The sequence below is a fragment of the Phyllobates terribilis genome, unplaced genomic scaffold (assembly GCF_046119375.1).
Source record: "Phyllobates terribilis strain yellow unplaced genomic scaffold, ASM4611937v1 Scaffold_1__5_contigs__length_1240528914, whole genome shotgun sequence".
NCBI lineage: Eukaryota > Metazoa > Chordata > Amphibia > Anura > Dendrobatidae > Phyllobates > Phyllobates terribilis.
In genome coordinates this window covers 1,030,089,130-1,030,665,845 of record NW_027362761.1, presented here as the reverse complement: position 1 = coordinate 1,030,665,845, position 576,716 = coordinate 1,030,089,130, and the positions used below count along the sequence as shown (strand labels likewise).

Genomic DNA, 576,716 nt, shown 5'->3' with positions numbered 1-576,716 from the left:
AAGCCCCAATGAGACCAACTAATGGGTGGCAAAACGCAATGTGAAAGCACCCCAAGATTAAAATTTCAATTACAAAATTTTAATATTTTGCATCAACAAATTTGAGTAATACTGAATACACCGCACATCAAAAACGACTATAGTCTAGTATTTTGTATGGCCTCCATGATTTTTAAGGATGGCACTAAGTCTTCTAGGCATGGAATGAACAAGTTGCAACATTTTCTATTCTTCAAAAATTACCCATTTTAAAGCCTGGTTGTTTGGTGGAGAGAGGTGTTCAACTGGGCTCATAAGAGACGAGTTGAGTGAGCATCAACGAGTAATTCTGATCAGAAGACCAAATTGGCCACTGAATCACTTTTCACCTTGTTTTTCAGAAATGAAACAGTGGCCTTAAATGTGTTTTTGTATAATTATGTTGGAAAAGTGCAGATCTACCAATGGCACAGTGATGGTAGCATCATCTCTCGGTATGGAGCACTACATCTGTAAATTCATGATACCATCAATAAAGTGTTGCTCCCCAACACCACGAGGGCTCATGCAACCCTAGATAAGGACACTGCCACCGCCATGTTTTATTGTGGGCACCATGCATTTTTCTTTGTACTCCTCACCTTTAACTGTATGTAGTCAAAGGGTTTTGGAACCAATGCCTTAATCTTGGTGTCACCGCTCCAGAATAGAGTACCAATAGCCTTCATATTCTTCAGTATGGGCCCTGGCAAATTGTAGACAAGCATTAAGAGGGTCTTCATCTTGTAGAGGACTCCTCTGAATGTTACTCATCTGCAGTGTACGCTGTATTGGGTCATGGGAAACGCTCACCTTTTTTTTTTACTTCTATTTTAGCTAACTGCATTGACCTTGCATGTCTGTCTTCAACCATCCCCATCAGAAGACTCTCTCCTGTTAAGGTGTTGACTTCCATGGTCGGCCTGGACATCGGAGATGGTTGCAGTTCCATCTTTGTTAAATTTTTGTATCACTTTTGTTAAATTAATCAGCAAAGCTTTGCCATAATATCTTGTAGCCTTCACCCTGTGCGTGTGTGAGACAGTTCTCTTCCATGTGGTGCCATTGCTGATAGCATGAAATGGGACGGGGTTTTCTTTGATTAGTGATGCCCCTTTTATTGTCAGCTGTTTGCTGGCAACATGTTTAATGAATAATTAGACTTGCCTGTGACTGAGTTCTTAATTGGAATATTGTAGTCTAAACTTTAGCTTTGCTCTTTAAGGCTGTACTCCTCTTTTTGGCCTTGAATGAAATTAATTTTGCGCACAGAAGTAATTTTCCAATTTGCAATGAATGGTCCACATTTGTTGGGAGTTCTTTTTTGTATCCTGTAAAAAATGTTGATTCCGAAGGGAAACTGTGTGTGCATACATATACAGGTGCATCTCACTAAATTATAAAATCAAAAATTTAATTTTATTTCAATTCTTCAATACAAAGTGAAACTCATATTATATAGTAATTACAAACAGTGATCTATTTCAAGTGTTTATTTCTGTTAATGATGATGATTGTGGCTTACAGCCAATGAAAACACAAATGTCATCTCAGTAAATTAGAATACTTTATAACAGCTTGAAAAAATGTTTTTAAAATCTGTAATGTTGGCCTACGGAAATGTATGTTCAGTAAATGCACTCGAGGCTCCTTTAGCATCAATTGCTGCATCAATGCGGTGTGGCATGGAGGCGATCAGCCTGTGGCACTGCTGAGGTGTTATGGAAGCCCAGATTGCTTTGATAGCCGCCTTCAGCTCGTCTGCATTGTTGGGTCTGGTGTCTCTCCTCTTCCTCTTGACAATACCCCATAGATTCTCTATGGGGTTAAGGTCAGGCGAGTTTGCTGGCCAATCAAGCACAGTGATACTGTTTTTAAACCAGGTTATTGGTACTTTTGGCAGTGTGGACAGGTGCCAAGTCCTGCTGGAGAATGAAATTTCCATCTCCAAAAAGCATCAAGTGCTCTTAAATGTTCTGGTAGATGGCTGTGCTGACTTTGGTCTTGATAAAACACAGTGGACCTACCCCAGCAGATGACATGGCTCCCCAAACCATCACTGATTGTGGAAACTTCACACTAGACCTCAAGCAGCTTGGATTGTGCGCCTCTCCACTCTTCCTCCAGACTCTGGGACCTTGATTTCTAAATGAAAATTGGAACTCTAGGACCTTGTGGAGTGTCAATGACTGCCTTCTGGACATCTGTCAAGTCAGCCGTCTTCCCCATGATTGTGGAGCCTACTGCAACAGACTAAGGGACCTTTTTAAATGCTTAGGAAGCCTTTGCAGGTGTGTTTAGTTAATTATTCCAATTTACTGAGATAATGACTTTTGTGTTTTCATTGGCTGTAAGCCATAATCATCAACATTAACAGAAATAAACACTTGAAATAGATCACTCTGTTTGTAATGACTATATAATGAGTTTCACTTTTTGTTTTGAAGAACTGAAATAAATTTAACTTTTTGATACTCTAATTTAGGGAGATGCACCTGTATATTTTTTTAAATGGTATAATAGTAACATATCTGGGTGCCCTTATGCCAGCAGTGGCCTTGTGTCCAAACTGCACAATTCCTCCAAAAAAAAATCACCTGCTTTTCTTCTTGGGTTTGTTTTTTTAAACTCTGGTATCATATATTTTTCACAGGTGTACAGGCAATTAGTTATGTCTCCAAACTTTAAACTTCGCTTTCCCTTTTTTTTTTTTTTTTTTTTTAGGTGTCCTCTTCAGCTCATGATTAGTAAAGTGTTCTCTGCTAAAGTCGGTGGTTTCAGCACCAGCACGTAAGAAATATCTACTGACCTGTGATTAATATGAACGTCTCACCTTTCTAATTATATTAGAGGGGATATCCACTACTTAAACACCTTCTCAACACCCTTGTTTCCCACTATACTATTTTTCAGTGCAGCAGCTCTCATTTCATCCAGATGTATGTGATTCGTCTGAAAGTGGGGAGAGTAAAGCCAGCACTCAGTCCCGAGTAGTGGACAACCCCTTTAACAGTATAGTAGTTTACCTCCAGTTTTAAAAAAATTGCATAACATTTATCCACAAGTGTCAGTTGTAATCTTCTCTTGAATAAGGCCTTATTCAGATTTCAGTGACTTTTCATAAACCAATAGGCCAGATTTTATCAGGATGTCTGTTTTCTACTAAGACTCCTCAATGGTGTGGTGTCTTTTTGTTCTATCATGACAATCATGGTTAGATTCTGTCTAAGGCAAATTCTCACACACTGTCCAGATTTCACCCCCATCCCAAACTACATGTATGTGCATGTAGCGTTTTCAAAGACAAGTCGAGCAATACTTCTTGCATGGCCAGTCAGAAGAACCATCTGTAGAACGATTCCCCGTCTGACGTACTAATATCCAGTCTCTTACATATGCAGACAGGAGGAATTCTATAGGATTTTGCTCTTTATAACCTGACACAAATGTCTATCTGTAAACAACATATATTTGCACCATCACAACGTGTTTTGAGGTCTGATCATTAAAGGCAAAGAGAAACAGGAGATTGCTTTAGAGCAAAAATCCTGTATCAATAATATTCAAATTCTCCTCTCAAACTTGTCTGGCAGAACCATTTGTAGAGTGATCATGTTGCCATGCATCCTGCATGTAGGCCCTAATGTTGCTTTTTGTATTGGAAGAGCTATCTGCACCCATGTCTTCAAGTTAGTAAGTGAAATTTATTTTAAGGAACTCTTAAAAAGTATCCCCAGAAGCTTATCCGGGTGGGTGGGTTCATGTGGGCTAAAGGAATTAGTCTTATGTTCTAATGGAACTACACAGGAATGCATAATGGCCCTGATTTGTCAAGATCAGCTAGCCATCGTTCCTAGACCGTCTTGATCGAGAGGGCATGCTGATGTCGGAGGCTTCTGAATTATTACGAGGCACACGCCTCTTAACGAATCGGGCACATTAAGTGGGAATAATGGGGAGTAAGATTTGTGGCTTAAGGAACACCACTCGTCATGAATTTAACAATCAGAGGTTGCCATACCCCTGCGCCATTCCAGCTCTGCCCAGTTGTATGGAATTCTTAAGACATTTTTGTGCCATTCCCAACAGTCGCAAAATCTTGGTGCAGCCTGTCATTGCACTAATTTTTTTACAACTTTTCAAAACTTTATGTGCTGGAATTCTTAAACACCCACCCCAGACATTGCTATTTTATGGAAACAGACATAATTTAACAAATACTTGTATATTTTAATAAGTTGGCAACAATAGGAGAAGCTTGACAAACACTCCACATGCTTGGAGGCTATCCAGTTCTGTAAAATTTTTATTTGCTAGAATTTGTTCCCTAAAAGCTGTTTGGTTTAAGCCAATGTAAAAGTTAACCTCTTTACAACAAGTAGTATAGTTACTACTATAGACAAAAGGCCTCCATTATCTGGAGGTCAATTAAACAATATTTGGTCTTGGAACCAGTTCTAGATCCCCGTTAATAATTTAGTAGCCTCTCCCATGTTGGCTTTCTATTGACGTTGTTTTTTTCTGTTCCAGTATGGAGAACATGAGTCATGATGGCACAGGCCTCAAGCTTGGGGTGAGCCACACTGGACAAGGTTCATGTCAGACTGCATCTAGCCTAGGTATGTGTAGTATTTGGGTTAATAGCAGTACATTTTTTTGTATACTGCTGAGCATCACTGCTCTATTAACACTCTGTGATATCGGCCATCATGGACTAATAGAACTTGCAGACGGGTTGTCATCTAGATAAGCACATCGTCGATACCCACTTGTCCATGTTTCCTATAATTGAGTCTTTTATATCACCTTTTTTTTTTTATTTCGTTAGTGTCTTCTATTTTTGTGTTGTGTTTTTTTTTTTCTTTCAGTTGTTCAGTTTTTGCTTCTACTTCTTATTTTAGGTATTTTACAGATGTGTGGCAGCAAACTGCTGCCTGCCATGTTTGAAGCGCGCCCCCTCCGGCTCATCCGGAGTGCCTCTTTCTTTGCAGGTTTGTGTGGAATGCAGAATAACTTGAAAGCCACACAAATCCCTGTGTGATCGAATGATTAACAGATTTAGTGGTCCCGTTCAGGATTGCAGCGGGTCCATGCAAGGGTTGTAATTGAAGATACTAGAACACCTGCATGTCTGCTCCTCTGCCCTTAGTGTTACTGTAAAGCTAGATCATCCAGTATGGTAGCAATCCAGTGGACAGACCAACTTCTGATGTGATGACATGACATGAACCTTTGCAATCCTGAAATGACTTTGGGTTTCTCTATGCTCTTGAAAACCTATTTTTGCTAATTCTAAAGCCGTAACAGCTTTTTCTATAATTATTGTATTTAATGGTCACTTCTCACATCCTTTAAGATCTGGCAATAATGGCACAAAATATTACTTGTGTGACAAAGTTCAGTCTACCTGGATTGTTGGACTAAGACTATGTAGAACAAAGGGTTTGACTTCCTAGAATAAAAAATACATAAAATCTGTTTTAGTTTTAGCTGCTCTTTGTCATTATGCGTGAGTCACCCTGAACAAGTCATATATTCTATTACAAGCAGTGATAATGGAGGTTGTCCACACAACTACACAGTAGGGTGGATTCATTTCTAGGTGAAATGAAAGCTTCTACTATATTGCCTGATTTATTGAGGCCACCTCAGAAGTGGAGGTGTCGGGACTTCGGGCCACTGTGTATGAAAGCTCCCCAAAGTTCAATTCTATAAACCTGAACTTATCCAAACCACTTATCTGGATAACTATATTTTTAAGTGACTGTCTTTTTAGAGGAGTAGACTATGCTTTTTCACAAAGTTTGATCTTTCATGTGAACTTTTCTTTTTCAAAATTGCATGAAGATTGGTGGAGGTACTAACCTACTTGATGCTGGCTGACCTTTTTACATGCCTTTTATATTCGCTGTTGGCACTTGGTCCTATGTTGCCTATAATGAGTGTGATTGAACTTCTCATGACATGTGTAATCTATCGTGCAGCTCACAGCACACCGGTGGATATGCCAAGCAGGGGGCAGAACGAAGATAAGGACAGTGGCATTGCTCGATCAGGTATCCATTTCTTTAATTTAAACTTGTGTTGTAAGAATTTATTCCAAAGAAATTTGGTGATTAGATGCATCTTCATAGCACTTGTACACTGTGTGACAAAGTGACTGGTAAAGTGCTGGAAGGAAGATCTATTTCTCTGAGGCGATTGGCTTCAGTGAATTAAAACGGTTAAGTTTCCTCCAGCATGTTTGCTGAGAGGGGTTAATCCATCATTTGTAAAAGATCATGTTTTTTTGAGGACAACCATAGAGCTGGCTGGAGGTTGTTCTCCATATCTCCACATCAGGGTGTGGTCTGGGCTATTGCCTTTTCACTCAGGTGGTGTTCAGTATATGGAGGCCAGCTCCAGGGAGAAGAACTTTGTGTTATTTTGGGCTTATCTGAACCGTATGTTTTGCCAACCCTGAGTGGATGGACCCCGGTAGGTAAAAGGACTATGCTGGACATTTGTTTGTTTTGCTGTAATGCCAGAAGGGCTGTGTGTATTTTTATGAACTAATATAAATATATATAATTTAATAATGATTCTGCCATCTAATAAACAAGAAATTTAAAGAAACCATGTTCCGTGTCTACCTACGTGTGCAGCCGAGTGAGATGATCTACCACACTTGCTAGTTCTAGTTTTCCTTTCGTGTTTATTCAACTGGTATGAACACGTTTCCTTAGCCCTACTAGGTTTTGGTCAACTAAGATCTCCCTTCATTGTAAGGGCACTTTCACACTGCGTTTTGAAACCCGTTCGTTGGTCCTGTCCGGGCTTGCGTCCGAACCCTCTGCAAAACTGGATTTGGGTGGATGTGCCAAACAGTCCATAGACTATAATGTGGCCGACTGAGTGAACATGGGCTCTTTCGTGCATCATTTTTGGGCGTGTAGGCTTACTAGAGGCAGACACTCAGACGTAGTGCCCAAACGCAGTGTAAAGCACCCAAAGGCTACTCATGTGCTATGTTTGGTGTCCTGACTTTTTTTTTTTTTTCTTTCTGCTCCAGCGTCTTTGAGCAGCCTCTTGATGACCCCTCTCCCTTCTCCAAGTTCCTCATTCTCAAGTAACTGTGCTAGCAGCTATCAACGGCGTTGGCTGAGGAGTCAAATTACAAGTTTGGAAAATGGTGTTGTGCCACGATGGTGAGTTGTCAGTGCTTGTGGAAAGTTGAACCCTGCACCATTGTATTGTAAACCTTTTCCTGCTCATGCGAAAAAATAAACTTATATCATTTGGATGTTATAAGGCCGATGTACACATTGACTGACAGGAGAGGGACCCTGTGCAAGAACAATATATGGGCACTTTGTAGTCCAATTGCTTATATTAATCCACCTCCCCTTACCATTGGTGTAACCTCCTGGGCCCTAGAGCTATGTCTGCCCCTGGACATATATTATATAATATATGTAGCATAATGTTGCCCAAGATAGATGGTAAAGGTATTAAGTGGACCCCAAAATGTTCTTGCATACGTTACAGGTGTCGTCACCCCCCCCCCCTCCCATCCTTGGGTCCATGGCTTTGTTTCGTCTTTTCTGCAGCAGTGACATCACATCGACAGCGCGTCAATGCTGCAGACAATTGCTGAGCTCAGCAGCTTGTCGTCCATATGCTTTATCGGTCTCTCCTTTAACACTGCTTGAAATGATGGCACTTCTATTTGACCCTGCATGTAGTGGAAATGCAGCTTTTTTTGCATTTCATAAGTGTCTAAAATCTCGTTTGGTCCTGTTGTAATTAACACCCCCCCCCCCCTCCCCCTTCATGTATGAGGAGTCCCGGCTATGTGCTCCTGAAACGTTTCCTTAGTATAAAATCCTGCCATGTATAATCTACACGAGCGATTTTTATTTGCAGGACCACAGAAGAAACCTTTAGTATGGCAGATGAAGGTTACACCTCCAACCCAGCGATGATTGGGCGAAAGAAGATTGCAATCAGTATCCTCTTCTCCTTGTCTGAGGCAGGGGAAGCACAACACCACTTCCAAGACTTCTTTTTCTCACATTTCCCTCTCTTTGAGTCACACATGAATAAGCTAAAGTCTGCAGTAGAGAAGGTAACCCAGCCATCTTGAAGTTTCAAAAGCATTATATGGCTTATACTAAGATTGTAACTTAGAACCTTGGCACAGGACACGTCATGCCTTTTTGATTGCTGAGGATCCAGGGTCATTTATCGACATGAAGCGTGGGTCGGACGTGCACCCTACTTCTCTAATCTGTGGCACTGACTTAGATTGCAGAGTTTTTTTTCTTTAAAATATTAACTTGGGACCCTCAGCAATGCAACAACTGATAACCTTTGCAGTCCTTGAACAGTTTCCAGCTATGGGCATTAATACTATTCATACGAATAGCTTTGGAGGCTGTCCTACTAGGACAATCCCCTGCTCATATTCCATCTGAGGTCTTCCCATCCCTAGTCCTCCACCCATGGTCATGACCCCTCTGAGTTGTTGCTTAGGGTCTCTCATGGTATGGACCCTGCAAGGCTATGGCCGCCCATTGAATTTAGAAGCAGCTGTGTAATACTGCATTTTACTTCCAGGGAAAACTGTGGTGACCATTTTCCTCTGATAGTGGCTCATGCATGACATGGCTACCTGACTCCTCTTAAAGGGTTTTTCCCACAAAGAACGTTCATTTTAATCCATAGATCTTGGAATAATAATAACTTCCACAATTGGATGTGATTCAAATAAAATGTTCCTGTGCTGAGATAATCTTATAGATGTGCCCCTGCTGTGTACTGTGTAATGGCTGTGTCTGACCGTGTGGGGACATGGTCTGATCATACCACATCTCCTGGGCGGAGGGGGAATATGCACACCATGTTCCTGCACGGTCAGACAGCCATTACACAGTACATTTATAACATTTGCTTGGTACTGGAATTTTTTTTTTCAGCTGCATGAGATGAAAAGGCAGCACAACTTAATCTTAACATTTATTAATATAATCTAAAGGAGAGCAGTCAAAAATATTGTGTTCGAAAAAATTCCCTTTTAAAAATGGTACAAAGCAAGCCACGTAAAATTCTACAATAATCTATGACTTATGAAACGAAGCATTCATCTGAACTTTATAAGATTGGTTATACTATTGTCTCCTGTGTTCCTAAGCAAATTGGTATGAGACACATTACATGCCTCAACGCATGAATGCTTTAATGCTTGTAGTACCGGGAAACGCACATAAGATGGCACTAGTGAGCAAACTAAAAGCTAATGTGACACAATGTATTGGGCCAAAAAAAGAAGGGAAGAGAAGGAATAACATGCTCAAATGTAAATCTGATACATTTAATTAATGCTTTAGTGAAATGTATCAAGGTGTTGTCCTTGTTGCCCACAAGACACAATGTCCAGTAGGAAGCTATTGCGTTTTCTAACCTAGACAAGTTTGTACACCTCCTTGGTGTGTTTTATGGATTTGATTTATTAGGCTGTGTGCCTACGATGCATTTAAGCGTTTCTGCAGCGGCAGAAACGCTTAAATGCATGGTAGAAGGCCTGCCATGTTCCCCAATGATAATCCGCATGTGCTGTGCACATGCTGCAGAAATTTCCGCTGCGGATTATCATTGAGGGGAAAAAAAAAAAACCGTAGTACTAGCAATTATTTTGCGGGAGCAGTGCGTTTTTGCCGCCATTGACTTTCATTGGAACGCATGGATTCCACATCACTGCATCGGTACATGCGGAATCCATGCATTTCAATGTGCGGATGGTACCTGGGTGTGGAGGAGAGGAGACTTTCCTCCAGACCTGGGTACCTGGGTACCATAGAACCTGTAAAGAATAAAATAAAAAAATAAATATGAGATTTATCTTCCGATGGCCCCCGCTGCGCTTGTCCTCCCTTGCTGGCAGCTCGCAATGGACTGAAGGACCTGCGCTGACGTCAGTCATGTGACGGCAGGTCCTTCAGTGTACCGCAAGCTGCCGGCAAGGGAGGACGGAGCGAAGCAAGACTGCGGGGGCCATCAGAAGTTAAGTATAGTTTGTTTTTTTTTTTGTTTGTTTTTTTTAAATTGTCATTTGCTTAATACTCGATCACCACCTAACTGCACTGTTTAGTTCATATCTACACCAGTTTTTCTACACTTTCTTGTATAGTAATGACCTATGCTAGGATACACTGAGTCTGGGGAGATTGGGCTCTGTTAATGTTGAAATACCCTGTAAATGAATGTGTATTGCTTGGTTTGAGATCGAGGTAGTGTCCGGTATTAATATTAGATTGTGTCTTTAGACCTTTTTATCTCCTCCCCTTTTTATAAATCTTTCTGTATTGTAAGATATTACTGTATATAATGAACTGCATAAACTTTGTTTGGGCATTTCATTCCTTTTCCAGTCAAGCTTTAATAAAGGAACTTCCATGGAAAGATTAATCCTCTAGCAAAGGTTGTGTATCTATTCTATAAAGCACATTGTAGTGTTTGTTAGTTTTTTTTTTTTTTTTGTGATGTGATTATTGGTGTAGTAGAATCCGACCTTGTTTTATGGTTTGCTTTCCATTTTCAGGCCATGATCTCCTGCAGGAAGATTACAGAGTCGAGTCAGCGGGTGCAGTTTTACCTCAGTCAGGTCATGGAGGCGCTGGGGCAGTTTAGGTAGGTTGTAGGAGTGACTGACTTAAAGGGGCTGTCTGGGCAATAAGTGCTCGTTACTTGGGAGGGTTGAACTTTATATATAAAAAAAAAAAAAGCTGCATTGATCAGATGACTAGAACTGCTTGTCAAATATCCGAGCCCGTATTGCATGAACAAAGAATCCAACATGCTTTCATTTAAATGGAATTGTGATTTTTTTTTTTTTTTTTTTTTGTGCTGACTTGCATGTAAAATCATTTTTAGAGGCTACTATAACGTAATAATGTCAAGCATTTTTATATCTTTGCTTCAGACCAGAAACCCTTTATCAGCCCATGTGTTTGGAAATAGTGGGGGCAGATTTTTTAAGATTATTGGAGTAAATTGGCAAACGCCACTTATTTAATTTAGCCCTTTTTTAAAAATAATAGTCCAGAAAATGAAATCTACCCCTCTAATGAATAAAATAACAATTTGGACATAAATTTGCTCTTTCCTGACTTTAGGCCTGCTAAATCTGCCATGATTTTCCAGCATTTGGCTAGTGCTGTAGACCATGTATACATTTTTGTGATGTTTGCGCATATTGCAAATCTTAAGGCTCAGTTTGAGGGGGAAAAAACCTGGTGTGACCTGCCTAATCTAAGCCATTTTTTGACTGTACACATCCCTGCACTGCTATTTGGGCTGAAAACCATGATGGATGTGAGTGTAAAGTGGTGCAATGTCTGACCTGTTACAGGGAAACCATCTGGAATTTGTACTGCGCTCCTCGCATTGCGGAGCCAGTGTGGCTCACCATGATGTCCTGCACTACTGAGAAAAGTCAGCTCTGCCAGCATTTCCTCAAGGAGTTCACCTATCTCATCGAGCAGCTTAACAAGAACCAGTAAGTAAAGTAAACTAACCAGTGATTGCCTCGGTATAATCCAAATCTCTGGCTGTAACCTCCTCGTACAGGCCTTAAACTGCGTGCTGTCTCAAAATCACTATTTGCCTAACTAGTGACCCCTTTTCACGGTCTTAAATCTTTTGAAAGGCGCTTCCTTTTATATATATATATATATATATATATATATATATATATATATATATATATATATATATATATATATATATATATATATATATATATATATATATATATATATATATATATATATATAAATCTACATGTTTACATAGTATCCCTTTCTACCTTTTTTGCATTTTGGCCCTGTGTATTTCAGGTTCTTTGCTGCTCTAATCACTGCTGTCTTGACCTACCACCTGGCATGGGTTCCAACAGTGATGCCAAATGACCACCCTCCAATAAAGTCTTTTTGTGAAAAGCACACTTCCCAGTCAGTTAATCTTCTGGCAAAATCCCACCCATATAACCCCCTGTGGGCCCAGCTTGGTGAGTGCCTATTGGTCGAATATTCTATGCTTTTGTTATGGCTTCATCAGATTATTAGATTTGTCAATTAACGGGTTTAGTACCAAGTTTGCAAGCTACTGATCACTGGGATTCTGATTTCTGCTACCCAAACTGATTCCAAGAATGGATCTCTTAAGAGCCCCTTCTGAATGGAGTGGGGGTCGGCAGGCGCACAATCGCTCCATTCATTGTCTATGGCGGTGTTATCCACTTCAGTACTCCAACAGACCATGCTTTCAGGATTTCCTTAGTATTGCACAGGTTACAATCATGTACTAAGGAAATCCTGATAAAATGATCTGATTTGTTGATGACTCTTGAGGACGAGTTGAGGAAACGCTGGTCTATGGGACAGCCAGAGATGGCCAAGTACAGGAAACTTACAAACTCTGCACCAGTTATATACTGTTTTGTGTCTGGTTCACTTTGGTGTTTATAAAGTAGTAATGTCTATCAGGTTTAACACGGGTGGGGGATGATGGTGTAGCACATCTGAGTGGGTCCCTAAACTAGGTAACCGTATGATTTGGGGTATGTCACCATAGTTTTAAAGGGAAACCTCTGCAGATGACCATACGATTGCTGAAAAAGGGGGAAAAAAAATGGCCCTACAAAAACCAGTATCACTGCCATACTGTGACTATACCATGGCAGATACCAGTTCTGCAGAACATACAAAACAGTACAGTAATTTGACGTGGGGGGGTCTTTTTTTTTACACTTTTTTTTATTTATTTTTTTTATTTCCACCCCCCCTTCCCTAAATCAGGCTTAGAATGCCACGACCATTTCTTCTCCATATACAACTCATCTGTACAGTTAACAACAAACCTGCTGCTTCCATATTTGTACCTATAAGGCAATGTTTAGTATTTGTTCCACTCCTGCTTTTGTCTTACAAATACTGAGAGAAACTTGCCAATCAGAGGAAAAGTATAATAGAAACACGTGCTACACTTCAGCATTTTACATCTGCATTTGTCACCCACTCCTGGTTTTGGCTAACAAACACTGAACATGTCCGTAGACCTGCTGTGTGGCATGGTAACAGTACTCCTTTTCTTAGTGCCCCACATAATGCTCACCATTGTGCCCCTTACATAGTAGAAAAGTGAATATATTTGCCTTCTGTAGAAAGAAAGTGTCCACATTTTGCCCACTAGAAAGTAATGCCCCCTGAGTGACTGTGTAATGTAGTAATGCCTTTAGTGCCCACGTAACTTAGAAGGGTTCCCACATTCCCCTAAGATTATGGACTCCTACAATTTTCACTTTCTCCCATGACTGCACCACCTGAGGGTATCCGCCCACCAAGGACAGGAAACCTACTGAATAAAGGCGGTACTTCTCCTCTGCATCACTTTGGTTTCCTGTCCTTGATGGGAGCCTCTCAAGGTGGTAGTGTTACCTGCCTGGGGGTCCGGATCCTGGATCCCTTGGTCGATGTCTCTCCAGCGGCTGGAGCCTGCAGAGAGTATCCTCTCCAGGTCCTCTCAGGCACGTCCCCATCCTGCACGTATCCTGGGCTGCGCGCATCAGGAGGACCCACCGAGCCTGGAGGTTGCAGGCTTGAAGCGTTGCTCAGGCAGGGTGTCCTCCAGTGGAGTGTGCCAGGACCCGCTGCTGGGGCTGCACACGCACAGGGTGCCACTCCATGCTCCGTAGCTGAGCGTGCAGGCAAGCGGGACTTCCGGGCTGTGCACGTGTAGGGTCACGTTCGGCACGCCCTGCTGATGTTGTGCGGCCGGGACTGCGCGGGGCACGTGTCAGGAAGTCTGACATCTCCGACTCGCTCTGCTTCCGGGGCATTGGGCTCACCTGCAGTCCAAGCGCGCCAGTAAGCATGGGGGAAGGGGGGGGGATATATCTGCCATGTCTACCCGTGAGGGGGAGGAGCCGGAGGTAAGAGGTGGTATCCCTCAGCTATTTAAGTGTGAGGAGGCGACAGGTTGGCAGTGTCTGCATTCTTCTCCACCATGGATGAAGAGCTGCAGCAGCAGGAAAAGTGGGCCAAACAGCCGGGCCAGCAACAGCAGCCAGGGCTGTAGTAGTGGCAGTTGGACGAGTGCCAGCTGGACCAGCCAAAAGAAGGCGGCTCAAGAATCCACCACCTCCAGACGGGAGCGATCAAGTGATCTGATCCAGTGACCGTCACCAGTACCCTAGACTGAACGGCAGAGTGGTGAGTGATCTCCGAGAAAATTCACCATAGTAATGGATCTCCCTTTGTTTTTTCTTTTAGGAGAAGCGCATAGCACGCATTCCTTATTATTCCTCTTGGTGCTACATTTCTGGGGCAATTAACTTTTCCAGCACCTACACTAAAAAAGCTTTGCCCTGGGTGTATCCAGAAAACCATAGCAGAGGAAACGCCTAGTTTTGTTATGACTTTGAAATCCCTTATTCAAACAGAAGTCAGGGACTCCCTGAAAACATTGGCTACACATAAGAAAAGTAGGAAGCCAAGACGCTGTACATCAGACTCTGAAAAGTCAGAGTCCCATGATGAGGGGGATTTCATCTCCTTTCCTGCCTCCTCATCTTCAGACTCTTCAGATAGTGACGGGGGAGGAAGACCATGTTTTCCGGCAGAAAACACTGATAAGTTGATCAGAGCCATCAGAACAACCATGGGCATAAGCAGATACCAAGTCCCCCAGAACGGTTCAGGACATGTTTGGTGGTCTGGATCAGAAAGAGGCACACTTTTCCGGTCAATGAGAGGATCAAAGCTCTTATTGGCAGAGAGTGGAAGAAGCCGGTTAGGAAAGGTCCACTACCCACCTCTTCAAAATGTAGATACCCATTTGAAGAGGAGGTTTCAGCCAAGAGGGATAAAACCCCAAAGTTTGATTTGGCCATATCAAAGTCCTCAAAAAGCTCCACTCTATGGTTTGAGGATTTGGGTACTGTCAAAGATCCCCTTGACAAGAAAGCAGAGGTCTTTCTAAGATAGACCTGGAAGTCCTCAGCGGGGCCTCTGAAACCGGCAGCCACTTGCACTGCCAGATCAATGATGATCTGGTTGCAACAGCTGGAAGACCAGATTAAAGTGAATGTCCCAAGAGAAAAGATACTGTCTGGTCTTCCCCCTAATGCAGGGAGCAGCTGCCTTCCTCGCGGGCGCATTGGCAGACTCAGCAAGGCTGGCTGCCAGATCAGCGAACTTGTCTAATGCAGCCAGCAGGATTCTGTGGCTCAAATGCTGGCTGGGAGATGTGCAATCCAAGTCAAAACTTTGCTCAATCCCGTGTGAAGGAGACTTTGTTTGGCAAGGCAGTAGATGATATATTGGCTAAAGCCACGGACAAAAAGCATGGATTTCAGTGTGTCCGTCCCTCAATACAAATCGTCCTTTCGTAATAGAAGATAGTCGGGGTAAATTTTCCAGAGACCAAAACTAGTGAAAGGACAAAGCCTGGAAGTGGAGGCTTCATGTTCGGAGGTCTATCCTCTGAGAGCAAAAAGTCCTCCAAGTGACGGGCCTTCCCAGGTAGGAAGAAGACTGTCCTGCTTCCTTCCTGCCTGTGAGAAGATTACATCCAGCACCTGGATCTTAGGGATAATAAAGATGGGGCTGAGACTAGAGTTCAGGACCATTCCCAGACAGATCTTCAGGATCTTGTCCCCCAGAAGTCTGAGCAAACAAATGGCCTTGGAACAGGAGGTTCTCAGCCTAGTGGAAAAGGGGGTTTTGATAGAAACACTGAACGAACAAGGGAAGGGTTTTTACTCCACTCTGTGTGGTGCCGGATGGCTCATTCAGAGCCATAATCTATCTGAACGGCTTAAACAACTTCCTAGTCTTCAGACTCTTCAAGATGGAGTCCATAAAATTAGCCATAAGGATGTTTCCTGGCTGCTATGAGCGTCCTCTACCTGGAGGATGCCCACTACCACATTCCAATCCATCCAGAATACCAACAATATCTAAGAGTAGCCTTGTATGTCAACAAGCGTGTAAGGCATTTTCAGTTCATAGCCTTACCCTTTGGCGTTTCCATGGCTCCAAGGGTTTTCACAAAGATCATCCTGGAAGTCTGTGCACATTTAAGAGCGGAACATATTCTAGTCATCCCCTACCTGGACGACTTCTTGGTAGTAGGCAAATCAAGAGGGCTTTGTGAGCTTGCTCTATCAAAAGTCAGAGCCACTTTAATTGATCTGGGATGGATTCTGAACCTAGGAAAGTCAAAGTTGGAACCTCAGAGGGTTCAGACCATTTTGGGTCTCATTTTGGACTTGGTGAATCAGACTTCCCTACTACCAGAGGACAAGATATCAAAAATCACTTCCCTGATATCAGAGGTAGTCAGGAACCCGTCCATAACCCTGAGGAAAGCAATGTCTCTTCTAGGGACAATAACCTCCTGCATCCCAGCAGTACAGTGGCCTCAGTTGCACTCCAGATCCCTACAGAAAAATCCTAGCAGCAGAGAGACAGCTCAGAGGGCGCTTGGACGAGAGACACTTTCCAATTCACGAATTGGCTCATTCACTTGGTGGCTGAATCCAGAATCACAGAGAGTTCCCTGGTTGTACCAAATCACAGACACAAGCGCAGAAGGCTGGTGGGTGCATCTGAGGGATTGTGCAATACAAGGAGTCTGGTCGCACAGCAAGAAGGATCTCTCCTCCAGCATCAAGGAGTTGTTGGTGGTGAACGCAGTATTGAACTTCAGTTCTCATCTACAAGGTCTACCTATTCGAATTGTCAGACAACCGGACGATGGTTGCCTTTATCAACCATCAGGGGAGCACAAGATAAAAACCTCTGTTCATGACAGAACAAATTATCCGGTTCGCAGAGCATCATCTATTTACACTCTCGGCGCTGCATATACAGGGCGACTAAAGCAAGGGACTATTTCCTGAGTTGGAATATTCTCAAACCGGGCGAGTGGGAACTGAATCCTACGGTATTCCAGCAAATTGTACACCCGTGGGGTCAGCCCCAGATAGACTTGTCTGCAAACAAACGAAACCAGAAAACCAAGGTCTTCTGCTCTTTTAAATCCAAGAGAAAAGCCCTATGCAGTGGATGCACTACAGATTCCCTGGAGCTTTGGCCTAGCCTATGTGTATCCTCCGCTGATGCTGATTTCAACGGTCTTGAGGAAGATCTGAGAAGACCAGGCGAGAGTTATACTAATTGCCCCATTTTAGCCCAAGAGGCCATGGTTCACTTGAATGAGGAGGATGTCCTAGTCAGATCCTTGGATCCTTCCAGACATTCCGGATCTCCTTCGACAGGGCCCAGTCTTCCATCACCAGAGGTCGGGCCTGCATTTGACAGCCTGGAGTTTGAAAGGTCATTGCTAAACCAGGAAGGGTTTTCCTCAGGCCTAGTCGCTACTCTTAGTAGCGGGAAGCCGGTGACTACTAAGATCTACGGTCAAATATGGGCAAAATTCCTGTCTACCTTGGGGCAGTCAGCCAAGGTTAGTATTCCGATCAGGGCCATCCTGGAGTTTCTTCAGAGAGGCATAGATATGGGGTTAGCAATGAGTACCTTTTAAGTACAAGTGTCTGCTTTGGGGGCACTCTATAACTATAACTTGGCAGCTAATAGTTGGGTCATTAGGTTCATTAAAGTATGCAATGGATCTAGACCCATTGTCACCCCGAGAATGCCTCTATGGGATCTAAATCTGGTCCTAAAGGCTCTAACTAAGCCTCCCTTTGAGCCCATACTGATAGCATGAACGTCAGAGCGTGCAAGTCGCTAACCCTGCGGGCTATCTGTACACCATCCCTTTACTCAGGTCTCTATGGATAGGGTAACATTAAGACCAGACCCGGCCTATTTTCCAAAAGTGGCCTCCAAATTCCACAGAACGCAAGAAATCATTCTCCCGTCATTCTATCCTAACCCTGAAAGTTTAGAGGAGCGAGCAGAGGCTTCATACTCTAGACGTTAGGGTTTTGGTTAAATATTTGGATATTTGGATGTAACAAAGCCTTGGAGGAGAAGTGATGCCTTAATTGTCTCCTTCCAGGGAGCTAGGAAGGGGCTTAAGGTCACTAGGAACTATAGCTAGATGGATCAGGGACACCATTTGCTTAGCTTATTCCTCTAGCAATGTGACCGTTCCAGAGAACCTGAAGCCCACTCCACCAGGGGCGTAGCTACTTCCTGGGCTGAGAAAGCTGAGGTGTCCATTGACGACATACACTACCATTCAAAAGTTTGGAGTCATTTAGAAATGTCGTTATTTTTGAAAGAGCACTTTTTTTTTTTTTTTTTCAATGAATTAAACATTAAATGAATCAAATACATTGTTAATGTGGTAAATTACTATTCTAGTTGCAAACTTGTTTTTATTGCAATATCTACATATGTGTATAGAGGCCCATTTCCAACAACCACCACTCCAGTGTTTTAATGGTACATTGTGTTTGCTAACTGTGTAAGAAGGCTAATGCATGTTTAGAAAACCCTAGAAAACCCTTGCACAAGTATGTTAGCTCAGCTGAAAACGGTTTGGCTGATTTGAGAAGCTATAAAATTGACCTTCCTTTTGAGCTAGTTGAGAATCTGGAGCATTACATTTTTGTTCTATGAAACTCTCAAAATGGCCAGGAAAAGAGAACTTTCATGTGAAACTCGACAGTCTATTCTTGTTCTTCGAAATGAAGGCTATTCCATGCGAGAAATTGCCAAGAAACTGAAGATTCCCTACAATGGTGTGTACTACTCCCTTCAGAGGAGAGCACAAACAGGCTCTAACCATAGTAGGAAGAAGAGTGGGAGGCCCCGCTGCACAACTGAGCAACAAGAGAAGTACATTAGAGTCTCTAGTTTGAGAAATCGACGCCTCACAGCTCCTCAACTGGCAGCTTCATTAAATAGTACAAGCAAAACGCCAGTGTCAACGTCTACAGTGAAGAGCTGACTCCGGGATGCTGGCCTTCAGAGCAAAGTGGCAAAGAAAAAGCCATATCTGAGACTGGCTAATAAAAGAAAAAGATTAATATGGGCAAAAGAACAGACATTAGACAGAGGAAGATTGGAAAAAAGTTTTATGGACAGACGAATCAAAGTTTGAGGTGTTTGGATCACACAGAAGAACATTTGTGAGGCACAGAACTGAAAAGATGCTGGAAGAGTGCCTGACGCCACCTGTCAAGCATGGTGGAGGTAATGTGATGGTCTGGGGTTGCTTTGGTGCTGGTAAAGTGGGAGATTTGTACAAGGTAAATGGGATTTTGAATAAGGAAGGCTATCACTCCATTTTGCAACAGCATGCCATACCCTGTGGACAGCGCTTGATTGGAGCCAATTTCATCTTACAACAGGACAATGACCCAAAGCACACCTCCAAATTATGCATGAATGATTTAGAATACCAGATGCCTGCTCTTTCCCTATCTGTAATGGAGTGGCCAGCGCAGTCACCAGATCTCAACCTCCATTGAGCTGTTGTGGGAGCAGCTTGACCGTATGGTACGCAAAAAGTGCCCATCAAGCCAATCCAACTTGTGTGAGGGGCTTCAGGAAGCATGGGGTGAAGTTTCTCAAGATTACCTCAGCAAATTAACAGCTAGAATGCCAAAGGTCTGCAATGCTGTAATTGCTGCAAAGGGAGCATTCTTTGACAAGGTTAGAAATAATGGTTTTTATTAGACTAATTTTCTCCTTCAAACTTTGCTTTCGTCAATGTCTGGACTATATTTTCTATTCATTTCGCAACTCATTTGATAAATAAAAGTATGAGTTTTCATGGAAAACTCCATTGTCTGGGTGACCCCAAACTTTTGAACGGTAGTGTATGTAAGGCAGCAACATGGTCATCTCCCTCGACATTCTATAACCATTACCGGCTTCATATTTTCTTGTCTACTGATTTGTCCTTTGGGAGAAAGGTGCTGCAAACGGTGATCCCTCCCTCTGGTGTGTGTCGTCGCCCCCCCCCCCCCCCCACATCCTTCCCACCCAGGTGGCTATGCTACGAACTTATGCTCACCGCTTTAACTAGGTTTTCCAGAGTTTTGAATTAGTAGACCTTGACAGCCTAGGTAGATGGGACCCACACACTATGCAGATTATAGGGGTAATGGCAATTGTATGAAAGTGGATTGTCTAGATTAGGAACCTTGCCACCCTCCTCCATAAATCCATCTTAAAGAATTGTTAATAGAGGGTGGTCCATTCTAAAGTGAAGAGCGGTTACAAAGAGTCTCACGCCCTGTCCTACATGGGAAAGGAGGCCAATAAATAACAAATGTCATTAATGGTGAACCCTGTTTGGGACAGCCTTCCATTTGGCCACTCTGGCAAAATGGGCCAGAAAATATTTAACTGAGGAAAACAAGCTGCCTAATTCTGCACAGGGATCCTCTTATCCCAGAGAGACAACCTAAACATTCTTGATTCAATAAAATGAGAAAATAGATAATTTGACCAGCTCATGGGTAGGTCATGGACACATCTACTTTACCTGATTAAGGCTTTGTGCCCACGATGCAGAAATGCTCCGGATTTTTTCCTGAGCGTTTCTGCATCTCCCTGGCAGAAAAAAACGCATGCGGATTGTACATGTGTTTTTCCTGCCAGGGACATGCGGATGTGAAGCGTTCTTCACATACATTTCCGCATGCGGGTTGACGAGCTCTTTCTAAGCGATTTTAGCATCACTTGGAAAGTTCTTGTCAACTTGGTCACACTATATAAATCCATGCAAACGGCATGGATTTATATAGTGTGACCGAGAGAATGTCAAAAAATAAATATATACTTGCCCTTCGATAGCCTGCGCTGGCTTGCTTCACCGTCCCGGCAGCGGTACACTGAAGGACCTGCCGACGTCAGTGTCGCGTGACCAGTCACATGACTGTCAGCACAGGTCCTTCAGTCCATCGTGAGCTGCTGCCAAGCAAGGAGGAGCGGGCTGCCAGAAGCTAAGTATGTATGTGTGTATATATATTTATTTTATTTGTTTTCAATGGTACCCAGGTCCGGAGGAGAGTCTCCTCTTCTCTAGACCTGGGTACCATCCGCACATTAGAACGCATGGAATGCGCATCTACATATACAATGATGCGTAATCCATGCGATCTAATGCAAGTAAATGGCGGCGAAAACGCAGCGCTTCCGCAAAATAATTGGTAGTGCTGCGTTTTTTTCCGCAATGATAATCTGCAGCAGAAATTTTCGCGGCATGTGCACAGCACATGCGGATTATCATTGGGGAACATGGCAGGCCTTCTACCATGCGTTTCTGCAGCGTTTTTGCTGCTGCGGAAACTCTTAAACGCATCGTGGGCACACAGCCTAATGGCTCCTTTTTTCGGTTCTCATGCCTTGTCAGGTTATTACTCAGAGTAGCTAACAGCTTCCAGTAAACTAGTTAAAAGGCTGATGGGTTCCTGGTATATTTTTTTAATTTTCATATTACCGTACTTTAAAATGTATAGGTTCTTTGCTTTGTTCAAAATGCTGGTCATATGTAAACTTTCCTTTCTCCATTGCCATTGTGACAAACCTGCCACAGCCAGTGTCCATACAGTGTCTACATGGCCAAAACTGTGGTGCTGCTTTTCTTATTTGCAATGTTGTGTGATTATTTTTAAGCTGCAGATTAGAGAACTAACAGCTATATAGCCTGACTCTCTCCCATATACAAGCATAATGTATACACTCCCCCCCCCCCCCCCCCCCCTCCCCCCCCCCTTCTTAAACTGGGGAGATTGGTGAAAGCCACTGCCAAATTCCTCTGGCAGCAGCTTGACTCCACTAAAAAGAAATTGCTCATTGAAGTTCCAAAAACCCCATCCTTCTCTTACAAATATCTAGTCAAGATAATCAGGTGATCCCCATACACATCAGATGGTTGACCAATGTGGCGGACTTTCATCTAATGTGTATGGGGCTCTTTAGGCCTGGGTACCTCTAGTGCCAATTCTGTGATGGCACATTAGACTAACATTGGTCAAACCTGCTGACATTGGCTGGTTCTGCTGATGGTATAATATGTATGAGGGCCCCTCCCCCCGAGTCTCTACCCAACAGATGCTCGGGTAGATGAGGATTCTGCTGAGCCTTGAGTTCTCTAAGATAAGCTGCCACCAGAGTTGTTTCGATGTGGCCCTCTATGGGAGATTGTGGCATGATGGCTGCCGGCGGAATGATCTGCCGAACAATCGTTTGGCCAACAGTTAGCTAAGGTGTATGGGTGTGCTTTATATAAACTCTAATAACCTACTGTAAATAGTTGTACAGCAATGGACTTTTGTACTAAGACCCCCGTCTGTCTTAATCCTCAGGTGATCTATATGGGGCTATAGGATCCCCTGTCAGAATGACTCGAACTGTTGTTGCAGGAAAACGTAAAGACTTGGTGCAGCGTATCTTGTACATCCTTACCTATTTCATTCGTTGCTCTGAACTTCAGGAGAACCATCTGGTACACAGCAGAACCTTAAAGAAAGGGGAGCAGATGGTGCAGGGCAGTAATGTCACAACGTCTCTGGAGAAAGGTGAGGTGGAAGACTCTGATTATGTGCTCGTCACACTGAACAATGAGTCTGCCCTGTTGGCTCCTTCACTGCCTTGTAATGTTGGTGGTGAATCCCCTAAAAGTGGACTTGAGCCCTGTAACGCTTCTGTAGCCAGGGAGCATACAACTGATGGCTGCTCTTTTTCAACCCAGAGAAGTGCTAAATCATCTATTAGCCATGAAGCTAATTTAGGTGATGGAGGATCTTGTAAGAAATGTTTAACATTGGTTAAAGAAGCCAAAGTAGAGACCTTGGTTTCAGTCACAAGAACTCCAGTTTACAATGTTGAAGATATGTTTACCGCTAATTCTTTAACATCCCATATTAAAAGCCATCACCATGCTGGCCGGTACAATAAGAAGGCTAGCGCTCCAGTGCAGCTGTCCGACTGGGCTAAGGAAGTACTTCGAACAGACCAGAAAGACCAGAGGTCTTCTCCAGCAAAAGTAAACTACACAATGGGCCACTTCTCACCATCTACCACTGATGTCGAGCCCTGCAAGAAGGACCTAGATGAGAATGGAAAATCTGTATTCTGCAAATCTGAACAGCCCAGTGCTCCCAAACTTTACTCACTTGCTACTGACAGGAGGAGATTGATGCATTCACGCATCCCCTCCTGTGAGGGAGGGTCCAGCTTATTTGATGAGTATTTTGTAGAGGGTAACAGCATTGAAACCAATACAGTAGACTCTCTTCCCAGTCATTTGCGATTATCAGAAAAATGCTTTGTATCTACTATAGTAGAAGATAATTGCACATCAGAAATGACTTGTGACAAAGACCTGACAGATCCTGATAACACTAAAGCACACCCTCCTCAGAAAACTTCCCAAACTGTCCCCTTTGGGGACCCTCTCAGAGGGGCTGAGGGCCGGCTGGAGGGACTCATTCCAAGGAATAGAAGTTATGACAGTGCTCTGGGCCAGAGTGAAGAGGAGCTGAATGCAGGACGCACCCTCTTAGAAACCCAGGACCACAACATTGACCATGCAGAAGTGGAATTGCCTCTGCCTAGGTAAGATGTAAAGGCCAACATTGGCAATAAATTAATATTGCGCCTGTCTATAGTGAAGAACCTTCAGCTACATACGGCATAATCTAAGATCCATATTTTTCTCAATGTACTTCAGTGCTTTGACTTTACTGCCAAGCGCTGATCCTCTGTTCTACTAACCCACACAACATAATAGTTATATGAGCACTTCAGGCTAAATTCTTGCAGTAGGCATAAGGCAGGGTAAGGCCTGAGATCCTCTTCAGTGGTCTTCCAGTCTAATGCTTGGAGGGTTATTTTTAAATACCTCTGAAGGCCACTTTGTCTAATCAGCGTCTGGTTAGATGCCATGCAGTGTACCTTATTTTTACAAAAAAAAAAAAAAAATCTTCTAAATGTTGATGTTGCTGCTATGCTATCCTTCATCACAGGAGCTAATGGCTCTGTCTCCCAATGTTAACCCACCAGGGACCTATATATATTTGTTTTTTAGAAGTCCATTTTATTACATATATAATCTTAAAATTAACAAGTGGTAGACCTTTTGTTGCGTTTTTCTGAAATACTTTAGTGTTTAGATTAGTCAAAATATACATAATATATAAAATGTTATTGTAATATACTGTGTTTTCATTTTTTTTTTTTTTTTTTTTTTTTTTTCCCTTATGCACCTAGGTCTGATGTCATCAGTAGCTTGAGTGTTAAAAACTTTGGGAGGTCTCTGTTTGGTGGCTACTGCTCCACATATATGCCTGATATGGTGCTTCATGGTATCGCAAGTGCTGATAAGTTGAAGTCCTGCTTGGCGGCCAGCCTGGCTCACGCAACCCATGTATGTCAATGTACACAGCCTGGGCAAACAACCCAGAATAAAGATTTGTTCACACTGGTGTAGGAGTGAATGGACACTGGTGTGAATAAATCTAAAAACTGCATTTGGGGTGACCTGTTTTTCTTTAGGCTGAACAGATTTTTGTTTCTATATCTATTCTAGCACCCTGTCCTTGATGAGCCCCTAGCAGAAGCTGTCTGCATAGTGGCTGACACTGATAAATGCAGTGTCCAGGTTGTCAGCAGCCAGAAGACCACAGTGGACAGCATGAAGCTTGGGACTGATGTCCTGGTGTCCAGCCAAGTGTGCAGTTTGCTTCAATCTATTTTACAGCTCCATAAGCTAAAGGTGCCCCCTGTGTTTGTAAGTAGCCAGCAGGTGCAAGAAAGGATGTGTAGATGGGATGCCTCATATACTTTATAACAGCAAATAAAAAAGAAAAGTGATATTCTCCAATTTTAAAGGACTTTTTTTCAATGCCGGAACTCAAAAAAAAAAACTATACAGGGTATTTCCTTCTAGTCATACAAATGTATATTGATGCTGTTTAAGGGTATGTACACACGTTAAGTATTTGTTGCAGACATTTCTGGACCATTTTTCCATCTCTTGGCAAGAAAAACGCAGCGGCAAATGTGTTCTTGACATTCATTTTTGGTGCAGATTTTCCCAACTAATTAGTATGAGTGAAATCTGCAGCAAAAACACAAAGAATTGACATGCTGCAGATTTAACTCTGCAAGGTTTGCGCGAGACTTCAGGGATTCTCATTTACTTTACTGCAGTCCAGAAACCCTTCAGATTTTGTGACACCTGCGCAGAACAAAAAGCAACTTGTGCACAGGCCCTAAAGTATTTCTTGTAACTGCAGTGGTTTACCCTTATTTATTTGGTATATGGCTCAGCAAGCACAGATTAGGGAAATTCCTTCTCTTAAATTATGCTTTTTAGTATTTGAACATCAAAATGGGTATAGTCTGTGTAAGAGCAGTGGTCCTTGTAGCTCTCCTTGGTGTCTCTTTATATTATACAGAACTTTTAGCAGATAAGCGAGAAGTTTTTTTTTCAACTTTATTTATTTTTTAAAACTGCATCTCCTCCCACCTAGCCTGACAGCTTCTCAGGGTCTCATGCCGCTGAGATCTCACACTGCTCGGAACAAGCTGCTGCAGTCAGGGTGAAGAATGAGTACACTTGGAGTCCAGCTGTAGATGGCTCTTTAAATTTCCATGTCAGAATGGCTATATAATCCTGATATTAAAGGATTTTAAGTACACCAGCCTCATCAGGTCTGAGATCTAGTTATTAACCTGTGCAGTTTGTGTTTTGAAATCTGACAGCTTTTAGAGGAACACTTTCAGATCTTACTAGAGATAGTGTCATAACCTTGTAATAAAAATGGCATCTACAATACAAAAGGCCTGTAAGGTTTAGTATAATTAAAACCTATCACATTGTTTTTATCTCATTTAGTGTGTGATGCATCTAGAGGACAAGTTACAAGAGTTGTATTTAAAGAGTAAAATGCTCTCCGAGTACCTGAGGGGGCACACTAGAGTCCACGTGAAAGAGTTGGGAGTCGTGTTGGGGTGAGTATTTGACTGTTTGCTTCATGAGCCATCGTGATGAATGTCTCCATTTTCTGATCCAGGTCATAGGCTAGTTATGTATGATATTGCATGATTGTCTCATTGTCCTTCTAGCTTACGCAACATATTCTAGTCACTATAGTATCAAATTGGGTTTATCCGGTGATAGAATTCTAGAAACTTTTCTGCTATTGTGATTTTAAAGTATGAAGGAAAGGTGTACAGTTTGGAATTATACAATGTTTAGTTGTGGGACTTTTCTTGTAAGCTGAGGAAATTTGGCAATTGGTTCTGAAACCTCCCAAACTAAAAAGGAGTAAAGAAATGTAGGCAGAAGTGAATGCGAAAAGGGGATTGCAAAATGCAGTAATGTGTAAAATACATTTTTAGAAATACCATGTATGAGTTTTTTTACATTTTATCAGTAAACGCAGTAATGAGAGAAAAATCTAAATGCCGAAATTGCATATTTTTGACCGGCAAACAAAACACACACAACCCTGGCAAAAAAAAGTGCGATTCCACAACCCTTCCCACCCCCCAAGCTTTCCCATAACTCGCATGATAAAATGGTGTATTTCAAAAGTACAACTGCAGAAAATCAAGCTCTTATACAGCTTTATCGACAGAAAATTAGAAAAGTTATGGCTCTTGGAAGAATGCGGAAAGTGCAAAAGGGAAGGGGTTAATGCATTCCAAGGTTTTCCTGGTATGGATGCCTCAGTATGTATGTACTATGTAGATGTTCTTACTGACTGTTTTTCTCCATCCTGTTTCCCATTTAGGATTGAGTCGAATGATTTGCCGTTGCTGGCTGCTGTGGCGAGTACTCATTCTCCTCATGTGGCCCAAATCCTGTTATAAGCTGCAGGATACACTGTCATTTTATAAGCTACAGCGGAGAAATGCCCAATTCAGGAATATAGGAAATGCCGCTGCTGTTCTAACAAACTGTAACCCCTGTATCCTAATGGGGACACTACATAAAGTTTACATGAAGTGAAGGCATTATGCTAGCCCCCAGTGGCCTTTTTTCGCTTCACAGGGAAGAATTTTGGGAAGTCTGACGTTCTAAAACTATCTAGTGCTGCTCTCTGGACAGCCACTAATCTACAGTATGGTTCCTGCTTCCACAAATCATTATATATATATATATATATTATTTTTTCTCAGTCTTGCTGCACAGTGGTTTTAATCGGAACATACAGAGAATTCGGCATGTATTTTCTAACTTGGCGTTTAGCGGATACAAGTTCGCAAAGGTGGTTGTGTGCAAAAATTTCTCTATTCTATGATGAGCTAATTTACAATGACCAAGTATTAAAATGTCTTTTGAGAACACAAACGCACACTGATTAAGCCCTAGTATTGCAGCTCTACCACATCAGACTTAAAGGGGTATTCCCATCTCCAAGATCCTATCCCAATATGTAGTAGGTGTAATAATATTTAATATTAGCGAATCAAAAATACTATACTACATTTCTAATAGGAGGTATTTGCTAATATTACACCTACTACATATTGGGATAGGATCTTGGTGATGGGAATACCCCTTTAAATCTCAGCATGCACTAGTCAATAACGGAGCTGGGGAGCTGCAGAATAACCCAAAACAGAGTTTGGACATCCTGTTATGTAATTGACCAGTGTGAGGGACATTCCTGGCTGATTGGAAGCTGCCTTGTTTTTATTATTACTGATGTTGCTGTTTATTGATCTATGGTTTCTGGTGCATGGCACGCTGCTCACCGAGTAACTGATGAGCCTGAACAGACCTGAAGTGCCAAAGCTGTCTATGAAAACTGGCCCCATAGTGACAGCTCTGGATGTGGCTGGGGGCTGCAATGGTAACTTGCACATGAGGTCTAATGTGTGTTGTATTTAAAGTGTAACCATAGTGTTTTGTGTTTTTTTTGGTTTTATAATATATGCAAAAATAAGCAACTTTATAATGTATCTCAATCTCATCAGTGAAATCTGCTTCATTCACGGAATACAGATTTTACCTGAACACTATTTTTTTATCTCAGTAATCTGACAATCTAGCGGTAGCAATGGTCATCTCCTATGCAGAGGGGAGGCGCTGAAGGCTGAGCCCCTCCCTGCATCTACATAGATGACACAATGTTACATTACTGAGAGACCTCACCGGTAGAATCTGTCTTCACTGAATACAGATTTTACTGGGAAAATGAATCTGTCCAGGAGGAGGAAGAAGCAAATTTTTCTAAGATTACAAAGTTGCTTGTTTTCACATGTACGATTGATTTTATGGAAAAATTGATTACTCTTTAACGCCATTTAGGAATTCACCAAGAAAAATCAGTTATTGTCTCTTGTAGATCTCTTATGTAAAGTTTAATGGGAATCTGTTTCTACATTATGCTGCTCTCAAATTAAGTGGCAAAAACCTGGTGACTGAGACCCTGATTCCAGAAATGTCACTTACTGGGCTGCTTCCTGTAGTTTAATGATGATCTCCTGCTGATAAAACTGACTCCTATCAAACTAAGAGCAGCCCAGTATATGACCCATTGGACCCAGAGGTCTCTGGCCCTACATTATGCTGCTTTGACAGATTCCCATTGGGGGCATAGCCACTGTCGTGTGTTGGTGGCACGTTGGGTCAGATCCTCTTTTAAATCTGTGTAAGCAAAAAAAAAAGTGAACCAAGCTATACTTCCAGGGTATGCGATGTCACCCGATTACACAATACTGTGGGGAGAAGCCAAATTGTAAATGAGAAACAATGTGTAAACCGAGCCTAAGTGAGACCCAACAGCCACTACTTATTGCGTGACTGGTGCTAATAATATAAGCCATTCAAGGGAATATCGGCATACATTATAAAGCTATGACCAATCAGAAATGGACCATCATATCAGGCATTAAATAAGACCATCACAGCCTCTAGTAAATGTCTTCCATTGTAGCCTGGGTTCTTGTGTGTGTATCGTATCCTATTTGCATGGTACTAATCTTTAAAATAAAACCTAAATACTTCACTCACGCACCCCTCATGGTATACATGGCCATATTTGAGGTCCTAAGGTTTTCATTTCATAAGTTTTATTTTTTCCTCTTACATAATGCATTTGGCCTAGAATTTTAACACTGCTCAGTTACCCATGGGGAAAATGCTTAGAAAACTTGTCCAGAAACCTTGGGTGTGTTCTTAGACCAGTCAGTACAATATATGTGTAGATTTTGGACAATTCACATTACACCATTAGAAATGACACTAATTATCCAGACCTTCGTCACTGTCGTCTCTTCACTATTCTACCTCAATTGTTCAGACTAGCTTTTCTATATTGTTAAAGTGTCGGTATTGTAGCGTGACAAGCAAAATTTAGTTAGAATGTGAAAAAATTAGAACTGTGTTGTGCAAATAGGAGATAATACACTGCTTACATATATTCTTTTATTTTTGTATATTTAGCCCCTAGAGTTTTTATAGTATTTTACTTCCTTTAAAAAAATAAATACTTTTTAACTGTCAGTATTAGTTCTGCTACAACATCGTAATCTTTGATTTGGTATCATACATGCTTCATTGTAGAAATGTGCCATTTAGATGCTTTTTGGCATTAACGTAAAAGGAAAGTCTTAATCTGCTGCTGCAGTGTTAAAGCTGGAGAAAAATGTGTGTTTTTTACATAGTTATGATTTTAGTATTTTTTGTTTTCTGTGGTTTTGGTAGTGAACAGTAACTTGTGTATATATCATTTTTTTTTTTTTCTTTTTTTTTTTTTTTTTTTTTTTTTATATTCAATGACTTACCAGTTTTATTTATTCAGATTCCAATGCCAGATGAACTGTGTGTAATACATGAGCAGTTGTCAGATGAAGTTGGGAAATGCTTGCTTTTAATCTATTGTATCATTTGAATATATTTTATGTGGAATTTGGTGCAATAAACCTCTGCATTTAAATTTTTTGTAGTGGTGGTGTGTGTTTTTTTTTTTTTTTTTTTTTTTTTTTTATAAATATAGCCCCATTAATTCTATAGCACTTTACATACACAATCATTGCTGTCCTCATATGCCTGTGGCTTTCTCTGGGTACTCTGGTTTCGGTTTCTGTCGCCAGATTTTTGCTACCCCATCTGAGTAGCATGATGTCTTGGCAAAAACCCTGACACCAACTATGTCACTTTCCTGCAGTTGCAGTCTTACTAAAATCCCTTTTATCGGTCGACCATGACATCATGAGAGAGGGGATCTGCCCACCAAGGGCAGGAAACCTACAGGCTTAAAAGGGTGGCACCACTCTCCAGCCTCAGTTTGGTTTCCTGGTTTGGTTTCTAATGGACGTGACCTGTTTAGGGGCGCCCCTGCCTGGGGTCCACATCTCCAGCATCGCTTGCGTCAATGATAGGTGCGGCGCCCATGCCTGGGGTTTGCAGTCCCAGTGTCTCGCATACAGCGGCGGCTTACGGGTCTCTCCTATAGCGTGGCCGCGTGCTTCTGGGCTCTGTATGAAGCCAGGGGCGCGGTATGATGACGCTGGTGTATGCCTCCGGCAGTTACGTGAACGAATCCGGAAGTTCCGGTAACGTGCATTCAGTCACCGGGAAAAAGTAGTTCTGACCATTATTGCCAGCAGGTGGCACACCCAGAGGGCTGTCACACCAGATATTATGGCTTTATAAAGAAAAAAAAAAAAAGAGAAACCATGGAAGTTGTTAAAATAAATAAAAGCGAGGGAGCAGATGCTACTATAAAAGCATTTAGGCACCATAGCTCCATGCTTCCCGGCTTCTTCTGTTCGTATGATAAAATGGAAACAGTGAGCAGCAGCTGCCGCCATCACCATCTCACCACTGATACCCGGACGGTGAGGATCTGTGCGCAGTTCCAGTCATCACAGCTCCTCCAGGATGGGCGAATCTGCAGCCTCCCAGGGACAATCCCCCTGCTGGGAAAGGTCCTTCCTCTAAACCAGTACCAGCCATTTGAGCAGTCTGATTAAGTGATCTTCGAGAGTTCACATAGTAATAGGGTGTCCCTTCTGTTTATTCTTACTAGGGGAAGAAGTGCATTACCAAAGTTAAGCACAAGGAGTGTGCGTTGTGTGAAGACATATTGGCGGACTCGTACCCAAAAAGTCTGTGCCAATCCTGTATCAATCAGACTTTGGCAGATGAGACTCCTCGTTTCGCTTCAAGGTTAAAATCATTGGTCAAGTCAGAGATCAGCAAGGTCTTCTCTAAATAAAAAAAATAAAAAAAAAATGAATGGAGGATACGGATTGTGAGGTCTCCCTCCCATCAAACTATGAGGAAGACTCTGGCAGTTCATCTTCCTCATTGTGGCACAGGGCAACATTGTTTCCCGCTAAATGAGATTGATGGTCTGGTTAAAGTGGTCTGCTCAAATATGGGCCTTATGGTCACGAGACATGGAGACGAGAACAATCGGTCTAAGACGTTATGTTGGGGGCCTGGGACAAAGACAGGAGAGGTTTCCTGATTAATGATTAAACTTCAAGGATTGATGCCTAAGGTGTGGGAAAGACTGGAGAGAAAGGGCTCGTTCCCCCTTCCTTTTAGAGAAAATACCCCTTTGAGGATTCAGCCTCATCCTCTTGGGAGAAGGTGCCGAGACTAGATGTAGCTATAACGAAGGCATCTAGAAAATCCTCTCTCCCCTTTGATATGGGAGCCCTTAAGGACCCCTTGGACAGAAAAGCTGATATATTTCTTAAAGGAACCTGGGAAACAGCTGGAGCCTTAAAGCCGGCGGTTGCAGGGACTTGTCCGGCCAGGTCATTGATATGGCTGGAACAGCTTGAGTCCCATCTAAAAGAGAAGACATCCAGATAGGAAATATTATCCAACATCCCACTCATGCAAGGAGCTGCAGCTTTCCTAGCAGAAGCTTGTGTGGAGTCTGGCATGTTGGCGGTAAGGTGGCCGCCATGTCCAATTCTGCCCGTAGAGCCCTATGGCTTAAGTGTTGGCCGGGAGACATCAGGCCAGAACGAGACTGTGCTCTATTCCGTGGGGGGGGAGATCTCTTTGGACCAGCTCTGGATGAGATCTTGGACAAGGCAAGCGATACAAAAAAGGATTCCAGTCTGCTTATAAATGTTCTTTCTGTAAAAGATTTGTATGTAAAAGACCGCAGAAGGTTCAGGATAAGTGGGAAGATCGTAGGCCGAAAGGTAGAGGGCTTCTGTTCGGTTCTTCGTCTACTCGGGAAAAGGGGGGGGGGGGCGGAAGCCAAGTCAATGACTCGTAGCCCAGGTAGGGGGGAGGCTGTTGGGCTTCTTACGTGCCTGGAAAAATATTTCAGCTAGTAACTGCATCCTTGATCTTATAGGTTCGGGTGTGAGGTTCGAGTTCCAGGCGATCCCTCATGAGAGATTCATCTTGAGCCCGGTCCATTCCTCAGAGACAGAGAAACTGGCCCTACACAAGGAGGTGCTGGACTTGGTTCAGAAGGATGTCCTGGTAGAAGTCCCAGTATCCAAAAGGGGGTTGGGGTACTATCCTCTCTTCCTGCTTTTTAAGCCTGAGGCTGTGTGCCCACGATGCATTTTTGGTGTGTATTTGCAGCGTGTAACCGCTCCAGAAACGCATTGCATACCTTATCCCATGACTTCCTATGACATTCTGCAAGTTCTGTGCACATGGTCTGTATTTTTTCTGCGCAGATTTTACTCGCAGAAAAAATACAGACATGACCAATTCTTGTGCGTTTCTGCATGCGTATTTGCCTATACAATGCATTGGAAAAACCCTGGGCAAATACACGTCCAATACGCATGCGTTTTTCTGCCAAGGAGATGCAGAAATGCTCAGGAAAATTTCTACTTCATTTCTGCATCGTGGGCACTAAGCCTGACTGCTCCTTCGGATATATCATTAAACTAAAAGCCCTTTAATAGGTTCTTGATTATTCCCACCTTAAGGCTGAGTTCACACGATGCGTTTTTAATGTGTTTCTGCTGCGTTTTTGCAGTTGCGTAAACGCTGCGGAAACGCATGAAAAATGCATGGTAGAAGGGCAACAATGTTCCCCAATTGAAATCCGCATGTGCTGTGCCCATGATGCGGATTTTTCCGCAGCGTAAACGCTGCGCTCAAAAATCCGCAGCATGTCAATTAATTTTGCGGAAACGCTGCTTTTTTGGCGCCATTGACTTGCATTAAACCACATGGAATCCGCATCACTGTATATGTTGATGCGCATTCCATGCGGTCTAATGTGCGGATGGTACCCGGGTGTGGATGAGAGGACTCTCATCCAGACCCAGGTACCATTTTTAAAAAAAAATAAATAAATAAAAAAAATATATAATATAAAATAAAATAATATTAATATAATAATAATATATAATAACCTTCCGACGGCCCGCGCAGCGCTCCTGCTTGGTTCCCGGCACTTCGCGGTTGAATGAAGAAGGACCTTCGCTGACGTCAGAGTCATGTGACGCGGACGTCGGCAGGTCCTTCAGTCTTCACTGCCGGTAGCCGGGACCGTGCGAAGCAGGACACCGGGGGCCATCAGAGGGTAAAGTATATATTTATTTTTTATTTTTTGACATTCACACACTATATATATCCATGCTGTTTGCATGGATTTATATAGTGTGACCAAGTTGACAAGCACTTGCCAAGTGATGCTGAAATCCCTTGGGAAGCGCTTGTCAACCCGCATGCGGAAATGAAAGTGAAGACTGCTTCATTTCCGCATGTCCCTCGCAGGAAACCGCATGTACAATCCGCATGCGTTTTTTTCCTGCCAGGGAGATGCAGAAATGCTCAGGAAAAAATCCTGAGCATTTATGCATCGTGTGCACATACCCTAAGGCTTAGTGCCCACGATGCAGAAATGAAGCAGAAATTTTCCTGAACATTTCTGCATCTCCTTGGCAGAAAAACGCATGCGTTTTTTACATGCGTTTTTGACGCGTATTTGCCATGCGTTTTTCCAATGCATTATATAGGCAAATACGCATGCAGAAACGCACAAGAATTGATCATGTACGTATTTTTTCTGCGCAGAAAAAATATGGACCATGTGCACAGAACTTGCAGAATGTCATAGGAAGTCATGGGATAAGGTATGCAATTCATTTCTGGAGCGTTTGTGCTGCAAATACGCACCAAAAACACATCGTGGGCACACAGCCTTAGGCTGTGTGCCCACGTAGCATTTTTCAAGCATATATGCTGCGGAATTTCCACAGCGTAAACGCTTGAAAAACGCATGTATATCCGCACCCCATGGTCCCCAATGGGATTCCGCAAGTTCTATGCACATGCTGCGGATTTTTCCGCAGCGTTTATGCCGCGTTCAAAAATCCGCAGCATGTCATTTAATTTTGCGTTTCCGCAAGCGGAATTGCCTTTGTCCAATGCATAAAAAACGCAAGGCAATTCCGCATGTGGAAAACGCGTGATAAACGCACGAAAAATGCGCGATAAACGCGTGCGGAATTCCGCATGCGTTTTTCCGGGAGAGGACTTGCATTTATGCAGCAGAAATTTTCTGCTTCATAAATGCAATGTGGGCACATAGCCTTAAAATGGAGTCTGTTACTTCAGCAATAAAATTACTGTTTTCTAGCTGTTACATGGTAGTATTGGATTTGAAAGACTCTTATTATCATGTACCTATTCATGAGCAATATCAGAAATGCATAAGGGTGGCCATGGTCATGGATGGGGAAATTAAGCATTTCCAGGTTAGGGCCCTGCCGTTTGGTTTAGCCATAGCCCATAATGTTTACTAAAGTTATAGCGGAGGTCATGGCTCATGTCCGGGAACGTGATTTTTTAAATTATTACTTATCTGGATGACTTCTTGGTGGTGGGAAGTTCTGCCTACCAATGTGATAGAGTCCTAAAGGAGGTGATGACCATCCTAAAAACTGGGCTGGGTGGTGAATTTAGAAAAATCCAGGTTAGTACCCTCGACAGTTAAGCAGTTTTTGGGGGTTATGCTTGATTCAGAATCTCAAAAAATGCTACCTCCTGGAAGCTAAAATACAAAAAAAATTCGGGCCAGGTGAAGAAAGCCATAGCAAATCTGGTCATGGTCCTTAGGAGTGCAATGTCCCTGTTAGGTACCCTGACATCATGCTTCCCAGGAGTTCTGTGGGCACAATACCATTCTAGGGTTCTACAGTCGGATGTGCTACATAACGAAGTTTCTCTTAAGGGACACTTGGAAGGTAAGATGTCCTTGTCACACCGGTCTGTAAAATCCTTACAGTGGTGGCAGGTTAGCCTCATCCTATCTCAAGGGATTTCCTGAGTACTTGTGGTCACTAGAACAATTACCACAGATGCAAGTCCCAGAGGGTGGGGAGCATATCTGGGGGATATGGTAGCCCAGGGGAACTGGTCGGATATCGAGAAGGGTCTCTCCTCCAATGCAAAAGAACTTCTGGCGGTAGACAAGGCGGTGAATAATTTCTTACCTTTTCTTCAGGGCAAGAATGTAAAGATCCTCTTGGATAATCTAGTTACGGTAGCATATGTGAACCACCAGGGGGGTACACGGTCAAGATCGCTGATGAGAGTTTCCGTAATCTGAAAGAGATGATCTGTCAGTCATCTCCTTTCCCTGACGGCCCTCCATATAAGGGGAAAAGAAAATACAAGAGCAGATTTCCTAAGCCGCTATCCTCTGAGACAAGGGGAATGGGAATTAAATCAAGGAATTTTTGCCCAGATAGTCTGAAGATGGGTCTCTCCGGTGGTAGATCTGTTTGCCACAGAACTAAATCGGAAGACAAAGATCTTCTGTTCCCCAAATCCCACAAAAAATCGCCTGGCTGTGGACGCTTTCCTGATACCTTGGGATTTCAGCCTGGCGTATTCCTCCCCCCATTGGCTCTTCTTCACATGGTCATAAGAAGGATCAGGGAGGACAAGACCAGAGTTTTGCTGATCCCACCCTTTTGGCCCAGAAGGCCCTGGTTCTAATGCCTGAGGAGCATGTCCATCTCCGATCCTTGGGTTCTTCCAGAGATTCTGAATCTCCTCTTCCAGGGTCCGATATTCCATCCTCAAGCTACTTGCCTACACTTGACGCTATGGAACTTAAAAGGACACTGCTAAGTAAAAAGGGTTTTCCCAAAGTCTAGTAACTACCCTGATGCACAGCAGAAAACCTATTACAACCCAGATTTATGCTAGAACTTGGAGAAAGTTTTTGTCTTTCTCTGGATCTGGGGTTGAGGAGGGGGCGCCAATATGGAAAATCTTTTTACAAAAAGGTCTTGCGCTAGGATTATTCACCAGCACCCTTAAAGTTCAGGTTTCTGTCTTGGGTGCCCTATATAGCCGTGATGTAGCGGGTAACTACTGGGTTTCTTGGTTCATAAAGGCAGCTTTTAGATCTAGACCCATTATTAAAAGCAGCCTGGTTCCCTGGGATCTAAATTTGGTTCTAAAGGCCTTGACTAACTCTCCATTTGAGCCAATAGTCAGCAACTCTTAAATCCCTCTCCCTTAAGATCGCTTTAATAGCTTTAACCTCGGCTAGGAGATCTAGTGATATCCAAGCCCTGTCTATGGCTTCGCCGTTTACTCAAATTCTGGATGATCGGCAGGATCTGGTCTAAATATCACTCTATCTCCCTCAGGTAACCACTCGTTTCCAGAGACTTCAGGAAGTCATCCTACCCTTCTTTTGTCCAAATCCTAGTAACCAGAAAGAGGCAGAGTTAGATACATTAGATGTGAGGTGTGTGTGGTTAGGTACTTTTCAGTTACCAAAGACTTTAGGAAAGAACTTGTTGTTTATATCCTACCAAAGGGGCTAGGAAAGGGTCTAAAGTCACGATGTGTACCATAACTAGATTTATTGCGGAGGCCATTTCTCTAGCATATACATCTAGCAGAGAGGAAGTACCAGAAGGGTGGAAGACTCACTCCACTGGGGCTGTGGTGACCTCCTGGGTGGAGAAGACAGGTGTCTCGATAGAAGACATATGTAAGGCTGCTACCTGGTCCTCTTCCTCTACGTTCTATAGACATTATAGGTAAGATATGGGTGTATCAGCTGACCTCTCTTTTGGGAGAAGAGTGCTCCAGGCTGTGGTCCCTCCCTAGATTACGTTCATCTGTAATTCTCTCGTGGTGCTGTCATGGTCAACCGATTAAAGTCTTAAGGTCTCTTTTCGGAGACCACAACAGCACCCTTATGTTACCTCCCTTCACGTTTGTGAGAGCACTCCCCTTTTATTAATTATAATCTCACACTTAATAGGTGTTGTGTGGTATGGTAATTTTGTGATTGTTTGCTGTGTCTATTAACCTGGCGGTCCTCTCAATGCTCTGTAATCCAAACTGAGGCCGGAGAAGTGCTGCCCTTTTAAGCCTGCAGGTTTCCTGTCCTTGGTGGGTGGATCCCCTCTCTCGTGGTGCTGTCATGGTCTCCGAAAAATCCCAATACTGTAAAGTAACTTAAGACTTTCTCAAGTCGCCCTCCACAACCGCACCACAGGAGGTTGACTCCCAACCTGAAAAGGGACTGGAAGCACAAAGAGGTCAAATAGCCCCACCCCACATCCTCTCTTCAGTGTTTTTTACTGTCCCTATGGGGCATGTGGAGGTCATCTTGCGGTAGCCGGCAACGGAGACTTTCTTGGGATACCTTAAGTTCGGGCACCTGAGGACTTTTTCCTAAGCCTTTCCCTCTCTGAAGCTGCTCCTGCCTCCTTCAGAATGCAGGGACCTTGTCATTCTTCTTGTGCCTCCAGGTAAAATAGTGACTTTAGGCGGGGGCCTCCCAGAACTCCCTGGCCCGCCTCACCATGATCCAGGATGCAAGTACCAGAGTGGCGTCAGACGCTATTGCAGGTCCTTCAGCGTCACTTTCGATTGCGTTCCAGGGTGGATCGCATCGCTGATCTTGGCTTGGAGAATTTAGCAGGGCTATGCACGCCCTACCATTGTAAGTGTGCCTCACTTGCCTACACAAAGAGACTTGGGGGTTGAGTTTCATTGGAGGATGTGGTGCTGGGGTCCTGGGCACTTGCATATAAGGAACCCGGACTGAAGACACCTTAAGGTAGGACCCTTCCTGTAGTGATGGAGGGTGTTCAGTCTTCTCGCTCTGTCTGCAGAGCCCAGTGCAAACCCAGTCCCTCTAAGTGTCCTGGTATGGGTAGTTCTTCCTCTCTTTGGAGCAAGATATTGTAGAGTCACATTTTGGTATTCCTTCTATCCTCCTTTTTCAGGGAGACAAGTATTCTGCACCAAAAAGTAAAGACAAGATGTCAACCCGGAAATGTGCCATCTGTGTTTTAAAAAGCTTCGATCTTCCCACAAGAAACTGGTGTGTCGGAGTGATGATCCACCAGGAGGTTCAATCTTCCTTAGTCTATTTAACTCCCGGGCAGGGATTGAGAAAATTAGGGGCCAAGAAGAGGAAAATGTAATTTAGAAGGAGTATGACTTCCATTCCGCAGCAAAGGACATCTGGCCTTTCTGTGAATTTTCCGAGGAAGGAGAGTTGGACTGAGGCCTAGATCTGACCCAGGGAAGTAAGAAATATTATTTATCGTCAGAGGGCATGGAGGAACTCCTTTACAGGAGTGGATGGATAAGTCATGGATGTGGAGGAGGTGAAGACCACTTGGACAGTCCAGGACGAGATGTTTGTAGGACTCAAATCAGCGAAGCGGATAGTGTCCCCTATACATGAGAAAATTCAAAAGCTAATTTCAGATGAATGGGAGTTTCCAGAAAGACTATTGGCTACACCGACTGAACTGAGTGATAGATTTCCATTAGAGGAAGAGGTATCCAGGATTTGGTTAGAAATACCGAAGATTGACATCCAGGTGGCTAAGGTGGGGAAAAAAGACTACGTTGCCGTTCGAAGATTCTTTACAGCTTGGAGACCTGATGAATTGGAAGATGGACAGCTTGCTGAAGAAGTCCTACCTCAGCAGCTCTATTGAGAGTGGATGTGTTTACATGCATAGCAAGATCCTGTTCCGGTGGCTGAATCAACTGGTAGATCATCTCTGTATGGGCACCTCCCAGAGAAGATCTGTTAGCCTCCCTGCCTATTCTGCAGAAAGCCACAGGATTCTTTGCTGAATCTCGTAGCTACTCTGACTCTGTAGAGGCATATCGGTTTTATCTAGCTTAACAATACTAGTGCTTTGCCTAAAGTTATGGAGCAGAGATATAGCTTCCAAAATCAAGCTTTTCTCTACTCCTTTTTGAAGAGAGTATATGTTTGGACCAGCATTGGACGAGTTGCTAGAGAAGGCATCAGAAAAATTGTTACCTGAGCCAAAAATCTTCAGTTAAAGAACCTTTCGCCCTTCACAGGGCCAGCCCACTCAGTATAGGGGGAAAAGGAAAACCGGATGGTGGAGCTATACCAAAGGAGTTAGAGGCAGAAACATCTTGCTTTCTCAGAACCAGTGTCAGGCCAGACTATGATGCTAAGACAGAGCCGGATTTCCAGATTCTTCTCCAAATGGCGGTCACCTCAAACCATTGGGTTTTGGAACCCATCAAAAAAGGGATAAAGTGTTTTCTTCTTTTCCCCACAGAACCTGAGATGAACTTCTTTCATCCCCGGAATTACGGAATATCTTGTGGTCATATCTTCAGAACTTACAAGCTTCAGGGGTAATCTCCCCAGTTCCAGAAGTGGAATGCGGCAGGGACATTCTCATGTTTCTGATAAGGAAACCAAGCAGGCCTTACAGAATTGTAATAAACTTGAAAACCCTCAACTCGCACAACTTACAGAAGGTTCAAGATGGAGTCCATAAAATCTACCATTCCTTTAATGGGAGAATTTCGGAAATACGACCATCTACTTGCAGGACGCCTACTATCATGTTCCCATCCGCCCAGTTTACTGAAAATTCTTAAGATTCACGGTTGCCCAAGGACATCAAAAACTTCATTTCCAGTTCAACGTCCTACCATTCGGGATCTCATCAGCGCCTCGGGTATTTACAAAAATCATGGCAGAAGTGATGGCATCCATCAGAAGGCAAAATATTGCCTCATTCCCTACTGCGACAATTTTCTAGTCATAGCTCCGTCTGTACCAGTGCTCAAAGACCACATAGGGTGGTCGGTAAATCTTGAAAAATCAGACCTAGTTCCACCAGGAAGATCTTCCTAGGGATCCTTTTGGACTCTCAAGAACAAACATCCCAGTTACCAAAAGACAAGCAAATTCCGATAAGATCCAAAATAACTGACTTACAGGACCAGTGAAAGGTATCCTTAAGGTTGGCAATGTCTGCTCTGGGCTCCATAACTTCATGTATTCAGGCAGTGGCTTGGTCTCAAGCCCATACAAGAATTTTACAGACACCCATTCTGTCATGTTGGGATGAAACCTCCAGATCCCTACAAAGAACAGTTGATCTACCTGGCCAGGTAAAGGCTTCACTTGCCTGGTCGCTCAAATAAATAAATAAAATCTGAGCTAAGGAATATCTTGGATTCAAAATCCTTTGCCTACCATTACAACAGAGGCCAGCAAGAGAGGAGATGGAGAGCTATGGTCGCTCAGACTTCGTTCCAGGGGGTATGGACTTGGGACCTTCAACTTTAGGGAATTAAAAGCGATGGAGGAGGCCCTCAATGCTGCTGTAACCTTGATACTGTGGACTCATGTAAAGCTTTATTCTGACAATGTAAGCACAGTAGCTCACCTAGGTCATCAGGGAAATGCTAAAATCTATCTGACAGAATTTTTGCTTGGGCAGAGCAGCATCTCTCTCTGTTTAGTGCTCCATCTGAAAGGCTCCACCAACATCTAGGCAGACTTCATTCTTCTGGATGGATTTTCTTTCTGCTGAGGGAGTCTAGATGTAGAGTTGGACACCACTGGAGTCTAGATGTAGAGTTGGGGTTACCCAGCAGTAGACCTATGACTTGAAATATTTTTTGACTATTTGCAGGCCATCAAAATGTAAAGACCTCATTATTTCTCTCTGAATCCTAACTATTTTTGTATAGCAGGAGATGCTCTTGCTAATACCTGGGATTTCAAACTGGCATATATTTCCTACCCATTCCTGTTCTGCCAAGAACACTACAAAATATCATAACGGAGAGGATCAGGGCAGTCCTTGTGGCACCTTTCTGGCCAAAGAAGCTGTTTCGGGACTTTTAAACAACCTGAAATTAGAAAGTACCCTGATTCTCCCATTAATCAGCAACCTTCTTCACCATGGGCCGATTTATCATCCACATCCTTGAGCCTTGTGTCTGGCTGCTTGGCTTCTGCGTCCGCAATCCTAAAAGCTAGGGGTCTCTCAAAGTCATAGATACCCTTCAAAGGAGTAGGAAACAGATAACAAACGCAGTCTATAGCAAGATATGGAAAACCTTCATTTCCTGGTGTGATTCTAATCCTCTGGGCCCTCTGTAGATTGTCTAGAGTTTGAGTCATGATAGGATGTAGAGTGTTCTAGAAAAGTACCCTCAATGTCCAGATTGCAGCCCTAAATTCATTGTGACCAGAGCTTGGCAGAGCATTGCTGGATTGGAAGATATGACTGCAGCCTCCCGTTTACAACAGTGTCCAATTTTAATCCCATCCTGAGATCTGAATGTTGTCCTCAAGGACCTAGCGCTATCACTGTTTGAGCCAATAACTTCTATAGACTTAGACAAACTATCATGGAAAGTGACCTTCCTAGTAGCAATCGCAATGGCAAGAAGATTTAAACTTCAGGTGCTCTCTATCAGAGAACCCTATTTAAAAATTCTAGAGGACAGGATCATTTTCAACTTGGACCAGCATTTTCTTACCGAAAGTAGCTTCAGAGTTCCACATGTCTCGATCATTCTTTCTTCCTTTTGCCAAAATCCGTCTAACAGTGGGGAAATAGAATGTCACTCATTAGATGTACATAGGGTGATCCTTCACTATCTTCAATCAACTGAACCATGGAGGAAGGATCAGAATCTCTTCCAACATTATGGTCGTTATAAAGGCAAAAAGACATCAGAGTACCATCGCAAAGTGGATTAAGAGCAATTTGCGAAGTGTATAGCGACCAGAATATATCCCCTCTGGAAAGGTTCACGGCCCATCCTCTACTAGGGCCGTATCTGTCTCCTGGGCTGACAGAGCAAACGCTTCCATCAAGCAGATTTGCAGAGCTGCTACCTGGTCCTCTGTCCATACCGTTTTCTAAACATTATACACTAAATTTAATCTCTAATGCAGACCTGGCCTTTGGGAGTAAAGTTCTCCAGGCCATCGTCCCTCCCTGACAATTTTCTTTAGTATTCCTCCTATGGTGCTGTTGTGGAGGGTGAATTAAGAAAATAGAATTAGACTTACCGGTAATTCGGTTTCTAGGAATCCTCCACGACAGCATGGGTAATACCCTCCCTACTGTTTTTTTGTATTGCTTTTCTTTGGTGTGAATTTATATATTTGAAGTATTAATGCTGGTGTAGTCCTTTAGAAAAAATACTGAAGAGAGGACGTTGGGTGGGATTATTTGACCTTTGTGTTTCTTGTTCCTATTTGGGCTGAGAGTCCACCTCCTGTGGTGCTGTTGTGGAGGGTTCCTAGAAACCGAATTACTGTTAAGTCTAATTCTATTTTCTCTGCTGTAGATCAACCAGTTTGCCTGAATGCTGAGCTCTGTAACCCCGCCCACACCACTAATGAAGGCCTTTTTGCTTATGCACAGTAAATCCAATCATTAATGGGGGTGTGTTTGGACTATTAAATCAGCAGTCAGAAACAATAATTTTAAATAAGTGACACCAGTGGAAGCAGGTTCTCTGTCTCAAGATCATGATGCTCTCTGTTTGTAAGTAGCAAAAACCTAATGACAAATCCCTCTTTTTTTTTTTTCCAGTTTTGTTTAAACCATAAAATCAACAATTCCAACATGGTATATAGATAACTTTCGTCCAGTACACAGACTGGGTATGTAAATATCTGGATAGGACATGTTTTATCATATTATTCACCTGGGATCTCTTTATAGAATGGTAAATGAAGCCTCAGTTGGATAACAAAAGGGAAAAAAAATAATTTAAAATGAACAATAAAATAAATCTTCGTAAAAGCCATTGTAGAAAAGAAATATAGGAGTGTGAATTCTGTACTCGCTACACAGCCAAACTCTCACTTCTCAGCTATCAATTCGGAGTTGACCTAGATTTGTTTTGTTTTTGTTTTTTTAGGTCTTCCAGGATGTACCGTGCAGTTGAGACGAAAGGTGGTATAATTTTTTTTTCCTCCTGATTTACAGTACTCTATAATAAACTTTCCACTTCAAGAGGAATTAACTGCATGTGATTCTTTATTCGTAATTGCATCTCCCTGTTCAGTCTCCATATAATGCTTTAGTTGGGTTATCAATTCTGAGATGGAGGGTGAGGAGGGCTCTAACCAATATTTAAGTATTAGTTCTTTTGGATAAAAGTAATAGTGTGGAGAAGTTTTGGAGGGTCTTTACTTAGGTTGGTGTCTACATCTGAGTCTCTCCAGTAGTGTAGAAGGGCTGCTTGAGGAGATAAGGGGGTATAGAGCTCCTTAGTGTGTTTCCCAGGTCTGAAACAGATTTCCTGAAAGAAGCAGTATCTGGACAGAGCCGTATACCATGAAATCTAAGAATTGGACAGGTGACATTTGGGGCATGTGGTTAGCCTCTCGGATGCTGGATCTGTTTTAGGAATATTGAAAGAGAATAGCCCATGCATAATTTTAAACGGAGTTTCCACTCATAGATTCGTTAATGTTTTTTTTCGGGAAGTAGACCACCCCATTCTAATTTTGGCAGGGATATCGACGTCGTCCATTTGGAACATCCAGTATTTAAAATGAGTATCGTGATATTCTCCCAGTAAGTTAGGCTTCATCATGGAGTAAAGTGATATTGAGGGGGTACGTCCTGGGTAAAGAAGAATGGTATCGGTGATTGTTTAAATTCAACCTCCCGCAGATTGGTCATGACCGAGAGCCTCATTTGTTCGTATTGTAAATAGTGGGAGGATGAAGGTGGTATTTTTTTCAAGGCATTCTGTGACTGCCAGCTATCTGGATTCTGCTGGGTCAAGGAGGGAAATATTGTGTATATACCTGCCTTTTGCCACATGGAATAGAGCTCCTCTATGCCCTGAGGAAATTTTTTGGTTATACCACAAAGGAAGATGCTTTGAAACACTAAACAAGAGGCTGAATTATTTTTTTTCCTTACCGCCTTCCAAGTTGATATAGTGTCACTAAAAACTATCGAATGTTTGATTGCAGGAGGTAAAGAAGCAAAACGAGAAAGGCGGAGTGCTGTTAGGTTAAGAGGGTAAACAAAATCATATTCTAAAGTATAGTCCGAGTACGTACGTCCTTTGTGGATCCAGTCCTTTATATAACATGTAAGGCAAGCCAGGTTATAATTCTAGCGCTAGGAAGGTTTATGCCACCATCCTTAGAAGCCATGAGTTTAAAGTGCACCTGTCAGCAGGATTGTGCTTAGTAAACCACATACACTGTCAGGTGGGCGCTGTTACACTGATTAAAATGGTACCTTTCTTGATGAAATCCGTCATAGAATCATAGAATGGTAGAGTTGGAGGGAACCTCCGGAGTCATCGTGTCCAACCCCCTGCTCAAAGCAGGATTCACTAAAACATCTCAGACAGATGTCTGTCCAGCCTCTGTTTGAAGACGTCCATTGAAGGGGAACTCACCACCTCTCGTGGCAGCCTGTTCCACTCATTGATCACCCTGTCAAAAAGTTTTTTCTAATATCTATTCTGTGTTTCCTCCCATTCAGTTTCATCCCATTGCTTCTAGTCTTTCCTTGTGAAAATGAGAATAAAGATGATCCGTCCTGTGGTTCTTTTATAATCTTTATTTTCATTTCTGACATAATAAGATGCTTGTGCTTCGGGGCGGCCTTTGGGGAGGGGCTGTAACTGGTGCTCTGCTTATGTATTCATATTTCTGCCTTCTGACAGGTCACTGTGCTTTCTGTGACCTGCCTACTATTTTAAATACTGCCCGTGTAATTTGTGTGCCACACATGAAATTTACATGCACCAAAATGGCCCCCGCATGCGCAGTAGCATTTCTCGGTTGCTCTTTATTAGGATATATAAATCTCAGGGGACTTTCAGTTGCCTCTTTCTTCCACTTATGTAACTGATCTCACGCTGCTTCCTGAAAGGATTGGAAACGTCAAGCCTCTGGGCATGATTTTATGTTCTAGATAATTTTGATATAATGTTCTAGATAATCTAGATAACACCTTGGGTGGACATAGGCCTTATAAAACTGTAGTCAAATGCTTAAAGGCCTCATTAATGGAAACTGAATTTTCGTTGCCACATTATATGGGACGTTCTGAGACGTCTGTTCCAAATTAAAATGTCAAATCCAAATACGCGCACGGATGAGCCACTCTGATGCATTAAGCATCAAAGCAGGTCTCTTTATTTCCTCATGACATCTTATATAGGTTTTTAATATTCATACTTTATAACAATATAATTGGCTCAGCTTATCTCTAAATGTGTTGGCATTAGCATACATACATCTAATTGGCGGACGTTCATTCTGTCTACACCCAGCTGAACAGTCTAGGTATCTCTCACTTAGAGAAGCCATAAGGAAGAGACAGAAACAAAGTCCGTTAGACAAAGAAATTCTTAAGGGACCCCTTATCACAAAACGCACATACTGGCTCAAACTGTATTTCAGAAAGCAAGGAGATACACTACACAAATCAAATTGAAGTCAGGATGGAGTAATCCTGCTCGCACAGTATCTATAGGCATCTTTTTCTGAAAAGACTTTTTTTTTTTTTTTTTGCCTTTTCTGACCACCTTTCAGTATTAATGTTGGAGGAGAAAATGGATAAATTAAAATTGTATTTTAAATTTATATCAGATTAGAACCCAGAATGTATATAAAATAATATAAAATATCGCTGTCTGGAGTGGACTATTATGGTAAAAATCTATCTAGCAACATATGATCAATAATGTTGCAATTCTAATAAGAATAGATCAAATGGCAAATATTATACCCCTCCAAATCTATCCACTTTTTATATCCATCAATTGCTTGTTGCTAGATACTAATAGTTTATAACATTCATTTCCTATTGCCTAAAGTTTCATGTTGTCCTGGGGGAATTCATTGGTGTTGGGCCACGTGCACATGTTGAGCTGTTTGGTTTTTTGTGTTTTTTACCTCAGTATTTATAAGTCAAAACCAGGAGTGGGTGATAAATACAGAAGTGGTGAGGTGTTTCTGTGACACCCCAGGGGTCTGGTTGCCACAGTGATAGAGATATTATGTCTGAGAGCAGGTGGGAGGTCTTTTGGTCAGGGATCCTGTGCATGCCACACCTCCTGCCCAGTCTTGGGAGGGGAAGAACTTCCCCTGTATAAACCCTGGGCTGAGGCAGGGTGAGTCAGACAAGGAGAGTGGAGAAGAGAAGCAGCATAGGAAACAGCAGAGTTACAAGGAGTCAGGGGCTGGCAGCTACAGAGCTCGCCCTGACTAAGAAGATTCTTTACCGGACCCGGAGTCCGAGGCTGTGGGGACTAACTCCTACCCAGCAGCAGAATCCGTCGGGCAGGGGATTTCAGGTCCTCTGGCCCAGAAGCCTGAAGGCACGGTCACACGCGTGGGACCAGCACCGCCATCGTGGAGCGGAAGTCATTAGAAGGCCCCGAGTCACCGGCCATACGGGTGAGCACCACACGGTACACTCAGGGACGTGGGCTACTTACATCAGCTTCTAGCAAGGTAGCCAGAAGAGTACAGTCAGTTTGGGAGGCCTACAACTACGCCTGGCCAGGGGAGATCCCATCTGCTCAAAGACTGACCAGGCCCCGTTTGCTAGCAAGTACTCCGGGAGGGTCTGTCGTTGTTACCAGTAAAGACCCTGAACTACACCGTACCGTCTGAGTGGTTCCTGCTACCCCCATCATCCACGTCGGCTGCCCTGAGGCCATACCCCTCCCGTTGGGGGTTATACTATCACGCTGCACAATCCTACCACCGGCCTCAGCGGTCTGCCCTGCAGCAGCAGCTTCCTGGCTGCACTCAACGGGTGGCGTAGTCATCAACTATTTACTACTAATAGACTGCCGTCTAGTTTGACTCCCTGGGCACGGACCGGGTCACCGCCACGAGATTACAACCCTCCACGGATCCGGCTCCGGGTAAGCTCCCGCGTGCGCACCGCAGCGCGACACAGGCCCAGGGGCGCGTCAACTTTGGCGTAGTCGGCAGGATTTCGTGCCCGCAACCACCGGGTACTGCGTGCCTGAAAAGCAAAGACTGTTCAAACTTACCAGTGGTGAAGGTTTCCCGCCATCCGGCGCCATCTTCTACCTTCTTCCCGCCATCCGCGAAGTTTTCCCGCCATCCGGCGCCATCTTCGACCTTCTTCCCGCCATCCGTGGAGTTTTCCCGCCATTGGACGCCATCTTGAGGACGCCGCGCGGGAAGAAGAGGGGCGTGGACTCCGAAAGCGCGTGAGAACTGAAGCCCCGCCTCACGTCCGGACGTTGCGTAAGGTCCTGGAAGGAGCCCAGCAGACGCCGACGTCACAGGAGCGCGACGGAAGGTCCTCAACCCTGACGATCCACTGCGGAGCCGCGGCCTACGGAAGAGGATCATCGCAAGGTAGGCCACGGTCCACTAGGGGGGAGGAAGATGTCGGATACGGAGGAGAGCTTCACTGCCTCAACCCCCGCCAGCGCTACCGCTGCTGCAGTTATGCCCTTCACCATGCCCTATATCCCGGGAGCAGCTTGGCTACCCCAGTACTCAGGGGAGTCACATACCCTGCATGACTTTAGAGAAAAGCTGGATAGCCTCTTCCAGGTGTACCCCCTCACAGAAGAGCAAAAAGTGAGCATCCTGGTGGCCCAACTAACCGGGGCAGCCAAAAGGGAAGTAAAATCCTGGCCACCTGGGAGGAAGACTGTCGCAGGGATACTAACCCGGCTGAAGGATACCTTTGATACCCGCACCTCAGCCGAGATTAAGCTTAGATTCTACGGGTGCAAGCAGCGAGCGCATGAGAGTATAAGGGACTATGCACTAAACCTACAAGAGGCCCTGAGGGCCATAAAGCAGACCGACCCTGATGGGGTGGGAAACGAGGACAGGCTGTTGACTGAACAATTTATAGAGGGTTTATATTGCAATGCCCACCGAACCCAGTTGCGGGCAATGGCCTTACAGGATCCCCATCTGGACTTTGCACAGTTCAAGGACAGAGCCATCCGGGTGCTCCGAGAACCGGCACCAGGTGGCGTTGTGACCCACAGACGCCCCACTACCACTTACTACCAGGAGGCGGCGCCCTTGTCAGCAGGGCCTGTGGGAGCTGATGCGCAGGCTTTGGACAATGACCCGGCTCCAGACCTACACCATCAGGTCCAAGAGCTAGCTAAGAGCGTTGCTGCGCTAACCCGAACTGTGCAGTCTTTACAGGTTTCCACCCCAGGGAAGATCCAGCTGGCATCCGGACCGGAGGACATCCCGTGGCGTCGACCAAGGAGGACCCCACCGGCCAGAGGAAGACCCAGTGACCGATACAGTGAGGACGGACGACCCATCTGCCGCCGCTGCAATCAACCCGGACATATGGCAAGGTACTGTTCTTTAAACGGGCACAACCTGGGGTAGAGGGCCAACCCCCAGGAAAAAGATCACCAGGCCCATCGAACTGGCGCGACAGATATGTGGGAGGACGTCCAGTCTTGCCTGTGGTACTGGATGGCATTCCCATGAGTGCCCTACTGGACACCGGGTCACAGGTCACCACCATCCCGTACGTGCTCTTCAAGCAGTACTGGAATGACTCGGATATTACCCGCTACCCCGACGACGACTTGAGTATCATCGCCAGCAATGGTCAGCCCGTGCCACAGATCGGATTTAAAGAGGTGACCATCAAAATTGGTAGAGTCGAACTGGCCGCACAGGGACTGATCATTGTAGATATCGATAAACATGAGTCACCCAAAAATAACTCTAGGAACTAATGTAATTGAAAATTGTCTTGCAGAGGTGATTTTCCTTTTACAGCAGGTTGCCAAGAATGCCAGCTCCGGCGAGCAGCGGGTGCTCCAGAAAGAGATCCGGGCACTGATGCAACGGCAACAAGTGGAACTCTCCGGCGGTGAGATTGGTAGCGTAAGAATGTGTGACCCTTTTCCTATTGCCATGCCCCCAAAAAGTGAAATGATGATTTGGTGCCGGGCAGCTATTGGTCTGAGAGGTAGAGATTACCAGGCAATGGTAGAACCAGTTTACTCAGACAGTAGGCCCACCATTTTGACAGCACGGGGGGTGGTCAATGTACGCCATGGGAGGGTGCCCATTCGCATAATAAATATCGGGGAGAGGGAAGTGTACCTGCCCCGGTATGCCACGCTAGCCAAATTATATACCACTAATCAAAGTTCTATACAATCTGTGGAACCCTTGCCTCCATCTCACCCGGAGGAAGGTAACGGCTCTAAGAAAGACATGGAGGACTGGTGTCAGCAACTACATTTGGGTACTGACTCCACTCCCTCACATCAGAAACAAGGAGTCTATCGGGTGGTTCAAGAGTATGAGAGAGTGTTTAGTAAACACCCGTTAGACTTCGGGCGAGTCAAGGGGGTAGAACATCGCATCCCCACGGGAGATCATCCTCCCATAAAAGAGAGGTATCGACCCGTACCCCCTGCACATTACCAACACGCCAAGGGGATGCTTAGAGATATGAAGGAGGCTGGGGTAATCCGGGATAGTTGTAGCCCCTGGGCAGCCCCATTAGTTTTAGTCAAAAAGAAAGACAACACCATGAGGATGTGTGTAGATTACCGGAAAATCAACCGTATCACACACAAGGATGCGTACCCCTTACCAAGGATAGAGGAGTCATTGGCTGCTTTAAGATCTGCTAACTTCTTCTCTACCTTGGATCTCACTAGCGGGTACTGGCAGGTTCCTGTAGCAGAGGCGGACCGGGAGAAGACCGCATTCACCACCCCGATGGGACTTAGCGAGTTCACCTGCATGCCGTTCGGACTCTGCAACGCACCAGGAACCTTCCAACGCCTAATGGAGTGTTGTCTGGGCCACAGAAACTTCGAGACGGTCCTGTTGTACCTGGACGATGTCATCGTATATTCCAAGACGTATGAGGACCACCTGAAACACCTGGCGGAAGTGTTCGAGGCTCTGGCGAGTTACGGCCTAAAGGTGAAACCCTCCAAGTGTCACCTCCTGAAACCAAAGGTGCAGTACCTGGGACACGTGGTGAGCGCTGACGGAGTGGCTCCCGACCCCGATAAGATCACCGCAATTAAGGGATGGCCAAGCCCCTCCAGCGTAAAAGAAGTGCGGCAGTTCCTCGGGTTGGTAGGCTACTACCGAAGGTTTATTCCCGGTTTCACCAAAAAGGCAGCACCTATGCAGGACCTCCTGATAGGCCAGTCCCGGAAGGCCAAGAACCAGAAGCCGCCCTTCAAATGGGAAGAGCTGGAAGAAGAGTCCTTCCGCCAGCTGAAGATGGCCCTCACGGGGGACGAAATCCTGGCGTACCCGGATTATAGCCAGCCCTTTATCCTCTACACCGACGCCAGTAACATCGGGCTAGGAGCCGTACTGTCAAAGATCCAGCAGGGGAAGGAACGAGTAATCGCCTACGCCAGCCGAAAACTGCGACCCACCGAAAGGAACCCCGAGAATTACAGCTCATTTAAGTTAGAGTTCCTGGCCGTAGTATGGGCAATCACTGAGCGCTTTAAGCATTACCTCGCTTCTTCCCGGTTCACCGTGTACACGGATAACAACCCGCTGACACACCTGGACACGGCAAGACTCGGTGCCCTGGAGCAGAGGTGGATGGCCCGTCTGTCCAACTACGAGTTCACAATTAAATACCGGGCAGGACGCTCCAATACCAACGCGGACGCCCTGTCCAGGATGCCCAACCTGCCGGACGGAGGAGAAGATCCGGAGGGACTGGAAGAAGTTGAACTCCCTGCGTTCCACCGTCATGGGACTATTCAGTATTCCCACCGGGTAAGGAGTAAGCAGGCTGCTACGTTGAACCCCTTACCCCACTACAACTGGGCGGAAACGCAAGACAGCGACCCTGCCGTCCGACTGGTGAAGGAGATGCTGACTCGGCCGGAGGCTCGCCTTGAACCAGACGCTCCGGAGGAAGCCAAACAACTATGGGCAGAGAAGAGTCGACTGTTCCTTTACAAAGGGAAGTTGTGCCGCAGAATGGTTAACTCCCGGACGCATGAATTACTCTGGCAAGTAGTGGTGCCACGAAGAGACGCAGCCATGGTGATGGAGGCATACCACGACGGAGCTGGACACTTTGGGTGGAAAAAGCTGGAGTTCCTGCTGCGCGAGCGGTTCCACTGGGTAGGCATGAGGGGAACCATCGAGAAGTGGTGCAGAGATTGTGGCCCGTGCAACCTGAGAAGGAAGGACCGAGCCAGCCAGAAGACTCCCCTGCAGTCCATCGTCACCCGGCAACCGTTGGAACTGGTAGCCTTGGATCATGTAAAACTGACCCCAAGCAGAAGTGGCTACGTCTACGCGTTAACCATCGTGGATCATTACTCCCGGTTCTTGGTTGTCGTCCCCGTCAAGGACTTAACGGCTCAAACAGCAGCTAGAGCCTTCCAGCAGCACTTCTGCCGTCCACACGGGTACCCGGACCAAGTGCTGACGGACCAGGGACCTGCCTTTGAAGCGGAGGTCTTTCAGGAATTCTGCAATCTGTATGGCTGCCGGAAGATAAGGACGACACCCTACCATCCGCAGACCAATGGACTTTGTGAAAAAATGAACCAGGTGGTAATGGATCTTCTAAAAACGTTGCCCCTGGAAGAACGCAGTCTGTGGCCTGAAAAGTTGCCCGATCTGGTGGACCTATACAACCACATCCCGGTAGGTTCCACCAACTGTACCCCGGCTTACCTAATGAGGGCAAGACCTGGTAAGTTACCTGTTGACCTGGAAATGGGAGTCCTGACCCCCGAGGACACTTCACCAGAAACAGACTGGGACACAGAGAGGCAGCAGCAGTACCGGAGAGTACAGGAGAGCGTGGAGCGAAGTCTCTGTCAGGCTAGGGAAAGACAAGAAAAAACTTACAACCAGTATGCTCCCGCTGTTCCCCTGGTACCCGGAGAGCAGGTCTTGAAGAGGAAGAGACGGCTCCACAAGTTGGACGACCAGTGGGAGAAGGACCCGTACACCGTACTGCCCTCAAGCCACGAGAACCCGAAGGTCTGTACCATCAGTAAAGACGGAGGGGAAACCACAGCCATTGTATCCCGGGACCACCTGAAGAAGTGTCCCGAACAACTGAGGAACCCTGAAGAGGAACAAGAAGACCATCGACCCGTGGAAGAAAGGGAAGATATGGTTAGTACCGTGCTCGGGGACTTTCCTCAGTCTTGGACTCAAGTCAATGGTGCAGTTGTGGTACCCGTACTCGCCTTCCTCCAACCATCATCCCAAGAACCTACGGAGCAACGGGTAGAGCTGGAAGAACAGCCGGTCCAGGAGGCAGAAGACTCCACACAAGCAGAACAGGAGAATCAACCCTCTGCTTATAGTGAGCCTGCCGTACCCCTAGTGAGACAAAGAGCCGGAAGACAGCTGCCCAGTTTACCCTTGACAGCTCCTACACCCTGTAGTTCAGGGCCAGACAGTCAGCTCCGTAGGTCCACTCGGGCCACTAGAGGCCAGTTACCCGCACGCTGGAGAATTTAAAGTGTATAAATTGTTTTATCTATGTTTTTCTGTGTCTTGTTGCTTGTGTATAATTTTGTGTTTCTAGTTATTTTTAGGAAACCTTGGTGGATTTACCGGGAATCCTTGTATATAGTTGGAGCGTAACCCAGGATGGACTAGAGACTGTTAAGGACTCGGGGTAGGACAGACCCCTACCTGGTTACGTCTCCCTGTGTTGGTGAAATGGACACCTTTGCTTTTCTTCAAAGACTGCATCCGGTTGCGGACACGCCGTAACCATCTTATGTGTTTTTCTTATAGTATTGTTATTGTTATACTTTGTTATGTTTTTCTAAATGTGTTTAGTCCCGGAGTACTAAATTTCACTAGGGGGGAATGTGACACCCCAGGGGTCTGGTTGCCACAGTGATAGAGATATTATGTCTGAGAGCAGGTGGGAGGTCCTTTGGTCAGGGATCCTGTGCATGCCACACCTCCTGCCCAGTCTTGGGAGGGGAAGAACTTCCCCTGTATAAACCCGGGGCTGAGGCAGGGTGAGTCAGACAAGGAGAGTGGAGAAGAGAAGCAGCATAGGAAACAGCAGAGTTACAAGGAGTCAGGGGCTGGCAGCTACAGAGCTCGCCCTGACTAAGAAGATTCTTTACCGGACCCGGAGTCCGAGGCTGTGGGGACTAACTCCTACCCAGCAGCAGAATCCGTCGGGCAGGGGATTTCAGGTCCTCTGGCCCAGAAGCCTGAAGGCACGGTCACACGCGTGGGACCAGCACCGCCATCGTGGAGCGGAAGTCATTAGAAGGCCCCGAGTCACCGGCCATACGGGTGAGCACCACACGGTACACTCAGGGACGTGGGCTACTTACATCAGCTTCTAGCAAGGTAGCCAGAAGAGTACAGTCAGTTTGGGAGGCCTACAACTACGCCTGGCCAGGGGAGATCCCATCTGCTCAAAGACTGACCAGGCCCCGTTTGCTAGCAAGTACTCCGGGAGGGTCTGTCGTTGTTACCAGTAAAGACCCTGAACTACACCGTACCGTCTGAGTGGTTCCTGCTACCCCCATCATCCACGTCGGCTGCCCTGAGGCCATACCCCTCCCGTTGGGGGTTATACTATCACGCTGCACAATCCTACCACCGGCCTCAGCGGTCTGCCCTGCAGCAGCAGCTTCCTGGCTGCACTCAACGGGTGGCGTAGTCATCAACTATTTACTACTAATAGACTGCCGTCTAGTTTGACTCCCTGGGCACGGACCGGGTCACCGCCACGAGATTACAACCCTCCACGGATCCGGCTCCGGGTAAGCTCCCGCGTGCGCACCGCAGCGCGACACAGGCCCAGGGGCGCGTCATTTCTATTATACTTTTCCTCTGATTGTTCCACTCCTGGTTTTAGCTTACAAATACTGAGGTGAAATACTGAATGTGTGAATGTGGCCTTAGGTTAATTTAACCTGCTGAGTTGTATCTATAGCTAAAGCTGGCATTGAACATGGTCACCATAATATATCCCCTGCCTAATGTCCCTACGTGTTTCGCCTACCCTGTAATAGGTGGGCGCATCAGGAGAATGTATTCGCTTTTATCAACAACTGCCTGCTTCCAAAATGACGCGTTCATCGTCCCACCAATCAGATTCACACGGGAGCGGTCACATGTACCTGTGTGTGTGTTATAGACCTGTCAGTCATGGAACATGGCGGAGAAGTCACCTGCCTCAGACTGGGGTCATCTGAGACTCATGGTCTCGGGCTGGGTTTCCATAGTGCGTATGTTTTGTGCAATGCAGTGGTGCTTGTTCAGACATCAGTATTTTCTATGTACAAAAAAAAATGGACTGATTATTCTGATCAGTTTGGTCTGAGTGTCATCAGTTTTTCTTGTATGTGGAGAAAAAAAAGTTCTCCACCCTCTCCTTTCTGACAGTCTGTGAAAATCGGACTGCACTCGGATGACATCAGTATGTGGTCTGATTATTATTATTATTTTTTCACTGATCTATAGACTTGCATTGCCACTTTTGATCCAGCGCTCAGATCAAATTTGGACATGTCTACGATTTTTTCCACAGTCCACTCAGTCCGAGAGAAAAAAACGGACATGTGAACAGCCCCATAGAATATCATGGGTACAAGTGCTATCAGTGAAAGAAAGATGGCTTTCGTACGAGACAAACTGACATGTAAATGAGCCCAAAGATATACATGGCCGCAGGAACGCAGCCAGTGTCCGCTATATGCTGCTGGTGGTTTGGGCAGCATGAATCTCCAGTCAGGTTTCCTTTTAGTACAATCCAATGGGATCTTCTACTTGCAGGAGTATGTAGTGACAAGTCACTCAATTTTGATTTTACATGGTATAGGATAACACTGCCATATTTAAAGACATTAATATGAGATGCAGAGATTCTAATACTTTTATTCTTTGAGCAAGAGCAATTTTTTTTACATTTTCTAGAAACAAGACCATTTATCTCAATGATGTGCTTAACTGATATAAATGTAACACTTCTCATTCCTGAAATACCATCATGGTATGGCAACATGCAGATGTCCGCTCTGTGTTGTGGGGACAATTTCCTCATTGGGAAAGAGCATTGGGTTAAGATTAAAACTGATGGTTAGTGGAAAACAAACTGCTTCACTCTGCTAAAAATCGAAAGCTTGGAGAACGCTCTTAGGCTGTGTGCCCACGATGCGTTTTTTAAGTGTTTCCACAGCGGCAACTCCGCCGTGGAAATGCTTAAAAAACGCTTGGTAGAAGGCCTGCCATGTTCCCCAATGATGATCCGCATGTGCTGTGCACATGCTGCGGAAATCTCCGCTGCGGATGATCATTGCAGAAAAATCTGCAGCACTAACATTAATTTTGTGTAATCACAGCGTTTTCGCCGCCATTGAATCGCATAATATCCTCATGACTACATGTGCACATGCGGATATTAAGTGATTCAATGTGCAGATGGTATCCGGGTCTGGAGAAGAGGAGACTCTCCTCCAGACCCAGGTACCATAGTACGGCTATGTGCCCACGTTGCGGACCTGAAGCATATTTTTTACGCTTCTCCCTGGCGGGAAAATCGCATGCGGATATTACATGCGGTTTTCCCGCCAGGTAGAAGCGTTTGTGAGGCGTCTTTGCATGCATTTCCGCATGCGGGTTATCAAGCACTTCTCCAAGCATCACTTGGAAAAGTGCTTGACAACTTGTTCAGAATGGTAAAAAATAAAAAAATAAACTTTATACTCACCTTCTGATGCATTCTCTGCCCCATCCGGAGGCTTGAGCGGCTCACGCTGTTGTGTGCAGGACCTGCGGTGACGTCATTGAGTCATGTGGTGGGTCACATGACTCAATGACGTGGCAGGTCCTTCAGACAACAGTGCGACGGAGGGAAGACAGAAGTATAAACTTTATTTTATTCTTTTTTTTACAGGTTCTTTGGTACCCAGGTCTGGATGAGAGTCTCCACATTGATTCCGCTGCGCTTCCGCAAAATTAATGAACATGCTGCAGATTTTTGACCGCAGCATATACGCTGCGGAAAAATCCGCAGCATGGGCATTGACATTGCGGAATGCCATTGGGGACCATGGGGTGCGGATATACATGCGTTTTTCAAGCGTTTACGCTGCGGAAATTCCGCAGCATATACGCTTGAAAAACGCTACGTGGGCACACAGCCTACCTGTAAAAAAAAAAAAAATTTAAATAAAAAATAAACATTATACTCACCTTCTGATGGCCTGCGGTCTTCTCTCCGGTACGTCCTGGCTCCCTGGCGGCTCGCGATGGTGTAAAAGGACCTTCCATGGCGTCACTTAGTAATGTGACGTATCACGTGACCGCTGACGTCGGCGGTCGGGTGACTTGTCACATGACTAAATGATGTCATGGAAGGTCCTTTTACACCACCATGAGCCGCCCAAGAAATCGGACGCACCGGAGAAGGAGACCGGGGGCCATCGTAAGGCGAGTATAATGTTTTATTTTTTTATTTTTTACCATTTTAACTATTAACTTGGTCACACTATATTAATCCATGCCTGTTGCATGATAAGCTCAGGATATGAAAGAAGCAGATTTCTCTAAGATGTATTACAAAGTTTCTTCTCATGAGTACTACTGATATATGGAAAAGAGAAAAAAAATGACTTTCTCTTTAACGTCTGAAGCAGTTATCTGACAGGCACTGCCTGCAGAAGCCAGCAGGGGAAATCGTATGGAATACATAGGACTATTACAGTACTTCAAACTGGCCATTTAGTGGGAAATATAATGTATGGTTTATTCAACCATTGAGCAAATTCTGTTATTTCGCCAACTTTTAGCTGTTACCAGCCACCTGGGCCATCAGCCGATCTCCGAGGAAAACACAAGAATCTGGTGTTTGCGTTCAACTTCCACTGAATATCATGGAAAAGATAAAGGTCAGGTGGAATCAGAACAACCCAACACCCATTTGATGTTCGGCCGATTTTTTAACCCATTCACCACCTTGGGTTTTTGCGTTTTTTGTTTTTTGCTGCCCTTTTTTCCCAGAGTCATAACTTTTTTATTTTTCCGTCAATATGGCCATGTGAGGGCTTGTTTTTTGTGGGACAAGTTGTACTTTTGAACAACACCATTCATTTTACCATATATTGTACTGGAAAACGTGAAAAAAAAAATTCCAAGTGCAGTGAAATTGCAAAAAAAGTGCAACTCCACAATTATTATTTTTTTTTTTTTACCATGTTCACTAAATGCTAAAACTAACCTCCCATTATGATTCTCCAGGTCATTAGGAGTGCATAGATGCCAAACATTGTATAGGTTCTTGTTTATTTATGTCGTGAAAAAAAATTCAAAGTTTGTAGCCCGCACCAAGAAGGGGGAGGCGACCTATGACGTATATAGAAGTCATAGGTTTTAAAGGGGTTAATGTGTGTAGGAGGTTTTCTAGGGAACTACATGAGACCGGATACGATCATTCTGTAAACATAAACATAAAATAGCCATATATAGTGTTTATGCACTTTGTCTTCTCCAGTTGTCGTTCACGTTATATCTGCTATTTATGGTCCATACTGCACTTCATTCTAAAAGAAAAGAAAAAAATTGTGATATACCGTATTTTTCAGACCATAAGACGCACCTAGGTTTTAGAAGAGGAAAATAGAAAAAAAAAACAGAAGCAAAAAATTTGGTCATGATGCACTGTTATGGGGGAGGGAGTCTGCTGCTGACACTGTTGTAGGGGTAATGTCCCCCAATTCTGTTAATGTACTCCCCCTTCCTGTTATACGTGGCCCTCATCCCCATCCTGGTATGCATGGCGGCCCTCATCCCCATCCTGGTATGCATGGCACCTCCATCCCTATCACACTGCAAACGTAAAAATAAAGGATTCTACTCACCTTCCTTCCCTCTGCTCCAGCGCTGCGCCCTGTTCTGCTGCCAGCAGCTGATCTCACCGTGTGAGCCGCGCATGACGTCACTGCATGCGTCCTCACACAGTGAGATGAGCTGCCGGAATAGTGACTAATCTCCACACCGGGACTATGGGGGTGGAGAGTAGTGACTAATAATAAAAAATAATAATAATAATTTTTTATTTATATAGCAACAACATATTCCACAGCGCTTTACAATTCAGACAATTTACAGACCTTATCGGCACTGTCACATTGGGGCTCACAATCTACATCCTTTATCAGTATGTCTTTGGAGTGTGGGAGGAAACCCATGCAAACACAGGGAGAACATACAAACTCCTTGCAGATGTTGTCCTTGGTGGGATTTGAACCTATCATTCTCCTTTAATAGCGGGAGTGGGGAGTAGTGAAAATTCATGCTCTTTAATAGCGTTCACACATGATAGCTGAGCCGCTGCGGCCGCTGCTGACTCTGTGTTCCCGCCATTAAGGAGAATGAATATTCAGTGCTCCACACGCCCATGAGCGTGGGGAGAAGTGAATATCCATTTTCTTTAGCAGCCTGCACAGTGTGGGCTGCAGCAGGCAGCTCCTGCCTCCTGTTCTCCGCTCCTCTGCCGCTCCCACAACAACCCCCACCATCCACAGCAACCGTACTGCAATACTACAATCGGACTATAAGACGCACCCCCCCACACTTTCTTCCAAAACTTTAGAGGAAATAAGTGCGTCTTATACTCGAAAAATACGATATATACACTACTCAAAAAAAATAACGGGAACGTGTGGGTGTGTCCTCCCTACAACGCCTGGGCATTCTGATGAGGCGGCAGATGTTCTCCTGAGGGATCTCTTCCCAGACCCGAATTAACGCATCAGTCTACTTCTGGACAGTCTGTGGTGCAACATGGCGTTGGTGGATAGAACGAGACATGATGGCTCAGATGTGCTCAATTGGATTTAGGTCTGGGGAATGGGCAGGCCAGTCCAAAGCATCAATGCCTTAATCATGCAGGAACTGCTGACACACTTCAGCCACATGAGGCCTAGCATTGTCATGCATCAGAAGGAACCCAGGGCCCACTGAACCTGCATATGTTCTCACAATGGGTCTGAGGATCTCATCCCGGTACCTAATGGCAGTAAGGGTACCTCTGGCTAGCAGACCAAAGTCAGCGCAGCCGTCTACCAGGAAATTTTAGAGCACTTCATGCTTCCCTCTACCGACAACTTTTTGGAGATGGAAATTTCATTCTCCAGAAGGACTTGGCACCTGTCTGTTATGATCTGCTACAAGCACTAAGGAAAGACAGGAGATCTGTCCCTACAATCGAACTAAACTGGATCCCTACGATGTAATGGGGAACCTAATCCTGCGATCAGACCCGCTAAAGTCCTCGGCTTGTCTGTACGAAGACCTATAGATGCAAGGGAGGAATCCCTACAAGAACTAGGGACTGGGATAAAGTTGGACACCTCCTAGCAGAAATTGTAGCAGTCAAAGACAAACACACAACAAAGAACATAGAGGTCCGAAGACCTAGCAAAACTAACAGAGAACGGTAACAGAGCACCAAGCTAGCTCAAGAGTAGTAAATACAATGAAGTCCAGCAAGGCCAGGAGGGCGGAGCCGGATTAAATAGGCAAAAATGGTCATGTGACCAGCAAACAAAAAAAAAAACTAACAGGAGAGTTCTAACAGTACCCCCTCTTCTAAGCGGATCCTCCGGATCCCCTAGGACCGGGCTTATCAGAAAACCTCCTGTGAAATGCTCTGACAAGTCTGGAAGCAGAAACATCATCCGCCCTCACCCATGAGTTATCCTCGGGTCCGAAACCCATCCAAGCGACGAGATACTGCAAACTCCCTCTATACCGTCTAGAATTTAGGATGCGGGAAATTTCATATTCCCCGTCCTCCACCACCGGAGGAACAGTGGCAGAGGCGTCACCAACCGACACATCAGCTTTTTTCAACAGAGAAACATGAAACACCGGATTAATCTTCCAGGAGGTAGGAACCTCCAACCTAACAGCAGATTGGTTAACTATCTGAAGCACCTTAAAGGGCCCTACAAACTTGGGACCCAATTTTTTCGAAGGAATCCTCAATCGCAGATTCTTAGAGGACAACCAAACCATGTCACCAATAGCAAACGAAACCTCTTGCCGTTTCCTATCAAAGTACCTCTTAGATTTTTTGTTAGCCTCCTGAAGATTATCACGCACATCCGTCCAAACTCTCTCCAAATCACCGCAAAAACTCTCCTCCTCCGGCACAGCCGATACCAATTTGGAGAATGACCCAAAAGACGGATGTCTCCCAGTACAACAAAAAAAGGCGAACACCCAGCAGAAGAGGATGTATGGTTGTTAAGAGCAAATTCAGCAAGTGGCAGAAACTCAGACCACCCCTCTTGATTGTCTGCCACAAAGCAACGCAAGAACTGCTCAACATCCTGGTTCTTTCTTTCTGTCTGGCCATTAGACTCAGGATGATATCCGGATGAAAACGACAAATGAACTCCCAACCTGTCACAAAAGGCACGCCAAAAACAAACCACGAACTGAGGTCCCCTATCAGAAACAATGTCAGTAGGAACGCCATGTAGTCTGACAATTTCCTTGACAAAGGCCTTAGCGAGTGTCTTAGCGCAAGGCAGTTTGATGAAGGGAACCAAGTGACACATCTTGCTAAAACGGTCCACGACCACCCAGATGACCGTGAAACCTTCAGAGGGGGGAAGGTCAGTAATAAAGTCCATAGCCAGATGTGTCCAAGGTGCACTAGGAACCTCCAGAGGGCAAAGCAACCCCGCAGCAGGAGCATGCGAAGACTTAGATCTAGCACACACAGTACATTGACGCACCCACTTAATGACTTCCTTCTGCCATCCAGGCCACCAAAAACTGCGACCCACAAGTCTCTTGGTCTGGATGACCTGCCAACCGAGACTCATGACACTCAACAAACAAATCTCTCCTAAAGGTCCTAGGCACAAACAACCTCCCATGGGGAGTGTTAGATGGGGCATTCTCCTGAGCTTTAAAAATCTCATCCTCCAAAACGGAGTCCAAAGCAGCAATCACAACACCTTCTTGTAAAATGCTCTCCTCCTCCTCCTCAGCACTGACCATAGGAGAAAAGCTGCGAGACAAAGCATCCGCTTTAACATTCTTGGTACCCGGGATGTAAGTAACGGAAAAATTAAACCGCGAGAAAAAAAGTGCCCACCTAGCCTGACGGGCATTCAAGCGCTTGGCAGCATCAAGATAGATCAGATTTTTATGATCAGTGAAAACCTGAATGGGAAATTCAGCACCTTCCAAGAGATGACACCAGTGTTCAAATGCGAGTTTAATAGCCAGAAATTCCCGATTACCAATATCGTAATTAAGTTCAGTCTCAGAAATTTTTTTTGAAAAAAAAGGCAAAGGGATGTACTCCATCCTTGCTTTCCTGAGACAACACCGCACCGACCCCCACAGAAGAAGCATCAACCTCAACCAAAAACGGCTTAGTCACATCAGGCTGCATAAGGATGGGAGCAGAGGTGAACCTCTCCTTTAGAAACACAAAAGCTTCAATGGCCTCAGAAGTCCACTGAACCGCATTAGCACCTTTCCTGGTGAGATCGGTCAGTGGTTTGACAATAATAGAAAACATTTTTAAGAATTTTCTGTAATAATTGGCGAAACCCAAAAACCTCTGTATCGATTTTAAACCAATAGGCCTAGGCCATTCCTGCACAGCTTGAACTTTAACCGGGTCCATCTCAAAACCTTCACTGGAGATAATGTAGCCCAAAAAACTAATTCTCTGTACAGCGAACTCACATTTCTCTAGCTTAGCAAAAAGCGAATTGTCCATTAATAACTGTAAAACCTCACGTACGCTCCGCCAATGAGACTCCAGATCAGGCGAATAAATCAGAATGTCATCCAAATACACAACCACATTTTTGCTGATCAAAGGTCTAAGGATGTCATTAATAAGATTCTGAAAAAATGCTGGAGCATTGGTAAGACCAAAAGGCATAACCAGATTCTCAAAATGACCCACAGGAGTGTTAAAAGCAGTCTTCCATTCATCACCCTCCTTCATGCGCAACAAATTGTATGCCCCCCGGAGATCAATTTTAGAGAACCACTTGGCCCCCACTAACTGGTTAAACAAATCAGGAATCAATGGCAGTGGGTAAGGATTGCGTACAGTAATTTTATTAATCTCACGAAAGTCCAGACAAGGACGTAAACCGCCATCTTTTTTTTTAACAAAAAAAAATCCAACAGCCACAGGAGACTTGGAAGGCCTAATGTGACCGGCGGCCAAGCTCGTCTGTATGCCTCCAAAGCCTTTCTCTCAGGAATAGTAAGATTAAATAAACGACTTTTAGGAAGAGTCGCTCCAGGGACAAATTCAATGGTATAATCATAGTCTCTATGGGGAGGCAAAATTTGTGACTCCTCCTCAGAAAAAACTCTCCAAAAATCCTGAATAGGTACAGGTAATTCCCCTTTTTCCACCGCAGCAATACGTCCGTTACAACACTTGTCATAACATTTAGGGCTCCAGGACTTAATTTCATTGGTAGACCAATCCAGTACAGGATTATGCAATTTTAACCAGGGCAACCCCAATATTACTGGAGAAGGCAAATTATTCAATACTACCAAATCCAAATTCTCTTGATGAATACCATTAATAGTGAGGGGAAATTCACAGACCTTGTGAGTAACACTCTTCAAGGGAGAGCCATCAACAGAAACCACAGCAATAGGGGATGACAAAGGTTTAGGTTTTAATGTAAGTTTTTCCAAGAATCCCCCATCAATCACATTCAGAGTAGAACCACAATCCACAAATACCCGAAATTCAATTAATTCTTCCTGAGCAGTGGTAGTAGTGACTCACCCCCTGGGCCATGTTGCAGTGCGGCGCACGTGTGCGCGGGGGAATACCCGGAGCCGGATCTGATGGGGGTTGTAGTCTCCGAGTGGCGGGGACCCGGTCCGTGCCCAGGGTGGTCAAACCAAGTGGCAGTTATTGCTATGATGGTATTAGTGTCCGACTACGCCACCCGTTGAATGCGGTTATGAAACCGCCGCTGCAGGGCAGACCGCTGAGGCCGGTGGTATGGTTGTGCAGCGTGGATGGTATAACCCCCAACGGGAGGGGTATAGCCTCAGGGCAGCTGGTGAAGCAGGGAATGATGATAGTGGTAGTGGTGGTGTGGCAAGGAATCGCAGAGACTTGTAGTGCAGGTTTAAAGCTTTACTCACAGTTGGTGTTCAGATCACTTCGGCCAAGAGTGACCACCCGAGCCGTGCTGCGTCCACCAGGTGCGGGACTCGGCCAACTCCCAGGCAGTTCCAGAGCGTGGTCCTGAGCTCCCCTCTCCTCCTTCCTACTGGCCGTCCCCACCAGGGATCCACCTTTGTCCGGCTCCCTCGGGCCTTTCTCTCTCTCTCTCTCTCTCTCTCTCTCTCTCTCTCTCTCTCTCTCTCTCTCTCTCTCTCTCTCTCTCTCTCTCTCTCCTGTTCTGCCAACCCTTCACCCGTTAACTCGTGGGATCTCAGGGTTCCCTCTCTTCTTGCGTCTCTGGGCCTTTCTTGGTGTTCCTGTTTCTCCTTCTTCTTCTTTCTCTCTCTTTCTCTCTCTCAGGCCTCCTCTCCAGGCCTGGCTCTGGAGCTGGGCCCAGACTGAGCCACCGCTCCCTGTCAGCCCTCTCTGGCTGAGCTCCTCTCTAGACTGACTCTCCGACCCAAGATGGTGCCCCCCTTATATACTCCCTTCTGACACCCGAGCCCAGGTGACTAGCACCCAATGGGCTCCTACCTATGCCTAGAGTCCCTCCCCTCTCTGCTCCTACACCACTGGGATGTTCCTCCCCCCCCCCCCCCACTCCAGCCAGGGACAGAAGCTGTCGTACCTGCACATCTATCTGGTGGGAGTACCGTTGGTCTGTCCCCCGGAAATGGGGTGAGTGTAGTGCATGCAGCTAACTGAGCTCAGTTCCACACTCCATCCTTACCCGGGAGTGGAATACCACACCTCTGGATCGAGGTGCAATACCCCTGTAGCAGCCGAGTCCTCGGGGTGCTACATTCCCCCCTGGTAAATCGCAGCACGTCCTCGGGCTGGAAAAGAGTAAAAGCAAATTAAAACATACAAAAATTTTAAAGTGTACACTCGCATGTAAGACATATTAACTTTCAATTATCCCTTTATGGGAGGTACTCTGTTCTTCTTATCGTTACAGGTATAAAACATTACGGAAATATTATCAGACTTTCTGCACACACTTATAAAATACCATTAACTCTTTTAGCATCATATAAAACTTTTTCATATAAAACATTCTTGACCAACACGTTCTTGATCTCTGGCCACCGTGCAACTTGCGACCAGGTAAAGTGCAACGGTCACTAATTTCGTGATAGAAAAAAAACAGTTCTTATAAAACCAGTAGGGGGCGCTTTAAGAAGCGCAACTATTTACAGGGTGTGGCCGCTCTCAGTCCTCGGCCAGTGGGGATAAGGGAGTGGCTGCTCACAGTCCTCAGCCTGATTAGGGATAGGGGCACACAGGAAACAGTTCCACGTTAGTCCCAACGGGGACCACACTCCAATTAGCAGCATGACAGGTACCCCGACGGGTAACTATGTACAGTTTCAGTTACCGTTCATTAGTAACGACGTCCTCCTGCTCCTTCCTGAGGGTAGTCTTCAGACCCGTCCGGGTCCTCTTGGTCTTCCTCATACTGCAACTCCTCCTCAGTCAGCCGGTGTACGTGAAGGGCGTACGGTCCTTTAGCACACTGATGCCGGGTGAAGGCGACCACATCACCCAGGTAGAGGTCACGTCCACGGTGTCCCTCCGGCAGGTGGCTCTCGACATTCCTGCGGGTGACAAAGACGTCGCCGGGGGTTCGGTGATCCCGGATAAAGCCCCAGCCATTCTCCAGTTGAAACTTTATTACGGTCCCGGTGGCGCGGGGACCGTGGGCCGTACGGGGGTTTCGTCGGGCCCGGCGTTTCTGCTCCGCGCTTTGGGCCTGCAGCTGTTCCTCGCGGATCCGCCTCTCTCGCCGTTCTCTCCCAAAGACCTCCAGCTGTTGACGGCAGCACTCCTCCCGCCGGGCTGCGGCCGCCCGGGTCTCCTTGGTGAACCCCATGAGGTCCTCACCGGTCGGATCCCATGCGAATTGGGCGTCTTCCAACGGGAGCGGGACAATTTTGGCGGGTACCGGTGCCGGGATCAGAGGCTCACACAGGGGCCGTTCCCTCCGGAGTCGGGGGTTGATGTACTCCGGTGGCCACACGAAGGGCAGCCCGTCCGGGCTAGTATGCTGCGCGAAGAGATCTTCGCCCAGGGGCAGCACTGTGGAGGTCAAGGGCGCTGTGGGGGCAGCGGCGCCCGGATGCACCAGGCCTTGCGACCAGGCCGGCGGCACAGTGGAGGTAGAGGGCGCTGTGGAGACCGCGGCGCCCGGGGGTACTCGGCCCTGCGACCAGGCCGGGGGAATCCTATTTGGGTCAAAGGACGGCACTGTTGAGGAAGAGGGCGCTGGAGGGGCATCAGCGCCCGGGTTCACCAGGCCTTGCGACCAGGCCGGTGGCACTTCTTGCTTCGCCGCGCTCAGGGTCAAGGGGCGTGGCGTAACAGAGGGCGCGACCGCGGCTCCTGCCGCTTGAGGCCTAGTTGGGAGCGTCGGCGGTGCGGCAACGGGCACGGGGAGTATGACTTCGGGCTCTGCAACGGGGAGCTGGGGCAGGCTTACGACTACTGGGCACGGGGTGATGACGTCCCCATTACCTGCTTCCTTCCTTGCAGCTCCCTCCGCGGCGTCGTCTCCGGCCTTCGTCCCTCCTGCACCATCCTCAGGGGCGGACATGCCCCACGTTGCGGGTGGCGTCCTCTGCTGGCGGGTTCCAGCCTGCTGGGCCATCTCCCTTCTCCATTCGGCCAGTGCTTCCTGCTGTACTCGGGCCATCTTCCGGGCCAAGGCCTCCAGCGCGGTCTGTGCACGCTCCCGATCTCTGGGGAGTTGTGCCAGGATCTCCACCAGGCCTTCTGGGGTGGCGGCCTGCAACAGGCTCCGAACCACGGGGTCGGTGCTGCTCGACTCTTCCTCCATCCCCGGGTGCGATCTGTCCAGACTCCTCCAGGCCGCACCCATCTTCTCAGCTTTATTCCCTATCCGCCCCCATTGGGAGTGGTCCCGGGGCATCTTAGTGACAGTCAGTTTCAGGGGCAGACCCCCCACTCTGATGGACATCTCCATTCTTGTAGTCTCGGCTGGTGGGGGCGGTCTCTTCCTTTGGCGCCACTCTGGGGCCATGCCCACGATGGGAGGTGGTCTCTTGCCACCCTCTGGCACGCCCATAATGGCGTCCGCTCTGCCAGGGCGGGAAACCTTCTCAGATGGCGGGAATCGTCTCCTGATGGCGGGAAACTCCGCGGATGGCGGGTAAAGGCTGCAAATGGCGGGCAAACGGCGGGAAACGACTCCGGACGGCGTCTGATGGCGGGAACCCTCCGGAATTGGCGGGAGACTTCTTTTTGAGGTACATGTTAACTTTTCTTCAGGCACGCAGTACCCGGTGGTTGCGGGCACGTAATCCTGCCGACTACGCCAAAGTTGACTCACCCCCTGGGCCATGTTGCAGTGCGGCGCACGTGTGCGCGGGGGAATACCCGGAGCCGGATCCGATGGGGGTTGTAGTCTCCGAGTGGCGGGGACCCGGTCTGTGCCCAGGGTGGTCAAACCAAGTGGCAGTTATTGCTATGATGGTATTAGTGTCCGACTACGCCACCCGTTGAATGCGGTTATGAAACCGCCGCTGCAGGGCAGACCGCTGAGGCCGGTGGTATGGTTGTGCAGCGTGGATGGTATAACCCCCAACGGGAGGGGTATAGCCTCAGGGCAGCTGGTGAAGCAGGGAATGATGATAGTGGTAGTGGTGGTGTGGCAAGGAATCGCAGAGACTTGTAGTGCAGGTTTAAAGCTTTACTCACAGTTGGTGTTCAGATCACTTCGGCCATGAGTGACCACCCGAGCCGTGCTGCGTCCACCAGGTGCGGGACTCGGCCAACTCCCAGGCAGTTCCAGAGCGTGGTCCTGAGCTCCCCTCTCCTCCTCCTACTGGCCGTCCCCACCAGGGATCCACCTTTGTCCGGCTCCCTCGGGCCTTCTGGTGGTGAAACCTTTCCCGGCTTCCCTGACCCTATACGTGGTTTGCCTTCCTGGTGGATGTGGCGAGGGGTCGCGCCAAAACTTGACCACGACCTCCGGTTCCTGGCTAAGGATAATTGGCCTCCACCAGTTCGGGATCCGGTACCCTGTTCTGCCAACCCTTCACCCGTTAACTCGTGGGATCTCAGGGTTCCCTCTCTTCTTGCGTCTCTGGGCCTTTCTTGGTGTTCCTGTTTCTCCTTCTTCTTCTTTCTCTCTCTTTCTCTCTCTCAGGCCTCCTCTCCAGGCCTGGCTCTGGAGCTGGGCCCAGACTGAGCCACCGCTCCCTGTCAGCCCTCTCTGGCTGAGCTCCTCTCTAGACTGACTCTCCGACCCAAGATGGTGCCCCCCTTATATACTCCCTTCTGACACCCGAGCCCAGGTGACTAGCACCCAATGGGCTCCTACCTATGCCCAGAGTCCCTCCCCTCTCTGCTCCTACACCACTGGGATGTTCCCCCCCCCCCCCCACACTCCAGCCGGGGACAGAAGCTGTCGTACCTGCACATCTATCTGGTGGGAGTACCGTTGGTCTGTCCCCCGGAAATGGGGTGAGTGTAGTGCATGCAGCTAACTGAGCTCAGTTCCACACTCCATCCTTACCCGGGAGTGGAATACCACACCTCTGGATCGAGGTGCAATACCCCTGTAGCAGCCGAGTCCTCGGGGTGCTACAGTAGCAGATAGGAATACTCCCTTTGTATTTAAACAGGCAATACGGGCATAACTGACCATTTTTTTTTCTTTGTTCATACGAAGCACACAGTTCTTAATAAAATGACCAGAATTTCCGCAATAGAAGCACAAACCTTCAGAAAGCCTGCGGTCTTTTTCCTGAGAGCGGGGTGTCATCGCCCCAATCTCCATCGGCTCTCCTTTGTCAGCACAAACCCTCTCAAGACTTGGAGCTGACATAGCAGAGGATTTGCTCTCATTAACCCTTGCACGCAGTCTCCTGTCCACCCGTATAGCTAATTGCATAGCCTCCTGCAAGTTTCCGGGTGTGGGATAAGCAATCAGCAAATCTTTAACCCTTTCACCTAGCCCCGCCAGAAACAAACTTTTCAAAGCTGAATCGTTCCACCCCACCTGGGCAGACCACCGACGGAAGTGAGAACAATACTTTTCCACATTACCTGATCCCTGCCTCAAACGTCTCAATTCAGACTCAGCAGATGAGACACAATCAGGATCATCGTACAACAAACCCAAAGCAGAAAAAAAAACTATCCACTGATCTAAAGCACGGATCACTAGGTTGGAGAGAAAAAGCCCATCCCTGAGGATCCTTGCGCAAAAGTGACATTATGAACCCTATGCGCTGTGATTCATCACCAGAGGATCCGGGTCTTAAACGAAAATACAATAAACAAGCATTTTTAAAAGAAAAAAATCTTGTTGTTCACCAAAAAATAGATCAGGCAGACGTACCTTTGGCTCTACTAAATGTGCTCCAGAACAGCTACTCACGTGTTGTTGGAGCTCGGCCACCTCCAGAGAGAGTCCCTGCAAGCCTTGAGCCAAATCTTGAACCGAGACCATGATGGAAACTGGAGGTCTTTCCTTAGAGAAATTTTTTTTTTGGGCTGGACTTACTGTTATGATCTGCTACAAGCACTAAGGAAAGACAGGAGATCTGTCCCTACAATCGAACTAAACTGGATCCCTACGATGTAACGGGGAACCTGATCCTGCGATCAGACCCGCTAAAGTCCTCGGCTAGTCTGTACGAAGACCTATAGAAGCAAGGGAGGAATCCCTACAAGAACTAGGGACTGGGATAAAGTTGGACACCTCCTAGCAGAAATTGTAGCAGTCAAAGACAAACACACAACAAAGAACATAGAGGTCCGAAGACCTAGCAAAACTAACAGAGAACGGTAACAGAGCACCAAGCTAGCTCAAGAGTAGTAAATACAATGAAGTCCAGCAAGGCCAGGAGGGCGGAGCCGGATTAAATAGGCAAAAATGGTCATGTGACCAGCAAACAAGAAAAAACCTAACAGGAGAGTTCTAACACTGTCCACACTGCCAAAAGTACCATTCCCTGGTTTAAAAACAACAGTATCACTGTGCTTGATTGGCCAGCAAACTTGCCTGACCTTAACCCCATAGAGAATCTATGGGGTATTGTCAAGAGGAAGATGAGACACCAGACCCAACAATGCAGACGAGCTGAAGGCTGCTATCAAAGCAACCTGGGCTTCCATAACACCTCAGCATTGCCACATGCTGATCGCCTCCATGCCACGCCGCATTGATGCAGTAATTGATGCAAAAGGAGCCCCGACCAAGTGCATTTACTGAACATACATTTCAGTAGGCCAACATTTTGGATTTTAAAATAATTTTTCAAGCTGGTGTTAAAGTAGCTCATAAAAAAGGACAAGAATTTAAAAAAAAAAATCACGGAAAAAAAAACAGCCTTACCAACATCAGGTCAGATTACCCTCATGAACATGAGGGACTGCCGCGTCCTGCTTGTGCTTTGGTAATTTGACCTGGTGTTGGTAAGGCTGTTTTTTCTGTGTTTTTTTTTATTTATTTTTTTAATTCTTGTCCTTTTCTGTGAGCTGTTTTTAATTTTAGCGTAGAAACTCGCAAGTATGAGGACCCTTGGCGTGGGTTGCGAGCTTGCGTATTTTGGCCAAAATATCGACCAATACCTCACATAATGTATTTATCTTATACAATATTTTTCATCTTTTTATTTCACATTTTCCATTTTTTGAAGGATGCGGCCAAGCCCTTTATTGTTGGGTGGGTGAATTGGGGCTTCTATCCTGTATGGTACACGTATATAGTGCCAGGCAGCCCGCTCGATTTAAAATTATGGGCATCATTAATGGGCTGTAAGCCAGATACTGTGCACCACACCGATCTGTGTGACTGGCGTCCTATACAAGCTGCAGTTGTGTGCATTTCTGATACTACACAGCCATTCACATATCTGCTAATTCATGGAAGGGGTGGCTGTCGCATCAGTATTTTGCACCTGTGCTGCCCCCACCTTTATCATGGGGGTCTGCCACGTCCTGCTTGTGCTTTGGTAATCTGACCTGGTGCTGGTAAGGCTCTTTTTTTGTCTCTGGTGTTATAAAGTATTCTAATTTACTGAGATAATGTGTTTTCATTGGCTGTAAGCCATAATCATCAACATTAACAGAAATAAACACTAATGAGTTTCACTTTTTGTATTGAGCTGAAATAAATTAACTTTTTGATTGATATTCTAAGTTAGCGAGATATGTATGTATATATGTGTGTATGTATATATGTGTATTTGTATGTATGTATATATGTGTGTGTGTGTGTGTGTGTGTATATATATATATATATATATATATATATATATATATAGTACAGACCAAAAGTTTGGACACACCTTCTCATTTAAAGATTTTTCTGTATTTTCATGACTTTGAAAATTGTACATTCACACTGAAGGCATCAAAACTATGAATTAACACATGTGGAATTATATACTTAACAAAAAAATTGTGAAACAACTGAAAATATGTCTTATATTCAAGGTTCTTCAAAGTAGCCACCTTTTGCTTTGATGACTGCTTTGCACACTCTTGGCATTCTCTTGATGAGCTTCAAGAGGTAGTCGGGGTCCTTTTGGTGCAAGCAGCCGGGAGATGAGCGCCTCGCGCCGCCTCATCTCCCGGCTGCATCGCCGCTGACCTCCGTCAGGCAGATGAGCCGCTAATGGCCGCCATCTTTTTCTCAAATCCCGCGTCGCTGATTGGCCGCGGCCGGACCAATCAGCGACGCGCGATTTCCTGGACAGACAAGACAGACAGACGGGATAAGACGAATATATAGATATATATATAGATTGTAATGCAGCGGCATTACTGCTATGGTCCAGGGGGTGTGCTCTAGCTGACCATTTACTTCCCCTCAGGTGACTGATCACATGACTGTGACATCATCGCAGGGGTCCTGTGTGCACTAAAGGATATATAAATCCTGGTGGTTTGGAAACAGGGTGAAAGGCGTGAGGCCTGATACCTGTGTGTGGGACACCATTAGCCTAGAGAGGCTGGAAGAGAGAGGCCTGGTGAGGCCTGGTGAAGCCTGGATGGCAGAGGCTGGATCTAGGATACCAGTAGCCTTTTTGAAGGCATGTGGCTTGGAGACTACGTCTGGGAAGCCTTAAAGCCCCTGCAGTGGCAGAACCGAGCTGAGAGAAGCAGCTAAAACCCGGCAAAGGTAAAAATGCTGCTTGATGTGGACATTTATATTGTTACCTTGCTGAAGGCTGTATCGGGAGCCAAGTGGACATATCTGTCACTGGAAAGGCTCTTGGACATTATATGTGTAACATGCCTGTGAGCCACTGAGATGGACTATGTTATGTGCAGTTTATGATGTGTAATAAACTGCTGGACTGTGAAATACCGGAAAGACGTTGCATGTGTGCTTTAATTTATCCGGTGAAGCGAGTACCCCCAGTGTGATGAATAGCGCTACCTCACATGTGGTGGAGAATGCGGGCAACTGCAGCCAGGTTGCTAGGGGTAACGGCACAGGACGACGAGTGTGGATGTAAGCATCTTGCTGTAACTCGGCTTGGTTACGAAAATTGTCGTCGCACCCAAACCTGGTTTGCTGTGGCTCGGTGGGGTCACGAAAATTAAAAAATCTTGCTGTAACTCGGCGGGGTTACGAAAATTGTCGTCGCACCCAAACCTGGTTTGCTGTGGCTCGGTGGGGCCACGAAAAATTTTCCGGGAAGAGCGGTGTGAAGTGTCTAATGTGAACAGCGTACCGCGATGGCTGTGAACGGAGCAGCAAATGAGACTGAAGCTATTGAGCGATTAAAGTGCTGGTTAAAATCGCAACAGGTATTTGAGAAACGTCTACAGGACATGGTGCAGGAGCTGTTGGCACCGTATAGAATGGCGGCAGTGGACCATTCTGTGAACTCTCCGGGGGCGCCAGTATTGTCCCAGAGTGCCCGGGGAGGTGGTAAGAGATGTTGTGAACTGAGTCCTAAGACTGTTGCGGGGTTTTTTGTTAAAGTACCCCGTTTAAGTGTGGTTGTCCAAAAGGGGGCGTATTTTCAAAAGAGCGTGGAGTATAGAAAACCAAAATTTGTTACTGGTTGTGGGTTGGTACGGCCTAAAAATGACAATTTGACCGTTGATTACGGGGTAGCTCCACTAGAAGGGGTTGACGTCAAGGTGGGAGGTGACTTGCTGGTCCACGACACCATGGGGAGTGAGACAGACCCCACAACTGACGGTGACGCTATGAAAGTAGAAAGAGAGTTCAGTCAGGAGGGGCTAGACGAGGGGAGAAAGTCCCCCCCTCGTCGTCGACGTCGTAAGGGCCACAAAAAGGTTGCTCCTGTAGTCTTTGCTGAAAGTGAAAATAAAGAAAATGTAATGCTGTGTGCCTTTGTTCCAAGTGTTGATCCTCCTTTAGAGGCAGAAGAGGAGGTGACGTTGCCTGTAGCAACCTCCGGTACAGTACTGAGACAGAAGGATCAGGATCTGACAGGCTCCAGCTCTTGGTCATGACTGGCCACCTCCTCTTTCAGGGCTATCAGGCAGCAGTGCCAGGGTGATGGGCAGCAAAAACTGGAGGAAAGCAGCGAGGAAATCAACAAATGGAAGGAGATGTTCCAGAAAATTAAAGAGGATCTCCGCAGAACCCAAGAGGAGGTTGTTCGGTTGCAGTTTGACAAAGCGATGCCTGAAGATGAGCTGTGCGAGATGAAAGATCATTTCTCCCTGATACAGTTAGAGCTGATGCAGGAGAAGCAAAGGCTGGATGAGGGTCTACACCAGAGGGATAGGGAGCTATCTGCCTTAAAAGGGGCGCTGCAGGATGAAGTTTCTGGACGTGATCAAGACCTAGAACGACCGCGCGAACAGTTCAACCAGGAGCTGTGTGAATCCAAGAAGGAGCATGGTGAACTAATGAGGGAGCTGCAGCAATTCCAGGACCAAGTAAAACCTCTAATGCAGGAGAAGGAGCGGCTGGTGGACTCTCTGTACCAGCGAGACCGGGAGCTATCCATCCTGAAAGAGGCAGAAAAGAGGCATGAAAAGTTCAATAGGGAACTGCAACAAACTAAGAGAGACTATGAGGATCTCCTCAAGGTTAAGGAAAAACTAGAGGATTTTAAGGCAGATGCAGAGCACAGGCGCCAAGTGATTGAGACCACTCTGCAGGACACCCGTGATGTAAATGATGATCTCCGCAGAAAGACCCTAGGTCTGGAAGCTCAGGTGAAGGAGCTGCAGACATTCTGTGATAATCTCCAGAGGGCAGAGATGTGCCTTAAGGAAAGAATCAGCAAGATTTAAGCTGAGCGGAAAAAGATGAAGGAGTCTATCGGAGAAGCTACAGACCAGGGCCAGGAGTTGGCCATTGGAGATGGGAGGTATGAAGCAAATACCTCCTGGAATAAGGCGAGCTTGGATGATTTGGTGGATGTTAGAGCCGAGATCAAGGAGTTGCTACAAGCCCATTTGAAGCAAGAGAAGCTTGAGAGACTGGCTGTTGAGAGCCGAGTGGGCGCATTGGAGACAGTGAGGTCTGAAAGAACTCTACTGTTAAAGGAGCAGTTGAAGCAGGAAGAGCTTCAGAGATGGGCTGCTGAGAGGCGAGTAGCTGAGCTAGAGGAAGAAGTTTTCGAGCTCAAAGGTCGCCTGGCAAAGTATCACTCAGTGAACGAGGCCTTCTTGGAGAAGGAAAAGGGCAAACAAGTTGCACTTACTCCTTTATACCATGAGAAGGTGGACCTAAGGAGAGCTAAGAGAGTGTTAACAGAAGATAAATATGAAATGGAAGTGGTCATGACGAAAATTCGTAAATTTGTAGCTGTGAGTCAGCTCAGGGGAAGCATACAGGGTGAAGAAGCTGAAATTCAGTTGCCCCTGAAACCTGAGCTAGATGATCGTTTGGAGACCACTGGTGAGACAGAAACCTCTCGGTACAAGTGCCTCGTAGATGTACCCGAGGATTTGATAGAAGAATGCACCAGTGAGTCCGTGCATGAAGAGTTTAAGAAGGCCGTGGGAGCCTGTAAGGTGTACTCTACCTCAGAAGCTAAACAACTGGTGGTCCTGTCCACAACCGAAGTCACAGTGAAGAGGGTGGCTATCCTAAGTGACATGCACTGGCGATGTATTCGCACAAAGCGGTTTGTCCGGTTGAAGACGGAACAAGCCATTAGACAACTGGAGCTTATGAGAAAAGCTCAAAGTCTGCATGAAGAGGTCATCTGGGTGCCTCATGCTCTGGTAAGAAAGCTCATTGGGAGAAATGTCCAAGTCTTGCAAATGATGGTAAAGAAGTCTGGTGTGATGAAAGTAAGCAGTCCACGTGATCGTCAGGACTGGATACCAGATGAAGACGGCATGGTGTTATTCTCCGCTGTAGGAACGGAAGAAAATCTTGCATATATACGCATGCTGATGGAGTACCGAGTGACCTACCTGCGAGAGGTAGAACAGTTGAATCTCGCCAGACTACGAATGGAAAGGCAGCATCGCCTGAGCAACAGAAGATGGCAGCCGTCTAGAAATTGTGAGACCAGACAGAGAAAGGGCCCCCTAAATAACAGAACAGCTACAGCTGAAGTTAGAGACCTTTCAAGATGTCCTGAGAGTAGTGGGCGTGGGTTTAGAGGTAGTGAGACCTCCAGCAACTCAGGTCTGAGAGGCCCATACAAACGACCCAATAGAGGACGGGACAGTACGGAGTCAAACCGGACCTTAGATACCAGGGCATGTGAGTCACACTGCTTTATGACTGACCGCTGGGAGCGGGGGAGACCTGACAAGGTTATGACTGACCGCTGGGAGCGGGGAAGGTCTGACAAGGTTACGACCTGGAAATGTGACTTGACGAAGTCAGTGACAATGACAGATGGTAGGTCCTTAAGGAATGGGCTAATGTTGATGACTAATGTTCCAGGGGCTGAGCAGCGCAATTGTCAAGTACATGGTCTCTGTGTGAACTGTGGGTTATAATGTGATTGTGTATATAATATTATGTGTTCAACCCCACAATTTTGAACAGAGGGGGGGGATATGTAATGCAGCGACTTGCGGCATTACTGTAATGGTCCAGGGGGTGTGCTCTAGCAGGCAAGTGGCTTGGAGACTACGTCTGGGAAGCCTTAAAGCCCCTGCAGTGGCAGAACCGAGCTGAGAGAAGCAGCTAAAACCCGGCAAAGGTAAAAATGCTGCTTGATGTGGACATTTATATTGTTACCTTGCTGAAGGCTGTATCGGGAGCCAAGTGGACATATCAGTCACTGGAAAGGCTCTTGGACTTTATATGTGCAACATGCCTGTGAGCCACTGAGATGGACTATGTTATGTGCAGTTTATGATGTGTAATAAACTGCTGGACTGTGAAACACCGGAAAGACGTTGCATGTGTGCTTTAATTTATCCGGTGAAGCGAGTACCCCCAGTGTGATGCATAGCGCCACCTCACTATATATATATATATATATATATATATATATATATATATATATATATATATATATATATATATATATATATATATATATATATATATATATATATATATATATATATATATATACAATTTATATTGCATTGTGAAAGTATTCGGCCCCCTTGAACTTTTCTACCTTTTGCCACATTTCTGGCTTCAAACATAAAGAGATAAAATTCAAATTTTTTGGGCAGAATCAACAACAAGTGGGACACAATCGTGAAGTGGAATGAAATGTATTAGATATTTTTACACTTTTTTAACAAATTAAAAACTGAAAAGTGGGGCGTGCAATATTATTCAACCCCTTTACTTTCAGGGCAGCAAACTCACTCCAGAAGTTCCGTGAGTATCTCTGAATGATCTACTGTTGTCCTAAATGACTGGTAATGATAAATAGAATCCACCTGTGTGTAATCAAGTCTCCGTATAAATGCACCTGCTCTGTGATAGTTAGGCTATGTGCCCACGTTGCATTTATGAAGCAGAAAATTTCTGCTGCATAAATGCAAGTCCTCTCCCGGAAAAACGCATGCGGAATTCCGCACGCGTTTATCGCGCATTTTTCGCGCGTTTATCACGCGTTTTCCACATGCGGAATTGCCTTGCGTTTTTTATGCATTGGACAAAGGCAATTCCGCTTGCGGAAAGGCAAAATTAAATGACATGCTGCGGATTTTTGAACGCGGCATAAACGCTGCGGAAAAATCCGCAGCATGTGCATAGAACTTGCGGAATCCCATTGGGGAACATGGGGTGCGGATATACATGCGTTTTTCAAGTGTTTACGCTGCGGAAATTCCGCAGCATATACGCTTGAAAAATGCTACGTGGGCACACAGCCTTAGGCTATGTGCCCACGATGCAGAAATGAAGCAGAAAATTTCTGCAGCATTTCTGCATCTCCCTGGCAAAAAAAAAATGCATGCAGATTGTGCATGCGTTTTTCCTGCAGAATACATGCGGATCCACATGCGGATTCACATGCGTTTCCGCATGCAGATTGACAAGCGCTTTCCAGGCGATAGCATCACTTGGAAAGTGCTTGACAACTAGGTCACACTGTATAAATCCATGCAAACAGCATGGATTTATACAGTGTGACCGTAAAAATGAAAACAAATAAAGCTATACTCACCCGGCGTGTGCAGCAGCACTCGTTCCTGTCTGGTTCCCGGCTGCCGGCATATCGCGAGACAGAGCGGTGAAGGGCCTGCGGTCACATGACTGTGACGTCACCGCAGGTCCTCAAGCGATGCCGGCATTCAGAGAGAAGCCGCTGGACAGGTGAATATAACTTTATTTGTTATTTTATTATTTTTTTTACAGGTACAATGGTACCTAGGTCTGGATGAGAGTCTCCTCTCCTCCAGAACTGGGTACCATCCGCACATAGAGACGCATAGAAGCCACTTGTACAAATGTACAGTCGCGGTTTCTATGTGCTTCAATGCAAGTCAATGGCGGGAGTTCCGCTGCGCTTCCGCAAAATTAAATGACATGCTGCGGATTTTTGTACGCAGCATAAACGCTGCGGAAAGATCCGCAGCATGTGCATAGAACATGCGGAATCCCATTGGTGACCATGGGGTGCGGATTAACTAGCGTTTAACAAGCGTTTACGCTGCGGAAATTCCGCAGCATAAACGCTTGAAAAACGCTACGTGGGCACCCAGCCTCAGGGTTCTGTTTCAAGTGCAGAGAGCATCATGAAGACCAAGGAACACACCAGGCAGGTCCGAGATACTGTTGTAGCGAAGTTTAAAGCCGGATTTGGATACAAAAAGATTTCCTAAGTTTTAAACATCTCAATGAGCACTGTGCAAGCGATCATATTGAAATGGAAGGAGTATCAGACCACTGCATCTACTAAGACCCGGCCGTCCCTCTAAACTTTCATCTCGAACTAGGAGAAGACTGATCAGAGATGCAGCCAAAAGGCCCATGATCACTCTGGATGCAGAGATCTACAGCTGAGGTGGGAGAATCTGTCCATAGGACAACAATCAGTCATACACTGCACAAATCTGGCCTTTATGGAAGAGTGGCAAGAAGAAAGCCATTTCTCAAAGATATCCATAAAAAGTCTCGTTTGAAGTTTGCCACAAGCCACCTGGGAGACACACCAAACAAATGGAATAAGGAGCTCTGGTCAGATGAAACCAAAATCGAACTTTTTGGCCACAATGCAAAATATTATGTTTGGCGTAAAAGCAACACAGCTAATCACCCTCAAAGCACCATCCCCACTGTCAAACATGGTGGTGGCAGCATCATGGTTTGGGCCTGCTTTTCTTCAGCAGGGACAGGGAAGATGGTTAAAATTGATGGGAAGATGGACGGAGCCAAATACAGGACCATTCTGGAAGAAAACCTGTTGGAGTCTGCAAAAGACCTGAGACTGGGACGGAGATTTATCTTCCAACAAGACAATGATCCCAAACATAAAGCAAAATCTTCAATGGAATGGTTCAAAAATAAACGTATCCAGGTGTTAGAATGGCCAAGTCAAAGTCCAGACCTGAATCCAATCGAGAATCTGTGGAAAGAGCTGAAAACTGCTGTTCACAAACGCCCTCCATCCAACCTCACTGAGCTCGAGCTGTTTTACAAGGAAGAATGGGCAAGAATTTCAGCCTCTCGATGTGCAAAACTGATAGACATACCCCAAGCGACTTGCAGCTGTAATCACAGCAAAAGGTGGTGCTACAGAGTATTAAATCAAGTGGGCCGAATAATATTGCACTCCCCACTTTTCAGTTTTTAATTTGTTAAAGTTTAAAATATCCAATAAATTTCGTTCCACTTCACGATTGTGTCCCACTTGTTGATTCTTCCCCCAAAAAATTAGAAATTTCTATCTTTATTTGAAGCCAGAAATGTGGCAAAAGGTAGAAAAGCTCAAGGGGGCCAAATACTTTCACAATGCACTGTGTGTGTATAGGTATGTATGTATGTGTGTGTGTGTGTGTGTGTGTGTATATATATATATGTGCGTGTGTGTGTATATATATATATATATATATATATATATATATATATATATATATATATATATATATATATATATATATATATATATATATATAGTACAGACCAAAAGTTTGGACACACCTTCTCATTTAAAGATTTTTCTGTATTTTCATGACTATGAAAATTGTACATTCACAGTGAAGGCATCAAAACTGTGAATTAACACATGTGGAATTATATACTTAACAAAAAAGTGTGAAGCAACTGAAATTATGTCTTATATTCTAGGTTCTTCAAAGTAGCCACCTTTTGCTTTGATGACTGCTTTGCACACTCTTGTACAATTTTCATAGTCATGAAAATATAGAAAAATCTTTAAATGAGAAGGTGTCCAAACTTTTGGTCTGTACTGTGTGTGTGAGTGTGTATACATATACGTGTGTGTGAGTGTGTATACATACAGTATATACACTGCTCAAAAAAATAAAGGGAACACTCAAATAACACATCTTAGATCTGAATGAATGAAATATTCTCATTGAATACTTAGTTCTGTACAAAGTTGAATGTGCTGACAACAAAATCACATAAAAATCATCAATGGAAATCAAATTTATTAAGCAATGGAGACCTGGATTTGGAGTCTCCCCCAAAATTAAAGTGGAAAAACACACTACAGGCTGATCCAACTTTGATGTAATGTCCTTAAAACAAGTCAAAATGAGGCTGAGTATTGTGTGTGGCCTCCACGTGCCTGTATGACCTCCCTACAACGCCTGGGCATGCTCCTGATGAGGTTGCAGATGGTCTCCTGTGGGATCTCCTCCCAGACCTGGACTAAAGCATCCGCCAACTCCTGGACAGTCTGTGGTGCAACGTGACGGTGGATGGAGCGAGACATGATGTCCCAGATGTGCTCAATCGGATTCAGGTCAACCGCACCAGCATATGGTCTCACAAGGGGTCTGAGGATCTCATCTCGGTACCTAATGGCAGTCAGGCTACCTCTGGCGAGCACATAGATGGCTGTGCGGCCCTCCAAAGAAATGCCACCCCATAACATTACTGACCCACTGCCAAGCCGGTCATGCTGAAGGATGTTGCAGGCAGCAGATCGCTCTCCACGGCGTCTCCAGACTCTGTCACGTCTGTCACATGTGCCCAGTGTGAACCTGCTTTCATCTGTGAAGAGCACAGGGCGCCAGTGGTGGCTTTGCCAATCCTGGTGTTCTGTGGCATTTCTTTGGAGGGCCGCACAGCCCTCCATGTGCTCCATAGGAAAAGAAAATCCCGGCACTCACGTGTTGATAATCAGTTGATTTATTCCACAACTCACACAAGACGTTTCAGCCTGTCCAAGGCTTTTTTCAATTGTGCTCCAGTCTGCAGTGAGCATCCACATGTTTAGAATTACTGTAGCGAGAACAACTCCATTTATGGGGTGCATGTCTCCAGAAGTACAGGCTGGGCACAATGTATATGTGCAACACCTGCGTATACTTTTTTTCCTTGAAAACTCCTGTGGGGCCAAAATAGTCACTACACCTGTAGATTAATTCATTGAGGGGAATAATATCCAAAGTGGGGTAACTTCTGTTCTAGCAACTTGACGGCACTAGGAATGGTGCCTATTAACTATTTATCCAAATGTTAAATGACGCTCCTTTCTTTTGGCCAAACAGTTTTTGACTACATAGTTTGTATCACAGCATTTAGCAGCAATTGCAGAACAAATTATGAGGTTCATTTTTTCCACTGCTACTTCTCTTGCAGAAGAAAAATAGAACTGGACCTGTTCCATACATTCCTCACAGCATGATTGGATAACCAAGCTCTTACTATCTGCGGTGTCTATTACCTAGCCTATAATATAACCTCTAATGTGAAATTTCAGAAAGAAATATTAAATTGGGTAGCAATCACTGTACTGAACAATGTAATACGGACTTTGCATTTGAAAGAGGGTTACCTGCACTAAAGATGGAGCTAGACAAGGAGTGTATCGTATTATTCAATCATTGGTGCCCATTCCGATTCAGGATTGCAGTAATCAATATCTCTGTCCTGAGTCCATGCTAGAGCTGATCGCGATCCAGATCCTTGTGAATCAAGAATGCGGGGCAAAGGCTGCCTGTATTATAAAAAAAAAAGCATTTGATGGATTAATTTTTTTCATTCCCCAAAGTAATTTAAAGTGAAACTGTCCAACAGGTTTACTATTGAAACGAAACTAGTGGTATGGCTGGAGGGGCATAGTAGAACAGTAGAGCAAAAATACAAAACTAATGAATGACTATCCATGCGAACGTTTGAATATGTTCTTATGGAGCGGCTCTCAATTAAGACTCCTAGATGGAAGTCCTGCGAGACTGAAAGCTTTCTATGATGTCCGAGTACACTAACATGACATATGACCATGGATTGTCATGCCTTCTAACCACTAGATAAATAGTAGAAAAATTAAAATATAAATGCCCACAGCAGCCAGAGATGCAGATGTGTTATGTGCAGCATGAGACGGGGCATTATCATACATGAAAATGATCTCGATGGTCCAGATGGATGGAGTGGAGGATGGCTGGTTGATGGACACCCCATGCAAACACGGCTACGGCGCCAACAAGGAGGAGGTGGAGTAATGTTTTGGGCTGGAATCATGGGGAGAGAGATTGTCGGCCCTTTTAGGATCCCTAAAGGGGTAAAGATGAACTCCATAATGTATGTTGAGTTTCTCAAACAGCACTTCCTGCCATGGTTCAAGAAGAAGAACCGTGCATTCCGCAGCAAGATCATTTTCATGCATGATAATGCCCCGTCTCATGCTACACATAACACATCTGCATCTCTGGCTGCTGTGGGCATAAAAGGGGACAAACTTATGGTGTGGCCCCCATGCTCCCCTAACCTCAACCCTATTGAGAACCTCTGGAGCATCATCATCAGGAGTGTCTATGATGGCGGGAGGCAGTTCACATCTAAGCAACAGCTCTGGGAGGGTATTCTGTCCTCAATGCAGAAACCATCCAAAACCTGACAAATTCAATGGACGAGAGAGTTCAGAAGCTCCTTTTGAGCAAGGGGTCCTATGTGCAAATGTAACATCACCTAGAATAAAGTTTTGAGTTGAAAACTATTTGATTTCAGTTTCTAATAACCTGCTAATGCTTATAATTTCAAAAATGACCATTTTTTTGTTCTTTATTAAAATGAAAAGGTTGAAAACTCTGCTGTGCATAATAATTTGGAACTTGCATTTTGAGTGCAGTTTGAGTTTTTTATTTTTTAAAAAATATACTGTTATCATAGGCAGTTTGTACAAAAACCTTTCAATTGTACTCTAATAGTTATTTGACTGGAAAATTACAATGACTGCAATTCATATAGGTAATTTGGGAAAATCTGAGAAAATATTTGCATAAGGCTATGTGCCCACGTTGCATTTATGAAGCAGAAAATTTCTGCTGCATAAATGCAAGTCCTCTCCCGGAAAAACGCATGCGGAATTCCGCACGCGTTTTTCGCGCGTTTATCACGCGTTTTCCACATGCGGAATTGCCTTGCGTTTTTTATGCATTGGACAAAGGCAATTCCGCTTGCGGAAACGCAAAATTAAATGACATGCTGCGGATTTTTGAACGCGGCATAAACGCTGCGGAAAAATCCGCAGCATGTGCATAGAACTTGCGGAATCCCATTGGGGACCATGGGGTGCGGATATACATGCGTTTTTCAAGCGTTTACGCTGCGGAAATTCCGCAGCATATATGCTTGAAAAATGCTACGTGGGCACACAGCCTAATAATTTGGAACACAGTGTAGTGGGGGGGCATTATACATTTCAGGGACTAATGCAGGGGCCATTGTCCAGCTTGAGGACTAATGTGGTGGCCATTATACAGTTTGGGGACTAATACAAGCGCCATTATACAGCTTGGGGACTAATGCATGATCCATCATCCAGCTTGAGGACTCATGTGGGGGCCATTATACAGAGTGGGAACTAATGTGGGGCCACTATAGAGCTTAGGGACTTATGCAGGACCCATCATACAGTGTTGTAGCTAATGTGGGACCATTATACAGCTTGGGAGCTAATGTGGGGGTGTGCATTATACCGGTTGGGTGATAATATGTGGGCCATTATACGGTCTAAGGGCTATTGTGGAGTCCTTATACTGTGTTTTGAGGCAACAGTGAGGGCATTATACTACAGTGGCTTGCGAAAATACTCCCCCCCCCCCCCCCCCCCCCCCCTTGACATTTTTCGTGTTTTGCTATCTCACAACCTGGAATTTCACTTTTTTTTTTTTTTGAGGGTTTGCATCAGTTCATGTAAAGAACATGCCTACAACTCAACATTTGGTTTTCTTTTTATTGTGAATTAAACAACAAATAGGACAAAATAACTGAAAACTTCAGTGTGCATAACTATTCACCCCCTAGAGTCAGTACTTTTGTAGAGCACTCTTTGGCGGCAATTACAGCTGTAAATCACTTTAGATAAGTCTCTATGAGCTTTCCAGATCTACCCACTGGGATTTTGCCCATTCCTCAAGGCAAAACTGTTCCAGCTCATTCAAGTTAGATGGTTTCCTCTGGTGAACTGCAATCTTCAAGTCTGACTACAGTTTCTCAATTAGATTAAGGTCTGGCCTTTGACTAGACCACTTCAAAACATTTACACGTTTCCCCTTTAACCACTCGAGTGTTGCTTTGGGTCTTTGTCTTGTTGGAAGGTGAACCTCCATGACAGACAGAAACAGGTTTTGCTTAAGAATATTCCTGTATTTCGCACCATCTATCTTCCCCTCGAACTGGACCATTTTCCCTGTCCCTGCTGCCGAAAAACGTACCCAGAGCATGATGCTGCCACCACCTTGTTTCACTCTGGGGATGGTGTTCTTGGAGTGATGAGCTGTGTTGGTTTGCAGCCAGACATAGCATTTACCTTGGTGGCCAAAAAGTTCAATTTTGGTCTCATCTGACCTCACAACCTTCCTCCATACATTTGGGGAGTCTCCCACATGTCTGTTGGCAAACTCAAAATTAACCTTACAATTTTCGTGTGAAAGTAAAGGTTTTTCTTTCTGCTACTACCTCTATGGAGTGTACAGCTTATTATGGTCGTATGGACAGATAATCCAGTCTCTGCTTGGGAACTCTGCAGCTCCTTCAGGGTTACCTTTGGTCTCTGTGCTGCCTTTCTGATTAATGCCCTCCCTGCCCAGGCTTAGTTTTGGTGGGTTTGTTGTGGTACCATGCTCTTTCCATTTGATGATAATGGATTTGATGGAGCTCCGGGGATCATCAGAAATTGGGATATTTTTTTTTTATAACCCAACTCTGACTTGTACTTTTCAACAACTTTGTCCCTGACTTGTTTGGAGATATCCTTGGCCTTCTAGTGTTGTTTGGTTAGTGGTTCCTCTTTCTTAATGGTGTTAAAGCCTCTATGGCCTTTCAGAAAAGGTGTGTATATACTGACAGACCATGTGACACTTAGATTGCACACAGGTCCTCCATCCATCCCAAGAATAGGGGTCCCAAGTTTCCAGTGTGAATGGAGCAGTAGTGCACATGCTCGACCACTGCGCTTTCACTTTTATGAGACTGATAAAATAGTTATCTTCATCAGTTCTGTAGAAGTGAATGAAGCAGTGTTTGAGCATGCACATGACCACTGCATTTACAGGGTAAGCTTTTTGGCGCCCTACTTTAGACATTTTTAATATAGGTTGTAATTTCTGCATCATGCTGTCATTTTTAACTTCTCAGCTTTATTGTTGTTCTAATAGGTGCAAGGCTTGTTACTAGTAAATCACAGATTTGCACATTAGGTTAAGACTAACGTAGAGAAAAATGGAAAAATGTCAGTATATTAGGAAACGCTCACTTCCTCTCACTCTCCTCATAGGAGTTTCCTTCTCTGCCAGCAGGTGGCCCTAGAGAGCTGTATCATGTGTATCTCCTTTTTTGCCTGTGACATCACAGAAGTTTCCTAATAGATCCCATCTGGATTTTGATCCTCACAGACAGGTCAAATTAAACATAAATATTTTTCTTCCACAATACAGCATTCCATTTGTTCCTAGTCAGTAGAAAGAAGTCTGAAGTCCAAAACATTTTGCAAACTAATCTCTCAAATATTTTTACACAATCTTAGTCATCATTTTTAGTTTCAGCACTATGAAATTGTTGGAAATAAAATATTCATTTATTTTGGTGTCAGAGCATTGGAAATAGCTGCAGGACTCACACATTACTAGTCTACTGCAAATGATATCATAGTGTGACGTAATTTGTTTTTAACTCTTAACGGCAACCTGTCATCAGATTCACACTGTCAGAACCACGGACACCGTGAATCACAGTCCCGGCCGACTATTCAAAGTAAGTTTATTCTGAAACTCTGCAGTATTTCAGAGTAAAACATACCTGGCTGCAATCACGCAGCCAGATTCTGATTCTTTCTGCCCGTGGTTCAGGCAGCATGCCTCTGATGACAGGTTGCTTTTAATATGTTAATCAATATTTATTTTTTAATATAAATACGTGAAGTTTTTACAGTCCAATCTCCGTTTTCATAGTAAGATCTGGATTGCATCACTGTCTTCAGCAGATGGGGAAATAGTGGAGTTCTGCGTATATTAGGAAAGTGTTAAGAAAGCTTAAAGGGGTATTCCCATCTCCAAGATCCTATCCCAATATGTAGTAGGTGTAATAATAATATTAGCAAATACCTCCAATTAGAAATGTAGTATAGTATTTTTGATTCGCTATATCTCTTTCCTCATGTGCAGGCATTGCAGGACCTTAGGTATCCATGGTTATGACCACTAGCAGCTAGATAACTAACTGTCACTTTATCAGTGGACATAACCATGGATACCTAAGGTCCTGCAATGCCTGCACATGAGGAAAAAGACATAGAAATGTAGTACAGTTCTTTTGATTCGCTAATTGGAGGTATTTGCTAATATTATTATTATTACACCTACTACATATTGGGATAGATCGTGGAGATGGGAATATCCCTTTAAGTTTAATAAACGTAAAAAAAAAATGTAAGAACCATACACCCATGTGTTCTGCATCCTGGATAATGAACACCATTCTGAATGTTCTTTTTAATCCACATGTGCATTTTCAGATCGATCCAAAAGAATCCTTGTGATTTTACTAGTTCTGCTACTAGTTATATACACTGTTACTCCCTTTTTATCATTAGTCGGGTCTGGACGGCATAAAGATGACAAACACTATTGTAGTCTTAGTGCTTTTCACACATCTGATTTTCCACGCAGATCAAAGGTCAGCAAGAAATATCTCCCACTCTGGTCCAATCTGAGCCCCAAACTCTCCCATTTACAGACATGTTGCTAGAGACACCTGGGAATTAACTCCTCACTCTTGGGCCATTCATCAAAACAGATGACACATGGATGAAAATTGTTTCATTACGCAAATTGAAGGGGTTTACCAGGACCTTAACATTGATTGCCTATCCCTAGGTGGGGGTGCGACACCCAGCAACCCCGCTGATCAGTTGTTCCCGGTATTGGCTGGTACTGCTCAGTTATGGAGCTCCACAGTACAGCTCCGTCAACAGAATAGTGGCCGGGGCCAGGTACTGCTCATCTGCCACCTGTTCAAATCAATAGCGAGTGGATGTGAAATACCCGTCCGCGGCCACTATTCCATCGATGGAACTGTGCAGCTCCCTAACTGAGCAACAGCTGATCAGCGGGGGTGCCAGGTTTCACACCCCCACCGATCAGACATTGATTACCTTACCCTAAGGATAGGCCATCAATGTTAAAGTTCCTGACATTCACTTTAATGGACATGTATATGTGAATAAGACCTTATGTCTCATCTATGTACGATGTGCCTGACCAGTGAGTCACTACAAAGTATCCCACATCCATCCATTATATGTACACTGCTCAAAAAAATAAAAGGAACACTCAAATAACACATCCTAGATCTAAATGAATGAAATATTCTCATTGAATACTTTGTTCTGTACAAAGTTGAATGTGCTGACAACAAAATCACACAAAAATCACCAATGGAAATCAAATTTATTAACCAATGGAGGCCTGGATTTGGAGTCACCCCCAAAATTAAAGTGGTAAAACACACTACAGGCTGATCCAACTTTGATGTAATGTCCTTAAAACAAGTCAAAATGAGGCTCAGTATTGTGTGTGGCCTCCACATGCCTGTATGACCTCCCTACAACGCCTGGGCATGCTCCTGATGAGGTTGCGGATGGTCTATGGGATCTCCTCCCAGACCTGGACTAAAGTATCCGCCAACTCCTGGACAGTCTGTGGTGCAACGTGACATTGGTGGATGGAGCGAGACATGATGTCCCAGATGTGCTCATTCGGATTCAGGTCGGGGAACGGGCGGGCCAGTCCATAGCTTCAATGCCGTCATCTTGCAGGAACTGCTGACACACTCCAGCAACATGAGGTCTGGCATTGTCCTGCATTAGGAGGAACCCAGGGCCAACTGCACCAGCATATGGTCTTACAAGGGGTCTGAGGATCTCATCTCAGTACCTAATGGCAGTCAGGCTACCTCTGGCGAGCACATGGAGGGCTGTGCGGCCCTAAAAAAAAAAAGCCACCCCACACCATTACTGACCCACTGCCAAACCAGTTATGCTGAAGGATGCTGCAGGCAGCAGATCGCTCTCCACGGCGTCTCCAGACTCTGTCACGTCTGTCACATGTGCTCAGTGTGAACCTGCTTTCATCTGGGAAGAGCACAGGGCGCCAGTGGCGACTTTGCCAATCCTGGTGTTCTGTGGCAAATGCCAAGCGTCCTGCACGTTGTTGGGCTGTGAGCACAATCCCCAACTGTGGACATCGGGCCCTCATACCACCCTCATGGAGTCGGTTCCTAACGATTTGTGCAGACTCATGCACATTTGTGGCCTGCTGGAGGTCATTTTGCAGTACTCTGGCAGTGCTCCTCCTGTTCCTCCTTGCACAAAGGCGGAGATAGCGGTCCTGCTGCTGGGTTGTTGTGGCCCCCTCCACATCTCCTGGTTTACTGGCCTGTCTCCTGGTAGCGCCTCCAGCCTCTGGACACTACGCTGACAGTCACAGCAAACCTTCTTGCCACAGCTCGCATTGATGTGCCATCCTGGATAAGCTGCACTACCTGAGCAACTTCTGTGGGTTGTAGAGTCTGTCTCATGCTACCACTAGTGTGAAAGCACAACCAACATTCAAAAATGACCAAAACATCAGCCAGAAAGCATTGGTACTAAGATGTGGCCTGTGGTCCCCACCTGCAGAACCACTCCTTTTATTGAGTGGGTCTTGATAATTGCCAATAATTTCCATGTATTGTCTATTCCATTTGCACAACAGCATGTGAAATTGATTGTCAATCAGTGTTGCTTCCTAAGTGGACAGTTAGATTTCACAGAAGTTTGATTTACTTGGAGTTATATTCTGTTGTTTAAGTATTCCCTTTATTTTTTTGAACAGTGTATATAAAGAGTCCACTGATGTCAGTGCGCATTGTGTAGCGCTTTTTCCCCTGTGGTGGTCCTGTAGGGTAACTAGACAGTTATTGCTGGGACCACCCTACAGATTGCAGCTGATTACTGTGGACTCACAGGATACCTTTTAAAAAGTTTGTCATTGGAGAACCCTCTTCCCCAAAAGGCATTAAACAAAGAGGAGAACCCCATTAAAAGTTTTCTAGTTAAAAAAAACTTCATAAAAGCTGTGGAGCACGGCTATTTATTACAGTATCAGGATCTGGTTTGTTCTTACATGTTAGAAGTCATTATAAATGAGATCCCTTTAAAGATGATGATCATTTCGGGACTTCAAGAGTCATCCTATTGACTCGTGGTAATAATGTGACATGCTGGTTGTTTTGGAGCCTTGCAAACTTATCTTTGTGATGTAGAATTAATCTTCTAAATGTCAGTGGAAATGAAGTATTCCGTGAACGCACACCGCTGTATGAATCACTGGTGCTTTATAACAAAGGTTAATGATAATATTAGCAGTCAATAGCTCTGGTACAGAGCACTTACCAAGGATTTTGATATCTGTGAGTTATTTTATCTTCACAGTTTCTGCGAAACTCTCCAATCTAATGTAAAAAATAAAATCACAGCAGCGTGAGCATCACAGACGTAAGACCATTGTGTACAGTGCTTCCACCAAATGGGGGTAGTGATCTGTCATACCTAAGATAGTATTAAGAAAAAAAGGGGTTTGGTACCGTGTTAGCCAGTTGAAAAAAGATTGCTCTCAGTGGGAAAAAACAGAAAATCTTGTAGTTATGATATCCTTTAATGGCTAACAAAAATAAAATAAATGATGTTACAAGGCAAGTTTTCGGGACAACTTAGGTCCCTTCCTCAGACATGGTATAACATGATAAATGAAGAAACGTAAATACATGCACACCAAGAAAAAAGAAAAGCAGATACATGGCATAATAAATTGACATTTAAATAAACAAACAAACTGAGCTTGGAGAGTGAGTCCTAAATTGGATTAGATTAGTGGTGTGAAAGTTTTATGGTCCCAATATCCATGTAAGCTCATAGGCCTGGAGCAGATTCCTCAGATTTTGTAGTGAGACATAAATCCTCCTGACAGATTTATTCCTGTGGGCAGGGTGCCAAAGACCCTAATCAGTTTGTATTCCCAGACCCTTCGATGTTTTTGCAATTTAAAGTTGCTTTTTAATATGACAACTTTCATATTGCTGATGTTGTGTCCTGTACCACTTAAATATTTGGCCACCGGTACCTGTTTTTTTTTTAATCTGTAATCGTGTGGCGATGAGACCTCATCCTTGCTCTCAGTTTCTGTCCTGTTTTTCTAACATATAGACCCCCAATAGGATATATAGTGCACAGAATTAAGTATACCACATTGGAAGAGGAACATGTGAATGTCCCGGGAATCCTATATTCCTGCTGTGTGTTGAATTTGTATCCTGTCTTTGGTCACTACATGGGTGCAGGTTTTGCAGCTCTTCACATTGCAAGGAAAAGTTCCTCTTGGTGTTTCCAAGGGCATTGAACTTCGGATCATGATGATTCTTAAATTTGGAGGTTGTCTGTAGCACAGTAAGGGAAGGTCTTTGAATATTGTTTTTAGCCGGTCATCCTTGTGAAGGATGTGGTGAAGTTTTTTAGCAGTTTTTCTCAGTACCTCAAGTACTGAAGTAATTGACTTCTAGGGATCCTTGTGGCTCTAATGATCTGGTCATCAATGGAGGTGGGGTGGTAGCCTTGGTTTAAAAATGTCTTCATCTCTGTCCATTGGACTAGAACAGATACGATTATATCTAAGGGCCTGGCTGTAAACAATGGACTTTTTAATGTGTTTCGGGTGGAAGCTGTCCCATCTGAGGTGTGTGGGACGGTCAATTGGTTTCCGATCAGGGTCGGACTGTGGTGCCGAGGGCCCGCCAGGGGAACTGACTCTAGGGGCCCACACTACAGCCCCCCATAAACTGTGTTATTACTTGTTGTGCTTTTCTATAATGTACTACAATTACATGATTGGCCGCGCTGTGGAGCACCAAGCGGCAGGACTTTGTTCGAACAGTCATTCCGTACTGCCAGAGTCCCTTTAATGGTAACTTGTCAACTTGAAAAAACGCTATTTATCTGCAGATATAGGGGTAATCTGCAGGTAAATAGGGTTTAAAGCCTGGTTAGACTGCTTATTGGAAAAGCGTTGGCTACACGGAGAAAATTACATTTTATTCTCCATGCTGCCACTCGCTTCCTGTTATTGGGTCAGTGCAAGGAGGGAGACATTACAGTCACCACGACCTACAAAGTGAGCATGCTGCAATAACGTCCGGCACCTTGATTGTGACACTTCCATGGAGCCAAACCTCAGGCTGAGCTTCATTGAACGACTAACATGGCTGCAGCACCTGGCAACTAGTGCTGAGCGAGCGTGGTCTGATAAGGTGTAATCCCAGCATGCTCGGGTGTTACCTGAGTATCTTGTAGTGCTCTGCTAATATGCTCGAGTCCCCGGGGTAGCATGTTTTCCGGCGGTAGACAGACGCAACACATGTAGGAATTGCCTGTTTGTTAGGTAATCCCTGCATGTGTTGCTTCTGTCTACCGCCGCAAAACATGCTACTGCAGGGACTCGAGCATATTAGCAGAGCACTACAAGATACTCGGATAACACCCGAGCATGCTGGGATCACACCTTATCCGACCACGCTCGCTCAGCACTAGTTGCCAGGTGCTGCTGCCATGTTAGTCATTCAATGAAGCTCACTCAGCACTACTGGCAACCCATCAGCAACCTGCAACTGCGTCACAGGGGGCTGAAGAGAGCAGGTGACTGCATGCACCGGCCATTGTGCTATCTAAATGCCGCTGTCAGTGATTGACAAGGGCACTTAAATACTCAAAACAGCAGCAATCAAGGAGAGCTCTGATCACTGCTGTTACAGGCAGACTCCGGCTATGTAACACAGCCGACATCTGCCTGGTATGGAGCAGGCTCAGCTCCTGAACCCGCTCCATACAAGCACATCCCTATGGTGACAGTTATGTCAGGGTTAGCAAATTTCACTTGCCTGTTCCTAAATGTGGAAAGACAAATGGAATTCCCTAACACATGTGAAAGATACCTAATAGATTTAGTAAAGGTGCCCCAAGCATATGAATGTTATTACACACCACAATGCACTGTTACATACAAGAATCTTACAAAAATACATATTATTCCAGATACGCAGACGCGCACTAACACACAGACGCGCACAAACACATCAGTACATGAATACATCATCTGAACCACCATGAATTGTAATGTCAGGTCAGCCCCATATATCTTTGTATCACATAAACCTACAACTCCCAGTATGTAATTAACAATAGAGATACTGGGAGTTGTGATCAGTCATCATCAGACTGCGGACCATACAGGAACCACAGTACTGATGAGACGCAAGGCAGTATCACAAAGGAACATTTACATCCAGGTATCTTACCTGAGATGTCTTCTCTGATTAGAGTCGTTCTTTCTTTTCTTCCTCTTGTCCAGACTCCATGATGACTTTTCTCATCCACAGCTCGTCTCTGCAGACTTCCATCTTCTCCGGTCTTCTGCAGCACATCCCGACACGATGCCCTTAAAGATACAGTGTCATTATAATGCTCCTGAATAAAAATATCTACACTGAGCCCCTGAATAAACCTAACTCTTACAATGCTCCCTGCACAAAACATGACATACACTCTACCCCTCTTATGGTACCTTCTCTCCACACTGTCCTCTCCTTACCATACTGGGCCCCCTCTTCACACTGTCCTCTCACACTTTGTCCCCCCTATACTGCCCAGTCTCTATACTGTGCCCCTTCATCACACTCCCCCTCCTCAGCATACTGTTCCCTCCTTTTTGTGCCCTTACACTGTTTCCCCTATACTGCCGCATCTCTATACATTCCCCCACACTACCTAGTCTCTGTGCTGTGTCACCTCACACTTTTCTCCCTCCATACTGTCTCCTCACACTATTCCCCCACTCTCCATACTGTCTCATACATCCCTTCCCCATTCTGTTCCTGCACTCATTCCCACCCCTCCTCTAGTTCACCATACTGTTTCTTCACACATCTCCCCATTCTGTCTCCTAAAATTTCTCTCCCATCTCTCCCCAAATATAATAAATCTTCGGAAGACCACACAGACATGCAGAAGCGCGCTTACACACACGAAAACAAGCGCACACAGACACATACTAGGGGCTCTTTCACACGTCAGTACGTGCGGTGACAGTTTCCACGCGTACCAGAGACATTGGTACACGTAGACCCATTCAAATGAATGTGCACATGTCAGTGTGTCCATTTTCCACAGACCATGTGGTGTCCGTGGGCAAAACACGCTAACATGTCTGTTTTTTACCTGCTGCACCTCCCACAAAACGTCCCGCACACTGATGACAGTTAGCGCTCTTCCCAAGCACCCGGTGCTGAACACTGCTCTCATCATAGATCCCTGCGGGTGCTGCGATCAGCAGCAGCAGGTTCAATGATGAGAGTAGTAGTCTACTCCCGCCGTGTCCAACTGTAAAAATAGGAATAAAATAAAAAAATCCTTATACTCACCTCTCCTAAGTGTCACCCGCTGTAATCCGTGCGAGCGCTCACGCCAAGACGAATGACTCCTGCAGCGAGTGGACCCCGGAGCTGCACTCAACAAGCAGTGTCCTGTCAATCACTGAGCACAGCTCCGGGGTCCATTCGCTGCAGGAGTCATTCTCCTTGGCGTGAGTGCTCGCACAGATTACAGCGCGTGACACTTAGGAGAGGTGAGTATAAGGATTTTTTTATTTTATTCCTATTTTTACAGTTGGACACGGCGGGAGTAGACTACTACTCTCATCATTGACCCTGCTGCTGCTGATCGTAGCACCGGCAGGGATCTATGATGAGGGCAGCACTCAGCACCCGGCTCTTGGGAACAGCGCTAACTGTACACTGATTCCCAAGCGCAAGTATGTGTCCCATGGATGACACACGTGGACACGGATATCTCCAGTCCCGTAAATATCAGGACATGTGAAAGAGCCCTAATATACACACGCAGATACACATACTCACAGGAATGGAGACACATACACATGCAGGCAAGCACACACAGAATTCACACGCAGTCATGCACAGACACACTCAATCACACACAAAAATGCAGACACGCAGGAAAGCACGCACACATGTGCGAAGACACATATACACACGTAGACATGCAGGCACTCAAATACATACAGACCAAAAGTTTGGACACACCTTCTCATTTAAAGATTTTTCTGTATTTTCATGAGTATGAAAATTGTACATTCACACTGAAGGCATCAAAACTATGAATTAACACATGTGGAATTATATACTTAACAAAAAAGTGTGAAGCAACTGAAAATATGTCTTATATTCTAGGTTCTTCAAAGTAGCCACCTTTTGCTTTGATGACTGCTTTGCACACTCTTGGCATTCTCTTGATGAGCTTCAAGAGGTAGTCACTGGAAATGGTTTTCACTTCACAGGTGTGCCCTGTCAGGTTTAATAAGTGGGATTTTGTTACGCTCGCGCCCGGACTGACTGGCGTGAGCGTGATTAGTGATCCCACTGTACCATGAACCGAGGAGTGCCTGGAGGGGCGTAACTAAGTATCAACCCGATCCGACCAAGGTTGCACGGTGGCTTAGTCGACTCCGTGGACCAAGGAGGAACCGAGCAGAGGGACCAGGTGCGACTCCAGGTCAGACCCCGGTCACAGTTGTTGACCCACACCGGGGAATGCAGGAACAGGCAGGTTAGACTGGCATACAGGCAGGTGGGTATTGGCAAGTACAGCTGGTATGCAGACAGGTGGGCACTGCCAAGCACGGCTGGTATGCAGACAGGTGGGCACTGCCAAGCACGGCTGGTATGCAGACAGGTGGGCACTGGCTAGCACGGCTGGTATGCAGACAGGGAGATACTGGCAAGCACGGCTGGAGTGCAGACAGGGAGGTACTAGCAGGTTGGAGCGCAGGCTGGATAGGGTCCAGTACAGACTGGGAGACAGGTACAGAGCCGCAGATGCGGTAGACAAGCAGAGTAAAACGAAACTGCCGGAGCGGAGGACAAGGCAGAGCAGAGACGAACTGCTGGTGCGGTGAGCAAGCAGAGCGGAGCGAAAAACGCAGGTGCGGTGGGCAAGGCAGAGCAGAGAGAAACCGTAGGTGCAGTGGACAAGGCAGAGCCGAGCGGAACCATCGGAGCGGTGGGCAAGGCAGAGCAGAACGAAGCCGCCGGAGCGGTGGGCAAGTCAGAGCAGAGAGAAGCCGCCGGAGCGGTGGGCAAATCAGAGCAGAGAGAAACCGCTGGTGAGGTGGGCAAGTCAGAGCAGAGAGAAGCCGCCGGAGCGGTGGGCAAGTCAGAGCAGAGAGAAGCCGCCGGAGCGGTGGGTAAGGTTGAGCAGAGGGAAGCCGCCGGAGCGGTGGGCAAGTCAGAGCAGAGAGAAACCGCCAGAGCGGTGGGTAAGGCAGAGCAGAGCAGAGGGAAGCCGCCGGAGCGGTGGGCAAGTCAGAGCAGAGAGAAACCGCTGGAGCGGTGGGCAAGACAGAGCGGAGCGAAAAAGCAGGTGCGGTGGACATGGCAGAGAGGACAGGGCTCTGTTCACATGGAACAGACTGGAAAATACAGGAAGATGGCTAGAACACAGGAGGAAGATACGGAGGAAGGGAAAAGGGACAAGCAGAACCAGATACACACAAGGTACTTCCTATGAAGTAGCGAGTGGACCCAAAACTCACAAACAGAAGTACAGAGACAACGAGTTGGAGTTAGGAGCAGGTTCAGATACTGCAGGAAAAGGGAAGGTACGGACATAGAGACAAACAGGTAACAGGCTAGGATACAGTTCAGACAGGAACTGCTACTGCAAAGAGATACAAGAACGAGCCTGGGTATACAGCCCCCAGAGTGGCGGAAACAGACTAGAAGTCAGAGATAACAGGCCTGGGTATGCAGCCCCCAGGGTGGCAGAAACAGACAAGATACAGGACAGGACCTGGCAATTCAGTTGCAAAGACAAACTGAGTGAAGGTGTTGCTCAGGCACCTCCTTCTGGGTGGAGGGGGTTTAAATATCCAGTGACTCACAGCAATAGGCTGGAGACGCATTAGGGGTGCGCCCACAGCAGCTATAAGAATCAGGAAGTAACCGGGCCGCCGCCCTAAGCAGTCAGTCAAGAGACATGCACACAGCATGAACTGGAGTACGGTTTGCAGGCTGGACTGACAGGTAAGATTGCGGTCTTGCATAGTGGGAGGTGGTGCACTATGCAAGCACGCCACCAGGGATGTTACAGATTTCTTGCCTTATAAATGGGGTTGGGACCATCAGTTGTGTTGTGCAAAAGTCTGGTGGATACACAGCTGATAGTCCTACTGAATAGACTGTTAGAATTTGTATTATGGCAAGAAAAAAGCAGCTAAGTAAAGAAAAACGAGGGTCCATCTTTACTTTAAGAAATGAAGGTCAGTCAGTCCGAAAAATTGGGAAAACTTTGAATGTGTCCCCAAGTGCAGATGCAAAAAACCATGAAGCGCTACAAAGAAACTGGCTCACATGCGGACCGCCCCAGGAAAGGAAGACCAAGAGTCACCTCTGCTTCTGAGGATAAGTTTATCCGAGTCACCAGCCTCAGAAATCGCAGGTTAACAGCAGCTCAGATTAGAGACCAGGTCAAAGCCATACAGAGTTCTAGCAGCAGACACATCTCTTCAACAACTGTTAAGAGGAGACTTTGTGCAGCAGGCCTTCATGGTAAAATAGCTGCTAGGAAACCACTGCTAAGGACAGGCAACAAGCTGAAGAGACTTGTTTGGGCTAAAGAACACAAGGAATGGACATTAGACCAGTGGAAATCTGTGCTTTGGTCTGAGGAGTCCAAATTTGAGATCTTTGGTTCCAACCACCATGTCTTTGTGCGACGCAGAAAAGGTGAACGGATGGACTCTACATGCCTGGTTCCCACCGTGAAGCAAGGAGGAGGAGGTGTGATGGTGTTGGGGTGCTTTGCTGGTGACACTGTTGGGGATTTATTCAAAATTGAAGGCATACTGAACCAGCATGGCTACCACAGCATCTTGCAGCGGCATGCTATTCCATTCTGTTTGCGTTTAGTTGGACCATGATTTATTTTTCAACAGGACAATGACCCCAAACACACCTCCAGGCTGTGTAAGGGCTATTTGACCAAGAAGGAGAGTGATGGGGTGCTACGCCAGATGACCTGGCCTCCACAGTCACCAGACCTGAACCCAATCGAGATGGTTTGGGGTGAGCTGGACCGCAGAGTGAAGGCAAAAGGGCCAACAAGTGCTAAGCATCTCTGGGAACTCCTTCAAGATTGTTGGAAGACCATTTCCGGTGACTACCTCTTGAAGCTCATCAAGAGAATGCCAAGAGTGTGCAAAGCAGTCATCAAAGCAAAAGGTGGCTACTTTGAAGAACCTAGAATATAAGACATATTTTAAGTTGTTTCACACTTTTTTGTTAAGTATATAATTCCACATGTGTTAATTCATAGTTTTGATGTCTTCAGTGTGAATGTACAATTTTCATAGTCATGAAAATACAGAAAAATCTTTAAATAAGAAGGTATGTCCAAACTTTTGGTCTGTACTGTACACACAAACACATGCAGGCATATACACACACACACACATGCAGGTATACACACTACACACACACACACACACACACATATGCAGTTATATATACACACACACACGCAGGCATACCGGCATATACACACACAGACGCATACAGGCATATACACACACACACATGCAGGCATATACAGGCATATACACACATACAGGCATATACACACACACGCAGGCATATACACACACACATGCAGGCATATACACACACATATGCAGGCATATACACACACACACACACACATGCAGGCATATACACACACACAGGCATATACACACACACAGGCATATACACACACACACATGCAGGCATATATACACACACATTGTACACACAGGCATTTACACACACACACGCAGGCATTTACACACACATATGCAGGCATATACACACACACACACACACACACACATGCAGGCATATACACACACACACGCATATACACACACACAGGCATATACACACACATATGCAGGCATATACACACACACACATATATATATGCAGGCATATATACACACACACTGTACACACATGCAGGCATATACACACACACACACACGCAGGCATATACACACGCATATACACACACGCAGGCATATATACACACACGCAGGCATATACACACACGCATACACACACACAGGCATATACACACACATGCAGGCAGCATATACATAAAAATTCATACAAACACACACAAATATTACACTACCTGTACAGTACAGACGCGCTCCTAAGGCGGGAGACTGCAGTGCAGGGCGCGCTGTGACGTCACTTTTAGCAGACGTGCGGCCCTGTCTGCTGAGTGTGACGCTGCAGTGCGGCCCCTGCTTTGCTCTTCGGCTCTCCTGCTCCCAGGCCCCTCCCGCTACTGTCCTGGGCACCGCGGAGGTGAGAGTGCGTGCGCGCGCCCTTAAAGGGCCCGCGACCACTTTTTTTTTTTTTTTTTTTAATTCTCCTGTCTTCTCTGCAGGGGGCCCGGGGCCCACCGGGAAATTTCCCGGCACCCCGCCAGGCCAGTCCGAGCCTGTTTCCGATACACTGATGTCTGGATTGACCCATTTTAAATATTTATGGTGGTATCCAGAAATTATATTTCCGTTTTTGAGTGCTCCAATGTTAAGTTTATGGTGGGATGAAATCTATTGAATTTGTCATGGAATTTTAGAAGTTCTTGTTCAGACTCAGTCCAGATTATTAAGATGTCATCAATGTAACGAAAATAGGCACAATTTATTATGCCATGCATCTGCTTTTCTTTTTTTTTTTTCCTTTGTGTGCATATATTTGTGTTTCTTCATATATCATGTTATACCATGCCTGAGGATGGGACCTAAGTTGTCCCGAAAGCTTGCCTTGTAACATAATTTATTTTATTTTTGTTAGCCATTGAAAGGTATCCTAACTACAAGATTATCTTGTTTTTCCCACTAAGATAGTATAGACACATGTTCTATTATGGTTTCCTTAACTTTCCCTATGACCTATCATTAGGGGAAGATTACTATGGCACATGGAGAACTACTCAGAGATCAACTTGGCAGGCACAAACTCTTTACAATCGCCAATGCTGTGGTCAGCCCATTCTACATAGTCCATAGACCCCTAAAGACCAGTCAGATGCCTCTATCAGGCAGGTAGACTTCATTGAACCTTTTTATTACTATATAGTAAGAAAGTAGCCAACTAGTCTTACCTATACAGTTGGCCATCATAATGACGTAAAAGATATATTGCCATGGATGATGCATGCTATTGTATGAGTGGATATGGTTAAAAATTACCCTGACATATTCACAAAATGAGAAGAATTAATATGATTTAGCCGAAGGCCACTTGGGTCATGCCATGTTTTTTTGACAGTTGCATCCTGGTGCAATTAGTTTTGCCTCAACTGTATGACAGCAGTGAATGGATTGATGCAAGTCCTGAAAGCTTAGTGACGCGCCCCCTGGGCCGTGGGGTACCCGGTGCCGGGCCGGTAGATGCTGGGAGTTGTAGTCACAGTGGCGGTGACCCAGAGCGGTCAACCCAAGGGGAATTTATATGTATAGGTGTTAATGTCCGACTACGCCACCTGTGAAATGTGGCCAATGGAGACCGCCGCTGCGTAACAGTCCTCTGAAGCTGGTGGTTTTGCAGCAAGGATGTTATGACTCCCCACAGGAAGAGTTAGCTTCAGGGCAGTGTGTGGATGATGGTGGTTGTGCAGGGTGTCAGTAATAACCACAGAGTCTGTGTAGTGCAGTCCCAGGGTCTTTACTGATGACAATTAGACAAGCCTGGACTGAAGTACTGGCTAGAAGTAAGAGTCCGGTCAGCCTGGAAGCAAACATAGAGTCCTCCTTGCCAGATGGTGTTGTAGGCCTGACCTTCTCACTATACTCTTTGGCTTTACTGCTTGTAGCTGTGTTGTAGCCCACGTCCCCGAGTGTGATGTTCTGTGCTCACCCGTATGGCTGGCAGCCCGGGCCTTGTGCATGCATCGCTCCTCTGTGGCGGTGCTGGTCCCTCTGTGCTGCTGAGCCTCCTGGTGTCTGATGGGGCCAGGAGACCTGCAATCTCCTGCCCTATGGTATCTGCTGCTGGACCTTTCGTGCCCCGCAGCCTCGGACTCTGGTGTCCGGTTCTCTGTGCTTCTTTAGCTAGAACAAGCTACCTCAGCTCCAGTCCCTAGCTCTTGTCTCCTCCACGTCCTAAACTCAACTCCTCACACTAAGACTCACTAACCCCGCCTCCAGATCCCAGTTGCCAAGGGGAGGGGACTCCCCTTGCTGGTCTGGAGCCAGGAAAGTGTTGCATGTGTAGTGTACCTGACTAAAAGGACCCCTGCTTGCTTCCAGGCATGGCAGTGCCTCTTTTGAAGGAGGCAATACCACTGTAGCAACCGGACCCTCTGGGGTGCCACATTAGTCCGGGCTTTTATTCTATAGATATGTTTTTAATGTATGTACATGTTTAAAGGAAACCTTGGCATGTTTATACATATAGAAGTAATAGTAATATAGAATAATATGGCTTTATAGGCGTTTGTCATGAGCCACTGGGGAAAGTGGAAGTGCATTGGGGGTGTGTCTATGCACTTGGACTTTTTTTTTCAAATGCACTACCACGCCCCCACTGCACCTCCAGTTTGATATGCATATGGCTTCTACACAAGATTTCCCATGACTGCCACATTGGATCTATACAAAAAAAAAGGTATTATTTATATTGGGACATACATGTCTACACAGCCAAACCACTACTTCTATAGGTAAAACTTCTTTGACAGGTTCTCTTTAAAGCACTGCTCCAGCGGGGTTTTTTTTAGTGCTGGAGTGGTGCTACTAATCTAAGGACCCTGACACTAGTATTATACTTACCATCTTGACCTTTGATCGGCGAAGCTCCGGTCCCACAGTGCCATCTTCTGACCGCAACTTCTGGCTTACCGGAAGTTAGAACTAATGATCACAAGCTTTCAAAGTAAGTTTGAGAGCCAGAACGAATGGGTCTAAAATTCATTCTGCCACATCAGACCAGATGGTGGGTAGGAGCCTCATCCCAAACTGCAATGGAGATTTTAGTTAAGCCTCTGCATACAGGGGATCTAGTAGCTCTCCTGACTTGTATTAGTAAATATTTTCACCTTCATAAAATAATTCTAGACCGTCTTTTCCTAAAGCTTCTTCTGGAAATGTATGAATAAAATTAAAACCATGTGTTACCACTCCCATTGACAGTAGCAGAGTTTTTCGGAGTAACAAAATTAGCTGAAATTTAGGAAAACTGCAAAAATAATAATATTGTAACGGACACACCCCAAACATAAGAAGCTAGAAATAGCCTAGCTAAATATCTCTCTATGGAAAAGTTCAAATGACCAGCAGTAGGTTTCGTCTTATCCTAGTAGCCATGTGCTTGTATACACAGCTACAGCAGATGCAGGAGTGGCCTTGTAATACTTCACGACAGTAGTCATAGATAATGTAGTCACCAGTGACTGTACAGAAATACACTGTATATTCTTCTGCCCACCAGAGATCATGGAGATGAATTGATTGCAATTTTTCTGTATATAATTAAGAACATAATTATAACCTTCCAGACTAGTCAGTGTTTGATTTAATTCAAAGGTGACCTATTGAGAAAAGCATTATAGGAAATGTCATGAAGGCTAGTCATTAAGAGTGCGCTCCTGCTGTTCTATTCTGAGCTTAGGAAATGGAGGGGATAAGAGCGGGCAAGCCACGAGCTATCCACATGTAATTAATAATGCCGCACAGCTTATCAATGGATTGAACAAGATACATTCATTGTGTCATTTATACTAAGGGTAATAAATCTAACTAGTCATTATAACGTCAAAGTCCGACTGTTATGTTATCATATTCCTAGGTGTATTGAACAGCTCTAAGGGCAATAGATACTTGAAGTCTAAGGCCATTGACAAGATGTGACCTAGAAACGTTGAAGGACAAAGAACTTAGTTCTCAATTAAAACAAGTAAACCATGCTTGACAAATTGGTGTCCGCTCTGGTTTGATCATGCTCCATGGCAGAAGAGGGTTTCTGAATACATAACTATGTAATCCCATTTACTCAACTGGTCAAGCAGAAATAATGTTACAAGGCCATAAGTGTCTTTAGAAGGTACCGTATAGTTTTATTAAGTGTAAAGACATGTTAATCTTCATAAGGGTTATGACAACTTGTGATACCCTATGGAGGCCACGGCGATCTATATAACCAGCACAATATTTGTCTATTTGTCTAACTAGATTGAGTAATAACATTTCTCATTATTTGTAAAAAATAAAATTATCAGTTTGTCTAATTCTAATTGCTGCCAGCAGATGGCTCAAACTTAAAAGGTTGTCCTCTACACAGGATAACGTCTTCTCAACCATAATAAAAGCCGAAAAACATACACTTACCTCCCGAACCAATGACGAGCCTCAGATGTCAGTGCTGCCTGTCCTGGCTATTAAAGGGGTTGTCCCAAGTAAAAAAGTACATTTTAATCAATAGATCTTGGAATAATACGAAGTTCCACAAATGGTCCCTGCACGGTCAGACATAGTCATCACATACTAGATAGCAGGGGCACATCTATAAGATTATCTCAGCACAGGAGCATTTTTTAACACATCCAATTGTGGAACTTATTTTTATTCCAAGATCTATTCATTTAAAATCTACTTTCTTTGTTGGACAGCTCCATTAAGTGACATTGCGTCATTGTCCCCACCTTGGAACATCTAGGTAATAAAGAGGAAGTGAGCGGCCAGCCGCAGCTCTCGCTCCCTCTTGATTGTGTATACATCTGTAGGCGGGGATAGTGACTCCAGCGCTGATTGGGTGCCGGGCTCACGTATTATAACAACTGCACATGAGCCCTGGGAATGGCGCCGGCACGGGAGGTATAAGTGTTTTTATTTTAACAGGGCCAAACATTCAGATCGAGAAGGGGTTGTCCTAGTAGTGGACAACCCGTTTAATACAGTTTGCATTTTGCCCCTTATGTTACTGCCAACAATGATTTTTGGGCCACATAATATGATCAGCTGACAAAGGCTCATCACTCAGACTACAGAATATTCAGATTAAATAAAGTCTGATTTAAACTGGACGATATTCACATAGGTGGTCACCACCAAGTACATGACTATTAGAAAATAGGAAGGGTACCAAAGGAGGAAAAGAATGTGAATAAAATTGAACTTTTAATAATTGGACTAAAACTGTTAGTAAAACAATATGTCATACATCCGAAAAGGATGTATATTGGGCCACTGCTGTAATAAGATACAGACAGCTGTGACCCACAAGGTCCTGAATTAAATGTAACAGCACCACTGATTGATAGCTTTCTATGTACTCTGTTATACAGAGCTCAACATTTCAGAAAACTGCTAAATCTGCAGATAAAACAGTGATTGTATCAAAATTATATCAAGCAACCCAGTAAGTAACACATTGCTGCAGTCAGGGTCTTTACCCCTACATTATGCTGCTCTTAGATGCAGTAGCAAAAACCTGTTGACAGATTCCCTTTGAAGGCCAGTGACCAACCCCCAGGAAAACCAATATGGCTGCAACATATAATGAAAGTATCTTGTCCCAGATGAAGCAGACAATTCTAGTCTGGAAGGAAACAGACAGGTCCAGGGAGGATAACAAGTGGGATTTCTAGAGTAAGGGCTCATACCCATATGTGAGAAAAAAAAATGGTCCGATTTCTGAACCGAAAAATTGGACGAGTGTCATGCAAGTGTAATGCGATTTTCCACACCTAGCATCTGTATGGTATCCGTATGCAATGCGTTTTTTTTTTCTCTGCAACTATTATTCTACAATCATTTACAGGACCATTTACAGTGTTTTATACTACAGAATGGTAATGTATCCGTAAAAATCGGATGGTCCGTATGTCGTCCGTTTTTTTTCCTTGCACCCATTGACTTGCATTGGCGAGTTTCATTTGATATACGTGGCAATACACAGCATGCTGTGTTTTTTCTCTCATCCAGATTCCAGCTGAGAAAAAAAATCACAGATGAGCAGGGACAAACATTGGTCAGAGTGCAATCTAATTTTTTTATCGAATTGCACTCGTCCGTTTTTAACGGAGATGAGTATGAGCCCTAAGCCTGTTACTATCCTTGCTGAATTTTGATATGTTTATGGACGTGTATGGTGACATGTATGTGGTCCCACCATACATACCTTGATCTGGTGATTACTACATAACTGACTTCTGTTCAGGAAGCTGAAATCAGACACTCCCCAGCCTATTCCGCCCACATAATAGTCTTTGGGCAGTGGGGCAGGAGTGCTTGGAGCGGCACGACACAGATAGTCGACATCACCGGTGCTCTCAGCAGATGGCATCCTTTCTCCAATGTATCTGGTGAAATCAGGACGTTTTGTCCTGTAATCTCTCATATAGTCCGGGCCTACAAAGGACAGAAAGATGCAAATGGCTTTTAGTGAACCATATGTATGAAGGATGAATCAGATCATCAGCTGCAAATGGTCACATGGTTGGTTAAAGATATAAGTGTATTTTAACCTAATAACCTGTGAAGGTATAACAACCCCCATAAGGAAGACGAGAGAGAAAAAAAGCCCTTCATGCCTCCAATACTGGAGAATAAATCCCTGGACAGTCCTTGTACCATCTAGTCATCTAGTGCATGGAATATTACAACACACAAGAAAGGCATCCAGGCCTCTTTAAACCCTTCAACCATGACAATTCCTTATGGCAGAGACTAACATAGTTTCATTGCTCTTACAGTGAAAAACCTCATTTCTGTTGATGTCAAAGTGACTTGATATTGCATTGTTATAGATAGTTTTGGATATATAAACATCATTTGAAGATATCTATAGTACGTCAAACCGGAATCATGGGATAGGATAACATTAGCCGTATCATGGGCCCTGGTATGGACCATCATGGGTTGTAGTTTTGGTTGGTTGTAATGAACAACTAAGTATTAATAAACATGGCCACCTTTCCACAAGTCAGTTGATGATATTCTGATCTGCTAGATATTCCCCAGTCACTTGTCAGTGCTGTTATCAGGAGGTAGAATAATCTAGAAATAGCAACAGGTCAGACACAAAGGTGAACCACAAACTGGCAGAGCGGATCTGCTGATTGCCAAAACGCTTGCCACATAAAATTGCCTGTCCCTTGATGGATCACTCACTACAAGGTAACATGCTGCCCCTCAAAGTGACATTGGCACAATAACTGTGCATCAGTAGAATGATCAAAAAAGTTAGGCAGATGCCCACAAGCTTCAGATCCCCATGTGTAATGTCAAGTATCCCCTGGAATTGTATAAAGGGCACCGGTACTATTGGTACTAGTGGAAATGTGTTCTCTGGAAAGAAGAATCTAAATGTATGAGAGAACATTACTTAAAGAAGGTTTGGAGCTTTAGATAGATTTCTGCAGTCACTATTTGTGGCTAAAGATTGGTGAAAACTATCAGGATTCCTCTCAATTGCTAGGTAGAGTGGCCAGTTGCATGCCAATAGATTCTCCTCCACTTCTCTCAAAGGTCTATTGAGAGAAGCAGATCAGAAGCTAGTTAGCATGTGTCCATAAGTGTCTACTTGAAAATTTGGTGGAAGAGGGATAATAGATTAGAGATGTTTTGCAGAGCTTGTGCTTATAGTTTTCTTAGCTTTTAACTTTGTGGCAACAGTTTTTAAAAGACCCTTTCTTGTTCCAGCATGAATGGGCCCCATACACAAAGTATAGTCCATAGGAACATGGTATCATAAGTTTGGTGGCTACACAAAGTCCCGATTTCAAGATCATAAAACTTTTAGGATGAAATAAACTGCTGATAGTGTGCCAGGCCTTGTAATCCAACATCGGTGCCTGAGCTCACATAGCTGTTTAGGCTGAATGGGTAAACATTCCAACAGACACACTCCAAAATCTTGTGGCAAGCCATTCCAGAAGTCTAAAGGGAAATTCTATGGTAACAGCCAAGATTTTGGAATTCTATGTGCATGAAGAAAAGTGGTTATCCACAACTTGGACATCATCTTCTTAAATGTTGTATTTCCCTTTTTAACCCTAGAACGCATGACCATAAAAATGGGTATTTTCAAAAAAGAGTTGTTATACCGAAAATGCCTGTAACATAAAAATAAATGAACAACTGGAAATGACAAACAACTATATAGCTGAGGAATACCTAGAGTTTCAAAATTCTAACTAAAGAAATCTTGCAGAAAATAGAAAACAATTAACAGGGCGGGCCTGCGAGGCCCCAGGTATGCGTTCTAGGATATATATATATATATATATATATATATATATATATATATATATATATATATATATATATATATATATATATACACTGCATACTCACCCCCAGTACCTGTGTCATTCCAGTGATATTGGCGCCAGGTCTCCCGGTGCTAGTATGACATTATTATGTCACGTGAGCACTGCAGCCAATCAGTGGCCGCTAATGGTTTGCAATGCTCACCCATCCCCCCAGATGTCCGAGTTTTGTCCAAGGAATGTGTGAGCGTGGCAGCTCATTAGCGATCGTTGATTAGCTGCAGTGCTCATAAGAATGACCTAGCCATGCCACACAAGTTTCAGAAGATCCAGCACCAATTGCCCTGGAACGGCACCAGTGGAGGAGGTAAGCATCTGTTTGTTTTTTTTTATTTTAAATGGGAAAAAATATAATTTAAGAAAGTGCTAACCAAGAGGAGGACAAACCACTTTAAGCAGGTTTGATGACCATGTGTCCTGTTGGCTCAATAACTGCATTCTGTCTTGTGTGGACAATGTTTTCTGTAACACAGAATTGCTATTTAGATTGTGCTACAGATCATTCTTAATAATCCTTTGCATTGATTATTTATTTTTTGATTGGCATGAAAAGTTGGTAAATATTAGATGCTTTGAAAATTATCTGATAGGGACTAATGTTGCTTAGTTACATTTACATCAATGGTTTTGTGAGGTTTCATTGTGCTCCATAAATCAATAGAGACCGTATGTAGTAGCCGGACTAGCTGTTTGTTTCATGTCTATACCTGTGTACAATGGAAAATTCGAAAAAAAATATTCTGAATATTTATCCAAACTAGTGAGACATTAAGACATTGAAAATACTAGATAAACTGTAAGTTAAAGGGGTTCTCTAAACTTTATCATTAATTCAGCCATCAAAGGTATATTGGGAGATCCCTGACCTCTGGGACTCTGCTAATCAGCACAATGAAGGCCAGTGATCCTAGATTTTTTGCATGGGCACAGTGGATCGTCCATGCGGGCAACTATACTGCAACTGTACTACAGCTCAGTCCTATACAAAAAACAAAGTAGCATTGCAATCAAAATTATTTGGTCTCCCATTGTAAATTAGAGTTATTAGTAAAACTTACAAATGTTCTTTTGTTTGCGATAAACAAATCAAGCAAAAAAGAATATAAATAGCTCAACAAAACTAACAAAGGAAGTGGTTTCTCCAAATTAAACACACAATGATACTTTTAATGACTATTGCAGTTTCAGAAGTATTTAAAATCTTCTTAAGAAGCTTCTTTAGTGGAGCACGTTTTGTTGTTACCTGCTGCTAAAAAGAGGCATAGTCAGACACATTTTCTTGCAGCAATTCTGAACAATACCTTTCTCAAATATTATTTGGTTTTCTTGCTTCAACTACCTTCTTCAAATCCCACCAAAGATTTTTCATTAAGTCAGGAGGAGACAGTGGAGAGTTTCTTGTCAGAACATGAGATAGGGCCTATCTTGCAGCTAGAGCAGACCTCTGGTTTGATTAGTCAACAGAACTGCATGGAAGAGGGTGTCCCTGTGGTGAGAGGGAGATGACAGTGCAGATAGGAAGACCCTGCAGAGAAAAGAGAAAGCTGTAAGAAAAGTGAATAGCAATCTGGAGTTGGGACAGAAACAGTGAGAAATTAAAGGAAAAAATATCAGGGACTGGGGCAGGAAGCCTGGCAGGACGGTATAGAGTCGTCTGCCAGTAAGGTTACAGAATAGAAAGGGAAGGGGAAGTGAGACGAAAAGAAAATGCCCCATGTGATAGTCTAGAGGCGTCAGTAAAAAAGGAAGCCGAGTAGCCGCTATATTGGCACAAAAAATTCCCCTACAGAGAAAAGGATGCCGAACCGCGGGTTGGAGTTTAGGACTCTTGCTTATTGGATTGTAGTGACATTATTGAGAATGAGGGAAGGTTCCAAAGTAGTATGCTGGGCTGTGCAACGAGCAGAGAAAGTAACCGAGGAAGATAGTGTTTCCAGGAAAGGCAGAAATGTATGTGATGATGTCGCTTGTTGTTAAAGAAATGTCCTTGAAGATAAATGCCTACTATCTGCTGTATATAGTTTTTACCAAGTTATTCTTCAGTAAAAATAAGTTTATTTTTGAACTGTGGTCTCCCTCACTAATCTCCATAACATCCAGTCCAGGCCAGCAGAGAACAATGGCACCATGCGGTCTGCAGAGGAGTATCGCCATCACAGTACAATTTCACATACCCTGCCAGGACCTCCACTTTCATGTAGCATGACAGGGTGTTTAGCACAAGTATCTCGCCCACTGTTACCGCCCTGCGCCACGTTACAGTTGCAGCCACCGTTCTTTACTCACTGAGCGGTGACTGAAGCCATGCGGCCGCGTCCCTGTGACAGAATAAAGTTCATTTCCTCCCGGTAGCGGGGCTCTCAGTGTGGCACCTGCACGGTGTCAGAGCACTATTAACCTGCAGATTAAACCCATAACTGCAGGTTAATAGCATTTTTTATATAACAGGTTCCATCTACACAGCTGAAAATGTGTACATTTTGCTAATAAACCTAATTTGCATTGGGGGTTGAATAATTTTGGATTGCATCTGTACAGTCATGACCAAAAGTTTTGAGACTGACACACATTTTGTTTTTTCCAAAGCATGCTGCTTCAGTTTTTATTATGGCAATTTGCATAAACTCTGCGTTATTATAAAGAATAATCAGATGACTCGCAAAGTTATTCCTTGGCATGAAAATTAACTTAATCACAAAAACCATTTCAACTGAATTTCAGTTTTGTCACAAAATAACCTGTTTACATAATTTCAGTGATCTTCCCGTTAGCTCAGGAGAAATTTTTTAACGAGGATAAGGCATCTGATATTACTCTGTCATGCTGAATGAATTATAAGAGCAGACTCGCCCCTTTAAAAGGGGGTTGGTGCTTTAAATCATTGTCTTCTTCTTTTAACCATGGTTACCACTAAGGAAATAGGTGCAGTCATCAATACCTTACATCAAAGGGCTTTACAGGCAAGGACATTGCTGCTTGTAAGATAGCCCTTAATTTAACCATTTATCAGATCATCAAGAACTTCAAATAGAGAGATTCAATTGCTGCAAATAAGGCTTCAGGGCATCCAAAACCATCTGGCAACTGCCAGGACAGTCTCTTAAAGAGGGTTCAGCTATGGGATCAGTTTAACATAAGTGCACAGCTTGCTCAGGAATGGCAGCAGTCAAGTATCAGTGCATCTGCACCCACAGTGAGATAAAGACTTTTGGAGGTTGACCTGGTATAAAGATGGGCAGCAAAGAAGCCACTTCTCTCCAAGAAAAATATCAAGGACAGACTGCAGAAGACTGGGGTAATTTTATTTTCTCAGATAATGCCCCCATGAGACTGTTTAGGACATCTGGAAAAATAATTTTCAGGAGAAGAAATGGTGAGTGCTACCATGGATACTATTTCATGTCAACAGTAAAGCATCCTGATACCATTCGTATGTGGGGGCTTTTTATCCACAATTTTGGCTCACTCACAATTTTGACAAAGAACACTGCAATGAATACAGAATGGTAAACCTCCTACAAGAGCAATTTCTTCCTACGATCATGGAGCAATTTGATCATGAACAATACTTTTTCCAGCATGATGGAGCGCATGTCACAGAGTAAAAGTGATAACTAAATGGCTTGGTTATCAAGACACTGAAATTTTGAGCCCTTGGCCAGAAAACTCCCCAGCTCTCAATTCCATTAAGAACCTTTAGTCAATACTCAAAAAGCAGGGTGGACAGACAAAAACACAAAAATTGTGAGAAACTCCGAGCACTGATTAGACAAGATTGGGTTGTCATCAGTCAGGATTTGGCCCAGAGGCTGATATCCAAATGCCAAGGCGAAATGCAGAAGTCTTAAAAAAAATAAGGGTCAACACTGTAAATATTGAGTCTTGGTTTAAACTTGATGTATTTGTCAATAAAAGTGTAAAACTGTATGTGGAATGCTTCTAATTGTAGCTGACTAACAATAGAAACACTTGACTTAAAAATGTAAAAATGCTGAAGCAGCCGCAAAACTTTTGGCCATGACTGACTACTTGATGATGAAATTAGAAAATTGTAATAAATTATAATTGACCCATATGCTGAGGGAAAAAACCCCAAAGATAGATGGATATTAAATAGATACACAGAGAGATACAGAAACAGAACTATGGCTAGAATGAAGCAAACACTAGAACTATTTTCAGTTACATTTTTGCTGAATGAGATGTTGCCATGTTTCATGCCCTTGTGATGTATTGATGTGCCGGTGTGTTACCTGTATATAGCATCCTCTTTCCTGTGGCATGAGGGCAGCAGGACAAGGAGGTTGAGGGGCGACCACTATGTATTGGATGCATGCTGTGCTGCCAGGCAGGCAAATGACATGAGAAGTTCTGTAACTTATGAATGGGTGAAGCCCGATCTGCCCGCAGTCACTGAGCAGTGTAATAATATCTTTGTCCATTGACTAAACAATGTTTCCCCAGCAACAAAGTCACCAGGACAACAACTAGAGATGACAATAGTAGTGGATACTATTCAGAGTGGTCCTTTGGAAAGGTGTCCTCAGGCACAGTATAGACTACAACAAACAAAATATATAATTTCCCATGAACCATTATCATTCTCTCAACTCTCATCACGGCCTGTAATTGAATGTTCCACATATGTGTGATTTGGGGTAAAATTTAGAAATGTCTGTCCTAGCTAATCAGCGAGAAGAAATGACAGCAGGGACTTCAATGCGTTCGTAAAATGACTACAATGAAATTATGCTGGATATATTCAGAAAGCCCAATTCATCAAAGCTTTCACAACAGATTTTTGGAGCGAAACCTTAGTCGCAAAATTTAGGTGCAACTCAGACTTGGGCCAAAATTTGGCGACTTTTGGCATTTTCACACCACTTTCTCCCAGCTTTGACAAAGTGGGCATAGCTGGGTCAGGATGGGAGTGCGTCTGGGGCGGGATGCCATAGTTCGTCTAATTCATGACAAGCTACGGCATTCACGGCGCCAGAAATCTTACTCCAGTATCTGACTAGAATGAGATTTCTAGCAAAGCGCACATAGGCATATACCACTTATCAGATGCTATAAATTCATGAAGAGGCATACACCTCTAAATGAACCTGGAGCATCTGACTCCAGCCCGCCCCTCATCAAGACTGGCATGAACATCGTCGGTTGGTCTTAATGAATTGGGGCCATATGATCAGGAAGGGTTGTGCCTCAAATTATATGGGGAATAAAATTACCAGGGCATTACATGATCATTAAAAAAAATTTTCACCATATTATCACACTTGGAATTTGATCCCCCCCCCCTTTTTCAGTACAGTACATGGTAAAGTGAATGGTGTCATTGAAAGCTACAACATGTCTCACAAAAAAAACTCATATGGCGACATTGATGGCAAACAAAAAAAGTTATGACTCTTCAAAAAGGGGAGGGACAAAAATTCAAGCGCAAAAACTAAAATTTCCCCATCGTGAAGGGGTTAACTATATTTAGAAATGTAGTCTTGAAGACTGTTCCTGACCTTTATTTTTTATATACTATTCCTGGAAAACAACCATTAAATGCATATAAAGCTCTTAATGATTTTGTAATATGTCCCTCTATGAGGAAAGGAAAATCTTTGACATTTTTTCAGCCCCGTACTGTACATTTGGTGGAGTAGGATCCAAATAAAGTCTCGTCGATGCCTGTAAAATTATTAGGCATTTTATTAATCATGTATCTCGTACAATGGGTGAGAGTAGTCTCATTAGCCTGGGCATCTGAATTATAATGTTACTTAGATCTTTACAGAATGGTAAAATCTTGTGGAAGGAAATACAAACCAAACTGCAAAACAGCAAAAATAGACTTGTCACTAAACCTGTGGTTATTTAGTGTTTGAATTAGCTTGGTCAGGTCCTGGTTTAAAGCAAAGCATAAAGTTGATGCCCTGAGCATTGGCTTGTAGATAATGTAGAATGGTGGCATGATGAAAAGCATACATTTAGCTCTAATTTTCAACACAAAAGCACAATTTCAATACATATGACCTATAACCATTGGCGTAACTAGAGTCCAATGGGCCCCGTTGCAAAATTTAGACCTGGGCCCCCATCTACACGTTGATCAGATGTATTAGCCTTGTAGCATTCTAAATATTATAAAGACATATGCGTTGCCCCCCCCCCCTCTATAATGTAATAATTTCCCCCATCCTGTACTAATGTCACCCATCCTGGGCCCTTTCCTGGTATAATGTCCTCCATCCTGGTTCCCTTTTGGTTATAATGTCCCTTCCAGTAAGAATGTTCCCCATACTGGGCACCTTCCAGTATAATGTTCCCCATCCTGGCTCCCTTCTTTCTATAATGTCCCCCATCCTGAGTCGCTTCCTGTAATAATGTCTATCCTGGCCCCTTCCTGGTATCCTGAACCCCTTCCTGGTATAATGTCCCCCATCCTGGGCCCCTTCCAGTAACAATGTCCCCCAGCCTGGACCTATTCCTGATATAACGTCCCCCATCCTGGGCCCCTTGAAGTAATATACATTTAGGTCCAGGATTAAGCAGGTAACAGTTCTGGAGCTATTCCAGGTGTGACGTTTGCATTTGGAAGGTATTGCTGTGAACCAACAACATGCGGTCAAAGGAGCGCTCAATGGTAGAGAAACAAACCATCATTAGACTGAAAAAAAGAAGAAATCCATCAGAGATTGAAGAAATATGAGGAGTGCCCAAATCAACAGTTTGGTACATTCTGGGAAAAAAAAGATCTCACTGATGAGCTTGAGAATGCAAAAAGGCCTGGACATCCCCATAAGACCACAGTGGTGGATGATTGCAGAATCCTTTCCATGGTGAAGAAGAACCCCTTCACAACATCCACCCAAGTGAACAACACTCTCCAGGAAGTAGGTGTTTTACTTTCTAAGTCTACCATAAAGAGAAGACTTCATAAGGGTATGTGCACACGATGCAGAAATGAAGCAGAACATTTCTGCATCATTTCTGCATCTCCCTGGCAGAAAAAACGCATGCAGATTGTACATGCGTTTTTCCTGCAGAATACATGCGGATTCACATGCGTTTCCGCATGCAGATTGACAAGCGCTTTCCAGGCGATTTTAGCATCACCTGGAAAGTGCTTGACAACTAGGTCACACTGTATAAATCCATGCAAACAGCATGGATTTATATAGTGTGACCCGAGAGAGTGTATATACTTACCTCCGATGGCCCGCGCTGTCCTGCTTTACACTCTGTTCTCCCGGCTGCCGGCAACTTTGAATTGAAAGACCTGCCGACGTCGGCGTCACGTGACCCGTCACATGACTCTGACGTTAGCGCAGGTCCTTCAACTCACTGCAAGTGCCGGGAACCAAGCAGGAGCGCTGCGTGGGCCGACAGATGGTAAGTATATATATATTTTTTATTTTATTCTTGTTTTACAGCTTTTTTAATTGTACCTGGGTGTGGATGAGACTCTCCTCTCCTCCACACCCGGGTACCATCCGCACATTAGAACGCGCCAATAACGCAAGTACAGATGCAGTCTTGCGAAATTGGCGCGTTCTAATGCAAGTCAATGGCGGCGAAAACGCCGCGCTTCCGCAAAATTAATTGACATGCTGCAGATTTTTGAGCGCAGCGTTTACGCTGCGGAAAAATCCGCATCATGGGCACAGCACATGCGGATTTCAATTGAGGAACATTGCTGCCCTTCTACCATGCGTTTCCGCGGCGTTTACGCAACTGCAAAAACGCCACGGAAACGCATTAAATACGCATCGTGTGAACTCAGCCTAAGAGCAAATACAGAGGGTTCACCACAAGGTGCAAACCATTAATCAACCTTAAAAATAGAAAGGCCAGATAAGACTTTGCCAAAAAACATCTAAACAAGCCAGCCGAGTTCTGGAAAAGCATTCTTTGGACAGATGAAACTAAGATTAACCTGTACCAGAATGGCGGAAAGAAGAAAGTATGGAGAAGGCTAATAATCCAAAGCACACCACATCCTCTGTAAAAACACAGTAGCGGCAGTGTGATGGCATGGGCATGCATGACTTTCAATGGCACTGGGTCATTAGTGTTTATTGATGATGTGACTGAAGACTGAAGCGTCTGGATAACTTCTGAAGTGTTCAGGGCGATACTTTCTGCTCAGATTCAACAAAATTGCATCAATGTTAATTGGATGGCATTTCACAGTACAAATGGACAATGATCCAAAGCATACTGCGAAAGAAACCCAGACGTTTTTTAAGGCAAAGAATTGGAATATTCTGTAATGGCCGAGTCCATCACCAGATTTCAACCCCATGAAGCATGCATTTCACATGCTTAAGACAAAACTTAAAGCAGAAAGACCCATAAACAAGCAACAACTGAAATTAGCTGCAGTAAAGACCTGGCAAAGCATCACAAAGGAGGAAACCCAGCGTTTGGTGATGTCCATGGCTTCCAGACTTCAGACAGTCATTGCCTGCAAAAGATTCTCTACAAAGTATTACAAATGAACATTTTATTTATGATAAAGTTAATTTTCCATTTGCTTTTGAGCCCCTGAAATGAGGAGGCTTTGTAGAAAAATGGTTGCAATTCCTAAACGTTTAACATGATATTTTTGTTCAACCTCTTTAACTAAACCTGAAAGTCTAAACTACAATTGCATCTCAGTTGTTTCATTTTAAATAAAAAAAAAAATAGTGGCATGCAGATCCCAAATCATGAAGATTCTGTCGCTGTCAAAATATTTTTGGACCTACAGTACAGACCAAAAGTTTGGACACACCTTCTCATTTAAAGATTTTTCTGTATTTTCATGACTATGAAAATTGTACATTCACACTGAAGGCATCAAAACCATCAAGCGCTACAAGGAAACTGGCTCACATGAGGACCGCCCCAGGAAAGGAAGACCGACAGTCACCTCTGCTTCTGAGGATAAGTTTATACGAGTCACCAGCCTCAGAAATCGCAGGTTAACAGCAGCTCAGATTAGAGACCAGGTCAATGCCACACAGAGTTCTAGCAGCAGACACATCTCTTCAACAACTGTTAAGAGGAGACTTTGTGCAGCAGGCCTTCATGGTAAAATAGCTGCTAGGAAACCACTACTAAGGACAGGAAACAAGCAGAATAGACTTGTTTGGGCTAAAGAACACAAGGAATGGACATTAGACCAGTGGAAATCTGTGCTTTGGTCTGATGAGTCCAAATTTGAGATCTTTTGTTCCAACCACCGTGTCTTTGTGCGACGCAGAAAAGGTGAACGGATGGACTCTACATGCCTGGTTCCCACCGTGAAGCATGGAGGAGGAGGTGTGATGGTGTGGGGGTGCTTTGTTGGTGACACTGTTGGGAATTTATTCAAAATTGAAGGCATACTGAACCAGCATGGCTACCACAGCATCTTGCAGCGGCATGCTATTCCATCCGGTTTGCATTTAGTTGGACCATCATTTATTTTTCAACAGGACAATGACCCCAAACACACCTCCAGGCTGTGTAAGGGCTATTTGACCAAGAAGGAGAGTGATGGGGTGCTACGCCAGATGACCTGGCCTCCACAGTCACCAGACCTGAACCCAATCGAGATGGATTGGGGTGAGCTGGACTGCAGAGTGAAGGTAAAAGGGCCAACAAGTGCTAAGCATCTCTGGGAACTCCTTCAAGATTGTTGGAAGACCATTTCAGGTGACTACCTCTTGAAGCTCATGAGGAGAATGCCAAGAGTGCGCAAAGCAGTCATCAAAGCAAAAGGTGGCTACTTTGAAGAACCAAGAATATAAGACATATTTTCAGTCGTTTCACACTTTTTTGTTAAGTATATAATTCCACATGTGTAAATTCATAGTTTTGATGCCTTCAGTGTGAATGTACAATTTTCAAAGTCATGAAAATACATAAAAATCTTTAAATGAGAAGGTGTGTCCAAACTTTTGGTCTGTACTGTACCTGTATGCCCCTCATCCTGGGCCCCTTCCTGGTATAATGTCCAAGCTCTTGGGTCCATTCTGTAATAATGTTTCCCATTCTGCCCCTATTCTCTAATCAAGCATCCGCGATACATGGTGCATACCCGAGTACCCAATGCAACTCAAGTAGCAAGCACTTGCGCTCAAGACTAATGACAACTTATTCAATATGATGACCTAATGTTATCAAATTCTGTGTTGTACCTCTGGGTTCTAAATATTCACTATACCCGTTGATAAAATCCTTGAGGGGTCTAGTTTCCAAAATGGGGTCACTTGTCGGGGGTTTCCACTTGGGTTGGGGGGTCTTTTATGCCTCTGGTGTGTATTTGCACACGGTCACCTATGGCTTACCCTGTTATTTCTATGGGGAAATAATTGCAATAATTTGTTTTGTGATGTACTCCTCTGACCTCTGACCAGAGGTCATTTTCTAGTGGACAGAGCATAGATACTAATGGGATCAATGGTGTGAGTATGATTCTGTCTTGCACTGTTACACTTTGACTTGGATAAAATGTACCATGCTATATCTCTTTTGAGTTTTTAAGCCATTTTGCACTTGTCTTCTGGTGGTGACATTTTCTGAGGCTCAGCCAATACAAATCTATGTTGCGGCTGGTTATGTGGTTTGAGCATTGTGCTTTTTAAATGTTTTTAACTCTGTTTGTCTAGTTCAGTGTTTAATAAAAATTTATTCTGAATTTATATGGTTTAGTGATCCCCGTCTATGCATACTGCTTTTTCTGTTTAGATATTTTGATCATGGGTTTCCACTGTTTAGACGCTCTCCAAACTTGACATGGCATCCGCTCTCGATTCCAGCCAATTTTCCGTTCAAAAAGTCACTCAGTGCTCCTTCCCTTCTGAACTCTGCCGTGCGCCCAAACAGTATATTTTCCCCACAAATGGGGTATCAGCGTACTCAAGAGAAATTGCACAACAGTTTTTGGGGTCCATTTTCTCCTATTACCCTTGTGAAAATAAAAACTTTGGGGCCAAAAGATCATTTTTGTGGATAAAGCTATTTTTTTTATTTTCACAGCCCTACGTTATAAACTTCTTTGAAGCACCTGGGGGTTCAAGCTGTTCACCACACATCTAGATAAGTTCCCTGAGGGGTCTAGTTTCCAAAATGGTGTCACATATGGGGGGTTTCCACGATTTAGGCACATGAGGGGCTCCTCAAACGCGACATGGCGTCCGCTAATTACTCAAATTTACATTCAAAAAGTCAAATGGCGCTTCTTCCCTTCCGAGCCCTGTCGTGTGCCCAAACAGTGGTTTTCCCCCACATATGGGGTAACTGCATGCTCAGGAGAAATTGTACAACAAATTTTGGGGTCCATTTTTTCCTGTTACCATTGCGAAAATAAAAAAAATTAGGTCTAAAGTAACTTTTAAAAAAGAAATAAATAAATGTTCATTTTTTTTCTTCCACATTACAAAAATTCCTGTGAAGCACCTGAAGGGTTAATAAACTTCTTGAATGTGGTTTTGAGCACCTTGAGGGGTGCAGTTTTTACAATGGTGTCACTTTTGGGTATTTTCTGTCATAAAGGCCCCTCAAAGTCACTTCAAATGTGATGTAGTCCCTAAAAAAATGGTTTTGGAAATTTTGTTGGAAAAATGAAAAATCGCTGGTCAACTTTTAACCCTTATACCTTCCTAACAAAAAAAAAATTTGGTTCCAAAATTGTGCTGATGTAGACTAGTGATGAGCGAGCATGTTCGCTACTGCTCGGTGCTCGCCCGAGCATCTCACAGTTCGACATGCTCGGGGCTCGCCGAGTATTTCCGGGGTTGCTTGGAGGGAGCTCGGATCTCCTCCCTGCATGTTTGGCGCTCTTTAGAGCACCAATGAACATGCAGGGATCGCCTGCCACTCACTGTAAAGCCGTATCCATGTTGGTTGTGGCAATACAGTGATTGGCTGGCCACACAGCGTCATCAAGTCTATATCAGACCTGGCGCCGCCATGCTCGTCACAGTCACTCTGGATCAGACAGTGTAAGGAGAGGTGCTGCTGTGTCAGGGAGAGATTTGCTTGTTTCTAGTTAGTGTAGGTATACCAGGCTATATTCGAGACACATATCCATCTCAACAAACAGTCCTTCTGAGGACTAATCCATTTGCAGAGATATCAGGCAGGCAGTATATATAGGCAGGCAGGGTATATAGCCGACTGCAGTGCATATAGCACTATTTTTTGGATCTTAATCCTCATTATTTGCTTAAAAAGCAATCCAGAGAACACAGTTTTTCTGCGCCATTTGCTTGTTGGCACTGCAGAATACAGCCATGTCCTTTCCATATTACAGCACTAAAACTCCAGCTATTTAAAACTGTGTTTTCTCCATCACACAGATCACATATACCTTTTCAGAAATTACTGCCATTTCTGGCCTCCATTAAATTTTTTTTTTCAGTGTGTCAGCAAAGTTTTTGACACCGGTTTGCTGTTCGAAATAGTTACATACAGGCCAGATATTCAAAACTGTTTTCTCCGTCACACAGATCACATATACGTTTTCAGAAAATACTGCCATTTCTGACCTTCATTAAAAATTTGTTGCAGTGTGTCAATGAAGCAATTGACACCAGATTGCTGTTCAAAATAGTTACCTACAGGCCAGGTATTTAAAACTGTGGTTTGTCCGTCGCATGGATCACATATAAGTTCGCTCCAAATGCAGTCATTTGTTGTGAGCGTGGAAGATATTATAATAATAATCTAATAATAATAATAATGATATTGTCCTCCATTTAAAATGGGCAAGGCACGTGGCAAGGGACGGGGAGCTGGGGAACTGGACGTGAAGATGATGATGCATACCGAGGCCGTGGGCAAGCTGAAATTGTGCCACAATAAACACCCACATCTTCTCGCCCGACCTTCCTGTCCCAATTAATAGGGGACCGCAGAACACCACTATTGAACACAGAGCAGTGTGAAAAGGTTATTGGTTGGATAGCAGATAATGCTTCCAGTCACTTAGCCGCCACCACCACCTTGTCTTCCACACGGTCAAGTCTTAGTAGCTGTGAGTCTAGACCTTATATTCCTTACCCTGAACCTCCTTCCTCCCACCATACCGAGTGCCCAGAGATGACTGATCCCACACTTGGACACTCCGAAGAGCTGTTCACTTTCCCATTTATAGATTCGGGCCTCTTGCCCTGTCCACTTGAAGCGGGGCAAGAGGAGATCACATGTAGCGATGCCTAAATATTTGAGCAGTCACAGTCACATGAAGGCGACAGTGGGAAAGTGTCACAAGAGGTGGACGATGATGAGACACAATTGCCAGAAATTCAGGAGGAGGACCAGGGTGCGGAAGTGGAAGACGAGGTGGTGGATGATATAGTAACTGACCCAACCTGGCAGGAGGACATGCAGAGCGAGGACTGCAGCACACAGGGGGAGGGAGGCAGAGCACCCCAACAGGCAGGAAGAAGCAGTGTGGTAGGCGCAGAAATAAGGCAGGCAACCGTTCCCCGTAACACCAACACGAAGGAAGTTGCCAGTACAACTGTTAGGTCTTCCCGAGTCTGGATGTTTTTTAAAGACTCTGCCGATAACCCCAAAAAGGCCATTTGCACCACCTGCCAGACCAGCATCAGCAGGGGTGTCAAAACGACCAGCCTGACCACCACCAGCATGATCAGGCACATGAGCAGAGCACCCGACTTTGTGGGCCGAACCCCAGGGTCCAGGAACAGTGTCTGTGGGTGGCACCATTGCTTCTTCCGCTGTTATGTATGCAAGCAAATCCCCTGTCCATGGTGCATGTGAAGATACCTCCTGCCCTGCACTTGTCTTTGCACACTCTCAAGTAGCAGCATCAAGAAGCACATCCTTGTCCTAGCGCAGCGTTCAGTTGTCTATACCCCAGTCCTTGGAACGCAAGGGCAAATATGCAGCCAATGCCCCACAGGCCACAGTACTAAATTCCCACATTTCACAACTGCTTGCGCTTGAAATATTGCCTTTAAGGCTTGTGGAGACAGAAGCATTACGCAACCTGATGGCGGCGGTGGCGTACTCGGTCCCCAGCCGCCACTATTTCTCCTGGTGTGCCGTCCCCGCATTACACAAGCACATGTCCCAAAACATTAGCCGTGCCCTCAACAACGCAGTTACTGGGAAAGTCCACCTAACCACGGACACGTGGACAAGTGCTTGTGGGTAGGGACGGTACATCTCGCTGACTGCACGCTTGTTAAAGTACACCGCCTGTGTGCCCATTTTAGAAAGTCACCTACTGCTTCCACCGCCCTTGCCGTGTTTCAGCAGCGTTTGACTGGTATGTGATGTCCCCACTACACTGCAGATGTTGGGAAGGATTTGTGAGCAGAAGAGGGCAGAGTTGTTGAGTACCAGCATCAACAAGGCCGTCGGTATTCAGTTCAGACTCCACACATAAGACCTCAGGAGTGGACATGGATGTCAGACATATGTACCATCCTCCAAAACTTTGAGGACTCCACCAAGATGGTGAGCGGCAATGACGCCATAATTAGCGTCACCATCCCTCTTCTCTGTCTTCTGAAACGCTCTCTGCTCACAATCAAAGAGGATGCATTGCAGGCGGAGCACGATGAGATGGAGCAAGGAACCATACAGGGTCATTACACACAGCCCAGCCTCATCTCATCCCAACGTGGATTGGGTGACAATGAGGAAGTGGAAGAGGAGGAGGAAAAACAGAAGCTAGTTTCAATGCGCTATAGACGGTACTACCTGCACAACTGTCATACCGTCTGTTCAGCGTGGATGGCCAGAGAACAGAGAGGAGGAGGAGGAGAGCATGGTCAGTCATCCTCTTGTTGAGGACACGGAAGTCTTGCCTGTTAGCAGTCTGGCACGCATGGCTGAGTTTATGATACGCTGCCTTTCCCATGACCCTCTCAAAATTTTGGGTGACAGTCATTACTGGTTGGTGACACTTCTAGACCCACTCTACAAGGAGAACTTTCACTCTCTTATTCCTGAGGTGGAGAGGTCTACAAAAATGGGGCAGTACCAGAAGGCCATTGTTGCAGAACTATTAAAAAAATTCCCATCTGAAAACGCTGGGATTCCCATCTCAAAACACAGTTTGTTGGACAACCAAGGAGTACAGGCGAGAGAGACCCAAATGCAATCCAGCAGAGGCAGGGGAACACTGTAAAAGTTCTGGGACAGTTTTCTCAGACCCTCCCATCGCACAGGCCCTGAGGTGCGGGGTACTCTCACAAGGAGTGCAAAGTTTGGGAAGATGCTGAGAGAATACCTTGCCGACCGTACCAACATCCTCCGTGATTCCTCTGTGCCTTTTAATTATTGGGTATCCAAGCTGGATACGTGGAATGAACTGGCTCTCTATGCCTTGGAGGTCCTGGGCTGCCCTGCCGCTAGTGTTTTATCAGAGCAGGTTTTTAGTGCCGCTGGTGGAAGTATAACTGATAAGCGCATCTGCCTGTCAACTGAAAATGCTGACAGGCTGACTTATAAAAATGAACAAGAGATGGATTGGGCCAGACTTCTCAACACTACCGAATGATAGCAGCGTAGCCTAAACTCAAATCCAGTGTCTTTTTTTTGTGAGGTCTATTCCCATGCACGTTTTCACACCCAGACATGGGTATACGCTTCCTGATTTTGGCTATTTGCTCTTGTCCTCCTCCTTCTCCTCATCCTCATCCTCAACCACCATATCATCAGGGTGACCGTGGTCCGTGATGCTACACCCACATAATTTTTTTAAAGGGTGTTTATGATGCCCGCAAAAAAAAAAAAAATGATACAGTATGTTCATGCATACCCCCCAGGGGTAAATGTTTGTCAGCCCATACACTTAGTGCATGGGCATTACAAGTATAGGAGACCCTCTCCTTTCTAATGGGCACATTTTTTTATGAGGCCTTCTAAGTCTCTTCCAAGGGGCATTGGAGTGCCTCCCAATTTTTGGCAGCCCTTGCATTCACTGCATAGGCCAACACTATGGGAGACCCTCTCCTTTCTAATGGGAATTTGTTATTACTGTGGCCCTGCTCTATGTGTCTTTAAATTCTTAGTGGGGTTTTCCTATATTTGGTCAGCCGTTGGACTCACTGCATACCCTATAACTGTATAGCAAACTCTCTCCTTTATAATGGGAATTTGTCGTTACTGTGGCCCTGCTCTATGTGTCTTTAAATTCTTAGTGGGTTTTTTTCCAAATCTTGGCAGCCCTTGCAGTCACAGCATGGGCATTACCACTTATAGGAGACCCGCTCCTTTATAATGGGAACATTTTTTTTACTGAGACCCTCCTCTATGTCTCTTCAAAGGGGTATTGGGTTGCGTCCGAATTTTTGGCAGTCACTGCATACGCAATAACAGTATAGGAGACCCACTTGTTAATAATGGGAACAACAAAGCATAGCCGGCTGATGGCTCTCTAACAATAGCGAGGGCCGACTGCTGACCTTTTAAGAATAGTAAGGGCCGTCTGATGGCCCTATAAAAATAGTCTTTGTGACTTTCAGAGTCCCTCCATCATAAATGAAACAGGATTGCCAGATAAGGTTGTAAAATGTTAAAAAGACATTTCCCGGTGAATGCATTTGTCTTAAAAAATAACATAAAAAACCCCCAAAACAATAGGATCTTTCTTTAGTATAAAAAAACAGAGTCGCCAATTTAACCTCAATGTAATCACATTGTTCAGCTCCTGCACCTCCTCCTCCATCTCCGAAATGACCATATCAGTCACAAGCTGACAGCACTGCAGCACTGTCTTGGCCAAGCGGCAACAGGCTGTGCTGAAGATAACATGCTTAATGCTTGGGTGACAAACCGCCCAGCGCTGCAGAGTTGTTGAAAGCTGTAACACAGCAGCCTGATCTGTGGCTCTCACTGCTGAACATACAGCCAGGCATGGTCGTGTGTCACAATGGGCGGAACCTAGGGACGGAGAAATTACAGCCGTAGATACGACTTCCCTCTATGCTAGTCCTTTCACCGAGCTAAAGAATATGGCTGTGGTGAAATACAGTACAACTCCCACTGAGAAGCCTTTCTCCCCCGCTCAAGAGCCACATAGCAGCTGCAAAGTTAGGGTTATCATGAACTCTCCTGAGGTAAAAAGCTAGGGCACACCAGTGGATTCTCTGGTGGGACTGCCCAACCCTGCCGAGAAGCTGCCCTGGCTAAGAAAAGTGTGGGAGAAGGTTCCCGGACACTCTATGGCTGCTTTTTTAATGTGGATCGGACGTGCTTATGCATATTATTTCTCAAACCGCATTGCAGATTAGGCCATTGCCCAACTCTGTAGTCATGAAATTAAATGCGCAGAGAAAGATGTGTGTGTGTGTCAAAGCACCACGGACAAGTGCGAGTTGATGTTGGACGGGCTGCCATTGCTTCTGCAACAAGCTGCATTAGCAGACTTCCTGGGAGAAATGACACCCAGAGTAGATACGGTTTCCCTCTATGCCAGTCCTTTCACCCAGCTAAATACAAGTCAGTAAAAAAAGCTGTGGACTGACTCCGTACCGTCCCTGGCCACATTCACCTGTCCACGTGTTTGTGGTTAGGCGGTCCTTCCCAGTAAGTGAACTGGGGAGGGCATGGGTAATGTTGTGGGACCCGTGGTTGTGGAAGGCAGAGACGATACCGGGAGAAATGGTGGCGGCTGGGGACCGAGTACGGACACCCGGCCGCCGCCGGCATGAGGTTATGAAAAGCTTCCGCCTCCACGAGCCTAAAAGGCCACATTTCAAGTGAAAGCAGCTTTAGAGGACTTCCTGGGAGAAATGACAGCTGGAGTAGATATGGTTTCCCAAGTCCTTTCATAAAGTTAAAGAATATGGCTGTGGTAAAATACAACTCAGCAAAAAAAGCTGTGGACTGGCTCTGTACCGTCCCTGGCCACATTCACCTGTCCACGTGTTTGTGGTTAGGCGGTCCTTCCCAGTAAGTGCACTGGGGAGGGTACGGGTAATGTTGTGGGACCCGTGCTTGTGGAAGGCGGAGACGATACCGGGAAGAATAGTGGCGGCTGGGGACCGAGTATGGATACCCGGTCGCCGCCGCCATAAGATTGTGGACAGCTTCCGCCTCTACGAGCCTAAAAGGCCACATTTCAAGTGCAAGCAGCTGTCAAAAATTTGGCAGTATAGTATTGCAGCCTGTGGGAGGGTGGGTGGCTGGCTGCATACTTGCGCTTGCATTAAAAGGAATTGGGTAGGGACAACTGAACGCTGCACTGGGACAAGGACGTGGACGGTGATTGTTGCAAGTCTGCAACGACAGGTGCATGGCGGGAGGCATCTTCGCATGCGCCAAGCATCACTTATGATGGGCACACTTTTAGGCAGTGACCTGGGAGTCAGAAATGCTTCCAGAGGTCTTCCCCATGCTGTTCCCATGTCTTTTCAGCACTGTATGCATGTGACTCGCCCCCTGGGCCGTGGGGTACTCAAGACCGGGTCTCTAGGTTGCGCGGTGCTGATGGGGGTAGTAGTGGCAACCCGGTCCCGTGCTCAGGGTGTCAAGCTAAAATGGTGGCAGTCTCTTATATATATATATATATATATATATATATATATATATATATATATATATATATATATATATATATATATATATATATATATATACACATGTGAAAGTCCGACTACGCCACCCGTGGATTGCGGTCAGGGATAACCGCCGCTGCAGGACAGGCCGCTGGGGCTGGTATTGGTGAGCAGCACAGGAATGGTATAACTCCCCCCGGGAGGAGTGTAGCCCCAGGGCAGTGTAGGTGGATGTTGGGGGTAATAGTTCCGGCCGCGATAGTCAGTATGCAGAGTCCGCTTAAACAGTTCAGGGTCTTTATTGTAACAGATGGTAATGACCCAACAACAGTACCGGCTAGAAGGGGGCCTGGATGTCTGAGAACACTCGGGATGCCCCTCTGGTCAGGGTGAGGGTGTAGGCCTACCGTGCTCTCTATGCTCTTTCTGACTATTCCCCTCTTCGTGGTATAATAGCCCACGTTCCTGAGCATGCCGTGTATTCTCGCCCGTATGGCTTGCAACTTGGGTTCCTTTTACCTTTGGCCTCTCTTGGCCTTGCTGGTCCCTTCTGCTGTGGCGGAGCCTCCGGGCTTCTTAGGCCGAGAGACCTGAAATCCCTCGCGGGTTGGTTCTCTGCTGTGGGACTTAGAGTCTTCACAACCTCGGACCCCAATGTCCGGTTAGATGGTTCTCTATCTGCCAGGACAGGCTCTCCGCACCGTACGTCCCTGGCTCGTGGCTTCTCCACTGCCTCACGACCTCCTCAGCTACAGCTGAACTGTCCCTTCTTCTCTGGGACTAGTCTCACTCCTGAGCTAGGTCGTCCAGTTCTCTCTAACCCTGCCCCCAGTTCCAGCTTTTATAGGGGCAGCCAGCTCCCCCTACTGGCCTGGGGCAGGAGGTGCTGAATGCTAATTGTCCCTAACCAGGGAACGTCCCTCCTGCTCTCAGACACAGCCTTTATTATTTGCGGCATCCAGGCCTGGGGTGACACACATGTGTCTGATGATGTGTCACACACCACATGGCCAGATAAGGTTGTAAAATGTTAAAATGACATTTCCCAGTGAATGCATTTGTCTTGGTTGAAAGCAATGCAAAAGTGCAAAAATGCATCAAAAACGCTACGTGTGAACATAGCCCAAGGTGTGGAGGAGTATTTTTGTTTTTGGTTATTTATTTTGCCTTATATACAAGTCATTACCCTGGAAAGGATGTTCCTTAACATTTCCCAGAAAAATCCATTTTGGTTTTGTTTTTGTATGTTTTATTGTGAGTCCGTAAAAGTGGCGTAATACTCTGACAACATTGTTGACAGCAGTGACCTGGGAGTCAGAAATACTTCCATGGGTCTTCCCCATGCAGTTACCATGTCATTTGAGCACTGTTCCCGTCGATTTGGGCAATTTTTAGGCCCTCTGTAGACCGCCGGGGGGAGCCGCCTGAAAAATGCTCGAGTTTCCCATAGACTTACATTGGGCTCGTTGCTCGGGTCGAGCACCCGAGTATTCCAATTTGCTCTACCCGAGCAACAAATACCCGAGCATTTTAGTGCTCGCTCATCACTAAAGTAGACTTGTGGGAAATGTTATTTATTAACTATTTTGTGTGACATATCTCTCTGATTTAAGGGCATAAAAATAAACATTTTGAATATTGCAAAAAATTTTCACCAAGTTTTCGATTTTTTTCACAAATAAACGCAAGTCATAACAAAGAATTTTTTCTACAATCATGACGTACAATATGTCATGAAAAAAACAATTTCGGAATCAGTGGTATCCGTTGAAGCGTTTCAGAGTTATTACCTCATAAATTGACAGTGGTCAGAATTGTAAAAATTGGCCTGGTCATTAACGTAAAAAAAAAAAAAAAAAAAAAAAGGGTCACCTTGCCGCTGGTGGGACGGCTTGTATACTTTTTTTGATCAAAAATAGTTCACTAAGTATCCTATATTTATTATGCAACTTTGCTTTACATTTATATATAATGATGGTAGGGTATGAGATATATTTTTGTCTTTTGTAGGTTTTGCTTCTTTTTGCTAGTGTGAACATGCTCCTATTTCTTGCATGTCTACCATCTTAGACCTCAGTTCACATTGCTTGGTTTTTTGTCTTGTTTGCATTCTGTGCAATTTAAGGGTGTGGCATCCCCTTTGTTGAGCTGATTAGTATATATGTAGCTTACCACGGACCTAGGTGGTCTGGAGTTGGGACCCGGTCCTATTTGTCTACCCTTTTATATGCATTACTTCAACTTTGATATACAGTAAGGTTTTTAATATAGACAGTATAGGTACCGTCCCAATTTAGGGTCACCTTGCCGCTGGTGGGACGGCTTGTATACTTTTTTTGATCAAAAATAGTTCACTAAGTACCCTATATTTATTATGCAACTTTGCTTTACATTTATATATAATGATGGTAGGGTATGAGATATATTTTTGTCTTTTGTAGGTTTTGCTTCTTTTTGCTAGTGTGAACATGCTCCTATTTCTTGCATGTCTACCATCTTAGACCTCAGTTCACATTGCTTGGTTTTTTGTCTTGTTTGCATTCTGTGCAATTTAAGGGTGTGGCATCCCCTTTGTTGAGCTGATTAGTATATATGTAGCTTACCACGGGCCTAGGTGGTCTGGAGTTGGGACCCGGTCCTATTTGTCTACCCTTTTATATGCATTACTTCAACTTTGATATACAGTAAGGTTTTTAATATAGGCAGTATAGGTACCGTCCCAATTTAGGGTCACCTTGCCGCTGGTGGGACGGCTTGTATACTTTTTTTGATCAAAAATAGTTCACTAAGTACCCTATATTTATTATGCAACTTTGCTTTACATTTATATATAATGATGGTAGGGTATGAGATATATTTTTGTCTTTTGTAGGTTTTGCTGGTCATTAACGTGCAAACCAACTTTGGGGGTAAAGGGGTTAACAGTAGTTCTGCAATATTTTTTTCTTTTATTATTTATATATACATTTTGCAGTTATTTTCTTGCTGCTGGACTTCAAACATACTACAGACCCAATAAAGCCCAAAAATAATTAGCGGCTATGTAAGGAATCATAGTTTGCAGAAAGATCTTCGTGCCTTAGAACACTGTACTACATGGACTGCTGGACTCTCTTACCCTAGTTGCTCCTTGGAGTGTAATTTTGATCCTGCACCACCTGTCTATTACCTGATAGTCCCCTAAGAACACAACACCTGCCCTCTAGAGTTGTGTAAAGCCAACCATGACACTGCTGCCTGTCAATTACCATTCCCGTGTCTATTGCTAATTGTCTGATGCTTTTTTACGGTCATATTTTTCCTAATCTGAAGTATACATTTTCTTTCTCTGAAAATGTTTTCAGAAAGGAGTACATATATAAATAGTGTATGGATAGATATATACACACTGATCAGCCATGACACTAAAATCACCTGCCTAATGTATAGATTGTCCACATTATTATCAGAACAGCACTAACCTTTTTGAAGCATTGGGGTACACAAAACCTCAGGGGTGACCTGTGGTATCTAGCACCAAGATGTAATTTGTGAGGTAAAGCCGATTTATTTTTCCAGCATATCATACAGACGCTCAATCACATTGTGATTTGGAAAAATGAAAAGCCAAGTCTGCACCTTGTCCTCAAACCTTTCCTGTACAATTTTGCAGTGTGATAGGGTGTATTATCCTGTTTAAAGACATCACTTTTAAGGGTGTCAGGTTTGACCTTCATCCCTCTTCAGATTCCCCATTAAAGGAAGGCACAACAATTGAGGAGTACTTAGTACAACTGAAGCCAGTGCTGGGCAAAGTGCAGCTCAGGGGCCATATCTGGCTCTCTGGCTGTTGTAGTCCAGCCCATGGACTGAGGCAGCCGAAGGGATGAAACAGTGGCCCTTACCAAGCCCTTGCTTATCTGCCGCCACCCGCTGTCATCCGCATTATCAGGATGCAGACAGCGGTGAATACATTAGTGGAGGAAGCAGACGCCAGTTCCTTCTTCCACCGATCAGCGTGTGCAACTGAGACAGCAGATGCGATGATGTCATTACATCGCGTCTGCTGTACGGAGAGTCAGTGCAGTGGAGACCAGGGCAGAGCGCCTGTGGAAAAGGAGCGAGGTGAGTATGTGCTATTTTTTTTAATGTGCTTTTTTTTTAATATGTGTAATGTTTGCAAGTATATAGGTTGTGATGTGAGTGCTCATACTCTACATAGGAAGCTATGTGAGGGCTCACAATGTATATATGAGGCTATGTGAGGGCTCATATTGTGTATAGGAGGCTATGTGGGGGCACATACTGTATATAGGATGCTATGTGGGGGCACATACTGTATATAGGAGGCTATGTGGGGGTTCACAATGTATATAGGAATGCTATGTGGAGCTTATTCTGTGTATAGGAGGCTATGTGGGGGCACATACTGTACATAGGAAGCTATGTGGGGCTCACAGTGTATTTAGAGGGCTATATGAGGGCTCATACTGTATATAGGAGGTTATGTGGGGGTTCACACTGTATACAGGGGGTTATGTGAGGGCTCATAATGTATATAGGAGGCTATGTGAGAGCTCATACTATATACAGTGGGGAAAATAAGTATTTGATACACTGCTGATTTTGCAAGTTTTACCACTTGCAAAGAATGGAGAGGTCTGTAATTTTTATTGTAGGTACACTTCATCTGTGAGAGACAGAATCTAAAATGAAAAACCAGAATATCACATTGTATGATTTGTAAATAATTAAATTGCATTTTATTGCATGAAATAAGTATTTGATCACCTACCAACCAGCAAGAATTCTGGCTCTCACAGACCTGTTCGTTTTTCTTTAAGAAGCCCTCCTACTTTGCACTCATTACCTGTATTAATTGCATCGGCTTGAACCCATTACCTCTATAAAAGACACTGTCCACACAATCAATCACACTTCAAACTCTCCACCATGGTCAAGACCAAAGAGCTGTCTTAGGACAAAATTGTAGACCTGCACAAGGCTGGGATGGGCTACAGGACAATAGGCAAGAAGCTTGATGAGAAGGCAACAACTGTTGGCACAATTATTAGAAAATTCAAGAAACACAAGATGACTGTTAATCTTCCTCAGTCTATGGCTCCATGCGAGATCTCACCTCGTGGGGCAAGGATGATTCTGGGAAAGGTCAGGAATCAGCCCAGAACTAGACGGGAGGAGCAATTCAAGGTCCTGGAGTGGCCTAGCCAGTCTCCATACCTTAACCCAATAGCAAATCTTTGGAGGGAGCTGAAACTCAATGTTGCCCAGCGACAGCCCCGAAACCTGAAATATCTGGAGAAGATCTGTATGGAGGAGTTGGCCAAAATTCCTGCTGCAGTGTGAGCAAACTTGGTCAAGAACTACAAGAAACGTCTGACCTCTGTAATTGCAAACAAAGGTTTCTGTACCAAATATTAAGTTCTGTTTTACTATTGTATCAAATATTTATTTCATGCAATAAAATGCTAATTAATTATGTAAAAATCATACAATGTGATTTTCTGCATTTTATTTTTAGATTCTGTCTCTCACAGTTGGAAGTATACCTACGGTAAAAATTACAGACCTCTCCATTCTTTGTAGGGGGGAAAACTTGCAAAATCGGCAGTGTGTCAAATACTTCTTTTCCCCATTGTATAGGGAAGCTATGTGGGGCTCATACTGCATATAGGATATGTGAGGGCTCATACTTCATTTAGGAGGCTATGTGAGGGCTCATAGTGCTTATACATCTGTGATACCCTGGTTCTTCTGCTTGCTTCCAGTCTTTGAATGACATGTAACTGCTGAGATTTCAATTGTAGGAGGCAAGTCATTCAAAGACCAGAGGCAGGCAGGGGGGCTGGGGAATCACAGACAAGAAGGAGAAGGCCCAGTGCACAGTCCGGCCTCTGTGCACCAAAATCTAATTAACAGAAAACTACAAATGGTGATTAAAGAAGAACCATAAAGCAGATTTCTTCACCAAAAGTATCAATGTAATCAGTATTACAGCCCAATTACAGCCTTGTCTTTACTTTACATTTCAAATTGTTCTGACAGGTTCTTTTAAACACCAAATAGATCTTGAGAACGAGGTGGAATTAAAAAGTAAAATATATCAGAACATTTTAGAACTTTTCAATGCAATACAGCGACTAAGCTTGATTACATAAAACTAAAAATCCTTAAAAAAAAAGAAGAGTTTATTGATGAAAAAAAGAATGAAAAGAAATATAAGATTCAGTTTGGCTTCAGAGACTGGGAGTTCTGTGGAAACTGTTTGGGTAAGAATACAAGGAGAGAACAACGGAAAGGACACCATTGTAGGCATTTACTACAGGCCACCTGGGCAAGCTGAAGATATGGATGAACTCTTTATGTATCAAATGACCAAGTTCTCCAAAAAATATGACGTAGTGGTCATGGGAGATTTCAACTATCCAGACATTTGTTGGGAATCTCTCTCAGGTAAAACTAACAGGTCAAGCAAATTCTTATCCTCTCTTGCTGACAACTTTATCTTCCAAAAGGTAGGGGAGAAAACAAGGGGATCTGCTACTTTGGATCTAATCCTTATAAACAGGGAGGAAATGGTTGAGGAGGTAAAGGTGGCTGGGACCCTAGGAGGCAGCGATCATGCTATTATAGAATTTTGGATAACTAGAGGAGGAAGACATGTGAAGACTCAAACTTCAAGGTTAGATTTTAGAAAGGCAGATTTTAAGAGACTCAGAAAGAGAATAGGAGGGATCCAATGGCTGGATGTCCTTAAGGACAAAAATGTCCAGGAAGGATGGGAAATTTTTAAAAATGAGATTCTCAAAGCACAATCGTTAACAATCCCGAAAAGTAGGAAGAATGGGAAGCATTTAAGGAAACCAGGATGGATGAACACAGAACTTAAACACATGCTAAAAAGAAAGAAAGAAATGTTTATTAAATGGAAAGAGGGAGGCATATCTAAAGAAGATTATAATGCTGTCTGCAGATCCTGCAGGGCATGTATCAGGTTAGCTAAAGCTGACAATGAATTAAGGCTTGCAAGAGATGTCAAAAGCAATAAAAAAGGATTTTGGGGGTATGTCAAAAGTAAAAGAAAAGTCAAAGATGCTATAGGATTTTTACAGGATGAAAATGGAGAAATGGTAAGAGAGGATGTTGAGAAGGCCGAACTTTTTAATTCCTATTTTGCATCTGTTTTCTCTCAGAAAGAAAATGTAACATCAACTGATCTTCACTGTCCTTTTAAAGGAATAGAAGAATCCTAGTTATCTGTAAACAGAAAGATTGTGAGGGAATATTTAGCTAACATAAATGAGTTCAAGTCTCCAGGTCCAGATGAATTACACCCCAGAGTACTGAAGGAGATCGTAGAAGAAATTTTAGAACCACTCTCCATAATCTTTGAAAATTCTTGGAGAACAGGAGAAGTCCCAGAAGACTGGAGAAGAGCAAATGTTGTTCCTATCTTCAAAAAGGGGAAGAAGGTGGACCCAGGGAACTATAGGCCGGTGAGTCTGACTTCTATACCAGGAAAGATCTTTGAACAAATTATTAAACAACATGTATGTAAGTACATGGATAAGAATGAAGTGATTAACCAGAGTCAGCATGGGTTTGTAACTAACAAGTCATGTCAGACTAACTTAATTTCCTTCTATGACAGAATCACTGACTGGGTGGATCAGGGAAATGCTGTAGATATAGTATATCTTGACTTCAGCAAAGCATTTGACAAAGTATCTCACACCATCCTTATTGAAAAAATGACCAAGTATGCAATGGACCAGGCAACTGTTAGGTGGATTCATAACTGGCTTAGTGATCGGACTCAAAGGGTGGTTGTAAATGGCTTCACATCCAGCTGGATGAATGTCTCAAGTGGAGTACCACAGGGCTCTGTCCTGGGACCTGTATTGTTCAACATCTTCATCAATGATTTAGATGAAGGAATTGAGGGTAAACTGATTAAATTTGCTGATGACACAAAGCTAGGAGGGATAGCTAATACTAGAGAAGAGAGAGAGAGGATTCAAAAAGACCTAAATAAACTGGAGCAGTGGGCTGCAACCAACAGAATGTTTTTTAACAGGGAAAAATGCAAAGTACTATATCTGGGCAATAAAAATGAAAAAAGCATATACAGAATGGGAGGAATAGAGTTAAGCAACAGTACATGTGAAAAAGACTTAGGTATACTAATAGATCATAGACTGAACATGAGTCAACAGTGTGATGCAGCAGCAAAAAAGGCAAATACAATTCTGGGATGTATTAACAGAAGCATACAGTCTAGATCACGTGAAGTCATTATTGGTCTTTACTCCTCTTTGGTCAGACCTCATCTGGAATACTGTGTACAGTTTTGGGCACCACATTTTAAAAAAGACATAGACAAACTGGAACAAGTTCAGAGAAGAGCGACCAGAATGGTGACTGGTCTGCAAACCATGTCCTATGAGGAACGGTTGCAGGATTTGGGAATGTTTAGCTTGCAAAAAAGAAGACTGAGAGGAGACTTAATAGCTGTCTACAAATATGTCAAGGGCTGTCACATTGTAGAAGGATCATCTTTATTCTCATTTGCACAAGGAAAGACTAGAAGCAATGGGATGAAACTAAATGGGAGGAGACACAGATTAGATATTAGAAAAAACTTTTTGACAGTTAGGGTGATTAATGAGTGGAACAGGCTGCCACGAGAGGTGGTGAGTTTTCCTTCAATGGACGTCTTCAAACAGAGGCTGGACAGACATCTGTCTGAGATGATTTAGTGAATCCTGATTTGAGCAGGGGGTTGGACCAGATGACCCAGGAGGTCCCTTCCAACTCTACCATTCTATGATTCTATGATTCTTCCCTCTAAAGTGTGCTGCTCCAGGCAACCACCTAATATGTCTGCACATTAAATACAGGCCAGTCACTTTCCTCTGAAGCTCTGCCAGTCTACTTGTATAACTAGTTTTATTGGCACATAAATATGTAGGCAAATAAATCATAATATTTTTTTTATCGAGAACCTGTCACCATTCCTGACCTGGTTGGTCTATTTTAGTAAATACTTACGTATCGCAAAATAATTATTTTCATAGAAGTCTTTGCTGTGCAATTTCTCTGTTACTCCTCCTAGGAGTACATGAATAAATTAACAACTGAACATTACCACTCCAATTGTCAAAAGGGTGTGACCCTATGCAGTGTAACATTGTCAGCAGTGATTGGCTAATATCAGCGTGCACAAACGCCTCCCCCAAATGGTATAGCTCAGTTGTCAATTTATTTATACATTTCTAGAAAGAATAACAGAACTGGCACAAAGTACAGGTCTAAGGAAAGAGGCACAAGAAATGTTATAATAGGGCGAATGCATTTATTTCCTAAAACATGACATGTCAGGAGAGCTGGCAAATTCTGTTTCAGTTGTCTCTAATAGAACTTGGTTATGCTTTTCTATTACTCTTTGCATTTAAACTGTTTGTCTCTGAATTCCGTAATGGTTAAAATTGTAAAATGCTGGTAGGCGCACACATTTTGCAATTTACCACTTATTAAAGAAGCGATCCTATCAACGTTTTTATCCACTTAATATATTGTAATCATCATATTATATAGCACTGTGTACTTACAATTGCTCATTTTACCTTTCTACCCAGTTAATTCTTCTTATTTCTCTGCTCTATGCAGAATCAGAAAGTCTCTCTTGTCTGCAAAAATCATTCCCTTCTTCAGCTCCTGACCAGCTGCTCTCTCCTCCCCCTGCCAGAGACTTTTGCAGTGACTGATGAGTCATGGAAGGAAAATTGACTTCCTGTTTCTTAGAAGGATTCAGCTAGTCAGTTTTCAATCATGTGATGTCATAGACCTAATGGAAAAGAGAAGAATTTACTGAGTAGAAGGGCAAATTGAGCAATTGTAAGTATGTAAAGGTGGAGAAGAGCTCCTAAACCTTCCCTGAAGACACTGTTATTGTATTTTATGTGGAATGTATTGTACCCCCTTGTGGGAAGCAGTGTCCTGTCAGGCAGGAAGAACAGTGTTAACTGTAGGGCTGGCTCACGGTTGGAGGGGGGGGGGAGTGGAGTGGGGGTTGATAGAGGAGTTCCTGGTTTTATGTAGGGAGTAGTGAGTTGATAGTGAACTAGAGAAGATATAGGACTCACAGAGCTGTATCTAGGTGTGTTCTGTAGATGGCCAGTATTGCAAAGAAGTAGCAAGCCTTACAACAGACAAGTGACGCGCCCCTGGGCCTTCTGTGTCGTGCGGCATCGCGCGCACGGGGGCTTACCCGGAGCCGGATCAGATGGGGGTAGTAGTCTCGTGGCGGTGACCCAGTCCGTGCCCAGGGAGTCAAACTAAGTGGCGGTCTATTAGCAGTAGATGTTGGATGACTACGCCACCCGTTGAATGCAGCTTTGGAGCTGCCGCTGCAGGGCAGACCGCTGAGGCCGGTGGAAGGATGGTGCAGCGGGGATGGTATAACCCCCAACGGGAGGGGTATGGCCTCAGGGCAGCAGGTGTAGATGATGGAGGTTGTGATGGTGCAGCAAGGAGAGTCAGAAATGTTGGGTGCAGTTTCAGGGTTTTTACTCACAGATGGTACTTCAGTCACTTCGGCCGGGAGTGACCACCCGAGCCGTACTGCGTTCACCAGGTGCGGGACTCGGCTAACCCCCAGGCAGTTCCGGAGCGTTGTCCTGAGCTCCCCTCTCTCTCTCTTTCTGCTGGCCGTCCCCACCAGGGATCCACCTTTGTCCGGCTCCCTCGGGCCTCTTGGTGCTTAAACCTTCTCTGGCTTTCCTGACCCTACTCGTGGTGTGCCTTCCTGGTGGATATGGTGAGGGTCGTGGCAAAACTTGACCACGACCTCCGGTTCCTGGCTGAGGATCATTAGCCTCCACCAGTTTGGGTTCCGGTACCCGTTTCCGCCAACCCTTCACCCAGTAACTTGTGGGATCTCAGGGTTCCCTCTGGCTCTGCGTCTCTGGGCCTTTCTTCCTCCTCTCTCTCCACTGCAGGCTTGGCCCTGGAGCTGGGCCCAGCCGGAGCCACAGCTCCCTGTCAGCCCTCCTGGCTGAGCTCCTCTGCTCTGCTTCTCCTCAGACTGACTGACTCACTCGCTCACCCTGTCCTAAGATGGTGCCCACCATATATACTCCCTCTATGTGTGAGCCCAGGTGACTAGCACCCAATGGGCTCCTATCTCTATGCCCAGAGCCCCTCCCCTATCTGCCCCTACACTACTGGGATGTTCCACCCCCCCTCCCACTCCAGCCAGGGACAGACACTGTCGTACCTGCACATTCACCTAGTGGGAGTACCATTGATCTGTCCCCCGGAAATGGGATGAGTGTAGTGCATGCAGCTAGCTGAGCTCAGTCCCACACTCCATCCTTACCCGGGAGTGGAATACCACACCTCTGGCTCGAGGTGCACTACCCCTGTAGCAGCCGAGTCCTCGGGGTGCTACATTCCCCCCTGGTAAACCACAGCACGTCCTCGGGCTGTAAAAGAGCAAAACATACAAACATACAAAAAATTTTTAAAGTGCACTTACATATAAGATATATTAACTTTCACTCATCCCTTTATGGGAGGTACTTTTCTCTTTTAACGTTACAAGTATAAAACATTACGAACACACACATTTATAAAATATCATTAACTCTTTTAGCATAATAAAACTTTTTCATAAGAAACATTCTTGATCCCTGGCCACCGTGCAACTTGTGACCAGGTAAAGTGCAACAGTCACTTGTAGAAAAACAGTTTTTCTTTAAAACCGGTAGGGGGCGCTTTAGAAAGCGCAACTATATACAGGGTATGGCCGCTCTCAGTCCTCGACCAGGTAGAGGGAAAGAACGACCGCTCTCAGTCCTCGGTCAGTGGGAATAGGGGAATGGCTGCTCACAGTCCTCAGCCTGTTTAAGGATAGGGGACGCAGGTAACAGTTCACACTTGTCCCAACGGGGAACTCACTTTACTTCTAGCAGCATGACAAGTACCCTACGGGTAACTATGTACAGTTCCACTTTACCGTACTTCAGTAACGGCGTCCTCCTGCTCCTTTCTGAGGGTAATCTTCAAACCCGTCCGGGTCCTCTTGATCCTCCTCATACCGCAGCTCTTCCTCCGTCAACCGGTGTACATGAAGGGCATACGGTCCTTTGGCACACTGATGCCGGGTGAAAGTGACCTCGTCACCCAGGTAAAGGTCACGACCACGGTGTCCCTCCGGCAGATGAGACTCGACATCCCTGCGGGTGACAAAGACGTCGCCGGGGGTTCGGTGATCCCGGATAAAGCCCCAACCGTGCTCCAGTTGGAACTTGATTACGGTCCCGGTGGCGCGGGGACCGTGGGCCGCACGGCGGTCTCGCCGGGTCCGGCTTTTCTGCTCCGCACTCTGAACTTGCAGCCGCTCCTCGCGGACCCGCCTCTCTCGCCGCTCCCTGTCGAAGACCTCCAGTTGTTGCCGGCAGCACTCCGCACGCTCGGCTGCGGCCGCCCGGGTCTCTTGGGTGAAGCCGATGAGGTTTTCTCCAGTGGGGTCCCATGCGAACTGCGCCTCCTCCAACGGGAGTGGGGTGATCTTGGCGGGTGCCGGAGCCGGGATCAGGGGCTCACACAGGGGCCTTTCCTTCCGGAGTCGGGGATGGTAGTACTCCGGTGGCCACTCAAAGGGCTGCCCATCCGGGCAAGTATGCTGGGTGAACAGGTCTTCACCCAAGGGCAGGACTTTGAGGGTTGAGGGCGCGGTGATGGCAGCGGCGCCCGGATTCACCAGGCCTTGTGACCAGGCCGGTGGCACCTTAAAGGTGAAGGGCACTGCGGAGACGGCGGCGCCCGGGGGTACTCGACCTTGCGACCAGGCCAGTGACTTGGTGGAGATAGAGGGCTCTGTTGGAACTGCGGCGCCCGGGGGTACTCGGCCCTGCGACCAGGCCGGTGGCGTCTCCTGCTTGGCCGCGCTCGGGGTTGAGGCGCGTGACGTCACAGGGGGCGTGGCCGCGGCTCCTGCTTGAGGCCTAGTCTGGAGCGGTGGCGGTGCAGCAACGGGTACGGTCGGTGGGATTTCAGGCTCTGCGACGGGGAGCTGGGGCAGGCTTACGGTTGCTGGGCTTGGGGTAGTAACGTCCCCTTTACCTGCCTCCGTCTCTTCAGCTTCTTCCACGGCGTCGTCTCCGGCCTTCATCCCCTCCGCACCGGCTTCAGGGGCAGGCGTGCTCCTCGTTGCGGGTGGTGTCCTTTGCTGGCGGGTTCCAGCCTGCAGGGCCATCTCTCTGCTCCACTCAGCTAGTACTTCTCGCTGTACTCGGGCCATCTTCCGAGCCAGGCCCTCCAGCGCGGTCCGTGCATGCTCCCGATCTTTGGGGAGCTGTGCCAGAATCTCCACCAGGCCTTCTGGGGTGGCGGCCTGCAGCAGGCTCCTGACCACAGGGTCGGTGCTGCCTGACTCTCCCTCCATCTCCGGGTGCGAACTCTCCAGACTCCCCCAGGCTGCACCCATCCTCACTCTTTTGTTCTTGATCCGCCCACACTGAGGGTGGTCCCGGGGCAACTTGGTGATTGTCAGTTCCAGGGGCAGTCCCCCCACGCTGATGGACATCTCTATCATTGCAGTCTCTGCTGGTGGGGGCGGTCTTTGCTTTTGGCGCTCTTCTGGGACCAGGCCCACGATGGGAGGTAGTCTCTTGCCACCCTCTGGCACGCCCATAATGGCGTCCGCTCTGCCAGGGCGGGAAATCTTCTCAGATGGCGGGAACCGTCTCCCAATGGCGGGAAACTCTGTGGATGGCGGGAAAAGACTGCAGATGGCGGGCAAACGGCGGGAAACGATCCGAGATGGCGTCCGATGGCGGGGACCCTCCGGAACCGGCGGGAGACTTCTTCTTACGGTACAGATAAACTTTTCTTCAGGCACGCAGTACCCGGTGGTAGCGGGCACGTGATCCTGCCGACTACGCCAAAGTTGACGCGCCCCTGGGCCTTCTGTATCGTGCGGCATCGCGCGCACGGGGGCTTACCCGGAGCCGGATCAGATGGGGGTAGTAGTCTCGTGGCGGTGACCCGGTCCGTGCCCAGGGAGTCAAACTAAGTGGCGGTCTATTAGCAGTAGATGTTGGATGACTACGCCACCCGTTGAATGCAGCTTTGGAGCTGCCGCTGCAGGGCAGACCGCTGAGGCCGGTGGAAGGATGGTGCAGCGGGGATGGTATAACCCCCAACGGGAGGGGTATGGCCTCAGGGCAGCAGGTGTAGATGATGGAGGTTGTGATGGTGCAGCAAGGAGAGTCAGAAACGTAGGGTGCAGTTTCAGGGTTTTTACTCACAGATGGTACTTCAGTCACTTCGGCCGGGAGTGACCACCCGAGCCGTACTGCGTTCACCAGGTGCGGGACTCGGCTAACCCCCAGGCAGTTCCGGAGCGTGGTCCTGAGCTCCCCTCTCTCTCTCTTTCTGCTGGCCGTCCCCACCAGGGATCCACCTTTGTCCGGCTCCCTCGGGCCTCTTGGTGGTTAAACCTTCTCTGGCTTTCCTGACCCTACTCGTGGTGTGCCTTCCTGGTGGATATGGTGAGGGTCGTGGCAAAACTTGACCACGACCTCCGGTTCCTGGCTGAGGATCATTAGCCTCCACCAGTTTGGGTTCCGGTACCCGTTTCCGCCAACCCTTCACCCGGTAACTTGTGGGATCTCAGGGTTCCCTCTGGCTCTGCGTCTCTGGGCCTTTCTTCCTCCTCTCTCTCCACTGCAGGCTTGGCCCTGGAGCTGGGCCCAGCCGGAGCCACAGCTCCCTGTCAGCCCTCCTGGCTGAGCTCCTCTGCTCTGCTTCTCCTCAGACTGACTGACTCACTCGCTCACCCTGTCCTAAGATGGTGCCCACCATATATACTCCCTCTATGTGTGAGCCCAGGTGACTAGCACCCAATGGGCTCCTATCTCTATGCCCAGAGCTCCTCCCCTATCTGCCCCTACACTACTGGGATGTTCCACCCCCCCTCCCACTCCAGCCAGGGACAGACACTGTCGTACCTGCACATTCACCTAGTGGGAGTACCATTGATCTGTCCCCCGGAAATGGGATGAGTGTAGTGCATGCAGCTAGCTGAGCTCAGTCCCACACTCCATCCTTACCCGGGAGTGGAATACCACACCTCTGGCTCGAGGTGCACTACCCCTGTAGCAGCCGAGTCCTCGGGGTGCTACACAAGCAATAGGGACATCAGAATCATTTCTCAGTAAGGCAAGTTGGGGAACCTACTAGAAGAGTCTGAGTGCAGGTGAAGTGTTAGCCAGACCTGGAGATCTGCAGTGAAGGAATACGGGGTCAGCCAGGCTGGAGCACATCAGTAAGGTGGTAGCTAGTGAGAGCTCCCTTACACCTGTAGGGGGCTGGTGGGTGATGAAGATGTTGAGTCAAGAAGGGGTTGTTTAGTTGTCTGATAATTGTTATATGTGTTTATAGTTATTTATTTGATAAAATGTTTTGCTGTGTGAAATCCCTATGGCCGTTATTGTATTGCGGTTCTCCATAGGCTCTGCGTAAGGCCATCCCTGGGATGCGGGAGGTCTGCCCAGAAGGGAACCATACAGTAGGTAAGGGATTTAGTTACACTACACTGCTTAGACACTAGAGAGTTAAGACAGGGGTTTACATCATCAACTGGGAGGGGTTTAGAGTTGTTTTATAGAAAAATAATTCTGGGTTACAGACAGTAGTAGCGAGGGGGAGAGTGAGTAGTGAGGAGCAGTAGGCAGAGTGAGACTGCCGTTGAGGGAGGTGTGTGTCAGGCCACCTCATTCCTGAGTTCAAGATCCGATTGCACAGGACCGATGTAGATTCTGTTCCATGTACTGAGAGAGAGACAGGGTATGGAGGAAGACTTAGCAGACAGGAAAGCAGACTCAATAGCAGCTACAGCAGTGAAGAATTGTTTTACCAGTGCAAGTTATCAGAACAGAATGAGGACATATTTGAGACGGAATCTGGCACAGTCCTAGGCTCACGGGCTGTCAGAAGTGCTCAAGGCGAGGCCTCTATATCCCTAAAGGGGAGATTCTCAGCTGGGTCACAGAAGAAGTGGATAATGTTGGGTCTCTGGACAGGAAGAGAACAAACACTGGAAAGGCACATAACCAAGGGTACTTCACTTACTAAAGAACTTGTCTTGATCTGTATACTGCAGCCGTGTATGGAAGAATTGAACAGTAAAAGTGAGTCTGTTAACCCGGATCTACGATCTCCTGTCTTGCTTGAAGTCGATGTCGGTTCCATAAATGGTGTAACAGTGAATACAGCAAATCCTCCATTGCAGCACACACTACGGTCTCAGTCTTTAATAGTAGAGGGAGCACTTGGCGAAGAGAATAGAGTTTCGGCACACAGCGTGATGGTATCGGCCCTGGGTGCTCCCCTCCACACACCATTCACACAGAGTGCAGCTAGGGTACAATGGTCTTAGCGAAACACATTGACCCATGTGGCCCTGTACCAGGAAGATGGAGATCCCCAGCGTAGCCTTCTGTAAGCCAGCAAAGTTCACCACAAGATGTTAACCGCCGGGTCATCTATAACCCCCATGTATGTGACTCTGTCCTGCGAGACAGAAGAAAATATATTCAAGAACTGTGTCTGATACTATCTGTATATATAGTAGTTCAGTAGTTCCAACACTTAGTAAAGAAGAATTTATTTTTCTTAAACTGTCTGGCTTATTGTCCAAGAATGTGGAGGGTCCCCAGCTCTACTGTGACACAGCAGAGTCCACTTTGAGAGTGATGTTTAAGGTAAAGAACGTTAGTGCACAACCCCGGACACCCATCTGTTTAGTGTTAGGGCTTCCGAAGTAAACCTCGGCCAGGGAAAAGTTTTTATCCTCTAAATATATTGCAATCATCATATTATATAGAACTGTGTACTTAAAGTTGCCTATTTTACCCTTCTACCCAGTTAATTATTCTGTTTTCCATTAGGTCTATGACATCATGTGATTAATAACAGACTACCTGATTCCTTCTATGTAGAAACAGGAAGTCTCTTTTCACTGCATGAGTCATTATTAGAGCTACAATTTTATTCCACTGAAAAGTCCCTGGCATCCCAGCTCCACCCCTCTTTAATGTCTGACCCAGCTGCTCTGCCCCCCTCCCTTGCTTTTATCTCCCTCCCTTGTTCTCTTTTGTTAGTGATATAGGATTGTAGTTCTAATGCTGACTCATGCAGGGAATAGAGACTTCCTGTGCTGCATGCTGTCATTTTGATAATGTCACTCTTATAATTTTTATTGAAAATTGTGTTAAACAGTAAAATTACCGTTATTAGCAAAATACTCAACAAGTACGCAGACTGGATAAACTGGGTAAATAAGGTTATTGAAAATAGCATATCAATTATTCATTCAATGAGGATTATTTTGCAAAAAGGGATTAAAGCCCATTTGGGCAACACAAAAAAAGAGAAAAAAACAATAGATGGTTCAAGTTACCATTACAATAAACCATTATAGAAGCCATTGTAGAAATGGGATATAAGGGTAAAGATTCACTAATCGCTAGTCACTAACCCAGTCAACTTTTCTAATCTCTCAATTAATCTAGAGTAGTCCTAGGTTATCCTTTAGGTCTTCTAGGATGTACCAGGAGATTGAGACGAAAGGCCCTACGATTTTCTTTTTTTCCTCAAGACTGCAATATTTTACAATGAAATTTTTCCCCTTCAAGACAAACTTCCCGCTTGTGACTCCTTATTTGTTATTGCGTCTCCCTGTTCAATCTCCATCTAGTGCTTTAGGTGAATTTTTGGTTGTGAGATAGAAGTTCAGGAGGTTTCCAACCAGTACTCTTTTTTTGGTTAATATTAATATAGTGTGGAGAAGTTTTATCGGACTCTTACTTATGATGGAGGCTGTATCTGAGTTTTCCCAGTAGTCAACATGCACACGTTGGGTATATGGTGAGTCTTTCACCTCAGTATTTGTAAGCCAAAACCAGGAGTGGGTGATAAATCCAGAAGTGGTGACGTGTTTCTATTATACTTTTCCTCTGATTGTTCCACTCCTGGTTTTGGCTTTCAAATAGTGAGATAAAATACTGACCAAATACTGAACGTGTGACCGTGCACTTAGAGGACAGCTTGAGGAGACAATGGTCGTTCAGAGCTCCGTAGGGTACCCACTAGATCTGAGACGGACTTCCAAAAAGATAACTTTTTTATTTTTCCAATGACATAACTATATGAGGGCTTGTTTTTTGCGAGACAAGTTGTAGTTTTAAATGCTATAATTAATTTTACCATATAAAGTAAATATTCCAAGTACTGAAAAATAAAAAAAATCCACGTGCTGTGACATTGTGAAAAAAATAATGCTATTGAACGATTACTTTTTGAGTTTTGATTTTACTGTGTTCATTGTGCAGGAAAAACAACCTGGTTATATGATTGTGCAGGTCAGTTTGATTACAGCAATATTAAGCTTGCATAGTATTTTTTATAAGTGATGAAAAAAAATTGTAAATTTGTATAAAAAAAAAATATTGGTATGTGTCACCGTTTTCTGAGACCCCTAACTTTTTTATCTTTCTGTCAATGAACCTGTATGAGGGGTTGTTTTTTGCATGTCGAGCTGACGGTTTTTTTCATACTGTTTTAGGGTCCATGTGACATTTTGATTGCTTTTTTTTAAATAATATTCTAAAATAGATAATTTTATATAAAGGTGTTGTCTGGTCTAAAACTACAAGCTTGAAGTCAGTCTGTGTGACTGCAGACTTGTGACTCGTCACATTGTGCACACTGTGAGGATTCTCCGGAGCCAGGCCTGAGCGGTAATGTGACCATAAGTATGCGATATACACACTCCCGGCCACACTCCAACTAGACTGGTGCAGCCTCGCTCAATGCAAGTGTATTGAGCGAGGCAATAAATAGTCTAGTCGGAATTTGGCTGGAAGTATGCATATCGCATACTTGCGGTTACAGGACCGCTCGGTCCTGACGCAGAGAATCCTCACAGCGCACAGTGCGCACGATGTGAAGATTCACAAGTCTGCAGTCACACAGAGTGACTACTGACTTGTAGTTTTAGACCAGACATCCCCTTTAAGCCCAGCGACAACGGTATATGTTAAATGCCACAACAGCCAAACTCTATGCCACTGTTAAGTAGTGCAACCACCAAGCTCAGTGCCTCAATGTTGAAGACTTTTCTCAGGTAATTTCTTTTAGAAATACAAGAGGAGAGCAGCGTTAAAGTGTGGGAAGGCATGTGTATTACGCTGACTAGCTTTGTTGTAGTTGAATAATGGATGGCATTATTATGGGCTACTCATTCGGGGGCACTACAGCTGCTTATGGAGGCAATATAACAGGCACACACTGTTATTAGGACACAATGTGCAGGGCGTTTCATATACCTGTGCCGCTTTCAAAACCTGGATGCCATGGATCATTTAATAAACTAAAGGCATTGTAATGTGTTTAAAGAATTTGCAATTTGCTCCCACTAAATTGATTCCACATGAGTGACATCTGGAAATAGAGAGATATGTGCACGATGAGCTAGGAAATCATTTCAATGCAAAACCACAATTTATAGAGTTAAAGTTCAATGGGAGTTGAAAGGTTTCTCTTACTTGGGTGTTTTGAAGCATTCCTCTGTGGGGTGAAAAATGTTATTGGATGATCTGATCTGAGAAGTGATGTTCCACATCAGTGGAGTCCATCCACCTACTAGAATTCTTAATGAGAGTCTTCGGAGATTAGTTTGATGTGGATAATTAAGCCTGTGGACTGGTAATTACATGCATGTATTTCAACACTTATTCCACATAAGTTTGTATATTTGTGTGTGAACAAATCTAACTTATAAAATAAAGCAACATTATAAAAGCCAAGATGCAAGTTCCGTTCTGGTGCGATTTATTTTTCTGTTCATACAGTGATCAGTATTGTTGCTGAGTAGTCTGATGCTTAACAATGTTCGTATTGAAATTAATAGGATTATTGTCTGGAACATTCATAAATAGTACTAGAAAATGATCACCAATGATCCATAACAGCCTGTGCACTGATGAGCATCAGTGATGCTGGAAGTAATCCTGCTGGGACATGTGGAGGATGAACATCCAGATGTCATCCAGTATTGCTACCTATTCATTAAGTAGGATCATCCCAAAGAAGGCAGCTTATATAGCACCTGTGACACCTGTCACATTCTAAGAGCTCTGTTTTTCAGGGTAATTTATAGAATTCACCAAAAAGGAATTTACTTATGTTGTGTTAAACTACTGTGTGTACTCTTTAGTAGTGCTCTAGAGAAGAAGCTGAACAGGACTAATGCTGCTTCTATATAGTCTAGCCAGCTCTGATGTATTTTAAAATGTTGGAAATTAGTGATTTTTTGTTTATTTGGCACCAAGAATAACACAGTTTAAAGAAAACAAAAAATATAGTAATTTATTATATTTTCTGAAAGGTGACCAGTTCTATATATTTGATACCAGCTTCTACTGCAATGTCTCATGTGTTACTAGTGTCTGCTCTATTTCACTAATGTGATAATGTCAGTCGCAGGAATTAAACATTTATGCACCTTCCCATCCACCTCGGACTAATATGTGACTGCACCGCTTTACTGCAGCCCGCACTGATCTAATGGAGCGCTGACTATACACTGCTGTAAAAAGCTCTAGCAGGAAGGAAGCTATAGAGGTTCCTGTATCCTCAGCGCAGAATTATAGCTCTGTTATGACTTGTTCAAACACCAGAACAGATCGTAAAAAAAATATTACCATCCCAAGAAAACACTCCATCTATGTCAACTTAGCACCCCAATCAGCTCATCGGCCAAACGCTGTAAATGCCGCCATGTAGTCCAACTTCAGAACAATAAGGTTCCTTTCAAAAGGCTAGTGTTAGGTTACATTACATGGAAACAGTCAAACCTTGCTTGGGGGACATAAGCCATCGGCTCCCCTTTAGCAATGTATGAGTACTGAGGACTGCTGAACAACCAGTGAGACAAAGCTGTACAGCAGGTAATTGCTGGGCATACATACCCTGTGTGCTAAGGTAAAGAAGCCTTCAAGAAGGTCTGTCATCAGGTCAAAAGTGGCCAGTTTTTGCTCTTATTTTATTTCCATTGCGTTGCTCCCCTTATTATTCCGTTTTTATTTTTTGCCTGTTTTATTTTAAATCTGCAATATGGTTCCACATTTATGGGTCTTTTTATTTGGTGCTAATTTTTATGATCTTTACCAAGGGGGCGATCCCTCGGGCAAATTCCCAGGGATCGCAGTGCTCTGGCTAGCGGTCGCAGAGCAAAAGCCAACTGCTTGTGCATGCAGCGTTCACTACTGTATGCTGCAGTGCGTGTAATGAAGGCTTGCGTCCTGATGTGTTCCAGTGTATACTATGTTGGTGGAGTCAGCGTGCTCTGTGTTCCAGTTCCACCAACAACGAAAAAGAACCGGCAGCCCCAGCGTGTCCTGTGATGTGTATGCTCCAGCCAACAAAGCACTCAGCCTAGGCAAAGAAGGCATTAATCAGAGAGACCGCACAGAGACCAAAGAAAACCCTGAAGGATCTGCAGAGTTCTCCAGCAGAGACTGGAGTATCTGTCCATACAATCAAAATAAGCCGTACACTCAATAGAGGTGGCCTTTATGCAAGAGTGGGGAGAAAAATAGCCTTACACACAAAAACTGTAAGGCTCGTTTTGAGTTTGCCAAAAGGCATGCGGGAGACTCCCCAAATGTATGGAGGAAGGTGCTGTGGTCAGATGAGACCAAATTTACATTTTTATTCACCAAGGTAAACCCTATGGCTGGTGCCAAGCCAAAAGAAATCATCACCCCAAGAACACCATACCCTCAATGAAACATGATGGTGGCAGCATCATGCTGTGAGGATGTTTTTCGGCAGTAAGGACAGGGAAAATGGTCCGAGTCGAGGAGAAGATTGATGGTGCAAAATTTAGGGATATTCTTGAGCAAGACCTGTTTCAGTATGTCACTGATTTGAGACTGGGATGGAGGTTCACCTTCCAACAAGACAATGACCCATAGCATACTTCTAAATCAACACTTGAGTAGTTTAAGGAGAAGCGTGTAAATATTTTGGAGTGACCTAGTGAAAGCCCAGACCTTAATCCAATTGAGAATCTGTGGTCAGACTTGAAGATTGCTGTTCACCAGAGGAAACCATATAACTTGATGGAGCTGGAGCAGTTTTCCCTTGAGGAATGGGCAAAAATCCCAGTGCAAGATGTAGAAAGCTCATAGAGACTTATCCAAAGCGACTTGTAGCTCTAATTGACGCAAAAGGAGGCTCTACAAAGTACTGACTTTAGGGGGGATGAATAGTTATGCACACTGAAGTTTTCAGGTTTTTTGTCCTATTTGTTGTTTGCTTCACAATAAAAAAGAAACTCAAATGTTCACAGTTGTAAGCATGTTCTTTCCATGAACTGAAAAGAGTGAAATTCTAGGTTGTGAGGTAGCAAAACACTAAAAATGCCAAGGGGGATGAATTTCACAAGCCACTGAATATGTCCCGGCATCTCCTGTGATGTATATGCCCCCAGTGTCTCATGTGATGTATATGCCCCAGCCCCTTCTGTGATATATACCCTCTGGGTCTCCTGTGCTGTATATGCCCCAATGTCTCCTGTGATGTATATTCCCCAATGTCTCCTGTGATGTATATGCCCCAGCATCTCCTGTGATGTATATCCCAGCATCTCCTGTGATATATATGCCCCATTGTCTCCTGTGATGGATATGTCCCAGCCTCAGCGTATCCTATGTGATGTATATGCTCCACTCCCAGCGTCTCCTGTGTAATGTATATGCTCCAGCCCCAGTGTCTACTATGTGATTTATATGCTGCAGCCTCATTGTCTCCTACTTGATGCATTAACCAGTAGTCCGAGTCTCCTATGTGATGTATATAGAGCAGTCTCGGTGTCTCCTTGTGATGTATATAGAGCAGTCTCTGTGTCTCCTATATGATGCATACTGCAGACTTTCCTTTGCTTGAGTTCTAGAAATGTTACATGAGCAGTGATGAATTTGCCACTGTGAAGAGACCTGCAGTGTAATATACATCTGTGTTCAGAACATCTTAGTCTTGATAATTGTTTCAAAATTCACCGCAAAAAGTTGACTGCACTCAAGACTGATGTAAATCTTGAAAAGCAGTAGCAATTAGCAACATCAATACCAGCTAACATCAAGGCTGAACCAAAGAGAAGCAGCTCCAGCCATCACATTAAGAATGAGTTACCGTATTTTTTGGACTATAAGACGCACCGGACCATAAGACGCACACAGGTTTTAGAGGTGGAAAATAGTGAAAAAAAAACTTGCTTGCCTCTTATTCTGGACCCCCAATAGGCAGGGAGCGGGGTCACACTGGCTGGGGGCTGTGGAGGCGGCTCGGGCTGCGGAGGCAGCTGGGGCTGTGGCGGCGGAGGCGGCTGGTGCTGCGGAGGCGGCTGGGGCTGCGGCAGCGGTTGGGGCTGCGGAGGCGGCTGGGACTGCGGCAGCGGAGGTGGCTGGGGCTGCTTCTGGGGCTGCGGAGGCGGCTGGGGTTGTGGCAGCGGAGGTGGCAGAGGTTGTGGCAGCGGAAGGGGGCTGTGGCAGCAGGGGGCTGTGGCTGTGGCAGCAGGGGGGCGGTGACTGTATGAGCAGGGGGGGCTGTGGCTGTATGAGCAGGGGGGGGCTGTGGCTCATGTGATAACCTGAATCAATAATATTGTGATAATTGTCTGTCTTGTAATAATCCATACTTAAATAGAAATGGGCAACGTCTGCCTCGTCCCTCCTGTACTGTAATACTAGTTTGATGAAAACTGAAAACTATTATACAATAAATGTAAATGTGTAAAAGGCCATTGTACACTTGTATTTGTAATTAAAGATAATTTACCACCAGGTTTTTGCTGAGAACAACAGGGGTAGAGATCCTAATTCCAGTGGTGTGTCTCTTACCAGGCTTCTTGCTGTAGTTGTGATTAAAACAGTTTTTTTGCCGAAGTTCTAGTTTTATGTAGTCCTCAATAATTATGAGCTTTGGCAAACCTCATCCCTCACCATTGATTGTATAGGCAGAAAGCTGCCACAGTGTAGGCAGAAAGATGTCAATCCATGACTTAGGCGGGGTGAAACAGAGTGTGTCATTGGGAGAATTAGGCTGTGTGCCCACTATGCATTTTTTAAGCATTCCATTTTTGCCATATTCCCCAATGATAATCCGCATGTGCTATGCACATGCTGCGGAAATTTCCACTGTGGATTATTCTTGCGGAAAAATCCGCAGCACAACCAATTATTTTGCGTAATCGCTGCATTTTAGCCTCCATTGACCTGCATTGAATCGCTTAATATCCGCATGACTACATGTGCATATGTGGATATTAAGCGATTCAATGTGCGGATAGTACCCGGGTCTGGAGAAGAGAAGACTCTCCTCCAGACCCGGGTACCATAGTACCTGTAAAAAAAAAAAGATGGCCCCCGGTCTCCTTATCCGATGCGTCCTGGCTCTCCGGCAGCTCGCGATGGTCTAAAAGGACCTGCTATGACGTCATTTAGTCATGTGACGGGTCACGAGACCACTGATGTCGGCGGTTGCGTGACCTGTCACATGACTAAATGACGTCATTGAAGGTCTTTTTACACAACCGCAAGACATCGGGGAGACCGGATGCATCAGATAAGGAGACCAGGGGCCATCGTAAGGTGAGTATAATGGTTTTTTTTTTTACCATTTTTATCTTTTTTTTAACTAAGTTGGTCACACTATATAAAATCCATGCCGGTTGCATGGATTTATATAGTGTGACCAAGCTGTCAAGCACTTTCCAAGTGATGCTAAAATCGCTTAGAAAAGCGCTTGACAACCCGCATACGAAATCGCATGTGCAAAATGCTTCACTTCCGCATGTCCCTGACAGGAAAACCACATGTGAAATCCACATGCACAATCCGCATGTACAATCCGCATGCGTTTTTTCTGCCAGGGAGATGCAGAAACGCTCAGGAAAAAGCTGGATCATTTCTGCATTGTGGGCACATAGCCTTAGCAGAGCTAAACCAGATCAAATTTTATCAAAACTACAGCAGGATGCCCAGTAAAAAAATGTCCTCGTTTTATAAAGTGACTGATTGTGAATAGTAAATAAATATGGTCCCTCGGCATACAACGTACATGTAGTAAATCTTCTTCACCTTTATTTTTATGAACACTGCATTGTTCTCTTTGGTGACATATTCTGGGTGAAGTTTAATATTCTTAATGTCTTTGATGCTTTTTTTTTGTCATGAATAGTCATCTGTTTCATCCCCATTGCTTGTAAAAGTGAGTGCTTATCCTGATTAGAAGTGGAAATGAATAGTTGCCAGTAAATGGAGACATCAAGCCCTGACAGTTCATTAATCATAGAGAAACTTTCATACTGCGCTTGTTTTCCAGGCCTGGCATTAGCTCATGTAAGGCTGGGGATCCCTCGCTGCTGCAGAGTTGGGACTCCATCACTCACTGTTCTGCTGCCCAAGGCAATAAGCGCAGCGGCTTCCCATTGTATGGAGTCATACAAAGCTGTGTCATTTAGGCACTTGTATTCATTTGGTGTACAAAAGGAGCAAATGTGTCCACAAGAGCGGACCGGACAGATAGTCTAATTCTAGCTCTGCCCTGTCTCAGTCGGTAATGTCACAACTAAATCCTCTGTAGCAGTAATATCTTTAATTTTGGCAACATTGACCAGACAAATTGGAAATTTTACACGTGCGCTGATCCATTACCTGCCTTCACTCACCTATTGTTAAAGACTGGATATTCTTGAAGCACTTAAACATCATGCATAGTTAGAGCCGGTGCAGACAGCCGCAGATCCTCTCATCCGAGAGAATCGGGCCAATGATGCAAATTACACTCTGATCAAACTCTCCATCTTGCTGCATCTGGTACAGGGTGTATTTATTCTGTGTAGGGTACAATGATATCTCAAGACTATCAAGGCATTCTGGAGCCAAATGTACTGCCCAGTGTCAGAAAATATGGTCTGAGTCTCAGGTGATGGGTCCTCCAACATGGTAATGAGTGACTCAAAACACACAGCTAAAAACATCAAAGAATGGCTAAGAGCAAAGCACCAGACTATTCTGAAGTGGCTTCTATGAGCCCCAGGGGCATACGTAGGAATCATGGGGCCCCATAGCAGAAGTTCTAATTGCCCCCCCCCCCCCAAAAAAAAAAGTAAATAATTGTCGGGGTCACAGAAGAGCAGATCTCACAACTTTCCAGCCTTTACATAGTAATTTTCCTCCTGCTGAAGTCCTAGATTCCTTTTTCATTGCCCCATAAAGTGTGATGCCAACAAATGTGTCCCCAAACACAGTATGATACCCCCATGGTGAATTCCTCCACATTCACAGTATAATGACCCTATTTTACCCCACCTCAACTCCCAAGGCAAAGTATGGTGACCCCAACACAATATGATCCCCCAACTGTGACCCCCACACAGCCCTCCATGCAGTATAATGGGCCTACATACAATATAATGGCCCCACACCTCTCCACACTCCACAGAGTATAATGCACTCGCCATGGTCCTCCATACAGTATAAGGCACTCTCCATGGTCCTCCACACAGTATAATGCACTCGCCGTGATCCTCCATACAGTATAATGCACTCGCCATGATCCTCCAGACAGTATAATACACACACCATGGTCCTCCACTCAGTATAATGCACTCGCCATAGTCCTCCATACAGTATAATGCACTTGCCATGATCCTCCACACAGTATAATGCACTCGCCATGATCCTCCATACAGTATAATGCACTCACCATGGTCCTCCACACAGTATAATGCACTCGCCATGATCCTCCATACAGTATAAAGCACTTGCCATGATCCTCCATACAGTATAATGCACTCACCATGGTCCTCCACTCAGTATAATGCACTCGTCATGGTCCTCCATACAGTATAAGGCACTCGCCATGGTCCTCCACACAGTATAATGCACTCGCCATGATCCTCCATACAGTATAATGCACTCACCATGGTCCTCCACTCAGTATAATGCACTCACCATGGTCCTCCCCACAGTATAAGACACTCGCCATGGTCCTCCACACAGTATAATGCACTCGCCATGGTCCTCCACACAGTATAATGCACGCGCCATGGTCCTCCACGCAGTATAATGCACTCGCCATGGTCCTCCACGCAGTATAATGAACTCCCCATGGTCCTCCATGCAGTATAATGCTCTCCCCATGGTCTTGTATGCAGTATAATGCACTCGTCATGGTCCTCCACACAGTATAATGCACTCGCCATGGTCCTCCACACGGTATAAGACACTCGTCATGGTCCTCCACACGGTATAAGACACTCGTCATGGTCTTCCACACGGTATAAGACACTCGTCATGGTTCTCAACACAGTATAAGACACTCGCCATGGTCCTCCACACAGTATAATGCACTCGACCATGGTCCTCCATACAGTATAATGCACTCGCCATGGTCCTCCACGCAGTATAATGCACTCGCCATGGTCTACGCAGTATAATGCTCTTTCCATGGTCCTGTATGCAGTATAATGCATTCCCCATGGTCCTCCACACAGTATAATGCACTCCCCATGGTCCTCCACACAGTATAATGCACTCCCTATGGTCCTCCACGCAGTATAATGCACTCCCAATGGTCCTCAACACAGTGTAATGCACCCTATGGTCCTATACGTAGTATAATGCAGCCCCCCATAGGGTAAAATGCAGCCCCAGTCCTCCAGTTTTATCAGTATTCACTGATTTATAAATAAATACATACTTACCGCTCCTCATTCCCCGCTGCTTCAGTCTCTGCAGCGCGTCTCTGTCATCACCTCAGCAGCTGCCAGCTGCACTGTCTGACAGAGCGTGGAGCGTCATCACGCCGCTGCGTCAGACGCAGAGGAGGAATGATGGGAGAGAGAGTGTCACATGACGTTCCCTCCTCCATCATTGCTATCAACCAGGGCCGACTTCAGGTTTTCATGGGCCCTGGGTAAGTCTCAGTGGGCCCTTTAATACATACCAACATTCATGATGCACAGATACGGCGGAGAAATATAGGTATACAACACAGGGCCCAGGCTGTCCCCTCATCCTTCATATATGCAGACATGCACACACACACACAGTACGCAGACATGCGCACACACACACATTACACAGACACGCACACACACAGTACGCAGACACGCACACACACAGTACGCAGACACGCACACACACAGTACGCAGACATGCACACACACAGTACGCAGACACGCACACACACAGTACGCAGACACGCACACACACAGTACGCAGACACGCACACACACAGTACGCAGACACGCACACACACAGTATGCAGACACGCACACACACACAGTACGCAGACACGCACACACACAGTACGCAGACATGCACACACACACACAGTACGCAGACACGCACACACAGTACGCAGACACGCACACACACAGTACGCAGACACGCACACACACAGTACGCAGACATGCACACACACACAGTATGAAGACACGCACACACACAGTACGCAGACACGCACACACACAGTACGCAGACACGCACACACACAGTACGCAGACACGCACACACACAGTACGCAGACACGCACACACACAGTACGCAGACACGCACACACACAGTATGCAGACATGCACACGCACACACAGTACGCAGACACGCACACACAGTACGCAGACACGCACACACACAGTACGCAGACACGCACACACACAGTACGCAGACATGCACACACACACAGTATGAAGACACGCACACACACAGTACGCAGACACGCACACACACAGTACGCAGACACGCACACACACAGTACACAGACACGCACACACACAGTATGCAGACATGCATACGCACACACAGTACGCAGACACGCACACACAGTACGCAGACACGCACACACACAGTACGCAGACATGCACACACACAGTACGCAGACACACACAGTACGCAGACATGCACACACACAGTACGCAGACATGCACACACACAGTACGCAGACATGTACACACACAGTACGCAGACATGTACACACAGTACGCAGACACGGACACACACAGTACGCAGACATGCACACACACAGTACGCAGACACGCACACAGTACGCAGACACGCGCACACACACAGTACGCAGACACGCACACACACAGTACGCAGACACGCACATACACAGTACGCAGACACGCACACACACAGTACGCAGACATGCACACACACAGTACGCAGACATGCACGCACACACGGTACGCAGACATGCACACATATGGTACGCAGACATGCACGCACACGGTAAGCAGACATGCATGCACACGGTAAGCGGACATGCACGCACACGGTAAGCCCATGGTACACAGATATGCACATACACAAACAGATACACAGATAAGTACACATACAGACATACGTACATATTTGAACACATTCTTAAAAACACATAAAACAGACATAAATATATATATACACAGTCATACACACTGACATACCCACAAGATACATTAGAAATATATTTAATATGGGGATTGGGGAATTTGGCGACAAGCCTCACTCACCTGCCCCTTGGCCTGTGTCCGGTCCAACTGTGCAGGGCCGCCGGCTTGTCTGATGGCCATCACAGGCCCTGGACCATCAGAGGGGCCCACTCACCGTTGGTGCCCACACCGCTTCCCAGCATCTCCACAGGGAGGACCTCCGGCGGTGTTTGATTGCCGACACTTCATCAGGGCCCCCCTCCTGCTCCACCGGCGCTGCTTATTTGACGGCACTTCATCAGGGCCCCCCTCGGGGCCTCCCTCCATCAGGGCCCCCTTGGGGCCTCCCTTCGTCAGGACCCCCCTCGGGGCCTTCCTTCATCAGGGCCTCCCTTCATCAGGGCCCCTTCTTCATCGGGGCCCCCCTCCTGCACCCCCCGCTCTGCTGCTTGATTGCCGCCGCTGCCCCCCGGCACTGTTTTCAGGCATGGCCACGTGCAGTGCGCTGTGCGGCTGTGTCTGCTAGTAATGACGGCAGGGGCGACACAAGCACAATTAAAGGCGCAGTGTCGCCCCTGCCGTGTCATTACTACAATACACAGCCGTACAGCGCACCGCGTGGCCATGCCTGAAGACAGTGCCGGTGGGTGGCGGTGGCAATCAAGCAGCTGAGCAGGGAGTGCAGGAGGGGGGCGACTGATATGAGACCCACCCAGCTCACGGGCCCCATAGCAGTCGCTTGGCCTGCCGCCATTGGCGGTATGCCACTGATGAGCCCTGATATAAATCCTATTGAACATCTGTGGAAGGAGCAGAAACATGCCGTCTGGAGAAGGCACCTTCACCTGAGACAGCTGGAGCAGTTTGTTCTTGAGGCGTGGGCCAAAATACCCGTGGATGGGTGCAGAAGTCTCATTGAGATTCAGGGCTCGCTCTCGCTTGTGATTAAATCGGACGAATGCGATAAAAAATCGGATTGCATTTGGTCCAATGTTAATCTATGACTGTGTGCTCATATGCGTTTAATTTTTGAGCTCTGATCGGATCGCGATCAGACTGAAAAAAACCCACAGCATGCTGCGGTTGCATGCTGGATTCGGATCGCACACACCCATATAAGCCTATGGGTGCGTGTGAAACATCGCACTGCACTCGGATGTCACACAAGTGCAGTACGATTCCCACTGACGCCAGCCGCAGAGGAGATGGAGAAATTAATTTCTCCATCTCCTCCGCAGCTGTGCTGTGATTCTTACATGCAAGAGGATCAGAGCACGTAGCACTGACACTAGGACCACACTCGCAGCAGAGCAGGAGCTGAGTGTGATTAGCATATCGAATGCGATGCTATCACATCAGATGGGATTTGCTAGTCTGAACCCGGCCTTACAGAAAGCATTTATTTGCAGAGATTTCCTCAAAAGGTTGTACAAAAAAATATTTAGTAAAGGGTACCAACATTTTTGTCCAGGCCATTTTCATTATCTTTTTTTACATTTTTCTATTGAATCACAATTCGAAAGCAATGTGTGATATTCAGTAAATTTAAATTGAAAATTACTTTGGTCAGATTCAAGTTGTTTCAGTGACCATTGTGGGATTTTCTTAGTTTAACACAAGGTCCTGTCCATCTGTGCAGCTTTTTAGATGGCCATACAAAATTAGTTTGGGTCTGAAATATGCAAAATGTGCTACTCTAATATGTTTTCTGGACACATTAATGTGTTATACATGTGTCTAAAATATATTAGAAATTTGCCAAGTCATGGGCTCCATTTTTTAGTGTAATTTGCGACTAAATTGTGTTGCATTCTGCAGAGTTCATTGAACTATATGAACTATATGAAGTGTGTTCAAAATGCTAATGCATTTGAATGTCCTGAATATTGCACCAGTATTACATTTGTGTTTCAGATTGGCAGTCTTGCTGGATTTATAATACAGGTGCAATACTGGTGACGTACAGATGCTATATGATCTATTATTATACAGATATTCTGTATACAGAGACATGCACTTGTGTTAATTGGCCTTCTGCATGAGAAAATAAGTTTTGCAGTAGCTTAGTAAATAGTGTTGACATTTTCAGTATAACCACAGACTCACACATTTAAATACTGTTTTATTCTGTATTTTCACACTATGGACATTGTCTAATAAATACCTCACCATGATTGTATTAAATACAAAGCAGAAAGTAATGCTTCTTGTACAACAGATTTGTTGATATATTGATTCTACAAACATCCCAGGCTCTGTTCACATCTCATTCTGACTTCATATGCAATTTATGTACTGCGAAAGCTCTAAGGGGATTTGCCAAATACAGTATGTCAAAAGACCCCCATGCACCCAGCATATGCCCAAAGAGTGGGTCGACATGCCTTATTTTTGAATTGTTAACCTAGCCGTATGGATTGTACTTTATCAGTCCTTCCTTTGATAGACTGAAATGTTCTTTAAGTAGCTGTGGACAGAAGCATACATTTTTTATTTCATTTTATACTTAAAAGTAAATGGTGGTCAGGGCAGCTTAATGCAAGTTCACTCACTGAGGCCATGTTCACACCGAGTTTTGTGAAGTGGTCAAAAACAAATCCGTTCAGGAAATGCTCCTTCTTTGGGGAGTTTTTGTAGTAGTTTTTAATTTCCTGAAGTAGTTTTGAAGAGTTATGGTATGTGAGCACAATATTACTGTCAGATGGGGCTGCTCCAAAACTCTCCTGGAAAAAGACAGTGGTTATTTTGTAGCGGATTACATCAGGAGCCGCTTCAAGGACATGACATGTATTTTCTGTTTTTCCACCAGACATTTGTCAAAATCTAAAGTGGAAAAAAAATGCTCAAAAATGTGTACATATGAACAGCAAAGTAGTTTTACAATAAAAATAAATAGGAAGAATCTTTAAAGCATTTTTTAATCAATTTTTCAGTCGTTTTTTTTAAACTGATCCACACTGAAAAAAACTCCATGTACTGTACACATAGTCTTAGGATGTGTTTCTTGTAGTCCAGATATTCTGCTGAGGGCTCCTCTACCCCAAGAAGTTCACAAATGTTACTCACCTGCCCCTGGCCGCCTCTTCCCAGCACTGCTGCAGAATGTACCGTACATAGGGAGAGACCTGTCAATCATCTGTAGGAGTGCAGCGTTTCAGATACATATATGCCTGGCTGCAATCATGTAGCGAGGATCTGATTCATGCTGCCTGCAGTTTGGTAGGTTCCCATCTATGTGGTTCGTCTTGTCTTGGATGATGGGCACACATGATTTGGCCAATTTGTGCACAAAGTACCTAAATTCTACAAGTACTGTATAGTGCATGTAGCAGTAATGCAATTCAAAGTTCATATATTCAGTCTTCACATATACCTAATGACACGCCCCCTGGGGCCATGAGATACTCGGTAGCCGGGCCTGTCGGTTCTATTTGGGGTAGTCACGGCGGCAGTGACCCGGTCCGTGGCCCAGGGCGGTCAATAAAGAAAAGTCAAAGTCAATTTGGGGAAATAAAGATTTGGGCATAATGTTTGCGACACCCGTGGTATGCGGCTATATGGGGCCGCCGCTGTGGTGCAGATCCACTGGGGCTGATGGTGACGCAGCAAAGATGGTTCAGCTCTCCACGGGCAGTGCTAAGCTCCAGGGCAGAATATGGTGACTGATGAGGTAGATGTTGCTGGTGTAGTGCAAGGCAGGTGGCGCAGAAATTATTCAAGGACACAGTAGGGTGCAGTCTTCAAGTATTTACTCACAGTTATTAGGATGCTCCAGGTTACAACTGCCAGATTATAACCGCCCACGTCGTCCTGTGTCTTACTCAGTTCAGTGGTGGTGCTCCCTCCGGGGAAGCATTTGGTCACCACTGGATGGCCCTGCCAGGTCATCAGCTTCTGATGGCAAGGGTACGTCCTCCTCCTCCTCGACTCTGTGCACATTCAGGGCGTACTACCCACGTTCTCCACGGTGACGGGTGTAAGTGACTCGGTCACCGGGATATAGGTCGCGGTCTGGATTATCTTGCTGGAGGTGCGACTCTACATCCCTCCTGGTCACGAATACGTCCTGGGCTCTATTGGGCTCCCAGATGAAACCCCAGCTCTTGTCCAGGTTGAACTTTACTACGGTGCCCAGCATTCTAACACTTGTGTTGTTTTCATAGAGCTGCAGCAGCTGGGATGGATGGATGGGATCATACAGCACAGGGCTGCATTAGCTGGATGGATGGGATCACACAGCACAGGACTACAGCAGCAGGATGGATGGAATCACACAGCACAGGGCTGCAGCAGCTGGATGGATGGGATCACACAGCACAGAGCTGCAGCAGCTGGGATGGATGGATGGGTTCACACAGCTCTCTGCAGGGGGAGGCGACAGTCTCCCCCCTCAATCTGATGCAAAGGGGAAGGCTGGCACCTTTCAGCCTGAGTGACAGACAACACTGGTACAGTCTATGCAAGTGGGAGGGGCCTATTTTGGCACCATTTCCGAGGCTCTGCCCACGATGGGACACCCCACATGTCATTAACTCCGCATGTGCTACAGTAATGGCTACTGTTTATACAGTTGTACACAGTCTTTGTGACACACAGGACCCAGTTAGCGGGTCGGTAGATCCTGTTCGTGATGCCAAGTTGACGCGCCCCCTGGGGCCGTGGGGTACTCGGTAGCCGGGCCGGTCAGTTCTATTTGGGGTAATCAGTCCGTAGCCCAGGGCGGTCAATAAAGAAAAGTCGAAGTCAATTTTGGGAAATAAAGATTTGGGGATAATGTTCGTGACGCCATCCGTGGTATGCGGCTATGTGGGGCCGCCGCTGCGGTGCAGATCCACTGGGGCTGATGGTGACACAGCAAAGATGGTTCAGCTCTCCACGGGCAGAGCTAAGCTCCTGGGCAGTATATGGTGATTGATGAGGTAGATGTTGCTGGTGTAGGGCAAGGCAGGTAGCGAGGCAATTATTCAAGGACACAGTGGGGTGCAGTCTTCAAGTATTTATTCACAGTTATTAGGATGCTCCAGGTTACAGCTGCCAGATTATAAAAGCCCACGTCGTTCTGTGTCCTCCGGGGAAGTGATCCAGCCAACTCTCAGATAACTTAGAAGCACTTGAACGGGACCCCCTTCTGTGTACCTCTCCAGGTCATCTCTCTCTGCGCTGGCTCTCGCCCTACTGCCCTGCGCCTCACACACAGTGTCCCGAGCCAGTGGCCGCGGGCCTTGTCGGGCGACGTCTGGTCTGTCCCCTTGGTCCTATATGGCCACCCTTTCAGCGATTATGTGTGGATTTTGGCTACGGCACATAAAGATACCACAACCTCCGGTTTGCTAGCTGAGCCTTAAAGTACTCCACTAGTCTGGGGCCGGTCCCCTCCTGAGGCCTTGATCCCTCCACGTCAGCGTGAATTCGGGCGCATGGATGGCTTCCCGCACTCGCCGTGCCCCTAGGATCCCTTCTATATCTGGAGCCCTCCTCCCTGCTCCGGTCTTCTCTCCTCACTCTCCTACTGCTGGGACCTTCTGACTGGGCCCCTCTCCTCCACGGTACTCACCCACTGTACTCCTGCTCCATGGACTGGAACCAGGAAATGGACTGACTGACTTCTCGATGTTTCTACCCTTCCTTTTATACTCTTCTGTCAGTGCTCCCCTAAACTACTTCCTCCACCCACCTCCTCTACTTAGTTCCACCTTCCTAACAGGGACCAGGCCTGTGCTCTCCCTTAGGAGCTATCTGGACCTTCCTTTATGAAGTGGTGTAGTGTTGGATGTGAGTGTTTGGGTCCTGGGAGAGTGCTCCCTCCTTACCTGAGAGTGGGGTACCACACTTCTGGCTGAGATGCAGTACCTTTGTGGCAACTGGACCCGCAGGGGCGCCACACTAAGCACACTTGTTAGTATATTATTACTGTCACAGCAGTTTCCACAACTTGCACCTGTAACGGGTCTGGGAGGCGGAACCTCTGAGCTACTATACAAGGGGGCAGTCCTTGTAAGGGAGCGGGTGGCGACCAGGGAAGACGAGCAGGAGGTCACAGCAGGTGACCGGGACAGTCTCTGAGTGAACGGGCTGGAGGTCACGGCAAGTGACCGGGGCAGTCTCTGAATGAACGGGCAGATGGTCACGGCAAGTGACCGGGGCAGTCTCTGGATGAACGGGCAGATGGTCACGGCAAGTGACCGGGGCAGTCTCTGGATGAACGGGCAGATGGTCACGGCAAGTGACCGGGGCAGTCTCTAGGTAAAGGGTTGGTACGACCTGTGGCGGCTGATGATAGACGTGAGCTCCCAGGTGAGCAGGCGAGAGTCTCTGGATGAACGGGTGGTCACAGCATGTGACGGCGGAGCCTCCAGGTAGGCTAGCAGACAGGCGGCAGATGAGCGCTCCCAGGTGAGCCGGCAGAAGTCTCTGGACAGGCGGGTGGTCACAGCACGTGATGGCAGAGCCTCCAGGTAGGCTAGCAGACAGGCAGCAGATGAGCGCTCCCAGGTGAGCGAGCAGGAGTCACTGGACAGGCAGGTGGTCACAGCACGTGACGGCGGAGCCTCCAGGTAGACTAGCAGGCAGGTAGCAGGTGTGTGCTCCCAGGTGAGCGGGCAAGCTGGTCCATAGACAGACTGACAGGAGTTGGAAGGCAGACCGTCGGACCTCAGGCAAGCAGGCAGGTGGCTGATGTGCGCTCCCAGGTGAGCGGGCAGGCTGGTCCTTAGACAGACTGACAGGAGTAGTAAGGCAGACCGTCGGACCTCAGACTAGCAGACAGGTAGCAGATAATCAGGCAGGAATCTGGCAGGTAACTGGCAGGTAACTGGCAACGGGACCTGAGGGCTGAAGCAGAGTAGTGAACAGTGCAACAACATTGCTCGGGCACCTCCATTTTGGAGGAGGTGCCTTATATATGGTGAAGTCCTCCGGCCATTGGCCGGGGACTCCTTAGGACGGCGCGCGCGGCCCCTTTAAGAGGGAGGGAGAGCGCGCGCCCTAAGCACAGTGGCCGGGAAGGAGCGCGCACTGCCAGCAGAGCGGGAGGAGGACGCCGGGCACGGAGCAGGGAGGTGAGGGGAACAGCGTCCCTGCCTAGCAGAGGGCAGGGACGCCGGCGCTACAGCACCTACTCTGATTTGACTCATTTTGCTAGGAGGAGCTGGTCATGTTTGTTTTTTCTTTAAATGAGAATAGATATACTGTATTTCAAGCCTAAAGTGGGTAAATAACAGCGTTTTGGACCAAACATTTCTGATTTCCTGGCTTATTTTTCCTTTTTTACTATGAACATTCAGTTTTATATTGTAAACCTTCAGATGCTTTGTGCCGGCCACTGAGCCGCCCTGTCTGTATATTAGGTGTGATCTCAGCAGCCCTAGAGTCCTGTTAACCCCAGATCCGCTGATCAGTTGTGTGTTGCCTAGCAACTTCCACAAAGAACAAGGAAATGAGTTGTTCTGTCTATCAGATCCTCTATTCTTCAGTAATTGGAAAAGAAGAGAAGCTTTTCAGATAAACCATAATATGTGGCCTAACATTTTAGGCTAGCAATTGTCTACATCTGCAGATTTGCTGGTTATGCAGTAAAATATAGATGAGATATTTGCCTGAAGGTAAATTAAATTGTATTCTGTATTTAGCCTACCCATGCATAGGTTTTTATTTTCAGCAACATTATAATCATTGTTGTAAATGATGTATCTATAATATATAACGATGATGACATTCGGGCAGTCGTATCTCTGACATTTCCATAAAGAATGACAGGCAGAGTTACGCATGCTTGTTCTCTCTTCTATTCAGAAGGGGCAGAGAAGTGGCATAAATTATTACAGAAATGTACGCCAGCATCTGACTAGAGTACATGGTACAATTCTTGTAGTGGCACACTGCAGGTGAAAGGCACGCCAAATTAATTAAGCAGTAGACTGTAAGGCCGCAAGGGCAGGGCCCTCTCCCCTCTGTACCTGTCGTCACTATACGGGTATGTGCACATGGTCAGGAGCCGCTGCGGGTTTGACGCTTTGTGTTATGCAGCTTCAAACCCGCAGCGGCCAGCTGTTACAGCATAGTAAATGGGATTTCTAGAAATCCCATGTCCACTATGCGTCTGCGGCTCACCCGCGGAAACTTTCCAGACCGCAGCATGTCAATTTCTCTGGCGGGTCGGCATGTGGACTTTCCCCATAGACCTAACCTCTAAGGAAAGTCCGCATCTGAAAAAAAAAATTGGCGCCACTCATTTGCATAAAATGACCGAAAGCCCGCCGCTGGCTATTCCGCTGTGTCGGGGCTGCAGGCAGCTCCAGACAGTGTGCACATACCCTTAATTTGTTCATTGAATTTCTATTTGTGTTTTGTAAGTAACCCCTCCTCATGTACAGCACCATGGAATCAATGGTGCTCTAAAAATAAATAATAATAATAATAGTTAAGAAGTAGACGCCTATGAATGAGTTTGGTACATCTTACTCCAGAGCACTCTACAGCACCTTGGTTGTTAATGTATGGAGCGTGGCATCATCAAATTCAGTTTATACTATATATTCTACACATGACATTAAATATTTCTGCAGTTTCTGGTATGATAACATTGTATTATAAAACGTTGTGACTTCTGTTATACATCTAAGGGCTCGTGCACACAAGTTTATTTTCGGTCCTAGTGCGATTTGACAAACCATTGCATCGCACTTGGACCAATGTTATTCTATGGGGCCGTGCACATATCTAATCTTTTGCCCTAAAACACAACAAAGTTTCCTCCATGCTTCACAGTAGGTGCATTGTTCCTTTCTTTGTATGCCTGTGTCTGTTAACATAGTGCTGATGTAACTTGTCAAAAACCTCCAGTTTTGTCTCATCTGTCCAAAGGACATTCTCCCATAAGCTTTGTGGCTTGTCAATTTGCATTTTGACAAATTCCATTCTCACTTTTTATGATTTGCTTTCAACAGTAGTTTCCTCCTCGGTCATCTTGCATGAAGTCCAAGTGTCGGACTTGACCTTGGATTTCACCTCTAATCTCTTTTGAAATTGTTCTGGGCTCTTTGGTTATGATTCGTATTATCCATCTGTACAATTTGTCATCAGTGTTTCTCTTGCTGCCACATCCAGGGAGGTTGGCTACAGTCCCAAAGACTTTAAACTTCTGAATAATGTTAGGCTCACCTAGTGGATCTTCTAAGCTTCAGGTCTGGATGGTCACACGGATCCTGGGCATTGATGCAACAGCAAGAAGGCACGAGTGGAGTGAGGACTTGGAACAAGGGAGGCCACAGGCAGACAGGACGCAGGAAACTCCAAAACACTGCAGGCATATGCAAGCCAAGAGCAGATAGAGGTGCACAGCAAAACAAACAGGACTAAGACTCTTAAAACCAAGACACAGGTGTGTGTGTTTTAGTGGGCCTTAAATAGGCCTAGGCAGATGATGTCATAGGAGCACACTGGGCCACTTATAAAACTTGACAAGGAGCACAGCAGAAGGCACCAGCCATAGGGAAAGGTGGTAAAGTCCTGCCGAGCAAGGCAACTGCATAACAAATATATGCACCTGTAGTAACAGTAACATCAAGCTGTTTGGAGATGGTCTGACAGCTCTTTCCTTTTCCTTTAACATGTTTGTTTATAATTTACTTTCTAATCTCCTGAGACAACTCTCTTTTTTTTGTGTCCATACTCAGTTTGATACACAACATTATATACACCATGATTCCAAACAGCACAGTGACTACTTTTCAGAGAAACTATATAGAAAATGGAGGAGGTGCTGCTGAAGAAATTGCCATCGTATTATGGCAAATGTCAGTCATCTGTAGCAAATAATAATTATTTATCTCTGTTCATTTCAACCTGTTTTCTTTTGTGAGATTGTTGAAAACATCAAGTTCATTGTCCTTTGGACATCACCACCAAATACTACCCCTTAGACAGTTCAATCCGGTATCAAAAAGAATAGCTCACTCTTCTAGTGCTTAGAGATGAGTCCCAAATAGGGACAGTTCCTATATTACATCCATGCCCATATGCCCTATACCATAAGAAACCTTAAATCTTAAAGGGGTATTCCCATCACCAAGATCCTATCCCAATATATGGTAGGTATAATAATAATATTAGAAAAAGCCTCAAATTAGAAATGTAGTATAGTACTTCTGATTCACAATGTCGCTTACTCCATGTGCAGGGCATTGCAGTAGCTTAGGTATCTATGGTTATGACCACTAACAGCTAACTAATTGTCATTATATGAGTGGTCGTAATGATGGTGGTTCTAGAAAAAAACTAAAAGATTCAGTTCATAATAGTTAAAAGCCTGTTAGAAAAAATGTTTATCTCTTGAAAATATTAGATGAAATGCGTGTGAGCCCAGAGGCCATTTACATAGGGAGGTAAATCCTTTTCAGATTTTCTTTTCATTATTTGCCATGTAGGTGTAGCAGCTTCCAGTTTGCTCAGCAATTACCTACGCGTGTCTTGGTCTTACAGCTTTATTCTCGGAATGGGTAAATAAAACATGGCAAAGCACTGCATCAGATGTCCGCAGCTATTAATGAGTTTATGAGAAAGACTTATCAGCACTTGACTTACACAAACTTATCTCCTCTTCAGTTAAATAAACTTTAGTATTGACAGAGGGACTTTATGACAATAATTATAGTCAATAAAACATTTAGTAATACTATGTCAGGGTAAGACAAGTTTAGAATATTATAACGTTCATATATAAGACTATGGTATAGAACCTAGAGACCCAGGTGTGCCATATGTTTGTTACCAGTGTAAATTTATACATCTGAGTAATCGATGTGAATACTTTTATGCCCAAAAATTACTAAAGTATTCTCAGAGTGATACCTTTATTGGCTAACCAGAAAAAAAATATATATATGCAAGCTTTCAGAGCACAGAGGCTCCTTCTTCAGGCCATATTGCAAATGAATTTACAAGACAAAAGGCACAACATTTAAGAGATGTTACAGCAAGACATTTGTTCATGAAGTGGAGGGGGTGATGCCTCCTAATGATAAGTCAAAGGGATCAAAGTAAGGCTATGTGCACGCGAAACGTTTTTAATATGTTTTTGGGGCGTATTTTCGCTGCGAAAACGCATTAAAATAGCTTGTAATAGGTCTGCCATTTACTGCAATGCAAATCCCCATGTGCTGTGCACATCATGCGGAAATTTCCGCTGCGAATTCGCATTGCGGTAAAACCCACAGCAAGACCAATTCTAGTGCGATTTCGCTGCAAAATCACCGCCATTGACTTGCATTGGATCACATAAGATTCGCATGACTACATGTAGTCATGCGGATCTTATGCGATTAATGCGCGGACGGTACCCAGGTCTGGAGAAGAGGAGACTCTCCTCCAGACCCGGGTACCATAGTACCTGTAAGTAAAAAATGAATTAAAATAAAAAATAACCTTATACTCATCTTCTGATGGCCCCCGCTCTGCTCCCTACATCGCTGCTGGCTCCATGACCGGTACCGATACCAATAATGTAAAAGGACCTTCCATGACGGCAGCGGTCATGTGACAGGTCACGCGACCACTGACGTTGGCGGTCGCGTGACCTGTCACCTGACCGATGACGTCATGGAAGGTCCTTTTACATTACCAGTACCTACCACTGAGCCAGCAGAGACGGGAGCAGAGAGGGAGCCATCAGAAGGTGAGTATAAGGTTATTTTTTATTTTTTTACGTTCTAATTCCTTTTTTTTTAACAGTATGTTGGTCACACAATATAAATCCATGCCGGTTGCATGGATTTATATTGTGTGACCAACTTTCAAGCACTTTTCCAAGTGATGCTAAAATCACTTGGAAAAGTGCTTGACAAAAGCATGCGAAATCGCATGCTAAAAACGCTTGACAAATGCTTGTCCCTGGCAGGAAAACGCATGTACAATCCGCATGTACAATCCGCATGCGTTTTTTCTGCCAGGGAGATGCAGAAATGCTCAGGAAAAATCCTGAGCATTTCTGCATCGTGGGCACATAGCCATAGGGTTTTTAGTTGTTGATCACTTTGACTTATCATTAGGAGGCATCACCCCCTCCACTTCATGAACAAATGTCTTGCTGTAACATCTCTTAAATGTTGTGCCTTTTGTCTTATGAATACATTTGTAATATGGCCTGAAGAAGGAGCGGGCTAACACGTTACCATAATATAACTTTGTATTGTATGTCATTATACAGTTGAGTAAAAGCTTTATTCAGAAGATGGGGATTTTTTTGTCTTTCCCTTTGTAACGATACATACAAAAAATAATGCTCACAAATATTTTTCTCCAGGACTACTAAAGATTTATGGTCTATGACATTAACACAACATATACATTATAACCTGATACTTCATGGTATAAAGCACACACTTATCACTGCTATGTAGGCTAGATCTTTTCGGGAGGATTACTTCTTCTTATGTTGTGTAGTAATGTTGCCTTATAGCCACAACATGAAAATAAGCCTTCAAGGGCTGAGATATTGTATGCAGTCTCCTTTTACATGCACAAAACTACAACTTTGTATATAAAAATTTGCAGAACATAAAACGTATAACTCAATACAAGCCTCCACTAATCCCAAAAAGTAGCACAGAACAAACTGAACAACGCTATAACCTATAGGCTTGAATCTAGTGTTGGCAAGTATACTAATCAGTAGAAAGCCACAGTATATCTCCACTAGCAACAGTCACTGTTTTCACTCCACCGTTGTTCTAAACACTCATTGTCGGAACAGGTTTTTTAACTTTAACAGGATAAAGTTTTAGACCGAGATTAATGCTTTCTTCTTTCCTTATCCAACTTGGCATCATCAGATGGATACACGCTTGTTATCTATAGAGGCTCATTTGGGTCAAAAGAGATCAGCTCTCACAGCTACAATAAACCTTCCCCAAAGTGTTATTGCAGCCTTATTTTGGATTGGGTTGGATTGTAAGGAGACCATACTGGGCTTGTGGAAGTCAGAAAAAAAATATGCTGTTTAGATCATGACATTACTTCTCTACGCTTTAATGTTATACGTACAGCATATGCAATTGAAACCTGCCTATCTCATAAGACATCAGTTGCAACCCGACTGGTTTCGCCTCATCCGGCTTTCTCAAGGGCCTCGAGTAGTTGCTTTTAATCACGATCAAAGGAGTCTTTGTAAACGTGGATTGGAGACCAGCGTGTATCCATTTGATGGTGCTGAGTTGGACTAAGGTAGAAGGAAGTATTATTTTCTGACTAGTGTGGAGGAGTGAGTATACCTAGTTAAAGTTAAAAGAACTGTACCTGACGAGTGGAGAGAACAACGGGGAGTGAAAACGAGGACTGTTGCTGTGGGAGATATGTTAGATACGTAAACTGCACTATGCCACATAGTTTGGTGTCATCAGCAAATATAGAAACACTAATAATCCCATCTTCTATATCATTAAAGCTTCACTTTGTGCTTTTTTTTGTTTCTCTGCTGGAGTGGTATCAATAATGAATGTTCCCTATAGTAGTAGTAGAATACTTATCAGCTGCGGTCTTTGGCTGTTCTTGGCACCACTCCAGTTTATGACATGTAGGATCACTCCAGCGTTTGCGCGGCGGGCCAGAAGTCACTTCTCAATATAAGTCTATGACAGCCATAGTCTTACACTGAGAGCTAGTGACCGGTAGCTCTGGCTTCTGGATGGTGGAATGGGACCAGAGCGGTGCCATGAAGAGTAGAAGATAGCGCTGGTAAGTATTTTACTAGGGGCATTAGTGATACAACTCCAGCGGTGAAATAAAAATAAAACACCAGAGTCATGCTTTAATAGATTGAATAATAATGGATCCAGCCCTCAACCTTGGGGTTCACTACTTATAACCAGAGACCATTCAGAGCAACGGTCATTCACCACAACTCTATGGTTGCAATCTTTGAAACATTTTTCTATCCAATTACAAATCATACTTTGTAATCCTATAGACTTTAATTTTCCTATTTGATGTTTATGTGGGACATTGTCAATGCCTTTGGAAAGTCCAAAAACACTTTATCCACAGATCCACAGCTAACCCTCTATTCAGATTTCTTTCTAATTACTCTTCATGTCTTCAAACAAGAGATTTTCTGTGTAGGTCAGTAGGGCCTTGGCAGAAGACTACCCTTGTGGGAAATAAGTATCCAGCAGGAGGACTGATAATTTATCTCAATTCTGTTTTGGCTACTTGTAAAAGTTATTTTGATGACCAAACTGAACAGAATGAGCAAAATATGAATGTTTTTATTGTAAGAATTTAATTTCATTGCTCATTATATGATGTACTCAAATGTTTTATTAATCATTTATTAACTAAGAAAAAAATTATCACATCTAAAGAGTACATAAATGGGCTTCTTTATTAACAATAGACAAATTCTTCTTTTCTTGGGATAGTATCGAAGGAGTTAATTCTGAACAAATAGGTAATCTGAGTGGATGCTCTACAGAGGGAGAAGGTGCAATCAGCTTTGTAATCTTCTGCAAACACATCTCTAGATATAATGTGTGGATGAATCCCTAAAGAAACAGCTGGGTCACTTCCCAACAATGCGGCAGGTTATTTTCTGTTAAATTTTAATATTTGCTTGCTGTCTCAAGCAGTGATTTACTGCAAATAAAAAAGGCAAATATTACATTTAAATCTCCTGTTTACCAGGCCAGTATATGGTAGATGGTAGCTAAAGCAACTGTTCAAATCTGTTTTATATAAAAATAATAATACTTCCTAAATAGTTATAAAAGGCTAAATGGACAGAACAAGTAGCAGAAAAACAAGACTTAAATAGCATATACACTTTTATTTATTTATTCATAAATCAACAGTACAAGTAAAAGTCTGAAATTTCGGATTTTCCTGGATTTAAATTTCTTGTGATTTGCTTTGGCCGTACAATCGCCATTTTGCTTATTTGTAATACACCAGAAAATGAGTGAAAATAAAAATACCTTGCCTAAACCTGCTCCAGCACTACAGCCCCCGTTCTGTTCTTCGCGTAGTTCCCTTCTGCCTCTTCTTAAAAGGACTCTGTTGGCACAGAATGACTGTTCAAACTAAGTATGGCCACTTGGTGCATGGCGTGGCCAAACATTTAAATACACCTTCCCACCTGCTTGTTTTCCCTCGATCTCCACCCTCCCATCTTCTTTGATTGACAGCTCTGGCTTCAGAGATCTAGACAAGGATGGCGATAGATAGAAAACAAGCAAGTGGGAAAGTGCACTTAAATTTTTGGTCCCACCATGATGCACCAAGCACCCGTACTTGGTTTGAACAGTCATTCTGCGCTGACAGAGTCCCTTTAACTGCTCCACTGAATCAGAATCAGAATCCTCTTCCTCCATCTTATAATCAGCCCTTAGGACAACTTACATGGTGATGTCTGAAGCCCCGGCGCCGAGTGAAGTACTGGAGCAGTACTGGAGCAGTAATGAAAAGAACAGAAGGAGCTGCACTGATGACCACATGGGTGGCTCTGGTGGAATGACAGCTGAGCAGCGAGGTAACATTTTTATTTCCACCCTAGATTAATTATGCACTGGGGTCTTAAAAGTCATTAAAACATATTGAGCCACATTATATTCACATTGAATGACTGCAATGCAAAAAGAATTTACTGGCCACATTTGGGCGAACTGCCAAAGTTCTGTCAGATTTGCTTATCACTACTCAACATAACTAATATAACAAGTGGTGTCACAAAAGTTTACCCATAGTGCTACTTTTAATGGTTACTGCAGTTTCAGAATTATTTAGTACTTCGTAGAGCCTCTTTGGCTGTTATGACCTGCTGTAAATGTGATGCATAACCAGACATCGGCTTCTGGCTGCTTTCCAATATAATCTTAGTCCATTCCTCATGGGCAGTGGCATCCAGTTCACTAATATTCTTGAGTTTACATGATGCAATTGCCTTCTTTAAATTCCTCCAAAGATTTTCTATGGTGTTGAAGTCCATCGACTACTCCTGGATATTCCAGGTCTTCTTCTGAAACCAATTCTTGATGTACTTTGAGGTAAGTTTGTTATTACTGTCCTATTGGAAGATCCAATTACTAGCAAACTTCAGCTTCTTCTAAAGACATGACATTTTCTCCTAAAATTTCCTGATTCTTGATTGAAGCTATTTGCACTCTACAGACTGTAGGTTTCCAGTGCCAGAAAAAGCAGAACAGCACATTGCATAACTTCAGGGTAAGCAGGTTTGTTTTTATAAGTTTATGCACCATTCTTCCTCCTCCAGACAAGCCAGTGATCCATAGTTCCGAAAAGTTCCAGCTTTCTTTCATTGATCCACAGAACAAAATCTCAAAACTGGTGTAGCTTGTTTATATGATTTTTATCATATTGGAGTATGTCTTGGAGTTCGCTCATCGCTCACCTGTCATGTTCCCAAACACTTTTAGTCTGCAGGTATAGGGTTAATCTGTATGTTAATATCATTTCAATGTTGTCTGGTTGTCTTACTGAAACCACGGCTACGAGGAGAAAATGAACTTTATTCCTCCTGGGAGCCATCGACTTTCAGTCACAGAAGCGCAGCAGGCACCGACACAGTCACCGCTTAGTACACAGTGAGCGGCAGCTTTAAGCATGCCCGGTACTTTGATTGACAACTCGCTCTCCAATGTATCTGTGCAAAGCAAGCTGTCAAAGTGCCGAGGGTGCTTACAGCTGCTGCTCATAATCAGGCCCTGCGTCCGCACCCGGTGCATTCTGGGCAAGTGCCGGGGCCCTGAACAGGTGGGGGGGCCCACTCACTGTCGGGCACCCCGCCACACTATGGGACCCATGAGCGGTGTGGTACCACCCCCCCTCTTGCTCGGGGCCCCGGCAGCCAGCCCAATACCTACCCCTCCCCATGCCTCCGCAGCAGGTCCGGTATCTTCAGCGGCTGCTGCACAGTGACGTCTCAGGTTGGAGGGCGCGGTGACGCCTTTACACCGCGCTCTCTCCTGAGCCGTCGCAGAGCGGGAAGACGCCGGCGACGCTGGACTCCAAAGCAGCGGCAGCAGGTGAGAAGTGAGGTAAGTATTTGATTTTTTTTTCTTTATATGTATGGAGGCGTGGGACATTATATAGGGGGGGAACAAGTGACATCTTGCATGGGGCATTATATGTGGAGGAGAGGTGACATCCTGCATGGGGCATTATATGGGGAGGTGACATCCTGCATGGGGCATTATATGGGGGGGAACAAGTGACATCCTGCATGGGGCATTATATGGGGGGGGGGGTGACATCCTGCATGGGGCATTATATGGGGGGAGAGGTGACATCCTGCATGAGGCATTATATGGGGGGGGAGAGGTGACATCCTGCATTGGGCATTATATCGGGGGGAAAAACGTGACATCCTGCATGGGGCATTATGTGGGGGAAACAAGTGACATCCTGCATGGGGCATTATATGGGGGGGGGCGACAAGTGACATCCTGCATGGGGCATTATATGGGGGGGGAGTGACATCCTGGATGGGGCATTATGTGGGGGCACAGCCTGCATGGGGCATTATGTGGGGGCCAGTATCATTTATGGAGCGTTATGTGGGGGCCTGTATTCTGTATGGAGCGTTATAAGGGGGCCAGTATCCTGTATGAAGCGTTATAAGGGGGCCAGTATCCTGTATGGAGCGTTATATGGGGACCAATATCCTGTATGGAGCGTTATATGGGGACCAGTATCCTGTATGGAGGGTCATATGGGGACCAGTATCCTACATGGAGTGTTATATGGGGTCCATTATTCTGTATGGAGCAATATATGAGGCCCATAATACTGTATGGAGGACTATACTGTTCGGTCTGCACTGTGTGCTGCGAGGATTCTCTGGATTCTGAGCTATTTTAGAATTTACTTTAGATATGTAATGTAAGAAGTGAAATCTTTGGCCTTGTACTATATATATATATATGTATATATATATATATATATATATATATATATATATATTTCTCTGCAGTATCTGTGCATCATGAATCATGGTATGTGTTAAAGGGGCCCACTGAGACTCTTTCGCCCAGGGCCCACAAAAACCTGGAGCCGGCCCTGCTCATAATGCTGTGAGCAATGATTATAGCCGCTCTAGGCACACCTGTACAACTGAAGGCCAGCAGCTCCTGGGAGGAATACAGTACATTTTTGCTCTGTAGCTGTGATTTCAGAAAGGCAGCTAGACATCTTTGGAACGCTATTGTAGCGCTATTGCTGGCGTCCATGCATTGTGTCCCCTTCTCCCTCCATGCAGAGACGCCGGCTTACTCACTGCCCCAATCCTTAGTTTGGTCCCTGCCGTGCTCCGGTCTCCTGCTTCCTGATGCTCTGCACATCACACTGTGTCTCAGCAGTGTGCTTATTGTGCACGTGCTCCCCTCTTCTTAAAGGGGCAGCATGTGCACATGGTAAATGCCACCAGCTAACAGCTGGGAGGCGTTTAGTTAATGTCTTCACCTGCAAGGTGTATCCCAGCCAGTAGCTGGGAAATATCTTGTATAAATGGCACCCTTCCCAATTGGGAGGTGCCTGAGCAACCCCTATAGGTACTGTTAGGTGGTTAGTGTGTGCAGCTGTATGTTGCCAAGTCCCCCGTCCCTAGTCTGTTAAAATTATTCCTGTTTCCTGTATCCCGTTAGTCCAGTATATTTTGTAGTAGTTCCTAAGACCGCTTTGGCGGTGTTCGTATCATGAAACCGGATCAGCGGAATCTGTCTGCTATCCGGAGACCTGTAAGTCTGAACCTGTCCCAGAGGCCGTCCGGTCTTCACAGTCTAAACTTGTCCCAGTGGCCATTCTGTCTGCACAGTCTGAACTTGTCCCAATTGGCCGTCCAGCCCTGTTTGAGAATCTGTAATAAATGTTTCTGACCCCTGGGGTCAGCTGCTACTGCCGGACACCGCCCTGGAGTGGCACCTGGCAGGTACCTGCCGCACAAGCCTGTCCTCCCCACTAGAGGCTCCAGCGAACTCCAGGTAGCTGCAGTTACGCCCCTCCAGGGAGGCACAGTGGGTCCATGAACCACGTGCGCCACCTACGAGTGTAACAGCTCGAGTGTACATTAACAATGTATCTTCAGGTTAATAGAGTATTTTGGACATGACAGGTTCCCTTTGAGCATTTAGTATGTGTTTTGCTGTGCAAACTGAAACCTTAATGCCTGCTGCCACCAAATCTTGCTGCAGGTATTTTCCTTTTACTCAAGGATTTTTGACCACTTTGTAAATGTTGCTATAGCTTCATCTTTCTCCCAAACCTAGGTAGTGTAATCAGTATTCCTTTAACATTGACCTTTCAAATTCTGTTTCCAACTGTATCTCTTGGAACATTCAATGCCTTTGCTAACTTTCTGTATTCTTTTCCTTGTTTGTACAAGGCATTCATCTCTTATCTTAAAGGGGTTGTCTGATACTTTTAAAAAAATGCCAGTGTGTTTTAATGATAAATGCAACCTTTTTTCGAATTACCTTGCGCTGCTGATACTGCCTGTGAGCGGCGCTATCAGTGGCCGCTCACAGGCAGCATGTGACCCCCGGATGTTTGTGTACATGCAGATTTTATGCAGTTCAATGCAAGTCATTGTGCGCGATTTCGCCGTGAAATCGCACCCAAATTGGTTGTGCTGCGGATTTTTCCGCAATAATAATCTGCAGCGGAAATTTCCGCAGCATGTGCACAGCACATGCGGATTATCATTGGGAAACATGGTAGACAACTTAACAAGCAATTTTATTGCGTTTCCGCGGCGGAAATGCGTTAAATCTGCATCGTGGGCACACAACCTCAAAGTGGCTCTACTAAGCACTAAAGACCTTTGTTTCGAATAATTCTCAGACTGCAAGCGTAGTTAACTGTGGCAATCTGTGGAGAATTTGCATAAACCGTTTAGAATATTTGCTCTTGCAAGGTAATTAAACAAGAAATTTTTACTAGTTTATTGCAAACAGCAGAAAGTTTGGAGATTTTGCTAATAAACCTGATTTGCAATGGTGGTTAAATAATTTTAATTGCAATTGCGTAATGGCCAGAAACAGTTTCATTCCTCATACATACTTGACAGCTCATTCTCAACAGTCACCTGAAAGTGCAGTTACACTTTAAGTAGATTGATATTTCTTCAAGATCATCATAATATTATTCTGTGCTACAAAGACACTGCTGCCAGACTTCTTAGGTTAGGACTATACAATGGCTTTGGTTGTGCAACTGAAATTTCTGTTGCACGACTTATCAATACTTTATGGTATAAGCTAAGTTGGGGAAACAGATGCCCATCTTGTTTTTAAGTCCTTGAATAGCACCAGCCTAATCATTCATGCTGTCCTATAAACTATAGAAGTAATTATCTCATACAAACAACTTCTTTTCATGTGCCCATTTAATGCTTCTCTATTAGCCAGAGTGGACAGTCACTAACAAAAACTGGCACCTGCTTTGGCAGAATGGGTGTGGCATTTATTAGATGATTACCTATTCATATGAATGGCCATTATGGAATACTTTAAAGCTGGTGGGTATGGACCCACTGTGCCACCCGCCGAGCTTACCCTGGAGGGGTGTGACTAAGTGTCTTAGGGGTACTCACTAGAGACTCTGATGGTTAGAATAGGTTGGGCCACCGGTAGACACCAGTTACCTCTCCATGGCAGTCCCCAGGACTGCAGCAGCTGACGGGAGGGTAAGAGACTCGGGTATGGAGTACTGATGGGTGAGACAAAAGCGTAGTCTGACGGTCTGAGGTTGAGGCAGTCAGCACATGTTCAGAATTCGTAGCTGAGGTCAGGAGTGGAGAGATCAGGATAAACAAGAAGGCAAGCCGAGTCGATAACAAGTGAGGCAAAATAGGAGTACTACAATACTGGAAGCTAGAGATTGAGCTACCTACTAGAACTCGAGTTCAGATAAGGAATGGAGGGTGGAGTCGCCTGACATATTACTTGCTGACAGGTGATGGGCAGGGGCACCAGATCTCTCTGTAAGACAGAATGGATACAAATTCCTGCAGAGTTCGGCCTTGTTCCCCCCCCCCCCCATGACTCACAAACAGCAGATCTGAAAGAGAAACACTAGACAGCTCAGAGGGATGGTCAGGTACTGGGTGGAGCAGAGCGAAACACGCGGTGAGTAAGGTGGTGCTTAGAAGGTGCGCGAGTGGCTGGCGTTACAAATACTACATCTATCACTGCTCTGGAGGTTTTGGAGCCTTACAGTACCTCACAAAAGTGAATACACCCCTCACATTTTTTAAAATCTTTTATTATATCTTTTTATGGAACAACACTGAAGATATGACCCTTTGATACAATGTAAAGTATCATAGAATCATAGAATGGTAGAGTTGGAGGGGACCTCCTGGGTCATCTGGTCCAACCCCCTGCTCAAATCAGGATTCACTAAATCATCTCAGACAGATATCTGTCCAGCCTTTGTTTGAAGACGTCCATTGAAAGAGAACTCACCACCTCTCGTGGCAGCCTGTTCCACTCATTGATCACCCTAACTGTCAAAAAGTTTTTTCTAATATCTAATCTGTGTCTCCTCCCATTCAGTTTCATCCCATTGCTTCTAGTCTTTCCTTGTGCAAATGAGAATAAAGATGATCCTTCTACAATGTGACAGCCCTTGAGATATTTGTAGACAGCTATTAAGTCTCCTCTCAGTCTTCTTTTTTGCGAGCTAAACATTCCCAAATCCTGTAACCGTTCCTCATAGGACATGGTTTGCAGACCGGTCACCATTCTGGTCGCTCATCTCTGAACTTGCTCGAGTTTGTCGATGTCTTTTTTAAAATGTGGTGCCCAAAACTGGACGCAGTATTCCAGATGAGGTCTGACCAAAGAGGAATAAAGTCCGATAATGACTTCACGTAATCTAGACTGTATGCTTCTGTTAATACATCCCAGAATTGTATTTGCCTTTTTTGCTGCTGCATCACACTGTTGACTCATGTTCAGTCTATGATCTATTAGTATACCTAAGTCTTTTTCACATGTACTGTTGCTTAGCTCTATTCCTCCCATTTTGTATATGCTTTTTTCATTTTTATTGCCCAGATGTAGTACTTTGCATTTTTCCCTGTTAAAAACCATTCTGTTGGTTGCTGCCCACTGCTCCAGTTTATTTAGGTCTTTTTGAATCCTCTCTCTCTCTTCTCTAGTATTAGCTATCCCTCCTAGCTTTGTGTCATCAGCAAATTTAATCAGTTTACTCTCAATTCCTTCATCTAAATCATTGATAAAGATGTTGAACAGTACAGGTCCCAGGACAGAGCCCTGTGGTACCCCACTTGAGACATTCATCCAACTGGATGTGAAGCCATTTACAACCACTCTTTGAGTCCGATCACTAGTAGTAGTCAGTGTACAGCTTTTAAAACAGTGTAAATTTGGTGGGCCTGCTAAATAAATCAATACACAGCTTTAAATGTTTAAACCCCTGGCAACAAAGTGAATACACCCCTAAGTAAAAATTACCAAATTGTGCCCAAAGTGTGAATATTTTGTATGGCCACCATTATTTTCAAGCACTGCCTTAACTCTCTTGGGCATGGAGGTCACTAGAGATTTATAGGTCTTCCACTCCTTCATGATGATATCACGGAGGTAGTGGATGCTAGAGCCCTTGCTCTCCTCCTCCTTCCCCACAGATGCTCAATAGGTTTACGTCTGGAGACATGCTTGGCCAGTCCAGCACCTTTACCCTCAGTTTCTTTAGCAAGGCAGTAGTGTTTAGTAGTTTTAGAGGTGTGTTTGGGGTCGTTATCATGGTGAAATACTGCCCTGCGGCCCAGATTCCGAAGAGAGGGGATCATGCTCTGCTTCAGTATGTAACAGTACATGTTGGCATTCATGGTCCCCTCAATGAACTGTAGCTCCCCACAGCCAGCAGCACTCATGCAGCCCCAAACCATGACACTCCCAACACCATGCTTGACTGTAGGCAAGACTCACTTGCCTTTGTGCTCCTCACCTGGTTCACACGCTTGACACCATCTGAACCAAATAAGTTTATCTTGGTCTCATCAGACCACAGGACATGGTTCCAGTACTCCATATCCCTAGTCTGTTTGTATTCAGCAAAGAAGAGGCTTCCTTTTGGGACAACAGCCATGCAGACCAATTTGATGCAGTGTGCAGAATATGGCCTAAACACTGACAGGCTGACCCCCCACACCTTTAACCTCTGCAGCACTCAAACGTCTATTTTGAAAAGACAACCTCTGGATATGACGCTGAGCACGTGCATTCAACACCTTTAGTCGACCATGGCGAGGCCTGTTCTGAGTGGAACCTGTCTTGTTAAACCGCTGTATGGGCTTGGTCGCCATGCTGCAGCTCAGTTTCAGTGTGTCAGCAATCTTCTTAGAGCCTAGGCCATCTTTATGTAGAGCAGCAATTCTTTTTTTCAGATCCTCAGAGAGTTCTTTGCCATGAGGTGCCTTGTTGAACTTCCATTGACCAGTATGAGAGAGTGTGAGAGCGATAACACCAAATTTAACACACCTGCTCTCTAATCACACCTGAGACCTTGTAATACTAATGAGTCACATGACACCGGCGAGGGAAAATGGCTTTTTGGGTACACTTTGGCCATTTTCATTTACCGGTGTCAACACTTTTGTTGCCAGCGGTTTAGACATTAATGGCTGTGTGTTGAGTTATTTAACATAGTAACATATAGTAACATAGTTTGTAAAGCCGAATAAAGACTTGCGTCCATCAAGTTCGACCTGTTAGTTCTGTAATTGCTAAAGTTGATCCAGAGGAGGGCAAAAACCCCAAATGATTTGGCCAATCTTCACCTGAGGAAAAATTCCCTCCCGACTCTGAAACCAGCAGTCAGAATAAATCCCTGTATCAACCTACTATTTTATTTTATTTTTAAGTATATGCTGAAATCTGCCTGGTATCTAGAAATGCATCCAGTCCCCGCTTGAACTGGTGTAGTGAATCCGACATTACCGTCTCCTCACTCAGTGAATTCCATATTCTCACTGCTCTTACCGTAAAGAACCCGTTCCTATGCTGGTGCTGAAACCTTTTCTCTTCCAGTCTTAGTGAGTGCCCTCTTGTTACCGTAATATCCCTCCTTTTGAACAAATCCCGGGCAAGATCTCTATACTGTCCCCTAACATATTTGTACACATTTAAAGGGCACACCAACTTCATACTGTTATACAAGCTATACACTGACTACTTTACATTGTATCAAAGTGTCATATCTTCAGTGCTGTCCCATGACAAGATATAATAAAATATTTACATAAATGTGAGGGGTGTAATTTACTTTTGTGAGATGCTGTATATTCTAGGCATGCTTCTGTAAGGGTATGTCTGAAGTATTTGTCTCAAAAAGGTTACCACGGGCACATTTGACATAATCCACTCCAGTAAGTAGGTCCTAAAGCCAACATAGTTTTTACCATTCAATCCCCATAAAGGGTTATGGCCTTAGGCAAGAGGCCCTTGGATTGTGTTCTTGGAGTAGTTGCTGGTGGGGGGAGTGAGCTTAAAGCAGGAGTGATAAAACTTTCCTGGTCAAAATCTGGAAAGACAAGAACAGGGTCAAAATCAGGAGATGAATCAAAGTTAGGGAAATAGACGGTGTTAGATACCAAGAGGTCAGTCAAAGTAAAGTTAAGTAAGCCAAGGTAAAGTTTATGCGTAAGCACAGAGTCAGATGAAGTTGGGAACACAAGTAAGATCAGAAGAGGATGAGATTAGGATTTAACACCAAAGATACGGTAACTGGCAACTCCCAGAAAACTGCAGGGGGTTTAAATTGGGCATGGTGTTGCTCTATTAACCACAGAAAATAATATAATAATAAGATCTTGGTGGGATTTGAACCCAGGGCCCAAGCGCTGCAAGGCTGCTGTGCTAACCACTGAGCCACTATGCTGTGCTGCTATATACATATACTGATTATATCTTCTATTCAGCCCAAGAAGGACACATGTCATGTGAGGTGGGCATCTGGATTCCCTGCTGCTGGTCTGTTCCTTGTTTCTCCCTTCATTCTAGGCTGCTGTATTTATCTTTCTGATTTTTTACCTACTTGGCGACTCAGAATAAACATGCTGTATTTGCACTTTGCACTTGGTTGCAAGCCTGCTGATTCATAGTCACCTTATTTATATCAAAGTGTGTTTTATGTGACTTGTGATTATATTCCATGTAGCCGGCTAAACAAGGTTTCTAGTTGTCCTCTTCTTTGTTACTGTGTGGATTCATTTTTCTATCTGTTTTCTGCAGATTTTTAACAGTATAAATTTGTAATATAGATAATATTTTCACACTCGATTGCTCTGTGATCATGTCATGTTCATGCTTCACTGTTGTAAGTGAAGAGCTTGGTCTTCAAGCGTGTGACCACTAAATTCTTGGATATTGTTGGTAATAATTACATAGTAATGCTAAAAAAGGAAAACTTACTAAAGTTAAACATTCTACAGTGCCAATCCCTGGTAGGTTTATAGAGATTGCTTTAATTTATTCATTTTAAGGAAAGCATTTGTGATCTGTAATGCGTTATCGGAGCTACATGGTCTGTAACAATGGTGTATTTATTAGCTCCATTAAACATAAATTCATTATTGTGCAGTAAGTATGACATAACATAAGGCTAGAGTGCTGTGACCCCTTCATTCTGTTGTTTGACCACCATTCTTTTAAAAAAAGAGTTGTTTTAAAAAGTGTCCCCCAACCAATAGCACTCATGTAAAATAAAAAAATAGATAGCGTTCACCTTTCCTGCGTGCAACAATGGCGTCATGTTGACAGCTCATATCACCGCTGATATCAAACAGACAGGAGCAGCGGCAAACAGCCAGCATTTGACACCAGGTAGGTGAGTACTATCTGATTTTGGTTACATGGATTCCAGCATTTGGAGACAACTTTTTTAAAAGTGACGAATTCTTTTAAGTCTATACACTAATTGACTCCATTGTCGTGTCCCACGACTTGAAATCATACAGCATTGTATTGTATTGTTGCAGTTGTGTTTCTATGTAATAAGGTTTGCCTGTTAGAAGTTTGTCCTCACTCTATCCCTCTCTGCCTCCCTAGCTCTGATGTCAGCAACCCCCCCCTTCTTTTTTTCCTCATTTTGTGTCAAACATGGTAGGAAGCACATGTCTTGTAACTCTGGTTTAGGATAGTCTTTTTTACCTACTGCAGCTGTTACAGCTACTGCTAATGTAATTGTGCATACTGCAACACTTAACCCCTTAAGCCCCGAGGGTGGTTTGCACGTTAATGACCAGGCCAATTTTTACAATTCTGACCACTGTCACTTTATGAGGTAATTACTCTGGAACGCTTCAACGGATCCCCCTGATTCTGAGATTGTTTTTTCGTGACATATTGTACTTCATGATTGTGGTAAAATTTCTTCGACATCACTTGCGTTTATTTGTGAAAAAAACGGAAATTTGGCGAAAATTTTGAAAATTTTGCAATTTTCAAAATTTGAATTTTTATGCCCTTAAATCAGAGATATATGTCACACAAAAGAGTTAATAAATAACATTTCCCACATGTCTACTTTACATCAGCACAATTTTGGAACCAAAATTTTTTTTTGTTAGGGAGCTATAAGGGTTAAAAGTTGACAAGTGATTTCTCATTTTTCCAACAAAATTTACAAAACCATTTTTTTAGGGACCACATCACATTTGAAGTCACTTTGAGAGGTCTTTATGACAGAAAATACCCAAAAGTGACACCATTCTAAAAACTGCACCCCTCAAGGTGCTCAAAACCACATTCAAGAACTTTATTAACCCTTCAGGTGCTTCACAGGAATTTTTTGAATGTGGAAGAAAAAAATGAACATTTAACTTTTTTCACAAAAATGTTACTTTAGACCCAATTTTTTTTATTTTCACAGGGGTAACAAGAAAAATTGGACCCCAAAATTTGTTGTGCAATTTCCCCTGGGCACGCAGATACCCAATATTTGGGGAAAAAACACTGTTTGGGCGCACGGCAGGGCTCGGAAGGGAAGGAGCGCCATTTGACTTTTTGATTGTAAAATTTGCTTGAATAATTAGCGGACGCCATGTTGTGTTTGGAGAGCCCCTGTGTGCCCAAACATTGGAGCTCCCCCACAAGTGACCCCATTTTGGAAACTAGACCCCCCCAAGGCACCTATCTAGATGCATAGTGAGCACTGGGAACCCACAGGTGCTTCACAAATTGATTCGTAAAAATGAAAAAGTGTTTTTTTTTTCATTTTTACGAATCAATTTGTGAAGCACCTAGGGGTTCCAAGTGCTCACTATGCATCTAGATAGGTGCCTTGGGGGTCTAGTTTCCAAAATGGGGTCACTTGTGGGGGAGCTCCAATGTTTGGGCACACAGGGACTCTCCAAATGCAACATGGTATCCGCTAACAAATTGAATGGAAAATCGGCTCAAATTGTTAGCGGACACCATGTTGCGTTTGGAGAGCCCCTGTGTGCCCAAACATTGGAGCTCCCCCACAAGTGACCCCATTTTGGAAACTAGACCCCCCAAGGCACCTATCTAGATGCATAGTGAGCACTTGGAACCCCCAGGTGCTTCACAAATTGATTCGTAAAAATGAAAAAGTGAAAAAAAAAACACTTTTTCATTTTTATGAATCTATTTGTGAAGCACCTGGGGTTCCAAGTGCTCACTATGCATCTAGATAGGTGCCTTGGGGGGTCTAGTTTCTAAAATGGGGTCACTTGTGGGGGAGCTCCAATGTTTGGGCACACAGAGACTCTTCAAATGCAACATGGTGTCCGCTAACAAATTGTCGGCTCAAATTGTTAGCGGACACCATGTTGCATTTGGAGAGCCCCTGCGTGCCCAAACATTGGAGCTCCCTCACAAGTGACCCCATTTTGGAAACTAGACCCCCCAAGGCACCTATCTAGATGCATAGTGAGCACTTGGAACCCCCAGGTGCTTCACAAATTGATTCATAAAAATGAAAAAGTGAAGAAAAAAAACACTTTTTCATTTTTATGAATCAATTTGTGAAGCACCTGGGGGTTCCAAGTGCTCACTATGCATCTAGATAGGTGCCTTGGGTGGTCTAGTTTCCAAAATGGGGTCAGTTGTGGGGGAGCTCCAATGTTTGGGCACGCAGGGGCTCTCCAAACGCAACATGACGTCCGCTAACAATTTGAGCCGATTTTCCATTCAATTTGTTAGCGGACACCATGTCGCGTTTAGAGAGCCCGTGATGTGCCTAAACAGTGGAGCTCCCCCACAAGTGACCCTATTTTGGAAACTATACCCCCCAAGGATTTTATTAAGGTGTATAGTGAACATTTTGAACCCAGAGGTACAACACAGAATTTGTTTACATTAGGTCATCATATTGAATAAGTTGTCATTAGTCTTGAGCGCAAGTGCTCGCTACTTGAGTTTGCATCGGGTACTCAGGTATGCACCATGTACAGCGTGTGCTCGAGTGATATGCTCGAGTCCCTGCTCCGCATGTTTCACGGTTATTAGACACGGAAAAAAAAAACATGCGGGGATCGCTCGTGCATGGCAGGCAATCCCCGTAAAGTTTGGCCGCGAAGCGTATGGGGCAGAGACTCGAGCATGTCACTCAAATACCCACGATACTCAATGCATACCAGAGCACCCGATGCAAACTCAAGTAGCGAGCACTTGCGCTCAACACTAGTCGCCATATCGTCATCTTTTTTTCTTACTTTTGAAAAAAATCCCAACCCCATCACAACCCCAGCCCTAACCCCAGCCCTAACCGTAGCACAACCCTAACCGTAGCACAACCCTAACCGTAGCACAACCCTAGCCCCAAACCCAGCCCTAACCCTAGCCCAATCCTAACCCAAGAGTTTATTTTTGACGCCGTTCCTTGTGCGGTATAAGTGATTAGACGACTTTATTCTTCGGGTCGGTGTGATTACAGCAATACCAGAATCATATGGGGTTTTTATGACTGACAGCTGTCACACACTAAAAGACGCATTTTTTGTAAAATCTAGTTTTTGCATCGCCATATTTTGAGAGCTATAATTTTTCCAGATTTTGGCAGACAGTCATGTGATGGCTCGTTTTTTGCGGGATGACTTGACGTTATTATTGGTGCCATTTTCAGGCACGTGACATTTTTTGATCGCTTTCTATTCCGATTTTTGGGAGGCAAAATAAACAAAAACCAACAATTCAGGAATTGTTTTTTTTGTTTTTTTTTTATTATGTTCCGCGTGTGGTAAAATTGATAAGGTAGCTTTATTCTTCGGGTCAGTACGTTTACAGCGGTACCACATTTATACCGTTTTTCTATGTTTTGCACTTTTACATAATAAAAGCAATTTTATAGAAAAAAATATTTTTTAGCATCGCTTTATTCTGAGAGCTATATCTTTTTTATTTTTCGGATGATGGAGCTGTATTGCGGCTTTTTTTTTGCGGGACGAGATGACGTTTTCAGCGGTACCATTTTTATTTATATTTGTCTTTTTGATCGCGTTTTATTCCATTTTTTGTTTGGCGGTATGGTGATAAAGCATTGTTTTTTGCTTAGTTTTTTTTTTTTTTTTTTTTTACCGTGTTCACTGAAGGGGTTAACTAGTGGGACAGCTTTATAGGTCAGGTTGTTCCGGACGCGGCGATACCAAATATGTGTACTTTTATTGTTTTTTTGTTTTTTTTTATAATAATATTTATTGATGGGTACATTATATTTTTATTTTTGGTGGATTATTTTTTTTATTTTTTTTTAATATTTTTGCAACTTTTTTTTTTTTTTTTTTTTTTTCACTTTCTGGAAGCTTATATAGTTTATTACTTTGTCCCACTCTGGGACTTTCACTTTTTTTTCTCTGATTGCCTGCATGGCACAGGAATGCAGCACCATCCCTGTGCCATGCAGGCTGTCAGCGCCGGACAGGGAGAAGATTGTTTGGAGATGCACTGCGCATGTCCAAACAATCTTCCTGCTGTCTGGTGACCCGGATGTTGTCATGACGACATCGGGTCATCATGGCAACACCCGGGAAGCCTTTGCAGACAGCGCTGGAAGCCGGAAGAGGAGGTGAGTATCTGCGATCACATCCCCTTGCCCCCGCAATGCTGCGATCGACTTCGATCGACTTCGATCGCAGCATCGCGGGGGTTAATGTGCTGGGAGCGGTGCAGGACCGCTCCCTGCACATAGTATCGGGTGTCAGCTGAGACAATCAGCTGACACCCAGTGGCGATCGCGCCCGCACAGCCTGAGTGCGCGCGTGATCGCCATGACGTACTAATACGGGTCTGGCTCTTAAGTCCCAGGGCACAGACGCGTATTAGTACGTCAGATGTTATTAAGGGGTTAAAGGGGTTTTCCCACAAACGAAAGTTCATTTTAATCAATAGATCTTGGAATAATAACTTCCACAATTGGATGTGTTTAAATAAAATGTTCCTGTACTGAGATAATCTTATAAATGTGCCCTGCTGTGTGCTGTGTAATGGCTGTGTCTGACTGTACAGGAACATGGTCTGATCATACCACAGCTCCTGGGCAGGAAAGGAAGCAAAAGAGTATAGAGACTTTACAGCACGGGATCACAGCTGATTCTTTCTGTGAGGTAAAACATTTCCCTGCCTGTTTTTAAACAATGTTTTACTTCAATGCTTTACTTCACCTGCTTCTCCTGAACTACCATTAGAGGGAGCTCTAGGACAACTGTATGCATTACATGAGATTTATACCAGAAAGGTGCTTGAATATATTACAACTCTGAAGAAGCTTAATACACATGATTCTCTTGAAGAACTGCAAAGTTTCCAACAACTTTATTCTGAGAAAGGCCGCATACTATGTGATATTAAGTCTGAGGCAGAGACCAGAATTACACAAATACCAGAGACGTCATCTCGCATTTCTGGGTCTGCCAAGGAGTCAAAACGATAATCTAAGTCACCCTCTTTGAAATATTCAACTCTCAGTGAGCAGCTTATACGGGGACATGCAGAAGCTGAGGCAACTAAGATTCAAGCCACCTTTGCGCAAAACAGAACTGAGATGGAGGTCAATGTAGCACTCAGGAAGGCAAAAATGTATGCATTGGAAGCCAAAGCAGCGCACAGCAAGGCAGAGGTGAAAACAGAAGAAATGCTCAAGAAGGCAGAAATGGATGCATTGGAAGCCAAAGTAGTGCACAAAAAGGCAGAGATGGAAGCGATAGAAGCACTCAAGAAGGCAGAAATGGATGCATTGGAAGCAAGCGTAGCAGCCCAAGTAGCGTGCAAGAAAGTAGAGATGAAAGCGAATGCAATACACAGGAAGGCAGAAATAGAGGCCCTAGTTTAGGAATGTGAGAATGCCACAGCCATGGCAAGGTTAAAGGTCCTGGAATAAGCAATCAATGAGAGTCAAAGAGACAGCATCAGTTTAAGTTATCTTGATACAGAAGACCCTCTTAAGAACACAAGAGACTATGTACTAAGCCAAAATAGCGCACCCCTGACTAACAATTGTTCCTGACAGTACAGACATTCCTCCAAAGCAACAGGATGCAGATACTTCTCCAGCATGCTGCATTCAAGGTCAGTACAATGCGCTGCCAATCCCTCATCTTGAAACTCTTTCAAGCACCAGAACATACCAGGTCCCTGCACCTCAGCGAACCCTATACACAGATGCACACATGCAAGTCAATACGCAAGCAAGTAATCATACTCCTGACAACCACATAGTTCCGGTTCCACATATGGCAGAAACTATGCACATCAAACCATTTCCTGAACTGAATGTCTATGCCGCACCATACTTTCCTGCATCTCTATTTTAGGGCACTACCAACCAAATGAATAGCACTACTCAACTACAACAATTGTCTTTCCAAAATCAATGCAAAGTACATGGTTCACCAAGAACAGTCTCACAAGGTTCGATGATCAACCTGAGAACTATAGAGGTTGGAAATATGCCGTTGGAACCGTAATTAGTGACCTCGACATCACTGCTGCTGAAGAGCTAGATCCGCTGATGAAGTGGCTCAGGCCATAATCCTTAGAGCGGGTCAAGAGACTCAGATCTGTCCACATCAGTAATTCAGCGATCTCATGGCTGCATGGGAGAGACTAGATTGACATTTTGGCGGTTCTGAAGCTATAGAAAATGCACTGTTCAAGCGACTACAGGATTTTCCTAAAAGTTTAAAATTCCAAGAGCTCAGTGACCTACTGTTAGAGCTCCAGCTGGCCAAGGCAGACATTCAGGTAAACCCAATAGTCTCTAAGTTGCCATACAATATTCAAGAAAAGTGGACCACACTTGGGTCAAGATACAAAAGAGAAAATCAATTCTCATTTCCTCTGTTTTTTCTACTTCTATGAGTTTATTTCAGAATATAAGACTCGCTCAAGCTTTTCCTATGGAGAAGCCAGCAGCCCTGGTTTATCTCCTCCTAAATACGAGAGTTCATGTTTGAACAACAGAAACTACAGAGGTCCACTGTCAGTGAAAAAGGCCAATGTTCTCCCCACACCTACATCAGCTCCAGACAAGACCAACAAACGTGAAAAGGTTGAAAACTTTAATTGTCTGTGTCATATTCATAGGAAGCCATATCCTCTACCCTAAAGAAGTACAATGGATTTAGAGAGAAACCATTCCAGGAATGCAAGGAGCTTCTGAAGAAGTTTGGGATATGTTACAGATGCTGTGCTTCTACTGAACTCTGCTAAAGACTGTAAAATGACTATTAAGTGTTTGGAGTGTGACAGTGAGGACCACGTCCAAGTACTCCAGCCATCTAAACCTAACACAGCACAGCTTACATCTTCCATGCCCACCACAAGCCATCGTGGGGAGGATGCACAACAAGCAGCAAGTCCTACCACATTATCTTGTTCATGCACAGAAGTCTGCGGAGAAGGCCTCTTGGACAAGTCATGTGCAACGATGTGCTTGGTGAACGTATATCCCAAGGGTCAACCCGAGAGAACCGTAAGGGTGTACGCCATACTGGACAAACAGAGTAACCAATCACTTGCAAGGTCAGAGCTCTTTGATCTCTTCAATTTAAAGGGAGATGCTTACTCTTACACCTTAGGCACTTTTCACTGCTGCATCTCTATGCTATACAGGCAATCAGACTGCGAAAAGTGAAAGTCCCATAGTGGGACAAAGTGTAAGTGTAAAAAGAAGTATCAGAAAGTGTAAAAATATTTAAAAAAAATGAAAAAAAAAATCCTTAAAAAATAAAAATATACTGTACCCATAAATAAATAATATTATGAAAAAAAACAATAAAAGTACACATATTTGGTATCGCCGCGTCCGGAACAACCTGACCTATAAAACTGTCCCACTAGTTAACCACTTTTCAGGAGCTCCCCAAACGCGACATGGCATCCACTAAGTATTCAAACAAATTTTACATTAAAAAAGTGAAATGGCACTCCTTCCCTTCCGAACCCTGCCGTGCGCCCAAACAGTGGTTTTCCCCCACATATGGGGTATCGGCTTACTTAGGAGAAAAGGAACAACAAATTGCATGGTGCAAATTCTCCTGTTACCCTTATAAAAATGCAAAATTTGGGGCTGAAAAACATTGTTGTGGGAAAAATGTGAAAATTTTATTTTTACGGCTCAGTGTTATAAACTTCTGTGAAGCACCTGGGAGTTCAAGGTGTTCACCACACATCTAGATAAGTACCCTGAGGGGTCTAATTTCCAAAATGGTGTCACTTGTGGGGGGTTTCCACTGTTTAGGCACATCAGGGGCTCCCCAAAAGCGACATGGCATCCGCTAATTATTCAAAGAAATTTTACATTCAAAAAGTCACACAGTGCTCCTTCCCTTCCGAACTCTGCTGTGCGCCCAAACAATGCTTTTTCCCCACATATGGGGTATCTGCGTGCTCAGGAGAAATTGCACAACAAATTTTGGGGTCCATTTTTTCCTGTTACCATTGTGAAAATAAAAAAAAATTGGGTCTAAAGTAACATTTTTGTGAAAAAAAATTAATGTTCATTTTTTTCTTCCACATTCCAAAAATTCCTGTGAAGCACCTGAAGGGTGAATGTGGTTTTGAGCACCTTGAGGGGTGTAGTTTTTAGAATGGTGTCACTTTTGGTATTTTCTGTTATAAAGGCCCCTCAAAGTCACTTCAAATGTGATGTGGTCCCTAAAAAAATCGTTTTGTACATTTTGTTGGAAAAATGAGAAATCGCTGGTCAACTTTTAACCCTTATATCTTCCTAACCAAAAAAAATGTTGGTTCCAAAATTGTGCTGATGTAAAGTAGACATGTGGGAAATGTTATTTATTAACTTTTTTTTGTGACAACTCTCTCTGATTTAAAGGCATGAAAATTCATAGTTTCCAAATTGCGAAATTTTTGACAAATTTCAGATTTTTTCACAAATAAACACAAGCCCTATCAATGAAATTTTACAACTATCAGTACAATATGTCACAAAAAACAATCTCAGAATCAGTGGGATCCGTTGAAGCGTTCCAGAGTTATTACCTCATAAAGTGACAGTGGTCATAATTGTAAAAATTGGCCTGGTCATTAACGTGCAAAGCACCTTCGGCGGTAAAGGGGTTAACAGCAGCATGTAGAGCTTAATCTGAGAGGTCCAGTTCTCCTCCCATGAAGCAGTAGTTGTCCCTATTAAAAAGGTTGTGCTAAGTTTTGAAGTTATCCTGTAATCATTAGATTGGACAGAAATTCTGGATTACTGAGAGACTGACCACTGGGACCCCCCCAATCCTGAGAATTGTGCTGTAGAGAGCCCCATATGAATGGAGAGGAGGTCGAGCATGTGCACCTCTGCTCCATTCATTCTCAATGCCAGCACTAGAGATAGCAAATCACTTTATCTAAATTATCTAGTTTTCTTTAATTATCTTTGTTTCAGGGTAAATGACCAAATAAAACATTTTTTTTGCACTGCACATTATGCAGGGATGATATTGTATGTCTACTGTTGTGGGTTTGTATGTTTGGGCAGGGCTGCCATCAGGGCATTACTGCATGCCCTTACTGGCGTTTGGGGCCCTGTGAACAGAGGGGCCCTAGCGATTTGAACTTGCGTCTTCGGACCCATGTTCACTTTAAATCTCCCACACGGTAATAGTTAATAGCCACTAGCCAATCACAGGCCGGCAGCTGCCTGACGTCAGTGCGCACGTTGCGGGCGCGTGACGTCACTGCCGGCCTGTGACTGGCTGGCGTCCGTGCCTCAGATGAGGAAGAGAGTTGTCAGTGGTGCAGTGGCAAGGTAAGGAGAACTTTTTTATTTTATTTTGTAAAGTGGACACATGGGGGCAGAATGCAGGGGAGACACATGGGGCAGATTGCTGAGGAGACACATGGGGCAGAATTCAGGGGAGAAACAGGGGGCAGAATGCTGAGGAGACGCATGGGGGCTGAATGCTGAGAAACACACGGGGGCAGAATGCTGAGGAAACACATGGGGGCAGAATGCTGAGGAGACACATGGGGCAGATTGCTGGGAAGACACATGGGGGCAGAAAGCTGAGGAGACACATGGGCCAGAATGTTAAGGAGACAAATGGGGGCAGATTGCTGAGGAGACACACGGGGGCAGAATGCTGAGGAGACCCACGGGGGAAGATTGCTGAGGAGACACACGGGGGCAGATTGCTGAGGAGACACACGGGGGCAGAACGCTGAGGAGAAGACACACGGGGGAAGAACGCTGAGGAGGAGAAAACAGGGGCAGAACGCTGAGGAGGAGACACGCGGGGGCAGAACACCTAGGAGGAGACACACGGGGGCAGAACGCTGAGGAGGAGACACACGGGGGCAGAACACTGAGGAGGAGACACACGGGGGCAGAGCGCTGAGGAGGAGACACACGGGGGCAGAGCGCTGAGGAGGAGACACACGGGGGCAGAACGCTGAGGAGGAGACACACGGGGGCAGAACGCTGAGGAGGAAACACACGGGGGCAGAACGCTGAGGAGGAGACACACGGGGGTAGAATGCTGAGGAGGATGAGACACACGGGGGCAGGATGCTGAGGAGGAGACACACGGGGGCAGAACGCTGAGGAGGAGACACACGGGGGTAGAATGCTGAGGAGGATGAGACACACGGGGGCAGGATGCTGAGACACACGGGGGCAGGACGCTGAGGAGGATGAGACACACGGGGGCAGAATGCTGTGGGGGAGACACACAGGGCAGGATGGCGATGAGGAGGAGACACACGGGGCCAGAACGCTGAGGAGGAGACACATGGGGGCAGAACGCTGAGGAGGAGACACCTAGGGGCAGAACGCTGAAAAGGAGACACACGGGGGCAGAACGCTGAGGAGACACATGGGGGCAGGATGCTGAGAAGGAGACACCTGGGGGCAGAACACTGAGGAGGAAACACACGGGGGCAGAATGCTGAGGAGGATGAGACACACGGGGGCAGGATGCTGAGACACACGGGGGCAGGACGCTGAGGAGGATGAGACACACGGGGGCAGAATGCTGAGGAGGAGACACACGGGGCCGGATATATTTTATTTTTGAGGATACTGTTTTCAGTGAGAGGGGGTCCGGTTACTGTGCAGGGTGGCACTATGTCACTTTTTTTTCTTCATCTTGTGTAATGTAAAAGTTGGAGAAAAATTGGGGAATGTTCTCTGCAAACTGCTCTAGATAACTGTTATTTTCTGCAGAGACGAGTCCTGGCTGGAAGAAGTGATGGCAGTCTGTGCTGGATGAAGGAGAAAAGCGAAGATTAAGGACTTCAACTAGAGACGTCACTGGTGAGTCGGTGTGTTACCTGTACACTATACACTACACTATACACAGGGCTCTTGTGTATAATGTCACTGGTGATCCCTGTATTACCTGAACACTTACACTATACACTGTATACTATGTACAGAGCTCCTGTGTATAATGGCATTTATGGTAATATTAGTATTGTGTTTTTTTTATTAATGATCAGTATTGTAGTATTCAGTCACTATGTGATGGTAATATATGGTCTGGTCATGGTGTTGACGGTATTTGTTCCTTGTATGTGGTATTATTCAGTCACTATGAGGTGTTAATATATGGTCTGGTCATGGTGTGACAGAATTTGTTCCTTGTACGTGGTATTATCCAGTCACTATGTTATGATAATATGTGATAAGGTCATAGTGTGGTGGTATTTGTCCCTTGTATGTGGTATTATTAGTCATTTTTAAAAAATGTATGTGACACATTCCGATAAAGAAAAATATATCAAAAAGAGTATTGGGTATTATAAGAAATATTTAATAGGTTAGAGTAGAGTAGGGCCCGGTCAGAAGAGTCTACCTTGCCGTGGTAGTGGTTTAAAAATTCTTTTGGCTGAAACAAAAGCTGCTGGCTATTTGTGTGATATGGTGTTCGATGGGAACTGTTAATGTGTGTAACATCTCTGGCGGCGTGCTTGCATGGCTTACCATCTCCCACCATGCAAGACCGCAATCTTACCTATCAGGCCAGGCTGCACACTTTGCTCCAGTACCTGCTGTTTGTATGTCTCTTGTCTGCTGGCTTAGGGCGTCGGCGCTGTTGCTTCCTGATTCTTAAAGCTACAGAGTGCACAGTCCTAATGCTTCCCCAGCCTAATGCTATGAGTCACTGGATACTTAAACCCCCTCCACCCAGTAGGAGGCGCCTGAGCAACACTTCCTTACAGTGTGTTCTGTGCACCTGTGAGTTGCCAGGTCCTGTCCTGATTCTAGTCTATTTCCGCCACCCTGGGGGCTGAGTACCCAGGGCCGCTAACTGTATCTCTGACTTCTAGTCTGTTTCCGCCACCCTGGGGGCTGAGTACCCAGGGCCGCTAACTGTATCTCTGACTTCTAGTCTGTTTCCGCCACCCTGGGGGCTGAGTACCCAGGGCCGCTACCTGTATCTCTGACTTCTAGTCTGTTTCCGCCACCCTGGGGGCTGAGTACCCAGGCTCGTTCCTATATCTTGCTCCTGGTGCAGTTCCTGTCTAAACAGTGTCCTTGCCCGTTACATGTTTGTCTCTATGAACCTTCCCTTTTCCTGCAGTGTCTGAACCTGCACCTAACTCCTACTCGTTGTCTCTGTACTTCAGTTTGTGAGTTTTGTGTCCACTCGCTACTTCATTGTAAGTACCTTGTGTATCTGGTTCGCTTGTCCCCTTTCCCTGCCTCCGTATCTACCTCCTGTGTTTTAACTATCTTCCTGTATTTTCCAGTCTGTTCCATGTGAACAGAGCCCTGTCCTGTCTGCCAGCACCTTCTGCTCTGTTCCGCTCTACTTGCTCACAGCACCTGCGGTTTTGCTCCGCTCTGCTTGTTCACCGCACCTGCGGTTTTGCTCCACTCTGCTTGTTCACCGCACCTGTGGTTCTGCTCCGCTCTGCTTGTTCACCACACCTGCGGTTTTGCCCCGCTCTGTTTGTTCACCGCTCCGGCGGTTCTGCTCTGCTTGTTCACCGCACCTGCGGTTTCACTCTCCTCTGTTTGTTCACCGCACCTGCGGCTTCGCCCTGCTCTGTTTGTTCACCGCTACGGAGGTTCTGCTCTGCTTGCTCACCGCACCCGCGGTTTCGCCCTGCTCTGTTTGTTCACCGCTCCGGCGGTTCTGCTCTGCTTGTTCACCGCATCTGCGGTTTCGCTCTGCTCTGCTGTCCACCGCACCTGCGGCTCCGTTCCTGTGTCCCAGTCTGTACTGGTCCCTATCCTGCCTGCGTTCCTACCTGCCAGTACCCGCCGGTCTGCATACCAGCCGTGCCTGCCAGTGCCCACCTGTCTGCATGCCAGCCGTGCCTGCCAGTCCCCACCTGTCTTCATACCAACCGTGCCAGCAAGTACCAACCTGTCTGTATGCTAGCCTAACCTGCCTGTTCCTGCATTCCCCGGTGTGGATCAACAACTGTGACCGGGGTGTGACCTGGAGTAGCAGCTGGTCCCTCTGCTCGGTTCCTCCCTGGTTCACGGAGTCGACTGAGCCGCCGTGTGACCTTGGTCAGACCGAGTTGATACTTAGTTACGCCCCTCCAGGCACTCCTCGGTTCATGGTACAGTGGGATCACTAATCACGCTCATGCCAGTCTGCCCGGGCGTGTGCGTAACAGTTTGCTCAGGCCATGGTTCCCGTTAAGCCCCACGGCCCTTCGCTCTCAGAGACATTTGAATCCTTGTCTGGCGAATACGTGCACCAAGGAAATTTTTTTTCGCAAGCTGAGGTCCAGGCGATTTACGCACCAGCCCAAATGGATCTATCAGCACTCGTTCCTGCGGATCCACCACGGTACTATGAGGATCCAAAATGAAGCCGTGCATTTGTGGAGCAATGCATGCTGCATTTCAAATTCTATGCTCACTATTTTCCTACTGATCGGGTTAAAGTAGCATTCATGATGTCCTACCTAGCGGGTGATGCCTTGAAATGGATCACCCCCCTATGGGAAGCATGGGATCCTATCGTCTCTGACCTGCAGGCCTTCCTGGTGGCCTTTCTAATTGTCTTCGATGACCCTAATCCTGAAGCTTCTGCTAAAGCTTCCCTTCCCAATATCCTGGATCAGCCCCGATGGGTGATGTGTGTAGGTAGCCTACCAGTTCTCCAGCCTGAAGAGACTGCTGCCCACAAAGAATCCACACAGGATGACAATGCTCCACAGAATACTTCTCTTCCCAACCTCAAGAGGCAGTCCAGACGTGCAAGGCGTAGAGGTAAACCATCATGCCATGTTCTGTCCTCCAAAAGACCTCCTGTTCCCCAGCCTGTAGAGGCAGCTATCTGCACAGAATCCATGAAGGATGACTATGTTTGTCAGGCAAAGCACAGGCCAGAACTCAGTCACAAAATCGGATTGCGGTCCCGCTGCGGTTGTTTGGGACCCCCTGACTGTCTTTGTCCAGCGAAGGTTGGAGAATCCCAAGACATTAGGCCTGTAGGAGAGGCTGCCCTTGGCGTTAGTGTTTCCTCTCTACAGATGACCATGACTGTCTCCGTGGCAAGTGAAGGCCTGGGATTAACCGGATGTTTCGGGCTAAAAGCCTTGAAGAGTCGGTGTCTGATTCCCGTCCGACAACTCCAGAAGCCGGTTTGGGCATTGTCAGCGGAAGGACGAGCCCTACTCAGAAACAGTCAAAATATGTCTGTACAAATTAAGCTCCTGATTGGAGCATTACACATGAAGAAGTTCACATTCCAGGTGCTGTCTGGTTTACCCACAGGTCGTCCAGAGCCGAGAGATCTAGTGCCCGCTCAGGTCTGGAGATCCTGCATGGTGTTTCCTGGGGGACTGCTGAGGTGCAAGGGGTGTCCAGTCCCCATATCTTCAGGACGGTCAGCAGTTTCTTCTTCTTCTTCACCAGATCTGCTAGTCGCTGACTCGCTGTGCGCTGAAGTCTCCGAAGGAAGGGAAGCGGAGGCATTGTCCCCACACAGTCTCGACGATTGTACCAATGATCTGGCTTTAGGCACCGCCCTGCCTCGCAGACGTGTCATCTCAGAAACCAGACTGAAGTTGGTCCCTAAGCAAGGATCCTCCATCTCTAACAAATCTGGCAATAAGTCCACCAAGGCGGTGGCTACCTCCAAGGCTCTGCACCCCTCCAACCAGGCGGACGACCTCCAGTTGCCTCCTGAATCCTCCGGGGTGCTATCTGATAAAAAATGGAGAAAGACTTTTCTGCACCCTGTACCTGGTACTTTGCCCACTTCATCCAGTAAGCTTGGTAAAGTGTACGTCAAGGCGGTGGTTTCCCCCGAGTCTCTGCACCCCTCCAACCGGGCGGAGGACTTCCAGTTGTCTCCTGAATCCCCCAGGGTGCTACCTGATAACAAATGGAGAGAGACTTTTCTGCACCCTGTACCTGGTACTTTGCCCACTTCATCCAGTAAGTTTGGCAAAGTGTACATCAAAGTGGTGGTTAACCCCGAGTCTCTGCACCCCTTCAACCTGGTGGAGGACCTCCTGTTGTCCCGTGAATCCTTTGGGGTACTACCCGATATTAACAAGTGGAGAGAGACTTTCCTGTGTCCTGTTCCTGGCACTTCACCCACTTCCTCTGTTGCTGAGGATGGCTTGATGGGAGGAAGCATCCTAGTCACCAAGATGGTGAGACCAGTTTCGTTCCCTCTAGTGGACAGAAGAGGTAATCTTCTTGAAGAGAAGGATCGGCCTCCAAATTCTCTGCAGGAAATCCTTGCTGGCTTGAAGAAGAGGGGGTGTAAAGGGGGGGGGTACTGTAACATCTCTGGCGGTATGCTTGCATGGCTTACCATCTCCCACCATGCAAGACCGCAGTCTTACCTATCAGGCCAGGCTGCACACTTTGCTCCAGTACCTGCTGTTTGTATGTCTCTTGTCTGCTGGCTTAGGGCGTCAGCGCTGTTGCTTCCTGATTCTTAAAGCTACAGTGTGCGCAGTCCTAATGCTTCCCCAGCCTATTGCTGTGAGTCTTTGGATACTTAAACCCCCTCCACTCAGTAGGAGGTGCCTGAGCATCACTTCCTTACAGTGTGTTCTGTGCACCTGTGAGTTGCCAGGTCCTGTCCTGATTCTAGTCTGTTTCCACCACCCTGGGGGCTGAGTACCCAGGGCCGCTATCTGTATCTCTGACATCTAGTCTGTTTCCACCACCCTGGGGACTGAGTACCCAGGGCCGCTACCTGTATCTCTGACTTCTAGTCTGTTTCCGCCACCCTGGGGGCTGAGTACCCAGGCTCGTTCCTATATCTTGTTCCTGGTTCAGTTCCTGTCTGAACAATGTCCTTGCCCATTACCTGTTTGTCTCTATGTCCGAACCTTCCCTTTTCCTGCAGTGTCTGAACCTGCACCTAACTCCTACTCGTTGTCTCTGTACTTCAGTTTGTGAGTTTTGTGTCCACTCGCTACTTCATTGTAAGTACCTTGTGTGTATCTGGTTCTGCTTGTCCCCTTTCCCTGCCTCCGTATCTACCTCCTGTGTTTTAACTATCTTCCTGTATTTGGCAGTCTGTTCCCTGTCCTGTCTGCCAGCACCTTCTGCTCTGTTCCCCTCTGCTTGTTCACCGCACCCGTGGTTTTGCTCTGCTCTGCTTGTTCATCGCACCTGCGGTTTTGCTGCGCTCCGCTTGTTCACCGCACCTGCGGTTTTGCTCCGCTCCGCTTGTTCACCGCACCTGCGGTTCCGCTCTGCTCTGCTTGTTCACCACACCTGCGGTTTTGCTCCGCTCTGCTTGTTCATCGCACCTGCGGTTTTGCTCCGCTCTGCTTGTTCACCGCACCTGCGGTTCTGCTCCGCTCTGCTTGTTCACCGCACCTACGGTTTTGCCCTGCTCTGTTTGTTCACCGCTCCGGTGGTTCTGCTCTGCTTGTTCACCGCATTGGCGGTTTCGCTCTGCTCTGCTTGTTCACCGCATCTGCGGTTTCGCTCTGCTCTGCTGTCCACCACACCTGCGGCTCCGTTCCTATGTCCCAGTCTGTACTGGTCCCTATCCTGCCTGCGTTCCTACTTGCCAGTACCCGCCGGTCTGCATACCAGCCGTGCCTGCCAGTGCCCACCTGTCTGCACGCCAGCCGTGCCTGCCAGTGCCCACCTGTCTGCATGCCAGCCGTGCCTGCCAGTCCCCACCTGTCTGCATACCAGCCGTGCCTGCCAATACCCACCTGTCTTCATACCAGCTGTGCCAGCCAGTACCCACCTGTCTGTATGCCAGCCTTACCTGCCTGTTCCTGCATTCCCCGGTGTGGGTCAACAACTGTGACCGGGGTGTGACCTGGAGTAGCACCTGGTCTCTGTGCTCGGTTCCTCCCTGGTTCACGGAGTCGACTGAGCCGCCGTGTGACCTTGGTCGGACCGAGTTGATACTTAGTTACGCCCCTCCAGGCACTCCTCGGTTCATGGTACAGTGGGATCACTAATCACGCTCACGCCAGTCTGCCCGGGCGTGTGCGTAACAGTGTGTGATTGGTGAGGACCGGGTGCGGAAGTGGAGTTTTTCCAAGAGTGGGCGGTGGGACTGTGGAAGGTTTAAGGGGTGGAGGCGGAGCTTGGGTGGAGCCTGGGCGGAGTTTTAAGGGGCCTGGAAATTTTGCCAGTATGGGGCCCTGAAATTCCTAGTGGCAGCCCTGTGCTTGGGCAGTTCTTTTGTCCTAGTCTGACCCTGAATTGTTTACATACATGTTTGTAGCTCTGCATCTGTCTGTGTAACGGTGCATTGTGGTGTGAGGATACTTGAGGTTAGAACAGTCTGAGTGTAAAATCATATTTGGATGTTTGGGACATATTTACTAAATCTGTAAAGACTCTTTTGTATATGTCTAAGGTCTCATTCGGATGTCCGTGTTGCATGTACCTCTTGTATCCCTTTTTTTTTCAAGGATACAGCACATACCTCCTTATAATCTTTGGTGCTATTCACATGTCCGTCTTTTTTCACAGACCACGTTTCCTTGCAAAACTCATGGAGATGTCTGATTTTCTCTGGTGTCACAGATGAAAAGTACTAATCCATGTCTATGAATCCATGAAAAACACGTCCAGAGCACGGATGGCAGCAGTGTGCAGTCTGTGGGCTGTATAAATTTAACATTGCAAAGGATAGAAGAAGCTTTGTTATGTATCCATACGTGAAAAATTCTTATGACGCTGATGGTAAAAATGGACATATAGACCGTACACTGATGACACACAGACCGTATACTGATGATACCGGTACCATTTTTTCACGTATGTGTTTAATGAGGTCTTGGGGAATTCCATTTATTTTTTCTGTTTTAGGAAGAGACAAGTGGAATTAATGCACAAAACCGATCCTTTGTGTAACTTGCACAAATGGAAGCTTTTGGGTTTGCACATTAATTCCACCAGTCTGTTCCTAATATAGAAAAGACATTATAACCTCGCATTGGCCAAACATGTACATTTGAAAAAATACAGATGAAGTATTCAGAAGCACCGATGAGCCATTGACTGTGTTGGTCAGACATAGTGCACCTATGCTTATGTTAGACTCTCCTTACGCCAGGTATACGTTTAGTTATAAAACTATAGTAAAAACATCATCTACTAAACTGCTAAAAGACACATATACCTGGCATAAAGACAGTTGAACATAAGCATTTTTGGTGTGTTTGATTCCGTCTGCAGAGCGCTACCTTTGATTACATTTTTGTGTATTTTTCCAAATATATTCACTTGTTTGATGTTACAATTGTAATGTAAAAAAGCCCTTATTCTAGATTTGTACCACGTATTTAATTGTATCCGAAGTTTCTTACAGACAAGGATATGCACTGTATGTAAACAATAGGCTGTTTCAGATTTGTTTTTGTTATGTTTTAGAATGGTGGTAGATATATTTTTGTTATGATTGTGTAATGCTGTTGCTGCAACTGGTTGTCTGAGACATTAATTGGATTTGACACTGACTCTAAAATGCAGACTCCTGACTATTTGTACTATACTATATAGGATTTCAATGTTTTCACTCTCATCGTGCTCGTCACATATCTATTCAATTTGCATACAGCTGATCACAAGCCGATCTTTGTGGTAACAACTGAGAGAAGTGAAAGAAAAAGAGGACGGCTCGTGATTGTAAGTGTGCACAATGTGTGGAGTGGTCACGTGACAAGTGCAGTGAGTGTAAAAACATACAATTTGTATAACGCATAAACTGTAAGGATTGCATGCAATTTTCAAGCCACATACTTGTGATTATGACATTCAATTCTGTTCATATCTCTGTGTAGTAATCTCGCTTATGATCAAATATATATGATATACACATATACAGTACAGACCAAATGTTTGGACACACCTTCTCATTTAAAGATTTTTCTGTATTTTCATGACTATGAAAATTGTACATTCACACTGAAGGCATCGAAACTATGAATTAACACATGTGGAATTATATAGTTAACAAAAAAGTGTGAAACAACTGAAAATATGTCTTATATTCTAGGTTCTTCAAAGTAGCCACCTTTTGCTTTGATGACTGCTTTGCACACTCTTGGCCTTCTCTTGAATATTCATGCTCCTTAGTAGCGGTACACAGTGTATCAGCAGTGCTGCGGCTCCTGCTGCTGCCGGCTATCTCCTGTGCCTGCTGTTAAAGGGCATGACTATTCAACCTCTCTCCACGCCCATGGGCGTGGGGAGGGGTGAATAGTCATGCCCTTTAATGAGCGGGCACAGGTGATAGCCGGCAGCAGAAGGAGCCGCAGCGTGGCTCCATTGTGTGCCGGCTATGAAGGAGAGTGAAGTCACTGCTCCCCGCGCAGACAGACCCGGCGTGGGGAGCAGTGACTTCCGGCAGCTGATCTCTCCTTGTGAGCCGCGCATGGCAGTGACGTCATGCGCGGCTCACAAAGAGAGATCAGTGTGGGCAGACCGGACGCAGCAATGGAGGAGAGAGAAGAAAGGTGGGTAGGAGTGTTTATTTTTTTTTTAATGTGCAGCATGATGGGGATTAGGGGGACCATGCATACCAGGACAGGGATTAGGGGTGCCATGCATACCAGGACAGGGATTAGGGGTGCCATGCATACCAGGACAGGGATGAGGGGTGCCATGCATATCAGGACAGGGATGAGGGGTGCCATACATACCAGGATAGGGATTAGGGGTGCCATGCATACCAGGACAGGGATGAGGGGTGCCATGCCTACCAGGATAGGGATTAGGGGTGCCATGCATACCAGGACAGGGATAAGGGGTGCCATGCATACCAGGACAGGGATTAGGGGTGCCATGCATACCAGGACAGGGATGAGGGGTGCCATACATACCAGGATAGGGATTAGGGGTGCCATGCATACCAGGACAGGGATGAGGGGTGCCATGCATACCAGGATAGGGATTAGGGGTGCCATGCATACCAGGACAGGGATTAGGGGTGCCTTGCATACCAGGATAGGGATTAGGGGTGCCATGCATACCGGGACAGGGATGAGGGGTGCCATGCATACCAGGACAGGGATGAGGGGTGCCATGCATATCAGGATAGGGATGAGGGGTGCCATGCATACCAGGACAGGGATGAGGGGTGCCATACATACCAGGAGAGGGATGAGGGGTGCCATGCATACCAGGATAGGGATGAGGGGTACCATGCATACTAGGACAGGGATGAGGGGTGCCATGCATATCAGGATAGGGATGAGGGGTGCCATGCAGACCAGGATGGGGATTGCTGTGCCATGCATACCAGGATGGGGATTGCTGTGCCATGCATACCAGGATAAGGATTAGGGTGCCATGCATACCAGGACAGGGATGAGGGGAGCCATGCATACCAGGATAGGGATGAGGGGTGCCATGCATACCAGGATGGAGGGATGCCAGGCATACCAGGATGGGGACCACGTATAAAAGGAAGGGGGGGGGGGCATATATACCAGGATGGGGGATATTGTCAGAATTGGGGGACATTACCCCTATACCAGTGTCAGCAGAAGACCCCCTCCCCCTTAAAAGTGCATCATGACCACATTTTTGCTTACATTTTTTTTTTTTTCCTCCTCTAAAACCTAGGTGCGTCTTATGGTCCAGTGCGTCTTATAGTCCGAAAAATACGGTAGTTATACAATAATGTTATTATGATCTTATATCACTGTAATACGCTGCATCAACTACAACTAATGCTAAATAAATTACAATACTAATTCTTAGTCCTTTTAAATGATCAAACTCAATAATGTATATAGAATTACAAATGTGTATTCGATCCCAATATGAAATCAGGACCAACCACCGTTTTAAAAGCCTTGCTACCACTGTTGTTTTATGCAGCAGCCAGAGGTAAGCAGGTCAAGATGGTCAGACGGAACTTGTGGGCCAGTGCTAAGTGCTTGCCCCCCCAGGCTAAAATTTGCCAGCCAGTCACTGCACCTGAGCACTATGCACCGAGCTTAAAGGACCTCAATCTGGGTTCTGATGTTTCACCCATGCAATGCCTTGGTTTGCTGTGGGACATTAAACAGGACACTTTCACATTCCAAGTATCATCCTGAGATAAACCCTTCACCAAAAGTGAAATCTTATCTGTCATGAATAGTATCTATGATCCTCTTAGGTTCATAGTACCCATCACCAGTCAAAGCTAGATACTACTGAGACAGTTTACCGCTGAGAACATGGATTGGGACACTCGGCTACCATCCCAGAAACAAAAAATTTGGGAGACATGGAAGAAGTCTCTGAAGGTTCTAGAACATCTCCAAGTCCAAGCAGATTATTGTGAAATCTAAAGATGTCCCATGACTTGGAAATCATACAGTATTGTATTGTTGCTGTTGTGTTGCTGTGCAATAATGTTTGCCTTTTAGAAGTTTGTCCTGCCTCTCTCCCTGTCTCCCTCCCTAGGTCTGATGTCAGCAACCCCATTCTTTTTTTTTTCCTCATTCTGTGTCAGACATCTTAGGAAGTACATGTCTTGTAGCTCTGGTTCACATTAGTCTTTTTAACATATTGCAGCTGTTACTGCTACTGTAATTGTGCATATCTACAAGAATTCAGCTTGCAAATAAGCCTTCTCCTGGAATCTTCATACGTGTTTCCTGCAGTCGAGTCAAGCTATCTGATAAAATCTCATCGTGTGAGTAATAGTACATAGAGGCAGCCTAGAAACAATGTCTATAGATTGCCCTAGACTTGCAGCCTATTTATGGAGTCAGAATATCCATAGTATCTGCTTTATGCCATAGCATGGAACTGGAAAAAAATACTAAACAAAATACTGAAAACATAATATAAATGATTATATTGCATATGTACAATATTCAAGATCATTTTGCATATCCACAACCCCAAGTTGCAGAGCAGGACTTTTCATACAATCTCCAAGTAGCGAGCATTAGGCAATGATAAGTAAGTATGACATCAAGCATTCTTTACTTCAGTAAATAAATACAAGCTTTGAAGCTTCTCACCAGGAATTCTAGAATTACTTAGATGCATAAATGTATTAATAATACACATTCTCAAATATCCAAAGCACCCAGACAGTTAACATACATAAGTAGGCTGATCTAACATTTTCCACTGTTCATTGCCATATAATTCAATTACTGCATTTTCAGTGTAGGCAGTGGGATGTCTAATTGATGAAGCTATTGTAGCATACATCTGTAGTCACTGGTGAGTGATCGATATGAAAGGCATATCTGGAGAATTTTCTGGCTATACAATATCACTAAAAATAAGTGAATAGTTTCTAATATGTATAACATAATAATATAAATGAAGATTTTAGAAGAGCTTTTAGCAGCTACAATTGTGTTGTTGATGGAAGATGATGAACAGGATTTGGTTGTTTTTTTGGCATATGTCACAGATTCAGTTTCTTCAATCTGTCATATTAAGGCACCAAATGTTTCCTTCTGCAGCAGATGGGCTGTGCGTATAAGAGGGCCTTTCAGTCTCGGATTACCTGTAACAAGGCTTACATGACCCAATCAACCTGCTGGCTGTCCACTACAGAGAGAAGAAAAGGACAATTAAAGTACTAATCCAGTTTTATGCCTAGCGGTGTCAGGACTGAAATGTCCAAGTTATTGCTTTTTAACCCTCTGTTGTATATCACATTATAGCACATGCTTGTAAAGTAATCTAGTTTTACCAATACTAACATTATAAAGGTAATTTGAAAAATGAAATAATGAGATTTGTATCCAAACATGAGTAAAGACCTGGAAGATAAACTTTTTATTCTCAAAATAATTTGGTTGTGTATAAAGAATTTTATTGTTGTAACATTTTGAAGAAGTATTGCTCTTTCCTATTGTGCAATCAGTTATTACAATGAAATATGAACATTAAATTAGGTGTCAAAATATTAGACAAGAACAACATAAGACATTAGTTGTAGCACTTTGACATTTAGTAATATCATATCCTTTTTCATTATGTATGTCAAAACTTGCAAAATGTTGTAATAACACCACCTGGTATTTAGAATATCACCATGCTATAAGAAATAGCACTACATACCCAACATCCTTCCTTCCTTTCTTCCTTCCTTAATTCTTTCTGAGGTCCATGTGTCCTCCTGTCCACCGCCTCTTACTTCTACAACCACAGCTCTTTCCACTATCCCCATTAAAATACATGCTGAGCTGAGCATTGATGTGTATGGTGAACTCATATAATCATTGGTTGAACGAGCGTTTGGCTGGATTCTTTCTAAGATACAGTATATGGGTACCTTTAATAAGCAAAATGCTCCTGAATTTCTTCACACATTTTTGAAGTGGGTTTAGAAATGGGGCTTGTCTAAAAGATGTCCTAAAATGTACCAAATTTATTAATACCATGTGCCATTATTTTAGTACAAAACGTTAGTATATAGTTGTTTCTCATCAGTCTGGGCTCCAGGGTCCAGCGTTTCGTCAGCCTTCAGATCGGCCATCTTTCTCTGCTGTTCTTCATGTCTACACGACTAATGTAGACTGTATCCTCTTTAACCTTCTGACAAACCCATCTATACTTGTGGATACTCTTCATTTTTAGTCTGTGACAACACCAGCTTAACTATACCGTTGAATATCTCTGCCATACCACTGGGTACCCCTCATTGGATTCTGCGACAATACTGGCTGTGCTTTACCAATACTTAACTTTGCCATTCTGCTATGCCGGTTCTACATTGGATTCTACAACAAATACAGCTATGTTACACTGAACCTCATGGCAAATAGAGCTCTGCTTCTCCAGTTGCCATTGTTCCAGTTTCGCCATTATCATTCCATCTGCACCAATGCTCAACTGCACCAATATTACTATTCATGCTGCATTAGAACTTCTGTCCTCGCCATAGGACTTCAAGAATCCACCTCACCAAGTAAGATCTAAAATAGATAGTTAGTCGTGGGTGGTGTAAAATGCTGTCTGACCACTATTCATGGAAAAAACATATGGGAAACATTGTAAACATTTTGTGTCATCCACATGTGCTGCTGAAATTACTTCCAAACTAAGTGATAACCAAGCATCACTAAACGCACTTACCTTCATCCCCACCGATGACCAAGGTATTAATTCCTGGAATCTGAACATGTGTCTGTGTCCATTTTATCTCGATCACCATTGCAACGATTTTTATGATGCAGTATTTCTAATACTGTCTAAAATTTTACAGAACTTGATATAATATAATATAACAATCTCTTAAAGCTAAAACACCTTTTTCTGAACTTCATTCTAGAGTATCACATTGCACCTGCTCAGAATAGTGGTTTTATCAATCATTTTGTACCCACAGGTCAGATACGCAGCTGTCAGTGTTATTTATATGTACATAATATAGTCGTCATATGTGACCTATTTATTATTTATATGACGTCTTCTTTAGTTATTGTTGCAGTCTATTCAGCTAAAAGGTTAATGACACAGATGACATCAGAGGTCTTGGTGAAGGGCTCTACTCTGCTGCAATGTTGACTTTTTAGTTAATCTTCCTATGCATGAATATTGATGTGTGCATTCCAGCATAAAATCCGCTTGGGATTGTCACCTCAATAACGCAAATTTAGGAAACCCTGCAATGTACTACTGTTGTTCGATTCGATTGTCTGGTCTGTAAGTGAATTGCCTCTTCAGAGAAAAAGAGGTCTTGAACTCTATAGCGCCACCTATTGGAAGCAGCAGTCCTACAAGTCACAATCAACCCTTTAACGAGTCATGCAATATGACTTAGGAAAAAAGCCAAATCAGAATCTCAATTTGAGTTCAAGTCCTCTTTTTCTCTGAAGAGGCAATTTGCATATTAAATTTCCCAGAGGACCATTGCATGGCGACTAAGCCTCCTTACCTTGACAAACCAGTGCCGGTATGTCACTCTCCACAAGGAGAAACGTTACCCCTTAGACCTCAGTCCAGAGCCTCTCATCTAGCCAAATCAGTTCTCAGTACTTTGCACTGATGAGGGCCAACAGTCCGAAACACCGTGTCTGCAAACTGAGATTCTGATTTGGATTTTTTCCTAAGTCATATTGCACGACTCGTTAAAGGGTTGATTGTGACTTGTAGGATTGCTGCTTCCAATAGGTGGCGCTATAGAGTTCAAGTCCTCTTTTTCTCTGAAGAGGCAATTTGCATATCTGGTCTGTAATAAACTCGAACCTTAGTAGATTAATACAGTACCTTCTCTACAGATTTACGAATGCAGAACCCAGTAATAGGATACTTAGACCTCTTTTTTTTCCAAATTCTCAAAAGGATAGTTGGGTGAAAGTGAGGCAATGTAGTAGAGGAGGAAGTGTCTTAAAAAAAAAATCTTAAAGCAGGAACTACCATTGTTAAGTACACACTTTTGCTAAGTTTCAGGATCTGAATGTATATACATACAAGCCCAAAAATTAACATGTAGTGTCTTGGCAAAAATGCAGCAGGGCTCAAAATACGCACGTAAAAAAAGAAGAGTTTTGGAAAAAAATTTGTACTGGTGCTGTAAACGCTGCGTATTTAAGGCACCATATACACTCTGTAAAGCGAGCAGAAAAATGTTACATGTGAACAAACCCTAAATACAATAAAGGCCCCGTCACACTAAGCGACGCTACAGCGATCCCGACAACGATACGACCTGTCAGGGATCATTGCTGCGTCGCTATGTGGTCGCTGGCGAGATGTCAAACAGTCAGATCTTCCCAACGACGCAGCAGCGATGCGGCGACCTGTAACGATCTGTATAACAATGCACGCCTATGTGTTTCTGTGTCTGAGTCGTCAACAAGGTCGTTGGTAAGGTGTCAAACACACTGATGCATGCTACCCAGCGGGACCTCAACGATCAAAGAAATGTCCAGACCATTCCGACACGACCAGCGATCTCACAGCAGGGGCCTGGTCGCTGCTAAGTGTCAAACGTAGCGAGATCGCTACTGAGGTCGCTGTTGTGTCACAAAACTTGTGACTCTGCAACGATCTTTCTAGCGATCTCGCTTAGTGTGAAGGGGGCTTAAACCTTTTGTTAGCTGATGTATTAATGCAGTGTTCAGGAGGGATGTGAACTTGTAGAAGTAAATACAAGTCAGGTCTGTTGAGATGAGCCATGGAGTTTAGAGGCTTTATAACTGAACCCTTATGTCCCCGGGGACAGGGAACAGCCAACACACACTATTCATCCTCACAGCAGGGATTTCTACGTGACTCAGCTTTTTCCAAATCACATCATACTAAAAGATTTATGATTTGACCCCAAGCTTTCTTGTAGCCACTGAGGGTAAACAATCATGGAGTTCTCGGCAGTAGCTGCATATAAGAAATGTTCCTTTCTCTGACCATTTCAATTCACAACTTGTATTGTACGTTTGTAAGATACTTTTTTCAGCCAAATCTGATTTGTACCATTGTAAAACTCTAAAAAGTGAATCAAAACATTTACAACCGAAAATGGTTATTCAGACCCTTGTAGCCTACATCCGGTAAGTAGCCCAGTAATGGATGTACATTTGCAGTCTGATGTTTTAAAAAACCTGGTGAGTTTAGGAAAAAAACTAAATAAAACCCACACCCCCTTCTCTTCCATGCCCATTTCAAGCCTCTATTGTGAGGCGCAGATTTTTCTGTCTTAATCGGGAGGTTTCCGCTTTTCAGGAGAGTTGACAAGTATGCAGTATATTAATAATATAATAATAATCTTTTTATTTATATTATTATTATTATATTAGCTAAGATCCCCATTTTGCCAAAAGTTTGTAAAAGAAGTAACCCATCATTTAAACACAGCACACTTCTATGACGTCTATTTTCTAAATGCTATCTCTAGGATACTTGGTAATTTTTTTTTAATAAATACTGTAGAGTGAACATTTAGTTTTGGCATTTAGGAAAGGTTGTCGCTGACAGCTACTTTCAAAGTAGCATATTATTAATCGTTGGAGTTAACTTGTCCATCAGCAAATGACTGCCGAAGATTTACTGAAAATACCTACAAAATGTGTTTGATCCAATTTACAAAGAAAAGCAAAGGGCTCTATAGGACTGCCAGTCATTGTTTTATATGCCTTGGCATCTGAAAATAAGTACTGCGTCATCTATAAACTGTGGGTTAGGAACTGCCAAGCCTTTAATTTGTTAGAAAGGCAGACATGGAACAATTACTTTTGCCATCATTCATCGAATTGGTATCCGTTTCAGAATATAGGGAGGTAGAACGTGAGAGTTTAACATTTGGCATTAAATATCATCCTAGAAAGTCAAAAAGCGAGAGTCAGCAATCTACAGTTTCTCTAAAGTTTTGCTTTTAGTTTCTCATGTATTTTCTTGAAAAAGTATTTTTGCCTTGATACTTGACATGATATTCTGAATTTGTATAACAATGCCATAAAATGTCACCAACTAAAACTATCTTGAGGAAAGAGGACCCTCGTGGGCAGGGTCCTCTTTCCTCCTGTACCAGTCGGCAACTTGTATTGTTTAAGATTATTGTACTTGTTTTTTATTATGTATACCCCTTTTCACATGAAATAAACGGCGCTATAATAATAAATAATAATAATTGGACACTACCATATAGTCTGGGTAGTAATAATGGCATCAGATGTAACTACCATAGTGTCCATACAGTGGCAAAAAAAAAGGGCCCAGATTCGTCATTGGCATATTTTTAAACTACATTTTTCTGTTTTTGTCTTGTGGTTGATGTTGACGATTTTTTTGCCACATTTTTCAACATTTTTCAAAAATGGTCTTTATTTTTGTCTGTAACCTTTTTTTATGACTTTAAGAGCAAAAAGTCACAAGTTTTGCAAAATGGTGTAAAAGTAATACTAAAATATCTGGAATACATAAAATCACTTCGGTGGTGGAGGGTTCTGCGGTAGATTTGCAACAATTTGTAACTTTTCGAAAAGTCACAAATGATCAATTAGGAGAAAACATTTGGAAATCATAAACTCCACTCAAAAACAAAAAAGAAAAAACAACAACAGGTGAACCCATATAAAATAGACTTCAAAAAGCCGCAAATTAAAAGAAGAATTAGGCGAAATGAAAACAGGCAAAAACACCAAAAACTAGACAGAGAACAAGTGCAAATTTTTCCAATTGGTCCTCTCAGCTGCACCAATGCCACTTGTTTGTGCTGCATTAGAATTGTTCTCCTGAACAAAGGACTTCAAGAATAGCTAGCCATGGTGGTCTGCTGTCTGACGACTACTCAGGGAAAACCAATAGGGGAAGCATTGCATACATCCTTTTTCATCCACACGTATGGTTGAAATTGCTGGCAAACTATAAGAGCAGTGCTTAGCCATGCAACACGGACCTACTTTGCTTCATTCCTACCAATGCCTAAGGTTTTAATTCCTATAATTTGAACATGCCTGTGTCCATTTTATCTCGACCACTAATCATTTGTATAATTCATTTCAATTCAAATTATGCACAAATGAAAAACAGGTGAAAAACACCAAGAAATATACAAAAAAAGGGCAAATTCAATAATAAATCGGCCCCTAACGCTCTGTTCATGTGCCCATGTTCCATGTTTGGAAAAGACAAAAGGAGTAAGTGATCAATTGCATAATTTTCATCAGTTATGCAAAGGGCCCCTTTTGATTATTATGGGGTCCATTTGGTGTCCACTGTCCATCTTTTAGAATGGTAAAAAAGCATAGGGTCAGCCAGAGCTAAGGTATCCTGCTCGACAATAGGTGCGGAACCTATTTAGGGACAATAGGGGAGTCAGGGAGTAGTTAGATCTGCTTAGGGGTCTCCACTCCCCCTTTCCCTAGTTGCTGAGCTTTCCCCCTTTTCCCATCGTCATACGCTGGGTTCTTCCCATACCTAGCATGACATTATCACCAGCTTTTAAAACAAAAAAAAAAAAAAAGTTTTTTTTTTTTGTGTGTGTGTTTTTTTTCCGTGTTGTTATGGATCCCGTTTCGGTGCTGGGAGAGCAGCTTCGGATTTTGTCACTGGAGGTGACTGGAGGGGTTATGGTGAATGCATCGGAGGTGAATGCCTGTAGGTTGGTTCGTTCTTTCCATGCCTCTCATCCAGAGAAACCTGGTCCTGAGTGTCCAGAGGCTCGTAGAAGAGGGGGTACTGACACGGCTGTGTCAGGTTTGACAGACAGTCATTCTGGATCCGGCTGTAGAAGGTCACTGCGCTTGGCCTTACAGACACCTTTTTGATCCTTTCATCATCCCTCCCTCTCTAGGAACCAGTGGTAATCTCCACCTTCTGCTTCTAATTGACACACCTTTGTTGGATCTTTAAACACACTCAGTTTCTCCAGATACTTGCTTGTGATAGAGTAAATTTCTTTGTTCAGGTGTGAATTGTAGTAGTCGACTAGATTCTCCTTGGAGTTCCTTTGTGGACATCTCTCTGGTGTCTTCTCAAAGCTAAGTGTATCCCCCTGTATGTTTCCCTTGTTTGTCTTTAGTTGCAGTGGGGCTGACTAGTGCTCATCCATCCCCCTCCCTACTTAGGGCCTAGCTCTAGGGTCAGCCAGGGCTAAGGTATCCTGCTTGGCGATAGGTGTGGAACCTATTTAGGGACGATAGGGGAGTTAGGGAGTTGTTAAATCTGCTTAGGGGTCTTCACTCCCCCTTTCCCTAGTTGCTAGGTTTTTGCCCTTTTCGCATTGTCGTACGCGGGAATCTTCCCATACTTAAATTGACAGGACCCTCTGCTAATGTCTAGAATAAAGTGGACGGGTATTGTCGATTCTAAAGCCTCGAACTGGAAAAGGAGCTGTGAAGAAATAGAGCTGACGTGTCATATATTTTATGTGTTTTATCTCTCCGACTCCCACCACTTCTTGGTGTACACCATACAAACCTTTAATAATGACAAGCTGGAAGGCTGTATCGTTGCTTTAATAAAACCTGCTAACTTGGGGAAATAGGGTCATCCTACAGTGTGGCCATAATTCTATGTCCTGATTTGGCTTTGGTTCGCTAGGTATGCTTTTCCAGTAACAAACTATTTTTATCCTGTACATAAAATGCATCGTCCACTGTAGAGTTAATGGCTTTCACGCACAGGACACAATGTATTAGTCGGGGCCTGTTATGTTCAGTTATACCCAGGAGAGCAAGCCTCCTACTACTGTAAGGCCTGAAATTCCCCAGACTGATTAACTAATGGCTGATAAGTCACCCAGTCACAGACTGCTTAGTAAACTTTTAATTGCTGACAGATGACAAAAACTGCATGGACAAGGACGGAGGTACTTCTCTTCAATAACTTGCAGCTGTGCACTGAGAGAAGAACCTGACAGTGAGGTTTTTTTTAAAGCAATAGCTGCTTATTATTGCACATCATGTCTTCATTAGAGATTACAATGTATCAGAGCCATTATCTGCCTGCGTAGATTTGGCTACTTAGCTTCAGACTTGCTCTATCCTGACTTCTGTGTGAATGGAATTGGAAAATTGACAAATATGACCTATTTATAAAGACCCATTTAGACAGGCCGATTTCGGCCTTTTATTGAGCACCAAACAGATATATACAAGTTGAGTGGTGCTCATTTAGTGGCGGAGGAAACGTGATAGGAACAGAATAATAGGTAACACTATGGTTACCATTCAGCATCATATTATGGGCAGCACACTCCCTCTTTACTCAGGACAATTTGTTCAGGCCACATGCACATGTTCAGTATTTGGTCAGTGTTTTACCTCAGTATTTGTAAGCCAAAATCAGGAATGGGTGATAAATACAGAAGTGGTGAGGTGTTTCTATTATACTTTTCCTCTGATTGTTCCACTCCTGATTTTGGCTTACACATACTGATATGAAATACAGAACATGTGAACATGGCCTTAAACTAGTGTTTTTGAAAGTGCAGGACACGTTCACACATTCAGTATTTGGTCAGTATTTTACATCAGTATTTGAAAGCTAAAACCAGAAGTGGGTGAGAAACGCAGAAGTGGTGACGTGTTTCTATTATACTTTTCCTCTGACTGTTCTACTCCTGATTTTGGCTTATACATACTGATTTAAAATACTGACAAAATACTGAACATGTGAACGAAGCATTACAATGTTTTTATTCCAACATAAATTATCCAGTCACCCAAAGAACAAGCATTCACCGATTATGCTCTATATAGTACAATGCACTCCCCATAGTATAATGGTTTCCTCATAGTCCTCCATACAGTATAATGCAGACCTCATAGTCATCCATATCGTACAATACACTCCCCATAGTATAAAGCACCCCATAGTCCTTCATATAGTATAATGCATTCCCCATAATCCTCCATACAGTATAATGCACCCCATAGTCCTAGATACAGTATAATGCAGTTCCCATATAGTACATATAGTATAATGCACTCCCCATAGTCTTTGATAGAGTATAATGCAGCCCCTATATAGTATAATGCTGCCCCATATAGTGCATATAATAAAATGCACTCCACATAGTCCTTGATAGAGTATAATGCAGCACCCATATAGTACATATAGTATAAAGCACTCACCATAGTCCTCAATAGAGAATAATGCAGTTCCATAGAGTATAATGCAGCCCCTATATAGTACATATATTATAATGCACTCCCCATAGTCCTCGATAGAGTATAATGCAGCCCCCATATAGTATAATGCATCCCCCATTTAGTACATACATTATAATGCACTCCCCATAGTCCTCAATAGAGTATAATGCAGCCCCCATAGAGTATAATGCAGCCTCATATAGCATAATGTAGCCCCACAGAGTGTAATGCAGCCCCACAGAGTGTAATGTAGTCCCACAGATTATAATGCAGCCCCATAGAGTGGCTAACATAGAACAACATTTCAAAAAACATCGCGGAAAAAAAGATGCAGCCTTACCAACACCAAGTCAGCTAACCAATGCATCAGCAGAATGCAGCAGACCCCCATGATAAAGGCAGGAGCAGCACAGGTGCAGAATACTGATGCAACAGCCACTCACTACTTAGCAATTCATGGAAGGGGTGGCTGTGTAGTATTACCATCCATGGTCTGGTGGTATTTGTATGTGGTATTATTCGGTCACTATGTGGTGGTAATATGTGATCTGGTCACTGTGAGGCATTATTTCTCCCTTGTACATGGTATTATTCTGTCATTATGTGGTGGTAATACGTGGTCCTGCCATGGTGTGACGGTATTTGTCCCTTGTATGTGGTTTTATTAGGTCACTATGTGGTGGTAAATGTGGTCTGGTCATGGTGTTGTAATATTTCTTCCTTGTACATGGCATTATTCAGTCACTATGTGGTGGTAATATGTGACCAGGTTATGCTGTGGCAGTATTTGTCCCTTGTATGTGGTATTATTCGGTCACTATGTGGTGGTAATATGTGATCTAGTCATGGTGTAACGGTATTTGTCCCTTGTATGTCGTATTATTGGTCATTTTAAAAAAAATGTATGTGATATATTTCCCTAAAGAAAAATAAAGAAAAATATACCTAAAAAGAGTATTGGGTATTTTAACACAGTTTTAATAGGTTAGAGTAGAGTAGGACCCTGCCAAAATTGTCTACCTTGTCTTGGTGGCTGCTTAAAAAATCTTTTGGCCAAAACAAAAGCTGATGGCTATGTATGTGATATGATGTTCTATGGGAACTGTAAATGTGTGATTGGTGAGGACGTGGTGCAGAAGTCAAGTTTTTCCAAGAGTGGGCGGTGGCACTGTGAAAGATTCAAGGGATGGAGGCGGAGCTGGGGTGGAGTCTGGGCAGCGTCTTAAAAATTTTGCTTGGCCCTGAAATTCCTGGTGGCAGCCCTAATCTTGTGTATTAGTTTAATAAAGGCTACATCTGTACATATATGGCTTAATAGCAAATCTAATTGAACCTTTTCAAAAGATGTCCAAATTTCTAGAATAAACCTCTGATGAACTGCTACCATGCTCCTTCATGTTTGCCCTTCAACTGTGTCCTGTGTAAAATCATCTTTGGAGTTAAAGAATGACGACCTGAAATAAGGAATTGAGATCTATTTTTATTTTAATTGCAATCTATTTCCTTCTAGTAATGCTTCTGGGCAGAATGTTAAAAATGCCTATTTATCAAACTACACTAATGTCAAGAAATTCCTTTGAGGTTTATCCTAAACACAAATAAAGAAAAAACTTTTTGAACCTACAATATTCTTTGCATTAGCTGTAAAAAAACAAGGAAAAAAAGTTTGAATGATTGAAAGAGCAGGCAATGTCCACCCTTTAAGCCCTTTTTTGCTTGCATTTTTCTTGTCATGAGTAGGAGCTGTGCTGCAGTAACTGAGAATAGTCACAGTACGCTGTATAGAGTCGTGTGCCGGCTCTGTATGCATCAATGGATCTAAAACATGAAATAAGGTAACTTTAGGGATAGTATTGATTAAAAATACCCCACTGTTCTGTAAACAGCTTCTATGCAGAGCATTGTGATTCCATGAATACAGACTATCAACAAACTATACATGGTTTTATGCTGAAATTATAATCTATTCCTTCTGTTCTGTACTGCTAATCTACGAATGTAATCAAGCAAGAAATAAGCGCCAGATAGAAGGAAGAACGACTGTAGAATCTCACTACATAGGGTCTATAACCAAGTTAAAGTGGTTTTCCGGTCTTAAGCTTCCAGTCTGCAGACACTCTATGTGACTGTAGACTTGTGAATCCTCACATTGGACGCACCGCACGCTGTGAGAATTCTCCAGTGCCGGGAGTCGGCAGTCATGTATGCGGTTTGCATACTTCCGGGCACATTCCGACTAGACTGTTTCCGGCCTCGCTGAATACACTTACATTACCCATCAGGTCGGCATGTGACCGCATGTATACAAATCACATAAATGCGGTCACGCACGTGTCGCTTCCTGCGCCGGCACCGGAAAATCCTCACAGTGCGCGCGATATGAGGAGTCACAAGTCTGCAGTAAGACAGATTTAGGGGGCGCTGCTTTTATTTTTTTTAAGTCTAGCTTCAATTGCTTAATTTTGCCATTAAATGCATTGTAGCAATAAAAAGTATAGCAGCACCCTTACTTACTTATAGCGTTGACATAGGTGGGGCAGTAACTCTGAACATTGATTCGATATTTTATATTTTAGCAAAATAAAAAGTGAATGACTGGATTGTTTTGACAAATATATAGTGAAATACCATTCATATAAAATGTTCACAAGCTAAGACATCACATTAGCCTGATATGTGCTTCATCAGCAGCTTTTGACACCCCAGGCCATATACCTCTCACCTGTCATTTTGCTGGGGTTTCACTCTGCTCTTTGGGTGTTTTACTATTAAGGATGGTGTCTATCACATATGTAATATCACATTCTTATACTGGATGTTCCCCTAATTTTTAGCCATGTGCTGTGTACAAAATATTACAGTAGATATGAAAATGCAGGGTGCTCAGGTATAAGCTCATCAAGGAACCTGTCATGTAAAAAACGCTATTAACCTGCCAATATGGGGTTAATTAGCAGGTTAATAGCGTTCTAAAGCTTCCTGGCACCCGCACAGAGATCCCCGCAGCCAGTAACCATGAGCCAACACTGACTGATATCTGGCTCTACAGTGCATCATACATAACCGGATGTTAGTCAGTGCCAGGGCGTGGTTTCAGCCGCTGCTCACTGTGCACTGATTGGTGACTGAAGCCACACTGGCCCTCCCCTAAGACTGAAAGCCGAAAGCTCCCAGGAAAAAAGTTCAATTCCTCCCAGCAGCAGGTGTCACGGCACTGTAGCAAGATATCCCTGGGCTAGAGGCTCCTTCTCTATGCCTCAAGCTAGAGGGTGCCCTAGTCTCTCCCTGCTCTGATGCCAGGGCCACGTGCCTTGCTGTGCTCCTATTTCAACCATTATCTGTCCCCTCCACCACCCAGGGAAGTGGGGAGTAGAAGTATATAAGAATACACCAACCTGAAAAACAAGGAAAGACAGACAGGGTTAAATGAAAATACCAAGTATACAAAAATGCACTCACAAACAACAGAATGGAACACTGAGGAGTTAAGGAAGAAAGAAACCAAATAGAAGAGGATGAGGATTCGCACACAGACAAATCACCAAGCAACAGTCTTCTGAACAACTGTTCAAACGCCACCTCCAACAACAGCACCTCCAACTCCAGAACTAGGCAGTATGAACTAACACTGGCAAATCCTGATTGCCAGAAGCGAGTATATATAGCAAAGGGGAGTGGCCAACTCTGAACAGCTGAGACCATCAAAGCAGGAAAGCTCCAGCTCTCAGTTGAACAGATTAACCCCTGTGCTGCTAGCAGAAACCTGCACCATTTAATATGATGGTGAAGTGCTTCTAATCAGTGCAGGAGTACGTTAAATCAGACCGTGGTCTTCTGGCCCCTCTCTGGCCGTGGTAAACCCGTGACAGCAGGGCTCTCAGTGTGGGTGCCAGTCAGCTTCAGAATGCTATTAACCTGCAGATTAATCCATATCAAGCAGCAAGGTGGCTCAGTGGTTAGCACTGCAACCTTGCAGTGCTGGGGTCCTGGTTTCAATCCCACTAAGGACAGCATCGGCAAGTAGTTTGTATTTTCGCCTCGTGTTTGCGTGGGTTTCCTCTGGGTACTCTGGTTTCCTCCCACACTCCAAAGACATACTGACAGGGAATTTAAATTGTGAGCCCCAATTGGGACAGTGTCGATAATGTCTGTAAAGCGCTGCGGAATTAATGGCGCTATATAAGTGAGTAAAATAAATAAATATTGGCATATTTTTTACATGACAGTTTCCCTTTAAAGGGAATCTGTCAGTAGGAACAGGCTTAGGGGCAATCCTATTACAATGTACAAATATATGAGAGGCAGTAAAGAAATCTTTCTAATGAGGAGCAATCTCTATGTCTAGAGGATAGAAGTTTTTATCATAATCACAGACATAGATTCTTTACTGTAAGAGCAGTGAGACTATGGAATACTCTGCCACGTGATGTTGTAATGGTTGATTCACTACAAAAGTTCAAGGAGGGCCTGGATGCCTTTCTTGAAGAATATAATATTACAGGTTATGGGTGATAGATTCTGTGATGGGACGGTGATCAAGGGAACTAGTCTGATTGCTGTATGTGGAGTCAGTAAGGAGTTTTTCCCCTAATATGGAGAAATTAGTGTCTGCCTCATGGGCTTTTCACCTTCCTTGGAATCAACATGTTAAGTGTACCTTCAGTCTTAAAAACGATGAAACTATCAACCATCCTAAGCCGTCTATATGGTCAGGCAGGTCATAGAAAGTTGAATAAAACGATACCTTGATACCTGCGATCCAATGTCTTATTGGAGAGAAATCTACATTTTTTTTAATATGTAAATGAGCTGTTAAGATCCATTTGCCAGATATAGCTCTCCCTGAGAATCTGCCTCCAGATCTTATTTTAAATTAAAGGGGGTGTTACCAGTATGAGACATATAGCTCAGGACAGTAGACTGTCAGTCATTACATGAAAAGGAAAATAGTAGAAAGCATCCAGCGGGTGATGAAGTTGAAAACATCTTTATTCTGCCATACACGGGATGTGATGTTTCGACCTGTCGCATGATGTTTGAAAAAGACCTGTGACATCGGGTCGCAGATATCAAGGTATCATTTTATTCATCTTTCTATGACCTGCATGCCCATATAGATGGGTCACAGGTCTTTTTCAAGCAACCTGTAACAAGTTGAAACGTCACATCCTGTGTATGGCAAAATAAAGATGTTTTGAACTTCATTACCTGCTGGACGCTGCCTACTATTTTCCTGTGCATGTTGTATCCAAGTGGGTTCCTTGAATTCTGGACCTTGCGTCTTTATACAGAACTAACAAATAAAGCAGCACTCTACAACGCTAAATATGCAAACATGAAATATATAAAATTTGAATAGAATTACTGCTGTAGAAAATAGAAATAAATGAGAAATCTTAGCGCATAAATAGGCCAATTCATGTGTACCTGGTAGCCTTGTTAATTTTTTTTATACAGGAGAATGCCCTGATCTGCTCTTTTGTCCTTTGAAGAGTGCTGCAAGCTAACCATACACATTTGATGTCAGCCATCACATGTCTCACACTGGTAATACTCCAATTTAAAATAAGCTCTGGAGGCAGATTGTCAGGGAGATCTGTGTCCAGTGCGTAGATCTTCTTAACGGCTCATTTACATATTAGAAAAATGAGCATTTCTCAGGAATAAGACATTAAATCACAGATATCAAGGTATAATTTTATTTAAGTTTCTGTGACCTACATGCCCATATAGACGGCTTAGGAGGGTTAATCCTACTGACAGAGTCCCTTCAACCCCTTCACCCCCAGCCTGTATTCACTTTCCTGTCCAGGCCAATTTTTTAAATTCTGACCAGTGTCACTTTATGAGGTAATAAATCTGGAACTCTTCAACATATCCCAGTGATTGCTTTTTTTATGACACGTTAGACTTCATGTTAGTGTTAAATTTTGGTCGATTTGATTTGAATTTATTTAGGAAAAGATCAAAATTTGGACAAAAATTTGAATAGATTGCAGATGCCATGTCACATTTAAAGAGCCCCTGACATGCCAAAACAGCAGAAACCCACACAAGTAACCCCATTTTGGAAGCTATAAATCTTGAGGAATTCATCAAAGGGTGAAGTGGGCATTTTTAACCCTCAAGCAATTCACAGACTTGTGTAATATTAGGCTGAGACAATGGAAGATTACCATTGTTTCTACTAAAATGTTGCTTTGGCCCCAAATTTTCAATTTTTAAAAGGAATAGGAGAAAATTGACAATACAATTTGTTGTGCAATTTCTCCTGAGTACATTGATACCCCATACGTGGTCATAAACTACTTTTGAGGCACAGTGCAAAGCTCAGAAGGGAAAGAGCGTCATATTGGAGTTTAGATTTTGCTGGAATGGTTTGACAGTGCCATGTCACATTGGCCGAGCCTCTGAGGTGCCAGAACAGCAGAAACCCTCATAAGTGACGTCATTTTACAAAATACATCTCTAAATGAATTCATCTAAGTGTGCAGTGATCATATCGACAAGACAATTTTTACCACAAAAATTTTGTTTTAGCCCCAGATTTTACATTTTTACATGGGGAAAAATGTCACCAAAATTTGTCACACAATTTCTGCTGAACGTGGCAATAGCAATACCCCATATGTGGCTGTACAGTACTGCTTAGCCATACGGCGAGACTCGGGAGGGATGGAGCGCTATTTGACTCTTGGAAAACATATTATCGTAGAGTAGTTTGCGGAATCCATATACAGAGCCCATTTTGGAAATTACACCCCTCGGGGAATTTATCTACAGGTGTTTTGACTCCACGGGTGTTTTCCAGAAACAAGTAGCAGTGGATGCTGCTGAGAGAAAATTGCAAATCTGCCATTGTAGTGCTCATACATTGCAGTGCTCATTTTGTTGTAGTGCCCAGTACATAGTGCCTGTAACATGGCGCGGTAGCTATGTGCGAGGTACTCGTGTTTTACGCCCTGGCACGCTATAGGAAATTAGGGGTCCTGGCTGGATGTGTTGACTTCTCCCCTAGCGTGACTCCCCTGCAGACCGCATAATGCCGGTTATTTCGGCTGGCCAGGACCAGGTGTTATAAAGTTCAATGAGGGAGACCAGCACTCTGACTTTTACTGAACAGGGAGGGATATGTACAGAGTATAGCGGGTACAAATCTTCATGGACGTTTCTCTTAACACAAAGAACATCTTCACACACATTCTCACTTTCCGTTTCTTAAACTCACTCGCTTCTGCCTCAGTTAGTTCCTCCGCCTTCACCACAATCCCGCACAGTGCTAAGGGAGCTTCCCTTGTGTAGCATCGGCGTCTCTGCCTCCTGCCAGGCAGAGACGCCGTCCCTCTCACCTCCCCGCTCCCCGCGCGGCGTCCTCCAGCGCTCCTCTTCCTGCTGCTGCTGTCGGCGCACGCTGCTTCCCAGGCACTGTGCTTAGGGCGCGCGCGCTCCCTCTCTCTTAAAGGGACCGCGCGCGCCGTCCTAAGGAGTCCCCGGCCAATAGCCGGAGGATCTCCCATATATAAGGCACCTCCTCCAAAATGGAGGTGCCCGAGCAATAGTTGTTGCACATTATACTTACCTCTGCTTCAGCCCTCAGGTCCAGTTGCCAGCCTGACTACTGTTCCAGTCCGCCAGCCTAACTACTCTCCAGCCCGACAGTCTGTCTTCCGTTCTAACCGCCAGTCTGTCTATGGGCAAGTCCGCCTGCTTACCAGGAAGCACCTGCCAGTTACCTGCCTGCTACCTGCCGTGACTGTTAACCTGCTCACCTGGGAGCACTCGCCTATTGCCTGCCTGTTACCTGCTAGCCTACCTGGAGGCTTTGCCGTCACTTGCTGTGACCACCTGCCTGCTAACCTAGAGACTCCAGCCTGCTTGGCCGTCACTTGCCATGACCACCTGATAGCCTACCTGGAGGCTCCTGCTGTCATTTGCCGTGACCACCTGTCTGCTAACCTGGAGACTTCAGCCTGCTTGGCCGTCACTTGCTGTGACCACCTGCTATCCTACTTGGAGGTTCCTGCTGTCACTTGCCTTGACTACTTGTCAGCTAACCCAGATACTTCTGCCTGCTTGTTGTGTCCATCCGCTATACTGGTCAGTCCCTGTCATCTGACCCGTGGGAGCCACCTGCTCTCTTACAAGGTCATCCCCAGAGTAGCACCTGGTCCCTCTGCTCGGTCCCTCCCGGGTCACGGAGTTGTTAGCCGCCGTACGACCAGGGTCGGTCTGAGTTGATACTTAGTTATGCCCCTCTGTGTCCCTCCTTGCACCGCGGCACAGAGGTTCCACCACCCGGACCCGTAACACCTTGTCCCCAAGAACGGCACTACAGTCAGTAAGCGAGAGTCCTATTCCTCAACCCGCGGTTCTGCATCCTTTTCCCCTTAGGGGAGCTATGTATGCCACTCTGGCAGGTACTTAGCATCTCTGCTTGCCGAAGTCTTGGAACTACCACACAGGGCACCCTCTTCATCTCGTGTTCCCTTCTCAAATTTGTCCCATTATCTCTTTGGCTTGCAAACTCGGGACCATCCCACTAGGCATCCTGCTACAGATCCCGTCTCCGGAGAATTACTCACTACTTCTATCACTTTTCCTCGTCTCTACTCTGGATCACAATATCCATTGCATTTGTCTCATTTCACAGACACCCACTTTATGTTGCTTCTGGTGCACGCTAGTCCCTAGCTAACGTCCTGACAGGAAACTTTTTCTGTCACAGTCTGGGTTAGTCCCAACCATTAACTCTGTTACCTGGTAACTACCAGTGGCTGGGCTGAACACAACCTATCACTAATAACGCACATCACTAAACACACTACTCATCAAAACACATTGCAACAATACACATGTCTTCAACAATACACATGTCTTCAACAATACACGTCTTCACCAATAAACATGTGGGCAGAACTTCTATCTTCTTTCATGCCCACACATTGTAGTGTGTAACGGGTCTGGGAGGCGGAACCTCTGAGCTACTATACAAGGGGGCGGTCCTTGTAAGGGAGCGGGTGGCGACCAGGAAAGACGGGCTGGAAGTCACAGCAGGAGAACGGGACAGTCTCTGAGTGAACGGGCTGGAGGTCACGGCAAGTGACCGAGGCAGTCTCTGGATGAACGGGCTGGTGGTCACGGCAGGTGAACGGGACAGTCTCTGAGTGAACGGGCTGGAGGTCACGGCAAGTGACCGAGGCAGTCTCTGGATGAACGGGCTGGTGGTCACGGCAAGTGACCGGGGCAGTCTCTAGGTAAAGGGTTGGTAAGACCTGTGGCGGCTGAAGATAGACGTGAGCTCCCAGGTGAGCAGGCGAGAGTCTCTGGATGAACGGGTGGTCACAGCATGTGACGGCGGAGCCTCCAGGAAGACCAACAGACAGGCGGCAGATGAGCGCTCCCAGGTGAGCGGACAGAAGTCTCTGGACAGGCGGGTGGTCACAGCACGTCACGGCGGAGCCTCCAGGTAGGCTAGCAGACAGGTAGCAGATGAGCGCTCCCAGGTGAGCGGGCAGGAGTCACTGGACAGGCAGGTGGTCACAGCACGTGACGGCGGAGCCTCCAGGTTGGCTAGCAGGCAGGTAGCAGATGTGCGCTCCCAGGTGAGCGGGCAAGCTGGTCCATAGACAGACTGACAGGAGTTTGGAAGGCAGACCGTCGGACCTCAGGCAAGCAGGCAGGTAGCTGATGTGCGCTCCCAGGTGAGCGGGCAGGCTGGTCCTTAGACAGACTGACAGGAATGGTAAGGCAGACCGTCGGACCTCAGACTAGCAGGCAGGTAACAAGTAATCAGGCAGGAATCTGGCAGGTAACTGGCAGGTATCTGGCAACGGGACCTGAGGGCTGAAGCACAGGTGAGACACTGGTGCAAACAACATTGCTCGGGCACCTCCATTTTGGAGGAGGTGCCTTATATATGGTGAAGTCCTCCGGCCATTGGCCGGGGACTCCTTAGGACGGCGCGCGCGGCCCCTTTAAGAGGGAGGGAGAGCGCGCGCGCCCTAAGCACAGTGGCCGGGAAGGAGCGCGCGCTGCCAGCAGAGCGGGAGAGGGACGCCGGGCACGGAGCAGAGCGGTGAGGGGAACAGCGTCCCTGCCTAGCAGAGGGCAGGGACGCCGGCGCTACAGTACCCCCCCCTTTAGGCCCCCCCTTTTTTAGGCCAGGCAGAAATTTAGCTAAGATGAGAGGGGCATGGATGTTCTCCCGGGGCTCCCACGTTCTCTCCTCAGGACCAAACCCCTTCCAATCTACTAGAAAAAAGGTCTTTCCTCTTACCCTTTTGGTGGCAAGAATGTTCTCTACCTCAAACTCGTCCTCAGCAGAAACCGGAGCAGGAGGCGTACCTGTAGACTTGGAAAAAGAGTTAAGTACCACAGGTTTGAGGAGAGATACATGGAAAGAGTTAGGGATCCGTAAGTTGGCCGGGAGTTTCAATTTATAGGCCACCGGGTTGATCTGGCTGATGACCTCCAGAGGGCCGATGAACCGAGGCCCTAACTTGTAAGAAGGTATCTTGAGTCGGACATATTTAGATGAGAGCCAGACTTTATCTCCAGGACGAAATTGTGGAGGATCCAGGCGTTTTTTGTCAGCGTGTCTTTTCATCCGTTCGGACGACTGAAGGAGTGCGGATCGGGTACTCTCCCAAATGGAGGAAAATTTGCTAACGAGAGATTCCGCAGCCGGGTTGTCCACAGAGGTGGAGACAGGAAAAGGAATCCGAGGATGTTGACCGAAGACTACAAAAAACGGGGATTTGGAGGAGGATTCGCTCTGGTGGTTATTATAAGAGAACTCGGCCCATGGTAGGAGATCCACCCAGTCAGAATGATGGGCATTAACGAAGTGCCGGAGGTAACTGGTCAGGTTCTGATTGATCCGCTCCACTTGACCATTGGACTGTGGGTGGTAAGCGGAAGAGAAGTCCAGGGTGACGTCTAGCAGTTTACAGGTGGCTCTCCAGAAACGTGAGGTGAACTGTACCCCACGATCCGACACGATGTGGAGGGGCAGGCCATGAAGACGGAAGATGTGGCGGATAAAGTCTTTAGCCAGGTCGGGTGCAGACGGGAGGCCTGGCAGAGGAATAAAGTGAGCCATCTTGGAAAAGCGGTCAGCGACCACCCAAATGACCGTACAACCGGCAGAGACTGGGAGATCAGTTATGAAGTCCATAGCAATATGCTGCCAGGGGGCAGCAGGCACAGGAAGCGGAAGGAGGTGACCGGCTGGCAGGTGTCTCGGGACTTTGTTGCGGGCGCAGGACACACAGGCAGAAACGAAGTCTATTACGTCCTTGTGCAGGGTAGGCCACCAGTAGTGCCGGGCAATAAGCTGGAGGGTCTTTTTCTGACCGGCGTGGCCAGCTAGTTTAGACGAATGGCCCCAGTGTAGGATCTTCTCCCGATCAGGTACTGAAACAAACGTCTTACCGGGAGGGAGACGATTTAGACTCACGGGAGCCACCTGCATTACTCTGGCGGGATCGATGATATGTTTAGGTTCATCCTCGAGATCGGACACTAGAAAGGATCGGGACAAGGCGTCTGCTTTGACGTTTTTGTCAGCCGGGCGAAAATGAAGAACAAAATCAAAGCGAGCAAAAAACAAGGACCACCGGGCTTGGCGCGGGTTAAGTCTCTGGGCATGCTGGAGGTAAGCCAAGTTCTTGTGGTCAGTGTAAATTATTACCGGGTGAAGAGCCCCCTCGAGCAGGTAACGCCACTCCTCCAATGCCAGTTTGATGGCCAATAACTCTCGGTCTCCTATGGAATAATTGCGCTCTGAGGAGGAGAAGAGTTTTGAGAAGAAGCCACAAGTTACCATCCTCCCGGAAGATGATTTTTGAGTAAGTACCGCTCCGGCTCCAGAGGAGGAGGCGTCAACTTCCAGGAAGAACTGCTTGTTGCCATCTGGGCGATGCAGCACCGGGGCGGAAGAGAAGGCCTGTTTTAGGGAAAGAAAGGCCTCCTCTGCTTCGGGTGGCCACTCTTTGGGATTAGTACCTTTACGGGTGAGCGCGGAAATTGGGGCCGTCCGGGAAGAGAAGTGTGGTATGAATAGGCGGTAGTAGTTGGCGAAGCCCAGGAATCGCTGAATGGCCTTCAACCCCTCCGGTCGGGGCCATTTCTCGATGGCAGACAGTTTCTCAGGATCCATTTGTAGGCCGGTCTGAGAGATAATGTAGCCCAGAAACGGAAGCGAGGTCTGCTCAAAGAGGCACTTCTCAAATTTAGCGTAGAGATGGTTCTGCCTGAGCCTGAGCAGGACCTGACGAATGTCCCTCCGGTGAGTCTGGAGATCCGGAGAGAAGACCAAGATGTCGTCCAGGTACACCACTACGCAGGAGTAGAGAAGGTCCCGGAAGATGTCATTGACCAACTCTTGAAAGACGGCAGGAGCGTTACAGAGGCCAAAGGGCATTACCAGATATTCATAGTGGCCGTCCCGGGTGTTGAATGCCGTCTTCCATTCATCCCCCTGACGGATACGAACCAGGTTGTACGCCCCACGGAGGTCCAGTTTGGTGAAGATTCTAGCCCCCCTCAGACGATCAAATAACTCCGGAATGAGCGGAAGGGGGTACTTATTCTTCACCGTGATCTGGTTAAGGCCTCTATAGTCTATACAGGGACGGAGGGAGCCGTCCTTCTTTTTGACGAAAAAGAAGCCTGCTCCCGCCGGGGAGGTAGATTTCCGGATGAATCCCCTGGCCAGATTCTCCTCAATATATTCGGACATCGAGATGGTCTCAGCAGCGGATAATGGATAAATACGCCCACGGGGAGGAGAAGTACCAGGTAACAGGTCGATAGGGCAGTCGTATGGTCTATGAGGGGGTAGTGTCTCTACTTCCTTTTTATTAAAGACATCAGCATAAGACCAATACGGGATCGGAAGTCCAGGTAGATTAGCTGGGGTAGGAGAAGGACGGACGGGATGAACGGGAACCAGACAGGTCTTATGGCAGCCCTGTCCCCAGCGAAGGACCTCTCCGGTCTGCCAGTCAAGAACGGGTGCATGTCTCTGGAGCCAAGGTAGACCTAGCAAAAGGGCGTGAGAGAGTCCAGGCAGAACATGGAAGGAGATACTTTCAGAATGCAGCATTCCCACCTGCAGAGTAATGGATTCGGTGATGAGTTGGATGGGGCGTGGTAAGAGCCCCCCATCCACGGCAGCAACGGACAAGGGTACAGCCAGAGGTTTGGTGGGGATGCGGTATTTCTCTACCAGGGACTGTGAAATAAGATTCCCGGCTGCTCCAGAGTCAAGTTGGGCTAGTTCGAAATAACGGTTCTCCCCGTAGACGATTGAAACTGACAACAGCAGGGATGGAGAGGATTTATTCTTGTCTAGGTGGACCTCTCTGAGCAAACCTAGACACAGGCGTTTCCCGACCTCTCCGGGCAGGCACGGATCCGGTGCTCCTTACTGCCGCAGTAGAAGCAGGTCCCCTCGGCACGGCGTAAGTCCTGACGGGTCTTGACCATCTTGGTCTGGTCGACCTGCATAGGCTCAGGAGAGTGTACCTGGTAAGAGACAGAAGGAGTGACGGGTTTCTGAAAAGTAGGAGCTAGACGTGGTAATCTCCTCTCACGGGTGACCTCTCTGGCACGCTCCTGGAACCGTAGGTCAATCCGGGTGGCAAGAGTTATTAAGTCATCGAGAGTGGTAGGAATGTCCCGGCCGGCAAGCTCATCTTTAATACGGCCGGACAGACCCTCCCAGAAGACGGATACCAGAGCGTCGTTATCCCAGGCCAGCTCCGAGGCAAGGGTACGGAACCGTATGGCATATTGGCCCACGGTGAGACTTTCCTGATGGAGGCATAGCAGAGATGATGCGGATGAGGTCTTCCGTCCGGGTTCGTCGAAGACTTTCCGGAAAGCCGTGAGAAAAGCAGGCAAGTTGGATACCAGGGGGTCTCCTCTCTCCCATAGAGGATTTAGCCAGGCCAGGGCCTCCCCGGTGAGATGGGACATGATGAATGCAATTTTGGCCCGGTCGGAGTTAAACTGGTGAGATAATAGTTCAAAGTGCAGGGTGCACTGATTTATGAAGCCCCGAGCCTGGGCGGAGTCGCCTCCGAAGCGAGGAGGTGCAGAAAGCCGGGGTCCGGGGTAAGATACCATGGTATTGGTGGGCAGCGGGGCTGCCGGGTTGCGAGTCATGGCACTGGCGGAGGTTGCTGGTGGAGCAGTCAGAGTGTCCAGGCGAGTATTGACATTCCGCAGGTGACCCAGGATGGACTCCTGTTGGGACCTTTGACGGGACAGTTCATGACACAAGTCCGAGAGCGAGGGAGCTTGGGTGCCACCGGGTTCCATGGCCCGAGCAAACTGTAACGGGTCTGGGAGGCGGAACCTCTGAGCTACTATACAAGGGGGCGGTCCTTGTAAGGGAGCGGGTGGCGACCAGGAAAGACGGGCTGGAAGTCACAGCAGGAGAACGGGACAGTCTCTGAGTGAACGGGCTGGAGGTCACGGCAAGTGACCGAGGCAGTCTCTGGATGAACGGGCTGGTGGTCACGGCAGGTGAACGGGACAGTCTCTGAGTGAACGGGCTGGAGGTCACGGCAAGTGACCGAGGCAGTCTCTGGATGAGCGGGCTGGTGGTCACGGCAAGTGACCGGGGCAGTCTCTAGGTAAAGGGTTGGTACGACCTGTGGCGGCTGAAGATAGACGTGAGCTCCCAGGTGAGCAGGCGAGAGTCTCTGGATGAACGGGTGGTCACAGAATGTGACGGCGGAGCCTCCAGGAAGACCAACAGACAGGCGGCAGATGAGCGCTCCCAGGTGAGCGGACAGAAGTCTCTGGACAGGCGGGTGGTCACAGCACGTCACGGCGGAGCCTCCAGGTAGGCTAGCAGACAGGTAGCAGATGAGCGCTCCCAGGTGAGCGGGCAGGAGTCACTGGACAGGCAGGTGGTCACAGCACGTGACGGCGGAGCCTCCAGGTTGGCTAGCAGGCAGGTAGCAGATGTGCGCTCCCAGGTGAGCGGGCAAGCTGGTCCATAGACAGACTGACAGGAGTTTGGAAGGCAGACCGTCGGACCTCAGGCAAGCAGGCAGGTAGCTGATGTGCGCTCCCAGGTGAGCGGGCAGGCTGGTCCTTAGACAGACTGACAGGAATGGTAAGGCAGACCGTCGGACCTCAGACTAGCAGGCAGGTAACAAGTAATCAGGCAGGAATCTGGCAGGTAACTGGCAGGTATCTGGCAACGGGACCTGAGGGCTGAAGCACAGGTGAGACACTGGTGCAAACAACATTGCTCGGGCACCTCCATTTTGGAGGAGGTGCCTTATATATGGTGAAGTCCTCCGGCCATTGGCCGGGGACTCCTTAGGACGGCGCGCGCGGCCCCTTTAAGAGGGAGGGAGAGCGCGCGCCCTAAGCACAGTGGCCGGGAAGGAGCGCGCACTGCCAGCAGAGCGGGAGGAGGACGCCGGGCACGGAGCAGAGCGGTGAGGGGAACAGCGTCCCTGCCTAGCAGAGGGCAGGGACGCCGGCGCTACATAGTGAACATACATTGTGACTAGTTCGTGCTTCTGGAGACATGCACCCTTAAATTATGCAGGCTCTTATCGCTTTTGTGGAATGAGTTGAAGCTTTTATTGGGAATATTTTACATAACATTTTGGATCACATTTATCCTGTGCTCTGCGCTGAGCACTTACTTTAAGGTTTCCATCTAAATCTCTGAGTGACGTGATTCAGATGAAACCCCCAAGGGATCCATTCACTGTAATGAGACAGCAGAGTTATTCTGGACTCTGTATGGCCTCTGTTCAGCGGTGTCTTTCTTTTCAGAGGTCCATAAAACTGTGGCCGACCGCGCTTTTATGCACACTCAAAAAGACGGACACCACTGGATCATAGGCCAGACAACATCCACAGTGTCTCCATCTGCCTCATTATAGGGAATCTTCTGCCGGGGGTTCGGTCTGAATCAGAGATTTACACTCTGTAAGCGCTCAGCGTAGAGTTCAGGATAATTGTGAGAAGAGCGTTACTGCAATCTTTGGGAGACAGAATAAACAAATCAACAGCAGGTAAAGAATTGGTTTTATATATTTTTTACACCGTTCCTCGCGCGGTATAAGTGATTAGACGATTTTATTCCTGAGGTCAGTGCGATTACAACGATACCAGATTAATATAGTTTTTTATGTGTGGCTGCTGTCACGCACTAAACAACACTTTTTTTAGCAAAAACAAATTTTTGGATCCCCATATTTTGAGAACTATAATTATTGTATATTTCTGCCCATAGTCATTTTATGGCTTGTTTTTTGTGGGACAAGTTGACATTTTTATTGGTGCTATTTTCGCGCACCTAACATTTTTTGATTGCTTTCTACTCTGATTTTTGGGAGGCAGAAGGAACAAAAACCAGCGATTCAGGAATTTTTATTTATTTATTTTTTTTTTTTATGTCTTTCACAGTATAGTGAAAGTGATAAGGCAGCTTTATTCTTCGGATCAGTAAGATTAGTTTATATAATTTTTTTTATGTTTTGCCACTTTTACACAATAAAAACTATTTTATAGAAAAAATAATTGTTTGTTTTCACATCGCTATATTTTGAGAGCTTATAGCTTTTTAATTCTCCACTGATGGAGCTGTTTGGTGGCTTAATTTTTGTGGTTTTGTGGGACAAGACGATGTTTTCAGTGATACCATATTTATTTCAATTTGACTTTTTGATTGTGTTTTATTCCACTTTTTGTTTGGCAGTATGATGAAAAAACGGTGATCTCACCTCTCCATGTGCCTAGCCAGCCCTCAACTGAACTGGTGAGATATAGGTACCAGGCTTAAGTAGATAGGTAGATACGAACCATTCAAAGTTAAGGTCACCTTGTCGTGGTTGGATGGCTTTTTCATTATGTGATCAAAAAATGTTAAGAAAGTACCTAATGTTTTCTACATACGTAACAATAGTGGAATTCATGTGTTCATAAAATTGCAGCATTCTGATGCATAATGTATACACAAGTTGAGATCATCAATTTCTCAGTCCTAGACAACCCCTTTAAATGTAAAAAAATATAATGATGAAGAAAAACACATTCCCACCTTGTCCTTGCAAACCATGCACTTTTAAGATAAGCTGCATTTGTTTAACACCACAGCATTCTCTTTCAGTTGTAATATTGCTGCATTTTTTTTTCATGCACACAGAAAGCAAATGTTATTACAGCTTTTAGTAAAATGTGGATTTGCCACTTCTTTAGTTGTGATGCTCAGAAACCATCAGGAAAGCTGGCCATAAACATTGGAAGATTGTTGACCAAACAATGCTTCAGCCGATCATTTGGCGACAGCCATCTGGGAACACTCTCTCATGTACAGGAGTGCTCGTTAAGCTGAGAGCTCCTGTGTTCGCTATGAGAAAGCCGCCAGCCACTCTATACACATTAGACCGTCGGCCGAACACGTCAATATCAGCGGTTTCGGCCGGTATTAGTCTAATGTGTATGGGGGTGTGCTGTTCCCCCAGAAATAATTGCTGTTCAGATGTTTGTTTTGTATATGTTAGGAAATGAGTTCTGAATTTGTTATCTGCTAAATGTATTATTGCTACGTCGTCATCTGCTGGTCAGTATTTATTTACCGCTCACTCAGGTTCATTCCAATTAATTTGGTTCAAACTGGGCGTGGCTTTGCATGGCAGTTGGTGGGTCACTTGCTCTTGGCAGCCTTTTATAGCCAAAATTGCTGTGAGACAGGAACCACTTACTGGGCTAGCAAAGTCATCAATTTCTGACCAGCAGCAACCGACGTCAGCGGCTTCAGTGAAAGTTAAAGGATTGCACCATCAAGTATTATTTCTGTATCTGGTTAAATAAACCTGTAACATACCTGGGGGCATCCTTGCACAGTGGTCCATCTGCCACTGTGCAAGAGTGCGCACTTGATTTCCAGTCCAGACTGCTACTCTGACTTCTTTCCATACTGTCTGCTTTGCTCTGCTCTGGCTGCTTAGGGCGACGCCCGCTGAACTTCCTGTTTCTTGTAGCTGCTGCAGACACACCCCTAATGCGTCCTCAGCCTATTGCTGTCTGTCACCTGGTATTTAAACCAGCTCCTCCTTGGAATCCATGCCTGAGCATCTTGTTCTGTCTGTTAGCTTCTTGTCACTGATGTGCCAGGTCCTGTCTATGTTTCCTGCCTTACGGTATCAGTTCCCGTGTCTGAACTGTGTCCTGTCTGTGCACTCTAGCCAGCTGTCTGTCTGCCTTCCTGGAGACTGTATTTCCAGTCCTGTCTGAACACGCTCCTAGCCTGTTCGTCTAGCCCTCTGGGGGCCGCATACCCAGACTCGCTCCTGTATTTGTTGCAGTACAGTTCCTGTCTGAACTGTCTCCTAGCTTCCTACCTGTTTTGTCTTTATGTCTGTTTGTTCCCTTTTTCTGCAGTGTCTGAACCAGCACTTGGCTTTACCTAGGCTCGTTCCTGCATTTTGTTGCAGTAACTGTTCTTGTCTGAACTGTCTCCTAGCTTCTTACCTGTTTTGTCTTTATGTCCGTTTGCTCCCTTTTTCTGTAGAGTCTGAACCTGCACCTAACTTCTACTCGTTGTCATTATACTTCTGTTTGTGAGTTGGAGTCCTTTCGCTACTTCTTTGCAAGTACCTTGTGTGTATCTGGTTCTGCCTTTCTTTTCCAGTCTGTTCCGTGTGAACAGAGCCCTGTCCCCTTTGCTTTGTCTTTGTTTACCGCTTCGGCGATTTATCTCTGTCCTGTCTTACTTACCGCTTCGGCGGTTCCTGCCCGCTCAGCCTTGTCCACCGCACTTGCGGTTTTGCTCTGCTCAGCCCTGTCCACCACACTTGCGGTTTTGCTCTGCTCAGCCCTGTCCACCGCATCTGTGGTTTTGCTCTGCTCAGCCCTGTCCACCGCGTCTGCGGTTTTGCTCTGCTCGACCTTGTCCACCGCGTCTGCGGTTTTGCTCTGCTCGGCCTTGTCCACCGCGTCTGCGGTTTTGCTCTGCTCGGCCTTGTCCACCGCGTCTGCGGTTTTGCTCTGCTCGGCCTTGTCCACCGCGTCTGCGGTTTTGCTCTGCTCTGCCTTGTCTACCGCGTCTGCGGTTTCGCTCTGCTCGGCCTTGTCTACCGCGTCTGCGGTTTCGCTCTGCTCGGCCTTGTCTATCGTGTCTGCGGTTTCGCTCTGCTCAGCCTTGCCTACCGCGTCTGCGGTTTCGCTCTGCTCGGACTTGTCTATCGCGTCTGCGGTTTCGCTCTGCTCAGCCTTGTCTACCGCGTCTGCGGTTTCGCTCTGCTCAGCCTCGTCTACCGCGTCTGCGGTTTCGCTCTGCTCAGCCTTGTCTACCGCGTCTGCGGTTTCGCTCTGCTCAGCCTTGTCTACCGCGTCTGCGGTTTTGCTCTGCTCAGCCTTGTCCACCGAGTCTGCGGTTTTGCTCTGCTCGGCCTTGTCCACCGCGTCTGCGGTTTTCCTCTGCTCGGCCTTGTCCACCGCGTCTGCGGTTTTGCTCTGCTCAGCCTTGTCTACCGCGTCTGCGGTTTCACTCTGCTCAGCTTTGTCTACCGCGTCTGCGGTTTCGCTCTGCTCGGCCTTGTCTACCGCACCTGCGGTTTCGCTTTGCTCTGCTTGATTACCGCATCTGCGGCTCTGAACCCGTCTCCCAGTCTGTACTGGACCCTACCTAGCCTACCTGTTCCTGTATTCCCCGGTGTGGGTCAACAGCCGTGTCCGGGGTCTGACCTGGAGTGGCACCTGGTCCCTCTGCTCGGTTCCTCCCTGGTGCACTGGCGTCGTATGCCGTCGTGCGACCTTGGTCGGATCGGGCAGATACTTAGTTACGCCCCTCCAGGCACTCTCCGGTTAATGGCACAGTGGAATCACTAATCACGCACACGCCAGTCAGTCCGGGCGTGAGCATTACAAAACCAAGTCTTGAATTGCACCCTCGCGGTGGTTCTACATTCAAGACTACGAACGCTGAGCCGGTGCTGGTCCTATCTGCTCCGCATTTTGAATATGGAGGAAAGGAAAAAAAAATATCACATCATCAGGGGACCTTAACTTAAACTGAAACCATGTGCCATTTATAATTTTGGTATCCTTTTGTGGCAGAGCAGTTGTTGGGACCTTGAAGGCATCAGGATTCAGTTGCAACTGCTAACTTTGCACTTGATATAGCTGGCCATACGTGAGGGCTTTCAGATGCCAATTTTCTAAAAAGAAAATAACAACAACAAAAAAACCTAGTCATTCATGGTTGATCAGTGACAGTTGTCTTTGATGTCAATGATAGTTTGGACAAAACAGCTGACAGATGTAGCTCACTGTACAAGCCTGTTTTTTACTATTTCTGGAGTAGGGATGTCCTGTTTAAGAACTCAGTCCTGATTTGGCAGAAGTCCTGATTGCCTAATGGAATTGCTACTGAACAGCTGGAAGTAAAAGCACTTAGTATCTTTATTAATGCAATTCTTCCAGCCCATACTAATTCATATATCACTGCAATACCCAGTACCATGATAAGTTGGCAAGGCTTTTATCACATCCTGTTCAGACAGAATCATAGACTTTTGCTTGGAAAAGTGATGCTGGATTTTGCCCTACTTTACACTCATTGGATATTCTCTTCTAATGTAAATGCAGTAGTTTATCCCCCTGGGCTCCTCTGTTCTAGGCTTTTCCTCGCAGACCCTCTATCACTACAAAACAGCATACAGAACTTGTTTCTATGATTAACATTAAGAACTTGCACATGGGATCAATATGGAAAATACTGATCAAATGTAATAGACCTAAAGCAAATGAGCAGATAAAAAAGACAGGAAATTAGAAAATTAGTCTATTTAAAAGAAGACATATGCCGGAGGGAGGGGTCCGGGTGTATGACTTGCCAATGGCAGGGTATGACGTGCACTTGCTGAGCTCCTGCAGGACCCAAACATTTCTACATACCCATCTTCGTTCTTTTTCTTTTTTTATTTAATACCACACTATCCATGGACAAAAAGAGAACTTCTACAACCTATGCACCAAGTTTGTTGATATCTGATTCCAGTATTATTTGATATCTACGTTACAGACTATTTGCTTAGCTCTGGAGACTACATCCGACATGGCATAGACTCGCGGCTCTGAGCCTCCTGCCAGTCTTAGTCCTCGCTTGTCTTCTGTCTTTCTTGACTTGACCGCAATGCCAGAGCCAGACTAGTCGTTGAAGGAAACATCTTTGCAAAATTCGGGAGGTGAATGGGATTGGAGACAACATCTATGATCTATTCCCATAAGGCAGGACCTCTTGTTTATCAACTCAAGGAGGCACAGACACGCGCCATTCAGTTAGTGAAACAGAATCTCACTCAAGTAGGTAAAAGAGTGGCTGATTTTGAATGTGACTCATCAACCTTACACCATAGGCTAGATGAACAAGACCATATTCTATGAGATAGCCAACCTTGTCACTCATATGGAGGAGATAGAAAACTGCCATAGGTGGAATAATCTTCGAATACGGGGGCTCAGGAAGTCCTCTCTCAAGATCTACAGAAATTTGTAAATCCTTTTTGTGGTTTGCTGGAAAAGTCAGATAATTGCCATTTTGAAATGGACAGAATTTATAGAGCTCTAGGCCCTAAACCTACATCTATGTCAAGACCATGTGACATTATTTACTGCGTGCACTTATATAAGGAGAAGGCATCCATCTTGTAAGCTGCTAGATCTAAATAACGCATCCAGTTTCTCAGCTGTGACCTTTCCATTCCTCCCGATCTTGCATGGCGTACCCTTCAACTATGCAGAGCACAATCTCAACACCACGATGACCGAACATTATAGACCCATGCTTCAACTTTCTAACTTGGTTGTTTTCGTTCTCTTTAATGTAGTTAACTGGATGTAACTATATGTACAGTTTTTCTCACATTTTCCAACATCTTTTTGTCACCTTCTCTCCTGATCTTTTTTGCTTTTGGTGGGTATAATAATAATTATGTTTCTAATGTGTAGCGTCGGCGTCCCTGCCTCCTGCTAGGCAGAGACGCCGTTCCCCTCACCTCCCTGCTCCGTCCTCGGCGTCCTCTTCCCGCGCTGCTGGCAGTGCTCGCTGCTTCCCGGGCACTGTGCTTAGGGCGCGCGCTCGCTCCCTCTCTCTTAAAGGGGCCGCGCGCGCCGTCCTAAGGAGTCCCCGGCCAATTGCCGGTGGAGCTCCCATATATAAGGCACCTCCCCCAAAATAGAGGTGCCCGAGCAAAGTTGTTGCAAAGCCTTTCACCTCTGCTTCAGCCCTCAGGTCCCGTTACCAGTCTGTTTTCCAGCTCTGTCTATCTGTTTGCATTCCCTGCGGTCCGACAGTCTGTCTACCAGCATCCGCAAGTCTGTCTATGGACCAGTCCGCCTTCGGATCAGGAAGCACTTGCCTGATACCTGCCTGATACCTGCCTGATACCTGCCTGAGACCACCTGCCAGCCAGCCTGCCAGAGACTCTTACCCGCTCACCTGGGAGCGCTCACCTGCTACCCGCCAGCTAGCCTACCTGGAGGCTCTGCCGTCACTTGCAGTGACCACCTGCCAGCCAGCCGAGAGACTCTTACCCGCTCACCTGGGAGCGCTCACCTGGTACCCGCCAGCTAGCCTACCTGGAGGCTCTGCCGTCACTTGCAGTGACCACCTGCCAGCCAGCCGAGAGACTCTTACCCGCTCACCTGGGAGCGCTCACCTGCTACCCGCCTGCTAGCCTACCTGGAGGCTTTGCCGTCACTTGCCGTGACCACCTGCCTGTCTAGAGACTCTTACCCTGCTGTCACTTGCCGTGACCACCCGCCTGTCAAGAGACTTTCCCCGTCACTTGCCGTGACCACCTGCCCTTCTACCCAGAGACTGTTCCTGTCACTTGCCGTGTCTACCTGCCCGCCTTCCCTGGGAGCCACCCGCTTCCTTACAAGGACTGCCCCTTTGTATAGTAGCTCAGAGCTTCCACCTCCCAGACCCGTTACATAATGTTAACAGTTTCTTCTGGGTTTAGTAGAGATGCTACCTTCGTAATGGCTTCCTTAACCCCACTTAGGTGTTCAGGCCTGCTAGTACAGCCCTTTAGTCTCCTGTTAGGAGTTGGTAGTTTAGTATTTCCTCTGTAGAAGACACCTCTCCGAGTTAGCACACATCTATGTCTTAATTGTACGTTTCTCCCATTTGTCAATTGTCTTTGTCTTCTCTCATTCCCTTATTTATCTAATTATTATGATGGCTAAATTAAGCTTTGCCTCCTTCAATGTGAAAGGACTGAGAAGTTGTCACGCTCCACCAAGGATCCAGGCGGCACATGGTGAGACGGATGGTAAGGGAAGCACTGCCACTGGGAAAGATTAGAGGGACAGCCCCTGAAACTTGCCCTGCGCAACACTGAGTTCCCCGATGTCCCTAGGTTCTTTCACTCCGTGCAGCAATCGCGTACCTATACCTATCTTGTCCTAAGCACGGCCCTCCTTAGTGTGTGGGGCAGCAGGAACGCTGGTGCTGCTCTATAATAAAGACATAAAGGGAAACAAACAAGGATAAAAGAAACAGCAATCATTCAAATCATTCAATGTGCACCCAAACTATGGAATGGTATATAAAGGAGAAGGAAGAGAGAGGAAAACCAAAAAGAAGATAATGAAAAGGAAGACTCCAAACAAACTTTCAAACAGCAATCTCCGGAGACGACTTCAAAACGACTTCTCTTTCCGCGGCTCACAGCTCCAAACCAATTCCAAGATATAGCAAGCTACCACTGCCAACTACCCAGGCTATGAGTACTTACACCAGAGGGGAGTGGAGTAAATCAGAACAGCTGAGATAACTCGGGACGGAAAGCTTTAGGAGACAAGCAGGAGTGTTTAACCCTTGCAATGAGTGAACAAGGGAAAACTGCACATCTAACTGGAAAGCAAAGCAACTCCAACCAGTGCATTTGTGCATGTAGCCAAATGCTGCAATGTTCTGACCTCAGAAATAGAGGAGACCACTCTCTGTCACAGTACCCCTGTGAGAAAAGTCTTTATGAAAAGCTCATATCAAGTCCTCGTCTGTTTCTAAATTCTCTAAGTATTGGTTGGTTGGTTTCATCCTACTAACCCACATAAAAGGAATCTGTCAGCAGGTTTTTGCTATGTAATCTAACAGCAGCATGTGGTAGGGACAGAGACCCTGACTCCAGGGAGGGTTGTATCACTTAGTTTACTGGATGCAGCAGTTATGATAGTCACATTTTTCTCTGCTGCAGATCTAGCAGAGCTCAGATGATGAGCTGTGTATTACCTGCCCACACCACAGAGAGTTGCAAATCTATGCTGGGGGTGGAGTTGGACTAGAATGCAGGAGGCCAGTTGTCCTCTAGTGATAATCTCCTGCTGATAAAGCACTGATTGTATTGAAACAACAAAACACAGCTCAGTAAGTAACACAACGCTGGAATCAGGGTTTCTGCTCCTACATTATGGTGCTCTCAGATTACATAGCAAAAACCTGCTGATGGATTCCATTTAACGAAACTAAAGGCATTTCTATTGCTTTTTCATGAATCCCTATCCCATTAAGTCTTGGAATCTATACTGGACAGTAAGGGCAGATATACTTTCCTCAAAATTTCTCTTGCTAATAGGACTTATGCTATTGCCAATTTCTATTTTCCCAATACAGAACAAAAATCTTTTGGTACGAAGGTTTTGCAGACTTTGGCTGAATTTGCTGAGGGATCCTATATCATCCTAGGAGGAGATTTCAATATACCTTTTGACCCCTCAATTGATTCTTCCACTGGTAGGTCGTCTGTTTTCTTTTCAGCAATCCTCAGCATTAAGAAAAATATTATGAGACTACAATTGGTAGACTTTTGGCATTCCTTCTTCTCTCGCCTCTGGTTCTCCCCTCCGGCCAGCAGCTTTTCCATGGAAGCAATGTAGTGGGCACCATTGTAAGACCAGATCCCTGTATAGGGGTGAAAGTGAGAAGGCTGGGGTTCCTCTGAAATGTGACAGACGGCGTGGCTAACATCAAGCCTGTCCAAGATAGCCGTTTTGAGCCTATAGTCTTTGAGAGATGTTACAGTTTGCTTTTGTAAAGTTTTGACTTTTTATGAAAACTGGTAGAATTTATGAATCAAAACCTATATTTTTGGTATTGCCGTAATCATAGAGACACGGGCAATTATGTTGATCATTTTTTCTGAACAATGAACACTATGAAAACAAAACCCAAGAAACACTTTCACTTTGATTTTTTTCTGCTTTCCAGTACACTGCAAGTTAAAATCAATAGTGTCATTCAAAATTACAATTCAGCTTACAAAAAACAACAACAAAAAGCCTTCATATGTCAAAATAAAAATAAAAGACGTTATGTCACTTGGAAGAAGGCGAGGAAAAAAAGTAAAAGCTCAAAAACAAAAATTGGCTCAGACGAGAAGGAGTTAAAGGTCCTGGGCCACATACTATCAACTATAACCATGAAAGAACTGATTTAGGTTAATAAAATGAATTTGAGGAACATTTATCACTTACATTTCTATTTATAATTTGAGACCTTTTTATTACACTTTAAGGAATGCTCTATCCAATTGGCTGTTGGGCTCCCATGGACATAGACCAGGGGGACTACCTAATGTTCCCATGGTTAATCCATTCCTAATAACAAATATTAGAAGATAATAATGCTTTTCAAGGTAAAAATCAAGCATGAAGCTAAAATTTTTTTCACAATCATGAAATCATTTTGCTGATTCACTATGACTCTAAGAACAGCCACAGTTAACCTTTAAAAATGCCACAAAGTTCGTGTTCTGCTCCAACATATCCTCGTTTTCCTATTCCATAGCTAAAATTAGCAAAGTTACAATATGTCAAAATAAAAAGTGCAGTGAAAGTGTAGCATATTTAAAGGGAACATGTCACGAGATTCATGACGGACAGCACGAAACTGGGACAGGCTTTCTGGTAAGAAACAGCTATGTGTACTCCATAACGCTGCAGCATTGCCGAGGGCATTGCAGTGTGGAAGTGGGGAGAAGAGTAAGGGCTCTTTCACACAACCAGATTTTATGTCCGAGTGCTGTCCATGAAAAGCGGACCACACTCGGTCCAATGTTATTCAATGGGGCAGTACAGATGAGCGATTTTTTTCACAGACCAAATCTGTATGTAAAAAAATCACTCCATGCACTAGATTCTTCTGTAAATCTTCAAGTCTATATGATCACTAAAAAAAATCGGATGCTATACAGTACACAGTTTAGCATCCATTTTTCATTGATATATTGCAATTCTGTTACAAAGGAAACCGTAAATGGTTTTGCAAATGATTAATATCAGCTGCTGTAAAAAAACGGATTTTATACAGATTGCACATGGATGACAAATAGATCTTTTTTTTTGTTTTGTTTTTTATATGATTCATGTAAATCTGGCCTTGAAGAGAACCTGTCACCATGTTTTCACCCCTTGAGAAAGGACCACGCCGAAACACGCGTTGGGGGACGTGTGCAAAGTGGCAGTTCCAGACTTGCACCCTCTGAGGTAAAATATGGATTGTTAGTATCACTTAATCTCCTTGATATATTCACTTATACACTACCGTTCAAAAGTTTGGGGTCATTTAGAAATTTCATTATTTTTGAAAGAAAAGCACATTTTTTTTTCAATGAAGCTAACATTAAATGAATCAGAAATACACTCTATACATTGTTAATGTGGTAAATGACTATTCTAGCTGCAAACGTCTTGTTTTTATTGCAATATCTATATAGGTGTATAGAGGCCCATTTCCAACAAACCCCACTCCAGTGTTTTAATGGTACATTGTATTTGCTAACTGTGTAAGAAGGCTAATTGATGTTTAGAAAACCCTAGAAAACCCTTGCACAAGTATGTTAGTCCAGCTGAAAACGGTATGGCTGATTTGCGAAGCTATAAAATTGATCTTCCTTTGAGATAGTTGAGAATCTGGAGCATTACATTTTTGTTCTATGAAACTCTCAAAATGGCCAGGAAAAGAGAACTGTCATGTGAAACTCGACAGTCTATTCTTGTTCTTCGAAATGAAGGCTATTCCATGCGAGAAATTGCCAAGAAACTGAAGATTCCCTACAATGGTGTGTACTACTCCCTTCAGAGGAGAGCACAAACAGGCTCTAACCATAGTAGAAAGAAGAGTGGGAGGCCCCGCTGCACAACTGAGCAACAAGACAAGTACATTAGAGTCTCTAGTTTGAGAAATCGATGCCTCACAGCTCCTTAACTGACAGCTTCATTAAATAGTACATGCAAAACGCCAGTGTCAACGTCTACAGTGAAGAGGCGACTCCTGGATGCTGGCCTTCATGGCAAAGTGGCAAAGAAAAAGCCATATCTGAGACTGGCTAATAAAAGGAAGAGATTAATATGGGCAAAAGAACACAGACATTAGACAGAGGAAGATTGGAAAAAAGTTTTATGGACAGACGAATCAAAGTTTGAGGTGTTTGGATCACACAGAAGAACATTTGTGAGACGCAGAACAACTGAAAAGATGCTGGAAGAGTGCCTGACGCCATCTGTCAAGCATGGTGGAGGTAATGTCATGGTCTGGGGTTGCTTTGGTGCTGGTAAAGTGGGACATTTGTACAAGATAAATGGGATTTTGAATAAGGAAAGCTATCACTCCATTTTGCAATGCCATGCCATACCCTGTGGACAGCGCTTGATTGGAGCCAATTTCATCCTACAACAGGACAATGACCCAAAAAGCACACCACAATTTTGGAAAGGTGCCAACAATTTTGTCTGGCCCATTTTTGGGGCTTTGTGTGAAATGGTGTCCAATTTGCCTTTTTTTCTCAGTTTTTTTGCGTTGTTCCAATACACACAAAGGAAATAAACATGTGTATAACTAAACATGTGTAATAATTTTCTGGAAGAAATACTTCATTTTCTGGAACAATTTCAAGGGTGCCAACAAGACAAGGCACAAAAAAGACCTTTTATTGTACTTGCATATGGTGCAGTCCGGTCCGATGGGCTTCTCTGGTCTTGATCCGGCACCTCCTCACTTATTGCGATTGTTGTCCTGCTTCTTGCTTCGTGACACATCCTACGTCTTCTACACAGTGTCCTCCATCGCACTCCTGTGCAGGTGTACTTCTCTCTGCCCTGCCGAGGACTGAGCAAAGTATTGTAGTGCACATGTGTCGGTGCTCTTTGGCTTTTCCGCGAGCAGTACTTTGCTCTAACTTCGGCAGGGCAGAAAGAAGTACGCCTGCGCAGGAGCGCGAAGGAGGACACTGTGTGGTGGAGGAAGAATGCGCCATCCACAAGAAGCAGGGAAGGAAGACGGCAATTGCAAGAAAAAAGGAGGCGCCACTTCAAGATCAGAGATGCCTATTAGATCAGACTGCGCCGTCTGTAAGTATAATAAAAGCTATTTTTTGTGCCTTGCAGAGCGGATAGAGGACATATATAAAACATTCTAGTATGCTGTACAGAGGGCTTACATATGCTGGCCATACCTTATGTGAAGAAAACCTGGGGACAGGTCCCCATTGAGGGGATAGCACTCTTTTATCTTTTTGCTGCCCATCTTGGCAGGTCTCTTCCTATTCACAGATATGGAGAACCGTAAAAGAAGCAGAGCGAGGTGTGGGAGGCCAGTGGGGATATGCTCACATAACTCGTCTCCCCATTTCCAGCACAATAAACCTTGGCTGCTCCCTTCCAAACAGCTGACAGTGCTTTAGGCAGCATGAATCTCCTGGAAGGTTCCATTTTTAGGGTATTCCCGACTTAAAATGTCACAAGTATGTATTGTAACATTCTGATACCACAAATGAAATAACAGGGGGCCCTATAGCTTAGTCCTTACACGGTAGTTCTCCCCGACACCCGCTGTGCAGAGAATTGCAACACAGCTCCATTCAAGTGGATGTGACAGTGTAGTATTTTCTCACACAGCAGGCGGCTGGATAGATGGATGTGTTATCTAGGGATGCATATCGCCATGATATACTATCACTACTATCATCATGGACACACCACTGTAATGCCTCGGTCAGCGTGAGGCACTACAACTATATTTTACTCATTGAATTCATCATAAAAATTAATATTGTCTAATTTTCTTTGGGGTGTTCGTGGTTTTGACATGAAGATTAGTGCAGCGTTCAGCTACCCCTTCTTAAACTCTAATAGGATTTACAGTGGACACTTGGAACCAGTTGTGCACATAGCCTGATGAGGACCTCTTAGCTCTCTATTATAGTAAATACTTGTTTCTCACAGAAAATAACAATTCTGAATAATTTTTTCTTAGGATCTTTTTTCTGCTCTGGAATTTTCTTAAGCATCAATCATATATGACAGGTAGATGCATAGATGGGTTTCTGGGGGAGCGGTCATGAATGAATGGATTCCAGGACCCTGCGGAGAATCTGATTCCCTGTTGCATTCCTGCAGCCTGTCCACATGCTTCAGGGCGTTGTTTAACAGTTTATATCATAAAGGGTGGTCTAGAGTTTGTTAACAGACTCCAAGACAACCATTGAGAATTTTAATTTCCTGATGTTGCACTCTTTCAGAATCCCATTGCTTATATTAGCAAATGATACCATATTGAGAAACTTTTCATAAAGCAAATCTCTAGATTCTAAAGTCCCCCATGGAAATGAAGTTAAAGTTAGCTGAACCTGCCAATTTTGTCAAGATGGACTGATCATTTAATGTCTATGAGGGCCTCCCAACTCTACCACAATAGATGAAGTTGAGGGAGATAAAGATTGGATGGTTTGAATTAAAGAGGTTGTCCACTACTTTTACATTGATGACCTACCTTAGTATAGGTCATCAATGTCTGATCGATCGGGGTCCAACTCCCAGTACCCCCACCGATCAGCTGTTATCAGTGTCGGCAGCGCGGGCCGCCGGCCGTTAAGTTCTCACTTACTGAGCTGCTCCGTCTACTTGTAGTGGCTGCCGCAGGGTACTACACATCCACCTCCTATTGCTTTGAATAGGACGTAGATGTGCAGTACCAAGGCTCGGCCACTACCAGTAGACGGAGCAGCTCGGCAAGTGAGTACTCCCGGCTGGCGGCCACAGGCATCGTTAACAGTTGATCGGCAAGGGTGCCAGGTGTCAGACTCCAGCCGATCAGACATTGATGACCTATACTAAGAATAGGTCATCAATGTAAAAGTAGTGGACAACCTCTTTAATTCTCCTTGATGATAAACTGAGTCCAGGGATGTCTGGCAGTGGCTTTCTCCACACCCATTGGCCTAATAGAGCATTCATGTATCAAAAGAATATACATATAAATATATAATGTGCAAGATTCCCAAGGATACACCAATAGGGGAATATCCACATGTGTCAGATTTTTTTGCAGACATACTGTATCTGTATGAAAAATCCATTAATCTAAATAGGATTGTCTCTGAAGCATGTGCATTTTGCTTGCTAACTCCATTCTGATAAATAAAATATCTGCAACAACTATGTGTGATTTTTGTTAAATGGTCTTTATGTCATCCAGCACTTTACACCATAATCTACTGTAACAGAAAAAGAAAATCTCACAGTATTGCAGTAAAAATTACATGTTGGTATTTAAGTTACCCAATTTGTAGTTGTAATAATTTACCCTTCTGATATCTCCTGGTATAAAATATAAGGGAAGAATATAAAAGTATTCTAAAGTGATAGCTTTGCATCTAATAACATGTATTTACAAATGTTATCTTCAAAAATATGATAATAATACAACATGTTGCATACAAACATCTCTATGACAAAGCCCTAATAAAGGTTTCTAAAGGGGAGAGATTGGAGGAGGCACAAGGTCAGGTGACAGATGTGGTGCAGTTAATTATTGTAAAAGGCCTGGGAAGGGAAGTCAAGGGGAGGAGTCGATAACGGGACCTGTAGCAGGACAGACGTGTGAGGTAGCGGAGTTGGCTTATAGCCGCCATTGCAAGTGACCAGGCCTGAGCAAAAGGTACCAAGAGACCAGATCCGAGTGAGGAATTGAGCGACCAGATCCGAGTGAAGGAACCGAGAGACCAGATCCGAGTGAGGAACTGAGCGACCAGATCCGAGTGAAGGAACCGAGAGACCAGATCTGAGTGAAGGAACTGAGAGACCAGATCCGAGTGAAGGAACTGAGAGACCAGATCCGAGTGAAGGAACAAAGAGACCAGATTCGAGTGAAGGAACCGAGAGACCAGATCCGAGTGAGGAACCGGAAGACCGGAGTCGGGTGACCAGAATCGGAGGTGAGAGTCAGGAACCGCGAGATCCAAGAGTAAATAGGGTCAGGGACGAGAGAGAAACGACTGGTCCACAGTAGCGGGACGTTCATGTGGGCCATCGCTTCCAGTGTAGATGTAAGGTACAATGTGGGGATCGAGCCATGCTTCAGTGAATGAAGGCAGCCAGCGGGGCAGGTGTGGCAAGTGATTCATCAATCTGGGACATGTAGCATAACGGGTAGTATTGTCGACCCTTGTTGGGGCCTGTGTGACGCCTTGTGTTGCCTAGAGATTGACGACGGTGACGGGTTTGATAGTGACGGTGACACCCTTTTGGTTAGGGTATTAGGATTACAAGATCACTGATGATGACAGCTGTTTAATTGTAATAATAGAAAATATGTTGTTTATCTACATTGCCTTATTAACCTTGTAACATAACTTGCTTCATTTTCACCGTTTGCATTATCCCCTGATATTGTGCCGTGTACACCCCTTTGATTGTGTTAATCAAATAAACAGTTGTTGGTTTAAGTACCACTGTCTCCTTATTGTCTGCGCTGTTACATCTGCGTACCTGTCTACACTGTTATGGGCCGTACATGGTGAGAACCGGCGCATGCCATAAGTGGCTATGTAAGGTATTATGAGGGATGTCAAGTGCTTGTGACAAGTAGATCTTATTGTGTTTGGGGGAGGGATGGATTACTGGCTGCAGGATTACAGGTCTAGAAATACACCTGTGACCACAGTGTGTGCGTGCTTGTGGTGTGCATATTCATGTGCACGGATTTCACTTCTCAGAAGCTTGGTTATAAGCAGAAGTAACTAGTTAGCGGCACTTGTTTCCTCTTGTGTTTTGCCTTACACAGCAAGGATGGACTGCGTGACCTTCTGGCCTTCAGAAAGGAAATGTCTCAGCTGGTTTTTGAGCCTAAGGCCAGTTCCACCCGTCTGCCATGATATGTGGCCCTCTGTTATGACAATAGTTATGACACTCATTTTCTTAGAAATACCATTTTCTGAAAAGCTGGTTGAGAATTGACAGATGATTTCTAGATTTGAAAGTACAAGAAAAAGACCCATTGCAGCATTATTAAAAAAAAGTTTTCTTTGGCTTTGTTCCTTTATATAGCCTTCATTTGTATCTAATTTTCAGTTAACATGGATAATTAAGTTTACATTGTTGTCTAACATATGCCTTATTAATAAAAAAAAAAATAGTGACAGTATACTCCGGTGATGCCAGGCTTGTATAAATGCGGATGACTTGTGACCACGCTAAGTGTTACATGCCGAACTCCTAGCACCATGGCTTCCACTGCTAAGTGTTGATACCAGCAAAATAGTATTCTGGGGTCAAAAGCCTTGAAAAGTAGTATAATTTTAGTGTAACAGGAGGCTAGGCTAAAATTTTGTGACTTTTGGCATTCTCACGCCAGTTTTGTCCAGCTCTGACAAAGTGGTGAAGCATCCAGCAAGGACTGGAGTAGGACTTATGACGAGGAGGACACAGAGGTGTATGCCACTTGTCTGGTACTCCTGACTCAGGAATAGGTGTAGGGTCTTCATGAATCAGGAGTGTCTGACTCCAGCACATCTCCTCAATAAGATAAACCAGGTCCTAGGAATCATCAGCGATACGCAAACAGCATGCCTGTATGGATACTGGGAACAGTTAGTGCGCAGACGACCAGCAGCCCAGACTATAGGCTGGATGAGTTTACTGGGAACAGTTAGTGCGCAGACGACCAGCAGCCCAGACTATAGGCTGGATGAGTTTACTGGGAACAGTTAGTGCGCAGACGACCAGCAGCCTAGACTATAGGCTGGATGAGTTTACTGGGAACAGTTAGTGCGCAGACGACCAGCAGCCTAGACTATAGGCTGGATGAGTTTACTGGGAACAGTTAGTGCGCAGACGACCAGCAGCCTAGACTATAGGCTGGATGAGTTAGCTGACAAGTAAGGAAAGGAGGCAAACGCTGATAGCGGGATCGGCAGGGAACGTGCACCAAGTGGGGTCATATAGCTGATTAGTAAAAATCAGCTGACAAGTGTTTTCATGGTAAGGACAAGGAAGCTATTGATACCGCTGTGTAATGGTTTATTAACATGTCAGTATTATTCATCAGGAGTGGAACGTACAGAGAAAAACTATCATTGAACGATAGACACTTGTTCTGGGTTTTGGCATACAAATACTGATGAAATACTGATCAAAAATACTGCTGTGTGAATAAAGCCTAACAGTATAGTAAGCAGAGCACATGAGTCAACTATGGGCTAAGAACTGGGCTTCCAGGGGTCCAACGGTAACATTAACCCCTGTTCAGCTATATACAAGTATTACATTACCCTCATTCACAAATTTACCTATGGTGGTTATACATAATAATGAACTAGGAAGTTTGGTAACTAATTGATCAGATGTTGCCTTTGTCTGTGCATAGCGAACCGAGTGTATTGGTCCGACTGCTACACAAGGGCCCACCAGAGGATTTACCTTTTCCTCCGTGGGCCAGTCCGGGCTTTTTCTAAGAACATGCTACTACATATAAAGCCTCATTCACATGTCTGTGTTTAAACATGTACATGAAAAAAGGTACCGGTGTTATCAGTGTTTTGCATCAGTGTGCCATCAGTGTTTGGTCCGTGTGTCCGTTTTTACATATCAGTGTTTTTCACGGATGGATAAAGAAATAAGTGACAAAACTTTTCTTATATTTTGCAATGTTAAACATGGACGTCACATGGATGCCACCCACATGCTGTACGTGTCTTTCAGGTACCAATAGACTTGCATTGACCCTTGTCATCTGTGCTGCCACAATAAAACGGATATGTCTTTGTGTAGTTTGCACCATAGGTTATAATGGGGATGTTTTGCATCCATTAAAAAACAGATACCACATGTACTGAAAACATGGATGTGTGAATGAGGCCTTACTGTATGCATTTGTGTTTGTTATATATTACAGCCAAGCAGGCTGAGCTGTGCTGTTTCCATAGCTATGACAGAAGTGAATGGCAGTTCCAGAAAAAAGTGGACCGGTGAGCTATGCTGTTCCTCTAACTCCTGACTTCTGTGATATGCTGTTTCCTATTCACTTATATCGGAGTTATAGAAAATGCATAGCTCCTCCCACTTGGCTGTTACTGCAGTCCAAGCACTAGTAGCCTGTGCATAGAGATGGATATTTCTACCGCAGCCAAGAATGGATGAGATGGGAATGCCAATGAGGGGGTGTTATGGTGCACTGAGTGCTCGGTCACACCAAGTGTGCACCAAAGCTTTCTCGACTACATACGAAAATGTATTTTTTTTTTTTTTCTGGCATCTAAACCACCAAAATCTATACTACACGTATAAATGTTATAGGGGCTGAGTCCCTACTGCCTCTGACAGTATCAGATGGAGCCGAGCTCCGTCTGCTGCTATTAACCTCCTAAATGCCGCTTATATCACTGACAATCTCTGGCAGCAGCATTTAATGACAGTCACCCCCGTGGGCGCTGTTCCATCAGCCTATAGGCTCCTAATAATGCAATTGCGGGATGCTGATGGGTTGCTACGGGTCCCTAAGGTGACTAAAAAAAAAGCAAAGAAATTAAAAAAATATAAAAATCGGAATCGCTCTTATTTTCCGCTATTAAAAATAAATAATAAAAATGTAAAATATGAATATATTTGGTATTACCTTGCCTGTAAAGGTCTAATCTGTCAAGATATAACAATTAATCAACCCAATTAGTAAATGCCATAACGAGAAAAAAAAAAAATCGAAAAGCCAAAATTGTGTCTTTTTTTGGTCGCCACAGCAAAGCGAGAAGATACAAGAAGAAGCGATCAAAGCATGGTATCTACTCACGTGGTATCAATACAAATGTCAGCTTACCAAGCCCTCACACAGCCCCATTGGCCAAAAAATGAAAATGTTATGGGTCCCGGGACACTGAGAAACAAGCCAAAATTGAATTTTTATGGATTTCGTACATTTTTTTTTAGCACTTAAGAAAAAACAAAAAGATAAAACTGTACATGTTTGGTATCGCCACAATCGTACTATCCTGGAGAAGCGCACCACCAGCTTATTCTTACCAACAATAAACGCCGTGAAATCAAAGTAAGAAGAAATTGTGGAATTTTTATGCAATTTCACACATGGAATTTTTTCCCGCTTTCCAGCACATTGAACAGCAGAATGAAAGGACTCAATAAAAACTACAACCTGTCCGGAAAAAAGAAGCTGTCATAGATCTGTGAGGACCGAAAAACAAAGTAATGGCTCTTGGGAGAAGGGGAGGAAAAGACTAAAGCAAAAAAAGGAGAATCTCCTTAAGGCCACATGCACACGTTCAGTATTTATTTGGTCAGTATTTTACCTCAGTATTTGTAAGTCAAAATCAGGAGTGGAACAATCAGAGGAAAAGTATAATAGAAACACCTCACCACTTCTGGATTTATCACCCACTACTGGTTTTGGCTTACAAATACTGAGAAAAAATACTGATCAAACACTGAACGTGTGCACCTGGCCTAAGAGGTAAACAGCAGTGGGGTGGGCATATCATTAGTGATCTGTGTGGGGCTCATCCATCTCCAGTCCCACCTACATGGTGCCTGTGGCCTTCAGGGGTCTCTAGCTTACATAACTGAACCCGATGCATATATTGTGGAGTTCAGCTGCTCTCCCCATGGCCGTGCCTCTGTTCCTAATGCTCCCCTCCATGGCTGTCTCTGCTCCTCCTGCTCCACCCCATAGCCATGTTTCTGCTCCTCCTGCTCCCCCCCCCCCCATGCTGGTGTCTCTGCTCCTCTTGCTCCCCCCCATGGATGTTTCTCTGCCCCTCCTGCTCCCCTCCATGGCTGTGTCTCTGCTCCTCCTGCTCCCCCCATGGCTGTGTCTCTGCTCCTCCTGCTCCCCCCATGGCTGTGTCCCTGTTGCTCCTGCTCCCCCCATGGCTGTGTCCCTGCTCCTCCTGCTCCCCCATGGTTGTGTCTCTGCTGCTCCTGCTCCCCCCATGGTTGTGTCGCTGCTGCTCCTGCTCCCCCCATGGCTGTGTCGCTGCTCCTCCTGCTCCCCCCATGGTTGTGTCTCTACTCCTCCTGCTCCCCCCATGGTTGTGTCTCTACTCCTCCTGCTCCCCCCATGGTTGTGTCTCTGCTCCTCCTGCTCCTCCCATGGTTGTGTCGCTTCTCCTCCTGCTCCCCCCATGGTTGTGTTGCTGCTCCTCCTGCTCCCCCCATGGTTGTGTCTCTGCTCCGCCTGACCCCCCATGGTTGTGTCTCTGCTGCTCCTGATCCCCCCATGGTTATGTCTCTGCTCCTCCTGTCCCCCAATGGTTATGTCTCTGCTCCTCCTGTCCCCCCATGGTTGTGTCTCTGCTCCTCCTGCCCCCCCCATGATTGTGTTTCTGCTTCTCCTGCCCCCCCCCATGGTTGTGTCTCTGCTCCTCCTGCCCCCCCCCCATGGTTGTGTTTCTGCTTCTCCTGCCCCCACCATGGTTGTGTCTCTGCTCCTCCTGCCCCCCTATGGTTGTGTTTCTGCTCCTCCTGCCCCCATGGTTGTGTCTCTGCTCCTCCTGCCCCCCCCCCACATGGTTGTGTCTCTGCTCCTCCTGCCCCCCCCCCATGGTTGTCTCTGCTTCTCCTGCCCCCCCATGGTTGTGTCTCTGCTCCTCCTGCCCCCCCCCATGGTTGTGTTTCTGCTTCTCCTGTCCCCCCCATGGTTGTGTCTCTGCTCCTCCTGCCCCCCCATGGTTGTGTTTCTGCTTCTCCTGTCCCCCCCATGGTTGTGTCTCTGCTCCTCCTGCCCCCATGGTTGTGTCTCTGCTTCTCCTGCCCCCCCATGGTTGTGTTTCTGCTCCTCCTGCTCCCATGGTTGTGTCTCTGCTCCTCCTGCCCCCCCCATTGTTGTGTCTCTGCTTCTCCTGCCCCCCCATGGTTGTGTTTCTGCTCCTCCTGCCCCCCCCCATTGTTGTGTCTCTGCTTCTCCTGCCCCCCCCTTGGTTGTGTCTCTGCTCCTCCTGCTCCCCCCATGGTTGTGTCTCTGCTTCTCCTGCCCCCCCCCCTCCCATGGTTGTCTTTCTGCTCCCCCTGCTTCCCCCATGGTTGTGTCTCTGCTTCTCCTGCCCCTCCCTCCCATGGTTGTGTTTCTGCTCCTCCTGCTCCCCCCATGGTTGTGTCTCTGCTTCTCCTGCCCAACCCCGCCTCCCATGGTTGTGTTTCTGCTCCTCCTGCTCCCCCCATGGTTGTGTCTCTGCTTCTCCTGCCCCCCCCCTCCCATGGTTGTCTTTCTGCTCCTCCTGCTCCCCCCATGGTTGTGTCTCTGCTTCTCCTGCCCCCCCCCTCCCATGGTTGTGTTTCTGCTCCTCCTGCTCCCCCCATGGTTGTGTTTCTGCTCCTCCTGCTCCCCCCATGGTTGTGTCTCTGCTCCTCCTGCCCCCCCCATGGTTGTGTCTCTGCTCCTCCTGCCCCCCCCCCATGCTTGTCTCTGCTTCTCCTGCCCCCCCATGGTTGTGTCTCTGCTCCTCCTGCCCCCCCATGGTTGTGTTTCTGCTTCTCCTGTCCCCCCCATGGTTGTGTCTCTGCTCCTCCTGCTCCCCCCATGATTGTGTCTCTGCTCCTCCTGCCCCCCCATGGTTGTGTTTCTGCTCCTCCTACCCCCATGGTTGTGTCTCTGCTCCTCCTGCCCCCATGGTTGTGTCTCTGCTTCTCCTGCCCCCCCATGGTTGTGTTTCTGCTCCTCCTGCTCCCATGGTTGTGTCTCTGCTCCTCCTGCCCCCCCCCCCATTGTTGTGTCTCTGCTTCTCCTGCCCCCCCCATGGTTGTGTTTCTGCTCCTCCTGCCCCCCCATTGTTGTGTCTCTGCTTCTCCTGCCCCCCCCCCCTTGGTTGTGTCTCTGCTCCTCCTGCTCCCCCCATGGTTGTGTCTCTGCTTCTCCTGCCCCCCCCTCCCATGGTTGTCTTTCTGCTCCTCCTGCTCCCCCCATGGTTGTGTCTCTGCTTCTCCTGCCCCCCCCTCCCATGGTTGTGTTTCTGCTCCTCCTGCTCCCCCCATGGTTGTGTCTCTGCTTCTCCTGCCCAACCCCGCCTCCCATGGTTGTGTTTCTGCTCCTCCTGCTCCCCCCATGGTTGTGTCTCTGCTTCTCCTGCCCCCCCCTCCCATGGTTGTCTTTCTGCTCCTCCTGCTCCCCCCCTGGTTGTGTCTCTGCTCCTCCTGCTCCCCCCATGGTTGTGTCTCTGCTTCTCCTGCCCAACCCTGCCTCCCATGGTTGTGTTTCTGCTCCTCCTGCTCCCCCCATGGTTGTGTCTCTGCTCCTCCTGCCCCCCCCCCATGGTTGTGTCTCTGCTCCTCCTGCCCCCCCATGGTTGTCTCTGCTTCTCCTGCCCCCCCATGGTTGTGTCTCTGCTCCTCCTGCCCCCCCCATGGTTGTGTTTCTGCTTCTCCTGTCCCCCCCATGGTTGTGTCTCTGCTCCTCCTGCTCCCCCCATGGTTGTGTCTCTGCTCCTCCTGCCCCCCCCCATGGTTGTGTTTCTGCTCCTCCTACCCCCATGGTTGTGTCTCTGCTCCTCCTGCCCCCATGGTTGTGTCTCTGCTCCTCCTGCCCCCCCATGGTTGTGTTTCTGCTCCTCCTGCTCCCATGGTTGTGTCTCTGCTCCTCCTGCCCCCCCCCATTGTTGTGTCTCTGCTTCTCCTGCCCCCCCCATGGTTGTGTTTCTGCTCCTCCTGCCCCCCCCCCATTGTTGTGTCTCTGCTCCTCCTGCCCCCCCCCATGGTTGTGTCTCTGCTCCTCCTGCTCCCCCCATGGTTGTGTCTCTGCTTCTCCTGCCCCCCCCTCCCATGGTTGTCTTTCTGCTCCTCCTGCTCCCCCCATGGTTGTGTCTCTGCTTCTCCTGCCCCCCCCTCCCATGGTTGTGTTTTTGCTCCTCCTGCTCCCCCCATGGTTGTCTCTGCTTCTCCTGCCCAGCCCCGCCTCCCGTGGTTGTGTTTCTGCTCCTCCTGCCCCCATGGTTGTGTCTCTGCTTCTCCTGCCCCCCCCTCCCAATGTTGTCTTTCTGCTCCTCCTGCTCCCCCCATGGTTGTGTCTCTGCTTGTCCTGCCCCCCCCTCCCATGGTTGTGTTTCTGCTCCTCCTGCTCCCATGGTTGTGTCTCTGCTCCTCCTGCCCCCCCCCCCCATTGTTGTGTCTCTGCTTCTCCTGCCCCCCCCATGGTTGTGTCTCTGCTCCTCCTACCCCCATGGTTGTGTCTCTGCTCCTCCTGCCCCCATGGTTGTGTCTCTGCTTCTCCTGCCCCCCCATGGTTGTGTTTCTGCTCCTCCTGCTCCCATGGTTGTGTCTCTGCTCCTCCTGCCCCCCCCCATTGTTGTGTCTCTGCTTCTCCTGCCCCCCCCCCATGGTTGTGTTTCTGCTCCTCCTGCCCCCCCCATTGTTGTGTCTCTGCTTCTCCTGCCCCCCCCCCCATGGTTGTGTCTCTGCTCCTCCTGCTCCCCCCATGGTTGTGTCTCTGCTTCTCCTGCCCCCCCCCCCTCCCATGGTTGTGTTTTTGCTCCTCCTGCTCCCCCCATGGTTGTGTCTCTGCTTGTCCTGCCCCCCCCATGGTTGTGTTTCTGCTCCTCCTGCTCCCCCCATGGTTGTCTCTGCTTCTCCTGCCCAGCCCCATGGTTGTGTCTCTGCTTCTCCTGCCCCCCATGGTTGTGTCTCTGCTCCCAGGTGCTTGCTGCCACAGAATGGAGACATTGCAGAGTATTTTGTCCTCCTATGGCATTACAGTGGTCTCCTGTACAGACACAATTGGTAACGGTCTCCAGCCTGATACCTGTCACCTGGGGCGGCACAGTGTAATGACAGACAGGGGCGCACACGAGACTGGCACTGCCGCCCTGCCCCGCCTGTCTGCTGTGCCACAAAAACACTGGGCAGCGCCGCGGAGACGCGCTAGGTGGCAGTAAGGAGCTACAAGGAGCCGAGTAAGGAGGACAGGAAGGGGCAGGACGAGGAGGGCTCCCATCTGACTTCCACACCCTCTTCCTGCCCTGTGTGATGCTCCTGAGTGCCCCTCTCACCATGGCTGCAGTGCTGAGCCCCCTGTGTGTGCCTGTGGGGGGCATGTGCCGGCCCCGCTGTGTGTGAGCCGCTCTCACAACTCTCGGATTAGTTTCGGTCTCTTCTCTCGGCGGCCGCTTCTTAGTTGGATTTGCCTCTTGTGCGGACAGGACGGAGCCGCCGCCGGGGCTCTCACCCCAGGAGCCGAGCGCTGACCGGAGCCGGGACCGGAGCACAACATGGCGTCCTATGTGGATAACAGCTTCAGACAAGCGGTGATGAAGCCCCCGGCTGACAGGAGCGCCCAGGTACGTCCTGCCGGTGCGCTGCCCCCTGTGCTGTGCCATACTGTGCCCCCTGGTGCTATGCTGGGCACACTGGGCAACTTACTGACAACTTTATCGCCCTCCCTCCAGGCAGGTGTGGGCACCGCGGCTCTGACCCTCAGGGGGCGCTCTCGTTAGTGCCAGACGTGTCAGGATATCCCTGCATACATGTGGATGGGACCCATGATTGGCACAGACATCGGCATGTACCCAGAATGTGGCATGTTGTATCTGTGTGATGCCACATCTACGCTGGCACAGAAAATGGCCTTATTGGCCCATAACCTAACCCTGCGCTCTGTGAGGTACCATGTATGCCACATCCACACTGGCATATACTGGGCTCCAGAGTATGGCATTAGTAGCCCACACACAGTGCATCAGTTACACATCTGCCAGACATGCCGCATTGATACTTGGGCACCCATCACTGGCACATGTGGTGGTCCCGGGGTCCTGCTTGGTTCCTATGTTATATTTGGGTATAGCTTGGTAGGAGGACCCCAGACGCCTACCACAACCCCTATACAGTTACTGCCGTCACCTTATGCCACCTCTCCTACCATACAACAAGGATGGTGTTAGTGGCGACGGCATGTTAGACCCACTGACATGGCACATGTGACATTAGTGACCACCACACCCCTTCCCATCATTGGCATCGCTGCCCCTTGATGAAAACACAGTAGCATTGTGTTAAGTTTGGCAATCTGCCCTGACTTCACCCACATACTTCTTGATTAATGTGCCCGAGGTGATGGGCATCAGCAATGCTGTGAATGCCATGAAGACTTGTAAGGAGGCGTCTCACATTCGCCAACAACAAGTCATTGTCAGCCATCTCCTCTGTAACAACATCGCACCCATTCCTGATAGACAGGTCGGCAATGTTTGATGTCACTCAGCGCCAGTGTGGGCACCACAGTACAATGCCCCACTGTGTGTGGGCAGGAATCATCACAGACCAGGGTGGCATTATTTACTTTGCCTCTGTATGGGTTGGCTCGGCTCTAGCTGCTGCCGTGTAGCTTACTGCTGTACATGGCATTATTGTCACTAGGCCCCCGGAGTGCCATGCCATGCCCACTCTGTGCTGTGACAACTGAACTTTAGCTGAACGCTCGTCTCAGGGCTTTTTCTGCCGCTTTTGCATTAATCCACAATTTGTCACACCCATTTTGGATACAAAAAGATCTGTATTTCTTCACCTAAGGGCCTGTCTGCCAATTACACGTCCTCCACCGTGCGGAAACCTCATTACACGCCACTTAACCTGCTGTATCCCAGGATGCGGAGGCATGAATCGAGCAGGTACTCCTTCTAGCGGGGCCATCTGTGACCCCCCCCACCGCCATACAGGGGGTACATGGTCCTATAATGTGGTACCACATCTGTACTTAGAGGGCACTTATTTCACTATGGAGACAAGTCTGACACAAAGGCACAAGGAGGCGCCGGACATGAGCGATCCTAGGGTTGATTACAGTAGTGTCCATACAAAGTATCGGCTGTGCAGCGAGCCCCTAAATTGTTCATCTGCCGTTTTATGATGGCCTTCTAGTCTAGGCACCTTACTTCTTTGGGAAGTATGTTCTTAAAGTGTTGAATGACGGCATCACAGGACTGTTTCCCTGTAGACTCATGTGATCCATGATGACATAAATCCCTTTGTGTGCCCCTGTAGACATTTGGTGGCTCACAGATATAGTATGCGCCCAAAGCATCTTGGCATTTTAGTACCTCACTTGTATCCATACTGCGACCACGTGCAGGTTTCACACATTGCGCCTTTATGTGGGTAATACAGTACCAGCTGAGTGGATGAGATGCCAACCAATCTCACCTACGCATATACGCCCCGATTCATCAAAGCAATTTTGCCTGAATTCTGCTAAAATTGCTTTGAAAAGTCGCAAAATTTGCTATTATTCACTCCAGTTTCTCCCTGCTCTGCCAAAATGAAGGAGCTGAGACGGGAGCATCGGCGGAGACTTGACATCCCAACTCCTCTAACCCATGACTAGCTGTGGTCTTCCTTACGCCAATTGGCACTGGAGTAAGCTATCTGGTGTGGCAGATGGAGGCGCTCACCACTTTAACATCGGTGAGACAATCGTCGATCTTGATGGATCGGGGCCATAGGATATGTGCACATGATGCCTTTTTTTCCAGCTGTAGAGCCGCCAGGTTTTTCCATGGAAGCCTCTTCAGGAGTGCTGGTGGTCTTTCTGGAAGCGACTTCTTGGATGGTTTTGCTTTGCTTTTTTGTGACTGACGTCTTTTCTTTGTGGTTTCCAATATAGTGGCGAGCGGCTAACTAGTAGAGGCCGCCCGAAGAATGAACATGTTACTACTTATAACTTCTTCAGGGTTTCCGAACCAATAAAAGACCGAACATGTGCAGCGCAATGAAAACGCTCACAAGAATGAACATCTCTATTTCTCTGTCAGAACGACTTGCTGTGCCCATGTTCAGGCTTTTGAACGTCTTTTAACCACTTCAGCTTTGTAAAAAGACAAGCGGTTATAAGCAGTGATCTGTCCCTCCTTCTGGCGTATTCCGCTCTGAAGACCTTCTGTACTTTACAATATAAGATGCCCGGACACATATTGGAGCGTTTTTCCATTGCTTTTACTTTAAGAAAACAAAATAAAAAAATAAAAACCTGCTATTGGTCTCTTCATTATTTAATGAAATGAGAAAAAAAATCACAGTAAAAAAGATGACACAAAAATCATAAGAAAACCCTACAAAACACCGCCGGTGGCCAAAACCGTCCAAAAAATGCTCAGGAGATGACACACAAGACGCTTCTATCTTCTCCATTATTGTAGAGGGATTGTGGACATTCATCTCTATACACTTGTCATATGCGACCAGAGATGGCCAGAATACCATACACATGAGAGGTGGTCCTGGGCTGAGATATTGAGACCTCATTCTTAGGCCGGGGTACCACTAGCTTATGGCATCGGATGTGATATGCTGATGACACTCGGCTCCTGCTCTGCTGCGAGCGGGAGCCTAGTGTCAGTGCTCCGTGCTCCGTGCTCCGATCCTCTCGCACAGAGAGAATTGCAGCACAGCAATTTCAAAAATGACCATTTTTTTGTTTTTTATTACAATGAAAAGGTTGAAAACTCTGCTGTGCATAATAATTTGGAACATGCATTTTGAGTGCAGTTTGAGTTTTTTATTTTTTTAAAAATACACTGTTATCATAGGCAGTTTGTACAAAAACCTTTCAATTGTACTCTAATAGTTATTTGACTGGAAAATTACAATGACTGCAATTCATATAGGTAATTTGGGAAAAATCTGAGAAAATATTATTTGCATAATAATTTGGAACAGTGTACAAGAGAGCTAAGCAGGAATACATGAGAATGGCCACTGCACAGTGTATGGCGCTGTGGTGCTCTGGGATCCTGTGACAACAGGTGTCAGCTGATCAGTGGTGTCTAGATTACTTATAAGTCATCGTTCTCGACGTCGCATGGTCCTTGCACTCCCGAGAACAATGGCAGCTTGTGTGCACTGAGCGATATATTCCAGATGACTCTGCACATCCCCGGCGATTAAATTGGACGAATGCAATCCGATAAAAATCGGATGGCATTCGGACCAATTTAATCCTATTATAGTGTGCTCAGTGGCGTTTTTTTTTTTCCAGCTCCGATTGGATTGCGATCAGGCTGGAAAAAAAAAAAAAATCACAGCATGCTGCGATTGCATGCTGGATTTAGATCACATGCACCCATATAAGCCTATGCGAGCGTGTGAAACATCGCACTGCACTCAGATATCACCCGAGTGCAGTGCGATTCCCGCCAACGCCAGCAACAGAGGAGATGGAGAAATTACTTTATCTGTCCCCTGGAATCATGGGGAGAGAGATTGTCGGCCCTTTTAGGATCCCTGAAGGGATAAAGATGAACTCCATAATGTATGTTGAGTTTCTCAAACAGCACTTCCTTCCATGGTTCAAGAAGAAGAACCGTGCATTCCGCAGCAAGATCATTTTCATGCATGATAATGCCCCGTCTCATGCTACACATAACACATCTGCATATCTGGCTGCTATGGGCATAAAAGGGTACAAACTTATGGTGTGGCCCCCATGCTCCCCTGACCTCAACCCCATTGAGAACCTCTGGAGCATCATCAAAAGGAGTGTCTATGATGGCGGGAGGCAGTTCACATCTAAGCAACAGCTCTGGGAGGGTATTCTGTCCTCATGCATAACAATTAAAGCAGAAACCATCCAAAACCTGACAAATTCAATGGACGAGAGAGTTCAGAAGCTCCTTTTGAGCAAGGGGTCCTATGTGCAAATGTAACATCACCTAGAATAAAGTTTTGAGTTGAAAACTGTTTGATTTCAGTTTCTAATAACCTGCTAATGCTTATAATTTCAAAAATGACCATTTTTTTGTTCTTTATTAAAATGAAAAGGTTGAAAACTCTGTTGTGCATAATAATTTGGAACATGCATTTTGAGTGCAGTTTGAGTTTTTTATTTTTTTAAAAATATACTGTTATCATAGGCAGTTTGTACAAAAACCTTTCAATTGTACTCTAATAGTTATTTGACTGGAAAATTACAATGACTGCAATTCATATAGGTAATTTGGGAAAATCTGAGAAAATATTATTTGCATAATAATTTGGAACACAGTGTATTTTGTGGACCTTAACATGGGAATTGTCCTGAGCCACTAAAACTAACTCCACAGCCAGTTTCCTTTTCTCATGGCCACTCAATAATTGCCTTAAAGTCCAAGGAATATTGTCTACCTGTCATATTTTTAAAGGGGTTATCTAGTGACTAGGAATACAGCAGACCCATAGTTATGCCCCTTGTCAATAATCAATAGCGCTATTTATCTAGATCTTATACGTATGATTTGCTGTACATTCTTTCGTTTCATAAAATATAGTTTAAGGCAGTGTCTGTATTGGGTGTGCCTGACACGCAGGCTCTGGATATGTTCGCCGGTGGCTTTGTGCGGGCGCCTGACGTGTGCTGCCGGCGGCTTTGTGCGGGCGCCTGACGTGTGCTGCCGGCGGCTTTGTGCGGGCGCCTGACTTATGCAGCCGGCGGCTTTGTGCGGGCGCCTGACGTGTGCAGCCTGCGGCTTTGTGCGGGCGCCTGACGTGTGCAGCCGACGGCCTTGTGCGGGCGCCTGACGTGTGCAGCCAGCGGCTTTGTGCGGGCGCCTGACGTGTGCAGCCAGCGGCTTTGTGCGGGCGCCTGACGTGTGCAGCCGGCGGCTTTGTGCGGGCGCCTGACGTGTGCAGCCGGTGGATACATTTGCCTGTCTTGCAGGAAGTCAGTCACTGCTGAACACAAAGAGCACGAGCGTGTGGGCATAGACCTGTCCGGAAATGATTCAGTTCTCTTACCATAACAAACGGTGGAAATTTCCTCATTGTTTCCTTGCTGGTTATGCCAGACAGCACCTGCATGAACATTACTAATGTGAACTTCTGCAAACATGCACCCATTGTGCGGTGCTAAACGGGTCTCTAGATGGGATCACTAATCAATAACATGACTCCTCGTCTCACTGAGCCCTGACCTCCACTCCTTGCACTGGAATAAGAGTGGATTCTGCACTAAGACCATACCCCAAGGGGCAGTCACCCATGCTATGTACTGTCTTCTGTGCTCATTGAGTGTTTTTTATGATTCTGCAGAATTCAGTAGCCAGCATGATATTTTTCAGTAGCCAGGGACTAGAATGGACTTTCTCCTAATGAATGACTTTGCCTTCAGCACATCAAGGGTAATTTTTCTGCCATAAACGTATATTCTGGGCTGAGAAGGGTGCCTCGACCCTCTTGCCTGCCGATTAATCCACCTATAAGCTATGGATTCCTTATTAGAGTCTATATAGAGCGCTTTTTCCTGTTTCTTTGTTTTGTTAAGCGTGGCCTGTAGCCCTAATCCTCCCGGGAAGGGAAACGCTTACTTGCCAGTAATTCTTTCAGCGATGGTGCTCTTGCTTGAGTTCAGCTGAAGGAAAAGTACTGGATGTGGGGATGAAAAAAAAGGACAAAGCCACCTTTCATTCATTTATTCTGGTGCATTTAGCCAAGTTCATTTGTAAAATACTTTGTTTTCTCACAGCCAGGATGGATGTGTATGATACTAATATGATGCTGAACACTGGACATGTTCTGTATTTTCTAGATATATGGATGGCATCTTTTCTGACCGTTCATGAATGGATGAGGTGTTGGTACAGAGAATATTATGTATGTATATGCTCTGGATCAGATATCAGAGCATGTGTCCTCACTATATGAAGACGTAGTATCAGCATGCGACGTGTTATGTGGAAACATTCTGTATGTTCTAGATATATGGATGGCACTTTCCTGACAGGTCATGAATGGACGAGGTGTTGGTACACAGAATACTATGTATGTATATGCTCTTGATCAGATATCAGAGCATGTGTCTGTAGTATCCGAAGATGGTTTATCTGCAGGCGATGTGTTATATGGTGTAAGTGAAATAATAAAAACCCAGAAAACCTCTTCTATACATGGTGGATGTGTCTGTGGTGTTCTGTAGCTCTGAACTCGTTGTCACTGTGTGCATTGTCCACAATCCTCCATTTCCACAAGCGATATATTGCATGTGACTGTAATCCTGTTAATCTCCATATGTAAACCTCTTAGTGCCCAGTGTAGCCAGAGATTGGACACTCTTTTTAGAACGGCACCTTTTCCTGAACTGTGTGAAGTAGAGCAGTTGGCTTGTTGTAAGTTGTAGGCCGTCAGCTTTATTGTCACATGGCTTTTATTACCGGGCTGGTGTGAGCGCTCAGGAATATGGAGCGTTAGTCATTCTCACAATGCATCACCACAGATTATGTATCCATGTTGTATCAATGATCAGTAAGAAAGTTACTGTAGTTTTGTGTGTTAATGATAGTTTGCACACTAAAGAATATGTTGCAGTAAATTCCCATTCTTATTAAGGACTTTGTTCTTGATAGTGCAGGAGTTTATTCATCAGTGAAAGCAAGATGACAGGTGTATACCTGACTTATTGGCATTTTTGAGTTTGGGTATGCTGACAATTACCATAGTGCTCTGTAATTACCACTGCCACAATCTCAAGGGATCAGCCTCCCGCCCCCAGTAGCTGGCAGTGTGCACACATTTTAGAGATGGGATATTGGATGGTGCCATTCAAGTCAATTGGCTGCCGTGTAATACATGGCCATTGCAGGACTCTTTGTGTACATGTGTATGTGTGAATGAAATATATATATAATATACCAGACACTGCATCAGTACTGTTTTTTAACGTGTCTAAACTCGGATGTGTGAATGAGCGACGTAAGTATTTACATCAGCAGGAAGATCAAGTGGGCTCAGCAGGAAAATGGCTGGATTTCCTGAGTGCAGATGATTGGCTTACTTTACTGCTGGCAATCTGTGCGCTATAAGACCAGCAGATTACGGTGTTCCTCGTACACCACGCGTGCGGCTGTGCTAGACAGGGCCTGCATAGGTGGGTCTTCACCTTGTTTCCTAGTACACAGTTGGCATGTGTACATGACATGTTCTTGCTACTTTGATGTGAAGACCAATACACCGTAAAGAGAGACCGAGCATACCATGTCTTAGAGCCACTGCAGTACCTACTGTAAAAAAGAAGAAACGCTACTCTGGGGGAATCTACGGGCCTAAATATGGTGAAGCTTTTTACAGCTTTGTGCAAATTTTCTCAGTACAAACCTAAAATGTTATTTTTTTCCCCTTTTAGATTCTTTTTTTTATTTGTTGTGGCTGTAGAAATAATAAAATGATATTGCTTAGCCTCCTGTGTTACCGCGTTGCTACTCTGCCGCTGCTCCAATGATTGTGTTGGTACAGGCTTCAACGGTGACTACACTTCAGCAGCGCTGCAGCCAATCAATGAGCTCAGTAGGTTGTGCTTGCTACAGCGGCAGAGTCGATGAGCTCAGTGATTGGTTGCCGCCTGTACACAATCAGTATTGTGACAAATTTGACCAGTACACCCATTTAAGAAAGGACGCTTCTTGCCCGCATGGAATCTGTCAGCAAGATCTGCGCGATTTGGTAAAATCTGCCAGTGTATTGTCGAAAGCTGCTGATTGGTTACCTCTTGCCATATGAACATCGCCTGTGAGGCATTTGGGTTCTTACACAGGAATCCAACAAAATCCTCCTTTGTTTTCACCTGTTGTAGGAACGGTCCCGTGATCGCTCCCTCACCCAGCGATGTGGTGTATTCGGTCTAGTATCATAGATATACCGGTATGTAAACTACCAGGAAGTGACAAAGATGCGGTAACTTTTATTGTCAGGGTTTGTTAGTTTTTGTGTTGAGCTAAGCTTTTCATACTGGATTGTCAGGTTTCGCCTCTTGTTTCATGGGTACAGCAGCATCTGTATGACTGGCTTCCCATAGTAATCACATTTTCGGTGTAGATTCTGTTTTTAATTTGATTTTAATTAAGGGGGAAAAAGCAATCAGGTTATTTACATAGAACGCTGGCAAGTTATTGTCCCTACAGAGTTTCTCTCTACTTTGTCCTAATGAACATTGGACACTACTGCTACATACAAGAAGCCGGGGACTTATGGCGGAGTCGGGGGCTGCAGGATCAGACCATACAGGGTTTGAGTAAATTGGGAAGAAGTACTTTTTTTTTTTCCTCATCTTGTGCATATTCTAGCGTTTCTTTAGGTTTCTCTAATATATACCTTCAGCTGAGATGTAGAGCTCTGATAGTCTTAGTAAGATCTCCCAGTACAGTCATTGTTTCCTGAGCCACCCAGCGCTCCGCTGATACTGCCAGTCATCTATGCTACTGACTAAGGCAATGTTCACACTTTGCGTTTTTGCTGAATTTTTTTTGTTGCTTTCTTTTAAGCAAATTAAAAGCTGCTTTTTACAGTACAAGCAAAAGCTATGAGATTTCAGACATCTCATGTACGTACACACATTGTTTTTTTTTTTCCTGACTGAATTGGAAAACCGCATTTTTGAAAATGCAACATGTCACTTCTTTCAGTGTTTTGCAGCTTTTTTTTCAGCCATAGAAAGCAATAAGTAAAAACAAAAACACAGGTATCAGATTTTTCTGCGTTTTGGTGCAGAAAACTAAGGAACAACAGGCTCTAAACTGGATCAGCATGAAAAACGCAGCAAAAAAAACAGCAAAACCTGTTTTTTTTTTTTTTTTTTAAAGTAGCTTCTTTACTGCCAAGAGAGCAGGTGTTGCATACCGCAAAAATGCAACGTGTGAGCATAGCCTAAGGGCTCCTTCTGACGTCAGCTTTTTCTTGTATGTTAAAATCGGACCGAGGATCATCAAAGCCCGGTCAGTGGGTCAGTTTTTACCATCAGTTTGATCAGTTTTTTTCAATTAACAAAAAATGATGAAGGTTTCTTCAGCTTCTCCTATCAAGCAATCCGTGAAATCTGGGCAGTACACGGATGACAGCTGTGTTTCCTGCAAATTTTTCCAACGGACCCATAGACTTGCAGTGTCACGTTTTGAACCGACACTTGGAGCAATATTGGACATGTCTCTGATTTTTTTTTTTTTTTCCTAAGACCAAGTGGTCTGCACAAAAGTACAGTCATCTGAACTATCCACAGACTATCACAGGAACAAGAAAAACTGAATGAGCCCTAAGTTGTGTGGGTAGTGCCAATGTATTGGGATGAATACAGCGGGAAGAACGACGCTGGCAATACATGGATGTCATGGTGACAGGTGGAGGAGCCTTTGGCCTCTTCTGCACCTTGAGTTGTGTTGGATCCCGCTCTAGTAGCAGCCGTCCCCATCTTCTGTACTATAGGAGATCTTTCTCTGCCAGGGTTTCGGTTAAGTCTTCCTCTATCTGTACAATCTGTGTGCAGGCATGTGGAAATGGTTGTGAGGTAATGGCAGGATAATTATGTATTTATCTTTTATTCCATGCTCTGCGTGTAATGAGGGTGGAATACGGCCACTGGCTTCTTTATCTGATGCCTGCACGCGTTTCATGATGATTGCTGGTAGAAATGCTTTTCAGGAATATTGATATAGACTTCAGCGGACTCTCACAATGCAAGAATTTCTCCCCAATTATAGCTATTGTGAAGGGGTAATGTTGTCTCGGCTGGTGCTTCTTTTTACTGCCATAGGAAGCCTATTTGTAATGTCTACATGCAGGACAGGCACAGCGGACAGGTAATTTACTTTCTGCTGATATTGTGTTTTTATTTTTTATTAATTTGAAAGTTATTTCTGGAGTGAAGTCTCCTGTTTGCAGGGCTTCTCCTGTCCCACTGTATGGGGGCTGTCATTCCTCTTAATAGCTCGTTCAGATGAGCTTATTATATGGACGTTTCATGCCACACAGAAAGCACAGGCGCTCGTTATTACCAGTGTGTCAGTGCATGTAGAAGATTTTCCACACTGACCAGTGGTCTACAAGGGAAAAACTTCTCAAACTTCTCTTCTTTGGCCTCATATACAGACCAGTCAAGTGTATATAAATAGAGGACGAGCACACAGAGCCAGTCCCATCCTCGATCTACAGGCGTGACTGTCCCTGCTTTTAGTCTGGATGTTTGAGCCTCACTTACCCATTGCATAGTCTTAGGATGAATGCAGTTCCCAGTATGGTGGAATTTCAGTTCAGGTTAGACTCCCTGTCGGCTCGGTCTGTTTGGCAGGTGCTATGGCTCCTGTACCAAGGCTTGTTATAGTTTCATTCTGTTACTGTTCGCTATTTTATTTAAGGATCTGGTCTGCACTCCGGGTGGATGGTGGTGGGAAGGCCTTCAAGACAATAATGTAAGAAAGACCTCGGCATTTCTAAGTTGCAATAAAGAAAATGTTATTGATCTGTCAGCGTGTCATGTACAGGGAGACCACACTTCACATGATGGCCAATGTTCCCGTCCTCCTGGACCTTGATCACCGCCTGTTGGCATCAGTGTGGTGGACGCTCAGTGGAGATGCCCACTCAAGTGTGTACTGCCGTCCTCTCCACTGACATGCGGACTGATCGATAACCTCTTCTTTACTGCTTAGGAGTGCCATGGTCTTTTATACATTGTTTATTCCTAGTCTGCGGGTTTTACTATTATGGTTTTCATGTGATACACAGTGGTAAGAAGAATTTATATCTATTTGTCCCAAATAACATTCCTAGCTTAGAAAATAAAATTTGAAGAACTCCTGTGTTGTATATGAATTCATGGTGATGTGTCCACTGTTCTTATCGCGACCTCCCAAGTGTTCAGCAGAATTCTCTCATACAGCCCTTGTTACCTTGATTGACGTGGATGACAAGCTGAATAACCCCACCCCCACCACTGATTGGCAGCTTTCTGCCTATGCACAGTGTACACCACACGTTGTCAATTAGTGGTGGGAGTAGGGTTATACAGAGCTCAGCATTCAGAGAACTGGCAGATCTGCAGCAGAGAAATCTGTGATTTATATTAAAGTGACAGCAAGCAGCCCAGTAAGTGTCATATTGCTGGAATCAGGGTCTCAGCCCCTACATCATGCTGCTTTCAGATAAGCAAAAACCTAGTGACAGATTCCTTTTAAAGTAAAATAAACGGCTGCTTATGGAAATGTGCTCCTGAAGAAGGGTGTAACATCTTATCTGGTACCTAAAGAGGTCACCGCACTATTGTGGAGGTCCCGATGGCTGAACCCATACTACTTTTTATGTTCCTAGTACATTATTGGGCTGTTTGCAGGTGCCTGTTATACATGTGGGAGTCCTGCTTAATATATAGTGTTGGGGATGTTTTCTGTAACTAATGAGGCAGTTTTTCCATAGTTATTAGTATTCCGGGTTCTATCTCTCTTATCAGAAGACTCAACACTTCATGTCTATGTGACTTATGGATTTCATTGTAGGATATTCTCCCTGACTCGCCTGTTGTGAGATGCTATGGAGAAATCATGGTGAACGGTCATACGGTTGTGTCGCCCCCGTTGCTGATTGTCATGTTTGGTGGGATGAATGTGTAGCATGGAGCCATATTCTTACTGTAAATGTGATAAACCACAAAGGAAGCTGACGGACCCTATTAGAGCTCATTGGGGTCTGTCCGGAGCCGTTTGTGTACATTGTCTTCATCGATTGCATTTTTCTGTCCTGTGACTAAACAGAGCAGCAGAATTGACAACGCAGGTGTGAACTCGGTCCAATATCCTCATGTCTTGTTTTGAAGAATTATATCAAAGCTTTCATAATCCTGAACTTGAATCCAAGTGGACGATGCTCATAGGTTACAATGTTTTTTAACTAAACATGATGTTTTTTTTGCCGCACTCCTTCTGTTTGCAGAAAGCTTTCTTGGATAGGGGACCGGGCAGGGTTCATTACTCTCCATGTCGTTTTGGTCCGTCTGCACCTCTTGAGGGGGCATCTGGAAACATCTGCCGCAGCACATGTAGAGGTATTGCTTCAGAGCACGTTCCCTGTGTATGGCCAGAAATGGGGGAGAAGTAGTGTGTGCAATGCACTTTGGCTTTTCATTAGCTACTTGGTAACAAACAATGGTGAAATTTACAGAAATGGTGTAAAGTGCGGAGACGGGAGAGCGCTGGTGAGATGGATGAAGCGAATGTGTAATGGTTGTAGACGGTACCTTGGTGTTCTTCATCAATTAGACTTTATACATTTCCCTGTTTTCTTTCAGCATCTTCACACATACAGTAATATACCAAAAATAAAACAGATCTATTCAGATGCTTCTCTTGGACAGACGGTGCTAAAATCATGTCTTTTTGGCCTTCATAAGAAATAAGCTGTACCTTATGTAGACACATAATATGAAGTGGTGCAGAGAGGAGTAGCTGCCGTGTAGCAATATAACATACAGTGAGATCATGTTATGGCAGTAGTGATAGGAACGCTCCCAGAGGGTTTGCTGTCGCATGACGAAACTTGCTCTATAATTGCTCTGGGTATTTTGTCAGGTTGCTCGGGTCTCTGGCGTCCACCATCATCCTGTGACGGCTGCTCTTAGTCCCACTTCACTGATTAGAATTGAACCATTTTTATGGTCTTCCCTTGGGACCTCGTCCTTACTGTGATCATAAAACTGCACCTCTTAATAGATTAGCTCTGGGGTCGCTGGGCTTTACACCGGGCATATGTATCCGCAATGTGTCCATCCATGCTATACCTAGACATGGGCCAGGAGGTTCTGCGGCACAAGTCTCAGGCTGGGCGCAGGGACCCTTGCATATAATTCTGAGCAGAATTCTTCCTTATTGTATTAAGCACTCTGTAAACTTATACAGGGATTTCTCACATTCACTTGGCTGTGTATGGCACAGGGCCGCAGCGCCAACCTGTATTGTGATATGCCCGCTATTTAATCAGAGGAATGTGTGCCTGAGAAGTGTTACAAGGTGCATTCATTGTAGGCTTTCTTCTTCACATTGTACTTATGTGAAGGGAATCTTGGAGCTGTGCCATTTGTACTGAGTTGAAGGACGAAGTACACTTGGCGGTTTATTATTACTGATCCGAGCTGGTATATATTTAACACATTTCTTGTTTTAAAATGCGTGAAAGGTAATCTTTATTCACCACATATACAAAGGCATGGTAATATGTAATTGTTAGTTGCCCATCGGTGCCTTGTAGACTTTCTTTCATTTAGATTTCTTCGGTCAACAGAAACTGGTGGTTCACCCAATAAATGTACGTCATATATGTAGATGTGGGCATGTGTTGAGTTTCTGCCACTCGTTGTGGTATTATGATGTAATGTTACCCAGTATACCCACAGCATTATGGTAAGAGGAGCTCATGATGCCAGTCGCACGCATTGGATGGGAGTTAATTTGTTTCGATCTTTAAGCTTTGGAGACCTCTGTATTTCAACAAAGATGTGGTACCCCATAATATTAGCAGCTCTGTGTCGGACTTATCAGTGTTCTTTTTGAACATTGTTTAAGCGAAAAATTTGGTTATAATTGCTGAACTATAGTAGAACTCATTCCGCTCAGGTCCAAAAACCAGGAGGTGTCAGATGTATCCACTAGAAGCTTTCTAAAGTCCAAACATCAGACCGTGGTCCCACAAAAGCCAAATGAACTAATCACAGTCCTTTTAGAATTTAGTTGTCCACCTTAACCCTCATAATACCTGCTAACATTCCTTATTCAGTGCAAGTGAACTGGATGTTTTATACTTTTTCACATGCTTTAGGGAAAACATTTTGCGCATTTTTCTGAGTGGCAGGAAACAAAATATTCTGTGAGACCAACGGGCAGAAAGAGCTGCAGATTCTCCCCACTGATTGTCAGTTGTGTTTAACCTTCTGCTGATCCAAGGCTCATCCTCTACAGAAATCTGAGTATTGGCATTGGATTTTGCTACATTTCCGCTTGTAAAATCCACGTTGGAGTTGCCTTAGACAAATCCTAGATGTGTGAACATACCCTGAGGTATCGTATACTGAAGCGTCATACCTGCTGATGTAACTGGACATGTTCTGCCGATATCATGTTACCTCTGAACTTTCTTCTTTCCTTCCGTAGATCCGTAATACCTGACCAGTAGAACCTGTCCCTGGTAATATTTTCACTGGGATTTCAGTGTCGCATACCATTGAGGAGCACACTTCATGACCACTTTGTCTCCTGAAAGCAATATCTTGTCTGGAAAGTGTGATGAGCGTAGGTGGATCTCATTACTGGTGTGACTACAGGGAAGCTTTCCTGCTGGCCGGGGATTTTCCTGTCCATCACGGCCAGTATTGATGTCTGTATTATAGGTCTTCTGAGCATGAGTTGTCATAATGAACTTCAGGATGGATTCAATTAGAGGTGATCTCCAAGGAACCAGGAGGAGATCCTCAAAGCCCAACAAGACATACAGTTCATTGGAAGGATCACAAATTCTGGTCATAGAAACCTTATTCTCCTATTAGGTTTGATTCATGAGATAAAATATTTTGTATATTTAGGAATCTCTTTAAATATCCATCCCCTAAAATTTTGTATTACCTGGTGACCACCTCTCCCGAAGCTGCAGTTGCAACCTTATTGTACGTGTGCCAGACTGTGATCTAAGAAGTTTGGAACATTTCCCCCTTTCCTCCAGTTTATTGGAGGAGGACTAGGCTGTTCTTTTCCCAGGAGATGTGACTTTCATGTTTTCCATTGCTTCAGGCCTTGTGGTTGTGTATTGGTTCTCCATGACTGGCACATGCCTTCCTATGTGGCTGATTTTCTTAGCCGAGCAGCAGGATGTTCTCAGGTGAAGGTTATCCACTTGGAACCGGGCTGACATTTTTCCATAATTGGGAAGGGGGGGTGGAAGCAGCTGCCAATGGAACAGACTTGTTTCTGGAGCAATAAAATGCTTGCTCAGTCTTTTAGCGTGCCGACGGTGTGCATTTTGGAAAGGCAGCTTGATTTCTCATATGCATAGATTTCATCTTCTGTACAGACAATCCTCAGCTCCTGTCACGTATGGATATTACCCAGAGGCCCAAACTCATTTACTCTGATGGCTTAATAAGTTCCCGGTACTTACAACTTCTTCTGAACTTGGCTCAATCTCTTCTTACAGGCAAAGCAATGCTTGAAAAATGTTAGGAAATTGTTACATAAAGAATATCCTAACTGTATAAAATAAAATTCACACATGCTACAGGGCTGCCATTGAGAAGTGTTGGGGAGTAACAGATTGTTTTTCCCTATATATTTTTTTTTCTTAATAATCTGGTTAACACACATAATTTTCATATTTCCATTGTGTACCCTGTAGATGGGAAGATTTGGCACTATTCCCAAAAATATAGAATTGTACTTATTAAATAACCCTTTTCTTCTAACGGAAAGTTTTCTATGAAAATTGGTTTTGAACGCTTATGCTCTGTGTTCCTCTAAAAGTGGAAAAAATGATACATTAATTCATTTTGAGGGCTTTCATGTTTTTTCTCTGAGTTGAATGTCCGGGATCTGTGCTGGCAAGGCCGATGCTCCGGAGTGGTGAAACATGTTTTCCTTCTTTTTTTTAATACTAGCATCTTTCATTTTTCCTGAAAAAAAAAAGTTGTAATATAAAGAGAGAGATACTTAAAGGAGTTTTTTTTAACCCCATGAAAATGTTGACAAGACACAATTCTCAAAAGTAAAAAGTGTAATACTCCCCTTGGCAATCCCCCTGCCGCTCCTGTCTGGGCTTCCTTAGTCCCCCTCCTGTCACTATTCTATTCTCCCTGATCGAGTGTTGATGTGGCAACAACGGTATATAATCGCTGGTTGTTATACGTGACCAAATGACTGACAGCAGTGGTGTCCACACATGGCCGCTACAGCTAATGATTGTCTGCAGTGCTCATGTGTCCACATGCCATGTCGTCACTAGAGATTGGTAAACGGAGTCCACCAGGAGGACAAGTGAAGCGTCAGCTTGGAGGGATGGCGGATTGTCAAGGGTAGTATTGTATACCATTGTAAACTGTTTCTAAAGACATTATTTCCCTGTTGCCTGTCTGTAAGAGGTTCAAGCAGGTGAGGCGGGGCATGTGTGTCCTTCAGCACTGAACATGTTAGGTGGGCACAGTTAAAAGAACACTGGGGGCCACCATTAGTAGTATGCAGCAGGTAGACTACTTTCCATTGGTTCCAATTTGATTGTCTGTTATAGAAGCCAGAGACTTGTTATATTATAATGGTGTGCGGTCCAGGAGTGGAGGATTTTTTAGACTAGCTGCAGGAAATGTTCTAGCCTAAAAGAACAGCCATTCTTTACCTGTACCATCCCCACCCTTCCAGCGCCGGTGGTCTTCTGGTCTTTGGAGTGATGACATATCTGACATCCATATGTCCACTTCACCCTATGTACTGTGTGTGATACGTGATTGAGGGGTCCCCCCTCCCCACCTTTTTCTATATCTGTTATGATCTTTAGGATTGCAGGTTGCGTTTTCCATTTGTTTTGCGTGCTGTGCTTTATTTTCTGGCCAGCAGCAGATGGTATATTTGTATATGGTATGCCCAGCTTTTCGCTGTTGTAGGAGAATTGTCCCATTGTTTGTGGCTTTCCTATGATAGAATCCCAGGGCTTGGTGCAGCCGGTGGTGCATGGTTTGTCCTTTGCTCACTTGTGTGGAATGCAGAACGCTTGTGCGCATTCCTTTCCTTGTTGTTCTCGGCTGTAACACATGATCGGGGGTGGACCTAAGTAAACATGGGTGTGCCAAGCATGCAGTGTTTGATGTCTCACTAACCACTCAGACATAAAAGGAAAAAATAATACAGCAAAGTGGCTTACTGCATGTTAAAACATTTCTGGGAACGACGGATTCTTTTATTCTTGGTTACTATGACTATTATTATGTATTGTTGTCTGAGCCGCAATTAATTTTTAACATTTAAAAAAAAACTGTTCAGAGTTGTACTTTTTGGTGATGTGCGACTCACTCCTTTTACATGGACCAATAAACTGCCCACAACAAGAGCCAATCAAAGGTATAGGAAGTCTTTCAACACTGGGTGGGGAGAAAGGGGTGTTATTTTTTTGCCTGTCTTGTACCTTGTGCCTTTTCTGCCTGAATAAAAGATGTGATCACTTTTTTCATTTGGGTTTACACTAGGCAGTGATTAGGAACAAATGTTAGAACGAATATTCGTTTGGACGATCATTGCCTATGTAAAAGACCTTTTTAATTAGGAAATCACATTTTTTTTGTCTAGGGAAATAAGTACTTTAAAAAATTGAAGTTGCTGTTACACTGACAGAAACCCATCCTAGAACGTTAATAGGTCAGGTGTCAGTGAGCATTTGCATTAGGTGGCTCCACTGCTGTGACCTCCAGATAATCTATATCATATACTATCAAGCTATCTCTAGGTCACAGCTAAAGGCCCCGTCACACTAAGCGACGCTGCAACGATCCCGACAACGATATGACCTGTCAGGGATCGTTGCTGCTTCGCTATGTGGTCGCTGGTGAGCTGTCAAACAGGCAGGCTCACCAACGATCAGGGGAGCAGCGACATCGTGGAAAGAATCTTTCCACGATGTCCTGCTCCTGGTTACCAGCCTGCTGAAGCAGGAGCAGGCTGGTAACTATGGTAAACATCGGGTTACTAGGGGTACACGCGCACTTAGTAACTCGTTGTTTATCATGGTTACCACTCTGCTACGGTGAGCGGGAGGTTACCGCTCACTTTAGCAGGCTCGTAACCATGATAAACAGCGGGTTACTAGGTGTGCGTGTGCCCCTAGTAACCCGATGTTTATCATGGTTACCAGCCTGATCGCTGCTCCCGCTGGTCACACACAGCGATGTGTGCTGACCAGCGGGAGGGCAACAACCAAAAAAAGGTCCAGGACATTCTGCAGCGATCAGCGACCTCACAGCAGAGGCCTGATCGCTGCAAAGTGTCATACATAGCGACATCGCTGGTGAGGTCACTGTTGCGTCACCAAAACCGTGACACAGCAGCGATCTCGCTATGTGAGACGGGGGCTTAAGTCTTTCCAGTTTTACAAAGACAAATTGGACAGCAGTGTGAGCAGCTTCTTCTTACCTTATCTAATACTGGTATATCCAGTATTAGATCAGATAGACCTGGTGGGCAGTAGTGTAAACAGCGTCTAATTATGTCAGCAAGCCTGTTATCTCCAGTATATGATCAGCAAGACAGGATGGATAGCAGTCTGAGTAGACTTTGTTTATCTCGGCACTTCTGTTATCTCCAGAATTATATCAGAAAGACAGGGTGGACAGCAATATGAGCACCCTCTTCTTGCCTCATTATACCTGGTGTATCCAGTATTCCATCAGAAAGGCAGGATGGACTGTGATCAATTTCTTCTTACCTCAACTCTAATGGTATTTCCAGTATTGATCATCAGCAAGATTGGGAGGACAGCAGTGTGAGCGGCATCTTCTCACCTCACCATACCTGGCATATCCAGTATTGGATCAGAAAGGCAGGGTGGACAGCAGTGGGAGCAGCCACTTCTTACCTCAGCACTTCCGCTAGGTCCAATATTAGATCAGACATGTTGGACAGCCGTGTTAGCGGACTCTTCTCACCGTAGCACCCCTGGTATCTCGAGTATTAGATTAGACAGACATGGTGGACAGCAGTGTAAGCAGCCTCTTCTAACACTACCCCTGGAATCTTTAGTATTAGATCAGATAAACAAGGTGAACAGCAGTGTGAGCAGCGTTTTCTCACCTCAGCACTCCTGGTATTTCCAGTTTTAGATCTGATAGACATGTTGGACTGCAGTATGTGCAGCTTCTTCTTACCTCAGCTCCCTGTAATTCAAGTTTGACTATCCAATGGCGGAACATCTTAGAATCCTAGAATGGTAGAGTTGGAAGGGACCTCCAGGGCCATCGTGACAAACCCCTGCTCAATTCGGGAATCACTAAACCTTCTCAGACAGATGTCTGTCCAGCCTCTGTTTGAAGACTTCCATTGAAAGAGAGCTCCCCTCCTATCCTGGCAGCCTGATAGGAATTCTATGATTCTACAACATTTTATACCTTTTCTGTTTGTTTTCTATATGGAAAATGCTGGCAGTATATGAGTACAGAGATTGCCATTACTCATATTGGTCCCTGCACCACTGAGGCTCACAACCTAAATGCCACTACCTGTTTTTATTAGAACATGGGAAGAAACATGAGTCCCCTAAAGAAATCCACATAAACTTGAGCACGTTATACTAACTTCATGCATGTGTTGCCCTTGATCAGATCTTACCCATGATCCCAGCTCTGGAGCGCACTAGTAGTGCTCTTTTTTATTTTAGTAACTTGCTCTTTCTCTTTTGAGCTGTTTTTTTTTCCTCTTTTGTCGTCCGCTGCTTTACAGCTGGCATCAGTGCCCGGAGCATCTAGTTCAAGTATCTGTAATACATTGCATAATTGATCTAAATCACAGTCTGTATGTAAGTGCATTGACTTCATTGTAGTATACATTATCTGCGGTCTTCCACATGGTTTCCTCTGGTAAAGTCTTTTGTTGGAGGGCGAGGTTACATTTCGGTGGTTCTTGGCTCCTGTGAATCGCGATGCTCCTTCCAAGGGAGGCAGAGAATAGTAAGTGGATGTGTGTCTGCGGGAACATATCCTGTTGACTATGTGGACACATCCTGTGGCTGGCCACTCCTGAAATAAAGCGTGTACATTGTGATCGCCGCTTGTCGGGAAGCCAGACTATCTGCATGGCTGATAAACAGGAAGAATATTTATAGGAACGGTTCACTTTTACCAATCGGTAACTTGCCTATTTCTACGTTGTCGCTTCCTCTTGTGCACCCGGAATGTGGAGAAGTATGTGTGCACTTCATGCTTCCCTTCTTGTAATGTATGCATGGCCTTCTTCATTCAGATCTGCTGAGCAGCTCTAATTGCTGATATCACATGGTAAAGCTATTCTAAGCATGTGGCATGGACTGTGTTTTTTCCTCCCATGCCAGGCATAGTTTAACACTAGACAGGCTCATGATGTGTCAGGGAAATGATAGCTCTGCGCTGTAAACAGGGTGAAGACTTGTGTGGGTGTTCTCTACAGCAGGAAACCAACTGAATCCTATAATTTGATGGAGCAGCTACAGGCAGTTTTGGGGTCGAGCTGGGATCTATGGCTTGTGCGTTCTCTATGGGTCATGAATATGTAAAGTATTTTATTTTTATCTGCTAGAAGATTTCCATGGCAATGCGGAATCTAATGCATACATTATATAAAAAATCTACACACCCTGCTAAAATGGCAGGTTTTTGTTATGTAAAAAAAAATCATCCCAACAAGAATCAGTACAGAACTTTTTCCACCCTTTAGGGTGTGTGCACACGACGTCTTTTTCAGGCGGATTCTGACAGTATGGAGCAAAACACTGTGCTGGAGTGTTCCTGAAGCGGTTTCACCTGGGAAAACTTGGTGACTGTGTCACCATCTAATGGACATGTTCAGACACCCTAATTGTCACCCATAATCTGTGCAAATCCATTGAGAAACATACTGAAATTATTTTGAGGAGTAAAATAAAAATAAAGCAACTAAAATACTTTGGCAGCATAAGTGTGAACACCGTCCTATGTACAGTATGTACAGTAGTAGTCTTTAAAATTAGCCAAGCCCACTTAAAGGGGTTGTCCAGTACTTTCTTAACCCCCCCCCCTCCAATGTATCCCCGCGGGGCCCCTAAGGGTTTTTGTAATTACCTTACGTTGCAGATACTGCCTGTGAGCGGCGCTATCACTGGCTGCTCACAGGCATCACGTGACCCCTGGCTGCAGCTGGTGCTGACATCCGCTGATGTCACGACAAGTGCTGGCAGCAGCCGGGGGTCTCTGTCTTCTGCGTTCCACGGTGGATGCCAGGCTGGGGGCGGGGTTACCCCCCGTGTCACACCCGGCATCCACCACGCGCTCTGCCTCTCCCCATTCATTGGGAAAGCGTGCGGTGGATGCTGGGTGTGACGTGGGGGGTTGGGTAACCCTGCCCACAACCCAGCAGCCACCGTGGGGACCCCAGCTCAGTCATGCCTCACTTGTCGTGACGTCAGCGCGGGGTCACGTGATGCCTGTGAGCGGCCACCGATAGCGCCGCTCACAGGCAGAAACAGCAACGTAAGGTATTTACAAAAATCCTTAGGGGCCCTGGGGGGATACATTGGGGGGGGGGGTAATATAAAGTACTGGACAACTTCTTTAAACTCATATTAAAGGAGGAAAAAGTTCTGAACTGACTTTTTAACAGAGGTTTATAGACATTGTATATACAATGTGTGTATAAATGTATGTTATAGAGATAGAAATATGCACCTCTATATAGAAGCCTGTATGTACTTGCTGCGCGCCTGCACCATAGCAAGTTTCAGCTCGTTTTGGATTCGGCCATAAAGCTAAATGAAAGTGTAACTTGGCTGTAGGGCCAATCAGCTCTCATTCACATTTATGGGGCACCATGGCTTTTAGCTCCATCTTGTGCTGTTCCTCTGTTCTTCCTCCAAAGTTATGAATAAAATGACAGCTGGTCGTGTTGATGATTGGAAGAAAAATTGCCTAAATGAAATCCTGATAAATCTACTTCTGTTCTACGCTGGAGTAACGAGTCTCTTGCCAATAATTTAATAAAAGGGTTTGTTAAAATGTATTTTATTACATGCATTTTAAGTATTGAGTTTGCAGCTGTAAATCCTTATGCTGTAAGCGCCCCCTAGTGGTGGATGTAGACAGCTGGCATTTTATCACTTAGCTCTGGTTGTGGGATCTGTCACCAGGTCAGAAGTGCCCAGTTTTTGCTTTTATTTAATTCCTTATGCTCCCCTGCGTGTATATATATATATATATGTTTTGATCTCCATACGGTTCCAGAGATATGGGCCTTTTTACTTAGTGATCACGTTTATGGTGTTTACAAGGGAGTGTTCCTCACAGGAGTCTCTTACTTGTTACTGTGAACCACACCACCATTGTAAGGCTGAGTTCACACGATGCGTTTTTAATGCGTTTCCGCGGCGTTTTTGCAGCTGCGGAAAAGCATTAAAAACGCATGGTAGAAGGGCAGCAATGTTCCCCAATTGAAATCCGCATGTGCTGTGCCCATGATGCGGATTTTTCCGCAGCGTAAACGCTGCGCTCAAAAATCCACAGCATGTCAATTAATTTTGCGTAAACGCGGCGTTTTCGCCGCCATTGACTTGCATTAGAATGCACCAATTTCGCAAGACTGCATCTGTACTTGCGTTATTGGCGCGTTCTAATGTGCGGATGGTACCCGGGTGTGCATCATTTCTGCATCTCCCTGGCAGAAAAAACGCATGCGGATTGTACATGCGTTTTTCCTGCGGAATACATGCGGATTCACATGTGCTTTCCAGGCGATTTTAGCATCACTTGGAAAGTGCTTGACAACTAGGTCACACTATATAAATCCATGCAACCGGCATGGATTTATATAGTGTGACCAAGTAAGAATGTTTAAAAATAAAAAAATAAAGCTATACTTACCCTCCGATGGCCCGGCGTGTGCTGCCGCGTTCGTTCCTGGCTTGTTCCTGGCTGCCGGGATATCGCGAGACACTGCGCTGAAGGGCCTGCGGTCACATGACTGTGACGTCACCGAAGGTCCTTCAGTCTTGCACGCGAGCAGAGGGAAGAGACCGGGGGCCGTCAGAAGGTGAATATATCTTTTATTTTTTATTTTATTCTTTTTTTACAGCTTTTTTTAATGGTACCTGGGTGTGGATGAGACTCTCCTCTCCTCCACACCCGGGTACCATCCGCACATTAGAACGCGCCAATAACGCAAGTACAGATGCAGTCTTGCGGAATTGGCGCGTTCTAATGCAAGTCAATGGCGGCAAAAACGCCGCGTTTACGCAAAATTAATTGACATGCTGCGGATTTTTGAGCGCAGCATAAACGCTGGGAAAAATCCGCATCATGGGCACAGCACATGCGGATTTCAATTGGGGAACATTGCTGCCCTTCTACCATGCGTTTTTAATGCTTTTCCGCGGCGTTTACGCAGCTGCAAAAACGCCACGGAAACGCATTAAAAATGCATCGTGTGAACTCAGCCTTAGAGAATAAAATTAGTACTAATTAAAGGCCTATATCTCTGGAACCATGCGGCAGATTAAAAAAAATAATAAAAAGAAACAGAATAATCATGTGAGCAGTCAAAGTAAAAGAAGAAAAAAAAACTGGCCTCTTATGATCAGCTGACAAATCCTCTTTGGGTTTTCCAACAAATATTCTGTAGATAGGTTAGAAGTGTAAGATCGGTGTGAACCCCATTGGAATCCTGATGTAGTGACTGGTAGGGGGTCCCAGCTGTCTTACATTCATCATCAGTCCTGCTCCATATCGTGGTTAGTTTGTGCCTCGTGGAGCCCATCAGTATGGATGTTACCGGCTCCACCTATGACGTGGTAGTGCGATGTTTAGTCCCGGTGACCTGTTTATTTCACGGTTACCATCTTTCTGGCTGCTGGGCAGGCCGAGATGGCGGACAGTGCTCTGTGGTTTCCAGGTACAATGGATGATAGAAGCCTAAGTTATAGCTGAGATCACTGAGGTTAATAAGCTCATGTCATTGCAGGCAGATCCTCTTTCACAGTAATAAAACAAGTTAATGAGACGGTCCGTAGACAAATAATGCTTTTCTATATGGTGACTGTATAGATTGTGAGGGAAGCAGCCTAAGCTTTTAATGCATGTACTCGCATACACATAGAAGACTGGGGAGTTATTGGGATGACTGTAATCCGGTTTATGTATACAGACACCCAGGTTGCTTCTAACAATGGTTTTAGTGGAAGAGATTTGTGTGACTTCTGCCGACAATTAGTAGTCACGGCCGATGGCTCCTGTAAGCTGAAATGTCTTGGCGACGGTATCGCAACTGAACAATAGGATCATAAAGGACAACCCTGCTTTGTGTTCTGCTCAGTCCTTCCTACGTGCGGACAAATCAGTCACTTAATGACAAATAAGATTTCTCGTTTCAACAGATGAGAATTACCCCTAATAAAGTGCATTTTCTTCTGTAAATTTTACTATATGGTTTTATTTCTGATCTGAACACATAAAACACTGTATATCCTGCATTTATAGAGCTTTAAAGGCCCTGCCTATTCTGTGGTGCATGCGGGCTCGTGTTACTTGTGGCCATAATGGTTGTGGTCGGGGTGCAGCGGGCAGACGGCTCTGTGTCTGCTGGTAATAGCCGGATGGCCTGAGCAGCTAGCTTTCCTGGTGCCAGCCACTGCTACTTTTGCCTGCTGTCTCCATGGAGACTGTCTGCTTCCTAATCGTGCTCCTCATCCAGTACACCCCTTGCAGTGGAGGGCTACCACATGGCAGGGTTTGGTCTGTTGCAGGCATTTCATAAACTGGAAAACAGAAATGAAGCCAGCTCTTAAAGTTTTCCTGCCGCAGAACAATGCCCTCATTTATACTGGCTTACCCTCTACCTAGATCTCCCCAGCAGGGCTGATGTAATGCACGTTGTACAAGAAGCACTCGAGACACGACCTGAGCCCCCATCTGGGGGAGAAGCAGAGACCCTGAATATATTCTAATCTGCTTTCTGAGACCTACAAATAAAGTGACCCTATTCCACGTCCCTCCCGGTCAGAAGTCATATATTTAGTGTGCTATCAATTATTGGGACTGGCGCTGAGACATGGAGAGAGGGGGTAGTAAATGCATCCAAGGTATGGATGGATGCGGTCTCCAATGTGGTGGGGGAGGAGGTTCTGATGAGTCAGGCAGAAAGCATTTTAGTCGGTAGTGGATACATTAAATCCTTGTCCTAATGTACATGATCAAATAAGAAGTCATTGATCCAGATTGATCATTTGAGTGCACAGAAGAGTCCACATAATTGGTGTAACCAAAAATGACGCCACAATCTTGTGGGATTTTTTTTCATTTTCCGCCTTGGTATTAACCCTATATGTTAGGGCCTGTGCTTTTTAGTTCACTAGGTACCATCTCCTCTCTCGTTATAGTGGTTTCAGAAGTGGACCTCTACATGAGTTCTGCATGTACGACGAGTGGCACTGATGGTACCATGTTCTCGTAGGTAAGGGTTTTTGGAGGGTTTCAGACCCAGACATACATGGGATAGAGTTGTGACCCTAAGGCAGGAAGGAATTTTGCTCTATTTCTTGAAGATCACTTCTGTCAGCCTCCACAACCGTAGGGAGCTCATACACCTTAGATACAATTGAAATGAATTTTTGACTATGAAGAACAATCATCGGCTGCCTCAGTGGAACAAATCATCGTTCATTTCAACGACGAATGACGAACGTTCATAACTATTCAAAACACTGGTGAGGCACGGTGGATTCTTTCAGTCAGTGATCAACTCTACCTGCATCATTGGCCAAAAAAAGTACAATATTGGTCATGTGTGTGATGTGTTTGAGGCCATTGATGAAATTTTGTTTGTCGTTTGATAAACTCTAATATAGATCCTCCTACCACAGTGATTTCCATTAGATAGCTCTCCTACGGTGTGCTGCACAGAATGCATTGTGTGTATGGTGATGTCGTATCACATACCCCAATATCTTGAGCTGCCTGGTCCTCAACTATTGCTAAACATTCACTCCCACTTCACATTCACTTTTCTAACAGGTCAATGTCCAGTTCAGGTTCATGCCTCTTAAAATTGTAATACAATACCCATCTATTAGCGGATGCATGCTCGACTCAATGGAAAGCCGCCAGCATCCATTTCAATCAATGATCGCCCATTGACTTCTCCACATGCTGCAAACGGCAAGATAAGCATTTTATTGTGGTTCCTTTTGGACTTCCTGCAATCAGATTTAGGCAACATTCACACATCTGTGTGAGTGTTACTATCTGAGAGAATGGGACTGATTTTTTTTTTTTTTTTTTTTTTTTCCCTCACATCCTAGTTGCGTTCTTCTTTTTTCTTTTTTCCCCCACTGAAACAGGTAGACTGTCTGAACTTTTTTTATCCATTGACTCTTAACAATTTATCAGTTCAAAACGGATAAAACAAGGACTGAAAATAGAAGAACAAAATATGACTCCTGTGTGTCATACATTTTACACGGCTCTTAATAGACTTTAATGGCTGAATCTAATTTGCAACACGGGTAAGACTAGGAGATGCTCTGAGTCTTGAACAAGCATATTGCTGCCTCCACCATGCTTCACTGTTGATATGGTTTTCTTTTGTTGATTCATAGTGTTGATTTTCAGCAGCAGATGGAAGGAAGGGAGACACAGTCATTACTAGTGGGTAGGCGGAGCCCACATAGGATAGAACACCTCAGATTAAAAAAGAGTGTTGTCCGGCCCCTCCAGCTTGGGCTCCTCCTACTCCAGCTCTCCAGTCTAAAATTTGAGGTCACAGAGGATGGTCGCTGCTGGAAGCAGCTCCTCAGAAAATTTTTATTTTTTTTTATTTTTATCGGACAGAGACTTGGACCCCCGTGGTCTTGAGGTCTCAGGGGTCTCAGCGCTGCTGGACCCCCACCCCTCCCTTGGCGGATCTGCATTACCCTTTGAGAGAGGTCCCTGCAGAACCCTGCCGGCCCCGGGGGATGAGGGATGCTTCCCTGGCGGGGACGCAAACCGCGCATCTGGGGTCACTGCGTTCTCCGCCCTGGGGGGAAGCTTGGGCACAGCGCCACAAATCCCTGGGGGTCCCTGTGGCGCTCAGCTGGGTGAGTACTCAGCATGTTAATGTGTTTTGAGTGCTTCAGCGGCTGCTGCGGCAGCCGCTGCTACATGTTTTCAGGTGGTGACTTGTTTTTTTTTTGTCCGCAGGTGGAGGCCTGCAGGACATGGAAGCGGGGCAGGAGCGGAGAGCGGAGGAGTCGCGCGCGCTTTTTTTGAAGCCGGCGGGGGGCGTGGCTTCGCGCCTTCCCGGTCTTTCGCGGGCAGGAAGCTCTCTGAGCGCGCGCTTTCTCCTGCCCCTCCTCTTCCGGTTTCTCTCTCCTCACAGCGCGGCGGCCATTACTGAGGCCTCCATCGGGCTCCTCACTCTCCTCTCCTCCCGATAGACCGAAGGAACACTGCACCGCGGCCAGCTGGGTGAGTCGCTTCTGCCTGTCAGGGCAGAAGCTTAACCCCTCACCCCCTCAGCGCAGGGCACCTTTCTGAGGCACAATAAGGTGACAGACTGTGCTGTCCTGCAGCTATTACCTCATATAGAGGTCTCTTTTTTTGTCTGGGGCTCGCACATCCTTTTCATTTCACAGAGGTTGTGGGGAGTCTGCGACATTAACCCCTTATTAGGCGGTTATCCCTTAATTGGGGGTCAGCTGGGGTAGCTCTCTTTTTAAGAGCTTTAACCCTTCAGCTTTCTTTTAAGAAACCACACTGTCCTACTTACTGACAGGTTTATCCTGCCATACACTGTGTGAGGGCATGTCAGATCAGGGTCCAGGAGGTGTGGACCGTCTCCCAGGTCCGCTACAGGATCAGTCTCGCGTGTCTGACACGCAGGAGTCCTCGACTGCGTCAAGCGCAGCGGTCGGGGGTTTCGGTGATGGGGCAGTGGTCAAAATGGAGGCCCTCACTCGTTCTATTGATGGCCTGTCTGACCTTCTAGGTTATTGGGTGTCAGCTAGATCCTCTCATGGCAGGAAGCGCCACAGGCCGGTACTGCCCTCCCCGCGCAGCGACTCGGAGATCTCTGTTATGGAGGGTTCCCCTTCAAGCTCAGATGGGGAGATGTCCGATTCGGATAAGGAGGATCGGCAGGGGCACTCTGCCTCTTTTTTAGGCCGTGCAGAGGCTTTTATTGGAGCCATGAGGGAGGCGTTACAGTTTCCGGAGGAGGTAACTAGACGTCCTGGTAAGTCGGCCCGGATGTTTCAGGAGTCGCATAGGTCGCGCTTGGCATTACCATCTCTGGATGAGCTTAATGGGGCAGTGGAGAAGGAACGCCTGTGTCCAGATAAACGTTTTCAGGGGACACGGTTTTTTGAGGCACTGTATCCGTGTTCCACGGAGTTGATTGATAATTGGATTCCTTCTCCTGAAGTGGATGTCCCTTTATCCCAACTTAGCAAATCCTCATTACTGCCTGTTAAAGGGAAGGCGAGTCTGCAGGATCCGCTGGACAGAAAAACGGAGATGGCGGCGAAATCCATCTACGAGGCCGCGGGTCATGGATTCAGAGCGGTGCTAGGATCCATGTGTGCTTGTAAAGCTTCCCTAAGCTGGTTGGACCGTCTACGGACGGCGTGGCAGGATGGATCCCCGCTATCCGAGGTAGATGGGCTTTTCAAGTTGTTGGAGGATGCGGCCCGATATGGCAGTGATGCAGGTTTGGATACCGCGTCACTGCTGTCCAGGGCGCAATCCTCGGCGGTCACAGTCAGAAGAGCACTGTGGCTCAGACAGTGGACCGGGGACGCGGTTTCCAAGCAAGGTTTGCTATCTTTAGCTTACAAGGGTGGTCAGTTATTTGGATCTGACCTCACGGAGCTGATTGTCAAGGCAAAGGCAAAAGAAGCGGCCTTACCACAGCGAAGAACTGTGGCTTCTGCGTCGGGCAGGCCTAGTGCCGGTAGTAGTCGGCGGCCCTTTCGGTCCAGGGGACGGTCCGGTCAGCCCTCTTGGGGATCGGGTCGTCCCTCTTTTTCAGGAAAAAAGGCTTCTCAGAAATCCCGCACTCCCTGGAAACAGAGCTTCCGTCAAGACAAGCGGGAAGCTGACAAAAAGCCCGCTAAGGCGGACTGACGCCAGGTTTTCTCTCGAGGGCTCTCGAGTGGGGGGTCGCCTGCTCCAATTCGAATCGACTTGGGCGTCCCGCGTTTCGGACGCCTGGGTGACGCGGGTTGTGTCAGCAGGCTACTTCATAGAGTTTCTTTCTCGACCCCCGGACAGGTTTTGTCGATCTCGCATTCCGAAAGAGACCGAGCTAGTTGCCGCTCTACGGCAGGAGGTCGATTCCCTTCTGCAGAAGGGTGTGGTGGTACCGGTTCCGCCGGAGGACCGGGGAAGAGGGTTTTATTCAAACCTCTTTGTGGTCCCCAAAAAGGAGGACAAATTTCGCCCCATTCTGGATCTCAAAAGATTGAATCGGCATGTCCGCACCCGGAAATTCCGCATGGAGTCGCTTCGCTCTGTTGTGGCGGCCCTGTCGCAGAACGACTTTTTGGTGTCAATCGACATTCGCGACGCTTATTTGCATGTTCCTGTCGGAAGGGCCCACCAACGCTTCCTTCGTTTTGCCATAGGTCAGGACCATTTCCAGTTTGTGGCCCTACCATTCGGGTTGGCCTCGGCGCCCAGAGTTTTTACAAAAATTCTGGCACCTCTCATGGCGATCCTTCGAAGACAGGGGGTTACGGTTCTTCCCTACCTGGACGACCTTTTGATTGTGGCGTCCTCAAAGGAGGAGGCGGTGACGGCTCGCAATCTATCCCTTCAGCTCCTGGAGGACTTCGGGTGGCTAGTCAATTGGAAGAAGTCGTCTCTGGAACCATCGCAGTCAATCCTGTTTTTGGGGATGCATTTCGACACGGTACGAGCAGTGGTGTCCCTGCCTCCAGACAAGCAAGCAAGTCTTCTTCGACATGTACAGGTTATGAAGTCTTCGACAGCAATGTCCCTTCGAAGGTGTATGCGCCTTTTGGGTTTGATGGTGGCGTCAATGGAGGCACTTCCGTTTGCCCAATTTCATTCCAGGACTCTCCAAATGCTCATTCTGAACCGTTGGGATCGATCACAGGCTTCGCTGGATCGCAGTGTCATCATCTCCCACAGGGTGCGAGAGTCTCTAGAATGGTGGTTACGTCCGGAAGCGTTATCCCTGGGGAAGTCCTTCCTCCTTCCGAGGTGGTCGGTTATAACCACCGATGCCAGCCTGTCAGGCTGGGGGGGTGTCTGGAACGATCTCTGGATTCAGGGAGTATGGTCGTCGGAAGAGTCTGTCCTGCCGATCAACATCCTGGAATTGAGGGCGATTTTCCTTTGCCTTCAACACTGGACGGTCCCTTTAAACGGTCTGCCAGTCCGAGTGCAGACAGACAACGCGACGGCGGTCGCGTATATCAATCATCAAGGTGGAACGAAGAGCTCCAGGCTCATGATGGAAGTGTCTCGGATCCTGGTATGGGCCGAGGCCAAGGTGCCAGCCATCTCTGCGATTCACATTCCGGGAGTTCAGAATATCACGGCGGACTTCCTCAGTCGCGAGAAGGTGGATCCCGGAGAATGGAGTCTTCACCCAGAAATTTTTGCACAGCTGTGCTCCCGTTGGGGAACTCCTCAAGTGGATTTGATGGCATCAAGGTTCAACACCAAGTTACCGACGTTCATGTCCAGGTACAAGGACCCGAAGGCTGTGGCGGTGGATGCTCTGGTGGCTCCGTGGGACCAATTCGAGCTAATCTATGTGTTCCCGCCGATATCCTTACTTCCTCTGGTGTTGCGTCGGATCAGACTGGAAAGAGTCTCGGCTATGTTAGTAGCCCCAGACTGGCCAAGGAGGACGTGGTTCTCGACGCTGGTGTCGCTTCTGGCTGCGCCTCCACTTCCTCTCCCTCTTCGCCCGGACCTGTTAACCCAAGGGCCCGTTCGTCATCCGGACCTGAAGTCTCTGCGTTTGACGGCGTGGCTCTTGAGACCGAAATCTTGACTCGTCAAGGTTTTTCAGCCGAAGTCATTGCCACTCTGCGAGCTGCCAGGGGTCCTGCCACTACTAGGATCTATTCCAAGACTTGGGAGGCCTTCTTTTCATGGTGTTCGGGTTCTTCAAGGAACCCGAGGATTTTTTCCATTCCCAATTTGTTGGCCTTTTTGCAGTATGGCCTGGACAAGGGTTTGGCAGTTAGCACTCTGAGGGGTCAGGTTTCTGCTTTGTCCTTGCTGTTTCGGAAGGCTATCGCCTCGTGTAGGGACGTTCGTTCCTTTTTTCGCGGGGTAACCCGTCAGTTTCCGCCGCGGAAGGCGCTTGTGTCCCCTTGGCGGCTCAATCTGGTCTTGGAGGCTCTTCAACATGGGCCTTTTGAGCCTATGGACTCTGTTAGCCTTTCTTTGCTTTCTTGGAAGGTTGCCTTTTTAGTGGCAGTCACCTCTTTGAGAAGGGTTTCTGAACTGGCGGCTCTTTCTTGCTCGCCTCCTTTTCTGGAGTTTCTCCCGGATCGCGTGGTGCTTCGCACACGGGGCGACTTTCTACCTAAGGTGGTGTCACAATTTCATGTTAACCAGGATATTGTGTTGCCCTCGCTCTGTCCGGAACCGAGGAATGCGAAGGAACGGGCCTTGCACGCATTGGATTTAGTGCGGGCTTTGAAGTTCTATTTGTCTATTACTCAAGGTTTTCGGAAATCGGACTCTCTGTTTGTGATTCCAGCAGGTCGTCGGCGTGGTCAACGAGCTTCCAAGGACACTATAGCTCGATGGATTCGGTCGGCCATTTTAGAGGCTTACCGACTCAAGGGCGAATCTTGTCCAATTAAGATTCGAGCTCACTCCACGAGAGCTGTGGGTTCATCGTGGGCTTTTCATCAAGGGGCCTCGGCAGCTCAACTCTGCCGGGCGGCTACCTGGCGCTCCGTCCACACTTTTACAAAGTTTTATAAGGTGGACGTCAGTGCTTCCGCTGATGCAGCCTTAGGACGTAGGGTCCTGCAGGCGGCTGTAGTTTAAGTTATCGTTAACTTGTATTTAGCGCTAGTTGCGCATTTTTTCTAGGTTGTTGGGATTCTGCCTTTGTTGGTTTTTTCCCACCCTTAATTTTTGGACTGCTTTGGGACGTCCCACTAGTAATGACTGTGTCTCCCTTCCTTCCATCTGCTGCTGAAAGACGGATTTTGGTAAGACCTTACCTGTAAAATCCTTTTCAGCGAGGGAAGGAAGGGAGACACAGCTCCCTCCCATGGCAGAAGTGTGTTGTTGTGTTTTCAGATGCAGCGTGACCCTTCTCTGATAGCGATTATCTGGGCTGAGGTCGGCGCGCTAAGGCTCTGTTCCAGCATTGCCAGCTCATCGCAGTGGTCAGGTCCAGTGAGTAGTACCTGGGACTGTGTGGTTTTTTCTGTTATATGCATAACCTGTCTCTTGTTTTTTCTCTGAAGTTCTTCAGAAGGGGTTATGTTGCTCCGCTGGTGATATTTGCTCTTCCTTAGCTTGTGTACGGACTGGAGAGCTGGAGTAGGAGGAGCCCAAGCTGGAGGGGCCGGACAACACTCTTTTTTTAATCTGAGGTGTTCTATCCTATGTGGGCTCCGCCTACCCACTAGTAATGACTGTGTCTCCCTTCCTTCCCTCGCTGAAAAGGATTTTACAGGTAAGGTCTTACCAAAATCCGTCTTTTCGCCAAACATACCTTTTGGAATTATGGCCAAGTCTGACTAAAGCATGTGGGAGAATTGGTTATGGACGGAGACCAAGGTTGAACTTTGATGTAGTTTTTGGCAAAACATGCCCGGGCTTGGATGATTTTCTTGAGAAAAGGTCTTGCCACCATTCCCCCACAGGTCAGACATATGTTGTATAGAGGAGATTGTTGTCACGTGCTGTATACAACCGGTACTCACTGTAGGCCCTTTGGAAGCTTACGGAACCAATTTTCTTATCTTTTCAGCAATTTCATACAGAGACATCCAGTAAAAAATACACCATGCAGTATTTATATATATTTTTTTATTTTTTTTTAATTTTTTTTTTTTCTATTGGAACAGCTTAACATCGCAGTTAGAGGTTTGGATAAAAGGCCTCACTGATTGAATACATGCAATATTTAAATGGAAGTGAGGAAGAAGAGTGGTCTTCACTTTAACAAGTTTGCTATGACAACAGGGCTCTTGTTCCAAGGCCTGGTGATTAAACATAAGTGATCGGATAGTGGCATACATTGTGTGCTAGCTTGTGCAATACAAGGAAAGAAGAGGGGCAGCTGTGCTTCAGGTGGCTCTGAGGGTAACCTATTCATCTAGAGAGAATGGGAAGAAATCTGGAACGTGACCAGGCGAACACTCTCTGTACAACGGAGATTTATTTGGGCTAAGAACAAAACTGACACATGACTGCAATGCTAATATGAATTTTGTTGTGAGAGAAATGGACATTTTTGCATGTTATTCATGCCCCAAAGTCTTCGTTGTGCTGAGGAACCCATGCTACATGATAGTATCATATGTGTCATTCAAAACTGCCATTCATATTGGTGAAAAGTACATTGAAGGAAGATTATTTTGTTTGAAGAGCTTGTTTAAGGGGGGGATATGTCACCAGATAGAGCTTGTCATATGCGGGCAGCCATTACCCACATCTCTAATCCTCTTAGTGCCCTCTATAGCAGTTAGGTCATGGTCTCTTGGACACTCAGACAAGCTGCCGGGAGGGTGAATTTACCCGAATGTTACAATGCCTGGTGACAGATTCCTTCTCTAGATGTTCTGTTTTCATCTGTCTGTTTAGAACATTAGTGACCTCTGTATTTCAGCCTTGAGTATAGTGGTATGTGAGGTCACTGTGTGATTCTGTTGGATGCTCTACAAAAGTTGGTGAGAAGTTGCAAAGCACATTGGCTACCTGGCTCCTTGTATTTTTCAAGACTTTGGATGTTGTATTTTGTTACCTAACCGCTTTCCATGTGAAACTAAAGGGGTTAGACCATAAATAAATATAAATGGTAACCTAAACCTAGGATAGGTGATAACTTGCTGATTTCTGGGGGTCCCACCAAGTACAGAGTTCCGCTCTCCAGCTGTCACTTATATTGTGAATGCAATGGTGGTACATACTCAGGACCATAACTCTTTTTGCACAGGGCAAACTAGAGCTGAAATCTTGGGATTGGTGGGGGACCCAGCGGTCATGCATTTATGGTTCAACCCCTTTAACAGTTGTTTCCCTAGGAAGGATCTTGAACACTTAGATGGTCGTAATATTTGGGGAAATGATCCTTTCTTTTTTCAGTGTGTGTGTGTGTGTGTGTGTTGGTGTACATATACAGTGCTGGCCAAAAGTATTGGCACCCCTGCAATTCTGTCAGATAATACTCAGTTTCTTCCTGAAAATGATTGCAATCACAAATTCTTTGGTATTATTCTCTTCATTTAATTTGTCTTCCATGAAAAAAAACACAAAAAGAATTGTCCTAAAGCCAAATTGGATATAATTCCACACCAAACCTAAAAAAGGGGGTGGACAAAAGTATTGGCACCCTTTGAAAAATCGTGTGATGCTTCTCTAATTCGTGTAATTAACAGCACCTGTAAGTTACCTGTGGCACCTAACAGGTGTTGGCAATAACTAAATCACACTTGCAGCCAGTTAACATTGATTAAATTTGACTCAGCCTCTGTCCTGTGTCCTTGTGTGTACCACATTGAGCACGGAGAAAAGAAAGAAGACCAAAGAACTGTCTGAGGACTTGAGAAACCAAATTGTGAGGAAGCATGAGCAATCTCAAGGCTACAAGTCCATCTCCAAAGACCTGAATGTTCCTGTGTCTTCCGTGCGCAGTGTCATCAAGAAGTTTAAAGCCCATGGCACTGTGGCTAACCTCCCTAGATGTGGACGGAAAAGAAAAATTGACGAGAGATTTCAACGCAAGATTGTGCTGATGGTGGATAAAGAACCTCGACTAACATCCAAACAAGTTCAAGCTGCCCTGCAGTCCGAGGGTACAACAGTGTCAACCCGTACTATCCGCCGGCGTCTGAATGAAAAGGGACTGTATGGTAGGATACCCAGGAAGACCCCACTTCTTACCCCGAGACATAAAAAAGCCAGGCTGGAGTTTGCCAAAACTTACCTGAGAAAGCCTAAAACATTTTGGAAGAATGTTCTCTGGTCAGATGAGACAAAAGTAGAGCTTTTTGGGAAAAAGCATCAACATAGAGTGTACAGGAAAAAAAAAAGAGGCATTCAAAGAAAAGAACACGGTCCCTACAGTCAAACATGGCGGAGGTTCCCTGATGTTTTGGGGTTGCTTTGCTGCCTCTGGCACTGGACTGCTTGACCGTGTGCATGGAATTATGAAGTCTGAAGACTACCAACAAATTTTGCAGCATAATGTAGGGCTCAGTGTGAGAAAACTGGGTCTCCCTCAGAGGTCATGGGTCTTCCAGCAGGACAATGACCCAAAACACACTTCCAAAAGCACTATAAAATGGTTTGAGAGAAAGCACTGGAGACTTCTAAGGTGGCCAGCAATGAGTCCAGACCCGAATCCCATAGAACACCTGTGGAGAGATCTCAAAATGGCAGTTTGGAGAAGGCACCCTTCAAATATCAGGGACCTGGAGCAGTTTGCCAAAGAAGAATGGTCTACAATTCCAGCAGAGCATTGTAAGAAACTCATTGATGGTTACCGGAAGCGGTTGTTCGCAGTTATTTTGGCTAAAGGTTGTGTAACCAAGTATTAGGCTGCGGGTGCCAATACTTTGTCCGGCCCATTTTTGGAGTTGTGTGTGAAATGATCAATGATTTGATTTTTGCTTCATTCTCTTTTGTGTTTTTTCTTTACAAGCAAATTAAATGAAGATAATAATACCAAAGAATTTGTGATTGCAATCATTTTCAGGAAGAAACTGAGTATTATCTGACAGAATTGCAGGGGTGCCAATACTTTTGGCCAGCACTGTACATACACACATATAATTTTCAGCTGAGTGTGGAGAATGTACATGTTCCTTTTCCCTTCATCATGAATTATGCACTTCCTGCTCGATAGGGTAGATGTAATGGTAGAGCTGCTCCTTGGCTTTCTAGATGTATTATTTAGTAGCCTTGTATAAATTGCAGGTTTTATTTATATAATAGAGTGGTTGAGGCCTCTCTTGATTTTTTTTTTTTTTAATTTTTCTAAAAATTGTCTAAAAATCAGCCTGCTTTATTGTTATGCATTATCTAGGCTGTGTTATCAGAGTTCAGTGAACTGTCCAATGTGTATGGTGATGAATACAGCCTAAATGTCACATTAAAGGTGCATTTCCATTGCATGATTATCGGGAATGAATGTTCCTAGGTACTTTCTTTTTTTCTTTCAATAATGCATTGTAAATAGTGAGCCAGTCATAGACCGAATGAGTAAAATGCTCGAGTGCTGGGTGAAATGATCTTTTTACTTTGTTTAAAAGATCCATCGTTTTTGGCAGCAGATCATTCTGTACTCGTATGCTGCCACTGTTCTGGGCAGTAGGTGTTTCGTTCACGCAGAATGATCCATTACAGCCATCAGCTGGTATAAACTAGGCTTTAGGTTGTGTGCACACAACGTCTTTAAGATGGCGACGCTCCTACCAAGATTCACTTAGGCAAAGCCACTTCAGGAAAAGGCAGTGACCCAATGCCCCCAGCCTTTGATCTGTAGAACTAGAAGTCCGTTTATGACGAGCAGTATTAGACATTGAAGGGGTAGGCAAATAGCCTCTTCACAGAGTAGAGAACCGGGTCCCAAGTGCCACCTATTGAAAGTAGCAATCATATAAGTCAGTATTGACTCTTTGAGTTTGCCCTGCGACTTGAGATATAAAGTCAAATCATAATCTGGGTTCTTGCTCTTCATCAGTGCAAGACAGGCGAAGGGTAGGTTGGGAAGGAGGCCTTCCATGGGCATGTCTAGGTGGCTTGTGTATGTATAGAATTATAGGATCTCTACTTATGATAGACAAATATGGAGAATAGAATATAGAATATGTTCTCTTCTTCCCCTAAGAAAGGATAGGACACCGTGTGAAACTGAAATGTGATCATCATGGATTCATTATTATTATTGAGGGGTTATTCACTTGGATATAACTGTTCCCATATCTTTACGATGGGCCATGAACATTGGCTAGGTAGCAGAAGGACTCGGCACCCCCACCAATCAGTTGTTTAGAAGAGGTAAGTCGATGAGCACAGTATTCTCCACATTGTTAAAACTTACTGCACACACTGTTATTTTAGTAGTAGCTGTATTTCTGTCTCATTCCTGTGAATAGAATAAAGCTGCAATACCAAGAACAGCTGCTGCTAAAAAACGGTGTGTGCAGTAAGGACCAGTGGAAATAATGTAGGCAACGCAGTGCTCTCATGCCCCCTCCAGATAGCTGATAAGCCAGGTTTTGAGAGTCAGTCACCTACCAGTTAAGAGACCAAGAGGGTAACTCCTTTACTCTGGCCTTTCCTTAGATCCTACTTTGATGCCTCTTTTCATTGTCTTGTGTGTGGCTGTAAGACAACTGGCTGCAGTAGAAGCCTCCCCCCTCTGCTCCCAAGGACACACCGACTTCTACAAAATTGTTCTTTTAACATGTAGAAAATTCTACAGACGGACACGATGGGGGCAAGACTGTCCCCTTTACTGTCCTCAATTATTTTTAGTTGTTTAAGTATGAAATGCACATTCAGAGAACAACTTATTACTAAAACGGTGTTTTGTTTTTGAGGGTGGGACGTGACAAAATCCAGTTTGGAGGTGCAATTTTTTTCTTAAATCTTTAATCTTCAGTGAGGTAAGACATTGATATACTATATATTGTTAGCTCATATATGCACCAAACTTTCATTGAGCTGTTGTATTTGTAATAGTCAGGAAAATGATGGAGAAATGGGTCCGTCCATTGTTACTTGGCCTTTTGTCCTGTTATAGAACGTGCTATGGCAGAAGCTTGTTTATAGCTCTGCATTACGATTACTTTATAACCTGTCATTGTCTCTGATGAATTAGGAAATTGTTTTCTGTGGTTACAAATCTGAGACCCCCCCCCCCCAAGCTGTGAAACTGTTGATAATATACAGTTTGGGTGTAAGTATGTTCATCTGACGTGTTTTATTTAATATGTCATCTGTCAATAAGTAATCGTTTTTAGTGAAAGGTCCAAAACCTATGGTTCTGAAAGAGTGAAATTGCGTGGATCCAAATCACACAATGTGAACAGTGGCAATTACGTGCAAGTCTGAGGATAAGTAGACTTAGTAATTACCTTATACTGATGTCGGGTGCATCCTGAAGAGTGTTGAGACAAGATTACAAGTGGGTATAACTGGTCATTCCTCCTACTACTGGGTGTATGGAATGGATTTTCTTTTGCAGTTTGGTTAACTTCACAGAACCCGTCTGTGAATAAATTGATACATATGTGTTTTACTCTGCGCTTGATGCCAGGATTACTGTGTGCCAAGCAGGTGGGCTTTCTGAAGTAAATAAAGAATCTTGTAGGGTTGCCCAGAAGTTTGGGCTTGTGCCAAATATGAGCAATCCGTCCAGGCATTTAGTGTTTCACTTGTAATCACAGAGGCACAAAGCCTCACAAAGGGGACTGGTGCTGTATTTGCTTCAGTCACTATTCAGCCTGAGCAGTTTTATATGATTTTCCAATAACTGCTAATTGTTATATCAGTGGTAACACAATATGTGAAAAAGGACAATAAACTCAACGTTCGGCCTCAACTGTGTTTTATAAATCAGAAGCATAGGAAATAAGGTGAAAATGTGTCTGTACAACACGCTGCTCCTGCATCATCTGTAGTCTGCTGTTACTGGAGAAATTGCCTTTTTTGGCTTTATGGTTATTTTAGCCCTTCTGGATCAGAATCGGATCTAGCAGCAGGAAAAGGCCCGGCATCCATGTGGGTACACTGGAGGAGAGCGTATTGCTTACCCCACCTCATGTCCTCTGGTGGAGGTCCACCCTGGACTTGTCTTCCTCCTAACATTCCCTATCCCGTCTGGTAAAGCAGCTGTTCCTCTGTGCCCGCTGACCTGTGAACAGCCCTGAGGACCATGTAGAGGTCAGTGTCAGGAAGCACTAGTAAAGCTGAGCTTCATTGTAACTTACAGGTTTAGGCCACTTGCCCTTTTTTTGTTCTTGTTTACACAACGGTCACATTTTAGCATCCATAATATGGCCTCAAGTCCTGACCTGACCTTAGGTCTTATGACCTGAACTAATGGCATCATTAGGCCTATGATCCTATGAGTTCATGTTGGTGGACTTGCATTTATATTAGGACTTGTGGCCATAGAAAAAAAAAAAATGCTAAAATGCGCCCACTGTGGTGTGAATGGGTGTAACTTTTTCGAGTTTAGGTCCATCTGCAGCCAGACCAGACCTTCTTATTGCGGTGTAGACAGGTCTGTGCTGATCAGTCCTTGATTTCATGCTTGTGTTTTGGATGTTTGTCATTTGGGGTCTTAATGAACGATTTGCTTGTCTTGGCTGTCACTCCATTTCCATGTTCATGTCTCCGTATGAATCTGGCCATTATAGATGCACTCGTTCCATGACGCCTCGTCCAGCTGTCTGCTGATCTAGGTGCACATTCTCATTTTTCCTCTTTATTAGTTGAACTCCCACAAACAGGAGAGCAGAAATCCATCTGCAGGCCGTAGCATCGGCCTCCCTCTCTGACAGCATGATTGAATCTGATTTTTCAGGAATGGAATTATCTATAGTTATGAGCCAGCACAAAGATGTTATGTTTGGCATAAGTGCTCGTGGTCAACCTCTGGTGACCCTACACTCCCACTCAGCCAGGCTGGGTGTAGGTGGGGGAGGAGGGTGCCAGAGAATGGGGGGATTTATTTTACAATGTCACCAGTGTGGACTCCTCATTGTATGACATCATCTAGTTTGAGGGGTAACATTAGACTTTGTCCCACCTTTTTATTTGTGTTTTAAGGCGCGTAGGAACAAGTAAAGGCAGGCCTCCTCTTATTGGTTTAGATAGCACTGGGATTTAGCTCTCAGTGGTTACAAGATTTTAACAAAAAAAAGCCGGTAATGGCTGTTACGGAAATTCTCAACTGGAAGGCTCAATCTTTCCAGCTTTCTTTGTGGATCTCCCCATAGACTTTACACTGAGGGAAAATCAATATTTAACATGTATTTTCCTGGTTACCAGGCAGGTAATAAGCTGTAAGTGCCAGGAGTGGCGGCTAGCTGAGCCAGCCTGTCGGTGAATGAGTTAAGTTCCCTCTTAACTTTTATGTTTACTTGGCATATAAATATTTGAACCAAAAATGAAATATTCATGATACATCTTGCCCTAAAAATGTCACAGAAGTCAGAAAGACAGGCAAATGAAGCGTGACAGAGTTTCTAACCAACATTGTGTAGAATAGATAGCTTGTCATTCCCTTGTCTTCTGCTGGTAAAAGCAAGTTGATTTTATTTATTTCTGGTACTTTGTATTTAATAGGGGAAATACTAGAAGTTTCTATTATATTATGACTATGGACTGTTCAATCAAATATTAGCCATCCTCTGCACTGGATGGCACTGCTGGTTTCCGCTCCAGTTTAGAAACCCTTTAATACCATGTTAATGCGTACCTGTCCTTTACAAGTGACTTAGAATAAGCTGTCCTGTGTGTACATGGGGAATAACCATTTCAGTCCAGTATATGACTTTTATTCTACATTTTTCATCAGTTTTCCACTCTGCAGGCTCAATCTTTTAATTTTCAGTCCTCTCTGAGCTAGTGAGTGAACACTAGCCGTGATGTCTTCTATACACATACACAGCACACAGAAGGATTCCTGTTTTTTTTTCTGTAGCATACAGACGGAAGCACAAGCAGCATGGTAATCCTTATACAACAGTAATACGCTGTGTTGCTGTGAATCCAGCGCTGTGGCATAAAATTGCAAGAAACCGCAGAACAATCTGTCAGCCTGTTCTCTCACTGAACACTTCTCACTCCTATCTCAATCTCTATAGAGTTTTATAGGAACTGTAACATGACTCTTCAATGAGCCGGCAGCCTTCCATGCGTTGCAGATTTGAGCTGTTTTTCAGAGTAGATGATGAGTTTAGGACATAGGGGACATGGCAAGAAGTGACTCTGAAGTGGAGGAAAAAAAGCATTTCTCTCTTCTTTGTAATATATTTTAATTATATGTGCTATTGATTTATGCAAAGTTTGTTGAAATGACAGTGATCATTTAAACTGAATTTGAGTTAGGTTCATTTGTTGAGAAACATATTGGGAAAATTGCAGTGTTAACAGGGCAAAACTATTAAAAAAAAACAAACCCTCTACATAATATAAAAAAGTAGTAGAAAGTAAATTTACATTACAGGGCAACCTAATCTGAAAAATATAAGCCGTGCGTGGTTGTACAGAGCTTGCTGGGGCACAAGTAGTCACATGTGAATGACTCCTATATCAAGAGCGTTATATAGGCCGCCTTAGATTATAATATAAAGAAATCTATAATCCTGACGTCACCTCTGCTATTGTCGTCACGACATTTGTTTAGTGCTTTTATTTTTCTTGACATTGCGGCAGATTTTTCAATTCCTAATATTTAGGCTGCATAAATTTAACTAGATGGTGGCTCATGCTGGGTGATAAGTGTGGCATATCCTTGAATGCTTTTTTCTAAAGGCATCCATACATATTACACTAAAGTCAGCCAAACACATTGATATTGGCAGGATCGATCAACAGTCTGTGTATGGGAGCCTTTCTATTCTTCCCTCAACAGAGAAGGATCCAGCCATTGGCATATGACGGCCGATCAGTTTGGCAGATAAGTGGCTGCCAGAGGAGTCTCGTTCTTGCTCGCTCATAGAGAACGGAGGAGCACTTGGTTGAGCGTTAATGTATATGGAGAGTCTGGAGAGAGAGCTGTTGGCCAAACAATTGTTCAGCCTACAACTATCTGTGTAGAGGGGCCTTGACTTTATTACCACCTATTGGGTGGCTTTCTTTGTTCCTCTTTTTTGTGTAAATTTTGGAGAAGTTTTGTGCACTTTATCACTTTAGGTCATCACCATTTACTTTAAACCAAACCTCTTCTGTGATGATAAACCGTGTCTATTGAATGAACTGAAGAAAGTGAATAGGTCCAAAACTTCCAATTTATGTGGCAATACTGGAACGTTTTTCAGTAGGCGCAATGACTTTATTGTATTTGTCTCATTCAAGGATTAGATTTGGAGATTTCAGAAAATGTCAGCTAGAACTCTTGAGAGAAGAGTGACCTGAGTGACTTTGACTTTGGTGGTAGTAGGTCGATGATGATCTAACCTGTCCAGAAAGCTTTGTGGCGGTCAGCTCGTCATGAAATAGTAGTTGCCGGTGACTTTATTTCATCAGTTACAGAGCTACTGAAAAGTTACATTGGATCCTGGTTTAGTCTAATGGACTGTTAAAGCCGGCATCATCCATTGGTAAGCTGTGATGGATTCACCTGCAGGTTTCTCTGACCTTTCTTACTAAAAGTCGATTTGTAGTTTAGTTTTGCTCAGGTTTTTTCAGCGTACCTGCCAGTTCTTAAGTATACAAACCAGTCTTGTCCCTGGCTGACTCTACAAGGCAGAAAGCATGCAAGCTATTATCACGGGTTGTATATGATTGGAATTCATCTTGGACATAATGGATTGGCGCTCGGTCTTGGCATATCTTCATCACAAATGGAAACAGATGCATCCTCTTTCTGCACATGAAAGCCTCCCTATTGTTCAGGTCAGGTTATTGGTGTTCTGAGAAAAAATGGGAATCAAATACCATGGGAGAGTCCGAGATTTAATTCTCTTCAGTTTTCTGAGATTAGGAGGATGTACCTCCTTTGGTGGAGCAAGCTGAAGGTCATGCTTTGTGTGCCAAGAGTAAAGATGTCTCTGCAGTCACTGCTTGATTGATTCTACTTTCTACAGGCTTTACATCACATTGCATTTATAGCTTCACCTACACATCTTCTAAATCTTCTGAGAGAAAATCAGTTCTTAAATGCAATCTTTTATAAGGAGAAAAGTTAAGAAAGTTAAGCGGGTTGTAGAGTTTCGTCAGATGCAATGAGAAAAAGTAAAATGCAGTGTGATGGGGTCTCAACTCTGGAAATATTCTAAAGGTAATTTCTAGGTGTGCACCCATACCACTGTAACTCACTGAGGTTGGGGGTCTTAGGGTGATGACCAGCAGAAGACTATTTGGGAACTTGATTTTATAGGTTTTCTCTGTGCCCCAAAAACGACTACAGGAAAAAATTGTGAAAGTCCTTTCTAATCCTAGAGGTCTTTAATGCACCTTACTCTCTAAGTTTGCCAACTTTACCTCCACAAGTAATAGACTGGTCCCTAAAGAGGCTGGCTCCGTCTACATGGGCCGATGGTTGACAGCATGAGCATTCATACGGAAGTCTGTTCTTGATCATGGCTCTTTTATCATTGATCGCATCATTTATGCGGACCCAGATAATATCGTTGGTCTGCAGCACATCCGGCGTGTACCCAGGGGATGTGCTACTGACATTAATGGAAACTGTATAGAACCGCTGCCCGTACAGTTTGGGGTTCACAACCCTCACACTAATTGCAGCTAGTAAAATGTTGAGTGACGAGCGCAGATCAGCTTTTTCCAGCAGTTACATATATCACAGCTATTTGGCAAATGTTAAGGGCACATTCAGATAATGCAAAAATCTGATCTGTAAAATGGATGGTTTCTCTGTGCCATCTGTTTGTAAAGGAGCCTCACCGGTTTAATGGTCGTTTCTGACCTGCGGAACAGATGAGCAGGACGTGCTCCGAGTTCTAATGGAATGGACACACGGATCTGTGAGAACAGAGGTATAAATAGTCCTGTTAAACTCTATGGCTGCCTGGGCTTAAAAGGGGCGGCAAGCGGATGGACAGTATTGGCATCTGACTGTGCCCTAGGTTGACAGCAATTTCCTTTTAGCCACTTAATGACCACCACTGTGTTTTAACGCAAGTGGTGAAGGTGCTGAGTCTGCAGTGACGTCTTTTGGTATCTCTCCATTAATAGTCCTGCAATCTACCAGGAGCAGGTTGGGTCCTCGGCTGTCAGAGATGGTCAGGGAGTCTGGGGTGAAGACAGAAGCAGCTAATCACAGTTTGTCTTCTCTTGTACCGGCTTCCTAGCACTACCATAGTGCCGATGCTTCTATCGGATGCTGAGAGTCTTAGCAGACCCAGATCAGCTCTTCAGGTGATGGTGGCCGTGCCGGGGGATGAAGAAAAAATTATATATCCTAGAGGTGGACACCAGAACATGTAAATAGAAAATGTATAAAAAATAAGATTAAAAATGTAATAAACCCCCCCCCCCAAAAAAAACCTTGAAAAATGTCATTTAGTATCAAAAACACTTATTAATATATGGTACATTCCAAATTACGTGTATATGTATCCACACAACCTGAAAGGGATTGTCCAGGCTGAGAAGAGAAGACTGCAGTCATTCCATGTGACTGCAGGCTGCCGTTTAATGACCTTGTGCAGTGCGCACACTGTTAGGATTCCCCCTTGTGACTGGGCAGTCAGATGGCTGCATGGATGTGATTTGCATACCTGTGGTCACATGCCTACTAGTCACTCCTCCACTTGTCTGTTCTGTTGGGAGGAGATAAGGAGAATGCCCTCGTCATGTGACCACAGGTAAGTAAATCGCATGCATGCAGTCACGTGACCCATTCGGCATTCTGATATACAGTGGGGTATATGTGTCTTACTGAGTGCAGCTCCATCAGGGGCGCTCGGGCTGGGCGCTGCCGTTTCCTCCGCACACGTTCACTCTCCTGAGAAGTATGGCCGGGAATGTTTGTTTTGTAGCAAGTAAAAACAGCAATACCAACATTAGTATAATGTGTTCTGAAACCTGAATGGCGCCTTCCATCTCAGGCTGCTTTTTGCCTATGACAAGTAGGAGTCTTTACATTGGGGTCTCTTCTACCAGTGGTGAATGTTGGCAGCTTGTGATGAATGGCTCATTGTGACTAGTTACACCATAGATTTATTTTCTTTTCTGTATTTTTCAATCATTTATTAAAAAAAAATGGCATATGGCTAATCCAGATTAGGGCTCATTCACATGTCAGTTTTTTCACGTACGAGTGCCATCCGTTTCTTTACACGGATAGCAGTCATACCTTCGACAGTGTATGGGGCTGTTCACAGGTCCGTGATTTTATTGCGTACTGTGTGGTCTGTACAATATCACAAGGACATGTCAGATATTGATCTGAGTGGCGGATCAACCACTGCAGTGAAATTCTATAGGTCGGTTAAAAAAGAAAAAAAAATCCTGCAGTACTCGGATGCCATCTGTGTGCTGCCTGTTTTTGACAGACTGATAGATGGAAGAAATTTATTCCTTTCAAGTAAAACTTATACTCTGACCAAACTCTGAAGAAACTCTCTGATGTCACTTTCATAAAAATCACTGACTCCATTTTTATAGGACTTGAAAAAAGCCGACACCTGAATGAGACCTTACTTTTAAAGGCTTTTTGCCATTTAACCTGAGCGGAGCATAATAAGGGGGCAGAGACCCTGATTCCAGCGATTTGTCTTTTACTGAACTGCTTAGTGAAGTTTAGACCAAATCAGTGTTTTATCAGCAGGAGATCATCACTAGAGGACTTGTAGACCTGCTGCCATGTAGTCACCCATATTCATGAGCTCTGTATAATCCTGCACACAACACTGAATGGCAGTTTTATGCCTATGCACAGTATACACAGAAAGCTGCCAATCAGTGGTGTGGGCGGGATTATACAGAGCTCAGCATTCAGAGAACTGCTAGATCTTCAGCAGATAAAACTGTGATTTTATCAAAAACCAAGACCATTAAGTCATTAAGTGATGCATAGCTGTAATCAGGATCTTTGTCCTACATAATGCAGCGCTCAGACGGGGTGCCAGAAACCTGGTGACAGATTCCCTTTAAATGGCACATTTTATTGCACGGGTGTTGCCTATAAACAGCGGGAAATCTTCAGCATTATTTTAGGGTTGCGTAAAGTATAACAAAAATTCCTCAAAATGTAGAATTTCATAAGGGGGAACAATCGTGTGATATTGGGTGATGATACCTGAAGAGCTAAATGCTCGTTTTTACTTCCAACATTAAATGGTAATTTACGAATTTACCTCCCACATATGATCAGCAGCCGAGCACTGTCGGCTCTCCATCATGAGCACGGCCAGCTTCACCTTAGGTGTATGTAGACATGACACTAGGTAATTGCAGTGTTTAGAATTGGAAATGGGTAGAGGATTTGTCCTGATCTGTATAGATTTATATTGGCTGACATGCTGTGAGGAGCGCTGCGCAGTGAATCATTGCCACTTAGGAGCCTTGTCATCAAACTGGTATTATTACCACTGAACGGTGGATGAAATCGCCTACCTTGTAATGAAGCCTGCACTATTGATCCGCGAGGCTTTGTCTGGTGTTACAGCAAATTTATCAGCAAATTGCAGCGGCAGAAAGTAAAATTCTGGAAGCTTATCTCTGAAGTGCTCAGGCCCCCTTTATTGAGGCGCGGGAGCATATGTGTACTCAGCAGCCACCATTAATGATTATCTTCTGCTTGACTGTTGTGTCGCCTGTACTTGGCACGTTCTCCCCCTGCTAATATGATGATCCACTCTTTCTCTTAGGCGATGTTCACACATCAAGGTTTTTTTCACGTCACAAATCTGCAGCAAAGCTTTATCTTCAGGGTCATTTTGTTCAGTATTTTTCTTGCAGTTTTGGTGCTTTTTTGGTGTGTTTTTTCACTGTTCTTCTGTCTCTAATTATGCATGTACATAAAATTCTGTGAAAAACAAAAAAACCCATTCTATTTTGCCATCAAAAACGCTGAAAAAACGCTGATGCAAATTTTAGTGCTTTTTTTCATGTTTTTTTTGACCACCCGTTAGTTCCTTTGGGTGAAAAAACGCTGAAAGAACTGACGTGCTCTACTTTCCAATAAACCATGCAAGGCACAAAATACGGAACTAAAAAAAACACCATGATGTGTGAATAGAGAATTCTGGTTTCTCATAGACTTTGCTGATACTGCAAAATACAGCTGAAAATTTGCATAAAAATCTGCAGCAAAAAAACGCTGCAAAAAACCACGATGTGTGAACATAGCCTTAGGCGTTTGCACTTTGGTGAGTTTTCCACTACTATAATATTGATGAAAAATCCTTGGACCACAACTGATCAATATGCACCAGTTGTTTGAGGAACCTGCGCCTCCAACTTTTTCTGTAAAAGTTTATAAAAAAAAAAAAAATCTGTTCCAACGCTTCTCTAAGCGGCTTTGGGTTTATTAGTGTGGTTGGGGCTAAGTCTATCAATCTCTGGGGAAGGGTCATATTTTTTTTTTTTTAAGAAGCACTTCTCCCATCAAAGTTTTTATCCCCTTAAGACATTGCAGTCATCATATTATACAGCACTGTGTAGTTACAATTGCTCATTCTGTCTTTCTGCCCAGCTAATTCTTCTCTTTTCTCTGCTCTATGTAGAAACAGGAAGTCTCTTTCCCCTGCAGTTATCATTCCCTTATTCAACTCCTGACCCAGCTGCTCCCTCCTCCCCTCTTCCATTGACTTTTGCAGTGACTGATGAGTCATACAGAGAAAATTGACCTCCTGTTTCTACATAGAGCTTTGAAGGATTCAGCTAGTCTGTTTTTAATCACGTGATCTCATAGACCTAATGGAAAAGAGAAGAATTAGCTGGGTAGAAAGACAAAATGAGCAATTGTAAGTACTCAGTGCTGTAGAATATGATGACTGCAATATATTAAGAGGATAAAAACTTTTGATGGGAGGAGGAGGAGTGCTTCTTTAATAATGAACCGACTGTAGAGCAAAGCAGAGAAAAATAAGTAGAGTTAGATATTGATATATATATCCTTTTTTTTCTACTAATATAAGGCAATGTGTACCCACATGAATCCCTGAGTGCCAGATGTCATTTGATTTTCATTTCAAACTGAAGTTTCGTTGATGGCGATTTTTTTTTTTTTTCGTTTGTTTTTAAAGTCTGTTTTCTGTCTTGTTCTTTTCCTTGTTTCCCAACTTTGTGACAAAATGGGCGCACACTACACGCAATACTTGATGAATTGATGCAAGATCAAATATGCTTTTTTTTGTTCTGTTATGACTAGTGTTGAGCGATACCTTCCGATATCAGGAAATATCGTATCGGATTGGATCGGACCGATACCGGAAACCAATGCAAGTCAATGGGACACAAATATCGGAATGAAAATAAACCCTTTCTTTCCTTGTAGGTTAATTCTACATGAAGGAAAACAACTAAGAATAATGTAGAATGACATGAAAAGCCGGCAATTCATCAGCGGCATTCACCGGTACCCGACAATTTACAACAGAAAGAATAGAGCTTCACACATAGATTAGATAGATAGAAACATGTCAGTCACATATATATGAAGTACAGTGATAGTGTTGATTACTGTACTTGTCATTTAGTGTTAAAATAAAGGATTTATTTAAAAAAAAATTGGCGTGGGGTTCCCCTTAATTTTAGGCTCTAGCGGAGGTTAAGCAGACAGCTGGGGCAAATGTTTGAAGCATGGGAAGGGGTTAATACCCACGGAGCTTCCCAGGCTACTAATATCAGCCCCCAGTGGAATACCTAGCCTTTACTAGCTAGTAAAATGGGGGAACCCCCCCAAAAAATAACGTGGGGTCCCCCCTAATTTAATAGCTAGCAAAGGCTAGGCAGACAGCTGGGGGCTGATTTTAATAGCCCAGGAAGGGTGCCATGAATATTGGCCCCCTCCCAGGCTAGAAACACCAGCCGTCAGCTGCCCCAGAAATGGCGCATCCATAGGATGCGCCAATTCTGGCACTTAGCCTCGCTCTTCCCACTGCCCTGTAGCGGTGGCAGTGGGGTAATAGGGCTGGGGTTGATGTCAGCTTATAATGCTAGCTGACGTCAAGCCCAGGTTAGTAATGGAGAGGCGTCTATAAGACACCCCCATTACTAACCCCATAGTGAAAGTTAAAAAAAAAACACAAACACCCAGAATAAAGTCCTTTAATTGAAATAAACACACAATTCTTTATTGTTCTAAATTAAACCATACTTACCATCACGCCCATTCCAGCTGAAGCCAACAATCCCCTGCAATAAAAGAAAAATAATAAAGCAACCTCATCCTTACCTTTCCATGGTTCCCACGACGGCTCCAGCTCTGCTACATCGAGATGACAGGCTGGACCGCAGCAGAACGCTGCCATCCAGCCTGTCATCCTGCAGACACTGAGAAGCGCAGGTTTGCTTGCGCTCCTCAGTGTCTGGCTGTGACGGCATAAAGATGAGCCGAGGTCATGTCCAATGAACTCAGCTCACCTCATGCACGTCACTGACAGCGTGGGAAAATTCTCACGCTGAAGCGCTGAGTGCAGGAGATTTTTCCCACGCTGTCAGTGACGTGCATGAGGTGAGCTCATGTCCAATGAACTCAGCTCACCTCATGCACGTCACTGACAGCGTGGGAAAATTCTCCTGCACTCAGCGCTTCAGCGTGAGAATTCTCCCACGCTGTCAGTGACATACATGAGGTGAGGTCATGTCCAATGAACTCAGCTCACCTCATGCACGTCACTGACAGCGTGGGAAAATTCTCACGCTGAAGCGCTGAGTGCAGGAGAATTTTCCCACGCTGTCAGTGATGTGCATGAGGTGAGCTGAGTTCATTGGACATGACCTCTCCTCATGTATGTCACTGACAGCGTGGGAGAATTCTCACGCTGAAGCGCTGAGTGCAGGAGAATTTTCCCACGCTGTCAGTGACATACATGAGGTGAGGTCATGTCCAATGAACTCCGCTCACCTCATGCACGTCACTGACAGCGTGGGAAAATTCTCCTGCACTCAGCACTTCAGCGTGAGAATTTTCCCACGCTGTCAGTGACGTGCATGAGGTGAGCTGAGTTCATTGGACATGACCTCGGCTCATCTTTATGCCGTCACAGCCTGACACTGAGGAGCGCGAGCATGCCTGCTCTTCTCAGTGTCTGCGGGATGACAGGCTGAATGGCAGCGTTCTGCTGCGGTCCAGCCTGTCATCTCGATGTAGCAGAGCTGAAGCTGTCGTGGGAACCATGGAAAGGTAAGGATGAGGTTGCTTTATTATTTTTCTTTTATTGCAGGAGATCGTTGGCTTCAGCTGGAATGGGCGTGACGGTAAGTATGGTTTAATTTAGAACAATAAAGGATTGTGTGTTTATTTCAATTAAAGGACTTTATTCTGGGTGTTGTGTTTTTTTAAATACTTTACTAGAAATTCATGGTGGTCATGTCTAATATTGGCGTGACCCCATGAATTTCGGGCTTAGGGCCAGCTGATAATGCCAAGCTGGCCTTAACCCCTTTATTACCCAGTGAGCCACCGCACCAGGGCCCTGGATGAGTTGGGTACAGCGCCAGAAGATGGCGCTTCTATGAACGCGCCATTTTCTGGGGCAGCTGCGGACTGCAATTTTCAGCGGGTGGGGCCCAGAAAGCTTGGGCCTCCCTGCGCTGCAGATTCCATCCCCCAGCTGCCTAGTTGTACCTGGCTGGACACAAAAATAGGGCGAAGCTCCACGTATTTTTTTTTTTAATTATTTCATGAAATTCATGAAATAATTAAGGAAAAAAGGCCTTCCCTATATTGTTGTGTCCGGCCAGGTACAAATAGGCAGCTGGTGGTTGGGGGCAGCCCGTTCCTGCCTGCTGTACCTGGCTGGACACAAATTAAGTGCAAAGCCCCACGTCAATTTTTTTTTAATTATTTCAGGAAATTCATGAAATAATTTTAAAAAAATTGACGTGGGGCTTTGCACTATATTTGTGTCCAGCCAGGTACAGCAGGCAGGAACGGGCTGCCCCCAACCACCAGCTGCCTATTTGTACCTGGCCGGACACAACAATATAGGGAAGCCCTTTTTTTCTTAATTATTCCATGAATTTCATGAAATAATTAAAAAAAATACAAAACGTGGAGCTTCTCCCTATTTTTGTGTCCAGCCAGGTACAACTAGGCAGCTGGGGGATGGAATCTGCAGCGCAGGGAGACCCAAGCTTTCTGCCCCCCCCCCGCTGAAAATTGCAGTCCGCAGCCGCCCCGGAAAATGGCGCGTTCATAGAAGCTGGATGCTGTACCTGGCTGGCATACAAAAATATGGCGAAGCCCACGTCAAAAGTTTTGGGAAAAATTAATTAAAAAATAAATAATAATTTAGGGACTGCATCTTTATTAACTCCTCAAATGTCATTTAGTGTTAAAATAAAGGATTTATTTAAAAAAAAAAATGGCGTGGGATCCCCCATAATTTTAGTCTCTAGCGGAGGTTAAGCAGACGGCTGGGGCAGATGTTTGAAGCCTGGGAAGGGGGTAAAACCCACGGAGCTTCCCAGGCTACTAATATCAGCCCCCAGCTGAATACCTAGCCTTTACTAGCTATTAAAATGGGGGACCCCCCCCAAAAAAATGACGTGGGGTCCCCCCTATTTTAATAGCTAGCAAAGGCTAGGCAGACAGCTGGGGGCTGATATTAATAGCCCAGGAAGGGTGCCATGAATAATGGCCCCCTCCCAGGCTAGAAACACCAGCCGTCAGCCGCCCCAGAAATGGCGCATCCATATGATGCGCCAATTCTGGCACTTAGCCTCGCTCTTCCACGCTGCCCTGGTGCGGTGGCAGGGGGTAATAGTGGTGGGGTTCATGTCAGCGCCAGCTGCCATGAAGCCCAGGTTAGTAATGATGGGCGTCTATAAGACACCCCCATTACTAACCTACAAAGTGTTAAAAAGAAAAAACACACACTACACCCAGAAAAAAATAATTTATTTGAAATAAAACAGACCATTTTATTTAATTCTTAGTTTACTAAAAATAATAGTTACCTGTCCACGTTCCTGCGCTGATCTCCCATGCACAGCTGTCACATCTGGAGATGGTGACAGCTGTGCATGGCTGCTGTAAGCTCACACTGCCGGGAACACGTCCGCTCCCGGCAGCGGGAGCCACTGACTGAGGTCACCGGAGTGCATTCAGGCAGCGCAGCTCCGGAGACCTCCTTTACGGCACTGCTGTACCGTGGGAATTTCTCACGATACAGCAGGGCCGTAAAGGAGCTAACCGGAGCAGCGCTGCCTGAACTCCGGCGAACCCTTACGGCCCCGTCATTCTAGCGGCGGCAACGGTTCAGAGCGGTCACATTCTATGTGGCTGCTCTGAACTGGAGATCTTCGTGGGACACTCGTGGACTGCTACGGAGGGGTAAGGATAAGGTTGTGGTTTATTATTTTATATTTTATTACAGGAGATCGATGGCTTCGGGGAATTAGGTGTCTAGGTGAGTATAGGTGTAGTTTTTTATTTTTTACTTTATTTTAGGTGGCGATCGGCGGGGACAGGTAATGTATGAACTAATTTATTGTAGGTAACCACTGGCCACCAATGATATGTATTTAACATTTATTGGGGACACAGTAGGGCAATTTAAATAGCAGGATCAGGCTGATGGGAACTACTGCTCCCATCGAGCTGATCCTGCTGGCACGAGTGGACGGGGGACAGACATAGGCCGATGGGAGTAGTAGTGTCACATCGGCCTATGTCTGCCTGCACGCACAGACACCACGCACACCCGCACAAACATCGCACAGACACCCCGCACACACACCCCGCACACACACGCAGACATCGCACACACACCCCGCACACACACGCACAGACACCCGCACACACACTAATCATGACCGGTCTGATGGTCTGGGAGGTGAGGCTGACCTGTGCGGCCGTGGGAAAGTTCATGTGAGTTCATGCAGTCAAGCATGAACTCACATGAACCCTCTGAGGGCACCGCGGCGACTTCAAATGAACAGCTGATCGGCATCAGCTGATACATCAGCTGTTCATTTGAAATAACTGGTGGGAAAGCGCAGCACAGAACGGGAAAGCCGGCGGTGAAGTCTTTTCACTGCCGGCTTCCCCGCCCGGGTCCTTCGCTCCTTGGTGCTGCGCTCCCCGCCCGGTCCTAACTTACGATTGGGATTGGAGGTGGCGAGGGGAGCGGAGGATCGGGGTGGGAGGCTGCGGGGAAGCAGTATGGGGCTATGTGATTGTTTGTTTAAAAGCCGGCGGCTTTTTACCGCGCGCCGGCTTTTAAACAATCAGGAGAATTCTCCCCCGCTGGGATGGCATTCTGATGACAGGCTGGATCGCAGCTGAGCGCTGCCACCCAGCTTGTCATCCTTCACAGACACTGCAGAGCGCAGGCATTATGGGAACTTCCGATTCCGGTATTCGATATTGTAAAAGTATCGGAATTAAGTATCGGAATTCCGATACCGCGAATATCGGCCGATACCCGATATTTTAGTATCTGAATGCTCAACACTAGCTATGACTTTTTCTAGTGTAAAAAAAAAAAAAAAAAAAAAAAGACACAATCTTTTCAATAAGCATTAAAATGTAGCACATTACTCTTCCAATTGTGCAAACATTTTGCAACTTTTTTAGAAAAGCCGCTAATGATAGAATAGCTGAAAACCTCTGGAGGTGGCAAAGAGCTTTATAGAGTGCAAAACTAATAATGAAATGGGTGGAAAGAAAATAGATAAATTCACTCCAAAAGCAGGCGATATTTCAATGATGAATCGACTCTTTGCTGTTTTTCTTTTGGAGACGTGTCTTCTCATCTATCACAGGTTATTGATATTTAACTCTTTGTAGGACTGGTTCAGAAGCCTTTGAGTATCAGGGTGAGGGTGTCATGGTGGTAACCGGTTTCTGCTTTACAGCTGTGTCAGTATTTTGCCGGTCACATGTGGTCTAGGTGTTTTTCTATATCAGACCTTTGAGCTGCGGGTGAGTCACGCTTTTTAAGGATTTTTTTTATTTGTAAGTTGCCACCTCGGTTTCATTGCCCCTGGCTCTGAAAATCTTCCCGGACCACATCAGACCTGCCTTTAATAGGTGACCTTATTCCCCCCCCCCCCCCCCCCGGGTCTGTCCTTATTACACTGTTACAATCTCTGGGGGACAGCAGATCCTTCTGCTCTTACTGAGCACCTCTGTAGAGACCGGTGACAGATGTCACATTTGTCACCATCCCGCGGCGTGCCTTACAATTGGAAGCCGAGGCCCCTCGTAATAACGCAGCCTACAGGTACATAGCATGTTGCCCTGGGCATGTATGTGTCTCTTGGATCGGGGAAGTATGTAGCGTCTACGAAGCTGCCAGTTCTCGGGGAATTGTAAGTACACTAGAGAATAAGCACTGAGCTCTGTCTGACGGGCAGTCAGCTTTTCTATGGTATATGTGGGATCTATGGAATCGTCAGCACATACAGGCAGAATATCTTGGAGAAATATTTCATTGGTGAACAGGGATTTTCCCCTATATACAAACAGCAGTAGGAATTTTAGTTCATTGCCATACATATACTGTTCTGATTATCCAGTCTTATTTTCCCAAAGTTTCCCACTTTCTAACATTATTTGTTGGCAAAGTCCCTCGCCTTGTCCAAGATCTCTGATTGCTGTCAGTGAATGTCGGCATTTATTGCTTACAAGAACAGGATTAACAAGTCTAACCTCCTTTTTTTTTTTTTTTTAACCACTTCGCGCCAGAGCCTGTTTTTGCCTTCGTGACCGGGCCAATTTTTTCAATTCTGACCACTGTCACTTTATGAGGTAATTACTCTGGAACGCTTCAACGGATCCCCCTGATTCTGAGATTGTTTTTTTGTGACATATTGTACTTCATGATAGTGGTAAAATTTCTTCAATATCACTTGCGTTTATTTGTGAAAAAATCGGAAATTTGGCGAAAATTTTGAAAATTTTGCAATTTTCAAACTTTGAATTTTCATGCCCTTTAATCAGAGAGATATATCACACAAAAGAGTTAATAAATAACATTTCCCACATGTCTACTTCACATCAGCACAATTTTGGAACCAAAATTTTTTTCTGTTAGGAAGCTATAAGGGTTAAAAGTTGACCAGCGATTTCTCATTTTTACAACAAAATTTACAAAACCATTTTTTTAGGGACCACATCTTATTTGAAGTGACTTTGAGGAGCCTTTATGACAGAAAATACCCAAAAGTGATACCATTCTAAAAACTGCACCCCTCAAGGTGCTCAAAACCACATTCAAGAAGTTTATTAACCCTTCAGGTGCTTCACAGGAATTTTTGGAATGTGGAAGAAAACAATGAACATTTAACTTTTTTTCACAAAACTGCTACTTTAGCCTCAAATTTTTAATTTTCACAAGGGCAGCCAGAAAAAATGGACCCCAAAATGTGTTGTGCAATTTCTCCTGAGCACGCTGATACCCCATATGTGGTGCAAAGCCACTGTTTGGGCGCACGGCATGGCTCGGAAGGTAAGGAGCGCCATTTGACTTTTGGAATGGAAATTTGACTGGAATGGATAGCGGACGCCATGTTGCATTTGGAGAGCCCCTGAGGTGCCTAAACAGAGGAAACCCATAACAAGTGACCGAATTTTACAATCTACTCCTCTGTATAAATTAATCTAGTGGTGGGAAAATAAGTAGATAGGTAAATGGTCACTAAACCCATAGATGAATTCCCACAGAGGTGTCATTTCCATAATGGGGTCACTTCAGGGGGTATTATGCTGTTCTGGCACTTTTCAGAGTACCAGAGCTAAAGAATCCCCCCTGAAGTGACCCCATTTTGGAAATGACACCGCTCTGGGAATTCATCTATGGGTTTAGTGACCATTTTAACTCGATGGATGATTTCCAGAAACAAGCACGCAATGGAAGGTTTAGATTCTGGAGAACCCCCGCTGGAAATTAAGTGAGCTCTACTCGAATATGTCATTCACTAAATGAACCAAATGTTTGAATGACAAATTGGGATACATTTTTACAGTTTAAAAACGTGGTTCTGTGTGGTAGATTTTAAAGCAGTCAGTGACGCATAAGGATGGCAATGATGGGCATTGTGGGCAATAGTAGCGGGTATCACGCCTCATTCCTCTCTTAGTACATACACGACATCTTTTCTGGGGGTTCCTTCTTGTTTCCGTTGCTGGAATAAGTGCAATAAAATGTCGCTCAGTGAGTCTTTTCACATCCTCAGATTCTAATGGATGAGCGGGGCTAACACTTTGAAAGACAAGATTTTCAATTACCTTTTCTTGATAATCAAGAAAAGGATCTGAATTTCCTGCTTTTTTGTACAACACAAAAGAATTGTATGTGGCCACCTGAAACAAATAAATAACCAACTTTTTATACCAGGTATAGGACTTTCTTGATACCTGGTATGGCTGTAGAACCTGGTCTGCAAGGTCCACACCCCCCATGTGTTTGTTGTAGTCAATGACTGACACAGGTTTTTGCTTCGGAGTGGTGGATCCTAGTTCTACAGTGGCCCTTGTGGCATCTGTGTGGATCGAGCTGAGGACAAAAATATCCCTCTTATCCCTATATTTCAGGGCAAGCAGCTCTCCTTTGCGTACAGCCCCTGACTTCCCACTTTTGGTTGACCAATGGTTGTGGAAACCCCTGACGGTTTTTACGGATGGTCCCACAAGCCCCGATGTTGTGTTCAACCAGACTTTTAAATAGGGGTATGCTGGTGTAATAATTGTCCACATATAGATTGTAGCCTTTTTGAAAAAATGGACTTATCAGCTCCCAAACAATTTTTCCAGATGTCCCCAGATAAGTAGGGCATCCTGGTGGGTTTAGTTGGCTATCTTTCCCCTCATATATGCGAAAAGCGGATGTGTATCCGGTTGAACTTTCGCACATTTTATAGAGCTTTATTCCAAACCTTGCCCTTTTAGATGGGATAAATTGCTTGAGGTGCAGTCTTCCTTTGAATTTTACAAGGGACTCATCTATAGAAATATTTTGTGTTGGGGTGTAGAGGCTTAAGAATTTTTCTGACAAATTTTCAATGATGGGTCTAATTTTATATAACCTGTCATGTTCTGGGGCATTTCTGGGCAGGCATTGACTATTGTCGTTAAAATGCCAAAACCGCATGAGCATTTCATAACGGGTCCTAGGCAGAATGACTGAAAACATAGGGGTGGCTTGAACAGGTTGGTTGGACCAGTAGGATCGAATGCTCGGTTTTTTAACAAGCCCCATGGCAAATGTAAGTCCTAAAAATTTTTTTATTTCCGGGACATTAGTTGGTGTCCATAAATTTGCCCTAGCATAGTAAGATCGGGGATTCTGGCTTATGAATTGGGATGCATATAAATTTGTTTGCACGACAATATCCTCTAGCAAGCTGTCTGTAAAAAACAAATTAAAAAAATGAATTGGTCCAAAATCTTCCACATTTATACCAGGAATGGCGTTGAAATCAGGGCTGAATGGAGCAGCCGAATCCGAAGCCTCCCATCTGGGAAATGCTAGATCATGTGGCAAAGCCCCTTGTACGCTGGGGTGCGCCAATTCACTAGTAGCAGGGACAGCGCTTGTACTGGGCAGTGTTCCCTGATTTGGAGACGTTTCTCCAGTAGCGCTATTTGCACCTATTGCTGTACTGGTCCTTGGGCTTGAGGATGGAACAGAATCACTGCTCATTTCTGAGCTCTGTGTCGCCGCTACTAAAGCCCTCAAAATCCATATCTCCATCTGAGATTGCGCTGTCATCAGTGTCAGAACACAGCAGGGCATACACCTCTTCTGCGGTATAAGTCTGACGGGCCATTTTATTTTTATATTTTTTGACCGGACTGGACTGGGACGGGACCGGACTGGACCTGACCTGACCGGGACGGGACCTGACCTGGCCGGGACGGGACCTGACCTGGCCGGGACGGGACCTGACCTGGCCGGGACGGGACCTGACCTGGCCGGGACGGGACCTGACCTGGCCGGGACGAGACCTGACCTGACCTGGCCGGGACGGGACCTGACCTGACCTGGCCGGGACGGGACCTGACCTGACCTGGCCGGGACGGGACCTGACCTGACCTGGCCGGGACCTGACCTGACCTGGCCGGGACGGGACCTGACCTGGCCGGGACGGGACCTGACCTGGCCGGGACCTGACCTGGCCGGGACCTGGCCGGGACGGGACCTGACCGGGACGGGACCTGGCCTGACGGGCCGGGCCTGACTAACCCTAACTCTTACTTTCTTTTTTATTTTTCGCTTTCACAGTGGCAAGGCTGACACAGCTCTTGTCACACTGTTTCTCCTCTGCTCTCTCACTGAGATCCGAGGAGAAACAGTGTATCAGTCAGATCGCCCAGGAAAGTTAGTTGCTAAAACAAACTTCCCTGGTGATCTCTCTGATTGGCTGGTGTGACGCTGACATCATCGAGACCTGAGCCAATCAGGTCTCGATGTCAGAGGTCACAGCACCGGGATCCCCGCCGCTCCTGAGGTATGTGGGGGGTCCCGATCGCCGACCACCAGCTGTCACTATCTTTTAAATGCCGCGATCGCTATGGATCGCGGCATCTAGAAGATAGGAACAGGTTAACATCATGGGGACCTGATCCATTCAGGTCCCCATGATGCCACATGTCAGAGCTATCGCTCTGAACCGGTACCGCAGCGCTAGCAGGACCCTGGGGGTCCTGAGCGCTGCAGGACCACCCACCGTTTTTAAACGTCGGCGCTGCACAGAGCCCGGGCAGCGCCGACATTTATGTACAGTGGGCGGTCCTGAACCGGTTAAGAAGCATATTTAAGAGTGTGGTGCACCCCAATATGCTCCGAGAGGAGGATGGATCAACTGGCACATTGAAACAAACCCCCAAAAAATCACATTGAAGATGGGTCTTCAGTCTCTGATTAGAACTATGTATATTTCCGTTCACGAATAACGAACTAATTGTGGTAAAAAAAGGCTCCAGTTTGTGGTTCTGATCTCCTCTACATTGCAGGCTTGGATCAGAGATGTTAGTTTCTCAGTCTAGATGACACCTTGGAGGATCGCGATGGACCCATTTAGAAGTCATTTACCTGCTTAAAAAAGAAACACTCAGAATTAAAAAAAGCTGCTAGATTGGTTGTGAGAATCCGCTCCTGAATCCATTGTGTAGGCTGAGATCTCCAGTAATGTCAGTTTGCCCTGTGTGCGTCTTCTACTCTGCATCGGCCTGGCCACTTGTGGCTACTGAGCCAACACATAGGCATTTCTCCAGTAAAAGCCTCTGGAGATAACAATAGACCCATACAGTTGTCTGACATTAGCTGGTAAGCAGATTATGCAGCAGGGTAATGGTTAACTCTGTTTCTGTCGCTGCTGTAGCAGGGCATTGCGTGGCGGTGAGGATCAGGGCCTTGCGTGGCGATGAGGATCAGGGCTTTGCGTGGCGGTGAGGATCAGGGCCTTGCGTGGCGGTGAGGATCAGGGCCTTGCGTGGCGGTGAGGATCAGGGCCTTGCGTGGCGGTGAGGATCAGGGCCTTGCGTGGCGGTGAGGATCAGGCCCTTGCGTGGCGGTGAGGATCAGGCCCTTGCGTGGCGGTGAGGATCAGGCCCTTGCGTGGCGGTGAGGATCAGGGCCTTGCGTGGCGGTGAGGATCAGGGCCTTGCGTGGCGGTGAGGATCAGGGCCTTGCGTGGCGGTGAGGATCAGGGCATAGTGGCATTGCGTGGCGGTGAGTAGCAGGGCAACCCCACGTCTGAGGCCCCTGGTCTGCAGATGAGCACTTCATGACCTGGATTAGAGATGCATATAATGGTGGCAGACATGGTCACGGCACTATTATTGGATAAATCGTGGGTCGTGGAAACTTCTGAGAACATTGCTGTGGTGTACAACAGCTGCAGGCTTCTGCTGACTGACTGCGAATGGCGCTGGGCTGACAGCTTGTTGTGTGCAGCTCCTCTCTGCACTGTATTGTATGACCTCAGTTTTGTTTGTGTCCGCTCTTCCTCAGGCTTCCATGTTGTTGGTTGTGATAATGGAACCTTTAGCCATAAGGATCTGTCTAGTAAGTATAGATCCTTTAGTTACGAGTGCATAAATAATCTATTCGGTTGTGTTGCATTTATTTCCGTTTCAGAGTAATAACCAACATAACCGCCCTGCTGTCCCCAGAGGGGGTGTCAGCCGGCCTGTCTGGATGCCTGAAAGTCTGTCTAACCAACATGGCCGCCCCGCTGCCCCCAGAGGGGCTGTCAGCCGGTCTCTCTGGATGCCTGAATGACAGGTCTGTCTAGATATGTCGCAGTAGGGAACAGGGAATATATCACTTTAGGACTATGCAAAAGTTGGGATGAGCCTGTGCCACCCCTCAGGCGATAACCTTTTTTATTCTTTCTTTTTACTGATGTGTATTTTGTCCCACCGGCATCTGATTTGGGGGGGAGGCACTAGCACTGCTTGTCTTGCTTATAAAAGGCTACAGCGTTAAGTTTTGGCAAATCAATGGTCAGAAGTTCCTAGTTACTAATGATTGTGTTCCACAAATAAAAGCCTGAATCTCATATGAGCCATCTCTGGACTTGCACGTTGGTGACAGGTTTGTGTGGTCGGCCATCTTTAATCCCTGAAGGCGCGAGGACTGCGCTGTCTGGAGCTGCGGCTGCTGAGCCTGACTGCCTGTGAATAATGCTTTTAAGTCAATAAAGCAATTAGACTGAACAGGACACAAATGACGGCTAGAAGCAGCCTGAAGCCACATGCCCAGTGATCCGCGGCGTTGTGTAAGGTGCCAGCCTGCCCTGGCGCATCTCACAACATACCTGCTGCACCGCACCGGTACGGTCTATTCTGGTAAATATGAGAAATATACACTTATCTACCTCTGTCATATGATGCCGCCATGATGTTCTGAGGCTCATAGCCAGCGTAAAGTGGCAACCTTCAGAAACTGCTGGTCCTACAAATAAATATGGTTATAAGTAAAACCAAAACTGTTTTTAATTGAAATCTGTCACCAGATTCCACAGTACAAGCTGCATAAGTCATCCAATAGATCTGATGAGGCAGGTGTACTTACCAGGATTGAACCATGTCAGTATAGCTGTGTAATCGTTTATGAAACTTTTCCAACCCGATATACTTTCAAAAGCCATTATAAAGTTATTCTCTCGTGGATTTCCAAGTAAATACACTAGCTTCATCAGGTCTAAGAGATCCAGTGAATGATGGATGCAGTTTGTATTGTGAAACCTGATGACCCATCCACTTGGCTAGGGCTGTTAGCAGGTCCAACCGCAGCCCAAAGTAAGCCATGTGCTGAACCAGAACACCACGGCTCAATGGGAGCTGAGCCACAGTCACCGAGAACGGTGTGCTGACGTGCGCTGTTCCAGCCCCGTACACTGTGTACTTCCAGCCGCTGTGGGATATAGCAATAGCTGATTGGTGGGTTACCAGACCTAGAAGAGGGAAGCCTTAAGTGCTTGCCGGCGGATGGAGCTCCTCCTATAGCTCGATATCGTAGCTCCGTCACCATTTCTGAATCCCATGGAGACTGCACCATCATTTATCATGGCCATCTACACAAGCGCCTGCGGCCAGTCATCAGTTTCCCTTATTAGTGGTCATTTATTCTTTACTGATGTTTCCCTGTTTGGGCCATCATTAGCACACCTCCTTTTGTGCATGAAGTATCGTGCATGTGAGACTCTGGGTCCTCGGGACCAATGGCCACAATCTGCATCATTCATGTGCCTGGTGCTCCATAGTCATAAATATTGGATCCGCTCAGAAAGTGTTCTGGAAGAGGAGCAGTGAAGCAGACGGCATATATGTCTGAATAATGAATACATTTTCCAGCTTCTGTGCCACTCAGCAATCCATGGGTGTAGAGGGCAGGGGAGGAATCCATGTCTTTCTGTTGTTTTGTGGCTCCACCGCATGTTTTCAATGTGCAGAAGTGAAACATGCATGATGTGGTGGGATTGAAGCCATTATGTCGGGTTTCATTCTTAAAGTAGTCGCCCAAAAATGTAAAGGGGAAGGCATGGTTCTGACTTCACTTTTTCTGCTATTTGTAGTTCTTCTTTCTGTTTTAGTTGTAGTAATTATTTATAGAAATCCAATTCATGTTAGGTGCACCTATCACTTTCCCTGTGCCGGAGTAAAAGCATGCATGCATCTTGCTGCAAGTGTCCACTACAACAGGTTAAAGTTGCTTTTGGTGTCAATACCAGTCTAATATGCCTAGGAACTATCCAATTTCTCGTGTTTTGTAACTTTCCATCTGCACTTTATATGAGTGAGTGTTTTTTTTCTTTTCTTTTTCTCTACATCAGTATTCTTCCAGCATTATAGGTGCTGTGACTTTCCCACGCAGCATGAATTGCTTTTGCCATTGTCCAATAGCTTGCCCCTCCTTTGATGTATTTCCACACCTCTGCTGCCACATTAAAGTCAACAACAGGTGAGACAGAAGGGAGACACTGGAACTTTGAAGTAATTTTATGGGCTGAAAATGTCATTTTTGCTAAACCAAGTTACCTAAAGTTTCCTCTGTGAGTTCTGTGTAGGGTATTTTCTCACTAATGAGAACTTGTCCCATGTTAATAATATCCGTATGAGAATAGTGGATGGTGGGGCCTGGTTCCATATTAGACATGTCTTACCTATATAGGATTTTTACTTGTATATTGGGATTTCTGGTTACGGTTAGACCCCATTACACATACCCACAATCCTGTACTGATCTACCAAAATGTGTTGTCAGTGAGATAAGTGAGACTTGAGTTAGTGATCGTTCTCTTGAAGTGATTGCAGATATATCTGTCCATCATTCTTATCTGTACATTCAACTGAAATGATTTTTCGTTCTATAAAGTCCAGGAGTGTCTGCAGTAATATTTCCTATTCTCGGCTTCCTTCCCTGGTGTTGTAGGTATGATGGTCTTGTCTCGTTAGTGCCCCCCCTGTCCTGCGGGCTGATGTCATGTTGGAGATGGTGCAGTTACTGTACGGGCAGGAGGTGACTACTTGAAGTTTTCTGGTTGCTCAGTTTTCAGTTAGTTGTGTAATTAGGCGGACATTCACGCATCACATCTTCATCCTGTGCCATCTTTAGATGCCCACTAAGTAGCGCTTTCTCCAGAGCTATAGCATTAGTTATCAGCCTGTGCCATTTCTAATGGAGGGTTCTGGCTCAGGCGGCTGACAGGCAGCAGTTCTCGGCTCCTTTACCTCCAACCTCTTCCTTTTCTTTACAGTGAGAGTCTTGGTAGTAATTTATGTTGATGTATCCACATGGAGCTGAGCTTCCATCCCCACATAAGCTCTGTTCACACTGCAAGCTGTCATGAACGAGGATTTGGGATAATCATGCAGTCTGAGCTTTCTGCCAATCATCCGACGAACAAGCAGATCATTCATGTAAACCTGTGCTGCCGAGAGCAATCACTCCCACAAGGTCTGTGCACATCAAAAGCCGAGTCGGCCGGTGTAGAAGGACTGATGCCCGACCTCGGATCAGCACACAAGACGCACATTGGTGGCCATTTCATTTGTACACTGACCCTTAGGCTTTATACAGATGTCAGTGATTTTTCACTTGCGCAAGAAAGAGTTATCAGTGTGGTCTGAGTATACGTTTTTAGCATCAGTTTCATCTGTGATTTTCACTTATGAAAAAATAAATTGCATCTTTCTCCCTATTAATTGCCGTATTAATCACGGACAGCACAGTGTCTGCACTGATCAAAAACGGACGTGATAGAACATGTACATGAAAATAGATGTCTGAACGAGGCCTTGGGCTCTTACCACAGTAATAATCAGTCAGCCGATTAGTTGGCACCTTACCTGCCGGGGTGTCCCCTCCCCCAGTCATGTCATTGTCACAGTACGACCCATAGTGCAGCTTCACTTTATTTAGGATTTAATGAGCTCTTGTTCACACAGAAGTATTTGGCAGGATGAAACTGACAAATAACAGCTGGTGCCAAGAAGATTCATTGCGTTACGTACAATTGGTGTTTTCACCCTGTAGGCTCGTCGTGGACGTGTGCCAGGAGTGGTGACCTCTTTTTAATGATTACATTTTCACATATCTGTCTTAGTAAATGCTTGTATTTCCCATGAATAATAATTCTGGAGCATCTTTTTTAGTAGTTTGTTTGGTGCCTTTCCTTTATTTTTCCTCTGTTGTTCCTCTGGCCAAAAAGATGTGTCCCTACCACTGCCTAAACTGATTGGACAGTGCACAGAGGCACACCCCCAGCTAGTAACACAGTAGTCAGTGTACTCTCACGGCGGGTCGGGGAAGACAGCGAATGAGGGGCAGCTGTGGGACTGTGGGGGTCTCGTGGGACTGTGGGGGTCGCGTGGGACTGTGGGTGTTACTAAATCAAACAGGACATGTCTTTTAATATTACTCTTGTTTCTTCTTTTAGAGCCAATTATATTCTTTTCTCCAATAATGTGCTCATGTTCCTGAACAGTTGTTTTGCCGTCCTCTTGAGAATTTGCTACAAAACACTAATTTGTGGCTGTTTGGGGCGCTCCTGGCAGGCTGCCATCTTGTTTGACCAGCGAGGCCTGCTGTATGTAGAGGAGTGAATGTAATAATTAGGTGATGTTTACCATGCTTCTGCATATGCTCAGAGTATTTCGGCAGCTAATGAGCCCTCAGCACCGTGGTCGGCCATGCTGTGTTCCTGACCCCATTGTATCTTGTCATTGAGGGTGGAATTTACAGCCGAGCACTTGGCATTGTTGTCAGGAGGCCCCAGTCCCTGGAGAGGCGCGGACAATGTGCTCATCTAAGCTGCTCCTAATGCACCAGCGGTGGGATGGCACGAGGGTCTTTCAGCAGTGTCCTGTACTCTTTGCTAGGGAATTGCCTGGTTGGTGATGGGTGGTCATATGGGCATGGTCTCTTTACACCACTAAACATTCGTCTCTTAAGTCTGAGTGCTGTTAGCTCCATCCTGTATGACTGATGTGTTGGTGGTTTTGCTGTGGTGTCTTCCATATATGACTGATAAATGACAAGAGCAATGTACGATGTGCAGCTCTGATAAGTGAGGTCAGACATCATCACATGAACGATATCATGTGCGCAGCCTGAAGAAACCCCTGACGATACCACACTTTTAGCTGCCGCACCATTAGGGCTTCTACTACGTGAGGTGCAAAAGGAACATCACCAATAAGGCTGCGTGCCCACTATGCATTCTTCAAGCATTTTTTGCCGTGGAATTTCCGCAACGAAAATGCTTAAAAACCGCTTGATAATACGTGCCCCATGGTCCCCAATGATGATCTGCATGTGCTGTGGATTATCATTGCGGAAAAATACGCAGCATGTCCATTAATTTTGCGGACACGCAGCGTAATTGCCGCCATTGACTTGCATTGAAACGCTTAATATCCGTGTCAGCACATTTGCACACACGGATATTAAGCGTTTCAATATGTGGATGGTACCTGGGTCTGAAGAAGAGGAGACTCTCATCCAGACCTGGGTGCCATAGAACCTGTAAAAAAAAGAATTTAAAATAAAAAATAAAGATTATACTTACCTTCTGATGGCCCCCTGCCTCCTCAGCGATGCGTCCGGTCTCTGGTTCGGCTTGCGGTGGTGTGAGGACCTGCCATGACGTCATTTAGTGATGTGACAGGTAACGAGACCGCCGACGTCAGCTGTCGCATGACCCGTCACATGACTAAATTACGTCATGGAAGGTCCTTTTACACCATCGCGAGCTGCCGGGGAGCCAGGACGCATCACTATGGAGACCGTCATTTAGTCATGTGACAGGTCACGCGACCGCTGATGTCGGCAGTCGCTTGACCGGTCACATGACTCACTGACGTCATCGCAGGTCCTTTCACACCACCGCGAGACACCGGGGAGACCGGACGGAGTGGAGAAAATACCGGGGGCCATCAGAAGGTAAGTATAATCGTTATTTTTTTACCATTTTTATTCTTTTTTTTTAACTATTACTTGGTCACACTATATAAATTAATGCCGTTTGCATGGATTTATATACTGTGACCTAGTTGTCGAGCACTTTCCAAGTGATGCTAAAATCGCCTGGAAAGCGCTTGATAACTCGCATGTGGAAATGCATGTGAAGAACGCTTGACAAACGCTTCTATCTGGCGGGAAAAACGCATGTACAATCCGCATGTACAATCCGCATGTACAATCCGCATGTACAATCCGCATGTACAATCAGCATGCGTTTTACCTGCCAGGGAGAAGCGGAAAAAATATGCAGCATTTCTGCATCGTGGGCACATAGCCTGAAGATGACAAATGAAAATCTTGGTGAATATTCCTTCTCCTCGTATTCATCGAATGATTCAGCATGAGAAAAAAATCTCAGTATGATGTGAGTGGCTCCGATATTGGGACCACGCGCACCCTTACAAGTTTATGGGTGCGTGTGAAACATCAGACTGCACTCGGATGTCATCCAAGTGCAGTCTGACATCTGCACTCCATCTTCTCCACACCTGTGCTGCGATTCTCGCATGTGAGAGCACAGATTGCACTAAGGTGACATTTGGCTCACACTCGGAGCAGAGTTTGAGCTGAGCGGATTTACTTACATGAGAGAATGTGTAAGGGTGTGACGGGGGCTGTCATGCGCCTCTCCTTAATAAACAGTTTTAGTTTGTGGGTCTCTTGTCTTCTTGTGACAGTAATGTAATGAAATGTATAATGTTATTTATGTATAGTATATAGGGAAAGCATAGGACACTGCCTAGTGTTTAGTTATGAATTGCTAGGATATTGGGGCTGATAGGCAGCGGTGGGCCTAATAGTGTATGGGATTTAGGGCATAGTTTGGGTTTAAGGAGTTTAGTGTACGTTATTAGTGGGTGAATACGGCAGTTTATTGGTTAAGGGAGAAGTCTGCCCAGCGACCAGCAGAGACTGTTGCTGATTGGTCCAGTTGAAAATGGGGAGGAGTTTGGGCCAGAGGGGAGCAACGGTTATTCCTGTCAGGGATCAGTTCAGTCAGAGCTGTAGTTGCTCTTGGTAACGTTTAAGTCTGTGCTGGAGGAATATTGAGGAGAAGTTCAGGGCCCTGGGGGCTGAGGGTCTATAGAGATACAGACGGATGGTGGAAGAAGAGTAAGGCTATGTGCCCACGATGCAGAAATGCTGCGGATTTTTCCTGAGCGTTTCTGCATCTCCCTGGCAGAATTAATGCATGCGGATTGTGCATGCGGATTGTGCATGCGGATTGTACATGCGGATTGTGCATGCGGATTGTACATGCGGATTGTACATGCGGATTGTGCATGCGGATTGTACATGCGGATTGTACATGCGGATTGTACATGCGGATTGTACATGCGGATTGTGCATGCGGCTTGTGCATGCGGATTGTACATGCGGCTTGTGCATGCGGATTGTACATGCGGATTGTGCATGCGGATTGTACATGCGGATTGTGCATGCGGATTGTACATGCGGATTGTACATGCGGATTGTACATGCGGATTGTACATGCGGATTGTGCATGCGGCTTGTGCATGCGGCTTGTGCATGCGGCTTGTGCATGCGGATTGTACATGCGGATTGTACATGCGGATTGTACATGCGGATTGTACATGCGGATTGTACATGCGGCTTGTGCATGCGGCTTGTGCATGCGGATTGTGCATGCGGATTGTACATGCGGATTGTACATGCGGATTGTACATGTGTTTTTCCTGCCAGGGACATGTGGATGTGAAGTGTTCACATGTATTTCCGCATGAGGGTTGACAAGCGCTTTCCAAGAGATTTTAGCATCACTTGGAAAGTGCTTGACAACTTGGTCACACTATATAAATCCATGCAAACGGCATGGATTTATACAGTGTGACCCCAAAGAATGGTTAAAAATAAAAAAATAAACATTATACTCACCTTCCGATGGCCCCTGGTCTCTCTGGTGTGTTGGGCGGCTCACAGTGGTCTAAAAGGACCTTCCATGACGTCATTTAGTCGTGACTACTGGACTCCTAAAGAAGACGGAGGGGCAACAAGGGATTGTGAGTGCTGTGCGTAAATGCACAACTGCAGACCCTCGCCACTACTACCACCATGTACCCCTCCCAAATGTACGCTCGTGTGAGCGAGCCCTTATTGTCGTCCTCAGCCTTCCTGCACTGATGGACATTAATCCCTTAAAGATCGGGTTTTTCTCTGATGAAGTCCCATTCATGTTTGGGAGATCTGGAAGAATGATTGTCTGTAGAAGAAAAGCTACCATGAGCCTTGTCATGCCAACAGTAATGCAATGTATTGTATAGAGAATGGGATCTAAACTTCCCCCTGGAACTTCTCCAACCATCCAGGAACAATTTCATGATGCTTTTACCAGGATGATGAAGCACCATGTCATGGGTCAAAAGTGATAACTAAGTGGCTCTGTGAACAAATCATTGACATTTTGGCTACATGGCCAGGACACTCCCCAGATCTCAATCCCATTGAGAACCTGGGGTCAATCCTCAAAAAGTGGGGGGACAAACAGAACCACAGAAATGGTGATAAGCTCCAGGCACTGTCCTCAGTGCTCAGTCAGGATTTGGCCCAGAAGGAGGGAAGTGCAGTGTAAAATCTTCTGAAATGCTGAAATTATTCTTCAGTAACCACAGAAGCATCTGACTAATGGATCTAAGAACACTGAAGCAGAAAACTGTGTCCGTCTCCAAACACGTGTGATGGCAGTACGTCTCCTAGCTCCTCTTGTCTATAGACCGGGAGTGACCTCACACCGGGTCTGGCTGTAGAAAGTGTCTTTCCACCCTTAGTTTCGCAGGTGTTATCAGACATCTTGCTATAGCCTGGCAACCTGTATACCAACCATTGAAGATGTGGTATTCGGTTCCAGTGTGAAACTAGCGCCGTATTGTAGGAGCTGAATAGCTTTCTATAGCCGGATCACATTACTAAGGGAGGATGTGAATTTACCATGAGAACACATGTATACACTGCATATGTGAATGTTGTCCTGCTGTCAAGTACGCCAGCCGGGAGGAGAGAGAAGGTGTCTAATTTATAGCCAATTTTACATGGGCCATTTACAGCATCTAATAACATGATGCCCCTGACAACATTATGGCTAAATCTCCCCCAATGCAGGCCGATCAACCAATTTATCCTAAGATGAGGACTTGTATTGGAAGTGAGGATTATTACACACCACAAATCAAAAATAACTGACCAGGTAAAATAACTCTTTATGCTGTGAAGATGTTCTCAAAAGGGTTTATTTTGTGCTTTGCATAATGCAATGTATTCAAGCTGCTGGCAGATCCTTTGTGTGTGAGTATCAGTGAAACTGGGAGACACTGCGCGGACATTTCTTATATAGAGGACCCAGCCTGCCATCTTGTGGTGATCTAATAGACTGCAACCACCGGATCTGAAAAGTGAGTCGTTTTTTTTTAAAGATCTGTCTATTTTCTGTGTATATTTATCTTTGGCGTCAATATATATATCTGTAAACACACACGTGTGTGTATATATCTTCATGTTGTATATGTTGTATATGTTTGGGCAGCACGGTGGTTCAGCGCTGGGGTACTGGGTTCAAATCCAGTGGCACAGTGTACCTATATGTACAACATAAGGATATGATACATACAGTCAAATCATTTTGAAGGTGAGTAATATTTCTCACGATGACCTGTGGTTAAAAAGGAAAAAAAAGGAAGCCGGGATTTCTATTTTTGCTCGTATATTAGAATCGGAATCTGCAAGTTCCCTTTTCACATTACATATTTTATTTCCCTAATTGCTCAATGCAGTTTCTAGCCTGAGCTATAGTTCTTCTTTAGCAGTAATAGAGAATGATCGGAAATCACTGAAATGATGAATATTTAGGATACTTTGTGTCGGCCTCTCTGCTTTCTGTGCTCAGATGCTGAAGTTACAGAACTGTGAGAAAAGCTTGTGTCCCTACGACAACACTCCCTGCTCCTGCATTCTGGTAGCTCATTGATGTTATATCAATATCTTGTTTCTACCATTCTGATTACTCCTTTCATTTTTTTACCTCGGTGCTAGAAACTTAGAAACTGTTGGAACAATGCAACCCCTCTCTGCCTGAAACCATGATGTATATCTACTATTGCACATAGTTCATTAAAATGAGTGGGCATCTGTATGGTATGTGATGACGTTCGTCACAGCGAGAGCCGCTCTTTACAGTAACTGTACTTCTGGCTTGTGGAGCGGAGTCTGAAGTTGTAGATCTCCTCTATGCTGGTCATTTTCACTTCTAAGAGGCCTATTGGGCAAATGCTTTAAATAGCTGTTCAGGATCCATGTTATTAGCTGTAGTATTGCAATCTGATGGGACATTTTATTTAGATGTTTATTTTACACATAAATTACAGTCTTTAAGGCAGGACTGTAATGAGAGGATTAAAACTGCACATAGCTATCATGTTTGAGTCGTGGTATCCTCTCTGCAGATTGCACCCTAATTTTGGGAAATCAGAGTTGCGGATTTTTTGGATACAATTTCACAACAAAAAATCCATTGCATACCCCAACATCCCTGGTTTGTTTTAGCTTTTTCATTAGTTCTTTTTCCAGCATGGTCATACATGAATTTACTTATACTAGCTTGTTCTGAGTCAGATGTAGCATTTGGTGGGAATATTGTCATGCTTTGTCATCTGGAAAGATGGCGTCGGGTATCTTCTACAGTACTTTGTGGTCTGTGACAGGGTGATGTGTAGATGTAAAGCTGTGACTTTTTTTTCTTTTCATTATGGGTATTTTATACCTTCTTGCAGATATTAGAATTGTTATAAGTACAGAATTATTTCTTGGGACACATCCAGTCACATCTGACATGTAATATACACATTAAACTGTTAATGTCGTCTGAATGAGCAATAAGTGACACGTCTCCATCCACCACTGGCAGGACCGCAGTGATCAGGTGACTTAAGCAGCTCATCTTTAGAAAAACACTTGATACACTGCTCATCACCTGACCGCTGCAGCCAATCACCGACCCTGCGCCGCTGCTGTTGCAACAGTGATGTCTCTTCTTCCTATGTCAATACAGACCACATAGTGGCCTGCACTGGGTCTAGGTGGGTGGCGTTAAGTGAGTATCACTTTAGTTTATTTTTTGAGTAAGAGAAACTGAAAAGTCAATAAGCGCAATAGGGTCTTACCCCAGTAAGAACAGGGAGACAAAAAGGCAGTTTTGCTCACCTGAGGGGCTTGTGAAGTCACAACCCCTGTACAAGGTTAGAAAAAGGCTCCACGATGTGGAGAAACTTGTGAGGCTGGAGACGAGTGGGTTAAAATCTGCGTTGCCAGTAGTTCAGTGATGGGCAGGAGACAAGAACTGCAGAAATGCGATTTATTGGTCGACATGTTTCAAAGTGACATACATCTTCATTAGGACAAAGTACAATGATCATTTTAACCCACTTATCTCCAGCTTCACAAGTTAGTTTACTTTTTACAACTCCAAACCCCTGGGGGGGGGGGGAATCTTGTCTTTCTGCCCTGACAACCCCTTTAACCACAATGTATGTTCTTGGCTAAAAAGGGTATACTACTAGAGTAAAGTATAATGTTCATGTGCCCTGTCTGGTCCTGCAGTTCAGCCCCGTTCTGCCATGTGCCCTGTCTGGTTTGGCAGTTCAGCCCCGTTCTGCCATGTGCCCTGTCTGGTCCTGCAGTTCAGCCCCGTTCTGCCATGTGCCCTGTCTGGTCCTGCAGTTCAGCCCCGTTCTGCCATGTGCCCTGTCTGGTCCTGCAGTTCAACCCCGTTCTGCCACTTGCCCTGTCTGGTCCTGCAGTTCAGCCCCTTTCTGCCATGTGCCCTGTCTGGTCCTGCAGTTCAACCCTGTTCCTGCCACTTGCCCTGTCTGGTCCTGCAGTTCAGCCCCTTTCTGCCATGTGCCCTGTATGGTCTGGCAGTTCAGCCCTGTTCTGCCACTTGCCCTGTCTGGTCCTGCAGTTCAGCCCCGTTCTGCCACGTGCCCTGTCTGGTCCTGCAGTTCAGCCCCGTTCTGCCACGTGCCCTGTCTGGTCCTGCAGTTCAGCCCCGTTCTGCCACGTGCCCTGTCTGGTCCTGCAGTTCAGCACCGTTCTGCCACGTGCCCTGTCTGGTCCTGCAGTTCAGCACCGTTCTGCCACGTGCCCTGTCTGGTCCTGCAGTTCAGCACCGTTCTGCCACGTGCCTTGTCTGGTCCTGCAGTTCAGCACCGTTCTGCCACGTGCCCTGTCTGGTCCTGCAGTTCAGCACCGTTCTGCCACGTGCCCTGTCTGGTCCTGCAGTTCAGCACCGTTCTGCCATGTGCCCTGTATGGTCTGGCAGTTCAGCCCCGTTCTGTCATGTGCCCTGTCTGGTCTTGCAGTTCAGCCCCGTTCTGCCATGTGCCCTGTCTGGTCCTGCAGTTCAGCCCCGTTCTGCCACTTGCCCTGTCTGGTCCTGCAGTTCAGCACCGTTCTGCCACGTGCCCTGTCTGGTCCTGCAGTTCAGCACCGTTGTGCCACGTGCCCTGTCTGGTCCTGCAGTTCAGCACCGTTCTGCCACGTGCCCTGTCTGGTCCTGCAGTTCAGCACCGTTCTGCCACGTGCCCTGTCTGGTCCTGCAGTTCAGCACCGTTCTGCCACGTGCCCTGTCTGGTCCTGCAGTTCAGCACCGTTCTGTCATGTGCCCTGTCTGGTCTTGCAGTTCAGCCCCGTTCTGCCATGTGCCCTGTCTTGTCCTGCAGTTCAGCCCCGTTCTGCCACTTGCCCTGCCTGGTGCTGCAGTTCAGCCACGTTCTGCCACTTGCCCTGCCTGGTGCTGCAGTTCCGCCCTGTTCTGCCATGTGCCTTATATGGTGCGCGGCAGCCCAACATCCACCGCATCACTGATGTCACGCCTCACTTGACGTGACATCAGCGGGGGGTTACGTGATGCCTGTGAGCGGCCAGTGATAGTGCGGCTCACAGGCAAAAAGGACAACTAAAAGTAATTACAAAAACCCTTATGGGCTCCGGCTGAATACATTGGGGGATAATAAAAAGTTGTGGACAACTTTTTTAATACTTTGGGCTTTCATGTCCAGCAACCTGTTTGAACTTTCCATGTGAGGATAGTCACAGTGTGTAGTGCTAGCCTATTACTTCATAAATAGCACTTTATCTTGGTCTTTAACATCTCCTTAAAGGGAATCTGTCACCACTTTGGAGTTATCAGACCTCTACTATGGCCATACAGGGTATAGAAAAGTAAATCTATACATACCTGTATGGCCTATAGTAGAGGTTTGATTGCAGAGAAAAGCGCTTTAACCAATTCTATTTTGTACAGGCTTGGCGTCCAGGGGATGGGAAGAAATCCCTGCCTATGTGCTTATTATTCCCCCAAATCCCCGCCTATATGCTTAGTTACCATATCCCCCCCCCCCTCCCCTGCCCGTGACGTGCACTGGTCTCCCTGACTTCCCAGGCGTGTGCAAAGTGCCGCTCACATAGAGCTCACATAGAGCGCTTTGCTTCACCCCGGCCCCGTCTGCCTGTGCGCTGCGCCACAGGTTTCTATTGCGCAGGCGCCGGGAAGTGACTGTGACTCCTCAGCGCTTGAGCAATAGAAACCTGCGGCTCAATGCACAGAGACACGGGGCCGGGATGAAGCAAAGCGCGCTCTATGTGAGCTCTATGTGAGCAGCGCTTTGTGCATGCCCGGGAAGTCAGGGAGCACAGTGCACATCACAGGGTCCTGTGATGTGCAGGGGAGGGGGGGAATATGGTAACTAAGCATATAGGTGGGGATTTGGGGGAATAATAAGCACATAGGCGGGGATTTCTTCCCGTCCCCCTGACACTAAGCCTGTACAAATAGAATTGATTAAAGCGATTTTCTCTGCAATCAAACCTCTACCATGGGCCATACAGTACTCCAAAGTGGTGACAGATTCCCTTTAAGCAAATATCTAGATAAAGACCCCTATGCAGTCAAGATTTTCAGTTTGATATATTATGCAAAATGCCCATCTAGAAGACCACTTGCAATTCAATTTTGGTTTCTACATAACATTGATTTCTATATGAGCTTGTATATACTGGCGGAGACCCATCATGATGAGTTTTCATGACAATTGTATACTGTTGGAGTCACATCTATATCTCCTGAGTTTTCATGTTCTTGCGGCGGGCGGGCTGACAGCAGTCATTCTCCCATAAGTACAGAAGGTTAGAAGGTTGGCAGAGAGATTTTGATTGCTCTGTTTCTTGATGATCCCATCCCCCTACATCTGTGTGTGCTGACTGCAATGCTCAGCGACTAGAACGGAGATCTTATTGCGGGTTCCCTGACTGCATCTTTCTGCCAGGGTTGCCCCTGGCAACCTAGAGATGATGTGCTACTTCAGTGCAGTCTCCTACGAGGCGGTGTCTGTCCGTCCCTCTATGCTGTACATGAGTAGCAGAAACTGAAGCTCTCCAGACCTGTATGGCTGTGATCTATCAGATGTCCACATGTTACCAGATCGACACCCCCCCCCCCCCCCCCCAGAGGCTCTGACTAGAAGTGAAGCCTGTGCTTTGTGCAGCAGAGCAGATTTTTCCATTTTTGTAGCAGTTTTCTTGGGCTAAATGAGGACAAGGGGTAGTGGTACAATTGGCATGCAGGTAATCGTCTGAAGTGTCAGGAGGAGCGAGGGCGGCGCTGAGATACTGCTGGCAGAACGAACTTCTTAAGGTGGTCTGTGAAGAGTCATAATACGTGTAGCTTTTCCATTATTTATCTAATAAAAATACACCAGCCAGTGTCCCAAACTTGTGACTCATGGCTAAGGAAAGGTAGAATACCCTAATTTACCAGTAAGGCAACCGCAATTGTTGGATGTGATATCACAATATCTTAGTGTTGTGTGACACGTTCGATGACTTGGAAATTCTGTAGGTGATGTTTTTGGTCTTTTTATTTCTTAGAAAGCTGAGTGACAACCCTGAAGCTGGTATTTTAGCTTCCTCTAGGGCTTCACCTTGCAGAATGTCCCTTTCTGGAGTCTGTATGAAGCTGTGTCACTACCTTTATTATGGAAGCTACAGTGTCCACACATGAAGTGACACCAGGCTGTTCCAGAAACAGAACTGGGGTGATTAGAAAGCGGCTGGGGTTAATCTGGAGTACAGTAATGATGACTTATTATAATATCAGATCCTTTTTTTTTTTTATTGCTGCGTTTTTCAGGATCCCAAAGTTCAGCTTCGCTTCCTCCATACAAGCATGAACAATGCAAGACATATATGAAAACATAAAACATTTTTTAATAAAGGGCAATTTGATCACATTATGTAGTGGAAAAAGATTTTTAGCTCTGAAAAAATAGTGACAATTCTGAACAAAAAGGTTCATGAAAAAATACAGCGTTTATGTAAAAACATCGGGAGGAGATGAATTGGCCGGGAATAGTTTACCCAAGACATTAGCAGTGCATTTTGTAGGTCGGGCATTGTTTACTTTCACATATTGGTCAGCCATTGTTCAATTTTACACATTGGTCAGACAATGTTTACTTTACACATCACTAATTTAAACTGTACTAATCCAAACACCCGTTTCAGGTGAGGTGATCAAGACGTTATCCTTTTAAACTTGGGAAAATCACAAAGATAAATGTGTTTCCTGTCCTGCAGTACTTAGTGATGGCAAAGTTTTTTGCCACTTTTTTGCACTTACTCATTGCTTTTTATGGGCGAAAAAACACTGCAGAAACGCTGAAAGAAGTGACATGCTGCAGTTTTCCAATTCAGTCAGGAAAAATTAACAATGCGTGTGTGCATGAGATTTCTGAAATCTCAGTTTTTGCTGGTACTGTAAAAAGCAGCTTTTAATTTGCATAAAAAAAACAGCAAAAACGCAACGTGTGAACATATTACTAAGAGACTTGGAAACTCAATCCCAAGACACAGGTGTGTGTGTCAACAGTCCTTAAGTAGGTCTAGCGAGATGATGATGTGATTGATCCATGCTGAGCAACTTTTAAAACCCGATGTGGACCACAACAGAGGGCATCGGACCCAGGGGAAGGAAGCATGGACTGGGATACCCGGGACAAGTGTGTAACATGTCCATTTGAGTAAATAATCATCTTATTCATCCATGTCATGCCTGTAATGCTTCTGTTAAAGATTTTAGGGATTGTATGAAGTGTGATCTGATGGCCATCACATTCCTCTACTGTAATAATGGTGGATGGGAATGGACCCTGAAGCGGCTGCTATCCTCTACTGTAATAATGGTGGATGGGTATGTGCCCTGAAGCGGCTGCTATCCTCTACTGTAATAATGGTGGATGGGAATGGACCCTGAAGCGGCTGCTATCCTCTACTGTAATAATGGTGGATGGGAATGGACGCTGAAGTGGCTGCTATCCTCTACTGTAATAATGGTAGCTGGGAATGGACCCTGAAGTGGCTGCTATCATCTACTGTAATAATGGTGGCTGGGAATGGACCCTGAAGCGGCTGCTATCCTCTACTGTAATAATGGTGGCTGGGAATGGACCCTGAAGCGGCTGCTATCCTCTACTGTAATAATGGTGGCTGGGAATGTGCCCTGAAGCGGCTGCTATCCTCTACTGTAATAATGGTGGATGGGAATGGATCCTGAAGCGGCTGCTATCCTCTACTGTAATAATGGTGGCTGGGAATGTGCCCTGAAGCGGCTGCTATCCTCTACTGTAATAATGGTGGCTGGGAATGTACCCTGAAGCGGCGGCTATCCTCTACTGTAATAATGGTGGATGGGAATGGACCCTGAAACGGCTGCTATCCTCTACTGTAATAATGGTGGATGGGAATGTACCCTGAAGTGGCTGCTATCCTTTACTGTAATAATGGTGGATGGGAATGGACCCTGAAGCGGCTGCTATCCTCTACTGTAATAATGGTGGCTGGGAATGGACCCTGAAGCGGCTGCTATCCTCTACTGTAATAATGGTGGATGGGAATGGACTCTGAAGCGGCTGCTATCCTCTACTGTAATAATGGTGGATGGGTATGTGCCCTGAAACGGCTGCTATCCTCTACTGTAATAATGGTGGATGGGTATGTGCCCTGAAACGGCTGCTATCCTCTACTGTAATAATGGTGGATGGGTATGTGCCCTGAAGCGGCTGCTATCCTCTACTGTAATAATGGTGGATGGGTATGTGCCCTGAAGTGGCTGCTATCCTCTACTGTAATAATGGTGGATGGGAATGGACCCTGAAGCGGCTGCTATCCTCTACTGTAATAATGGTGGATGGAAATGGACTCTGAAGCGGCTGCTATCCTCTACTGTAATAATGGTGGATGGGTATGTGCCCTGAAGCGGCTGCTATCCTCTACTGTAATAATGGTGGATGGGAATGGACTCTGAAGCGGCTGCTATCCTCTACTGTAATAATGGTGGATGGGTATGTGCCCTGAAGCGGCTGCTATCCTCTACTGTAATAATGGTGGATGGAAATGGACTCTGAAGTGGCTGCTATCCTCTACTGTAATAATGGTGGATGGGTATGTGCCCTGAAGCGGCTGCTATCCTCTACTGTAATAATGGTGGATGGGAATGTACCCTGAAGTGGCTGCTATCCTCTACTGTAATAATGGTGGATGGGAATGGACCCTGAAGCGGCTGCTATCCTCTACTGTAATAATGGTGGATGGGAATGGACCCTGAAGCGGCTGCTATCCTCTACTGTAATAATGGTGGCTGGGAATGGACCCTGAAGCGGCTGCTATCCTCTACTGTAATAATGGTGGATGGGAATGGACTCTGAAGCGGCTGCTATCCTCTACTGTAATAATGGTGGATGGGTATGTGCCCTGAAGCGGCTGCTATCCTCTACTGTAATAATGGTGGATGGGAATGGACCCTGAAGCGGCTGCTATCCTCTACTGTAATAATGGTGGATGGGAATGGACCCTGAAGCGGCTGCTATCCTCTACTGTAATAATGGTGGCTGGGAATGGACCCTGAAGCGGCTGCTATCCTCTACTGTAATAATGGTGGATGGGAATGGACTCTGAAGCGGCTGCTATCCTCTACTGTAATAATGGTGGATGGGTATGTGCCCTGAAGCGGCTGCTATCCTCTACTGTAATAATGGTGGATGGGAATGGACCCTGAAGCGGCTGCTATCCTCTACTGTAATAATGGTGGATGGGAATGGACCCTGAAACGGCTGCTATCCTCTACTGTAATAATGGTGGATGGGTATGTGCCCTGAAGCAGCTACCTATCTTCTACTAAAGTCATGGCTCCTGATTGTAGTCATGATACTGGTGCAGTGATTTTGCCATCTGCAGTCCCGGGGGACATTTTGCCCTTGTAACCTGCAGTTTAGTAATAACGGAGACCTTGCTCTGCCCCCCGGTGTTACATTGGAGCTCCACCGCTGTGCTGGAGTGTAAAGCCCCCCGTCACACTAAGCGAGATCGCTAGCGAGTTTTGTGACGCAACAGCGACCTCAGTAGCGATCTCGCTACGTTTGACACTTAGCAGCGACCAGGCCCCTGCTGTGAGATCACTGGTCGTGTCGGAATGGCCTGGACATTTCTTTGATCGTTGAGGCCCCGCTGGGTAGCATGCATCGGTGTGTTTGACACCTTACCAACGACCTTGTTGACGACTCAGACACAGAAACACATAGGCGTGCATCGTTATACAGATAGTTACGGGTCGCCGCATCGTTGGGAACATCTGACTGTTTGACATCTCGCCAGCGACCACATAGCGACGCAGCAATGATCCCTGACAGGTCGTATCGTTGTCGGGATCGCTGTAGCGTCGCTTAGTGTGACGGGGCCCTAAGGATCACTTTTTCCATCTGTCTGGCCCCCTAGAGAATGATACTTATTTTAGTTGCCGCCAGAACAGAACGCCATCTATCAACCAGGCTGGCGGTACGGCTGCGTGTGTGGATTTTCGTTCTTTTATATGGAAGCCTTTCTTTCTCCTCTTCCTCTGGGCCCAGCGCCTAATGATTAGTGGATAGCAATATTCCTATCCATCTGGAATGCCAGTCTGCATAATATCTAGCTTGATATTTATTCTGCAGGGGATTTCATCAAGGTCTTAAAAGCTGCATTAAACCCTTGCCGATGACTTTTGCGTACGCTTGTCAATTACTCAAACAAAACGTGTCGGCGGGAGCCTTGTTCTCGTCCCCAGTCATGACCTGTCAGACGTTCTCTGCTTTAGATCAAGAGGAATAGGCAGGAAATGTAAATAATGGCAGGCCGCTAATTGTAAGGATGCAGCTCTGATCAGGTCCTGAGGGTCTGCGGCCTTAGTGTATCCATGTATTGATACGTGGACACTACTGTCGCTTTATGTAAAGTGGAGCCGTGACTTTGAAAATACTTCCATATTTTGTGCAGATTCTATTCTTCATTTTTTTTACATTGCTGACCGCAGCATAAAGGGGTTTTTCAAGTTCAGAAAATGGGTAAAGGCAAAAAAATCTTTTTCATTTATCACTCACCGACAAATGTTCTAGCGTAGCTGCAGCGATGGCGTCCCTGATGATCCACATGATGGCAGCAGTCATGTGGCTACTTGGAGAGGTAATTTCTGCAACGCTGGTGCTTAATTACTTGTAATTTATCTTCACACATGATTGCAGCAGCCAATCACTGGCCTCAGCGGTTTCCTGCTTTGTATGGGGTCAGGCATTGCCTGCAGTGGGCATGTGTATAGGCTTCATGCCATTGCTGCACCATGTATAGAAAGACTGCCAAGGAGCATCGGAGGGGCATATTACCAGAGAGTGTAAGTTATCACATTGCCTTTTGTCACATTTTTAATGTTTTTGGAAAGCCCCTTGAACTCCACCACTTGTTATTGTCTAGCAATGATCTAACATGCTCTGTACTATGGTAACTATAAGGCCTCAAAATTCCTAATTTTGCTCTTGACATGAATGAGGGTTACGTTCTGACACTGACTGACCAGCAGCACTAAACTACTGCCGATTTGGTAAATATTCGGTGTCTCTCCATAGCCTGTTTAGTTACGTAGACCGCAATAAGATTAATTTGTGATAGAACGTTTTGTGCGCATAGGCTGCCAATATTCTCGGAAGCACGAGACTGTTTACACAGGATGATGTGCTGCCGAGAATGAGGATCTTTTCTTCAACACAAAAGATCATTTCACCCGACAAATGAACAACTTGCTTATCAGGTGCTCGGCAGATTACTGTGGAAGATTATTGTGAAATGAGCTTTCTTAGGAACACACGTCCACAATCTTTATATCTAACATCTGTGAGGTACATTTACATACCTCCGAATCTGTCCAAGATAAGTGAGGACATAGTATTTACAGCCGCCCTCGGCATTTTATGTAGGTGCACATACTTGTCAGGCTTTATCAGCAAATGTTTTCTCAATAGTGTTTTCTCTATTCTCTTGTAGGATCTTGAGATTGTGTATTCCTACCTCCATGGAATGGAAGCCCTGTCCAACCTGAGGGAACATCAGCTGAGGTAAGGCACCTTCTCGGGGTCCAGAGCCACCTAGCCTGTGTTCGTCTCATAGAATTGATGAAGAACTATGAGGGTAGGTCCCAATGACCATGTAGAATTAATGAAGAACTGAGGGTAGGTCCCAATGACAATCTAGAATTGATGGAGGACTATGAGGGTAGGTTCCCACGCCGAGCTTTATGTGTAAGAAAAATCTGCTGTGCATTTATTTGTCCTTAAATCATTGTAAAAAACACTAGTGTGAAAACACCCTAACTTTGCTTCTGGTAATTGCATATGTTGAAGCTGGTTATAGGGGTAAGGTGTGCATAGTGATCTACACATGTAAGTCTCAGGCACCTTGTGATACCTGTATATTAGGGACCCGCAACATAATGCAGTCTCCTAATATATCACCAAGTACCACTGTGACAAATGTATGGTATATAGGGAATGGATTGAAGTCATGGCTCTGCTAGTTTTTATAAGGAATTCTATATATTCTTGACTATAAATACAGCCCCCTACATTTCACTTCTGCCTTTTTCAGATCCTCGAGCATATACACCGTCCATAACACTAGGATCCTTTATGGCTGCAAGTTCACTATGAATATTAATTGCCTTTTGCACTTGAGAAAACCTATGACAGATCATCCAATTTTTGTGACAGTGTGCTCACCATTGCTATTGCCACACTGTATTAATGAGTCGTATCAGAGTGCTAAGAGATGACATCTGGTGGTCAGTCTACAAGACATCATAGGAGTCTCTGTCCACAAGCAACAAATCCACGTGAATTCACTAGAGTTCCTTTTTATGACTTCCCCAATTCCACTATAGGACCCATTGGAGGATGATATGGACCAGGTTCCCACCATGATCAGCCACTCTCTCCAGGAAAGTCTTTTCATGGCTACATCTGATGGGCTTATAGACTAACATTGGTGCCATCTTCCAGACTTTTAGCCACTATATGTTGGTATACCATTTAGTTTCACAGTTTAGTTTGTAAAAAGACCCCGGTCAGCCTCAAACCAACCTATAACCCTAACATTGATCTAGAAGGCAAAACCTCCTATAGGGCGGACGCTAAGTGCCCCATATTACGTAAAAATTCCGTCTAGACTCCACATGTAATAAATCCCTGCATCAGTGTCCCCTCTGCAGAAATCCTATACACATAACCTGTCGTCATATATTTTTCAGGAAAGACATCCAGGCCCTCTTTAAACTTGTTCAATAAATCAGTCAGTCATATGGCACCGAGATCCAGACTCTCACCGCTCTTACAGTAAAGAATTCTTGTCTGTGATATTGATGAATGGTGAAGCCTTCTTTTCTCAACTCCATTAAAAGCAAACTCTTGATCAGTATGACAGCGTCCTCCCACTGTCTCCCCTATTCCTCTCAGCAGTGACTGATGGCTGACTGGTGTGCACCATATACGCCTCACCCTGCGATCAGTCACTGACCGGAGGCTGGGGAGCGGTGACCGGAGGCTCCGTGAATACACCAGGCTCCTAAACGGTGTGTCTGATTGCTCTGATAAAGCATACGGCAGTGTATACTTTTCTGAGATTCTGCCCCTTAGGAGCGTGGACTTATCCCCATACTGTGTGGAGACACAGGCCGCATCTTCACACGACACATCTATTTAACCAGTTTTGTTTTTCGCTGAGTTTCTGGTGTGTGCACCACATTACTGACAGCAGGTCTGCCCAGATTTGACATCACTTTCTGTTGACTTTCATCTACAATTAAAGTGAAAAGACTATAAAAGCCTGGGTTCTGCTGGGACACCAAATTATATATAATCAGCGCATGTAATTAAAGGCAATGTGTGGGCTGTATGACTAATTTGTCAGCTTCCATTTTACTTTACCTGGCATAATGTTCATCTCTGCCGCGGCCTCCGCTAATTTGTCCTGCTTTCTTCTAGTCGCTCGTACAGGTGGTTACACAATACTGGGTATTATGCTGTTAGCAGAGCTCCCATTATAATGGCACGCTTATTTCTGTGCCACCACCGGCCAGTTTCTTTCTCTGTAATATTATTAGTTTTTTTTTTCTTAACTGCATGTATTTGGATTTAAAAATCATTTTTACAGTTGGGTTTCATTAAAAACTTTGCACCATTTTTGGTTTTTACGGGGTCTGTTTTCCTGCACATTCTACTTTGATGTGGTCTGTGAGCAAAGAAAACAGAGTTAAACTCCCCATAGCAGGCTCACTGATAGATTCTTATTTAGCTCATTGTGCAGCCAGCAGAGGCTATAGAAGGCAAACCGTGCAACATTTTTTTTTTTTACAACCCAATTGCAAAAATGATTTTTAGCCCCAACTAGATACATTTAAGTAATATTTTTTTTTATCCAGAGAGGTGGACAACCCCTTCAATTACTCCCAGCTTGGGTGTGGTGTTCTCAGCAGTGCTCCCTGCCCGCCGCTTCCTGTGCATGCCTTCATGATGCACTGGTAGCCATGGGCTCCGTATAACTTGCCTTTGGCATGGGTCAGGTCTGTCAGAGCTTCCATAATGGTTGATGTAAGAGTATTGCAGCATGCGGCACTGGCTCACGGCGAGAGCCAGAAAATGTTTTGAAGGAATAGGGCTGGTACCGCCATACACATGGAATGGAGCCAGAGACTGAGCACAAGTCAGATCCGGGTCTCCTAGTGCTACTAGCGGCCATGTTTCCTGGGGAACAGAAGCTTGGCAATATTGAAATACAACTTGCTCCATCCTTCTTGCTGTTGGCCCTAAAAAAAATCTAAAACACATCCTCGTATCTGCCTCCTGTTGGTAGTTCTGGGCACTTTCTGTGCACCGCACGCAGCGGACCTTGTTTAATTATCTAAATGAAAATGTGACCTGTAGCAACCAATCAGCTCAAACATTCCTACAGACAGCTGAAAGATGCAATATGATTGGTTGCTATTGGCAACAAGTGCAGAAGCCCCCATGGGCCTGTGTGACTCTAAATGCCCCCATATGACTGCAAAGTCGTCTGAACCTGCAGCAGATAGTGGGACCGGGCGACTATCTTATGGCGATGGGAGTCTCACAACTCTCCACACAAATAATCTTGGGGCTTAGAAGACCCTGGTATGCGGAGTTCTAATGCCCAGTCCTTATTTTATGCTGGGAAATCAGCTGCGGCCAGAGGTCTGAGTGGCGGACTCCCTCTACCTAGTAATAACACATGCACACTCGGCAGAACCCAACGTGCATGAGCATAGAGCGGCTGGGCAGCTTAGCATTCAGCCGATGGCTACTGTATCTAAGGTGTATGGCCAGCTTAGATGTCATGCACACAGCAGCATGGCCAGCTTAGATGTCATGCACACAGCAGCATGGCCAGCTTAGATGTCATGCACACAGCAGTATGGCCAGCATAGATGTCGTGCACACAGCAGCGCGGCCAGCTTAGATCTCGTGCGCACAGCAGTATGGCCATCATAGATCTCGTGCACACAGCAGTATGGCCATCATAGATGTCGTGCACACAGCACTACGGCCAGCTTGGATGTCATGCACACAGCAGTATGGCCATCATAGATGTCGTGCACACAGCACTACGGCCAGCTTAGATGTCATGCGCACAGCACTACGGCCAGCTTAGATGTCGTGCACACAGCAGCGCGGCCAGCTTAGATGTCATGCGCACAGCACTACGGCCAGCTTAGATGTCGTGCACACAGCAGAATGGCCATCATAGATGTCGTGCGCACAGCACTACGGCCAGCTTGGATGTCATGCGCACAGCACTACGGCCAGCTTAGATGTCGTGCACACAGCAGTATGGCCATCATAGATGTCGTGCACACAGCACTACGGCCAGCTTGGATGTCATGCACTCAGCACTACGGCCAGCTTGGATGTCATGCACACAGCACTACGGCCAGCTTAGATGTCGTGCACACAGCAGTATGGCCATCATAGATGTCGTGCACACAGCACTACGGCCAGCTTGGATGTCATGCACACAGCACTACGGCCAGCTTGGATGTCATGCACACAGCACTATGGCCGCTTAGATGTCATGCACACAGCAGCGCGGGCAGCTTAGATGTCATGCGCACAGCAGTACGGCCATCATAGATGTCATGCGCTCAGAACTACGGCCAGCATAGATGTCATGCACACAGCAGTATGGCCAGCATAGATGTCGTGCACACAGCAGCGCGGCCAGCTTAAACGTCATGCGCACTACAGCGCGGCCAGCTTAGATGTCGTGCACACAGCAGTGCGGACTGCTCTTGCAGACTTTTCCTGTGGATTATGTATGCAGTACAGAACCCAGTGCAGTATGCCACTTTTTTTTTTTGATGTAGAAATATATTTATCCCTGTGTAAGGAATCGGAGGTCGTAAGAGCTTGTTGACACAAAGTGAGTGAGACCTTTGAAATCTTATGCACATGCTGCTTATTTTTTCCTTGTAACATAGTTTTTAAGGTTGAAGGAAGACTAAGTCCATCTAGTTCAACCCACATGTTGATCCAAAGGAAGGCAAAAAAAAACCCATGTGGCAAACACTAAGCTCCACATTGGGTAAAAAAATTCCTTCCTGACTCCATACGACAATCAGACTAGTTCCCTGGATCAACGCCCAATCAAGGAATCTAGTATATATAACCTGTAATATTATACTTTTCAAGAAAGGCCCTTCTTAAATTTTAGTAGTGAATCACTCATTACAACATCATGCGGCAGAGAGTTCCATAGTCTCACTGCTCTTACAGTAAAGAATCTGCGTCTGTGATTATGATTAAACCTTCTTTCCTCCAGACGTAGAAGATGCCCCCTTGTCCCCGTCTCAGGCCTCAGAGTAAAAAGATAAGTAGAAAGGTCTTTGTACTGTCCCCTCATATACTTGTACATAGTAATAAGATCACCCCTAAGCCTTCTTTTTTCCAAAGTAAATAACCCCAAGTGTAATAACCTGTCTTGGTATTGCAGACCCCCCAGTCCTCTAATAACCTTGGTCGCTCTTATCTGCACCCGCTCTAGTTCAGCTATGTCTTTCTTATACACCGGAGACCAGAACTGTACACAGTATTCTAAGTATGGTCGCACTAGTGACTTGTATAGAGGTAAAATTATATTCTCCTCATGAGCATCTATGCCTCTTTTAATGCATCCCATTATTTTATTTGCCTTTGCAGCAGCTGCCTGACACTGGCCACCAAACGTGAGCTTGTCGTCCACCAATACACCCAGGTCTTTTTCAGTGACAGTTTTGCCCAGTGTTTTACAATTAAGCATATAATTATACATTTTATTTCCTCTGCCCAAGTGCACTACCTTACATTTATCCCCATTAAAGCTCATTTGCCATTTATCAGCCCAAGATTCTAGTTTACATAGATCCTCCTGTGTATTGATTACCCTGCAGAGTTTAGTGTCATCTGCAAATATTGAAATACTACTCTGTATGCCCCCTACAAGGTCATTAATAAATATGTTAAAAAGAAGCGGGCCCAATACCGACCCCTGTGGTACCCCACTGTTAACTGTGACCCAATCTGAGTGTGTTCCATTAATAACCACCCTTTGTTTCCTATCACTGAGCCAGTTCTTAACCCACATACAGTACAGACCAAAAGTTTGGACACACCTTATCATTTAAAGATTTTTCTGTATTTTCATTACTATGAAAATTGTACATTCACACTGAAGGCATCAAAACTATGAATTAACACATGTGGAATTATATACTTAACAAAAAAGTGTGAAACAAATGAAAATATGTCTTATATTTTAGGTTCTTCAAAGTAGCCACCTTTTGCTTTGATGACTGCTTTGCACACTCTTGGCATTCTCTTGATGAGCTTCAAGAGGTAGTCACCGGAAATGGTTTTCACTTCACAGGTGTGCCCTGTCAGGTTTAATAAGTGGGATTTCTTGCCTTATAAATGGGGTTGGGACCATCAGTTGTGTTGTGCAGAAGTCAGGTGGATACACAGCTGATGATACAAATTCTAACAGTCTATTCAGTAGGACTATGGCAGGAAAAAAGCAGCCAAGTAAAGAAAAACGAGTGGCCATCATTACTTTAAGAAATGAAGGTCAGTCAGTCCGAAAAATTGGGCAAACTTTGAATGTGTCCCCAAGTGCAGAAAACCATCAAGCGCTACAAAGAATCTGGCTCACATGAGGACCGCCCCTGGAAAGGAAGACCAAGAGTCACCTCTGCTTCTGAGGATAAGTTTATCCGAGTCACCAGCCTCAGAAATCGCAGGTTAACAGCAGCTCAGATTAGAGACCAGGTTAATGCCACACAGAGTTCTAGCAGCAGACACATCTCTACAACAACTGTTAAGAGGAGACTTTGTGCAGCAGGCCTTCATGGTAAAATAGCTGCTAGGAAACCACTGCTAAGGACAGGCAACAAGCAGAAGAGACTTGTTTGGGCTAAAGAACACAAGGAATGGACATTAGACCTGTGGAAATCTGTGCTTTGGTCTGAGGAGTCCAAATTTGAGATCTTTGGTCCCAACCACCGTGTCTTTGTGCGACGCAGAAAAGGTGAACGGATGGACTCTACATGCCTGGTTCCCACCGTGCAGCATGGAGGAGGAGGTGTGATGGTGTGGGGGTGCTTTGCTGGTGACACTGTTGGGGATTTATTCAAAATTGAAGGCATACTGAACCAGCATGGCTACCACAGCATCTTGCAGCGGCATGCTATTCCATCCGGTTTGCGTTTAGTTGAACCATCATTTATTTTTCAACAGGACAATGACCCCAAACACACCTCCAGGCTGTGTAAGGGCTATTTGACCAAGAAGGAGAGTGATGGGGTGCTACGCCAGATGACCTGGCCTCCACAGTCACCAGACCAGAACCCAATCGAGATGGTTTGGGGTGAGCTGGACCACAGAGTGAAGGCAAAAGAGCCAACAAGTGCTAAGCATCTCTGGGAACTCCTTCAAGATTGTTGGAAGACCATTTCCGGTGACTACCTCTTGAAGCTCATCAAGAGAATGCCAAGAGTGTGCAAAACAGTCATCAAAGCAAAAGGTGGCTACTTTGAAGAACCTAGAATATAAGACATATTTTCAGTTGTTTCACACTTTTTTGTTAAGTATATAATTCCACATGTGTTAATTCATAGTTTTGATGCCTTCAGTGTGAATGTACAATTTTCATAGTCATGAAAATACAGAAAAATCTTTAAATGATAAGGTGTGTCCAAACTTTTGGTCTGTACTGTCATATATTTTCCCCTATCCCCATTGTTCTCATTTTATGTATCAACCTTTTGTGTGGAACCGTATCAAAAGCTTTTGAAAAGTCCATATACACAACATCCACTGTATTTCCTTGGTCCAGTCCGGAACTTGCCTCCTCATAAAAACTGATCAGATTAGTTTGACAGGAACGGTCCCTCGTAAACCCATGTTGATATTGGGTCATGAGGCTATTCTTCTTCAGATACTCTATTATAGCATCTCTTAGGAAACCCTCCAGGATTTTACCCACAGTAGAGGTTAAGCTTACTGGCCTATAATTTCCAAGGTCGGTTTTTGTCCCCTTTTTGAATATTGGCACCACATTTGCTATACGCCAGTCCTGTGGTACAGACCCTGTTATTATGGAATCTTTTAAAGATTAAAAATAATGATCTATCTATGACGTTACTTAATTCCTGTAGTACTTGCGGGTGTATCCCATCCGGGCCCGGGGATTTGTCAACTTGAGTGATTTTTAGACGCCACCGTACTTCCTGCTGGGTTAAGTGACATTTAATGAAGAATTTTTGTTATCACTGATCATGTTTTCTGTCATGCGATTTTCTTGTGTAAATACTGTTGAAAAAAAATCATTCAGCATATTGGCTTTTTCCTCATCCACCATTTCACCCATGCTGTTTTAAGGGGGCCAACACTATCATTGTAGATTTGAAGCAGTTTTAAATCTGGAACATGTCAATTCTTTCAGTGTTTTTGCTGCGTTTTTCATCCATTCTAATGAATGGGAACAAACGCATTAAGTAAAAGTGGCAAAAACGCGCATATTTTAAGCAGCCTTTTTCCTCCCAACACTCCAGTATTTGCAGAAGAAAAATACTGACTGTGTGCACATACCCATACAGGGGTAAATACCAGCCCCATATAAATGTCTGTTGTATTAAGGCGTATTTCGGATAGATGTGCCGTGCGGTGGATCTTCTAGTTTGTGACAATTCTCCTTAGTGGGCGCTGACATCCCACTCTACCCACGACTGCGCTGACATGGCAGGGAGCGAGGCTGTGTAGGAGTTGTTGTTTCATGGACAATCTGGAGCTGTATAGAGGAGCAGCTGCACCATTTCAAGAGCTCTTTGCAGGAACTCGGAGAGCACAATTACACGGGGCCGTTCATGTACAACTGCCGTCTCTCTTAATTACTTAATTGGTATGGAAAATATCCAAGCTGGAAAATGTTGTGAGGCTGAAAGGCAATGTGTCAGCGAGGGTTCTTTTTCTTAATGTGTCATGTCTGCTGTGACATTTATCTCCCCCAGTCTTACTTTCATGTGCTCATGGTGCAGTACTCCCACCCAGGTCCGCACATTAGTAATCTGATTATTTGCTGACATTTCTAGTTTGATCTACTCCATTTTATATTTTTTTTTTCACCAAAGGGATCAAGTTCCTGATGCTGAATATTTATTTTGCCATAGTCCCAACACTAAAGACTCATATCCACGGAGAATGTATGGTGGCACACTGAGTCTCGTACATATTCGGTACTTTATGTGCTGCCATACAGTGCTCCAACATGTGCTGTATGTATGGAGCTTCTCTAGCAGCGCGGCCAGCTTGGATGTCATGCGTACAGCAGCGCGGCCAGCTTGGATGTCATGCGTACAGCAGCGCGGCCAGCTTGGATGTCATGCTCACAGCAGCGCGGCCAGCTTGGATGTCATGCGCACAGCAGCGCGGCCAGCTTGGATGTCATGCGCACAGCAGCGCGGCCAGCTTGGATGTCATGCGCACAGCAGCGCGGCCAGCTTGGATGTCATGCGCACAGCAGCGCGGCCAGCTTGGATGTCATGCGCACAGCAGCGCGGCCAGCTTGGATGTCATGCGCACAGCAGCGCGGCCAGCTTGGATGTCATGCGCACAGCAGCGCGGCCAGCTTGGATGTCATGCGCACAGCAGCGCGGCCAGCTTGGATGTCATGCGCACAGCAGCGCGGCCAGCTTGGATGTCATGCGCACAGCAGCGCGGCCAGCTTGGATGTCATGCGCACAGCAGCGCGGCCAGCTTGGATGTCATGCGCACAGCAGCGCGGCCAGCTTGGATGTCATGCGCACAGCAGCGCGGCCAGCTTGGATGTCATGCGCACAGCAGCGCGGCCAGCTTGGATGTCATGCGCACAGCAGCGCGGCCAGCTTGGATGTCATGCGCACAGCAGCGCGGCCAGCTTGGATGTCATGCGCACAGCTGCGCATTACATTTAACTCTCCTCATATTGGTGTGCCGGACCTGGCATGTCACTCTCCATAAGAAGAAACCTTACCCCTTAGATCCCAGTCTGAGCCTCTCACCTAGCCAAATCAGATCTCATACTTTGCACTGATGAGGGGCAATACCCCAAAACAACGTGTCTACAAATTGAGATTCTGATTTGGCTTTTATCCTAAGTCATATTTCAAGGCTCGTTAAAGGGTCGATAATGACTTGTAGGATTGCTACTTCCTATAGGTGGCACTAGAGTTCAAGTCCTCTTCCTCTCAGAAGAGACAGTTTGCATATTTTCCCAGAGGAGCATGCAAGGCTTTTGTCTCCTCATACTGGCGTACCAGACCTGGCATGTCACTCTCCACAAGAAGAAGCCTTACCCCTTAGATACTATCTGTCATGTAATCATGTATTCTCAGGCCGTTCTATACTCTTTTGGGTACTTAGGATCATGGACCTGTGTGAGTTACTTTACCACTACCACAGTGTTTTCATGGCTTTTTATAACGTGTCAGTAGCTAAACTTTCTTATTAAACTGTTTATTTTTTCCCTTTATCAGACACATGGCAATGACTAATTATACCCAGTAGCGCCAGCCGTTCTCACTGTGCAGGCTGTATTACTGGGATGTATGTCTTTTCTTCCCTCTTAAAGTGATGTTAATCTGTCTTTCTGTATTGCAGATTGATGTGTGAAACTGTCCGATATGAAAGACATGAAGCTAATGAAGTCTTGTACTAGTAAGTGTCACTTCTCGTCCTTCTGCTTCTTTCTCACCAGATGCCGTGCTTCATATCCGCATTTGTTTTTGTACTTTTCACCATTGTACAGTTCCAGGAATTTCTGTTTTGTACATTCCCTTTTCTCAGTGATAAGGTAGGAATGTGAAGTATTTGTAGGGGACCTAGAAGTAGCTTCCATTACACATGTCCTTATCTGATCACTGTCATCACATGTACCAGCTATTACTGAATGTTTCCCTGCTTATTCACCAGTCTATGTACTGGAGGTAATTAATATCCATTTTCTCTTAAGCATGACATATCTTTTTGTCCCCCCACCATAAATCACTGTCATGCTGTGCATCGTATGTTGCAGACGAAACCCCCTCCATATACTGTATTTTTCGGACCTTAAGATGCACCTAGGTTTTAGAGGAGGAGAATAGAAAAGAAAACTGAAGCAAAAAATGTGGTCATGATGCACTGTTATGGGGGAGGTAGTCTGCTGCTGACACTGTTATAGGGTTAATGTCCCCCAATTCTGTACTAATATCTCCCATCCTGGTATGCTGGCACCCTCATCCTGGTATGCGTGGCACCCTCATTCTGATGCCAGCTGCTGATTTCAGCGTGTGAGCCATGACGTCACTGCCATGCACCCTCACATGCTGAGGTCCGCTGTCGGAATATTCACTGCTCCCCATGCCAGGACTATGGGCGTGGAGAGCAGTGATTATTCATTTTCCTTAATAGCGCGCACAGTGTTAGCTTCAGCCGCCGCTCCTACTCGATGATCACGTGTGTCTGTTATTAAAGAGAATGAATATTCACTGCTCTCCACGCCCATGGGCATTGTCCTTAACAGCGGGCACATGTGTTAGCTACTGCTGATGGCTCCTGCTTCTGTGACCCACTCCTCCACTGCTGCCGTCCCACCATCCACAACCTGACTATAAGTTACTGTACATCCGGACTATAAGACGCACCCTCCACTTTCCTCCAAAATTTTGGAGGAAAAAAGTGCGTCTTATAGTCGGAAAAACACGGTATGTCATTTATATCCACTGCTAGTTATTAGGGAAAGCTGTACATTGTGCTGTCATTGCCCACATGTATAAACTGAGCTTCACTGCGTCTCAAGTTGAAAGTGTGGTGGGGGCAAGACTTTCATGCACCAAATTTATCAAAAGCATGTATTTGTTATAAATATGGCACATTTTATTCCAACTTATATATATTTTGTATATATGTATCTATGTATATATCATGCGTGTGATGTGTTGAAATATACAAGTGCTGCTCACAAAATTAGAATATCATCAAAAAGTTAATTTATTTCAGTTCTTCAATACAAAAAGTGAAACTCCTATATTATATAGAGTCATTACAAACAGAGTGATCTATTACAAGTGTTTATTTCTGTTATTGTTGATGATTATGGCAAAAACTTTGTGCCAGGTTCCCTGTAACATTGAAAGCATTTTCGTAAGATATGCCATCACTTTGCCCATATTCTAAGACCCCCCCCCCCCCCCACGTTGATTATGAGAAGAAAGGGTCTGCAGTTCTCTGTGTATTGTCTCAGACCTCAAGCTGCAACAGGCTTGGTTATTTTCTTTACCATGCACATTCCAGCATGGGACATAGTCCAGTGACTAGAGGGGGCTGGCTTTGTGGCCCCATGTGTCGGAGTCTACCTGTCCTCGCCAATGTACAGTTTGGCCAGTGCTGAGATTTCGCAGGAAATTGTTACCATCTCCTTCTGGTCACAGCACTGTGGCATACTCTATAAGGATGGGTAGAGGTGGCAGCGAGGTGTTCAGTTTCACATCTATCTAAATAAATGATCTCATAGGTTTTGGATCAGAGCCTGAAAGCTGAAACCACAAAGAGTGGCTGTACACAGCTTATCGGGTCCCTGGGGAGGCCGCATCTATTCTGTCACACTGCGAGCATAAAAGGAGTAAGCGGCATCGTTAGTACAGCGCGTCCTGCACTAGCAGATTGTGTCCATTAATGATGCTCCTGGACAGCCTGTGCCTGCAGATTTCTTGGAGTTCATGTGAACATCCTTTTGTCTTCTACAGAACATTTCCTTGTGCATGTTAACATATGAGCCCTGGTGCGGAGGGGTGCCCCTGGCTGCCTGGAATGATATAGTAGTGCCAATGTCCCACCTTTTGGTTTTCGGTCTCGATGTAGGGAGCTTGGGTCGTGTTCAATGTGGTGGTAGGGTTTCCTCCAGTCTATCCATTTTGAAGACCATGTATCCAGAAACACCCCCATTTAGGAAATAATTATATTCTCTTTAAAAAGGGGGTTATAATCTGTTATAAAGTGATTTTCCAAGATTTTAATATTGATGACCTATGTGTAGGATAGGACCTTTGTATCATACTTGTGGGGTCCATTCCCAGCACTTTCACTGAACCCGTTCCTGACATGGCCAATTTCCATTTTCCCTCCGCTTCTTCTAAAAGCCATAACTTTTTTCTCCAATCCCCTCCATGACAGCACACTTGGAGGTAGCCTCCCCATCCTAATTAGGGACAGGAAAACAAGAGGCTAAATAGCCCCTCCCCGCTACAATCCCCAGTGTTTTCCTGTCCCTATGGGATGAAGAGGTTATCTGGGGTGCCTGCGGCCGGCAAGCAGGGCCCTATTAAGTTTAGCTGCCGGGCTGCTGGGAGCGATCGCCTCCGGCCTTCCTTCCTTGGCAGCTCCCGTGTCTCCTTGAGAGCGGGACCCCCTCACTCGCCTGCTGGTAAAGCCAAGTAGGGTCTTGGGGGCTGGGGGCCTCCTGTAGCTCCCCGGCCGGAGTCTCCTCTGTCCTCCATGGTGGCGTTCCAGCGCGCATGCAGGATGTGCCGGAAGTCAGGCTTTCGGCCTGCGGGACGTCACTTCCGGTGCGTTCCACCGTGGAACGCATGGGCGCCGCGGCGGGGAATTCAAATGGAGAAGCCGCAGTTTGCCCTTGAAAATGAGGATCCTTCACCAGATAGGTGAAAATTTGGTGCTGGATCTCGGTCTCCCCTACAAAAGACCCAGATGAGAAGACTCCATTAAGGTAGGACAGAATATTCTGCTACTATGGAGGGTGCTGTTCCAAAGCCTGCGTCTGCAGAGCCCAGCGCTAACCCGGCCCCAGTAAGTACTAGGTCCTAGGTTATTCCCCACTCTTTTGAGCAGGATCCTAAATATATTTTAAATCTCCCTCTTTTTATTTTTTAATTTAGGGAGACAAGGATCCTGCACCGAGAGTGGGAGAAAGCACTACAGTTCGCAAATGTGTCATCTGTAGAAAAAAGCTTGCTTCAGGGCATAAGAAGCCCCTATGCCGGAAATGCACTGACAACATTAAGAGAAGGGGTCCTAAGTGAAGATCAGGAGGAAGTTAGGAAATATTACTTTTCGTCCGAGAATATGGAGGAATTGTTGTCGCATGTGAGAGACACGATGCAGGTGGAAGAGGAGAAGGAAACCCGTACAGTTCAGGATGAAATGTTTGGGGGTCTGAAATCCAAAAAGAAGTTAGTGTTCCCTGTGCATGACAACATTCGGAGTCTTATTTTGGATGAATGGGAGTCACCTGAGAAAAGGCTTAGTATGGCAGGAGAAATGAAGGATAGATTCCCTCTAGATGAAAAGGCGGCTAAGCTTTGGATGGAAGTCCCGAAGGTTGATGTACAGGTGGCAAGGGTTGCGAAGAAAACAACCCTTCCCTTTGAAGACTCGTCACAGCTCAAAGATCCTATGGATAGGAAGATGGACAGTCTGCTAAGGAAGGCATGGGAAACATCGGCGGCTTCACTGAAGACTAATGTTGCTTCAACTTGTGTAGCTCGTTCCATGTTCCTCTGGCTCCAACAACTAGAGGAACATCTCTGGAAAGGTACTCCTAGAGAAGACCTCCTAGCATCTCTTCCTTTGCTGCAGAAGGCCACTGGATTCCTAGCTGATGCCTCAGTGGAGTCAAGAAGTCTCTGCCAGAGCCAAATAACCCAAGAAGTTTCAGAAAGAGACCATTTCTCCCCCCTCAACAACAACAGCAGAAAACATTTCGGTACAGAGGCAAGGGTAAAACTGGTCGCTGGAGTTACCCAAAAGGGGGAAGAGGAAGGAATATCTTTCAAGGTTCTAGGCAGGACAGACAATGATGCCAAGAAGGTAGGAGGCAGAATTACAAGCTTCCTTCCTCAATGGCAGCTGATATCTTCAGACAGGAAGATACTGGACATGGTGACGGTAGGAGCAGAAATAGACTTTACCATCTACCCTCCAAGAGTGATAGAGGTAACATCTTTACCATCAACAAGATTACACAGGCTCCTAATGTTAAGTCTTCAGAAGCTTCAAAACTCTGGAGTCATTTTACCAGTGCCTCGCATGGAACAAGGAGAGGGACACTATTCTCGGGTGTTTCTGCTAAGGAAGGTCTCAGGTTCTTACAGGATAGTCCTCAATCTGAAACATCTCAACCAATATGTGAAATACAGAAGGTTCAAGATGGAGTCGATAAAGTCCACGATTCCGTTGATTGGGAAAGGATATGTCATGGCAACACTAGACCTGCAAGAGGCTTACTACTACGTGCCAATTCATCTGGATTACAGAAAATTTCTCAGATTTGCTGTAACTCAGAACTGAGAGGTACTTCACTTTCAATTCAATGTACTCCCCTTCGGCATTTCGTCAGCACCCCGCCTATTTACAAAGATCATGGCAGAGGTAGTAGCTTATCTAAGGAAACGTAATATCTGCATCGTCCCATATATAGACGATTTTTTGGTGATGGCTCCCTCGGTTTCAAGTTTGGAAAGAGACCTTCAGATTACCCTCCAGATCCTGGAATCTTTGGGATGGTTGATAAACTACAAAAAGTCAGATCTGATTCCCTCCACCAGGAAGACCTTCTTGGGAATTCTCCTGGATTCTCAACAAACCTCTTTTTTGCCAAAAGAGAAGCAGATTCAGTTGAGGTTGAAAGTCTATGCACTAAAGAACCGCAGCGGAGTGTCATTAAGATTCTCCATGTCCTTCATCGGGTCCATGACCTCATCTATTCAGGCGGTACCTTGGTCTCAGGCACATTCAAGGGTCCTTCAAAACTACATCCTTTCCTGTTGGGACAGATCTCCAAGTTCCCTCTCCAACAGAATTCATCTGCCAGAGAAGGTGAAAGCATCTTTAGATTGGTGGCTCTATCCAGGAAATCTGGAGAAAAGTTAAGCTTGGATTCAACTTCCTTTGTTATCCGTCAAAACAGGCACAAGCAAAAGGGGATGGGGAGGCGTAGTCTCCCACGTGGCCTTCCAAGGGGTCTGGTCGCAAGAAATAGCAGAACAGTCCTCGAACTAAAGAGAACTGAAAGCGGTGGAAGAAACCTTATGGGCAGCCAATTCTCTGCTTCAGGGGTCGCATGTCAGAGTCTATTTGGACAATATGACAACTGTAGCCCACTTGAGACATCAGGGAAGTACAAGAAACAGGAGGTTACAGATTATCTCAGAAAGAATCTTCCACTGGGCGGAGCTGCATCTACTGTCCTTATCGGCTCTGCACCCGAGGGGCTCCGACAACTATCATGCAGATCTTCTGAGCAGAAAAGACATTCATCCAGGGGAGTGGAGTCTGAACTCGAAGAGATTTCAGATGATTGTTCAAAAGTGGGGATACCCAGATGTGGACCTGTTTGCGAACCAGAAGAACGCAAAAGTAAGAGCCTTTTTCTCTTTGGACCCCGAGGATTCAGCAACAGGGATAGATGCATTTGCTCACCCTTGGAAAGTCGGGCTCGCTTATGCTTTTCCCCCGATTCCGTTAATACCAAGGACTTTACAAAAAATCAGGTCGGAAGGGGTCAAGACTATACTAATAGCTCCAATGTGGCCAAAAAGAGCATGGTTTGGAACATTAAGCAGTTTAAGAATGGAGGATCCATTGCTGCTTCCTCGAATCCATGATCTACTGCATCAGGGCCCGATTTTCCATCCGGCCCCTCAGAATTTGTCTCTAGCAGCTTGGCCCTCTTAAAAGCCAGAGGCTTCTCAGTACAGGTGATCCATACACTGCAGAATAGCAGAAAACCGGTCACGAATTCAATCTATGGAAAAATCTGGAAAGCTTTCAAGCTGTGGTATGAGTCTCGTCCATTAGATTCTTTTCGGCCTGACGTGGCCAGAATATTGATTTCCTACAGGACGGTCTGTCTAAAGAATTAAAACCAAACACACTGAAGGTCCAAGTCTCGGCTTTAAGTTCCTATTTTGATGCTGATTTGGCCCAAAACAGATGGATTAAGAGGTTCATGATAGCTGCTTCTCGGATTAATCTAACAAGAGCTAAAATAGTTCCACCTTGGGATCTCAACGTAGTTCTTAGAGGCCTAACTATGCATCTTTTCGAGCCAATAGCGGAGGCACACATAGACAAATTGTCTTGGAGAGCGGCATTGCTTATAGCTCTGACTACAGCCAGAAGAGTGAGTGAAATCCAAGCCCTGTCTATCAGAGAGACTTATTGTCATATTTTGGAGGACAGGATCCTCCTCCAGTTGGATCCTTCTTTTCTACCCAAAGTGTCGTCTAATTTTCATGTCTCAGCCCATAATTCTTCCGTCATTCTGTCAAAATCCATCAAATAGCAAGGAAGAAGTATTCCACACGTTGGATGTAAGAAGGACTATAATCCGCTATTTGAGGGAGACTGAAACCTGGAAGAAGGATCAGAACCTATTTGTCCAATATGGAGGCCCAAATAAAGGAAAGAAAATTGCTAAAAATACACTGACAAATTGGATTAAGAAAGCAATTTGTGAAGCATGCATAGTTCAAGATTTGCCTCCTCCGGAATCCTTGAAAGCTCATTCTACTAGAGCTACGTCGGTCTCCTGGGCGGAAAAAGCTAGTGCATCCATTGAGCAGATTTGCAGGGCAGCTACATGGTCGTCTGTCCATACCTTTGCTAAACATTATAGACTAGATGTAATATCTAATAGAGACTTAGCATTTGGAAGGAAAGTCCCTAGGCTGTTGTCCCTCCCTAAAATTCATTCTTTGGTATTACTCCAGGTGTGCTGTCGTGGAACGGATTGGAGAAAATTAGAATTAGACTTACCGGTAATTCGGTTTCTAAGACCCTCCACGACAGCACGGGTAATTCCTGCCCTTTCCTTATTTGATTGGAAAAATCCTTAGTGTTAATAAATATTTAGAGCATTCATACTGTGTGGTCCTTTGAAAACACAAGAGTATTGCTGCAAAGTCTCCTTTGAAGCCCTGCCACAGGTATAGCGATGTCAGTAAGGGGTTAAAGGGAATGTATCAGAAAATTACCTATTGTTTAAATCAGGTTTTTGTGTTGCGTGTATTTTTGTTACTTAAAAATTGTTAAAACTTATTAAAAAACTAAATTGCTAATCTTGCAACTTTCACCCTGGCCACTAGGTCTTTTGTAGCCTCCTACTTCCGGAGTTTTCTTATCAGCAGAGGCAGGATTACAATGTGTGAATAAGCCTCTGTTCACTTCTAAGAACACAGGATCCAACAATCACAATAGGCGGTCACAGCTCCCCCTCTCTTCACATGAGCTTTTGCACACGCTCGTTAGATGCTTCAGTACAAAAAATAGGGACATTGCAGCTATGCTCATGTTTTGTTTCCTGAAACAGGAAGTTGGAGTCTAAAAAAAAAAAAAAAAGCCAGTGTGTTAAAAATACATATATCACGAAAACCTCATTTAAGCAGTTTGCTGATGATTGCTTCCCTTTATGCAGCATTCTCACTACATGATACACAGAACATCCAGGGGTGCCCTGACCCGAACTCAGCAGCCTCTTTGACATGAGGCTGATTGGTTTGGTCCAGGAGACGCCGGGCTGTCTGTGCATCCTCGTCCATGCTCAGACTGTTACACATTTGCCTTTAAGGCTGATTAGCTATTATCAAGAGTAAGGGTCCATTTACACTGCAAGATTATTGTGAATGAACTTTCCTAGGACCACTCGTTTCACCATAATTTTGCAGCCTACATAGGTTGCTGATCACCCGACAAACATAGATAACTCACGTTCGTCGGGTGCAATGACCTTTCGCGCTGAATAAAAGATGAGTTTTTGGCAGCACATCCTCTTTGTAAAGATAACTCCTATGCAATCTATTACAGCAGTTACAGACAGAATAGGGCCCTTGTGCAAGAACAGTATATGGGCACTTTGCAGTCCAATAGTTCTGTCTATGTCAAAAGCTGCTTTGGAGGTGGGAGTGTGCTCACCCTTACGCATTTGGCGCCCCCCTTGTGTATTAGGGCCCCCCCATGCACATTTGGGCCCTATGCTGTTGCATCAATGATGCATCCACCCCTGTATTACAGACAGTTCAATGCTCCTATGAAGAGTGATCTGCCTGTGTAAACAACCGTTGATCAGCAAACATTTACCTGATCGTCAGTCAATTAATGCCATTGGTCGGTTTGTGTAAATGGACTTATGGTTTTTGAGTAAATGTGCACATTACCATAAACCATGATGAAGTGTATGGTTACATTTGGAATCTACAGTGTTTCCATAATTCTAGGAAATAGTTGGTTTCCTGCTTAGTAATATGACTATTATGAATAAGGCAATTGTAATTAGTATAGAGCTCATTATCTCTGCAGCGCTCCCAGTAGTTGGCATAACTCACCCCTAGTATGATGCAGTGTCCCCAGTCCGGGGAGCAGCATGAACATATAATTAGGAGCCATGTATTCCTGATGGTGTGCGAAGGCAGCGTTCACACTGTAGGCAACTGTTACATGGTGTGCGAGGGCAGCGTTCACACTGCACGCGGCTGTTACATGGTGTGCGAAGGCAGCGTTCACACTGTAGGCAACTGTTACATGGTGTGCGAGGGCAGCGTTCACACTGCACGCGGCTGTTGCATGGTGTGCGAGGGCAGCGTTCACACTGTAGGCGGCTGTTACATGGTGTGCGAGGGCAGCGTTCACACTGTAGGCGGCTGTTACATGGTGTGCGAGGGCAGCGTTCACACTGCAGGCGGCTGCTACATGGTGTGCGAGGGCAGCGTTCACACTGCAGGTGGCTGTTACATGGTGTGCGAGGGCAGCGTTCACACCGTAGGCGGCTGTTACATGGTGTGCGAGGGCAGCGTTCACACTGTAGGCGGCTTTTGCATGGTGTGCGAGGGCAGCGTTCACTGTAGGCGGCTGTTACATGGTGTGCGAGGGCAGCGTTCACACTGCAGGCGGCTGTTGCATGGTGTGGGAGGGCAGCGTTCACACTGTAGGCGGCTGTTACATGGTGTGCGAGGGCAGCGTTCACACTGTAGGCGGCTGTTACATGGTGTGCGAGGGCAGCGTTCACACTGCAGGCGGCTGTTACATGGTGTGGGAGGGCAGCGTTCACACTGCAGGCGGCTGTTACATGGTGTGGGAGGGCAGCGTTCACACTGCAGGCGGCTGTTGCATGGTGTGCGAGGGCAGCGTTCACTGTAGGCGACTGTTGCATGGTGTGCGAGGGCAGCGTTCACACTGTAGGCGGCTGTTACATGGTGTGCGAGGGCAGCGTTCACACTGTAGGCGGCTGTTACATGGTGTGCGAGGGCAGCGTTCACACTGCAGGCGGCTGTTACATGGTGTGGGAGGGCAGCGTTCACACTGTAGGCGGCTGTTGCATGGTGTGCGAGGGCAGCGTTCACACTGTAGGCGGCTGTTACATGGTGTGCGAGGGCAGCGTTCACACTGTAGGCGGCTGTTACATGGTGTGCGAGGGCAGCGTTCACACTGCAGGCGGCTGTTACATGGTGTGCGAGGGCAGCGTTCACACTGCAGGCGGCTGTTGCATGGTGTGGGAGGGCAGCGTTCACACTGTAGGCGGCTGTTACATGGTGTGGGAGGGCAGCGTTCACACTGTAGGCGGCTGTTACATGGTGTGCGAGGGCAGCGTTCACACTGTAGGCGGCTGTTACATGGTGTGCGAGGGCAGCGTTCACACTGTAGGCGGCTGTTACATGGTGTGCGAGGGCAGCGTTCACACTGCAGTCGGCTGTTACATGGTGTGCGAGGGCAGCGTTCACACTGCAGGCGGCTGTTGCATGGTGTGGGAGGGCAGCGTTCACACTGTAGGCGGCTGTTGCATGGTGTGGGAGGGCAGCGTTCACACTGTAGGCGGCTGTTACATGGTGTGGGAGGGCAGCGTTCACACTGCAGACGGCTGTTACATGGTGTGGGAGGGCAGCATTGACATTGAAGGCGGCTGTAGCAGGGCACGTCACTAGCGGATGATTGTCAGTTCTGCCCAAAACGAATGGATCACGCTATGGATATCCTTATTTCCAGGTCGCAAATATGGACCAGGTTAGATCACTTTTTATGGAAACCAGCGTCCTGACTGAGAACAGTTTAATCAGGAGCTGCCATAGCGGCTTTACTGTAGGGGCGTTTCTTTGTGTTTGTGACATTTGACACATGCACAACTGATCTCGGCCTTATTAAATGCCTTATACACAGGGTGAATTTCGCCTGTAAACATGTGCAGCGATTGTGCCATCAGCTAGATTTCATTTGTATGGAAAAAGTTCCAATTGAAGTTGTACTGATAATTTTAGGCTTTGTTGGTTTTATTTTTATTTTTTTGTATTTTATTATAGCGCTTTACATGTGAAAATATATATATATATATATATATATATATAATATAATAATTATATTTATTTTCTGATAAAATCTTCACTTTTATTGGTGTCTCAGCCTGTGGATAGGGAGGTCGTTCTGTGTACGTGCCGTTTCCCACCATTCTGCTTGTTGGATTCAGTCTAATATGAGTTACATCCAGGGCTGTGGAGTTGGATTCGGTATAAAATGGACCAGCTCCGACTCCTAATATATATAATAAATTGGGTACAGTAGTTCAATGCAGTTTGTGGGTAATATTTTTTCATAAGAATCTGGGAAAGTTATGAAATGTCCTATAAATGTCTGTCCTATTCCTGATCTAAGGGTCTAGTCTTTTAGCGGAGATGAATCTGTGCTACAGTAAATTTATCACTTAAAGATGAGCCGTGTATGAGGGGGTCGTGGAGTCATGGAAATTGAGGAGTCGGAGGTTTGGCTTACCGACTCCACAGCCCTGGTTACATCACATAGTTATTGTTGAGGTGGGTTAATCCTTGCCATTTATATTTATATGATACTTTACGTTGTCCTTACACATGATGGTGACTTGTGTTTATCACATGGTGGCTGTCTGATTTATTTTTTGTATTTGTGTCACTCCTCTACGCATTTTACACTCCTCTATCTATTCTTGAGATAGACCAGTAAGGGGTCGCTCACACCAGTGTATACATTGGATGAGTGCTATCCGTTTTTATTGTTTTTTTTAATCGGATAGCACTCGAACCAATGTTATTTAACGGAGCAATTCTGATGCATGATTTTTTTCTCTGACTTTGCAATCAGATGCCACCCATTCAAGTGTATGGGTGCATGGAAAACATGGGACTGCATCTTGTTCTCCATCTTCTCTATGTGCTCCGATTGCCTCATCACCCTATGCTGACACTCTGGTCAGAGTCATTAGCACAATCGGCCCAATTCTCTGGGATGAGAAAATCTGTGGTGACCCTGGCCTAACTATATAACTATGCTGATGCATATAAACCTCTCCAGTAGGGAAGGTGGGAGAACCTTTGATTGATGAGAGAGTCTATATGTGGACTATTCAATACACTGATGGTACCTCATATTCACAGAATTTGGTATAAACGGGTTTCCTTTTCGGGGAGCTCATTACAATTTTACAGACAGGCAAATTGCCTCTTCAGGGAGGATGAGGACAAGAACTCTAGCGCCACCTATTGGAAGTAGCAGTCGTAAAAGTCAACTTTAAACCCTTTATTGCGCCTTGCCATATATGACTTCGGTTAAAGCCAAACCAGAATCTCCATTTGCAGACACTTGTTTCGGGGTGTTGCCCCTTATCAGTGCAAAGCATGAGTTCTGATTTCACTACATGAGAGAGAGGCCTCTGACTTGGATCTAAAGGGTAACATCTCTCCTTGTGGAGCGTGACATGCCAGTGTAAAGAGACTTAAAGGCCATGCAATGCTCCTCTGGGAAATTAAATATGCAAATTGCCTTTTAGGAGAGGAAGAGGACTAGAACTCTAGCGCCACCTTTTGGAAGTAGCAATCCTAAATGTCATCATAGACCCTTTATCGAGCCTTGCCACATATGACTTGGGATAAAAGCCAGACCAGAATTTCAGTTTGCAGACATGTATTCGGTGTGTTACAGATATTTTATAGATAGTACGTGGTTACACACTGACATCGGGCCATAGACTTCACTGATACACTTAAAGGGGAAAAAATAATCAATTCACTCTGTATGTGTGTCTAGATGGTCCCAAAGAGTAGTCTGCTAGTTTACTGTTGGAAGAAGTTCTAGAGGCGTCCATTTGATCTTTCGCCTCATTGTGCTCTATGGCTGTGTCAGGGGGCTAAATCCCTTTTAAAGGGGCAAAACGCAATGGGAAAGGCCCCTATCCAAGTCTGTAAACTATTATTTATTGTGCAGTCCTGTCTGTTTCTGAGGTTTGTACATGTAGGATATTTTTGGTTGCTTATTGGTCAGCTAGAGTGTTGTCCAGTCAAGCTGCGTATGAAACCTCTTCCCCCTCCGCTTCAGGGCGACCACTGGGCAGGGTACAGGTAGTATGGTGTGAGGGGTGTACGATGGTCCTAGCACTGACTGTGCTTCCTGTGACGTATGTGATGACATCTACATCTGCCACCTCCGTGCGATGACCTGTCATTAGGTAATCCAGTCTGTAATGCTTCCTCACTGACTCATCATCGTCTTACTTCTGTGGGATTGATTAATATATCCACATAGGTTTATGGCAATAGAAACAAAAAAATTGCTTCCATTTATCAAGATGGTGTCATGTGTGTGGCCAAACAGTTAATTTACGACCTTGCGGCAGCCACAGAGCGGGGGACAAGCAGATCTTCATGACTGGCGGTTCCCTTTCTTGTTGGCGGTAATAAGTAGAATAATGTCACCTCTAGTACACAGGTTGGTCAGGTATGATGATGTCACTAATAAGGAGCTATAGGCATTACACTCTGTCCATCACTATAGGGGCTCTTCAGCTTGTGGGAGACCCTACAAACCGAGCAGTAATGATGAAAAAGACTAACCACTTCGGCCCTAAGCGCGGCCCACATCGACTACGTGAGAATACTCTGAATTTGCCCCAGAAAAGCTCCCAGTGCATGTCAGACAAAGCCATAGTCCACATTGACACGGCGAGGCCACAAGTGTCCTTTTGACCTCCATTGTTTTCATGTGTTGGTTTAACTTTTTTTTTTTAAGGAAAGGATAGGACACTTTTCCAACCCTATACAGTGGTCTAGCAACCTCATTGGTAACCTATGGTCAACGGGCCAGAGCCCTGTGAACTTTCCCCTACCAGCGGCGTCCCCTGATCCTTTTCTGATTTGTACGTGGGACTAGATGTAATGATTGGGGTGCAGCATACACGGTCCATACCGGACCGACTAATCAGACGCAAGGATGCCGGCTGGTGGCAGATCAAAGGGCCCTTATTCGGATTCGGTGGCCAGGCACTACAGACATAACGCTGGACTAGGGTCCTGCAGATCTTTTTGCACATCTCTACTGATCATTACTTACGGGGCCTGAGATCACAATAGTTAGAGCCAACCTACGTCTGTACCAGATGCTGCGATACGGGTGGTGCACCCTGCCGGATGCCTCATTTATAGCACTGGTTACCCATTCATTGCCAGGACTTGTTTCTCTTCAGCCCAAGAATTGTCCCACTGCAGGGTGTGCAGGTAACTCGTGTAGCGCTGTCATCGGAGGCTCAGATCCAGCATGCCTCCTTTATCACGGTGGCTCAGTGGTTAGCACTGCAGCCTTGCAGTGCTGGGGTCCTGGGTTCAAGTCCCACCAAGGACAACATCTGCAAGGAGTTTGTATGATGTTCTCCCAATGGGTTTCCTCCGGGTTCTCTTGTTTCCTCCCACACTCCAAAGACCAACTGATAGGAAATTTACATTGTGAGCCCCGATGGGCAGGGCCGGCTCCAGGTTTTTCTGGGCCCCGGGCGAAAGTCTCAGTGGGCCCCTTTAACACATACCACGATTCATGATGCAGAGATACGGCGGAGAAATATATATATATATATAATTACAATGCAAATATTTCACTTCTTACATTACATGAGTGATATCTATTGTAAATTCCACAATAGCTCAGAAACCGGTGAATCGCTCCACACAGAATAGTGGCCCCCATATAAGGCTCTATACGGAATACTGGCCCCCATATAACGCTTCATACGGAATACTGGCCCCCATATTACACTCCATACGGAATACTGGCCCCCATATAAGGCCCCATAAGGAATACTGGCCCGCATATAAGGCCCCATACGGAATACTGGCCCCCATATAAGGCTCCATATGGAATACTGGCCCCCATATAAGGCTCCATACGGAATACTGGCCGCCATATAAGGCTCCATACGGAATACTGGCCCCCATATAAGGCTCCATACGGAATACTGGCCCCCATACGGAATACTGGCCCCCATATAAGGCTCCATGCTGAATACTGGTCCCCTTATAAAGCTCCATACAGGATACTGGCCCCCATATAACGCTCCATACGGGATACTGGTCCCCTTATAAAACTCCATACAGGATACTGGCCCCCATATAACGCTCCATACAGGATACCGGTCCCCTTATAACGCTCCATACAGGATACTGGCCCCCATATAATGCTGCATGCAGGCTGTGCCCCCTTATAATGCTCCATGCAGGCTGTTACCCCCCACATAATGCCCCATACAGGCTGTCCCCCCACGTAATGCCCCATACAGGCCCCCCCTTTTAATGCTCCATGCAGGCTGTTACCCCCCACATAATGCTCCATACAGGATGTCACCCCCCCCCCCTCTTTATAATGCCCCATGCAGGATGTACCCCCCCCCTTCTCTTTATACTGCCCCATGCCTCCATACATTAAAAAAAAAAAATCAAATACTCACCTCCCTTCTCCTCACCTGCTACCTGCTGCCCGCTGCTCGGGTCCGTCTTCCCGCTCAGCGCTCCCTGTGACGGCTCAGGGGAGGGCGCGGTGTAAAGGCGTCACCGCGCCCTCTGACCTGAGACGTCACAGGGAGCGCAGAGCAGGAAGACAGCTGATCTGCGGAGGCACGGGGAGAGGTAAGTATCCAGCTGCCGGGGCCCTGAGCAAGCGGCGGAGAAGGGCGGGCGCTGACACCGCTCTCCTCCGCCCATAGCCCAGCGGGGTGCGCGACCGCCAGTGGGCCCCTCTGCCTGCTCAGGGCCCCGGCATTTGCCCGGGTGCGCCGGGTGCTGACACCGGCCCTGCCAATGGGGACAGCGATGATAATGTATGTAAAGCGTTGCGGAATATGTTGGCGCTGTATAAAAATAAATATTATTATTATTTATCTAATTGCGTTGGCTGGTACTGAGTGCTTCCCCCAATGTGTCCCCATACCTGTCCTCTCCTACGTGGGCAGGCGCGCTGTTTGAACCGTAGCTTCTGTTATCCCTTGTTCGCAGCCCACAGTCCCCTCCGGTGCAGGAACTTCCCTGTGACACTGGCATTATTCTCCAGTATATTGTGCAGTATTATCAGTCATCCAGTTATACATCCGGCTTAGCTCGCTCTATCTCTTTTTTTATTGCTTCATGTTTGACAAGTATGAATTAATCATTTTATGGTTAAAAACTGTGCTAAAAATGTGCCGAAATATCTGCTTGTTGGATTGAGGACAGCAAGTGTGAGTAAGACAGGTCTGGGAGGAGGACGTGCCAGCATACCGACGTTTGACGGATCTCTCCTTTCTCCTTGCCCGTTCCAGAAGACAACATGAAAGTCATCCAGGAGGATATTTAATAATGCAAAGGGCTTCTGCAGAAGGGCCGCTCTATTGCTTCTTCACTCTTCCCAAAGGTGTATTATACCTCCTATTAAGCAGGCAGTTGGCAAAGTTGTGCTGGAGCCATGCCAGCCCTGCACTGCAGTAAATCAGCCATGGTCTTCAGATGTTTTCTGCAAGATATGAAGGGCTATTGTTTGCCGAGAGTCATCAGCCCCATCCCCCCTAGAATGATGCCACTGGGGTCTACTGAATTTCTTCTGTCAAAGAATGCCAGGGGAGTGAAAGAACAACACTCAAACTTTTTCTTCTTGCAGGAGATACTGTTGTCAGAAGTGTCTAGTCATTGCGTACTCCCACCTCCCCATTGAGAACACATGCATGCTTTGCTGAAACACACTGCACAGTGTATCAATGTCATATTGGTGGGATCCAACACCCCTCGCCCATCAGCTGCCAGCAGCTTTAGCAGTGGTCGGATGTAAACAGTGTATGGAGCCAAACTCCGCAGGTCTGTAAAAAAATGAAAAATATGACCTGATCAGCAGTACCCAATACACAGCTGGTGGTAGGGTGCCAGGTGTCAGAGCTTCCCAAATCTAGTATTGATGACCTATATGTTTGGAGAACCCGTTTTAGTGGTAAGCTGGCCCCATACAGTATATGTGAGGATGTTTGGCTGACAACAGTTACCGTATCTTACATCCACATAAAAGGTGTGATCGCCTGATTTACATGGGGCTATGATCACAAACATGAGCTCTTACTAATGCTCTTGCGCTATCCGTCTTTGTAAAAGTGACTTTATTCCTTACCGTTCTCCAACATCGCCCCATCCACATACACCATTTGCCCTCGAAAACATTTATGAAAGAAGGTTGACAAAAATGGACAGCAGTGATATCAATCTGGTCTCCTTCCTCTAGTTTTCCTTCATGGATTAAAGTTAGTAGGAGCTATAAAACTTGGACATCCTAAGAGAAACAAGCTTATATAAGCTGTAGCACTCCTGAGCTCCCGCGGGGGGACGGCCCTGCCCCTGAGCTCCCGCGGGGGGACGGCCCTGCCCCTGAGCTCCCGCGGGGGGACGGCCCTGCCCCTGAGCTCTTGTGTGGCGACACATGTATTGAATAACACGATGTAGACAAAACGGGACAGAGTATATAGACAGTATTTATGGCATACACCTCCTGTGTGTGATGCACAGAGTATACATTGGTAAAGTTGGCAATGCTGCAGCCCCTCCATTCTTGTGTCGTGGGAAAACTCTGAAACCCCCAATGTAAAAAACAGTTTTATATCCTGCAGATAGATATACCACCAATTTCTGGAACTGGAAAACCCTTATATGCTTTCTTTACACAGTTCTTGTTTTTCATGTGGTTTCTTTTCTCGTTTCCTGTAGAGCAGCTTATGGGAAATTTCATATTTGAAAAATACTTGTTCTTAGATGTGGATGTAGCCGTAGTAAACCGAATATAAGATGAGCACTGCAGACACCACCTATGATGAAAGCCGGATGTAGTGAGAGATTGCTGGTGTATACCGTATATAACATCATATTGCCCTTTTTCATCTCGTTTCCCCTTCTCTATTTATAATCGCACATCTCCAATGAACAGGCATAAAATAAAGCCGCCAGCATAGAGAATGTACGCCCGATCACTGCTATATGATGGGACTGGCCAGAATGCAGAATGGCTGATATAACCAGATGCCAGGTCTCTTATCTGTAGGTCAGATCTCTCCGATCCTCATACATCAGGGTTTTGTGACCATTGAGTAACCGAATCATCAAGCAAAAGGGGCTTTTATTCCCATAGTGAGGAGAGCAGTGGTGCTCGCTGCTAATGACAGGCTTCTTGTGGGCTGATGAACATAATAGTCTGACGATGTCGTCATCCTTTTTGTATCAGCCGGGTCACGTGTGCAGGAGCACAGCGTGCGGCTCTGGCTACAAGCTAATCGTTCTGAAATGGCTTTTCCAATGCAATCTTGAAAGTAGAATTGCAGGATGTCTCACATCTCCATCTCTGCTTCTCTTCATTGTTACTGTATTTTTATATTTGTTAAAGTGCAGGCCTGCCGGCCATCATGTCAACATTGCATCAGCTTAACCCATGAATGTCACCCGTTCCATGGTATATAAGGGCGTCCGTTCACATGGGCAGGATGCTTTTCATTTTTTGCTGTATATTATTGTATTGAAGAAAATGAAAAGCAGGGACCATCCACATCAATTATTCCAATGAGCAGGAGCCAGTCTGCAGTACCGGGAGTGGCCACTATGCTGTGTACTGAGCTCCATACGTGATTTCCATACACCTGTGTACATCCTGCCACTATGAACAGCTGATCAGCAAGGCCGGCTGTACAAATGAAATGGCGTTCAGCCGACAGCCATCTCAGCCGACCCTCCCATACACGGCAATACTCGTTCGGCCACATTCTCCTGTGTCCTGTGTGAGGAAGCTGCCGGTTGACACTTTGGCCGGTGGTTTATCTCCAGGAGAACAATGCGATTGGCAGTCCAAAAATGGGCAAGCCGGATCGACATCTCTCCTATTAGTCGGCCAGCGCCCAATACACATTATACTTTTGGCCAGACCCATCGATATCAACGAGTTCAGCCAAGATTAGTCTGTGTATGGGGGACTTGAGAGTTCTAGATGTCGGTCCTTACAATAGGTCATCATTGTCTTGGAAAACTCCTTTACAGCCTCCTTCACAAACACAATTTTTTTCATTTATTTTAGACACTTGTAAAAACTTTGGGTTTCATCTTTCATGTATTTTTATATATAATTTTTTTTTAAGAGGTGATTTTTTTTTTTTAGTTCTAATTATAATGTGTGTTTCTGGTGCTTCTCAAGCCCTATAGAAGGAATTATAGGAAAAAAGCAAAAAGCTGTGTGTAAATTCAGCCCAGAGGTGTCCCGTATAGGAAGCTTTTCCATGCACTGTCTGCTATTGCCACTCGGCTTTGTTCACTTGTGGGTAATTTCACACTTTTTTTTTTGTACATTTTATGGCAAAGAGAAAAACATTACGATTTTTGTGTCAGTTTTACATTTTCTTTAATACACAATATTTTTTTAAATATTTTAGAACTTAGTGTAAAGAAAACCTGTAAGGTTTGCTTGTAGGGGCCCCCCGACTCTCCCCCAACAGTAGATGTGGGGAATGATGAGGATGAAGCGGGTTGAATCTGACCCATCTGTTCTCCAGGCAGATAAGTCATTACCAGAGGAGAGGACATGAGCCGAGCGTTCCTGTATATGGCGGCAGTAGACCCATTGCTTTCTGCCGGCTGTCATCTAAGGTTTATGAGCACCATTAATGGTACCCGGCTGCAGCACCAGACCCAGCCCATGGACAAGAGTGAGGCTTTAGCTGGAGGAAGAAGCCGATACTTTTTTCATAATTCCAAACAACATTTTAATTTTTGATTTTAATTGTTGCAATTTCTTTTTTTTTCAACCCATTTCCCATTGTGTTTAGTGTTAAAAGAATGAAAAATAAAGCGTAATTTTCTCTTGGGGGATGTAGTGGTCGGAGATTAGTGGATTTCTGCTGCCTTTTGTGGACCGATTGGACGAGCAATCTGTTTAGGTGCATTGTATGAAGCGCCGGTTATGTGACCATTCTCGTAGCTGGCATGGGAGTTGGTCTTTTTCTAGTAGCTGGCTTTCTGGCCTGAATAAGCTGTAATCAGGAGCTGTATAAAGGAGCCTTTGTCCAGTACTGACGTCATTGCGGGAGGTAATGTGTGTGCTGTTCTCTGGATACACTACCATGGCACCTTCCCAGCAGGTTACATTAAACATATCAGTTTGTAGACAGCACCCACATTGTGTATCCCTGTAGCATACTGCCGTCCCTATACGTGGGGTGCCCTGCTGTGTCCACTAGGTGGAGCTCCAGCATGTTAGGGTCTCCGGCAGCGCGTGTCCATATGGGGCTTAACCACATTGTTGCTTCCTCTTTATTGGAACTTGTTAACACTCTCTGCATTTTTACTCATCAGCTAAATTGTAGGCAAAGTACTGAAAAATGGCCAAAATTCAAATAAGAAGCTCAGGAAATGCAAAAAAATCCACAACTTGGCGGTTTCGCTTCCTGTCTAGCGCTGCCTTTGGTAAAGCCGGTCTTGTGTAATCCCGCCGGTCATTTTAGAAGTCATCATTTCGTGTTAGTGTCCACATCATGAGTGGCTGCGCGCTGTTTGCACTTCTAATAATGGGAGATTTCATTATTGTAGGTTGATGACCACAATGTCTCTTATGTGAACTACTGCATTTATTCTGATATTTATTGCCCCTTTTTCTTCTTGCAGCCCAGATGATATTGGAAGTTGCTGGTATATCCTTCTTTCTGGTTCTGTGTTCATCAAAGAGTCCATGTTTCTCCCCAGGAGCAGGTAGGATGATGCACCACTGAGCCTGTTAAAGATCTTATTGGAAAAGTGTGTGGTGGTGTTTTTTTTTTTTTTATAATATAAATTTGAAAAACAAAACTAAGATTCCAAGATAGTATTACCTAAGGTTATATACGTGTGTATAATATATATTGTAATATATGTTTTTCTAACACACACAAACGTACGTATATAATCTTAGGTGATATTGTATTATCTGTATTTTGATGCTGATTATATATTCATCTCATACATAACTATTTTTAGCTATATTATATGTATACATATGTGTATATGTATATTACACATATGTATAGTCATATAATATTGCTAAAAAATAGTATGTCTGAAATAAATATATAATCGGCACCAAAATACAAGAAATTTTGCTGTCATTTGTCATTGAGGGGATGTGATAGGTGTTGAACTCATATTTTCTGGGTGAGATGTCTGTAGATTGTCTGGAGTATGGGCCTTTTTACATGGGCATACTAGGTGTGAAGGCGACCAGTGCTCGTTTCAGACCACTTTCTCCAAGCAATGACAATCGTTCTCCCGTCGTTGACAGCAGCATATCCCTGTGTACACAAGGGGATATTCTGCCAAGCAATGATAACTTTTAGGCCTCCTTTAAAGATGACTTCATTGGCGTGGAAGCTGAATTGCAGTACCCTTGCACCACCACTATGCAGTGTTTGGCGCTGTTCTGGCTCTGGACTCAGGAGCTGCAGACAGCTGATCAGTGGGGATCTCTGTTGTCAGACATCCACCAATTTTATATTGAAGACCTCCCCTAAATATAGGTCATCAATAACAACACCTTGGAAACCCCCTTTAAAGTGTTTTTCACATATAATTTTTTTTACAAAGGCTTGTTTGTTTTAGAAATAACACAATCCACCTTCCTTACTTCCACTGCGGCCTCTCTGCTACTCCCCATCGGTATTTGTTGACCTGGTTACAGCGGAGACCACATAACTAGGTGCATTGGGTAAATGGCGCTTTGGATTTTTCCGGCCCAGTAGAACAGCTTGAACTGTACCTCTTAATTTCTAGATGATCACATTTTGACATTCACAGATTTCAGTCTCCGTGTGCTCTGTAATAAAATTCTTCATATTTTTAAGCCAAACTGGCTGCAGTCATTATATAAAATATGCAAAACAGTCGATCTAGGGCATTTCAATGGATTGTGTGGCCATTGACCATGTACTTTTGCTGATTGGCATTGGCTATTGCGCTACAGGTTGATACTCCAGATTCTCTCATCTCTTGGCATCACGGACTTGGCTCTATCTTGGATCTCCTCATACTTAACAGACAGGACATTCAGCGTCTCCCACTCACGCACCACCTCCTCATCTCGCCCCCTATCTGTCGGTGTCCCCCAAGGTTCAGTTCTAGGACCCCTGCTCTTCTCCATCTACACCTTCGGCCTGGGACAGCTCATAGAGTCTCACGGCTTTCAGTATCACCTCTATGCTGACGACACACAGATCTACCTCTCTGGACCCGATATCTCCTCCCTACTAACCAGAATCCCACAATGTCTGTCCGCCATCTCATCCTTCTTCTCCGACAGGTTTCTAAAACTCAACATGGATAAAACAGAGTTCATCATCTTTCCACCCTCTCATTCACATCCCCCATCTGACCTATCCATCAACATCAATGGCTGTTCACTCTCCCCAGTCCCACAAGCTCGCTGCCTTGGGGTAACCCTGGACTCTGATCTCTCCTTCAAACCACATATTCAAGCCCTTTCCACCTCCTGCCGACTCCAACTCAAAAACATCTCCCGGATCCGTGCATTCCTCAGCAAAGACTCTGCAAAAACACTAGTGCATGCCCTCATCATATCCCGCCTCGACTACTGCAACCTCCTGCTCCGTGGCATCCCTTCCAACACTCTTGCACCTCTCCAATCTATCCTAAACTCTGCTGCTCGACTAATCCACCTGTCCCCCCGCTATTCCCCGGCCTCTCCTCTCTGTCAATCCCTTCACTGGCTCCCTATTGCCCAGAGAATTCAGTTCAAAACTCTAACCATGGCATACAAAGCCATCCACAACCTGTCTCCCCCATACATCTGTGACCTAGTCTCCCGGTACTTACCTGCACGCAACCTCCGATCCTCACAAGATCTCCTGCTCTACTCTCCTCTTATCTCCTCCTCCCACACTCGTATACAAGATTTCTCCCGTGCTTCCCCCCTACTCTGGAACTCTCTACCCCAACATATCAGACTCTCGCCGACCGTGGAAACCTTCAAAAGGAACCTGAAGACCCACCTCTTCCGACAAGCCTACAACCTGCAGTAAACACCACTGCACGACCAGCTCTACCCTCACCTACTGTATCCTCACCCATCCCTCGTAGACTGTGAGCCCTCGCGGGCAGGGTCCTCGCTCCTCCTGTACCAGTCGCTGACTCGTTTTGTTAAGATTATGTAAATGCTTTTGTTATGTATATCCCTATCACATGTAAAGCGCCATGGAATAAATGGCGCTATAATAATAAATAATAATAATAATAATACTCTGCTGAGCTGCTGTTCTCCTTGTACTGTCTATGGCCAGCTTTAGGGACCAAATAATTATGGTGTAGAGTATATCTATAATATAACGAGGGATGCGTCCCTCTGTCTGTCTGAAGCCTCGATAGATGCGCATGTGTGACGTGCAGTCTGGCTCCAGACAGAAGCAGGCATTCAGCCGTTAAAGGTAAGAGAGGTGTATGGCGCCGGAGATCGCAGTATGCGTAGACACTGAATGCATACCGCAACCTCCGGCGCCATACTTACCTGACCAGGAGGAGCGTTGCCGTGACGCTTCTCTTCGCCGGAGACCGGGGCAGGAGTGAAGCGTCGGATCGGCGCATGTGCATAGCGCTATCCGGCGCCATTTTACTGAAGACACATTTACAGTGTGTCTTCAGCAAAATGGCGCTGCACTCCTTCCCCGGCCTCCGGCAGAACAGGACGCAGCAGGGCTGGAGCATAGAGAAGAAAGGGGAGTATAACTGTTTATTTTTTTTTGTATGTGTGTACAGTGTGAAAGTGATGAGGGGGCCACACATACCAGGATTGTGGGGTGAGGGGACCATGTATATACCAAGATTGTTAGGTGAGGGGACCATGCATATACCAGGATTGGGGGGTGAGGGGTACCTCACATACCAGGATTGGGGGGATGAGGGGTGCCACACTTATCAGGATTGGGGGGATGAGGGGGTACCACACATACCAGGATTGGGGGGATGAGGGGGTACCACACATACCTGGATTGGGGGGGTTGAGGAGGCCATGCATACCAGGATAGGGATGAGGGGTGCCATGCATACCGGGATGGGGAAGAGGGGTGCCATGTATACCGGGATTGGGGATGAGGGATACCATACATACCAGGATAGGGATGAGGGATGGGGTACCATGCATACCAGGATTGGGGTTGAGGGGTGCCATGCATACCAGGTTTCTGGGATGAGGAGGCCATACATACCAGAATTGGAATGAGGTGCCATGCATACCAGGATTGGGGTTGAGGGGTGCCATGCATACTGGGATTGGGAGTGACGGGTGCCATGCATACCCGGGATTGGGGGTGACGGGTGCCATGCATACCGGGATTGGGGGTGAGGGGTGCCATGCATACTGGGATTGGGGGTGAGGGGTGCCATGCATACCGAGATTGGGGGTGAGGGGTGCCATGCATACTGGGATTGAGGGTGAGGGGTGCCATGCATACCGGGATAGGATGGTGGAGGCAGCACAAATACCAGGAGGGGGGGGCAGCACATACCAGCGTGGGAGACCATATACCAATAAAAATGCTCGCCACCCGGGCGTAGAACGGGTTCTATATATAGTAATATAATACTGTTCACTATGGCATTCGTTGAGCCCTTTAAAGATATTGTCCAGCCTCTGCACAGATTTGACAATGGGCAGGGATGGTCTTAAAATGAGACATACTCACCTAGTGTAACCTCTGTGGATCCAATACAGGTCCATCTGGCAGGTTTCATAAAATGGCAACGCAAACCCCAATGTGTTGTGTTGTTTGTTTGTTTTTTTTTTTTTTATATACAATGTTTTGATTTTTAACCCTAGAAAAAAAAACCCTAAAAGTTTTGGTATAGCCAGAATTGTGCTGACCTAAAGAACCAAACGGCCAGGTCATTTTCACTGCACAATAAACCTTTAAAAACAATAGCGAAATTGCGTGTTGTTTATTTTTTTTTTACCATTTTCCCACATTTTAATTATTTTATCATTTTTCAGTACACTATAGTGTATGACTAGTGTCATTCAGAAGAACATCTCACCCCGCAAAAAAACCCCAAGTCCTCATATGGCTATGATAGGAAAAAAATGATAGCTCTCTTAGGAAGGGGAGGAAAAATTAAAGCGCAAACACAGAAAATGTGCGTGCTAATATCCATTTACTGTACAGTTTTTTGAGTAAATACATCATAATCGGGCTGACCCGCCATATTTCTCAAGTCTCCTGAGAACTTTTTCAGACACATGCGTCTGTATTGGAACAAATGGACACAGTGCTATATGTTTATCAAGCTTTCTGAACATAAAAGTGGCAAAAAACAATGGCAGGACAACATGACGTTCCCAAAAGCCCTTCTCTGTATCCATCAACAGGATGTGTGCCCTGCTGATGAATGTTGGCATCCGCTGCACTGGGTAGAGACTGGCAGACTGCTTGGACATTGTGCCACAATCATGCATCTCCCTTTATGTTTATTTGGTAAAAAGAATTAGATTTAATTGGATTGAGACAAGGACCCAGTCTTATTTGTTAGCGTGGTGTCCGTCATGTATAACATAATGTGGGGAAAAGAGGTATTTGACACATTGCCGATTTTGCAAGTTTTCCCACCTACAAGAATGGAGAGGTCTGTAATTTTTATCGTAGGTACACTTCACCTGTGAGAGACAGAATCTAAAAGAAAAAAATCCAGAAAATCACGTTGTATGATTATTACTTAATTAATTTGCATTTTATTGCATGAAATAAATATTTGATACAATAGTAAAACAGAACTTAATATTTGGCACAGAAACCTTTATTTGCAATTACAGAGGTCAGATGTTTCCTGTAGTTCTTGACCAAGTTTGCACACAATGCAGCAGGGATTTTGGCCCACTCCTCCATACAGATCTTCTCCAGATCTTTCAGGTTTTGGGGCTGTCGCTGGTCAACATTGAGTTTCAGCTCCCTCCAAAGAATTTCTATTGGGGTCAGGTCTGGAGACTGGCTAGGCCATTCCAGGACCTTGAAATGCTTCTTAAGGATCCACTCCTTAGTTACCCTGGCTGTGTGTTTTGTGTCATTGTCATGCTGGAAGACCCAGCCACAACCCATCTTCAATGCTCTTACTGAGGGAAGGAGGTTGTTAGCCAAAATCTCGTGATACATGACTCCATCCATCCTCCCTTCAATACTGTGTGGTTATCCTGTCCCCTTTGCAGAAAAGCACCCCCAAAGTTTGATGTTTCTTGGGGTTGTACTTGTCCTCCTTCCTCTAAACACAGCGAGTGGAGTTGATACCAAAAAGTTCTATTTTGTTCTCATCTGACCACATGACCTTCTCCCTTGCCTCCACTGGATCATCCAGATGGTCATTGGCGAACTTCAAACGGTCCTGGACATGTGCTGGCGTGAGCAGGTGGACCTTGAGTGCCTTGCAAGATTTTAATCCATAACGGCATAATGAGTTAGTAACGGTAATGTTTGAGACTGTGGTCCAAGCTCTCTTCAGGTCATTGGCCAGGTCCTCCTGTGCAGTTCTGGGCTGATTCCAGGCTTGTGAGAATTCTTGCTGGTTGGTACGTGATCAAATACTTATTTCATGCAATAAAATGCAATTTAATTATGTAAAAATCATACAATGTGATTTTCTGTTTTTTATTTTTAGATTCTGTCTCTCACAGGTGAAGTGCACCTAAGATAAAAATAAGGCTGTGTGCCCACAATGCGTTTCTTAAGCGTTTCCGCAGCGGCAAAAACGCTTAAAAAACGCTTGGTAGAAGGCCTGCCATGTCCCCCAATGATAATCCGCATGTGCTGTGCACATGCTGCGGAAATTTCCACTGCGGATTATCATTGCGGAAAAAAACGCAGCACTACCAATTAATTTGCGGAAGTGCTGCGTTTTCGCCGCAATTGACTTGCATTAGAACGCGCCAATTCCGCAAGACTGCATCTGTACTTGCGTAATTGGCGCGTTTTAATGTACGGATGGTACCCGGGTGTGGAGGACAGGAGACTCTCCTCCACACCCAGGTACCCTAAAAGCTGTAAGAAAAAAAAGAATAAAATAAAAAATAAAGATTATATTCACCTTCCGACAGCCCAGAACTCCTTCCCTGTGCTGGCTGCCGACAGATCGCGCAGGACTGAAGGACCTGTGGTGACGTCACATTCATGTGACGGCAGGTCCTTCAGTACAGCGTACCGCGATCTGCCGGCAGTCAGGAACAAGCGCAGCAAGTCTCGGGGGGCCATCGGAAGGTAAGTATAGGTTTATTTTTTATTTTTTGACATTCTCTCGGGTCACACTATATTTATATAGTGTGACCAAGTTGTCAAGCACTTTCCAGGTGATGCTAAAATCGCTTGGAAAGCGCTTGACACCCGCATGCGTAAATGCATGTGAAGAACGCTTCATTTCCGCCTGTCCCTGGCAGGAAAACACATGTACAATTCGCATGCATTTTTTTCTGCCAGGGAGATGCAGAAACGCTCAGGAAAAAATCCGGAGCATTTCTGCATCGTGGTCACAAAGCCTTATAGACCTCTCCATTCTTTGAAGGTGGGAAAACGTGCAAAATCGGCAGTGTATCAAATACTTATTTTCCCCACTGTATCTGTCTTGTTCTGCTCTTGTCCTTGTGAGTTTTACCCAGCAAGTAACTTCCTAAGAAAGTAATTTCCTGCCTCTCCTCACCGATCTTTTAGGATGAAGGATTATGGATTGTAAAGCGCATTCATTATTGTCAGGAGCCCATTTCCTTAATATTGTTTTACTACACGGACGGGAGACAAATGTTAATAATTGTCCCATTTTCTTCTTCCCTGTAGAGACCTGTCTCCTAAATCCCTTTTGTCTTGGTGCTCCTCCTGCTTACTGAGAGCCCTCTTTTTCGATGTTCCTCTCGGTGGTGTATGTAGTTACCATTTTTGTAGTGTGTGATTCACCAGCAATCATTCTAGCTAACGTGAATCACTTCCCAGTGGTGGTTGTTACTAGAAAATGTGAATCATTGAAGGTCATGAAGTCTGAGCATTTAAAGGGAAACTTGCCTTTCTCTAAAGCTGGTCATCAGTAGCTGTTGGCTTAACACCTCTCGGGTGTTCCTAACCTCCACATACACAGTAAGGCTATGTTCACATGTCCAGTAATAATCAGTTTTTTAAAAAGAGACAAAAAGTTGTCTGCACAACTTTATTGTCAATGGATTGCTGCTGGATCCGTTCTAACTGATAATCACTGGACATGTGAACATAGCCTTAGTTTAGGAGATGTATTCTGAATGGAGAGTGTGAGAATGTGAGATCAAAGCCTTTGCCAAGCACCTCTGGCAGTAGCTTATCTCCCATGAGAATGAAGGATCGGACATGTTGAAATTCAACATGCCTGATATTTTCTTTTTGCCTTGACATAGGCCGAACAATCGTCATTCACCCCTGATGAAGCTACAGGTGAAATGTCTGGTCATTACTTTGCTACGGTCATTAATCACTGGCCTTTACATGCATTTGTTTAGTTATATTGCATTTTATGAACTAGTTGATCAAAAGTGTGAAAGCGCCTTTCATTTCTATGGCATTGATGTAGATGGCTTCCTATAGAAGTCATTGGATTGTTGGACACACATGCAAACTACTGTTCTCTCCACACAGGGGGCTTTAAGACCTTGGTTCATGGGATCAGTAGAGTTTCCTGCGTTGGACCCCCAGCAATCATACATTTATCACCTACACTGTGGACAGTTGATAATACCTGTTACAGTGCACTAACAGTGGGACCTGCCAAACATCTAGATAAGAAGCCGCATATAGACTTCGGGATGTTTCTGATATGGGGTCATGTAGGCAAATACTGAATGTCTAGTACATTATGAAATGATGAGTATTGCACGTCTTGTGTGTGTGCTCAGGATGTGTCATTTTACTGGTAATATTGCCGGATATTCGGCTGTAATGTGATGGTCCTTATGAGGCAGGCGGGGTCCCTACACTTACATACTCCGGAGGTTAGTCACTGAGTGCCTCATACCGGTGCCATGTGTTAGTTTCTTATCTGCATACCTTGTATTTTCCAGATCCATACATTCTTAGCCTGGCATGGAGGTAATGCACACACTTGTAGAGTCTTGTATTCTAGCACATGCCTAGGCTTTCTATAACAGATATTTTACATTTTTTGCATGCTGGTTATATGCAGCTACATATACCACCTCATCTATTCTTGTTGTACAATATGGGAAACCCCACACAGACTACTGGCTGTACGCGTGCTCCTTTTACAGCGACTAGCAATGTACCTACTATACGGTGATGGGATGATAGAAGACTTCAGATTAATAGAAGATGGCTTTAGTCAAAACTGTATTTTAACACCAGTAATTTTACTGACCATTTCAATATGTAGCTATATTGTTAAAGAATAACCATTGTTTTGACTTTGATTTAATAAATCAATCCTACACACGAAAAACGGACTCAAAATTATTTTTTGCTTCAGACGTGTCCATTTTTAAAGGGGATATCTAGGATTTTAACATTGATGGCATATCATTAAGGTAGGTCATCAATGACTGATCAGTGGGAGTGCGACACCTGGCTCCCCCCGACTATCAGTTGTTCCCAGTGTTGGCCAGAACTGCTCCGTTACGGATGGAATAGTGGCCGCAGCCGGGTCCTGCACATAGGCCCCCTCTTGATTTGAATAGGTGGCGGATGTGCAGTACCCTGTCGTGGCTGTAACTCTGCAGTACTGGCTGCCGCTGACACCGAGAACAGATGTTTTTTGGTTTTTTTTTGCATACAAGAAAACCGGATGCCACACGGATACTAAAAGTGGACATCTGAACCAAAAATGGATGAAATTAAAAATCTGTTTGAGCATGCTGATGAAAACCCGTCTGTTTTTTTACTTATGAAAAGAACCCCCAAACATCTGAATGAAGCCTAGTACTAAGACTATGTTCACACATGGCAGTTTTTTTTCTTTTCTTATATTCTCTTCTGATGAAAGGAAACTGTGTTTTACATTACTAGCACAGCTATGAGATCAGAAATCTCATGCACACGCAGCTTTTTTCCTAACTGCTTTGAGCCCCGCAGGGTTTTTGAAAATCTGCAGCATGCCAATTTTCTTGTTGTTTTTTTTCAGCGTTTTTAGTGAATAAAACTAACTTTATTAATATGTACTGTAGATAAATGACACGCGTAAAATGCAGGAGAATGCCACATGTGAATATAGCCTAATGATTTTGTTATCTGGATGATTAGTCCAGGAGGATCTCCTGTGGCTGAAGGCTCCTTCTAGACTTCCAGCCCTATGAGAGACTGGTCTGCTCTGTGAGGGGTCTGATAGGTTTTCCCTTAGTCCAGACGCTCCACCGAGTAGACATAGAGGTTCTTCTCTCTACCATCTAGTCTACCGTAGGCATCCAGTGCTAGTATATAGATCATTACAGGAGGGATCATTGGTCTACTTCTGACATCACCGTGCACCAAGCAGAACTTGCAGAAATGGTCATTAGAAAACTAGCCATGTGGAAAGCATTTTCTCTATGAAGTAAAAAACCCCTTTTAAGGTTATCCGCAGATGGAAATTGCTTTTAATAGATGTCACACATTTTCGCAATGCTTCAGTATCTTCTTCTCTGCAAGATCAAAAACACAGGAGGACACTGGAATGATAAACTCGTCCAGTCACTAGTTCTAGGAGAAGAATAGAAGACTCTGCGGGACACCATGAATTGAATGGAAAGGGGAGGGGTGCATACTGGAAGCTGGGCTTCTGAAGATCAGAGGAGATGACATGCAGAGAATGGCAGTGGAGACTAAAAGGGGTTTTCACTGGATACTATAGAGCAGTCAGCAGGCGAACCCATGAGAAATGGACATGTCACATAGCTATGAAGAGGTCACTGTGGACACTGAAGGATCCTCAGGGCAGGCTCATGACTGAAGTGTGTCAAAGAACGAAGATTAAGAAGTTCATACTCAGATGGCGGATCACCACTAGTCCATATTTTCTAAATGCAACACTGCTACTAATAAGTGCTTATCCACCGAAATCTCTGAGAATGACGGCACGTTATGTCGTGAGACATCGTCAGGGAAAAGGCTAGCTTCCTTCTTTTTAACTAGGAACTCGGTCAGCCCTTTTAAGTTCTAAGAAGCCCAGGATATATATGTAATGTACGCACACACAATCTGCAGGCAGGATGTCCTAGACCCGGAGGAGCTAATCAGATTGTTATACATTTTTGTAAGAAAACCTTCAGTATAACTTGTATTTTATTCATTAAAATTCCTGGTGTTTGTATAGGCGTCCAGTGGGTGATCCTACTCAGTGACTGAGGCTATGTGCCCACGATGCAGAAATGAAGCAGAAAATTTCTGCAGCATTTCTGCATCTCCCTAGCAGAAAAAAACGCATCCAGATTGTGCATGCGTTTTTCCTGCAGAATACATGCGGATCCACATGCGGGTTCACATGCGTTTCCGCATGCAGATTGACAAGCACTTTCCAGGCGATAGCATCACTTGGAAAGTGCTTGACAACTAGGTCACACTGTATAAATCCATGCAAATAGCATGGATTTATACAGTGTGAACCGTAAAAATTAAAACAAATTAAGCTATACTTACCTCCGAGGCCCCGGCGTGGCTGCAGCGCTGCTTCCTGGCTGGTTCCCGGCTGCCGGCATATCGCGAGACAGAGCGGTGAAGGGCCTGCGGTCACATGACTGTGACGTCACCGAAGGTCCTTCAGCGCTGCTGGCATTCAGAGAGAAGACGCCGGACAGGTGAGTATAAACTTTATTTGTTATTTTATTCTTTTTTTACAGGTACAATGGTACCCAGGTCTGGATGAGAGTCTCCTCTCCTCCAGAACTGGGTACCATCCGCACATAGAGACGCATAGAAGCCGCTTGTAAAAATGTACAGTCGCGGTTTCTGTGCGTCTCAATGCAAGTCAATGGCGGGAGTTCCGCTGCACTTCCGCAAAATTAAATGACATGCTGCGGATTTTTGTACGCAGCATAAACGCTGCGGAAAAATCTGCAGCATGTGCATAGAACATGCGGAATCCCCTTGGGGACCATGGGGTGCGGATTACCTAGCGTTTCACAAGCGTTTCCGCTGCGGAAATTCCGCAGCATAAACGCTTGAAAAACGCTACATGGGCACACAGCCTGACTGTCTTCCCTGTATGACTGTGCATGTGGAGTTAGCTGTCAATCACTAGTAGGACCGCCCACTGAACTTGTATGCATACAAATGCCAGGGATTTAAGTGAATAAAATACAAGTTTTAATTATTCTTTTCCATTCCAGACCTATATACCATTCTGCTTAGCTTCCATGCTGTCCACAGATCAGACTGCATGTACAACGTGACAGGTTCCTTAAGGCCACAGAGAAGAAATGGTATAAAGAAGTTGCCTATATTCACCTGTTCGGCCACCACCAAAGTCTAGAACAGATCTCTGAAATGTTCCTCTACAGGGTGGGCCATTTATATGGATACACCTAAATTAAATGGGAATGGTTGGTGATATCAACTTTCTGTTTGTGGCACATTAGTATATGGGAGGGGGAAAACTTTTCCAGATGGGTGGTGACCATGGTGGCCATTTTGAAGTCGACCATTTTGGATCCAACTTTTTTTTTCAATGGGAAGAGGGTCATGTGACACATCACGCTTATTGAGAATTTCATAAGAAAAACAATGGTGTGCTTGGTTTTAACGTAACTTTATTCTTTCATGAGTTTTTTAAAAGTTCAAAGTGCTGCCCATTGTGTTGGATTGTCAATGTAACCCTCTTCTCCCACTCTTGACACACTAATAGCAACACCACAGAAGAAATGCTAGCACAGGCTTCCAGTATCCGTTGTTCTCAATAAGTCTGATGTGTCGCATAACCCTCTTCCCATTGAAAAAAATAAAGTTGGATCCAAAATGGCCGACTTCAAAATGGCCACTATGGTCACCACCCATCTGGAAAAGTTTTCCCCCTCCCATATACTAATGTGCCACAAGCAGAAAGTTGATATCACCAACCATTCCCATTTAATGTAGGTGTATCCATATAAATGGCCCACCCTGTAGATTGGATTAGTGGCTGTGGATTCATGCTTTATGAAAGTGCCGGAGATGACGAAGCACTGCCGGTGGTCTACAGAAGTCCCGTAGACAATAAATGAGTGCGACAACTCCATTCTAAATGGGCAGGGGTCCCCAACCTGTGGCTGAGGAGGCACATGTGGGTCATGGCTCTCTATCAGCTTGGTAGGATTAGTAGGTTTCCAGATGGTGACCTTTGTGATTTGCCCTCACAGAAGAGTACATCTGGATGCGCATATACTTGCCTTGCGGTATGAGAGATGAATGTAGTGCGTGCTAAGCTGGACAATGATACTGCCAGTCAGAGGAGGTACTTAATCTGGATGTGATAGTGTGGTTGGAGTGCATAATGCAAGAATACCGGAGGTAGGAACCCTTGGATCTAAGTATACTGGCTCGGTGTTATTTCTATGGGAAAGCGTTGGCTGTCATTATACCAGTAATTGGGGCTCTGAGTTTCACTAATGTTGGGGAAGGGAGAGCAGGAGCTGCATTGCACGTGTCTGTGGCCTCTGGATGTGACTCGTGAGCCTCTATCAAAGCTGAATGTGTCTCTCAAGATAAGAAAGGTTGGATTTCACTGTAATAGGGCATGTCACATTATTGGTTTTGGAGTCTGGGGGTCTTAGCGGTAGGACCTCTGCATTCAGCAAGTTATGCTTACCCTGTGGAAGGGTGATTACTTTCTGAGTTGGGCAATCCTCTTAAAACTTCATTTTGCCATTTGACTTGGCTAAAATATGTAGTATGTTATAAAACTACATTTGGTGCTCACGGGCTGTCTTATTGCCTTTTCCACGCTTGATTTCTGCATGTCGTAGTGTTGTGCGGACTCAGGCAGTTTGACCTTGGCGGTAAATAGCGATCGTGGCCATGCTTCCTCTGTGCTCTTGAAGGGCTGCTACATGGATGTGAATGGATAATGAACAGCTGTCGGACAGCCGTGGAGCTCATGAATCTGGTATGTGGTGGCCATGTACGTGCAACATGTGCATGACCCCCCCAGCACCAAGCCTCTGTACTGCTGCGGGAGGAAGCCAGCAGCACGCCAATGTTTATTGCTATAATTCATTTCTCAGAATACATTTCATAGCTCGTTCTACACTGTGACATCCACATGTTACTCTGCTGAATAGTACCACCAGATTCACACAAGGCGCAATTGTTACATTTACACTGTAGCTTCCCTATACAAAAAAGGACTGCCAGACATTTGTCATGCTTCACTAAACTAAAAAAAGAGTGAACGTGTAACATTCAGGTGATGCATAATAAATGTGGCCAATCACCGTAGATACTGGTTCGGCAGAATACGGTGCCATTATACATCGCCGCGTGAACTCCTATAGATCCATAATACTAATTGTTAGAATTTCTGGCTTTATAAGGTCCTTGCTCATCTGCTTCTCCTGGACTTTTGAGGGTCTGCTATTACTTGGTAGTTGTGAGAAAATCGGCAACTAGTATAGTTTATTCTCCCAGGGATTTGTACGTATAAAGAGCATTGTTCATGAGCCACATACAAGTGAAATTAGGGTATAGTTGTATGGCTTCCTCTAGCCCACCCCACCCGTATCCCATGCATATGTGGGCTAATTACTGATAATCTATTGACTGAGCCCCCTCCTACATTTTCATTGTTACCTGTGCAGGTGGATTGTGACTCTTGGGTCCATTGTGTCTTGTATTTACTTGTCATTCAGATAATCGGCTAGTGCAGATCAGGATCATTATTTGTGCTGAACAATACAGGTTTTGAGAAATCCGCTTCTACCACGTGCAATAAAACAGGTACCTATTGTTTAGCCTGCTCTGAATGGCTGCATTGTATCACTAGGTAAAGGATGGTATACACATGTGCGAGCTGGGGCCGAAGGCTTGTTTCTGCGACGGCTACCTTTCCCGCATCGTGGCATTCTCTAGAAGCATTGCAGATCTAAACTATTTTCTATATTGACAATTTGCGCTCGAAATAGGAAATCTGCCTGCATGTGTAAAAGAACCTTAAAGGTCTGTGCCCACTGTTTTTTAGGCGTTTATTTCAAAGCAGGTATTCTAGAATAACACCTGCTCTTCCATACACGGGAACGCTTGTTTGGCTGAGCGCTCCTCTGTTCGCTGAGAAGGCCACTGATGGACGTCTTTGACGGCAGCTAACCTCCAGGAGAAAAAAGTGATAGTCTGAAATCGGACATGCCAATTATCACCTTACCAGATTATTAGTCGGTCGGCACCCTCATTCAGCTGAACCCATAGGTGCTGGCTTGTTTGGCTGAAATTAGTGTAATGTCTTTACTTCGATTAGTGGGGATTCCATAAGTCTGATACCTACCAAACGTTTATGATGAATCCTATTGACAGACCATGAAGGTCCCACGTCCCAGTTAGGACCACTTGTGGCCAATATCTGTAGAGTTGTAGGCAAATAGAAGTGCAGATCTTGTGAGAAGGGGTCTGACCCTCATATGATTTTGCGTGTGACAGTAACGTAGTGTCAGGCCTTGTTTAAGGAGGAACAAATTCCAAAGCCGGAATGGAGTCTCAGAAAAGATAGTTTGCCTGATTTCATCTGATGACATCCTTTCTGTAATTTTGGCAGTCTATATAAATCAAATGCATACTAAAGCAAAAGCTGTGGAAATTCTACTTTAAATTCAAGAGTTTTTAATTTTTAAGGAGTGGTTCCTATAACGACTTTACCAAATTTAGGGAAAGGTATTTACTTATGCAAATAAGAATAAAACAGCAAGAAGTATCTGTCTTTTCTTTACACTTTTTTTTTTTGGATCTTCTACATGGTTTGCATCGCAAACTCTGTATGTAATGCCATGCTGAAAAGATTATTCCCACAATGGCAGTATTTTTTACATGACTTTGTTTACATACAGTTCAAGCCCAACATAATTTTTTTTTTTGTACCTTTGTCTTTGTTAATCTCCTTCTTCCCCTCTGTATCCATCTTTAGAGCTGAATGGTGGTCCTATTCTTATTTGCTAAAGCTACATTTCACAACAGCACCCGGCTTCTTCTCAGTGCTGCTGGCCCCTCTCTCTGCAATCCTGTGTGTATCAAGACCTAGATCCATCAATCTCAACATGCACAATTTTTTTTATTTGTATGGATGAGGCGACCACTGATGGTGTTGAATGTAGTGACTGTGACCCACTATTCGACCATATTCATTAGGATTTACATACGCCACTTTTCATTGGTGGTTCACGGAGATCTTCAGATTATGGTCAGTCTCACCAATGTATGCATAGCTGAGCTGAGCTGTCCTTCGGCTGGATTAGTGGGATCTTCAGCATAGCAAAGCTGAACAGTGCTACAACCCAGCTGTCAGATGTTTCATTACATAAGAAGCATCTGAGCATGCTCGACCAACACCATTAGAACTACTGGAGGGCAGATGCAGTCACAGGGGGTCATTTTGAGGAGGTTCATGGCTGCAAATCAGTGCAGATTTAAAAATGGGTGCTATTGGCACACCTGATTTATTCTGCTTGAACTCCCATTGTGATATGGGGAGTAACCCCGGAAGGTGGCACAGATGTGGTGATTAGTGCCACAGTCCTGCTAGTTGTATAATACTCCCAGGGACTATTGTGTGCAGTGTGCACATAGTAAGACGCTGCAGGGAACAGTAGGTGCCAGTGGAAGGCATATTGCTTACATTTGTGTGTTGTGCAGATGTTTCTGGAGACCAGTGAATAATGAAAACTCTTCTACCAGTTATATGAACAGGCCCAGTGTGTCTTTCAGGCAGTTGTTGTATGTAGACTTGTCCCTGCATATTCCAGTTATCAGATGCCATAAGAATGTTATCTATACAGATGCTGTGGTTCGCGTCAGGAGGGCTCGGCTTCCATCTGATCTCTCCCCTGTATTCTATCATGAGGCTGCACTCCAGTAACAAGCTGCTCCGGAGTCACTCACATGGGTGATGGTGGAATTGGACAACTCTTTTATAGATGCTTCACAATGGACAAATGTATTATATGTAAGATCTGCAGCTGACTGTCACTACCTTGCAGTAAATCTATCATTAACACTTCATAGTAATACATATACGAGCACGGTGTCTATGGTGAGTGCAGATCTCACCAGCACACTTAGTAATGGCCGTCCATTATGGATGCTTTTACATAGAACAGAGGAGTTTTCCTAATTATAAGCTCAGCAGTAACTAAACAGTGTGTTTTTAATGCAAATGTACATCGTTTCCCCAAAATTACTAACATATTAGTCATAAAGGGGTTTTTCTATGAATAAAAGTTGATTTTAATCAATAGATCTTGGAATAATAATAACTTCCACAATTGGATGTGTTTAAATAAAATGCTCCTGTGCTGAGATAATCTTATAGATGATCCCCTGCTGTGTACTGTGTAATGGTTGTGTCTGACCGCACAGGAACAGGGTCTGATCATACCACAGCTCCTGGGCAGGGGAGGAAGTGAAAGAGTATACAGACATTACAGCACGGGATCTCAACTGATTCTTTCTGTGAAGTAAAACATTTCCCTGCCTGTTTTTAAACAATGTTTTACGTCTGAGTCAGCTGTGATCCCCTGCTGTAATGTCCATATACACCACCCCGCCCGGCTGCCACCCAGGAGCTGTGGTATGATCAGACCCTGTTCCTGCACGGTCAGACACAGCCATTACACAGTACACAGCAGGGGAACATTTATAAGATTATCTCCGCACAGGAACATTTTATTTAAACACATCCAATTGTGGAAGTTATTATTATTCCGAGATCTATTGATTAAAAATCAACTTTTGTTTGTGGTAAAACCCCTTTAAATATTTCACTTCCAGAAGTATGAGCTGTCCTGCATAGACATGGCAGAGAGCTATGGCCCTATATTTTAGTCTATAGAATACTTGAGGCACAGTGGGTCACTTTATCAGTGCACTTGCATTAAAAACTATGCCTTATAGACAGATCTCCATGATGTAATGCACCAATTTTCCTGCCACCTGTGAAGTGCCTGGAAATGTGGGCATGCAAGGGCATAGATAGAAGAGGGCCCCTGAGCAGGAACAGTATATGGGCCCTTTGTCTGTGACAGAAGCTGCTTGCTGCTTTAGAGGTGGAAGTGGACCCCCTTACTTCTTGGGCCCCTCTGGGGCTGCACTGGTGGCACTGATGGTATGTTCACCCCTGTGGGCATGGCTGCATGCAATTTGCACACCTTGGATAAGGACAATGCATTCTGTTCTTAAAAGAACTTGCAATTTTCACATGGAAGTTAATAGGGGAAAACAAGCTTCCTAAAAAGTCACAGTCCCTTTGATGATCATGATCCTGGGCTAATGTGAGGCCTAAATGGTTCCGTACACAGTGTCATTCTGGTTCTCCTAGCCTGGAGGGAAGGTATCCCATTCTCGGGCAGCAGTACCTGCTCTGCCATACATTCACCTGCATTATGAGCCTTTCTCTGCAGAGATGAGACTACCTGGCAGAGGAGGGTTAATGACTCGCTGTGATATGGCAGCTCCAGTAACACCTCTGCCACAGGTGTGTGAACAGCTCCAGGTTCCAGCCAGACAAGAAGTGCTAAGTAGATCCCCCCCCTCCTCCTCTCCTTCCCATCATCCCAGTGAGTGGGGGCTGGGGGCACAGATTCACACTGGTGATGAACCAGTTTACATTCCAGGCCTGAGAAGTGACATTCCGGACTTTAGCTGACGTGCAGAAGAGGAATGTGCAATGGGAGGCCCTGAAGAAGGGAGCAGTGGTGACAGGCTGGCCAGTAGTGGCTGCAGCTCCTGTATTACTCCAGGACAGGCAGCCAGGATTGACTAGCTCCAAACCAGCAACGCCCTGCTGTCTGTGGGAACATTTGCATACAGTGCGAATCCAGAGACTTTTCATTATCTCTGTGGCTGGCTTGGTGTTCCTGCAGAAAGTCAGGGGAATCCAGTAAGCACTTCCATGTTCCTGGATACGTCATCTCTGGGAGCCTTGGCTTCTCTCCGCTCTGCTTGCAATGCTTAGATCTGTGGGATCCAGCTTGGCCGGCTATAAAGGAAGGGCTTGGGGTGGATGTCTGTTCCAGCTGATTTGCAAGCAGTGTCTGATATTTCCTCTTTTTAATGGAAATCATTTGTAGTGTTCTCCAGACACAACAACCCCTGTGAGGACTTGTCTAGTGAAGTTCTCGGGTAGGACACCCATATCCATCCTGGATTGTGGCTCCTCTTCAGTGGCTGATGACCTAATGTAGGTAGTCGGGACCCCTCTGTGGATTTAACTTTAATAGTCGGATTGTGAATTAGTGGAGCTGCTTTTTGTTTCCTCATTTGAAAAGATTTTTAGGAGTTAATGAAATACCCTCCAGCTGTAGAGTACCTACAATGGTGAGTACAATCCACCTATTATATAGGTAGCTACTTATGGACTACGTCTGTCCTGCCAGCCCCTGTACAATGAACACCATTGTATATGTCTCTTGTGTGTCTTTCATTTCAGTTATGGGCTACTGTGTTCTTGTGTATAAGCTTTTATATTTTAGGATTATGTATTTTCGGGAAAAAATCAGTTTATGTAATGGGACTTTTTAATGCTAGATTTTCAAAACTGATTTTTAGTTAATATGAAGTCTGGACTTGGAGTACACTTATTTTATGAGTTTGAGACCTTGGCTCCCTTTAGGCCGTGTTTACACTTGTAGATGTTCCATACTGAAAATCCATAGCAAACTGTAGTGCGATGCATGTGAATGGGATTTTCAGATCCACACAGGTTACATAGGTAACAAAAAAAATCTGCTTTAATATAATAATTTTCAGATTTTCATAATATGGTCTTTTGTGGATTTCACCGTTGGTTATTATTTTATTGTGATTTAATTATTGTCTACACTGCAATTTATCAAGTACGACTAGGTGCAGCCATATTGCTTGAACCCTGACCTGTCAGTGCACTGCTCCTACACACACTGCCTACAGAGAACATCATACTGATATATATATATATATATATGTGTGTGTGTGTGTGTGTGTGTGTGTGTATATATATATATATATGCATATATATATATATGCAAAAAAGTGTGGGGCTTTACTGACCCATATCTGTGCAATGTCTGCTCCAGACATCGAGCCTTTCAAGTGTCTGTGTGTGTATATATGTGTGATTTTATTGTTATATTTCCTTGCAAGCATCTAGCACTATTGGGCTCTAGTCATAACTTTATTCTCTGCGTTTACTCACAATTCCCTTTATAAATTTTGAGGGGCCCATTCAATCCTGCAGGAATATTATAGTGTGTGGCTATTTACAATGTATAACTGTCATATACTTATAGGGGTTGTCCAGTCTTGAGATATGTCTGCAATCACTCTCTGCAACTGCATACTGCTGAATCGTGACTGCGTGCAGTATGTGCATTGCGCACACTGTTAGGATTCACCAGTATTGCCGGTGCAGACTAGATGTGGTAGGCTTCACAGAGAATGGAGAGAAGCTGGATGAGTCTAAAAGGCTCATGACTGCAGGTATGCCAATCATATAGATGCGGTGATGTGACCTCCTGCTCGCAACGGCGATGGCGTGCACCTCACCTGCTGTCACGATTCAGCACACTGCATGCACATGGAGTGCCTGCAGACTTGTCCCACGTATGGACAATTGCTTTAAGTATCTGACAGTTATATATTATAAATAGCCGCACTTATAACTTTTGTGCAGGGTTGAGTGCGAGTGCCTGCGGACTTTTGTCCCAAGCCTGGACAACCCCTTTAAAGGGAATGTGTCACCCCCCTGGGCGATATCAAACCTGGCCATACAGGGTATAGAAAAGTTAATCTCTACATACCTGTATGGCCCATAGTAGAGGTCTGATTGCAGAGAAAAGCTCTTCAATCAATTCTTTTTTCCACAGGCTTGGCGTCCGGGGGACGCCAAGCAAACCCCACCTATCTGCTTATTATTCCCCTAAATCCCTGGCTATCTGCTTAATTATCATATCCCCCCTCCCCTGCACATCACAGGACCCTGTGATGTGCACTGTGCTACCTGACTTCCCAGGCATGCACAAAGTGCTGCTCACATAGAGCGCTTTGCTTCATCTCGGCTTCTTCTGCCTGTGCGCTGCGCCACAGGTTTCTATTGCGCAGGCGCCGGGAAGTGACTGTGACGCCTCAGCGCTTGAGCAATAGAAACCTGCAAGTAGTGCACAGGCAGAAGAAGCCGAGATGAAGCAAAGCGCTCTATGTGAGCAGCACTTTGTGCATGCCCGGGAAGTCAGGTAGCACAGTGCACATCACAGGGTCCTGTGACGTGCAGGGGAGGGGGGATGTGATAATTAAGCAGAGCGGTGGGGAATGATTTGGGGAAATAATAAGCAGATAGGCGGGGATTGCTTGGCGTCCCCCGGACCCCAAGCCTGTGGAAAAAAGAATTTTCTCTGCAATCAGACCTCTACCTTGGCCATACAGGTATGTATAGATTAACTTTTCTATACCCTGTATGGCCATAGTAGAGGTCTGATATCGCCCAGGGGGGTGACAGATTCCCTTTAATAGCGCAGCTCTTTGGCCATAGGTGAAGAGCCATGGGCTCATTCCATTTTTAGGGCTTTATATTCAGCGTTCTTATATTATGTAACACAGAAGCCAGGGTACGCACCCCAGAACTTTGTGTGCCTTGCTATGTGTTTTTCATGGATTGGTTATATTAATGTTCTATTACTACTACACTGATGATGATGCGGAGCACAGTGGAGATGGACGGTGTCCAGCTACAGTATAAGATTGCCAGCGTCCTGCTAGCCGACATGACTGCCTATTGACTTTTTAAGCTTTCTGGAAGCCAGGCATGCTGGGAATGGACGTCTGCCCGCTCGGGCTGTACGCGTGGAAGTGCTTGCTAGGCCCTTGTCCTGACTACTTTATTTCTACTCTGGGGTTTCAGTGCCAGCTGGGAGGCCAAATGGATTTCTGTATGGCTGCAGCTAAAAGCCATATATGAATACAACGTGGAGTTCCTATCCGAAGTCACTAGATCCTCGATGATTTAGAACATCATTTTCTTTGGGAATATGTGAAGCAATCCACAGAACGTGCCCCCAGATGTCTGTGACTGTACTTATACGGTGGCATGTGTGTCTCCTTGTCCCTTATTAAAGAACATACCGAAAAGACGTTCCTTGTGGCAGTGAATGTAGAGATTGAAAATAGAGGTAAATCAAAATGTGAATTAAATCGCCATGGGTTAGAAATGCCTCAATAGACCATTGTGAATGGGATCTCTACCTGTAATCACTCTGATGTAACATCAGTTTGCTGAAGCGGGAAATACAACAAAATGCTCCAAAATGTGGGGAATCTTCCATTGCAGGATGTATAATCGAGACGCAGCCGCTCAGAGAAAGGATTTCCTTTGAGTCACTCTTATCATTTCTCCAACCTTCCCTCCGTGCTTGTTGTGTCTTGTTGCCTGTAAGAAGGGCAGGGCCGCTGCTGCCAGTCACTGTGAAGTATGTGGAGGACGCTAACAACCTCCTATACTCGGGAAGGGTAGCTGAACGTAAACCGTATAGATTTTTTCCTCGTGAAACTTTTTTCTGATTCTTTGTTGTATCCGCTCCTGTCGTCCCCATTTGTCATCAGTAACCACAGCAGGATATTTGCTCACTAATTCTATCCTAATTACTTTTAGGATTGACTGATACAATGTTAAGTGAGTTTGGAAGCTGGGGGATCAATGTTGTGTTTTCATTTAAGGATTATGGAAGTGAAGTAAGGACTCTTTCGCACACGGTGTGAAACTACAATGGCAGGGGGCTGATTATCATTCACCATCAGTAGAAATCTAAAACTAAAAGGGGTTGTCTGCGATCAAGAAAAAAAAGGCCAATAGGTGAAGGGGGTGCCATGATGTAAAATAAGCATTAATTACCTGTTATATCCTGATTGTTGCCTTGGCTGCATCCAATCGCACACAGCACTACAGCCAATCACTGCTTTGGCGGTCTTGTACCATAATAGAGTACAACTTTTATTACATAATGGCATCCCTTTATTAACACCTTTTTTTTTATCCCGGACATTTTACATCATGATGAAATCCAGCAAAAAGATCTGAGGCATACGAAGCGACAGGCAAAGTACCATCCACTACAATGGGAGCCCCATACGTATGGAGCTAGAATACGCCAAGGTCATAAGGCTTTTCAGAAAATGCAAAATGCATTTAAAAGGACAATGACCAGAGGTAGAGCTAGTAGGTCAGTCCTCTTAAATAGGTTCATGCAATGTAACCAGAACGGGATGAAGTCACCAGGGCCAGTTCTCATACCCTGACCATGCCACATCAGAGACCTCAAAAGTGGCCTTAAAAATTAATCTCTATCTAGATCTGCTCAAACTGGTATGGCAACAGAGAAACGTGATTGCTCGGCCGTTATAGATTTTTTTTCTAGCAATTGAATTATTTATCTCTTTTAGAAAATTGGTGCTCAAAATGCATGTTATACAGAGCCCATGCTTCATATTAAAGGGAACCCGTCACCAGGTTGTTGCTACCCCATCTGAGAGCAGCATGATGTACGGGCAGAAACCCTGATTCCAGTAGTGTCACTTACTGGCTTACTTGCTGTAGCTTTGATTAAAATGTTTTATCTGCTGCAAATCTACCAGCTCTGTGAATGCTGAGCTCTGTATAACCCGACACAAACCACTGACAGCTTTCTGTATATGCTGTGCATAGGCAGAAAGCTGCCGATCAGTAGTGGAGGTGTGGTTGGACTACATTGCAGCAGGTTTACTAGTTCTCAAATGATAATCTCCTGCTGATAAAACAATGTTTTTTATAAAAACTACAGTAGACGTGACACTAAGTGACACAGTGCTGGAATCAGGGTCTATGCCCCTACATTATGCTACTCTCAGATTAGATGGCAAAAACCTGGTGACAAATTCCCCTTTTTAGGCAAAGATGGTGGATATAGCCGTTAAGCAAACAGCTTTCAGCTTGCTAGTCTTGTGAACTGCCGGATCATGTTATTCTTGTCACATGGATAATGAAGAAAAGTTTTGAAAACTTCCTCCAATTCAATGTTGAATATAGAAAACAAAGTCACTTGTGTTCTTATCCCATGAATGCCGGATGAACGCAGCCGGTTATGTAATTGTGTTGTATCACACGTTGTCCTTCCATAAGACGTGGTAGAAGACGTCTTGGCCTCTTACTCATTATGTAAGTCCCTGTGTCATTGGCACTCATTTATAACAAAGCCCTGTGAGAAAACAAGGCATGGGGGCAATGTCTATACTACCCATTTAGGCTGTGTTCACATGTCCAGTAATCCTCCATTAGAACAGATCCAGTAGCAGACGCAACTTTTTTGTCCACCTGAAAAAAAAAAAAAATGATTTCAACTAAATCTGTTTTTTTAACATTGAAGTGTATGGAAAATGTAGCCTTTCAATAGCCATCCGTTTTCTTCCACTTGAAACTGATCCAGGGAGCAAAAAAAAACAAAACGGATCCCCTTCAAATAGAAGAAAAACTGATGTCTAATGGATCTGTTTTCCATTATTTCAATGTTAAAAAAAAATAAAATAACAAAATGGATCCAGTTTAAATAATTTTTTTTTCAGGTGGATCAAAGTTGTCTGTACAACTTTTTTGTTTTTTGTTAATGGATTGCTGCTCGATCCATTCGAAGGGGTGATTACTGGACATGTGAACATAGCCTTAGGAGACAATGTTTCCAGACAATGGGATTGTGCAAGGTACGGGATTAATGAAATTAGTCAATGGTGATAAATTGGCTATAACTTTGCATCATTGTTGTAATACACACAGGCGGGGGTTGCAGGCAGAAATCTCTGACAAGCGCTCCATACAGCTGCCTCCCGATGTGGAGAGGAAATCTTGTCCCCTTCCGGTCAGTCTGCGGCCATACATTCTGCCATATTGCATTCCTGTGATGGGTGTCCACAGCATCCTATTATCAATAGATCCATGTCTGTTTATTGTGTTTTTATTACATTTTTTATTTTGTGATTGTATAGTGCAGAATAGTGCAACGTGTTATTAGAAGACATGGGGGGAAGGGCAGGAGGTTTATAGCAAATGCTCCAATAATTGTAGTGTACAGATGCATAGGGACACCGGCTATCCTATAAGGGTATGTGCACACCTTCAGTATTTGCCTCAGCTTTTACTTTCTGTTTTATATCATTCATTTGAATGCGTGAAAAATTCTGCAAAAACGATTTAAGACCTGACATTCTGCAGACTTGAAAAAACGCTCTGAAGGTTCGAATTTCCAAGGAAAAGCTAAAAAAGCACATGCAGAAATCTCATTCACTTTACTGGAACTGTAAAATGCAGCGTTTTATCCGCCTGGTGAACAAACTGCAATGTGTGAACATACCTGTTTCTAGATTTCACTTTGTAAGGCTATTTTGGTGAATTTCTCCTACACTGCTGTGCTTGGTGCTACGAGGCATAGAAGCGAGGATAGACCTCTATAAGTGACACACATGGTTGTATTTTTTGCCGACCTATTTGTCGAGCTCTCCTTGGAAACAAACTATCTCATTCACAATCCCTCTCCTATACTGAGCACACCCTGTTTAAATTAGGAAAGTTCACTTGAGGATATTCTTATTAGATGAAACAGTGACCCATCCACTGCCTTATTGCCTAATGCTAACCAGCGAGGAGCAGGCGCTATACATGTGGGATGTATAGAGTAACAATATGATTTACAAAATAAAAGCAAAGGATACATTTAATTATGTGTTACATCAAATAGCAAAAAAAAGAGACAAAACGTGTCTAAGTGTACTGTGGAAACCCGGCCAGTTACCGTGCGGTGCTGTGTTGCTACATTCCTCAATAGCCTGAAATGACAAAAAAAAATCCTGTCTTAAACCTGCTCCCACCACACCCATGAAGTTTAACCTTCGGGGGAGTCTTTTTTTTTTTCCAATCATACTAACTAGTCCAAATTGTCCTTCTGCTGCATTCACACATTTCGGGCACTTCTTCTTTTTTTTTTCTTGCACATGTGTAAAAACCTTAAAGGGGCATTTCCATCTCCAAAATCCTATCCCAATATGTAATAGGTGTTATAAAAATAATAATAATAATCATCATATTAGCAAATACCTCCAATTAGAGATATAGTATAGTTCTTCTGATTTGCTATGTCACTTACTGCAATGTCTTGCACATGGGGTATCTTAGGTATCCATGATTACAGTCACTCAGTGACAGTTAGATGCTAGTGGTGGTAGACATGGATACCTAAGATACTGCAGTCCCCTGCATATGGGGTGAGCGACATAGCAAATCAGAAGAACTATACTACATTTCTAATTGGAGGCATTTGCTAATATTATTATTAATATTATTACACTTATTACATAATGGAATAATATCACAGAGTTGGGAATACCTCTTTAAAGATGGCACCAAAAATTTGTGGCTTTTCTGTGTATGCAAGAAAAAAAAAATGCAGGTGTTATCTCTGCTTAATATTCACAGTACAATATGCACTACATACAATTTTATTTATATATATATATATATATATATATATATATATATATATATATATATATATATATATATATATATATATATATATGTATGTATGTGTGTACATCCATACATACAAGTTCTGGCAAAAATTAAGAGACCACTGCACAGTTTTCTAAAAATCCCTATCCCCTACATGTCTGACAGCCATTCCATTCTAGTGTCAGTTGAATTCCACCCAAAGTCCACCTCATTCTACTTAATGTGCTTCTGATTAGGTGATCACCTGAACCAAATCTTATGTAGGGAGGGAAAGTATAAAAAACACTGCTGTGGTCTTCACAATCCTATTGCAATAGGACAAGCTGGATGGCAAAACAAGTGCTAGGAATAGCCCAAAAGTAATTTGAATGAAAAAATAACTTTTAACCATGCCAAAGGAGTTGAAAAGAAAAGTCTTGAGTGAGGAAAAGAAGGGCTCAATTCTGGCTTTACTAGCAGAGGGATACAGTGAGCGTCATGTTGCCTCCATCCTTAAAATTTCAAAGACGGCAGTCCATTACAACAAGGTCAAGCGACAGACATAGGGGACAACAAAGCTACAGACCGGCAGAGGGTGAAAGCGACTCTCCACTGACTGGGATGACCGTCATCTTATTCGAATGTCACTCAGCAACCGCAGGATGACATCAAGTGACCTACAAAAGGAATGGCAAATGGCAGCTGGGGTGACGTGCACGGCAAGAACAGTTCGTAACCGGCTCCTAGAGGCAGGCCTCAAGTCATGTAAAGCTAGATAAAAGCCTTTCATCAATGATAAGCAAAGGAGATCCAGGCTGAAGTTTGCCAAAGACCATAAAGCCCCCGTCTCGCATAGCGAGATCGCTGCTGTGTCACGGTTTTGGTGACGCAACAGCGACCTCACCAGCGATGTCGCTATGTGTGACACTTTGCAATGATCAGCCCTCTGCTGTGAAGTCGCTAATCGCTGCAAAGTGTCCTGGAACATTTTTTGGTCGTTGCTCTCCCGCTGGTCAGCACACATCGCTGTGTGTGACCAGCGGGGAGCAGTGATCAGGCTGGTAACTATGGTAAACATCGGGTTACTAGGGGCACACGCGCATCTAGTAACCCGCTGTTTATCATGGTTACGATCCTGCTATTGTGAGCGGTAACCTCCCGCTCACCGTAGCAGAGTGGTAACAATGATAAACAATGGGTTACTAGGTGCGCGTGTGCCCCTAGTAACCCGATGTTTATCATGGTTACCAGCCTGCTCCTGCTTCAGCAGGCTGGTAACCGGTGTCGCTGCTCCCCTGATCGTTAGTGAGCCTGCCTGTTTGACATCTCACCAGCGACCACATAGCGACGCAGCAACGATCCCTGACAGGTCATATCGTTGTCGGGATCGTTGCAGCATCGCTAAGTGTGACGGGGCGTTAAGAATTGGACCATAGAGGACTGGAGTAAGGTTATCTAATCTGATGAGTCTTATTTTCAGCTTTGCCCAACACCTGGTCGTCTAATGGTTAGATGGAGACCTGGAGAGACATACAAGCCACAGTGTCTTACACCCACTGTGAAATTTGGTGGAGGATCGGTGATGATCTGGGGATGCTTCAGCAAGGCTGGAATTGGGCAGGTTAATCTTTGCGAAAGATTTAAGAATCAAGCCGCATACAAGGTTATCCTTGAAAAACACTTGCTTCCTTCTGCTCAGGCAATGTTCCCCAACTCTGAGGACTGTTTTTTCAGGCAGGACAATGCCCCATGCCACACAGCTAGGTCAATCAATGTGTGGATGAAGGAGCACGACATCAAGACCCTGTCACGGCCAGCCCAATCTCCAGACCTGAACCCCATTGAAAACCTCTGGAATGTAATCAGGAGGAAGATGGATAGTCACAAGCCATCAAACAAAGAACTGCTTAAATTTTTTGTGACAGGAGTAACATAAGGTCACCCAAAAGTAGTATGAAAGACTGGTGAAATGTATGCCAAGACGCATGAAAGCTGTGATTAAAAATCATGGTTATTCCACTATATATTGATTTCTGAACTCTTCCTGAGTTAAAACATGAGTATTGTTGTTTCTGAATGAATAAGAATTTTTCTTTGCATTATTTGAGGTCTGAAAGCACGGTTTCTTTTTATTATTTTGACGATTTCTCATTTGCAGCAAATAAATACAAAATTTTTAGCTTTAAATTTCGGAGACATGTCAGTAGTTTATAGAATAAAACAACAATGTACATTTTACTCAAAAATATACCTATAAAGAGCTGTGTGTGTGTATACAGTACAGACCAAAAGTTTGGACACACCTCATTTAAAGATTTTTCTGTATTTTCATGACTTTGAAAATTGTACATTCACATTGAAGGCATCAAAACTATGAAATAACACATGTGGAATTATATACTTAACAAAAAAGTGTGAAACAACTGAAAATATGTCTTATATTCTAGGTTCTTCAAAGTAGCCACCTTTTGCTTTGATGACTGCTTTGCACACTCTTGGCATTCTCTTGATGAGCTTCAAGAGGTAGTCACCGGAAATGGTTTTCACTTCACAGGTGTGCCCTGTCAGGTTTAATAAGTGGGATTTCTTGCCTTATAAATGGGGTTGGGACCATCAGTTGTGTTGTGCAGAAGTCTGGTGGATACACAGCTGATAGTCCTACTGAATAGACTGTTAGAATTTGTATTATGGCAAGAAAAAAGCAGCTAAGTAAAGAAAAACGAGTGGCCATCATTACTTTAAGAAATGAAGGTCAGTCAGTGCCAAAAATTGGGCAAACTTTGAATGTGTCCCCAAGTGCAGTTGCAAAAACCATCAAGCGCTACAAAGAAACTGGCTCGCATGAGGACCGCCCCAGGAAAGGAAGGCCAAGAGTCACCTCTGCTTCTGAGGATAAGTTTATCCGAGTCACCAGCCTCAGAAATCGCAGGTTAACAGCAGCTCAGATTAGAGACCAGGTTAATGCCACACTGAGTTCTAGCAGCAGACACATCTCTACAACAACTGTTAAGAGGAGACTTTGTTCAGCAGGCCTTCATGGTAAAATAGCTGCTAGGAAACCACTGCTAAGGACAGGCAACAAGCAGAAGAGACTTGTTTGGGCTAAAGAACACAAGGAATGGACATTAGACCAGTGGAAATCTGTGCTTTGGTCTGATGAGTCCAAATTTGAGATCTTTGGTCCCAACCACCGTGTCTTTGTGCGACGCAGAAAAGGTGAACGGATGGACTCTACATGCCTGGTTCCCACCGTGCAGCATGGAGGAGGAGGTGTGATGGTGTGGGGGTGCTTTGCTGGTGACACTGTTGGGGATTTATTCAAAATTGAAGGCATACTGAACCAGCATGGCTACCACAGCATCTTGCAGCGACATGCTATTCCATCCGGTTTGCGTTTAGTTGGACCATCATTTATTTTTCAACAGGACAGTGACCCCAAACACACCTCCAGGCTGTGTAAGGACTATTTGACCAAGAAGGAGAGTGATGGGGTGCTACCCCAGATAACCTGGCCTCCACAGTCACCAGACCTGAACCCAATCGAGATGGTTTGGGGTGAGCTGGACCGCAGAGTGAAGGCAAAAGGGCCAACAAGTGCTAAGCATCTCTGGGAACGCCTTCAAGATTGTTGGAAGACCATTTCCAGTGACTACCTCTTGAAGCTCATCAAGAGAAGGCCAAGAGTGTGCAAAGCAGTCATCAAAGCAAAAGGTGGCTACTTTGAAGAACCTAGAATATAAGACATATTTTCAGTTGTTTCACACTTTTTTGTTAAGTATATAATTCCACATGTGTTAATTCATAGTTTTGATGCCTTCAGTGTGAATGTACAATTTTCATAGTCATGAAAATACAGAAAAACCTTTAAATGAGGTGTGTCCAAACTTTTGGTCTGTACTATATATATATATATATATATATATATATATATATATATATATATATATATATATATATATATATATATATATATATATATATATATATATATATATATATATATAATATATATATATATATATAATATATATAGTACACACCTCATATATACATACACACATATATATATGTATATGTGTGTGTGTGTATATATGTATATGTGCATGCATGCACTGGCAGCATACTACAACCGTTCAGCGCTCGTTTATATGCCTGTGTACATGAGCAGACCAAGGTAAACGATGCACATTGAGCGGTCTGTTCTACATTGCTCAGTGCACATAGGCTGCCATCATTTTGAGCAGTGTTAGTTTATACAAGGTGATGCACCGCTGAGAACAATAATTTTTTTTGTGTTGGACAAAGGATCATTTCACCTGATGAACGTGTGTTTTGCTCGTTCTTGCGGTGATCTGCAGCCTGTTACATAGCATAAGTGTGAAACAAGCATTTTTAACATCGCTCATTGATTATCTTAGTGTAATTGCTCCTTTAGCTCAAAGTCTATATGTTAAATATTTTTTTCACCATATTATTAAAGTAAAAATTAGAAATCTTGCAATTTTCACTTTGGCCACTGAGGCTTTTTTTAGACTCCTTCCAGGTATATTATCAGATAATCTTTTCTAGTGAAGTATCTAATGAGCTTGTGCAAATGTGAATGGAGGGGGAGCAGGGTCATCTGTGAGGCTGCCTACTGTCACTGGTGGATCCTGTGTTATCAGCTGTGTATAGAGGTGTCATATGTCATTGATATCCTGCCTCTGATGATAATGAGTCTGCTTAAGCTGAGTATAAAATGGCCCCAGTGGCTGGTGTGAAAATTGCAAGAATATTATTTTTGTTTTTCTGCAAAGATCATAATATGGGGGAAGATGAAAACAAAAAAAAGCCAATAATTTTAAAAAGATACATGTAACACAAAAATCCTGATTTACACAAAAGATGATTCTGCCTGTACAGCAAGAGTATACTGGGCAGAATGTTTTTTTTTTTTCTTGTAGGTTCCAAGGTATCCTCTTGTCTACCTTCTGAGTGTATGGGCCAACCGTGGCTACAAACACAATCTGGACCTTGCCTCAGACACTCCTTAAATATGAGGTCATTCCAATTTATTGGGGGACATTTTCACAGTAAAAGCCATTAACTTAATAAAAGTGTGCCGTCAGCATTTCCTGTTGAAAGGAGATCATTAAGGCCTTTCTTTTCACTGAGTGGTCAGATTCTTGCCCTTTGCCCTTTCCATTTTGAGCTCTGGGGTCGTCTTCTACTGTTGAGAGAGGGTCCGCTTTATATATTTAGATTATTAAGCTGGTTTTGTTTCTTTGGATGGAAGGATTTGTTATCCTTTCATGCTTATCTTTTTGCTGAGCAAGGATTTCTGTACTATTGCTTAGAACGATTTTTGGAGGTTTCTTATGGACTGGGTAAGATATTGTTGTGACTGGCAATGCCATGATGTGCAGCCTTTAGAAGCCGGCCATCTAGGAGACTTGTGATGATCTGGGGTTCCTCTCATACCGATAAAAGAGCATTAGGCTGTCAGACCTACCGGCCATGTTAGGATTGATATGTTCAGCGTGTTCGTCTAAGTACCCTTACTGAGCATGCTGTAAAGTCTCATTTCCAGATATATGTTTACAGAAACCAGCTTTCAAGGGTCCCTATTTCGTTAAAAAAATCTAATTGGGCTTCCTGGTGATCACTTTAAAGGGGTTGTTCAGTGCCTCTTTCGCATTTGGGGCGGTGAGGCCCTGCTTGCTGTTCGCCAAGCTTGGTACATGGCCAGCAGGTATCATGCAGCAGTCCTATAATTTAGTATAGGATACATACACATAAGCTGACATTTGTCGGACATGTCACCATGTCAGTAGCAGGCCTCACCTTCCCATCCAACATCAGCAGTCCTTACCAGCCATCACGTGTGTATGGGGTGCTCCTGACTTCACTGGTGCCAGATGTTGGGGGAAAAGAAGCTTTGTGTAGATGGTTGTCAACTGGTCTGATCCTTTTGCTGGAGATGAGCCATATCCAGAGGTGTTTGATATTGGCTTACTCCCCTCTCCCCATACCAATCACATGCACACTTGGCCTGAATTTAGCATACGTTTAGAGCTTGGAGAGTCTGGATGGCCAGCAGGTATCTGCTGTGTATGGCCAGCTAGAGATTTAAGGGTGTTACCAGATTTCACAATACTAAATAATTGTCCTGCTAGACTTGATGAAACAGATGTTCTTACATTGAAACCCCTTGTCATTAGCTGTATAATTATTTTTAAAAGCTTTCCTACCTGTTGATATAGGTAATTTATGCTTATTGTCTTTTCGAAGCTGATTGCTGTGATTCAGCGCTCTTTGCGAGGATTCCTTTACCACAACCTGTTGGCACTGCCATGGGGTCTGTTATGGCTCCCAGCTGGTACTCCCCATAAGGTCAGCAGTGACACAGGGGCAGCTACATTGTAGCTATTTTGCAGAGCCCTGTGGAGCCCAATCAGCGCCTTATTTTAATGGTGAGCTCTGAGTTGTGTAGAACCAGAAGCTGTAGTTCAGTAAGCTGCTGAAAAGTTCAAAGTATGTAATGATGAGGGAAGTGCCATCGCTTTGTCAGAATGAGGTCAAGGAGAATGCATTGCACTAAAAAAACTCAACTCATGCATTTTTAAATGGTATTATAGCTCAACAATCCTGTCTGTGGAAATCAAGACCCAAATCTTTTAAAGCATTGGAAATCAGAGTTGACGTCACCTCTGCGTTTCAGTCAAGGGTAATTATAGATTGCTTGAGAGTGGGAATAGGATTCTCTGCAGCTCACAAATACCTGCTTTGTTTCTTTGTAAGCAGCCCCCCCAACACACAAACCCACCCCCAAGCATGTAAGTGTCGCCATATGTGTACCCCACATCTAATGACCTGTAATGCTGTCGCCTATAGTTCTTCTGCAACAGTTTTCTGTACGGAGATCTATATGGACAACATGGAGTGGGGCGGTGGGTGGAATTTTCCTCTCATTTCTATTTCAGCTATTATATCCAGTGACAGACGCACTTTCAGCTTTATAATCCTCCCCCCCCCCCCCTGAACGCCCTCTCGCTTTCTGAATAGCGAGCTTTGTGCGCTGTCTGGCCTGCTTTGACTTTGCATGTTTGTGAAAAGCAAAACACTCCACCCAGAAAAGTTGGATATAGTTTTTCCAGGTCTAGAATTGTATTCCCGGCTATGACCATGAAGTGAGAAGTCACTGACCATGTGGAGTAAGTAGGACGTTATCTTTCTGGTTACGTAGGTGCCGTGTGTAAAGTGGGCACGGACGCCCCGTACGACGCTGAGGTTTCTTTATAATTCAGTTTCGAGGTCTTTTTCTTCTTAATTGGGCGATTATCCCAGTCTCTGGCAGGTTAATCATATCCATTTATCAGGCCGTCTGTGTGGTGGAGCAGAAATGTAATTGTCATTTTTCCCCAGTCCTGTGCATTAGGAGTGTTCATACAGTACAGGATGAGGACCGTTTTCTGGTTTCGCACATTATTTGCTGGTCTTGTACAGAGAAAGCCTGGTGATGTTTGTTTTCTACTACCTGTGATCACGTGCGCCACGTCACCGTCTGATATATTTTGAATTATTGACACTAGCTCAGCTGTATTGTGCTGTACGCAGGATCCGTCCTGTGTCTCATCGGCGGATCGCCCTGACCTAATTTATCATGCTAAATATGTTTTTGATCCAGTAATCAGCTTTCCCTGCTAATCTGGAACGGTGGTGTGTCCGGGACAATGGGTGGACGGCTGCAGGTCACATGCATGGTCCCAGGGACATTTAATCACACTTTGTAGATTAGAGAAGCCATTTGTTTCAATAACGCTAAATTTAGTCCTGTGTGCGGAGCGGCACCAGCTATGAGAGTCATCAATCAATGTGTAAGTGAGGTCTATTCTTAGGGCTGCACAATATACCTGAGCGTGCGTGGGCGGCCATTTCTACAGAATCCACAGACCTGCCAGCAGTAAGATCGTACGCGCTGCTGGCATGCTCTAGTTAACTTTGGGGCACCCCATTGTGACCTCCCCAAATTATTTTATTGGCTGCAGCAGAATTAATCTGCATTGGTGATAAAAAGACCACCTACCCTTCTTCTATCCCCCCTACAGTATCGATTTCTCTTCCTGGACATCAGAATTGGAGGATTTTCAGGGCTTTCAAAAATCTTTGGGATTAATTCAAGTCACTTTTCTATATTTTTGTCTTTTGGTATTCGCTTTCACTTCTTTGCTCCAAAGTCAGCAAAATGGTGCAAGCATTTCATGATTTTTTAGCAAAATCAATAATTCTTCGTTTTTGCCATTGATGGGTTTTTGCTACTTATCAGTACTAAAAGCTGCAATTCCTTTGAAAAGTTGCAAACGCGCACCATATTGAAAACTCATCCAGATAGCTTACTCCATGCAGAGACTGGAGTGAGAATCACAAAATAAATGCAATGTTGGGAAAAATCGCATTTGATGAATCTGGCTAAGGCTATGTGCACAAGTTGCAGATTTGGTGCGTTTTTGTTTCGTTTTTTCTGTGCGGATTTGTGACAACACCTGAAGAAAAACCTGATGCCAGCAAAGTGAATGAGAAACCAGAAGTCTCCATGCACACGTTGAGTATTTGTGACTTGCAGATTTGGTGCAGAAAATAATCTACAGCATGCCAATTCTCTGTGCATCTTTGCCCTGCCCTTTTCACCATGGACTTAACTCAAATCAGTCAAAAGCACAGGGCAAAAATGTACTTATTTTCCGTCGCGTTTTTGCTCCCAACAAATTCCTAGAGATGCAGAAACGTTGCAGAAATCATCTGGATAAGCAAAGTTGTCGAGGAAAAATCAAAGACAACTTTAAAAAGTTTTGCAAAACATGTAGAGAATTAAAGCGCAAATGCAAAAGCTACTAAAAAGGAAATATCTTGAGAAAAGTGGAGAAATAACCATAATGGATCAGGGCCTTGGTCTGTGTTTTTATGTCACAAGCAGAAGTGAATCTTGCGGCGATATTTCATTTATTGGCGCACTACTATGACTATAAATGGCAGCTGCCCGCACCATGTTGCAGCCTCTCAGCGCTTTGTGTTGATGAGTTCTTCTAATCGTCAGCCATCACTTTACGCTTCCAGCTATAGCTTATTGTGTCATTAAGGCTCTTTTAACTCCTCAGGATTTTTATTCTGTTAAATGTGTATACTAGGATGTATTAGTGTAAGGGAAGCACAAAATTGTAAGAAAATATCAGCTCTCCCTCCTCCAGGAGAAATACATAAGGGTTCCGCACAATATGCTTCATGGATACTCCAGGCCGCTTCTCAGATGAATAATATGGAAATGGAAAAAGGTTTGTGGTCCAGTCCCAACGTAATGTGTTAAACCTTCAATTCATTGAGACGCCAATAAAATCCCATAAAAAGCCAACCTGATTAGTGAAAGGCTTGGGCTACGCATTTTGAGCCCATTAATGATCCTTAACCAGAGCTATGGTTGTTGTTAAAGCCCAAACCATAAAGATGATGAGACGGAAGACGTCATCGTATGAGCACACCTCCTGTGTGTCCACGAAGCCAGAAATGAGAACTCATACATCCACATAATATTTAAGATCACGTGAATACTAATGGGATAGACTTCAGAGGTTGTGATTTATCTCCTCTTCAAGGATGCACTATGTTTTTGTTATAGGCACGCAGATCTCTATATAACTTGGATTTTTTTTGTTTTTATAATGCATTCACCCATAGAATAACATTTTTTTGTAACTATTATTTAGGCTTAGAAGTTCCTGTTCAGTAGAATAGCATTTCACAGATTCCCACGGGTTGTTTGTTTGTGCTGGATCGCAAAATGTTTCCATTTTTCCTTTTCCTTATGACAGGTGGTGCTTTGTTGAAGAGGGGGGGGGGGGGGGGGGGAAGGAAGTGTCAGAAAGTAAACTTTTTTTCTTCTAATACATAAAGCATGAAAAAAGTGGAACGTTGTACCATTGGATGGGGCCAAGTTGGCCTTCTCTGAGTGAACAGGGGGTCTATAGATCCATCTAATGTGTGCGCTCGACGCTTTCCTTGGTTTTTCTCCGGCCAAGTTCATAGGTGTGCGAGAGTATGAAGATTGGAGACCACGTGTATATCTATACAGAAAAAACATTCCTAAAAATGTGTTTTCCCTTTTGAAAACCCCTTTCATTTCCACTTAATAAAACTTGCTGTAACAAGCACACTACTTGGTAATCATTCCTTGGGGGATTGGTCTTCTACCTTTCCAGCAGATAAGTGTGTCCTGAGGCTCCTTCATGCTTGAACTCCTCCATGTAATTTCGACATTCCTTTAATCTAGCATCCTTTTAGAAAATCCAATGAGCTGTCCTTAGAATAGTCCTACTGATGGGACTGGAAAGTTGGATGGAGAATTCATCCCAATTTGCTTCACATCTATACGAGATCTTGAGATTGGCTGTAGACCGAAGAGCAATGAATGTCATTTTAAAGCTATCAAGTTCTCCTCTAGAATAACCATCTTCTGTAGACTTCTGATGCCATTGTTTAATAATCCAGCTTTCCCAACGTAGTGTAGGATAAACATTACTTATAGAAATACATGGAAAATTATCTAAGGTGAAACCCAACATTTATGTTGTGAATTTCTGCTGTATGTTGCTCACTTATTAGTAGATGCAGACAGAGCAAACCTTGTGTAGAAGCTTATGGGTCCTTGTAGGTCAAATAAAAGCCTAACGTTCAGAAAACTGATGCATTTCTACACGACACATTGCTGGCTGCATTTTTATACTTTCTTTTTTCATTGACTGAATTATTTGGGTATAGCCATCATGGAAATAGAGAAGGTATTCACTATTCACTGTCTCTATATGCACACTTGTACAGAGACAGCTGTCAGTCACTGATCGGACCGCGACTGGACCCAAAATCCCAGAAAGATCAGAGGTGTGAATGATGAAAACACCGATTATATTAAATGTTTTCTCTAAAAACTATACAGGGTGGTCCAAAAGTAGGTGGACAGAAAATAACATTTATTTGATTTATATATAAAATTATATTTACTAACACAAGCATAACATTGACAATTAAATTTTATTCTGAACAATAATACAAAAGCCCTTAAATTTTACCAACGCAGGTGCTCAAACTGTTTTCCATTACAATTTGCACAGCTTTGAAGTCTGCCTCTTACACTTCGACTAACTTTTTTGCACAAGTTTCTTTGGGTATTAATTTCTTGAAATGCATCTCTTATGTCATTTTTCAAATCACTGACACTTTTTGGTTTTCGACTATAAGCTTTGTCCTTGAGTACTCCCCAAAAGAAAAAATCCATTGGGGTCAAGTCTGGTGAACGTGCCGGCCAATCAAGTGGGCCTCTTCGGCCAATCCATTTATTAGGAAATGTTCATCAGGATACTCGCGGACCACTCTTGAATAATATGGAGGGGCCCCATCTTGTTGGAAATAAAGGTCATTTGAATTAGGCTGTTGCTGTAACTGGGGAACAACTTGATTCATTAGAATTTCGAGATACTTATCTCCTGTGACTGTTCCATCAAAAAATATTGGTCCTAAAACACCAAAACTTGAAATACCACCCCAAACATTGACACCAGGCTCATTTAGTTGTTGCTCTAATGTTAAATGCATGTTCTCATTATACCAGCAAATACAATTATGTCTGTAAATATGGCCGGATAATTTGAAAGAAGCTTCATCACTCCACATAATGTTATCTAAAATTACTGGATTTTGTTTGATAAATCTCCCCCTTTATAACCTTATTACACTTTCTGTCCACCTACTTTTGGACCACCCTGTATATCTATCTGCTCTGCTCCTACTCTAGAACATGGTGCCTGCAGATTGGACGGTATTTTCATGGTGACGGGTTCCCTAAGTTTAGTACAAAGTTGATTAAAACTAACACGATTGTTCATCGGGTGAAATTTAAAAGTGAATTATTGTATTAGCTGATGAGTGACAGGCGGTCATCATCTGGAAAGAAGTAGACCAGGTATACAATTTTCATCTGATAGTCGCGAATCTACAGACAATCTGGAATAGCAGTCCCAGAAAGATTGTTCATTCTTCATCCCTTGTTATCGAACATCCGTGGTCTCTATACGGCCCATGTGGAATTCAATGTGTGTGGATGCAAAGATCATTAGCCAGGCGATCAGTTGATCAAGGTGTGTTCAGTCACCCTTCTGTCTAATCGAATGCCTTTATCAGATGTGCATATGGGGGAGTTCACAATGTATGGTCCTATTACACACTGTAAATGACGGCCAGCCTTTGAGAAGGGTGTGCTAATAAGTGGTTACTATGGGAGTGTAAGGGATCTGTGATTTTTTTGGGTTGGGCAGATCACCTAAAGACAGATGTTTCCTTCTTTGTGTTTCTTTGCATTCTAACAAATAAACAATAACTTCTATAGCTTCTAAAAATATGTCCACTTCTAGTTGGGTTTCGTCTCCTACATAGTTCTTTTGCTAAGGGTTTGTCTGTACCGATCTTTGCTGTATGAACAGTATTTGCTTTTTACTATTGTTTCATTTTTGATTGTCTTTAAGACGTTTTTTGACCTTTTGGATGGAGCTGATTGGCAATATACCAGAAAGATCCAATGTGTAAAGAGCTAACATCTGTCCGTGATGTATTTCTCTGGGAATGATTTGTGCAATCACCAGGATATCTTCCGAGCAATGGTCGCAGAGCATGTGAACTAGAACTGCCGCCATGGCTTTAGCATCTGGGGACCTTGTAGTTTCTCACAAATTCTGTAGTTGAAGGATTGTATTTATTACTGATCCATATGCCCTTAATTTTCTAGAAATAGTCTGTTGCATTTAACAATTTGTGAAGAAATGATTTTACTCCCGGCTAATGGTGGTTCTTCCTTTCATGTATCTACAGCTTTGGCAAGAGATCTGCAGGAAGCTTCAGGCGTGGCTGTGAATGCATTGTCTTGGAGCCCTCCGAAATGATTGTGGTAAGTCTGTCCCGAATATCTCTTCCTCGGCTCGCTGTTTATTCGCTGGCTTATTCCCTTTTATCGTACAGACTTGTTTTCCTGGGTTATATACACAGTATTAGTTGATAAATTGAGGATGGGTGTGGACTACGGCCTACAATGTTGGCATTCCTGAAGGAGTAATCAGACCACTTCCTTCCTCAGGGTAAGACATTCACAATGCTTCTTGTTCTATTCATTGCAAAAATGTTCATATTAGTGCGGGATACATATTAACCCTTTCACAGTCAACTAGAGATAATGGCCAAGTACAAAGCATTCAGTAGATGTATGGGAAGAGTGTTCTGAATTTTAGATATAAAAATAATCAGCAAATTGTGCATACAATGTCAGAACAATTGGACAATTTGCACAAAAATTTAAACTTTTTAATCCTTAATACACTTAAAAAAATATGGAGGAAAAGTGGGCAAAATTTAAAGCAACACTAACTAAAAAGACACCCAAACATTTGTCTTGTGTAATGGGAGAAGTGGTTCAGATTTACCACTGCACTACCCATGCCACTGCTGTAGAGGAGTACCCGAATGCCGGTCTTCGCGAAGGGGGCAACAGGAGGCTAATGGAGGGCACCTGTTAAACTGAATATACTTGGCAAAATGTATAGTCCCTTTTTAGTGCGAGGATGGAGGGTCATTTAATGTAAGAGGGTCGAGTATGCAAATGGTCAACACATTTATTATTAATTATGCCAGCAATTGTCACTCTTGTTCATATCAGCTAAAGGTTTCACTTTCTAGCATAAGAGCCAATCATGTACCTAATTTAAGAGGTAAGCACCTTTTTTGAATTGTTTATTAAGATCGGCCCCAGAGACGTCGGGCTCAGCAAAGTTTTGTTGAGATGATTGTAGTGTAATTATTTTGCTTTACGTCACTCAGGATAATACCGTTAACGCCATTATCTAAGGCTGTCTAGTGTGCAGTAAATTCTCCATGGCAGTTAAGGGGTTAATAAATGATGTTTCTGATGTCCAGTGATCAGTCTTCTCCAGGCTGCAGCACTGTGACAAGACAGGGACACCTAGTCACAGGCTGGTTATGTCCTTCCACATGTGTTTGCAAGTTCAGTATGAGAAAGCTGGCAGGATGGTGCAGTTATTCATTAGAGCTGCATCTGTCTCGTCAGACACTTGTCGTATGTAATACTCTGTGCAGACGGAGATTTTGAGGAGTATTTTTGAACAGATCCTCTCCATAAATGTCGCAGAAGTCTCATAAACAAAACTCTTACTAGACTCTTCCTTTTTTCTTTTCAATGTTATTCCTCTGCTGTTCTTAGAAGTAGTTTTTATTTTTTCTTAGTGTTTTTTTTTCCCTTATTCACTTCAGGCTTTGAAAATTGCCTGGTGGAAAAAAACTGCTTGTTGCTTCGTTGAAACAGGCATGGAGGGAGCCACTCCAAACAAGACACGAATCCTATCAAAGGGCAAAAAAAAATCCTAAAACTTTCAAAAACCACTTCATGAAAATAAAAACTTGACAAAAAAGGGAACTTTTCCTGTAGCAGTTTCCTGAACGTTTCAAGCGATTTAGCTTAAAAAACTTTGTTTTTGAATGGCTGAAATAGACTGACTGCACAGAGCCTAGGTGCTCTTTTGATCACTAGCTTGGAGAGAGTGGCTCTTGTGCGTTCAGGGAGCTGGAAAGCCTCCGCACACTGCAGCTTCTACTACTGCTCCTACACGATTCATGACAGCATGGTGCCTTGGCTTGTTTCCACTAGGTTGACTATATGGATGAAAATGAAGAGTATTTCCAGAGACAAGCGTCCCATCGGCAGTCTCGTCGCAGATTTAGGAAGATCAACCAGAAAGGAGAGCGACAAACAATCATTGACACAGTGGATCCATATCCAGTTGGAAAACCCCCATTGCCCAGAGGCTACCACACAGTGAGTACCGTCATGCTGATTACTGATTGTGCTGAACTTATAAGGTCACTGTTCTGTTGTGTAATCTGTAGCTTTTTACGTCCTACGTGACATCAGAGAGGTCCTACGTGACATCAGAGAGGTCCTACGTGACATCAGAGAGGTCCTACGTGACATCAGAGAGGTCCTACGTGACATCAGAGAGGTCCTACGTGACATCAGAGAGGTCCTACGTGACATCCAGTTAGAATTTTCTAGAATCTTGATTCTGGTGAAACCTATAGATACTGTCACTTGTAGGTTTCTATGACTTTTATTTATTGTGACTGTGATTGACCGCACATACATGGCCAGTGAAACTGGGGAGCAGGACCATCCTGTTCTCGAGTTCCATTGAGATCGCAGCTGAAACTGCACAGAATCCCATGATATGCCTATTTGACGTATCCTAAAAGTTCCTTCTAGGACTTCCCTTGTTAGGCCGGTTGCACACATCCGTGTATTATTTTGGCAACCTCCATAGACATGTATGAGGCTGCTGATTTTTTATTTATTTATTTATTTTTGTTGTTCTCTTGGGCACAGGTTGGGGGCTCAGCTCCTGAGCCTGCTCAGAACACCTGCACCCAACTCTGACATATTAAGTCACAGGTTGAGAATGGAGTTAAAGGGGTTGTCCACTGCTGTAATATTGATGACCTTTCCTTAGGTCAGTGGGGGTCCGACACCCGACAGTTACCAGCTCAGGCTGTGGCCTGCTATAAAAGTAAACAGAGCAGAACGACACCACTCCACCAGCTGTTTAGTGACCGCTTCGGGGTACTGCAGATCTTCTATTCATTAATATTAGTAATATTGCTTCCAGATGATTAGAAAACCCCCTAATATATTAAGTTGTACGGGATGCAAGGCTGTTTTCGCTCCGGAATTAGCCATCTTCCTGCACACTGACGTGTTAGGGGAAGTAGATCTATGCGGTCCCACATACAAAGTAATATATGATATTAGTGCAGCTATGTGCCCAGCACTAATTCTGTTAGGGTGCGGCCTGGGGCTTCTGTAAATGGCCATATTGTACTCACATGTAATTATCCACATGGTGTACCCTCCCACAGAAGCAGATTAATGACTGTACACTAACTGCCTCTCTGCCCACTACGGCTGTTATATCTGTATATACATGTGGCAGATGGGGTCAGTTTTGCAGCAAGGACACAGATTTTGCAGTCCCCATTCACAAGGATCGAAATGTTGCATCAATATCTGTGTCAACTGTGCTTCCTGTGCCCCCCCCAACACTCACAGGTATAGGCTGCTACTTGTGGCTCTGGGGCTTCAGCTAGTTATGGCCAGCAATCCTGACATCACTTTCATATGGCTTCTGCGGATAGCCCCAGAGTCACGGGTTCATGTCCCACCATTACTACCGGGCTTGTATCTCCCCGATTGTCTCTAAATTACAGGACTGCATGAATAGTCATTCTCTGCATGCTCTGTGCTTCACTACCAGGTTTCTGAGGAAACCCACAATTACCAGAAGAGCGATATGCTGCTCCAGCTCCGTGTAGACTGGCTGAGCAGAGATGACTGGCACATGAAGCGGCGGGCAAATGTTAGCCAGGACATGGCACAACAATAGGAATGCGAGATAGTAGTTGGGATTCCCTGAGAAGAATGATGAGAATCAGTGCAGAGGAGAAGAGACGCTAATGCCAGAACAATCAATTTAGGTTTATTGCTTTAATTTTCCAAAGTGCCTCATAAAAATGAGTGGTGGACTTTGGGTGTTATAGTCTCTGCTAGTTTTGATATATAGCCTAGAAAATACATTGGCTTATAAGTGGGCCTGTATCACCGTGGAGGTCACCGCCTGCCCTATGGTCCCAGGCCCACTATTACATTGCCGCCTCTTGTATAGAACAACCTCACAATACAGAATTCTTATTTATACTCAAAAATGAAGCTTTGCATGTGGATCCCTGAACCGGAAGTAAAAAATGACTATACTTCATGAAGTCTCAGCACACAAGCTTTGACGTGCTAAGCTGGGACATATCCGCAACACCTTTATTTGCAGATCTAGGATTACGACGTGATAAACACAGAGCAGCAGTTGCCTTTCAACACATCACAATGATTGTGCAGCCTTTGCATTGCAGTGCTTTCACGCTGTACTGTACAACTAGCTTGAAAAATGGCTGCTGCAGCCCCTCGTCGGATGATCGTTGGCAGACGGATCAGTCTGCCATCAGTCTGAGTCTTGCTGTGCTGTAGATATTTTGGGTATGTTTGTAGAAGTGTTTCGGAATGTGAGGCGCTTCATCACGAGCTGCTGTTTCCATTGTAGCATTAGAAGGTATTACAAGCAAAGCATTCATCATGGCAGGTCAGTTACACAGCAGCCTTGTGTCCTGTGCTCTGGATACATCCATGGTATGCACCCTCCCCACCTTCCCTTCTGCTTTGTATTCCTTCTATAGTCAGCTCTTTACCATTGCACTTGTTAAACCCTGAGGACCCTGCCCAAAAATACCTTTTAATAGATGAATCCCTTTCAGTCTAGCATCATGGCACATTTCAGGAAGTTTAATCAGAGATGTTCTGACCTGTTGTCATATGAAGGATATATATATATATATATATATATATATATATATATATATATATATATATATATATATATATATATATATATATATATATATATATATATATATATATATATATATATATTTATATGTTTTGTTATTAAATGATATGAACACCTTCAGGACCATTTTCTTTTAATCCTTAAATACCTGTATTTTGGGCTAAAAATGATTTTCTCAATTGGGTCCCACTGAAGGAGTTGTCCACTACTAGGACAACCCCTTCTTCATTTAAATGTTTGGCCCCGATAAAATAAAAAAGCCTATACTCCCCTCCCGTGCTGGTGCTGTCGTGCGGTTGTATGACACACAAACCCAGCGCCCAATCAGCTCTGGCGTCGCTGTCTTTGCCTTCGTACTTATTGAACATGAAGAAGCAGTCCTGGCTGCAGCTGACCTGATTTCCTCTTCATGTTCTATTCGTATGAAGACAGTGACGCCAGAGCTGATTAAGCACCGGGCACTGTGTGTCATACAACCGCACGAGAGCCCAGAGACCGCGAGTGCAGACAACGGCGCCAGCGCGGGAGGGGAGTATATACTTTTTTATTTTATCGAGGCCAAGCGTGGGGTATGAGAAGGGGTTGTCGTAGTATTGGACAACCCCATTAAAATTTGCACTATTTGCCTTCTACGGCCTCTGTAGACTATTGTTGGCTGCAGAATGAGTTCCATAAGAGTGATGAGCGAGCGTGCTCTTTTAACCCTTTCACAGAGCATGCTTGGGTGCTTACCGAGTAACTTCGGCGTGCTTGTATATTATGTTAGAGTCCCTGCGTCTGCTTGATTTACTGCTGTAAGACCGCCTCAACACATTCCTTCACAAACAAGCAATCCCTGCATGTGTTCAGGCTGTCTTACATCTGTAGAGCATGCAGATGCAGGGACTTGAACATAATATACGAGCACGCCGAAGATACTCGGTAAGCACCCAAGCATGCTCTGTGAAAGGGTTAAACGAGCATGCTCGCTCATCCCTATTCACTAGGAATCTGTCATCCGCTTTTTCTAGCTGAATTTGTAACTTTTACCTCTGTCTTAACTATACTTTTGTTGATCTATGACGAAATAGAAGTTTAGCTCAACTTGGGTATGGTTTGTGGGAGGAGCTCAGGTGGGAGGAGCTCAGAAAAGGGCTCCCCATCAGAGTGCGCTCACTAACAGATGCCCATTTAACTCACTCTAAAGCCAGGAATGAGAAGGGAAACATGTAAAATACAAACCGTGCAAAAACTTTAAATGAGCCCAATTGCAAAAAGATTTGTAGCCCAATATGTGCATTTAAAGGGAATCTGTCTGCTGTTTTTTGCTATGTAATTGTCTGAGAGCAGCATAATGTAGGGACTAAGACCCTGATTTCAGCAATATGTGACTTGCTGTCATTTTGACAAACGCATTACTTCAGATCTAGCAGTGCTCAGAATGCTGGGCTGTGTATAACCCCGCCCCCGCCACTGATTGGCAGCTTCTTGTGGGTTACGCAGAGCAATAGACTAGAAGGCAGGAGACACCTAGTCCTGTAGTGATAATCTGCTGCTGATAAAACACTGATTTAATTGAAAAAAAAAAATCCACACCTCCCAGTAAGCGACACTGCCCCCACACCATGGTGCTCTTTGACTACCTGCTGATAATTTCCTTGTAGTGCAAAAAAAATGTGCCCTGAAAATGTCCATACGACCTAAGCTTGTTCCACTTGTTATGGACCTTACTGTTAGTAGATGTTCCTGATTTAGATGACTTCATGAGGCTCTGTCTAGCCATTTAGAGCATGGCTGTTCCCGGCCCAGTATCTGGTGATTGCATGCCTCCCTAGATGTTTCCAGTAGCCTGTAGGAGGTTCTCATTAACATGCCCTTCACATGAACGTCATATTGATGGGATATTTAATAGCATGTCTTGGTAATGCTCATCTTTTCCTTTCCTTTCTTATGGCATTCATTTCATTTTGGCTCGCAGGAAAGCTCTAAACCTCAGGTATTGTAACCGTTACATGTCTTGTCATGAGATCAAGCTCCCGCTGGTCAGATGTAAGGCTGCGATCACACATGGTGCATTAGTGGTGGTTTTGCTGCTTTTTTACTAGAGTTGTAATCAATGGGAATTTCTAAATTCTTATTGACAAGTTACATTTTCATTCTAAATTATAGGACCTTGTTTCCACCACATTGAATTATACATGACACAAGGTGCAAAATTTGGATTATTCGCGAGTAATAAAGCAAATGTCACTTACTGTAAAGAACGTCACCCACCCATTTTCACCACTGATCAGCAGCTTGTGGGCCAGGCCTTACTGCTTTCCTGTAATCATATGTTCTCTTTATGTGCCTGCAGTGTAAAGGTTAACGGGAACCCGCCATGGAAGATGACGTGGGATATAGTCAGGGGGAGCTGATCAGATTGATATGTGATTTTGTAGGAAATGATTCAGTAGAACTTGTCATTTATTGATTGAAATCTCTGTTTTCTGGGGTCTTAATCAATGACCGACAGCCGTCCCTGTAAGAAATTACATACTGACATGGCAGTCAATGAGTAAGACCGCCAGCTGGGATGAAAGAAGAAAAATACAAGTTATGCGGACTCTATTCCACATTTCATATATCCGTGCACTACCCTCCCCCTGTACTGTAACTTGTGACAGGTTCCCATTAACTCATATATGCAGAATGTTCATCAGCGTCTAGTGTCAGAATTTGCCTGTTTGTGGCGTAGGGCTTATAAGCAGAAGCTGTGCTGCCAGCTCTCAGTGTTAAATCAACGTTTGGTCTACGTTTGATTATACGGTGATTATTTAAAGCCCCTCCAAATTAAAGAGGTTCTCTGCTTGGACAGTCCTTACTTGATTGAAGGATGCCCTGACAACATGCGGATCACAATGTATGATCAGCTCAGCAGTCAGATGTAATTTGGAGGAGACCCCGCATGGAGTGTTAAATCTCCTTGGAGCGCCACCTCCGGGGAAATTGTAGCATTACACAGTTCCTCTTCTTATTAATGGGCTGTCCTTGTAATGACGGCGAGTTGGGCTATGTGCATACAGAGTCATTTTTGGTGTGGTCAAAGACTACAAATTTTTTAGTGGGAACCGCTTCAGGACACGCTCCTTAAGCAAGTTTTGTTTCCTGAAGCATTTCTTACGGCCTTTTGATTGGACAGTGCCTAGCTGGGAACGTTCTCCATCATGAGCCACTTAAAGGGACTGAGTGGTTATCCGCACTGCCACCAGTGATAATGGCAGTGGGGATGATCCCCCATCCTGTGATGGTGTAAGCTCCGGAGCGGCACATATTTGCTCTCCGTCCTCTCCTCTCCCTTGAAGCCGCCAGCTACACTTTGTATTGGTGCAGCGATCAGCGTCAGCAGGAGGCGGTGTCTGTGTGCAGGCGGCCTGCCACAGCAGCGGACAGTGTGCACGCGCACACTCTGGCATCATCCAGACAGTGGTCATTCTGGGAAGGAAGTACTGCCAATCAGAAGCAGAGGAAGGCTGCCAGTATGTAAATGAGGAGGCATAATGGTGCACTGAACTCTGGCCAGTTCTGTTCTCAGACACTGTGCCAGTATCGGGTACAGTACTTGTGTGCTTGTTATAGGGGCTAAGCTTACTACAACACTGTACAGCCCATTTAAAATGCATTTTGGGAGTGACAGACTCCCTTTATAGAAGTGATATGCACTGTTTTCCTCCCGGAAGGCATTTTTCATAACCTGAAGGGGGAAAAAGACTGGATATATAGCAGTAAAGTGGTTTTACAATAGAAATTAATAGGGTGATCTTTCAGGTGTTTTTTGAGGCAGACCGCCTCCAAAAAATTGTACATATCCCTAGAGACGCTCCTTGTTACCTCATTGCAGGACAACCAAGCCAGACAACTCCTTTAAGATACTTTCTTTTCGATTTTGTCACTAGAAATATTAGTTATCATACTTTCTATTGTCTTCTTTTTGGATCCAGTTGATGAATGCATATAAATTGCACATGCAATGCAAATGTAAAGTTTTATTTTACCTGGTGTTTTATTTTATGACCCTATTTATAACAATAAATGCAGCAAAAATAAAAAAGAATGACCTGTGATGTAGATTTTAATTCTGCCACATGCCAATTTACATGCGATATATACAACCCAAAAATGTTTTTTTTTTTTTTTTTTTTTTTTTTTTTAAAGCCTTTGTGAAAGGGTCGTGTTTACAGGGTTTTTCTGGCAGGGCTGTGGAGTCAGAGCCCATTTTGTTGGAGTTGGTATAAAATGGATCAACTTCAACTCCTAATAAATATAATAAATTGGGTACAGTAGTTCAATGCAGTTTGTGGGGAATATTTTGTTCATAAGAATTTGGGAAAGTTATGTAATGTCCTATAAATGTCTGTCCTATTCCTGATCTAAGGGTCTAGACGTTTAGCTGAGATGAATCTGTGCTACCGTAAATTTATCACTTAAACATCAGCCATGTATGAGGGAGTCGTGGAGTCGGTGTCATGGAAATTGAGGAGTTGGAGGTTTACTTACCAACTCCACAGCCCTGTTTTCTGGTGCCATTCACCTCTACTACATAAGGTGTGCTGATGATGATATGACCCCATGTTCCTGCCAAGACTTATGCATGATTGTAGGATATATGGGGTTATAATGTTGGTGTTGCTCACCCGATGCAGAAGTGGGCAGTGCCTGACAACCTCTTTAAAAGGTAATCTGTTGGCAGGTTTTTTCTATTAAATCTGAGATCAGCATGATGTAGGGGCAGAGACCCTGATTTTAGCAATGTATCACTTACTGGACTGTGTATTGCAGTCTCAATAAAATCCGTGTTTTCTCACCAGGAGATTCACTAGAGCACTCTCATGTGGTGTAGTCCTCCTCCTCTGTGTAACCCCACCCCCATCAGTGATTGGCAGGTTTTTGCCAGTCCACAAAAGCTGCCAATCAATGGAGTGGCCGGGGTTATACAGAGCTCAGCATTCAGAGAACTTCTAGATGTACGCAGAGAAAACTGTGATTTTATCAAAAGTTCAGCAAGATGCCCGGTAAGTGATGCATTGCTAGACTCTCGGGGTCTCTGCCCCTTACACCATGCTGCTCTCAGATTACATAGCATAAACCTAGTGACAGATTCTCTTTAATAACCATTCTGAAAGGGAAAGTAGATCTACTGGTTGCATGAACTCCCGTATTTCGGGATAGGTTTGGTCTGTGCTGTGGAATAGACCTGAAATCACAAACCGATGGGCTGAATAGTTTATATTAGCTCTATATGCATATACTTCCTTCTTGTGTGGGTCACGTCTTATATTTTAGGACTAAATGGTAGGTAGTCATTTTTTTCTTCTTCATGTAATTACTTCTGTGCTCACTACCACTGGCAGATGAGATATATGAAATGTGAATGTCCATGCTGGTTGGATTGTGTGGACCCATTGAGAAGGCGGATGGTGTCATAAAAGCATGAAAAGAAGGGGCTGTAGCCAATTACATGTAGTCACCCTGAGCTAATGTGATGGATTACAGTCGTATAAATAAATAATAAACTGCACATTGTTGTGCCTCTGACCCCGCTCCCGGGTCGCATCACCAGTGAATTTGTGTTTTTATTAGTTGTTGGGAAATGTCAGCACTAGCTGTACCCAAAGCTGTGGTGTGCAGCCACTATACTGTATTAGCAGATGTTTTATAGACTTCCCGACCTTTCGCCCACGGGCCGAGCAGCAAAAATTACATTTATATGGTTAGAACTTTGCTCTTTATCATCTAAGTAACATATGAAGAGTTTCTTCTATATTTTATAGATTTCATAAAAATAGTTTAGTACTCCCCCTTCATACACACTCCTGCAATCTGCTGGGTGACTGCTTTCTGTATAGAAAAACCTCGTATCTGTTGCTTGTGGCAGCAGTATGGGTCAGACTTGTATAAACCAGCGGTCAACGGAGACAGTTTTTAAGGGGTTGTCGCATGAAGACAAGTTATCACCTACTTACAGGATAGGTGATATCTTGCTGATTATTGGGGGGGTCTAACCACTGGGACCTGCAACGATGCCCAATAGGACATTTATATTTCCATAACAAAACAGAGACCCAGATCTGATGTCAGACTGTCGCATTGTTGTTTTTGTATGGGGGCTTCCAAAAAAGAAAGAACCCAGTGCTCAGCCGCTCCATAGGGAATGAATAGAGCAGCGGCTGAGCATGTGCTCTGTTGAGCCATTCTAACAGGGATAAATGTTCCCTGGTCTGACCCATTGGTCGGACTCCCCGATCAATAGGTGATTATCTATTCTGTGGATAGTTGATAACTTTTTACCGCACCTCTTTTTAAGTAAAATTTCATTCAATATAGTTTGCCAGATTCACAGGTAAATATATATGGCATAGGACAGTTATATGTTTAGACACTTATATATATATTTACAGTGCCAACGTATTCTGCAGTGCCGTACATTGTCATCACTCACTGCCCCATTGGCACTCAATCTAAATTCCTTATCAGTATGTCTTTGGCGTCTGGGAGGTTAAATATGCAAATTCTCTCTTCAGAGAGGAAGAGGACTAGAACTCTATTCTGATTTGGGTTTTATCCGCAGTCATGTGACAAGACTCATTAAAGGACCCATATTGACTTTTAGGCTTGCCACTTCCAATAGGTGGCACTAGAGTTCTAGTCCTCTTCCTCTCTGAAGAGACAATTTGCATATTTAATTTCCCAGAGGAGCATTGCAAGGCTTAAAAGTCTCCTCACTTTGGCACGCTAGGTTTGGTTTGTCACTCTGTACAAGGAGAAACTTTACCCCTTGGATCCCGATGCTGGGAGGAAATCTGAGATCCTGGAGGAAATCCATGCAAACACAGGGAGAACAAAGAGACTTATGGGCAACAAAAATAACTGATTCGTGGCTTGTTGTCATTATAATTTTTGGCAAATTGTTGCAGATGATCTAATGGATATGTGTACTGCCAGTGGGGAGGGTCCTTACAGCCTAGTGGTGGCCTCCTGTGACTGGGCATGTCTGGCAATAAATGTGCCAATGATGCCAGCTGTGCCACTGATAACATTGCTTTGTATAGAATCATTATAATTAATATTTGAAAGTTGTAATGGTCATTACTCCGTGCAAGCTGCCTCAGTTGTACAATTGTTATGCTGAAAATGCAGGGGACGTGAGCGCTCTGGTGTCCCGTATCTCGGAGAAAAGGCACTGTATTCTAGTGTTGCTGTAGCGGTTATACCTGTGCTTTGGCCACTTGGCTTAAAAAAAAATAACCAAACCCCTATCAGTGTGGGAAAAATCCAAATAAAAGGTAATCTGCAGGGATTAAAGGGAATACGTCCTCAAGATCTGATTAGTGTTGGTCCAAAAACTTGAGCCCCCACTGACCAGCTGTTACCAGTTTCTGTAGCAGCCGCTCCCCAGTACTGCAGATTTAATTGTTCTGCTCCATACATCCACTTTACATCCAGCTGGAACTAGTAACCACTGATTGGTGGGGTACACAGTGTTAAGTTCCCACCGATTTGATATCACAGGAACTGATCTGCTGTACCTGGGAGCCGCCACTAAACGGTGCATGGCGCTGTGGTTTTTTGCTCTATACGCAGTTTCATTCAGGCCACTGCGGGATACAGTGCCTACAAGTAGTATTCAACCCCCTGCAGATTTAGCTGGTTTGATAAGATGCAAATAAGTTAGAGCCTTCAAACTGCAAACGAGAGTAGGTTTTATGAACAGAAGCATAAATCTTACAAACCAAAAAGTTATGTTGCTCAGTTGAATTTCATTAAATTTTAAACATAAAAGTGTGGGTCAATTATTATACAACCCCTATGTTTAATATTTTGTGGAATAACCCTTGTTTGCAATTACAGCTAATAATCGTCTTTTATAAGACCTGATCAGGCCGGCACAGGTCTGTGGAGTTATCTTGGCCCACTCCTCCATGCAGATCTTCTCCAAGTTATCTAGGTTCTTTGGGTCTCTCATGTGGACTTTATTCTTGAGCTCCTTCCACAAGTTTTCAATTGGGTTAAGGTCAGGAGACTGACTAGGCCACTCCAACACCTTGACTTTTTCCCTATTGAACCAGGCCTTGGTTTTCTTGGCTGTGTGCTTTGGGTCGTTGTCTTGTTGGAAGATGAAATTACGACCTATCTTAAGATCCTTGATGGAGGAGCGGAGGTTCTTGGCCAAAATCTCCAGGTAGGCCGTGCTATCCATCTTCCCATGGATGCGGACCAGATGGCCAGGCCCCTTGGCAGAGAAACAACCCCACAGCATGATGCTGCCACCACCATGCTTGACTGTAGGGATGGTATTCTTGGGGTCGTATGCAGTGTCATCCAGTCTCCAAACGTCACGTGTGTGGTTGGCACCAAAGATCTCGATCTTGGTCTCATCAGACCATAGAACCTTGAACCAGTCTGTCTCACAGTCCTCCAAGTGATCATGAGCAAACTGTAGACGAGCCTTGACATGACGCTTTGAAAGTAAAGGTACCTTATGGGCTCGTCTGGAACGGAGACCATTGCGGTGGAGTACGTTACTTATGGTATTGACTGAAACCAATGTCCCCACTGCCATGAGATCTTCCCGGAGCTCCTTCCTTGTTGTCCTTGGGTTAGCCTTGACTCTTCGGACAAGCCTGGCCTCGGCACGGGAGGACACTTTCAAAGGCTGTCCTGGCCGTGGAAGGCTAACAGTAGTTCCATAAGCCTTCCACTTACGGATGATGCTCCCAACAGTGGAGACAGGTAGGCCCAACTCCTTGGAAAGGGTTTTGTACCCCTTGCCAGCCTTGTGACCCTCCACGATCTTGTCTCTGATGGCCTTGGAATGCTCCTTTGTCTTTCCCATGTTGACCATGTCTGAGTGCTGTTCACAAGTTTGGGGAGGGTCTTAGATAGTCAGAAAAGGCTGGCAAAAGAGATCTTTAATCCACACCTGTGAAGCTCATTATTCTTGGTGCCTGAACTACTTCTTAATACTTTAGGGGGACCAAACAGAATTCTTGTGGTTTGATGGGTTGAATAATAAATGACACTCTGAATTAACTTTTAACGTTTCTAAAAAAAAAAAAAAAAAAAATTTGCTGCAGTGCATTTCCCACTTCCAGGCTGATCTACAGTACAAATGTCACAATGCCAAGTTAATTCCGCATGTGTCAACCAGCTAAATCTGCAGGGGGTTGAATACTACTTCTAGGCACTGTAGGTAATCAATAACGTAGTGGAAAACCCCTCTAAAGGTTCCCAATTATCACAAGTCATCTGTAGGGCCCTGCTCCGGGGAAACTGTACCGGAGCCCTGTTCTAGATAGGGAGTAACTTGTCATTTTGGGTAAACCCCCTTTAACAACCACGAAATACCGCAGAAGACCCTTGTTTTATTTCTACTACATGTAAATTGAACATGGAGATCCACTTCTGTATAATGGAAAGTTTTTCAGCTGCGATTTTAGTGGAAAAGTTTAAAAAAGTGATCGGACCTGTAGTTGTTTCTCGTGTGTCTGGCTGTACTTTCTGCTGCAAACATCAGACCCCACATTACCTCCCATAGACATTTGTGATTGATGCTTTGGATTTAATCCAGTTTCACACATTAGTTTTTTTTCTCATACATGATAATAATGGTGTGTGTTTTTTTTTCCCCGTGTGCTGGGCACAGTTTTGGTCAGTGTCAGATTTTACAAGTCTTGTTGCATCTCGTTTTTCTCGTATGAAAAAAAAGAAAAAGAAAATCTTCGCTGCCTCTTGATAAAGACTGAGATGGCACAGGTGCAAAATACTGATGAAACGACCCCTCCCAACCTGCACAGGAATAAGGCTTGTATAAGGTGTCAGTCAAACCCCATCCTGCAGTATATTGGCATTGTGACCCGCTATTGGGAAGTATGGCCTTTTTTTTTTTCTATGATGTTTTTCACACATCCCAAAATAAACTGATGTGTGAACGCGGCTGTATATTACAAGGATTTGCTGACGAGGATCTAATGTTTATTCAAAGATTTGATTGAGTCCAGTCCATCAAATGATGTAATGAATTAACTTCTATTTACATGATGCTTTTCTTGGACATATTTCCCACTCTGTCCCTTCTCTTCTGTCCTTCCCATTCATATATTCGGCTTTTCCCGTGCACAGACAATCCCATTGTCCTTGTGGCCGGATACTTTATAGGCATTAAGTGCTTTTGCTTCAGCCCTACAGCGTCATGGCTCATCGCCTGGCTATTGGCGTGGCTCTGTACCCTCTGCTGTTGGAAGAATTATCTGAATGTCTTACATGTAGATGAGATTTAGACAAGATTATAGATGTATTGCTATAGTCTTGTGCTTTCTTCCAATAATCTAGAATATTTCCTAGCGTTTCATTGGCAGCGGCATGTGTTTGCACAGTATTAATCCAGTGCCTAGATGTGCCCACACACATTGGCGCAAAGTCGCCTGAACCCACCGATTCATCAGTATTGACCAGTATCTTGTGTATGGGGGTCTCTCCCAGGCTGATGATGAATTTTCCTGGAAAGATGGTTTGTAGCAACTGCTTACTATTCTCTTCCTATTGGCCAAACTGAACGTGCTTGTGTGTGCTGGGGAAGGCCGCCATGTTGTGCCACAGATGCTGAAGGGGTGTGGGCAGTGGTTTGTCAGTACATGTAATGGAGAGCGCGCGGCCTACGCTTATGTTGCTGGTGACTGGCTGCCATTACAGGACCAGGGCACCACAATGACCCTGGTATGAAGTAATCTGAGTGGGGACGTCTGAGTGTTATGTGGCACATGGCGGGCTCTGCGGTGAGGTAGTAGCTGTGTGATGCCAGGCTGGGGGGGCATCGTACTCCGCACAGGTTGCCATGTGAACTCTCAGCTGCAAGATCCACACTGAAATATTCAAGGAAAATGAACCTAGTTTGATGTGAAAAGTGAAGCGAAAACCTGTGAAGAGACTCGTCATGTCACAGCTTTCTGCTCCTGTGTAGGCCTGGGGCTCCTGGGGGCACAGCCATGCTGGTGATGCCCATAGCGGGTTATTACACTGGGATCCTGCTGATAATGAGGCAGACCCCTCATACCTACGCTATAGGGAACGGTTCTAGGACTGAATCTATCATCTGGGCCGGTCCTGACATTCCCTATGCCCAAATTAGTTATCTTTTGGGGATGTCCTGGCATGGGTGACATGTTTTCCAGATGTACAGTATGTATTGGCTTAAAATCATAAGACCCCTTACTTTTGAGAGGAGGAGGGACGACCACTATACTGACTACTGAAAGTCTTGTATCTCTTCCATCCGGGTATTGCCATGTGGTTTTTATACATTTTGATGAGCGTGTCATTATCGAGCCAAAGAAAAATGCCTGTAAATTACTATAAAAACCACCCTTCCATTTTTTTTGTTAATGCAGCTCTTTTTTTCTTGGCTGGGTGGTCGATCTTCTTCACAATTATAAGAATTGCTCTTTGAATTTCTTAAATATTCTGATCACATACTTTACTGCAAATTGATTTTAGAATTTTCTCATTTTTTTTAAGTGACCTCTGAGGAAAGGCCATCAATGTGATTACTGCACTCTGGGTGAACCTAATCATGGGAGAGATCCATCGACTTTTTTTTTTCTTTCTTTTCTTCCGTGAAGTATTCTAAATAAGCTTCAAGATGAGAAAAAGCCTCATGGTTTTTTTTTTTTTCCTTTATGAAAGAAAAAAAAAAATTTTATATTATATTTTTATTTAATATGCACACACCTGATATACTATAAGTATGTAGCATATGATATGTTGTTGGCTGCAGTGAGTGGATGGGCTGGGCTAGCGTGCAGTGAGCGGATGGGCTGGGCTAGCGTGCAGTGAGCGGATGGGCTGGGCTAGCGTGCAGTGAGCGGATGGGCTGGGCTAGCGTGCAGTGAGCGGATGGGCTGGGCTAGCGTGCAGTGAGCGGATGGGCTAGCGTGCAGTGAGCGGATGGGCTGGGCTAGCGTGCAGTGAGCGGATGGGCTGGGCTAGCGTGCAGTGAGCGAATGGGCTGGGCTAGCGTGCAGTGAGCGGATGGGCTGGGCTAGCGTGCAGTGAGCGGATGGGCTGGGCTAGCGTGTAGTGAGCGGATGGCTGGGCTAGCGTGTAGTGAGCGGATGGGCTGGGCCAGCGTGCAGTGAGCGGGTGGGCTGGGCCAGCGTGCAGTGAGCGGGTGGGCTGGGCCAGCGTGCAGTGAGCGGGTGGGCTGGGCCAGCGTGCAGTGAGCGGGTGGGCTGGGCCAGCGTGCAGTGAGCGGGTGGGCTGGGCTAGCGTGCAGTGAGCGGGTGGGCTGGGCTAGCGTGCAGTGAGCGGGTGGGCTGGGCTAGCGTGCAGTGAGCGGGTGGGCTGGGCTAGCGTGCGGTGAGCGGATGGGCTGGGCTAGCGTGCGGTGAGCGGATGGGCTGGGCTAGCGTGCGGTGAGCGGATGGGCTGGGCTAGCGTGCGGTGAGCGGATGGGCTGGGCTAGCGTGCGGTGAGCGGATGGGCTGGGCTAGCGTGCGGTGAGCGGATGGGCTGGGCTAGCGTGCGGTGAGCGGATGGGCTGGGCTAGCGTGCGGTGAGCGGATGGGCTGGGCTAGCGTGCGGTGAGCGGATGGGCTGGGCTAGCGTGCGGTGAGCGGATGGGCTGGGCCAGCGTGCGGTGAGCGGATGGGCTGGGCCAGCGTGCGGTGAGCGGATGGGCTGGGCCAGCGTGCGGTGAGCGGATGGGCTGGGCCAGCGTGCGGTGAGCGGATGGGCTGGGCCAGCGTGCGGTGAGCGGATGGGCTGGGCCAGCGTGCGGTGAGCGGATGGGCTGGGCCAGCGTGCGGTGAGCGGATGGGCTGGGCTAGCGTGCGGTGAGCGGATGGGCTAGCGTGCGGTGAGCGGATGGGCTGGGCTAGCGTGCGGTGAGCGGATGGGCTGGGCTAGCGTGCGGTGAGCGGGTGGCCTGGGCTAGCGTGCGGTGAGCGGGTGGCCTGGGCTAGCGTGCGGTGAGCGGGTGGCCTGGGCTAGCATGCAGTACCGATCTCTGGCAGTGCTGCTGCTGCTGCTGCTACAAGTCTATTTTTACAAGTTGCATCATCCTTGCTGCAGAGCACAGGAGTCTTCAGGGATTTGCTGTTCTTTTCAGTTGTCTTGGAAAGAGAACTGCATTTCATGTCATAATTGTTAGCCACCATTATCTTTTTTTATTGATATATATACACCTATATATCTCTGCATATCTAAGCACCATGATATTTTATGTAGGGTGCTGATAGTAATGTATTAGATGGATAGATAGAATATTTTATAAAGTCTTCTCTGTGTGATGGCTGAGCTCATTTTGTCATTTTGGGATGACCGTAGACCTCTTACAACTTCTGCCGAGTCACACAAGCTGATTTGAGTGCGGACTTCTCTAGTCTCTGGCATCATAAGAATGAATCGCTCTATTCTTTGCACATGCTCAGTGCGAAGATAATAAAGGTGTGGAGGCGTTATATCATCTCCTTGTGATGATCATACACTCACAACCCAAGACCTGTTAACCCATCATGATCAGTTTGTTTGCAATATGGCTCAGTCCACTGATGTAAGACCGGGTAAATATGTCTTGTGATCAAGCTATTCGCTGATCTGATCTTGTCTTATTTGAAAAATAATAATAATAATAATAATATATATATGTATATATATATATCTATCTCATTTTATTGAAGACTATACTATGCAACAAGGTTACATCATAGAGCAGACAGCATTTATCATTGCTCATTAATACTGCCTGGCAAATGCCCTTAACATACCATGGGTCTAATGTGTTATCCAAAAGCATAAGGTTATGTGCGCACGTTCAGGATTTGCTTGCAGAAATTTCTACAAGGTTCTGTATCTCTTGGCAGCAAAAACGCTGTGGAAATTTCGCACTTTTTTTTTGCATTTTCATGCGTTTGTTTGTGTGTTTTAGCCTGCGGATTTGCCATGCCTTTTTTCCTATCGATTGTATAGGAAAAGCGCAGGCAAAAATGCACAAAGAATGGACATGCTGCTTCTTTTTCCGCACATGAAAATCTGTAAGGAAAAATCCTGATCATGTGCACAGATCTTACAAAATGTCATAGGAAATTCTGGGGATAAGGTTTACAATGCGTTTTTGGGGCCAATTCCACGTGGATTTACCACATCAAAAACGCACAAAAACTGCATTGTGTGCACATACCCATAGACCCCTGTGTCAGGCACCAAATATAGTTTAATCATGAGAGAATACTCATCGCCTGGGGACTAATGTGAGTCAAAGGGGGATCAAACCGAGGCTTTCATTTTTTGAGAACATTGTCTATTTTTATATACCATCCTCTCATAGGAAGCTGCAGTATTTACCATATTGACCTAGTGTGAAATTCATTGGGATCTTCTATTCATCAATCTCATGGCAAAAAAAAATAATCTTTGATGGCAGCGCATCTCCCTATGTAAGCGGGGTGTACTGCTGAGAATAGTAAAACTGTATGGGGACCAAGCTATCGAAGTAACAATCCTTTGCCCCCATAGTCTGTATTGGCCCATGTAAGACCATCTTTATACATCCGAGTTTCCCAGTTCGTGTACAGACCAGCAAACAGGCCTTCTGTCCCAAACCGAACAGCCTCGTATACATGTCTAGGAGACGGAGTTCGGGTCAGGAGACCACAGTTGGTCCTGAAGTTGTATTCCATTTATGGACCGTTAAACTCATGTAAAGCCGGCCTTAAAGGGCCTTTACACAAGGACCAATTGATTGACTTGTTAGTAGTAGTAATGGAGGCCATATTGGTTGTTGCCCACCTTTTTAGAAAAGATAACCGAATTACCTAACTTCATATGTTTCATTTATATTTTGTGATTTTTCACTACTGGCATCTTGGGTGCCTTTTGGCACTTTCTAGGCCCGGTGCCGTGACAGGAGGCTTAGAGCCATGGCCTCACACAATGACATGATGTCATAAGGTCTGGTGTACACCAGAGGCGCTGTGGATGCCAGGCGCAGGAGGGGAGACTGGCTGCTATGGAGGACTGGACTAGGGCAGCACAAATCCAATCCCTAAATGTAACCAATAGGTGGTGTTTCGCTGTCAATCTTTAGATTACATTTACATTCTAGACCTTCTCCCTTCTCCGTACAAATATTTCTGCAGGAAATCATTTTTCTATCTCTGTTGGATGTGAACTAGCATTGATGTTCGAGTCTCTACAGCCAGGGAAAGCTGATGGGTCTGAGATCAAAGACCCAGTCATTTTCTTCTTGACGTTATCAGAAAACTGACGTAAATAGGCATCGGGATGGTGTGCAATACTGTATTCCACCATCAGTAGAAATAATCTCATAAAAAATGATAGGAGTTATTTTATTTCTCTTTTACCATTACATGTGAGAAATGAAAGTTTTTTTTAAATGTCACATGTGCTTGTTATTTACAGGGAACCTGTCAGCAGGTTTTTACTTCTCAACCTGAGGGCAGCTTAAATTGGGAGAGATCAGCATATGTATACATGACACCTTTGTTCTGATGATGGTGCTGCTGAGGTTTTTCCTAGGCAAAACAGCTTTTTTTTTCTGAAGCGGCTGTGCAGGCTATTTTGCTACACCGGGGCGTCTTTTACCTGTTGTTTAGCTATAAAGAGCAGGCGGCTTCCAAATGAAGTCACCTGAAGAATGAACAGGTTACTACTTTAAACCACTTCATAGTTTCCAAACCCTGAAAAAATTAGAAAAAACTAACAAAAGACTGAACATATGCGCAGCAATGTCATTTTTACATTGCTGTGCACTATATTCGTTTTTTGTGACTCTTTTTCAAGCAGGTTCCAGGCAGAATCTGCCTGCGATCTTGTCATCTGCACATCACATACCCTTATTGATATGTTGCGGATTTTTGCCACATTTTTTTTTCTTTGTGTTTTTACCACTGATAAAACGACTTTTTACAGTACCAGCAAAGTAAATGAGTTTTCTGAGCCCCCACGCAGACGCTGCTTATTTTTTCCTTGCAGATTTTAACTGCCAAAGCGTTTTTTTTTTCAAATCTGCAGGATATCAATTCTTTTAACGTTTTTACAATGTTGTTCACCTATTCACATGAATGGTAAATACAGAAGGTGTGCACATAGCCTTTCTGTTTCTTGCTGTAGTTTTGCTGAAATTCCAGTTTTATTTTCTGCAGCTCAGCTAGTCCTCTCGCTGATTAGCTGAGTTTAACCCCACATGTGCCATGGATGTGAAAGCTTACTGCCAGTTTAATAAGCTGTGAGGCAGCTGGAGCTCCTTAATATTGACGGATACATAGCAGAAGCTCATCATGGAGAAGACTAGCAGAGATACAGAAGATAAAACTGTTTCACTAAAGCTACAGTAAGTGACCCAGGGTCTATCGCCCTACTTTATTCCACCCTCCGATGGGAAAGGATAATGTTCTGTCAAGTGATAGAAAATAACCTGGTTTGTGAGACCTTTAGCTTGTAGATAGTCTTGTGATGTGAAATCTAGAGCAGTCTTTTGTTAATAGTTTCTTCAGGTTCAGAAACTAGGAGGCAATGAAGTAGATGTCCAAAAAACAGGATAGGAGAATTTGTTGATAAACCTTGATCTCTGCAGTCCATTCTTAATAGTGTTTTTTAAATAACTTGATTAAAAACCATTCCCGTTTTGTTCATCGATTATGCGGGAATTCTGTGTTCTAGAGCAGTCTACATGGCCTATCGCCACCACATCGGACATGTCTGTATTACCCATGGAAAAAAAATTCTGGAGCGTCTTTTCTTATAGCTGTGAATTGTGCGATCTCTGCTATTCCTCCTAAAATGTTGTGAATAAATTAATAATTCGGCGATACCATTCCTCTTGGTTGAGAATCCAATATCTGTCACTATATGCTAGGCTTAGGAAGTTGGGATTGTAGAAACATTTGAGCGGTCAGCACTACGCCGATTCTGGTGCTCCCATTCACTTCTATAGATGTTACAGGCCTAATAGCCTACAAACAGATGTTCCCATGTTTGGTTTGTTTCTGCTTATATGAAACTGACTTTAAGTAGTGGAATATTGCGAATAATTTTGGGCACCTCTGTATAGGATCGTCATGGCTAAACAAAGAGCCGTTGTAGAGGACAATCGAGGTGACTAAGGGAAATCTGTTACTTGTAGTGCCAAGAAACATAATTGGATCCCTCCTAAACTGCCATATTTTCCAACCTGAACAATCCTATCTACAAATGTATGGATGGGCAGTACAGAGACTTGTCTAATGATCTTTTATTCTTTGGCTTTTTATTTACCATGACAAACGACAATGTGGCATCCTCTGTTTGTAGAGGATAGGTGTCACCATTATCGTTGGATTGTGATTCTTTACTGTAAAAGCAGTGAGACTAGGCAACGCTCTGTCGCAGCATGTCGTGTGGGTTCATGAGTCCTGGATGCTTTTCTTCAAAATTAAAAGCTCACCAATGTACTAGATTTCTAAATATGGAGCATTGATCCAAGGTTTTACCCTGTCATATTTGGAGTCGGGATGGAATTATGCACCTCTAATAAAATGCAATCCGCATCCGTCTCCTGGAGGATCTGACCTTCCTCTGGGTCAGCACTGTAGGGTTATAGATTGGGCTTGATGTTTTTTTTTTTTCTTATTTACCCTACTTTTTATCACTTTGTTTCACGTGTGATGGCAACACTATTAAATGGTTGGTGGAAACAATAACTTGTAACAACAGCATCTATATGACCTTCCTGGAAGGAAACTATTTCCTGACATCAGCAAAATATTTAGCAATTAGTACCACCCTGCCCTTTCCTATTCCTTGTGTGTTATCTCCATGGTCTACTAGACAAATTGGATATATGGTATTATAGTCATGGGTCTTTAAAGGTCACCCATCAGTTCGATAAACCTCTCCTCCGACCCAAAAACCCCCCACATATACGGGCATGTATGTCTTTAAAATGTAAATCCATCAACACCTTTTGTGTCTTCCATCTGTTGCTGCATTCCAGAGAAATTTGCATTTATAATTGATATACAAATTGTGTTCATTTCTCTGGGTGTGACAGAGCAATTAAGGAGCCGCTGCCTCCTGAGGTTGTTTTCTCACTCAGCACCAGCCTATATAGCTGGATTGATTGCTTGCGGTCTGATTTCCTTGCCTGGCACTTGATGTCACACAGTCAGTGAGCTATCAATCAATCTGAAGAGGCTTGTGCTGTATTGGGAAACAACCTTCAGATGCAGTGGCTCCTTAAGTGCTCTGTCACACCAAGAGCACCTAAAGCCTCATTTTTATGTGAATTAAAATGCTAATTTCTCCAGAATGCAGCAACAGATAGAAGATATAAAGGTGTTGGTGTGGGGTGGAGGTTGATCTTTCTGATGGATTAGCTTTTAATTTGCTGCTCTTTCACTTTGATTTTGTTTGTTTGTTACATCATTTTTTTTCATTTAATCTTTAATGCAAGCTTTTATATTTTTTAAAATCCTTTTGTAACTAAAGGATCCATCTGAAATGTTGTGTATTCAATTATTTTTAAATTGAACAGCACACAGACCCATTGAGTAGTGGCTAATTCTGATACTCAAAATTTGATCAGAACTGGGACATGCTTTGAGCATCAGATCTCATCATTGGATCCTTGATTTTAAAGAAGCACTTTTATCCTCTTAATATATTGCAGTCATCATATTCTACAGCACTGAGTACTTACAATTGCTCATTTTGCCTTTCTACCCAGATAATTCTTCTGTTTTCCATTAGGTCTATGAAATTACATGATTAAAAACAGACTAGCTGAATCCTTCAAAGCTCTATGTAGAAACAGGAGGTCAATTTTCCCTGTATGACTCATGAGTCACTGCAAAAGTCAATGGCAGGGGGGAGGAGGGAGCAGCTGAGTCAGGAGTTGAATAAGGGAATGATTTCTGCAGGGAAAAATACTTCCAGTTTCTACATAGAGCAGAGAAAAGAGAAGAATTAGCTGGGCAGAAAGACAGAATGAGCAATTGTAACTACACAGTGCTGTATAATATGATGACTGCAATATATTAAAGGGGTTGTCCGGTCTAAAATGAAAAGTGTATGGAGCGAGGGCGCGGACATCTAATGGTGTGGCCGTGTGGTGGGTGCGGCCTCCCTATATACACTTGTATGGTGTGAGGCCATCCCCACTGGACTGCTTCTTCCTGGGAGTATGCGTATTGCATACAGTACAGACCAAAAGTTTGGACACACCTTCTCATTTAAAGATTTTTCTGTATTTTCATGACTGTGAAAATTGTACATTCATACTGAAGGTATCAAAACTATGAATTAACACATGTGGAATTATATAGTTAACAAAATAGTGTGAAACAACTGAAAATATGTCTTATATTCTAGGTTCTTCAAAGTAGCCACCTTTTGCTTTGATGACTGCTTTGCACACTCTTGGCCTTCTCTTGATGAGTAGGTGGCTACTTTGAAGAACCTAGAATATAAGACATATTTTCAGTTGTTTCACACTTTTTTGTTAGTATATAATTCCACATGTGTTAATTCATAGTTTTGATGCCTTTAGTGTGAATGTACAATTTTCATAGTCATGAAAATACAGAAAAATCTTTAAATGAGAAGGTGTGTCCAAACTTTTGATCTGTACTGTACATCACCGGCCTTCCTTGCTCAGAAACTGGTGAATCCTCGTAGCGCACGGTGCTTGTGCTGGGGGACTTCATAAGTCTGCAGTCACACAGAGTGAGTGCAGACTTCTCATTTTAGACTGGACAACCCCTTTTCCTTGAAGATGATGAAAAATGTGGTGGGAGTGCTTTTTTAACAAATTTCTGAATGCATCCATTCTACTCAATGGGTCTGTGTGCTGATGAAAAAAAAAAAAAAAAAGTGCACGTACCTTTCACACGAATGTGTGAATGCAACCTAAGGCAGTATTCACATTTGTTTGAAGGCTTTGCTGTTTTTCCCATCAAAGTATGTCAGCGAGGTCCATTGATCGCTAGAGTTATCTGTTTTATGGTTTGGTCACACAAGAATAGAACACGGCCGAGTACTATCCGATGTTTTATCAGATAGCGCTCAGACCAATCATACTATGGGGCATTGCCGACCAGCGCTTTTTTTCTCATGCCAATTTGGCAATGTTGTGAGTGCATCTGATAATTGGACCTCGCCCACCCACATAAGTCTATGGGTGCGTGTAAAACATCAGACTGCACTCTGATGTCATCTGCAGACTCCGACAGTGGAGAAGATGGAGATATTAAGTTCTCCGATTTCTGTGATACAATTCTCTCATGCGAGCGACTCTGATCTCATGAAGGTGACAGTCTGATCACACTGACAGCATTTGATCCGAGTGACATGTGACAGTAGCATAATCGGCCCGATTCTCTCGCATGAGGACATGTGACCCTTACAATGGATCTGGTACTGCTTTGTGAGTAGGGTTGTGAAAAGTTCCAATATTTAGCATCATTAGCTGTAATTTTCATTAAAAAAGCCCATTAACTTGTCTTTTTTTTTTCTTTTAGTCATTTATGAGTAGTTTTATTTAATTTTTAAGTTTTGTGCTACTTAAACAAAAAAACCTCAGATGTGACCGTTCCAGTATACTACTCCCCTACTATCATTCTCACTGTGGTCACAATTGAGTTCTAAAACAAATCGAATAAATCCCTGTTTCCTGTGGCACAGGCAGGTGCAGACCCTGCAGCTTAGGACGTAGTGGAGGGCGGCTGTGCTTGGCAATCACACTTGAGTTTTCTTTTTTTCTGTGATTTTCTGTAACCTCTTGGTGTGCGCACGTCCAGTGTGTCTTATGCCCAGCCCCCACCTTATAATGAGCTGCTCATTTACTATGTCTGCTTTATGGGGCATCTCGGACATATGAAAGCTCTCGGATTACAAGGATGTAAGTGCAGTGATATTACCAGTAGTGTTGAGCGAGTATGTTCTGTTCCGAGTATGCTCGGGCCGAGCTCCGAGTATTTACAGCTGCTCGGTGATATGATTGAATCGCTCCCGTGTGCATGATTTGCAGCTGTTACACATTCCTCACATGTAATAAAACTGTCTAACAGCTGCAAATCATGCACACGGGAGCGATTCAATCATATCACCGAGCAGCTGTAAATACTCGGAGATCGGCTCGAGCGTACTCGGCGAAAGGGTTAAGAGAACATACTCGCTCAACACTAATTACCAGCAGTGGTGCTGCGCCTTCATGCTTGGGAGCAAAATCTTAATTAACAAGAAGGCCCCTGTTTAGCTCCATAAGTGGTAGGAAATCAAACCCCTGTTCCAGTGTTTCATTGCATTGCTATCCTCTTCTACCACTCACCCTTACTGCCATTGGCAGCTCCAATAAAATACCCCTCTGCCCCTGCAACCGCCGCGCTGCCACCATCCTGCTGAATATTTAATAGGAGATTTTTCCTTGGTGGGTCTGTGGGAGTGAGTCAGAGGTGAAGTCAGCAAGGTAAGAGCCTTTTAACCTTTTAAGTGCTGAAGGACATCGGTAGCGATGGCAGGCTGTGAGGATCTTGTAGACTGTGCCAATGCAGTGTCAGAGCCTGGGTGTGCCACACTCCTCATTTTGGAGGGGGAGATTATGGAGTGAGCACCTTTTTGGCTGGTGTCTCACTTGGTGCTACTCGCTACCTTGACTCCATTGGACTGATTCGGAGCCAGTGTTCCCAGGAATCCCTCCCTCTAAAAGCTGCTGGAGCACAGATCGGAGCCTGCCGCCACGGATTCTCTGACTTGTCCATTTTTGCTACATGAAAGGGTTAAGAGCGTGAGGGGGCGATTCTGGAGGAATGCGCCTTTCATGTGAGTTGAATATTGCAGAATATGAGGAGAGAAGACACTAAGGGGAGAATTCGGCTTACTGGTCCATCACTAGCCCGGCACGCTCTGTGCAGGTTAGGAGAACACACTGCAGTCCCTTGTTTTTTTCGGCAGGAAGCAGCAATGCCGAGCCCTTCCTAAGAGGAATTTCTTTCTTATTTAGAAAAGGAAGCCTTCTCGCTACCCAGGAAATGGCTTTCCTTGTGCGTTGCTATGCCAACTGCCTGCAGCCATGGTCCTCCAAAGTAAGCACAATAATGTCATTATATTGGCGTATTACATTCTGACTCTGGGCATTAGAGAGGAGGGGAATCGGCTATGTGTGTGTGCGGTGCTGGAAGGGGAGCCGCTCTTTGGGGTAGTGCTACGCTTGTTGGATTGGAGAGGGATGGGGGATCATTAAATGGAACGTCTATCAATGTCACACGGCTATGATTAATTGTGCAAACTTGGCTAGTTGAGTATGGCAGAGCCCAGTGGTCAGTCAGTGATCTGACCGCATCGTTAGCATCCAGGGAGGAGGGTCCTCCGCACACTGGCCCCCTCCCATACACACACATACATGCACTGGCTGCTGCCACCCCATGTAATGGCTCCGCATGGCAGCAGCTGGAATACTGTATCTGCAGTGCCTGGCTGCTCACTTACGGCTGGCTCCTATTTGGACTAATCCAATCCAACATTAAGCCTTTTGGAAAGGACTCCGTGGGCGGTCAGCCATCTTTTTCCCTTTCCTTTCCTTTTTTTTCTCACCCCTCACCCCCGCCACTTCCAATCCTCCCCCTCCTACTCCTCCTCCTCCTCCTCCTCATCTTTTCCTCCTATTCTTCAGCTATGGTCTTGCTTCTCTGAAAGAATGTTGGATGGATAAGATTTCATTAGTCACTTTGCATTCAGAGATGCTGGGGCTCCCAGCATTGTGAAACATGGAGCCAGATGCTGTTGTGAGGACGGCTTCTCTGCATTCGGGAATATTCCTCCGCTTCCCAGCTTGTCCTTCATCCCTTTGCCTCGGATGCTTTTCAGGGGGTCGGTGTTCTCTGCTTTTTCCTGCATGTCGGTGGATGTGATCTTTGCAGCCCTTCAGAAATTTGCACACAATGTTTAGATTCATCCCGGCTCGTGTTCCCTCATTATGAAACCGCTTGCGTTCTCATCCAGCCATGGGATTATGGGCCAGCAGGAGAAGCACTATGTGAGTATGTGGGATCTCCTAAATAACAATTTGTGTGAAGGAAAGAGAAGTTATTGTGGTGAGTGTTGTGTGGATGTGCGGTGCTGCTTGTGTAAATGGATGCCCCTGTTCTGCGAGATGCCCACTGGCACTGGTAGGCGGGCAGTGATTGCAGATGGTACGTGTTGATTGTGAGCTTTTACTTATTTCATTTCTTTTGGAGTCTCTTATGAGGTTTCCTTAGCAACAGATTAAGCGCAAAGTCCTTTTATATTTCTGCAATATGTTTATATATCATTCAACAAAACATAAAAAATACAAATACTATGAAATTTGGGGCCTGTCTTTTGGGATCATCTCGGCCGATATCTGAAAAAGTTTGATTTCTTGACACCAAAAAGCCAGTTTGTCTCTGAGATTTATCTGACTGATCTGCTAAATGGATTAAAGACTGGCAGCCCACCCCCCACCCCCCTCTATTTTTTGTTGTGAATAACTATTTTTTTTTTATATTGCTGGTTTCCTCTTGGATTTGCTGTATGGAGATGTGTAATCGAAGTTTCATCTGCATCTACAGGGTGATAATTATGGGTTTCTATGGTGATGGTGAGAAGAAAATTACATGTCTTGTGCTGACTGGGTACAAAATGCATGCATCCATTTTCTTTACTTATTTCTGCTTCATTTATACTTTTAATTCCCCCCTTAGTTTAGTTATCGCTGCTTCTAGGGTATAACCTCCTGCAATAGGGGGGGGGGTTGATATTTAATCAGTTATGGCTCTTGGTAGTAAAAGGGTTAATTAGATTGTACTCCTGAATTATAATTGATCCCATGAGTCGACTCCCTTTTTGTCACACGGTAATCCCTCTGTTTGGTAAAAGGCGCACAGGCAGAACATCAGATGTCCTCAATTTAGGTCCAAAGTGATTGGACAGGGGCTGTGCTAGGGGTCTGTCATCATTTACCTAGTTATTTCTAACTTACAACTTGGCCGCTCTGTATGAAAACCGATCTGCTATTAGAGACTATAGAGTAATGCAGTTAACCATTCATGTACCAAAGACGTTTTTGCTCTTATCTGTTTCGTAGTTATATTTGTTTCTGAGACATCCAACACACAGGCAGGCTGGTTGCCGTTAGAACGTCCATAAGGGTTGTTGCCTACCTTTGCTAAAGTCCCGAACGATTAATACTGTATCTCGGATGCATGGATGTAAGGGGAGGATGAAGCCTATAACCATGTAGTGTTTGTCTTTTTGTGCTTTAGAGAAGTTGTAGGAACTGTAATGGTGGCCATTTTAGTTGACGACAAGCTTTCCAAGAAAGCATAACTAAGAAGCTACTGATGAGGTCAAGCAGGGTTGGCCCTATGTATATACACGCTACAACAGTGTGTCCCAAACTCCAGTCCTCACTGCCCCCAACACATCATGCTTTTGGGATTTCCTTAGCATTGCACAGGTGAGAGAACCTGTGTCAGTTTCTGATGCCTTGATAATCATTCCATCACCTGTGCAATACTAAGGAAATCCTGAAAACAGGACTGGAGTTTGGGAAACACTGCTCTAGACCTTCAGGAGCTAGGTGAATCAAATCTTCCTGATCCTTATCTAGAGAGGTGTAGGAAATGTTTATTTGGATACTTGTTGCCTCCGCCATCTTGCCACATTTTCCTGGTTCTGATTTCAAACCTGAAACAACACTAGATTAAAGATGCACCTTCTAACAGAACAAAATAAATATCTTGTATGACCCACAAAAGTGACTGTCAACCCTTAGGCCGACATCTGTGCTGCACGGTCCGTTCTTGGACCTCGATGCACGGACTAACCACAGGTCTGACTCAAATTCGACAGCCTCTTATATGTTATGAGGCTGTGAAGTTTGGGTTCACAGCCCGTGGCTAGTGTCTGCATTGCACTCCCGGTACAGACTGTGAAGCATGGGTGTGTGAATCTGGCCTCCTTTGTAGGATTTTCTCTTTCTGTGTGAGCTGATTTGCATACTTTATCACACTGAGCATACGTAGACCCCATGCTCAAACTGGTACTCATTTCTCACCCATTTTCTCCGCTAAATGTTTGATTAAATTGATAATTAGGTGTTCCCATTCCTCTTATAAAGGGGCCTGCCAGCACTGATGGGACCGTGTCAGACTGTATAGGCACATAGCCTAACTGGTTAAACCCATTTGTCAATTCATACATTTTTTAGGAACTGTTCTGTAAAACGTACTGAGAGAAGACCCTCAAAGTTGTTGTATTTTAGGGCATAAAATTATTACACCATTATATCTAGGAAATGTTTTGTGTCCTTTTCCAAAAATAAAAATCTAAGACCACTGGTTGTTCTCTTTCCGTATTCTACCTAGCTAATGATATATAAACTCCTGCACCCAAAAATGTTCACATGCCATGATGCCCCCCTCATCCATTGCTAGTTGTATGGCCAGCCCTAGATGGAGTTTACTCTAAAGTAGATCTGTCCTATTAGCTATACTGTGCTGAGCATAGGGTAGAGCGAGAGATACAAAGGTCTGAGTTTCCTATGGGTTGATATTCTATTTCTGTGTAGGTACTTAATTAGTACATTAGTGATCACTCAATATAGCAGGTGGGGTCTCCTAGCTGTGGCAGCCCCCCAAATGAGGGGTTTTGGGTATCTGAATAGCTTTCCACAATGCAGATGCATGGGATACAGGGCATTTGTGCCAAAGCTGGAAGTGCTGAGAGCGTGATCTTAGTCCTGGCAAATGCTTAGTATTTTGCAGTAAACTATTTCCAACACCTCTGCTGTACCGTCCTTCTCCATCAATGAGTTCTTCATTCCCAGCACATGTTAAGTCCTACAAATGCATCGAGGGGTCTTTGTACATGCTAAGAGTTTAATAGAAAATAAAAATGTTATTTCTCAGAGCTTTACTATTTATTACAAAATCGTAAGTTTTTTTAAATTCTGCACAGTATGCAAGATACAGGTTGCTGTAGATGTCGGCCTGCATGCTACTTTACCCAGTATGGCAGGACTATTTTCTTTTGTGGACTGTGCTTGCTTGGTGTCACCAGATATCAGCCGTATCATCACCAGGTCTGGTAACATTAGGTCTGGCTCTGAGCTTATTACTGTATCTGTGACGTCAGCATCTTTCTGTCTGTTGCTTAGTAACATATTTTAGTTTTGGCCAATTCTTCAAAATTGACAGTGAATTAAGTGACAAAATGAAATAAAAATCTATTACTAAGCTTGGTAATTTCTTAGATCTTGTGCCGTATATCATGCGAAGCATGGAAGGGAAAATATCAAACTAAATACGAAACTAAAATATATATAATATAATATATAATATACACATATATACACTGCTCAAAAAAATAAAGGGAACACTCAAATAACACATCCTAGATCTGAATGAATGAAATATTCTCATTGAATACTTTGTTCTGTACAAAGTTGAATGTGGTGACCACAAAATCACATAAAAATCACCAATGGAAATCAAATTTATTAACCAATGGAGGCCTGGATTTGGAGTCACCCCCAAAATTAAAGTGGAAAAACACACTACAGGCTGATCCAACTTTGATGTAATGTCCTTAAAACAAGTCAAAATGAGGCTCAGTATTGTGTGTGGCCTCCCCGTGCCTGTATGACCTCCCTACAATGCCTGGGCATGCTCCTGATGAGGTTGCGGATGGTCTCCTGTGGGATCTCCTCCCAGACCTGGACTAAAGCATCCGCCAACTCCTGGACAGTCTGTGGTGCAACATTATGTTAGTGGATGGAGTGAGACATGATGTCCCAGATGTGCTCAATCAGATTCAGGTCTGGTGAACGGGCTGGCCAGTCCATAGCTTCAATGCCTTCATCTTGTAGGAACTGATAACACACTCCAGCCACATGAGGTCTGGCATTGTCCTGCATTAGGAGGAACCCAGGGTCAACTGCACCAGCATATGGTCTCACAAGGGGTCTGAGGATCTCATCTCGGTACCTAATGGCAGTCAGGCTACCTCTGGCGAGCACATGGAGGGCTGTGCGGTCCTCCAAAGAAATGCCACCCCACACCACAAAGGCGGAGGTAGCGGTCCTGCTGCTGGGTTGTTGTGGCCCCCTCCACATCTCCTGGTAGCGCCTCCAGCCTCTGGACACTACGCTGACAGTCACAGCAAACCTTCTTGCCACAGCTCGCATTGATGTGCCATCCTGGATGAGCTGCACTACCTGAGCAACTTCTGTGGGTTGTAGAGTCCGTCTCATGCTACCACGAGTGTGAAAGCACAACCAACATTCAAAAGTGACCAAAACATCAGCCAGAAAGCATTGGTACTGAGATGTGGTCTGTGGTCCCCACCTGCAGAACCACTCCTTTATTGAGGGTGTCTTGATAATTGCCAATAATTTCCATCTATTGTCTATTCCATTTGCACAACAGCATGTGAAATTGATTGCCCATCAGTGTTGCTTCCTAAGTGGACAGTTTGATTCACTTGGAGTTATTTTCTGTTGTTTAAGTGTTCCCTTTATTTTTTGAGCAGTGTGTGTGTGTGTGTGTATGTGTATGTATATGTAAGCTTGCGAGCAGGGCCCTCACTCCTTTTGATATGAGTTATGCTTATTCTGTAACATCTGTATTGTCTGTATAATTCCCCCCTAAAATTGTAAAGTGCTGTGGAATATGTTGGCGCTACAAAAATGAAAAATTATTATTATATACAGTACAGACCAAAAGTTTGGAAACACCTTCTCATTTAAAGAGTTTTCTGTATTTTCATGACTATGAAAATTGTACATTCACACTGAAGGCATCAAAACTATGAATTAACACATGTGGAATTATATAGTTAACAAAAAAGTGTGAAACTACTGAAAATATGTCTTATATTCTAGGTTCTTCAAAGTAGCCACCTTTTGCTTTGATGACTGCTTTGCACACTCTTGGCATTCTCTTGATGAGCTTCAAGAGGTAGTCACCGGAAATGGTCTTCCAACAATCTTGAAGGCGTTCCCAGAGATGCTTAGCACTAGTTGGCCCTTTTGCCTTCACTCTGCGGTCCAGCTCACCCCAAACCATCTCGATTGGGTTCTGGTCTGGTGACTGTGGAGGCCAGGTCATCTGGCGTAGCACCCCATCACTCTCCTTCTTGGTCAAATATCCCTTACACAGCCTGGAGGTGTGTTTGGGGTCATTGTCCTGTTGAAAAATAAATGATAGTCCAACTAAAAGCAAACTGGATGGAATAGCATGCCGCTGCAAGATGCTGTGGTAGCCATGCTGGTTCAGTATGCCTTCAATTTTGAATAAATCCCCAACAGTGTCACCAGCAAAGCACCCCCACACCATCACACCTCCTCCTCCATGCTTCACGGTGGGAACCAGGCATGTAGAGTCCATCCGTTCACCTTTTCTGCGTCGCACAAAGACACGGTGGTTGGGACCAAAGATCTCAAATTTGGACTCATCAGACCAAAGCACAGATTTCCACTGGTCTAATGTCCATTCCTTGTGTTCTTTAGCCCAAACAAGTCTCTTCTGCTTGTTGCCTGTCCTTAGCAGTGGTTTCCTAGCAGCTATTTTACCATGAAGGCCTGCTGTACAAAGTCTCCTCTTAACAGTTGTTGTAGAGATGTGTCTGCTGCTAGAACTCTGTGTGGCATTGACCTGGTCTCTAATCTGAGCTGCTGTTAACCTGCGATTTCTGAGGCTGGTGACTCGGATAAACTTATCCTCAGAAGCAGAGGTGACTCTTGGTCTTCCTTTCCTGGGGCGGTCCTCATGTGAGACAGTTTCTTTGTAGCGCTTGATGGTTTTTGCAACTGCACTTGGGGACACATTCAAAGTTTGCCCAATTTTTCAGACTGACTGACCTTCATTTCTTAAAGTAATGATGGCCACTCGTTTTTCTTTACTTAGCTGCTTTTTTCTTGCCATAATACAAATTCTAATAGTCTATTCAGTAGGACTATCAGCTGTGTATCCACCAGACTTCTGCACAACACAACTGATGGTCCCAACCCCATTTATAAGGCAAGAAATCCCACTTATTAAACCTGACAGGGCACACCTGTGAAGGGAAAACCATTTCCGGTGACTACCTCTTGAAGCTCATCAAGAGAATGCCAAGAGTGTGCAAAGCAGTCATCAAAGCAAAAGGTGGCTACTCTGAAGAACCTAGAATATAAGACATATTTTCCGTTGTTTCACACTTTTTTGTTAAGTATATAATTCCACATGTGTTAATTCATAGTTTTGATGCCTTCAGTGTGAATGTACAATTTTCATAGTCATGAAAATACAGAAAAATCTTTAAATGAGGTGTGTCCAAACTTTTGGTCTGTACTGTACAGGTGCTTCGCTTGCTTTGGGTGATCCATAAGGGTTCTTCCTGTTAAATGGCAAGAATATTGCTGCCAACTACATGAAAAGGACCCTGTCAGAGAGGAGTCAGGCTCCCAAACCACCAACCTGTTATCTAGGATGGTACCAGGCTAACATCATGCTATATTCTGACCTGTAAGTAGTCAATATGCTTCTCTGAGAAGTCATACTGGCTGCTGAGTCTCCTGGGTTGACTGGTGTTCTGCAAAGCAGACACCTCATCAGCTGCCAGTTGCACCCAGTGAATGCAATGTCCAGGTGGAGATGAGGTCCGTACACCCCGCTGCCTATGCTTCTGATACTGGGACTTCTGGGAATGTACCTAACCGGTAAGATGTCAAGTAAGGAGGAGAACCGGCCAGCAGGACTCTTCAATGGCGTAGCTCCACCATGTCCTTCCAGGTCATCAGAATATATGCCAAACACTTTTCAAAGTTAATTTTCCACGTTCTGCTGCATCGGTCTGAATAGACATGGATACCATTAGATCAGGTTGGGGGCAGTTTGACCCTTTGATAGGTTCCCTTAAATTCAGGAAAGCTTGGCAGAAATCTCTGTAGGACCCTGATTTCCAGTGTGCAGTAAGTGGGGCTGAAGCCTCACACATTGCCTTATATTCTCACCATACTTTCTGTATTATTCCAGGAGGCTGTGTACTGCCTAATAGCTCTATAATGCTCTCCAGTTATAAATAACGGCTTGTGATATTTACGTCCAGCCTCCTGGGCATCGGGCTGAGGGACACCAAAATGTGCCGCTTCTATTATTTATAGATGTTGTGCCAACCCTTGAGTTATGATGCAGCAGACCTCCCATAAATTCCTATTTGTATGTGCATGACTACATGGAAAGGATACACATGAGGTAGCTAATATACGGCTGTGTCAATATACAGATGTAACCTAATGTGTGAATGATTTCTTATTGACTTTTTCTCGGTTTATTTAGCACTAGCGAGTCCCGAGCAAATTGCTTGTCTCTATTGAGAAGGATTCTTGGGGGACTTAGTGAAAAGTCTAAATTCTGTTTGCATCACATAGTGTTCAATGAACACCGGCGGCAGAATCCCAGCGGGCTGGTGGTAAACGCGTATCCTCGGGTAATATAGTCAGAGGTTTAGTTTCACCAGGTTAGGCATGACTTCGGCATTTGCTTATGTTCTCACGAGGCATATAAGGTTTAAAGGAGTTATCCACTTTTTTTATGTAAATGCATGCATTTGGGGCTAAACATGAATTTTGCAATTCAGTCTCATTAAAAAAAATTGCAGAGTTTGACTTTTCCAAGCTCTTTTTGCTCAACTCTGATGTGGTCTGTGGTAATAAATCGGCTAAGAGAAGCATTAAAGAAAAAACAGATAGTTACAAACTCACCCATTGGGCCATCAGAAGGAGTTCACTTATGGATTCTCCGTTAACTCATTCTGCAGATGGTCATAGACAGAGTGTCATAGAGGCTATAGAAGGTAAACGGTGCAAAATTTTTAATAAAACCTAATGACTAAATCGATTTTTTTTTTTGTAAACCGTTCATTCAAGTAAGAAAAATAATGTCCCCAAAGGTGGACAATTTTTTTAATATGCATTTTCTAGTAATGTATAACAGACTCTGTTTAGCAAAGAGACAATGTGATGTCATCTGAATGCTGAATAATAAAGAAGTTGTACAAGTAGTTGTATGTGTTGTCAGGAATCCCTTACATACAGACTCATAGTTTTGTATCTAGAAATCTCCGGGCAACAGTGTGTCTTCTGTAGGCTCTCGCCTTCACTATCGGCACACAGCTTCACAAAGCAGTCTCTGATTGTAGCTCAAGGCTTCATTGTAAATGTGTCGGGCAAGATGAATAGAGCACTGGTACTACCAACACTGGCACAAGCACCTGGTCCTCCACCATAATATAGCCAGTATATTTGGCTGTTGTAATCTGACTTCTCATTGATTACCTATTCTAATAGTTAAAGATGTCTCAGTATGCTGTGTATATAATATTTTATAAATCAGGCCAATTCTAATTTAATAATTACATTGTAGATGTAATTCAATAAAGTGCAAAATACTACCCGATCTAGTGCACACACAATATCTAGAAGATAAGCAGTTTTCACATTAAAGGGGTTGTTTGAGCTAGTTAAATGATTAAATCTACAAAATAATCTGCTTTGCAATGTTCCCCCTTTTAAAATTTCTTCTCAAAGACTAGGGGGGTGTTCAGTTTCCGAGTTTCATTTGTTCTCTAGGTTTTTGGCCACTCTGTTGTCTTAATGGCCGGTTACCTAGGCCTTAGAGCCTGCTTGTGTCGCTCTGAAGCTGTCTGGATCCGACCAGCCTCGGTCTCCCTGTGCTTCTTCTATGTCATAAAGGGGAGAGGGCTCAATCCGAACCAGTGGTGCCACCATTCTGCCGGCCCAACATGTCAATCCTCAGGAGAAAAGTAGGAAGCTGAGGACCATGAGTGTTCTACTTCTGCAGATAGGACAATCCTTTCAAGGGGTTGTTCCCACAAAAAAACATCCATCACCTGTCCATAGGATAAGTAATAAATACGTGATAGTTGAACGTCCCCTCTCCCCCTCTAGGATCAATAGTGTTTTTTTTGTGAAATAACCCATTAAAGGAGATTACCTCCTATCTCCATGTGATTTGCATACTTTGTCATACAACTTGCTTTTCTCAGCCTGGAAAATCCTTTAAAGTTTCAATATCTTATTAGGCCGCCATATTTCTCACATTGTAACTTGAGCTGTCAGAAGTGTTGTTTCCAACCTCTTGCGTCCAGCTGTCAGGACATGCTGGGAATAGTAGTATTACAACAGTTGGAGAGCCACACGTTGGAGACCTCTGCTTCAGAGCAAGATTTGTTAGAAAAGATTCATCATCGGGTCTCATCTGTATTTCGGCTTTATGGATGAACCGTGTATCGGAACCAATGACCAAATCGGGGCACATCCGATTATTGTCATTGAATGTATGGATCCTGCATATAAAGGACACAGACAAGGAGTTTCTTAAAAAAGAAAAAAAAACTAATTGGGTTCAAATTCATCGATTAATAATGTAATGTTAGTCAAGGCGTTCTCTCTGAGTGCTATTATGGCGTGTAGCCCCCCTTTCTGTAAGAACTGCTCTGCCAGACCCTGTGTTCATGTTACATGGATGGTCATCAATGTGGCGTCCCTTTGGGAAAGCTGGCGTCTTGATAAGCTGAATTCTGTCTTTATGAGGCATAACTTTTACTTGTGCATGTGTTTTTCATATGATCATGCATCATTTTATTCAGGCTTTAGACTAATTGCTTTAGAAAGTGTGAGCGACCTCCTGTGTCCGGCTATCTGATGGAAAGCAGCCAATTAGTATTCTGTCTTATTTTTTATCCTCCATTGTAAAAATAAGACCGAAGTGCTTGTGATCTGACAATGGCTCTTTACCTAAGCAGTTTTATCAGATGGTGCTGACACAAAGCGCAGAATATACATTACATTACATTCTGGGGTAAACACGCACCAGACACACATGATGTGCACATAGTAGCTCAGTGCTCGTCACACTGTAAGCTATGGATAATTAGTGTACAATCCCTTACTGGTTCCCATGAGCACAAGTTGTGGTGTTTTTTTTTCCTTTTAACTAAAGGTCATCATGCAGTTGCTAATAATAAGCTATTCCTCTAATTGGTATGTGACATTGGTGACAGATTATACTCCTCTTACATGTTCCTCAGCCGCTAGCTATGGTCAAAATGAATAATTCAAAGCACTATTGTGTGGTACTAAAAGCCAACCCAGTATTGGTGATATACGGTAGATTTTCATTGTTTATTTGAATTTCCCTCCCAATACAGAAAATTGGCTTTACAAAAGTATTCCCACTCCTGGAATCATGTGTAGCACTCCATTCACTTCTATGGAGTTCCTAAACTCTCCGTGCCCTCCTGCTTGGCTATATTCAGAATGCCTATTGCAGTGAATGGAGAGGGCTGCACATGAGCAGTTACTTCTTCGTTTCCATCTCTCATGGCATTCAGGGTCCTGTTCTCCAGATAAATGCAGGCCGCACCGCTGCAGTCAGACATTTGTGACTTATCCAAGGTCCAAGCTCTGAATACCCAATCAAAGGGTTTTATGACACTGGCAAAAAAAAGGCCGCCTCTGTTCCCAAAATCACTACCATTTGATTGGGAATAAGCTGCAATACGAAATACTAGAGCGGTGCTGTTTTATGAATTGAATTTAATAACCCCATTATGGTTATGATGTCACCAACCACACGTATACGTGTGATGTAACCATCTACTAGGTCGGGCTGTAACTCTCCATCATGTCAGAAGCACCATAGTAATTGTTGGCATAGGTGGTGAATAAAGTGATCGGGAGTACAAGTGCAAGGCCTCTATCACTGGGGTAAGACCAGTCGCTGATTGCTATTTATTCTGATGGTGACCACCTAGTTGAATTTCATCGAGAAATAAACCTTGCAGGAATTGAGTCTAAGTACTTGTGTATGCATAATTTCTGGAAAATTAATGGTCACGGTTGAAGCTTTGCTGCCTATGAACAATGGCTTCATTGAAATGGCAAGAGGATTGTATGAAAAGGAAAAATAATTCAGTGAGATAATCCCTCGCAAATAATGTAGCTGCACTTGATCTATGAAGACTTTACTGCCTTGTACTAATACTGTACTTGCCACACACAACTAACCCTGTACATAACACATGGGGCCAGTGCTGCGCGCGACGATGCGCGGGGCCAGTGCTGTGCGCAACAGCACACCACTGATATTAGCATTGTTATTCATTTTCATAGTTTTGATTTTTAATATCAAGACAGAGACGCTTATTTTAACACTCTGTCCTGTAAATGCTGAGCTCATATAACGCAGTCCAGTGACGTTTATTGCATTTTTTTTTTTATTGGAAACAGCTTGTCAATAGGGTTTCGTCTGCATACCTATCTTTCCTGTTTTCGATATTTTAGGCACAAAGAATATGCGGAAATGTGATACCAAAAATAATCCAGATACTGATTGTAAGTCTCCTGCTGGAGAGACTGAAATATGACTCTGAAGGTCAAAGGTTCCCTATTTACATGGGGAAACTAAAATGCTCTGTCTATTGTATTTCCTTGCATTTTTACAGATGTGCAGCAGACATCTAGACTGCGGCCAATCACTGTACCCAGACGAGTCTTCATGATGAACATCTGTCTGGTAACGATGAAATAACGGCACTTTGTACATTAGCGCAGACGATCAGTATTGTACATTAATGTCACCTGTGCTCAGCTACCTATAAGGATATGCTCACATTGTGTTCTTCATTGTAGATATCATAGTCCTCTGTAATAATTTTATTCTGTAGCGCCAACATATTCCACAGCACTTTACAATTCAGTGGAACATGTATAGACAATTCACGACATTTCAGAATAACACAGTACAGAATTCAACAAGAGGAGTGAGGGCCCTGTTCGCAAGCTTAAATATGTGAATAAATAGTGGTGACACAAAAGGAAAAACATGCTTGTAGTATTCCGATATCTTTATAGTAACGGTATGCATGTAAAGGTGCAAGCACCACTTACCAGCCAGTATCTGTAAAAACGCAGATACAAAGTGCTGCTGAGATGGGTGTGGAAACATGATAGAAGGGACAAGATTTTGTGGAAAATGTAGGCAGGGAAGGACTGAGAAGATTTAGATTAATGAGGTGGTATCGTAGGCCTGTTGAAGTTGTTTTTAGGGCATGCTTAAAGCTGTGGACACTGGGAATGAACAGGATTGACCTGGGTGGTGCATTCCAGAAAACTGGTGCAGCATGACAGAAGTCTTGAAATGAGTGGGAGGTTTGGACTACGGAGAATGGGCCCAGTTTTAGATCATGTGACTAGAGTGCCATCGGATGTTTCTCTGATGACATGCTCGTATAGTCACATGACCTTTGCAGCCAATCACACGCTTACACTGCCTCAGTCCTGGTAACTTAAAAACAGCATACATCACTTCGGAGCCAGTGCTGAACACTGGAGCCACCTGCGCTGGATCCACAGGGTGCTGATGGGTGAGTAGAACTTCTTTTTTTTCTTTTCTTTTTTTTTTTAGCTTAAAACTATTTATGTCTTAAAAAGTTTGAGTGCTGGACTACCTTATCCCTTTAAGTTCACTGATCTGTGAAAGACTTAACTGTAAGTCCTTTGGCCGGGTCCACATATTCCAGTTGCTTATCTTTTGTACTTTGTGAGCCCGTCCATCATACACAGCTGGTCATGACTAGACTGAATAGTGAACTGGCTGCATACAACATGTTTCTGTCCAATGTAGGGAGACGTCCAGCATCACAACTGATGCTTCTGACCGCCAAACATCCTCCTTAGGAAGGCATGGGAGCCGTTCTAGCCTCCTACAGAGTTTCTCCAGCAGATCATCTGAGACCAGCTTTTCTAGGAGAGCAGTTCTTGCATCATTAGGCTAGGCTTTTATGCTGCAGTTGTAACTTCTGGTCGACACCACCACCTACTCCTGCGGTGGCTGCACGATTCTGTAGGTAAGAGTTATTACCCTTAAGGTTGTGCTCCAAAGATTCACCTCCAGCTGAGAAACAAAGGTATCATGGATTAGGACACCCAGGGGTTGAGCCGTCATCTGATCCAGCCAGACATGTACAGGGTTATTTATCTAGGAGGGGATCCTGTTGCGCTCAACTTACTGAACCTATAATTATCCCTCCATATAACAGGCCTGGTATAGACCTGCACATATATACTGGGGGCATCCTTCTCAATGAAAACATTCATTGACTGTAGCCAGCACTTCATGGTGGCGTCTGATGGCTCCCAGCTAAGAGCGCTGTGGTCTGTACAGGATGAAGTGATTTGATTCTCTCTCTGTAGTCATGGAAAAGTTTATTTTAGTCCAGGTTTCCAGCTCCATGCTCCACACTTGCCTGCAGTGGAAGATACGCCTCCCACTCATCATACATTGCTCCAGTTATGGGAGGTGTGAGGCGGTAATGTATACAGACCCTGCTACTCCACATAGTGCAGACTTTACTTTGGCATCTGCCCATTTGTGTTATGTTCCAGCCTGCACCAAGAAATTACCATTTTTATTAATGATCTACAACTATACTTGTTTGCTCCCTTTTATTTTCACTTTCCCCAGAATTGGCTCGTTTCAAAATGAGATTGAAGCACTGTGCGGCCGCTGCCAGCATGAGCACTCCTTGATAATACAAGCCGGCTTTGTAGCTGAAAGCTGCGCCTGCGCTGGCATGGGCATTACATGTGTCATGGATCCTCCTGGTTTGTGGTCAGATAATGAAGATTTATCCTTACCATATTATTGCCAGATCTTCACTTTATTCTGGGATTACCCATATACTGGATGTATACGATGTGTCACTTCTCATATTAATGCAGCACGTAATTCAGGATCGTCGCCTTAGAAATGAAGCACCGCTCCTCTCTCGTATACAGGATCTAAACCATCCCAGTGTATTTAATGTGGCCAGAGGGGTCCTGGGCTCGAATCTAGACCCCTGTATTCATGAAGTGTTTCACGTGCTCCTAATCTTGAGAGTGAAGTTGTGTTATCCTCCCAGTTTATGCAAAAATAAATTTCTGTTTTTATAGATTTTTTTCATTTGGGTTATATATTTTCTTTTTTTCCCTCCTAGAGATAGATTGGCGCAGTTTCAGTGAAAACTAACAGGACAGTGATGATATACCTGTGCTTTACTATAGACCTGTCATTCTGTCAGTAATCCTCTGCTTTTAGTGATGGCGAGCTGAAAACAACCAATTTTACTGTAAGCTGTAAAGTGAGCTGCTCCAGCAGGTGCTTTAGATGTCAGCACCAGTGAAAACAGCAATTTCATGGAAATAGAGGACATTATCTGCAGTGTGTGTCGGATATGGAGAAAGCTGGTTGTGAGGCACATGGGTGATGTGAGGTACTAAATATTGTGATCGGTATCGTAGAATAATCACATGACCATTGCCGCCGGGGAAATCTGGAATCTGACAACCATTTTAGTTACCAAAGTGCGACGTGGTCTACAACCTGTGCTTGTAAGGCGGAAACAAGCCAGCAAACATATTAGTTCGTACTAAAGGGAACATTGTACCTAAAATAGAAAGCCAACGTGTTCTAGTGTGTATCTTGTCTAATCAGAGGCACATGGGCCCTGGAGAACACTAGCCCTGGTCACCCGGTTCTTATTTGGGCAGATTTTTGAAACCCACCATGCAAAATGTCCTAATGACCGATGCAATTCCTACAAAGAGCTTGGTACATGTCTGTAGACAATTCACATGATTAAAGGGACGCTCCAGGAAAAACCTATGCAGCCTATTCTGGACAGGACTTGAAGGTGCGCAACGTGACTCAGACTCCGGTAGAGCGGCAAGTGGCAGCTATGACTGTCATTTACGGTAATACTTTATTTTTTTTTGTGAACCAATCCTTTCTCCAAGTTTGTAAAATGGTTTGATTAAAAATCATATTTTTTTTTATATGTAGAGAAATATTTGAAGAAATTTTGCCATGTTGTTGACCTGTCACTCTGAATTATGCCCCTAAATAGGATCAATGGAAATGAGTTTGTTGCGTGTAATTACATGTATTGACTTCTGCTGGTAAATCACTGAACCTTGCAACCGATGCTCTTTAATGGTTGTTCTCCATAGACAGGGAATGAGTAGGCATTACAGCAGATGATGAATGGGCACAATCCCTCCGATTGCTGGCTGCTGTCTTATAGTGCATTAAGCACATAGTTAATTTGGATGAGGAGTTGGTTGTTGTATTGACATTTTTACCTGAAGGTTTTTTCTTACCATGTACAACAGTACATGGGTATAAATGCATGGTAGGAATCTGTACTCCTACTTGGAACTACAAAATATGTGAACCTTGCTAAAACTTTTGCCCTCTGCTGCTTTGATATTTTCAATGTGGAGGTTGTATGGAGCCGTAGCGAGGCCTTTTAAATTCCGCTTACGTTTTTTTTTTTAAATGCCTGTAGGGGAAAAAAAAGATTCCATGTCACGTCTTTGATGCTTCAACCAATGCAATGAACTCCAAACTAGGCACCATTTAGAAGGCTGCAAAAAAAAAAAAGCTTAAAAATTCATTTTTTTGTTAACCGGATCAGTAAATGGGAAAACTGCTTTAAATCTGCAAAACTTGGTGGAACATTCTCTGAAGCAGTCTCTACTTAAAAACTTGCCATTTTTGACCACGTCAGAAAAACTTAGTGTGAACATAACCTTTAGTGCTAATGTTTTATTTACTAGGTAGCAATGGTGGTGTCTCCGAGATCTGGGTACCACACCATTTACTTTAGGGGCACCTGTCACCATAAAAAATACTATTAACCTGCAGGTATGGAGTTAATGTGCAGTTTAATAGCGTTACTACCCAGCTCCTGCACGTAGCTGAACGCTGCGGGGAGAAAATGAACTTTATTATCCCCGGCAGCATCTCTGTTTCAGTCACGGGGGTGGCACTGGCACGGGTTTAGCCCCTGCTTTGAGTATACATAGCAACGGCTGTAACCATGCCCCTGGCCCTGACTGACAGCCGCCCCAATACAGAGCCAGTGTCAGTCAGGGCCGGGGTCGCGGTTACAGCCGCTGCTTTGTGTGTATACACAGAGCAGTGACTAAACCTGCGCCGGTTTCCCATGACTGAAACAAAGACCCTGCCGGGGGGGAGTAAAGTTCATTTTCTCCCCTCAGCGTTGGACTAAGTGCAGACGTCGGGCAGGTTAGTAATGCTATTAACCTGCAGATTAACCCCATATCTGCAGGTTAACAGCATTTTTTCTGGTGACCGGTTCCTTTTAAAGGGATTCTGTCATCAGAGAATGACTGTTCAAACCAAGTTCAGGCGCTCGGTGCTTCATGGCGTGGCCAATCATTTATATACGCCTTCCCTCCTGTTTGTTTTCCCTCTATGGGCCCCGTCACACTAAGCGATGCAGCAGCGATCCCGACAACGATACGACCTGTCAGGGATCGTTGCTGCATCGCTAATACATCGCTGGTGAGCAGTCAAACAGGCAGGATCACCAGCGATCAGGGGAGCAGCGATATCGTGGAAAGAATCGTTCCACGATGTCCTGCTCCCGTTACCAGCCTGCTGCAAGCAGGAGCAGGCTGGTAACTATGGTAAACATCGGGTTACTAAGTGCGCGTGTGCCCCTAGTAACCCGCTGTTTACCATGGATACCACTCTGCTACGGTGCGCGGGAGCCTCCGCGCACCGTAGCAGAGTGGTATCCATGGTAAACAGCGGGTTACTAAGTGCGCGCGTGCCCCTAGTAACCCGATGTTTACCATAGTTACCAGCCAGATCGTTGGTCCCGCTGGTCACACACAGCGATGTGTGCTGGCCAGCGGGAGGCCAACGACCAAAAAATGGTCCAGGACACTTTGCAACGATCAGCGACCTCACAGCAGGGGCCTGATCGTTGCAAAGTGTCACACACAGCGACATCGCTGGTGAGGTCGCTGGTGAGTCACCAAAACCGTGACTCAGCAGCGATATCGCTAGCGATATCGCTATGTGAGACGGGGGCTTATCTCCACCGCCCTCTTCTTTGAGTGACATAGAGCCAGAGAAAGGCAGAGATAGAGGGGAAACAAGCAGGTGGAAAGGTGTTTATAAATGATTGGCCCCGCCGTGACGCACCGATCGCCTGTACTTGGTTTGAATAGTCATTCTGTGCTGACAAAGTCCCTTTAAAAGTTGTCTCCCTCACCACATTTATCTGCTCTTCACAGGGTAAATGTATGATCACTGGGGGTGTGACCGCTGGGAGACCCAAAGTTCTCTGTGTGAATGGGGCAGTACTGAGCATATGCAGCCATGGCTCCATTTACGGTCCATTGATTGAATGCGCTCGTGCTCACTACCGCTCCATTCACACACTGGACCTTTGGCTCCTTGTTTCTTGCACTTTGACTGGCAGAGCTAAAAGAAGGGTTATTTCTATAAACCCTCGGCTTTGTCTCTTGTAGTAGATTCTGTTCTATAAATGAAAACAGAAAGTAAGGATTCCTGTAATGCTTTATCTAATAGTGTACTCCATGAAGAGTGCCAAGATGGAGCCCTGCCAATGTGATGAAATCATATTCCTGGAGATAAATGGCCAAGCCATTGCCTGTGCAGCGGCAGAGCTGAAATCTTTCAAGGCCTCATTAATTTTACTGTAGAAAAGAAGTAACGTAAATTGTGTAGGAAAGAATGTGGTTGATCTATAATGTGCCCAGAATCTGAAACTTTCTTGCAACCACAGTGATGATATAGAGCAATCGCAACATTTGGGGTGTGCCTGCTCCCCTCTCCTTCAGCTCCTCAAACACACACCCCACCCCCCCACAAAAAAATAGAAAGGCAATCAGCATATGGAACCATTTACATAGTATTAAGATGAATAATGACATACTCATTATAGTAATGGCCTTAATAAAATGTCAAGTATGACCATCTTTGCCATAATCTGAGGTGGTCAATAGCACAGGGGGCTTTTCTCACATATTAATGGGAGCAGCTCCTAGTCAGATATATCACGGCATGCTGGAAGTTTCTCAAAAATATTCTCTGCAAAGTGCAGCTGTCACTTTTCCCATAAATATAGCAAAGAACTTGGCACTGAAAATAAATGCAAATCAATGTTTCGTTTCTTTTGTGCAAGCCACATGTAGATATATTCTGTTTCTGTCACATTAGAACTTCATCAGTTGTACGGATTGAAGGAAGAACGAGGGTATGTGTGTCTGCTCTGCAGGTAGAGCACTCGCCATACTGGTTTGCATTTATTTTGAGGGCCAAGTTCTTTACTATATGGATTGTTGGGGTAGGACCCTACTTGAGCACCTTACCTGCCAGGAGTGCTGAGCACTATTTATGGATCACTTTTTCCCATAAAGACCTCAGTCGTGAGGTTTTGCATATATGCAGCATTGCTACATGTCCTGATAATGGCATCTGTCATTATAATGACCACTTTCAATGGAATTAGTTTTATGTATATTAATAATTGAGACATTTTCCAGTGTGACTGGGATCTCCTCATTTATGTACAGATTGCTAGGTGGTCAAAGGGGCCACTTGCCTAATATAATATAATTCAGATTGTACGTATAATTGAAATCTGTATATATAAATTAATTTCAATTTATAATTCCTTTTTGTCGAATTAGAGGACCTTTCACCAGGATAAAAGTGACAAGCTCTTGCTTTTATTTTGTTCGCATTGATTTGAGTATTGTGGTTTTGTTTTTTTCCCCTAATAAGCCATATGGCTTCAGAGAGGGAGGCCTTTTTATTTTGTGCTAATTTTTATGGTCTTTACAAGGAGGCGTGGCTCAGAATCTGGAGGCGTGTCTTTAGACTGCTCTGCATAATTTCCCTGTTAGCCCCACCCCCCGGTAAAGGCTATAAAAATAGCAGTAAGTCAAAAGGCCCATATCTCCAGAACCGTATGAAAGACCCCAAACTGAATACTCAGGGTAGTAAAGCGAATAAAGCAAGAGTAAAATATGACCACTTTTGACCTAATGACCAGTCTTCTTTAAAGAGCCTTTTATCCTGCAATTAATAAATAAAGCGGTTTCATATTTGCTTTTCACTGAAAATTTGCTGCCATTAGAAATCCCTATGGGGTTGTCACCAGGCCACTCAGGCTAATGGTGGTATACACAGTAAAGCTGGTTACACAGCGATTCTCCTCGTTCTGCTGAATCTCTGCATAATTTTGCAGATTCATAATGCTGATGTCTGGAATAGTAAGGTGGCCATCACTAGGTACCGCTCGATAACTGGAAATTCTATCAATTTTCATGGAAGCCAATATTTAGTAGCTTAAGGTTTACCCCAATAAACTACATAAAAGGAATTCTGCCCTTAGTGACTTCAATAAGCTCACACACGACACACATTCTGCTCTTGCATCAAAAACCCGTCTCGTAAAGCAGGATATGTGCTTCATTTCAGCTTCTGATGTAACACCATAGGCCTGGTTCACAATCTGTATGTGGACAGCAATGCCCGGACTGACCCTTGGGTTGCCCGGACTGACCCTTGGGTTGCCCGGACTGACCGTTGGGTTGCCCGGACTGACCGTTGGGTTGCCCGGACTGACCGTTGGGTTGCCCGGACTGACCGTTGGGTTGCCCGGACTGACCGTTGGGTTGCCCGGACTGACCCTTGGGTTGCCTGGACTGACCCTTGGGTTGCCTGGACTGACCCTTGGGTTGCCTGGACTGACCCTTGGGTTGCCTGGACTGACCCTTGGGTTGCCCGGACTGACCCTTGGGTTTCCTGATCTGAACTTACAGCCTCCTAGACATATAAGAGGCTGTATGTTCGGATTGGGAACCCCTTCTCCAGACCGAGTTTTTCAGTCTGTATACGGACCATGAAATGCGCTCAAGTGAACGTTACCATTTTCCCGCACATGTTTAAACACGGACGTGTGAACGAGGCCTTATAACAATGTAGAGCACCACCGTCACCACCTCATCCTAACCTCTAGCTTCTGTTGGTTGGGCTGTACGCACACTTGAGTGCAGGACCAGTTTTTTCATTTTTGTGTATATTTGCATAGATATTCACAAAAACGCTTTGCCTTGTGTCCTGCGTTATAACCTGTATACAGAGTATGTATGGAGAACCAAGGCTTTTATGGGACACCTGTGTTTAGCACAGAAGTCTTTTCTTCATTGCCTTACCTCCCCAGATGCAGCACCCAGGGAAGGGAAGAGCGGACACTTTTTATTATCAGTCATTTGTTCCAAACCAGTAAAGGCTTCTATGCTTGTATGGGCGCTGTACATCGGAGGGTGTTTGGTGCCATAATTCAGTCATGCATGTGACTGGGCGCAAATATCCTGGTCATATAGAAGTTATTTTTGTGGTTACAGAGCTACAGCTTGCAGTGCCCCTGCTGGCACATGTGAGCATGGCATTATATTAACATTTTGAGTAAAGTCTTGGTTTCTTTTTAAGCCTAACATGAGATCCTACAAGTAAAGGTTCACCTGCGTTCTCTGTAACCAGTGACATACGACACTGCATTTATCCTATACTCCTATACTGCGACAGTATAAAGTGCACAGGCTGAACACAGAGCCATACAGCGCACTGACAGGGCCGGTCTCTGGCTGCCTTCCCATACTGGACATGGATTGTCACACTCTTTGGTGACATTGTGGCCCTTGTAGAATTGCTGCTGGTTGTGGCTTGGCTTTTGCTGGCCTTTGTCAGTGCAGCTGCTGCATTCAATGCTAACAAGTGGAGCAGGTGGGGAGGGCTACCGGTGATGGTGGAAGCGGTGAATCAGTGTCTGAATACGGCCTGATTACAGGCTTGTGACACTTGGCAATGAGCTCGTCCTCGCAACATCTTCATTATAATAACATCTTACTTAGGCCCGTGTATATAGCGGCACACTGATAATTGCCAGTGATTGCATTCTGCATAATTTCACAGCCTTCCTCCTTATCATCGAGATGATGAGATCGCCTATACCTTCTTAAGAAAAGGGGTATGTTTTATTCTCCCGTGAAAGGAAATGCGCTGCTAATACAGCCTATTTTGTGGGGTGACTCTCCCTCTTCCAGTTTGCCCCTTTGTTTTCCTTTGATCTCCCCAGCACTTTCTTCAATAACCTCTTTATAGTCACACGTGCTACCAAAAAAAACAAAATGAAAATATACCCAGTCAAAATTTAGCAACAAGTTGTTTTTGCTATTGGTGTTGTAGGCGGCACAGCATCAATAACCCCGGTCTGGGAAGTGTCCTCTGCGTGACTAGCACCTGCAGCTATTGTAGGGCTAGAGTCAGGTGTCATCATTGCCTTCTAGTAGATGCCTTGCTGTCATTTAGCCATGTTTCTGATGTGAATGTTACTTTGTGAGATGGAGATATTCACATCCTCGCTCTGTTCTCTCCTAGCTCCCTGCTGATTTCACCAAGCTGCACATTACAGACAGCCTCCATCCACAGGTGACCCAGGTGTCCTCCAGTCACTCAGGATGTAGCATCACTAGCGATTCAGGGAGCAGCAGCTTGTCTGACATCTACCAGGTAAGCCGTCACCTCGGGGACTATTGGATACAAAAAACAAAATGTCTTGAGTGACTTTTATTGTCTTAAAAAGAAAACATTTCAACTATGAGACATATCAGTAAAGATGTGTTTTGAAGTATCGGGAATACAAATATAAAAAAATATATACATATTTCGATCAACTTTTAAAAATTCTATGCTAGTAAGAAGGCGATATGGTGTAGTGAAGAAAGGGTTAAAAGGGTTTGATCTCTATAGGGAATAATGAAGTCATTATTAAGGGGAGTCCCCTATTTAGCTGCTCCTGTAGTGTTCACTGTGGAGGCCTGGTGCATAGAGACACTTCCTTTTGCTGTCTGCCCAAAATGACTGTTCAAACCAAGCACAGGTGGCCGAGCATTCTAGTTCAGTTTCTCACCTACTAGTTTTCCATTCATCTCCATCCTCCTATAGGTCCTCTGAAGTCAGAGTGGTCAATTCTAAAGAGGAGTCTGGTGGATGGGAAGGTGCACTAAGTCCCTGTGCTTGGTTTGAACAGTCATTTTTGTGGCAACAGACTTCCTTTAATTCGCTGATAAACTCCATTATAAGTTAAAGGGATTTTCAACTTTCAACATTGTGGACCCCAAACACTAACCGTCATGAGAAATAACAAATCCAGGTAGTACTCACCCTCCCCGGGTCTAGTGGAGGTTCTCTGCCGATGCTTCCATCTCCATGTATTGGCTGCAGCAGACATGTTCTAACTACAGCAAGCATCGCCGCTCCGGCCAATCACTGAGCTCAGCAGTTTGTGCTGCTTACATCTGCAGTGCGCTCAGTGATTGGCTGCAGCAGTGATGTGAGCTATTGACGTGACATCACTGCAGCAGCCCAAACACAGATACCGTAGCAATGGCAGAGAGCTGGTGCTGGACCCAGGGAGGGTGAGTGCTACCTGAATTTGGTATTCATGACTGCAAGTGTTTGGGGTCCACTTTATTGAAAGTGGAGAAGTTATTTAATTGAATTGACAAGGTGCCGTGAGTTGCAGCAACACTGGCAGCGTGCAGCAGATGTGAACGTAGACTTAGACCAGGCAGCGTGAATCCCCCCAGCTTCACACAGTACTTCTGCTTCTACTCTTCTTTCAGCGTTCTCACTTTTATAATGAAGATTGAGCACAATGGCTGCTCTCTCTGTACTGGAGAATTGCTATTAATGTGCCACATCTCAAAATGAAGTTTATTTTTTTTTACACTGACTTACATCTATTTTAGGCTGACCTTGACAACAATATCCTGTTGTACTCGGGACGGCTGAGGCACTAATGGCTGCTTAGATTCCTGCTTAGATCACATGATTCCCGGGCGCTCAGGAAGCTAGATGATGTGGGGGCTTTCAAGGTGAACTGACAACCACTGTTCGGCTGCGCTCATACAGACAATGTTCCAAAAAAGTACCTTACAAAAAACAAATTGTGACCGTGAAGAGGCATTTTTCTCTAAAAATATTTTAGAAATTAAATGCAGCGATTTGTCTTTGAGACATCAACCAATAACCGCATCAAAATGGTCTTCTTGGGGGTGGTATTCCTATAGAACATGACTAGCATGTAATGTATGATGGAACTGAAAACTGGACATCTGGGTTGGATAAGGGAGGTTGTGTTCTGGGAAAGCTCTGATTGTATAGTATATATAGCATCTCTAAGCGACCCGTATCTGTGTACTTGCCATTGCCAGGCGTCTCATCTATGCTCCCGGCCGACACGCTCGGATGAGGGTGTGATGGGTGACTGGTATTTGTGTAGTGGGGCACGTGCAGCCAGTCCTATTGTTCTCTCTGAATCCTGTTACTTGGAAGCTGATGCAGGCAAATAAATATACAGACTAGCGCCAGAAGGTGGAGAATCGGAGGGGAAGGGCATTTTCTTGTGACCACGAAGAAGTGAAGAGTAGTACTAGTTATTGGATTACTAGTTGCAGCTCCTCTTGTGCTGGCATATGGCGTCACATTGCTCTGTCCTGCACTTAGTCTGTGGGCAGATTGGGAATCTGCTAGTAATTAAATTGCTGCACGCAGACCGAGAGACTGAATCCAAACCTGGCAGATGTAATGTACCAGGACGGGCTGTTAAAAGCTTTCTGCCAGCTTAAAATGAACTAAGGGGCCTGGCACTTGAAGGCGATTCAGCTCTACTGATTCTCCATGGAAAAATCTGCCCTCCACTACTATTCACCAAGATGCAGAAATATAAATAGTTTTTTTGTTTTTTTTTTGCTTGTGCTTACTAGAGAAGCTTACAGTACAAGGACTAGAGGTTATAGGCACGCTTCGTGGTAATGGTACAGCATTCAGCCCATCGGTGCAAGGCACAAATAGTCTAGTGTGATCTGGAGATAGCTGCGTGTTGCCATCCTCATGCATACCATCTTATGAATTCACTGCCATAGAGGATGCTCCGGGCTGCAATAATATGTATTCATCCTTCGCCATCATGCATCCATCTTGGCATGAGATGTAGATGCAGTTATTGAATACAAATGAGGATAGATGGCCTGGGAGGGTAAAGTATCAATGGCAAATAACTAACTAATAAGGGGTGCAAGCGCTCGCTACTAGAGTTTGCCTAGGGTGCTCGGGTATGCACCAAGTATCGCGGGTGCTCAAGTGACATGTTCTAGTCCCCACGGCCGCATGTTTCGTTAGACAGCTACAAAAAATGCGGGGATTGCCCGACAAACATGGGTAATAACGCATGTTTCGTGCCTTTCTAACAGCCACAAAACATGCAGCCACGGGGACTCAAGCATGTCACCCGCGATACTCAGTGCAAACCTGAGCACTTGCGCTCATCACTAGACATAACTAAAATAATAATTGTGTGGTATAGAATTATTAATCCAGTACCCCACAAAATAATTATTATAGTTTATTATAATAAAAGTTACATTTTATTGGCCTGTTAGAGGTTTTTCTAGTGGGATTTGCCCCTTTAGTTATTTGCTGTGCACATGTAGATGTCACAATATAGAATTGCTTCATCCTCAGGTAATGCACAGTGGTTGCTTACTGGTAAGTTTACGCAAGGCTGATAAGACGTGGATTTACAATCCATTTTTTGGCTGCAAAGTGGGTGAAATTTTACCAAAACTTATCAATATGCCACGTAAAAAAAAAAAACCCAAAAACAAATCTGCGTCTGCAAAAAATCTGGAATATTCACATGCAAATTTTTCTGGTTCTATAATAGACTTAAAAAAAGAGAGGTTAAGAAAACGTTAGCTTTTTTTAATGTGATTTTTGTGTCTGGGGCAAGAAAACCTGAAGAATTAACATTTTCCAAATGGCAAGAAAACAGCATGTCATTTTTTCATAGAGATTCTAAGTAAGCTTTTTCAAAGAATATTTTATGTGGATTGTGGGGCAGAATCCAATGTCAATAAAACTGCATGCACCCCAAATTGACCCTCAGTAGTATGTTAAGTCCTCAGCATTAGGGAGGACTTAACATAGGGAGGACTAACAAGGACTAACTTTAGTCCAAAGTTCAGTTCGGGGACCAGAACTTTACTGGAACTTAAACCTGAACTCCATAGAAGTTAATGGAGACCCAAACTTTGGTGCTGTAAAATGGTTGTAGTAAGGGCCAAGGGGCTGCAAAAGTCTCTGTCTGTCTCTATCTTTCTCTGTCTGTCTCTATCTCTCTCTGTCTGTCTCTATCTCTCTCTGTCTGTCTCTATCTCTCTCTGTCTGTCTCTATCTCTCTCTGTCTGTCTCTATCTCTCTCTGCCGGTCTCTATCTCTCTCTGCCGGTCTCTATCTCTCTCTGCCGGTCTCTATCTCTCTCTGCCGGTCTCTATCTCTCTCTCTGTCGGTCTCTATCTCTCTCTCTGCCGGTCTCTATCTCTCTCTCTGCCGGTCTCTATCTCTCTCTCTGCCGGTCTCTATCTCTCTCTCTGCCGGTCTCTATCTCTCTCTCTGCCGGTCTCTATCTCTCTCTCTGCCGGTCTCTATCTCTCTCTCTGCCGGTCTCTATCTCTCTCTCTGTCGGTCTCTATCTCTCTCTCTCTGTCGGTCTCTATCTCTCTCTCTCTGTCGGTCTCTATCTCTCTCTCTGTCGGTCTCTATCTCTCTCTCTGTCGGTCTCTATCTCTCTCTCTGTCGGTCTCTATCTCTCTCTCTGTCGGTCTCTATCTCTCTCTGCCGGTCTCTATCTCTATCCCTCATCTGAACTTGACTGCCAGGAGAAGTCTGTGTTCAGAGCTCAGCAGCGGACACTAGGTGTCCGATACGAACCCCGAACTTTACAGGTCATGTTCGCTCATCTTTACTCAGCATGTGAACAGCAAGTCTGTTTTAAAATCCATACATGGCATGCAGATTTTCTCTGATTTTTGAGAATTTATTACGAATCTTTGACAAATTTGGTGCAGAAAATTTGTAAATGTGAAATGCTCGAAGGCCTCATTCAGATATCCTTTAGTGTGCAGGATGCAATTTTCATTCCTTTTTGTATGTGTGATAGTTTTTACCATCACATTGGCATCTGTTTTTCTCCAAAGGAAAAAAAAATAAGCTTCACGCTTCTTCTACTCACTAAAAAGTAGAAACCAGACCAAACTCTGACTGCATCCGTGTGCTGTCTATTTTTTCCCCACAAACCTTTCGATTTGAATACGTGATTTTGATCTTCAAATAGGTTCAAAATTGGACATTGGCAAATATTAGGACTGTAAAAATAAAACCAGGCGTGAACATGCCCATAGACTATAATGGTTGGTCTATCCATAAAAAACTGAAGTAGAACATGTACATGAAGCAGAAACGTTTGAATGAGCCCTGAATCTCCCTCCAATACACAATAGATAGCATGTGGGAATTGTTCATACGATCGATCAGCCAATCGCTATCCTGACCCCTTCATACACAAAAAAGCTCATCCGAGAGGTCCTGCCACAATCATCTGGCAGCGGCTTCGCTGTATCCTTCTCTCTCCCTGACATCATCTAACAGTTGGTGCTTTTAACATTCTATGAAGCGAGGAGCTAGAGGCAGACACAGACAGTTACAGTTCTCCATAGAACTTTATGAGCACCAACTGTCATCTTTTATCTCCATAGTGGGGAAAGTCCGTTTTCACTGAAGACACCTTTTACTTATGAATTAAGAATTTTGAAAAAAAATATTTTTCTAATAAGACTTTACAATGTTTCTTATCTTCATGTGTATTATAGATTTATGAAAAAAATAAAAAAATAACGGTTACACTTAAATGCATGATGGGGTTGAAATCAAACCTGGCACTTAAAGGGTAGATTTCAGGGCTGGGCAGGACATAAATGAACTTGCTAAAAGCGCATATATGTTGGTTTATTATTTAGTTTTTCTGCAGAGTTCTCATAAGCAAGTGCTGCTCTTCAGTTTATTGTATTGTAATTTATAGGTGAAATTCGCCTGTATAGGTTTAATGTGCTTTTAATAAAGACTGATGATTGGGCTTCTTGGCTCTGGTAATATGCGCCTGAGTTTGCATTAATAGCCATTTAAAGGCTTGCTATGATTAAGGGAGCACAAACATTCAATTACAATGTATTAGGCTTTCCAGATCGTCTCATGCATATTCAGTGCACAAGAACCATGGCGGATTAATGAGAAATATCACTGAGGACTATAGTCGAGGTCCGTCACGCAAAAGACCCCCATTTAGCGAACGCTAATTACAAGGAGAGTCCCCATTTGCCAAATGATATTGGTAATACCTATTAAGTAACCCTGTAAAGATTTTTCCGCTGCCGTCATCTTGTATTAACGTGACCGCAGACGTTAATGGCCGTCATGTGATGGGTGCTTGTTTGGGGGGTGGGGGGGGGAATAACAAAGACGTTTTCTTCATATGTGAATAAATCATGACGCGGCATCTTCAGATGGCTCTCGGCATTGATCTCATAACAGACCTGTTTAAATATTAATTTCCCCTCTGAATTTTGTATGGCCAGCATTTTGCATGGTAAGAACACTCATTAAGAAAGAGACAGACATATTTGGTTAAATGAATGAGACAGACAGATCATTTGCTCAGCTCCTGCAGTCTCCTGTGTGTGTAGAGCTGATGGACGGTTTTGTAGCAGTGTACAATATATCTTTTGATCCTTGCTCTTTTTTTTCCGCCCATCACACTTGATAGTGTGTGCTTTTCTTCGGTAGTTTAGTTGTACAGTGTTTCATTTCATAGATTTAGACTGTGGATGGGAAAACGGCACATGTATTAATAGTATATTATTGGATTTAGGTGCCACAAGTCTCAGCGACTTTCTCCTCTCTGAATCTGCATTTTGGTGGTGTCCGGAGCGACACTTTAAGGGTTCATTTACACATCTGATTTTCGCATATGAGTGCTATCCATGGTTTTCACAGATAGCACTGCTACCTAGGATTTTCAATTGGACTGTGCACTTGTCCAATTTTTTTTTTCATTAATATTTTTATTTTCCTTGGTCTGGAGAAAATATTTTAGACGTGTCCGATTTTGATCCAAGTCAATGGCTCCTTGAAAAAATTAAACCACACTCAAATGACATCAGAGTGCGCTCCTGTTTGTACGGACTGTCAGTGCAGAAGGCCGAGAAACTTTTTTTATTATTTTTTTCCCAAGTACGAGAAAAACAGATGACCCTCTGATCAAACTCTGCTCAGTATAATCGGTCTGTTTTTCTCGTTCATAGAAAAATCTGACGTGTAAATGATCCCAAAGGCTGTGCACACATTGAATCTGAGCTTCTTGTTGAGGTATTACATTAGAGGTTTCTCCACTGTAGACCTCTGATACATGCTAGTGCATCAGCACAGCAGAACACATCATCTTTTGGGCACAATGTTAAAAAATATACTTATCATTTATAAAAAATTTTTATGAAGGATCATTTTTGTGGATGACAGTCTGCCGAGCTTTCCTATACCTTAGAAAAAGGTATATTGATGTATATGTATGAGGCTCCTGTCGTATAATAGTAATCACATTGGATTGGTGGGGGTTTGACCCTTGGCACCCCCCCTTGAACAATTGTTATTAGCCCCAGTAGCCGTCAGATGTAAACGTGGAACAGATCTACAATTTGCGGAGTTGTTCAATGTGTAGTAGTCACTGCAAGGTACTGAAGGTCAGCTGCTTATCGAATGGATCTGAGCTGTGCAGATCTGTTCACTGTCTACAGTGGGCCCCCCCTAGAGCTGCTAGCAGCAGATCGGTGGGAATGGTGAGTGTCGGGCCCCCAGCACTCCAATATTGATGTCCTGTACTGTAGATAAGTCATCGATGTATGACCGGACAACTCCTTCAAAAATAGGACTTAATAAAAATGTAATGATTTATATAAGTGATAGTAAGATGTGTAAATTTCTAAGCATGTTGGCTACTTGTCTACTGAGATTTATCAGTATTGTTTTATCCTGGCACTAGGCATGTAGATTATAGCAGTTGGTGACTGATGCACATATGCCAATCCAACCCTTACATGCCTAACAGGTGGTAAAGGGTTAAGAGAGGTGATCGGCCTCCTACTTCTCCCTTCTAGCCTGAACCTAATAATCATTACCTTTCCTGTGTGGCGAATAGATCATGGCCTGTAAGGGGCAGCTGAGGACAGACCTCATTCTTCTATATTGTAGGCTCAATTTAGCACCCACAAGATGCCGTTTCCTGAATATGATCACATGTTGCCATAAAGCAATTATTTTCTGATGCAGTGTGCTGTTGCAAATGCAGAGAAAAGCCACAAGAGATTTCTGTACATAGAAAGAGATGAGTGATACAAGATGACGGCAAAGAACCGCGCCATCTAGTACAGACTATGGACTTCAACATGGATGTCTTCACCGTCAGACATAGTAACTAGCGTAGCTGTAGGCATCTGCCAGTTGCTGTACAACTAAGAAGAATAGGCCAGTCCAGGAGCCCTTTTCATAGTGGCCCAACTATAGGAATTTTTATCAGTAGATCACAGCCTTAAGGTGAGTCTCAAATGTCAAGTATTTTTGGAGGGGAATTTAGCTACGGCAGGTGCTCCAAATCTCAAGAGCACATTATCTGATCTCTGCAGCATGTTCTGCATCGATATCTGGCCAGCTATGTTTTTTTTTTAACCCTTTCAGCATTGGGCAGGGCTGCAGGTGTGTAATTGGTGGAAGCGTTCGGTCATAGTATCAGGGGTTCATGGGAACTAAACTTTCGTTCGAGTTTATGAAAGTTTCCATTTTCCCACTAGAATGTGGCACATTACATTTCAGTTGTCGTTAGGATTGTTGTCCGGCTTTATGGATAACCGTGATGACCTCTTGGTTGTCGCCCATATATTGGTGTTACATGGAGTATTCTTTGGAGCTGTCAGTAGATTCTGCTTTGTAAGGTTACATATTGTTACATTAGAAATTATCTCTACGTGATAACATGTCCCTTGTGCGTCATCCTCTGGAGGTTTTTCATAATAGTTACTGGTGTAAAAAGTCGACTAGAAGAAAGCTGTTAAAGCTTGGTCAGAGTTGGCCTGCTAACTAGTGTTGATCCACCCACGTAGTGTTCGGGTTCGGTTCATCGAACACCGGGATGTTCGTGGAACTGTTCATCGAACACCTTAGAACACTGTCGAACACCGTTCAAACCAATGGCAGGCGAATAAAAATACATAGAAAACACCTTCAAAGGTGTCCAATAGCTGACAAACTGCTCAGAAGACACTCTCTTTAAAAAAGCCGGCCGGCAATTCATCATCGGTACCCGACAATTTAGAACAGAAAGAATAGAGCATCACACATAGATTAGATAGATAGAAACATGTCAGTCACATATATATGAAGTACAATGACAGTGTTGATTACTGTACTTGTCACTTAGTGTTAAAATAAAGGATTTATTAAAAAAAAAATTGGCGTGGGGTTCCCAGTAATTTTAGTCTCTAGCGGAGGTTAAGCAGACGGCTGGGGCAGATGTTTGAAGCCTGGGAAGGGGGTAATACCCACGGAGCTTTTCAGGCTACTAATATCAGCCAACAGCTGAATACCTAGCCTTTACTAGCTATTAAAATGGGGGACCCCCCCCAAAAAAATGACGTGGGGTCCCCCATATTTTAATAGCTAGCAAAGGGTAGGCAGACAGATGGGGGCTGATATTAATAGCCTAGGAAGGGTGCCATGAATATTGGCCCCCTCCCAGGCTAGAAACACCAGCCGCCTCAGAAATGGCGCATCCATAGGATGCGCCAATTCTGGCACTTAGCCTCGCTTTTCCCACTGCCCTGTAGCGGTGGCAGTGGGGTAATAGGGCTGGGGTTGATGTCAGCTTATAATGCCAGCTGACATCAAGCCCAGGTTAGTAATGGAGGGGCGTCTATAAGACACCCCCATTACTAACCCCATAGTCAAAGTTAAAAAAAAAACACAAACTCCCGGAATAAAGTCCTTTAATTGAAATAAACACACAATTCTTTATTGTTCTAAATTAAACCATACTTACCGTCACGCCCATTCTAGCTGAAGCCAACGATCTCCTGCAATAAAAGTAAAATAATAAACCAACATCATCCTCACCTTTCCACGGTTCCCAGGAAGGCTCCAGCTCTGCTACATCGAGATGACAGGCTGGATCGCAGCAGAACGCTGCCATCCAGCTTGCCATGCCGCAGACACTGAGAAGCGCAGGCGTGCTTGCGCTCCTCAGTGTCTGGCTGTGACGGCATCCAGATGAGCCGAGTTCATGTCCATTGAACTTGGCTCACCTCATGCACGTCACTGACAGCATGGGAAAATTCTCCTGCTCTTGCCGTGAGCGCAGGAGAATTCTCTCACTCTCACCGCAAGCGCAGGAGAATTTTCCCACACTGTCAGTGACGTGCATGAGGTGAGCGGAGTTCATTGGACATGAACTCTGCTCATCTGGATGCCATCACAGCCAGACACTGAGGAGCGCAAGCACGCCTGCGCTTCTCAGTGTCTGTGGCATGGCCAGCTGGATGGCAGCTTTCGGCTGCGATCCAGCCTGTCATCTCGATGTAGCAGAGCTGGAGCCTTCCTAGGAACCATGGAAAGGTAAGGATGATGTTGGTTTATTATTTTACTTTTATTGCAGAAGACATTGGCTTCAGCTGGAATGGGCGTGATGGTAAGTATGGTTTAATTTAGAACAATAAAGAATTGTGTGTTTATTTCAATTAAAGGACTTTATTCTGGGTGTTTGTGTTTTTTTGTAACTTTGACTATGGAGTTAGTAATGGGGGTGTCTTATAGACGCCTCTCCATTACTAACCTGGGCTTGATGTCAGCTGGCATTATAAGCTGACCTCAACCCCAGCCCTATTACCCCACTGCCACCGCTACAGGGCAGTGGGAAGAGCGAGGCTAAGTGCCAGAATTGGCGCATACTATGAATGCACCATTTCTGGGGCGGCTGACGGCTGGTGTTTCTAGCCTGGGAGGGGGCCAATATTCATGGCACCCTTCCTGGGCTATTAATATCAGCCCCCAGCTGTCTGCCTAGCCTTTGCTAGCTATTAAAATAGGGGGGACCCCACATCATTTTTTTTTGGGGGGGGGGTCCCCCATTTTAATAGCTAGTAAAGGCTAGGTATTCAGCTGGGGGCTGATATTAGTAGCCTGGGAAGCTCCGTGGGTATTACCCCCTTCCCAGGCTTCAAACATCTGCCCCAGCCGTCTACTTAACCTCCGCTAGAGACTAAAATTACTGGGAATCCTACGCCAATTTTTTTTTTTTTAATAAATCCTTTATTTTAACACTAAATGACAAGTACAGTAATCAACACTATCACTGTACTTATTATATATGTGACTGACCTGTTTCTATCTATCTAATCTATGTGTGATACTCTATTCTTTCTGTTATAAATTGTCGGGTACCGGTGTATGCCGCTGCTGAATTGCCGGCTTTTCATGTTTCACTGTGAGCACAGTTCCCATCGATTTGGGCAATCACTCTAATGCCACAACCACCATGGCTGTGGCATTACAGTGAGTGGCAGACAATCCCTGCATGATGTGAAAAAATCCAGTTACTCTTTTGGTGCACGAACAGTTATTGAACATAACCTCGAACAGCCAAATTTTTTGCAAATCGTTCGCGTTCGTCGAACGACTCGAACACCGCCCAAAACAGCTCGAATTTGAGATTGGCGAACAGTTCTAGTCGAACACCGCTCATCTCTACTGCTAACACTAAACACTGCACATGGGATGTGTATGAAAATAATTCCCATATGTGTTACACTTTTATCATCTGCGAGCTTCAGACACCACATATGATGTGCGGTAGTTGCCTACAATCACAGTGATGAAGCTTTTAGTGATGCCTTTTTCTTTGTTTTTTTTAATCAGGCCACAGAAAGTGAGCCCGGAGATATGGACCTGAGTGGGCTACCAGAGACTGCTGTGGACTCTGAAGATGATGACGATGAAGAGGACATTGAGAGAGCATCCGACCCTCTAATGAGCCGAGACATCGTAAGAGACTGCTTGGAGAAGGATCCCATTGACCGAACGGATGATGACATTGGTAAGCCTTGTTACAGGCCATCATAGATGTCCCACCTTAAGGCTCCAATACACATTAGATAAATGTCGTCTGAATTTGCTGATATCGATTAGTTAAGACCACGGTATAATGTGTATGGGGGTGCTGGCCGGCTGATGATCAGGAGAGATGTTGATCACTCATGTCCGATTTTAGACTGCTGATCGCATTGTTCTCCCTGAGATAAGCCGCCAGCAGAGGTGTCAGTCAGTGGCGTTTTATCATAGAGCGTGCAGGAGCGCTTAACTAAGCGATTGTTTGTGTATGCGAGAGTCTGCTGAAAGGCTGTTGGCCGAACGATTGGCCCGAAGCATTGTTTGGCTGACAGCCATCTGATTTGTATAGCCAGCCTTACACATGCCTCCGATAAAGGTCCGGAACTGATAATCAATCACCAGAGCAACTAATACTAACGAGAAACCCTCCTCCATATGTACACAGACTGTACCAGGCATATCCCTTCTAATCTGTCCATGTCCTGGTGATGAGTAATAATTCCTGGTTTATCTGTGTCGTCCAGTATTTCCTTGGACTCACTGTGTAAGGATCTTGTCACTGTACATTATTTTCTGTACATGGCTCTACTAAAGATGATAAAATTACATTACAGAAGCCATTATAGATTTGCCATTAGTCCTTACTCTTTCAGCTGCACCCTCCAAGTTTGCAAACATGCTTTGGCTTTTCTAAAGCAAAAATTGACTTTTAGATTATGTGCACACTGGCACCTGGAAAGTCTGCTGTGAATCTCTTCATGAAATCACATCCTCATGTTTCAGAGAAAAATCCGCAATGTAAACTGACCGGTACTACAGATTTTGAGTCTGCGGTGTGTCCGTTTACACTGCAGATTTTAGGTTCCTTATTTCATAGGGCGAAATGTGCGGCCAAACTGCAGCAGCTCCACGATAAAATCTCCGCCATAGAATGGGTATGTTCCCTCGGAACCTAATGTAAACCACTACTTCTTATTCATTCATAAGCAGTACTGGTGATATTATATATTATACTCCAGTATAATAAGCCAAAGCTGATATCTCCCACCAGGACTTCAGCTGTATAGGATATTTTCCTCTAAAATAAACACTTTTTCTATTTACTTTTTATGTAGACTATATTCTCAGCTACTAGACATATACAGGGAGTACACCCAGTCATGTGACAGCTCCTTTAGGGGTTGGAAGATATTATAAAATAGTCAATTGATCAAGCTGCCTTATGGGACATAACTAACGTAACCCCTTCCTGACATGTGACGTACAGGTCCCCATGTATGATGCCAGCTCAGAAGCTGAGCCTCCTTTGTACCCGGCCTATGATGTCTGCGTAACCTCGTCAGTATCTGCTCCTAGCACCAGTGAGTGGAGCTGAGGTCTGCTTGCTGCTGTTAAATCTTGCATTCATGTCAATCTCTTGACAGCGACATTTAAAACGCATGATCCCAGGGGGCACATCGTTCCATCCTTCTATCTGCCCCCTCCTGAGTGATTACAGAATGGCAGTGGCTTGCTATGGCCTCTAGGAGCCAACTATGTGCTCTTGTGAAGGCTGGCCTGTGACTAGCCTTCATCAGAAATTGTGATTTTTATTATTTACTGCCTAAACAAAAAAAAAAGAAATGAAAGTAAAAAAAAAAATAAACGTGATATTGCTGTATCCATAAAAGTCCAATCTATCAAAATATAAAATCAATTTGGTCAGTGAACGACGGAGAGAAAAAAAAGATCTAAATTACATCACTTGAAGTTTTTCGGTTGCCGCACCTACGCCAAAAAGATGCAATATTAAACATCATATCTACCCCAAAATGGTGTCAAAAACTATATCGCTATAATTGTACAGAACTGGAGAATCATGCTGCAAGGTAATTTTTTTTCAGCCCAGTGAACGCCATGAACACAAATCCAAAAAAAATTGCATTTTCTTTCTTATGTGATTTCATTGCACTTGGATTTTTTTTCCAGTGCAGTGAATGGTAAAATTGATGGTGTCATCCAAAACTACAATTTGTCCTACAAAAACAAGTCCCCTTACCGCTATGTGGATGGAAAAATAATAAAGTTATGGCTCTTAGAAGAAAGGGCGGAAAAAACGAAGCTGAAAAAACAAATCTTGTCCCGTCGAGATGTGGTTGGTTGTAAAAGGGTTGTCCGGGCTTATGGTATTGAAGACTTGTCCTTGGGATAGGTCATCAATATCAGATTGGTAGAGGTCCATCTACTGGCACCCCCTCTGTTTTGTCTCAGATGGTCGGTGGATATAAACAGGACACAGAGAAGGAGCTGCTGCGTTCTGTACACTGCTTAGTGGCCTTTGCAGCCCGGCCCCTAGTGAATCGGAGCGCCACATGCCCAGTGCTGAGTGACGGACCTCACTCCAACTTTCATCTCTGACAATATAGTAATATCCTGGTGGCTATCACTTTGCACGTGGTGGTAGACATTTGCAACCCTCATGTTTCTTACTCTGTTGGTGGCAACATAGAGTTCATGGCAGGTTTCACATTTTTATCCTTCAGTCTGATTAGTGGCCTTTATTATCAAAAGCTCATTAATATAATGTCTTTACTCTGTACATTCTGTACATTTTCAGCTAGTATTCAGAAGTATGACCTCTGCATATCGATTATTTGTAGAAGTGTTATTGATATTATTGTATATGTTTGTACATGCGTTCCCAATCTAGTATTAGATAGTCTTTTCTTGTTGTCATTTGTTTTATTTTCCTTTTTTTCTTATCGATTAATATATTATTTTCCCCTTTGTCTGTTCTCCAGAGCAACTCCTGGAGTTCATGCACCAGCTGCCAGCTTTTGCCAACATGACCATGTCTGTCAGGCGTGAACTGTGCGCCGTCATGGTGTTCGCTGTGGTGGAGCGGGCAGGGACTGTCGTCCTAAATGATGGAGAGGAGGTTAGACATTTTTTTTATCATTTTTCATGTCACCAATGAACATATTATAAGAAGCTTATACATCCGTGGTGATTGTGAGTTCTGCTGTAGATGTGTGGTGATCAACTTGAAAGATGGTGACTCTGGTTTCTGTGCTCCATCTTAGTCAGGAGCTCAATTATTATGTAATATACACCATTTACAAAATACAAGTAAAATCTATTATCTGACATCACTAATAATTATGTGTAGTTATGTCTGTATCTGACCCTCTCTAATAAATTTCAATATTAGTTATGTCTGTATCCCACCTTTCTTATAACTATCGGCAGCGGTAATGTCTGTATCTGACCTGTCTAATAAATATTGGTATCTGGGAAGTCTGTATCCAACCCTCTCTAATTAATAAATATCGATATTGGCTGTCTGTGTCTGACCTATCTAATAAATGTTGGTTATGTCTTTATCCGACCTTCGATAATGCGTATCGGTTATGTCTGTATCCGACCCTCTATAATAACTATCGGTTATGTCTGTATCCGACCCTCTATAATAACTATCGGTTATGTCTGTATCCGACCCTCTATAATAACTATCGGTTATGTCTGTATCCGACCCTCTATAATAACTATCGGTTATGTCTGTATCCGACCCTCTATAATAACTATCGGTTATGTCTGTATCCGACCCTCTATAATAACTATCGGTTAGGTCTGTATCCGACCCTCTATAATAACTATCGGTTAGGTCTGTATCCGACCCTCTATAATAACTATCGGTTATGTCTGTATCCGACCCTCTATAATAACGATTGGTTATGTCTGTATCCGACCCTCTATAATAACGATTGGTTATGTCTGTATCCGACCCTCTATAATAACTATTGGTTAGGTCTGTATCCGACCCTCTATAATAACTATCGGTTATGTCTGTATCCGACCCTCTATAATAACTATCGGTTATGTCTGTATCCGACCCTCTATAATAACGATTGGTTATGTCTGTATCCGACCCTCTATAATAACTATCGGTTATGTCTGTATCCGACCCTCTATAATAACTATCGGTTATGTCTGTATCCGACCCTCTATAATAACTATCGGTTATGTCTGTATCCGACCCTCTATAATAACGATTGGTTATGTCTGTATCCGACCCTCTATAATAACGATTGGTTATGTCTGTATCCGACCCTCTATAATAACGATCGGTTATGTCTGTATCCGACCCTCTATAATAACTATCGGTTATGTCTGTATCCGACCCTCTATAATAACGATTGGTTATGTCTGTATCCGACCCTCTATAATAACGATCGGTTATGTCTGTATCCGACCCTCTATAATAACTATCGGTTATGTCTGTATCCGACCCTCTATAATAACTATCAGTTATGTCTTTATCCTACTTTCTATAATAAATATCCATATCACTTCTGTCTTGTTCACTGTGGTTGATATCATAGGCTTGTAAATGTGAAATACCTGGAGACTATCACCTCCATGTGTAAACATGGTCATCAGGGTTTTAATACCAATTAATTTAATTTCCTCTCTTTCTGGCTTTCTAGCTCGATTCCTGGTCAGTCATTTTAAATGGCTCAGTGGAAGTGACATATCCTGACGGGAGAACAGAAATACTTTGCATGGGAAACAGCTTTGGCGTGTCTCCAACCATGGAGAAGGAATACATGAAGGGAGTGATGAGAACCAAAGTGGATGATTGCCAGGTGTGTAGGTGAAGATGTCAGCCAGGCTGCAGTGTGTCGCTCTTCTCCTGACAGTCGGGTCCTTTATGTGACATTGAAGGGAATATCCTGCGTGTAATAATCTGCTGCAGCTAAAATGTTTCACATGACAGATATTCCGTGTTTTAGCCAAAATTTGGAGCTGTTTCTACCATTGAAAAGGCCCTTTCTTATTATGACAGTTCTTTTTTCCTAAGCTCATCACATCGTGTGTCAGGGCTTCTCTGCTCTTTTACGAACTCCCATAGAAGTGAGTTTAGAGAATTATACATGCGTGGTCACCTCACCATTCGCAGTGGCACTAGACCAGGCCTGTCCTGAGAAAGATGCTGGTGCCACCTCATCAGACGTTTCTAGCACATGCTGTGGACACAGGGCATATAAATAGAATATATCTTACATTTCTTCTATTCTTTATATTAATCACTGCCTTCTTTCCAGTTTGTTTGCATAGCTCAGCAAGACTATTGCCGGATTCTGAACCAGGTGGAGAAGAACATGCAAAAAGTGGAGGAGGAAGGTGAGATAGTGATGGTGAAAGAGCACAGAGAGCTAGATCGTACTGGCACCAGGAAAGGCCACATCGTCATCAAGGTGAGTGACGGAGAAGCTGCACTTGCAGCACATATCTTTTGGTTCCCAGATACGTGTTTTGTGTTGCTTACTATCTTCTATATGTTTGATCGTCTTTCTGTAGGGGACTGCGGAGCGGCTAACTATGCATCTCGTAGAAGAACATTCTGTGGTGGACCCCACATACATAGAAGATTTCCTCCTCACCTACAGAACATTTTTGTCAAGTCCCATGGAAGTTGGGAAGAAGTTGTTGGAGTGGTTTAATGACTCTAGCCTTAGGGACAAGGTTAGAAAAAATGTTATAATTGTGAGATATGTAAAAAAGGCTGCATACTGCTACTTTACTGGAGTGTGCAAATACCCTCATACTGCTTAAGGCGAATCTCCATTTGCTAGAATCTAAAGTGGGTGCTGATTAATTTCTTTATTTTTAGAGCAGTCGGAGCCCGGCTTTACTGATATAGAGCTGTAAGTTACAGAAAGGCCAAACTGAATGGAGCTGGAGCCACCACTACAGGGAGCTCACTACGTACTGTATTGTTAAAGGGATATTCCGATCTCCAAGATCCTATCCCAACATGAAGTAGGTGTAATGATAGTAATATTAGCAAGTACCTCCAATTAGAAATGTATAGTTCTTCTGATTCACTGTGTCGCTTACCCCATGTGCTGGGCATTGCAGTAGCTTAGGTATCCATGGTTATGACCACTAAAAACTAACAGACATTATATGAGTGGTCGTAACCATGGATACCTAAGCTACTGCAATGCCCTACATATGGGGTAAGGGACATGGCTAATCAGAAGAACTATACTGAATTTCTAATTGGAGGTATTTGCTAATAATATTACACATATTGGGATAGGATCTTGGAGATGTGTTAACCCCTTTAAGTTAATTTTATCAAACAAATTGAGCTCCGATCATTCTTCAAAAGAACCTGTTATTCGATTCATACTGCCCAAACCATGCGGCATGAATCAGAGCCTGGCTGCTCGTTTACAGCCATGTTAATTTTTAGATCATATATAATCTGAATATCTGACCAAGGAACTTGGCTAGAGATATGAGACTAAGGGCTGTCCCTACGTAAACACATGGAAGAGACCTGTCAGTCAGTGGGTAGACATGAGAAAGACCTGTCAATCAACTAGAGAGTGGTGCGGGGAGCGGCCAGCCAGGGGCCGTACCAGACTAGTCTCGTCACTCCCTATGGTCCCTGGTCAGGACGTTTCAGAAAAAACATCATGCAGCCAGGCCCTGATTACTGCTGCTCGTGGTTTGTGCAGCATGAATTAATCGATTGGTTCCCTTTAAATAGGTTTACAGTTCTGCACTGATTTCTATGAAAAGCAGGGTGGGATTCCATAATGGATATTCACTTTAAAGTATTAGATTGGTCATTGTGTTATATCCCAATGGTGCTTTGCTGTTTCCGTGGTGTAACTGTATTTTCTATCTATTAGTGCTATTTGGCTGAGCGTGGCTCCTCTACCTTGCAGGTGACTCGAGTCGTGCTGCTGTGGGTCAACAATCACTTTAATGACTTTGAGGGTGACCCTGCTATGACTCGATTTTTAGAGGAATTTGAAAATAACTTGGAACGAGAGGTAATGTCTATATTTTTCTAGATGCTTATTTTATTTTTTTCCCCATGATTTTAATGATCCTTAATTTTACCTTTCAGAAAATGGGTGGACATCTGAGGTTATTAAATATTGCATGTGCTGCCAAGGCAAAAAGAAGATTGATAACACTAACAAAGCCCTCGCGAGAGGCGTCTTTGCCTTTCACCCTGCTGGGGGGGTCAGACAAGGGGTTTGGTATCTTTGTTGACAGCGTGGATCCTGGCAGCAAGGCTGTTGAGGCTGGCTTAAAGAGAGGGGATCAGGTACGGTAAGACCACCTTCTCTGCGAGAAATCTCTACTGCTTACTGCTGAGAAAGAAAGGGAAGAAAGAGCCAGTTCAATAATTCATGTCAATTAAGTCTATTACTTCTGCAATCCCTATACATTAAAGGGAAAAAAAGCTGCCCCAAACAGCTCTTTCTCAGGAAGGTAAATGTCACCGCTTGTATTATTAATCACGTCGGGTTACTTGCCCTTTACTTTCAGATATTGGAGGTGAACGGTCAGAACTTTGAAAACATTCAGCTCACAAAGGCTATGGAGATCCTGAAGAATAACACTCACTTGTCTATCACTGTGAAAACCAATCTGTTTGGTAAGTGGACTGCATGGAGGTAGCATTCATCACAGGCAGCAAATCGGTTGTAAAGTGACTTTTTAGGAAAAGCAAAGCAATGCACAATGCGATCCTAAGCTTCTCCTACATGTGATCATGAATATATGGTCTGTATACGATCTATGAAACAGACTCTGACACTTAATTTTTGCTCTTCCCTGGTGTCTTTCTTTCTCCAGTCTTTAAAGAGCTTCTAGCAAGAATGTTGGAAGAAAAGAGAAATAGTGCCCCACATTTACCCAAAATCGGAGATATCAAGAAGGCCAGTCGGTTCTCTATTCCTGATCTCGCAGTTGATGTTGAACAAGTGATTGGACTTGAAAAAGTCAGCAAGAAGGGTAAAGCCAATACTGTAGGAGGGAGGAACAAGCTGAAGAAGATTCTCGATAAGACCCGGATCAGCATTCTGCCTCAGAAGCCTTACAAGTAAGGAGAAGTTCTTCTCATCCTTAAATTGTTTTTATTAAGAATATTTTCCTTATAGAAGCGACAATCAGACTGTGTTCACATAGCGTTTTAGCAAATGTTCAGTTGCTCCCCTCGGTCGGGGCTTTAGTCTAAAGCAAAACTGGTTTTGGGTCCATTGACTATAGTGATACGGACGGCGTTACGGTGTGCTCTGTTGGACATAATTTTCAGCCGTTTGCGCCTTCCTGAGGTGGACAGCAAGATGTAGTCCACTAAAGGTCATTATTGGCAGCTATTTGTGTAGTAAAAGCTGGTAATGTATAGACACTGCTTACACGTCTTGTATCATACACACTAAATCTGAAAAGGACGGGATTATATGAGCAGTCGATGAATAGGACCTCAGCGATTCAAGTGATGGTAGTAGAGCTATTAATATTCTCATTATAGTACAATAATCCAGCAAATCTCTGGATGTTTTGTCCTGACAGAGCCATATCTTCCATATTACTGGATGCATCCAATGTAGTACTGCTGCCCTTTATCACAGTGATTGTGTATGATTGTGTATGGGGTTTATGGAGAAATCGCCCTGTGTTACTGGTAATCCCTAGGTTTCGCTCCTGTGGAGTCTCACGTGTTACAGAAATCTCTAGTTGTTGTGCTGGTCTGACAATACGTGTATAGGCTGAGAGCCCCTAATTATAGAGCACACCCCTTCTAGTCCTCTTTACAGCCCTAAAGTCATAAACGTTCTTTGTGCTGCGGATGGGCTTTTCAGTGCTGATCTAGGGCGGCCTTCAATGGGACCGGGAATGGCTTTTCTTGTGAACCGCTCCCAGTCACATTGTGTTCCTGGATTACAGGTCTCTGGGTTTAAGGTCTGTTTATTTGGGAGTAATTTCTCTTATATGAATGAATCAGTAGGAAATAGCCATGACTTGTCAGACACTAGGACACTGTGTTTGCACTGAGTACGCAGTATGCAGCCCCCAACTACAGTGCGCTTCTGCTTCTGGCTATAGCATGAGCAATGAATGGAGAGGAGCACCAATGAGACCAAAAGCACCTAGCTACCCAATACTGGCACCCGTATACCTAGTAAGGCTGCGTTCACACATTGCGTATTTTCGCGCGCTTTTTTGCACGCGCTTTTTCAAAATACGCAATGTGCCTTGTGTCTGCCAACAAACTGAATGGGAAATTCACTTTGCCATTCAGACACTGTGTTATTTTACGCAGCGGGAAAGCGCAGCTGCGTAAAGAATTGGCATGTCAATTCTTTACGCAGCTGCGTCCTGTGCTTTCTCCTATTGTGCCCATTATAAGCGATGGAATTACGCAGCGGTGTTCACACACTGCGTAATTCCAGCGCGTTTTTATGGAGGCGCAGGAGAAACTATGGATACTCACCTATCCCAAGGATGGGAGAGGCGTCTGCTCCGGTCCCGCGCTTCCAGCATCTGCCGGAGAACCGTTTGGCTGACTATAGCTTACCGTCTTGTAACCGGCTTCCGGTCAGCTGATTTACAAGCCGGTCACCTGACAGTCAGCTGATCGCTTCACGGCAGATGCTGGAAGCCGCGGGACCGGAGCGGACGCCTCTCCCATCCTTAGGATAGGTGAGTATCCATAGTTTTTTTCTTTTAAAGCAGTGTATGTACTGCAGCCAGAAGCTGTCTGTACATACACTGCTAGGGGGGCACTCACACACACGACACATAGACACAAACAGGACACACATACATTACATTACATTACACATACAGACACATACAATACATTACATACAGGTGTCAATGCTCCTCACACTTCATTTCTCCTGCACCTGCGTAAAAAAAAAACTGCAGTGCGTGAATGGAGGTGCAGTTGTGTGTAATGAACAGATTTTCTGTGTCCCTAAGCTCAGACCCCATTGTCCTACGTCTGGCCAAATAGATATGGAGACGTTTCCACTCGGGAGGATTTGTAGTAATCTTAGCAGTGTCGGGTGAAAATACATTTACCTCTTGAAGGCATTTTGTTTTCTGAGCACAATGAGTGGGTCTTATGCCCTGCTGGGTGACATCGCTCCGATGGGTGCTGGAGCCTTTGGAGCAGCAGGTCTGTAGTCTTCGCTCACCCAACCTTCCTGTTAAAGGGAACCTGTGAGAACCTTCGTACTACGAAAAATATAAAAGCGACACCTGATTTGTAGTAATCCAGTGTGCAAGTGCTAACAAATAAAAGTTTGAAATCACATGCAAATTAGCCTTGAAGTGCTTTGTGGGCGTGCCAATGTACTTGGTGTGAAGATACTCCCAGTGTAATGTCAGGCTGGTCTGTATGTGGCTTCAATGCTTGAGTTATCCATGCTGGAACATCAGGTCGCTACAAAACCGGGACTTAATTAACCATATCACTAGTTTGACTAGCCAATTACATGTTGGCTTTAGGTTACATGCTCAAGTTGTGGATTTAATGCTGATTTTCCGCACTAAAATCCACACTTGTTGGGTACTGTATTGCACTGTAAATTTTCTGAAGGCAATTCTGCCTCAAATACGCACCGTGTAACCGCCCCTGAAGGGGTTGGACACTACTTTTTTTATTGATGGCCTATCCTTGGTATAGGCCATGAATATCTGATTGGTGGGGTGTGACACACAGCAACTGCGCCGATCAGTTGTTAAATCTTGGATGCTAAAGTAACACACATCATTTCTGTAGTGGCTGCAGCCGGGTACTGCGGATCTTCCTTTAGCCATTTGAATAGGGGGTGGGTCTGCAGTACCCGGCCACAGCCACTATAGAAATGAGGGCGCTGTGTGTTCTGGAAGCATCTGAGAACATCCGGCTGGTGGCGGTAACAGCTGATCATCATCCGTGCCGTACGTCGTCACCAATCAGATATTGATGGCCTTTCCTAAGGATAGATCATCAATAACGATTCAAAACCACTGTTGGCTGGACATTGGTTTGGCAGGCCGCTATTATTCCCAACCTAAAGCTGCTTTTCATAGTCAGGAATGATATCTGACTGAGAATTGACAAAGGTTCTCCATAGTACATGTCTTTCTCCATCTTGCCTAGTTCTCGTCCTTCTCTCTACTTCTGATATGTACATGCACTTACATCTGCTGTCTTTGTTTCTTAGTGACATTGGAATCGGGCAGTCTCAAGATGACAGCATTGTTGGCCTGAGGCAAACCAAGCACATGCCGGCCACGCTCCCAGTCAGCGGGACCCTGTCATCCAGCAACCCGGATTTACTGCAGTCTCATCACCGCATACTGGACTTCACCACCACCCCAGGTGGGAGCGCGCGGCCCCTGCGTCTGTGACTGAGCCGCCACATCCTGCGCTGCGGATGTTCTGATTGCAGCCGCTGCCGGCTTATTCCCACTGTTTATTTTTCCACATTTTTAGACTATCTTTAGCCGGTTTAACAAGAGCGTTCATCATAGGTTATAGGACACGGACTGGTGGAAAGATTAGATAATTGAATGCAAGACAGAAGTGTGTGGTTTTTGTTAGCATTTGCTTTCTATGTTATTTAGCGACCGTACAACAAAATTCCTATCTAACACGTGTAGATGAATTAGCAAACCTGTAGAGAATAGCTGAGCCCAGCTCCATTTCAGGAGCACACTGGATGATACGTTTCCACACTTGTGTCTAATTGCAAGGGCCGTGCAATTGTAAGACCGAATTCAGACACCTGTGAATCTGGGGCAGAGTATGAAACGCAGCAAGTCTCCTGAACTCGACTGTCTCATAGGCTTATGTCAGGAGAATGGCGGCCAGTCTCTGCATCGTAGTCCGTACTCGGATGATGCATGGAGGTCTGAATTCAGCCTTATATTTAGTATGTCAGTAGTAACTATACTAATCTGTCATATTACCCAGCCTTCAATGTAAGACACCTAGAGACCATGTTGCTTATCTTTTTTGTGTAAGTGACTGCACCTGGCTGCTTTCTTTGTGCTGCCATTGCTGGTATGGGAGAGGCTAGCCTGTCTTTTTGCTATTTGATGAAGGTTCTTGTCTCCACAAACAGAAATTTGCAATTTGTAACTCTAGATTGCCATCTAGTGGTTAAATCATAGAAGCACATTTTTTCTCCCAAAATCTTTTCTTTTTTTTTTCTTTTTTTTATACTTCGCAAATAAAGTTTAGATGAAGGCCAAACGAAAACTATTGAACATTGTTATTAATCTGAAAATACATATATTATGTGTTACCTAAATTGTACTGTGCTTTACATTGTCTTTTCCTCCTTCCTCTAGATCTCCCTGATCAAGTACTGCGAGTATTTAAGGCCGACCAACAAAGCCGCTATATAATGATAAGCAAAGACACCACTGCAAAGGAAGTGGTAGTCCAGGCTATCAGGGAGTTTGCCCTGACTGCGGTACCTGAGTCTTACTCTCTGTGTGAGGTATCTGTCACTCCTGAAGGTGTCATCAAGCAGAGGCGGCTCCCAGACCAGCTGTCTAAGCTAGCTGACAGAATCCAGCTCAGCGGCAGGTATGGTTGAATTTGTGGTATCTAATCAAATCAGCATTGCATATTTTGTATTGGATGTCTGTTTTCTCTTTGAGTTGATGCTAAACCTGTTAGATTTTCTGCATCAGCCCCGAAACACGATTATCAAATTATCCAGATGGTGATGTAATCCTATTGCAGTTAAAACTCTCAGGGCCTGCTGCCATCTGGTGGCTAAAACTTGCAATTTCATTGATTGGATGTGTATTTGAATGTATGCATGTATATACAGTACAGACCAAAAGTTTGGACACACCTTCTCATTTAAAGATTTTTCTGTATTTTCATGACTATGAAAATTGTACATTCACACTGAAGGCATCAAAACTATGAATTAACACATGTGAAATTATATACTTAACAAAAAATGTGTGAAACAACTGAAAATATGTCTTATATTCTAGGTTCTTCAAAGTAGCCACCTTTTGCTTTGATGACTGCTTTGCACACTCTTGGCATTCTTTTGATGAGCTTCAAGAGGTAGTCACCGGAAATGGTTTTCACTTCACAGGTGTGCCCTGTCAGGTTTAATAAGTGGGATTTCTTGCCTTATAAATGGGGTTCGGATCATCAGCTGTGTTGTGCAGAAGTCTGGTGGATACACAGCTGATAGTCCTACTAAATAGACTGTTAGAATTTGTATTATGGCAAGAAAAAAGCAGCTAAGTAAAGAAAAATGAGTGGCCATCATTACTTTAAGAAATGAAGGTCAGTCAATGCAAAAAATTGGTAAAACTTTGAAAGTGTCCCCAAGTGCAGATGCAAAAACCATCAAGCGCTGCAAGAAACTGGCTCACATGAGGACTGCCCCAGGAAAGGAAGACCAAGAGTCACCTCTGCTTCTGAGGATAAGTTTATCCGAGTCACCAGCCTCAGAAATCGCAGGTTAACAGCAGCTCAGATTAGAGACCAGGTCAATGCCACACAGAGTTCTAGCAGCAGACACATCTCTTCAACAACTGTTAAGAGGAGACTTTGTGCAGCAGGCCTTCATGGTAAAATAGCTGCTAGGAAACCACTGCTAAGGACAGGCAACAAGCACAAGAGACTTATTTGGGCTAAAGAACACAGGGAATGGACATTAGACCAGTGGAAATCTGTGCTTTGGTCTGATGAGTCTAAATTTGAGATCTTTGGTTCCAACCACCGTGTCTTTGTGCGATGCAGAAAAGGTGAACAGATGGACTCTACATGCCTGGTTCCCACCGTGAAGCATGGAGGAGGAGGTGTGATCGTGTGGGGGTGCTTTGCTGGTGACACTGTTGGGGATTTATTCAAAATTGAAGGCATACTGAACCAGCATGGCTACAACAGCATCTTGCAGCGGCATGCTATTCCATCCGGTTTGCGTTTAGTTGGACCATCATTTATTTTTCAACAGGACAATGACCCCAAACACACCTCCAGGCTGTGTAAGGGCTATTTGACCAAGAAGGAGAGTGATGGGGTGATACGCCAGATGACCTGGCCTCCACAGTCACCAGACCTGAACCCAATCGAGATGATTTGGGGTGAGCTGGACCGCAGAGTGAAGGCAAAAGGGCCAACAAGTGCTAAGCATCTCTGGGAACTCCTTCAAGATTGTTGGAAGACCATTTCCATTGACTACCTCTTGAAGCTCATCAAGAGAATGCCAAGAGTGTGCAAAGCAGTCATCAAAGCAAAAGGTGGCTACTTTGAAGAACCTAGAATATAAGACATATTTTCAGTTGTTTCACACTTTTTTGTTAAGTATATAATTCCACATGTGTTAATTCATAGTTTTGATGCCTTCAGTGTGAATGTATAATTTTCATAGTCATGAAAATACAGAAAAATCTTGAAATGAGAAGGTGTGTCCAAACTTTTGGTCTGTACTGTACGTATACACTGCTCAAAAAAATAAAGGGAACACTTAAACAACAGAATATAACTCCAAGTAAATCAAACTTCTGTGAAATCAAACTGTCCACTTAGGAAGCAACACTGATTGACAATCAATTTCACATGCTGTTGTGCAAATGGAATAGACAATAGATGGAAATTATTGGCAATTATATTAAATTAAATCAATAAAGGAGTGATTCTGCAGGTGGGGACCACAGACCACATCTCAGTACCAATGCTTTCTGGCTGATGTTTTGGTCACTTTTGAATGTTGGTTGTGCTTTCACACTCGTGGTAGCATGAGACGGACTCTACAACCCACAGAAGTTGCTCAGGTAGTGCAGCTCATCCAGGATGGCACATCAATGCGAGCTGTGGCAAGAAGGTTTGCTGTGACTGTCAGCGTAGTGTCCAGAGGCTGGTGGCGCTACCAGGAGACAGGCCAGTACACCAGGAGATGTGGAGGGGGCCGTAGGAGGGCAACAACCCAGCAGCAGGACCGCTACCTCTGCCTTTGTGCAAGGAGGAACACTGCCAGAGCCCTGCAAAATGACCTCCAGCAGGACACAAATGTGCATGTGTCTGCTCAAATGGTTAGAAACCGACTCTATGAGGGCCCGACGTCCACAGATGGGGGTTGTGCTCACAGCCCAACACCGTGCAGGACGCTTGGCATGTGCCACAAAACACCAGGATTGGGAAAGTCGCCACTGGCACCCTGTGTTCTTTACAGATGAAAGCAGGTTCACACTGAGCACATGTGACAGACAGGACAGAGTCTGGAGACGCCGTGGAGAGCGATCTCCTGCCTGCGACATCCTTCAGCATGACCGGTTTGGCAGTGGGTCAGTAATGGTGTGGGGTGGCATTTCTTTGGAGGGCCGCACAGCCCTCCATGTGCTCGCCAGAGGTAGCCTGACTGCCATTAGGTAACGAGATGAGATCCTCAGACCCCTTGTGAGACCATATGCTGGTGCAGTTGGCCCTGGGTTCCTCCTAATGCAGGACAATGCCAGACCTCATGTGGCTGGAGTGTGTCAGCAGTTCCGGCAAGATGAAGGCATTGAAGCTATGGACTGGCCCACCCGTTCCCCAGACCTGAATCCGATTGAGCACATCTGGGACATCGTGTCTCGCTCCATCCACCAATGTTACGTTGCACCACAGACTGTCCAGGAGTTGGCGAATGCTTTAGTCCAGGTCTGGGAGGAGACCTGGACTGGTCTGTGATTTTGTTGTCAGCACATTCAACTTTGTACAGAACAAAGTATTCAATGAGAATATTTCCTTCATTCAGATCTAGGATGTGTTATTTGAGTGTTCCCTTTATTTTTTTGAGCAGTGTATATATACGTGTGTGTATGTATAAGTTTTTTAAAAAAAGCCAAATATATATATTTTTTTGTATCTTTTTATATTTAGGATTATTAATGTGCTAATTGTTTGGATGCCCAGTCCATGCAGCCTCTTCTAAAACTTGCAGCTAACCCAGTTTACTTATTCCAGGTATTATCTTAAAAACAACATGGAGACAGAAACGCTATGTTCAGACGAAGACGCCCAGGACTTGCTAAGGGAAAGTCAGATTTCTTTGCTTCAGTTAAGTACTATCGAGGTGGCAACGCAGCTGTCAATGAGGAATTTTGAGCTTTTCCGGAACATTGAGCCAACAGAGTACATTGACGACCTTTTCAAACTCAAGTCAAAAACTGGTTGCGTCAACCTCAAGAACTTTGAAGACGTGATCAATCAAGAAACTTTTTGGGTGGCTTCTGAAATTTTGAGAGAGACTAATCAGCTTAAGAGAATGAAGATCATCAAACATTTTATCAAGATTGCGCTGCACTGTAGAGAGTGCAAAAATTTCAACTCGATGTTTGCAATTATTAGGTAAAATGAATGTCTTATTATCTGTGGTATAATTGAGCTAAAAAGATGTGTGGTTTGCTCATGCCTTTTCTATGGCTTGTAACAAGAGAATAGCAGCTATATCTGTGATTTAAAGCAGACTTATCACAAAACCTGATTTGAACAATAGGCAATTTTGTGATTATTTTTTTCCCCAGTTTTCCATATAATATCTAATATATTTAAACAGAAATCTTGCAATTTTCATAGATTCCTACTTGTCCTGTACAGAGGTCTTTTCAGCAGTCTCATTATCATCACAGGCAGGATTACAATGATTAGTTATGCCTATATACTGTAGATAACATGGCACCATGTCAGACAATAGTTGATGATCGAGCTCACCTCTTCACCCTCCTTCACAATAACTTTTGCCCAGATTAGAATATTCCCAGTTTACACAGTTTATCATTAGGCCTACAGAAAATAAAAATACTGAGCGAGCTTTGTACTTTAGTATATACAGGCTACTATAGGTCCGTTGATGCTCGGCCAATGGAGGTGCCATTATTGTAACCACTTTTTGTAGGTTCAGATGTGGGAACGTGGAATATCCAGACTATACCTATTATTGTTGTTCATTCTATTCCAGTGGCTTAAATTTGGCTCCAGTGTCAAGACTAAGAACAACATGGGAAAAACTCCCTAGTAAATATGAAAAACTTTTTCAAGATCTGCAAGACCTCTTTGACCCATCGAGGAACATGGCAAAATATCGGAATGTACTAAACAGCCAGAACCTCCAACCGCCCATCATCCCTCTGTTTCCTGTTATTAAGAAAGACCTCACTTTCCTACATGAAGGTGATCATATTAATACATTTCTGGATGCATTCTTTATATGGACTTACAGGAATCCTGGAAACTAGATGTCTTTTTTTCCATCCAGGCAATGACTCAAAAGTCGAAGGATTGGTAAACTTTGAGAAACTAAGGATGATTGCAAAAGAAATTCGCCATGTTGGCAGAATGGCCTCTGTGAACATGGACCCTGCCCTGATGTTCCGTACAAGGTGAGCTTATGTTTTTTAGTCTTTTTCTGCTTGCAAAATTGTCAAGAATGTACTGCTTGGGTGGCACAATACTCATTAGTTTTGAACTTTAAATTGAATATTTATGTATGATAATGTATGTAAAGCGCTACAGAATATGTTGGTGCTACGGTATATAAAAAAAATAAAGAACTCTTTTTAACAGATTCATGGAGGAATTCAGGAGTCTGTTAAAAATAAAGTACACCTATAATTTTTTTTTTTTTTTATTCTTTATTCCCTCCCCCACTCATCATGCTGTTAATTGGAGGGGGTCCAGGTCCTGAGTCCCCACCAATCTCCTAAAAAGACAAAAAAAAATCTGACATGGGCAGCTGCCTATGCAGAAGTACGTAACTCCTGCACAACCCGGGTGCACACAGACTTTCTTTTCAGAACTTTTTTTTGAGTGATCAGTGGGGTCTCAAGACATGAATATGAATATATATATTATTAGATCTAACAAATATAACTCTCTTGTGTTTGGGGACTTGGAGGTATTAAACCACAAGTGGTAATGCTCTCCTATGTGTGCCATTTGGAAGTGTCTGTTGGCTGCCCGTGAGTCTTGTCTTGTGGTCTGGGCCTTTCTTTCTGAGCTTGTGATCTTTCTTTCTCCCTGTTTCTTTCTATACACTTGCTTCTTCCTCCATGGTTCTCACTTGCAGAAAGAAGAAGTGGAGAAGTTTGGGGTGAGTTTGTTGGTGCCCATGTCGTCCACTGCCACATATTATTTCCATCCTTTCCATTCGCATTATTTCCTTTCTTATGCTTTTCGCTTTGTGTTACCTTTTAACCCTCTTGCCAGCAGACTAATGATTTATTGAGCTGATCTAGTGTTAGTTGGTCCCAGTTTCTACATTATTATATACAAATGAAGCATTTACACATGGCCTAGAAATGCTTCTTCAGATGCATCACTGCTTTTGGTGTCAGCCATGGCAGTGGGACATCTTGATTAAAGGTCCTTAACATCTGATTGATCCTTGTTTCCATTTTATTTGGTATCTGTTCTTTTTTTTCCTACCTTGGCTTCATAGTAGGGAAACAAATGCCAGAACTGATCCCATAGTTATGTGAAGGTGTTTCCAGCAGATCAGTTGTTGCGTTTGGTTCTAGAGCTGGAACAAATACGCTGTATGCTGGTTTCTATCCAGCTATGGATGCCGGACTGGTGACGAAAGTGTACAACTTTCTAAGCCTTTGTGTCCGAGTAGACAGGACCCAGCACTCCTGACTTACCATATATCTACTCTCACACGCATTCTTAACCATCCCTACCAAAAAAAGTACTAGTTTGTGTAGTTACACTTTTTCTCGGGGCTTGGTAAGTGACACCTGATGCAGAAGGTAGCTCATAGTGATGGCTTCATCCTCCTCAATAAGGTCCATAATGCATGGTCATCACCCTGGACCGCTTCATACACTAACCAGCTACTTTACTGACCACTGAACATGTAGTTAACACTGTAATCGTTTTCATCACCCGCCACCAGTAACTGCAGTAAAGCAGACAGTTTTTCAGCATGAGCTTTTCCCGTTAATGATCCAGTTGATGGCTAAGGTCCAAGCTGCAGCTTTGCATTGTGCACATCGGTTGAGATCCGGTTACCTGAGCCCATTGCTGCAGCTTTGGACTGTGGGTAATGTTTAGAGGAAATATTTTGCATAGTAGATAGTTTTTCCTAGTGTTTGACTAGTTATTTTTTCTATACTAGCTTTACTTACTGGAATGAGGCATGTGTAGCATAAATCCCCCTCATTTCACCCTTGCATGACTACATTTTTCTCCATCATGTCATGAGATGAATGGCTTTATTTCATTGTTAATGGTCTTCTGTTCCCAGGTCACTCAGTCAGGGCAGCACCAATGCCACTGTCCTCGATGTGGCACAGACCGGAGGGCACAAAAAGCGAGTACGACGCAGCTCCTTCCTAAATGCCAAGAAACTGTACGAGGATGCACAGATGGCTCGCAAAGTGAAGCAGTACTTGTCCGATCTGGATCTTGAGATGGATGAAGAGAATCTGCAGACTCTATCGGTGCAGTGTGAGCCAGCAACGAATACATGTAAGCAGCATGCCACAATCTGCTCTGTTGGAAGTCGCTTTAAGCCCTTTGAGTATTAGTCCTATGATGTGTGCTGTGAAGGGCTGCATTCATTACATTACGCTACTGATTGTTCAGATTTTGGGTCTAATGTCTTTATAAACTTTATTTTAACTAATTTTTATTTTATTTTTTTAAAGTGCCAAAAACACCTTGTGACAAGAGATCAGGGAAACCTGACACATCACCAGTAGCACCGCGGGCAGCAACGCAGCAGAAGCAGCAGCCAACATTAAAGCCAAATCAGGCATTGCAGGTGCCCGCTGTGTCGCTCTATCCGTCTAGGAAGAAGGTGCCAGTCAAGGATCTTCCTCCCTTCGGTTAGTGAAATTATTTACTACTTTTAATAGACTCTCCGTGGAGTTTATTTCATAGTTTGCTCTGTTGGTATAAGTCAAAGTATTGAAAAGTTGAGTGAATGAAGAGAGCGGCACTTCTGCGGGTGAAATAAAAGCAATTACTCTATTTCTTTAAGCCATTGAGAAGTTGATGGCACTCTGTGTAGCTGGAGAACATCAATAGGGTCCCAACCCCTGCCAACATCAGAAAAAAGCTCTGCACAGTGCTCAGGAGGTTAATTAGTATTGGCCATCCAATTTGAATTCCATGTAGTAATTAAACTTCTGAGAGTCCAAGGATATACAAGTGGAGTTCTTTTTTCTGATGAGTTAATTAAAGGCATGCAGTATAGACTCGATGACTTACAAAAGTTGAGCTGCTCTATGGACAAGATGCTGTTTTTCTACAGGTAGGTAAGAACTCCTTGTTTGGAGACTTAAAGGGTTATACCCAAGATGGGGAATAATTTACTATCTGTAGGATAAGGGATAACTTGCTGGTTGCTTGGAGGTCCAACCACTGTGACTTTCCGCCTTCCACCCCCAGTGATCCCTACATTGGGGCTGTGAAGCACTGTAACTATGCCCTGCACAGCTGTTTTGAGTGGAGCAGAGATTCAGGATCTCGACTTCTATTCCATTCGTTATCTATGGGACTGCCGGAGAAAATAGTATAACACTGCAAATTTCGGCAGTCCCATAAACAATGAATGGGTTTCAGAGTGCCTTTATCTGGATAGGGGATGACTTGCTCTAGTAGGAATAACCCTTTTATGGGTTAATTTCACAGTTTCAGCCCATATTTTCTGATCCCATATGGTCTCGTGTAATCAGCAGTTGAGGCCACATCTGCTAAAGGGGAAATGTAACATTACATGCCAGCCATTTATACAAATGTCCGTCTATGTAATACCTGGACGTGCTGTGTCCTGCAGGTCTGTACAAGAGGAGAAGGGGTCCCAAGCGAAGGCCAACTTTGTAAAGTTTCTTATGAAATAGTTTGCTGTACATAACCCCCAGTGTGACCAAATGTAAAGAAAAGTAGAAATGTAGGCTTCATTGTAACTATTCAGTTACAGACCCTCACCCCCATACCCTTAGATCAGGTTCTTTCATACTGATATATGTCCTCTCTAAAAGGCATCAACTCACCACAAGCGTTAAAGAAAATTCTTTCGTTATCAGAAGAAGGAAGCGTAGAGCGCCACAAGAAGGGGGCAGATGACACGCTATCGAATGCTTCATCGCAGCTCTCTTCTCCACCCACCTCGCCACAGAGCTCTCCTAGAAAAGGTACTATGGCCAGATGTTCACCCAACCATGCTGTAGGTAGCCCGGCCATTAGCACTGATGTGCAGCTGTGGATGGTGTGCTACTTCTAGTAACTCGGAGGACAACCCCTAATTAAGGACAAAGACCTCTCTAGTACATATTTACCCCCTCCATAAGGCTATTAGCTCAGCTCCTTCGTGTTGATTAAACATGACTTGGTGCCACTTTACTTCCAGACCTATTTTTCACTGCAGTGTGAGTAGAGATAGTATTGCCGGCACATAGTGGGCACAGCAGGCCACGATCGCTTCATTTGTTAATAATTTGCTTTGCAGGTTACACTTTGGCAGCCAGCGGCACTGTGGATAACTTCTCCGACTCTGGGCACAGCGAGATCTCTTCCCGCTCCAGTATTGTTAGCAATTCCTCATTTGACGGCATGCATCTGCATGATGATCGACGGCAGAGGCATTCAGTGAGCATTGTGGACGCTAATCTAGGTGTGGTGCGGCCTGACAGGAGAGCCATGATGGAAGTGGACCCCTGCATAGGGTATGTATTGCATCAATAATACCACCTCGTTGGGTAGCGGGCACAGCCGTGAAATTGAAACATTTTTCAGTTAGATTGATTTATTAAAAATCTGATTTATTGTGTAAGCTGTCCAGATTTCAGCAGTTTCTCCATTTATATCACTGGTAAGTCATCAGATTTAAAGGGCATGTCCCGGACTGCGATATTGATGACCAATAGAATAGGTCATTAATATCATATCAGTGGGGTCGGTCAGCTGGCATCCCCATTAATCATTTGACTACTGGAGCTGTGGCTCTTTGATATACTGTACAGTACACAGTGTACAGTGCTTGATATTAAGCACTGAACGAGAGCTGAGCTGCAGTACCTGAGAATGGCCATTGTATGGAGCTGTCCTGTTCTGGCACTGTATTCACTGCACTTCTGGTGGTCTCAGGACCTGCTAATAACTGATCGGTGGGAGTGCTGGATGTCGTACCCCACTGATCTGATATCGATCATCATAGACTGAGGGCATCAATGTTGTAGTCTTGAGCAACCTTTTTAAGGTATTTCTGACATCAAGCATAGCGCAGCTTGCAGCGTCTTTCTAGCGGTCTATAATAAAACCCTGATGAGACCCAAGTCAGTGAGGTCTGTCTGGATCCATCAAAAAATGGAGGTCATGATGCTATTGTGTGTAGTAACTTGCTTTACTGCATGGTGTAATTGTAAAGCAAAACTAAAACATCTACATATATTAATGTGTATATAAACCGGATAGTTTTCTGTTCCTAAAGGTCTAATACATCGTAGTATAAGATTTCATTGTGTGTTGTAAAATAAGAAGAACCGATGTGCTAGTGATGTGGCCTTCTTGCCGAGTAACAACGTATTTTCCCCTCTCGTTCTAGCCCGTACACGCATTTGGCAGAGACTAGAGGCTTATACGCTGCAGCGACGGTTCTGTCCTCTCCCAGCATGGAGGAGCTCTCCCAGGACCAGGGTGACAGGGCGTCCCTGGATGCTGCGGACAGTGGACGTGGTAGTTGGACATCTTGCTCTAGTGGATCCCATGACAATATACAGACTATACCACATCAGAGGAGCTGGGAGACTCTTCAGTTTGGTCATGTTCAGTATGATGGCACATCAGATGGAGCAGGTTTCTGGCCACCAGGGACTCATCTGGACCAGGTTAATTTTCCTGATCATAGCACAAAGTATGGCAGACACAATCAGGGAAGAGAGGCTTTAGATCAAGCACAGTCCAGAGCAAGCTGGGCATCATCCACTGGCTACTGGGGTGAGGACTCTGAGGGCGACACTGGCACCATTAAGAGAAGAGGTGGAAAAGATGTTTCACTTGAAGCAGAAACCAGCAGCCTAACATCTCATATGTCCGAGGAAGCCAAGACTCCACCAGTGCCCACACACATAGCCGTAACAGCGTCTTCATCAAAAGGTCTTATTGGTAAGAACAAGTTATCTTACTACTTACATCTGCTGAGAAATGTTGTGCTGCCAATTATTATTCAGATGCTATATAAGCAGATAAATGAACTGATTGTTCCAGATGAGCAGAGAAATTCTTATTGTCTGACCCATAATGACTCCTAGACATACTTGTAGTATGACAAACAAAAGGCTTCTTAAGAGAGATTAATAATGTAACCGTGTGCAATCATAATTACATCAATATATATCCAGTAAGTCAATGATGGCCCATAGAAAAGCAGGACTTGTAGGTCTCCTCACCAGCAGAACCTTGTAAAGTGCAGCATTGGGGTAATTAGCACATATAGTCCTGCCAGGGGCTCAGGTCTTATACCCACAGAGGAAGTGGGTATAAAGGAAAGGAATTTTATGAGTTGTAAAAGAAAAAAAAAAGTGGGTAAGGAAGGGATTTTGGGGTGAAAGGGAACCTGTGAGGTCACCCAAGCCTCTCAGACTGCACCCATAATGATTTAGAGCTATGACCTAGTATCGCAGTCATGTCCCTGATGTCCCAACTTATGTCCACAAAAACAACTTTATCTGTCACCTATCTCGGACCACTCCAGCTTGGTGACTTTAAGATGCGCACTGCCTGTGACTCACAGTATGGGACATTGAGGACAGGAGTGTTATACTGGATTATGGCTCCGTATCTTGTAGTGCTGGCTCTGGGGACCTGACAGCGTCCCTATAATGTGGTAAAAGAATAAAAGCATTCCTTACCTGTTGGATCCCCGCTGCTCTGGGGCTTCTCGCCAGCCGTTGTGTACCGGGCTGCAGTATATTATAAGTACACAAAGACCGGCGGGGGTTCAACTGGTAAATACACTTTATAAAAGGTGATTGATATATTATAGCACTCCATAAACAAGGGGAAAAGTAATGACCAGAAAGTGTCACATTCTCATCAATTCATATAACCAAAGGGGGGATGCTTGTTCATATAGTCGTCTTTTGATATCTAAAATTAAGAGTCGTACATAGCAATTAATCACAATTAAAAACATAACGTAGGGAAGGCAAAAACCGGGGTGAAGCTCGGCTTCTAATTAATACCCATTTGGTACCATGGCCCACAGGATCCCTTCACATAAAACCACTATGAAAGCTGATGGGTTCCTCCAGACAATCACTAGTAATAAACCCTCAGGGGATGTTCTTCTCGTCAGCCATGTAGATAATCGACTACTTATGCACAGAAGTACTACTGGGGGGAGGAGGGGATGGCAGACAAGGCCTAGCCGATGTAACCAGTCCTCTGTCCCTAGGATGCTGTGTGCTCAGGAACTTCTACAAAAAGCAAATACAATTCTATATGGCAGTGATTTAAGGGGCATTTACAATCCACTAAACAGCTCAGGATCTATCTCAACAGATGATACCAGTATACTCCTAAAAGTTATATTATAAACAGCCATAGTATCTCTAAAACTTAACATTTAATTAGCTATAATAAAAAAAGCATAAACCACATAATAAGGTGCTCATAGTGCCAGTGCTCATTAAATAATCATGATCTCACCCAGGTCTTGATGACTCCGATGGATCCAAGGTACGGAGACAGGTCAGCCAAATTACAGGAGTACAAACCAATGTTGCATATGTGCCCTGTTTGTCTCCTGCTCTGACAAGAGAAGTACCCAAGCCCAAGTGTAGCCTATATCAGTAAAATAACCCCAAACAAAGGGGTGACATCTCCTTTTTGACCAGGCAGCACTCTGCACGTTCGGTTAACCATGTGGCTGCCACTGCAGCACTTGGCATTTTTGGCTGTTTTTTCTTTGGGGTTATTTTACTGATATAGGCTACACTTGGGCTTGGGTACTTCTCTTGTCAGAGCAGGAGACAAACAGGGCACATAGGCAATATTGGTTTGTACTCCTGTAATTTGGCTGACCTGTCTCCGTACCTTGGATCCATTGGAGTCATCAAGACCTGGGTGAGATCATGATTATTTAATGAGCACTGGCACTATGAGCACCTTATTATGTGGTTTATGCTTTTTTATTATAGCTAATTAAAGGATAAGCATTTGCCCTACAAGATAGTTATGGACAAGCATGGTTAAAAACTCTTGTTTCACAATTCTCTTGCTGTGTAAACAGGCTGCCGATTACCCGTTATAAGAGCAAAACCCTTGATCATCAGGTGAAATGATCTTCTGTGCAGCGCATAAGATAATCATTCTCAATGGTGCATAATCCTGTGTAATCAGGACTCGCACTGCTAATGGTAACGGCAGCCTGTGTGCGCTGATATTTCGATAACCGCTGAGTAATAAAAGTTTACTGATCGGCGATCATATTGTGCCGCTGGTCAGTCTGTATAGACGGACCTTACTTACATGTAACTCTATAGTTCGCTGTAGTGACTGTCAGAGCTACAAAACACCCCCTGGGGGACTGAGCAGCAGCCTGAGCTTGTAGGGGAACAGGAGATGGATTTTAGATCACCCCAGTCTCCCTGTAGTGTAGAGCCGCCAACACTGCAGAACATGAAGAGCAGGCAGGCGCTGCCCGACAACTTTTCACTTGGCATTATAGAGTTTGCTTTTGTTTTACCTCCTTTGTTTGGTTTCTCTTGTGACAATAATTGTCTCTTATGGTAGTGTATTGTGTTACCACAGCACGGAAGGATGGGCGATACAGAGAGCCGCCACCCACACCGCCAGGATATGTAGGAATCCCCATAGCAGAGTTTGCTGATGGACACCCACAGTTATCTAGGAAGCCTCCAGACTACAACGTAGCACTACAACGCTCCAGGATGATGGCCCGAAGGAGCGACAGTGAAGGAGCTCCAGCTACATCCCCACCTTCTCATAATCACCCTTGTAGCAAGCTGGTTAACAAGCCACAATGGCATAAACCCAACGAGGCAGATCCACGGCTTGCCATATATCAGACACAAGGAGTAGCAGCAAAGGATGATGGTAAGTGTCCTGGGAAGTGTATGACTACTTCTGGGTCATTGATGGATTGATTGAAGCTATGAAAGAACCACTGTGCTCTAGGGCAATATCAATAAGTTGAAAAACTTAGGCACTCAAAAAATGAAAGAATAGGATTCTTGAATTTTATCTTTTGATTTTTATTTGACCTGAACTGACCCTGGAAAACAAACACTGACGTTTGAGTTATATTAAGTGTGGAAAGGGGTCGGAAGAGCTTTAATATGGTGGAGCTAGTCGGGCTGTGGTAGTTTCAATTTACTTAAAAAGCAATGACCTGTCATTCAAAGACTGTGAGCAGGCAGAGGAGCTGGGAGGAGAAGAATTGTGAGAGAAGTAGTGAAAGCAGCTCCACATATAAGACAAAAGGCGTGCAGGAGCAGAGGAATACGCTATGACCAAACGAGTAGATCCACAGCAGAGAAGGTAGATTCCAGCTCCGTAAAATTCCAAACCTTATTCAAAAGTATTAAAAATGAATTCCATATAACAGTCAATTGGCAACGCGTTTTGAATACACTTCGGCTTTCTTTGTCTGAGCCAAAAACTAAGAATGTTGAAGTGCATTGGAAATGCGTGGCCTATTTATTGCTACATGGAATTCATTTTTAATCCTTTTGAATAAAGTTTGGAATTTTAAGGAGCTAGAATCTACCTTTTTTGCTCTGGGGGAGGAGAAGACCCAGTGTATAGTGCAGACTCACATGAACATACTATGGGCACATAATCACACTTGTATGAGGATGGCCCTTCCCGGCCTCACCACAGGTCATATGACCTAAACAAGAAGTGTTAATTGTTGGATAAACTGTAAGGAAATGATAAAAAATACATTTACAGGATGTTTGGGACCACAATTCCTACTCTCATTAATATGGTGGCCTGTTGATTTATTTTATAACTTGATGGCCTTCCCTTTTGTGCGTTCCGTTATTGTGAGTTGACTTCTGCATGTTTTTTATACATATATTAATGCACTTTACATAGTAGCACATTCTAATGCTCGATCAGATGCATGATGTTTTTGTATACATATTTTCTACCCTTTTTATTCCTTTTTCTCTTGCAGATGATGAACAAGTGTCGGCTGTATGAGGTTAGGACCTTGCCCTGTTCTAGGATAAGTCACCAGAAATGGAGAGCACAAGAGGATGCCCAATGATTGGAGTCTGTGGAGCAGTTTCCTCCTCTGCCTTATAAGCAGCACTGGGCATCTAATATCCTTCTGTTTCACTCCCTGGCATGTGAAATACTGTGAAGACATCACCGCGGCACTTTTCGTCCTGTGCGAGTTGTTGCTTGAGAGAAACTGTGCAGGAAGCTGAAATCTGATGGAAGCTGGCTGAATGTTGCACAGTATCATTCCACATTTGTCAGTCACCACATCAGCAATCCCTTCTATTGCACTTCTTCATGCCTGGATGGTGTCTTTCTTTTTTTTAAACTCTTGGTTTTAACTTTTAGTCATAGCTAGCTTTGCCTACTGTTTGTACGGCCGGCTAGCCATGTGCTTCTATCAGCTATTTTTACCTTTAGCTGAGATTGCATTTCAATCGTCTCTGTACACAGGTTTATTGAGTTGGTTTACAATTCTGTTACAATCTGATCCCGGCGTGCGCAGTCCTCCGTCATGAGAGGTGCACGCTTTACGTCTGGAGAGCGTCTTTGTTACATCAGGATATTTACAGTGTTATTTCACATCTAAGTTATGACATATTTTTTTATGTTTATATAGAGATTTTTAATTGGAAAAAAAGAACTGGATTATATTAAAGTAACGGCAGCTTGGGACATTCAATTAATGCTACTAGTTGTTAATATTGAGCATATTTGGTAGCTTTTTTTCATCTTTCATCTTAAAAAAAAAAAAAACAACAAAAAAAACAAATCAATCTGTTCAGCAACCATTGTCATGATCTAGCTATCCCTAGCAATGCAGCACATTCATGTATATGACACGGGGATGGAGAATGGTCATTGTGGGACACTGCACTCGTAGAGAAGGCTAATGGGTAGCATCCATCTGCTCACAGCTGCTATTTTACACGTTCATGACTGAATCGCCATCTTTCTCCCTTTGCACAGACTCCGGATACCTGAAGGCTGCCAATCCGAGTAATACTCCTGTGTGAGGAACTTATGATCTTGGATTATTAAACATTTTTTTTCCATTTTGCTCTAAACTGATCATATTGATCAGTGGTTTAACATATATATATATATATGTATACAACTTTAAAGAAAACAAGGAAAGAAATGACAGTGTTTTTTTCACTGTGGAAGCTGACAACAGTGCTTTATTTAATGCTTCTATCCTGTTATCATGGCTTTTGTCGACCTTCCCTCTATATCACATTGTCAGTTATGCCTATGTAATTTTACATGTAATATGCATTTATTTGCCAGCTTTTTTTATGTAGGTGATGGACCTGCTGCATAGAGGCAGACACAAGGCCAGATCGATCTCACATTGCACAAAGCATCATATAACGGTAGATTATAGGACTGCTAACCTCAGTTCGCTCTGTGATGTCAAGTGCAGAATGTACAACTAACTGGTGATTTCATCATGCTTTTGATACTACTTGTACCTGTATGTCTTTTAGAAAGACATTGGTAGAGTCTGTATCCCTTTTGTATTTTTAATACAATAATTGTACATATTGGTTATATTTTTGTTGAAAATGGTAGAAATGTACTATGTTTATGCTTCTATATCCAGTTTGTATGGAGCTGGAGAATAAATAAATATTATAACAGTTCCTGGCGGCTAATTCCTCCACTGGTCTATGGTGCAGTAATGTGCATGCATATACAGCCGACTAAATGGTCACTCTGGTGTCAACAAACTTTGCGTAATTCAATAGTACAGACATACAGGACACACCTTCTCATTTAAAGATTTTTCTGTATTTTCATGACTTTGAAAATTTGAAGGCATCAAAACTATGAATTAACACATGTGGAATTATATACTTAAGAAAAAAGTGTGAAACAACTGAAAATAAGTCTTATATTCTAGGTTCTTCAAAGTAGCCACCTTTTGCTTTGATGACTGCTTTGCACACTCTTGGCATTCTCTTGATGAGTAGTCACCGGAAATGGTCTTCCAACAATCTTGAAGGAGTTCCCAGAGATGCTTAGCACTTGTTGTCCCTTTTGCCTTCACTCTGTGGTCCAGCTCACCCCAAACCATCTCGATTGGGTTCAGGTCTGGTGACTGTGGAGGCCAGGTCATTTGGCATAGCACACCATCACTTTCCTTCTTGGTCAAATAGCCCTTACACAGCCTGGAGGTGTGTTTTGGGGTCATTGTCCTGTTGAAAAATAAATGATGGTCCAACTAAATGCAAACCGGATAGAATAGCATGCCGCTGCAAGATGCTGTGGTAGCCATGCTGGTTCAGTATGCCTTCAATTTTGAATAAATCCCCAACAGTGTCACCAGCAAAGCACCCCCACACCATCACACCACCTCCACCATGCTTCACAGTGGGAACCAGGCATGTAGAGTCCATCCATTCACCTTTTCTGCTTCGCACAAAGACACGGAGGTTGGAACCAAACATCTCAAATTTGGACTCATCAGACCAAAGCACAGATTTCCACTGGTCTAATGTCCATTCCTTATGTTCTTTAGCCCAAACAAGTCTCTTCTGCTTGTTGCCTGTCCTTAGCAGTGGTTTCCTAGCAGCTATTTTACCATGAAGGCCTGCTGTACAAAGTCTCCTCTTAACAGTTGTTGTAGAGATGTGTCTGCTGCTAGAACTCTGTGTGGCATTGACCTGGTCTCTAATCTGAGCTGCTGTTAACCTGCGATTTCTGAGGCTGGTGACTCGGATAAACTTATCCTCAGAAGCAGAGGTGACTCTTGGTCTTTCTTTCCTGGGGCAGTCCTCATGTGAGCCAGTTTCTTTGTAGCGCTTGATGGTTTTTGCAACTGCACTTGGGGACACATTCAAAGTTTGCCCAATTTTTCGGACTGACTGACCTTCATTTCTTAAAGTAATGATGGGCACTCGTTTTTCTTTACTTAGCTGCTTTTTTCTTGCCATAATACAAATTCTAACAGTCTATTCAGTAGGACTATCAGCTGTGTATCCACCAGACTTCTGCACAACACAACTGATGGTCCCAACCCCATTTATAAGGCAAGAAATCCCACTGATTAAACCTGACAGGGCACACCTGTGAAGTGAAAACCATTTCCGGTGACTACCTCTTGAAGCTCATCAAGAGAATGCCAAGAGTGTGCAAAGCAGTCATCAAAACAAAAGGTGGCTACTTTGAAGAACCTAGAATATAAGACATATTTTCAGTTGTTTCACACTTTTTTGTTAAGTATATAATTCCACATGTGTTAATTCATAGTTTTGATGCCTTCAGTGTGAATGTACAATTTTCAAAGTCATGAAAATACAGAAAAATCTTTAAATGATAAGGTGTGTCCAAACTTTTGGTCTGTACTATATATAAGGTACTTTGTAATGTATCTTATCTGAGAAATCTGCTTCTTTCTCTTATGATTACCACTTTCCCTAAAGCCCACTGCTGTGCCATTCACACTGACAAAAGTAGCTCAAATCCACATTGGTTAAAGCAAGATGATCTCAAAATACAGTGAGATGTCAGGTTACAGGTTCTATTACATTCTGTAGAGAGGGGAGAGCCGTGAGGAGCAGTGTGTCCAGGTCACCTTCCGGTTATAATGTGCCTCATCCCGGTATAAATGTCCCCCATCCTGCTCGAATGTGCCCTGTTTGTGATGCATTTAAATAAATGATGCTACTCGCCTTCCTCCAGCCAGCAGCTGACTTCGGTGTCCCCGTCATGGTAGAGTGGGGAGGGGGGCAGCATTTCAGCTCTGAATAATTGCTAAATCTAAAAGCTCTGATTGTGTTCGAACAGCAGCACCCAGTAATCAATGTGAAGCCAGTAATCTAAAATTAACAGTATTTGCTGTACTATTTGCCCAAATTTAATAAGATATAACTTTTAATAAATAATTCATAAAATACAATAGACAAAAGAACACCCAAGTGATAACTACATGTGAGGGACTAACACTGTCCCTATAAAAATCTATCGCTCATCCCTGCCTAACTGCGGAGGTTGGCACCCTGAACTCCTGCGCCCCTGCTCCTCAGCGTCTGTCCCTTCTTACTCTATTAGGCCCCCGTATTATTAATAAAATACATGCACATAGCCAGTACCTCTACAATATGGCAAGGCGATAGATACCTGACCGACCACAACAGATGATGTATCACAAGGTGCCATAAATATTGATGAAAAAATAGTGAGCCGAAACGGCTGTACATGTCAGGGAGTGATCTAGTATTAAATTGACAAATCCCTATTCTTACTCCTAATGTGTCCCTACCTGCCAGTGGAGGTTGGCGCCCTAATCCTTCGTCTGTGGCGACCCCACTCCTCCGCGGCTCTCCCTTCTATCCCTGTCTCACCCTAGCAGGAGAGGGAGATCCCCTAATTCTTAAATGCAACAAAAAAAGTGAAAAATCAAATGGTTCAATTTCACGTGCAATATAGCAATGGCAATTATCATGTGATATCTCGGTATCAATGAGGCTCACAGTTTGAGCTCCGTAACATCAAAGGCTATTCCCTTAATACATGGTAGACAAGGTTAAATATACTAGAATACCAAGGGGGTTACACAAGAGGACCAGATCATAATAAGCCCTCGAAAATATAAGCTATGCACCCGTGATCAACTGATCTCATGGTATACAATAAACATCAGAGAATTATTTATGATCCTTACAATATAGAAGCTATACACCTATGGTCAACTCATTCATGCTCCTTCTGATGTAAGAGCTATACGCCTGTAATCAACTTAACGCGTTTCTCCTCTCTATGAGGGTTCATCAAGAGTAATGCAACAAGTGATGTTATAGGGAAAAATATATATATATAATGATCACTTATCTAGTCAGATGTCCTTAGATCAGGATCGCATAAATGAGGCAGTGCTCACTGAGATGGTCTGAAGCCAGTAATCTAAGTGATACATCGTTGGATTCAGCTTCTCTTTGCCTACATCATGCTGCTCTCAAATGAGGTAGCAAAAACCTGCTGACAGATTCCCTTTAACCCCTTTAAAGCCCAAGACGTATTAATACGTATCTGCGCTCTGGGCTTTAAGAGCCTGATACGTATTAGTACGTCTTTTCGATCGCAATCGCCGCCGGTGTCAGCTGATTGTCACAGCTGACACCCGGTACTATATGCAGGGAGCGGTCCCGCACCTCTCCCGGCACATTAACCCCCACAATGCTGCGATCAAAGTCGATTGCAGCATTGCGGTGGCAAGGGGAGGTGATCGCAATACTCACCTCCTCTTCCGGCCTCCAGCGCGGTCTGCTGCGGCTTCCTGGATGTTGCCATGACGATCCAATGTCGTCATGACAACATCCGGGTCACCAGACAGCAGTAAGATATTTTGGTCATGCGCAGTTCATGACCAAACTATCTTCTCCCTGTGCAGCACTGACAGCCTGCATAGCACAGGGATGGTGCTCCATCCCTATGCTATGCAGGCGATCAGAATAAAAGAAGTAAAAAAGTGAAAGTGCCATAGTGGGACAAAGTAAAAAAGTAAAAAAAATGTCAAAGTGAAAAAAAAAATAAAAATAATCCACCAAAAATAAAAATATAATGTACCCATCAATAAATATTATTATGAAAAAAATAAAATAAAAGTACACATGTTTGGTATTGCCGCGTCCGGAACGACCTGACCTATAAAATTGCCCCACTAGTTAACCCCTTCAGTGAACATGGTAAAATAAAAAAAAACTAAGCAAAAAACAATGCTTTATGATCATACCAAACAAAAAATGGAATAACACACGATCAAAAAGACGAATATAAATAAAAATGGTACCGCAAAAAACAAGCCGCCATACAGCTCCATCAGCCAAAAAATAAAAAAAAAATAAAAAGTTCCAGCTCTCAGAATAAAGCGATGCAAAAAAATATTTTTTTCTATAAAATAGCTTTCATTGTGTAAAAGCGCCAAAACATAGAAAAACTATATAAATGTGGTACCACTGTAAACGTACTGACCCGAAGAATAAAGCTACCTTATCAATTTTACCACACGCGGAACAGAATAAAAATTTTTTAAAAAAACTACTCCTGAATTGCTGTTTTTTGTTTATTCTGCCTTCCTGAAATCGGAATAGAAAGCGATCAAAAAATGTCACGTGCCTGAAAATGGCACCAATAAAAACGTCAACTCATCCCGCAAAAAACAAGCCGTCACATGACTGTCGGCCAAAATATGGAAAAATTATAGCTCTCAAAATATGACGATGCAAAAACTAGATTTTACAAAAAAATGCGTCTTTTAGTGTGTGACAGCTGTCAATCATAAAAACCCGATATGATTCTGGTATCGCTATAATCTCACCGACCCGAAGAATAAAGTCGTCTAATCAATTATACCGCACGAGGAACGGCGTAAAAAATAAACTCTCGGGTTGGGGTTGTGCTAGGGTTAGGGTTGGGATTTTTTTCAAAAGTTCAAAAGAAAAAAAAAAAAAAACAATATGGCAACTAGTGTTGAGCGCAAGTGCTCGCTACTTGAGTTTGCATCGGGTGCTCGGGTATGCATTGAGTATCGCGGGTGCTCGAGTCTACGCCCCATATGCTTCGCGGCCAAAAAAACTTGCGGGGATTGCCTGCCATGCACGAGCGATCCCCGCATGTTTTTTTTGGGTATCTAATAACCGTGAAACATGTGGGCGGGGACTCGAGCATTTCACTTGAACACCCGTGATACAGGGTGCATACCTGAGTACCCGATGCAAAGTCAAGTAGCGAGCACTTGCGCTCAAGACTAATGACAACTTATTCAATATGATGACCTAATGTTATCAAATTCTGTGTCGTACATCTTGGTTCAAAATGTTCACTATACCCCTTGATAAAATCCTTCAGGGGTTTAGTTTCCAAAATGGGGTCACTTGTGGGGGGTTTACACTACTTAGGCACATCAGGGGCTCTCCAAACGCGACTTGGTGTCCGCTCTCTATTCCAGCCAATATTGCGTTCAAAAAGTCACACAGTGCTTCTTCCCTTCTGAACTCTGCCGTGCACCCAAACACTGTATTTTCCCCACATATGGGGTATTGGCGTACTCAGGAGAAATTGCACAAAAGTTTTTAGGGGCAATTTTCTCTTCTTACCATTGTGAAAATAAAAAAATTGGGGTTAAAACATAATTTTTATGTGAAAAAGTTTGATTTTTTTATTGTCACGGCTCCATGTTATAAACTTCTGTAAAGGACTTGGGGGTTCAGAGTGCTCACCACACATCTAGATAAGTTCCCTGAGGGGTCTAGTTTCCATAATGGTGTCATCACATCAGGGGCTCCCCAAATGCATCATGGCGTCCGCTAATTATTCAAGCCAATTTTACATTCAAAAAATAAAATGGCGCTCCTTCCCTTCCGAACCCTGCTGTGCACCCAAACAGTGGTTTTTCCTCTCATATGGGGTATCTGTGTGCCCAGGGGAGATTGCACAACAAATTTTGGGGTCTATTTGTTACCCCTGTGAAAAAAAAAAAAAAATTGGGTCTAAAGTAACATTTTTGTGAAAAAAAGTTAAATGTTCATTTTTTTCTTCCCCATTCCAAAAATTCCTGTGAAGCACCTGAAGGGTTAATAAAGTTCTTGAATGTGGTTTTGAGCACCTTGAGGGGTGCAGTTTTTAGAATGGTATCACTTTTGGGTATTTTCTGTCATAAAGACCCCTCAAAGTGACTTCAAATATGATGTGGTCCCTAAAAAAAAATGGTTTTGTAAATTTTGTTGGAAAAATGAGAAATCGCTGGTCAACTTTTAACCCTTATAGCTCCCTAATTAAAAAAATTGTGCTGATGTAAAGTAGACTTGTGGGAAATGTTATTTATTAACTCTTTTGTGTGACATATCTCTCTGATTTAAGGGCATAGAAACTCAAATTTTGAAAATTGCTAAATTTTCACCAAATTTCCGTTTTTTTTCACAAATAAACGCAAGTGATATTGAAGAAATTTTACCACAATCATGAAGTACAATATGTCACGAAAAAACAATCTCAGAATCAGGGGGATCCGTTGAAGCGTTCCAGAGTAATTACCTCATAAAGTGACAGTGGTCAGAACTGTAAAAATTGGCCCGGTCATTAACGTACAAAAGACCTTGGGTTGTAAAGGGGTTAAAGCTGTAATTTGAAACGCTATGTAAACATTGAATATATGAAATTGGAATTACATTACTGCTGTAGAAAACAAGTTAAAAAAATGATACTGAGTGCACAAATTGGCCAATTTGGGAGAACCCAATAGCCAGCGAGCAGACGAACCCCTTTGTTGGGACCCTAAACCTAACATGATGCCTCTCCTGGGATTAAAGCCTATATTTATAGGGGCAGGTAGGATCAAGCTCTATTTGAAAATGCCTTAGGCTTATGGGAGGAGTGTTCAGTCAGGGGGAGTGGGCTGCAAATAGAAAAAAACTGACCGGCAAGTGCAAGCTAAGACTGCCGCTATATCATTAACAAAGTAAAACTGCATCTTAACCATTGAATATATGAAATTGGAATTGCATTACTGCTGTTAAAAAATGAAGGTACTTTATTGGCTTTCTTAGCTTGCACCTGTTCACACTTGACTTTCTGTTTGGAAGTGCCAGTTACTTTTTTGATATTTGTTTCCTCCTAATTGTCAGAGAGGACTGTAAATTGGAGAATAAGCCTGTAAAATGGAGAAATAGTGGTTGATGCAGGATATAACTCATACAATGGGCAGTAAAAAGTTACACCATAAGTAAACACGTTACATCTCATTCTGAAAGATTACTTGGAATGACAGGTGCGCTTTAAGGCTATGTTCACGAATCATGATTTCAGCAGCAGAAGGGAAGGAAGGGAGACACAGATCCATTACTAGTGGGTAGGCAGAGCCCCACAGGATCGTTCACCTCAGATTAGAAAAAGTGACGACCGGCCCCTCGAGCTTAGGCTCCTCCTACTCCCATGTTCTCCAGTCTAAAATTTGAGGTCGCAGAGGATAGTCGCTGCCTTTGCAGCTCCTCAGAAGAATTTTTTATTTTACTCCGGAGACCTGGACCCCCCGTGGTCTAGATGTCTCGGGGTCTCGGCGCTGCTGGGACCCCTGACCCTCCCCTGGCAGATCTGTGTACCCCCTAAGGAGGTCCCCGCAGAAGCCTGCCGGCCCCGGGGGATACAGGGCGCTCCCTGGCGGAGACGCTCACCGCTTCTGTGGGGTCCCTGCGCGCTCCGCCGTGGGGGGGAGCAAAGGGCCACGGCGCCACACATCCCTGGGGGTCCCTGTAGCGATCAGCTGGGTAAGTGCTCTCTGTGGTCTGAGTGCTTCAGCGGCTGCTTGTTTTGTCCCTGCAGGAGGATATCTCCGCTGCAGGCGTTTGTGTTATCGGCAGGGGAGCAGGGACGGAGGAGCGCGGGCTCCGTTGGTGGCGGCGGGGGGCGTGGCTTCGCGCCTCTCTGCTGCCTGTCATCATAGCTCAGACAAGAAATGCCAGGAAAGCGCGCGCTGGAGCTGTCCCAGCCCCCTCTTCTTCTTCCGGCTCTTCTTCTTACCTCGTGCTACCTCCTGCTCCCCGCTCTCCACACCAGACACCGAGCACTGTGTAAGGAAGAGCAGTCACCGCGGCCAGCTGGTGAGTCACTTCTGTTTTTAAGGCAGAAGATTCCTTTCTCACACTATTGCAGCGCAGAGCACCTTACTGCTGGCCTCTTAAGGCAGACAGGGTGTGCTATATACAGCGCTGCTACTTCCCCGCTGAGGGACTCGCACACCGCTATCCTTCTAAGGCAAAGGCGTATTGCGTGGTCAGCAGCATTAACCCCTTCTGAGGGGTCTGGCCTCACCAGGGCAGTTAACCCTTTCTGGACCCTAGTCTGTTAGGTTAACTTCTTTCCGGAAAGAAGACCACCCAGAAATCCCGTACACCCTGGAAACAACATTTCTGTCAGGACAAACGGGAGGTTGACAAAAAGCCCGCTAAGGCGGACTGACGCCAGGAACCCCCTCGAGGGCTCTCGGGTGGGAGGTCGTCTGCTTCAATTCGGGTCGATTTGGGCGTCCAGCGTATCGGACGCCTGGGTGACGCGGGTTATGTCGGCAGGCTATTTCATAGAGTTTCATTCTCGACCCCCGGACAGATTTCGTCAGTCACGCATCCCGTCCGAGCTCAAGCTGGCTGCCGCACTGCTGCGGGAGGTCGACTCTCTTCTGCAGCAGGGGGTGGTGGTTCCGGTTCCGCCGGAGGACCGGGGAAGGGGATTTTACTCCAACCTTTTTGTGGTCCCCAAAAAGGAGGACAAGTTTCGCCCCATTCTGGACCTCAAAGAATTGAATGATCATGTCCGGACCCGGAAATTCCGTATGGAGTCTCTTCGCTCTGTCGTGGCGGCCCTGTCGCAGTACGATTTCTTGGTGTCGATCGACATCCGCGACGCCTATTTGCATGTTCCTATCGGCAGGGCTCACCAGCGCTTCCTGTGTTTCGCCATAGGTCAGGCCCATTACCAGTTTGTGGCCCTACCATTCGGGTTGGCCTCAGCGCCCAAGGTTTTTACAAAAATTCTGGCGCCGCTCATGGCGCTCCTTTGAAGGCAAGGAGTTACGATTCTCCCCTACCTGGACGACCTGTTAATTGTGTCATCCACAGCGGAGGAGGCGGTGACGGCTCGCTATCTCTCCCTTCAGCACCTGGAGGACTTCGGGTGGCTGGTCAATTGGAAGAAGTCGTCTTTGGAGCCGTCGCAGTCAATGCTGTTCTTGGGGATGCTTTTCGACACGGTTCGAGCAGTGGTGTCCCTGCCTCCGGACAAACAAGCGAACCTTCGTCACCATGTCCAGGATATGAGATCGGCGATGGCGATGTCCCTTCGGAAGTGTATGCGCCTTCTGGGTCTGATGGTGGCAGCAATGGAAGCGGTACCGTTTGCACAATTTTATTCCCGGGGTCTCCAAAATCTTATTCTGACCCGTTGGGACTGATCGCCGGCTTCGCTAGATCGCTGTGTCGGTATCTCCCGCAGGGTGCGAGAGTCTCTTGGATGGTGGTTACGTCCGGAGGCTTTATCCCTGGGGAAATCCTTCCTCCTCCCACGGTGGTCGGTCATTACCACCGATGCCAGCCTGACTGGCCTGGGGGGGGGTTTGGAACGATCTCTGGGTTCAGGGGGCCTGGTCGTCAGAGGAGTCGTCTCTGCCGATCAACATCCTGGAGTTGAGAGCGATATTTCTCTGCCTCCGACATTGGACGGTCCCCTTGAGCGGTCTGCCGGTCCGGATTCAAACGGACAATGCGACAGCGGTCGCGTATATCAACCATCAGGGCGGGACGAGGAGTTCCAGACTCATGATGGAGGTTTCTCGGATCCTGGTGTGGGCCGAGTCCAGGGTCCCAGCCTTCTCAGCGATTCACATCCCATGAGTGCTGAATATCACGGCGGACTTCCTCAGTCGCGAGCAGGTGGATCCCGGAGAATGGAGTCTTCATCCGGAAGTTTTTACACTGCTGTGCTCTCGTTGGGGCACTCCCCAGGTGGACTTGATGGCATCCAGGCTGAACGCCAGGGTTCCGACGTTCGTGTTCAGGTACAGGGACCCGGAGGCTGTGGCGGTAGATGCTCTAGTGGCCCCGTGGGACCAGTTCGAGCTGATCTACGTGTTTCCGCCGGTATCCTTGCTTCCTCTGGTCATCCGGCGGATCAAACTCGAACGAATTCCGGCAATTTTGGTGGCGCCGGATTGGCCGCGGAGGGCGTGGTATTCAACGCTGGTGTCTTTTCTGGCGGCGCCTCCTTTTCCACTGCCTCTTCGCCCGGACCTGTTAACCCAAGGGCCCGTTCGTCATCCGGACCAGAAATCGCTTCGTTTGACGGCGTGGCACTTGAGACCGAGATCTTGACCCGTCTTGGGTTTTCGGCCGAGGTCATTGCCACCTTGCGGGCGGCCAGAGGTCCAGCTACGACTAGGATTTATCACAGAACTTGGGAGGCCTTTTATTCATGGTGTTCTGGATCGTCAAGGAACCCGAGGGTTTTTTCCATTCCCAACTTATTGGCTTTTCTGCAATGTGGTTTGGCCAAGGGTCTGGCGGTTGGTACCTTGCGGGGTCAGGTATCTGCACTATCCGTGCTTTTTCGGAAGGCTATTGCCTCGCGCAGGGATGTGCGCCCTTTTTTTCGCGGGGTTGCACGTCCGTTTCCGCCTTTGAAGGCGTTTGTGGCTCCTTGGCGGCTCAATCTAGTCTTGGACGCTCTTCAGCATGGGCCGTTTGAGCCTATGGATTCAGCTACGCTTTACTTACTTTCTTGGAAGGTGGCCTTCCTGGTGGCGGTCACCTCTTTGAGAAGGGTTTCTGAGTTGGCGGCACTGTCTTGCTCGCCCCCTTTTCTGGAGTTCCACTCGGATTGCGTGGTGCTTCGTACCCGTGGCGATTTTCTGCCTAAAGTGGTGTCGCGTTTCCACGTCAATCAGGACATCATGTTGCCCTCCCTCTGTCCGAATCCGAAAAGTCCAAAGGAGCAAGCCTTGCACTCGTTGGATTTGGTGCGGGCTTTGAAGTTCTATCTTTCAATCACGAAGGGTTTCGGAAGTCGGACTCTCTTTTTGTGATTCCTGCTGGTCGTCTGCGTGGTCAGCGGGCCTCCAAGGACACTACAGCTCGGTGGATACGTTCGGCTATCCTGGAAGCGTACCGGCTCAAGGGCGAGCCTTGTCCGGTTAAGGTTCGAGCTCATTCCACGAGAGCTGTTGGTTCGTCGTGGGCTTTTCAGCAGGGGGTCTCGGCAGCGCAGCTCTGCCGGGCGGCTACCTGGTGCTCCATTCACACTTTTACTAAATTTTATAAAGTGGACGTGAGTGCTTCCGCCGATGCGGCCTTGGGACGCAGGGTCCTGCAGGCGGTGGTGGTTTAGGTTATCTCTTTATCTAGTTTTGGCGCTTGTTGCGCGCTTGACTAAGTTGTTGGGGTGTTGGCGATTCTGCCACTGTTTCCCACCCTTGAGTTTTGGACTGCTTTGGGACGTCCCACTAGTAATGGATCTGTGTCTCCCTTCCTTCCCTTCTGCTGCTGAAAGACGGATTTTGATAAGACCTTACCTGTAAAATCCTTTTCAGCGAAGGAAGGAAGGGAGACACCGCATCCTCCCATGGCAGAAGTGCATTATTGTTTTCTAGATGTGGCGCGACTCCTCTCTGATGGCGGTCATCTGGGCGGGGGTCGGCGTGCTAGGGCTCTGTTCCAGCATTGCCAGCTCATCGCAGTTGTCAGGCCCAGTGAGTAGTGACTGGGACTGTGTGTTTTTTCTGTTATATGCATAACCTGTTCTCTCGCATTTCTGAATTTTCAGAAGGGGTTGTGTTCCGCTGGTGTTGTCTGCTCTTCCTTAGCTTGTGTATGGACTGAGGAACATGGGAGTAGGAGGAGCCTAAGCTGGAGGGGTCGGTCGTCACTTTTTCTAATCTGAGGTGAACTATCCTGTGGGGCTCCGCCTACCCACTAGTAATGGATCTGTCTCTCCCTTCCTTCCTTCGCTGAAATGGATTTTACAGGTACGGTCTTACCAAAATCCGTCTTTTTTGGGCTCAATTTTCCGCAGCAAAACCTGATCTTCAAGGGTATTTTGTTAAGGATTTTTCTTGCAGTTTTGTTGCTTATTTTCAGCGGTTTTTTTTTTTTTTTCAAGGTCTATTTTGGCATAAAAAAAGTTGATACAAATTTTGATGCGTATTTTTCACCACCCATTACTTCCTTAACACTGAAAGGAGTGACATGCTCTATTTTCCAAAAAAAACATGCAAGGCACAAAATCTTGAACGAAAGAACCCCATGCTGTGTGAACAGAGAATTCTGATTTCTCATAGACTTTGCTGGTACTGCAAAAGACAGCTGAAAAACTGCATCAAAAAGCGATGATAAAACCATGATGTGTGAACATAGCCTAAGATTGCATGTGTCAGACTATTGGAAGTTTAGTAATTGCGAACTAACTCAGAACTTTAGCAAAGTATTTTATGCCAGAAGCAATATTTACCCTCTGTACTCTTCCATTGTAATATCACACTGATGTCCTCTAGTGTATCATATTAATGTTAACAACATATGATGTTTAATGGTCACTTCACAATAATATGGTACATTAACCATCTAAAAATCACTTTATTAAAAATGTTCTCTTACACTAGATCAAGAACTCCCCAAGCTTCCAGCCCCTTGATGTGCCCCCTTACTGTCTCTTGCTGGCCCCTACCTGCTTTCAAGTGTAATCTGTCTCGAGCAGCATAGGCGGATTCCACTTAGGTGGAAGTGGGGCAGGTCTATATCTGCGCTTGTTCACCACTCTAGCAAGAGTGAAAGAAAGTTCCAGTACACGTAATGCTGTCATGATGCTGCCGAAAAGGAACCATTCACTGAAAAAGACTGGAAGGCAAGCTGCAGAGCATGAGAATCCGCACAGTTCCTGGGTATAATAGGCTGCGTGCCCGCTATCAGTAACACTAGCGTTCTGGATGCAGCGTCCAAAATGCTGCATTATACAGTACAAGCAGAGTCTATGAGATTAATAGAAATTCCATGCCCACAATACTACTTTTTTACGCTCTGTAAAATCACCTGCAGTGTTCCAAGCCGCAGCATGTCAATTTCTCTTGCGAGTCTTCTGTGCAGAATTTCCCTATAGACTTGCATTAGATTTTCTAATGCGGAAAATCTGCAGTTATAAAAAGCACATGCATTGTTAGTGCATTTACACAGGTATTTTTAGCCTGGTTTAACCTAATAGATAATTAAAAAAAAACGATGTGGGGTCCCCCTTATTTTTGATAACCAGCCAAGGTAAATGAGGCTGGAAAGGTCCATAGTTATTGGGCCATTTCCAGCCTGAAAATACAAGCCTGCAGCCGCCCCAAATTAGATTAGGTAATTGTAGTTGGTGTTGATGACCGCTGTGAATTGTCAAAAATTGTAGCTGCCATCAAGCCCTGGGGTTAGTAATGGAGAGGTGTCTATCAGACACCCCATTACTAAACCATTAATAAAAGTGTTTTTTTTTCTGTGTTTTATTTCAATAAAGACTCCCCCACACTATCCCTCGTTCATCAATTTATTAAAAAAATCCCATGTAGGTCTGAAGTAATCCAACGAATCCGAAGTATCCCAGAAAAGGATACCTGAAAGATATAAAAAGACAGAAATAAAGACAATAGACACTCACTTGTTCACTAATTTATTACCCAAATTGTTCCCACGAAGCTCCACCATAGTCCACGTACCTCGAATCTTGTCAGGCGACTGTGAATAGCAGTAAAGTTCCTGCTAGTCATAGGCTCCAGGTAGTGACAAAGCTCATCAGAGAAACTGGGTCTCGCTGCGCTCAGGCTGGTGTTTTTAGGTTGGGAAGCGCCAAATATCTCACGAATATCTATCTGCCCCATATCTATGTATATCTTTGCACATCTAATCAACTTACCAAAGAGACAAAAACGCAAGCATAAAAATGCATGCGGCAAAAGCGCACGTGAGCTGAGGTGCGGGATTCATGTGGAAATTCAGCTGCGTGAAAGCCTGAACAAACACTGATCATGGGAACGTACTTTTAGACTAGTGTGTTCAACTCCAAGGCCTCTTTCACCTGTCAGTGTATAAACATGTACGTGAAAAAATGGTACTGTTGTCAGCAGTGTTGTGCTTCAGTGTGTCCCGTTTTTACCATCAGTGTTTATCATGGATGAATAAATTTCAAAGCTTCTCCTATCTTTGGCAATATTAATCAGGGACCCATACCCTTGTATTTGCCCTTTTTTTATCTGTTCTGCCCAAAAAAAATATGGGGACACAGTCTGTGAAAAATAAGGACATGTGAACGACACTATAGATTATAAAGGGTACATGTATCCATGAAAAAAAACGGATTCAACACGCATGTGCAACATTGATGTCTAAATGAGCCCTGAAACAGTTTTAACTTGTGGGAGATAGTGGTAGTTTCACCATATTCCTGTATATGTTTTATGTGAAAGAACAGGCACACTTTAATTTAGAGAGTTAAATAAAGGTAGCACTCACCAATATATCCAGTATTATACTGTATTGTTGTCAGCAGTACATGCTGGCTAGCGGCATGGGACGGAGACCCCGAAGGGTGTGCCGGGACACCTGGGACCCGTTGAAGCGCCGGAAGGCAGCGAAACAGCCTTCGTCCTCAGTCTCACTCCCCCGCACACCCTTCGGGGTCTCCGTCCCATGCCGCTAGCCAGCATGTACTGCTGACAACAATAAAGGATAATACTGGATATATTGGTGAGTGCTACCTTTATTTAACTCTCTAGTCTGATGAAAAGCCACTTTGTTTTGCACCACTAAGTAATCCAAGAGCATTTACTCTGAAGTCGAATTAACTTTAACATAGCAAAAGGTGGTGCCGTAGATGCTTCTCTCTGCTGGAGACACTTTAATTTAGTCCACTCGTAGCACAGCAATAGGGTTAGCACCTTGTTTATGTTCCTCACTGCCAGGCTTATACATTGTCTTTAACCAGCAACGTAGAGTAAATTCTCATAGGGGTATACAGTAGAAAAGTGTGGCCTGCCCCGTATATTCTACATAACATATAGGACAATTTGTATGGAACACTACTTTTTTTCATCCCCACGACAGCACCATATGAGAGCAAGCATCCACCCTCAAGGACAGGAAATCTACCGATTTAAAAGGCCGAACCTCTCTTCCCGCTTCGGTGGTTTCCTGTCCTTGGAGGGAGACCTACAGCCCTGGAGATGCCAGGGATTCCGGACTCACTTCTCCGTTAGTTGAGGGGAAGGGAAGAGGTAAAATTCTGCTGTATGCTGGGGGGATCTAATAGGATTCTCTCCGGTGCGGCAGACAGGATTTTCCCCTCTCACCTGTCAGCTGAAGTTTGCAATTGCGGGAATTCCCGGCAGATCGTCCGATGGGGGGGAGAATGGGGGTGCAGTCCGCAGTCTAGGACACTCGCCCGGGGCCCATGACGCTCCGTTTCACAGGAGCTGGCCGCAATCCAGGCTTGAATAAAGCTGCCGTATGACGTGATCACATGCGCGGCAGGGAGGAAGTGCCCGGCATCTGATGTCACTTCTGGGTGGGGGCTAAGGGCCGCAGCCGCCAAAGAGGCGAGAAATTTGAAAATGTCACCAGTTAGTACGTAAGGTGTTCCTCCCCTACCATTCTTGGCTGCACTACCAGTGATCCTGCGGAAAAAATGGAAAAAGAAGCTAAGCCAAAGATCCTGCAGAAGGAGCAGCCCCTCTATGAACGGTAGTTTCCTGCTACTGGGGTGGGTGAGTTAAATAACCCCATTCTTTACCTATAATCTAGTGCTGTGCCCCTTGGATATATTTTATAGGGCAAGCGCTGTGTAAAGTAAAGCTATTGTCATCCTATAACAAAAAGTTGTGCCAACCCAGCATAGAGAAAACAGTGGCAGAAGAATCTTCGTCCCTTATGAATAACTTAAAAGCTATTGTAAAGGCGGAGGTCAGGAATTCCCTTAAGGGACTTAAAAATAGGATGCCTTACTTTCCTGTGAATAACTTGGATACAAGCTCAGACGAGGACTTAGAAGATGGTGAATTAGAGGGGTTTTATTCGGATGTCTCATCTTCATCCTGGGACGATAACGAGGGCCGCCCTTGTTTTCTAGCAGAGGATGCGGATAAAATAGTCAAGGCAGTTAAGGCCACAATGAAAATTGAGGACATTAAGGAGCCCAGAACCGTACAGGACGTCATGCTTGGGGGATTGGAGGGGAGGAAACAGACATGTTTCCCAGTTCATAAGAATGTATCCTCCCTGATTAAAAAAAAATGGAATAGAAGAAGCTGGATAAAAGAGGTTTCATTTCAAAAGGGGTTAAAAGAAAGTACCATTTTGAAGCAGATATCTCTGAGAGTTGGGAAAAGGCCCCCAAAATTGATGTGGTCATCTCTCACGTATCACGTAAATTAGCATGGTCTTTAGATGACAAAGGGCTCTTAAAGGACCCATTAGAGTTAGACAAAAAAGCAGAAAGCTTTCTGAAAAGGAACTGGGAGTCAGGGGCGGCTACATTAAAACCAAATATCGCTACTACTTGCACAGAAAGGTCACTGATTATATGGTTGGATCAGTTGGACTCTCAGATAAAGATTAGTGTGGAGCGAGCATGCTCGGTTAACCCTTTTACCGAGCATGCTCGGGTGCCGCACAAGTATTTTCGGCTTGCTCCAGAACTATGTTTGAGCCGCCGCAGCTGTATGTGTCGCGGCTGTTAGCTGCGACACATGCAGGGATTGCCTAACAAATAGGCAATCCCTGCATGTGTCGCAGCTGTCTAAACCATAGTTGTCGAGCACGCCGAAAATACTCGGGCAGCACCCGAGCGTGCTCGGTGAAAGGGTTAAATGAGCACGCTCGCTCAACACTAATGAAGATCAAATGCCAGCGGGATCAAATTTTACCCAGTTTTCCGACCATTCAGAAGGAGGTGGATTTTTTAGCGGATGCCTCTGGAGACCCAGTAAAACTCACAGCCCACTCATGCACTCTATCCAACTCTGCTCGCCGTGCTCTTTGGTTATAAAACTGGTCAGGAGATCTGCAATCAAAAGCAAATTATGTGATATTCTATTCCTTTTTGGGCCAGCCTTAGATGAAATACTGGAGAAGGGGGCAGATGCCAAAAAGGGATTCCCCACTAATCCTTTTCAGCGAAGGTCCTTTCATTCCACAGGGAAAAGACCGTTTTCCTTTACAAGAACCAGGAACATAATATGGAAGGGCCAGAGGAGAGGGAAAGGATTTAACTGTGACGCCTTTCCCGCTGATCACCCAAGAAGGCAATGACGCCGGGCCCCAGGTAGGTGGAAGGTTAAAAATGTTTCTTCCTGCCTGTATAGAGATTTCAAAAAGCAGATGGATCTTAGATACCATATGGCAGGGGTTAAAGCAAGAGTTCACCTCCCAGCCACCAGAAAAATTCCAGATTACAAAATCTAGTCCTCAAAAGCAAAACAACAGGCCTTAGAGCAGGAAGCCATATTCTAGTGCAGAAGGGGGTTCTTACTCAGGTTCAGGAGTCAGAAAAAGGGAGAGGATTCTACAGTCTTTTCTTTTTATGAGAAAAACCAGATCACTCCTTAAGAACCATTGTGAACTTGAAAGAACTAAATTGTTGTTTAAAAATCAGACATTTCAAAAGGAAGACAATAGGAACAGAGGTGAAACTCCTCTTTCCAAAATGCTTCATGGCAATATTAGATCTCCAGGATGTGGATTATCATGTACCTATTCTTCAGGAACACCAAAAATTCCTAAGACTGGCAGTAAACATCCAGGGACACTGACAGTATTTTCAGTTTCAATCCCTTCCCTTCAGGTTGTCTATGGCCCAGAGGGTTTTCACAAAATTAATAGCGGAGACGTCGGCCCATATCTGAGAAAAAGACTTCTTGTTCATCCCATATTTAGATGACTTCCTGATAGTAGAGAAAACAAGATCAGTCTGCAGTCTAGCAGTAGATCACGTGAACAACGTCCTAACCTCCCTGAGATGGCTATTAAATGCAAAGAAATCCAAAATGATTCCGGAGCAGAGACAAGTATTTCTGGGGTTTCTGCTAGATTCGTACAGGGGAAAATAGGCAAAATAACTAAGATGGTCTCCAATCTGATCAACAATCCGATAGTAAAGCTGAGGAGGGCCATGTCAATCCAGGGGTCCCTATTGTCGTTCATTCCGGCAGTTGCATGGACACGGGCACATTTCAGAAAGCTCCAGTAGAAGGTTCTGGAAGCAGGAAAAAGATACATGGGACTCCTAGATAGTACATGTGTCAAAAGCAACATGAGAGTCCCTAGTTTGGTGGCTCTGTCAGGAGAATCTTTTACAGGGAGTTCCCTGGGAGATTCCGAATCCATCTGTCATCACCACGGATGCAAGTCCCTTCGGTTGGGGGGGCTCATGTGGAAAACAGCGCTTCAGGGGCAATGGTCACCAGCTCTGAGACAGGCTTCCTCAAATCTGAAGGAACTGACAGCTGTCATGTTGGTGCTAGTAGAGGCATTACTTGGCCTAAAAAACTGAAATGTAAAAATCCTTTCAGACAACAGGATGGCAGTATTTTACACAAACTAACAAGGGGGCACAAGGTCCAGGTCACTGATGGCTGAAACAGGGAAACTCATGATGGTGGCAGCAGAGAATCTCCTGTCTCTGTCAGCAGATTATCTAAAAGGAAAAGACAACATCAAAGCGGATTATCTAAGCCTTCACCAGCTATTTCAGGACGAATGGTCTCTAAACCAGTCCATATTTCTGAAATATAGCAGCACTATGGGGTCAGCCTCAGATAGACCTTTTTGCATCCAAAACCAACAGGAAGGTGGCAAAATATTTTTCCATAGATCCGAGGAAACCCCCATATGGGGTAAATGCTTTGCTCCACAAATGGTCGCAGGAGCTAGCGCATGCATTTCCACCAATCTCTCTCATCCCGTTAGTCCTAAGATTTGGTCGGCCCAAGCCGAAGTGATCTTGATTGCACCATTTTGGTGATTTAACTGATTCAATGAGCCATTCGCAGTTTCACTGTACCGTCCGTGTGGTTTACCTGGCTAAGGCTAATGGCAGTGGGGGATCCATGGGTTCTCCCGTAAATTCCGCATCTACTATCCCAGGGTCCAGTGGTTTGCCCATGTTAGAGAATTTCAATCTGATGCCATGGCGTTTGAGTGGCAGCTCCTGGAGTCAAAAGGGTTTTCCAAAAATCTAGTTTCTACCCTTATGGGGTGTAAGTAGAAGGTAACAACTAAGATTTTTGCAAGACTCTGGAATATGGAGGTTCTTTTTTTAATTCTCAGAGATGAATCCCTTTCTAAGTAACCCTCTATCATGGGTTGAAATCTTAGAATTCTTACAGAAAGGACTGGAGTTGGGTCTGTCTGTTAATACCCTTCAAGTACAGATATCAGCCTTGGGCGTCTTGTTTGACCAAAAATTTGCTGACCACCCATGGGTAGTAAGGTTCATAAGGTTGGCAGGCATGTCTAGACCAGTGTCTCAGATTCCACTATGGGACCTTAATCTAGTTTTAGATGCCCTAACTAAATCCCCATTTGAGCCTTTAGCGAATATACAAAATAAAATCCAGACCTATAAAACTATCTTACTGGTGGTCCTCACTTCAGCTAGAAGGATAGGGGAATTACAAGCTTTATCAGTCAACGTACCGTTCACCAATATTCTCTCTGATAGAGTGGTCATTAGACCAGACCCGGCTTTTCTCCCTAAGGTGTCCTCAGCCTTTCATAGGTCTCAAGAGATCATTCTGTCTTCTTTTTCTGATAACCCCAGAAATGAGAGAGAGGTTAGATTCCATTCCCTAGACATCAGAAGGTGATTAATACAATACTTAGAAAACACCTCTGAGTGACGGAAAACTACTTCTCTCTTTGTTCTTGTTGAGGGTCCAAACAAAGGCCAGGCGGCGTCCAAAGAGACCCTTACTAGATGGGTTAGATCGGCAATTTCTCTAGCCTATTCTTTAGGCAGACACCCCTCTCCTGAAAATTTGAAAGCCCACTCTACAACAGCGATATCTACCTCATGGGCTGAAAGGACCAATGCCTCTCTTGAACAAATGTGTAGAGCAGCAACTTGGTCTTCACCATCCATGTTTTTTAAGCACAGTTGGATTTGGCTGCATCTGATCTTTGGGAGAAAGGATCTTCAAGCGGTGGTCCCTCCCTAAGGGTTTCTTTGTCATATCTCATATGGTACTGTTGTGGGGATGGGAAAATTAATTACTTACTGGTGATTTGATTTTCCAGAATCCACGACAGCACCCTTCTTTATTCCCTACCTTTTATGTGGCTTTGGGTTCTATTTCTACCTTTCGCAATTGCTCACTGCAGAAAACTGCAGTGAATTGCTCACTGAAGCAGAAAAGAAATATACAGGTGCGTTTCACAAAATTAGAATATCATCAAAAAGTTAATTTATTTCACTTCTTCAATACAAAAAGTGAAACTCCTATATTATATAGAGTCATTACAAACAGAGTGATCTATTTCACGTGTTTATTTCTGTTAATGTTGATGATTATGGCTTACAGCCAATGAAAACACAAAAGTCATTATCTCAGTAAATTATAATTAACAAAAAACACCTGCAAAGGCTCCCTAAGCATTTAAAAAGGTCCCTTAGTCTGTTTCCGTAGGCTCCATAATCGTGGGGAAGACTGCTGACTTGACAGATGTCCAGAAGGCAGCCACTGACACACTCCACAAGGAGGGCAAGCCACAAAAGGTCATTGCTAAAGAAGTTGGCTGTTCACAGAGTGCTGTATCCAAGCATATTAATGGAAAGTTGAGTGGAAGGAAAAAGTGTGGTAGAAAAAGGTGCACAAGCAACCGGGATAACGGCAACCTTGAAAGGATTGTTAAGAAAAGGCCATTCAAAAATTTGGTGGATTCAGAAGGAGTGGACTGCTGCTGGAGTCATTGCTACAAGAGCCACCACACACAGGCTTACCCAGGACATGCACTACAAGTGTCGCATTCCTTGTGTCAAGCCACTCATGACCAATGGACAACGCCAGAAGTGTCTTACCTGGGCCAAGGACAAAAAGACCTGGACTGTTGCACAGTGGTCCAAGATGTTGTTTTCAGATGAAAGTCAATTTTGCATTTCATTTGGAAATCAAGGTCCCAGAGTCTGGAGGAAGAGTGGAGAGGCACACAATCCAAGCTGCTTGAGGTCTAGTGTGAAGTTTCCACAATCAGTGATGGTTTTGGGAGCCATGTCATCTGCTGGTGTAGGTCCACTATGTTGTATCAAGACCAAAGTCAGCGCAGCCATCTACCAGGAAATTTTAGAGCACTTCATGCTTCCCTCTGCCGACAAGCTTTTTGGAGGTGGAAATTTCATTCTCCAGCAGGACTTGGCACCTGTCCACACTGCCAAAAGTACCAATACCTGGTTTAAAAACAACAGTATTTCTGTGCTTGATTGGCCAGCAAACTCGCCTGACCTTAACCCCATAGAGAATCTACGGGGTATTGTCAAGTGGAAGATGAGAGACACCAGACCCAACAATGCAGACGAGCTGAAGGCTTCTATCCAAGTAACCTGGGCTTCCATAACACCTCAGCAGTGCCACAGGCTGATCGCCTCCATGCCACTCCGCATTGATGCAGGATTTGATGCAAAAGGAGCCCTGACGTAGTTTTAAGTGCATTTACTGAACATGCATTTCAGTAGGCCAACATTTCGGTTTTTAAAATCATTTTGCAAGCTGTTGTCATAAAGTATTCTAATTTACTGAGATAATGACTTTTGTGTTTTCATTGGCTGTAAGCAATAATCATCAACATTATCAGAAATAAACACTTGAAATACTCTGTTTGTAATGACTCTATATAGTATGAGTTTCACTTTTTGTATTGAGGAACTGAAATAAATGAACTTTTTGAAGATATTCTAATTTTGTGAGAAGCACCTGTGTATATTAGTTAGTAGGGAAATTGAGGAAAAAAGTATTTCCCATCATATGTGCGTGTGTTTCTGGATATGTGTATGTGTATGTATGTATATATATATACAGTTGAAATCAGAAGTTTACATACACTATATAAAAAGACACATATGTATGTTTTTCTCAATATCTGACATGAAATCAGAATAAACTTTTCCCTTTTTAGGTCAGTTATGATTACAATGAGCCCAAATTTCGACCAACTATTGTGAGAAGCTTGTGGAAGTATATCCCAAACTTTTGACCCAAGTCATTCAGTTTAAGGGCAATGATACCAAATACTAATGAAATGTATGTAAATTTTTGACTTTGCAGTAAGTAATAAAAATGTCTTAAAACATTCATTATTCTGGCATTTGGCAAATATTAAAAATTATGGTAATCCTAATTGACCTAAAACGGGAAAGGTTTATTCTGATTTCATGCCAGATATTGAGAAAAACATGCATGTGTCTTTTTATATAGTTTATGTAAACTTCTGGTTTCAACTGTATGTGTATGTCCTCTACCTAATTAAACAGAGAGCCTCTGATGCTCTGTAAATCACTGAAGCGAGAAGAGAGGCTTCGCCTTTTAAATCTGTAGGTTTCCTGTCCTTGAGGACAGATCCTCTCCCTCTCATATGGTGCTGTCGTGGGTTCTGGGAAATCAAATTACCGATAAGTTACATAGGTTGAATAAATACCTAGGTCCATCAAGTTCAACCTTCCTCCACCAATTGTACATTGTTTCACTAATTTAACTATAAACCTCAATGTTATGTGTATCGAGGAATCATCCAGCCCTTTTTTAAAAGCTGTTATAGTGTCTTGCCATTACTGTCTCTTGTAGTCGGGCATTCCACAGTCTGACTGCTCTGACTGTAAAGAACCCTTTCCTATTAAGCTGCCAGAATCGCCTTTCTTCCACCCGTAATGAGTGCCCCCTGGTCCTTAGTATGGTCTTTGGAAGGAATAAGTCATGTGCCAGTACTTTGTACTGACCACACATACAGTACAGACCAAAAGTTTGGAAACACCTCATTTAAAGATTTTTCTGTATTTTTATGATTATGAAAATTGTACATTCACACTGAAGGCATCAAAACTATGAATTAACACATGTGGAATTATATACTTAACAAAAAAGTGTTAAAAAACTGAAAATATGTCTTATATTCTAGGTTCTTCAAAGTAGCCACCTTTTGCTTTGATGACTGCTTCGCACACTCTTGGCATTCTCTTGATGAGCTTCAAGAGGTAGTCACCGGAAATGGTCTTCCAACAATCTTGAAGGAGTTCCCAGAGATGCTTAGCACTTGTTGGCCCTTTTGCCTTCACTCTGCGGTCCAGCTCACCCCAAACCATCTAGATTGGGTTCAGGTCTGGTGACTGTGGAGGCCAGGTCATCTGACGTAGCACCCCATCACTCTCCTTCTTGGTCAAATAGCCCTTACACAGCCTGGAGGTGTGTTTGGGGTTATTGTCCTGTTGAAAAATAAATGATGGTCCAACTAAACGCAAACTGGATGGAATAGCATGCCGCTGCAAGATGCTGTGGTAGCCATGCTGGTTCAGTATGCCTTCAATTTTGAATAAATACTCAACAGTGTCACCAGCAAAGCACCCCCACACCATCACACCTCCTCCTCCATGCTTCACGGTGGGAACCAGGCATGTAGAGTCCATCCGTTCACCTTTTCTGCGTCGCACAAAGACACGGTGGTTGGAACCAAAGATCTCAAATTTGGACTCATCAGACCAAAGCACAGATTTCCACTGGTCTAATGTCCATTCCTTGTGTTCTTTAGCCCAAACAAGTCTCCTCTGCTTGTTGCCTGTCCTTAGCAGTGGTTTCCTAGCAGCTATTTTACCATGAAGGCCTGCTGCACAAAGTCTCCTCTTAACAGTTGTTGTAGAGATGTGTCTGCTGCTAGAACTCTGTGTGGCATTGACCTGGTCTCTAATCTGAGCTGCTGTTAATCTGCGATTTCTGAGGCTGGTGACTCAGATAAACTTATCCTCAGAAGCAGAGGTGACTCTTGGTCTTCCTTTCCTGAGGCAGTCCTCATCGGAGCCAGTTTCTTTGTAGCGCTTGATGGTTTTTGCAACTGCACTTGGGGACACATTCAAAGTTTTCCCAATTTTTCAGACTGACCGACCTTCATTTCATATAGTAATGATGGCCACTCGTTTTTCTTTACTTAGCTGCTTTTTTCTTGCCATAATACAAATTCTAACAGTCTATTCAGTAGGACTATCAGCTGTGTATCCACCTGACTTCTGCACAACACAACTGATGGTCCCAACCCCATTTATAAGGCAAGAAATTCCACTTATTAAACCTGAAGGGGCACACCTGTGAAGTGAAAACCATTTCCGGTGACTACCTATTGAAGCTCATCAAGAGAATGCCAAGAGTGTGCAAAGCAGTCATCAAAGCAAAAGGTGGCTACTTTGAAGAACCTAGAATATTAGACATATTTTCAGTTGTTTCACACTTTTTTGTTAAGTATATAATTCCACATGTGTTAATTCATAGTTTTGATGCCTTCAATGTCAATGTTCAATTTTCAAAGTCATGAAAATACAGAAAAATCTTTAAATGAGAAGGTGTGTCCAAACTTTTGGTCGGTACTCTATATTTGTTAATGTAAATGAGATCTCCTCTGAGGCGTCTTTATTCTAAGCTAAACAAGCCCAACTTTTTCAGCCTCTCATCATATGAGAGGCCTTCCATCCCTTGCAATAATCTAGTTGCCCACCTTTGAACTGATTCTATCTTCTGAATATCCTTTTTAAAATGAGGATCCCAAAACTGGATCCCATATTCTAGATGTGGCCTCACTAGTAATTTATAAAGGGGTAACAATACGTTGGGATCGCGGGATCTTGTTTGCTTTTGCCGCTGCTGCCTGACATTGAGTACTGCTGCTCAGCTTACTTATAACCAGAATACTCAAGTCCTTCTCCTGTAGCTTCAGTATAAGGCTGTTATGTGGTACAGTATCAAATGCCTTTGCAAAGTCCAGATAAATCACATCAGCCGCATTACCAACATCCAGATTTGCACTTACCTCCTCATAGAACCCCAACATATTGATTAGACATGACCTATCTTTCATTAATCTGTGATGTTTATCCTTTATTATATTATTTTCTGTGATATAACTCTGCAGGTCATCTCTTATGATGCCCTCAAAAACTTTGCACACTACTGATATCAGACTTACTGGACAGTAGTTACCTGGATCCACCTTTTTACTTTTCTTAAATATCGGTACCACATCAGCAATCCTCCAATCCTGTGGCACCACCCCTGTTACAAGAGAGTCTAAGAATATGAGATACAGCAGTCTGACAATTACTGAACTCAATTCCCTCAGTATCCATGGATGAATACCATCTGGGCCAGGGGATTTGTCAATGTTTAATTTTCTCAGGCGCAGGCGTACTTCTATTTGTGAGAAACCAAAAACAAGCGAAATACCCAAATAACTGGAAGTAAATGGGTAAATCGCACAGTGCAAAAATAATGATAAATAATAAAGGTATTTAGTTAACATAATTTTGATCAAAATAATGTAAAAGCCATCCCACCACTTCACGGTAACCCTTATGGGACAGTCCTAGCTCTAATATTAAAACCTTACCATTTGTCAAGTGACATACATATGGACAAGGGCAGAGAGACTGAACCCATCATAGAGACAAAGACCTGAGAGGCAGAATGAACCTTTTAGTTCAGAGTACTTCGGGTTCAGTCTCTCTGCCCTTGTCCATATGTATGTCACTTGACAAATGGTAAGGTTTTAATATTAGAGCTAGGACTGTCCCATAAGGGTTACCGTGAAGTGGTGGGATGGCTTTTACATTATTTTGATCAAAATTATGTTAACTAAATACCCTTTCTTATTTATCATTATTTTTGCACTGTGCGATTTACCCATTTACTTTCAGTTATTTGGGTATTTTGCTTGTTTTTGGTTTTTCTCTGTCTACTGGCCTTATGTGAACATGCATTTACATTTTGCATGCACATCAATTTACGTTTCAGTTCAGACTCCCAGGTTTTTGTACTTTTATTTGTGTTAAACTAGTTACATCAGGTGGTGAACTTTGATTTGAAAGAACCCTGGAACAGACGGTTTGTTGATGAACATGGATAGAAAATGCCTGGTTAATATCTCAGCCTTTTCTTTGTCCTCTTTAATTATCTAGTTATTATCGTGTTTTAGGGGGCCGATACCATCTGTTTTTTTCTTTTCGGCATTGATGTATTTATACTGTCTTATTTATCCATAATGGTTTATTTTTATTCCTGGACATTTTATTACCAGAGGGTATAAATTTTCTATAGGATTCTAGTAGTATTTCCTTAAATATGCCCCATTTATGTTCGGTATCCCCAGTTACCATGATATGATCCCAGTCTACATGATTAAGCTCTTCCCTTAATTTATTGAAATCCTCTTTCCTAAAGTTCCAGGTTTTTGCATTTCCCCTTTTGAATGTTTGATTGAAAATTACATTGAAACTTACCATATTATGATCACTGCATTCCAAATGCTCCCAGACCTGTAGATCTGAAATTGTACCTGGTCTATTTGACAGGACCAGATATAGCAGATTACCTCTACTGGTTGGTTCATCTAACAGCTGAGAGAGGTAATTGTCTTGATAGTAATAAATATTTTTCTTATACGAGATAATGTGATAACAATGTGTAGTCATTCTTACTATATTCATATGTGCTGTATGATGTGATGATGCTTTACTTCAGTGGAGGGTCACTAATACCTAGTAATAACAAGCAATATTCGTCTGCTGCATCTATATTCAGTCTAACCTATGTAGCATCAGAGTGCTACCATCTGCCTAAGGATTGGATCAGATACAGTGAATGCCACACAGGTTTCACCCTTTGCTATGCGAATACGCGTTTGAAGATCAACAATATTCCTAAAATCCTTCCTTTTTTAAGCTACAAGTATTGTATTTCACATTGATGTGCATTTTTGATGCAAAATCTTTGTGGCTGAACATAGCCCTAAATTTCTTATACATGTTATGAACACTATGACTATTCCTAAACATCGAATCGTATCACAAGTAAACTAAAGGGCTTGTCCACTACTCAGACAACCCCTTCTTAAAGGGGCCATCTAATGCTTTATATTGATGGCCTTGCGAAGAACATTGGAAATATAATTCCATGTCAATCATTGTATCCTATTTGGCAGAGGATTATAAAGCCCTTCAGTGTGCAGTTGTAACAGAAGCCATGAGCAACAACGGGGAGGAAAGGGGGTGGGGGGCGGACAAATATCTCACCTGGCCAGCTTCAAACAAAAGAGTTACACCCCCACCAGCTAGCTAAGGAGCTGCTACAGGAAAAACCCCTGTGGATCTAAGCCATGCGGTCTCCCTTTGTTTCAGACAGCTATAATTCGATATTGTCACGCACAGTATAGGAAAGACAAAGTGCGACATGAAGGGATGAGGGGAAGGGGGAAGTGGAGTCCTCCTAGGCTGATCTGAAATGACCCTGTCTCCCCTACCGTCCCTATATTGGTTCCTCACCAATCGCTGCACAGGAACCTATCCCTGTATTTCCCTAGCTCTTGGCCCTGGATAGAGAAGGGGGGATGAGCACTAGTCAATCCCCACTGACAACTAAAGACAGCAAGGGGAGACAGACACAGGGGAAGTAGCTTAGCTTGAGTCTACTTCAGAGAGATGGCACACACTTAGCTCTTAGCACCAGAGAGGAAGTAAGATCTGCACTTGTTCCAAGCCTTCACAAGGGGTCATCATAGATGAAGGCCAGAGCCCCGAAAAACCCCTCTACAGACTGGAGACAAACCGGATCCTGCGGTAAAGAAAATGCCCACGATTGAGGATCTTCCTACAGTAGAGAGATCACAATTCCAACCCGTTGCTCCTCATTTCCGGAGGAGTAAGGACGAAGTTTAAAATACAGTTTGTGGGTCTCCTTGAAAATGAAAAACTTGTCCCTACCTTCTGGAAACCTTTCCGGGAGCGCAACCTTGGGTTCTGGCTGGAGAGGCCTACCTGCAGAGACCCCCACATTAGCGACCTGTAGCCGCTGATGCTGTTGCTGAACCTCACAGCAGAGGTGATTCACCTCCAGAGACGGACTGTGCAGCCGCTCTGTGAGCTCTGCAACTGAAACCATACCAAGGGAGAAAGGAAAAAAAACACACCCGAAAAAAAACACAATGAAACCCAAGTGTCAGTTTTTTTTCTCTCTAAATGTGCATTGCTGGTGATAATGTCATGCACAGTGTAAGAAAGACAAAGTGCAACACGAAGGGATGAGGGGACAGGAGCCCAGACACTAGGAAAAGTGGGGAAGTGGAAACCTCCTAGGCTGATCTGCAATCACCCTGTCTCCCCTACCGACCCTATATTGGTTCCTCACCAATCGCCGCACAGGAACCTATCTATCCCTGTATTTCCCTAGCGCTTAGCCCTGGATAGGGAAGGGGGAATAAGCGCTAGTCAATCCCCACTGACAACTAAAGACAACAAGGGGAGACAGACATGGGGGAAGTAGCTTAGTTTGAGTCGAATTCAGAGTGATGGCACACACGTCCTCTTAGCACCAGGGAGGAAGTAAGAACTGCACTTGCCCCAAGCCTTCACAAGGGGTCATGTGAATATCACCGGCACCTCACTCTAGCAACAGCCAGTATTTAAACACCCAGCCTAGGTGTCAATTAGCCAGATGAAGGTAGCCGCTGGGTCCTAGATTGAGACAGGTAAGAAGGTGTCTGTAATGCCAAACGAAGAGATCTTCTGCAACCAACTGCAGGGAGACTGTTGGTCACTTCTGACACACCCGTGACAGATATCAAGTTATGGAAATACTATACATCCCAGCCATACACCGAATAGATTTCTGAAATCCCAGGAACATGGGGAATGTTTGCATGAGTCTCGACCCAGTCTAGCATATAGGGATAGGGAAATACACGGCACAGTCATTTGGAAACCCCTAGGGCCACTGTGTTTTATCTCCACGCGTAGCAGGGGCCCAGCTGGATCCTATGACATAAGAACCGGCTCCCTAGGACCGTCCATACAGGAACTATGACCCATCTTAGTTTCTTGAGTGTATAGCTGCTAGAAGCCAGGGGTGGAGATTTGGGTCCAGCCCAGGGGGCAGAAAGGGGGTGACCCAAAGGGGTTAAAAAGCTCTTGCAGCTCTTGGCCTATTGCTTTTTCTCTGGGAGGTCACAATGACACATCGTATCACTTGATCTGTGTGACGTAATAGCGACGTCAGGTGAGGGCACGCGCGATGGGGAACCGTCAAATGTGGTGGCAGTGGTGGGATTCTGCAGGATCTCTCTGGTGCCATTCCTCACATGTGGTGGCAGCACGGTGGGATTGAGATAATAGTGTGAGTGTGGAATGCATACCCACAGACATTAAAGACTGCCAGCAGTAGCTTTGCAGCTGGGGTCTTAAGATCAGCTCAGCACTAGACAGTCCGAGAGCAAATATTATAAGGTGTGTGGATGCAACAGGTTGCAGCTTTGTGTCAGTGACCCTAGAGTGCAAGGATGGCCAGGGGCACCAGAACCAAGGAGGTGCTACGGAGGATGGGGAGGAGATGGAAGATGATGCCGCTCTAGGAGAGAGGGAGTCCCGCCCAGGCTCCCCAAGGAGACAGACGCCAGCAGTCGGTCCCGCAGTGGGCCACTGACCACCTTCCCATCCCCCCAGCCAGGCACGCTCGGATGACCTCATGCAAGCTGCCCTGGCCAATCTCAAGGCTGGGGACAAGGCCACCTACGAAACCCTCATAGCAGAACATCAGCGAGAGCACGAGCACCAGCAAAAAATGCTTCAGCTCCAACTCCAGCTGCAGACCCCAGCCACTCGCGAGTCCCCTGAGATCCGGCTCCAGAAGCTACCGACTTCCCCCTGCTGGACAAAGGAGGGGACTTGGACACTTTCTTGCTGGCATTTGAAAAAACTTGCCATCAATACCATCTGCCTGAGGACCAGTGGGTCCGGTTTTTAACCCCTCGCCTCAGGGGTAAGGCCCTGGAAATCTTTGGGTACTTGCCCAGTGAGACCGCCCTGAGCTATGAGGACATCAAGCAGGCTCTGGTCCGGCAGTACAACTTGACCACTGATATGTACCGGAAGAAGCTCCGGAGTATACAGCGGGGTCCTGCAGACAGCTGGGTTGATCACATGTGGGTCCTACTTAGAGTAGTTGACCAATGGACTATGGGACTGGAGCTCACCACCATCCAGCAGCTGAAGGAGATCTTCGCAACTGAGCAGTTTCTGTGAAACTGCCCGGAGGACCTCCAACAGTACCTCCATGACCGGAAGCCAAAGGGGACACGTGCAACAGCGACACTTGCTGATGAGTACTCTAACAACAGAACCCCAGAGGCCAAGAAGCTTGCCGGCTGGACGAACGCGGTGCCTGCTGTCCCTGCCCCCAAGCCCAAGGGAGCACCTACCCATGCCTTCCTCTCCACGCCAGTAGGGGAACTTCAACTGTGTCATCTCTGCAGACAGCTGGGACACTTCAAAGCCATGTGTCCAGCACAGCCCATCGCCAAGGTGTATTTGGACTGGGGCACCAGGAGGGGAGTGCGGGAGGTGGGAGTAACCCCGAATATTCCCATAAATGTTTTGCTTGGGAGAGACTTGGGTGGCTAGTGTCCTGCTATGTGGTTGCTGAACCCCCAAGGCCTGACCCTCCAGACAATGTTCTGTCCACCCCTGTTAATGTCAATATAATTAACGTGCCTGCTCATGGGGATGTGGGGGTTGGTGATGTACTGTGTCCCTCTCTCCTCGGGGGGGGGGGGGGGAGGAGATCAATCAATCCAGCTGTGATAAGGCCTTAGAATATGGCCAGCAGGCATGCTGGAAGAGTTTGTCCTGTGATGTTCTCACAGAGGGGACAGACAGGGGGCAGACAGCTGCGGAGGGGGAGCATGCAAGTGAGGGCGGGGCAGCCCCAGGATAGGTAGGGCTCTCAGGTAAGGCTGCATTGCAGTGTTCCTCCACAACTGGGATGTCAGAGGTCCAGGTTAGTCCGTCTGGACCAGTGACTTGGTCAGAAGCAGAGGGAAAGTGGGTGTTACCTGCGGCCGTGGCCGCTGTCATATGCTGTGGCGGCACCGGGGCCTCAGGGGCCCCTTGGGGGTCCGATGGCTTTCCCCCTACCGAACAAGTGGCTGCCAGGTCAGACTGAGGAGATGAGATAGGTCCCAGGGAACTGACAGAGGATGTGGCAGTCTTGTCTATTCTGGCCACGTCCAGTCAGGGGTTTCATGCAGCGTTGGCGACGGACGACAGTCTGAAAGCTCTTAAGGAGTAGTCAGTACAGCCTCCCTTGGACTTGGACCTCAAGCGGGTGGTCTGAGACCAACGACGGCTGTACCGGGTAATGGTCCAGTGAGGTTCACCGGAGGTGTGGCCCAGGGACCGACAGTTAGTGGCACCCTATCCGTTCAGGGTGGAGTTGTTGTGTATGGTATATGAGATTCCAATGGCCGGACATCTAGGGATCACGAAAACCAAGGCCAGGCTAACCCTGCATTTCTACTGGCCAAGGATGGAAGCCAAGGCGACTGCCTACTTCCGTTCGTGTGACACCTATCAGAGGGGGGGGGTGACGGGGCAGCGCCCCAAAGCCCCACTAGTAACTCCGCCCATCATTGAAGAGCCTTTCAGGAGGGTGGGTGTGGATTTGTTTGTCCCGATGGCCACTCCCAGCAGCTCTGGGAAACGCTTCATACTGACGGTAGTAGACTATGCCACAGGGAAGCGGTAGCCTTGTCAAGGTGGCCACCGCCTTACTGGAGATTTTATCCAGAGGGGGGTTTCCCCAGGAAATGCTCACTGACTGGGGGACCCAGTTCATGTCGTAGCTGATGGAGTCCCTCTGTAAGCAAATACAGGTGCAACATCTGGTGACCAGCCCGTACCACCCACAGACCAACGGCCTTTACAAATGGTTCAATGGCACCCTGAAGCAGATGCTTAAGATGTTGGTTGACTCTCATGGGCCCAACTGGGAGCGGTACCTCCCACACCTGCTATTTGTCTACTGGGAGGTTCCACAGGCCTCCTCAGGGTTCTCCCCCTTTGAGCTCCTATATGGCCGATGTCCCAATCCGGCGTTCAGCATATCGGGTCTCCCTGGAGGTACAGCAGCACATCCGCCAGGAGATTGATGAGATGCTGAAGCTGGGGGTCATCCAACCATTCAACAGCACTTGGGCCTCACTTGTAGTCCTCATCCCAAAGAAGGACCCGACAACCTGGTTCTGCGTAGACTATGCCGCACATCGATGACCTGCTCGATCAGTTGGCCGGGGCCAAGTACCTGACCATCATGGATTTGAGCTGGCAATATTGGCAGATTCCCCTGACCCCTGAGGCATGGGAATGCTCTGCCTTTATCACCATATTTGGACTGTACGAGTCCATTGTGATGTCATTCGGCATGAACAATGCCCCTGCCACTTTTCAGCAGATGGTCAACACACTGCTCAGGGGACTCGAAGGGTACGTGCCCGCAACTGGGTATGGGTGAGGTCCACTACCTTGGACCCCGGGTAGGCAGGGGGGGCTCTAAAGCCAGAGCCCGGGAAGGTGGATGCCATCGCATCCTGGCCCAACCCCAGGACCAAGAAACAGGAGATGTCCTTCCTGGGCACTCCCGAGTACTATAGGAGGTTCGTTCCTCACTCCAGTAGCCTGGTGAAGCCCCTGACAGACCTCACTAAGAAGAAATTACCCTCCGCAGTCAATTGGACAAACGACTGTGAGACGGCGTTCGGAGTGCTGAAGACCGCCCTTTGTAGCTCCCTGGTACTACAGGCCACCGACTTTACACGGCCTTTTGTAGTGCAGACCGACGCCAGTGACTTTGGCCTCGGTGCTGTGCTCAGCCAGGTCGACACTACAGGCCATGAACACCGTTTTGTACCTGAGCCGGAAGCTCCTGTAGAGGAAGGTGGCCTACTCCATGATGGAGAAGGAATGTCTGGCAATTGTGTGGGTCCTGTAGCGTCTGCAGCCATACTTGTACGGATGCCAATTCACCATGGAAATGGACCACAACCCCCTTAGCTTATTACACACCGTATCCAGAACAAATGAAAGGTTGCTATGCTGGAGCCTGGTGCTCCTGCAGTACCACTTCGCCATTCACCACAAGAAAGGCCTCGACCACGGTAATGCCGACGGTTTATCCCGACAAGGGGAGGTTGCAGGCGGGCCCGCAGGGGAACACCGGGAATTGCTGCCCCTAGCATCCTCTAAAGGGGAGATATGAAGAATATTGGAGATATAATTCCATGTCAATCATTGTATCCTATTTGGCAGATGATTATAAAGCCCTTCAGTGTGCAGTTGTTACATGACCCTGAGTTAGCAGCAGGGGGGGGTTCAAGAGACTATTAATGACAAATATCTCACCTGGCCAGCTTCAAACAAAGAAGTTACACCCCCCACCAGCTAGCTGAGGAGCTGCTACAGGAAGAGATCCTGTGGATCCAAGCCATGCGGTCTCCCTTTGTTTCAGACAGCTATAATTCGATATTGAGTTATGGAAATACTATACGTCCCAGCCATACACTGAATAGATTTCCGAAATCCCAAGAACATGGGGAATGTCCACCTGGGTCTTGACCCAATCTACCACATAGGGATAGGGAGATAGATGGCACAGCTGTTCGGAAACCTGACGACACATCTTGTAAGAGAAGTCACCCAACAGAGGAACACACAAGCCTCCCATGTGGCAGCCCCTTCCCTACAAGCCAGGCCTTTCATCTGACTGGTAACTGACTCTTAATATCTGCTTATATCTTTTATACCACTTCTATTGTGTTTGCATCTCTGACAATTATGTATGCATAACCCTTATGTATATAGTGCATTGTCTAGTGTGCCTTTAATGCGATTAAATATATAATTTAACCTTGGGCTGCTCATGCAGGATAGTATGGCCTGAATTCGGTTTCCTATAGGTTTTGCTAGCTATTGGTAAAATAGGGTAGCCTGTTAATTTCAAATCCAAGAAATTAATACAGTTTTTATTGAAAAAACTAGTGAATTTTAAATTGGTTATTGTTCAAATATGCAACAAATAGTGGGATTTCAGATTCCAGACCTTTCCAAATAAGTGATAAATCGTCAATGAATAATATTGAATTTACATATTAAATGGATTGTTGACATTGTAAATAAAAATATCCTGCCACCAAGCATCACTAGGTTGGCTATGGAAAGTGAAAATTGAGCCCCTATTCAGACGCCGCTGTTCTGTAGGAAAAACAGTTTTCAAACATAAAATAATGATGGGTTAACAGAATAGACAGTACCGATTGTATATAATTTTGTAAGTCATCGGTGTATGAGCTATATTTTTCTAGATGGCGATCTCGAATATTGTGAGACGTAATTTACACATTCTAAGAGAGGATGAAACAATAGACAAGATTTTACAGGAAGGTATAAGAATAGTCTCACGTAAATCTCCTACTTTGGGTAATAAATTATCTCTAATTAATACTAATTAATACATCAAATCCAACAACAACCTGGTTAACTACTGTTGGTTTTCACAAATGTGAACAACGTCCTTGTATGACATCCGCCCATGTAAAATCGAAATTATCTTTTTCTAATAACAACCAGAGTAAAATATACAATATAATTTTTTTTTGAATTACAACTCTAATTTTGTCGTTTATGTTATTGAGTGCACTGTCTGCAGTTTAAAATATGTGGGATCAACCACAAGAAAATTAAAATCTAGAATTTATGACATAGCTACTCCCTTAAATCGTAACATATCCAATGTGTCTAGACATTTTATTTCATGACACAACAGACAGACCACACATTTTTTGACATAAGCTATCGAATCTGTTCCCAAACATATCAGAGGTGGTAACTGCACACCTACACTTCATAATAGGGAAGCTTTTCATATCTTTTCATTAAAGGGGTTGTACACTACTTTATATTACCCCCCCATGTATCCCCCCGGGGCCCCTAAGACTATTTGAAAATGCCTTATGTTGCAAATAATGCCTGTGAGCGGCGCTATCACTGGCCGCTCACAGGCATCACGTGATTCCCGGCAGCAGCCGGCTCTGACATCCGCTGATGTCACGACAAGTGCTGGCAGCAGCCGGGGGTCTTTGTCTTCCGCATTCCTGGTGCATGCCAGGCTGTGGGTGGGGTTACCCCCCGCGTCACACCCGGCATCCACCACGCGCTCTGCCTCTCCCCATTCATTGGGAAAGCGCGAGGTGGATGCTGGGTGTGACACGGTCGTTCACCCCGTCCACAACCCAGCAGCCACCGCGGGGACCTCAGCGCTGAGTCACGCCTCACTTGTGATGTCAGCGCGGGGTCACGTGATGCCTGTGAGCGTCCACCGATAGCACCACTCACAGGCATTATCAGCAACATAAGGTATTTGCAAAAAGTCTTAGGGGCCCCAGGGGGATACATTGGGGGGGGGGGGGTAATATAAAGTACTGGACAACTTCTTTAAATACAAAGGTACCATATGGTCTGAACTTGAGTAGAGAACTTTTGCTATATTATTAATACCGTGTTCGCTTTGTCCAGCTTGTTTGCATATGTTTTTTTAATCAATGTCTCATCTTTTTTTTATATATTTTATTTGCCTGTCAATGTTTTAATATCACTGCTGTCATTATTTGACTAGACATTGTATGTTTCTTTGTTCCAAGTTTATGCAGGGTGATTTTCCCTGAGGATTCTTCCCTGGGACATCTCACCCATCTGATTCCTGTTCTCTAATTATTCCTTCCTTCCTTAAAGGTTCGTTCTGCCTGTCTCTTTAATCTGATACCAAAGCGTAAGAACGCTTGGTGTTCGAAATGCGTCTGGTAGCGTAAATTTTTTTTCTGCCTCCATCCCCTTTCCACCTCTTGTCAGAGGTTTCACTGCCTGTTATTAATTTTGTCATATTTCCCCTTAATTTTTAAAATGTTTATAATAAAGGACTTTTGGTTTTAACACATTGTGGAAATATGAACTAGGAGCTGGATCATATCCTTTCTTCCCCTGCTTTTAAGCCCGCGTCACACTAAGCGAGATCGCAAGCGAGATCGTTGCAGAGTCACAAGTTTTGTGACGCAACAGCGACCTCAGTATCGATCTCGCTACGTTTGACATTTAGCAGCGACCAGGCCCCTGCTGTGAGATCGCTGGTTGTGTCGGAATGGCCTGGACATTTCTTTGATCGTTGAGGCCCCGCTGGGTAGCATGCATCAGTGTGTTTGACACCTTACCAACGACCCTGTTGACGACTCAGACACAGAAACACATAGGCGTGCATCGTTATACAGATCGTTACGGGTCGCTGCATCGCTGCTGCGTCGTTGGTGAGATCTGACTGTTTGACATCTCACCAGCGACCACATAGCGACGCAGCAACGATCCCTGACAGGTCGTATCATTGTCGGGATCGCTGTAGCGTCGCTTAGTGTGACGGGGCCTATATGTTTTAACAATTGCACTACTAGACTGGCAATATTTGCCCTTTATCAAGATGGAGATCGCTCTGCACATGTCTGATATTGTTCTTGTGTATTGCAGATGGCATCTGAGGGTGATGGAGGCAGAATAATGACGTCATGGGAATTTCCTCTACTTGCCATGTCACCTGGATGGCAGGAAGCAATGCGCGCATAACGCTAGCACCGGCGAACATGTGACTCCATCTCTTTACACCTGTGGGGAGAGTATTTAATATCAACCATCACACAGTAAAACACATTCCCTGAAGGAAGCCCAAGTGAAACGCGCGTCAGAGTTGCTGGTGCACATTGGGACATCATGAGTAATAGGTAAGCAGTGTTTTCTCAAGATCGGCTATTTGTTCTCTATCCACATTGTTGTTGGTTACCTGACTTACCCTTATCAATGGTTTGAGCACATGGATTTATATTACACTTGGTCTATCTAACTGAGACTGACATTCATGTATTTTTAGCCATGCTATACTGTGTATATGTTTTAACTTTTTGATGCTGTAGGTTTTATGCCGATCTCTTTCACACTGCCCCTCTATACTTTAGACATATAATGTGTACCATTTTTCATGCCTGAGTCTTCACTCTTGGCTGTTGAATTTAATATTTTTGTATAGTATTTTTTTATGGAAACTTAATACAATTACTTTAATTTACCCTATTGTGGATTTTTCTTACTATGCATTTTATATGTAGTCTATACATATGTATATAAACCTTATAAGTTTGGTATCACAGTAATTGTACTAATGACTCTAAGATTCATTTTGACAACTCTTTTTTTCAACACAATGAACATTGTAAAATGAAGAAATGCAAACATGGCATTTTACCCCTCTACCCTTTTTTCAATATATTATATGATAAAATAAACGGCGTTATTCAAAGCTACAACACTATGCGTCAGCACACAATGATTGCTGGAACTGTAAGACACATTCTTTGTACAGTGAAAATACACAGCGCCAAAAACTCACCAAATATTCATTGTGGGAACTTAAAACGAAGTTGTCCTGCCATGATTATGGATGGTTTGGCTGTATGAAACAGGTTGATTTTGTTTTCATATATTTGAGGAGTTAAGGCTGCATGAATCGATCAGCAGCCAATATCTATATGTACAGATATTAAGTGCTACTAAATGCTGTGGGCAAAACTTAGATTAGTGAGGTGACGTGATAATCCTGCCAAAAATGATCTGTTTTTAGTGCACACTTAAATCCATAGACAAAGGGAATGAACCTGATTGTCTGGAGTAGTGCACTCCTGAGAGCTGGTGCAGCACAGAAAGTCATGGATGTGGAGATGAGAGAATATGGAGGATGTTAGTCTTAACTCTTTGGTGTGTAGATATGGTAGTAGACTGATGTGGCACCCCAGGGGTCTGGTTTTCCACAGTAACAGCAATGTTATGTCTGAGAGCAGGTGGGAGGTCTCTTGGTCAGGGATCCTATGCATGCCACACCTCCTGCCCAGTTCTGGGAGGGGAAGAACTTCCCCTATATAAACCTAGGGCTGAGGCAGGGTGAGTGAGTAGAGAAGAAGCAGAGAAAAGAAGCAAATATAGGAAGAAACAACAGGAGCTCTGTGGGAGCAGTGTTACAAGGAGTCAGGGGCTGGCAGCTGCAGAGCTCGCCCTGACTGAGAAGTTATCACCGGACCCGGAGTCCGAGGCTGTGGGGACTAACTCCTATCCAGCAGCAGAAACCGACCGGCAGGGGATTGCAGGTCCTCTGGCCCAGAAACCCGAAGGCCCCGAGTCACCGGCCATACGGGTGAGCACCACACGGTACACTCAGGGACGTGGGCTACTTATACCCGCCTCTAGCAAGGTAGCCAGAAGAGTATCGTTAGTTTGGGAGGCCTACAACTCCGCCTGGCCAGGGGAGATCCCATCTGCTCAAGGACTGACCAGGCCCCAATCGCTAGCCAGTACTCCGGGAGGGTCTATCTTTCTCACCAGTAAAGACCCTGAACTACACAGTACCGTCTCCGAGTGGTTCCTGCTACCCCCATCATCCACGTCGGCTGCCCTGAGGCCATACCCTTCCCGTTGGGGGTTATACTATCACGCTGCACAATCCTACCACCGGCCTCAGCGGTCTGCCCTGCAGCAGCAGCTCCCTGGCTGCACTCAACGGGTGGCGTAGTCGTCCAACATCTACCGCTAAAACAGCGCCACTTAGTCTGACTCCCTGGGCACGGACCGGATCACCGCCACGAGACTACAACCCTCAACAGATCCGGATCCGGGTAAGCTCCCGCGTGCGCAACGCAGCGCGACACAGGCCCAGGGGCGCGTCAACTTTTGGCGTAGTCGGCAGGATCTCGTGCCCGCAACCACCGGGTACTGCGTGCCTGAAAAAGACTGTGAAAACTTACCCGTGGTGAAGATTCCCGCCATCCGGCGCCATCTTCCGCTTTCTTCCCGCCATCGGTGGAGTTTTCCCGCCATCCGGCGCCATCTTCGGCCTTCTTCCCGCCATCCGTGGAGTTTTCCCGCCATTGGACGCCATCTTGAGGACGCCGCGCGGGAAGAAGAGGGGCGTGGACTCCGAAAACGCGCGAGAACTGAAGCCCCGCCTCACGTCCGGACGTTGCGTAAGGTCCTGGAAGGAGCCCAGCAGACGCCGACGTCACAGGAGCGCGACGGAAGGTCCTCAACCCTGACGATCCACTGCGGAGCCGCGGCCTACGGAAGAGGATCATCGCAAGGTAGGCCACGGTCCACTAGGGGGGAGAAGGATGTCGGATACGGAGGAGAGCTTCACCGCTCCAACCCCCGCCAGCGCCACCGCTGTTGCGGTCATGCCTTTCACCATGCCCTATATCCCGGGGGCAGCTTGGCTACCCCAGTACTCAGGGGAGTCACATACCCTGCAGGACTTTAGAGAAAAACTGGATAGCCTCTTCCAGGTGTACCCCCTCACAGAAGAGCAAAAAGTAAGCATCCTGGTGGCCCAATTAACCGGGGCAGCCCAAAGGGAGGTAAAGTCCTGGCCACCTGGGGGGAGGACTGTCGCAGGGATACTAACCCGGCTGAGGGACACCTTTGATACCCGCACCTCAGCCGAGATCAAGCTTAGATTCTACGGGTGCAAACAGCGGGCACATGAGAGTATAAGGGACTATGCCCTGAACCTACAAGAGGCCCTGAGAGCCATTAAGCAGACCGACCCTGACGGCGTGGGAGACGAGGACAGGCTGTTGACTGAACAATTTATAGAGGGTTTATATTGCAATGCCCACCGAACCCAGTTGCGGGCAATGGCCTTACAGGACCCTCATCTGGGATTTGCACAGTTCAAGGACAGAGCCATCCGGGTGCTCCGAGAACCGGCACCAGGTGGCGTTGTGACCCACAGACGCCCCACTACCACCTACCACCAGGAGGTGGCGCCCTTGTCGGCAGGGCCTGTGGGAGCTGATGCGCAGGCTTTGAACAATGACTCGGCTCCAGACCTGCACCATCAGGTCCAAGAGCTAGCTAAAAGCGTTGCTGCGCTAACCCGAACTGTGCAGTCTTTACAGGTTTCCACTCCTGGGAAGATCCAGCTGGCATCCGGACCGGAGGACATCCCGTGGCGTCGACCAAGGAGGACCCCACCGGCCAGAGGAAGACCCAGCGACCAATACAACGAGGACGGACGACCCATCTGCCGCCGCTGTAATCAACCCGGACATATGGCAAGGTACTGTCCTTTAAACTGGCACAACCTAGGGTAGAGGGCCAACCCCTAGGAAAAAGATCATCAGGCCCATCAAACTGGCGCGACAAATATGTGGGAGGACGTCCAGTCTTGCCTGTGGTACTGGATGGCATTCCTAAGAGTGCCCTACTGGACACCGGGTCACAGGTCACCACCATCCCGTACGTGCTCTTCAAGCAGTACTGGAATGACTCGGATATTACCCGCTACCCTGACGACGACTTGAGTATCATCGCCAGCAATGGTCAGCCCGTGCCACAGATCGGATTTAAAGAGGTGACCATTAAAATTGGTAGAGTTGAACTGGCAGCACAGGGACTGATCATTGTAGACATTGACAAACACGAGAGTCACCCAAAGATAACTCTAGGAACTAATGTAATTGAAAATTGTCTTGCAGAGGTGATTTTCCTTTTACAGCAGGTTGCCAAGAACGCCAGCTCCGGCGAGCAGCGAGTGCTCCAAAAAGAGATCCGGGCACTGATGCGACGGCAACAGGTGGAACTCTCCGGCGGTGAGATTGGTAGCGTGAGAATGTGTGACCCTTTCCCTATTGCCATGCCCCCAAAAAGTGAAATGATGATTTGGTGCCGGGCAGCTATTGGTCTGAGAGGTAGAGATTACCGGGCAATGGTAGAACCAGTTTACTCAGACAGTAGGCCCACCATCTTGACAGCACGGGGGGTGGTTAATGCACGCCATGGGAGGGTGCCCGTTCGCATAATCAATATCGGGAAGAGGGAAGTGTACCTGCCCCGGTATGCCACGCTAGCCAAATTATATACCATTAACCAAAATGCTATACAATCTGTGGAACCCTTGCCTCCATCTCACCCGGAGGAAGGTAACGGCTCTAAGAAAACAATGGAGGACTGGTGTCAGCAACTACATTTGGGTACTGACTCCACTCCCTCACATCAGAAACAGGGAGTCTATCGGGTGGTTCAAGAGTACGAGAGAGTGTTTAGTAAACACCCGTTAGACTTCGGGCGAGTCAAGGGGGTAGAACACCACATCCCCACGGGAGACCATCCTCCCATAAAAGAGAGGTATCGACCCGTACCCCCTGCACACTACCAACACGCCAAGGGGATGCTTAGAGACATGAAGGAGGCTGGGGTGATCAGGGATAGCTGTAGCCCCTGGGCAGCTCCACTAGTCTTAGTCAAAAAGAAAGACAACACCATGAGGATGTGTGTAGATTACCGGAAAATCAACCGTATCACACACAAGGATGCGTACCCCTTACCAAGGATAGAGGAGTCTTTGGCTGCTTTAAGATCTGCTAACTTCTTCTCTACCTTGGATCTCACTAGTGGGTACTGGCAGGTTCCTGTAGCAGAGGCGGACCGGGAGAAGACCGCATTCACCACCCCGATGGGACTTAGCGAGTTTACCTGCATGCCGTTCGGACTCTGCAACGCACCAGGAACCTTCCAACTATTAATGGAGTGCTGTCTGGGCCATAGAAACTTTGAGACGGTCCTGTTGTACCTGGACGATGTCATCGTATATTCTAAGACTTATGAGGACCACCTGAAACACCTGGCGGAAGTGTTCGAAGCTCTGGCAAGCTACGGCCTAAAGGTGAAACCCTCCAAGTGTCACCTCCTGAAACCAAAGGTGCAGTACCTGGGACACGTGGTGAGCGCTGACGGAGTGGCTCCCGACCCTGATAAGATCACCGCAATTAAGGAATGGCCAAGTCCCTCCAGTGTAAAGGAAGTGCGGCAGTTCCTCGGGTTGGTAGGCTACTACCGCAGGTTCATCCCCGGTTTCACCAAAAAGGCAGCTCCTATGCAGGACCTCCTGATAGGCCAGTCCCGGAAGGCCAAGAACCAGAAGCCGCCCTTCAGATGGGAGAAGTTGGAAGAGGAGTCCTTCCGCCAGCTGAAGATGGCCCTCACGGGGGATGAAATCCTGGCGTACCCGGATTACAGCCAGCCCTTTATCCTCTACACCGACGCAAGTAACATCGGGCTAGGAGCCGTGCTGTCCCAGATCCAGCAGGGGAAAGAACGAGTAATCGCTTACGCCAGCCGAAAACTGCGACCCACCGAGAGAAACCCTGAGAATTACAGCTCATTTAAGCTAGAGTTCCTGGCAGTGGTGTGGGCAGTCACCGAACGCTTTAAGCACTACCTCGCTTCTTCCCGGTTCGTCGTGTACACGGATAACAACCCGTTGACACACCTGGACACAGCAAGACTCGGTGCCCTAGAGCAGAGATGGATGGCCCGTCTGTCCAACTACGAGTTCACAATCAAATACCGGGCAGGACGCTCCAATACCAACGCGGACGCCCTGTCCAGGATGCCAAACCTACCGGACGTAGGAGAAGATCCAGAGGGACTGGAAGAAGTCGAACTCCCTGCGTTCCACCGGCATGGGACTATCCAGTATTCCCACCGGGTAAGGAGTAAGCAAGCCGCTACGTTTAACCCCTTGCCTCACTACAACTGGGAGGAAACGCAAGACAGTGACCCTGCCGTCCGACTGGTGAAGGAGATGCTGACTCGGCCAGAGGCTCGCCTTGACCCAGATGCTCCGGAGGAAGCCAAGCAACTGTGGGCTGAGAAGAGTCGACTGTTCCTTTATAAGGGGAAGTTGTGCCGCAGAATGGTTAACTCCCGGACGCATGAACTAATCTGGCAAGTAGTGGTGCCACGAAGAGACGCAGCCATGGTGATGGAGGCATACCACGACGGGGCTGGACACTTCGGATGGAAGAAGCTGGAGTTCCTGCTGCGCGAGCGGTTCCACTGGGTAGGCATGAGGGGAACCATCGAGAGGTGGTGCAGAGACTGTGGCCCGTGCAACCTAAGAAGGAAGGACCGTGCCAGCCAGAAGACTCCCCTGCAGTCCATCGTCACCCGGCAGCCGTTGGAACTGGTAGCCTTGGATCATGTAAAACTGACCCCAAGCAGAAGTGGCTACGTCTACGCACTAACCATCGTGGATCACTACTCCCGGTTCTTGGTTGTCGTCCCCGTCAAGGACTTAACAGCTCGAACAGCAGCGAGAGCCTTCCAGCAGCATTTCTGCCGTCCACACGGGTACCCGGACCAAGTGTTGACAGACCAGGGACCTGCCTTTGAAGCGGAGGTCTTCCAAGAATTCTGCACTCTGTATGGCTGCCGGAAGATAAGGACGACACCCTATCATCCGCAAACTAATGGACTTTGTGAGAAAATGAATCAGGTGGTAATGGATCTTCTGAAAACGTTGCCCCTGGAAGAACGCAGTCTGTGGCCTGAGAAGCTGCCCGATCTGGTGGACCTATACAACCACATCCCGGTAGGTTCCACCAACTGTACCCCGGCTTACCTAATGAGGGCGAGACCTGGTAAGTTACCTGTTGACCTGGAAATGGGAGTCCTGACACCTGAGGACACTTCACCAGAAGCAGACTGGGACACAGAGAGGCAGCAGCAGTACCGGAGAGTACAGGAGAGCGTGGAGCGAAGTCTCTGTCAGGCTAGGGAAAGACAAGAGAAAACTTACAACCAGTATGCTCCCGCTGTTCCCCTGGTACCCGGAGAGCAGGTCTTGAAGAGAAAAAGACGGCTCCACAAGTTGGACGACCAGTGGGAGAAGGACCCGTACACCGTACTGCCCTCAAGCCACGACAACCCAAAGGTCTGTACCATCAGTAAAGACGGAGGGGAAACCACAACCATTGTATCCCGGGATCATCTGAAGAAGTGTCCCGAACAGCTACGGAACCCTGAAGAGGAACAAGAAGACCCTCGACCCGTAGAGGAAAGGGAAGACATGGTTAATACTGTGCTCGGAGACTTCCCTCGGTCTTGGACTCAAGTCAATGGTGCAGTTGTGGTACCCGTACTCACCTTCCTCCAACCAGCATCCCAAGCACCTACGGAGCAACAGGTAGAGCTGGAAGAACAGCCGGTCCAGGAGGCAGAAGACCCCACACCAGCAGACCAGGAGGATCAACCCTCTGCTTGCAGTGAGCCTGCCATATCCCTAGTGAGCCAAAGGGCCCGTAGACCGCTGCCCAGTTTACCCTTAACAGCTCCTACACCCTGTAGTTCAGGGCCAGACAGTCAGCTCCGTAGGTCCACTAGGGGCCAGTTACCCGCACGTTGGAGGATTTGAAGTGTATAAATTGTTTTATTTGTGGTTACCTGTTTATTGTTGCTTGTGTATAATTATGTGTTTCTAGTTATTTTTAGGAGTCCTTGGTGGATTTACCGGGAATCCTTTGTACATAGTTGGAGCGTAACCCAGGACGGACTAAAGACTGTTAAGGACTCGGGGCAGGACAGACCCCTACCTGGTTACGTCTCCCTGTTTTGGTGAAATGGACACCTTGCTTTCTTCAAAGACTGCACCCGGTTACGGACATGCCGTGACCACCTTTATGTGTTTCTTTATTGTTATTGTTATATCTTGTTATGTTTTTCTAAAATATGTTTAGTCCCGGAGTACTAAATTTCACTAGATGGGAATGTGGCACCCCAGGGGTCTGGTTTTCCACAGTAACAGCAATGTTATGTCTGAGAGCAGGTGGGAGGTCTCTTGGTCAGGGATCCTATGCATGCCACACCTCCTGCCCAGTCCTGGGAGGGGAAGAACTTCCCCTATATAAACCTAGGGCTGAGGCAGGGTGAGTGAGTAGAGAAGAAGCAGAGAAAAGAAGCAAATATAGGAAGAAACAACAGGAGCTCTGTGGGAGCAGTGTTACAAGGAGTCAGGGGCTGGCAGCTGCAGAGCTCGCCCTGACTGAGAAGTTATCACCGGACCCGGAGTCCGAGGCTGTGGGGACTAACTCCTATCCAGCAGCAGAAACCGACCGGCAGGGGATTGCAGGTCCTCTGGCCCAGAAACCCGAAGGCCCCGAGTCACCGGCCATACGGGTGAGCACCACACGGTACACTCAGGGACGTGGGCTACTTATACCCGCCTCTAGCAAGGTAGCCAGAAGAGTATCGTTAGTTTGGGAGGCCTACAACTCCGCCTGGCCAGGGGAGATCCCATCTGCTCAAGGACTGACCAGGCCCCAATCGCTAGCCAGTACTCCGGGAGGGTCTATCTTTGTCACCAGTAAAGACCCTGAACTACACAGTACCGTCTCCGAGTGGTTCCTGCTACCCCCATCATCCACGTCGGCTGCCCTGAGGCCATACCCCTCCCGTTGGGGGTTATACTATCACGCTGCACAATCCTACCACCGGCCTCAGCGGTCTGCCCTGCAGCAGCAGCTCCCTGGCTGCACTCAACGGGTGGCGTAGTCGTCCAACATCTACCGCTAAAACAGCGCCACTTAGTCTGACTCCCTGGGCACGGACCGGATCACCGCCACGAGACTACAACCCTCAACAGATCCGGCTCCGGGTAAGATCCCGCGTGCGCAACGCAGCGCGACACAGGCCCAGGGGCGCGTCACTGACATATGGGAGGAGTTGTAGGACAGTGCAGCACTGTGGAGAGCTTTGTGGGAGAGTGCAATGTCTGGTACTGAGTGGAGGCGTTGGTGTAGCTGCTGGAAAGAAATATGAGCCTGGCTGCTGCATTCAGGATAATGACAAATGCATTTAGTGATAAGAAGAACAATTAGTAAGTTACAATTAGCTGTGAGTTCAAATTGAAAAGGGATCAGAGCAACAGTAACAGATTTTAGTTGTTTTTATTAATGAAGAATAGGATAAATGGTTAATGGTTGAACAAAACCAAGAATATTATCAATACACGAAATCATAGTAAGGAAGCTAGCCGGGTCAGATACCGAGTGATCAGTAAAAGCCGGCGGAGCCTGGTGACAGAGGCGTTACCGGAACATGTCCTGGTAGAGATGTCACAGTCAGAAGGCCACAGGTGGATGATGAAGGTCCTTCTATATAGGTACAGCAGTGATGGTGGATCTGCTGTACTTCAGGGCGCTAGATGTTGAGGTTTCCCGTCTTTTAGATGGTTCTGGGGGAACTGTGACAACACGCAAATACGCGAGCAGCTCTAGATAATCCACGCCGGCAGGATGATAAGATCCGGCGGAGGAGGGAACCTATGAGAAGAGAAGTAAATATAATGTAAGTAATGGGACTCCATATTACATGATATTACTGTCTGGTAGAGTAGTCTTATTCATAAAGAGATCAGGGATCATTGTCAGCCATCATACATGTGACAATCCCATCACTGACAGATAACATTTGCTCCACATGAATTATTCTCACTGACTGACATCACACAACATGGAGCTGATTCTCACACTTACCTCGTCTCCTTCCCCTCTTTTCTCCATTATCTGAGGTTTGTTTCTCTATACTCAGATTTATAGAAGATTTTCTTTCCTCGGGAGCTGGAAATTCTGATCAGAAAGTAAAAAAACCCCTCAGTAATGTCACATACTTATAGGATCTGCTTTGTATCTATAATGTAAGTAATGGGGCGACTTATAACATGATACTAAAATATATATAGATGAATCTACTGTGGCACCAGTCCAAATATTCCCCAAGTGATACTTGTGGTCCTTTTACAGAGTTGTAAGAGGGTGACCAGGACCTGGTCATGCACCTTTTCTTTGTGTGTGCACATAATGTTATATTCTGTTTTAAATGTGTTATGACCAACTGTCTGATGTGTCAGTTAAGGAAGAGTTAAAGAGGTTTATAGCTGCCCAGTGTGGGAGGAGCAGGTTCAGTGAAGAACTGAGAGACTTCCTGATTGCAGAGAGTTCTAGAGAGGAAGTGAGAGAGATGGGATAAGAGAGGAGTTGGTGGTCCAGGGGGCACCAGTGACACGGTCTGTCCAGCAGCAAAGAACCCCTATTCAGATACTCTGAATCAGATATTTCCTAAACGTTCGGGACCTACGGCCCACAGGATCCACAGAGAAGTGTGTGTCCAAAAGCCTTCACTGAAGGGGAAGTCGGATGGGAAATAAACAGTACGGGATTCTTAAAGCTGTGAGGGTCTTATAGGCCAAGAGGGTCGGCTATGGAAGGGACAGCTCAGGACAAACGGACAGTGAACATCAATACGTGCTGTGCATCGGACGGTAACCCTGGAAAAGCATGTGATCCATGATGCATGCTGTATGAAGTTGATTTCAAGTGTTCCAGTAAAGTTTTTTATAAAATGGAGTGGAAGTCCCTAAATGTGTGTGCGGCGGTTCCTGAGGTGAAAGAACCGAAGACAACAGAGATCTGCAATCAAAACGTGAGTGTTCTGCACCACACGCACCACACAGGAGAATTGGGACATTTGTCTTTGTCAGGGGGCCAGGGTGTGGGAACACGTCAGCCTCTCGCCACAACTACCACCCTGAGTCCCTTACAGAGTAATAGCCATGCTGCACCTGTATTTGGTGGTGCTTCCACAGTAGCAGTAATATAGACGTTTGTCAAAAAATCAGGAAAAGATAGCACCCACCACAGGACATCGGTCTAAAGTCCTTTCTTCCAGGTCATGCGTACATGTGAGCAGAGGGCCCGGGGGATGCGGGAGTGAACGAGGACAATTGCATCCCCCGTGCCCACCACTCACATGTACACATGACCTGGAAGAAAGGACTTTAGACCAATGGCCTGTGGGGGGGGGGGGGGGGGGGGGGGGGGAGTACTATCTGTTCCTGAGTTTTTGACAAACGTCTATATTACATGATACTACTGTGCGGTCCCTGTGGCTGAACGGCAGAGGAATCTTATCATACAGAGATCAGGGATCATTGTCAGCCATCATACATGTAACAATCCCATCACTGACAGATAACATCTGCTCCACATGAATTATTTTCACTGACTGACATCACACAACATAGAACTGATTCTCTATCATACCTTGTTTCTTTTCTCCCTTTTCTTCATTTTCTGAGGTTTGTTCCTCTATAGTCAGATTTATTGAAGCTTTCCTTTCCTCAGGAGCCAGAAGTTCTGATCAGAAAGTAAAAAAACCCCTCAGTAACGATACATTCTTATAGGATCTGCTTTGTATCTAGAATGTAAGTAATGGGACTCCATATTACATGACACTACTGTGCGGTACGAGGCTCCATAGGTCACTGGCGGTCATGTCACCACTCATCATTCCGGCTCTCACACTCTACTCCATGAGACCCGGCGGAGTGCAGCGCGAGACCCGGCAGTGGCTGCTGCTCCAATCTATAGAGCCCGTTCTCTCAACTGGGCTCCATACACTGGAAGACGGAGATGGGGGATCGTCGTGGTACCTCCAGGTGGACTATTCCGGACCAGCGTGGGACCTCCATGCGGACTACAGCGAACTGTTTTTTTTTGTTGTTTTAATAGATGGGTGTAAGAGGGAAATTGTTCAGTAGTTTTTTTTTAAATAAAGATTTTTCTTGTGTCTGTTTTTTTCTCTTTTTACTTACTGAGTTAGTAATGGTGGTGTCTGATAGATGGCTTTCTATTAATAACCCATGGGCTTGATATCAGCACAAGCTGCTGACATCAACCCCAAAATCCCATTACCCTGATTGCCAATGCACCAGGGCAATTGGGAAGAGTTGAGGCTAAGCGCCAGAATTGGTGCATCTAATGGATGCGCCATTTCTAGGGAGGCTGAGAGCTGGTCCTATTTGGTTGGGAGGGTCCAATATGCATGGACCTGCCCAGCCTATTTATATCAGCCCCCAGCTGTCTGCTTTCCCTTGGCTAGTTATTAAAAATAGGGGGAACCCACGTCTTTTTTTTATTAATTTATTTTTACACTATCCCTCACGCTACTTATGATCCAGCATTCATACAGGCCGGGTCACGGGTGGAGCTGGCCAATTATAGCCATGTCTATAATTGGCATGGCTGTGATGGGGCCAGAAGTGCCCACAGCCTGGAAGCTTGTTAATTGGCTGTGCTGCAGCCCATCAACAAGATTTATTTGGCTGTCGAAGATGAAAAGTAACACGGACTTCTTGGAGAAGTCTGTGTTCGGGGTTCTGCACCGGACAGTAGGTGTCCAGTATGAACCCTGAACTTTATCGTTAGGGTTCGCTCATCCCTAATGACAATCCCATCACTGGCATATCATATGCTCCACATGAATTATTTTCACTGACTTACATCATACAACATGGAGCTGATTCTCACACTTACCTTGTCTCTTTTTCCCCTCTTCTTCATTTTCCGAGGTTTGTTGCTCTATACTTAGATTTATTGAAAAGCATTTTTCCTCCTGAGCTGGAAATTCTATTCAGAAAATAAAAAAAAAACCTAAATAATGGTATATTCTTATAGGAACTGCTTTGTATCTTTCCTGTATATAGTAAAATTGTTCTAGTCCTGTCTCCTCCAGATCTGGTAATCTGGAAAACTGTACAAAATTAGGGAAATTAAGATACAGTATGGGCCTGTGGCTAATTGGGATCCATGGAACATATATAACATAGGAGACCAATAACAGAAAAAACATATGGAAACATTTGAGCTTTGAAGTCAACATTCTCATTTTTTGTGCTCAGTACATATACATACCTGACAATAGGATCGAGAATGGCAAGCTGAAAATAGCATTGTCTCTATTGCATACAGGAAAAGATTCCGTCTGCCTGTTTTGAAGAAAAACGTGTAAATCACAAGTAAATGCAGTATGAAAGGGATTATCTCACTAGAATAACACTGACTATAAGGCAAAAGACAACTACCGAGAATGGCTGGCATGCAGTACTACATCTCTCCTACAGTGTGGGCAGCAGTAAAAATGCATGACTGGCTGCAATTATGGACTGTTATCACCAACGGTTTCTAAAGCCAAAAGCACAATGATTTCTAATCATAGGGCGATGGATGCTGTATTTGATATTATGGTATTTATATCCTATATTTGGGATTGTACACATATCAGCTTGGAGCTCCCAGTAATGACCCTATAATCTACTCACATTTCTAAGAGGTTTGGGCTGGATGCTGGAGTACACTCTGCAGGGGACTTAGGATCCTCATTGTTTATCGTCCTGGTAGCCGTGGTACAGAGCTAAATGTGGACAACAAGAAGATATGAAATACTTTTTTATACTTTTAGAGGTTTTTTTGTTACATATTTTGGATTAATTGAACTCATACTTACTTTCGAAAGCCTTTCAGAAGATGATGTAAAATTTTGGAGGTTAAGGCTCTCATGGTCCTCATCCTCTGAGACCATATGTTCATTTATATCAGAGTGATCTACAAGACATAGGTAATGAAGTATTATTAAAGGATATCATTATAACACAGTCATCATTTATCATTAATAGTAATGGGAAACGATTGTCTCATATTATGGAAGATGAGACAAACAGCCGCTTAGTCTAGATGACTTTTTATTCTACTCACTGATAACGTCCGACACTAGCTGAGGAACATACTCCGGCTTCTGACTTAGAAGATTGTCAAAGTCTAAGTCAAACAGGAACGGATGACCCTTGATATCAAATGCTCCTGCTGGAAAAGATAAAACAAAAATGTTGCGATATTGTCAGTGACTGTTTCATATCTGAACAGTTTAAATTAAAGGGGTACTCCGGGGAGATAAATAAAGTGTTGTACTCTCCCTGCCATCATAAAGTATAAACATGAGATGCCCAGTGCACTTCTATTATCTTTAGAGCATTTGTAATTTAGTGTGACAGGAGCTGCTCCTCACTGCTCACCCCCTCTAGTCTGAAACAATGCGTCACATAGCAGTGTGCAGCTCCTCACTGTGAGTAACAGCTTTCTCATCTTTATAGTTTATGAGTGCAGGGACAGTAAAACAATTTTCTATATTCCCAGAGTACCCCTTTAATCTGAACTAATTCCATAACTGAGCCAACGTTGATGAAAGAAAAAGACTGAACGTCATATTATGTAGAACTAGAAAGGGATGAGCTGATAGATAAGTGCTGATTCTCATGGACACGAGCGATAAGTGTAATAAGTAAATTCTTACCTGTCCCAAGTCTATGTGCAGGATTTTTTCTGAGCAGTTCAGTTATGAGGATCTGAGCAGGAAAGGGTGGAACGGGATTACAATCCCAATCTATGTCTCCTATTATATAGAAAATTAAAGAAAATAAACCTTGTTATTGGACTGTAAGATAAAGCAAAGGAAATAACTAAACCAATGTAATCAATCAAAGCAACGATCGGATTATTCTACCTACCAGAGACGATATGTCTATAAAGCTCCATTACGGAATCCCCATAAAATGGTGCATATCCCACAAGAAATTCATACAGGATGATGCCCATTGACCACCAGTCAACAGGTCTTCCACAGCCTTTTTGCAGGAGGACCTCTGGGGCAATGTAATCCGGGGTGCCACAGACCTGGAAACCAACAGAAGAAAGAGATGAGATTGATGATACCATTATTATGACAAGTTCTGGCCATAAAAACACAATAAGGCTGTGTGCCCACGTAGCGTTTTTCAAGCGTTTTTGATGCGGAATTTCCGCAGCGGAAACGCTTGTAAAACGCTTGGTAACCCGCACCCCATGGTCCCCAATGGGATTCCGCAAGTTCTATGCACATGCTGCGGATTTTTCCGCAGCGTTTATGCTGCGTTCAAAAATCCGCAGCATGTCAATTAATTTTGCGTTTCCGCAAGCAGAATTGCCTTTGTCCAATGCATAAAAAATGCAAGGCAATTCCGCATGTGGAAAACGCGTGATAAACGCGCGAAAAATGCGCGATAAACGCGTGCGGAATTCCGCATGCGTTTTTCCGCGAGAGGACTTGCAGAAATGAAGCAGAAATTTTCTGCTTCATAAATGCAACGTGGGCACATAGCCTAACAGAAGATAAAATATCAGTGGAAAAATTCTCTGGAAATGAAGAACGTAGAGAAGAAACAGTAATTTGATGAGATTTGAAAAGAACAAGCTGGGTTTCTGTAAGTGACGCTGACCTCATAGTCCAGGAACTCTCTGGTGATGTCTTCTGTTAATTGCTTGTACACGTTTGTTTTTGGTATCATGACACCAACTTTTGAAAGCCCAAAATCGGCAACTTTAATGTGTCCAGCAGATGTTATCAGAAGGCTGTGAAAGAAAAGATGGTTTTAGCCTTACAGACCATGTGATAATAAATTATAACTTTCCGTTTCCCCTTATTATACTACACAGGGCACTTACTTCTCTGGCTTCAGGTCTCTGTGCACAACACCATAGCTGTGCAAGTATTCCACAGCAAGAACAGCTTCTGCAAAGTACAAGCGGGCCAAAGAGACAGGTAACGGACCCCCCCTGAGAAGGATCTCACAGTCTCCACCTATAGAATAAAAAGGAAATGTGACCGGTGAAGGGTTTATAAAGCAGATCACAATGATACATAATGAGAAGGGAGCAGAAATATTGGGCAGGAGAGAATATATACAGATTTAATGTATAGTGCACATGATATTAGTCTAAAGCAATGGTGAAATGTCCTCCATATAACTAATAACATAAAGTGATGTCACATCTCATCAACAGCCGGAGATACTGACATGCTCAGTGTGGACATACAGGGGAGATCAAGTAGACAGTGGCGTACATAAAAATTACAGGGCCCCGTAGAAAAAGTTCTAATTAGGCCCCCCCTCAAAGAAAACATATATATATAATGTATCTATTGAAGCCTCTTGGTGTTCTCACCATCAATATACCTTTTATGGCCATTTTAAAGTATGATGCTCCCAAAAATGGAGTATGGTATACCCACAGTGAATCCCCCTCCCAAAAGGTTCACCCCACATATACAGTATCAGTATGATGCTCCCACTCAGTTTGAGGCCAGTCACAGCCCCCTACCCAGTATGATGGCGCCCACAGTCACACCACCGAATATAATGGCCCTCACAGCACCTCACACCATATAATGGCCACCACATGTCCCACTCAGTATGATGGCCCTCACAGCACCTCACACAGAATTTAGAGCCCAACAGAGAATGAGGACCCTCACACAGAAGGAGCCCCACAGCACACCACTCAAGATGAGGACCCCACTCAGTATAGGGGCATTCACAGTCGGCAAATCAATATGGGGGCATTCCTAGTCTTCCATAGCCTCTCACACAGTATTCTTGCCCCCACAGCCCCCAATTCAGTATTATAGCCCACCAGCCCCTCATACTCAGTATTATGGTCTCCATTAGCCCCAACTCTCAGTATTAAGTCCCTCACATCTTAATATTTTGGCCCCCACCAGCCCCACCTCTCAGTATTATGGTCCCCATCAGCATCATCACTCAGTATTATGGCCCTCCCCAGCCCCACCACTCTGTATATGGGCCCCACCCCTAAGTATTATGGCAACCCACAAGCTCCACCACTCGGTATTATGGCCCTCACAATCCCTCCAATCAGTATCATGGTCCCCATCAGCTCCCTAATCAGTATCATGGCCCCCACCAGCCCAGAAATTATTATGATGACCCCCACCAGTGTCCCAATCAGTATGATTGCCTCTCTCCAGCCACCTATTCAGTATTCAGACCCCTACAAATTCTGACATTAAGGCTATGGTCACACTATTAGTATTTGGTCAGTACTGCACACCAGTAATTGTAAGCCAAAACTAGGAGTGTGTCAAAAAAGCGGAAGTGGTGTATGTGTTTCTATTATACTTTTTCTATAATTGTTCCACTCCTGGTTTTAGGTTACAAATACTGATGTAAAATACTGACCAAATACTGAACATGTGGATGTGGTCTAAATAAAGCACTACTCACCTCGCCCCGTTACCCCAGCACGCTGCTCTGGTCTGTGCAGTGTGAGTACTGAGACTCCGCACTACAGGCCTGATGCTGTGACAACTTTGCACTTGCAATGCACAGAGTCTCAGACTCACAGGCTGAATGGTGGATCAGGGAGCTTTTGGCTCCCTGATCCACCATTCTGTTCAGCCATATCCACATTCTGAGGATGCGGATACCTCTGAAATTGTGATGATAGGAGGAGGGATGGAGCCAAGTGCCAAGTGGGGCCGGGCCTCGCCGACTCCTGGGCCCCACAGCACACAGATCAATAAATTTCCCGGCATCTTGGTAATATATAACCTATAGTAAATGAACTGTGGTGATATAAGCAACATCTTTGAAAATCCTAATTATATGAGTGGTGATAAAATGTAAGCAGACATGAGTTGAATATAATATAATGTACATGTCCTACCTCCTACGTGCTCCATGACCATACACAGGTGAGATTTAGTTGGAAAGGAGCAGACCATGGATACCACAAAGGGACAATCAGCAAATGTTAAGATGTCCCTTTCCAGAAAGGCCAATTCCACTTTTTTTGGCGTATCCAGGTTACACTTGGCCATTGTCTTCATTGCAAAGTTCTGGCGGGAGTCTTTATGGTGCACTAAATAGACGGCCCTGGAGAGAAGGAGAATTTATGGTTTATAATGAATCCTTATTAACAGCCCATCTATAGAAGTCATTATATGATCTTCTGTACTAATTCTTGAAGTCCGGCCATCACTGGAAATCCATTTCTAGAAATGCATAAAATAGCACTACATAGATCAGCTATAGGGGGTCTGCACAATGCCGTGTCTGTCGGATCTCTCACCCATGTCACATTAGAGATGAGAGAATCTACCGAAATTCCTCTTGGGCAGATTTTCTATATTTAACCAGTAGATGCGATTCTGTCCTAGTAAAATTAGTCCAAACTTAAAATCCTCCAATTGCTGTAAGAAGAATTTTATTATGCTCCTCCCATACCCCAAGGCATAAGAAATAGAGGGGAAGGAAGTAGTTAAAAAATAATAAAACACATTATACCCACCTGTCCTAGGCTCTCACCTGTCCATCACTGCAGTTGTCTATCCTCTATGCCAGTCTTTGTTCTGGCGCTCCCTTCTGGTGCTGATGCCAGTGATTGGGCTCACATGGTCATGGTGGAGTGTGTGGGTGCAGATGTCATTGATGTCAATATCCTGTCAATCCTCACGTGACCATGTGTAGCCAATTACTCTTATCAGCTCCATAATGGAGCCCCGAAAAAAAGCAAAGTTCGCTGAGAAGGGACAGGGAAGTACCGGTGGAGGTGAATGTATTATATTATTTGAATCCCTTTTCTTAAGACTATGTTCACACATTGCATTTTGCTGCTTTTTTATACTAATTTTAAGCTGTGCCAGCAAAATATATGAGATTTCAGAAATCTCATGCACACACATTAGTTTCTTTTCCTGATTTGGAAAAATGCTGTGTTTTTGCAAACTGCAGCATGTCACTTTTTTCAACGTGTTTTCACCAATAGAAAGCAATAAGTAAGTGCAAAGATGCAGCAAAACCACAGCAAAAAAACACAGGAATCAGGTTTTGCTGAGTTTTTAGTGAAACAGTATGTGAAACCCATTTATTTTTGTGATTTTCCCAAGTTTAAACCATAATGTTTTGGTATCATCACCTGAGATGACAGTTAGGATTAGTACAGTTTAATTAAATTAGAAATGCAGGCAAAGTAAACACTGGCTGACCAACGTGTGAAATGAACAATACCTGAACAACTCAAGGGCTGACCAAAGTGTGAAAGTAATCCGTGTCCTACAAACTCAATGCACTTCCAATGTGTTAGGTAAACTATTCCCGACCAATGCACCTCCCTCGGCTGTTACATTTGTAATCTGTATTATTTCATGAACAAATATCTTGCATTGGTGACCTGTGTTCATGCTTCTGTGGAGGAAGCAAAGCTGAATTTTAGAATCCTGACAAATGCAGTAAAAAAGGCAGCAAAAAAACAATGCAAAAGCTGCATGTTTGGCAATGCTTCTTTTCTCCCAAGATCGCAGGTTTTGCCTGCAGAAAAATACGTAGCAAAAACGCACTATGTGAATATAGACTTAGGTTATGTGCCCATATTAAGTAGTTGCAGCAGAAATTTCTACATCATATCTACATCTCTTCCCAGAAAAAACGCTGAGCAAAATAAGTGCATTTTTTATACGTTTTTTACCTGCGTTTTTGTTGCAGATTTTTCCCCGATCATTATTATTTGTGAAATCTGCAGAAAAATGCTGCAAGAAGTGAAATGCTGCAGATTTAAATGCTGCAAATCTGCAAGGAAAAATAAGCATCGTGTGCATGAGACTTCAGGAATCTCATTCACTTTGCTGATATCAGGAAATCCCTCAGGTTTTGTGACAAATCTGAGCAGAAAAAACACAACAAAAATGCAACAAATCTGCAATGTGTGCACAGGCCCTTGCAGTCTAATTTGTTTCAGTTCCGTTTTCTCAGCTGTATATAACTGACCAGAATAGTGAGAATTAGATATGAACAGTGATGTGGATAATTTCCCTATGATAACACTGAATGTCAGAGCACAGAGGCAGAAGTATTGTCATAGGGAACCCTGAGAAATATGGATTATGCCAACAGAAATCTCACCCAAAAGCTCCACTGCCGATCAGTTTTGATGTCTCAAAGTCGCTCATACGCGGCTTTCTCGCCGGGATCAATGATTCGATCACGCCCTATAAAAAGATAAAAAATTATATTCAGATAAAAAAGCTGCAAGAAAAAAAGCTGCAAATATAAAAACTTCTTCCTCCTATATTATGTCCCAGCTGATTTACACTGATTGAATGTAGGGGATGATACCAGCAGGACGCTCCGCAGACATGGGGAGATCCTCCATACACCGGAATCATTGTACAGTGCTGAATAATAGGGGAGATCACAGAGGAGAACTTATCTGTCTGCAGGTTATTATATGTAATCTAAGAACTGCATGATTCCAGCGACGTGCCACTTACTAGGCTGTGTCATTGTTTTATTAAAATCAGTGTTTAATCAGCAAGGGATCACTACAGGGCTAAGTGTCTGGTGCCATGTAGTCCTATTGCTGTGTACCTCGCCCCCACCACAGATTAGCGGATTTCTGCCTATTCACAGTGTACTGTACAGAAAGCGGCCAATCAGTGGTGTGGGCAGGGTTACACAGGGCTCAGCATTCAGAGCACTGCTAGATCTGCACCTGAGAAAAGTGTGATTTTATCATAGCTGCTGCATCCAGTAAAGTAAGTGACATCGCTGGAATCAGGGTCCCTGCCCCTACATCATGCTGCCCTCAGATAAGGTAGGAACACCTGGTGACAGATTCCCTTTAGTATAAATGCTATTATCTAATACATTAGTGTCATCTACATATGGAATAGAGATGTCCCATGGATATATGGGGGATAATACTGGACGTGTCATTCCCACCCCATGATCCGGTGATATACAGACTTCTCCCTCTATGATACTTACAGCGGCAGGTTCTTGGATCTCCGGGATCTCACAGATTCCACTGTCAGGATCTGCCAGCACAGATGTATCTGAAATAGTAATAAAGCAATGAATAAATAAAATGTATTATACAGTATCAATCCTACAATATATAATACAACAATATAACGGAGAAATGGCTGGACATCTGTAAATGGGATTATTACTAATTATATGGGGATTCTAAATATGAGAACGTACGGCGCCTCCATAGACAGATACATGTGATATAAATGATGGAGGAATCCCCAATCATCACATGAATGAGGAACGCAACACCCTCGCTGTACATGTGAGTGATGGGAAGAGAGAGCTCAAGCAGAGCAGCCATATGTAAATTAGCCTGGAAGTGCACTGGGGGCGTGTCACCGCACTCAGACTTTTCTTCCACGCCCCCAGTGCACTTCCATCTAGATTTGTATATGGCTTCTACGTGAGATTTCTCCTGACTGAGACATTGGATTTCTGCCATAAAGGGCTCCTCTATATTAGAGGTAAATGGCCCGTACAGTCACCCCACTACGTCATATGTCACATGTGCTGACAGGTTCCCTTTACACAGAGCAGAGAGTAAATCTACCATTATCCCTGTTCTCTATAATATCTGGATATTTCTTATAGAAGGGCGGATGATCGGCTTACCTGTGATCAGATCGCTGGTCAGTTCCCGCTGACCCATATTAGGGTCAGAGATTATTTCCGGGTGTAGATTTTGTCCATCTTCGGTCTCGCCTTCTGCTGTTTCCTAATAGATATAATATATATATTTAATATGTGGAAGATTTCACTAAATCACCAAATACATAAATCAGGAAGCACTAAACCTGCATTTACAGATGCAGCAATTGTAGCTACACAAGTAATGCTCCATCTTGGTAACTTTTCTCAGAAAGTTCTGTCATTTAGGGGGATTAAGATAAATTAAGATTGAAAAATCAAACATTCAGTGTAAGCTTCGACTTTTCTGCACTGTGATATCCCAGAGCTATGTTACCTTTGTTCTTTATATCACAGGTACATCTTGTACGTCATTCCCTACAGTATTGGGTGGAATTGCTTTACACTGCAGCCCCTCTCCACAAGTCCAGATTAATATACTGTATAAGAGACTTGTATGCACAGCATTTCTGTAATATCGCCTATTATCTCAGCTGCAGCATTTACAATCAGGAAGACTCTGATAATAGTGATAGACAGAGGCGGAAACACAGACTTCCCACCACTGAGCTGTGACTACATCAGCAGAATACAGACTGTCCTCACAGGCGAGGGAGCAGCAGAGACTAGCGGCCATACATCTGCTGTGCCTGCCCAGAGCTGACAGGAGGCCTGTAACATCTACCACCAGATCTGATATCTGACTGGTGATCTGGAGAAGATCAGAAAACAAGGACGTGTGATAGAGAAGATGACGGCTCCTTACCAGGCGTTCCGATGAGCGGGCTGGACGTTCCAGGACAGACAGGACTTTTTGGGCGAGTTCTTTAATAAAAGTCAAATCGCCATTTTGAAACCTTTTTTCAGCCTATAAAAAAAGAAAAGAAATTAAAAGGAAAATCCTGAGGTGAGAAAAGGCACAATGGAGGAGGCCATTGTATGTGACGTTTGCTCCTCTGTCTGCAGATACAATGGCTCCATATCTGGGGATTCGTCACGCTTTATATTGGAGGAAAGAAGAAACTTCTCTATTATTATCTATTATTATGGAGAAAATTTGTGCCGAGCATCTGCTATTTACCTGCTGCAGTAATGTCCTGATGTTCTGAGGTAAATCCGTCAGATACTCTGACGTTAGATGACCTGGGTAGTATTTGGTCAGGCAGTCATTTACTATCTCCATCACCAGCCGGTGAGTGAAGCTGAGGACGCCATCAGGTGGTAGAAGCGCAGTGTCAGGGCGATTGTTGATAAGAATCCCCAATAGAGCTTCTACCTGAAGATTATCCAGAAGAAATTCAGCCATAGCGATAAACTGCAAGAGCTATCAGTCACTATGAAGCCAAGAAAGGCACCCGTGACCCTGTGTACATTTGTATAAGTAGTGACTGTGAGCTGTGATGTCATCATAGCCGACCATCACCAGTGATGTCATAATAGAATGGAATTTAGTGATAGAATCTTAACTGCGGCGCTACACAAATAGATGCTGCCGAGCAATACTGAAAGTGGAAACACCATAGAATTAATTATGTTATTATGGCCATTCTATTTTATTTCCAACTAGAACACAACCAGGATAAGGGTATGTTCACATGTATTTTTGTAGCATTTTTTTCTACTCCAAAAACCAGAGTGGTAGCAGAAAAAAACACTGCCTACAATACTCGTGTTTTTGCAGCACTTTTCATTTATTTATTTTTTACATAGTTACATAGGATGAAAAACGACCTAGGTCCATCAAGTTTAACCTTTCTCCACCAATTATACACTTTGTCTCTAACTTAACTATAACCCACAATGTTATGTGTACTGAGGAAATCATCCAGCCCTTGTATAAAAGCTGTTATAGTGTCGGCCATCACTACCTCTTGTGGTCGGCATTCCACAGCCTGACTGCTCTGACTGTAAAAAATCCTTTCCTATTTATCTCCTTTCTTCCACCCGTAATCAGTGCCCCCTGGTCCTTAGTATGGTCTTTGGAAGGAATAAGTATTGTGCTAGTCCTCTGTACTGACCCCACATATATTTATACATATAAATGAGATCTCCTCTGAGGCATCTATTTTCTAAGCTAAGCAAGCCCAACTTTTCCATCCTCTCATCATATGAGAGGCCTTCAGCCCTTGTAATATTCTAGTTGCCGCCTTTGAACTGACTCTAACTTCTGAATATCCTTTTTAAAATGTGGAGCCCAAAACTGGATCCCATATTACAGATGTGGCCTCATCAGTGATTTATAAAGGGGTAACAATACATTGGGATTGTGGGATTTTATCTCTCTTTTTATACACCCTAAAATCTTGTCTGCTTTTGCCGCTGCTGCTTCATTCATTTAAATGGTTGAGCAATGCTGCCAAACCCTTGAAAGGATTGACAAGCTGCAGATTTAAAAAGACGCAGGAAAAAAATGCAACGTGTGATTGAGAGTTTACAAATCTCTTTCTCTAATTTGGTACTCTTAAAATGCATCGTTTTTTTTTTTCGCAGAAGGAAAAAGAAAATGCTGAAAAAACCCTCCAATTGTGAACATACCTTTAAATATATACTCAGTCATATTATTGGAAACATTGTGTATATTTATTTCTCCTGTGTCTTTTTCTCACCATAGAACATTTAACTCATTGGTTGCAGATTACTGTTAACAACTGTGACAATTATTGAAGAATTAATGATAAGTGACCCAAGTCCTAAATCACTTAGATCAGGGGTAGGCAATTAATTTTCCCCAGGGACCACATGAGAAACTGTGACTGTTGTGGAGGCCGAATCAACAGGCTGAAATTAATTCTGCTCAGTATTAATATATTAATTATTATTATTTGATATTAGTATTAATTGTATAACGTAATATTGCGTATAATTAAATATGCTGACATATTAAATATGAGACCTCACATAGCCCCCTAAATATAGTACGAGTCCCCAAACTCAGCCTCCTATACATAGTATGAGCCCCACACAGCCTCTCTATATATACAGTATGAGCTCCAACATGCAAACATCCCATATACATATGAAAACAAAGAATAACACATAATCATCTCGCTCCCATTTCCCCGATGCTCCATTTTATATTGGAGGAAAGAAGAAACGGCTGTCCCTCTATTATTATCTAATATGGAGAAGATTTGTGCAGAGCGTCCGCCACTTACCTGCTGTAATAATGTCCGAATGTTCTGATGTAAATCCGTCAGATACACTGACGTTAGATGACCTTGGTAGTATTTGGTCAGGCAGTCATTTACTAGCTCCATCACCAGCCGGTGAGTGAAGCTGAGGACGCCATCTGGTGGTAGGAGCGCAGTGTCAGGGCGATTGTTGATAAGAATCCCCAATAGTGCTTCTACCTGAAGATTATCCAGAAGAAATTCAGCCATAGCGAAAAACTGCAAGAGCTATCAGTCACTATGAAGCCAAGAAAGGCACCCGTGACCCTGTGTACATTGTATAAGTAGTGACTGTGAGCTGTGATGTCATAATAGCCGACCATCACCAGTGATGTCATAATGGAATCTAGTGATACAATCTTAAACGGGTGGATCTGCACAAATAGATGCCTCAGAGCAATGCTAAAGTGGAAACACTATAGAATTAATTATGTCTTCATGTTATTATGGTCGTTCTATGTTATTTCCAACTAGAACACAAACGAGATAAGGGTATGTTCACACGTTGCATTTTTACAGCATTTGTTTCTACCCCAAAAAACAGAGTGGTAGCAGGAAAAATGTGATTTTGCAGCATTTTTAGTTTTTTTTTGTTCATTAATTTGAATGGGTGAAAAACTTTGCAAAACCCCTAAAAGAACTGACAAGCTGCAAATTAAAAAAAAAGCAGGAAAAAAAATGCAACGTGTGACTGAGAGTTAAGAAGTCTCATTCTCTAGTCTGGTACTATAAAATGCAGCATTTTTATTCGCAGAAGAAAAAAAGGCTGAAAAAAAACCTCCAATTGTGAACATACCTTAAAGATATACTCAATCATATTATTGGAAACATTGTGTATTTATTTCTCATGTGTCTTTTTTTCACCATAGAACATTTAACTCATTAGTTGCAGATTACTATTAACAACTGTGACAATTATTGAAGAATTTAAGATCAGTGACCCAAGTTATAAATCATTTAGATCAGGGGTGGGCAATTAATATTCCTGATGGGCCAGATGCGAAACTGTGACTGTCGTGCAGGCTGAATCAACAGGCTGAAATTAATTCTGCTCAACCTTAATATTAACATATTAATTATCAGTATTATTTATATTAATAGTAACTGTATCACTTAAAACTGAAGAGAATGAAATATGCTGACATCCCCTATATACCGAATGAGACCACTCAGCCCCCATATACAGTATAAACCCCCACATAACCTCCTATATACAATGAGCCCCCACATAACCCTCTATATGCAGTATGAGCCCCCACATAGCCTCTCTATATACAGTGTGAGCCTCCACATAGCCTCTCTATATACAATATGAGCCCTCACATAGCCCCCTAAATACAGTATGATCCCACACACAGCCTCCTATACACAGAATGAGCCCCCACAGATTAGGAATTGATTAGTCAAAATTAACCCCTTCAGGACATCTGCCATACATGTACGGCGCCTTGGGCAGTGCATTCCCACAAACTGCAGTACATCTACGGCACGATGATCTGCTAGTGAGTTGGCACGATCTTCAGTGGGTGCCAGTGATACATCACAATTGAGACTCTGCAGTAATGCTCATGATCGCCTGAGAGCAGTACCTGACATGCCTCCTGACTGTGTCTGATTCAGGGGCGGACATACCGCTGGTGCAGCTGCATCGGGGCCCTGAAGGAGGGGGGTCCAAAGAACTACCGACGATGCTTGGACCATCATAGAGACAGTGGCAGCAGGAACACTATGAGGAGAGGCAGGGCCCGTTCCGCTGTCATTTGCAGACAGAGGGGGCCCTCTATGCTTCACTCTGCAAATTACAGCGTCAGGGGCCCCTGCCTCTCAGTGTTATTGATGGAACCACCACTGACAGGAGCTGTGCAGGAGACACGCGGTGCTGCAGGGAGAGAGCGATCACACTGAGCAGTGCACCGTGTATGTCCCTCTGCTCCTCCTGCATGGATGTCGGTGGAGCTGGGGCTGCTCTGCACTCCCTGGGTGTCAGCCTTCGTGCTGCAGATTGGGGGAGGGGGTGACCTTTTGGACTCCTGTCATGGTCATCTGCTAAGTAAGTGAATGGCCAGTGGGGAGATAATTGTGCTCGGTGAAGACATTAGCCACAGCAACTATAAAGGAGGAGACTGGAGAGGGGCCCCTTATACAGTGCTTCAGTGACACTTGTGCCTCGCTCCAGTCAGCAAATCACAGACTCCGCTTTATGTGCACTGTGTGCAACCTGTGATTGGCTGACACTCAGAGGCAGACTGGGTCGGGGGGCAGAGTGACACATGCCCCCCAGGCCGGTCCCCAAGCAGTTGTGAATGGCTGCCCGGCCATCTGCTGCTTCAGAGGCTGCGGCTGGTATGGTGCCTTTAAATATGTACAGGTGTCCGCGGCTGCATCACTGCACAGCAGACACCACTCACCTCACTCTGACCTTCCCCCTCCCAATGCAGAGAAGCTTGTGAGCAGCAGCAGCATGGGAGGTCAGACATCTCAGGATCCTGGTAAGTCAGGGCTCCGTGAAGTGATAGAGGCACGAGATTTATGCAGTTTGTATAGGGCGGAGGTGGCCGGAAGGTGCTCAACTCTTCACACGTCCAGGGCCGGAAGGTGCTCAACTCTTCACACGTCCAGGGCCGGATCCTGAACTTTATCTATGGCTACACTGCTGAGGATCAGGGGGATTTATTATAGCAGTATGCACCTTCACACAGGTTGGGGTCAGGCTGTCAGTGTGCGGTCATCGGCTCCCAATCTGTGTGAATGTTCAAACTGCCACCATAAATTACACAGTGCGCAAGACTGAGACACTGCAGACCTGAGTATACCGACCCATGCACCAGACCGACCCCTGCAGACATCACATTACATACAGTTGCGCTCAAAAGTTTACATACCCTGGCAGAATTTTTGCTTTCTTGGCCTTGTTTCAGAGAATATGAATGATAACTAGTGATGAGCGAGCACTAAATTGCTTGGGTATTCATTGCTCGGGTCGAGCACATTGGAATACTCAGGTGCTCGACCCGAGCAACGAGCCCAATGTAAGTTTATGGGAAACTCAAGCATTTTTCAGGCGGCACCCCCCAGCAGTCTGCAGAGGGCCTAAAAATTGCCCAAGTCTATGGGAACAGTGCTCAAATGACATGGGAACAGCATGGGGAAGACCCCGAAAGCATTTCTGACTCCCCGGTCACTGCTGTCAACAACATTGTCAGAGTATTATGCCACTTTTACGGACTCACAATAAAACATACAAAACCAAAATGGATTTTCCTGGGAAATATATTAAGGAACATCCATTCCAGGGTAATGACTTGTATATAAGGCAAAATAAATAACCAAAACAAAAAATACTACTCCACACCTTGGGCTATGTTCACACACAGCGTTTTTGATGCATTTTTTCACTTTTGCATTGCTTTCAACCGTGACAAATGCATTCACTGGGAAATGTCATTTTAACATTTTACAACCTTATCTGGCAATGTGGTGTGTGACACATCATCAGACACATCCTGTTTTATTTATGATGGAGGGACTCTGAAAGTCATAAAGCCTATATTTATAGAGCCATCAGACGGCCCTTACTATGCTTAAAAGGCCAGCAGTCGGCCCTCGCTATTGTTAGAGAGCCATCAGCCGGCTATGCTTTGTTGTTCCCATTATTAACAAGTGGGTCTCCTATACTGTTGTTGCGTATCCAGTGACTGCAAGGGCTGCCAAAAAGTTGGACGCAACCCAATACCCCTTTGAAGAGACATAGAGGATGGTCTCAGTAAAAAAAATGTTCCCATTATAAAGAAGCGGGTCTTCTATAGTGGTAATGCCCATGCAGTGACTGCAAGGGCTGCCAAAATTTGGGAAAAAACCCACTAAGAATTTAAAGACACGTAGAGCAGGGCCACAGTAACAACAAATTCCAATTAGAAAGGAGAGAGTCTGCTATATAGTTATAGGGTATGCAGTGAGCCCAACTGCTGACCAATTTTAGGAAAAACCCCACGAAGAATTTAAAGACACATAGAGCAGGGCCACAGTAATGACAAATTCCCATTAGAAAGGAGAGAGTCTCCCATAGTGTTGGCCTATGCAGTGAATGCAAGGGCTGCCAAAAATTTGGAGGCACTTCAATGCCCCTTGGAAGTGACGTGGAGGAGGGCCTAATAAAAAAATGTTCTCATTAGAAAGGAGCGGGCCTCCTATACTTGTAATGCCCATGCACTAAGTGTATGGGCTGACAAACATTTACCTCTGGGTGGTATACATGAACATACTGTATAAAATTTTTTTTTTTACGGGCATCATAAACACCCTTTAAAAAAATTATGTGGGTATTGCATCACGGACCACTGTCACCCTGGTGATATGGTGGTGGAGGATGAGGAGATGGAGGAGGAAAAGAGCAAATAGCCAAAATCAGGAACCGTATACCCATGTCTGGGTGTGAAAAGGTGCATGGGAATACACTTCCCAAGAAAAGACACTGGATTTGAGTCTATGTTACGCTGCTATCATTCGGTGGTGTTGAGAAGTCTGGCCCAATCCAGCCCTTGTTCATTTTTATAAGAGTCAGCCTGTCAGCATTTTCAGTTGACAGGTTTATGCGCTTATCCGTTATAATTCCACCAGCGGCACTAAAAACCTGCTCTGATAAAACGCTGGCGGCAGGGCAGGCCAGGACCTCCAAGGCATAGAGAGCCAGTTCATTCCACGTATCGAGCATGGATACCCAATAATTATAAGGCACAGAGGAATCACGGAGAATGTTGGTACGGTCGGCAAGGTACTCCCTCAGCATCTTCCAAAACTTTGCACTCCTAGTGAGAGTACCCCGCGCCTCAGGGCCTGTGCGATGGGAGGGTCTGAGAAAACTCTCCCAGAACTTTGACAGTGTTCCCCTGCCTCTGCTGGATTGAAGTTGTGTCTCTCTCGCCTGTACTCCTTGGTTGTCCAACGAAGTGTGCCCTCTGCCCCCAGCGTTTTCAGATGGGAATTTTTTTAATAATTCCGCAACAAGGGCCTTCTGGTACATCCCCATTTCTGTAGACCTGTCCGCCTCAGGAATAAGAGATATAAAGTTCTCCTTGTAGCGTGGGTCTAGAAGTGTCACCAACCAGTAATGACTGTCACCCAAAATTTTGAGAACGCGAGGGTCATGGGAAAGGCAGCGTAACATAAACTCAGCCATGCGTGCCAGACTACTAACAGGCAAGACTTCCGTATCCTCACCAAGAGGATGACTGACCATGCTCTCCTCCTCCTCTCTGTCCTCTGGCCATCCACGCTGAACAGACGGTATGACAGCTGTGCAGGTAGTACCGTCTATAGTGCATGAAACTAGCTCCTGTCCTTCCTCCTCCTCCTCCTCCTCTTCCTCATTGTCACCCAATCCACATTGGGATGAGATGAGGCTTGGCTTTGTGTAATCACCCTATATGGTTCCTTGCTCCATCTCATCGTGCTCCGCCTGCAATGCATCCTCTTAGATTGTGAGCAAAGAGCGTTTCAGAAGACAGAGAAGCGGGATGATGTCCAAAGGCTTGCCAATTTTAGGAAAAACCCCACTAAGAATTTAAAAACCCCACTAAGAATTTAAAGACACATAGAGCAGGGCCACAGTAACGACAAATTCCCATTAGAAAGGAGAGAGTCTGCTATACAGTTATAGGGTATGCAGTGAGTCCAACGGCTGAACAATTTTAGGAAAAGCCCCACTAAGAATTTAAAGACACATAGAGCAGGGTCACAGTAACGACATGTTCCCATTAGAAAGGAGAAGGTCTGCTATACAGTTATTCGCTATGCAGTGAGTCCAAAGGCTGACCAATTTTAGGAAAAACCCCACTAGTGCCCTGCATTGAAGATGTACAACTCATATAAATATGCGAAAAAGAGGGGAACACTGAGTTAAAGCTAAAACATATAATTTTATTGATTCATTTCATTAAAAGGTTTGCATAAATATTTAAGATCATTCAAAAAATCAAGATGTGGCGGTGAGTGGCCCAGTGCAAGGCTGGAGTCACCCAGTCACAGTACGCAAACATAGGTTGCTGACATCAGCTGCATGATAGTAAAAAGGATTTCAAATGGCAGATACCACACATAATACACTTGGAAATTGGTGATTACTCAGGTGCTTCATGCAGCACATACTCTGCTCATGTCAAAGGGTAACAAAACAGCTACAGATGGAGGATCCACATAATAATCACAAAGGTGATATATATCACCAGGGTATAGGTACAAATGGGGACTCCATCCACAGTAAATATAGATCAGATTAGTAATGCGCGAGTCAGGAGGTCAAACATACCCATGTCTGCAGTAGTCCGTGCCAGGTCCCCAGCCCGACCCCAAACGTACGCTTTCGCCGTCTGGCTTCCTCAGGGGGCGTGGTTAAACACATGTCTGCCTTGTGTTAAATAGCTGCAAGGACCTGCCGTTCACGTGTTGTAATGTGGCCAATGGCAGTGGGATAAGCGGCGCATGCGCCCTCAATCGGCGTGTCCGCGGAAGTCCCGCCCCCCGTCAATCACCCGAGCGATCACGGAGCACAGGAGAGACGTAAGACAGGGAGCAGGATGCCGCAAAACAGGGCAGAGGGGGCGCATGCGCACCACAACACGTCACTCAGCAGTCCCCGACACAGAAAGGCAGCTGACCCTTATGTATGCCCATATTACCGTGAATTTGAAGGGGGAGGTTACCCAACTATAGATTGCCCATAGGAAATGTGCAATTGTGCCTAGAAGTAGCTGCCACTCAAGGTGTGTGTATCCAATCCAAGTCTGAGACATGAGTATACAGTACACTTCAGTGATAGAAATATAAGATTCAGGTACATAGTTGGTATGGATACTTAACACCTAATGTGCAGTTTAAAAGCAATAGATATAATATACATTATTCAAAATCACTTTGTGCTATTTTGCAAATTTCATTAATGCTACGTTGAACAGTGTATATACCATGATAGACATTAAATGTACCTTCATATCTGCTTTATGCTACGTTCCAAATTTCATTGATGACGAATTAAAAGTCCTCATATGATGAAGTTCAGATATAGTCAGTCCCAAACAGAGGGGGATCCTCAGAGCACGGAGCCAGAAAATGCAGCAGGGCAAGAAGGAAGGAGCGGGGAAAAGGGCCATAAAAGACCCTAGTCCTTGCAGACTGTAAACATTATCTTGAGAGAAAATGAAATAAATATCAGAGTTGGCAAGACGCAATAAATTACATTAAAACGAATAAAAACAACACAAGATGAATATGTTAAAAGCTCATGGCTACTAATAGGGACAAGGCAGAGACACACAAATTATAGATATGATGCAAAGCCCAATGCCTCATTAAGGCCATGCGGTATCATAGTTCCCAAAAGTGTGATCCAGCGGCATTCCTTTTGTGCCAAAAGGCGTTTTATGTTACCCCCTCTAATGCCACACTGTATATGTTCAATACCGCGCACCATAAAGCATTTGGGGTTACAGTTATGGGTTTTTCTATAGCGACGGGGTGTTGTTTTTAATTGAGAGGGGTCTATAGCTGTTGCAGCTGCACAGATATCTCGCACATGTTCACGCGTGCATATCCTCACTTGTCTTGAGGTTAACCCTACATAGATTTTAGGGCAGCTGCACACAGCATAGTAGATTACCTGTGAGGCGGAGTGAAACATACCTGGTGGCGTCCTTGCATAGTGGTCCATCTCCCACTGTGCAAGAGCGCGCACTTGATTTCCAGTCCAGATTGCCACTCTGGCTTCTTTCCATACTGTCTGCTTTGCTCTGCTCTGGCTGCTTAGGGCGACGCCCGCCGAACTTCCTGTTTCTTGTAGCTGCTGCAGACACACCCTAAATGCGTCCTCAGCCTATTGCTGTCTGTCACCTGGTATTTAAACCAGCTCCTCCTTGGAATCCATGCCTGAGCATCTTATTCTGTCAGTTGGCTTCTAGTCACTGATGTGCCAGGTCCTGTCTATGTTTCCTGCCTTGCGGTATCAGTTCCCGTGTCTGAACTGTGTCCTGTCTGTGCACTCTAGCCAGCTGTCTTTCTGCCTTTCCTGGATGCTGTAATTCCAGGCCCGTTTGAACACGCTCTTAGCCTGTTCGTCCCGCCCTCTGGGGGCCGCATACCCAGACACGCTTCTGTATCTCGCTTCAGTAACTGTTCTTGTCTGAACTGTCTTCTAATTTCTTACCTGTTTTGTCTTTATGTCCTTTTGCTCCCTTTTTCTGCAGTGTTTGAACCAGCACTTGGCTTTACCTAGGCTCGTTCTTGCATTTTGTTGCAGTAACTGTTCTTGTCTGAACTGTCTCCTAGCTTCTTATCTGTATTGTCTTTATGTCCGTTTGCTCCCTTTTTCTGTAGAGTCTGAACCTGCACCTAACTTCTACTCATTGTCATTGTACTTCCGTTTGTGAGTTGGAGTTCTTTCGGTACTTATTTGCAAGTACCTTGTGTGTATCTGGTTCTGCCTTTCTTTTCCAGTCTGTTCCATGTGAACAGAGCCCTGTCCCCTTTGCTTTGTCTTTGTTTACCGCTTCGGCGATTTATCTCTGTCCTGTCTTACTTACCGCTTCGGCGGTTCCTGCCCGCTCAGCCTTGTGCACCGCACTTGCGGTTTCGCTCTGCTCAGCCTTGTCTGCCGCGTCTGCGGTTTCGCTCTGCTCCGCCTTGTCTACTGCGTCTGCGGTTTCGCTCTGCTCCGCCTTGTCTGCCGCGTTTGCGGTTTCGCTCTGCTCCGCCTTGTCTGCCGCGTCTGTGGTTTCGCTCTGCTCCGCCTTGTCTGCCGCGTCTGCGGTTTCGCTCTGCTCGGCCTTGTCTACCGCGTCTGCGGTTTCGCTCTGCTCGGCCTTGTCTACCGCGTCTGTGGTTTCGCTCTGCTCGGCCTTGTCTACCGCGTCTGTGGTTTCGCTCTGCTCGGCCTTGTCTACCGCGTCTGCGGTTTCGCTCTGCTCGGCCTTGTCTACCGCGTCTGCGGTTTCGCTCTGCTCAGCCTTGTCTACCGCATCTGCGGTTTTGCTTTGCTCTGCTTGATTACCGCATCTGCGGCTCTGAACCCGTCTCCCAGTCTGTACTGGACCCTACCCAGCCTGTGCTCTAGCCTGCCTGTTCCTGTATTCCCCGGTGTGGGTCAACAGCCGTGTCCATCGTATGCCGTCGTGCGACCTTGGTCGGATCGGGCAGATACTTAGTTACGCCCCTCCAGGCACTCTCCGGTTCATGGCACAGTGGAATCACTAATCACGCACACGCCAGTCAGTCCGGGCGCGTGCATTACATGGAGCATGTAATATGCTGTTTGATCGTATAGGTCTTCTTCCCACTAGCCGTAGTGAAGCTCGTCGATCTCAATATATTTTTGCATGCAATGCAATCGCCACATGGGAAGCATCCAGCAGGGGGTCCGCGGGTTCCAAATGGGTTTAATTTCATGGGAACATAATGGCGTTGTGTCAATAAATCTTTCAAATTAGGGGATCTTCTAGGTGTCATAAGTGGACGATCTGGAATGAATTGAGACAAAACGGACTCAGTTTTCAAAACATTCCAATGCCTCCCCAGACACTCCTTCATGGTGTCCCACTCCCCGTTATAGGTTGAGATAAACCAGACTGTCTATTGTGATTCTTGATCTTTTGGGGGGGGATATAGTAGTGTATCTCTCTCCCTCCTTTTAGCTTTGGTATAGCCGTTTTTAATGCATCTGTTGCTATACCTTCGGGCTCTGAATCTTTCTCGCATATCGTCAGACTGTGTTTCAAAACACACGTCCGAGGAACAGATCCGTCTAATTCTCATGAATTGTCCCACCGGGATTCCCTTGATAGTGGAGTATGGGTGACCAGAACTGGAGTGCAATAAAGAATTAACCGAGGTGGACTTTCGATGGACATCAGTCTGAAGTTGGAATGATGAATCCACACATATTTTGATGTCCAGAAAGTCCACCTGTACCCTACTACTGGAATGTCCCAGAATCCCTACTATTTACTTTTTGCCAAAGGTCCATAAAAACCCGTTGGAGCCGCCAGGACGTCCGATCTTGTCCGGCATTGGGGGGCTGTGTGAACCTATGTGTAAATTTATTGACTTCTATTTAAAACCTTTGGTTGAAACCTTGCACGCGACACGACGGACGTCCTGGCCCGCATCGACGGGATGGTCTTGGATAGTGACATGATCCTAGCCATGGCAGATATAGAAGCACTGTACACCAGCATTAGACATCAAGATGGCCTTGAGGCATGCAAGTTCTTTTTTTACAATAGCAATTGGGATGTCCAGACTTGTGATTTGATCCTGGAATTGTTGGCCTATATCTTGACGCACAACTTCTTTGTATTCAAAGATGTATTTTACCTGCAGGGGTGCGGCACTGCGATGGGGGCAGCCTGTGCCCCCTCTTATGCCAACCTCTTTCTGGGCTATTGGGAACGAGAGGTTTTTGGCGGGGGGGAGGTGGGGGGGTGTGCAGGCTGCCGACCATGCGCAGTGCTGGATACGTTACATTAATGACGTGTGTTTTGAAACACAGTCTGACGACATGCGAGAAAGATTCAGAGCCTGCGGGTATAGCAATAGATGCATTAAAAACTGCTATACCAAAGCTAAAAGGAGGGGGAGAGATACACTACTATATCCCCCCCCCCCCCAAAAGATCAAGAATCACAATAGACAGTCCGGTTTATCTCAACCTATAATGGGGAGTGGGACATCATGAGGGAGTGTCTGGGGAGGCATTGGAATGTTTTGAAAACTGAGCCCGTTTTGTCTCAATTCATTCCAGATCGTCCCCTTATGACACCTAGAAGGTCCCCTAATTTGAAAGATTTATTGACACAAAGCCATTATGTTCCCATGAAATTAAACCCATTTGGAACCCGCAGACCCCCTGCTGGATGCTTCCCATGTGGCGATTGCATTGCATGCAAAAATATATTGAGATCAACGAGCTTCACTACGGCTAGTGGGAAGAAGACCCATATGATCAAACAGCATATTACATACTCCACCTCACAGGTAATCTACTATGCTGTGTGCAGCTGCCCTAAAATCTATGTCGGGTTAACCTCAAGACAACTGAGGATACGCACGCGTGAACATGTGCGAGATATCTGTGCAGCTGCAACAGCTATAGACCCCTTTCAATTAAAAACAACACCCCGTCGCTATAGAAAAACCCATAACTGTAACCCCAAATGCTTTATGGTGCGCGGTATTGAACATATACAGTGTGGCATTAGAGGGGGTAACATAAAACGCCTTTTGGCACAAAGGAATGCCGCTGGATCACACTTTTGGGAACTATGATACCGCATGGCCTTAATGAGGCATTGGGCTTTGCATCATATCTATAATTTGTGTGTCTCTGCCTTGTCCCTATTAGTAGCCATGGGCTTTTAACATATTCATCTTGTGTTGTTTTTATTCGGTTTTAATGTTATTTATTGCGTCTTGCCAACTGTGATATTTATTTCATTTTCTCTCAAGATAATGTTTACAGTCTGCAAGGACTAGGGTCTTTTATGTCCCTTTTCCCCGCTCCTTCCTTCTTGCCCTGCTGCATTTTCTGGCTCCGTGCTCTGAGGATCCCCTTCTGTTTGGGACTGACTATATATGAACTTCATCATATGCGGACTTTTATTCGTCATCAATGAAATTTGGAACGTAGCATAAAGCAGATATGAAGTTACATTTAATGTCTATCATGGTATATACACTGTTCAACGTAGCATTAATGAAATTTGCAAAAGAGCACAAAGTGATTTTGAATAATGTATATTATATCTATTGCTTTTAAACTGCACATTAGGTGTTAAGTATCGATACCAACTATGTACCTGAATCTTATACAGTTATATGAAAAAGTTTGGGCACCCCTATTAATCTTAAGCTTAATGTTTTCTAAAAATTGGTGTTTTTGCAACAGCTATTTCAGTTTGATATATGTAATAACTGTTGGACACAGTAATGTTTCTGCCTTGAAATGAGGTTTATTGTACTAACAGAAAATGTGCAATCTGCATTCAAACAAAATTTGACAGGTTCATAAGTATGGGCACCCTTATCATTTTCTTGTTTTAAATACTCCTACCTACTTTTTACTGACTTACTAAAGCACTTTTTTTGGTTTTGTAACCTCATTGAGCTTTGAACTTCATAGCCAGGTGTATGCAATCATGAGAAAAGCTACTTAAAGTGGCCACTTGCAAGTTGTTCTCCTGTTTGAATCTCCTCTGAAGAGTGGCATCATGGGCTCCTCAAAACAACTGTCAAATGATCTGAAAACAAAGATTATTCAACATAGTTGTTCAGGGGAAGGATACAAAAAGCTGTCTCAGAGATTTAACCTGTCAGTTTCCACTGTGAGGAACATAGTAAAGAAATGGAAGAACACAGGGACAGTTCTTGTTAAGGCCAGAAGTGGCAGGCCAAGAAAAACATCAGAAAGGCAGAGAAGAAGAATGGTGAGATCAGTCAAGGACAATCCTCAGACCACCTCCAGAGAGCTGCAGCATCAACTTGCTGCAGATGGTGTCACTGTGCATCGGTCAACTATACAACACACTTTGCACAAGGAGAAGCTGTATGGGAGAGTGATGCAAAAGAAGCCGTTTCTGCAAGCACGCCACAAACAGAGTCGGCTGAGGTATGCAAAAGCACATTTGGAGAAGCCAATTTCTTTTTGGAAGAAGGTCCTGTGGACTGATGAAACCAAGATTGAGTTGTTTGGTCATACAAAAAGGCGTTATGCATGGCGGCAAAAAAACACAGCATTCCAAGAAAAACACTTGCTACCCACAGTAAAATTTGGTGGAGGTTCCTTCATGCTTTGGGGCTGTGTGGCCAATGCCGGCACCGGGAATCTTGATAAAGTTGAGGGACGTATGGATTCCACTCAGTATCAGCAGATTCTTGACAATAATGTTCAAGAATCAGTGACAAAGTTGAAGTTACCAGGGGATGGATCTTTCAGCAAGACAATGATCTAAAACACCGCTCCAAATCTACTCAGGCATTCATGCAGAGGAACAATTACAATGTTCTGGAATGGCCATCCCAGTCCCCAGACCTGAATATCATTGAACATCTGTGGGATCATTTGAAGAGGGCTGTCCATGCTCGGCGACCATCAAACTTAACTGAACTGGAATTGTTTTGTAAAAAGGAATGGTCAAAAATACCTTCATCCAGGATCTCGGAAATAATTAAAAGCTACAGGAAGCGACTAGAGGCTGTTCATTTTGCAAAAGGAGGATCTACTAAACATTAATGTCACTTTTCTGGTGAAGTGCCCATACTTATGCACCTGTCAAATTTTGTTTGAATGCAGATTGCACATTTTCTGTTAGTACAATAAACCTCATTTCAAGGCAGAAACATTACTGTGTCCAACAGTTATTACATATATCAAACTGAGATAGCTGTTGCAAAAACACCAATTTTTAGAAAACATTAAGCTTTAGATTAATAGGGGTGCCCAAACTTTTTCATATAACTGTACATAAGGGGCTGTTGCCTTTCTGTGTCGGGGACTGCTGAGTGACGTGTTGTGGTGCGCATGCGCCCCCTCTGCCCTGTTTTGCGGCGTCCTGCTCCCTGTCTTACGTCTCTCCTGCGCTCCGTGGTTCGTGCGTGGCGCCGGCCGAACCACGTGATCGCTCGGGTGATTGACGGGGGGCGGGACTTCCGCGGACACGGCGATTGAGGGCTCATGCGCCGCTTATCCCACTGCCATTGGCCACATTACAACACGTGAACGGCAGGTCCTTGCAGCTATTTAACACAAGGCAGACATGTGTTTAACCACGCCCCCTGAGGAAGCCAGGCGGCGAAAGCGTACGTTTGGGGTCGGGCTGGGGACCTGGCACGGACTACTGCAGACATGGGTATGTTTGACCTCCTGACTCGCGCATTACTAATCTGATCTATATTTACTGTGGATGGAGTCCCCATTTGTACCTATACCCTGGTGATATATATCACCTTTGTGATTATTATGTGGATCCTCCATCTGTAGCTGTTTTGTTACCCTTTGACATGAGCAGAGTATGTGCTGCATGAAGCACCTGAGTAATCACCAATTTCCAAGTGTATTATGTGTGGTATCTGCCATTTGAAATCCTTTTTACTATCATGCAGCTGATGTCAGCAACCTATGTTTGCGTACTGTGACTGGGTAACTCCAGCCTTGCACTGGGCCACTCACCGCCACATCTTGATTTTTTGAATGATCTTAAATATTTATGCAAACCTTTTAATGAAATGAATCAATAAAATTATATGTTTTAGCTTTAACTCAGTGTTCTCCTCTTTTTCACAGTTATAGGTTATGCAGTGAGTCCAACGGCTGACCAATTTTAGGAAAAACCCCACTAAGAATTTAAAGACACACAGAGCAGGGCCACAGTAATGACAAATTCCCATAAGAAAGGAGAGAGTCTGCTATACAGTTATAGGGTATGCAGTGAGTCCAACGGCTGACCAATTTTAGGAAAAACCCCACTAAGAATTTAAAGACACACAGAGCAGGGCCACAGTAATGACAAATTCCCAATAAAAAGGAGACAGTCTCCCATAGTGTTGGCCTATGCAGTGAAAGCAAGGGCAGCCAAAAATTTGGAGGCACTTCAATGCCCCTTGGAAGAGACGTAGAGAAGGGCCTAATAAAAAAAATGTTCCCATTAGAAAGGAGCGGGCCTCCTATACTTGTAATGCCCATGCACTAAGTGTATGGGCTGACAAACATTTACCCCTGGGGGGTATACATGAACATGCTGTATAAAATTTTTTTTTTACGTGCATCATATACACCCTTTAAAAAAATTATGTGGGTGTTGCATCACGGACCACGGTCACCCTGGTGATATGGTGGTGGAAGATGATGAGATGGAGGAGGACAAGAGCAAATAGCCAAAATCAGGAACCGTATACCCATGTCTGGGTGTGAAAAGGTGCATGGGAATACGCCTCCCAAGAAAAGACATTGGATTTGAGTCTATGTTACGCTGCTATCATTCGGTGGTGTTGAGAAGTCTGGCCCAATCCAGCCCTTGTTCATTTTTATAAGAGTCAGCCTGTCAGCATTTTCAGTTGACAGGCAGATGCGCTTATCAGTTATAATTCCTCCAGCAGCACTAAAAACCTGCTCTGATAAAACGCTGGCGGCAGGGCAGGCCAGGACCTCCAAGGCATAGAGAGCCAGTTCATTCCACGTATCGAGCTTGGATACCCAATAATTATAAAGCACAGAAGAATCACGGAGGACGTTGGTACGGTCGGCAAGGTACTCCCTCAGCATCTTCCAAAACTTTGCACTCTTAGTGAGAGTACCCCGCGCCTCAGGGCCTGTGCGATGGGAGGGTCTGAGAAAACTCTCCCAGAACTTTGACAGTGTTCCCCTGCCTCTGCTGGATTGAAGTTGTGTCTCTCTCGCCTGTACTCCTTGGTTGTCCAACGAAGTGTGCCCTCTGCCGCCAGCGTTTTCAGATGGGAATTTTTTTAATAGTTCCGCAAAAAGGGCCTTCTGGTACATCCCCATTTTTGTAGACCTGTCCGCCTCAGGAATAAGAGATATAAAGTTCTCCTTGTAGCGTGGGTCTAGAAGATTCACCAACCAGTAATGACTGTCACCCAAAATTTTGAGAACGTGAGGGTCATGGGAATGGCAGCGTAACATAAACTCAGCCATGCATGCCAGACTACTAACAGGCAAGACTTCTGTGTCCTCACCAAGAGGATGACTGACCATGCTCTCCTCCTCCTCCTCTCTGTCCTCTGGCTATCCACGCTGAACAGACGGTATGACAACTGTGCCGGTAGTACTGTCTATAGTGCATGAAGCTAGCTCCTGTCCTTCCTCCTCCTCCTCTTCCTTATTGTCACCCAATCCACATTGGGATGAGATGAGGCTTGGCTTTGTGTAATCACCCTGTATGGTTCCTTGCTCCATCTCATCGTGCTCCGCCTGCAATGCATCCTCTTTGATTGTGAGCAGAGAGCATTTCAGAAGACAGAGAAGCGGGATGATTATGCTAATTATGGCGCCATCGCCGCTCACCATCTTGGTGGAGTCCTCAAAGTTTTGGAGGATGGTACATTTGTCTGACATCCATGTCCACTCCTGAGGTCTTATGTGTGGAGTCTGAACTGAATACCGATGGCCTTGTTGATGCTGGTACTCAACAACTGCCCTCTTCTGCTCACAAATCCTTCCCAACATCTGCAGTGTAGAGTTCCAATGCGTGGGGACATCACACACCAGTCTGTGAGCTGGAAGCTGCAAATGCTGCTGAAACACGACAAGGGCGGCGGAATCTGTAGCTGACTTTCTAAAATGGGCACACAGGCGGCGTACTTTAACAAACTGATCCGGCAGCTCCGGGTAGGATTTGAGAAACCGCTGAACCACGAGGTTAAGCACATGGGCCAGGCAGGGTTCGTGTGTGAGCCTCGCCTCAGAGCCGCCACTAGGTTCTGGCCATTGTCACACATGACCATGCCTGGCTGTAGGTTCAGCGGTGTGAGCCACATATCTGCCTGCTCTTTCAGAGCTGTCCACAACTCTTCAGCATTGTGCGGTTTGTCACCTAAGCATATTAGCTTCAGCACAGCCTGTTGCCGCTTGGCCGAGTCAGTGCTGCAGTGCTTCCAGCTTGTGACTGATGTGGTCATTTCGGAGATGGAGGCTGAAGAGGAGGAGGCTGAGGAGGATGTGGTGCAGTAGCTGTAGACCGTGGGGGCAAGCCTGATTGACCTAGGGCCCGCAATCCTTGGCGTCGGGAGGACGTGTTCCATCCCAAGTTCCGACTGGGTCCCAGCTTCCACTATGTTAACCCAGTGTGCCGTCAGTGAGATGTAACGTCCCTGCCCACAAGCACTTGTACATGTGTCCGTGTTTAGGTGGACTTTCCCGGTAACTGCGTTGTTGAGGGCACGGCTAATGTTTTGGGACACGTGCTTGTGTAATGCAGGGGCGGCACACCGGGAGAAATAGTGGCGGCTGGGGACCGAGTACCGAGGGACGGCCACCGCCATCAGGTTGCGGAATGCTTCCGTCTCCACGAGCCTAAAAGGCAACATTTTGAGCGCAAGCAGTCGTGAAATGTGAGAATTTAGTAGTGTGGCCTGTGGGGTGTTGGCTGCATATTTGCGCTTGTGTTCCAAGGACTGGGGTATGGACAACTGAACGCTTCGCTGGGACAAGGACATGGACGTGCTTCCCGATGCTGCTACTTGAGAGTGCGCAACGACAGGTGCAGGGCAGGAGGCATCTTCGCATACACCATGGACAGGGGATTGGCTTGCATGCACAACAGCGGAAGAAGCAATGGTGCCACCTGCAGACACTGTTTCTGGACCGTGGGGTTCGGCCCACAAAGTCAGGTGCTTTGCTGCCATGTGCCTGATCATGCTGGTTGTGGTCAGGCTGGTCGTTTTGCCACCCCTGCTGATGCTGGCCTGGCAGGTGGTGCAAATGGCCTTTTTGGGGTTATTGGCAAAGTCTTTAAAAAACAACCAGACTTGGGAAGACCTAACAGTTGTTCTGGCAACTTCCCTTCTTGTTGGTGTTACAGGGAACGGTTGCCTGCCTTCTGTCTGCAGCCACCACACTGCTTCTTCCTGCCTGTTGGGGTGCTCTGCCTCCCTCCCCCTGTGTGCTGCTGTCCTCGCTCTGCATGTCCTCCTGCCAGGTTGGGTCAGTTACTATATCATCCACTACCTAGTCCTCCACTTCCGCACCCTGGTCCTCCTCCTGACTTTCTGGCAATTGTGTCTCATCATCGGCCACCTCTTGTGACACTTTCCCATCGTCGCCTTCGTGTGACCGTGGCTGCTCAAATATTTTGGGCATCGCTACACGCGATCTCCTCTTGCCCCGCTTCAAGTGGACCGGACGAGAGGCCCGAATCTATAAATGGAAAAGTGAGCAGCTCTTCAGAGTGTCCAAGTGTGGGATCAGTTGTCTCTGGGCACTCGGCATGGTGGGAGGAAGGAGGATCAAGGTGAGGAATATGCAGGGAGGAGACCCGAGCTCCCGCCGAGCAACCCCGGAAATACTCGGCGAGTGCCGAGCATCTCGAGCAGTGAGATGCTCGGGCGAGCACCGAGCAGTAGCGAGCATGCTCGCTCATCACTAATGATAACAAAAAAACTTTTTCTCCACTCATTGTTATTGGTTGGGTGAAGCCATTTATTGTCAAACTACTGTTTTTTATCTTTTTAAATCTTAATGACAACTAGTGATGAACGAGTATGTTTTGTTAACCCTTTCGCCGAGTATGCTCTGCCGAGCACCCGATTATTTATAGCATGATATGTTTGAATCACTCCCGTGTGCATGATTTGCGACTTTTTGACAGCTTTAATACATGTGGGGAATGTGTAAGAAGCAGACATTCCTCACATGTATCAAAGATGTCAAAAAGTCGCAAATCATGCACACGGGAGTGATTCAAACATAACACCAAGCACGCTATAAACATACTCGCTCATCACTAATGACAACCCAAAACATCCAAATGACCCTGATCAAAAGTTCACTTACCCCAGTTCTTAATACCATGTATTGCCCCCTCTAACATCAATAACAGCTTGAAGTCTTTAGTGATAGTTGTGGATGAGGTATTTTCTCAGATTGTAAAGCTGCCCATTCTTCTTGGCAAAAAGCCTCCAGTTCCTGTAAATTCCTGGGCTGTCTAGCATGAACTACGCACTTGAGATCTCCCCAGAGTGGCTCAATGATATTGAGGTCAGGAGACTGAGATGGCCACTCCAGAACCTTCAATTTGTTCTGCTGTAGCCAATGACAGGTCAACTTGGCTTTGTGTTTTGGATCTTTGTCATGTTGGAACGTCCAAGTATGTCCCATGCGCAGCTTCCGGGCTGATGAGTGCAAATTTGCCTCCAGTATTTGCTGATAACGTGCTGCATTCATGTTTCCTTCATCTTTTACCAAGTTTCCTGTGCCTTTGTAGCTCACATATCCCCAAAACATCAGCGATCAACCTCTGTACTTTACTGTAGGAATTGTGTACCTTTCATCATAGGCTTTGTTGACCTCTCTCCAAATGTAACGTTTATGGTTGTGGCCAAAAAGTTAAATTTTGTTCTCATCACTCCAAATTACCTTGTACCAGAAGTTTTGAGGCTTGTCTTTGTGCTGTTTTGGCGTATTGTAGGCGAGATACTTTGTGGCATTTGCGCAGTAATGGCTTTTTTCTGGCGACTCGACCACGCAACCCATTTTTATTCAGGTGCCTCCTTATTGTGCATCTTGAAACAGCCACACCGCTAGTTTTCAGAGAGTCCTGAATTTCAGCTGATGTTATTTGTGGGTTTTCCTTTCCATCCTGAACAATTTTTCTGCCAGTTGTGGCTGAAATTTTTGTTGGTCTACCTGACCATGGTTTGGTTTTTAAAGAGCCCCTGATTTTCCATTTGTTAATCACAATTTGAACGCTGCTGACTGGCATTATCAATTCCTTGGATATTTTTTTGTATCCCTTTCATGTGTTATACAGTTCAACTACCTTTTCCCGTAGATCCATTGACAATTCTTTTGCTTTCCCCATGACTCACAATCCAGAAACATCAGTGGCTGGATCCCTGAAACGCAATCAACTTTTATGCACACACACTGATTACAAGCAAACAGGTCGCAGGTGAGTATGTTACCTTTAGTAGCCATTCAAACCCATTTGTGTCAAATTCTGTGCATGTTATCAGGCCAAAATCACCAGGGTATGAGAACTTTTGATCAGGGTCATTTGGATGTTTTTGGTTTTCATTAAGATTTAGAAAGAAAACACAGTAGTTTGACAATAAATGGCTTCACCCAACCAATAACCATGAGTGGAGAACATTTTTTTTGTTATCATTCATATTCTCTGAAACAAGGCTAAGAAAGGAAAAATTCTGCCGGAGTATGTAAACTTTTGAGCACGACTGTAGATGGGGCAGTATATACAGTATATAATCTGTTGTCCTGTAGCCACTGCAGGGTCTGTCCAGTACCATTATACCACGTAATGTCAGTGCACACAGTACAGCATATACAGTGCTGGTATATGAGATACTGTGACTACAGACAATAGAATTAATACAGTATTCACAGTTATATGTACGTACACACACACACACACACACACACACACACACACACACATATATGACAATATGTATATACTCTATAACATCTGATGTCTGTTTTGTATACCATTCATATATTATCCTGTGTACTGAATGTGTACAGACATCTGATCTAATATACAGGATTATATGTGGCTGGTGTAATATCTGAGAGCTGTACTCTTAAATCACCACTCCAGCATTTTTTTTATTGCAACGCTGGAGTGCTGCCACTGATCTAAGTTCCCTGCCTCCAATACTATACTCACCGGCCGCCGTCTTATGTTATCGGTGCCGCTCTCATCGGTCTCCAGCAGTTTGTGACATGTTAGATCGCTCCTGTGTTTGCTGGATGATCAAGAAGTCTCAACTCAATGTAAGTCTACAAGGCCAGAACGAGGCCCTCATAGACTTGCATCAAGAGCTTGTGACCGTTATGACTCGCCCAGGGGGATATATGGGGGAGACTCGGTACCCGGGCCTTTACCTTCTTTGTAGGATATCACGGCAGTCGGCTCCCGGGCCCGTCCTCTGGGTCACTCTTTAAAAGGGGTTTTGTTAACAGTTTGTCTCGTGACGCCACCTGTGGTTTCTGGTAATGGTTACCAGCGCTGCTGCAGATCTCCGGGGGGTGATGGGATGGCAGCTGGGATGTTTCTGCTCCCCACAGGCGGAGCGGACCCCCGGGGCAGGGTTGATGAAAGGGATGCAGGGACTTGTAACGTAGGAGGGATGATGGTGCAGCGCCAATAACCGACAGAGACAGTGGAGTGCAGTCATCCGATTTTATTCACAGTTCTTTTTAGGTTCCACAGGTACACCGTACAGGTTATTGCTTCCCGCGTCGCGCTGCGTTCACCAAGCAGGGGTTCAGAAGTCCCTCCGGCAATTTGAGAGTACTTATCGGGACCCCCTGTCTATCTGTTCCTTTCCTCAGCCGACTTTCCGCGCTGGTTCTCTCCCTCCTGCCCTGCGCCTCACAACTGAGTCCCAAGATGGCGTCCTCGGATCCCTCAGGGTCACCTGGAGTTCCCTGATCCTACACGGCTGCCCTTCTTAGCTACTCGGATGCGAGTATGACAACTGCACCATAAAAGTCAGAAGCCTCCGGTTTCCTAGCCGAGGCTTGAAGCGACACGACTAGCCCAGGGACCGGTTCCCTTCTTGCGGCCTGGTCCCTCTGACACCTGACAGATTCGAGCGCACGGGTGGCTTCCTGCTCCTTCCGTACCCCTGGGACCCCTTCAGTTACTGGAGCCTTCCTCCTCCGCTTCTCTCCTCTGCTGGGCCTCATTCACCAGGCCCACTCTGGAGCAGAGCTCCTGCGTATCACCTGCTCCCCTTACTAGACACAGACACCTCTCTCTCAGACTCACTACTTTACATTACACTCTAACTAAGATGGATCCCCTATTTATATTCCTAACAAATGCTCCCCTAAACTCCTTCCTCCACCCACACCCACTACATGGTTCCCCCTCACTTTTGGTTCACCCCACTCCAGCCAAGGACAGGGCTCAGCAGAACACAGTGCATCTTGCCCTTCCAGCCGGCCTGGAGCAGTGTAGTGTTGGATGCCAGTGTTGGGGTCCCGGGCTGTACCCTTTCCTTACCAGAGAGTGAGACACCACTAATTGCAGTACCTCTGTGGCGACTGAACCCTCAGGGGCACCGCACTTACCTCTGGCTTCTGGTGAGTCAGAAGTTGGTGTCACAAGATGGCGGCGCGGGACTAGAGTAGCGCCAGGAGTTGCTGAAGAAGGGGCTTTTAAATATAATATTAGGGTCAGGGAACTTGGATTAGTAGCACCATTGCCGTGCTGAAATAAAAAAACCCCACTGGATAGGTGCTTTAATATAATACAGTAAATACCACCAGATAGTACTATACTATATGACATCTAATGCCTGTATTTCATCATACCAGTACACCTTCATATTGTATTTTATACCAGTCACATATTACCCTCTTTCAGTTTTTTCTGAAAAAAAAGAAGTATCTACACCACATGTATGAATTTCTTTAGATGGGGCTAAGTCCTTTTATGATGTTTTGAGGATGACAGACCTATAACCCCATCACCACCATGCGATTTTCTGCTTTGGTTTTTTGCTCCCCTTCTTCCCAGAGCCAATCAATATGGCCGTATGAGGTTTGTTTTTTGCAGGATGAGTTGTGCTTTTGAATGACATCATTAATTTTACCATCAAGTGCAGTGAAATTGGAAAAAAGTGCATTACCACAATTGTTTTTTGGATTCTTTATTTACTATGTTCACTATATGGTGAAACTGACCTGCTATTATGATTCTCCAGGTCAATACGAGTACGCAGATACCAAATATGTGTAGGTTCTTTTTTGTTTAAGTGGTGAAAAAAAAATCTAAAAATTGTTTAAAAAAAAAAAAAGGCGTCATTTTCCAAGAGGGCTTTTATTTGGCGCCCTGAGCTGACATTCTTGTTGATACCATTTTGGGGTAGATACGATGTTTTGATCACCTCATATTGCAATGGTGTGGCGGCCAAAAAACTGTAATTCTGACGTTTTAATTTTTTTCTTGTTGCTCTGTTATATTTTGATAGATCAGACGACTCTATACGTGGCGATACCAAATATTTTTTTTATTGTTTTATTTTTAATGGGGTAAACGGCTGATTTGAACTTTTAATGTTTTTTTAATATTTTTTAAAACTTTTTTTTTTTTACTGACTTCAGTAGTCTCCTTAGGATCCGATCGCCCATTCTACACATAGCAGTGCTTCAGCCCTGCTACGTGAAGCAAAAATCACAATCTCCTATGAATGCTGGCCATGAGCCCGACTGCCAGTCCAAAAGTGAAGCTGCAGGGATCGTATGAGAGGTAAGTATGAAACTTTTTTTTTTAAATAGAATTAATCAAATGGTCTTGGGGGGGGAGCATGTGATGAACTGGGACTGGGGAGTGGGCAGAGCATATGATGAACTGGGACTGGGGAGTGAGCAGAGGACATGATGACCTGGGAGTGGGGAGTGGGGAGAGCATATGATGAACTGTGAGTGGGGCATGGGGAGAGCACAGGATGAACTGTGAGTGGGGAGAGCACATGATAAAATGTGAGTGGGGCGTGGGGAGAGCACATGATGAACTGTGAGTGGGACGTGGGGAGAGCACATGATGACCTGGGACTGAGGAGTGGGCAGATCATATGATGACCTGGGACTGGGGAGTGGGCAGAGCACATGATGAACTGGGACTGGGCAGTGAGCAGAGCACATGATAAACTGGGATTGGGCAGTGGGCAGAGCACATGATGAACTGTGAGTGGAGGGTGGAAAGAACACATGATGAACTTGGATTGGGGGTGAGGGGAGCACATAATGAACTGGGGGGTGGGGAGAGAACATGATGAACTTGGATTGGTGGGTGAGGAGTGCATATGATGAACTGGGAGAGGGTGGTGGGGAGAGCACATGGTGAACTGGGAGTTGGGAGAGCAAATAATGAACTGGGAGTGGTGGGTGGGGAGAGCTAATGATGAATTGGGAGTGGGGGTGTGGAGAGCAAATGATGAATATGGAGTGGGGATTGGGAGAGCAAATGATGAATAGGGAGTGGGGATTGGGAATAATGAATTGAGGGTGGGGGTGGGGAGAGAAAATGATAATGAATTGAGGGTGGGTGACAACAATTGATGATGAATTGGGGGAGGGGGAGAGTAAATGATGATGCAGTGGGGGTGGGAGAGAGAGGAAATTACAAAATTAATTGGGGCAGAGGGGCAGGGCCGGCGTCAGCACCCGGCGCACCCGGGCAAGTGCCGGGGCCCTGAGCAGGCGGGGGGGCCCACTGGCGGTCGCGCACACCCCTGGACTATGGGCGGAGGAGAGCGGTGTCAGCGCCCGCCCTTCTCCGCCGCTTGCTCAGGGCCCCGGCAGCCGGATACTTACCTCTCCCCGTGCCTCCGCAGATCCGCTGTCTTCCTGCTCTGCGCTCCCTGTGACGCCTCAGGTCAGAGGGTGCGGTGACGTCTTTCCACCGCGCGCTCCCCTGGGCCATCACAGGGAGCGCAGAGCGGGACGGCAACGCCGGCAACGCTGGAGT

The 576,716-nt window shown here is 44.9% G+C and overlaps 4 protein-coding genes and 1 long non-coding RNA gene across 29 annotated transcripts in view; 3 read left to right on the top strand and 2 right to left on the bottom strand.

The window, feature by feature from the left end:
• The window catches only part of FNIP2 (folliculin interacting protein 2), a 61,791-nt gene extending 31,850 nt beyond the window's left edge, over window positions 1-29,941 (top strand). For 2 of the 3 annotated variants that reach the window (XM_073644698.1, XM_073644687.1), the window contains exons 5-18: window positions 2,743-2,808; window positions 4,549-4,637; window positions 4,920-5,009; window positions 6,003-6,074; window positions 7,070-7,205; window positions 7,924-8,125; window positions 10,598-10,686; window positions 11,408-11,554; window positions 11,895-12,064; window positions 22,352-23,603; window positions 24,258-24,414; window positions 24,577-24,777; window positions 25,888-26,003; window positions 26,789-29,941. In XM_073644698.1, coding sequence (XP_073500799.1) covers window positions 2,743-2,808; window positions 4,549-4,637; window positions 4,920-5,009; window positions 6,003-6,074; window positions 7,070-7,205; window positions 7,924-8,125; window positions 10,598-10,686; window positions 11,408-11,554; window positions 11,895-12,064; window positions 22,352-23,603; window positions 24,258-24,414; window positions 24,577-24,777; window positions 25,888-26,003; window positions 26,789-26,867 — 2,866 coding nt within the window. In that variant the 3' untranslated portion in view covers window positions 26,868-29,941. The remainder of the gene's footprint in view (window positions 1-2,742; window positions 2,809-4,548; window positions 4,638-4,919; window positions 5,010-6,002; window positions 6,075-7,069; window positions 7,206-7,923; window positions 8,126-10,597; window positions 10,687-11,407; window positions 11,555-11,894; window positions 12,065-22,351; window positions 23,604-24,257; window positions 24,415-24,576; window positions 24,778-25,887; window positions 26,004-26,788) is intronic. The other variant, XM_073644708.1, reaches the window with a different exon arrangement.
• A 27,593-nt stretch (window positions 29,942-57,534) lies between these two features.
• On the bottom strand, window positions 57,535-110,391 carry SPMIP2 (sperm microtubule inner protein 2). Its single transcript, XM_073656477.1, has 5 exons — window positions 110,224-110,391; window positions 103,819-104,048; window positions 88,922-88,980; window positions 80,822-80,983; window positions 57,535-57,807 (listed from the first exon to the last, which is right to left on the bottom strand). The coding sequence occupies exons 1-4, from the start codon at window positions 110,303-110,305 to the stop codon at window positions 80,860-80,862; spliced, it is 495 nt and encodes a 164-aa protein (XP_073512578.1). The 5' UTR covers window positions 110,306-110,391; the 3' UTR covers window positions 57,535-57,807; window positions 80,822-80,859.
• A 50,520-nt stretch (window positions 110,392-160,911) lies between these two features.
• LOC141172349 (uncharacterized) lies at window positions 160,912-199,075 on the top strand. The gene is made up of 3 exons (XR_012252460.1): window positions 160,912-161,085; window positions 190,691-190,780; window positions 197,405-199,075. It is a non-coding gene; the product is annotated as an uncharacterized lncRNA (long non-coding RNA).
• A 52,600-nt stretch (window positions 199,076-251,675) lies between these two features.
• On the top strand, window positions 251,676-490,453 carry LOC141157366 (rap guanine nucleotide exchange factor 2). Of its 19 annotated transcripts, none has more exons than XM_073644550.1 (30): window positions 251,676-252,032; window positions 332,614-332,684; window positions 342,804-342,860; window positions 363,125-363,208; window positions 402,011-402,086; window positions 403,854-404,021; window positions 408,608-408,625; window positions 451,011-451,142; window positions 462,486-462,663; window positions 465,458-465,594; window positions 467,144-467,302; window positions 467,762-467,914; window positions 468,018-468,182; window positions 469,400-469,507; window positions 469,585-469,788; window positions 470,013-470,121; window positions 470,322-470,568; window positions 473,687-473,844; window positions 474,819-475,059; window positions 478,450-478,833; window positions 479,444-479,655; window positions 479,741-479,864; window positions 480,551-480,574; window positions 481,730-481,953; window positions 482,133-482,312; window positions 483,471-483,623; window positions 483,938-484,154; window positions 485,033-485,592; window positions 488,224-488,547; window positions 489,635-490,453. In XM_073644550.1, the coding sequence occupies exons 1-30, from the start codon at window positions 251,964-251,966 to the stop codon at window positions 489,658-489,660; spliced, it is 4,962 nt and encodes a 1,653-aa protein (XP_073500651.1). In that variant the 5' UTR covers window positions 251,676-251,963; the 3' UTR covers window positions 489,661-490,453. The 19 variants fall into 19 exon arrangements, with proteins under 19 accessions (XP_073500651.1, XP_073500660.1, XP_073500631.1 ...); XM_073644559.1 differs by having other exon boundaries at window positions 469,364-469,507; window positions 483,516-483,623; XM_073644530.1 differs by having other exon boundaries at window positions 469,364-469,507; window positions 488,242-488,547.
• A 46,674-nt stretch (window positions 490,454-537,127) lies between these two features.
• Window positions 537,128-555,100, bottom strand: LOC141172331 (microtubule-associated serine/threonine-protein kinase 1-like). 5 transcript variants are annotated; one of them, XM_073656424.1, is made up of 19 exons: window positions 554,094-554,602; window positions 552,490-552,623; window positions 550,101-550,202; window positions 549,320-549,422; window positions 548,660-548,727; window positions 547,796-547,881; window positions 545,562-545,770; window positions 543,540-543,675; window positions 543,314-543,446; window positions 542,567-542,732; window positions 542,353-542,451; window positions 541,758-541,865; window positions 541,510-541,607; window positions 541,325-541,416; window positions 540,918-540,991; window positions 540,540-540,632; window positions 539,268-539,360; window positions 537,702-537,794; window positions 537,128-537,488 (listed from the first exon to the last, which is right to left on the bottom strand). In XM_073656424.1, exons 1-19 carry the CDS (start codon window positions 554,206-554,208, stop codon window positions 537,391-537,393), a joined length of 2,100 nt encoding a protein of 699 aa, XP_073512525.1. In that variant the 5' UTR covers window positions 554,209-554,602; the 3' UTR covers window positions 537,128-537,390. The 5 variants fall into 5 exon arrangements, with proteins under 5 accessions (XP_073512525.1, XP_073512551.1, XP_073512542.1 ...); XM_073656441.1 differs by lacking the exon at window positions 554,094-554,602 and adding an exon at window positions 554,913-555,044 and having other exon boundaries at window positions 537,129-537,488; XM_073656432.1 differs by having other exon boundaries at window positions 537,129-537,488; window positions 552,490-552,684; window positions 554,094-554,601.
• Between the last annotated feature and the right edge of the window lie 21,616 nt (window positions 555,101-576,716).

Bases quoted from the DNA above. Each gene is read 5' to 3' on its own strand.
- SPMIP2 (XM_073656477.1), bottom strand. From the start codon at position 110,305: ATGCATCCAATACATAGTGGTCGCCCCTCAACCTCCTTGTCCTGCTGC. The intron at 104,049-110,223 runs GTAACACACCGG...TGTCCTTTGTAG, and splicing joins AAAGAGGATGCTATATACAG to GCCCGGACTATATGAGAGAT. The intron at 88,981-103,818 runs GTATGTATGGTG...TTTTTACATTAG, and splicing joins GTAGTAATCACCAGATCAAG to ATTGGAGAGTTTCGCAGAAA.
- LOC141157366 (XM_073644513.1), top strand. From the start codon at position 251,964: ATGGCGTCCTATGTGGATAACAGCTTCAGACAAGCGGTGATGAAGCCC. The intron at 462,664-465,457 runs GTAAGCCTTGTT...TCTGTTCTCCAG, and splicing joins CCGAACGGATGATGACATTG to AGCAACTCCTGGAGTTCATG. The intron at 482,313-483,470 runs GTTAGTGAAATT...CCTCTCTAAAAG, and splicing joins CAAGGATCTTCCTCCCTTCG to GCATCAACTCACCACAAGCG.
- LOC141172331 (XM_073656424.1), bottom strand. From the start codon at position 554,208: ATGATGGTCCAAGCATCGTCGGTAGTTCTTTGGACCCCCCTCCTTCAG. The intron at 549,423-550,100 runs GTAAGGAGCCGT...TATATCTATTAG, and splicing joins CCCGCTCATCGGAACGCCTG to GAAACAGCAGAAGGCGAGAC. The intron at 540,992-541,324 runs GTGAGTAGATTA...TCTTCAAAACAG, and splicing joins AGCCCAAACCTCTTAGAAAT to GCAGACGGAATCTTTTCCTG.